Below are 576,716 nucleotides of genomic sequence, written 5' to 3'. Positions count from 1 at the left end.
TGTCACATTTTGAGGAATTCCCTACTGGAGTAAAGAGCCTCACCCTCACAAATGGGGTACCTTTTTTATCTGGAGAAGTTTGAAACACAGAGTAGTAGAATTTTTTTTATTAGTAATTAGTAATAGAATTTTTCTCCATTTGTGGCTTCCAAACGAAAGCCAGTTTGCAAGAAAGAACACATTTAACAAAATGTCTTCTGACTCGCATGGTATTATGGCAGTGGCGGCTCCTCCGCTCAGGTGGAGGAGTGTTGCCCCACGGCGTGCAGCACTGAAATAAAGAAAACATAAAGTGATAATAAGCGCTGCGAGGCCTCCGGGTAGTTACGCGCTATATAAGTGCAATTTTTCATTTAATTTAATTTAATTTCATTTCATTTCACTTGCTGTGCTGCTGTGGCAGCATGGGGGCGGGCGGGGCTGCTCTGCTTACAGGGCAGGGGAGGAGTTGTTTAGACTCCCAACCTGCCCCTGAATCTTTGGCCGGCCCTTTCAGACCACCCAAAACAGTAATGCGCACTTTCCCTGTTCTCCATGCAGGCTGCATTATAGGTTGCAGGGAGACCATGCCCAGGCGATAGCTGAGTGCCAATATATGGCACTCAGAACAATCACAACACTGCATTGGCTTACCCCCAACTTCCCCATCCCTCACCCCAATCTCTGTAGACTGCCACTGTATTGTGGTTTACTCCAAATACAGAGTTGTACAAAGAACCATTATTCATATACTCAAAGTCAGGCATATTTGCCCCCCTGCCATGCTCTTGTTGTCAATGGAGGCCCAAATATTTCAATGTTCTGAAAAATCTTTTAGTCCTTTAGTATTCTGCTATTATTGGATTTGTTCTGAAACGCTTTAATTCATTGGGTACATTCCTTGTCTTGCATATTTAGGCTTTCTGTCTATATTTTCATTCACGTTTATATCAAAACTAGAAAGTGTGCTTCCCTATTGTGTTTTGGGCTAATTTTCACATCTTCATTTATAGCATCTTCTTCCCACCATTTTTTAAATAACCCTTTTGGGTGAAATGTTTCTTGTTGTAAAAGACTTGGATCTATCCAAATGTCCATTTGTTTTCATACAAATTATTATTTTTACTAAATTTCACCACTTATCTACTTGCAGTTTTAACTGCTTTTCCATTTCACAATAATTTGTATTCAACATTGTACTATGAAGTTGATGATTTTGTGAAACATTCTTTAAACTGAAATGCCTCAGAAACATTTTTGATGGAGCACCATGTCATATTTTGGAATTAATTTCCTCAATGAATTTGCTTAAAAAGAAATAATAAAGAATTGTAACCTCTAATGAAGTCCACTGTAACTCTAGAGAATTGAAACTAGGAGAGGAATATTTGTTGATTTGTTATATTTTGCTAAATGTACATGTTTGCTAGTTTTCCACTTGGCAACAAGTTGAAAATTCTGACCCACAGTTACCTAGGTGGTACAGTTTCAATTCAGTTCATAATCAGCCTTATGCAGTGAGCAAGAAGTAAGAACAATACTAAGGGTTCACTCATTATAATACTGTATAGAATTCAGCACCCAATTCCTAGAATCAAAAAAGCCACCTGTCTCAAAATATGAAAGACATTATTGAACACACAAGTATCGGACATCGCCTGAACTGTGATTTGAATGGCCACTGAAACTATGACAACTCAAGTGTGAAGTTTCGCTTCCTACCTAGTTTATTCACCAAGACCACAATTTTTTCAAAATATTGCACTTAAAAGCAACAGCCTATGAACCCAGAGCAGGAGTCATCAAGGGTGGATTATTTACCACCCACTGTAATGTGTGTGACACAATCACCCCTAATCCTGGTAAAGCCAAGCCCTTAAACGAACCCAAAAAATGTGCAGACATTGTAACACCAAAAACCACTTCACCCACAAAAGCATCAAAAGACAATCCTTGTACGAGCTCCTCCAGGTAAGGTATTGCTTTTAACCTTCAGATTGCTTGTCAGAGCTGGATGAATGGCTAACCAGTAGATTGGATTTAGGTTTTGATCATTTCTATATTATTTCAAGGGAAACTGATCATTAATGAAACCACGCCAATGTGCTTTATTGCACACATACAAAGCCTGGGCTCTATCCATATAATACATGTCTTCCTGGACCAAATGATCCACAAATGCAAACCTAGGAGTAAGGTGGGAATCCAGCTGTTCAATTTTCAAGCATAATCCATGTCAGTCATAGTATTTATATGCTTTATATTTTTTGTATAAAAAACACACAATGCATAGCTGATTATTGGTCTCAATTTAAAACAGCATATTTTTGGAATAAAATATATATTTGGACATAATTCTTCTAAAGTTTAAGCTTGCAGAAGGTTGTATAAGTCTTTTGCTTATTCATATGTTACATTGACAAGCAAAGCCCCTGGCTGACTGACATATTGAAATTCTGCGTATGTCCTCATTGTGAAAACGGGATTCTGGGCTTGAGTCTCAAAAAAGGCAGGTTGGAATATATGAATTGTTAGATTTACTTCTATGATGTACATAGATTTCCAAATATCAGGGATTTCACAAAAAAGTCGCAGGACTTTACATGGAAATCTTTAAAAATCATAGATTTCCATACCTATATTTAACCTTAAACAGCCTGATTTCCACTACTGAAAACCTGATGGCTCACAGTACTATTTAACCCCTTCCGCGCTCATGACGAGCTGAGCTCGTCATGAGTTACGACGCTCGTACGCTCATGACGAGCTGAGCTCGTCATGTAACGCAGCTTTTTTTAAAACGCAGCGCGCAGGAGAAAAACCGCTAGCGCGCATGCGGTTAAGTAGTAAATTAACCTTCATCTTCTTTTTTCCTCACAGGGAGTGTTGCCTCTGGAAGAAATCACTCCCTATCTGCCTTGAAGAGCATGAATATATTAGTCCAGGACTTGATGGCCCTACCGTAGGTTCCTAGAATGGGTGAAAAAAACACTCAGGTCTCAATTCACAAAGAAAAACTTAGACTTCAGGCCCATAGTTTGACTCCAGGTCTAAAGTTAGACTTGTAGTCTAAATTTAGACTTCAGGTCTAAGCTTACGTTTGTGAATCAGACCCACAGAATGTTTGTGAATGCCTTCATAATTTGTTTTGATTTTGTTAAAAAAACCTCAATCTGGTTAAAGTATAGTGAAGAAGACAACAAAAGCCAAACAGTTCAGCTATCAAAAGGCTTAACATATTTGTCTGCGTGTTATATGTGTCCATTTTGTCTCAACTGATTAATGGCACTACCACATATTAATCGTGCAACATCACATGCAAAATTCAATAAAATGGCTTTCTAACTGTAAGGCAAACTTACAATACTATAGGCAGGGCCAGTAGAAAATAAATGATAGCATGGCAACATTTCAGCAGAAATATTGATTAGCTGCTCCAGCACGTAGTTTTCCAAAAGCTGAATAAATTGAAGATTATGAAAATAGCTTCTGTCTCTACCAGATGAAAAGCAAATAAATTGCAGCAAATAGTGGTGCAACACAATGATGCACATTTTATTGCGCTAACGAGTCACTTTTCAGCCCCAGAATGCTGTATCACGCATGCAAAAAAGTGAAGATGTTGGCCAGGTACTGGAAACACCTTCTATAATTGGGCTGGTAGAATGGATTCTGTTTGGGGATTTCTGTTAATGAACAGAGATGTACAGGTGGTCTCTCTGTGTGAATTGGGGCAAACCCAAAACTGAGGAAAAGATATAAAACATATCTGTGAAGAACTGAATAAGCTAGGCACACCATTCATCACAGGAAGTCTTTATAGATAAGCTTGCTTTGTGCAGGGTACCCACTACATCTGTTTCACACAGTGCCTTAATCTGGGTGGTGGAGAGGCGAATGTTAATAAAATTGAGCATCTGTACTTATACACAAGGTTTTTTTTAAATTGTTCGTGAAAAACCTTTTTGAATATCATGTGCTAAATCTATGTAGTTTTGTTTTTTTAAATCAAGAAACAAATGTTTTTTTACTGGGATCAGTTTTATATGGAATTGTGTTAAATATTAAAATAGCTACATAATATTGCCAGAAAATCGATCTTGCCTTGCCACATAATATTCTTTTTACCACTGTATAGTTTTGTCCTCATATGCTTCATAAGGCGAGCGGTGTTGAATATAGGTAACATTTCTAAATATGGAGCCAATTTTTACTTCCAACAAAACGAAACTTAGGTGCATGTGTTCTGCCAATAACCATTGGAGATCATGGCTTGAACTTCAGAAATGTACTCTATATTAACTGTTTTTTCATATTTCCATGTAGATATCATTCATAAAAGATGAGGACCTTGGTTGTGGTGTCCTGCCTTCTGGCCTTAGCTGTCTGCATTGTGGTGAGTGATGATGTGTGGGACATTAGCAGACATGTAGTACTTTGTTAGTCTCCCCCAAGAATGCTTCTAGTGAAAATATCTTTTGTGCTTCTGTTGATAAGCAGATATCTGTAAAAAACAAGGAGAGAGTAAGGGTTTTTCCACGTTGTGGAGGGGAGGTACTCCTGGTCCCCTAGACCTAGATATGTATGAACAAAAAGAGGAGTATCACCATTGGACCCCGGTGGTCCTAATGGAGTGTGGGGAAAGGAGGATAAAGTCAAAAGGAAGTTGTTCCTTTTTTAGAAGACCCCTCACTCACCAACCTAGTTGGTGACATCCTTCATCATCGGGGTCCCACCCGGACAGCCGAGTGCCATCCGGGTGTGCTGCGATACCTGATTACAGTGGAGCGGGTAATTTTTGTGAGTGTAGTGCAAAAAGTGAGTTAAAAATTGGCGCAGTATACCTTCAAAAAACCTTTATTCAGAGGTTACTGGACAATAATAAAAACAAATACAGATATGTGAGTAGGTTAAATTGACCGACTATATCTATGTACAAGTGTTAGGGTCTACATGTTTCAACCTCTGTTGGAGATTCCCAGGTTTTCGTCAGGACCAAAGTGAAGAAAAAGAGGGAGATAAGCAGATATCTCCACTTTCATGTGCACTGTTGTCTGTTTCCCTAACATGGGAATTAGAAACACGTTTGTCTGCACTCTTATGGCTCAAATGGGCCTTTTGGTTTGTCTCGGTGTTTGAAGCATTTCAAAATCTTTCTAGTCTTGAAAATGACATTAAATATTGAGCAGCCTTGAAGTGATTATAGGGTGTGCACAGTGTGAAATATTCTGTTTTGAAATAACATAAGCTGCAGGCAGACAGCATCAGTTTATATCAATGTTCGGAAAAAACACTCTAAATAAATCTTTGGCTTACATGAGTGTATGGTTGTTAGAGCCTCTACTGTGCAGTGAGGACTGTTAAGGGTAGAGAGGGCTTAAAACTAGCAGTGTGCCCTCAGAAGATTCTTTGAGAACACACCTAAAATTAAGGACAAAACGCTGTTTATTAAAAGGGGGAAAAAGTGTAATGTAAGGGATATAGTACCCGCTGATGTACATTATAAGGATGTTACAAGACACTGAGGAATTCCCTTACCATATAGAATAATGAGGCCGTAGTCCGAGTTGTTTTATAAGGTTATTGAACTCGAAGGTGACTTACAAATACCTGATTATGCACTCCAGGTGTTACTTTAATACATAGTCAGACCATCTGCTTTCCCACAAGCTACTTAAAACCTTGGTGCACAGGTTTTACATATGAAAGAGTGAGCATGTTTGCAAACATGAATAATAAAAATAAAGACTCTAGGGCAAAATTAAATATATCAAAAATGTGTTAGGTATACAAGGAGTGCAAAAAATAAACGTATTCTTTCTGCTTGTCATTGTAAGCTATTGAAAAGAGCAGAAATAAGAAAGCCAATGTTCTGCTTTCGGTGCTTCAAACAGCTGCCTCAACAATGCTCTGTGACATGACCTGCCTTTCACCTTGGCTGCTGGCTATGTCATCAGGCATTGTGTTGTCAGAACTTGACTATAATAACATATAAAAGTAGAGTTCTGACATCTCTTCTTTATAATTGCCAACAGAGTGTCACTAGTTGCAAATTATAAAGATATCAAACACATGCCTTTTTAAAGGGATAACAGAATCCCATTTATTATACTAGAATTTTAGAGAGAGGACCTTTATCTGCCATTGTTCACCCTCTATTCCACAGTCTTTCATGGAGCTCCCCATCTTCTATACTGGAAAGGTTTCTTACTCTCATGTTTAGAATGTAGTCCTGACATATTGCCACTGTATATAATTAAATGATCTGAGAATGCACAGGAGTTGCCTGCATTGAAACTTTTGCCAATGCTCCTGCACATTAGCCTAATGCTCTCCACCCAATCCTTGTTTCATCTTGCTCCATGCCATCAACATTTTTCTCCCGCACTTCCTCTCTTCTCTATAGGAGTTTCCTGCCTCAAGTGACTCTAATACATTAAGTAGGCTGCTGCACACTTGCACTGGCCATGAACTGCCCTTTGAATGGAACGTATATCTACTACATCACTTTGACAGAACCCCTGCCACTAAGGTAGTATTCAGGTTCCTAGACTTGGGGATAGTAGTTGCTAAGCGGCTTCTCACTTAACAGTGGAAAGCAGAGGATCCGCCACATGCGTGAGCGTGGCGTCATACGATACTAGCATGGGCCAAAGCAGAAAGCATCGCCATCAAACGTGAAGAAACTTTGGGGCTGCGTAAAGAACCCATAGCAGCTTGTTGCGATGCCTTATTGCACGCGCTGCAGCGAGTTGAGGAGGGAGGACCTGGGGAACTAATCGACCGCGTGGAGGGCAAGCAGACAGCGTGAACCGCACATACCAATAGGGGATGCGCTGCGGTACACCATGAACACATATGGGTCACTCAAATGTCTGCACAGGCGTGGACGCCACGGGCGGGAGATGGTAGGTGCTGGATTCACAAGGAAATCTGATGTAGGCATGAGAGGGGACAAGGTGTCATGATCCTCTAGTCTTGACACTTTACTCATGGCACAATGAGGGTACCTCTGGATTCTTTGTGTCCTATGTTTTACCAAGATTCAGGAACAGTATGCAGGAACATTATTATTAATGAGTAACAGCCTCACACACTATAGTTATGCTGTACTATTTGAGCTTGATTACGAACTATGGACCAGATTGTGATATTATTATATTATTTGCCCATGTGTTCATTTCTTGTATACATATTTGTCTTTATTTCCTTTAACACAACAGCACCTTGAAACAGCACCTTGCAGAAAACAGTGTCTTTATTTTTGGTGAACACGCTCTATTTGTTTAAAGACCCTTTGCCTTCTGCATTATCATTTCCCTTAGCGGCCGCCGGTCCTGCCCCCCTTCGTTATTTAAAGCGACCGCGCCCAGAAACCCCTTTGCAGATTATTCCAGCATCCTTCCCGGGCGGTTCCCTCCTCGCGCCTCTGACGAAGCTTGGGGCATATTACCAAGCAATAGCGATAATTATCGCTATTGCTTGGTTAGAGACAAAATTTTACCGCTGAGCTGCGGCGATTTTTATCGCAAATAAACCTTGGTATTACCAAAGTTTATCGCAAATGCGATAAAAATCGGCCGCAATGCATGAATATCGCTGAAAAGTTAGCGATATTCATGCATTACCGAGCTAATGCTCTTAGCCATGTTATCCACCTCCCATTGGATAACACGGCTAAGAACTGCTCAGGGCAGGTGTTAGCTTTTGGAGATATTCGCGCTTAGCGCGAATATCTCCATAAGTTGGTAATAGGAGATAGCGATATTAGCGACTGTTTCCAGTCGCTAACATCTTGGCACGCCCACTTTGCATGTCATTAGTGATAAATACCACTGACATGCAAAGTAGGGCCCAAGATGGTCGCTATCTCCTACTAGTTGTCGCTAACTGGTGTTAGCGACAGCTAGGTAATAGGGAGATAATTTTATCTCCGCTTTCTTGGCTTTTAAAGCCAAAAAAGCGGAGATAAACCCCTTTGATAATATGCCCCCTTGTTTTTCTGAAGATAAGATCTTCCCGATACTTTTGTTGAACCATTATCTCAAGAATCTTAACACTAGCATTTCATCACGAACAGACAGTTAAAGAATGCTATTAGCGCTTGGTGCTTAATTGGTCTATTGGATATTTTACTTTTATTGTGCCTTCATTTTAAGACTGCTTTGGAACATTCGAACTTTTATATTGTTAATTTAATGAAGTCGGACAATAGAGAATGCATGTTAGAACCATTTCAATCTTGAATATTCAAAAGAATCTTACGGCTAGAGTCATCAAAGACCCGTTTTGCGAGTGTTTAATAGCGATTCATAAGGAATCGCTATTAAGGACTTGCAAAAGGGGATTCATGTAAGAATCGCAAAATAAATTGCGATTCATACAGCTTCCTTATTTGCGATTAGCAAATTGCTAATTGCAAATAAGGAATAACTCCCCATTCATTCCTATGGGCCAAAGGCCCATAGGAATGAATGGGGAGTTATTCCTTATTTGCGATTAGCAATTTGCTAATCGCAAATAAGGATGTGATTTCAAGGGTGCAGGGGTGTCCAAAGGACACCCTGTAGCACCCCTGAAATGCAAATGTACACAGGTGTTGCGCACACACATGTCCAAAGGACATGTGTGAGTGTAACATACAATGGAGACACATGCACTAAAGTGCTTTATTCTATTTTTTCGCTATTTACCACGAAGTCAGACTTTGTGGTAAATAGCGGCCAACAATTGCGAATTCGCAATTTAAAATTGGTTAATGAATTGCATTTAAGGAATCTCAAATAGAGATTCCTTAAATGCAATTCCTCGCAAATATGCGATTTCGCACATAGCGATTTTTGCATTTGGGATGATGAATCCCAAATGCAAAAATTGCGCTCGCAAAGGGCCAGATTCTCAGAATCTGGCCCTTTGCGAGCGCAATTTCCTTTCATGAATCTAGCTGTTAGTGTACTCTTTTGAAAACAAGATATGCGCAACTAAAGAACCTTCAGAATAATCTCAGAAAACAAGATTTGCACAACCAATCATTCTGAGTAGAATATTCTACAGCAACTATATGCTTGATCTTTATTCTTTAGAGGTAATGGTTGTTTGTAACATTACATAATATATATATTTAAATGTAGTGTTTGTGATTGAACCAGACTCTGAAGAATCTCACTCAATTACCATTTTACTTACGTTCCAGATCTCCCTCCCTGCAGTACCCTCCCTAATTCCCTTCCCCCCATCTGGCCATCTTGAAACTCTGGTGTTTTTTGAGCGCAGAGTCAAGGCTGCCTGAAGGTGGGCTTCTTGGAGGTACTGCTCCCAAGGAACCAGATCTGACACAAGGGGACAGGATCATATGGTCTGGTCATTGTTTTTGTTTTCATTATTTGTTATCTCATCTGTACAAACACCCAAGGTGAATGAACTGGAAGGACTTTTGCGAAACGCCACAGCTGTCTCATTCACATTCCATTGTATTTGCTGTAACTCTGCACAAAGTGTGATGGTGATTGGAGGACAGATTTTGTCACTGCCTTCTCAAAGGAGAGAATGTTGGATGCATACGACCTGCACTTCACAGACTGTGTACTTGATATAAAGCAAATGTTGTATTGTAATGCTGGCCAATGGTTATGCATGCAACACATCCTAGACTTTTACTGTAGAAAACAATTACATGCAATTGTTACCTTTCACAAAAATGTAAAAATCAATTAAACAGATTTAAACAAAAAAATGAGTTGGACGAGGTTTATGTAAGTGCAGTCAACAGGGAGTTATCATAATTTCCTGACAGCACTTAGGATTGGATCAGGGTCTTGAGATGAGATTTCAAGGTGAATTGGTGAATAATCCAAAACAGATGTTATTAGAAATGCACACATTTAGGCCCTTATTAAGAGTTTGGCAGTGTAGCAGTGGGCCGCCACACCAGGGCCCTTCTGCCACGCCGCCAAACCCATAATGAGACTGCCCGCTATATTTTTAGTGGAATCCAAGGTCCGGGCTGGACTGTTCCCATGAGGCACAGGGTCAGACTGATTTGCATATGGCCATGTCTGAACTGGGGTGGCTGAGTGAGCTAAAGAATGGTGATGGATTAAACCCAGATCAGTTGACTTGGGGTGAGTGTTTGATTTGCTCAAACGCTCCGTCCATCATCGCCTTTTGTATCGCTTTGTTCGCCCTAAGTGTGGCAGGGTATGCTCAGACGTGAGTCCCTTGCTCACTTGGCCACTGGATTCAAGATAGCCTGGCTGATGAGGATTATGAATCCGGAACCGGTCCCAGGATGCTTGTTTCCGGTCCAGGGAAGACATGGCTTGGCAGTTCGGGCTGGACTGTTCCCATGAGGCACAGGGTCAGACTGATTTGCATATGGCCATGTCTGAACTGGGGTGGCTGAGTGAGCTAAAGAATGGTGAGGGATTAAACCCAGATCAGTTGACTGGAGGTGAGTGTTTGATTTGCTCAAACGCTCCGTCCATCATCCCCTTTTGTATCGCTTTGTTCGCCCCAAGTGTGGCAGGGTATGCTCAGACGTGAGTCCCTTGCTCATTTGGCCACTGGATTCAAGATAGCCTGGCTGATGAGGATTATGAATCCGAAACCGGTCCCAGGATGCTTGTTTCCGGTCCAGGGAAGACATGGCTTGGCAGTTCGGGCTGGACTGTTCCCATGAGGCACAGGGTCAGACTGATTTGCATATGGCCATGTCTGAACTGGGGTGGCTGAGTGAGCTAAAGAATGGTGAGGGATTAAACCCAGATCAGTTGACTGGGGGTGAGTGTTTGATTTGCTCAAATGCTCCGTCCATCATCCCCTTTTGTATCGCTTTGTTCGCCCTAAGTGTGGCAGGGTATGCTCAGACGTGAAGCCCTTGCTCAGTTGGCCACTGGATTCAAGATAGCCTGGCTGATGAGGATTATGAATCCGAAACCGGTCCCAGGATGCTTGTTTCCGGTCCAGGGAAGACATGGCTTGGCAGTTCGGGCTGGACTGTTCCCATGAGGCACAGGGTCAGACTGATTTGCATATGGCCATGTCTGAACTGGGGTGGCTGAGTGAGCTAAAGAATGGTGATGGATTAAACCCAGATCAGTTGACTGGGGGTGAGTGTTTGATTTGCTCAAACACTCCGTCCATCATCCCCTTTTGAATCCAAGGTCAGAGCCTTAGCAAGGCACCTCAATGGGAATGCCATTGCACATTCCTGCAGGGCATGGACAATGAAGTCCATGCACTGCAGGAATTGGGGGTGCATGCATGCAGGGGACACACCATGTACTCCCATGCATGCATTCCCTAGTGCAGATGCATCAGGGAGCCCTGCAGGCCCCCTTAGTTTCCTCACCGCTACACTTTTCATGGCGGGCTTGTAGTAGGAACGCACGCTGGAAACAGCCACAGTAGTTTATTCTATAAATCTGTTCATATATTCACTATCAGGCATATTTGTCCGCTGTCATGCTCTTGCTGTTAATGGAGGTCCAAATATTTCAATGTTCTGAAAAAACTTGCAGCCCTGTAGTATTCTGTAGTTATTTGATTTGTTTTGAAATGCTTTCATTCATTTTGTACTTTTTTTGTTTTGCATATTTAGGCTTTCTGGCTATGTTTTTATTTACGTTTCTTTCAAAAGAAGAAAGCATGTTTCTCTAATGTGTTTTGGGTGAATTTTTACATCTTCATTTATAGCATCTTCTTGTTCCCGTTTTTTAAATAACCCATGAAGTTGAAATGTTCAGTGATGTAGAAGTCTTGGATCAATCCAAATGTTAATTTGTTTTCATAAAAAGTATTATTAGTAATAAATATCACCACTCATCTGCATGCAGTTTAACTGCATTTCCATTTCACAATAATTTGTACTCAACATTGTACTATGAAGTTGATGGTTTTGTGAAACACTTCAAATGCAATGCCTCAGAAAAATATTGATGGAGGACAGTGTTATATTTCTGAATTGTTACGACTAAAGTATTGAAAGTAGGAGAGGAATATTTGTTGATTTGTTATATTTTGCTAAATGTAATTTTTTTGCTAATTTCCCCCATGGCAGTGAGTTGCAAATTCTGACCCACAGTTACCTAGTCAGAGTTGCAATTTAGTTCATACTCGCCCTGTCTGCCATGGCAACCGACAGAGCAGTATGCAGTGAGAAAGAAGAAAGAACAATACCAAGGACTAAATCATTCTAATACTGTGTAGATTTTAGCACCTGATTCCTGGAATCAAAAAAGCTACCTGTCTCAAAATGTGAAAGCCATTATTGAACTCACAAGTATGAGACAACGCCTGAATTGTGGTTTAAATGGCAACTGAAACTTCGAAAACTCAAGTGTGGAGTTTCGTCTGCCTACCTAGTTTATTTAACAAGACCGCAGTTTTTACAAAATATTGCACTGAAAAGCTGCAGCCAGGGAAACCAGAGCAGGAGTCATCAAGGGTAGATTATTTGCCACTTACTGTAACATGTGTGACACAATAAGCCCTAATCCTGGTAAAGCCAGGCCTTTAAATGAACACTATAAATGTGCAGACATTGTAACACCAACCACCACTTCACCCACAAAAGCATCAGAAGACAATCCTTGTACGAGCTGTTCCGGGTAAGTTATTGCTTTTAACATTCAGATTGCTTGTCAGAGCTAGATGAAAGAGTTAGCTGTGGATTTAGGTATTGATAATTCCTAAATTATTTCAACATAAACTTGATTGGACATTATTAACCCAGTTTATAATTACATTTAAAAAGCCCACAGCAATGTGCTTCATTGCACACATACAAAGCCTGGGATTTATCCATATAATACATGTCTTTCTGGACCAAATGATCCACAGATGCAAACCTAGGAGTAAGATGGGCATTAAACTGTTCAATTTTCAAACATAATCCTTGTCAGTCCTAGTATTTACGTGCTTTATCCTTTCTGTGTAAAAAACACACAATGCATTTCTGTTCAGTGATCTTGATTTAAAATGCTGTAAAGCTGTTGAAATTAAAACGGCATATTTCTGGGATGAAACATCCATTTGGATATGATTCCTCTAAAGTTTGAGCTTGCAGAATGTTGTTAAGTGTCTTGCTTAGTCATATGTTACACAGACAAGCAAAGCCCCTTGCTCACTGACATATGGAAATTCTGCTAATATACTCAATTTGAAAACAGGAGTTTGGGCTTGACACTTCATCTTCTTTTTTCCCCAGAGGGAGTTATGCCTCACACTCTGGGATCGATTCACAAAGGTAAAAACTGAGACTTCAGGTCAAAGTTTACCTTTATGAATCGGGCCTTTAGACTTCAGGCCTATCGTTAGACTTGAGATCTAAAGTTAGGCTTCTGCTCTAAATGTAGACTTCAGGTCTGAGTTTACCTTCGTGAATTGGACCCTCAGAATGATTGTGAATGCCTTCATAAATGTTTTTCGATTTCATTAAAAAAACACAATATGGTTAAAGCACAGTGAAAAAGACGACAAAATGCAAACTGATCAGCTAACAAAAGACTAAACATATTTGTCTGCTTGTTACATCTGGCCATTTTGTCTCAATTTATTAAATGGCACTATCTCATATTAATCATGCACAATCATATGGAAAATGCAATTAAAGAACTTTCAAACTGTAAGGCAAACCTACATCACTATAGGCAGGGCCTGTGTAAAAAATGTATGGCATAGCAGCAAAATTTCTGCTGAATCATTTATTAGCTGCTCCAGCCACATATTTCACCAAAATCTGAATATTTTAAAGATTCTAAAAATAGTTTCTTTCTCTAATAGATCAAAAGTTATTAAAATGCAGCAAACAGTTTTGCAGTACGATTCACATTTTATTGTGCTAAAGGGCCACCCTTCAGGCCCTGACAGCTGTATCACGCATGCAGTCAGGTGAAAGGTTTTGCCCAGATACGGGACACACCTTCTATAATTGGGTTGGCAAAAGGGATTTTGTCTGTTTACAGGGGGATTTCTGTTAACGCATAGAGATGTTACCAGAGATGCTACTGCGTGAAATGGAGCAGGCAAAAAACTGAAGAAAAGTTGTAAAGCATATATGTGAGGTACTGAATAAGTGAGGCATACCATTCACCACAGGAGGTCTGTATAGATAAGATTGTTTTCTTAACCTTGCCCCACTGCATCTGTTTCACACAGTGCCTTACTCTAGATGGTGAAAAGGCAAATGCTAATAGCATCTGTGCTTGTACACAAGATTTTGTTTTCATTCTCTGTGAAAAGCCTTTTTAGATATCCAATGCTAAATCTTTATAGTTTTGTAAAATCAAGAAACCAATGTTTTTGTACTGGGATCCATGTTATATGAAAGTGTATTAAATATTAAAATACCTACATGATATTGCCACAAAGTGTGCCACATACTTACATTTCATTGCCTCAGTGCCATTAAATTGCCCGTGGATTGCCACATAATTTTCTTTTCACTACTGTATAGTTTAGTCCTACTTTGCTGCATAAACTCAGTGGTGTTGAATATAGGATACATTTATAAATATGGAGCCTATTTTAATCTCCAACAAAATTTAATTTAGGTGCACCTTTCCTGCCAATCACCATCGGAGATAATGGCTAAAACGTCAGAAATGTACTCTTTATTAACCATTAGTTTTTTTCATATTTCCTTGTAGATACCACTCATAAAAGATGAGGACCTTGGTTGTGGTGTCCTGCCTTCTGGCCTTAGCCGTCTGCATTGCGGTGAGTGATGATGTGTGGGACATTAGTAGACATGTAATACTTTGTTAATCTCACTCTACATTGTTTTTAGTGAGAATATTGTTTGTGCTTCTGTTGATAAGTAGATAGCTCCCTTTTCATATGTGTGGTAGTCTGACTCCCAAAAATGGGAATTCAAACACGTCCTACTGCACTCTTATGGCTCAAATGGTGATTTTGGATTGTCCGGGTGCTTGAAGTGTTTCAATATTTGTCTGTGCTTGAGAATTACATTAAATATTGAACAGTCTTGAAGTGATGATAGGGCATGTGCAGTGTGTGATATTTTGTTTTGAAATTGCATAAGTTGCAGGTGGACAGCACCAGTTTATACCAGTGTTTGGAAAAACCACTCTGAATTATCCAAAGCTAATATAAGTGATATTACTATACTGGTTGTTAAAGCCTCTACTGTGCAGCGTGGGCTGATAAGGGGAGAGAGGGCATTAAACTAGCAGTGTGCACTCCGAAAATTCTTTTAGCACACATCAAGACTTGAGAACAAAACAGTTTACTAAAATGAGAAACAAAAAGTGTAATATAATGGATAAAGTACCCCATGCCGTACATAATAGGGAAACCAAAGGAAATGATGGACGGAGCGTTGACAATACAAGCACTCACCCCCAGTCAACTGATCTGGGTTTAATCCATCACCATTCTTTAGCCCACTCTGCCACCCCAGTTCAGACATGGCCATATGCAAATCAGTCTGACCCTGTGCCTCTTGGGAACAGTCCAGCCCGAACTGCCAAGCCATGCCTTCCCTGGACTGTAAACAAGCTACCGAGGACCGGTTTCTGGCATTTCAGCCTTCTTCAACCCGGCTTGCTTGAATCCAGTGGCAAAGTGAGTAAGGGACTCACGTCTGAGCATACCCTGCCAACTTATAACGAACAAAGAAAAACCAAAGGAAATGATGGACGGAGCGCTGACAATACAAGCACTCACCCCCAGAAAATTCTTTTAGCACACGTCAAGACTTAAGAACAAAACAGTTTACTAAAATGAGAAACAAAAAGTGTAATATAATGGATAAAGTACCCCATGCCGTACATAATAGGGATATTGCAAGTCACTGAGGAGTTCCATAACCATAGTGAGGAATTAGGCCGAAGGCCGAGTTCCATTATGAGGTTATTGAACTCGGAGTTTACTTGCAATTCCCTTATCGTGTATGCTGGAGTATCTCGGAATACGCAGAAACACTTAGAAAGATTCTTGTGTTTCTCAATCTAAGAAGTGAAAAAAGTTAACATCTTCTTTCTCCTTGTCATTGTAACCTATTAAACAGAATAGAAAAAAGTAAAGCAACTTTCTGGCTTCGGTGCTTTAAACAGCTGCTTTAACAATGCTTGGTGACCTGACCTGCCTATCACTTTAGCTGCTGGCTATGGCAGCAGGCATTGTGAAGTCAGAACTCAACTGTAATTATGTATAAAAGTAGAGTTCTGACGTCTCTTCTTAATAATCGGCTAATGAGTGTGTCACTAGTTGCAGATTATGAAGAAATTAGAGATGAGCCTTTATACAGGGATTACAGAATCCTATGTATGATATTGGAATTTGAGAGAGAGGACCTCTATCTTTCATTGTTCTCCCTCTATGTCTTTAATGGAGCTCTCAATCTTCTGTGCTGGAAAGGTTTCTTCCTATGAAGCAACCACATTGCTTAGAATGTGGTCATAACATCATGCCACTTGATGTATGTATACAATGTTAAAATCAACTGGAGCTGCCTGCATTGAAACTGTTTCTCCAGCATATGAGCCTAATGCTCTCCACCCATTCTTTGTTCCATCTTGCCCCCTGCCATCAACATTTTGCTACTGCACTTCCCCTACTTCTGTCTTGGGATACTCTATAGGAGTTTTGTGCCTCACATGACTCAGGTACAACAAAAGGTCGCAATTCTGATAAAGTCCTATACATTATTTATCTGTTTGAGAATTAATAATGTACACTCTCGTTGCCTACTTTTTCCATTTCACTTTCAGTAGCGCCCATACCATAGACAAGGCCAATCAACTGAATTTCTCATTAGCTGCTACGTATACACACTTTGGTATTTCTACACCCAAGGTGCTTCTTTCATTGCTTCCTCTTCTCGATAAGAACATTTTACCAACAGCAGAATTAACTCACTTTTTATTTGCAAAAGATGTTTCATTGGCTGAAAAGATCACAAATTACTCTTCAACCTCTATTGATTACCTTGTTTTTCAAAGATGTTTTTGTACCAGGAAAAATATATGGGCTTCACAAATGTACCGAATTTCCCATCTGCCTTATAACAAGTGCAATATAGCCTATGAGAGTTGCAATATGGTGGACGATGTATCCGTCGTGTTTTGAAAAAGTATCTTGTCTGTCAAACTCCAAATAAGGCAGTTTTTTCTTGCATTTTCCACACTGTTGCATGGGACAACTGAAGTATGCAGTATAATCTTGACTCACTAAATAATGCTCAACTAGGCATGGCATATGATTGGCTGTGACTGACGCAGGACATAGCTATGTCAAGGTTCATGTTTCAGATTGTAATTAAATCGAAAGCCTCCTTTGAACCCATGGAGTCTGAAACACAGAGGTCCCTATTCTGGAAAGATTGACAGGTGTATTCTGGCAACCCACTGCTGTGCCTGATCAGAAGGAAATGGAAACAGCCAGGGTAATATTTGATCTTCAGGGGTTAAAAATAAAAATATGGAGTGTCTCTTTCTGTTCTCAAATACGTAGTGAGCCCTCCAAGGCCATGGCACCAGTTTTAACACATTTGCAGCTCAACCATTAGTGACTCTCCAGGTTTCTGTAGATGGAAAGCCAGTGTAACTGCAATTTCTCTGCCACTGGGCAGTAGGTGAAATGCAATTCGGTGCTGAAATGTGTTTTTACCTATTTAATGGGCAGTATGTCACCACTGGCGGTTTTTACCATTTATCACATAACAGCACCACATTTTGGAAAGGAAGTCCTACAATAGACTGTTGATAACGTCACGCTCCCAGAATAATGGTGAATGAGTGAGCTGTGTGTGAAATGCACATGGCAGATTGTACCTTATTTTGGCCCTATTTTGCAGCAGTTGTAAATTAACAAATGCCTCATTGTCAAAGGAGTGGCATCTGAGACGGTGGTCAGGATAGCGATTCAAAGCTCGTCATTGGTAGCAGCTGGAACTCATATCACCCGATAATGCTTTTACATTCTCACTACAAATTAATTACAAAACTTTAGCCAATCTTTTTAATGGGATCACCGTGCATTTAATCCATCCTGATCAGAATGGTTTTATAGCCGGGAGGCAGCTTGGAACCAATACACATTTTTTAGTGGAGGCACTGGACTATTTGGAGACCCGGAAGATTCCAGCATTAGTACTTTTTTTAGACGCCGAGAAGGCATTTGATTTGGTTATTTGGGAGACTTTATTTTGTATTTTATCGCAATATGGCATACCCTCTAAAATTACAGGGTTGTTTAAGAAATTATATATGAATGCAGAGTCCAATATTATCATTAATGCCACTCAGGTCCGCAAAGCAAAAGTTAAAAGGGAACCAGACAAGTATGCCCGGTATCCCCGGTGCCATTCGCCTTTTTTATTGAGCCTCTCGCGATAGCAATCAGGAATAATGAGGATATTTGCCCTCCGCTTCCAACCTTGGGTAAAGTTAAATTATACACCAATGACATTATGCTTATTATAAAGCCGGAGGAGGAAGTGCAGTCAAAAGTCTTCCAGATTTTTTACCTTTATGAGTCGTTCGGTGGCTACAAAATTAATAAAAGAAAAACAGAAATAATTTTGTGTGGGTGTGCATCCAGGGTTTTACACCCCGATATTCTTCTGTGCCTAAATTCTAATCCCAAGAGGTACCTAGGGTCTATTTTTGCCATTCATTTCGGAACTATATGATTTGAATTTTGTCCCATCGTTACGAAAAGTCCAGGACTTATTTACACAATGGAATTCTCTCCCTTTAACCATTCTCGGTAGGGTCGCTTTGATCAAAATGCCAGTGCTTCCACTGTTTAATTACCTTTTTTAAGCAATTCCCTGTGTTTTAGGGAACTCCTTTTTTATGAAATTAGAGTCAATGTTTACATCGTTCCTCTGGGACAAGAAAGTTTCCTGAATTGGACTTAGCACTTTATATGAGAAATTGGAAGATGGCAGCTTAGCGCTTGCCAATTTGAGGAAATACTATTTTGCATATTTTGCACAATACATGTCTAGATTTAAGCAGGGTTAACAGTCCGGTCTTTTTATTAACTTCTTCATGAATTTAATATGTAAAGGAATTCAGATCCACTGCCCATAATCAATATTCAGATCTCCTAAATTAGTAAGATATAAGTGTTTACATTGTTTTTTTAATAAACGTCAGGCATTTTGTAGACAGTATTTTATTCCAGTTCTTAATGTCACAACCCCAATAGCTGATCTTCTTCTTTCAGTAGGTATTAGAGATTTGTTTTTAATTACACAAAGGTGTCGATTCCGATCCGGTAAAATGCGCTCCGAATCGTCGTACGGGGCGTTTTTTCCCCGTACGAATCGTATCCGTAGACGTCCCGTACGTACGATGAAGTACGATCCGTACTAGGTGCTGAACTCCGTACGAGTCGTACAGGACTCCGTACGACTCAAATCTCCGTACGAATCTCACTCGGACCCCGCTGTACGCGACATCGCGGCTAGTTTTTACGACCCAGCAAGTACGATTCGTATCGGGTACGCACCGTACGACCCTTTTCCTACGGGAGCTGAAAACAGTCGTAAACGCACAGTTCGCGCCGAAACAGGTACGGAACGCCCCCCCCGGGTACGGCACGTACCCCCCATGATCGCAGGGGTACGCGCCGTACCCCTGCGATCATGCGGGGTACGTGCCGTACACCCAGCGTACATGGGGTACGCATCGTACCCCATGTACGGTGGGTGTACGGCACGTACCCCATGTACGCTGGGTGTACGGCACGTACCCCGCATGATCGCAGGGGTACGCGCCGTACCCCTGCGATCATGGGGGGTACGTGCCGTACAGAGTGTAGGTGATCGTGCGCTTTTCCGTACGAATCGACGTGTACCGTACGAATCGCGTCCAGGTCGGCCGATCGGGATCGGAATCGTCCGGTCGTACGGCGTCCGTACGAGTCGTACGGAAACGGCTCCGGATACGATTCGTACGGACGGGGATTTTACCGGATCGGAATCGACCCCAAAATTGGACCAAGGTTGGTTTTCATAAACTCTCCGATTTTCTCCGGAATGATAGATGGTTGAATGTTAGCGAAATGTCTCAATTAACCCCCAGCGATTTACTCCTCCTTGGGTCACATATTATTCTCAGTGAATTCTTTAGCAAACTTGATCTGCTTCAGATTAGTGGCCAGAAACAGTTAGTCAATGACTTGATGGAAGATAGGGTAGTGAAAAAGCCAGTGGTTTGGAAAAATTGCTTAGCAGCAGTTATAGGGGTTGATGCCATAACAAAATGGGGTAAAAATGAGGACTGAGGAAATTAAAGCAAATATGTGGTCTACAATTAATAATTTAAATTTTAGTTCAGTTAGAGGGGCTTACTGGAGAAGGATGTTATATTTCAGCAAGTGGCTATTGTAAAGAACTCCTTGATGTATCACCAAGGTTTATCCCAATCAATCGGGGCAGTGCTTCCGGTGCCATATTCACCCTGTAGCCAACTGTACTCATGTAATATTACAGTGCCCCTTGATCCAGAAGTTATGGAGCGATATTTTTGATTATCTGGCAACAGAATTTTTTATATCAATTGGGGTTAACGATTGACTGATAGTGTGGGGTTATGATCCAGATCTTCGGTTACCCGAGAAGTTGACTAAACTTTTATATATTGGCATGGATGTCGCCAGATCACTTCTACTTCAAAGATGGCAAACGTATTTAATTCCATCTAATATTGAATGGGTCCAGAAAATGGGTCAGGTTTAAAGAAGCGAACGAACCTATGCTTCACGAACTGGTGGACTTAAGAAATTTGAGAAGATCTGGACACTGTATTTTGACTGTGATCTCTAAAGTTAGTATATAATCTGCTGTTTCCCTTCAATCTGTCCTTATTTTCATGAATCTTAGAACCTGGAATTTTAACATGGATAATATACTTCATGTCATTTTATCAGTGTATTTGGAGGCAGTGGACATAAGTCTTGAGATTCTAGGTGTTCTTTTTATCTTACGGTTTGACAATGTTTTTTTAGGATCCTCCTGCTTATTAATTACTAGATGTGCTGTTTTTTGTTTAATTGATATTATCTATTACCCCTTCAGATGTTATTGATGAATTTTAAAGGATGTATATCTGGATTTAAATCTATGTATTTTATATGGTTTTCAATTTAAAAAAATTAAAAATAGTAGCAGCTGGACTCAGCATGGGAGCTGATGGAGGGGAAAGCGTTGTTATGCCATTGAGGCAGGTTTAGAGGGTAGCTGAACATTTCAGTGACAAGTGGTGAGTTAATGGTTGATAAAAGTGTCGCTCTTGCATTACATTGCACCTCAAATACACCTGACTACGGACATTTTTTTCTTCAACATTTTTGGCTTTCCTCGTTTCCAGGCCTTTGAACGTGATGAGAGGAGTGCAAGTGACAGTGGTGTAAGTATGAGACATTCTGCAATAGTTTCTTACATCCTTCAGTGACCCTGGCCTCTATCTCTGTATGCTTATTTTTCTTGTTGTTTCATTGTATCTGATTTGCCAGTCTTTATAAAATATTTTTTATGGACTGACTGTTGATAATATTCAGGCTTCTGGGATTGAATGATCTTACATTCTACACCACCTGGACCATGAATAAGGCACTTAAATAAAATAAAAGGAAGAAACAATTCAATTTGAATCAATGGTACTTACTTTGACTAGTATCCCATTCCATGTTTGCCAGGACTATGAGAGACATGGACCAATCATATCCACATTGTGACATTCTTTGAGATAGAACAGTAAATATCCACTGCTAATTCCCTGGAAAGGAAGACAAGTAATCCCAGAGGGGGTAGAGAGACAGTCTGGATCAATGTTTGATTTTTGACATTCCATTGACTTTTTACTTTACTTTATTCCTAGATACATTGGACAGATATGCAATATGTCAGCAATTCATATATAATTAAGTCTTAATGTGTTTTCCTGTTGAATCTGGCTAAATGGGTCCACTTCAGAGGTGAGTCCAGCACCTACTTTATGCACCTGTGGGGCATAAAGTGAATTAATTCAACCCGATATTTCTCTGACTTAGTATGCTATTTTCAGTCAGCACAGACCAGAAATAAAAGAGGAAAATCTTGCTCACTGTTTCAAATCAGTTATATCATAAAATAAAGAAGTAACCCAGAAAATAATCAGGTTAAATCAATTAACTTTTTGCTTCGCAGAAACATAAACTAGGCGCTGAGATTTGAGCTGCACCATTAAAGCCCATCATGATATGGCCCATGGTGTCCTTTTAGATATGTTCCAATGAATAGCTTGTATTGTAAAGGCTTGACGCATTATATCTATCTCACAAGTGTGTTTTAAAGTCCTGGGTCTAACTAAGCAGTCAAACTGTAATATTTCTACATGCGTATCGTGTTTTACTTCTCAATCCTAGACGAGTGAATCCTCTTAGTGCATGTTTTTGGAAATCAGGTTCATGATGAGGGATAAAACACTTTATAAATCAAAGCTCCATTCATCAGTAGAACAGATGCTTCACACTGTTTTGTTGTTAGACTGAAATCTTCGTGCTCTCATTTGTTCAGGCCTATGCGTGGGAAATAGGCACCTGTAATGAATATATTAGATCAATGGCAATGTGATAAACGAATGGAGAGCAGTCACTTTCTGCTGCAAGAAAATGTTTGATGATGGACTCCATAAATGTACCCTTTTTGGGTATAAGTCTCACATGTATTAATAATTGTAAATTCAAGTTTGGTATTCTAAAAACCTGAAGTTACACTCATAAATGGATCTACACATGCATAATATTAGCCCAAGTTGGTTGATATTGCATATTATAATTCCCCAGAGACAGGAAGTGGGCACTGCAGCAAAAGGATGCCCTGAAATTTTAGGAACAACCCACATACCAATGATTTTCTTAATATTGGTAATATTCACATTCACATGCTTGTAACCTATTGCAATCTTAGAAATGCTTGGATATTTAATCCTGTGAAGACAATAAGTACATCTCTTTCTTGAGTGTGAATGGGAAATCAAAATCCTCAAAACTGATGGAAAAGGAGAAGATCTTTATCATTTGTGAAAAATAATTTCCTTTGGGGAAAAATGATAGAAACAGAAATATGTGATTGTACGCATCAGATGGTATTATCCCATGTGCACTGGTACACTAAAAAAAAAAAAGACAATTGTGGAGAACATTTCACATTTATGTAAGAAGTGATTAATATATAGAATTATAGATAGAACAGTGAACATCAGAGATGTTTTTCTCCAAGAGGTCCTGAGTAACATCAATTAATAACAAGAGCAACGTTTGTGATCTCTATGATGTCAGTCAGAACCTCTTGATGAAAAACATCAGTGTTATTTACTTTTATTGAGCTTTAGTTTTAGGTTATGTATGATGCATAGAATCGTGTGCTCTGCTTTCAACTGTTGCTTGAGGACGAAGGTTTAATTGGGAGCCGTACATAAGATGGCCTCCCCTTCCAGTCTCAAATCCTTTAGGAAAACTGGCCTCCTGCTCCCCACAAACCCCAGGGAGCTTCCTCCCATTTCCTTACCATAGCAACATGAGTACCGGCACTGCCCTGACAGGTTCCCAGACTGCATAGTCACAGTAGTTTGGAATTCCTTTATGATGTAGCAACAATGGCAAACAGCTTTTGTCTTTCACTCTTCACTGTCATAGCAGTGGGTAATGAAAGTCTGGTATTTGGATAGAGACTTCAAATGAAAAGGATATATCATATATGGAATTATATATGGTAGATGGGTAACATCTTCATAATTCACTTTTAAAACTGCTATACTTTTATATTATGTATGGCCTTTAAATACATCTGCCCCTGCTTTCAACTGCTAGAGACAGAGGAGTAATGAGGAAGTCCTAGGCTCGCTTCCCTGTCCCAAATATTAAACAATATACAAGGGCTCCTGCCACTCATTCCCAACAACTCTCCATGCCTTCCTTTCCATAGCCTCAAGAAGGTGTGCACACTGATCGGTGGTGCTGCTTTGACAAAGCTTTCAGAGATCCCAGACAGAGAAGTCTAGAATTCTTTTCTGATGTAGCAACAGCGGTTAACAAGTTCTGTTACCCTTTATTGGTACATCATAGTAGTAAATTACTGGATTTAGAATCCAGTTGTTTATGCCAAAGGCTCTCTATAGGAACCACACATAACAAATAGAATTATTGATGGGTAACATGAAATATGGGAATGTTTTTTTCAATAAGGTGTTCAGAGGGCTATCAAATAGTGAGCAAGAGCAAAGCTCAAGCCGTCTATAATGTCACCTATCTCTCCAAGGTGAAAAAATATCACTGTAATCAATTTCTTACCCATCTATAATTTTATGTCATATATGGCTCCAAAATCAATTGCCCCTGCTTTTACCTGCTATATAGGGACAGAGGAGTAATACAGATGACCTGTCCTCCCTGTCCAAATTTAAGAAAAAGACAATTAGTGTCATCCTGCCGACCAACCTCACTGCTCTGTGCCTTTCCTCTCCTCCAGAAGCTGTGCTCCTTGTTTTCCAGCACTGGTCTGACAGGATCTCACAGTGCTCAGCTAGAGCAGCCTGGAATTTCTTTATGATGTAGCAACATTGTTTAACACGTTCTGTTACCCACTATTGTTTCATCATATCAATGAATTATTCGATTTAGAGTCCAGTCATTCATGCTAATAGCGCTTTATACAAGCCAAACATATCAAACCCTTTTTTGGAATACCTTTGTAAAGATTTGTGAAATCCTGCAATTCAGAAATCTACATCCATGTAAAGTAGTTAAGATTCTGTGCTAACATAATGTGGAGGAAAGCAGCAGCTCATCTCATAAGTATTTGCAATTAGGCCACTTTCAGGCACATGCATCTACCATTTTTGTGAGCGAAACGGTGCAGTTCGCAAAAATCAGCCATTTGCCCTCACAAAAAGGGATGCAGCAAGTTTCAAGGCACTCACAAGTTGAGAATTCGCAAATAATTGTGATGTCTCAAATTGTGATTACATTTAAGGAATCACAATTTGAGATTCCTTAAATGCAATGAAAGAACCACTTTAAAATAGCAATTTCGCTATTAGGGGGCGCAAATTACCATGAAGTTGAACTTCTTGGTAATTTGCAAAAACTTTGAAAAATGAACATTTGTGCATTTTTTAAAGTTTCATGTTGCGCACACACATGCCCTTAGAGCATGTGTGCGCAAAATATGTGCACAGATCAATTTCAGGGGGTGCAACAGGGTGCCCTTTTGACACCCCTGCACCCTGAAATTGCATACACAATTTGCGAGGACGTATTGGTACTCGCAAATTGCGCATGTAATTTCCCATTTATTCCAATGGGCCTGTAGGCCTTGGTTGATATGTTCTGCTTTGTGTGCATCTAATGAGAAAAAAACCTTGATACATATCTCCTAAGATTATAGTCTGATGTCTTTTTATGTACATCTGTATTATAATTTATTTGAATGTTGTATATTTTTTATTGTGTGTTCTGTTTCCCAGTCGCATGAAAAAAAATGGCAGAAGAAGCATCATTATCATCGTCGTACAACAACTCCAACCACTACTACTCCAACCACCACTACTCCAACGACTACCACTCCAACCACTACTACTCCAACCACTACTACACCAACAACAACTACTCCCACTACGACCAAGGCTTCCACAGCTCAAGGTTAAATAGGAAACCAGGTATGTGATGCATGCACCAATAAACAACATAGAAATATTTCATCATTTTGTGTGGGGACCCTCTTTTAAACAAGAGGCCAACAATCAGAAATCAACACAACCACACTAATGTTTCACCTTTGTCCTCATTTATAGCATTGATAGATATAGGAATAATGAAAGATGAAAGAACTCTTTATGGTGGTTAGAAAAACAAGCATGTTCACCAAAGTGTGTGTTAATAACACCAACCCCAAGGGCAGGTGCACAAATATACCTAGTAGCGCTATACTTTTGTTATAGCACAATATTGTACATAGTCCTACCACATTGCTTCCCTAGCGCTGTGAGTATTACAATAAAAGTTCTGATTACCCCACCCTCCCAAACAAGCATGTCTTTATTAAAATGTTATTAGATGCAAAATAGTTATTCACATGCTCATTTGGCATGAGGCCATATAATGTATAGAAAATTAGGTTACAGAAAGTCAATGACGCATCAAGCACATTCCAATCACTGTATTTAAACAAATCCAACATTTCTCAAAAATCAATCTCAATTTAAACAGTGGGAAGCAAATGAAGAAACAATATAAACATAGCTGACAAACTCCACTCTTCTCTCTCCAGCCTCTTCAGGACACTGGCTTGAACATCAGAAGATGTGGATTAAACATTTGGGGTAGTTTATTGTTAACTGGATGCAGATTGTGATCCCTTTCCAATACTGGTTGGTCACCGTTTATTTCAGTATGGCTAGTACTCTTGGGACTTTGTTCTTTCCATGCAGTAGAAACTCTTTTTTTTATGCTATCAGCAGCATCCTGTGTAAAGCTCCCACCTGATTATGTTTCTATTTGTTCAGATACACTTTATAAAACTAGGGGGCATATTATCAACAACTAGCGATATTTATCGCTAAAGAAGCTTAGCGACATTTTTTTCGCCAAGCATCACCGAATTTTATCGCAGAGATAACGTGCTATTAGCAACGTTTATCTCCAATGTGATAAAATAACCGGCGAAAGTGGCGAAATGTGTGAATATTGCTGGGAATCCAGCGATAATCAGACATTGTCCCTAACAGGGTCTTAACCTGAATATCCACCTCCCATTGGATATACAGGTTAAGAACTGGTCTGAGCAGGCGTTGGTTTTCAGCGATATTCGCGCTTAGCACAATTTTTTTCTCTCGCTATGCCTGCCTTGCTAATAGGCGATAGCAACTTTAGCAACTGCTTTCAGTCGCTAACTGGTTGGGTACGCCCACTTTGCATGTAATTAGCGATAAATATCGCTGACATGCAAAGCGGTCCCCAAACCGCTCTCTATCAACTAAAAGCTGTCGCTAACTGATGTTAGCGACAGCTTGCTAATAGGGCAATGAAATTATTGCCGCTTTGCGGATGAAAATGGCTGCAAAAGCAGCGATAATTTCATTTCGCCTGCCTTGATAATATGCCCCTTGGTTTTAACTACATGCAGATCACTGCACTGTTGAGGTCTTTGGTGAACCAGGTGTGCATCTTAGTATTTTGTAGTAATGCAAATTACACCCACCTTCAAAATGTTCATCTTGCACTGCCACTGGAAAGCATGAGTTGGGAAGAAAATAATCTGTAGCACCACCTCATTGAGTGATCCCAATTTATCAATCTTGGACATTAAAGACTTATTTTTATATTTCACTCTTTGAAATGTTGAGTGGAAAGATGCATTTCCTCTCATCCAGACTTCATAGCACCCACTGGGTGACAAGAAAACCTTTATTAACAATTCTAACCAATGACCCCAATGACCCTACCTGCAGGCCAGGTCGCTCCCCCACTGCTGCACAGCTCCGCCTGTCTGCCAGTGCCTCCCCCCCTTGCTGCTGCAGATCGCTAGTTCGATCCTGCTGTGCCCCTGATCGTGCTGACCGCCTGCCTGTGCCTGTAATTTGTTCCCAGTGGTTTTTTGGCGATTCTGCGCATTTTGTAATCTCTGTTCTGTCTGTACCGTGTTCTTTTGCAGTTTTTTGTCCCCTCCCGCCACTGTTCCCCTGTGGCCCCGTCCCCACCGCGCTCCCATTCGCCGCCCGCTTCCATTTCCCAGCTGCCCCTCCCTCCCACATCCCCTTATATGGAGGCCACGCAGCGGCCACACGCAGCGGGCGCGCCGCTGGTGCGCCAAAGGCAAGCCCGTCTGCGCCCGTCCACGCCTGGACCGCGCCCAGCGCCAGAACTCCTGGACCCCGAAGCCGCCACAACACCAGGCTGCACTACAACTCCAGCACCCTCCACGCACTCAACCCCGCACGAGATCACTCCTGCTACCAGGCCACCCCGAGGCGCACCCAAGGGCCCTTCACCTGCCGGAACTGCAGCCTCACCAGCATCTGGCCCGCCAAACCATCAGCAAGAGAACCTAACCACCTCCGATGCATCCTCCTCAACACCCGCTCCGCTCGCAAGCACGCTATTGAACTCGGGGACCTCCTCGACTCAACCGCCCCTGATATCGCCTTCCTGACGGAGACCTGGCTGAACACCACCTCGGCACCAGATATCGCCATAAGTATCCCAGAGGGCTACAAGATCTCCTGCAGAGACCGCACCAACGGATTGGGAGGGGGAATCTCCATCATACACAAGGACACTCTCAGAGTCTCAACCAACACCAACGACACCCTCGCCACCGCCGAGCACATGCACTTCCAGATCCACACCGACCCCAACACCACCCTCAGAGGAACACTCATCTACAGACCACCTGGACCCCGACCACAGTTCAGCGACTCCATCGCCGACCTAATCAGCACGGACTACATCCTCCTCGGGGACCTGAACTTCCACCTTGAGAACAACAACGATGGCAACTCCTCCGCCCTGATCAACACCCTTGTCAACCTGGGACTCAAACAACTCGTGACGACACCCACCCACGCCGCTGGACACACACTGGACCCCATCTTCTCCGCAAGTCCCCACGTCTCCTTCAACCACACCACTGAACCCCACTGGACAGACGACAGATGCGTCCACTTCACCTTCAGGAAACCCACCACACACCACCGCACCCAACAGACGCCACGCCGCTGCTGGGGCAAGGTCACCGAGGACCAATTGGCCACCACCCTCGCCCTGGGACCACCCGCCGACCCCGCCGACCCCCGACACCGCCGCCATCAACCTCAAACAGTGGATCAACTACTGCGCCGACACCCACGCCCCACTCAAGACCTCCGCCTCCAATCACACCAACAAGAAAGCCGCATGGTTCACCGAAGACCTCCGGACCTCCAAGCGCACCTGTCGGAAGCTGGAGAAGAAATGGCTCCACGACCGAACACCAGACAGCTACACAGCCCACAAGAACGCCACCCGCAGACACCACCAACTCATCAGGACCGTCTTCAAGGACCGCCTTCAAGGACCGCCTAGACAGCAACGCACACAACAGCAACGAGCTCTTCAACATCATGAAAGAACTCTCCAACCCCAGCTCCAACACCAACGACATTCCACCATCACAAGACCTGTGCAACTCACTGGCCACCTTCTTCCACTGCAAGATCACCGACATCCACAACAGCTTCAACACCACCACCCCCACGCCCACCGCAAAGACCACCACCCCTACAACCACTACCCGCACCAGTTGCCTGACCGCCTGGTCCAACGTCAGCAACGAAGACACCATCAAGACCATGAACTCCATCCACTCCGGATCCCCATCTGACCAATGCCCTCACCACGTTTTCAACAAAGCCAGCACAGCCATCGCACCCCATCTCTGGAAAACAATCAATATCTCCTTCGAGACAGCAACCTTCCCAGAGAGCTGGAAGCACGCCGTGAGCAACACCCTACTGAAGAAACCCAAGGTGGACCCCAACGACCTCAAGAACTTCCGGCCTATCTCCCAGCTCCCCTTCCCGGCGAAAGTCGTGGAGAAGATAGTCAACAGACAGCTGACCCGCTACCTCGTAGACAACAACATCCTGGACCCTTCCCAATCTGGCTTCCGCAGCAACCACAGCACCGAGACCGCCCTCATCAGGATCCTTATGGACAAAGGAGAAACAGCCGCCCTCATCCTTCTGGACCTATCAGCAGCCTTTGACACGGTCTGCCACCGCACCCTAACAGCCCCCCTCCATGACGCCGGAATCCAAGAGAAGGCCTAGACCACATCCTTCCTCTCCGGCAGAACCCAGAGCATCCGCCTCCCACCCTTCCGCTCCATGACCACCGAGATCATCTGCGGCGTTCCACAGGGATCATCCCTCAGCCCGACCCTGTTCAATATCTACATGGCATTGCTCACCCACATCGCATGACAACATAGTCCCAACATCATCTCCTACGATGACACCCAGCTGATCATATCCCTCACCAAAGACCCCCACACCGCCAAAGCCAACCTCCACAGAGGAATGAAGGCCGTTGCCGAATGGATGAAGGACAGCAGGCTGAAGCTGAATTCTGACAAGACAGAGGTACTCATCCTCGGCCCCACCCCCACAGCATGGGACAACTCCTGGTGGCCAACATCACTAGGAACAGCCCCAAAACCCACCGACCACGCACGCAACCGGGGGGTCATCTTCGACTCTGCCCTCTCCATGACCAAGCAGGTCAACGCTGTATCCGCTTCCTGCTTCAACACCCTCCGAATGCTCCGCAGGATCTTTAAATGGATCCCCTCCGATACGAGAAAAAACGTCACCAGGCGCTCGTCACCAGCAGACTGGACTTCGGGAACGCCCTCTACGCAGGAACAGCCAAGCTCCTGAGACGGCTCCAACGCATCCAGAACGCCTTGGCACGACTGATCCTCGACGTCCCCCGACGCGGCCACATCACGCCACACCTGAGAGGCCTGCATTGGCTCCCCGTCAACAGCAGGATCACCTTCAAACTCCTCATCCACGCACACAAAGCCCTACACAACGCCGGACCAGCATACCTCAACGACCAACTCAGCTTCTACACCCGCAGCCTCCGCTCTACCAACCTCACCCTCACCACAGTTCCAGGCATCCGGAAAAACACCGCCGGCAGCAGATCCTTCTCCTACCTCGCCGCCAAGACCTGGAACACACTCCCTACCAACCTACGACAGACCCAGGACCTGCTGGCCTTCAGAAAACTTCTCAAGACCTGGCTTTTCGATCAGTAGCAGCCCCCCCTACCTCCCCCAGCGCCTTGAGACCCTCACGGGTATGTAGCGTGCTTACAAATGTAATGATTGATTGATTGAATGACCCCTCAGTCATTCCCAGGGATAATCCTCTCAAACACAAGTATGCTTAACTGTGCTTTTTATAATTTGTCTTTTGTCAATTGTATTTATTACCTTCTAAAGCTTCCACCAATGGTTTTCAAACCGTACTTTCTCATCTCAACAATATGTTTATTCAATAACTATATTCAGAAAGAATAATAAACATTTTGGCTAGAAATTCAATATATATCCATAGAATCTGAGTATAAAAGATTATATACAGCTTGTCTGAATTGGATAGATGATAGCTATTGATTGCAAGTCCAAACACAGGATAGACAACCTACTATATTTACATATATACATCTCAACATATTCACACTAATGGACAAAGTGAGGGAATGGGTGTGCAAGAGTCATTTTGACAGGGGGAAGATAGTTGATGGGGTTCTGTCTGAATAGGATTCAAGTCCCTAGGTATGATCTGAGCAGCTTGAATGAATGGAATCGTGAAGCAGAATAGGGAGATTAGGGGGAACAAGAAAGGTTAAGATTAGTCACATGCAAGAAGCCGCATATGGAGTTAGCATTTTAAATTGGTTTCTATAATATAGATAATTTATAAGTATAGAAAACAGACTTAGAAGTTAATAATATTAATGAGTTGCATAATTTTCATCTCTGTTATGGACATTACTCTGGGTGCTGTGCAAAAATAGTTGAACTCAATGCTACATCTTCAATATACTATAAACTAATATGACTGTGTTTCTTTACAGAAAGAGAAAAGAGGTTCTGAAAAGAAGTGTGCGCTCTTTACTATCAGAAAGAAAACATCCCTTTTGGAATAAGTGGAGGTCTATCCTCCTAAAGAATGTAAAAAGCTGTATCTTATGTTTAGACTGTTCTTTTCAGGAAGATTTTCTTTCAATAAATCAATTCTTCAGAACAACATTGTGGCTTGATGTGTTTTCTTTTTTACTCTTCTTGGAAAAGTGTCTGCAAGTAGTTGTTTCCGGCATACTTATTTTACATTTCATAAGCAACAACTCAACCAGAGCTCACTGCAATATGTGGCTTTAGACACTACCTTTCATACTCAGGCTTTTAAGTTATCTTGAATAAAATATCTACCACATTTGGTAGGGTATACAAACACAGGTAAAGAACCCTGGTTCCAATATAGCTGTTTTTTAGGATTTTATTTGCCCTGTTTTGTTCACAAGAGTCTCATATCTCCAGATAATTGTAGTAATCTATGTTTTCTATCTCCATTGCCTGACCTCTGGCTCCTACTGCATATATGAGTTGAACCTGAAAAACACCCTCCATGTGAAACATTTTTGGCCAATCTCTCCCAACCCATTTTGTGGATGATTTCTTGTACCAGGTAACACTTTTGAATGTAATCCCAGTGCTTAATTTGTGCTAGTGCATACCAATGCTCATTTGTATGGATTGGCACTTATCTTTTTCATTAGAATTTGGGCAAGAGAAAGGGGGAAGAGAAATAAAGGAAAACCATGACAAAGAAGAGAAAGCGGATTAAATAACCTGCAAGAGTGAGGTATAAGGTCAGGGAGAATCTGCTAGAGGATTAAAGAGGCATGAGGTGTTAGAAAGAATTCACAACTTTGGCATTCGGCACACTGACAATCAAGAGACCCGGCAGCTGGTTTATGACCAAAACCTTGGGCCCTGACACTTATTCGTTTATGATTAAGTACTGTGTACTCTTGGATTACACAAACCCAGTTAAGGCTGATGAGAACAAGTTGTAGGGCTATTCTGGTTCATTCGTAGCAGTAATTTCTAATTTCTGACTCCTCTTGTTCACAGTGGCCTTTAGGACAAGGCTTCAGTCTCATACTGTATTTGAAACTACCAGAAAGGTTTAGACCCCCACTCCTTATCCAGTTGATTTCAGATACTGTGAAGGCGTGCCACTCAGTCTCAAGAACATGAAGAATCGATGGAGGGTGCAACTATCAACAATTTCAAACAGATGCTGCCTGCTCATCCTTTTAGACATATCAGCGGCCTTTCACACAGTTGACCATAAACTACTTTTGAAATCCCTGCAACAACAAATCTGAACAGATGACACACTTCTGCAGTGGTTCACCTAATTTCTGCACAAACGCTCCCAACTAAAAAAATACACAACTCAATGTCTGACATTAAAGCCATCGTCTGAGTGTGTCCCCCAAGGCTCAGTACTCTTGCAGACACTCTTCAACATCTACATGGTGCCCCTCACTGCAATACTCAGACAAGCAAACATTGCCTGTCACCTTTATGCGGACGACATCCAGTTTTACCTGGAAATATCCTCTTTGAATGACACGCACATAAAAGTTCAGAACTGGCTATCACTCAACCACTTTAAATTCAACCAAAGAGAGATGTAAATTCTTGCTTTGTCCAATCACGGGCAATCGCCACAGACCCAAAAGTGGCTAAATAACATGTATGCTCCGAACTGCAGGCTGACTCTGATGGACCAAATCTCTGGGGAACACCCTGGACGTAGCTCTGAAATGAGCTCAAAGATTAGGTCCACAGTGAAGGGTGCCTTCTACTACCTAAAAGCCTTAACAAAATTAAGCCCTTCCTTCCACCAAATAACCTACAAAATTGCCAAACAAGGACTGGTACTATCCGGGGAATGCCACCCTCACCAAAGGTATACTTAGCCACCCCCTGAGAGCCACTCTAAATGTAGCCACAAGGATGGTCAGCAAAGCAAATAGATACGATCCCATCTCCCCTCCATAAAGAATCTGAAGTGGCTACCAATCGAAGCACGTTGCTGTTTTAAAACCGCTTGTCTCACCCATAAAGCACTACACATTTGCACTTCAGACTATCTCACATCTAAAATAACAAAACCAGGCCAATCGACAATTCTAACACTCCAACTCACTACTTCTCACCCACCCAAAAAAACAAAAACATAAAGCTCTTTTTCCCTCTTTCCAGGGTAATGCACCCAATATATCGGACTCTCTCCCAATACATATCAGAACTAGCCCCTCTTTTGTGAGCTTCAAGAGACAATAAAAATAATTACTTGGTAATCAGCACCTTAACCCTCAGGGAAATAACTCAGAATGCACAATCGAATACTACCACATTATTCGTATTTCCCTCCCAAGGTCCTGCAGTGCTTGTAATTTGACGCAATAGAACACACCTGAACCCTGCACTCCCGAGAAGATGCAAATGCACTACTGCACCTTTAAATAACACACGTAAAACAGCACTCCCTAATGACGAAGCGATAAAACAAGACCCAGCACTCTCTTAAGGCGAGGCAAGTAAACAAATTCAGGTGCATTTAAAGTGACACACACATATTTATTAAATTAATATTTTAGAAAGGAAGGTAAAATATACTGGTTAATGCAGACTCCCAAATATCAAGTACGTCAAGCACAAAACCAGAATAAAATGTGCCAGATATTCATGTAGCAAAGAGCAAAGAAACTTAGAAATTATATACGCGAAGTAACACCTCACCGATTATTTACTCGACATCCTTGCCAACTCAAGCCGGGGAACTCGTTGACAGTTGGTCTTGGACTTTCGACCGGTACTCAAGTTCTTACAACAGTATGTCTACTCCGTCAGTGAGTTCCAATTCACCTGTAAAAATCTCCGGCTTTATTACGTTTACTCAACATGAGGCGAAGGTTCTAGAAACCTCGCCCCCTTTCTTCTGTTGTGAGAAACCGAGCTGACCTTACTGATCTGTGTCAAGGTCAAGAAAGAAGCTGGCAAGGCTCCCGTATGTTGACTCCAAGACAGAGCTGCACATTTCGCACATTCCCTGAAAGGAACCATGCACGCATCCCACACAACATGTTCCAGTTCACTCTGATCGGTGAGGAGCGAAAACAAGTGAAGAGCAAAAACATGCCCTCCCACTTTGCAGCTATGTGTGAGCACAGAAAATGGAGTCTGTTACACAAGATGGAGTCTGCACAGAAAATGGAGTCAATTATGCCAAATGTAGCCAATAATCGATATGCCATTCTTAACATCACTACAGGTCCTTACAGTGTTTCGACACTTGTCACTACAATTGTTCTGTACTGTCATTGACTGATTATGATCGGACTCTTCACACTACAATCATACTGTATTTTCAATGACTGTTAATGACTTACGATGCTGTAAAGCGCTCTGACAACCTCAGGTTTTGCCAGCACTATATAAAACTCTTAAATCAATAAATACACAAGCAGGCTATGATTACTCTTGCATCAGGTCACCTGACCAATAAACAAGCATTTACATTAGGTTTATGAACATTACAAATACATTTATCTGCTCTTTACCACTTCAAAGTCTCATGTGAGTAATGGGACTCATTGTTTCTTTTATTCCTGTAAACTTCAGTTACTTTACATTTGACATCTACGAGCCTATTTTTAAACTGCATTCCATAGTATGTAGAGTAGAACCACAGTAATATTAATATGGTTGTATGAAATATGCATAGTTCGCTACCATGTAATTCTGCAAAATTCCGGTGAAATTATACGATATTTTGTGTGATTAGGCGAAATGAAAATCTGTCATTTCATACTGTATTTTACCATGAAATGCACCCTTGCATCAATTCTTTTTCCCAAGACATATTTGGCACTATAATAGTGCAAGTAAACAAAAGCATCACAAACAAAAGCTGCTTGTATTCTGGTGTTCCAGTACATTTCCCAAAAAGCTTTACTCCAAATGTCACATTTGCTTTACATTTTTACAGGTTGTTACGTCTAATCATACAAAGTGGCATAATAGTATATTAAGAGTAGTACAAACATTTTCGCAATTACCTGAACTATGATGGCTTAATTTAACTTACACCCAGGTTTAAATATTACTCATGTAGTACAAAATACATTTCACAAACCTACAGCTGGACATGTCTGCCTCCACCTCTTCTGTATGTCCTGTAATCTCCACGCAGGTAGAAATATGTTTATTAGTAAATAGTAAATTGGGTAGGAATCAGAGGTTGTGGTGGGAAAATGGGGAATGTTATAGTTAGAATTAGGATTCCGAGAGATAGAAATTCCTTGAATTTTTTATTGATAATAACTTTGCACCGTTTGACCAATCTCCACAAAACTATGTAGACCTATTCCTTTTTTACAATGGTTGATGATGCAAAGTTTTGTGGTGATTAGTTAATGGGGTGCAAAGAAAAATGAGGGGTCCCAGATCACGTTTTTTCCACCAATTAATTTTCCATCGACGTTTTAGACAAATGAAATGTAGTGGCAAATTATCTGTAGTGGCAAAATGGCTGAAGAAAATTTTATGAAATGTGGCAGGATTATTCATTATAGTATGGAAAGGGCCTTTTTGTTATTTTAGGTAAATTGGCTCAGTAGCTTTAAGTGTTGAGGGAGAAAAACCTAGTGATAAATTGGGCCACCCTAATTTCACAGTATGCCACAGTACATATAAAAGACAAACCACAATATCATTGGTTAATGAAAGCCTTTATTAAATAAAAAGGCTATTAGACCTGTCATCCTTAGGTTGGTCTTCCCCAAAACGTCTTGCCTGATAACCTCCTCCTTTTGCCTTACTTTTTTGTTGGCTTTAGGGATCTGAGCACTTTACCGCTGCTGACCAGAGCTAAAGTGCTACTAATGGGCCTGCAACACTAATTGTGCCACCCACACACATAGCCTTTCCAACTTGTCCTAGGCCTGCCATTGCAAGGCTTGTGTGCGTACTGTACTGCCACTTTGACTAGGTATTTAAAACCACTTGCCAAGCCTCCCTTTTTATTACACCTAAGTCACCCCTAAGGTAGGCCCAATGTAGCCCTAATGGCACAGTGTAGTGTAAATAAAAGGTAGGACATGTACTTTTAATTTGTACATGTCCTGGCAGTGACGAATTCTACAATTCTGCGAAGCTTAATATACGTTGGGCTATATCTATAAATTGAGCAGCATAATAACTCAGTTTGCAGCAGTTGTAGGTATATCAAAGCTGACCTACCCAGTATAAAATGTCCTGAGCAAAGACCTAGTGTCCGCACAGACTGAAGTTGGAGTAGTAAATTATACTATTCCAACATCCAGCGCCCCCTCCGCAAGTCGTTGTTCTGACTTGCAGAGTAATGGTATGCGGAATCACAACGCGGTCGTTGTAATGACCGCGTTGTGATTCCCTGTGAGGAAAAAGGCTGCGGAATAACATCATTGATTCGATTACAAGCACCAAAGCGCAAAGAGTAGATTTAGTTCTACCATAGAGCTAATGCAGTGTAGATATGCAAGTATGTAAAACAAGAAGTAAACAAGCGTACTCCTACATTGGAAACCCTACTCTAAGTTTACCTAGAGTGCGTGTAGGTATGGAGCCAAAAATCCCCCCAAGGGACAATCTAACCCATTACCTGATGGGATAGAATGAAGGACCATGTACTTATCTCGAACTGGACACCCTTGACGAGATGTCAGACCACTGTTTGGTGAGTTCTCAGCCAGCAAGGACCCTCAGTGCCGCAGAAGTGCCTTCTCTACTAATCAGTAAGAAGGTAGGAGAGGAGTGCAAAGAGTAGCCGGTCCCCCACTCCAGCGGAAGGCACCCCTAGGTGCACGGGCGCAACTGCCGTATCTAGGTATGGAACCTACAGTATCTGAGGCATCGGCAGTCACCCCCTCCTCACTCAGCGCAGCATCCACCAGGAACTTCCATCTGCTCAGTAGACTCAAATTACTACAAATTATGAGTTACACCAGATACGGTTTACAGAGCCAGTCATGAGATCGGGCCGAGAAAGGAACCCCTTAAGGTCCAATGCCAAGTCCAAACAAAAATAAGGTAAAGCAAAGGGGAGTATAGAGAGTTAAGTGGACCACGAATGGGGCCAGCATTCACCATCAAAAGCACGGAAAGCACAGAAAGTATCCCAGTCACGGGGTCCACCTGTACCAGCCCTGGCATAAACCCCCCCACTCCTGGCGATGACGTCTGCGCAAAGCCAAGAATGGGGGAATTAACTTTTCATCAACCAGTCAACCTGACGCAGTCACGAGGAACACAAGAAAGACAAGGGGACTGTGCCCTCATAAGCATTGATGGGGCCTCTCAAAGGAAAAACCCCTGTACATTCCAACCTAAAATCTACACAAAATTTGCGTTTTTGAAAGACCCAGTTACAGCAATTTACTCAAAAAGCGCAAATGTAAAAGGGCTGCAAACACCATTACAGCCAGAGAAGTTTGGACCAACCTACCAGCCAATTAATCAGTCAGCCAATCAGTCTCCTCCCACGTCACTTAGTGCGCCATTTGAACCCCATTTCCATTCCTCAATTCACCAGTTTAACAACCAAGCTGAAAACCAGGTCAAAACTGACCAAAGGAACACATCTACGACAGACATCCAGAATCCGCTCAAAAGCGCTGTTGATACTAGGACAGATGAAAATGTCTTTGAGGAGGTAATAGGGGCAAAAGTTGAAATTGACACACTAGGGGGCACGGCCCAGAACCAGCTCACAGATCATCTAGGAATGGTGCTCTTGCTGCCTCTAAAAAACAGCTCCCCACGCCAGCAGCAAGAATTAAAGTCAGGCGTATCGGGTGCACCTGACTACCCGGCGGTCTCCCATAGCTTCTTGGCCAGTAAACCATCAGAACCTCCAAAAAACAGTTCCCTACATCAGCGGCAAGAATTAAAGTCAGGGATACTGGGTGTACCAGATTACCCGGCGGTCTCCCACAGCTTTGCGGCCTGTAAGCCATCAGAACGTCACACGATACCTCCCTATGAAGACTCACATATATCAAGCCCAGACTTGTCCTGCCTGGCTTCACAGGAATGGGAGGAGCTTGTTGCTTCATACAATCTAAAACCTGCTCAAAATAACACATTTTCTGTACCAACTAATACACCAATGCAGGAAAAAATCAACCACAGTAATATTACGCCCATTGAATCGATATGGGCGGCAATTCTAAACTCAATGCAATACTTTACTACAGCTTTACAATATCAATCGCACAAAATGGACCTACAGCTTACGGTCCTCCAGACATTGGCCGATTTCACGCCGGGGATCAACAAAAAACTATCAGAACTCAATAACCTAATTAAACGGGGACAATAAGCGCTGCATGGTAGTCAAACCATTCATTTTGAATGCACCTGTGCACCAATAATTGACAAGCTAACAACATTACCAACTATGCTAGGGAATATTCTATCAGAAATAAAAGGCAGTGCTCCATCACCCCTTATATCTACAGATGGCCGGCACACAGCAGGGACTGCCTCACCAGAACCCCTAAAAATTGAACTAACAGCAACTAGCTCTTCCAACACTTTTGCAGATAATGACGTAACACCAATAGTGGCCCCAATAAAAACGGCTCCTTCAAATAGAAACCCTACACCTCGAAAAGCTCGTAACAAACAAAAAAGGATTGGCCACAACAAGAAGCCACTAGTGGATGCTTTATATACATTAAGCAAACCGTCTGTTACCGAGGTAGAAACAGACCCTGATTTTGAAGAAACAGGGTCCACTTTCTGTCCCGTCTTGCCCGGCAGGTTGGATCACTCCTCCGTAGATCCCACAACAACTACGGCTGTCACCTAAGGGCCATCTCCGAGTCCTCTAAGAAGGGACATCCCCAAAGTGAATGAGAGGCAGGAGGTAACACCAACAGTTAAAGGCCCAGCAAAAAGGAATATCCCAACAGCGAAGGAGAGACAGGAGTCAACATTAATAGCAAACAACCCGACAACTCCGAAATACACCGGGGATCAACCCCAGAGGACACTACCCAACGAATTTCTCTTGGTAAAAAACAAGTATCGACAAAAACAGTCGGGGGGCCCTGCAAAACAAAGCTGCTCTCCCAGCAAAAACAAGTTTCTATCTGCCCTCCCGTCAATCTCTGCAGACCAGAACCATCTTCTGGATCAAAGGCCTTATTTATAGGCCGAAACCCCCATCTACAGAACCAAGGAAAGCATAACCGAAGAACTGGTCAGCCTCTCTCTCGTTCCCGAATATGAATCACGGGGAAGAGATGAACATTTTACGACTCTTAAACTCCATCCCGAGCCTTGGGAATATAAATTCATCGGACCTACTTTCCATACAATTCTGTCCAAGTAATAACCGCCAGTGCCCAGAGGTGACCAGGACAAAATGGAATTCAAGCAAAATCGCGAACAAAATCAAGGAGGAGGAAAGCACGCTCAAACACTGGGGTATAAAAATGGCAGTTGAATTGAAACCTCCTTATCCAACTCCGTTCTTAAAAACCCGAATTATCACCTCAGACAAAAACACCACTTCAGTATTAAGAGAGGCAAGAAGCAGAACCCCTGGCCAGCTTCCTGCTAGAATAGAGGGTTCTAATTTAAGCAGAAGCACAGCGCCATTAATTCCAATTTTGAAACCACGGCTAGAAGCTCGGTTGCAAATAACAAGGACAATATTAACAGACTGTCCAAATTTAAAAGAGTGTGATCCCCCACAGACAGCTCTACTTGTGCAAGGTCAAATTAAACTCTGCATTTGGAATATTAATGGCCTGGCAGCCAAATTGGTCGATCATGAAGTAGTCAACTACTTGAAAACATTTGATTTAATACTCCTCCAAAAAACCTGGGAAGAAAACGCTAAGGTACTCCAAGGATATTCCTCCCATTTCCTCCCAGCAACAAAGGGCTCTAACTTTGGTCACAGTTCAGGGGGACTAATGATGCTGGCTTCAATAACCACAATGTGCTCTATAAAGCCTTTAGAGGCGAAAATTACATCACCCAATGCCGGTCACGCAATACAGATAAAGCTTAAATTCAACAATACGACACGAGAAGTTATAATAATTAACACCTACGTTCACCCCAAACGTAAACAAAGAGCAGTAAAGGAGCTGTCAAATGAAATAAAACGGATTATGGATGAGCAAGACACTGACCACATAATCGTTGCCGGCGATTTTAATTTAAATCTTTTTGGATCAAGCAAAGACGACGGCTCTGTGTGTGAACTTACATCACTTTGGGGTGTACCGAATCAGGGCCAAGCAAGCACTACCAAACCTACAAGATGGGCCAAGTATCTGCTACAAGAACTAGAACATTTAAATCTAAGAGCTCTGAATGGCCGCTTCTTAGAGGATAATCCACCAGTTGCCACTTTTCACTCCTCAAAATCATCATCCTATTTAGACTGCACGTTTGTAACACTAGCCATGTTCGACAAAATAGCAACCTTTAAAATAGGTGACAATGTTCAGAGTGATCACCTCCCACAAGAAGTACTGTTGAATGCGAGGTCTTCTGCTACACTAGACACCTGGAACCCTGCTGCAAATCCAGAACTCTCTAATCTAAAGCGTTTAAGGTGCCACGCCGACAACATTGAAGCTCTATCAGCCACTGCTAAAAAGTTATTTGAGAGAGAAAAAGAAACTGGTACCACAATTGTAACAGCATGGGAAAACTTCATTAAAACCTTCAGTGGCAATTTTGAGACCAGGATCGGGACAAAATCAAGGCACTCAGAAGACGAATTAACAAAAGTAAATTCCAGTCCAGAAACCAAGAGCCTCAAACGTATTACAAACCAGACCTTTTGACAACTGCAAAAAACACCAGGGAACCTGGAGCTGCAGTCGACCCTTCGACAAACGAAGGCACTATTGAGAAGGAGGAAGTGGAGAAAAATAAGGCAAAAGAATGACGAAACGTGGGCTAAATTATTGCACGATGCCAAGCAACACAACAGCGCAAGGTTCTGGCAAACAATCCACAAGCTAGAGCGACCGAACCACCCAGGGATTAGTTCCAATATAACACAGACCAACTGGGTAGACTACCTCTCCACCCATTTTAACAGCAAGGGAGGGGAACCAAACAAGGCAGCTGGCATCATGGTACCGGACGTTGAATCCCCCAATAAGGGAAAAGTGACACAAAACTGCACAACCAAAGCTTACTTGGTTAGCAGCAATAACACCCACAAGCAACAGGGGACTCTGCCGGCTGGCGATTTAGACTCTACATACCCCACTGAAGAGGAAGGATATGCTCCCATGGAAAAACAGATAAAAGGCATAATAACCAAAGGAAGATACATAGGAGCACCCGGCCCCAACGGGATCCCACCGGTACTGTATAAACATGACACCGTCTTCTGGAGCAAGGCTCTCCTACCAGTGGTTAAGGGCTTAAACACCACAGTCACCATTCCACAATCTTGGAAAGTATCCAATTTTTTAAAAAGGCAAAAGAAACGATCCAAATAATTATCGACTGATTGCCCTTCTTGACGTAGAAGACAAATACTACGCCAGAACAATCTTGGACGATCTAACATCTTGGGCTTCAGATAAATCCATCATCCCCATTAATCAAACTGGGTTCTGCAGTGGCCAAGGTACTACAACTAATATACTAGCTCTTACGCTGTTAATGAGCGCAGCAAAAGCATCAAAAACGCCCTTCTACCCGTGTTTTATTGATTACACAGCCGCTTTCGACCATGTTGATCGTTCCAAACTGTGGGGAAAACTGGAAAATTGGAGTATACCAAACACACTTCTGGATTGGCTAAAGCAGCTGCATACAGACACATGGATCAGGGTCAAACTAGGGACAGGGTCACACATCTCAAAACAAATCATTACCTCGAAAGGCCTCAAGCAGGGGTGCGTCTTTGCCCCGATTCTTTTAAACTTCTTTTTGGCCGTTCTCCCTGGGGAGCTGGACAGCTGTGTATCCCATGCTCCAAAACTAGGAAACAAGCTAATTTCAAACTTGCTATACACTGATGAGCTGGTTTTAATCAGTCTGACACCAATCGGCCTTCAGCACCTACTAAACACAACAAGCAGTTTTTCTAACCGGAACCCCCTCAAAATAAATCTCAAGAAGTCTAAAATAATGGCAGTCAACTACCATAAAAAGAAGACCAATAGCTGGTTCCTTGATGGCCACACAAGTTACAAATACTTGAGAATATTAATGGACCATAACAGCTCATTTAAACCTCAGCTAGAGTCCATGCAAAGAAAGAGGAATACAACATATTTAGCACTGAAGTCACTGAAGAGACGTCTTCCCGACCTCATGCTTGACCCCTTTTTACAGGTCCTGAGGGCCAAATTGCTGCCGCCCTTGACATATGGGAGTGAGGCTCTCAAAGGCAAGGATGCAGCAGCCTTAGACATCATAACAGCCAACTCCTACAGAGCAATATTCCATCTCCCAAAATATGTCTCCCGGCTCAAATACGGTTAGAATTTTGGATCCTAAGACAAACGGTGGAAAAAAGGGGTACCTACGTTAAAAGTTGGCACAAAATCCAAAGTGCTGAGGCCGGATCTTTAAATTCCCACCTCTAGAAAGCCTTGCACAATCAAGAAAAATGTCCAGCCAGGGACTACCTGTTTGACTCAATTGAGTTACTAGGCTTGACCGAACTTTGGGCCACTCCAACGGATCACCTTTCCTTCAAAAAAGCGGTGAGAAAAACAACATCCATGCTTTCTGTTCTAGAAGACAAAGCAATTCTTACCAATAAGGCACATGGCTGGATAGTGCTCAGTGACTATGTAAGGCAAAACCCCCAAGCCTACTTGAGTGCCGGAATTAAGGTAAGCAGGAAGGAAAACTTTCTAAGGTTACGCTTGGGAGTAATTGCGATCAAAACCCATCTTCCACCTTGGGAAAGGAAAGGTGACACTTTGACCTGTCGTCTATGCGGAAGTGAGAAGGAAGACATCACTCACATAATCTGCAACTGTCCCAATTTAAAGGACATAAGATGCACCTTGCTACGTCCCTTTTTCAGGCATTACAGCATCCGGTCCTGCAGGCAGGCAGTGAAGCTTTGCTTCAATCCTAATGACGTTCAGCTCAACTGTCGGCCTACAAAGATTTTTGAGCTGGTAACTAAGAGACTTAAGATCTTGTCGTTATCTGAAACATGTTAAAATGTTACTTAAGTACATCAATTCCCTAACTTGTATTAGTTGTACTTGTACTTTAACTACCAAGCCTCTAACTTGGACAATGGACCTGGTTAAGTTGTGCCATCTACTTGAGAAGTTGTAGTAGATACGGCTGTTAGTACTAAATGAGATGTAAAGTTTATGAGAATCTTTTTTTTTTTAAGTGGCTGATTGTACACATTAGGAATATGTAATTGTTGACCCTTTTATATTATGCAGCTTTTTATAGTTTTATAGGTATTTATCTGTGCACAATTAATTTTTCTGACATGTATTTGCAAAGATTTTAATTAATAAAGCAAAATAAAATATTATTAGTATTATTATTATTATTACTAATTTATTGGGATGCTCATCTTTTATAATAGAAAGCAGACTTGGGATGTGAATATAGATAAGTGATGTTATGGATATGTAGATAGCCCTGTTGCCCTGTGATGAAGATAGAGATGACATTTCTTTATAGTGTGAAAAGATACCTTTTACAAGATTTACAGGGCATTGTGATAAAGTTGTGTGAATCTCGATGAGTAAACAAGTTTAGTTTCAGGGAAACTAATCCAACATTGCGTGCACACACATTTATGCAAAGGATCTCAGCTGAAATGTTATTGTAAGAACAATGTAGGAAATAAGCCGCTTTGCTACATGGGCCCATCCCGGGAATATAACAGTAGATAAGGTTCTATGTTGTTAGTCATTACCAACAAAGCAAACATCCCTACTGTCTTTTTTTCATCCTCCTCTCTCTCCCTTTGCATATGGTCCAAAAGTGCTATTTTGATCGGCAATTTCATCTGCCTTATTGTATTCTGTATTGTTTCAAAAAGCTCTTGGTGGCCTATTTTGGCTAATTGATTTCATGAACTGTAGCCACTAAATATTACAAGCCCTATTCAGGACCCAACAGTCCGTAATCACTGCTCTTTTCAATGCTGCTTCAGGGTGGGACCAGGTAGACAGCCATAGCATAATTGGCACTAGCTTGATGGCATCACACAGATATCTGTTCCCTAATTCTTCATGACAAATGGAGGCGGGCCCACAACCCGGTAAAGGCAGCAACCTGCAGAGGAAAATATTTATAGCAGATTGTAAGGATGCCAGGTCATGCTAATCCCATAAGTCTGCTCCTTAGGTGGCCACTGCAATGCATCTGACCTTATAAAAATTAAGAATTGCTCTCAAAGGTGATTACCCCAGCATCTTAGTACAATTAAGTATGGACGCATATTTTGATCAAGTTGTGTGCATTTAACTTTAAAAAGATGATTCCAGTTGCATTTATTTTCAATTGGGAGTCCTAGATATGCAAAAGTGTTTACTGTCTGTATCTGAAAAGCTCTTACCATACCTTTCGGTCTGCCACATAACATAGTAAATGATTTTGACTTAATTGCCTGATGATCTACTGAATCCATAACCTGCACAAGCCAGTCTAGTAACCTCTGCAGGCCAATATGCGTTTGAGACATTAGTACGCTGTCATCTGCAAAGTGAGTAAGGGGCGGCCTCTAATCCCCACCCTTGGGGGTGCCAGCCACTATCTTCAGTAGGTGCAGGTCCAAATCATTGATGTATAAGCTGAACAAAAATGGAGCGAGGGCATAGGCTTGCGGTACTCCCATACTGATGTAAATTTGAAGAGTACATGTACTATTTGGCTCATTCCTAACATACCCAACCACCTCTTCATTTATTTGGCAAATGATGTGCACTAACCATGCCTCCACTCCCAGAGTCAGCAGCTTCAACCATATTTCCCCTCTGTTAATGTTATTGAAACCTGTGCTGAGATCTATGAGCCAAGGTACAGCTCTTAACCTGTACATTCTTATTATACTTATTATACAAAAGGTAAAGGTTCTGGCACTGGTCTATAGTGTCTAGACAGTGTCTGAATCTATATTGTGTGGGGAAGAAAATGCTCTTCTTGGTTGCCCAGGTCTCTGTATAATCTAAGAGTATCCTGCCCAACACCTTTACTGTGGACTCTATGAGTGAGATCGGGCAGAAGCATTTGGGGTCCCCTCTATCACCCTTATAAAATGTTAGTGCTATTATGGCTTTTGATCATGTCATTGGGGCACAAAAGCCTTTCAGCTATTCAGGACATTCACCAGAATTGGGACCCACAGATCAATGTTGCTCTTAAAAAGGTCTATTGGGACTCCATCCGGGCCTGGCGCTTTGCTATTAGGGCATCTCACCACAACACAATCTACATCATTTAAAGTTACTGTCCAAAGCTCACTTATCTCTAGGGCAGATGCCTTAGCCTTTTTTTATCCATGGTTTCAAAGGGCAGTGCTTCAAATGCATTTGTAACATAAACTACCCATATACAGGACAGGATAGGAATATCCATGTAGGTATTACGGCCATTACTAAAATATGGGGCATTAACCACTTTCCAAAATGTTATTGTGTCTTTGAACAGACCGGCTTTCCTTAGCTTTTCGTACGCTTCCCTTCTTATTGCATCATTCCTTTCAGTAAGGATGTCTACAGGACCTCACTTCCTCTAAAGCCCAGGGAAATGTCTTCAGAGCACCTTTTAACTGTCTGTGTGCTTTGAACAAGGACCATCAAACCCCTTGTGTATCTTTACTTCACAATGATCACTGAGATTTGATAAATGTTTAGCAGTTCGCCTGCAGAGATCTGTGTAAGCCTCCAGTATATCCCTGAGGTTGCATCAGTGTCCAAACAAGTTGCTATTTTATCTCCATTACGTCTCACCAAACTTACAAGCAGTTCCCCAGTTTCCACATCTACCCACTTATGCCTAATACTTCTATTTATATCTAGTAATGGCATGGTTAAGTATGTATTGGGGCTACTAGTCCCAAGCATAGCAAAATCACTAATGAATTATGGTCATTTTTATCACTAGGCTCAATTGACAAAATAACAGACTTTCCCTGTCATCTCTAGTGCAACTGCAAAATAATTAATTAAACTGCCCTTACCTCTGCCCCTAAATGATACTTGTCAACCAGCTGTGCCCTTCAGTGAATCACCACAAAATGTTGGGGATAATCAAGATCAATATCCCACAGGCCACACAAAGAATTGCAAGAAAATGGACACATTCTACAATTAAAGTCTCCCCCTAAATAATAAAATAATCATGCCTTAATCTTACCACTTTAGTTAGCACAGTGACCAGTGAATCCACAATTATCAAATCACCACACTTTAAATTATTGTGATAAACATGTCTCAACACTATAACAGGAAGTGAGTCAAAACTTAAACCCAAAATCTGGAAGTGTGGTGATTCAAGAACCCTCTCTACTATCTGAGAGGGCAAAGTTGTACTAATCAAAGTTAGCACTCCAGCTCTGTTATGCCGCTCTGTTATGCCCATGAGCAACAGGCAAGGCTGGAGTGGTTATAGCAAAAAAAACATTTCGATGTAAACTTTCCCATGTCCAAATTTCCTGTAGACAAATTATCTGATAATCACCAATCATGTTTGCCCAATCTGGATCTGTCAACTTCTGGGCAAATCGTGCAACATTACAGAATAGAATATTAGTATCCTTCCTAGGTATGGGACTGGGTTGACCGAAGCTCTATGTACAAGCATTACTCCTTTGTAGAGCTGCATTTCGCTCAGAAAAGGGGGGACGAGCCACAACCTGTATAAAGTTGTTTCCTACCATACCTAAATCAGCCAGTTCTCCACCTCACACCCCTTGGGGAAGGAGCCTAGACCTAATATTGTCCTCCACATTTTTATCAGTTGGTCCAGGAGGCTTTTAGATATGTTCCACATTTGCCTCTTGCACACATTCAATTCAATTTTACTCAATCACCATCAGCGAGGGCCGAAAAGCGGTTATGCATAGGTATGACAAAAGGCACAGCCTGAAATCTTCCCAATGATGGATCCATATAATCAGACATAACTGGTTCCACAGAGTAGGACTTATTGAAGAAAAAAAAACTCAATGGTAGTGCTGTGATAGCATAGTTGCTTTTGGGCCTCCATGCTAGAGTATGGAGTATGGTGGTGACCAAATGAGCACTAGAAAAGTTGATGACAATACTGTCGACATTCTCCCTCTTCACTGTTTTGCCCAACCAAGATATTCTCTGCACTACAACAATGTTCTGTGACACACAGTTTCTACTCAATCAATCAATCAATCAATCAATTGCACTTTATTCGGTTTTTGCATAAAACCATAAAAGTAATCTAAAACCGTACATAGTACAACATAATAGTCTAAAACAATATATTATACAGAAAAGGGCCTTAAATAACCGATCGGACTTGACTTAGACGTCTCATGTACAATACATACAAATGTGTTATAAAGTGCATATACAATAAAGTAAGGGAGGGGAATAAGCACAGGATCCTAACTGATATGTATGTGTCACAAACATGAATAGTAGAATACAGTGTAATCACTTATGAGCCACTGTCGATTAATTAATTGCAGCAGGCTCTAAAAATCTGATTTTGAAAAATTAAGAACATAAAAGACAGTGTTACTGATAACAATTGTAAAAAAGTAAAAGATGGTCACTCCTGCCTATATTCGATTGTTTTCAAAATAGGAATTTTGCTACTCAGATTTCCACAAGATGAGCATAACCAATCTATAGCCCTGCAGTTTGGCCATGACACAGTGTTGGTAAATTTTTTAGGATAATGACCAGTGGTGCCACCTCGGGTGTCAATTGAAGCACAGGCTACACGATTAGTCAAGCTTTACCAAAAATACTTTCAGTGGCAAGGGGAGGGACCGGAGGTAAAGGGCTTGCATTTAGCTGTGGAGATGGATGATGTTTAGCAGGAGGAGTACCATGCACAATCTGTTCACAATTTTCCCCAGTGGGTACCCAAGACATTCCCACAATGACAGAGCCTTGACAATCTCTATGGTTGATGTTCTGGTACTTAGTTCCACTGGCATATAGTTTCTTCCTTATGCATGCTAGCCTATCTCTCCCTGCTAAATCTGAAAGATGCCCTTTGATATTTCTCAATGTCGAATCAATGCACATCATAGCTACCGCTATTGGGTTAATCAGTTTAAAAATAATATGTTCCATCCTTTTTAAGTCAAATTAGGTGCTAATAACCTCTACTTTCTGCAGGTTTTCAAAACATGTTGAGGAGAAAACCCCTACAGCCGGGTCCCTTCTCCAACATCTCTCCTCTCCTGCTTGGCATTCTGGTTGCTGCGGCAGGTTTCCTGATACCAGTTTTTGGGCAATTCATGGTCTGCTGCTTCTTTGTTAGAGGTGATCCCATTGGATCGCTGGTCCCCTGGGCTTTGCTCTCATGTATTAAGTCCAAGGGTCCCTCACAAACACATGGTCTGTTCTTCGCCCTGTCACTACTTGTTGCCTGTTGGCTCTCTACCACCGTCAACACCTCATCATATATGTGCCCATACATATTGTCTGTGCATGTGAAGGAGGGCAAGGAATCAATTCAGGTACCACTCTTAGCTGTAGCCAATTTTAGGGCTTTCTTTGTTACTCCCAATTTTTCCTCCGCACTTTCCATTTCTGTATTAATTGTCCCCATAGCGTTACTCCAAAAAACTTGTAATTTTACCTGCTAAGAGGGGATCCTTTTTTGCCACCGGAGGGGCAATGGAGGGTATTGAGTTTCTCAGTAAAGTTCTTTGAGGTAGCCATAATATACTCATTAATAGTTTCCTGTTTGCTCCAAGTTGCTCCCTTTTCAACTATTATATGTATCAGATTCCCACTTTTGTTTTTTTTTAATAATCAAGCAAACATTATACCTTATTCATCTACTTTCCTTTTGAGACCCAGGGCCTGATTTAGATGTTTTCAGGACAGTGACAGAGTGGGCTTTTTTGGGTTTTTTCCCAGCCGCCTAACTAGCTGTCCACCCACCCGATTTAGATGCTGCATTGCAATGGACGAGAAGACCCCCGTGGTCCCGCTAACTCCACCAGGATTTTTTATCCCCGCCCCTTGTTGGAGGCTGTGATAGGATCCAGTCAGGATTACCACCGCCTGTATTTGGTTCTGGATTGTTTTGGAGGGAATTCCAACTGGAATCCCTCCAACTTCAAGTCAGTGGAAATATGCAAAAAGGGTTCAGGCTGCAGTTTCCTCCTCTTCTCCTTAGTCCAGGTCCTCCTGGCCTGTTGCACCTTGATTGCGAGGGACCAGCACCCTTTTTTGATGGACAGGAAGGTAAGTGTTGGTGGTGTGTGTGGATATACATTGCCTGGTGTGTGTATGTTGGTGGAATGCAGTGCAGAATGTACACATAATGCACACAACACATATCCCACAGACACATATGTACACACACACAACATATGTGTGATATACATAAAAAAGGCACTTACCTGTCTGCCCTCCTCCAGGGTCATCCCCGTCAATACTCCACTGACAGGACACAACTAGGCCAACGGATACATCCAGATCTGCTTGATGGAATTGTGAAGCCTAGAATCTTTGGAAAAAACTAACACATGTATTACATTTGGGGTATATACTTGACAAAGTTCTGCCAATCCAACCCCACACATGCCATTAACTACCTTTTTTCTGTGTCTCTCTATATCAAATTTTGCCTAAATGTAATCTATTATGAAATCAAATTGCCACCCACCTTGAAAAGGTAGAGTAGGAAGATGTATATCTTTTTTTATCATTTGCAACAGATGTTATGCAGTTATATTTTCCTTCTCAAATCCTCAGTTTTCTTATCCCTGATACTGTCAAGCCTTGCTTATTTTGAAAAATAGCCCATATATTATATTTGAGGAATATAGGCTTAAAGAATAGAATTCAACTCCTCACATACTGTTACATACCCCCTTCTGCCTCCCTCTGAATCAAGGAAGCCCTAACTGTGTCTCTACTATGGTACAAAACTGCTACTCCTTGCTAACAAAGGGTCATGTGTCATAACACTAATGTGTGTTTCTTGCAAGAAAGCAATTCTTACATTTAATCTTCTTGTAAATGATAGTATGCTATGGAATTTAGGCTAATTGTAGAGGCCTCAAATATTCCTGGAGATGATTTTATACAGCCTGCCACACTACCCTACTTGCTGTTTTAGTGCATATTCCCTGCATTCCAGTTCACACTGTTGACTGTCATATTTCTGACACATTGACATCACTCATGCCAACTCATTGTAGCTCTGTTCACAAATCACAACAATCAACAACTTAATATTCCAAATCAATCCCCCTACCGTGGATATAGACTCACATCTCACGAATCTAATTAAAAAAACATAAACCTATGTCCCCCAAATCCACATAAATAGTCTTGTTGGCAGAGATCCAGGCAATAATTCCTCAAATTTCTGATTCTCAAACCTCATCCCACCCATAACCCAACCAAGCTGTCAATAAACATCAGCAAACAAACAAAGAAATAACTTTTGTGGAGCACTTCAAGCCTATTCCCCAACCCCCTATGTTCAATGCCCATCTAATCAGGCATCTAAGGCCCAAGCACAGTACTCAGCATAGTTCAGGCAATGACAAAAGGACCAGGTAGGGGTGCACAGTAGCAATCTACAGTTACATCTGTTTCATCTCAGTGTGCCCACTATGAGCTTTTTAGAGTGATCATAAAGTTCAGGAGCAATGTATACACCCTGATAACATTACTGCGTATACATACATTTAAAGCCCAGACTTGAGTCAGGTTCACCCAGCCACACCGAGAGTTCCATGTAAATACACCAGGATTCTGTACAGTGAGCAGCTGGGAGCAGGCTCTTGTGCTTTAGCTTTGTCAAATCTATTGTAAGTGGTAGTGAGGGGACAGCTGCCATTTGGTCATACATTTCTGTCACCTCTCATTCTTTTTTGCATCTTCCAGTTCTCAGGCCAAGCCAGCCTGCCTCTGGAGAGATGAAAAAGTGTGTTCTGCCAGCTTTTATCACTCTTAGTTTTGTGAGGAAAAGAAGCATGCTTTTCAAGTTATCATCATGAAGTCTTCATTTTACTTCTTCATAGGACTTCCTCTATTGCTGTGCATGCCACATATATTCAGGATGGATCTGAATTGACAGGCACTCTTACTGTGCCCAAGTTTCCATTGTAGTCACTGTGAAATGGCAGCTCTGTCTCAACAATTCAATACATGAGCTATAACATCTCATGTAGGAGCCCCTGTTATCAGAGAGGATGTCAAAACACTATGGATCCTGGGATTTCAAATAGCACAGGATCCAAGTTTCTAAGAATATTACCCCAGTTTAATCCTGAATCCACTCCCCAAATCCCAGCAAACAGCTTGTTTCTCTTCCCCTCTGGGTATTCCTTCTTAATCTACAATATTATTATGTCTTCTTTATGATTGAGGTTTGCATTTTGGCCACATTATTCCTGATGATTTCTAGAGATGCTTTTTTCCTTTTTGCTCTGGCTGCAACATTCCTAAGAACAATTCTGAAACTGCCATTTCAGTCAATGATATCTCCTTAGTGACTTCTAGTTCTGCCCCTGAAGATGCTCAGATTCAAGAGATATGTTACGTTCCCAGATCCTGAGGAATGTAACATCTCTTGTGTATCGAACAGTAATAAGGGCCTGCTTCAATTTTTTGACCTTATCCTTAAATATGTTTGCGTCCAGTTAGTATCTTAACTGTGGACTCCTATGCTAAGGTTATTCTACTGTCTGCATCAGGTGCATGCCGACAGCACTCAGTCATCACAGATATTCTATGGATCTTCATTGACAGTTGTACTCTCTGGTCACAGTAGAACAGAGTTCAGTTAATCTCCAAATGTAGTGGCACTAATAGCTTTTCCACAAGTAGCTCACCCCCCCCCCCATTTGAGGGACTAGAAATGATCTTCTCCACAAACATCTGGTGGCTCAAAGGTCACAGGCATAGGAGAGAAGGATGTAGGAATAGTATGTGTCAGCCCATTTCCAGCTGCGGGACCCACACCTACTGGAAAGAATTAAAGAGTCTATTCCATACCCCACCAGGCACAGTTGCATCCTGTTTTCTCTTTCCAACACTCCACTCTGGGGCCCTGCACTGAGCATCTCCTCATGTGGACATGTCAACAAGGGTTGTCTTCTCCCCATCTCCAATCTGGAGCATTGTTGCCTCTCCAGAGTGAAGTATCAGCACAATCAGCACTCACCTCTTTTCTGGTCCTTTCTTTTGCCCGGCCCACACCCTATGGCACAGGCCACTCAGCCCCTCTCTAACTCAGTCAAGGATGTCTGCAGGTGTCCAGTACAGATCCACACCCACCTTAGGATTCAAGTTCATGCTGCTTTGTGCCACAGGCAGGCCAAGCAACCCACACCTGCTCCTTTTCATTCACGTAGTTCCGGACACAGTTTACCCTCAATCACAGGAAGACTGGTCTCATTTCCCAAGTGAATCATCACTGCATCAAGGCTCCAGCAGTTGGTTTCAGGGTATTCTGTGACAGCAACAACAAATGCGTTCCAGAAAAGTGTTTATAGTGTTTACAATGCTTCAAGTAATTCAGGACAAATATAGGACTCTGTTTTGATTACACAAGCTGCAGATTTGCATGTTATGTTGGGAATGTTATCGGCCACACCACTCGCACCAACAATCCTCTGAGGCAAAATGCAGCACACATAGAAAGAGGAATAAACGAGGAAAAAAAAGATATTTCTCCTTGTTATGCCTCACTTGGGAAGGCGTAGCAATTTGGCGCATTACCAATTCTACCAATAATGGTAAATCTGGGAATGCACCTAAATCCATTGGTGCTGCATTGGAACAACCACGCACCACCCATGGAACATCTCCCTGGGGCATAGTAATGCAACGCAGCGATTTGCGAAACATTGCATTACTCCAGATTTATCAAGCCACTCAGGGCCACGCAAGGTGGCCTTGCGTGGCTTAATAAATCTAACTTAGTAGTTATGTCACCATTGCGCCCCTTTGCGAGGCGCACGGTCAGCGCAACTACTTGATAAATATTCCCCGAATGTTTATTGCAACCTACTCTCCGTTCAGTCATATCAGTGTGCATTTCTCTATTACATGAGCGCAAAGTGCTATACTAACCATCTCTGAGTTCTGAAAGCACTGAAAAAGCAGCTAACATAAAAGTTAAATCTAACTATTAAGGCTTTAATTATAGAAAGTATATGTAGCTGTCAGATATAGAGTATTTAATTTTCAGTAAAAGCACACAAGCAACATGTGTACAATGGTTGCAACAATTCACACATTTGAAATTACTTGAATTTAGATTCTGATCTACACACATGCATTGGATTTTTCTAAGAGTCTGACCCCTTTTACGGTGCCAAAAATAAAAAATGGCGTACGTTACCCCGTCAAAAACCAGAAACAAAAACAGTATTTATCCTGCCGTAGTACTGAATGTAACAAATTCCTGAGGTAGACTTTAAATATTTACTAATAGTTTGTTAAGACAGCAGCTATGTTTCTAAGCCAATTATAAATACAATTTGGTGTTTATGATGGATCAGTGTAATTTTTATGTTTGAACAGTAGTTATTTGGCCCAAAGCACCCACAAATCCAACATTGCATATATGAAGAGTTCCATGTGATAATGATGTTGTAGTTGTTTTTACTCTGATCGTTTTTCCTAAGCACTCAAAATGGCTTGTATTTACTAAGCATTGTATCCTGTTACCTTTTTCTGTTTTGTGTGAAATAGGAGTATGATGAATTGTTCACTGTATTCATAAATAGAAGGTATCACTGTATTCATAATAGAAGGACTGATATTACCAGTCTATAAGAACTATAGCTGATGTTTATGGTGTGTTAAATTCTCAGATTATTTAATTAGAGTGTGTTTACTCAGCCCATAACTTCTATCATATCTATGATGTAGCCTGCAATTATAAGCCCCTTAGTCCCTTACTGGAATGTATGTCCTGTTCTCAGGATATGCATGATTTGTGAGCCTGGGCTGAGTTCACAAAGTGATCAAAAAACTCTGCAATGCAATGTAGAGTTTCACAAGCAGCAGAGTGTGATACTTTGTGTCGTTCACACTGATTTGTAGCAGCTGGTGTTTGTCCCAAACTGTAAAATCAGTGTGAATGGCACCATGTGCAGCACAAAAGGATGCTGCCTCTGTCTACTGCTCGAGAAGATATTCAACTCGAATGACAGCTTCCTAAACGCAAACAGAAGTTTTCTCAACGTGAGCGGTACTGACCATCTGCGACTGCCCGCGTTGAGGAATCTCGCCAGGAGGCGGTTTGGAGTAATATTTTCCTCGCGCTTGACGAAGTCCATGCAGTACATGGAGCTCAGAATTTGAAAAATCTCTACAAAGTACCTGAGCAGAACTTCATTCCCAGACATAATGATGTGTGCTTTTTAAAGAATAGTCTAGGTACATGTAAGTCAATTCCCATGTGCATTTATGATGTGCTAAGCCATAAGTACAAGTAAAGAACATACCACATGTAGTTTTAAAACAAAACAGTTTATTAGGTTTCAAGCATAGAATGAAAGAGTTGCTACATTCATCGCAGCAGGCAGAGAGTTGCCGCAACATACGGCACATGCAAAAACCATTTATCCACCAGTATTCCCAACTGCACTATTGTGCCTATTTTGAGAATCTCAGTAACAAATACTGTTATATCAAAGAAAACTTTATAACAAAGTAAACAGGCTCAGGAGACTCTACAGAAGAAGGAGTCAAGCCATATATGATGAGTGAAGGGGACAGGCCGGAAAGGTGCCCGCCAAGTGTGAAAAGCAAATACTATGTGTAATTATTTGACATGGGGGGGGCAGGAGGGGGAGGTGGTGAGAGGAACCCCAACCCAAGATGGAAAAGGCAATGGAGATGCGGTAAATTCAGGGGATGCAGTCGTGCGCTCTGAGGGATTTAGGATGTATTGATCGGGTTACTACTAGATCCTGTAGTTGTCACATGCTGCATGAAAGGCACGCACCCTTGCGCGTGCCAACATTCATCATTCAAATGCCATAGAGGTAAGTTTGGTTCAGGGGGACACATATCATTTTTGGCATCCATATTAAGCAGAATGGTCTCCCAACACTCCCATAGCGGGAGATTCCCGGCATCTGGAGACACTGAGAGGTGTAATCATCTGCCCGAGTCCAAGTCAGTAGGTCACAGAGCCATCACTGGAGATCAGGAGGGAAAGATGCCTTTCAGACCAAGGTCACCTGATGTTTGAGCAAAACAAAAGGATGATCAATAAATCTATGTAGGTGCTTGTCGCCTTTCTCGTGGGAGCTAAACGATAGCAGGCAGCAGGAAGGCGTGGGAGTGAGGGCATGTGCTGACAGTTCCGCCACTGCTGCAGTTACCTTGTGCCAGGTTGGTTACAGTACCAGGATGTCCAATACCACATGCAGAATCCCGCATACTGTAACATCCAACGGGGACAAGTGGGGGCAAGCATCAGAAACATTTTTTTGATACATTAAGGAACAAGGTAGGCCTGATGGACATATTTAAACTGTGTGAGCCTGAACCTGGGGTTGCAAGATACCCTCTTGACCATCTAAAGTGCTGGAGACCATGCTTCATCCAACAAAGGCTGCTGTAGCACTGCGTTGCACCTGACACGCTCGCCTGCCTATTGCACAGCCCAGTGAGGTCCATGCTGCACCGTATAGAGAGTGCTGGTAGCATTCTGTGTGCCGCCAGAGGACAACAGAGTATGCAGCGCCGTCTGGGTGGGGGACTCCTCTTCTCCAGCCCCCCATGAGGCTTGTATGGTTTAGTAGGCTAGGAACTGGCCAGCAGTCAACCATAGGTATCCCAAAATTCCTGAAAGGACATAATGACCCCCTTCGAGATAGAGGTCCTGTAGCTACTCAATGCCTGTTTCCCTCCGGAGACCACTGTCAGTGCTCCGAGTCACCCCCTGCAATTTTGGTAGGCTACAAATGACAATTTCTGGAAAATACAGGAGGTGGGGACCTTAGGGAGTAACAATTTGTGCCAGCAAGCGGGGGCTACCCCCATTGGGGTCGTCTTGTGTTTGGTGTAGATGGAAAAGTCAGACAGCAAGGTGTAAATGCTCATACCATTCAGCCCCGCTCGGACAAGAGGTAGTTCCGGGAAGGTGTCAGAACATACCCAAGCCATCAGCCGCTGCATAATACAGTTCAAAATTGGGAGCCCCTAGTCGTCCCTCCTGCAGCAGAGGGTGGATCACGGTCAAGGCAAATCGGTGATGATTGCCGCTCCATATCAATTCAGGTAATAGGCCATTTTGTAATCAGAAAAATCTCAGCAAAAGCACGACCGGCAGAGCTGCAAAAAAATACAGTAACTTGAGCAGCACCAATATTTTAATTATGGGCGCCCGACCTAGTAATACAGATGTAGTGACCACCACAAGGGCATGGATTGTTGAAAGAAGCAACCGCCCTGTCAGGATTGCCCTCCTGGAGGTCCCTCCTGGTGTGATAAATCTGCACCCCCAAATATTTAAAAGAGTTGTAGAACCAATGAAGGTGCATACTTGTCGTTTTGGTCTTATGTGGTGCTGGGTGCCAGGGGGAATAATCAAGATTTAGACCAGTTTACCTACAGACCCAACTTGTCCCTAAACTTGTCCAACAGGTGCATAAGATCAGGAAGAGCAGCTCAACATCTCAGAGGTGGGTCATGGCATCATATGCATAAATATGATGTGATGGACGCCTAAATCAGGCTCGGGAATGCCCCATTCACACGCTTGGTTATGCAGGCAGCAAACAAGAAGCTCCATGGTCAATGCAAAGATGAGTAGGGACAGCAGGCAGCCCTTGCGGGTCTTCCGTTGAATACTACAACAGTCTGATATCATCTGGACAGTGTCTAACTGTGTGGATGGGTCCGTGTACAGGGTGCATACCCAGTGTAGGAACTTAGGCCCAAACCCCACAGCCGTGGGGTCAAAAAGAGAAAATCCCACCTCAGGGTATCAAAGGGCTATTCAATTTCCAATGATACAATCACTTGATTCCAAGCCTACGGGGGATTGTTGTGTTTGAGGTGCAGTAGGTGGCTTATGTTGCTAAATGTTCAACGACCCGGTGTAAAGCCAGACTGGTCATCATCCACGAGTGAATGAATGATAGGAAGTGCTTTGCCAGGACTTTGCCTAATATCCTCCAGTCCAGGTTCAAAAGTGAAAGGGGGCAAAACTGTCTGACATTCAGCGGATCACAGACAGATTTCGGTAGGACCACCATCAGGGCCTCCCAAAGGGAGTTTGGAAACCCACCTCAATCCCTGGCCTCATTCCACATAGTCATTAGGTATTGGGCTCTCTGTGCAGAGAAGATGGCATAATACTTGATTGGCAGGCAGTCCGTGACCGAAGTCTTATTCTGTGTGATCTGGAAAATAGCTGCAAATATCTCTTCCAGCTGTAGGGGCTCCTCAGGTTCCACCTGCTGCAAGGTAGGTGGATGCGTCACTTTGTAAACCCCTGCGCCACATTATACCTGCGCCAGGTATAATGTATGCAGTGGGGGCGTTCTGACGCAAGTAAGGGTCATAGAAGTGACGCAGTGAAATCTTTAAGATTTCACTGCGCCACTTCTAGGATGCAAACACGTCAATATCTTAGGCGTAAGACTGACACAGGCACATGGCAGGATGAAGTATGGAACTGAAATGTTTTTACACATCAGCCATTGTAATGTTAGATTATCAAGAATGACATTTGGGCAATTTATTATTATAATATGTTTTCATGTTAATTTCTAACTTCGTATGGAGCTATCATTGATCTGTCTCTTATTACCTATGTCAAACGTTAACACAATATATAACTTTTTAAGCTCATGTGCGCTAAACTTTCTTTTTTCCCCCAATCACTCTATGGAGCACCTCTCGTCCTCTGATTCCATTTGAATTGTTCAAATAGGCTTCCAGTTTAACTGTACTCCACCCCTCATTTCCCACTCTCAAAATTACTCTAATTTCACACTTACTTTTGTTTGAAGATGGTCACAACTAATTACTATGAACCGAATCATGCACATGCAAGATCTCTCCCTAAACCTTCATGTAAATATGTAAGAAATATATATTTACACAAACTGTATATGACCTTTTGTACCATTGTTCTGATTTTTATTTACAGCACACCTTGTTGAAAACGTTTAATTTTCTTTCTTAAAAGAAACAGATTTATTACGCACATGAAAAAAATACAAATTGCCAGTCATATATGCTCACATAATATGTCCTAAATTCCCTTCTATAGAATAAGGCAAAATCATAACAGTAACTATGAAATTACGCATGGTTGAGAGAACCAACCTAAGAAAAGACTGCAGTTATCTTTTAAAGCTGTTAATAAACTTTTTTTGATTATTATTATTATTATTAAATTTTTTTATAGAGCGCGTAGTCACCCTAAGGTATCCCAGCGCTGAAGATCCCTACTTCTGTGGGTTCGGCGTCGGAGAGGGGGGAGGACAAGATTCAGAAGGGGAGGGTTAAAAATTACGGAAACAGATGGGCTTTGAGCCGTTTCCTGAATCGTAGGTAATTGGGTTCTTTTCTCAGGTCTCGGGGAAGAGCATTCCAGAGGCGTGCAGTATGGACCGAGAAGCATCTTCCACCCGAGCGGGCTTTCTTGAATCTGGGCAAGATGATAAGGGATTCAGTGTCTGATCGAAGGGATCTGGAGGCTTTGTAGGGCTTTATGAATTTCCTAAGAATAGGAGGGCCTTGATTCTGCAGTAGCTTATGCGCTAGGCAAAGGACTTTGAAAATCACACGTTCCCTCACTGGGAGCCAGTGGAGGAGCTTCAGAGCAGGTTTGGCTGAAGCTCTGGCCGGGGTGTTGGTGAGGATCCGGGCCGCCGCATTCTGGATTTTCTGAAGTTTATTTAAGGTTGCTTCAGGTGCGCCCAGGTAGACTGCATTACTGTAGTCGAGCCTGGAGAGTATGAGGCCTTGAACAAGAAGTCTTTGGGATATGGGTGGAAGTAGGGGCAGGATCTTTCTCATAGATTTCAGTAGTCCGAAGCAGGTACCGGCTACTTTTTTTGCCTGGGTGGTGAATGAAAGATCAGTTTCGATCCATACTCCCAGGCTTTTTACTTCCTGTTTTGGGTCAGGGGGAAGACCCAGACAGGGTGGCCAGGCGTCCAGGGGGAAGGTGAGTCCTTTCTGACCCAGAAGGAGGATTTCCGTCTTTGATCCATTCAGCTTTAAATCTGAATTGTTCATCCACCCTTGTACATGCGTTAAGCAGTTGAATAGGTCCGCCGGTTGTTTACTAGGGTGGGAGAGGGAGACGACAAGTTGTGTGTCGTCCGCATAACTGATGATGCTCACTCCGAACGGGGTGACGATCTCCTCCAATGGAGCCATGTATATGTTAAACAATGTGGGGCTCAGGGAGGAGCCCTGGGGTACCCCACATTGGAGGGGTGTTTCTGAGGAGCAGGTGTTATTTTCCCATATCTGAAAGGATCGTTGGGCCAGAAAGGAGGAGAGCCAGGATAGAGCAGTACCTTCTACTCCTACCTTTTTGAGCCGTTTGATCAGGAGTTGGTGATTGACGGTGTCGAAGGCCGCACTTAAGTCGAGGAGGATCACTGCCACTGATCCCCCTTCGTCTAATAGTGCCCTGGCCTCCTCCACCGCCGCCAGGAGGGCGATGTCAGTGCCCTGACCTGGACGAAAACCAGTCTGCGAATTTTTTAGCAGATTATTTGATTCCAGGAACTGGGAAAGTTTCTTGTTCACCAGTTTCTCTGCGATCTTGCTGGTCCCAGGGAGGAGGGATATTGGTCTGTAATTAGCCAATTCCACTGGGTCCAGGGAGGGTTTCTTTAGGAGCGCTTTTACAACTGCTGCTTTCCAGCTCGGGGGGACGAATCCCTGTTGAAAAGACGCATTAATCAAATGGGTGAGGGGGGGGATGATAATGGGAGCTACTTCCTTGAGGAACCGCAGCGGTGCGGGGTCCCTAGGGGATCCGCTTTTGATAGTTTTTAGCGTGTTCTCGACTTCTTCGATAGATATTTGCCCCCAAGAAGTCAGTTTGGGGGAAATCAAAGTGTCGAGAGGGTCGCCAATGTCGCTCAGGTTAGATGGAGGGATGGAGTTCAGGATTTTTTGAATTTTTTCTTGGAAAAAGCTGGCTAGCTGATGGCATTTTTCCTGATCTGCTTTGGGGTCTGGGGGGTTTCTGGAGGTGAGAACGGGGACGTTGAGAAGGTCCTTCAGGATGGTATAAGTTTCTTTACTAGAGCAGGCGGCTTTTTCAATTCTTTCCTGAAAGAATAGGCTTTTTGTTGTATTGATGGAGGATTTGTATACTGATAAGGAGGTGAGATAGGCATCCTTATTGGTCTTAGACTTCTCCATTCGCCAGGAACGTTCAGCTCTTTTGCAGTTCTGCCGAAGCGACTTGAGCTCTGGGGTATACCACGGGGCCGGTGGTATACGTTTGGTGTGTTTGAGGGTGGTGGTTTTGGGGAGGAGTGTGTCCAGAGAGGATGTGATCCATGAGCTGAACTGTTTGTCGGCAGTGATGGCATCAGGAGAGAGTAATGGGATGGAATTGGCGAGAATGGCAGACCACTCTGATGGTATGAGTTTATGCCAGCGTCTGTCGGTGACTTTGATTTTCGCGGACTGGGTGATACAAGTGGGAGAATTCCAGGAAATGGGGACTAAAAAATGATCGGTCCATGGCAATGACAGAGAGGGACTCGTGGTGATATTGGTGTCGTTCGTGAGGACGGGGTCTAAGAGGTGTCCCTTATCGTGGGTGGGCTCATTATTCACCAGTCGAATGTTAAGTGACAGAAGGTCCACTAGTAGGTCGGAGGCGGCCCGGTCAGAGGGATCTGTAAAATGAAGATTAGGGTCACCAACGATAAGAAAGTTGGAGACGGAGGCGGCCAATTGAGCGGTCGTCTCGGTCACTGCGTTAAGGAATTTCCCAGGAGTGCCCGGGGGACGATAGATAAGCAGGCCCGAGATGGAATGCGTCGGGGAGGTTAGGAGGGAGAAGTGGCAGCTTTCTGCGTCTTCAATCTTAGCGTCATTGATTCTGCAGCTGAGATGATCGCGGTAGATTATAGCCAGCCCACCTCCTCTTCCTCTGGGTCTGTGGCGTGTTTGAATAAGATAGCCTGGGGGAAGGGCGATGACAATGTCAGCGTCAGTATTGTCAGAGAGCCAAGTTTCTGTTAGAAACAATGCGTCTAAGCCTTGGTCCTGGATCAGCCCATTGATTTCGAGTGCGTGCTTGGGGAGGGAGCGACAGTTGAGTAGACCGAGTTGTAGCCTGGAATTGGCTAGGGTAAGGGTAGCTGTGTCACAGCGCGTGCAGCTAGTAAAGGGTTTACCTACATCGTGAATGTAGAGACAGCCTGGGCTTTTTACAGGTCGGAGGTCCCGAAGCGTGTCTGCTGAATACCTCAGGCGGCTGGGGGGTAAATCTGGCAGAATCCCTGGGCCTGGGTCCGTCCGGGCCCGGACGGGCCCAGACGGGCTTGCCTTAAGCGCGCCTTTGGCGCGCAAACGGCGCTCCCGCTGCGCTTGCGTGGGAGGCACATTTGAAGTGAGAGGGTGTGGGCGTGGCCTGTTAGGTGGGCGTGGCCTCACGTGTGCAGCGATGGCGTCCCTGGATCAACAATGTCCCAAAACAGCGCGAAATCCACTGAATTGTCAAGAGCCTGCTAGGCGCTTTAGCCCAGAAGAGAGCACAGGTGAGAGTACAAGTTTTAAAAATAGATACACACAGAGGATCGACAATTTAAAAAAATACAGTTTTCTCCTCCGGCTTTCCGCCTCAGAGGTTAGGGTTCAACTGAACGCGCTAGTGATCAGCGCTGTTGTTATAGGCGGGGGGTGTGGGCGTGGCCTGTTAGGTGGGCGTGGCCTCGCGTGTGCAGCGATGGCGTCCCTGGATCAACAATGTCCCAAAACAGCGTGAAATCCGCTGAATTGTCAAGAGCCTGCTAGGCGCTTTTGCCCAGAAGAGAGCACAGGTGAGAGTACAAGTTTTAAAAATAGATACACACAGAGGATCGACAATTTAAAAAAATACAGTTTTCTCCTCCGGCTTTCCGCCTCAGAGGTTAGGGTTCACAGTGGTTTTGTGAATTCTGAATGAGAGAACACACATCTTCCTGCAGGACTCAACACTGTCTTTAGTTATTAGGTAAAATGATAAAAAGAAGGCTTTAATGTACTAGATGCAGACAGATCTAAAAGCTGATTAACCTTGACAACCCTGAGTGCCAACTTTTCAGAACGTTTTCAATGGGTGCCGGCCAGATGAAACCTCAAATCCATTGCCAGAATGAGTGAATTTCAAAGGAAATATCCTGATGTTTCCCTGTCACCTCCCTTCAGTGCAGACTGCACATCTTTTACCACCCCCCAGGCAAGAATGACAACTTCACAGACTACCTCATGGAAATCATCACAGCCAAGGCCTCGCAGAACGCCAATGACATTTTTCTTGGCGATTACAACTTGCACTGGAACGACCCCAAGGACACGCAGGTCAACGCCATCAGAGACTTCCTGGCTGACCAAGCCCTTACTCAAGCCTGCTCCCTCCCTACTTACTCAAAAGGGGCCATTCTAGACTGGATCATCTCCAAGGAATCTGCGGTCAAACTCATTTCCATAGATCCCTGCGACTGGTTGACCACCACGCTATCTTCCTGGCACTCACAAGACATGGACACCGCAACCGGTGATCCCCAAAAGATGGATCAGGGACACCAAGAACCTTGATCACGAGAAATTGGCTGCCCGCTGTGCAACTGACCTCCCCCCATATCACCACGGTCGACAACCTCACAGAACATTATTCCACAACGATAGCCAATATAATCGATGACCTTGCCCCGCTAAAACTGAAAAGAACACAGATCAAAGACAGGAACCCCTGGTTCAATGGATCCCTTAACAATGAGAGGAGATCCCTCCGACAAACAGAACGGAACTGGAAAAAACACCCTTCCGCAGACCATCTTAAACTTCTCCGTCTGGCCAAAAAAGCCTACAACAAAAAAATCATCAATTCTTAAAAAGAATTCTTCTGAGCGGAACTGGATAACGCTAAGAATAGACCTTGCAAATTATTCGAGTTGGTCAAACACCAATCAAACAAACTTGCTAACTCATCCAAAGAAACCCCTATTTCTACAATCCCATGCGAGCAATTCTCCTCCTTCTTCTGTGATAAAATCTCTGCCCTAGGAAAGGAACTCATATCTGCTACCTATTTCCAAACCACTCCGGTTCTTCCTTCCCACTCAGTGCTGCCCTCCCAGACTTCTCCCAAAAACCAAGCGTTATGGTCCAACTTCAAAGTCTGTGATGAACACTCGATCTCAAAAACTCTTTCCTCCTTAAGCCCCAACAATCACTTCAACGACCCTCTCCATTCAAACTGCCTTGCCTCTGTTTCTCAGGCTATCATCCCTTCTTGGACGACTATAATCAACTCCTCTCTCCTACAGGGATCGATTCCTGACCATCTCAAAGCTGGCCAGGTGGCCCCCATTCTAAAAAAACCCACTTTAGATCCTGCCTCTCCTGACAATTACAGACCGATCTCTAATATCCCTCTCCTAGCAAAAGTGTTGGAAAAATGTGTACAGCAACAGCTTAGCCAACACATCTCCAACTTCCACCTTCTAGATGACTTGCAATCTGGTTTCAGACCGGGCACAGCACGTAAACCACACTCCTCCACATTGTGGACGATGCCCTTCAAGCCCTTGACCAAGGCAAAACCTGTCTCTTGATCCTCCTTGACCTATCCTCGGCTTTTGACACGGTTAACCACCAAATTCTCCTGAATCGCCTCAAACTTAGGATGGGCCTGGATGGCACTGTTCTGGCTTGGTTGCGATCCTTCCTCCAGAACTGCTCGCAGAGAGTCCTGATCAACAGCAACCTATCTGCTTCCTCTCCGATCACAGTTGGAGTCCCCCAAGGATCAATCTTATCCCCTACCCTCTTCAATCTGTACCTCGAACCGCTCTCAGAGGTGCTGCAAACCGCCAATATCTCCTACCACATGTATGCTGATGACACACAGCTCTACATCAATATCTCTTCTCCAGAGGATATCCGTTCCCTGAATGAGGCCTTGAAATCAACTGTTCACTGGCTCACATCTAACCAGCTTAAGCTCAATGCCAAAAAAATAGAGTTCCTCTTAAACTCTGCTAAATCCCTGGGAATTACCTTAGACGGCAACCTGAACATGCTGGCCCTTATCAACGTGATGGCCAAAACCGCCAGATTTCACCTGAACTACATACGAAACGTGAAACCTTTCCTTGACCCCCCTGATCTAAAATCAGCTATCCAGGCCTTAGCCACCTCTCGACTAGAATATGGTTGCTCCACCCTCGCAGGCCTACCCAAGATCTCTCCGGCACCCTTGAAAGCCTGCCTCAACGCCGCCGCGAGACTTCTAACTGGCTTTAAGAAGTTCGACCACATCTCACCCCACCTTAAAGCTCTGAACTGGCTTCCTCTTGAGGCCAGAATCCAATTCAAACTGGCTTGCATCACCCACAAGGCTCTCTATTCCAAGTCCCCTGCTTTTCTCTCACATAAACTTGAGTTATCCGGAGGAATCAGAAACTCCCGGTCCGCTAGACCCCTTTTGCTCCAACCTGCACGCTTCAAGAAAATAAGAACATACAATCGGGCTTTCTCTGGGGCCGCCCCAAGAATATGGAACTCACTCCCACCCGCCATTAGAAGAATACCGTCTCTAGCTCACTTCAAAAAGGAGACCAAATCTTTCCTAATGGGCAAAATCCTCTCCTAAAGCTCACGCTACAATCACCCCCTCAACCTGACTTTACCTATCGTCACTGCACTATTCCTTGGCTGCCTCCCCCTATGTTACCCACCCTGCACTTCTGAACAATCCTTCAGGGTGATGAGACTGCTTTTCTACTTTATTGCATCGTTTTTGCTCCTATCCCTTATAGTAGTCGGATATTATGTTTTACCATGTACTGTTTCTATTTGTTTCCCTATCCCTGGGCTCTCCTCCCCCCTTTGTTCTGTATCCCACCTGATACTACTGTAAAGCGCTCTGATACCCTCAAGGGTCTGTTTCGCTCTCTATAAGACACCAAATAAATAAATAAATTAAATATTGTAGTAACGTGCCTCACCCTCACAAAGGGGTACAGTTTTTATCTGGATAAGTTTGAAACACAGAGTAGTAGAACATTTGTTATTAGTAATAGAAATGTTCTCCATATGTGGCTTCCAAATGTAAGCCAGTTTCCAAAAAAGAACACATTAAACAAAATGTCTTCTCACTTGCATGGTATTATGGCAGTGGTGTCTCCTCCGCTAAGATGGAGGAGTGTTGCCCCAATACATGCATCAGTGAAATAAAGAAAACAAAAAATGATAATAACTTGTTGTTATTATCACTTTATGTTTCCCTGCTGTGGCAGCATTGACGAGTGGTTGGGACTCCCAATCTGCACATGAGTGTTGGACTGGTCCTTTCAGGCCATCCGAAACAGCCATGCACACTTTTCCTGTTCTCCGCGCAGGCTGCATTAGAGCCTGCAGGGGATACATGCCCAGGCCCCCATTTCCTGGCTGTGCACCGATCCACGCTGCTCAGACCAATCACAATGCTGCATTGCAGCGTTGTGATTGGCTAAAGGGAGCCTGAGAGCCAGGTGCTTCATGCTTCCCTGTTTCGGCTGGAGAGACGACGGAGGGACAGAAGAGGAGACAATCGGTAATCAGGTAAAAAAATGTATTATATTTTAACGCCCTCACTCCCCACTTCCGTTTCCCCCGCCACGATCTCTGCCGGCTCCCACTGTATTATGGTTAACCCCAAATACAGAGTTGTACAAATAACCATTATTCATATACTCAGAATCAGGCATATGTGCCCCTGTCATGCTCTTGTTGTCTATGGAGGTCCAAATATTGCGATGTTCTCAAAAAACTTTCAGTCCTTTAGTATTCTGCTGTTATCAGGCTTGTTCTGAAATGCTTTCGTTCATTGGGTAATTTCCTTGTCTTGCATATTTAGGCTTTCTGTCTATGTTTATTTAAGTTTATATCAGAAGTAGAAAGCGTGTTTCTCTAATGTGATTTGTGTGATTTCACATCTTGATAGCATCTACTTCCTACAAGTTTTTTTAATTAACCCTTGAAGGTCAAATGTTCCATGTTGTAGAAGACTTGGATCTATCCAAATGTTAATTTGTTTACATAAAAATTATTATTTTTACTATATTTCACCACTGATCTGCTTGCAGTGTTAACTGCTTTCCTATTTCACAATAATTTGTATTCAACATTGTACATACTATGAAGTTGATGATGAACCACTCTTTAAACTGAAATGCCTCAGAAGAATTTTGATGGAGCACAGTGTCATATTTTGAAATTAATTTCCTTAATTTCTTTAAAACATCAAAATAGTGAACTGTAACCTATGATGAAGTCCACTGTAAATCTGGAGAATTGAAACTAGGAGAGGAGCGTTTGTTGATTTGTCATATTTTGCTAAACATATATTTTTTATATTTTCCCCCATGGCAACAAGTTGCAAATTCTGACCCACAGTTACCTAGTTGGTACAGTATCAATTCAGTTCATAATCACCGTCTCTGTCTCTGCAACAGACAGAGCCTTATGCAGTGAGTAGGAAGCAAGAGCAATACTAAGGGATCAATCATTCTAATACTGTGTAGATTTCAGCTCCCAATTCCTAGAATCAAAAAAGCTACTTGTCTCAAAATGCGAAATGCATTATTGAACACACAAGTATCAGCCTGAATTGTGGTTTGAACGACCACTGAAACTTTGACAACTCAGGTGTGGAGTTTCGTCTTCCTACCTAGTTTATTTGTCAAGATTGCAATCTTTACAAAATATTGCACTTAAAAGCAGCAGCCAGGGAAACCAGAGCAGGAGTCATCAAGGGTGGATTATTTACCACCCACTGTAATGTGTGTGACACAATTATCCCTAATCCTGGTAAAACCAGGCCCTTAAATGAACACTATAAATTTGCAGGCATTGTAACACCAAACACCACTTCATCCACAAAAACATCAGAAGACAATCCTTGTACGAGCTTCTCCTGGTAAGTTATTGCTTTTAACCTTCCGATTGCTTGTCAGAGCTGGATGAAAGGGTAACCAGTCGAGTGGATTTAGTTTTTTATTATTTCTATATTATTTCAAGGGAAACTTGATTGGACATTAATGAAACAGTTTATAGTTACATTTAAAAAGCCCACGCCAATGTGCTTTATTGCATACATACAAAGCCTGGGATCAATCCATATAATGCATGTCTTCCTGGACCAAATGATCAACAAATGCAAACATAGGAGTAAGGTGGGCATCCAGCTGTTTAATTTTTAAGCATAATCCATGCCAGTCATAGTATTTATATGCTTTGTACTTTCTGTATAAAAAACACACAATGCATATCTGATTATTGGTCTCGATTTAAAACTGCATATTTTTGGATTAAATATCCATTTGGACATGATTCTTCTAAAGTTTGAGTTCGAAGAAGGTTGTTTAAGTCTCTTGCTTATCCATATGTTACATTGACAAGCAGAAACCCTTGCTGACGGACATACTGAAATTCTACTTATGTCCTCAATTTGAAAACAGGATTCTGGGCTTGAGTCTCAAAAAAAGGCAGGTTGGAATCTCTGAATTGTTGGATTTACTTGTGTGATTTACCTAGATTTCCAAATGTCCGGGAATGTACTAAAATCCACAGGACTTTACATGGACATTTATACTAATCATAGATTTCCATACCTATATTTAACCTTAAACAGCCTGATTTCCACCACTGAAAATCCGATGGTTTACAGTACTATTAAGTAGTAAATGAACCTTCATCTACGTTTTTCCTCACAGGAAGTGTTGCCTCTGGAAGGAAGCACTCCCTATCTGCCTTATAGAACATAAATATATTAGTCCATGACTTGGTGGCCCTATCGTAGGTTCCTAGAATGGGTGAAAAAAAACCAGAGGGCTCGATTCACAAAGATAAACTTAGACTTCAGGCCTATAGTTTGACTCCAGGTCTAAAGTTAGACTTGTGTTCTAAATTTAAACTTCAGGTCTAAGCTTACCTTTGTGAATCGGACCCTCAGAATGTTTGTGAATGCCTTCATAATTTATTTTGATTTTTCTGAAAAACTCAATCTCATTAAAGCGTAGTGAAAAAGACAATAAAAGCCAAACAGTTCAGCTACCAAAAGGCTTAACATATTTGTCTGTTATATTTGTCCATTTTGTCTCAACCTATTAAATGGCACTATCTCATATTCATTTCTAATTGTAAGGCAAACCTACAACACTATAGGCAGGGCCAGTAGATAACAAATGCTTGCATAGCAACATTTCAACAGAAAAAATAATTAGCAGCTCCAGCCACGTAGTTCGCCAAAAGCTGAATATTTTGAAGATTATAAAAATAGATTCTGTCTCTACCAGATGAAAAGTTATTAAAATGCAGCAAATAGTGGTGCATCACAATGATTCACGTTTTATTTCACTAACGGGTCACTGAATGCTGTATCACGCATGTAAACAGGTGAAACTTTGGTCAGATTCTGGAAACACCTTCTATAATTGGGCTGGCAGAAGGGATTTTGTTTATTTGCTGGGAAATTTCTGTTAATGGACAGAGATGTGCAGGAGGTCGTACTGTGTAAATTAGGGCAAACCCAAAACTGAAGAAAAGACATAAAACATATCTGTTCCGTACTGAATAAGTGAGGCTCACTATTCATCACAGGAAATCTTTTTAGATAAGCTTGTTTTGTGCACGGTGCCCCACTATATCTGTTTCACACAGTGCCTTACTATGTGTGGTGGAGAGGCGAATGTTAACCCTTTCTGTTCGCGCGTCAGCCAACGGCCATCGCAAGCACTACCTGGCTAGTACTGCGTATGTCTGTTGGCCGAAGCGGCCCGCCCACTCATTAGAACTCCCGCACCGCGGTTAAGGAGTTAATGAAATTGATCATCTGTGCTTATACACAAGGTTTTTTCAAATTCTTCGTGAAAAACCTTTTTTGAATATCATGTGCTAAATCTATATCATATTTTTAAAATCATGAAACAAATATTTTTACACTGTGATGCATTTCATATGGAAGTGTGTTAAATGTTAAAATAGCTACATTATAGTGCCACAAAATTGCCCGTGCCTTGCCACATAATATTCTTTTTACTACTGTTAGTTTAGTCCTCCGTTGCAGCATAACTCCAGTGGTGTTGAACGTACGTTACATTTATAAAAATGGAGCCAATTTTAACTTCCAACAAAACAAATTTTAGGTGCATGTGTTCTGCCAATCCCCACTGGAGATCATGGCTGGAACTTCAGAAATGTTCTCTTTATTGACTGTTTTTTATTTCATATTTCCTTGTAGATACCATTCATAAAAGATGAGGACCTTAGTTGTGGTGTCCTGCCTTCTGGCCTTAGCCGTTTGCATTGCGGTGAGTGATGATGTGTGGGACATTAGCAGACATTTAATACTTTGTTTATTTCACCCAACAATGCTTCTAGTGAAAATATCTTCCGTGCTTCAGTTGATACGCAGATATCTCCACTTTCATGTGCACATGTGGTATCCTGCGTTCTTCTCTGCTTTATCCTTTATATGTGTTCTGTACTCTGGTGGCCAGTCTTTTTGTGATGTCATAGATTGTTTCTCCTGTGTATGTTTAAGTGTATCTGTCAGTTGCTGTACGTAGGCTGAGCAGCAGGGTTGCTGCTTCCGGTGAGATTGTACATGCTTACTTGGATTATTATGCTTTTTATCCTGTTTATCCTGTAACTTCTTTCCAAGAATAAACCTCCAACTTGGATACAGCTACAACTCAGTCTACCTTCCTTTTCTTTGAATTCCAAACTAGGAACGAGCGTAAAAGGACTCACTTGTGAGGAAAAGGGACATTACTGAATTCAAAGAGTAGTCATCATTACTACAAGAGAGGAGAAGAGACTTCTAACAGTACTTTTGAAAGAGCCTGTTTCACACCTGCTAAGTGGTAATGTGCCTGGGAGCCCCACCGGTGTCTGTTTCCATCTGACAGCTCATCCCAGTGCATATAAACTAGAGCTACTGAAAAATATTGCTTTGAAGCTAGCATTACTTTACTGGCAAGACAGATACTAAGTATACAAAGTATGCCTACATTCACCTCAAACAAGAAGAAATACATCAAGTGATAAAGTGAACATATCATATGTAGTCTTCATCAGGGTAACGTTTTGGATGCTCTGGCTGTGCTCTAGCTGTGAACTTTTTTCGATTTCCCTAAAATGGGAATTAGAAACCAGGGCTGGACTGGCTACCGGGCGTTTTGGAATGCTGCTGAGCTGGGGGCTGGTTTCGTTGATGGGAACCTGCGTGTCCTGAACGAAATTCGTTTTGCTTTAATTATTTCGAAGTACACGCAGGTCTCCATTAACGAAATCAGCCCCCACCACAGTGAAATCAGCCCCCAGCTCGTAAGAATTCCAAAACACCCAGTAGTCAGTCCAGCCATGTTAGAAACATGTTCTACTGTCCTCTTATGGCTCAAATGGTGCTTTTGGATTGTCTGGGTGTTGAAGCATTTCAAAATGTGTCTGATCTTGAAAAGTACATTAAATATTGAGCAGTCTTGAAGTGAGGATAGGGCATCCGTAGTGTGTAATATGTTGTTTTAAAATCACATAAGCTGGAGGCGGACAGCACCAGTTTATATCAGTGTTCGGAAAAACCACTCTATGGCTAACATAAGTGATGTTAATATGCTGGTTGTTAAAGCCTCTACTGTGCAGTGCGGACTGATATGGGTAGAGAGGTAAATAAACTAGCAGTGTGCCCTCAGAAGATTCTTTCAGACACACGTAGAATTAAGGACAAAACACGGATTATTGAAAGCGGAAACAAAAAGTGTACCAGAAGGGATATACAGGCAGATTCATCATACTGAAATCGGCTCGCAAAGGGCCAGATTCTGACAATCTGGCCCTTTGCGAGCGCTATTTTTGCATTTGGGATTCATCATCCCAAATGCAAAAATCGCTATACTAGAAATCGCTATATTGCGAAAAATCGCATTTAAGGAATGTCAATTAGAGATTCTTTAAATGCTATTCATGAACCTTTTTAAAATTGCGAATTTGCAATATGGGGCCGCTATTTACCGCGAAGTGTAACTTCGTGGTAAATAGCGAAAACCTAGAAAAATGCACTTTAGTGCATTTTTCTAAGTTGTATGTTACACACACACATGTCCTTTGGACATGTGTGTGCGCAACACCAGTGTACATTTGCATGTTAGGGGTGCTACAGGGTGTCCTTTGGACACCCTGGCACCCTTGAAATCACTTCCTTATTTGCGATTCGCTAATTGCTAATCGCAAATAAGGAATGACTCCCTATTCATTCCTATGGGCCTTGAGGCCCATATGAATGAATGGGAAAGCCATTCCTTATTTGCGATTAGCAATTAGCGAATCGCAAATAAGGAAGCAGTAGAAATCGCAAAATAAATTGCGATTTCTACATGCATCCCGTTTTGCTAGTCTTTAATAGTGATTCCTTAAAAATCGCTAGTAAGGACTCGCAAAAGAGGACAATGATGAATCTGGGGGATAGTACCCTCTGCCATACATTATACGGATGTAGCAAGACACTGAGGAATTCCAAAACCATGTAGAGGAATGAGGCTGTGGTCCGAATAAGGTTATTGAACTCGAAGGTGACTTACTAATACCTGATTTTGCACTCCAGGGGCTAATTTATCCCATATAACACATGGTCACACCATCACCTTTCCTACAAACCACTTAAAACCTTGGTGCACAGGTTTTTCATATGAAAGAGTGAACATGTTTGCAAACATGAATAAAAAAAATAAAAACCTCGAGGGCAAAATTAAATATATCAAAAACCTGTTAGATATTTATTGCAAACAGGGTATTAGAAACAGTTCAATGCAAGTAATTTTTTTTTATTCTGTATCAAAGGAGTGCAAAAAAATAAACGTATTCTTTCTGCTTGTTATTGTAAGCTATTAAACAGAGCAGAAAAAAGATAAGCAATGTTCAAGTTTCGGTGCTTCAAACAGCTGCCTCAGCGATGCTCGGTGACATGACCTGCCTTTCACCTTGGCTGCTGGCTATGGCATCAGGCATAGTGATATCAGAACTTGACTGTAATAACATGTAAAAGTAGAGTTTCGACAGCTCTTCTTTATAATCGTCGACTGAGTGCGTCACTAGTCGCCAATTATAAAAAGATATCAGAGATATGACTTTTTAAAGGGATTACAAAAATCATGTATTATATTAGAATTTTAGAGAGTGGACCTTTATCTGCCATTGTTCACGCTCTACACCGCAGTCTTTCATGGAGCTCCCAATCTTCTATACTGGAAAGGTTTCTTACTCTCATGCTTAGAATGTGGTCATGACATATTGCCACTGTATATAATTAAATGATCTGAGAATGCACAGGAGCTGCCTGCATTGAATCTGTTGGCTCCTGCACTTTAGCCTAATGCACTCCACCTTTTCCTTGTTTCATCTCCCCCTGCCATCAACATTTTGCTGCCGCACTTCCCCTCTCTTGCTTTGGGATTCTCTATAGGAGTTTTCTGCCTCACATGACTCAGGTACAACAGAGGGTTGCAGTAGAGACGAAGTCCTATACATTATTATTGTGTTAGCGAATTAATAACGTACACTCCCTTGCCCTACTTTTTCTATTTCACTTTCAGGGGTGTCTATAACACAAACAAGTTCAATGAATTGAGTTACTCATTGGCTGCTAGGTCTGCACATTTTGATCAGTCTATTTTGTGCTTTCCACCTCAAAGGTGCTTCTTTCTTTGCTTCCTCTTCGTGATAAAACATTTCCACCAATACAGCAATTAACTCACTCATTATTTGCAAAATTTGATCAACTGGACAAATAGATAGGATCAGAAACTACACATAAACCTTTATTGATAACCTTGTTTTTCAAATATGTTTTTGCAACAGGAAAAACCATGTGGGCCTAAAAAATGTTCACAATTTCCTATTTTTATAACAAAGTGCATTGTTACTGGACAAGACACAAGACCACGTATTGGTTGCTTAAGCATAGTACATTTATTTATAACAAATGTTACCAGAAATTCCTCACGTTTTTGTCCCACAATCTCTCTCCGTATCTACTCTTCCCTTCTCTCTCCTCATCGTCTTTTCTCTGTGTTTGGGTAGCCTGTCGTATCGTCTGCGTCTTTTCTCAGTGTTTGGGTAGCCTGTTGTATCGTCTGTAGTTACTGGTCCTCTTTTGAACCGATGCACCCTCAGGGAAACGAGAAAGGACAGGCAATTAGTTTCTTGTCCAAACTAACGAGTACTGGTTCCTTCATCAATACTCCCTGGAAGTGTGACCAAAGGACGGATAGGAGAACTCTAGTATCCAAATGGAAACTCAGAAGAAGGTGGTAGGACAATGTAAAGTGAGGAAACGTAAAACAGCAGAAACTAAGATGGGTGGTTTTCCCTCCCTTGGACTCCCGAACCCTTGCGCTTTCCTAAGCCCGGGTTCCGTATTCACCTAGTGGGCTTATACAACAAAATAGAAAAGGGATAAGCGTGAGCAATATTCTCTGTCCCCAAAAGAAAGAAGTCCTACTCCCAAGATCCCTGAAGTGTCCTCGCACTCACATAGCTGCCAGTCATCCGGGTTACTTACCTGAGGCCGTGGCTCAATTAGGGAGCCACGGCTGCCTCATCCGGTTAGCTTTCCCTTGGGTTGGTCAGTACCGCTGCTCCATTCCATCTCTCCTCGTGATCAATCCAATCCTTGTTCTCCGTACTCTGGTCCGCCCTTAGAACTCGCTGCTCCGGCATCTCTTCTTCTCCTCCAATACTGTCCAGTCTGTCTCATCCCATGGGTCCTCTTGGCATACTTCCTGGGCCAGCACTCCTTATTGGTACCCCCGGGTCACCTGTAGTTCTCCTACTGGGGGGCCCTGTTATATGCATAATAGCCTATGCGACTTGCAAAATGGTGGAAGGGGTATCCGTTGTGTTTTGAAAGAGTATCTTGTCTGTTGAACTCTAAATAAGGCTGTTTTTTCTGCCTTTACTTCACTGTTGGGTGAGAGGACTGGGGTATGCAGTATAATTCTGACTCACTAAATGATGCTCATCTAGGCATGAACTATGATGTTCATGTTCCAGATTATATTTAAATTGAAGGCATCCTATGAACCTAAGGAGGCTGAAACACTGAGGACCCTATTCTGGAAGGATTGAACATTATAATCTGACAACCCACTGAAGTCCTGATCAAAAGAAAATGTAAAAAGCCAGGGTAATTTTTGATCTTCAGGGATTAAAAATAAAAAAACATGGTGTGCCTGGGATGTGTCTTTCAGTTCTCGAATATGTAGTGACTAGTGATCATTCCGATGTAATGGCACCAGTTTTACCACATTTGCAGCTCAACCTTTAGGGAAGCTCCAGTTTCCTCTAGGTGGAAAGCCAGTGTTACTGTCATTTCTCTTCCACTGGGCACTTGGTCAAAAGCACTTCGCTGCTAAAGTGTGTTTTCTACTTTTTTTGATGGGCAGTATGTCACCACTGGTGGTATTTGCCATTTATCATATAACATTACCACATTTTCCAGAATAAAACTCCTACAATACACTGTTGCTAACATCACGTTCCCAGAATCTTAGTGAATGAGTGAGCTGTGTGTGAAATGCACATATCAGATTTATCTAATTTTGGAGCAGGTGTAAATGACAAAGGGCTCATTGTCAAAGGAGTGGCATCTGAGATGATGTCAGGATAGCGATTCAAAGCTTGTCAATAGTAGCAGCTGGAATCAGTGTGGGAGCTGATGGAGGGAACAGCAGTCTTTTTCCATTGAGGCAGGTGTAGAGGGTAGCTGAATGGTTCAGTGACAAGTGGTAAAGGTAACTTTAAGTCAATGGTTGAAAACAGTGTCGCTCTTGCATTGCACCTCAAGTACACCAGGCTACAAAATAGGTTTTCATCTAAATCTTTATCTTACCTCCTTTCCAGGCCTTTGAACGGGATGAGAGGAGTGCAAGTGACAGTGGCGTAAGTATGAGACATTTTTCAATAGTTTCTTACATCCTGCAGTGACCACAGCATTCTAATTTTCAAATGTTAAGCTGTCTTGTGGATTCCTTGTATCCGATTTCCTGGCCTTTATAAAATATTTTTCTGGACTCTCTGTGGATTAGTATTCCATTCCGCATTTGCCAGGACTATTATACACACAGCCTACAATGTCCACATTGTTCTTGAGATTCTTTGAGATAGAACAATACATCTCCACTGCTAATTCTTTGAAAAGTAACGCAAGTAATCCCAGAAAGGCTGAAGAGACTGTGTCTGACTCAATGTTTGATCTTTGACATTCAACTTTTTTGCTTTTTCTTTATATTATCCCTAGATACATTGGCCATACTTGCAACATATGAGCAATTCATGTATAATTAAGTCTCAATGTGTTTTCCTGTAGAATCTGGCTATAGGAATCAAATTCAAAAGTGAAGTGCAGAGTCCAGCACCTATTTTATGCACCCGTGGGGCATGATGTGAGTTCATTTAACCCAATGTTTCTCTGAGTTAGTATGTTACTTTCAGACAGCACAGACCAGAATTTAAAGAGGCAAACCTCGCTCACTGTTTCTGAGCGGTTCTGTCAGAAAATAAAACAGTAACTCAGAAAAATATCAGGTTATAATACCCCAAGGGCAGGGAGTGGGCACGCCAGGACCAGGATGCCCTGAAATCTTCAGAACAGCCCACAAACCAATGATTTTTTGAATATGGTAATTTTCACATTGACATACTTGTGACCTATTGCAATTTTCAAAAGTTAGTATGTTATATTCAGACAGCACATTTCAGAAATTTAAAGAGGCATACTTTGCTTGCTGTTTCTGTCTTGTTCTGTCAGAAAATAAAGCAGTAGCTCCGAAAAATATCAGGCTAAATAAATTAAATGTACTTCTTGCAGGCACATAAAATAGGCGCAGGGCTTTGAGCTGCACTATTAAAGCCATTCATGATATGGCCCATGGTGTCCTTTTAGATATGTTCCGATAAATAGTTCTTATAGTAGAGGCTTGAAGCATCTGGTCTACTTCACATGTATCTTCTAATGTCCTGGGTCCAGCTAAGCAGTCAAACTGTAATATTTCTACATGCGTATCGTATTTCACTAGTTAATCCTGGACGAATAAATCCTTTCAGTGCATGAAGACGGAAATCAGGTCCAGGATGAAGGATACAACAAATCTTATACATCAAAGCTCCTTTCATCAGGGGGGGCGTGGCTTGCGCGCCGCTTTGGAATGGCGGTTCGCGCTTGAGCTCCGGGACGAGCGAGGGCCGTCTGCGGTTCGTCTCCGCTTCCAGGGACCCCGAACTCACAGCAAACGGAGCCTTTGGTGACGGAAGGTGCCGTGTGCCGGCGGAACGTCCTTCCTGTGCTCAAAACCTCATTATGCCTGCTCTGCTCCAGATTTAAGGTGACGCTCGATATTTCTGTGGGCGGCCGCCATTTTGGGTCGCCTTTCCTCGCCTTTCCACGCAGTTTCGAGTCTCCTCAGCAAAGGAGCTACTATGGCTACGAAGCTCTACCAAATGCCCACAAATAGGGGTTGGTGACTACTATTAACCCCTACTAGCTTATAGAGCCATCGTTTTTCATGCTGTGGTGCCTTAACTATAATCTGGTTGCATTTTACCCTACGTAATTCTGAGCGTCTTCAGTGCCTTCCACTGCTATTAACTGCTCTTTAATTCCCTGCTTTACCTGCTAGAGGTGTGCCTGCATATTTTTACTATTTTTCTTTTTTTTTTCTTCTCTGCCTCCTGAGTGACTCATTCTCCTCGGGCTTTGGGTTTTCCTTAGCTCTCTGAAGTGTTTGTCTCTTCTATTTTTTTTTTTTTTGGGAGGCTCTATGGCAGCAAATATGGGCTTGTCGCCAACTGCTAAAGATGCAAAGGAGTCGAAAGCTTCTCTTAAGAGACTTAAACAACTTTCTCCTACACCTGAATCCTCTCAAAAAGATACTAATTCTACTCTGGAGGCTATTCTGACACGTCTCAATGACGTACATGACATTGCGCAGTCTACTAAAACTAATACAGACTTACTGCAGGTGGAGGTATCAGCCATCAGAACTGATCTTAAGGCTCTCTCCATTCGTGTCTCTGCCACGGAGACACGCATCAGTGGCGCTGAGGATAATTTGCAGAAGCAGTCTAGATCTCTTGTACAATTCGAGCGCTCAATGGCGGCTTTGCGGAGGGATCTAACTGAGCAGGAGGACCGTAATCGTAGATCCAACCTACGCATTTTTGGCCTTCCTGAAGAGGCCGAGAAAGGTGCTCCGTCTATGATTGACTTCTTATATCAATGGTTGCCTTCTACTCTGCAAATTTCATTTCAAAAAGACTTTGAGCTGGAACGGGCACATCGTGTCCCCACTTTCCGTTCTAAATCTGCTACGCAACCACGGGCTGTCATTTTTAAACCATTGCGTCATCAGCACACGGAACAAATTCTGGCTCATATGCGGAAGATTAAAGTTCTTTCTTGGGAAGGACACCGTATTTCGATTTCTCAAGACTTTGCAAGAGACACTGTGATAAGGAGGAAAGGTTTTCTTAATCTTCGAAAGCGTCTATCTGAAATGAATATCCCTTTCTCCTTCTCTGGCCCTTCCAAATTTCGCATTACCTTCAAAGGTCGCTCTCGAATCTTCGATGAACCTGCTGACTTGGCCTCTTTTTTAGACAATCAGATGGAGCTACAGATGGAACTTCAAATGGAGGCTTCGCGTCAGCCTGGTGCTTCTGGCACTTGATGTGACTCTTTGTCTTCCTTGTCTTTTCTCTGTTTTTTCCGGGTCTATTGAGTTTACCTTTTAGACCTGCGTGCTCCGTGGTTGATGGTGCATATATGGCTTTCTTTTGTGACTGTGGTTGTCAGTCACCTTTTTCGATGATGTTTTTATTTTCGTAGTCGGTGTGTTCTTTTTCCCGTCTTCATGATGTTGTCATTTTACATGGTTTTCTTCCTCCTTATGGTTTGTGTTGTTAGTCTTCGTTCTCTCCTTCCTTATTGATATATTAGACATATCTCCTATCTGTTTCCTTGTTACGTTTTGTAGTAGTAGTCTGCTTCTGTATGATCTTTTTCCCGGTAACCATTTTTGCGCCTATTTATTTTTGGTTATGTCGCTACAATGTGTATTCATATTTCCTCTTGCCTCTATCCCCGTCCTTGGATTGTTTATTTCTTTATCGTTTTTGGAGTAGTCTACTTTCTCACTTGATTTGTACTTGATATTCCGTCGTGTGTGCTCATTCTTTTTGTACGTCTTTAGTCTTTTTGACTTCAATTTGTCTGGTTCTGTTTCGTATTATGATACAAGCGCTGGTCATAGGCTCAGTATTATGTATTTTCTATAGTTGCGTTTAGCGGCGCTCACCATGCTATGATTATTGTACCTTGCATTTATTCATATGCTTACCTAGTTATTGTTTTAATGCTTAGACTGCTTTACTGGTCTTACATGATCTTGTCTATGAGATCTCAGATAGTGGCTCATTTTTATGTTTTTACTATTACTTGTCTAATATCATATAGGACGTTCTTATCTTTTATTGTTCCTTCCTGGTTACTTATAACGGGGTTTATATACCTTTTGCATGTCAATTCATTGATTACAAGTATCTTTCAATATGTATTGTATATTTAGGTTTACTATATGCTTACATTGCTGTTTCATTGCTTGTTCTGCTTCTCAGATATTTACTATTTTCTTGTATTGATGCTAGGCTATTGCAATTCTGTGCACTTCTCTTATACTGTATAATAAGTTATTCTACTTTTATTACACTTTTTAGTCTCTTCTTTACCCTCTTCTCTCTTCTCATATCTCTAATATGTTTCTGCACTTTCGTGTCACGTATTATGACAAGTTATCTATATTTAAAGACAATTGATTGTCTGCTTATCTTGCGTTTTTTTGATTACTTGCTATGCTCTTTGTGAATTAACTTGATATATGCGTATTCTCTTTATAAATTCGTGGAGGAACTGTTTTTGTACTATTCTATGGTTATTGGTTTATGTCGCAGTTGTTCCTATATCCTAATTACGTATATTCCGTTATATACTGTTTTGGGGTTGTTCATATCAATTATAATCATTCCTCATGATGGTCCCCTTGCTCGCCTTCCCACGTTCCCCCTGGTATGAATTTGGTCTTTTTCAGACCTCCCCTGCTATTTCTCTTCTCTCTTCCTTCTTCTCCTCTCTTGTCTTTTTTCTTCTTTCGGATTTCCCTCACGGACTCTCCCGCTGCGACGTTAATGTTTGAAGTCTGCATGCCTGTATTTGTGCTGCTTGTTTTCTGTTTACCATCTATGGATTATGTTATTTTTTTCAATTTCTGTCTATGCCAGGCTTGAATGTGTTGTCCCTTAATGTTAAGGGTTTAAATCATCCAGTGAAACGATCAAAAATCTTAGATTATTGCAAATCTCTCTCCTCGGATCTAGTCCTTTTTCAGGAAGCAAAGATTTCTACCAGAGAGGCGCTATTCCTAAAGAAAGAATGGGTGTCAGATGTTGTCTGTTCCGACGCTTGTGGCAAACGTAATGGAGTCATTACTTTAATTTCCAAAAATTCCGGTCTATCCATAATCTCTTCTGAGCATGATACTGAGGGTAGGTGGCTATTAACTAAGTTGTCTGATGGTAATAATGATCTTTACGTTATGAACATTTATGCCCCTAACAAGGATGATCCGTCCTTTTGGAAGACGGTTACCAAAAAACTAAATGACACACCTCATTCTGGGAATATTATGGTTGGTGGGGATTTTAATTTACCAATGGATCCCATTCTAGATAGGAATTCCGCTTTTCAATTTCGCCCTCCAAAATCCCATAAGCAAATGCTTAACATGTGTTCCATTAATCATCTTCAGGATGTGTGGCGTCTTCACAACCCTACTGGTAGTGATTTTTCCTTCTTTTCTTCACCTCATTCTACCTTTTCTCGTATTGATTATTTATTGGTTCACTCCTCTCTTGTTTCGTCTTCCTCCTCTCCGCTTATTCATCCTATTCTGATTTCTGATCATGCCGCGGTCACTTTTACATTGTTGTCCTTTGCCCATAAATCAAGAGCTCGCTCCTGGAGATTAAATACAGAAATTTTGCATGATACTGCTCAGATTGATGAGTTCTCTAGTGCAATCAACACCTTTTTTCTTGAGAATGAAGGCTCAGTTTCTTCCCCAATTGTCCTTTGGGATTCGTTTAAATGTACTTTCCATGGCCAGGTCATTAAATGTATGTCAAGGAGGAATGCTACTCTTAAAAAAGAACTTACAGATCTCGCAACTGAAATAAAAAAGCTGGAATCTACCTTTCGACAGTCTAAGGATAAATCTTGCTTACAGTCCATCAAGCAGTTAAAATACACATATAACACTATAGTTACCAAAAGAGCTCATATTGGAGTTCAGGCTCAGAAATCTAAAAGGCTGTTGTTCAAAAATCGAGCTGGGAAAATTCTTGCGGCTACACTAAAATTTCAGGATTCTTCCTTCAAGTCTTCTCAAATCTCTTCTATTAACGATCACCTTGGTTCTAAAAAATTTCAGACTGAGGAAATTCTTGAAGTCTTTCGTGTTTTCTATAATAATTTATATACCCCTTCTAATCAGGCCTCTTTTGAGCAGTGTCAGGACTTCTTGAAATCTGTCCCGGTGCAGGCGGTATCCGGAGAAGATAGTAAATTTTTAAGTGGTCCAATTACTCCTGAAGAAATCATTGCCGCAATTAAAGCCACTCGTTCTGGCAAAGCTCCAGGACCTGATGGTTACCCTATTCTGTTTTATAAGACTTTTCTTCCTGTGATTGTTCCCAAGCTTCAATTGGTATTTGACGCTTTCATTAAGAATGGGTCTGTGTCTGGCACGGCGGCTGATGCTACCATTGTAGTAATTCCAAAAGAGGGAAAGGATCACTCAGATCCAAAAAACTTTCGTCCTATTTCCCTTCTTAACATGGAGGCAAAAATTTTTGCTAAAATCTTAGCCAAGAGATTAGAATCCTTTATTCCTAAACTGGTACATCCCTCCCAAACGGGTTTTGTAAAAGGCCGTCTTGCGCGTGATAATATACGTACTTTTTGCCATATTCTCGGTTCAGCTAAACGTTCTCATTTCCCAGCCGCGGCCCTAGCTCTTGATGCAGAAAAGGCCTTCGACAAGGTCTCTTGGCCTTTTCTTCGTGCTGTCTTGTGTGCTCATAATCTTGGGGACTCCTTTATTAATATGGTCATGGCTCTCTACTCTCAACCTAGAGCTAACATAAGAGTCAATGGAGCTACGTCATCCTTTTTTAATCTTCGCCAAGGCACTCGACAAGGTTGTCCTTTATCTCCACTTTTGTTTTTATTGTCCATTGATCCTCTCCTCAGATTGATTGAATTACACCCAGACATCAAAGGTTTTTCTTTTGGTCCTCATTGTATTAAAACTGCTGCGTACGCGGATGATGTCCTCATTTTTTCAGAAGATATTGCCTTGGCTATTCCTGCTATCTCGGATACGATTTCCCTTTTTTCAAAGGTCTCAGGATACACCTTAAATAGGGATAAAACTGAGATGTTCCCCTTAAATGCCTACTGTTTTTCTACGCATATGGGTTCTGCTGGTTTTAAATGGCAGTCTAAACAATTAAAATATTTGGGTATCTATTTTTGTTCGACCTTATATGCTACAATTACCTATAATGAATCCCAGACTCTTCTTAAAGTACGTCGTCTTTTGGACACTTGGTCCCCGAAACACATCTCCTGGTGGGGTCGCCTCCAGACCCTTAAAATGATGATTACACCTATTGTTAACTTTGTGTCCTCTATGCTCCCGGTGAAGCTTTCGGATTCCTTCTTTCATGAAATTGATGTTCTAACCTCTAAATTTTTATGGAATGATAAACGGGCTAGAATTTCCTATAAATTCTTACGGAAGCCTTATGACATGGGGGGTTGCAATCTTCCTGATTGGGAGAAGTACCAAACTGCCTTTTTGGCGTCTCAAGGTGCTCTGTGGTTTTCGTCTCCCCCTAGTCCTATTCCTTCCTGGTTGTTAATCGAACAGGAGTTGGCTTCTCCGTTACCGACTGCTTCCTTCTGTACTGCGTCTACCTTGTCCATCCCTTTTTCCCGCTCTATTATTCTGGATACTCTTGCAGCGATTAGGAAAATAGACAAGAAAGTGGCGATTCCACTTCACAAATCTAGATGGTCGTCTATTTGGCGGAATTCTAAAATTAAAATCAATATTGATCCCTCTCTGGTATCTTATTGGGCTGCTAAGGGGGTCTCGCTTGTTAAACATCTTTATGGAGCTAACAATGAGCCACTACCTTTTTCCTCCTTAGCTCAACAATATTCTTTAACTAACTTAGATTTTTATACCTTTCTTAAAATCAAAGTAGCGCTCGCTAAGGTGCGTCTTCATCCTACTTCTCCTACGGTTTCTCTCTTTCATATCTGGACTAAATCGGGTCATGTAGCCTCTAAAATCTATAACTTTTTATCCACTGTTTCACTGCCTACGCAGACAGTTGCCCAGACAAAATGGTTGCACCATTTTGAACATGGTCTTACTGAACATATTTCTTCAGACACTTGGCAGTTGATTGGCAAATTTTCTCTTCGCAATAAAATCGCCCCATCACTCATGCAATCTAAATTTTTCTCTGTCAACCTTCTTCATTGGACTCCTGTTTGCTTACATTCGCTCAATCTCAAAGATGATAACCTATGTTGGAGCTGCGGTTTATTGGCAGGTGACTTTCCGCATATGTTTTTTGAGTGCTCCCTCCTTCAACCCTTTTGGGATCTCATTCACAAACACCTAATGCTCATTTTTAATATTAAGTTCCCACTTTCTTTCCCATTCATTTTATTGGGTCCATTAGCTGCTCCAACCCCTCTACCCTTGGATCCATTGGAATTACAGCTGTTGGATCTACTGTTGACTATTGCAGTGAAAGTAATACTTATGGAATGGAAATCCTTCTCCTCTGTTTCTTATCATACTTGGTGGGCTTGGGTTTCCTTTTTACGAAGTGCTCATACCTCGGTTGATCACGCTCACCTGGCTCCCTCTATTGCGAGTGGGGTTTGGACTGCTCTGGATAACTATATGGAGTTGTCGTCCAAGGGGCTGGTTGACCAATATCCCTTCGACTTGTCTGGATGAATGACGTCTTGTTTGTCGTGTTTGTCGGGTTTGTTCGTTGGGAATCCTTCTCTCTTTCTTTCTCTTTCCTCCTCCTTATCTATTTTCTATCTCTTTTTCCACTCTTTCCCTTTTCTGTTTCATTCTTTCTTCCTTCTGCTTTCCTGTCCTCTCTTCCCCTGATTATACCAACTGATAGTGATACTTTTGGTGGTAGACTCTGCCTAGGATATTAATTTATATTATTAATTAATCTTTCTGTTTTTGGCAGAATGCTTCTATATTTCGAAATATTTGCTATGATTCATTTTTGATTGTCAGCTTCTGATTGCTACTCAGCTGTTATCAATTGTATCACTTCTACTTATAATCTGTATCTTCATTTGCTTCTTTATAACAATAAAATTCTTTTGAAATGAAAAAGCTCCTTTCATCAGTAGAATTGATGTCAGATGATTTAAACTGTCTTGTTCTTAGACTGAAATCTTCAGACTCTCATTTGTACTGTAATGAGTTACTGTGGTCTGTGGCAATGGGATGAATAAATGGAGTGCAGTCACTTTCTGCTGCAAGAAAATGTTTTATGGTGGGCTCCAAAAATGGACTCTTTTTTGAGTTCAAGTATTACTTGCATTAAGAATCGTAAATTCAAGTTTGGTATTTTTAAATCCTGAAGTTACACTCCTCAAGGGATTTACACATGCATAACATTTGCCCACGTTGGTTAATACTACACAATATAACCCCCAAGGGGCAGGGAGTGGACACTCCAGCAAAACGATGCCCTGAAATCTTAGGTAAAACCCACACACCAATGATTTTCTGAATATAGTAATATTCACGTTCACATACTTATGATCTATTGCAATTTTAGAAATACTCAGAGATGTGATCCTGTAAAGAGAATGAGCAAATCCCATTCTTGAGGGTGAATGGGAAATGAACATACCCAAAACTGACGGAAAAGGAGGTATTTAACACTTGTGCAAAATAATTTCCTTTGGAAAGAGCCGAAATGTAATTGAACACATGGGAGGGTATTGTCCCATGTGCATTGGTACACTAAGAAAATTACATTTTTGGTGAGCATTTCACATTTATGTAAGTAGTGATTAACATATAGTATTATATACCGGTAACAGTGTGGCATCAGAGATGTTTTTCACTGAGCGGTTCTGAGTAACATCAAATAAATAACAAGAGCAACAATTGTGATGTGTATGATGCCAGTCAGAACCTCTAGATGAAAAACATAAGTGTTATTTACTCTTAATGAGCTTTATGTTTAGGTGATATGTGATCCCCAAAATCATCTGCTCATGCTTTACACTGTTGCTCAAGGACAGAGGAGTAATACATAAGATGGCCCCCCTCCCTGTCCCAAACGTTGTAAAGAGAAACTGACTTCCTTCTCCCCACCAACCTCAGACAGGTTCCTTCCATATCATATATATGAAATTATAGATGGTAGATGGGTAACATCCTCATTATTCACTTTTAACCCAGCGAGAATTTCATATTATGTATGGCCTTTAAATACATCTGCCCCTGCTTTCAACTGCTAAACAGAGACAGCGGTGTAATAAGGAACTAATGGGTTCTCTAACCTGTCCCAAATTTAAAAGCAAAATACTTAGCCTGCTGCCACCCATCTCTAAAAATTCTATGTACTTGCCCTTCTACCCCTAGAAGAAGGTGTGCACACTGATCGCTGGTGCTGCTTTGACAGGCTCTCAGAGAGCCCAGACAGAGCAGCCTAAAATTCCTTTTTGATGTAGCAACCATGGTTAACAAGTTCTGTTACCCATTGTTTGTATGTCATAGCAGGGAATCACTGGATTTAGATTCCAGTTGTTTATGCCAAAGGCTCTCTATGGGAGCCATACATAACAAGTAGAATTAGAGATGGTTAAAATTTAAATAGGGGTAGCTTTTTCGGTAAGGTGTTTAGAGGGCTACAATTGACAATGAGAGCAAAGTTTGAGCTGTGTAAATTGTCACTCAGAACCCAGAGGTGAAAAAACATATTTGTAATCCACTTTCTACTCATCTATAAATTTATGTCATATATGCCCCCAAAATGGCCTGCCCTTCTTTCAACCGCTATGCAGGGACAGAGGAGCCATACAAAATGTGGCCTGTCCACCCAGTCCAATTTTTTTTTTTAAAACAACCCCTCTGCTCTTTGCATTCCCTCTCCTCCAGAAGCTGTGGTCCTTGCTTTCCGGGACTTCTCTGCCAGGCTCTCAAAGTGCTCAGCTAGAGCTGCATGGTATTTATTTATGATTTAGCAACACTGTTAAATACATTCTGTTACCCACTATTGTTTCGTCATAGCAATGAATTATTACATTTAGAGGCCAGTCATCTACACTAATGGCTCTCTATACGAGCCAAACATACAAAACCTTTTTCATGAATACCTTTGTGAAGATTTGTGAATTCCAGGAATTCAGAGATCTACATCCATGTAGAGGAGTTAACCTGCAGTGTAATTTTTTGTTTTCGTTTTTAATCAAGGCAACTACATTATGTGTTAACATCATGTGGTAGAAAGCAGCAGCTCATCTCATAAGCGTCTCAAAGGATTTTGTGGTCAGAATACTTTGAAGGCTTTCCCATTTCAGTTGTTACTGGCTCAACATTTCAACTCACACTTTCATACATCCCGTTCTTGAATCCTTTTTTTGTGGGGGGAAGGATGTGAATGGTTCCAAACCCCACCATAAACTCTCATATTTTTGCATCAGAAAGGGTGACTACCTGTAGTGAATATGTTTTAGTTCTCAAAACATTGGCTGGTGTTTGATGTCCCTGGAAATATACCTCTGTTGGAATGTTCTGCTCTGTGTGCCTGTAGTGAGCAAAAACTTTGATACATTTCTCCAAAGATTATGGTGTGATGTTCTGTTACGCACATCTCTATTATAATTTATTAGAGTGTATCATATTTTATATTGTATTTTCTCTATTTTCCAGTCACATGAAAATAAAGGGCACAAGAAGAAGCATCATTATCATCGTCGTACAACAACGCCGACCACTACTACTCCGACCACTACTACTCCAACCACTACTACTCCAACCACTACTACTCCAACCACTACCACTCCAACCACTACTACTCCAACCACTACTACTCCAACCACTACCACTCCAACCACTACTACTCCAACCACTACTACACCAACAACTACTACTCCCACTACAACCAGGGCTTCCACGGCTCAAGGTTAAATATGAAATCAGGTATGTGATGCATGCACTAGTAAACATTATACACATATTTAATCATTTTTGTGTGGACTTTGCTCTCTCTGAATCTATATTTTCTAAACAACAAGAGGCCAACAATCAGATATCACAAAAACCACACTTTTATTTTACCTTTGTTCTCATTTTTAGCATTGATAAATATAGGAACAATGAAAGATGAAAGAGCTCTTCACGGTGGTTAGGAAAACAAACATGTTCACTCAAATATGTGTTGATATCACCAGCCTCAAGGACAGGTGTACAAATATACCTAGCAGCTCTACATGTTTGTGATACCAAAATATTGTACATAGTCCTACCACGTTGCTTCTCTTGTGCTGTCAGTGTCACAATACAAGTCCTGATAACCCCACCCTCCCAAACAAGCATGTTTTTATTTAAATGTTATTGGACACATAAAGAGCAAAATAGTTATTCATATGCTCATTTGAACACGCGACCATTGAAAAGAGAAACAATTAGGGTACAGAAAGGCAATGTTGCATCAAGCACGTTCCATCAGTGCATATCAACAAATCCAATATAATTACAACATTTAAGCAATTTATTTAAATGTCAGGGTTTCTCAGAAAAATCCCAATTTAATGAGGGGGAGGCAAATGAAGAGTCAATATACACATAGCTGGCAAACGCCACTCTTCACTCTCCAGCCACTTCAGAACACTGGCTTGAACATCAGAAGATGTGGATTAAACATTTGAGGGTAGTTTGTTGTCAACTGGATGTAAATTGTGAACCCTATTTAACACTATTTGGTCACCGTTTACTTCAGTACGGCTAGTACCCCGGGACTTTGTTCTTTACATGCAGTATACACTTTTTCTTCCATGCTTTCAGCTGCAGCCTGTGTAAAGCTCCCACCTGATTATGTTTCTATTGGTTCAAATACACTTTATAAATCTAGGGCCGGATGTAGGTCGGTCGGTAACGGCCGGAAATCGGTATTTTCGGCCGTTACCGACCGGTATTTACAAAATGGTATGTAGGGCCACATATTTTACAGATTCGGTAAATTTACCGATAGGTAAATTTACCGATTCTGTAAAATACCGAATCGGTATTTTTACCTATTCGATAATTTTGATATGTAGGTGGGACTCTTCTGAGTCCCACAACCCTTACCGAATCTGTATTTTACCATCAAATATATTTGATGGTAAAATACCGATTCCGGTGTGCATGCACATGTGTGCATGCACACCTGTGCCATATGACAGGCAGACCTGCCCTTAGGGCAGGTATGCCTGCCACATGGCACCCGAGCCTCTTTTGGGGGTGCCAGAGGGTGTCAAAGTGACACCCCCTGCACCCTTGTGGAATTCGGTATTTACCGATTCGGTAAATACCGAATCGGTAATGCCCATTCATTCCTATGGGCTTTGCAGCCCATAGGAATGAATGGGCATTACCGGTCGGTATTTACCGAATCGGTAAATACAGATTTTTACCGATTCGGTAAAAGGAACATCTGGATGTTCCTACATATCCACCCCTTAGATTTACCGATTTTTAATTACCGAATCGGTATGGATGTAGGTAAAATAGATTTACCGATTTTTAATTACCGAATCGGTAAAATTCGGTAATTAAAAATCGGTAAATCTATTTTACCTACATCCGGCCCTTAGTTCTGAACTACATGCAGACCACTGTTGAGCTTCTTGGTGATCCAGGTATGTATCATAGTATTTTTCAGTAATCCAAATCACACCCACAGCCACAGATTCCGATAGATGCATTCCATAGATAATTAGTGCCAAAGGTTTCTTTTTGGTGGCTGAAAACACAAACCAGGTCTGGTGGCTCTGGGCAATACCAATGGAAGAATTGAATTCTGCAACTCCAAAAAGATTTAGAAACAGACATTTCACACTCTTTGGGTATTTGCACTCAAAGTCTGGAATACACTGATATGAATTGTTTGCTTCGCCTTTGACTTTATCTCCTTCTGGAAGAATGTTAAGATCTGTAGAAACCTACTGCCTCATTTTGAGGGTCCCATAATCTCGATTCTGGAATAAACTCCAGTTTATGGCCGAATTAGGATTATCAGCAGTAACAGATTTCGCTCTCTTTCCCCCCATGAGGAAGGGATTGGCACAATTATTGCAGATTAAAACAACAATGTACAGAGTTTTGCAGCTTACTACATTTTCTCCAATGTTCTATCACCTAGTGATCTGCCATTCTGAGCTGCAAAGTGTAATGATATGGAAACATTGTACTGTGCAGAAAAGAACCCAGTGGAATCTATATTTCCACTGCCCATGTGGCATATTGCATAAGGTATTTCCCTGACTTAGTGTACAACTATGACAACAGGCTGACATTTTGTAACTAGAGGGTCTCAATCTGAACAACACTGAATGATAAGTATTGCTTAAAGCGAAATTTCACTAAAATAAATGCATGTATGACAACAGCCCTCTCTTCTGGGAATTTGCAGCGCAAGGTGGCCACGAATCACAGCCCTGTCATTGCTTGTAAATAAAAAGGCCACAATGGGGAAGAAATGCCTCTTCACCTTCAAATTTAGTGATGCTGCAGCCAGGTGGACTAAAAGGGGGCCATTGGCAAATTATGTGAAAAAGTAACTTGTACAGATATATGATGTCCCTTTAGTAAACTTTACCTTCCTACCTTAAGCAAACATATTGTATATTGCATTGAGCAAATTTATAGCCAATGTACAATGGGTTGCAATGAAATATTTATATAGCCACAAGCATCCTGATTTTGCACTCACAAAAATGTTTTGCACAACTGCTCCTTCAAAATGTTCATTTTGCACTGCCACTGGCAGCCATGAAATGGGAAGAAAATAATAGGTAGCAGCACTTCTTATTTGGGTGTTCACAATGTATGAATTTTGGACCTTAGGCACTTCTTTTTATATTTTACCTTGTGATATGTCCAGTGGAAAGATGCACTTCCTCTCACCAAGAATTCACAGCACCCACCGGGTGGCAAGAAAAATCTTTATTACATTTTAATCGATAACTCCCAAAATCATTCCCAGGGATGATCCTCTCAAATACACTTATGCTTAATTGTTCTTTTTATAATTTGGTCTTTGCCAGTTTTATTGATTTATTTATATTGCTTCCACTAATGGTCTTCATGTTGTGTTATCTCATCTCAATAATATTTTTATTTAATTAATATATTCAGCAAGAAAAATAAACATTTTGACAAGAAATTCTGTACATAGCAAATTAATCTGTGTATAAGAATAAATACAGTTTAGCTGAATTGGAGGCATGATAACTGTTGATTCGGAGTCCAAACACAAGATAGACAACCTACTATATTTAAATATGGAGATCTCTAAAATTTCACACTAAGGGTTAATGGTAGGGAATGACAGTGGGTGGAGAGTAGAGGGAGTTCTGTCCAAATAGAAGTTTAGTCCTTAGGTACGATCTGAGTTGCTTGAATGAACAGAATCATGAAGCAGCACAGGGAGATTAGGGGTAAACAAAAAGGTTAAGATTAGTCTAGTGAAAGGAGCAAGAAGACGAATACAGGCTTAGCATTTTACAATGGTTTCTAGAACACAGATCATTTATAGCTTTAAAAAACAGACTTAAAAGTTAATAAACAATATTGGGTTGCACAATTTTCATCTCTCTTATGTTGACATTGCTCTGGGTACTGTGCAAACATTATTTCAATCAACACTGCATCATTAATACACTATAACCTGATATGTCTGTGTTTCTTTACAGAAAGAGAAAAGCAGCTCATATGAAGTGAAAAGAAATGTCTGCTCTTTACTATAAGAAAGAAGACATCCCTTATGGAATACTTGGAAGTTTACACCCCCCCCCCCAAAGAATGTAAAAAACTGTATCTTATGTTCAGACTGTTCTTTTCATTAAGATTTTCTATCAATAAATCAATTTGTCAAAACAATATTGTGACTCAGTATGTTTTTTTTACTCTTCTTGGAAAAGCATCTGCAAGCAGATGTTTCAGTTATAATTATTTTACATTTTATTAGCAACAACTCAACCAGGGCTCACTGCAATATGTGGCTTTAGCCACAACCTTTCGGGCACAGGCTTTTCAGATATCTTGAATAAAATAACCACCACCATTGGCAGGGTATACAAACACAGGAAAAGAGCCCTGGGTCCAAGATAGCTGTATTGTAGGATCTTAATTGCCCAATTCTCTCCACAAGAGAATTACATCTCCAAATAATGATAGCAATTCACATTTTCTTTCTTCTTTGCTTTACCTCTGGCCCCTACTTTAGTTATGAGTTTAATCTCAATATGCCCTCCATGTGAAACATTTTTACCACTGTCTCCCATCAGGTGTCAGGGATGATTTCTTGTACCAGGCAACACTTCTTAAAGTAATCCCAGTGCTTACTTTGAGCCATTGGTTGCAGGTGAGACCTACCAGCACACGTTTTTCTGGATTGGCACTTATGTTTCTCACCAGAATTTGACCAAGTGTAAGGGGGGAGAGAAAGAAGGGAAAACCAAGACAAAGGGAGAAAGATGATGTAATAATAACATGCAAGAGTGATATAAAGTGGCAGGGAGTGTCTGCTAGTTGATTAAAGCAAAGAGGAATGAGGTAGAATCAAGACTTCACATGCTTGCCGTTCATCACACTGAAATGCAAGAGTTCCACCTGCCAGCTTATGATCAAATCTTTGGGCCCGGCACTTATTCTTTCATGCTACAGCACTGTGTAATCTTGCATTACACAAACCCAGTGAAGGCCCATGAGAAAATCAAGTTGTAGGGATTTTCTGGCCCTTTTTTTCTTTGTAGAAATGTCTCATTTTCTACTCTTCTTGTAAAATGTACTATCTTCACAGGGACCATTAGGATGAGGCTTTAGTCTCATACAGTATTTAAAACTACCAGAAAGGGTTAAACTGCTGCTCTTTATCCAGTTTCTTCAGCTACTGGCAGGGTTTACCTGTCCAGCCTCAACCACAGGAAGAATCTATGGAGCGTGCAGCTATCCACACATTTAAAACGATGCTGCCTGCTCATCCTTTTAGACCTGTGAGCTGCCTTTGACACAGTCAACCACAAGCTACTTTCGAAATCCCTGCAACAACAAATTGGAGCAGACGGCACAGTTCTGCAATAGTTCACCTAATTTCTGCACAACTGCTCTCAAATAATAAAAATAAACAGCCAAACGTCAGACATCTCTGGCATCACCCTAGGCGTCCCCCTTGGCTCAGTACTCTCATCCATACTCTTCAACATCTACATGGAGCCCCTCACCATAATGCTCAGACAAGCAAACATTGCCTACCACCTTTATGTGAATGCAATCCAGCTTTACCTTAAAATATCCTCTGTGCGCGAAAATCACCGGCTTAATGCCAAGCTCACAAAAATGGCTTTCACTCAACCACCTCAAAGTTAACCAAGAAACAATGGAAATTCTTGTTTTGTCCAATCACAGCCAATCACCACAGATGGAAGAATGGCTAAATATCCTGGACATTCTGAACTGCAAGCTGACTCTGACCGACTCGGCAAAATCTCTGGGCATCACCCTGGACTCAAACCTGAACATGAGCTTACACATTAGGTCCACACTGAAGAGCACCTTCTATAACCTAGGTCCTCAACAAAAGTAAGCCCTTCCTTTCACCAAATGACCTAAATTGTCCAATGCAAGCAAATGTACTATCCAGACTAGACTATGGGAGTGCTACTCTCACAGCCTCACAGAAGGCACAGTTAGCTCCCGTGATAGCCGATCTAAATTCAACTGCAAGGATCTTCACCAGAGTAAAGAGAGACAATCACATCTCCCCCTTCCTGAAAAATCTACAGTGGTTACCAATCCAAGCATGCTGCTGCTTCAAAACTGTTTGTCTCACCCATAAAGCTCTAAACACTAGCAAACCAGACTACCCCACATCTAAACTCACATAAGCAGGCCGATCGAGAATTCTAAGAAGCTCCAACACACTTCCTCTCACCCGACTGAAAAAAAAACCCATAAAGCTCTGTTTCTCTATTTCTTGGGAAATGCACCCAAAATATGTGACTCTCTCCCAATCAGAACTAACCCCTCTTTTGTGAGCTTCAAGAGACAAATAATTCCTCCTAAATCAGCACCTTAACCTCTGGGAAATAACTCAGAACGCACACTGGAATACTAGCTGGTTATACACATATCCCCCCAAGGTTCTTACAATGTTTCAACACTTGTCACTACAGTTGTACTGCACTGTCACTGACTGATTATGATTGGACTCTTGACACTACAATCATACTGTATTGAGAATGACTGTTAATGACTTATGATGCTGTGAAGCACTCTGACACCCTTTGGTCTTGCTGGCAGTATATAAAACTCTTAAATAAACAAGAAGGTTATGACTAACTTTGCATCAGGTCACCTGACCTGTAAACAAACATTTACAGTGGATTTATGGACATTACAAACATATTTATCTGCTCTGTACCACTTCAAAGTCTCATGTGAGTAATGGGACTTATTGCGTCATTAATTCCGGTAAACTTCAGTTCCTTTCCATTTGACACCTCTGAGCCTATGTACAAAGTGCATTCCATAATACGTAAAGTAGAACTACAGTAGTAGTACTCGGGTTGTACAAAATTTGCATGGTTCACTTTTAGGTAATTACGCAAATGTCAGTGAAATTATACAAAATTATGTGTGATTCGGCAAAATAAAAATCCGTCATTTCATACTGTATATTAGCATAAAATGCACCAGTGCTTCAGTTTTTTGTGCCAGGGGCACAATATGTACCAAAAAACTGCAATAAAATAAAAGCATCACGAACAACAGCTGCTTGTGTTCTGTTGTTCCAGCGCATTTGCCATAAAGCTTTACTCCACGTCACATTTGTTTTAAATTTTTACAGTCAGTTATGTCTAATTATGCAAAGTAGCATGATAGTGTATAAAGAGTAATACAAAATAGTTCCCAATTATGTGAATTATGCTGACATTATTTAAATTAGACCCAGGCTTAAATATTATTAATGTACTGCAAAAAGTATTTTACAAACATACAGCTGGAGATATCTGCCTCCACCACTCGTGTCTTTTCCATGAGCTCCACACAGGTAGCAATATGTTTATGAGTAAGTAGTATTCTGGGAGAAACCAGAGATCGTGATGGGAAAATGGGAAATTCTATAGTTAGTTTTGGATTCCAAGAGATAGGAATTGCTTGGATTTTTGATTGGTAATAACATTGCACCATTTGATGAATTTCCATGAAACTTTGTAGACCTATTCCTTTTTCTACATTGGCTGATGATGCAAAGTTTTGTGGTGATAAGTTAATGGGGTGCAAAGAAAAAAAGGGGTCCATAAAACGTTTTTCCACCAATGTATTTTCCTTCGACTTTTTAGACAGATGTAGCAGAAAATTGGTTGAAAGGATTTCCATGAAATTATAGTATGGAAAGTGTCCGTTTTTGATATTTTATGCAAATTGGTTCAGTAGCTTTTAAGTATTGAGGGGTAGCGCTTCTTGATATATTCTGCCACACTAATTTCACAGTATACCACAGTACATTTCCATGGCAAAACACAATATTATTGATTAATAAAAGCCCTTACAAAATGTAAAGGCAGCTGCTAGACCAGTCATCCTTAGTGTGGTCTTCTCGCAAACCTTTTTCCTGCTTACCCCCTCCTTTTTGCTTTACGTTTTTGTTGGCCTTAAGACTGTGAGCACTTTACCCTGTTGACCAGTGCTAACGTGCATGTGCCTCTTCCCTAAACATTGTGGTATTGGTGTATACATGATTGGCATATTTAGTTTACCTGTAAGTCCTTTGCACAGTGGTTTTCCATATACCCAGGGCCAGTGAATTAAATGCTAGTTTCAAACCTGTCTCAGGCCTGCAATTGCAAGGCCAGTGTGTGCAGTTTGCTGCCACTTCAACTTGACATTTAATATCACTTGCCAAGCCTTAAACTCCCCTTTTATTACACATAGGTCACCCTCACGGTAGGTCCTAGGAAGCCCCAGGGGCAGGATGAAGTGTACGTAAAGGGTAGATCATGTACTTTTAAGTTGTATATGTCCTGGTAGTGACAAATACCCACATTAGTTTTTCACTAATGTGACACCTACTGCTTTCATAGGCTAGCATTAGGAATTCCTTAAACAACTTGAAGCTTTAATTTCTGATTAGAAAGGAGAAGCTGCATCATGTGTAATATCTTTGGAAATGTAATGATAAATCCTCTTTAATGGTAAAGCTGGATTTAACACTACTATTTTAGAAATGCCACTTTTAGAAAGTGAAAACAAGATAAATATAAAGAAATCCCACCTGGCCATAAATCATAGAAAGTGGAAATTTCTCTACTCTTACTGCTCTGTGTGCCTTTCAGCCTGTCACCAATACACTTCTGGGATGGGTGACAGCTACACTTTGTGCATTCCCTCCGAACAGCCACAAACACAGGAAGGTTGGGTGTGACAAAGAACTCATCTTCATTCATCAGCATTCTGATAGTTCTTTGTAGGCAGTAAGACAGAGGGGGAGCTGACACTTACACCTGAATTGGCACTGCCAGGGGGATCTGTGCTCTTCAAGGACATACTTTCAAGTCACCCACAGGCACAAATGGGTATAAGTACTGGGGATCCTACCATACCAAGACACTACACTACTGTACTTGTAAAGAACTATGCCAGGAATAAAGACTGCTGTGCTCCAAGGATTGCCACTCTGCTTAACTGCTGCTGTGGAAGACCTGCTTTTCTGCTTTGCTATGCTGCCCTGCCGCCTGCTGGTCTCTGCTCTGCTGAAGACAAGGACTGGACCCGTCTCACTGGAACCCAGAGTGACTCCAAGGGCTTGCTGGCTTGCTCCCTATTCTGAAGTCTCAAGGCCATCAAAAACTTCCTTCAAACCTGCAATATCACATGGACTCTGCCATGCTAGAGTCCTGCCCTGTCAAGTGGTGTCAATCCAGTATTGAACCCCCGAAAGGTGACTTCTGCTGTCTTGACCCATCAAAATTTACACAGTGACTACTTTGCACCAATTTGAACCAGAACATTGCCCTTCAACGCCGACATAGGATCTGACCATCAACATCACTTTGATGGACTGTGCGACTCAATGATGACGGCCAGTGCAACTTGACGACACAGAGACTGCATCGTAAAGGTGTTTGTCAATGATGTTTTCATCGCCAGAACCGAAGCATCAAGTCTTCTACGTCCACATTTGCCCCATCCAAGGTACTTTTTCAGCAGGACCTGCATGGAGCCATCCTGCCTTCCATCGGCCTGAACATTGCATTTACCCTGGTCGAGCGCGACCTCAATAACACTAAGCTCTATTTGCTTCTAATCACTACTTTTTTATTAATTCTTTAAAAATTCATAACTCTGATTATACTTTCATGTTGGTCTTGTTTTACTCATAAAAATATATTTTTATAACCCTGTGTGGAGTATTTTTGTGGTGTTTTTATTGTGTTACGGTGTGTGTGTGTGGATGTTGCACAAATACTTTACACATTGCCTCTTTAGACAAGCCTGATTGCTCTGTTCCAAGCTACCTGACGGTAAGCACAGGTTATTTTTTAGTGTGTATCTATTTTACCCTTACTAGAGTGGTCATTCCTACTTGTACAGGGTGCATACTCTGCCAACCAGAAACCCGAGTTCAAACATCAGCCATATTTTTAAAAACACACTTAGTCTTTGTTCTGGGTTTGACCATGGAATATAGCTTATTACTGGTTTGTTAATTTATAGGAAGACATGAGGCCCGAGGGAGCAAGATGGCGGCAGAGACCTCGGCCGAGTAGGCTGGTGCTACGCTCTCCTGGATCACTATACCCCCCTGGCTGCTCGTGTAGCTCCTGCCCCTGTCTACGTGAAAATTCAAGTTCCCTAAGCACGCTCGATACAGTCTTCCTTTTGTTACTGTATAGCGTTGATCTTTAGACTGGGACAAGCAAGAGCGGGACTCACCGCAAAGCTGTTGTGGGTCTGGTGTGTCGTGGCTCGTTCCTGCTCCTGCCCGTCCACGTCCTCATTCAGGCAGACCTACCTGAGCGATCCTCTGGCGGCCCGCGGTAGTTTGGCTGCAGCTACAAGCATGCCCCCGAAGTCGGTAGTAAAGGGAGCCGTGGTGATACCAAAAACCCGCGGCTCCGCTCGGAACACTGCTGCTGGCAAGGTAGAAGGGAAAGACCGACTGGCTGCTAATGGGGGGACCAACGAAAAGGGGAGTGCTTCGGGTGCATTGAAATCGGCGCCTGCTTCTGTGATGACGCCGAGAGGAGGACAGACACTCCCGGACTTGTTCAATCATCGGACCCTCAAGGAAAAAGTCCCTGCGGCTGCCAGCAGCGCAAAACCCGGCGAGAAACAACCTCTGAAAGGGGCGAAAATGATTGCCGGTAAGGAGGGGGAGGCTGTTCTTGTTTCTTTGTTGCCACAACAGCTACAAGTGCCATATGTAACTCTTAGCCCAATAGATAATAGTGTGGCTGGCTTTGATAGCGGCAAGTCGATCATTCTGCCAGACCCCTCTTCAACCCGTTTATCATCATTGCAAGCTGCAGCTGTCAGTTTAAAGGATAACGCAGATCTGGCCGGAGGGAGCGGAGATTTTTGGACCTTACATACACATGTCTCGAGTGACCCAATCTCTACTGTTTCTGCTTCTCCATCCCAATGCACTCTGGGAAATGCAGTTCAGTTGATCACGCAAACAACTGTTGCCCCGGAGTTGAATACTAAATTATTGCTCCCTCACTTTACTGACCTCCCTACGGAAGCCACTTCAGACATAAGGGAGTCTGAGAGCACTGAAGCTACGGATACATTTTACTCCATTTCGGATCGCTCTGCCTCATCGGCAGATGAGGGTGCTGAGTTAGAATGGTCAGACTATGACAGTGAGTCTGGGACTGGCGTCTCAGTGAGGCTTCTAAGGATGAGAATACATCTGGGGGTCCCAGAACGGTTCGTAAGGCTCTTAAATCCACAGCTCTTCCTCTGGGGATAGCAAATGACACAGGATTAGCATCAGTGGCATCGGACCAGCCTATAGCAAGGAATGTAGCTAATCCTGTCACCCTTCCAGATTGTGTAATGGAACCTCCAGAGGAAGTGACTCTGTCTACGAATGATCAAATCATCATTACGCACAGAGAGGAAACGCGCCAGGAGAATGTGTGCACACAAAGGGCTTGTCGCAGAATGCAAAATTCTCTTCAGAAGGTCGTGAAAACATGTACGGACATTGCATTCCGGATCGGTGAAGCTGAGGAGTGGATTTCTGTCCTTGAAGACGCGGTAGCAGCCCAGAAGGGACTCACAATTGAGATCAAGGAGCAACGTGAAGATATCCTTTGGAAACTTACGGACCTAGAAAGCAGGGCCAGAAGAAATAATTTAATGATTCTTGGAATTGATGAAGGCAAAGAAGGCGAGGACGTTAGACAGTTTATAGTAGAACTATTCACTGAGGCCTTCCCAGAAGTTACACAATGGGATTAGAACCTTGAAATACAGCGGGCACATCGGTTCCCATTTAAGAAGAGGCAGTCTTCTGGTCCTTCTGGCAAAAACAACATCCTGCCACGAGCAATCCTGATCTGTTTTAATAATTTTCTAGCCCGTGAGAAAATATTTGATTTGGCCAGACCTGATAAGAAGCGGCTGGGGAAGGGATGTCAGTTTTTTGCTCGGCCTGATTTCTGCCCGGCAACAGTGGAACGAAGATGGCACCTTCGCCAGTTGATAGTATTGTTTCAGGCAAAGGGCGCCCAGGCTTTTTTAGTTTTCTCATCCAAGCTAAAAGTAATCTCTAAAGGTCAAACAAAGTACTTTTCGTCGGAGATACTGGCCAAGGAGTTTCTGGACTCTATTTAATCAGAATTGCTCTATATGATTGATTAAAATGGAGCAGGGCTTGTATAGCTAAGCTAAAGTAGAATAAGCTGACCCGACTAAAGGGATCTATTTTTTAATATCTGGTTTTTGGGTTGTTAAGAGATCAGGGTTAGTTCCTCAATTTTCCAACAGGGGGGTCCAGATCCAGGGGAATGGGGGTGATCACCAACCTAACCGTCACAAGGACCATGGTCCTGCTGCTCTACATGGGGGGTAAGGGGTCGGGGAGGGGGGATAAATTGCGTTGCTGTACATGGAATATCTGTGGGTTAAATGACGAGAAAAAGCATAGGATTTTTTGTAAGATCCTCCAAATCATGCAGGTCGATTTAATGTATCTACAGGAGACCCACATTCCATGGAGTAATCGCGGGCTTCCATGATCAGGGCGTCTCTATCTTGTTAAAGAAAGGGGTTGGTTGTTTTAAAAGAGCAAAAGAGGACAACGCAGGCAGGTGGGTGATTGTTGAAATACTGGTAAATAGCCGTCCTCTTTCGGTCTGCTCAATATACGGTCCCAATCTAGACGACCCGGAGGTTCTTAGAAATCTAAATCTGGAACTAGTGGGATGGCCACGGCCAATGATTTTTTGCAGGGATTTTAATATTAATTTAGCCAGTCAAATCGACCTGATAACTCATCGTAACTATCTCGATAGGATGCCCCGTGTGTTTAAGGCTCTGCAAACTTTAGTCGTGGAACATGCCCTGACAGATTTATGGTATTATCATCATCAAGATGAGGATGGATATACATTCCATTCTATTCCACATAATAAAATGGTCCGTCTCGACTATGTCTTTTTGTCTGATCAGTGTTTCGGGACCGCAATAATCAAGGTGGCTCCAAGGACCTTATCCGATCATAATGCTATAACTGTTGACCTCTTATGGGATCGCCCCAGTAAACAGTTTAGGTCGTGGACCTTCGAAAGGAAGCTTCTCTTAGATCAACAATATCAGGATCATTTGGCTTCCTGGATTTCAGAATTTATGGATATTAATAGGGGGACCGCCCCGGACTGTGTGGTTTGGGATGCATTTAAAGCTGCGCTGCGTGGAGAAACAAAAAGCTTTGCATCTTACCGTTGGAAGATTGCGCAGGGGCAGATCAAAAATAGGCTGGACGAGCTGCGACTAGCGGAGCTCGAGCTGAGCACTAATATTCGGTTAGGCCGTGAGCTGTCTCACAGTCAGAAAGCGGTCGCCATATTAAAACCTAATCTGATCGATCCTCTTTACCAGGATCTTGCAGCTAAATATATTCAATTTCGAACCTCAATGTACGAATTTGGTGAGAATTCTGGCAGGGTCCTGGCTAAGAGACTACAGCAAAAGGCTGTGGCAAACCGGATTGTTCGGGTGATGGACCAACAGGGCTGTATTCAGGAGACCCCAAGTGGTGTTATGGGTGTTTTCGTGAAATTTTATTCTAGTCTCTACACTGAGGAGCCTAGTATTATTCAAAACCAGGCTGGTTTGGACAAATTTTTGCAGGCCATAGACACCCCTAGGGTAACTATAGAACAAAATAAAGCACTTTCGGTACCTATCTCTTGGGAAGAGGTGGAAAATGCAATTGAATCTCTGGCCAATGGCAAGGCCACCTGCCCTGATCTCATTCATCTAGAATTCTATAAGACCTTCTCGGTAGTATTGAGGCAGGATCTGCTTGCTGTCTTCAGGGCTGCACAGGCCGGTGTTATTCCGGATTCCTGGCGACAGGCCACGGTGGTTTTATTCAAGAAGAAAGGCAAGGATGAGCTGAATCCTTCTTCATATCGGCCAATAGCACTTATTAACACCAATAGTAAAATCTACTCGAGGATCCATGCTTTTAGACTAGCACAGGTTGGTTATAGTTCCCTTGGTTTCAAATTGCCAACATGGGTTCATTCCCGGTAGGGACACGACCGATCATATTCGGCGTGTTATCGCCTTACTTGACTGGGCACAGGCCACGGGTTCCCCCCTTGGGGTGATCCTGTTGGACGCTGAGAAGGCATTCGACAGGGTCTCCTGGGGGTTCCTGTGCACCGTACTGCGCTGGAGAGGGTTCGCTGTTAAGTTCATTCAGGCTCTTCAAGCACTTTATATCTCCCCAGTTGCAGCAATCCGTATCTCAGGGAAGGAGTCAGGGTATTTTACCATCAGCAGGGGAACCAGACAAGGCTGCCCCTGCTCTCCCCTGCTATTTGCCTTATTTATCAAGCCTTTTCTTAATATGATCCAAACATGCCAGGGCATCTCCCCAGTCAGGGTCCAGGGGGTGGAATATAAGGCACTGGCTTATGCCGATGATATCGTTATACTAACTGATGATGTTGGACCTTCTTTCACAACCCTAGAGATTCTTGCCGGTCAATTTGGGGCCATGTCGGGCTACAAGCTGAACATAACAAAAACTCAAGTTATCCAGTCAGCAGGTATGCCCCCCTCGCAGGTCTGTGTTGCTACAGAAGCTACCTATTTGGGGGTACAAATTTCCCCCGAGGTGGATCAGATTTCGGATTTAAACTATCTCCCTATTATTGATTCCCTGCATATTAAACTTGAGAGGCTGGATCACTTACGTCTGTCCCTCTTTGGACGATGTAACATCCTGAAAATGATAGTTATTCCAAAATGTTTATATCTTTTTAGGTCCATCCCTCTTTTGATCCCTCAGGTAACATTGGTCAGAGCAGAAAGAATATGTCAGCGGTTTCTATGGGGCTACCGCAGGGCAAGAAGAGCTGCGAAGTGGACCCATCTCCCTAGGGAGCGGGGCGGCTGGTCAGTTCCCAACTTGTTATATTATTATTGGGCTGCCATGATACAGCACTTTGGCTCATCTTTGGTCGGTGACAAGGTCGATACCCCTTTGTGCATCAGTCCATCTATCTATGATTTTGCTCTTGGTGATGCTGCCAAGAGAGTCCTAACGCTTGTTTTAGAACCAAGTTATTTTAAGAAAACAAAATGTAAGGTCTGTTGGGCTCTGTTTTCTATCTGGCAGAAAATTCGCTCCCGCTTGGCTATTTTAAAGCTCAATTTTTATACCCCATTTAGTGCCTTGGGTCTGCTACCACCAATATTCCAGGATGGGATAATGACTAAATGGCATTCTATGGGCCTGAAGGAAATTGGCGATCTTGCTCAGGATGGTCAGATGGCCTCTTTCTCTATTCTGAAGGATAAGTTTCATCTGCATTCTAATAAATTTTTCAAATATTTACAGGTCAGGAGCTTTTTGGATAAGAATTTTTGCAGAAATCCTAGCCAATACGATAAGATTATCTTAGTTGAACTGATTAGGAAAAAACCTAGAATAAGTGTGCTCTATCAATATCTTTTATCTGAGCTTCCGGACGATCTGGATATTCATAATACCAAGTGGGCTGATAAATTCGGTGTCCCAACAGTAGATCTGAAATTGCCGCTCAAATTAGCCTGATCTGTCTTAGTCCCAGGCACTTTGCGCACCCAAAGCTACATGGCCATGTTTATTTTATATCATACCCCTGCCAAAATTGCTAGTTTGGGAGGTGGTAGAGGGGACTCTTGATCTAGATGTAAATTTTTTGCTGCGGATGCGATCCACATGTTTTATTTATGCCCTAACCTGAGCTTATTCCTGAAGGAAATTGAGGTCTGTATCAATCAGGTACTAAAAATTCAGGTAAAGATCTCACTGGAGTTAATTATAACGGGCTATGAATACTCAAGTGCCGCTGAAAGAACAAGATATGTCCGATCATTCCTTTTTATTGCAATGGCAATGATTCGATTATGCATAACATCGCAGTGGTTAAGCCCAGAGGCTCCCACTTTTGGCCACTGGAAAGCTAGGATGCTTGCATGGTATAAATTGGAATCATCAGTGTATTTGCTGAGGGAGAGTAGAAGGCGCTTAGTGGCATCTAAGAACTGGGCCCGTTTTGAAAATTGGCTTCTGCATTAAAATTAATTTCCTTTTTTTTCCCTTTTTTTTTCATTCCTCCCCTGATATCTAATTTATTTATGTTATTTATTGATCTGTAACCTCAATCTGATTTGCTTATTTTGTTGATTCACGTTTTGTATATTTATTCAATGTGTTTCCTCAAACTCAACATTTTGTCTCATTGTCTCCTGGTGTTTTTTCCTGAAAATGATAAATAAAGTTAAAAAAAAAGGAAGACATGAGGTCCTTTTGCAAAGTTTGTATAGGAAGGGTAAAGTATTTTTAGATAATTATTTCTAGGTTTACGGAGTATTGCAGTATTTTCCTTGAATCTTTCTAGAAATTACAGAGATACTGATTTAAATAAAATATAAAAAGTAACATATGCCAAAAGAAACTGTACGACTCCCACTCCACGCCACTCTATGACATGTCACTCCAATTCTACAACACAGCACTTCACTTTAAGACATGACACTCCACTCTACGGCACTCCACTCCACAAATTACAGCAACACTTGAAAATTTGAGTCTATTAAATACAACTCAAATCTAGATATATCACCTTACTTATACCTCTATTTCTTCCATGTACCTGTGTATCTTTATATTTATTATTGTTCTCCTAATTCAGAATCTCCAGTGCAATGCCTAGATCTCACCCTATATCTCTCTCATTACATCCTCTGCCTCGACTCTGACTCATCCAAACCTCATGGTACTACTCTCTCTAATGTATTACCCTATTTCTCACCCTATACCTCTCTCAATATATCATTTACCTCCACTTGGACACATCTCAAAACCCATTCTACTACGATGATCCCCAAAATAACATTTCCTAGACTTTTCCCTCCTCTACCCCTCCTTGCATCATCTCAAACTTCTTGTACTTTTCAGATCTCCCAAACAAGAGTCTCTAAAGTATTCTCTCTCACTCTTCCGCCTCCCCTCTACTCCAGCCAAACCTTCTGCTGCTGCTATGATCTTCAAATAAACACTTTCTAGACCATTCCCTTTTTCATCCCTTCACTTTCCTTTTGAATCCAACTAACTGCCTCACAATTAATTTTCATATTTCCCTATACTAATTATTCAATGATCCTTTTTGAGTTCCGGAGTAGAGTGCTACTTGCCAAAAGCGCGTCAACACCTCGTCAGGGGTAGTAAGCGCTATATAAATGCAATTTTAATGACTCCATTCTGTGAAACGCCTCCACTCTATGACACGCCACACTACTCGACTGCATGCCACACCTCTGTAGAAGACTCCATGTTACTGCACTGTAGAACATACCACTTCACTTTACGACATGCCACTCTGCTCTATGAAACTCAACAGTATGCCCCTTCACTCTAAGACATGACATGCCGCTGCATGACATGGCACTCCACTCTATTCTATGACTTGCCACTTCACTCTAAACCACTCCAGTCTACAACACTTAATGCACCTCCACTCTACGTCACTTAACTCCACCCTATGACATGCCATTTCACTCTGCTCCATGACATGCCACTCCACTCTATTGCATTCAACTCCAGTCTATGACATACCAGTGCAGTCAATGCCCTCCACTCTACTCTAGTCCACTTTGTGCCACTCAACGTTATGCCAGCCCATTCTTCACCACTCCACTCCACACCCCTGTACTCTAAATCACTCAACAACACACCACTCTATGAGACAATAGTCCACACTATGACATGCCAGTCAATTCTATGGCACTCCATTCTATGCCAGTCGCCTCTACTAGACTCCACTCTACTCCAGTACACTCTATGCCACTCCACTCTACCTTCCTCGACTCTACCTCACTCTACAACATGCCAATGTATGACACGCCACTCTACTCTAATCTATGGGATGCCTACTCTACACCACTCTATACCACAACACTCTACTCCACTCTGCGACATTCCACTCTATTCCATGACTCACCACTCCACTGTACAACACACCACTCCACTCTACGGCACTCAACTCCACTATACGATACGCCATGCCACTCATCTTTACAAGATGTTACTTCAGGCTTTGCCACGCTACGCCATGCCACTCGGTGACCAGTCTAAATATTGAGTTTTTATTATCATCTAGACATAATATCGAGTCAAAAATATAGAATAGACATAATATCGACTAGACATAATATAGACTACCAAAATATCGACTAGAATATTTTAATATTAAATAGAATGGACATAATATCGAATCAAAAATATAGAATGGACATAATATCGACTAGACATAATATAGACACATAATATAGACAACAGAAATATCGAATTTTAGGTAATTTAATATTAATTTTAATTTTTTGTGTAATATAATTCTGTAGCGGGTTGTGGGTTTATAGGGGAATAGGGTGGGAAGTAATTTAATTATAATTAATTAAATATGTTAATGTATTTATTGTTATTTATTTAGAATTAATTGTTTATTAATTATTAATTGGTAATTAATTTTAATTGATTAATTGATAAATATTTTAATTTTAGTAATTTATTTTCTGTAGCGGGTTGTGGGTTTATAGGGGAATAGGGTGGGAAGTAATTTAATAATAATTAATTAAATATGTTAATTAATTGGTAATTATTTTGAATTAATTGGTAATTAATTTTTAATTGATAATTGATTAATTGTTAATTGATAATTAATTTTAAATAATTGTTTAATTGACAATTATGTGAATAATATTTTTTTTTCTGTAGCGAGTGTAGCGGGGAATAGGGTGGAAAGTAATTTAATTATAATTAATTAAATATGTTAATTAATTAATTGATTGGTATTTATTTAGAATAAATTGTCAATTAATTTTTAATTGGTAATTAATTAATTTTTAATTGATAATTATTTTTTATTAATTGATTAATTGATAATTATGTGAATAATAATATTTTATTTTTAGTAGCGGGTTGTTGGTTTATAGGGGAAAAGGATGGGAAGTAATTTAATATAATTAATTAAACATGATAATTAATTAATTGGTATTTTTTCAAAATACATTGTTAATACATTTTTTATTGGTAATTAATTCTTAATTGGTAATTAAAATGTATTAATTGATTACTTTATAATTATGTGATTTATATTAATTTATTTTCACTACAGTGGGGATATTAAAATTTACCGCTATGCTATCCAACGTTTTCCCTACTGTTCCAATCTCTGGAGTGGGAATAGTATTTTTTACCCCTACGCAATCCAACGCTTTCCCTACTGTTGCACTCTCTGAGTTGGAATAGTAAATTTTACCCCTACGCTATCCAATGCTTTCCCTACTGTTGCACTCGCTGGAGTGGGAATAGTAATTTTTACCTCTACGCTATTCAACGCTTTCCCTACTGTTGCAGTCGCTGGAGTTAGAATAGTAATTTTTACCCCTACGCTATCCAACGCTTTCCCTATTGTTGCACTCTTTGGAGTGGGAATAGTAATTTTTACCCCTACGCTATCCTACGTTTTCCCTACTGTTGCACTTGCTGGAGTTGGAATAGTAATTTTTAGCCCTACGCTATCCAACACTTTCCCTACTGTTGCACTCTTTGGAGTGGGATTAGTAATTTTTACCCCTACGCTATCCAACGCTTTTCCTACTGTTGCACTCGCTGGAGTGGGAATAGTAATTTTTACCCCTATGGTATCCAACGCTTTCCCTACTGTTGCACTTGCTTGAGGGGGAATAGTCATTTTTACCCATATGCTATCCAACGTTTTCCCTACTGTTGCACTTGCTGGAGTGGGAATAGTAATTTTTAACCCTACGGTATCCAACGCTATCCCTACTGTTGCACTCGCTGGAGTGGGAATAGTAATTTTTATTTTATTTATTTATCTATTTATTTATTTTATTAAAATGTGTAACCCGCAACAGCTAGCCGCAGTGGGTTTCCCGGCGCAAGGGATAGACTGAAGAAGAAAAAGCCAAACTCTCAAAGACCACACCATGAGTCAACTAAAGCAATATGGAAATCATTGGAAAAGAATGGTTTTCAATTTTTTCCTAAAACAAAGAAAGTTAGTTTCTGACTTCAGGGTGATGGGTAACGCGTTCCAGTATTTAGGGCCTAAATAGGAGACGGCCCGACCCCCCATCCTTACAAGCTTGAATCTTGGGACAACAAAGTCGCAGTTAGCAGAAGATCTTAAAGTGCGACTAGGCTTGTAGGGTTGGACCAGGCTCTTCAAGAATTTTGGGGCCGAGCCCTGCTTAATTTTATGGAGATAGCACAAGGCTTTAAACTTGATACGACTGGAGATCCTAAGCCAGTGTAGATCGCGAAGAGCCTGTGAGGCCGATGATCTCATCGGGATGTTACAAAGAAGTCGAGCCGACGAGTTTTGATCAACCTGGAGTTTGTTAATGGTAGCAGCGTCGGCGCCGAGATAGAGGACATTACCATAGTCCAGGCGAGATGTTACTAACGCCTGGACTACGGTTCTTCTGGTGGAATGGGGAAGCATCCATAAAATTTTCTGGAGCCATCGCAAGGTAGCAAAGCAGATGGCGGCCACCTTAGTGGCCTGCTGTTGCATAGATAACTTGTCATCTATCAAAAATCCGAGGTTGCGAACCACGGAAGTTGGCTGGGGAAGAGGACCCATGTCACTGGGCCAATGTTGGGGTCCCCACAAATCTTTATGCTTCCCTAAAATGAGAATCTCGGTTTTGTCAAAGTTTAGTTTAAGGAGATGCCTCTGCATCCACTCAGCTATACGTGACAATCCAGTTTTCAGAATCGATACGCCGTTGCGCTCACTGCTGGAAAGGGAGAACACAATTTGGGTGTCATCGGCGTATGAGAAAATAGACAGACCAGCGTCCTCCGCGATGGTAACCAGGGGTCTCACATAGATGTTGAACAATAAGGGGCTTAATATGGACCCCTGCGGGACGCCGTGCACCAGTGGAAAGGTAGCAGAAGTGGCTTTAGTGGAAAAGACTTGGAAAGTGCGCTCATTTAAAAAGGAGGCAATCCAAGCCAATGCCGGACCGTCCACTCCCAGGGATCGAAGAGAGTTCAGAAGGATGGAATGGGACACGGTATCGAACGCCACACTCAAATCCAGAAGGATGAGCGCAGATGTTTCCCCGCGGTCGATACCGTGTCGTAACTTCTCAGTCACCCCGAGTAGAGCGGTCTCTGGGGAAAGGTGCGCACGAAAGCCAGACTGGGAAGGGTGTAAAAATCCAGAACTTTCCACAAGATGGGTCAACTGAGTGTTAACATGCCTTTCCAGCACTTTTGAGAGAGCAGGCAGCAGGGATATGGGTCTGAAATTAGCGAGATTAGACGCATCAGCTCCAGCTTTTTTTTGAAGAGGAACAACCATTGCGTTCTTCCAAACCTGTGGCACGTGGGATTCTATTAATGAAGCATTTAGGAGTCTCATAAGAACCCGCCGAGGTTCAAGGTCCAGTAGTTTGAGAATTTTCGCAGGCATAGGGTTGCGAGGAGAGCCCGATCTTATACTGTTTAGGCAGGAGAGGAACAATGTGTCGTCGAACCATTGCCATTTAGTGACCTTTCCCGTAGGGAGTGGCTGTTCAATCCCGACAATCTGCCCCAGTTGATGTACATTTGGAGTAAGGGGAGCATTCAAAGAGTCATATATACGCTCCACTTTAGCAATGAAGAAATTAGCAATGGAATTACATTGAGTTTCCTCAAGAGCTGGGGGTGTTGGGATAGTGTCAGCTCCTGGCAATTTTTTTACAACGGAAAAGAGAGTATGTGGACAATTCTGGGATTGTGTCACTGTACTCACAGTATGGACGGCTCTCGCGTTTTTACATTGAGAATGGTATTCCTTTAGAGCCTCTTTACATGCAATCTTCAGTGAGGCCGAATAAGAGTGCCTCCATTTTCTTTCTAGGGCCTTGCATTTGGAACGTAAGGTCTTCAGTTCGGCGGAAAACCAGGGAGCCGGGGGACGGTGGGACCCAAAATGTTTCGGAGTGAGCGGAAGGAGGGTCGTAACAGAGCTGGTAAGCCAGTGAGAGACCGAGGTGTTCAATTCCAGGACTGAAACCTCACTGTCCTCAGGGCGGGTGTTCGAGAGGTGCAGGTTCAACTTAGTAATATCAAGTTTACCCCACCGATGTATTAGTTCACCCTTACCGCAGTCACTGTTAGCTAAATTCTTAGTATGTACTAAAGAAAAGTAAACTGCGAAATGATCAGACCACTCTAATGGACGGGCACTCCGAGAACAGTCAAAAGGAAGATTAGAAAAAATAGGGTCCAATTGATGGCCAGCAGAGTGAGTGGGTCCAGAATTAAGCAGCAAGAGGTTAAGTGCCTCCAGATCAGATAGGAAACGCTTGCTGATAGAACATAATGGATCTTCAAGATGCAGATTGAGATCACCAAGGATGGAAAAATGTGCCGCCCTAAGGAGTATGGGGGCTATCATCTCTGCAAATGAGGATATCTATCCAGGTGAGAGCGCTACCAGGGGGACGGTAGACCAATAGGCCTGATAAGGTAAATTGGGGGTTGATTACTAGCTTAAATAAACCGGTTACACTTCCGGGCAAGGGGAAAGCTTCCAGCCTACAGGTATAAGTAGACTTGAATATAATAGCAATACCCCCGCCTTTTCCAGATTCTCTGTCCAATCTCACCATTATATAGTTGCTCGGAACAGCAATGGCAATGTCAGGGCCAGAGCTGTCCTGGAGCTATGTTTCAGTAAGAAACAATGCATCGGGTTGCTCTCCGACCAGAAAGTCGTAGATGTGGTTTTTATGTTTCGGGAGGGACCTGCAATTGATACTCCAAAACTGGAATAGAGAGCAGTTGAAGGGAGTTTTAGATCTCCTCCGTCTACCCCGAGTGCGGGTCCGTCGCGTTTCCTTACAATTAGACATTCTGCCAGTACGAAAACTACAACCGGCGCATTCAAAGTTATGGGTTGGAAGAGAGCAGAAGGTGCAATTTGAATGTATAGTGGAACGTAGGGATTTTAGAGCCTCACCCGTATAGGTATAATCACCATCAGAGCTGGCAGTTAAAGGCATTGCCCCAGGGCCCGGTCAGGCGCGGACGGGCGAAGGCGGGCAGAACTCTGGCGTAACTCCGGCGGAAGTTCGGCGGACCCGCTGCGCGTGTCCGCTGCGCGTATGCGTGACCCCCTTAAGTAGAGGTCTAGCGTCCTTGTGACGTCTAGACCGTGGAGCAAAGCGGCGCCGTCAGGCGTCCTACTCACCCAAGATGGCCGCCGATATAACCAGCCAGGACAAGGGCCCGCAAAACGCGGCGCTAAACGATTATTGTGCAAGTGAGAGGGCGTCGGTATAAAAACAGGGGTAAGTAACACAATTATAAATGAAATAGCAAACAGGATTTTAAAAACGTGATTATTGCGTAAAAGACGGCGTCTAAGCAGCAATTCTAAGTGCGGCGCGCTCTAAGCAGTTTTCGTGATGGTAGTCGATTTGAGAGGTCAGTTAATGACCGAGCGCCTAGTTTTTTCCCCCTTAAATAGAGGTCTAGCGTCCTTGTGACGTCTAGACCGTGGAGCAAAGCGGCGCCGTTCCAACGCTTTCCCTACTGTTGCACTCGCTGGAGTTGGAATAGTAATTTGTACCCCTACGGGATCCAACGCTTTCCCTACTGTTGCACTCGCTGGAGTGGGAATAGTAAGTTTTACCCCTACGCTATCCAAAGCTTTCCCTACTGTTGCACTCTTTGGAGTGGGAATAGTAATTTTTACCCCTACGCTATCCAACGTTTTCCCTACTGTTGCACTCGCTGGAGTTGGACTAGTAATTTTTACCCCTACGCTATCCAACGCTTTCCCTACGGTTGCAGTCTCTGGAGTGGAAATAGTAATTTTTACCCCTACGCTATCCAACGTTTGCCCTACTGTTGCACTTGCTGGAGTTGGAATAGTCATTTTTACCCCTACGCTATCCAACGCTTTTCCTACTGTTGCACTAGCTGGAGTGGGAATAGTAATTTTTACCTCTACGGTATCCAACGCTTTCCCTACTGTTGCACTTGTTTGAGTGGGAATAGTAATTTTTACCCATACGATATCCAACGTTTTCCCTACTGTTGCACTTGCTGGAGTGGGAATAGTAATTTTTACCCCTACGGGATCCAACGCTTTCCCTACTGTTGCACTCACTGGAGTGGGAATAGTAAGTTTTACCCCTACGCTATTCAATGCTTTCCCTACTGTTGCACTCTTTGGAGTGGGAATAGTAATTGTTACCCCTACGCTATCCAACGCTTTCCCTACTGTTGCACTCGCTGGAGTTGGAATAGTAATTTTTACCCCTACGCTATTCAACGCTTTCCCTACTGTTGCACTCGCTGGAGTTGGAATAGTAATTTTTACCCCTACGATATCCAACGCTTTCCCTACTGTTGCACTCTTTGGAGTGGGAATAGTAATTTTTCCCCTACGCTATCCAATGCTTACCCTACTGTTGCACTCTTTGGAGTGGGAATAGTACATTTTACCCCTACGTTATCCAACATTTCCCCTACTTTTGCACTTGCTGGAGTGGGAATAGTAATTTTTACCCCTACGCTATCCAACGCTTTCCCTACTGTTGCACTCTGTGGAGTGGGAATAGTAATTTTACCCCTACGCTATCCAAAGCTTTCCCTATTGTTGTACTCTCTGGAATAGGAATAGTTATTTTTAACCCCTACGCTATCCAACGCTTTCCCTACAGTTGCTCTCACTGGAGTGGGAATAGTAAATTTAAACCTTTCGCTATCCTACGGAAAAAATAATGTATATGTTTTGTTAATAATATGTATATATATATATATTTAAAAATATATATATATTTTTTAAGTTACAATCATTATTTATTAATTTTAAGTTTATTTAAGTATTTTAAGTATGTTTGAATTAATTATTTTCATTATTATGGTACTTTAAAATTACATTTAAGATATTTTTAAAAAAAATCGATATTTTTTCCTATCGATATTTTGGAGTCGATATTTTTGTATTTACCTGTTTGTAGATAGGAAGTCGATATTTTGGCATTCTATATTTTTACCTCGATATTTTGACTGTCGATATTATGTCAGTGATCCATGCCACTCGCCTCTACACCATTCCACTCTACAAAATACTACTCCACTCTACTCTACAGCATGCCACTCTACTCTACAACACACTACCCCACTCTATGCCCCCCACTTTATGCCACTCTACTATGATGGAAAAAAGATAACCCGGGTCATTTATAACCACCTAATCACCTTCCAAACAAATGAAGAGTCGGCAGACAGTAGAGAATACAAATAGTTATTTATTAGTAATGCTCCGCAGAGGAGTCCAATCTGACCTGCACCCTAAGATGTCTGCCGAGGGACTGGTCCCCTAACAGTCTGCAATACATAATCATTCCTCCAAGATCTCCCAGCCACGCCCACAGTGGAAAGTTACCGGCTTAAACCGAACATGAACAAAGGAGGCACAGAGGATGGGCTACCACCTGCTAGATGGGTACTTGCTAACTCTTTCTAAAGGTTGCCCTGCTGGGGCTCGGCGACTCCTAACAAGCTGAGTTACACACAGGGATAAGCATGCGTGGGCAGAATGGCCTATTCATTAGTAAATCAGAATGCAACCTTGAACAGAAAAGGGAAATAAGAACTGAATACAGTGATCTGCTGAGGCAGCAATACGAATAATGAAGCCTAGTTCAGACACAGCCTAATAGTGAAATCGAAATACAAAATGGAGTCACACGTGCTAACTGAAGCTTACAAATTGCAGGGATAACTCAGTGGGTTGCATAAAATGGATATGAATGATGAGTCTAATTTAGCCGCACACTGCTAACCTAATATAGCATGGAACAAATCTATAACGATAAAGGATTTTTCGAACCTAACGGACCCTCTTTTCAGGTAAGGGTATACAATAATCCCTGTTTCGCTTTCAAAAAATGGATTATTGTATGCATGTATTGGATTGTGTAGTGATCGGTGCTACCTTAACACATTTTGTATGACATTGCAATTTCAATTCTCTCCTTGAATTGTACATGGTCTGATAATTATATGTTTTTAATTCGGATACATCACAACCAAATGTATTCACCACCGAGGGGCACATGAGACACATGCCTCACTGTATATATTTACATTGTTCAATCGTTGCCTACTTGCATGGTTAATCATTGTCTACACTGTACATATTGACACTATAATGCGCCCCCTTTTTCATGTATGTTTCTGTAAATTACATCGGACTCTACGCCGTCACTGTATATATCTGCATTGTATTATCGTTGCCTATTTGCGTGTTTAACTATTTTCTACACTGTATATATCCTCACTGTAACGCTGGCTTTTTTCATGTGTGTTTTTGTAAATCATATCGCATTTGTAGGGATCCTTTCCAAACACGGACATTGAGATATATTGCACGGTCTGAGCAGCTCTGGCATCACCCAGCCGCTCTTCACCTTTGACCCCCCAGCAGTGAGAGCACGCTCGGTGCCATCTGGGTTCTATCCTCTCGGGGCTCTGACTCCTTACGTGAGCGCTATGTGCACGCTCTACGGGCTGTCATCTGCCTTCTTGCATTTAACCGGTTGCCATCTGCCAGTTCATTCCTTGTTCTGAATTCGGCAAGACTACAACCGCGAGGTGCGCTACACCCGATCAAATAATGTAACACCGCCACATCGGCACTCCGGTGCCCTTGAGTGATGTAACTGTTTATTTCCCACACCCATTTTGTTGGCATTCATCCCGGTGTGCTGGGATGTTTCCACTGTTCCAAATTGTGATATGTTAGTTCTACATTTGGGACTCTTAATACCTACCCATATGTCTGTTTTCTTTAGAAATTCCCGACTCATTCAGGCTTTGGATACTATGTATGCCCAACTCCAGGGCCTTGACTTCCACTGAGGACTTCACAGGACTGGGCTATCCAAGTGGAAGACACATAATCAGGGGGTGAGTGATCCACTAACCCTTTTACTGAGCATTAGGTCACGCTATACTTCACCTTACTTACCTTGGCACGGTTATTCACAGATGTTACAGGCCCAGTTTGGATCCTTGACACACCTGTGATGCCCTCGCAGCACCAGGAATAGGTCAGTGTCACCACTACTTTTATCCCCAGACTCCCACGAGTCTCTCAGCGCCCAAGTAATCGAGTATTCTCTATTGTCGGGTTGTCCTACCCCGTCCTAAAGAAGACTAGCAGAAGAGGTCCAAATTACCCTCTTTGCATTAGTCGAGTCGAAACGTCAATGCTCTCCACCTACACAAGGCCTGTACTGCTTCCCCCTGCCCATTTTCCGACATTGCATTGATGCATATAAATCTGTAACAAAAGTATTGTAAACAATGTTTAACAATGGGCAGGTCTCTCTAAACTGGTCTTCTTTACCAGTTTTTTTGTTGAAACTATCTGAATTGAGTACTTTTTAACAAGTGATTTTCACCTACACCTACCCACCACAAGCACCCCCATTCCCCCTTCTTTTTCCTTTTTTCAACCTTATATCAAATATAAAATTGCGATTTAATTTTAGTATATAGAATAAACACACTTTGATTTAATTGCATTTTTTCTGGCGCTCCTGTTTCATATTCATTAAATGTATTCAAAAAGGAGCACAGAGGGAAAAGAAAACACAGGTTGCCCTCTACTCAAAAATCATATATGCACCAAGACCTGGTCTCTAAGGCATCTATTCTGTAGGTAAAAACGTGCATGTTACTGTAGTTTTCTACATTACATTTACTCCTCTGTTTTATTGCTTTTGAGGTAGTTGCAAAACGTTTTTCTGCCATTTCTTAAAAACCTTTTTTCAAAAGACAGTCTACAAGAACAGGTAGTAACTGAAGTCTTGTTCCCCAAATTCCAAGTACATTCAGTACCCAAGTGTTTTCCTGAACAAGCAGGCAGCCATACAAAACACAAATATTGTGAAAAAAATGTGCAAGGACAAAATGACCCCTCACGGGCGCACTACCAACTAGGTAACTGGTAGGTGCTCACCAGCAGGCCCGGACTGGCCGTTGCGGGCATCGGGCAATCCCCCGGTCGGCCGCAAGGGTGGGGGCCGTTTTTGGGCCCAAGGGGGCCGTTTTTGGGTCTAAGGGGGCCGTTTTTGTTACAGGGCCGTTTTTGCAGCAAAATCGGCCCTGTAACAAATTCGGCGGAAAAGCGGCCCTGGTAAAGAGCTCGGGGGGGGCGGCCGAGCACTTTGCCAGGGCCGGTTTTGGTTCCCAGTCCGGCCCTGCTCACCAGATATGCCCACTTTTCTCATCATCGGTGGTCATTTTGTCCAAAGGAAAAGTGTCCAAAGAAAAATAAAGTAAAAAAGTATAGGTGCAGTCAAGTTACAGACAATTCCACTCCATGTTGTGACCAAATGTGATTAAAATTGACTGACACACTCTTATCGCAATCACCTTATTATTCACTAAGTGTGCACTGTCAAATTAAAATAGGCAGGTTGCTATTCATGCATACCATTTCCAAATGCCAATGCCAGAATGTAATGTAGAAAACTACAGTAACATGCACACGTTTTTACCTAAAAAAGATGCCTTAGAGACCAGGTCTTATACCATATTCATTGAATGTCTTTGAAATATATCCTTGGTACGTAGTGGTTCTCTACATGTTATTAAATACGAGTGTTGAATATGAATGCAACACACACTAGATAGAATTGAATTTAGTTCTCCATAAATAGGTCATGGACCAATACTCTTTCATCTCTGTTTATTCAAGGGCATGTTCACAGCATGGAGTACCACATCTGTGAAATTAGTGCATAAGCAAGTCCAACCGATTGTCTTATAGAGACGGCCACCATCATGACCATTCCTAGACTGGTCGGGAGGGCTCTTGTGGTAACATCAAAGACAGAAAGCACCCACGATAAACCGTCCTGTATACTCACAATACAAAATAGCACACAACAATATATGTACCAAGCACAGAAGCCAAAGAAAAGTGCAGTTTGTTAGTTACCCAAAAGACTATTTCATTCACCTCATTTAATGTGTTAGTTCACCAAGGAGCTAATCTCCTACCCTCTCTTCGACAGCAGGTGACCTAAGCAGGTGATCCCCTTTCGACAATACTTTCCCCTTTTAAAAGCAGACTCCCTGGCCATTCAAAGCTAAACGCAAGAACAATTTGTTAGATATGTGGGTCTCTAGTTTGCATAGGTAGGTACCTCTGTCCAAACAGGAACCCTTCCCTCCAGTCAGGGTAAGGGGGATACATACTTTAGATAACCCCTACTCACCCCCCTTAGTAGCTTGGCAGGAGCAGACAAGCTCACCTCAAAGGCAAAGTGCAGGGGGGCGTGGCTAGCAGCCGATCGAGATGGCTGCGTAGCTGAAGAGCTCCGTGGGTGAGGCGCCCTCTAACATCGATCTGACCACTAATCCATCATAATTCAAGGCTCCGGGGGCTACAGCTAAGGTCCAGAACCGAGCAGCGCAGACCAGTGGAATCGGGAGGAGATCCGACACTGTACACCGAAGGTGGCGAGCGGCGAGCTTTGAAGGCCTGCCCGACAGCCGCAAGCAGCGATCTGCCGTACTTTGGGAGCCGGGCGGAAGTGAAGGAGAGCCGGACAACGTGAAGCTGGAAGGGCACCCTACGTCAGCCGGGACGGAAGGTAAACAACGAAAGGCTCCTCACCTGTGGCCCGCGGACAGTGGCGGAGGTCCCGGTGCTGACAGGGACCGCGGTGGGCCCCGCGGTAGTGACTGAGACGGAGCGTCGAGAAGTACTATTGGGCCCGGATTAGCACTGCAGGACCGTTGCCGCGCCGCCTGCACCCTGCGCCATTGGTATATACCGGCCCTCCCCTCCCCCCTCCTACAACGAAGCAACATCAGTAGAAGAGGGGGGGTGCTCTAAGCAACAGTCCTCCCCTCAATCGGAAGGGGCCGCGGCTGCGGCCCGCGGGCCGGAGGACTTGAAGCAAGAGCCGATGGCGCGGCAGCGCGCGAACCGAAGCCATTAACAAACCCCATGTAGCAGCGGGGGGGAAACGCATTGGCCAGCACAAAGGGCGAAAACGCGGCGAGGAAGAGAACGGCAGATGGGCATCCCATTGAAGAATCCTGTGAGCTGCGACTGCAGAGGGGTCGGGGAATTAGGCCTCCCCTTTCTTGCCTGGTGTGGCATAAGTACTGATCACTGTGGAGACCCCACGGCTACCGCCTCACGGATTGGTCGAGATCCATCACCAACAGCAGTGCCATCGTCACCTTGCCCTAGTGTGTCCAGCCTGCGACTTAGGGAGAAGCACTGAGTCATAACACGCCCTCAATAGGTCGCCTTTGCCTATCGGTTGCTGCTGGAGAGCTGGTACTGTGGCGCACGAACAATTCCACTCCACTTACTGATCTGGCTCTATCGATTACCTCCTCCTAAGTCTGACTTGCCACGGCGACCCGCTTTAAAAGTGCAACATGGCGGGCAGGGGTCCGAGGAACCACTCAGCACAGGCCAAATTGGACAAATATGCATATGACAAAAACAACGTGCAGTCCGCGGAAGGACGTCCTTCTACAGGGAAAACGCCAGACGGAGATGGGGCAAAAAAGGTCACGCTGGAAGACATCATGAAGGCGCTAACGGCCGTGCAAACAACAGTAGGGACAATCTCCACAGACGTTTCTCTGCTGCGGGCGGACTTTCACAAGATGACTGAAAGAACCAAGGAAGTGGAAATAGTCACAAAGTCATTGGTGGAGGACACGTCCGAGTTGAAGATAGCGATGGCTCGGATCGAGACGGAAAACAAACACCTGAAGGAGAAGCTGGATGACCAGGACGGGTGCTCAAGAAGGAACAACGTAAGGATTCTTGGAATTCCGGAATCAGAAGGAACACAAGCCATGGACCTGTATGTGGAGGACTTAATCACAACCGAATTGCAATCCAAGGGTTTATCCAATTTCTTTTCAGTCGAAAGGGCTCATAGGGTCCCCGGTGGCAAACCTAAACTGGGAACAGCCCCGAGACCGGTGCTTGCCAGACTGTTCAATTATAGGGACAGAGATGCGATCCTCCAAGCGGCGAGAGCCTCTCAATCGATCTGTGTATTAAACTCGACTCTTGCCTTTTTTCCAGATTACACGGCAGAGGTAGCCTGTCGCAGGAGAAGTTTCATAGAGGTCAAAAAAGCTTTGAGAGAGCGTGAGTTACCTTACTCCATGTTGTTCCCAGCTCGGCTCCGAGTAGTGGCGGATGGTAAAACATGGTTCTTTGACACACCAGAGGCAGCATACGACTGGCTGGAGGGCTGGCGGCAGGCGGTGCGCGTCGGCGTACCAACAGGACTCACCGGCACCATCAGGAGGAAGGCCACGAAGGATCTCAAGAAGCAGAACGAGAGGATCTGAACTGCTCGCCAAGACTGGAAACATATGAAAACGAACAGAGGTTAGACCTCTGACCTCCCGACCCACTGGAAATAATACCGTTTTAACAGATGGAGAGCGAGCTGACTCTGGAGTCTGGACTGGGGCGAGCCTGAAGGGGCGAAGGGGGCTGCTGCCCTTACGGACCTTTTACCCCAACAAGAAAGTACTATGGTTTGGGTTGGGGAGAAGCACTCTGCTAAGTTGGGAAGGCAGGCGGTTCTGTGTCCGTTAAGCAGGGAGGCAGGGAGGGGGGTTGGTTGGGAAGAAGGGGTTTTTGTTTGTCAATCTCTGTTTATTATGGCAGGCATTGCAGGTACACATACACTGGGAACACGACGAACTGGCAGCTACATCGAGATTAGATCAGGAGGGACGCTCCTTCACTCTAAACGCAACGCTGATGTCACACCGCACAAGCTGACATACACGGTGGGGCCTCACAGGACTCCATAGTAGCCCCCCTGCGAATACTAACGTAGAATGTCAGGGGGTTGGGTGATAAAATAAAGAGGGGACTGGTCTTGCAGGCCTTATAACGCTATGGTCCTGTGATAATTCTACTGCAAGAAACACACCTCACTGGGAGAGCATGCCAGGCGCTAGATAGGAGAGGATATAAAATGGCGGTGCACTCCGAATTCACATCAGGTTCAAGAGGAACGGGTATTCTGATAAAAAAAAACACTGTTTATGATATTACAAAGTAAGGTGGACGACCAGGGGCGCTTCGCCGCGATACAGGGGCAATGGGAAGGACGACTCTTAAATATAGTGTCAGTTTATATTCCACCTGCGCTTCAGTCCATAGCGTTGCCTGCACTGGGAGAATTTATTCTAGCCTTACCGCAAGGGGATCTTATTATAGGAGGAGACTTCAACACAACGGTAGATGCATCAATGGACAGAGTCCCTACTAGACAGCAACCATCCAGACCCTCCCGGTTCCAGGGCTTCCTTGAGGCAATGGGACAGCTAGATGTCTGGAGACACATACACCCCACGACCAACCAGTACACTTTTCACTCCACAGTGCAGAACAGTTTATCGCGGATAGATTATTTCCTGCTCTTGAGGAATCGATTACAATGCGTAGAGAGTATAGACATTAAGCCCAGGGGCATATCGGATCACTCTCCGGTACTGTTGACGCTAACCTGCCAGGAGAAAACCCGTAGGAGAATATTTCCTATATATCCCAATTGTTTTAAGATTCCCAGTATTAAGAAAGATCTCAAGGTGGCGACTACACACTACTTTGAGGAAAATACAGCATCAGTGGAATCGCCCTCGATACTCTGGGAGGCTTACAAGACAGTCCTCCGGGGTCGGGTGATAGCCTCCATCACTGGGTATAAACGCTTGCAGCAGCAAGAATTGTCGGCATTGGAATTGGCCCTACACGCGGCGAACTTCACACACATGGCAGACCCTACACCAGACACAGCACACGCCCTACGGATATGTCAGCAGCAATATGGGGACCACCTACGGAAGCAAACGATAGATAACATTACAGCAACTACCCATAGAATATACGATGTGGGAGACAAAGCAGGGAAAATGTTGGCCTGGCTGGACAAGAAAGGGGGACACTCCAAGGGGATTCAACAACTGCACACAAAGGAAGGAACACTTCAATCACACCCTCGGGAGATAGTACAGATACTTGCAGAATACTTTCAGGAAGTTTATACTCTGGATCAGGAGGTGTCAGAGGAGGCAGCTTTAGAAGCGCTCAGCCACATAGATATCCAGACACTGACGCATGAAGCTAGCATGGAGCTGGAAGCAGACCTCACAGCTGATGAAATACAGATGGCTATAGGGGCGGTACAATCTGGGAAAGCGGTGGGCACTAATGGGATCCCCATAGAATGGTATAAGATCATGTCTGACGCCCTCAGTACGCCACTGCTGGCAATGTTTAATGATAGTCTGGCGAAGGCAGAACCCCCACTGGATCAACGGACCGCGACGATCGTGGCAATTCCAAAACCCGGCAAGCCCCCATGGGAATGCACCTCGTATCGCCCGATATCACTGTTAAATGCGGAAGCTAAAATATTAGCGAAGTTGTTAGCCAGCAGGTTGATGGCCCACCTCCCGCAGTTGATTCATCCGGATCAGTCAGGTTTTATGCCGAACAGAAATACTGCTCTCAATCTGAGGCGAGTCCATGGGGTATTAGCATGAGCCTCATCATTATCAGAACCGGCGGTGATACTATCATTGGATGCCAAAATCACATTCGACATGGTGGAATGGCAATATCTTTTAGCGGTTCTGTCCCGAATGGGGTTCGGCCCTAAATTTAGGGCCTGGATAAGGCTTTTGTACACTAACCCAGTGGCTCAGGTGACAGCTAACAGGCGTTTATCACACACAGTACCATTGGCTAGGGGGACGCGTCAGGGTTGTCCCCTTTCACCCTTGTTGTTTGCACTGGTCCTGGAGCCTTTGGCGACGTTAGTTCGAGCAACCCCATTGCTGAGGGGTATTAGTTGGAAGGAGGGATGGGAGGATCGCCTCTCGCTCTATGCCGACAACATGTTGGTGTATTTGATGGACCCAGAGCGCGGAATCCCTGAACTTCTCGCACTCTGTAACGTCCACGGAAAAGCATCGGGATACACAAAAAACCGGGATCCAATCAGTGCTGTATGTTCTGAAGGGACCAGTTCCTGCACTCCCGGTTGACTGCCCTCTTGTGCTAGCGAAGGACTCATTTAAATACTTAGGTATATATGTCACCGGAGACGCGGTTGAATTCTTTGGGAAAAATTTGGTACCACCCCTAGAAAAACTGAGACGAGATGTGACCCACTGGGCATCTTTGCCCCTGACGCTGCTGGGCAGGGCACCCCTATACAAAATTATGCCACTGCCACGATTTTTTTATGCACTTGATAACACTCCTTACCCGGTTCCGTTACGATTTTTTAAACAAGTAGCAGCTCTAGTCTCGACCCTGTTATGGGGGAACTGCCCGGCCCGTATAGCACAAATTAAATTGAACAAGAGCTGGTATGATGGAGGGATTGCGTTGCCTAATCTACAACTATATTACTGGGCAGCACAGCTGAAAACCCTCAATCATTGGATCCATGCACCCCAAGATGATCCAGCGTTCAGGGCAGATAGGGCACAGCTGGGCTCTAACAACATGCTTACGGTGCTCTATAATAAGAGACTTGCCGCGAAACTGATAGGACCCACAAAACACTCTGTCACACTCTGGTATACAGCACAAGCGAGACTGGGGTGGAAAGGAATTGTAACCAAACTCACCCCGCTGTGGGACACCAAGGCGTTGGGTCAATTTAGAAATAGTAAGGGCTTTACACAGTGGGACAATATTGGCATATCCACGGTGGGAGACCTTTGGGACAAGGGAACAGTGATTCCTTTTACACGACTTCAACAACAATACGAACTGGGTCCGACTGAAACATATAGATACATACAAATTAGACATGCACTCCTAACAGCGCTCCCGGTGGGTACCAATGTCCCGGAGGCCTCCCCACTGGAGGATCGGCTATTAACTGACTATATGCAACATAGGGCCACTTCACTCACATACCAAAAACTACTTAACAATCTACCGGACCCAACGCTTAAACTACGTGAGAAGTGGGTGGATGAAGTGGGTGAGATGGATGATAAGGAATGGCTGGAGGTCCTGGCATCTCCCAAGGAAGTGGGCATCTCAGCTAAGTTTAGACTAGTGCAGCTTAAAATTTTACATCGTGTATATTACACCATGACCACTTTGTATAAGCTCCAGCGCGCGCAACACCCCTTTTGTCTCCGTGGCTGCGGGGATGAAGGTACACTATTTCATACTTTATGGGAATGTCCAGTAATAACTGAATTTTGGCAGCAAGTGATGCGCGCCATTTCACAAACGTTAGAGGTTTCCCTCCTACCTGAACCACGAAAATGTATACTTAATGTGTGGGATCCGAATGAACTCACTCACCACGGACGGGTTTGGGGAACACTAGGAATGATGATTGCTAAGAGAGACATTGCTCAGAAATGGGGCGCAGCAGATAGGCCTACACTAACGGCATGGTGTAATCATATGGACCTGGTAATGATTACGGAACGTTCAGTATATGCAAGCAGAGGGAGTGCGCGTCAGTGGAATCAGATATGGACTCCATGGAACGTTTTTCGAGGGGAAATATGTGAACCATTGCACCAACACTCACAGAAACACAGTGGAAAACACACCACACCAAATGCACATCCTCGGTCTCTGTCACACTGAAACCAAACAGTCAGATCACAGACAGAAACACACAGAAAAGCTGATCAAGAAAATAGCCACTTCCTAAAAATGCTATTTTCAAACACAGACTTTAAAAACCATTCTTACTAAAAGATGTATTATTAACTTCTGAGTTCAAGGATACCAGACCCCAATTTTCCATCTTATCCCTATGGGAAGATATTCTTGTAAAATGTTACAAAGCATTCCCCGTTCTGTCCTTTTGGCAAGATAGCCTTTCAATAGTGAAAAAAATGAAACTGGCAGCATTTCACCACCAGGACACACCACACACACCAGCACACATCCCAAGTCTCACACATAACGTACCACGCCCGGGGGGGGGTACCCTGGGCCCACCATAGGGGTGCCCTATATACAAACTGCAAGCAGGCACTGTGGTGGCAGGCCTGAAATATCTTTTCCTGGCCGCTCATGTGGGCCGCACAATCAGCACCGCAAGCCCACCAGTAGCACCCGATCCATCAGCCCTTGCACACCCGGTGCACTTCACTAGGGATCTACTGGCAAAACAAAATAAGCAAATCAGGGAGAACCAAGCACAATATCACGTTACACAGGAAGCACCTGCACTGTGACACTGGCCAGCAGCGGCAAAATGCCCAAAGCTTCTATGCCAGCAAAAACAAAATCCAGCACAGCATCAAAAATATATGAGGTAGAGGCAAAAGGGGCAGAAAAACTAAGCCAATGATGAAACAGTAAGATATTAAGCCCATCACAGTCTCACCACAATTAGACATAAGCGCAAAACTCATGGTAAAAAGGACCAATAATCAGAGCGAAAAACATGTGTTACAACTAATGCGTCTGAAACACCCACCAAAACACTCATAACACTATGCTATGTTAAATACGTAACAGAAAAAGGCAATGTAGACCAAATACTTCCAAATGGCTACAACCAGATCGCTATTGCAAAAACACAGGAAAATGAATCTACAAAGAAAAATCAAACCCCTCTTTCTAAGACACAAATTCTGGCCACTAGAATCTAAAGAAAAACATCTTCACTCTCTCCTCTTTCTTCTGGCAGCAGCAACTAAAATAGCTGGTTCCCTCTTTTCTGCATTTTCCCCACGTCAGGTCAGGCACATTTCTCCATTTGCATCCAGTCTCTAAAGCAATAAAATCAGAGGGATATTTTGCAAACTGTTATTTCAGAAAACAATACTACGGTTGTCTCTTCCTGGGCCCTTTTAAACTGTACATACTCATCAGGAATCTGAAATTTAACACCATCTGGTGTACAAGTAATGTTTTCTCTTTTTTGTTATTGTAAAAACTAACCTTTTCCTGTCAGGCCTAAGTCACAAATAACAATTTGGTAACCTTTCTCAAATGAACCTATTGTTGCAGCAACCCTCTCTAAAATTAAGGGGCATATTTACAATAACTGGTGCATCCCTGCAAATCAGCAGGGATGCGCCAGTTATTGTGCGCCACAGCTCCGCCATCATGGATGCGCCGCATTTACAATGCGGCGCACCATGGTGCAAAAACGGCACAGATGCGTGACGCATCTGTGCCGTAAAAGTGACACATTGCTGGAGTTGCGTTGCAAGCGCGACGCAGCTCCAGCAATGCTCTGGGGGCCCTATCTAGTTAATGATGCGTCAATCCTTACGCCTGCTTCAGGCAGGCGCAGGGTTTTGACGCAGCATGGGCCTAAAAGTGACTGAGTGAAATCTTGTAGATTTCACTCAGCCACTTTTAGGAGGCGTTCCTGCGCCGGAACGCCCCCCCCCTGCACTGCACAGTACGCCTAAATGTGGCGCAGGGCATTACAAAGTGACGCATCTCCCAGATGCGTCATGTTGTAAGTACCCCTGCACCATGGAGCAGGATTTGCGCCGCCGCTGCATCACAAAAGTGACGCAACGGTGGCGTAAATGAGGCGCAAGAGGCTTGTAAATCTGCCCCTTAGTGTTTTCTCTTTTAAAACACCAACAACTTTGATATCCTTTCCTAAGTGGGGAAATCTGAACCTTTCACCGTTGCCACAATTGACTTGTTTATGCCAGAAATGTTAGAGCGAAAAAACATAATCTTCAAATACAGCAACTTGTTAAAACGTGTTCTTATTCTCTTTCTGAAAAGAATTCACATTTGCCCTGGGCAACTTATTCAAATTAATTTTAGCCTTCTCCATAGTTCAAGGGAGCATCAGAACTTGAAAAACTCCTGAGCACCTATTATTTCTGCTTGTGAAACCACCCATTGTAACACTCTTGTATTCCCTGCAAGCAACTTTTCTGAGCAAACCCTCTGGGTACCATCATATTGTTTTTCTTCTAAATCTGTCTGCCACTCCCAGCGTCTCACTTCTCGGTCTGGTGCTCTGCGATGAGCCCCCTCCATGGGAATTCCTTACTTATCTTCAAGGCCAAACAGCAGGCCTGCCAAACCAAACTGAATCACGAACTGTGTATTTCATCTCTCCTACTGCACTTTTAGAATGCGTGTCTGTTCAGCACAAACATACACTACCGTGAATGTTCACACCCCATTTTTCAAATTAAATGCACATTCTATAATGAGGTTAAATCTAAATTCAGCACACTCAAATCGATCATAAAATAATTATTTGAGCAATCCTTATTCTTCCCATCAGACAAAAAAAACCATCAGCATCTGAGCAGGGCTCATTTTCATAAATTTTGTTTTTACGTGCATGCTACTTTTCAAAAACAACTTCCTGTCTGTAGCTCAAAGCAGCTTTTGTCCTTTTGCAATGTTCAAAGAAAAATTATTTTCTCTCTTTTTTTTCTATCATCACAGCATGCTCTTTAACTGTCTTATTTCATATTCTCCCCCATTAAGCATTCCCTTGCCCTTTCTCAAACCCTTCATCCTATGCAAAAAAAAAACAGATATATATTATTACTATTATTTGAGCTGGCTGATCTTCTTCCAATCATGCATCTGCAGAACAACGACAACAAGAAACTAATTCCAGGCATTTTCAACAAGCATTTACAATGCAACGGTCTCGGCATTGCAAAAGTTAGAGCTATTAGCATTGTAAATGAACGCTAGTTTAAGGTCTTGACATTGTAAATGACAAGGTCTTTTATTTATGTTTTAAAAACCAAAACATAAATAAAAGTCATTGTCATTTACAATGCCAATAGCTCAAAGTCGCGTAATGTGTATGGCAAACTACAGTAGCCTCCTGACGAGTGCCCTTTCACTTAATTTTTTACAACTGAAAGCCCTGGCATTTTTGTTTTTACAAATTAAGCACGGGTGGTGTCCGTGTCTGCATGGCAGCGGTGGTGTCCGTTTGTGCATGGGAGTGGTTGTGTCCGTGTGTGCATGGCAGTGGTGGTGTCCGTGTGTGCACGGCAGTGGTGGTGTCCGTGTGTGCATGGGAGTGGTGGTGTCTGTGTGTGCATGCCAATGGTGGTGTCTGTGTGTGCATGGCAGTGGTGGTGTCTGTGTGTGCATGGCAGTTGTGGTATCTGTGTGTGCATGGCTGTGGTGGTGTCTGTGTGTGCATGGCCGTGGTGGTGTCCGTGTGTGCATGGCAGTGGTGGTGTCCGTGTGTGCACGGCAGTGGTGGTGTCCGTGTGTGCATGGTAGTGGTGGTGTCTGTGTGTGCATGGCAGTGGTGGTGTCTGTGTGTGCATGGCAGTGGTGGTGTCTGTGTGTGCATGGCAGTGGTTTGACCGTCGTGTCTTCGTTGCGCAGCTGTTTGTTATTGTGCCACTGCTAAATCCGACGGTTTCCGAGGCCTGTGATTAGTAATGGCAGATCCTGCCAGCACAGGGGGCCCCGGTGGGATTCCACGGGGTCTGTGCATTAAGTATATTTAACTTTGTGGTGTGCTGAAAGGCGGCGCGCTGTAGACAGAGGGCTGCAGCTCCGAGCCCTAAAAAGTACTCTTTCCCCATGTCAACCGGGTAGCAAATATATAGACATTGCCAACTGCAAGAAACAAATCGACAAAACCGTATATGTGTATAATTTATCAACAGATAGCAAACATAGATGTGCAAAATTAGCCACGTTAAAAAAAGACATTAGAAAGGGGAAAGATTACATAAATCAATGTATGGTTCTTATAGTAAATCATATGGAATGAATACATGCTCTTTATATTTCAAAATACTATAGTGTTTGTTTTTGACCAAATAAGTTTTTGCATAGTTGGCACATGGTTCTTTAAATTGGCTTTTCGGTTGCCCAGGGAATGTGTAATGGTTCTGGGCTTCCTGTCCCCTGTGGTTACGTCCAAGTATTCTGTACTCTGCAAAGTAATCAGAACCGGACCATTTTATTAAAATAGTACTTCAATTATGTGGCACAAGTAAATCGCATTAATAAACACACTTCAAAGTATTTCAGCAAATGTATTTCAAGTGTAATGTTAAATCATCGGTTATGATTGGAATAAGTAATAAAAATCATTAGTAATCAAAAATTTCACCCAAAATTGCACATATAAAACAACTTTCACAAAGGTTTTATGAAGGCAATGCTTTTTGACAAGGCCGATAATGTTAAAATGGGGCCTTTAAACATCTGCCATCCATTAGCTGGACAAACATCTCGACAAATCTTAAGGCACCTCTGGTATCCCTGGCCCTTTGGGGACCCAGCTCTCATTTTCTGACCGCGTACCAGAATAACGTGCTCTCTGCCAAGCCCTGGCCCGGTTTCGTTTTGCCACGGCCATGCCGACTTTAATTAAAGCTAGTTTCAGACCTATTGATGCCAAAGCCTAATGTTATGTGAAGCGGCATGAATTTGGGGCTCAGCCTTGCTTCTAGATAGAGGACTAAAGCTTCCATGGGCAACGTTTCCTATATTGGGAATGTGAATCGGCATCTTGAATGCTTTCACTCTGGTTTCACAAGTGTCAGGAAAGGAACAGTGAGTGAAAACACCACTCGAAGGTGGAAGGGCGGGTGAGAGAAGAGGCAGCCAGCTTGTTCGTGAACAGCGCCGCGCACCCCTCTGCAGACTCCCCCTGCATTCCAGAGAGGCGCGCGACGCGATCCTGTCTGCCCTGCGATGCTGTGGAGACAAGACCTGGCCGCGCGCACAACGTTATCCTATGGGGAAACGCTGCACGCGGCCAGGTCTTGTCTCACTTCGGCGTCTCAGACTGCTGAGACGCCGACAATAGTTCTCGGCGAGAACGGGCTTTCAGCGCGTTACTAGCCGAGCCCTAAAAAGGAGCCAAATTAATAATTTTGCCTAGCAAAGCAATTGCAAGTGCCTTCTTTTTTTTAAAAAAAAGGACAGTCCTCAGACCGTACCAAAAACAAACTGATGTTGCACCATATTCACACTAAACACTGACAGATAGACGAGCTCTCAAGAGCAGTCCTCAGACTGGGCCATGGCAAGTCAGTCCTCAGACTGAACCAAAACAAGTCAGGCTCTAGCCTGAACCAAAACAAATCAGTCCTGAGACTGCACCAAGACAAGACAGTCCTTAGACTGCACCAAAACAAGAAGATAGGCTCCAGCTCCAGACCTTTTCAAGAGTAAGGTGAATTTCCAGTTCTAGTTCTTCGCAAGCAGACCCAGACCTTTTCAAGAGTAAGCAGACTTGCCACTTGGCCTGGTAGATTGTTTGTAAACACTCTGTGTTTTTTTAATGGTCCGCAAACCCACCAAATTCAAGCCAAGACAGTCGGGAGACTGTACCAAGACGCAGCCCGTATGCTCGTGCCGTTCAAGCATGGCACTACATTTTTCCAAAAATCAAATCACTCACCTGGTGTACTCAGGTCGAACCAAGTTATTCTCCACTGCCGACTCTTCGGACCAAACTGCCAATTCCAAGGTTTTGCCTTCTCAGGACTGTGGTAAATAAATTAGTTACACTATCATAATTTCTATAAATATCAAAAGGGTCAAGCATAAATGAGGGGCAGAGTCCGTGGTGTTAGAGTCAATGGGCTTTATTTCATTAACTCGAGTTAAAGGAGAGCTCTTTCACCAAGCGGGTTCAGGAGGGTTCTGGACTTTATTCACAGAGTACAATATTTATACATTCTTTGCATACATAGGGAGGAGCCCTCCAAGCAGAAGAAAAGAAAAAAAAAAGATATGAGCATGGAGGCGTTCACTGTAATGAGTCATAGGTGGGTGGGTGCATAGAGGGGGTTGCAAGGTCAGCTAAAACTCGCACTGCCTGTTTGCGTAACTTTATCAGACTTTTACACGAGGGCTGTTTCCTTTCTGTTGGTTAGGGAGGGTCCTGGGTGTCAGAGTGACTAGCATGTTTGGTCTTATCTCTAGCTCGGGGCAGGATGCAGATTGCTCTCATCTGTAGAAGTGTTGCTGCTTCATACTAGCAAGTCGGTTTGGCCCTTTCTGTCCACCCATTGTGTAACGGTCTTGGAGGTTTCCCTTGACATGGGCCCCACTTATCTCTGAGAGCTGACAGGGAAACTGGGCCTTATCTCTGCAGATGGGCTTCTACTCGCCTCCTGCTCGGGGCCGGAATGCAGAACTGGGCCTTATCATTGCAGATGGGCTTGTGCTCGCCCCCTGCTCGGGGCCGGAATGCAGCTTTATCAAGTCAACCCTTGTTTGACACTGTTAAGGCACCCCGGGCTGGGCCTCTTCTCCGTGAATGCTCAGCAAAAATATCTAACGTGCTGCAGAGAAATGCAACGTGTGTCTTTTCAGGGTCTGGCATGGAGAGGCCTGGTGACAGAGAAATAAGGCCTCTGAATGTGAAGTAATGCAGGGGTTTTTATTCAACATGGCAGATGGTGAGAGGGTAGTGCGTGGGGGCACAAATACATATAAATATGTAATTTTCTTCATTCCCTCCTTGACCCCAAGCGCACCCCTTTAATACACCTCTATTTTCATCAGGCCGTTAATGTGTTCTTGCAATATGATCTTTTCATTTTCTCTGGTCAGTATGTGTGGGCGGGGTATGCAGGCAGTGGCGCACAGACCGCAGATGGCCGGGCCGCATTGGACGCAAAGGCAACAACTGAAGATGATAAACAGTATTGATCCTACTACAGTCAACACTTTCCATCCCCATGTTGATACTAATCCCCACAACCAGCTGCTTAAGGACCATTCTCCTTTATCCATGTCTAGCTGACTTGACATCTTGTGTAGCTTGGCAATGGCTTGGTATACCGTAGGTGCGTTATCTGGAATAAACACACAACTCGTGGAGATCAATTTGCATACACCACCACGGTCAGCCAGAACGATGTCTAAAACAATGCGATTTTGTAGGGTCATGAGTCTGTCCGCGGCCACCTCGGCTGTGAGATTAGAGAGGGCACCTGCCGTTGTATCTATCGTATTTTGCACCACTCGTGTGAGGTGGCGGATGTTCCTGCTGTTTACTATTGGACCCCAAAATGGAATGACTCCGGCGAAGAAGTCTCCCGCCTCCTGCCCTGCTGTATCTTCTGTATCTATGACCCCCCTTCGCCGTCTGTTATAGACAGTCAGAGGCTCAATTTCATGATAGTCCGCAGGGGCAGTGTAGGTGGGGGGAAGGAGAAAAGCAATGTAGCAAGTGCCGGGTCAGCCCTGTGGGAGCCATGTATAACCTTTATCCCCACATATGAAGTAGGTGCCCTGTGCGGCTACAAGCCGTGTATTGTTTGTTCCATTCAAATTGACTGTGTGATTGCAGATGCTATCGCCCATACGTATCTTTCCTTTACTTTGGACACAAAAAGGGGCTTTCGTTGATGCCACAAAAACAGGTGAAACGGATCTTTTTCTCCTGTCCATATACTGATAATATAACTTATTAGATCTGTTACCGCGGTCAGCATAGGCTTCCTGCTCTAGTGGGGTGCCATATGCCCTGTTCTTTTCACCTGGCCAACATAAAATGTGTAGGTGATCTCGGAGCTGAGACTGCTCTTTTGTGTCAGTATTGGCCATATAGGAAGCTTTGTTTGTATCCCACCAACCGGTACAAGAGCCTTCATAAGAAAAAGGGAGAGTGATGAAAGGCATGCCTTTGGTAACTGTATGGGGAAGAAGACCGCACACCGAGCAGTTGGATGTGTTTATGGCCAGTTGATGTTGTTGTAAAAGGGTGATGAAAGTATTGTTCTTAAATTCATTTCTTCTGTTCTCTAAGTGTACTGGGAGCTCAACATGTGAGTGTACTATGGTGGCGTTGTGTGAGACAGCAGGTGGATAGAGAACATGTAAGAACCAGCCAATACTTATTACCCCAATGCTCATAAAAAGTACAATAATCAGAGACACTATACATCTGCTGTGTAATAGCTTGCAGTATTTCTCTCTCATTTTAGTCCTTTTTTCTTTACTGTTCACTAGTTTATTCAAGTCAGACATCATGTTCAACCGCTTCACCACCCAGTGGACTTAGACAATCAAACGTCGACTGACCTTCTAGATCTCAGTTTGGAAGTGTACTCTTGCTGGGGAGTCTTTTCAAAAAAGGGGGGTTCAAAGTCTGTACTGTCTTTGTTTTTAGCAAATGTTCCGGTAGTCCCAAAGTATTTTTTACAGTGACTGGCATGTAGCCACCCCTTTCTTCCCTCGACTTTGATGGCCGTCCTCGTCGTCAGCAGGACTAATTTTGGTGCCTTCCACCTGGGGTCCAGAGGGCTCGTCTGGGCGAAGTTCCTCACTAGCACCCAGTCCCCTGGGGCTATGGCATGGTCCTCGACCTGGGTGTTGTCAGGGAAGGCAGCGGCAACCTGCGAACGGCAAGAGAGTAGTGCAGACATCAAGGAAGCCAGGTAATCTGTGAGCATAGTACTGTCAACATCAGTTATTCTTTTAGGTATTGGTGTACCCCACATATTCGGCGGTCTTCCAAAGACCACCTCATATGGGGCTAGGCCGGTTCTAGAATGAGCTACCATGCGCATGTAAAAGAGGGCAACCGGTAAGGCTACCATCCAATCCACGCCCTTTTCTGCACAGACTTTAGCTAATTTTGTTTTGAGGGTCTGGTTATGTCTCTCTACTAGACCTGCTGCTTGGGGATGCCTCACACAATGGAACTTCCAGGTATATCCCAACAGAAGGGACACCTGTTTCATGAGCTCGGAGGAGAAGGGCTGGCCATTGTCTGAGTAAATGACACGTGGCAACCCGTATCTCGGGCAGAACTCCCTCACCAACTGTTTGGCTGTTGTAACTGCAGTATAATCTGGGACTGGGTAAGCTTCTGTCCATCTGGTTAGGGCACACACTATTACCAGGACATACTTGTAACCTCTACATCTGTCCATTTGGATATAATCCATTTGGAGAACCTAAAAAGGGTGATCAGGGGGATGAAATCCACCCTGTTCCACTGAGATGCCTTTTCCAGGGTTGAATTGGCAACAAATCATGCAGGTCTTCACTTTCTGTTTTGCTGCCGCTCGCAAGTGTTTGTTAAACCAGATATTCTGCAGGCCATCCAAATTTCCCTTCTCTCCCAAGTGTGCCGGGCTATGTGCTGTCTCTATTATCACCTGTACCATAGAATCTGGGAGGAAACATGTCTTTTTGTTTTTAGTCATCCAACCCTGGTCAGTCTGGACCCCTCCTTGTTCAGTCCATTTCTTTATTTCATCTGGAGTGGCATGGGTCTGTATATCTTGTACATCTTTGGAGGGATCCCTGACTGTCATAGTCCTTGTGAGTGGTAATACCTGTGAGTTTGTTATGTCAATTGGAGTCTGAGCTGTCTGTTTAGCAGTTCGGTCTGCCAGGTCATTACCTTGGGAAATGACATCTGTGGCCTTGGTGTGTGCTTTGCATTTCAGGATCGCTATGGCTGTGGGTAGGTGTATTGCTTCTAACAGGGCCTGTATGAGAGGGCCATGCTGTATCTTGGCCCCGTGTGAGGTCAGAAAACCTCTCTCCCTCCATAGTACCCCAAAGTCGTGAACTACCCCAAACGCATATTGTGAATCAGTGTAGATGTTAACCCTTAACTGTTTTGCTCGTTTACAGTCTGCGTCAAAGCAATGAGCTCTGCTGCTTGTGCTGACAGGATATCTATTCTTTGTGTCTCTATGATCTCATGGTCAGTAGTTACGGCGTATGCTGCCACTAATTCTCCTGCCCCTGTTCTCATGCATGATCCATCTACATAAAATGTTATGTCAGGGTCTGGGAGTGCAACATCTGTCAAGTCTTGTCTTGGCTTCGTCACTACATTTATTACTTCCACACAGTCATGGGGTGTGGTGTCATCTGTGCTTGAGGGTAAAAGAGTGGCAGGGTTGAGTATGTTACATCTTCTAATCTCTATGTGGGGTTGAAATAGTGTCAGCTCGTATCCTGTCAATCTTGCTACAGTCAGGTGTTGCGTCTGTGTCCTATTCAGGAGAACTTCCACTGCGTGTGGTACTTGTACTGTCAGAGAGTGTCCCAGCACTATCGAGTCACTTTGTCTTATGGCCAAAGCTGTGGCCGCAACAGATTTCAAGCATGCTGGCAGAGCCTGTGCTACAGGGTCCAGTGTACTAGAAAAATAAGCACATGGCTTGTGTTTCCCTGCTTGGTCTTGTGTGAGAACAGATAGTGCTGTTCCATCCCGCTCTGTCACGAACAGGGTGAAGTGTTTCTTGTAATCAGGAGTGGCTAAAACTGGCGCTTGACATAATGCCCGTTTTAGTTCCTCAAATGCTAGGGTGTGCTCTGATGTCCAAGGGAGGACGTTAGAGGTGGCCGCCTCCAATGTAGTCAATTGTATGAGTGGCTTGACTATGTGGGCATACTGGGGAATCCATTGTCTGCAATAGGAAGTAAGGCCAATGAATGCACGTACTTCTTTCTGTGTTTTGGGTTGTGAAATGTTGGAAATCAATTTAATTTGTTCTTGTGTCAGCTGCCTACCCTCCTTGGACAGCAAGTGCCCTAAGTAAGCCACTTGCTGTTCACAGAACTGTAACTTCGAAGGGGACACCTTGTGCCCCTTGTCCGCCAGAAAGTGAAGGACCATGAGGGAAGCCTTTTCACAGTCAGTTTCTGATCTTGCTGTGATGAGAATGTCATCCACGTACTGTATTAATGCTGTGTTGGTAGGCATACTAATACTGTCAAGTTGTCTCTTTAATGCCTGACTGTAAACACTTGGGCTTTCTGTAAAGCCTTGAGGAGCTCTTGTAAATTTGAAGCTGCGTCCTTTTAAACTGAATCCGAAAAGATATTGACTGTCAGGATGTATTGGAATGCTGAAGAATGCATTCTTCAGGTCAATGACCGTAAAATATGTTGCCTCAGAATCAATGGCAGTCAATAATGAGGAAATGTCTGGGACCACTGGGTATTGTGGGACCACGCATTTGTTCAGTTCTCAAAGGTCAACTACTAGTCTGTAAACTGGGGGTGTTTGAGGGTCTGTGAGTTTAAGAACAGGGAGGACGGGGGAGTTACACACATTCGAGTCTGTCTCCACCACCACCCCCTGTTTAATGAGTTCTTGAATTATTTTTAATAAGGCTGTTTCAGCCTCAGGTGGAATCCTGTACTGTCGTATTCGGGGTAGGACTACTCCTTCCTTAAGAGTGACCTCGTGTGGTGTTATATCCATGTAACCTACGTCAGTCGAACCTTGTGCCCATAGATACTGTGGGACATCCTGAAGTCTGGGATCAAAATCTCTAACCGTGAAATGCCCTTTGAAATCATGCAAAAACAGTCTTACTCCTTCTGGTGAGCAACAGATAACTGCTCCCAGTTCTTTTAGGGTCTTTATACCTAGTAAATTTTCTGGACATGTTTTAGTGAGTAGTAGGTCTGTGGTGCGTGTCAGTGGACCCACCCCTAAAGAGACTGGTTCTGATACTTTGTTGACAATTGGCTTTCAAGAAAATCCCAGGGATATATTCTGTGAGCCCGAGAGAGGTGCCCCTGGGACCTCGTCATGACTGATGGTAGTCCTGCTTGCCCCTGTGTCAATCAGAAACTTTCTATCTTGCCCCAGAAAACGAGCATGTACATAAGGACCCTCTTGGTCCACAGGAACTGGGATAAGGGGCAAGCAATCTTCCCTCTCGAGGCTGTTTCATGAAAAAGATTGGTATTCTGGGTAGTCTGACTGCGTGTACTGATACATTTGAGGTGCAGCGGCAGCGGGCGTCTGGACCTGCTGTGGGGTGGGGGCTTGTGTCTGTTGAGTGTTGTACTGTCTGGGTGTATAGGGCCGTTCCTTTGTTTTACCTGTGGCTATATTGTGCTTTAGGACAGGGCATTCCCTTACAAAGTGACCCTGTTGTTTACAATAATTGCAGGTCCCTTTAGTGGGTGCGGTACCATTCTTGTTCGTGTTTGCAGGTACTGTTTGGGCAACTAGCATCTTCATTTTTGTATCCTTCATGCCCTTCTTTTCTTGTTCTTGCTCTTCCCTTATTCTATTTTGGTGGTATTGCAACATCTGTAACATTTGTGAGGGGCTATTTGCTTGCCAAGCACTCTCAACCTTCAGCACTCTATTCCTAATCTGAGGAAGGGCGTTATCTACCAGTTTGGTCACAAAAAGGTGGGGATAGGCCTCACTACTGTGTTTTAAACCACTGTTGACAGCGAAGCATTTCTCCAACCTAGTGTAGTAATCGCTCGTGTCTTCCTCTGGTTTCTGTTTACATGCTGAAATTGCATCCCAGTCTTCCTTTTTGGTCGTCAATAGTCTTGGTAAAATTTGTATAAGGAGTTCGGGGAGCTCCTTAATTTTTTCACCAAGGCCATCCCCCGGGGCCCTACCTGCATCTTCCGCTTGCAACTCTGCCCATTTCAACATTTTATCTCCCACATCCCAGTCTTTCTCTTTAAGTTTCTCATAAATGCCTGCTGGTAACAAGACCTTTAGTAACCTTAGGATATCAGGGTAAGTATAGTCTCCTATACGGAGTATATCTTTTATTTCTCTGTGAAACCCCCCCCGGGTCTTTATCATGGGAAGGTAACAACCTCTTCATTTCCAGTATTTCTAGCTTGGTGAGAGGGGTATAGACATATACCCGCTGGACAGTGCCATCTGTTTTTCTTATGGGGTGGACCTCTCGCAGAGGGTACTGTCCTCTGGGGCGAGGGTCTTCTGGTAGTACTAAAGTGGACAGGAATTGTTCATAACGATGACGCAGGTCCAGAATTATATTAATCAATTCTGGGCCCTGTTTCATACATCTATCTAGTACTACGTCTTCCAGGAGCTTATATAATTTACCAGGGTGGTGATATTGGCTCTCATACAGCGTGATCAAATGTTGGACCATATAGATACTGGCCAAGCGTTGTTCGAGTGGTGGGAGGCTCAGGAACATCTGGGCCACTATGTCGGGATTATATACATGATGTTGGGACACCCACTGGGTAGCGGACCGGGCCAATTCCCTCTCATGTGGCGTGAGGGGCGGCTCGTCGTCTATCCAATGGTCTAGTGCTTTTTCAGTTGTTTGGAACAAATCCTCAGGAGAGATGTTTGTTTCCTTGTTAACCCTTGTTTTCTGAGGTCGATGGTGTTTGGCGCCATTACAGTGCCGTGCTACGCCCAGAAAATTCATTTTGTCTGGCATCTCGTTGTTATCCCCTTTCTCTGACACACTATCCCTGCCTTCCTTCTTGGCGTTACGTATTGCTAGTATTCTCTTTTTAATCTTGTTCGTCATTGCTTCTGTCTGCGCTACCTTATCATGTTTACCGTCATTGATGCTGTCGCTCCACTCTATTAAACTAACCTCCACGTCCCCATCACCCTCATCAAGTTCCCTGATCAGACAGTTGATAATAAAACGGAGGATGTTGTTCTTAGCTTTTACTTTTCTATTTTCCATAGCTTGAGCTACGCATTCATGGTTCCGTCCTGTCCTGATGAACTCATACAAGGCATCTAAATGTGTATTCATATCAGGCAGTCCATCTAGCTCTGCGATGGCTTGCCTTACTCGTATTGATATGACGCGCATTGGACCAGTAATACCTGGTTGTAAATCATATATACATCTAGGGAGTTCCACGTCATCCTTTATTTCCTTATCCCCCCCTTCCCTTCCGCACCCCCGGAAGCCTGTTGTTGGTCCTGGACTGGCTGGGGCAGGACCTCTGGTGGGAGCGGGGGAAATGGTGCGTCTATGTAGGCTGGGGGTGGCTCTGCTAGGTAGGCGGAAAGGAACGCCTCTGGTGCCGTTGGTTTAATTTTAAGGGGTACATCTTGGGAAACTTCCTCCTTGATCTCCTCTGAAAGTACAGGGTAGATACCAGTAACAAGAGCGTTTCTCTCCCTATCAATCTGTTCTGATCTGACCTGTTCACCCTCATCTTGTAACTTCTTTTCTTTAGCCTGTTCTGACATCTGTCTACCTTTCTCAGCTTTGTTGAGTTCTTTCTGGGCTCTCCTATTCGCTTCTTTGCGCCATAAGTCAATGGCTTCTTTTTGAGAAGGCCTTGATTTCCTTTTCCACAGTTCCTCTTCTACTCTCATGATACATTCTGCATCCCACGTTCCCGTAACAGGCCATCTATACATTGCCTCTAAATCCTTTGTATATTCTACCCAGAGATCTAGGTATAAAACGGCGCCTATGCCATGTTTGTTATACATAAAATGGCCAGGCGTATCTCTGGGCGGGACACTAACTTCTTCTTCCAGTATCCCCTTTCTGGTACCTATTTTACGCAACTTTGAAAACAGCGGCATATTGGAATCTGATCAAAACAATCTAACAATTAAAACATGTACAGAATACTCTTATGCACTGAAATACAGTACAACCATACCGGTCCCGCAAGTGAGACTCGTCTTTACCGAGCTCATTAAACGAACCCGTCTTTATGCGTTTCCAGTGGTACTCACCGGGAAGCAGAACTTGAAGACCTGGTCATCGGACACTTGACGCTTGCGCAGGAATGGCGGATCTCTGAAGACCTCGGACTCGGCGCTCTCACTGGTTGGGCTCTGGGTCAGGACGCTCCGCAATCTTCCTCACCGCCTCGTGTGGATGTCTGGTCGCAGTCCGCCTCCTCCGTGGGCCTGAGGGAGTTGGCGGGAAGTCCCGCTGGCGTGTACACTTGAAGTCCGTCTAGGCTGTAGAAGGGGGCAGGGGCCGGACCTACATCACCGGCGCGTGGGGAAGGGGATGCGTACCTATTCGGGCGCCAGAATGTGGTAAATAAATTATTTACACTATCCTAATTTCTATAAATATCAAAAGGGTCAAGCATAAATGAGGGGCAGAGTCCCTGGTGTTAGAGTCAATGGGCTTTATTTAATTAACTCGAGTTAAAGGAGAGCTCCTTCACCAAGCGGGTTCAGGAAGGTTCTGGACTTTATTCACAGAGTACAATATTTATACATTCTTTGCATACATAGGGAGGAGCCCTCCAAGCAGAAGAAAAGAAAAAAAAAGATAAAAGCATGTAGGCGTTCACTGTAATGAGTCATAGGTGGGTGGGTGCATAGAGGGGGTTGCAAGGTCAGCTAAAACTCGTACTGCCTGTTTGCGTAACTTTATCAGACTTTTACACGAGGGCTGTTTCCTTTCTGTTGGTTAGGGAGGGTCCTGGGTGTCAGAGTGACTAGCATGTTTGGTCTTATCTCTAGCTCGGGGCAGGATGCAGATTGCTCTCATCTGTAGAAGTGTTGCTGCTTCATACTAGCAAGTCGGTTTGGCCCTTTCTGTCCACCCATTGTGTAACGGTCTTGGAGGTTTCCCTTGACATGGGCCCCACTTATCTCTGAGAGCTGACAGGGAAACTGGGCCTTATCTCTGCAGATGGGCTTCTACTCGCCTCCTGCTCGGGGCCGGAATGCAGAACTGGGCCTTATCTCTGCAGATGGGCTTCTGCTCGCCCCCTGCTCGGGGCCGGAATGCAGCTTTATCAAGTCGACCCTTGTTTGACACTGTTAAGGCACCCTGGGCTGGGCCTCTTCTCCGTGACTGCTCAGCAAAAATATCTAACGTGCTGCAGAGAAATGCAACGTGTGTCTTTTCAGGGTCTGGCATGGAGAGGCCTGGTGACAGAGAAATAAGGCCTCTGAATGTGAAGTAATGCAGGGGTTTTTATTCAACATGGCAGATGGTGAGAGGGTAGCGCGTGGGGGCACAAATACAAATACATATAAATATGTAATTTGCTTCAGGTCCCCAGCCGGTGACCACTAGACGAGGAGCAGCCTAATCAGACAGGTGGGGCAGCCAAGAGAGGCAATCTCTTATGGTGTGGGGATCCTCGATCTGCCATCCCGACCTGAAGCAACCCGACCCCACAACCCAATTACGGGCAAGTTGTGACTCCCTGTTAGGGTGCCAACTGAAGGAAGTGATACAAAAAAGGTCACCCGGGTCATTTACATCCACCTAATCACCTTCCAAACAAATGAATCGTCGGGCAAACAGTAGAGAATACAAACAGTTATTTATGAGTAATACTCTGCAGAGAAGTCCAATCTGACATGCACCCTAAGATGTCTGCCAAGGGACTGACCCCCTAACAGTCTGCAGCACATAATAATTCCTCCAAGAATTCCCATCCACGCCCACGGTGGAAAGTTACAGGCTTAGGTCGAACATGAACAAAGGAGGTACAGAGGATGGTTTATCACCTGCTAGATGGGTACATGCTTTCTCTTTCTCAAAGTTACCTTGCTGGGGCTTGGCGTCTCCTAAAGTTGGAGCTGAGTTACACACAGGGATAAGCATGTGAGGGCAGAATGGCCTATTCATTAGTAAGTCAGAATGCAACCTTGAATAGAAAAGAGAAATAATAACTCATTACAGTGTTCTGCTGAGGCAAGCAATATGAATATTGAGGCCTAGTTCAGACACAGCCTAATAGTGATTACGAAATACAAATGGAGTCACACGCACTAAAAGAAGCTTACACATTGCAGGAATAACTCAATGGGTTGCATAAAATTGATATGAATGATGAGTCTAATTTAGCCGCACACTGCTAACCTAATATAGCACAGAACAACTGTATAACGATAAAGGATTTTTCAAACTTAACAGCTACACTGTACAACACTTTTCAAGAGGCCACTGCACTCCACTCTATGGCACAGTACTGCATTTATGCTACCCACTCTACACTGCAAGATGCCAATACACTCTCCGCCGCTCCACTGTACGCTGTGACATGGCCCTCAATCTACACCACTCTACTATACGCCACTCTACCCTATGCCACTACACTGTACTCTACCCCGCTCTATGCCAATTCATTCTATGCCATAACCCTCTATGCCATGACAGTCTATGCCAAAAGACTCTAAGCCATGACACTGAGGGCCACAACGCCGTCCTCCGCAATACTCAATGACAGTCTACTCAATGCCACTCTACTATATGCCCCTCTAGTCTACTCCATGGTATGACAAGCCATTAGACTTTATGAACGCCACTTCAATTTATGACACACCGCTTTATGACACTCCACCAAACGACACTACTGTGTAAGACACTCTTCACTGCTGCACTCTATATCACTCCACTCAAGAACACTCCACCCTATGATTTGAAACAGATTTTGCTATTAAAAAGGATTTAAATGTAATGGGAAAAAACCAAAGGTTAAAGATTAATTATAGTGAGGAAAACTTCATTTATTATTTCTATACAAAACAAACTTTAACAACACAAACATTAGAAGAAGTTTAATAGTCATAGCATAAATTTATAATTTGTTAACCACCGAATTCTTACTATAACTTGCAGACCTCCATACACAGTGTTGTGAATTAGCTAGCCAATCTACATTATCTATACTTCTTGCCTTCCACATGCACTGCTTATACCCTATCAGATTACATCACTTTAAGCATGTTTAATCATAACATTCATAAGAGCATTTATGATATCTGAAATGACATCAGTCAGTCAAGACTGTGCCTGCTAGCGGAGTGAGTTATAGCGGTTGTATGTCAATACCACGCAGGCTTTTACCCCGCGTGCCATTACAACGCGGGCGCCATTACAACGCGGGCTTAACGACTTGCGCTGTAGGGTGCTGGACTTAGGAATAGTAAGATTTACTATTCCAACACCAGCCTACGTACAGTAGGGAAGGTGTTGGAATAGTACATCTACTATTCCTTAGCCTAGAGCGCCCTCCAGTGCAAGTCGTGGTAATGACTTACGTTGTAAAGCCCGCGTTGTAATGGTTGTGCGGTTTAAAACCCGCGTGGTAATGGATGTTCCCCGTTATAGCTAATGACACTCCTCTCCACTAGGATTATTTCATTAAATCTCTTAGATAGGAGGAGGAGCTTCGCACACACCCAAGATGGTCGCGTGAGCTTAGGGCTCCCGGACCTTCGCCACCTCCACCGATTATCCTGTACCCTATCCTGACTTCGAGGACGGGTTATTACTGGCTGCTGCCAGTAATAACCCGCTGCTGCCCTGCTGATCGTTTATCCGTTTTCAGACTTCGATTTGGACCCTGGGAGCCGAAGATATGGACTTTTGAACGTTTCCGGCCTGCTCCATGGTACTGCCCCGGGCTTGGTTTCTCTGCCAGCCGGACAGTAATTGAACAACAACGGATCATGCGAGTCTCCCCTGCCCGGTCTTCTACTTTCAGTTTAGTTTCTCGCGCTTAAACCGTTTTGACTTTGTCTCGATCGCCCTGGTTTGGCGCTTCCTACCTAACCAAGATTCAACAACTGGCGGCTCGACCTCCTGCTACTCATTGCCTGGTGATAGGTCCTCATCTTGTTCTCCAAATTGCTGCGGGCGCATCGGGTGTAGCCATTTTTACTAGGTCTCAGGCTACCCTTCGGGTCGCACGACCTAAGATTGCCACCAAGCCTGAGGGAGAAAAACGCAAGACCAGACCGGCAATACGGGGGGGTTCCGTGCAATCAAATGTCATGGACAGATACACCCTCGTCAAGGGCTCTCCGGGCGGATCGACAAAATCTCCGGTCAATGTTGGAGAAGAATCCCCGATGGGTGAAGATCTGTCGTTGGGGGACATCATGGGCGCCATTGCCGGGATGAAGGCCACACTGGCTCAGCAGTATGAAGCCCTGGCCCATAAGTTGGACACGGTCGCTATCGATGTTACCCCGATCAGGGCTGACCTTGCGAAAACTAATGAAAAGGTCAAATCCCTCGATCTAAAGACATCTAGTCTTGTTACTGACGTCTCCGATTTACAGGCAGAAGTCGGTAACTTGCGATCCGCCCGTGACTACCTATCTCGACGCCTGGACGATTTTGAGGGCCGTGCACGACGGAATAACGTCCGTCTGGTTGGTGTCCCGGAAAAGTCGGAAGCATCCTCGGTGGACCTATTGGTGGAAGATCTGGTCCTGAATCACCTAGCACCCAAAGGCCTCAGCAAGTTCTTTGCTGTAGAACGTGCACACAGGATCCCGGGTGGCCCGCCTAAGCAGGGAGCCACTCCGCGTCCCATCATAGCTCGGATCTTTAACTTTCGGGACAGAGATGCGATCCTGCAAGCATCCCGCTTATCTGGTCCTACGGCTTATGAGAACACTATAGTCAGCTTCTACCCGGAATTCACCCAGCAGGTTCAGAAACAGCGACTTGGATTCCAGGGGGTGAAAAAGAGATTGAGGAACAGAGACATGAATTATGCTATGCTTTTCCCGGCCCGACTACGGGTGGTGTACAATGAACGAAAATTTTTCTTTGATCATCCTGGGGGGGGCGAGTGACTGGCTGGACACGCTGCCTACGGGACAAGATCATTCTGAACATTCTGGACACTCCGGTGGAGCGGAGGGCGGCCCGGTGGAGCAGGAATAGGGGGCGGAATCGGCTCCCGGTCCATCGTATTGACTATCGGCTGTGGTTTGGTGCTATACCACTATTGCTTGCTAACATGTTGTCTTATTGGGGTGTGGGCGGGGGGGTGGGTGAGTCTTCCTCCTCTGGGGTTCTTTTCGTAGAATAGTTGTATGTTAGGGCGACAGGCACACTGCAAGTTGGGGTGGCTTTTGAGTCTCACGCAGGGGTGCGGGGTGGGGGGTGTGATGTATGGAGTTTCTTGGGGTTTGGGGGGTTGCAGTTCACGGTTCATTGTTTTTTTCAAGGCATAGTATCGATGATCTCCTGTTGTACGGTGTCGCATCTGGGGTGGGGTGGGGATGGGGTTGATTTCTGGGATGGGGGTAGGGGACTTAGGTTACTGTGTTGGAACGTTAATGGGTTGGGGGATAGGATCAAACGGGGCGTGGTGTTGCAGCTCTTGCGACGTTTGTCTCCTGATGTGGTTTTGCTTCAGGAGACGCACTTGCTTGGCAACACGTGCCACGCGATGAATAGGCGTGGCTATCGTCTCGTTGCGCACTCAGGCTTCACTTCTGGCTCCAGGGGGGTGGGCATTCTGGTTCGGAACTCCCTCCCTCTTGCTGTTGATGATATCATCCTAGATAATAGGGGACGATACGCCGCCATTGTGGGGCGCTGGGAGGGGAGGGTAATTACCCTGCTCTCCGTCTACGTACCGCCGGGACTCCAGACTACTACATATGCTGATCTGGGAAGAGTGATCTTGGGAGTCCCCGAGGGTCTGCTTGTAGTGGGCGGGGATTTCAACTCTGTAGTGTCTGGGATGTGTGATCGCCACCCTCCCCGGGTAATCGCGAAGTCTCAATCCTGGTTGGGGGACTTCCTGGAGGCTCTGGGGCTCACCGACTGCTGGCGCCTGCTTCATCCTGGGCAATTGCAATACACCTTCCACTCTGGGGCCCACGGCAGTCTTTCGAGACTGGATTATGTATTGATGCCCTCCGCCCAGGCCTCCTCCATACGGGAGTTGAAACATCTTGCTAGGGGTATCTCGGATCACTCCCCACTATGGTTGGTCGTGGACGCGCACCTGGGTTCAGAGGGTAGAGTGGCCCCGGTAAACCCCTGGTATCTCCGCGACCCCGATGTCAGAACGGAACTAATTAAAACGATTGACCAATACTTTGCTGAAAATGTGGGTTCTGTGTCCTCTTCTGTCTCGTTGTGGGAAGCATACAAAACTGTTATTCGGGGCCAGGCCCTCTCCTTGATTGGCAATGTTGAGAGACGTAGACAGGAGGAGGTTGTCCGTCTTGAAAATGAAATCACCGTTCTTGAGGGGGAGTTGGAGTCCGAGGTCACCCCGGAGAGGCTGCACCTTTTGGGTCTGAAACAACTTGAGTATAGACGCAGCGAAAGAGATGAGCAGGGAACAGCAGGGACGTCTGTATGATGTGGGGGATAAGGCAGGGAAATTGCTTGCTTGGCTGGATAAGAGGGAACGTGCGAGTCGGGTGGTCCCTGTGATTGTTGATGTGAATGACGTGTGTATAACTGACCCTGCTGACATTGTTGAATGTTTCGCCGACTATTTCCGGATAGTGTACTCCCCTGTGTCTGATAGAACTGAGCACGACTCCCACTTGCTTCTGCGCGATGTCTCGTTGCCACGTTTGTCCGACCCTGATAGGGATCTCCTAGAGGCTCCGCCTACGGTTGAGGAGGTCGCGACTGCCATTCGCTCGGTTCGCTCGGGGAAGGCCTCGGGCCCTAATGGGCTCCCTATAGAGCTTTACAAGCTCCGTCCGGATGTGATAGCACCGTATTTACGGTCGATGTTCTTAGAATCACTGGAGACGGGTTCCCTCCCTCTTGACCAAAGATTGGCTTCCATTGTGGTGATTCATAAGGATGGTAAGCCACGTGACCGCTGCGCCTCCTTTAGGCCCATATCTCTGATTAACGTTGAACCGAAGATCCTGGCCAAAGTACTTGCCAACCGCTTGGTCACTGTCATAGGCGATCTGGTTCACCCGGACCAATCCGGTTTCATACCACATCGCAACACGGCACAGAATCTCCGGTGCCTGCATGGAGTCCTCGCGCGGGCGGAGACTCTGCGTGAACCAGCCATCTTGGCGTCTCTGGACGCCACCATGGCGTTTGATACGCTGGAGTGGCCATATCTTTGGGCGGTTCTCTTTAAATTTGGCTTCGGCCCCACCTTTATTAAGTGGGTGAAACTGCTCTACACCGACCCCTTAGCCCAAGTAGTGGTAAACGGTCGTGTCTCGACCTCCTTTGCTCTCGGTAGGGGAACGCGCCAGGGCTGCCCTTTGTCCCCTCTCTTGTTTGCCCTTGCTTTGGAACCACTGGCGGCCTGGCTGAGATGGGAGCCATCCTTGAAAGGTATTAGATGGACTTCAGAGTTCGAAGATCGTATATCCTTATATGCGGACGATATACTCTTGTATCTTACGTCGCCTCGGAAGTCGTTGATCGTCCTTTTTGACGTTTTGACTTCTTTCCGTAAAAATTCCGGTCTAGTCATCAACTGGTCGAAGTCTTGCGTCTATGTCCTCTCCGGCGAGGCTCCTCTCCTGCCTCGTGGTTGTCCTATCTGGGTGGTGCGGGAGGGATTCAAGTACCTGGGGATCTTTATCACCTTGGACCCGGTGCTTCGTTACGAACGCAATTTGTTGCCCCCTCTCCAGCGCCTCCGTGCTGATGTGACTGCGTGGGTAGGCTCCCTCTCTCTCCTCTGGGAAGGGCGGCGTTGTTTAAGATGATGTCGCTCCCCCGGTTCCTTTATGCGCTAAAAAATACACTTGACATTGTACCTGCCCGTTACTTCCGGGAGATTGAAAGTCTACAGAGACAATTGATATGGGGGGGCCGTTCTCGTATTGCTCTTGCGAAGCTGACACTCCCGTGGTACGACGGGGGGCATCGCGCTCCCGGATATCCGCCACTACTATTGGGCCTCTCAGCTGGGGGCCATCAACCACGGCACTTACGGTCCTTTGCCGGGCCCGGCGTTTGAGATGGACAGATGGTTGCTGCCCGGTGGAGACTACAACAGGGCGCTGTACGCGAACTCTGTCGGCAGGTCTCTCACGGGCCCCACTAGGACAGCGGTGCAGGTGTGGCATCATGCTACAGCGGCTCTGGGCTGGGCGGATAAGCTGACCCATGCTACTCCGCTTTATGCATCGGAAAAACTTGGATCCCTCTGGAAATTGAAGGGTTTCGATAAATGGGATGTGATCGGTATCAGCAGGGTGAATGATGTATGGATCAAGGGTAGAGTCAAGACGTTTGAGGAGCTGAAAGTTGAGTATGACCTGAATGATAGAGAATCCTTTCGATATGCGCAAATCTGACATGCGGTTTTGTCTGTCTTTCCCCTGGGCTCGGATATTCCGGAGGCGTCCCCGCTCGAAGATCGGATACTAGATGGGCACGTCCCTGACAGCACGATCTCGCTTATATACAAAAAGTTGATCAATACCAGGATTGACCTACTGAGTAGCCTTCGAGAGGTATGGACTAGCGATGGTCTGGAACTCGATGACGAGGACTGGCAGGCTGCGATCTCTTCCCCGAAGGAAGTAGCTATCCCGGCGCGCCTCCGGTTTGTCCAGCTCAAAATTCTTCATAGGGTATACGTGACTGGTCCTCCTCTGGTACGCATGGGATTCTCTGCGGATGGACTGGGCAGACGTGGTTGTGGCTTAGTGGGCACGTTTCTCCATATTATTTGGGAGTGTCCTGCTGTGATGCGCTATTGGACTCGCGTGCATAAGTCATGAGTGAGGTCACGGGTGTGCAATCAATGCCGGAGGCGAGGAGGTGTCTGTTGAATGTCTGGGAGCCGAATGATTATGACCTGGCGCAGCTTCGATGGGTGACCTTGGGTAATATGATTGCCAAGAGAGACATTGCCCAGTTATGGGGTGCCCAGAGGCCACCGGCAGTTCTGGTATGGCAACAAAACATGGACTGGTGCATGTTTAGGGAAAACACAGTGTATGTTTCCTGTGGCACGCCCCGCAAATGGGGTAACATTTGGACTCAATGGAACGCATACCCTGGTGATATATGTACTCCCCCCCCATTCAGAATTGGACTCTGACTTGTCATCCTCTCAACCTGATGTTTCCTCCACGGATATTTAGACATTTTGTTTGCTCCTGGTCTCCCCCCCCCCATCTCCTCGCATACTGCTGACATCTGATTTACATATATACCCCCCCGTGCCGAAATGACACATTTGTAATGTATGCCTTGTTTTCTGTTTCTTTTCAATGTTTTTTTTTTTGTTATTTGAAAATTCAATAAAAAGATTTTAAAAAAAATAAAAATAAAAAAATCTCTTAGATAGTACCAGACACAAAAAGTACTGTAGCATGAAGCCCAGCTATTGTAAGTCCAGTCAGTAGGGAGTTATCATAATTTCTTGACAGCACTGGACCAGGGTCTTGAAAAGAGATTTTGGGATACATTTGTGAATAACCCACAACAGATGAAATGCACCTATTTAGCCTTGATGTTGAAGTTTATTTGTAGGTTTAGTTTATTGTCCAGAATGACCTCTACAAATGTGGCATTATCAATGATAGTCATTTTGAAATTTGCAGTCCGACAAAATCAATCTAGGATTGGACAGATAAAGTTGATTGTTTGGGGAAAGATAAGTAAAAATACAGCTGTTAAAGGGGTTAGTTTCAAATGATAAAAAGTAATCGACTCCTGAACTGATTTCAATGTTTGGACAAGGACCAAGATAACATTAAGGGAACACATATTTAGATAGATGTGTGTGTCATGAGCATATTGGTGATACTGGAACCCTGAGTTTCTGAGGAGGACTCCAGCATATGTTTTGGATTGGGAAATATTGGACATGCATCAGCCAGCACAATTTAGAGATTGTACTCTTGCTTGAAATAGAGACAGTCGGGTTACTTTTGCTAGTCGGGTCACTCTAGCTTCATTAACCATTTTTACATTTGTGTTGATCATAGGCCACAACTGCACTGATTTATAATCTGCATGACATTTTTCTGGTTTTTGTATCACCACTATCACTGCTTCTCTCAGTGAACCTAGTGGGTAATTTCTAACACCTCATTTAATACATTTAATATTTTTGCCAGAAAAAATTTCAGAGCAATGCCACAGAGTTCAGTTGGGAGTCCAGTGATACCAGAAGCTTCCCTTCTTGCATATCCATAGTAGATTTATAAACCTCCTCTCAGGTTAGGGTTGCCTCCAGCTTTTCTTTCATGTAGTACATTTGTCCTTCATGATTTTTTCTGAAGTTGGTTTGGACCTGGAGTCACTTATTGTCAGTAAAGTGCTTTGGGGAAGCCATAACACACTCATTAATAGTGTCCTGTGTGCTCCAAGTTGCTCCCTTTTCAGCCAATATGTGCATTTCATTCTCACTTTGGGTGTCTTTTTTCAGTAATCAAGCCGACGTTTTACACTATTTATCTCTTTTCCTTTAGAGACTCTGTCTACATGATGTCCTTGAGTAGCTGTCTTGCCATCTGTATTGGTGTCCTAACTTATTTTTTAGATTTAGTACTGCCTCCGTATTACATGGTGCTCATGTGATGACCATCTCCTTCTCCTGTCTTCCTAATTTCTCTTTGTAATTTTTACTTTCCGTATATACCTTAGTAGCTGCTCCTCACCATTACATTTAAAGCTTACCATTTTGTCACCCCGTTCAAGATAACAATTTTCATCAAAATATTCTGTGGTTTTGTTTTTGATTGTTTGAAATGTTCATGATCTGGCACCTCAATCCTAATGCTCAAGTGGGAATATTGGAACTGATTCTATAACTGCTGTAAGTCAAAATAAATGGGGAGTAGTTCGACAATATTCAACCCATAATCTCTATCCCCATGCAACCATCAAATAATTCTCATCTATGAAAAAAGTAGTCTAATCGTCTATATAAACTCGCCTGAGAGATTTAAAGGAATACACCAAGCCATATGTTATGTTATGTTATGTTATAAGGGACTTATAAAGCGCACGTACACCAAGAGATTTCATGGCGCTACTTTGTAACTGGTCGAAGTCAAGGAGAAGTATTAATCATATGCTTGTTTGAATAGCCATGTTTTAAACAGCTTTCTGAAACTCAATAGTTCTGTGCAGGACCGTATCTCAAAGGGGAGTGACTTCCATAATTGTGGAGCCAAATATGCGAATCAACAGCCTCCTTGTCGTTTCTGTTTGAAATTGGGGATAGCTAGTAGGTGGAGATGTCACCCTTGCCATACAGTGACCAGATGTATTAGTGTAGCAGTTTTTACTAATTGTGTAGTGAGTTTATTGACAATGCTTATTTCTGAAGAATTTCTATAATCTACACCATACATTACACAATTATAATTGTCTGCCCATGTCATTGGTTTTCCTATCCATGGAATTGTCAAGCCTAGAATCTTTTTAAAAAACAGACACATTTATTACATTTTGGGGTAAATATTTGACAAAAGAAAGTTCTTGCCCATCCACACATTCTTAAGTACCTTTTTTTGTGCGTCTCTCTTTATCAAAGTTGCCCTATGTGGGTTCTATTATGAAATCAAATTTCCACCCACATTGAAAAGGTAGAGTAGGAAGATAAATATTTTTTGTTATCTTTGCAACAGATGTTACACAGTTATAATTTCCTGTTTCAAATCATCAGTGTTCCTATCCATAAAATTGTGAAGCATTGCATCTTTTTGAAAAATAGTATATTGATTATATTTGGGGCACAGAGGCTTACAAAGTTTAATTCAACTCCTCACATAGTGGTACATACTTCCTTTCTGCAACCCTCTGAATCAATTTAGTCCTAACTGGGGATCTACTATGGAACCAAATTGCTATCCCTTGAAACGTTTGAGTATAAAATCACATTCTTAACAAAGGGTCATTTTTTTTAATCTAAGAAAGCAATTCTTACATTCCATCTTTAACTAAGTTGTAGTAAGTCTATGGAATTTATGTTAGTTGTAGAGGCCTCAAAAGTTCCTGGAGATCATTTTTATACATTCTGCCATACTACCCTACTTGAAGGACAGATAAGTTCATATGTTTTCTGTTTTTTTTTGTGCTTTGTGTTTACATGATGGAGTCATGCTTTGGAAGTGATTCCAAAACGCTTACCTTTAACTGTATAAGGATGATGGAAAACATATTTGACAGAACCATCCTAACTATGCAATGTGATATACACAGGCTCTAAGGAATAAATGGTCACTCATTGAGATTTCACGGCAATTTTGACCCAGCACCAGGTTTAACAGATTTACAAGCCAAACTTTAAGCTTCTAATTTGGACTTAGATATTCATATAGCATTCTTGAAAAGGGCAAATTGCATTTGGGATTCTCAAACTGTTAATTTTTACTTGGAGATGATTTTACTCTTACTACTTTGAATTGAACCAATGTGGCATAGTCTTTTGTGTAAGTAATTACTCTTTCTGTAGTTGGTTGTGAATGTTTAAAGGTTATATTTACAAACCTTTTGCAGATACTTTCTCAACATGAACCACACAGATGTAATCCTGGTAAAGGGGTATGGTGGTTAATATAATGTAACTCACCCAATATTGGTGGGGTGTAGAGTAGCATAGGAAAAAAAAAATCTTTTCTTTAGAGATAAAAAAAAACTAAAGTTTTAAAGTGCTGGTGCACTTAAGTAACATATTTATGCTTGTGTAAGAGTACACTTGATACATTTACTCATTCAAAATCGTTACGTTTAGGAGTAACTTATCATTCACAAAAATAATTCCATCACTATTCCCGGAAATCTGCAATTGTCACAGATTCCTGAAATCCTTTGTGAATTCCATGATAGTTGTAAAGTTACTTCATACTTAAAGAAGTATATTTGCAAATAGTTTCTTTGAATTAAAATTGGCACCGCACCAGCATTGTTAAATACACCTGGATACATGCATTCAGAGTCCCTGGATATACATGACTTGTGTTATTTTGTTTACTATCTGTAGGAAAGATATTTTTACTGGTAATCAAAATATGTAATACATATGTATTAATCTAATTGGTTGCTAGTATTCATTACTCAATATATTCATTAACAAAATTCAGATTAGTATTGCAGAATGAACAAAAACTCATAATAATTTTATTTAACATGTGTAACAGATTCTTAAAGCTAATTATATAATGACATACAAGGGACCAAATAATTTCTAAGAATTGATTTTGAAAGTAAGAATGCGGTGATATCAATGTAATCTTCACTGTAACAATGTAGATATGACAAGCAGCATGCTACAGTCTTCACTTCTCCACTCATTCCATGCATATTATTTTTATGGGGCTAAAAGGAAGACGCTTCATTCATCTTCATATTTCCCACTTTCTGCTAATACACACAGTAGTAAGAAGAAATAATAAAATGTGTTGATTTAAAGATGATTTTGTTCATTTAAAAGTTTTGTGACACTCCCTAGTGTAATGATAAGATTATAATTGCAGATTTCCATCAGTGTTTCAGTTAACCATCCAATGAAATTAACTTGGCAATCTGTTCAATGTGTTTCCAAAAGGGTTCCCTTACAGAGTGAATAAAGGGATCTATGTATGGGAAAATATACATCGTCAATATTATTGTTCTAGCCCTTTGATCACTAAGACCCTTATTATGAATCAGGTGGAGTGGAATTATTGCATGGGAGACCTGTCTGCCGTGCATTGCTGTAGAGATTCCCACTGAAGGGCCCTTTTTCTGAAAGAGTTTTTAAAAATGTTCCCATGTGGATGGCTGGGATTTTAACACTTTATTATTTGTTGTTCATGTGATGGTGTCCATTGGAAGTTTTGGAACCTAAAGCTTTACTTAGATTTAGGTGGTAAATGAAAACCTTACTTCAAGGAAGTGCTATATATAGAATAGAACCCACTTCCTTTATAGGTTTAGTCTGATCTAAAGAATTTCCTCACATTATTGTCCATTTGATTTAGCACTTCTTTCACAAATTGGAAAATGTGGCTTTCCCAACGAACTCAGGTTCTCTTTATTTTATCTTGTTGAAGGCTGCTGAGTGGTGAAAGAGCAGAAAGACAAATTATTAGACTGTTAACTTTAACATGAAGAACAATTACAACCACTGTAGGTAGAAAAACTAGTCATAAACCTAGATCATAACATTGTGACAAATTCTCAAAAACCTCTGTGAAAAATTGGATGGTTGGTTGACTTGAACGTGAGCCCTGGTCAAGGAACAGCCACAATCCCTTGCATGGTAAACCACAGAATGTCACTATATTAACCTGTGCGTAACTCTCTGTAGCGTGGGACAAAAAGCAGTCAGGCTTAACTTATAGGCAATGCGTACATTATTTCTACAGCTTACAAACAGTAATAGTAAAAACTCAACACAAGAATAATCCCAAGCAATTTAGAACAATAGAGTACTATTTAATTCATTATTTGACACCAAATCAACAAAAATCCAATCGATAGAACAAGAATTATGAAATTTGTATGTTTTTTGATCAAAAATAGCACCTAATAGTTCAAAGCACAAACTTTAGACATCTAGGCAAGACAGAGTCAAAGAAAAAAGAATGGCCTAGCGCATGTGAAACCCAAAATGACTTTGACTTCTCTTTATTGTTGGCTTTAAAATGTAAGTTTGTATGCCTTCAGCTTCATCTGTCCCCTTTACTTCAATTTAGGGGAAGATGAGATGATATTACTACATCTTTCTGATGCAGACTATGTGTCTTTCAAACCTTTATAACATAGCTCATGCTTTAGAGTCGGGAAAATGCAAAGAATGGGTATTTGCTGCCTCAAAGGAGGCAATGCCCAAGTACTGGGTTGCTTTCTTAAATTTATGGATCTGGCAATGCCATTGTTAAATGAATGTTGTAAACCTTAGAAAGAAATTTATTTTAACTGTGTTGGACTTGTGTTAAACTTTTTATTAATGTTTAGTTCTGGTGTTAGCCAAGACCTTTTAATTTTATTCTTAGTCTATTCATCTGTTATTGTGTCACTCACATTTTGTATCTGCTCACTTTAGACCTTGGCTAAACTCACAGTGAGTGTCAATACTCTTCCCTTTCCCAAGTAGCACATCCATACAAAAATTAGATCCAGTTAGTGTGAGGGGCTACAACTGCAATATATATTTTTAGGTTAATAAGGCCCATCAGCTTTCCTAACAATAATATTTTTTCAAAAACATGACAAAACAAGCATCGACAATGTCAATGGCTGACAGCCATTGCCTGACTAATTGGCTTTCCATTTTTTCTCTTTTTTTGGCCTGAGTCTGTTGTACTTTTGTTTATTGTTTGAGAATTGACCTATTTCAGAAAATCCATTGGTTTTAGGTAACTAAAGAAATAATTTTTTAAGACATATTTTTAAATGAAGCGTCTACAGATCTGGGTCCAGATTAGGCTTTGATCAATTTGTACTCACAATTCTCTTAAGCTTGTCTAGATAGAAAGGAACAGAAGGGATAACTATCCTTGAGCTGTAAAAGCCCTGGTCACATTGGGAGTAGTTGTGGTTGAAGTAGCTGTGATAGGAGTAGTTGTGGTTGGAGTTGTTGTGGCTGGCATAGTTGTGGTTGCATTAGTGGTGGACATAGTGGTTGTGGTTGTAGTTGTAGTACGATAACGATGATAGTAGTGATGCATCCACTTTCCCCATGGCCTTTCATGAGACTGGAAAATGGGAAAAAAACTCCTTAAAAACTGTATTCAGCCAAAGTTAAAAGATCCAAACCACACTAATCACTGTAACTTTTTCTGATATTCAACTTGGGATGTTCACCGTACAGCAAAAAACCATTCCAGTTAGAATCTTTACCTAATAGTACAAATTCTAGGACTTAGTGCATAAAAGTTTGCATTATACAGTGTTTGTGCAGTGATTTTTTCCTACACTGTACTCAGGTCAGCTACCTAGCTTATGAAGGTGATGAGAACCCTCTATCTCCCTCCACTAGGTCACTGCTTGAACCTAGTGCTGATGCCCACAACCTCTGGATCTCTCAAATGTTGACAATTAATATCCTGATCTTTACAATGCATTAGTGGACCAGGACCAGGTAAAATCTACAACTTCTACTTCACAACCCGCAGCACTCACTCATGCAGACTGTGTAGTTGGCCTGCTAAATTGTTGTGTTTAGAGTGTTACATGCGGGAAAGGGTGCTAATCACACCTATTAAAATAATTGAGAAGTACCTCCAATTCAAGCCACTGCCAATTACATAAGTAGGAAGTCCCGCCCACTAAGTTGGTCTGATGGTCTTGTGCATTGAATATTATTGAGTAATTAGAAACCATACATTTGCATAGTATTAACATAGGCCAAAAATAACTCAAAGCTCCTTAGTTGAAATGCACCATTTTAGAACATTCACCAGGCATACTACCTACACAACTCTGAAATTAATTAAATGAGGGTGTTGAAAGACTTCAGTGTGTCAAAGTATGGAATGAATGAATCTGACATAGTTCATCTGTGTCCTGAGTGCGATCACATGAAGAATATTGGGCAAAGATTTCTCCACTGGTGCGGACTAGAAGGGCTAGTACTGTTGTTCAGCGCTGGCCATTATACTATATATACCACTAAAGCTCTTGTCAGATGCATCTTTGTTTCAATGGTTATAGTGCAGTTATGCATAGCTAAAAGTTTGTTTATCAATATCTTTCAAGTTTCTGGCAGTCCATATTTGTGGATTGCTATGTATTTGAAATCGCTCGCTAATAAACCAAGGCAAAAGAAGAAGGGCTAAGTTCAAATTTATGTAGGGATGACTGGAGCCTTGGGGTGATGTATGTGAACCTCTGCAGATTAGCAATATTTTGAGTTCTAATCTCAATTTGTGAAATATGTGTTGATTGATGAGCTGATAAATTTCAATATGTTTATTCGATCTTTTTGTACTTTTGCATCCTCTCAATAAAAAATATTTTAAAAAACTGGAACCAGCTACCATAGCCTCAAGTATAGGGTATGCTTGACCACCACCATTCTGTAAGAAATAAAAGAACAGGCGATATTACTACTTGATTTGTTTTATACACAATTTAATATATACACAACAGTATTTTACATTCTCGAATCCCAGGTGTTTCCCCCTGTTTCTGTTCAACATTAAAATTATGTGTTCTACTGCCAGTAGTAGTATTTATTGCTAGTGGTATATACAGCTGGAGGCGATGCCTTACTGATTGCAGTTATTGGTAATAGCAAATGCACTAGGATAACCACCTGAAAGAGCAGTAAAGGAATAATTGAATGATCCCAGATTTTTTTCTAGATTAGGCATTTTAGGTTTCAAATAATGAGGGTACTTGGGCATACTTCATTCTAAACAATGTCCACCACACAAAATTTGCCATAATCTGTACACCATGGTGCAAGGGTTCCTGCGTTGCAAAGATGATTGTTTTTGTGCACGAAGGGACACCTTCCTTCACAAAAAGATTAAATAATGGCGTTTTCCTCCTTCTATGTGTGTTACAGAATGCAGCACACATAGGAACAGCAAAAAACAAGGAGAAATAAAGGTATTTCTCCTCGTTTCGCCACTTTAACGGTTCCCCTGGAGGTATTAGAATCTGACACATTCCCAGGTTTATGAATCCTTGTAAATTTCAGAATGTGTCAGAATCCATGGGTCATACGTGCACCCACAGCAACACCCAATGAAGGCCCCTTTCATGCAGAGTAATGCATGAAAGGGGGCCATATTTACAAGGCCATGAAACGCCACACAAGGTGGCTTTGAAAGGCTTTGAAAATTTGGACCAGCGTTGTGCGCCACTGCAGCATCAAAAAATGTGACGTTCTGGCCTTTTAAATATGGTCCCCAAATCTGTACCCAAAACCCTTCTCTGACAGAAATAGACTTGATTCGTCTTGATCCAGTAATGCTGGTGCATGTCTTTAATGGCTGGTATAGCCTACTTCAGTGGACTTCAATACTACAGTATGTGCTATTAACAATTTTTAAAAAACACAAACATTTCAGAATTTTCTCAGCCAAAAAACTTTCACTGAACACTGATATTAGCTAGCAGTGGCTGATTGCCAATCTTTGAAGCATACAATATAATTCTACACTTTCATGTACATGCCCCATGATACATCCAAAGAAGTCCATTTGATCATTGAGTTTTCAAGAACAGTTACTTTTTTTTTACTTCATACTTTGTGAAAGTTCAGGAGCATGGTGGGTTCCATCCACGTGCATTGAGGTTTGTTACTAATGTTAGGCCTTTGAGAATGCCCATATTAAGCTATGCAGTTCCATTTTATTGAGGCAATTATTGTGCCTGGGAGTGGCTATGATTTTATAATAATAGTCATGTCCTAATAGATATACACCAAGACCATGGTTTAGCGTAAAAGGCCATGTACTAGAACGCAGTTGCAAAAACTTATAGAATTTAATCAACATATAACATTTAACTTGGAATTATTAACCTCTCCATACACCCCTTGAGCACTCATACCTTAGACTTTCAATCCCACAAGCCATCATACCTTGTTTCATACTTCATTGTTCCACTCCTTGGGCTCTTGCCATCTATCCAAACTCTCCTTCCTTTTTTACCCAAACACCCTTGAAACTCCTTCATTTCTCAACCACACATCACACACTGTCTTCTGTCACCTGTACTCATTCTTCTCCCCCCGAGGGTGTGGATGCGCCGGCATGTGACTCTCCACCCTCCAAAATACCTCCACCCAGAAAAATCCCAGAGGGTGTTTTTCTGCCCCCATACCATTTCCCTCCAGTTCAATTGGGATCTCATATTCACCAGATGTTATCCTACCACAGGAAGCTAAAGACATCCTGCAATCCCATCATATAGTAGGCATTCCCATTTGTGAAAGGTGTGCCCCATCATCCTGAAAAAGACAAACTTCTTTTGCAGTAATGCCCTTATGCAAGATCACTGTAATGCACCTGTTTGCCCAAAAACCCTCATAGCTCTGTTGAGCTTATGATATGCCTTATCAATTGTGGTATGTCTCATGGCCCCTATCTAGCCCTGACATGGCACCAACTCAGTCTACAAAATGCAATTCCCAGCAAAGTTCGTTTTGATAGCCTCCATGTCCCTTTGCATATGCTGTAACAAAGTTAGTCCACCCAATTGCACCAAATAGTTTTCTTCCAGGTGAATCAGGAGCATGCCCAGACAGACCCACTGGGGAACTAATTTTGTCAACCAAGGTAGCAAACAACCCCAGCGCATACCCCTGTACCCCACCATAGCACCTCATGAAGGCTGCTGTGTAGTCCCAGGTTCCATACTTATATCTGTTGGCCAGCATATTTCGTAGACCAATGCACAAAAAAATGGTCCCATGATCCAGGTCACCATCTAGGATCCGGGCCCCCTCATGCATCCAGTAGTAGAAAATTGTGTTAGGGCCACCCTCCTGTATCAAAACCCAGAAAAGCCCTTCCCCTCCCTCCCCCCAGGACCGAAGATCCTCCTCATTTCTTACCTACTAATCTGTCAGATCTGACCCCAACCCCACCCCAAACCTGCTGCCACCATTGCTGCCACATTCCAAAAGGAGTGTGCTTTGAAAAGCAGTCGGATCCTTTCCCAAACTGAACAGACCCATGCGCAACACTGCCAACAGCTGAAAAGCCAACACCCTACAGCCATCCTTGTGTCAAAAAATTCACTGTAGCACCTCCCTGATAGTTCCTGAAAACTATGCCATTCGCACACCAGGTATGGAACACCTCTGCCACCCTCACACAACCATACACACTTTCCTCTACCTTGCCGATCAGTCTTTGATTGAGATAACCAAATACCTAAGCAACCCGGGTCTAAATGTAATTCCTCATGCAGCACTCCCATCTCAGACTTTGACCGCAACAATTCCAAAACCTCAAAAAACATCCAGATCATGCAAAGATGAAAAACAGCCACTTTAAAAACATCATAACAACTTGCAGGCAACACTGCCAACAAATCTGTCAACAGCTCGAACGTTAAAGCCTCCCTCAAAATGTCCTGCACCCTGCTGTTTACCCCACCCATTCTGATCCCATCCCAGGATCTCATCACTAGCAGGGTACAGTTTACCGTAGAATGAGATCCCAGCTAACTTTCCCCAATAGTTGTGGGTGATAAACCTTTATCAATAAAGAACAAAACAAAGCGTAACACTCTACTTTCCACTGCTACTTGCTCTGGTTCCCAGTCCTGCTGTGGACAACCCTCAATGTACCTGAACTCGGTCCAAGCCAATCTGTAATTTTTTCTCGTAGATTTAGCAACAATCCCTCGACCAGACCCACAATCCTTAGTCGCCCAGCTCCCAGATGTCTGCTGGCACTGATGTCTTGATCTCGCCCGCTCCCAGCGCCAATCTATGAAACCCTTGTCATTGCGTATAAGATAAGGAATCCACAATGTTATTCTCTACCCCTGGTAAGTGTTTTGCCCCGAAGATAATATTGAAATGCAAGCAGATCAGCATGAATTTCTTCAATAGACGCAAAAATCTCAAGTCTCTGGCCCTCTGCCGAATGACAAGTTCAACCACAGTCATGTTGTCTACATTGAATAACATCGTCCTGTTCGCCAGCTCTCTCTCCCACACCTCCAGTGCCACCAACAACGGGAAGAACTCCAAAAAGGCTATACTCTGCCCCTGGCTCACCCAGTGCACTCGCTAGGTCTCTTCACACCATGTCCTGTCTCGAAACAGCCCATAACCTGGAGCTCCAGGTGCATCAGAAAAAATCTGCACTTGCCAGTTGGTATTCTCATCCACAAAACCCATAGGCACTCCATTGAACTCTTCCAAGAACATCATCCACACCCCCAAATCTGCCCTGACTGCTACACATATTCATACTCTGTGATGTGGCAACACTGCACCTGACATTGCCATACCCAAGCGCTTATAGAATGTCCGTCCTGCTCTGATCATTCTACATGCAAAGTTAAAAAAAACAATAGTTTCTGGACGTGCCACAATCAATCCTCTGCTTTCCCATCATTTTCAGCAAAAAAACCTTGAATCTCTTCCACCTTGGTAAGTGGCAACCTCGCCACCATCTGTACCGTATCCAACTCAATGCCAAGGAATGTCGAAACCTCCACTGGACCCTCCATTTTTTCCGGCGCCAAATTTGCCATGTCTTGAAATTGCTGCAAAGCTTGCTGCATTCTCCAGAATTCCTCCTGCTAAACAACAAAAAGTCATCCAGATAGTGGGACACTGCTCGATGACTGCTGGATTACGCGAACACCCACTGCAAGAAATTGCTGAAGTTTTCAAATAAGGCACAAGAAATTACACACCCCATTAACAAGAACTTGTCCACCTACATGGCCCCCCCAAACTGCATACCCAATAGTGGAAAATCTATAGGATGAATAGATAACAACCAGAAAGCAGACTTAATATCACATTTTGTTAGCTCTACACCCTGTCCACACTGTCGTACTGGGTGAACAGCCTTCTCCACCTTAGAGTCCTCCCAGAAATGTAGTCATTCACAGACATACCTTCAAGCCAAGACAGGTGATGTATCAGTCAAAAATGCCCCCCTCTTTCTTTGGCACCACCTCCAAAAGAAACATTATGAGGGTTCTGTGTTGGGTTTTTACGTGTGCAGGAAGAATGGGGCCTAGACTGGTAGCGGTAGGTATTTAGTGAAGAGCAAAAATAATAAAACGTGCTACAAGGTCTGAGGAGACCCCAAAACCTCTGCAGGGATTGGCAAGGGCCCACTCAGTGAATACAACAAAAAGTCCTGTGCACACGTTATGGAAGGTATATATAAATGTCATCAAAAGTGAAAAGCAAATTCGTAGCGAAGGAAACAAGGTAGACACAAATGAATGTTTTCTTTCAAAGGAAATGTATAGAACCTTCCTTTCTGGAAGGTTGACATCAAAGAAACCAACCAACTGACACGTGTTTCGTCAAGCGGGAACTGAGCCTGTGACTCTTCAGAGCTGGGGGTAGAATAAAAGACATGGTACAGTAAGGAAAATATACACATGACGTATTATTTACCAAGACGTGAATAGCGCAGAAAAACACCTCACGTGAGTGAAAACCCTATGGAAGTGAAAGCAACATAATAAACAAATGTTATTGTGACATCACACAATTGATAGGCTAAAACCATAGTGTGGAATTTCTAGACTCTAAATTCAAAACTATACTGCAAGGAGAGAAAGTTTGAAAAAATCAGGATATGGTAGAGCGAACACAACTAAGTAGGTAAAGAACTTGTAGCATAGTACTGTTGAAAAGAGCAAAATTTGTGGTGTAGCGCGTGAGTGGGAGAAACATTAGAAAAGCAACATAGCATTCATATCTGCTAGAATTAGAAACTCTCTAACTATTATATAAATAATGTTAACCAATACAAATAAAACCTCTATATGCACCCGAAGCTCAAACTGTCACATGGAATTATCAAGTCAGGGCCAGTCTCCAAACGGTCCCACTATTCTCCCTTCAGCCACTTCTTTTCTAATTTTCTCCACCACCACCACCAGAAATTCCTTAGCAGACCGCAAATTGTCTGCCCACCTCCAACCCCTCGCCCCCTGGTACCCGATCTTGAAACCTTAATAAAAACCCCATTCCAGCCATAACGCCATCTCCCTATCAGGATATAATGCCAATCAAGGTTGTAAAGCATCCGCCTTAATGGGAGTAGTTGCCTTTTGTGTCAGGTATCCTTTTTGACCCCTTCCCTGGGACACCTTCCATTGCGTGTTCGGGCAGGCCAATGTGAAATATTGGGTGATAGGGCATTGCCCCCGGGACTTGGAGCTTTTGTGTTTAAATCTGCATGAGTGTCATGAACAAAACCCTTTATTAAAGTTCCAGCAACCCCCAACAGTGGGTCCCGGGTTCGGCTGAAAAGGCAGGTAAGTAATGGATGGGCCACTCGTTGTGTGCATAGGGGCCTTGGATTGCACGGATGACATCCATTGCATCCAAAGCTTGGAGTTCACCTCCCGCTAAGGCCTATCTGGATTGAGCATTACTGTGCCCTAAACTCCTCACAGTAACTGAGGCATGAAAACACCCTGAAGTGCTTGTGCACCTTATAAATAATGTCTATATATGTGTACCAGGCTATTGCCCTATCACCATGCTTCTCAAAGTAAAACACTGGCATATATCAAGAAAGCAGACATCCATTTCTCCAAGGTAATCAGTACCCTGGGCCGCCTAGTGAGCTCCCATTCTTCCAACTTAGACTCCTCCTTTCCTTGCATGTCCCTATGTAAGAGTATGAAAACATCCACATTTTCATGTTTCCATATTCTATTCTTGGTCTTCTCAAATAAGTGTGCCCCTAGCGGCATCGCCAGACCCATGTAGGGTAACCGCTTCTTAAGTTAATCATCTTCTTAATCCTCGTCCCTTTTCTCCGCCTCAGACTCATAAGAACTGTCCAATTGACACTCCCCCCCACAGCTTTCATTCCTTTAAAATGCTTGTTTGTCTCCTTTTCTTTCCCATTTATTTTAGCCTTGCCCCCATTCATGACCCCGTCCCCCACACCTACAGACCTGCAGCAAGCTATACTTGTCTTCCACTCTCCCACTTTCCAAATGGAATACCACTCCCCCGTACTTGAAGTCAGTGGATCCACGTCTTTCCGTTCTGTGCGATGTCCACCTCTCCTCTTCACCCCGAGTTCTTAGTGCCTCCCTTGTCCACACTTGACTTCTGTAAAACACCAACTGCTCCACCGGTTGCACCCCCATTCCCCTTGGGATGTACTTCAGACACTTGAACTCTCGCAACACCTTCTTCCCACTCATTGCTATGTTCAACATAATCCAGCACCAACACATCCTCACAGTCACCATGTTCAAACTTGCTCATTTGCGCCACCTTCTCACTCTTACGCTCATTTGCAACTGTGCCCAGCCACAACCTTTGATTCTGTACTGCAAACCTTGCGAGAGCCCTCGGTGTAGGGACGGATGCCGTGGACCTCCCTGTCTCTTCCGGCCAGTGTCTTGAGGCCGTAGTGTGCCCGCCGGCTTAAGCGTCATACTGTCAGACTCAGCTATGGAGTTTGACCGCATTTCTCTTGAATGGCTGCACCAACCAGGAGGGTCCTGAGCACCACCAGGCTCCCAGCATCCATAACTCCGTGCCTACACTAAAACCTGCACCTCCACATCTGGCACCCATAGCCAGAGCCCCACCCAGGCCCCCTGGGTCCACAATCGCTTGCCCCCCCCCGGGCCAGGGGTTTGCTCCTGAACCTCCCCAGCTCTGCCTCAGCCTCCTTCTTCCTGGCCCTGCACAACCACTCCCAGTTCTCTTCGGTCTCCTGATCCAAACTGAGCTGTTCTTTAATTTGGTCCTCTATATCCACATCCTGCAATCAGCTCCCATGTGTGTAGCTGCTCTGCTCTGCTGATGGCCTCGCACTGTTGGGGAAGTCCCCCTCCTCCTGCCCTCCCTCAGCTCGGGGACCTTGTAGGACTTGGCCTTTTTTCCTGACATAGAGTTGCCAGTTTAGATGCTTTGGGTACTTTACCACTGTTGATCAGTGTCAAAGTACAGTGTTCCCTATGTAAAATGTAATGGTAATTGGTTGGCCAAGATTGGTATGCTTGCCTTACTAGTAAAGTCCCTAGTGATGTGCACTGTATGTGCAAGGGCTAGTAATGCAAGGGGCGCGGAGAAGGAAACTCAGACCTGCAGTGTAAGGTCTGTGCGCAGAATGCTAAGTTAGCATGTTGTCCTGACAAGTGCAACCACTTGTCAGGCCTGACTTTCCCTTTTACATACACTTTGGGCACCCCTGTGGTAGGTCTCAGGTAATCCCTGGGCAGGGTGCAGTGTAGGTAAAAGGCAGGATACATACTGAGAGGTATATTATGTCCTGATAGTGAAAAACACACCAATTAGTTTTTCACTGCTGAAAGGCCATCCTGCCCCTAGGACAGAATGGGGGAGGCTGGGTGTTGTGTTTATTAGCCTAGTTTCCTGTAAGTTTATAATGGAGAGGTGAAGTTTAGTATATATGAACTCACAGTGTCATAACACATCTTTCTGTAAAGTTGGTTTTGTCACAGTGTGTTCAGTTTTGTTCATTAGGCATTTCTGTGTGTCTCTGTTGAAATCTAAATTGTCTGTCTGGATCTGAAAGGTGAGAGGAGCTGGGAGAGGTCTTGACCCAGGGAGGGGTTGAGATGGCACCAAGCTGTCCTGCATCTGGAGAGTAGGGGAATGTGAAGCCCGGGAGGTGAAAAGGTCTGGGCTGGTGCTATAAACCAATTGACCCATCTTCTGCTGAGTGATTAAGGATCCAGAATCCCAGTATCAAAGGAGGAGAGGTGACACTGGGAGGAAGATACCCAGAACTGATTTAGGGAGGGGTCAGGGACCCCTGAGCACAAAGAACTTCAAAGACAGTAATGTGTGTAACTATGAGAACTGAAACCCCTGAGCGTGGGAATGAAACAGAAATGGATTGAGACAGAAAAGGCTTGGACCCATTCTGTGGTCAAGAGGAACCTCTGCTAAAGAAGGAGCAACTGAAGAGACTGCTGTGGAAAGAGCAATCCTTGCTTTGTGATCTGAGGCTGGTGGACAGTTTGCTGTACTAACTAAGGGAGATGCTGTTGGGACTGTGTTTGGAGGTGCTGGGTCCCCCTACTTGAAGAGGACTGTGTTTTATGCTGTGTCTTGTAAACCCAAGGGCCCGAGGTGAGCTGGCTCCCTTTTTGGAAATACAGGATCATAAAAGTTTCGGGAGAAGTCCCAAGCAACTCGGAGTGTGCATGCTTTTGCAGATTGAGACCCTCAGAATCTTTGCCTTGTGTTTGTGGACATGCACGAGTAAGCTGAGTCTCTGACGCGTTGGGTGTGTGTCGTGGTGCAGGCCAAGGCATTGGTGAGGAGCGCCTGGTCGTGGTGTGCACGGGGAGACGAAGTATGACTTGAACGCACAGTGTGCTTGTCGTGGTGCAGCCAGGATGTTAGTGAAGAACGCCTGGACATTGTGTACACCAAAAGAAGAAGTGAGTCTCAGACACGCAGAGTGCGTGTCGGGGTGCAGCCAGGGCTTGTGAGGAGAGCCTGGTCATCGTGTACACTGGAAGAAGTGGTGAGACTCAGTCGCCTGAATGTCGTGTGCCCCGGGAGAAGAGGAGAGACTCGGACATACAGGGTGCATGTCGAGGTGCAAACGGAAGACACATAATTGATGGACGGAATTCAGAACAAATCAAACATTCACCCCCAGTCAAGAGATCTGGGTTAAATCCATCATTCTTTTGCTCACCATGCCACCCCAGTTTAGACCTGGCCATATGCAAATCAGTCTTGACCCTGTGCCTCATGGGAACAGTCCAGCCCGAACTGCCAAGCCAGGTCCTACCTGGACCAGAAACAAGCATCCAGCACTGGTGAAGAGCACCGGGTCATCGTGAGCACCAGAGAAGAGGCGAGTCTCAGATGCGCAGTGTGCGTGTCGGGATGCAACCTGAGGTGCTGGTGAGGAGTGCCTGGGTTGGATGTGCACCGCACTTGAAGTAAGGTCTCCACAGTGCTAAGTGTGTGTCTTGGTGTTCCCTGATACCGCCAGAAGGAGGGGCAAGTCATTGGGCCCTCAGAGGAAAACAGCAGCGGCACCGACCGGCAGCCCTGAAGGATCTGAGCAGCCTGCTCGAGCTCGCCGCACCCCGTGACGAGTTCTGGATCAAGGCCCAAGTCCCCGACGTCAGAGAGGAGAGTGGGGTCGCGCCCCCCCAGGTAACGTGGATCACCCCCTGGGGTGGGGTGCGGGCCCGGAGGGACACGCTCTTGGCCTCTTTCTTCTGTCAGCTGCACAAGCCTGTTGTTTTGGCTCGTATCCCGGCCTGTGCTGACCCAAGGAGGGTCAGTACAGGGGCTGGAGTGGGAAGCAGTACTTTGATGTCATCACTGATCCATATTGGGGCACTGTAACGGAGCACCTAAACTGTCGTATTACACTTTGCATTATTGCTGCTAACGAACTATCGAACTGTCATATGATGCCTGACCTCATTTGTGCCTGACGAACTACATGCTTGGTGCGCTACGCACTGCATTATTTTTCCCTTGCAGATTACCTGATTGTAACGTGGCGCTTTGCATTAATTCTTCATTGCACAGTGTCTGATTATAATGTGGCACAGTGCATTACTTCTTCATTGCACAGTACAGGATTGTAGTGTGATGCATTGCTTTGTTTCTACCTGGTACAGGGCATGCTGGTAGTGGTACGCATTGCATTATTCCATCTATTGCGAAGTACATGACTGTGGCGCTACGTATGGCATTGTTTCTCTGAACCGGCTGTTCCACGGACATTACACGCCGACGGTGTGTGGGGGTAGGTGATACCGCCGAGTATCTCACGCCGCTAAGGGCTATATATCCCTAGCGCAGTCCCCACAGGAACTAGCCGCGCAGACTGCCAATTGGCTCCTAAGGGTCTGACGGTGATGCAGTGATCCTCGCCTTCCTTAGACCTAGACCTATCAGGTTGTATCAATAATAGCCTGTAGCTCACCCTCTGGGGCACATTAGGTTTATATGAGCACTTTTTTCGGTCCTGACGAATTGCCCGGCTGGGCATGAAACATGTTGACCAAATGGAGGGTCGATATGAGGCCACACCAATAGTCACGTTGGTCCTCAGTACCCCTCCTTATACCTTTTAATAAAGTGGCTAACCACCTGAATAAAGACTTCCCTGTGGATTATCCAACTTTTTTTAACAATTTTTCACTGTTTTGCTCACTACCTCACTTTTTAAGCCTCACAAGTTTCTACTTATCACGGCAAGGAACAAAAGACCTCCGCAAAAGAGTGACACTTGTTGTTACCCGTCGGGCATTGCAGCGCCGGCCCGACGCAGGAGCAGGAAGCCGATGATATAAACAACATCCCTAGTAGGCTGAATGAGACATGTCATCCAGCTCATCAGTTGTGTGAGGCTTCCTTAGTTCCGTTAAGGAACTTGCTGACCACCCGGCACCCCCACACCCTCTAGCTGACTATCAGCTAACTGTGAGAGAGACCTTATTACCTGTTGTACCCCAGGGGAACAGTGTACATTCTTGCTTGATTGTTTCTCTGTTGCACAGTACAAGAGAATATCGGTACGCATTGCAGTATTTGTTTTCTTTTGCAAATCTGTGTGATTCTAGCAATACGACTGGCCTAACCTTTTGGAAACGGTTAGAAGTGATCTTAACTGTTGGTTAGAAGCAATGGTTGGGATTAGAACCATATTTTCTCTCACTTTTGGGGGCATCCCCGGCTTTGATGACCACTTCTTCCACTGTCGGAGGCTCCTTTGCCACCCATGCCTGGCCAATATTCCTCTTGGCGACCCTTTCTGCTAAGGCTAGCCAGGACCTGGCCCATTGTGGCCATGTGATCTCTCACCTGTGATGCCCAGGATGTGCCATCTGGACTCCAACGGACCTTCTCTCCCACCACTGCCTCCATTATGCCAGTCAGGCCCCTCCAATACCTCTGAATTCTGGGGCAGGACCATAATATATGGAAGAAGGACCCTTTCTCGCAACACCCCCTAGCACACAGCTCGGACACACAACCCCAAAATAAAACTGTACCACCCGTGCGGCATTTGATCTGTGGAAAATGCAGAGTTGAACAAGCCTAAAGCGTGCTTGAATGGATATTTCTGTAGGACTCTGAAGGGTCTCCGCCCAGTCGTCATCCTCCAGTAGCCCCACGTCAGATTCCCAGGCTTCCCGTAAGGAACCCACACAGTCTGGGGAGTTGTTCATTAGTTTTTTGTAAGTGCAGGACACAGCTTTGTCAATAATGGGGTCTAAGAGGAGCCTATCCTCCAAGATAGAATATTCGGGTAGCACAGTCCCTTCTGTCAGATGGCAATGAAGCGCAAGACGCAGTTTTCGGTATCTGAGGAATTCACCTCCCCCCAATTGAAAGCCCTCCCATAGGGTATCAAATGTCACCATTTTGCCTCCCTTTCAGATGTCCCCAAGCACATCAATCCCAATGAGGCTCCATTTCCGTAAGCCCTGCAGCTGTCGTAATTCTTTCAGGAAGTCTCCCTCCCATAGTGGAAACTGCTCTATGTGTTTCTTCTCCCAGCCTGTCATTTTAGTTGCTTTATGCCAGACCTCTATAACTGTCCTTGTATGTGTCAGGAGATGTGCATTACCCTGTGGACGATCGGCTAGCCACCCTGCGCTCTGTAACACCGATGCTCGCTCCGACGCAGAGGCTGCTGGCAGGAGGCTCCAATTCTTGTCGGCGTGCTGCCACTCACATGGCGGCTTCCTTTCTTTATTTCCTCGCGGCTAAACTCCCCGTACCACCTGCCTGTCGTCGGATCAGTGCCCTGCCCTAGATTGTGCAAGGACTTGATCTTTGCTCCCAGATACCGGCAGTATCTCCTACCCAAAGGATTGGCGGGACCCAGCGGCGGCGGTTCCACTCGTGCACTTTGGCACAGTCATCAGCATGAACAGCAGGGGAGCCAGGAAAGGTGGCAAGGCAAAGACAACAGCCATTCCTGAGCCCAGAGAAGCCAGGGTCGCTGCATCCACAATATCCACAGAGGGGGGCCACAAAAACCAGACAAGAGGTTAGTGCCAGTAAAAAGTCGTTGGGCAAAGCAGGGAGGGGGCGGGCTGCCCAAAGACTTAAGAGACTTGAAAGACTCTAGAAACTCAGTAGCTGCGCAGCCGCCCCTAGCAAAAATGTTTTTAGGCATTAAAGCGCAATCCTCTGGTAATAACTCCAAGACTCTCGCGCTCGCACCCCCCACTGAGAATGTCCACCTGGCCTTACAGACTACACCTGCACTTGCATCTGGTTCACAGCAAGAGGCCGGCCCAACATCTAACCAAGAGATTGACCAGGAGGCTGACCCTGTCACAGTCGCACCAGGGGCAAGGCCTTGCACCAATACTGGCACCTCAGCCGGTCCTCTGGACCCTGTCATGAACCCAGGCATCTCTCTCTGGGCATCGACTGCTGAGCATCTACATGAGACAACCGAGCAACAAACTCTCTCAATCCTGTACCCTGTGGCACAGAATCTGGGCGATGGCCCAACTTCAATAATCCTGACACCCTCCTTACAGCTCCGAAGGCCAAGATGACTGGTATAGCCAACTTTATTCACAGCCTAGAAGCTCCTGCTGGTGCACAAGCACCTTGGACCCCGGAAGCAAGCCTGAACACTTCTACTCAGTCTCCGACGGTACACTTACCTCATCGGGCATGGGATGGTCCCACACAAGCGAAGGCAACAGCGAGTTTTCAGCTAAAGATACTGGAATGGTCCAACGGTCAAACAAATCTAGAAGCAAGAGTAAGTGGTGTAGCCTATTGAAATGGGATTATTCTGATTCCTAAATGTCTTACCCCCTGGACGATGACAATCCTAATACAACACAGTGGGGGGAAGCAAAAAACATGCCTGCAGATATTGCTGAGCCTTCCTTAGCTTCTATTCTAGCATCTATCAAGGAGTTTCAGGAGGAGGTTCGAGCAGACAACTGCGGCCAAGAAACTGCAGGGAGGTCTAACGCGGCTGAACAACACCTGCATTGACATCAGCGACCGTGTTTCTATGATGGAGGCGCGAACCGAACACCTGGAAACTGAGTTCACAGCAGCCAAACAACAGAGCGAGTCCAGCACCGCCTGTCTGGGGATCTAATGCCTAAAATGGAGGAGCAGGAGAACCGCCAGCGCAGGAATAATCTCCGCCTGCTTGGTATTCCGGAGGGGGAGGAAGGGGACGACCCTAGACGTTTCATCGTAAAACTTTTGCAGGAATCCTTCCCTGACCAGCCAAGTTGGGACTGGGAACGCGAGATTCAAAAGTCACACCGCTTTTCCTTCAACCAGAGACGGTAGCGTGACGGCGGTAACATCACTGGGGGACAGCCAAGGGTATTCCTGGTTAACTTTGGCCACTTTCTCCTCAGGCAGCTTATCTATGATCAGGCTCGCCCTTATTCCAAAAAAGGGGCCAATGGCATAACATTTTTCGCAAAACCGGATTTCTGCCACCAGACACTAGAGCGGAGATGGCGTCTGAGACAATTGATTTCCCTGTTTCAGCAGCTGGGGGCTGAAGTATATCTAATGAACCCTGCCAGACTCAAAGTAATCTTCAACGGGGGGAACCAAAGTCTTTTTGTCTGAAGTTAAAGCGAGCGAATACTTGAACGAGCTGAAATCCAAGAAGAGTCTTGGATAAAAAGGTCACCCTCCGGCCCTTGCTGTCTTCTTTTGGCCTCTACTTTTGTTCTCATAATCTCCTATAAATCTTCAAGCCTTCTAGGGCCGCGGCATTGACCACAATAGAGCATCTCTATGGGAACCTGACAAGTGATTATCTGAGCAGTTCTTCGTTTCTCTTTTTTCTTTTACTAGCGAATGAAAGTTTCAACTTTTTTTCAGGCGTGGCTGACAGTCGGGACTCATGACTGACTACCATCACTCAGGTTGTTCCTGATTGCTCATAAGAAGGGGGGGTGGGAGGGGCTGATGGGGGGGTTTGACGGGCACCGAAAAAGGCACAGAAGAACCAAGGGTATTTTTGGCACATACACACACACACTCACGTACTTACTTGTCAAGACATTGGGCGAGGTTAGAGAATAAGGACCGAAGGAAAACAAGGGGAGAAAAAGGAGGGGAAAGAGAAGGGGAAGCACACCCTAAGGCTCAAGAAATGCTTCTATTATGCTTCCTTCCAATAGTCAAACGGTCAAGATAGACTCGCTTAGGTTCGTCTCCGCCAATATTTGCGGGCTGAACGACACCTCAAAAAGGCAAAATGAGGCACAAGGTCTACGCTCTCTGGGGGATTACATCATCTGCCTCCAGGAGACCCACATAGAGGGCTCGCAGAAACATTTGTTAGACACGCTGGGGTTTAAAGTTGTGGGGGCTACCACACAGGGCGCCAAAATAAAAGGGGTAAGAATCATGGCAGACAAAAGACTCTCTCTTAAAAGTCCCCGTGTTAAAATGGATTCACTGGGCAAATGGGTAAAAACTGAATGCCACCTTCCTCCTAATCTTCCTTTTACCCTCTGCTCACTATACAGCAGCAATACAGACGACTCAGGGATCATTAACCTGGTCTCAGGGGAGTTAGCCCACTGGCTTACCCCAATTATCCTTTGTGACGACCTTAATATACATCTGCCCAGTGATTGGAAAACAGATAGCAAATGGAGATACAAAGGCAGAAAGCCCCTAGTATTTCAATCACTAGCTAGCCTAGTCCAGATCCATGGGCTAAGCAACATTTGGGCTAGTCTAAACCCTACGCAACCTGGCTACACTTACTTTTCGGCCCCGCATCACGCTCTTGTTTGATTAGATTATTTTTTTATTTCGTCTTCACTACTTAGTAACTGCACTATAGACATTGCACCTCGTTTTATGTCAGATCATAATCCTCTTATATTAAACATCAAGGGATTAGGGAAATGGTGGAGCTTTGAGAAAGCCCTTTTGCAAGATGCAGGCTACCGGGTGCACATGCAAGGCTGGATCCAGGAGTTCCTGGAAATAAATATCGGATCTGCCTCAACGATGATTGTCCGGGACACGCTAAAGGCAGGTATCCGGGGCGAAACCTTGAGGTTTTTAACAAGGAAAAATAGTAAGGAGAAGGCGCTAATTAGTGACCTTCAGGAGAAACTAAGGTGAGCAGAAAGGAACTTGGCCCTAATGGTTAAATCGGGACAGGATATTGAGAATGTCCAAAAGGATGTAATCTTTGCTAAAGCAGAAATAGTCGCAGTATTTGCGAAAAAAACTGCAGCCAAATGGGTAGCATTGCGGGAAAATAATTATGAGTGCAGTGATAGCATTGGGCACCATCTTGCCGTCAAGACCAGGCAACAGTCCACAAGTAGTGAAATACATGCAATTAAACTGAACACAGGGACTGAGACCAATGACCATAATGCAATACAGAAGGGATTCCAGGAATTCTACACTGAGTTATATACGGAGGAGAACGGCAGTGCGGCTGGTGCAGCTGAAAGTGAGATAGCTAGATTTCTGAGTGAGGTTGATCTTAGACAGCTTGCCTCCGATAATAGTGAACTGCTAGACCTCACCCCAATTGGGACAAAATTATGGAAGTCTTATCGAGCTTGCCTGATGGGAAAGCTGCAGGTATGGATGGCATTCCTGTGGAATTCTATAAAATCTTTGCCCCTCAAATCAAATCAATTCTCACTGACGTGGTAACCTCTATCTTTATTGGGGCTCCCCCTCCTGCCTCCTGGTCTAATGCTAGAATATCCATATTCCCCAAAAAGGGCAAGTCACCGTTAGAGATGAGCTCATACAGACCTATCACTCTCATTAACTGCGACTCCAAAGTCTTCTCTAAAATACTGGCAACTAGAATATCCTCTGTGGCTGAGTCCTTTGTCTCAGAATGGAAGCACGGCTTCAACCCGAAAAAAGGCACTACGGAACACGTCAAGTGGGCCATTAACCTGTTTGACGCAGCCCAGGAAGCAGGAGACCCGATGTCATTATTACTACTAGATGCCGAAAAAGCATTTGACCGGGTCTCCTGGCGGTTCTTGTGGGCTGTCATGGGCAGGATGGGTTTCGGGCCACGACTCACACAGGTGGTACAGGCTCTATATCTTAAGCCGATGGCCTGTGTCTCCATCAATGGGCGACTTACTGATCAATTCAACATCTCCCGGGGTACTAGGCAGGGCTGTCCCTGTTCCCGCCGGCTATTTGCCCTTTACATAGACATATTCGTTAAACAAATCGAAAGGAATCCCACCATTTTAGCAATTAACATCCAGGGCATCAACACTAAAATCATGGCTTACGCGGACGACTTGGCCATAACTTCCCCTGACCCCGAGAATGCCATACTGGCAATGGAGCTAGAGGCGCAAAAATTTGGGAAAATCTTAGGCTACGCCTTGAATAATAAGAAAACCCAAATAATCATCAATAGGGAAATCACCTGGATTGATGTTAGGGTAGTGCCAAAAGCTAAATATCTGGGGTGTCATATCTGCAAACATTGATGAAATTGTAACAGATAACTTAGTGCCTCTCGCTGCAGACACCAAGAAGGCCCTCAAAGAAATTGATAACCTACACCTGACCCTTGTTGGTAGATGCAACGTAATCAAAATGACATACTTTCCTAAACTTCTTTACTTCTTTCGCCCCATACCCCTGGAATTCAGCAAAACCAATCTGCAGAAATTCCAGCAAATATTCACGTAGTTTATTTGGGCCTACTCACAACCAAGGCGGGCTCTAAGGCAACTATTTCTTCCAAGAGAGCAGGGCGGGTGGGCCTTCCCCAATATTATGCTATACTACTGGGCCTCAGTTATGCAATGCAGCTCTGAGCTGGTGAGGGAACTCCGCCTCTCATCTACATCTGGGCTCACCTCACCTTTCCAACTCCTACTGGGTGAAAAGCACTGGGTTTGTCTTCTCCGAGAAACTTCGTTTGGATACTACAAACGTGTGAGATTCCAGACCTTAATGAACTCCTATAAGGTCTTCCGTAATATCCGCAGAATATTTGGGTTGGGAAGATTCAACTATTACTCTCCTATCACGTCAAATTGCAATCTTCCCGCTATTTTTGGTAGGTCCTACTTCTCAGATTGGCATAGGGCAGGTATCACGAAACTGGGGATCTCATTACTAGTGAGGGAGTCAAATCATTCGTAAACCTGCAATCTAAATACGGCCTGAAAAGCCAAAATGCCTTCAAGTATCTCTCCATATGTGATTTTCTCTCCAGAAAGGTTGGGGGTACCGCACGGTTTACGGAAGTGGAACTTCTCAACACACTGCGTGACACCACGGCCCCTCGGATAGGCTTTTTGTATAACATACTACATAGACAAACCCCAGATGACCTACTGAAAATAGCTGACAAATGGCACTCCAAAATGTAATCTCCACACAGAATATTTTTTAAATCCTTAGCACTCGCTAAAAATATTTTGCTGTCAGCCAATCTACAGGCACAACATTTTAAAAACATCTTTTTTCTGTACATTACCCCCAGTAAAATTGCTAAGAGGGGAGCTGGCAAAGGGACGCTATGCCCCCGGTGTTCTGAGTTTGGCGTCGACTTAATTCACATCTTTACAACCTGTCCTAAACTTGCTTCAACCCTCCTTAAGGTACAGGAATTTCTTGGGGAAGTCACCACACAGCCCATTGTGCTAACCCCCACAGTCATCCTGCTGGGGACCCAGTCCGAAACCATCAGGATTAAAAGTGAGGGACTAATTTTTATCGCAATGGCAGTGTGGAGGATCTGTGTCGCTTCCGCATGGTTGGATACCGATCCCCCACCATTCTCTCAGTAGCTGGCTAGACTAGTCGCAACTTACCATCTAGAGAAAGCTGTCTACGCCAGGAAAGAAGAAGGGTTTGGATGTGTGGGAAATGCTAACATCTTGGCTGGAGCAGCCGGGTTTACCCGGGCGATGCTCTCTCCCTCGCCTGTTTTATTTTTTCTTCCCTTGTCATATTCTTTTCTGATGCTTGGATTCTTCTCTTTACCCTCCTTTTTCATTATTACTTACTCGATTATACAGTGCCATCTACTTATATTTATTCTTCTTTCTGTATTCACTGATTTTTCAGTTTTTCCGAGTTGGGGGGGGGGCTGTTTAAATGTCATACCTCTGTACATTTTTTTTTTGTCACTGCAAAATAAAAACTTTATTAAAAAAAGAAAAGAAGATATGCATTACCCCTCCCCCCTCCGGTATAGTTCAGCTAGGTAGCTTTCATTGTTTAACACCAATCTGTCCACCCTATATGCTGATTCCTCACGTGGGATAAAACCCATCCATTAATATTAATGAGTTGAGAGAATATCTTCTAATGTCTGGAATTGCCAGCTCCCCCTCATATACACCCTTCTGGAGTTTCTTAAGCGCAATTCTAGGACTGCCCCCCCCCCATGAAATCCTGCGTTGTTCGGATATAACCGCTTGAAAAAACATTCCTGTATCGAGAATGGGGTACTCGGTATAACATACAGTAAACGTGGGAGAGCCATCATTTTAAAGAGGACAGCTCTACCCATAAGGGAGACCGGTAGCCCCATCCAGTGTGTCGCGTCATCCCGTAAGCTGTTGAGCTGTGCCAGCAGGTTTAGTTGCATTAACTCCTCCACGGACTTCATTACCCAGATTCCCAAGTACTTAAACTTGTCTTTATGTATCAGCTCCAAGCATGCTAAAGTTAATAATGGAGGATTAACCACCAGAGAGAATACTAAGGATGTGTCCCAATTGATGCAGTCTCCCGAGTAGGAGCCAAAGGACTGTATTATGTGAAAGAGACTATGAAATATTTGTCGGGCCTCTGAGCATAAAGAAGGAAATCATCCGCATACAAGGATATGTGCTCTTCCCAGCCCCCCCCACATCAATACCCTTCTCTACAGGGTCTCCTCTTATCCAGGCTGCCAGTGGTTCCAATGCAAACGCGAATATCATCGATGACAGTGGGCACCCTTGCCGGGTCCCCCTGTGGAGTGCAAACACTCTGAATGCCATTCCGCTGACCCTGACCCGTGCCAATGGAGCGGTGTATAGCAACTGAATCCACTTTTGCAGATTCGGACCAATGCACACCTTCTTCAGGGAGAAAAGAGGAGAGGGCCACTTAATGCTGTTGAATGCCATCCTCACATCAAGTGAGAGGAGGACTGCCGGCACGTCTGGCCACACTTGGGTCCTATCCATGACTCCGTATAGACGCCGCAGGTTGAGCCTGGTGCTCCTATGTGGCATAAAGCCAGATTGATCTGGATGAATCAGTGATTGTATGACCGGGCTCAAATGATGTGCAATGATCTTTGCCAGAACTTTGGCTTCATAGTTCAAAAGGGAGATAAGACTTTAGGAACTACAGAGTGTGAGAAGTTAGCCTGGCATATGATGTCCAATAGTTCTAGTGGGCACCTTGCACCAGTCTAATCGACCTTTATTGATGGTGGTTGTAAAGTCAACCTTATAGAAAGCTATCCTAGTTGGAGCATGAACCATTAGTCTTCAGGCTAATACTTCAGTAGGCGAATTAAGCAAGTTGTTATATATAATCCCTTGAATACCAAATGAAAGGACACCACACAAGGTATATATCAAATAAATATGTATTTAATCTAAACACAACCCCTCTGCACTCTTTATGAGGTCAGAGGTGAAAATACAATACAAGTCACACAGTTAATACACAATAAGTCGCACAGTATACGTTATGCCCGAGGGACCTCACTAACCATATACAAAGAAAGCGGTATAAGTACGACGTGAGAGTTAGAAATCAGACCTAGGGCCTGTAAAATCGCTGGGGCTACACTAAGCAACCAAAGGTTAGGAAGTAGGAGACCCACGGGAGTCGTGTGCAGTGTCTAAACACAGGCGCGGGTTCCCATTGGCTTTCTATGGAGTTCGTAAAAGTTACAAAGTTACAAATAAAGGACACTTCCGGATAGACTAGGATTGAACCCTTTTAAACTAGGAAACTTCAAGAGTCAAGACCCATGGGAGCACCAGAGTACTCATGTTACCTCACCCAGAAAAGCCGGTGCATAGGTGTCTTTTCGTGTCGGGTTTCGTCGTCGTTTTCTATGGAGAGCTGCAAAGAAGTGCTGCAGGCGACCAGAGGAGAAGTGTCCGGGTGGATCCAAGGGTGGATCAGAGATGAGAAGAACCTGAAAGCAGAGGGGACAGAGTCTGGGTCACTAGCCAGTGACCAGGAAGGAACCAGGAAGGAACCAGGCAATGTCGGGTGCTTTGAGGTGAAGAAGGTGAGTTTGTCTCTTCAGCCACAAGGTCGAGGAGCCATCGACGATGACCAGGAGCTGTATTCGAGCTGTCCCACAATGGATCTAGATGACTGCAGCATCGGTATCCGGATTGGACCCAACAAGCCTTGACAACCGCAGCCCACGCAGGATGTTGAGATTGGCTCTGTAGCAGACCAGCAAGGTCTGTGGCACTTCTCCTTTGTAGAGAAGCTGGAGCAAGCCTGGAGCAACCAGGAAAGCAAAGTAAATTCAAGATGGTGTCTTCAGGGGGATCACTAGCTAATGGGCAAGGAACTGAGAAGATGCGTCGAGCACCAATGTGAAGGCGGGGCCCACGGGACACTCACGGAGTGTGTGGGCATGGGCTTTGGTGCAAATGATGCTCGGGCTGGGGCTTCTCATACCGCAATGCACAACTTACTGAGGCTTCAGGGAAGGAGTGCAGTTAGCAAAATGCAGGATGTCCAAGATGTCCGGTTCCATGTCTCTCGTGTCCGCCACGGGTCTCATCTTTGCTGTGGATATGGGTCGGGGTCAGAGAAGTCTGGAAGTCCAGTTCTTGAGTCACAGAGTCTTCGGGTTCTGACGGGAGCCTTGAAACTGCAGACCAGCGAAGTTGCTGTTGGTGCCTGTTTGCACTGGGTGGTCACTCCTTGAAAACAAGGGAGATGTCTTCCGTCTTACAGTCAGAATGGAACGTCGAAGGTCCAAGATATGTCTTACAAAGATTTGTCCAGGATAATCTAAAGTCCTGGGGACACAGCTCCTATACTTATACTAAGGATGGGGGCTGGAATAACTGACTAGGTCCCTCCTATGGGTGGACCTGAGAAGGGGGTGGTTACACCCCTTTCCCTTTGTCCAGTTTCGTGCCAGAGCTGGGGCTGGAGTGCCCCAGCAACTGGTTTGAACCGGGCTATGCATGCAGCACCTTGTGTGCCCCAGGCAGTGTCTAGATGCATTCGCTGAATGCAGCCCTCCCTGCCCCAATATACAAAACCCCTGTCTGGTGAGGTGCTGGTACCTCCCTGGACAGGAAACCTATTGTCCAGGCCTCCCTTGCTGGAGTTTCCCCCAGCAACAGGAGGTCAGACTTGTGTTTGTGGCAGCAGCATCCATTTTGTGATGCTGAGGCTCTGTTTAACTTTAACCTGGTAAAGCAGTAAACTACATGTCTTTTCCCTCTAGAAGGGTGGAATGCTACCCTCGCCACCAGAATTGGCGGGGGGGGGGGGGTAGTATTCCAAAGTGTTTGACACCCTACACAACATGTTTTGATAAAGCCAAACCAAAGTTAGCATTAACCGCGAGGATTATAATGCACTTGAGTATATGGTATGGCTATATCATAGAACAGCTATAAGGAGATGGTTCCGAAAGCTGCAGAGGGGCTCAGCTCATACCAGAGCACCCTCTCACATAAAACCAAGCACTCTGCCTCCAGGATTTTCGAGGCCTACCATATGAGTGGCTTACAGGTGTATATGTGTCTATATATAAAGGTAGATATAGGTATACTATATCTAAGTAAGGGGTGATTACACCACCTTACCCAGGCTGTGTGCACAGACCTGTGGTGTCAGTTTGGAGGGCAAACCAGGGGTGGCACAATACATGCTGCAGCCCCAGGTAGGCCTAGGGTGCACCTATGCCCTGGGTACGGATCTATGATGTTACAACGCGTTATTTTACAACGCAGACCGTTACATCGCAATTTTTACAACGCAGGATCCATTACAACGCATGGCATTACAACGCATGGCATTACATCGCAGATGCTATTACAACGCATGGCATTACATCGTAAGTATAGGTAAGTATACCTTTTTAAAAAAAATGTAATTATTTTAATTTAATTAAATTATTTTAATTAAAATAATAGTAATTATTTATTTAAATTAATTTTAATAAAAAATGTAATTAATTTTATTTAATTAATATAATTAAATTAATTTAATTTAAATATTTTTTTGATTGTAATTAAAATAAATTATTTAAAATAATGTATTTAATTTAATTATTTTAATTAAGAAATGTAATTAATATAATATAATTAATTTTATTTAACTTAAAAACACCCCTGTACCCCAAAACCCAAACCCTGCCCTGAAACCTAAAAACACCCCTGTACCCCAAAACCCAAACCCTGCCCTGAAACCTAAAAACACCCCTGTACCCCAAAACCCAAACCCTGCCCTGAAACCTAAAAACACCCCTGTACCCCAAAACCCAAACCCTATCCTGAAACCTAAAAACACCCCTGTACCCCAAAACCCAAACCCTGCCCTGAAACCTAAAAACACCCCTGTACCCCAAAACCCAAACCCTGCCCTGAAACCTAAAAACACCCCTGTACCCCAAAACCCAAACCCTGCCCTGAAACCTAAAAACACCCCTGTACCCCAAAAACCAAACCCTGCCCTGAAACCTAAAAACACCCCTGTACCCCAAAACCCAAACCCTGCCCTGAAACCTAAAAACACCCCTGTACCCCAAAAACCAAACCCTACCCTGAAACCTAAAAACACCCCTGTACCCCAAAACCCAAACCCTACCCTGAAACCTAAAAACACCCCTGTACCCCAAAACCCAAACCCTACCCTGAAACCTAAAAACACCCCTGTACCCCAAAACCCAAACCCTACCCTGAAACCTAAAAACACCCCTGTACCCCAAAACCCAAACCCTGCCCTGAAACCTAAAAACACCCCTGTACCCCAAAACCCAAACCTGAAACCTAAAAACACCCCTGTCCCCCATGACCCAAACCCTGCCCTAAAACCTCAGTACACCTATACATATACTCCTATACTCATATTTATTAAAAAAATTACTTAAATTAATAAATTTAATTTATAATATTTAAAAACATAAATAAATATTTTTATTTATTTTTATTTATAATTAATATTAATTAAATCATTTATATAATATTAAATAAAATTAAAATAAATTATATACTTACCAATACTTACGATGTAATGGTATGCGTTGTAATAGCATCTGCGATGTAATGCCATGCGTTGTAATGCCATGCGTTGTAATGGATCCTGCGTTGTAATAGCTGCGTTGTAACAGCATTACGACGTAAAAGTTGCGTTGTAAGTGATACACACCCCTGGGTACCTATGGCACACTATACAGGGGCTCACAAGGGTGACCCAGTAACCTATTTGGCATGTACCTAAAGTAGATGGTGTCCATTTTATAGAGAAAGCAGATAGTCTGGGGCCCTGAATAGCAGGGTCCCAGGCCAACTAAGTCGAAAACCAGAAATACACCAGGAACAAAGTTGGGGTAACCATATAGTCAGATTCCACGTTCCTACACAGAGGTCATGAGATTTATCTTTCTTGAGGAGGACCACTATAGTTGCCATTCTCGTGTCCTCAGGGAGTTGACCCTTGTCAAATGCCTCTAGGAACATATCGAACATGTGTGGGGCAAGCTTGCCAGCCACACATTTGAACATCTCTGTGGGGAGCCCATTCAGGTCTGCCCCTTTCCCTTATTGGAGGTCGCATGGCATTTTCTACTTCTTCCACATTAAAATCAGTGTCCAACGCCTCTCTATCCTCCGATCCAAGAGTCGGTAAAGAGATGTCCCTTAGAAACTCAACACAGTCTGCCTACCCTCGCTTAGATTGGGACTGATAAATATTCTCATAATATTTGGCAAAGATTTCTGTCAGCTTCGTACCTGTGCCACCCTGTACACCCTACGCGGTCCTGATCTCGGAGACCTAATTACGGCTCCTGTCCCGCTTCTCCAGCCATGCGATCAGTTTGTTGGCCTTATCGCCCAGCTCATATACCTTTCTTTGTGCGGCAATAGCGTGTGCCCGAGCAGTGTTTCCTTCTATATCCCGGAGGGTTTTTTGTTTGAGTTTGAGAGTGTGTTGGAGTCCGCCGACTCACCGAGGATCGGGGCTCAGAGTTCGTTCCAAATGTAGTATCTCTTGCTGAAGCTCTTTGCACTGAGCAAATTTTTCTTTATGTTGGGCACCACTTGCCGCCTGTACGAAACCCCTAGCCACCACCTTATATGCTTCCCAAAGAGTACAGGCAGATCTCACTGAGCCAACATTTTCGGTGAAGTATTGATCAGTGCACTCCTCAAAGTGCTCTCGAAACTCCTGATCCCGGAATAGGAATGGATCCAGTCTCTGAGGTAGAGACCCATCTCGCTCCCGCCCCTGCAACTGTTTTTCAACCGGTGAGTGGTCTGATATCCCCCGCACCTTGTGTCACCCTCTCTGGAAGAAACCTGCTGAGGTAGTTTGTGTGGAAATATAATCCAGTTGTGCGCCACTTCCGTGAGCTGCTGAGATATGAGTGTAGTGGCTCGTCCTGGGGTTGTGCGACCTCCTATGGTCCACTAGTCCCTTTGCCCTCGCAAATGTGTACAGTGGTTGGGGCCCCTGTGACGCTGGAGGGTAAACTTCGCTATACATGCCTGGAGCCATTGTGTCATTCATGTCTCCCCCAAAATCAGATTTCCGCGCAGGAATTCCAGTATTAGTTTGCTAAGATCTGGGAAGGTAAGCTTGTACAGTCGCTGGGGAATATACACAGAACACAGATTCAAGATTTGTCCCTTCCAGGTTCCTGACAGAGCCGAGTATTGTCCCATGTGGTCACACCATGTACTCTGTATCACCAAAGGTATCGTGTTTTAATGAGTATGGCCGTGCCTCTGGATCCTGATGTGATGCTGGCGTATGCCTGGAGTGTATAGCCGTATCGATTCAGGGCTAGGTAGTTGATGCCCTTGAGGTGTGTCTCTTGGAGAAGCACAACGTCTGGTGAGTGTCTATGTAAATACTGCAGTACCATAGTGCGTTTGATTTTATACCTTTCACATTCCAAGAGAGGATCGTCCACTTTCTAACATGTTGTGTAGCCATATATCGAACTTGTGTTGTCCTGGCCCCCGATCCAGCCCCGCCCAGCAACCAGGGCCCTCCCCTTTACACGCAGCAGTACCCGCCCCATAGTCACAAATCTCAAACCATGCTTGTGAGGGCGCATGTCCTAAAACAACAGCAATCAAACAGAAAACATAATAAATGCAAGAAAAAAAACATAACACCCCCCCTCCCTGAAACCCTGCCTTGTAGGTCTAGAACTACCCACATCCCAAAAAGCAGAGCACCTGTCGCCCAATAAAACACCTAACTAGTGTTGGGCTGACTGGCACCACCACTCAGAAGCTCCCATCCCCAGGCCCACAATTCCACCCAACAGCATGTATGGCAGCTGGAATATTCGTGACCGTGTCCCATTTGACAGTGTCTTGAACGTAATTGTCCCTTGTATCATGTCACATCATCCCTTCAGTAGATTCAAATCTGTACCGTAATTCCCTCATAGATCGTATGTTCATCCTCATAAGAAATACCATATCCCCTACTTTCCAGGATTCAGCACTCTGCACATGGGGCTCTCAGAGCAGGAACTTCGAGATCGAGACTCCGACCTCTCTTCCTCTCCATGTCGGGTTGGTGACTCGAGATTGTGGTATCTGCTCCAACGCGAGTCTACATCTTTACGGCGACTGTGTGTTCAGGGGCGCCCACCCTCCAACCATTGCTGAACCTCCGCAGGCGTAATAAAGAACAAGGATTTGTCTTCGTCAATGACCTTGAACTCGGCTGGGAAGAGCATCATATATTTGAACCCTTTCTCTCTAAGACTGTATGTCACTCCATCAAATGTGGCCTCTCCTGCTGAACCTTCAGAGTAAAATCCGGGAAGAAACGTATGATCGAGTTCTCATAAGGGAGATCACTGCGCACCCTAGCTGCAAGATGGCGTCGCGGTCTCTGAAATTCAGGATCCGGACTATAAACATATGAGGAGGGGCCCCCGGCTTCGGCATATGGATCAGAGCCCTGTGGGCTCTTTCCACCATAAACAAGGTGGATAGCCTCTTCGGCTTAAGATGATTCAAGATAAGGTCTTCAATGAAGAGGTTCATGCTTGGGCCATCTTCCCCCCCTGGGACCCCTACCACCCTGATGTTATTGCAGCGGGCCCTCCCTTCCTGGTCGTCCAGCCTCGGGCCATCAGATTGTGTTGGTGTGGCAACTTTTGTGCACGTTCTTCTAGTTTGCGCGTCGTAGACTAGAGCTCTCCTATGTTCCCTTCAGCCACTGTAACCCGGTCAGAGGTCTTGTGCATGTCAGCTCTCATCAGTTTCATTTTAATCATGACCTTATCAATCTTTGTCTCCAGGGTCGTACCTAGGGATTGGATGGTCAACATAATTGCTGCCTGAGATGGCTCTTCCTCTGCGTCTTTGTCACCAGATGCCCCCTCCTTAGACACCAGTTGGCGCGGGGCAGCATATTTGTCCAATTTATTTGATTGCACCGCCGCATTAGCCCCCTTTGGCTTCGTCATGATCGGGTTCACACTGTTGATAGGAGCAATTTAACTACTCCTCCAGCCAGTCCCCTCCCTAAAGTTTCCACAAGTTCAGTCACTATTTATTTGTCTGTTCTTAGCGGCACTCTCATCAAGGACCAAGGCACCTCCAATCTGCTGCGTGCCGTGGGGACAGCCGACTCAGCACCACTGCTATAGCCTGCTCAGACCACCGAGGGGAAGCAGTAGCACACCAGGACTAATGTAACACCCCGCCTCTAGCATCAATGAGTGCCGGAGCCCCCCACCATCCAGGTCCCAGGGGCGCCACCATTGATGAATCCCTCCAATTGGCCCTCGGAGCGGCCGAGATTGAGACCTACCAGGCCTGCTCTTGCCCACCTGGGCAGCTGGTCAGTCCACTTGCAGGATGTTATCTGGCAGAGGGGCAAAGAGGGTGGAGCGACAAGTATCTCGTCCAGGGGTACCGTAGATCCGAGGTACAGCACCCCCTTCGATTGCTGGAGACAATGTGGGCCCGCAGACACAGTACTTCACCCCTCTGCTAATGATGCGGGCCTATGCAGATCTTTGGCAGGCATAGGCCCTGGGCCTATGCACAGGAGGACACAGTTTGTAGCTTCTCTTGTGCACCTCTTGTAGGCCGGCCAAGGATACCGCTCCCGCCGACACCTTCGATCTTGGCTTCCCCACCCAGGGGCGCACTAGTGTGCTTCTCTATTCGCGGGCAGGCTCACCTCGCAGATCATCTGACCGGTCTCCCTCAGCGAGGGAAACTCTCCGCCCAGGACCCCGAGAAGTGTGGGACAGCACCACAGGATCGTTGCGGAGCACCGACTAGCAGGCCAGTGCAGCAGATCTCGATTCCTGCGATCTGGGCCGTGCGATTACGCGACTCCGCCCCTCGGTGCCTCCGCTCTCGTCACTGTGCAGAGAGCAGGCCCATCTCCGCTACACTCGGACCCCAGCCTCTTCGGGGGACAAAAACACACCCCTAGCCCCGGGACACCACAACGGGGACACTGCCGGTAGTTTCAGTCCTCCAGCTGCAGGAGCATGTACGGATATTTAGGCTTTTATCCCGGGCCTAGGTGGAGCACACAAACTCTGCCGCCATCTTGGCCGATGCTAAGCCAGACCCCCCCACTCCCATAAACTTATGCTCTCCCCTACAATGGCTTCCTTCCACCCGGTGGTGCCCAGAGTCAGGAAGAGGTCCACCCTTCGTGACTCTTATAACCTAAACTAACTTTCATCCTTTCCCCCCACTGCCCTATCCCTGTCTACTTCCTGTTTGGGGGCACAAAGCAACCCGGGTGAATACTGATCTGCAAACTGCTTCCTCCAGTGGCCATCATTTTCACACAGCATCACTCATAGCAATGCAAACGTCTTAGATCAGAAGACAGGACACCACAACTAAAGACCTCATCTTTTATGAATGACATCTACAAGGATATAAAAAAATGAGTGATTACATTTTGAAAGCACTGACCATGATCTTTGACTCGCATTGGGAGAATATTTCCAACTAACTTTGTTTTTGTTTGCGGTTGAAAGTGCCTCCATATTTTTAAATGTGACATATAGTCAGCACCACTGGAGTAATGAAGCAGCATAGGGCACAAACTCTACACTAGAAAAGAGCCAATTATGTGGCAAGATGCAGCAAAGTTTGTGGCATTAAGGCAATGAAATCTAATTATGTAACACACTTTGTGACAATATTATGCAGCTTTTTAAATATATAACACGCATTTGATTCAAAATTGTTCACAGTGCAAATGCAGGTTTTTCTTAAGAAAAACAATATACTGATTCAGTAGATACTACCCACATTTCTCTCCAAGATTTAAAACACATTTTCTTGTGTGTATGCACAGAAACACCATTTGACGAAAATGGTGTTTTCCAACTGCCAAAGTAAGGCACTGTGTAAAACAGATGTAGAGTGGCACCCTGAATAAAACACGCTTATTTGTATAGATTCCCTGCTATGAACGTGTACAGACATGCTCTACAACTTGTTTTATCTTTGTGTTTGTCTAAAGGCAACCAGTACCACTTCTGGAAACACCTCTTTCGATTAAAAAAAATCACCCTGCCAAACATAACAACAATCTCTTTTGCCTGTCCAATAGTAGGGTGTGCTTTCACTATCTAGATGCAATTATCACATATTGACATGCCTGAATACAGTGTTCGGGTGCTGAAAAGAGACCAGTTAGGTATAGTAACATAGGCTGTAGCATTACTCAAAGGTATGTCTTACTGTTTGAGGAATCTTATACTGAATCATGTCTGCATTTGTGCAATATTAATATGAAATAGTCATGTTTTAAAAGTTGAGCTAAATGGAAACATATAGCAAGTGGACAAATATGTTTTAGCCTTTTTTAACAGCATAAACGAACCCTATTTTTTTTGTTTTCTTTTTCATGCACTTTTACCAGATTGCGTAGTTTTAATAAAATGGAAATTAATTTATAAACACATCAAATCGTATCTACACTTTCTTAGCTGAAAAACATGTTTCCTATGCTATTTGTTAATGCTGCTTTTTCATGTTGGCAGAGCTGACGAAGGGGTGGACCTGGGACATCTAGCTAATCACTTCCAAGAACAACACACTCTCACCAAGCCTCTTCATCCACCCACTGGCTGCAAAGGACACATTATATTTGCTTCTTTCAGAAGACAACTTATATGGATTCCATTGTTAATTCCTACTTAATATCACCAGAAAAATCGAATAATGGAATGGACTCTATGTTGGAATAAGACTTCTGAGGGCTTAACCCTTACTTTCTTGCAGTAAGATGGTTCCGAGAAACCACAAGAGCAAGACCCTGCGAAACATCCGATAAATAAGGCCCTCAATGGCAAAGCCGCAGCAATGTAGTCACATAAAATCACAACTGTATGTGAAAATTGTCAGAGTTGGCTAGCATAATATGTGTTACTTACATGTCTCTGAAATTGCATGATTTCCTAACATGTTTAACAGCAGTGCATATGTGACTCACTATGCTTGCTACACTTATTATTTTCCAGGTTTAGTTGTACATTAGCATGTCCACCAACCAGGCTGGCCTAGTTTGCAAGCTAGCTGAAGAAGAAGCTGGGAAAAAATAGTTGGATTGTCTCCATTTGGGTCATAGACAGAGCAAATAGTTATATGGGACTCAGGATGCCTAATTCTGTTCAATTCGGTAATTGCCTGGGGATCTTTATGTTTGACTGTAGAGTGCTGGGATCTTCATGTGGTTCTCATAGAACGGATGTATGACATTACAACGCATGCTTTTACATCGCATGCTTTTACAACGCGGTTTTTACAACGCATAGTGCTTTAGGGAGCTAGATAGTGAATAGTTTAATTTACCATTGCAACTCCAGTCCCCGTGGATAGTAGGGAAGGTGTTGGGTAGTACATTAAACCTATTCCCTATCCTAGAGCGCCCCCCAGCGCAATGCGTTGTAATGGTTTGCGTTGTAAAAGTTGCGTCGTAAAGGCACTGCGTGGTAAAAGTTGCATTGTAAAGGATGTTTCCCCATAGAACTGATACATATGTTATTTGAAGGAGAGCCATTTAACTGCTATTGAAGTGCCTGATCACTATAGAAAAATGTAGGTATCTTTTAGATAGACAATTTCAGCTCTATATATGAATTGATCTCAGAGAACTTCCTGCCTTGTTTGCAGTAAATTTAATACGAAAATGTTCTAAGGGCCTGATTTTCCGTTTGGAGGTGCGGACAGCATACCACAGCCCCTCTGCCATATTGCGAAACCTCACCGCCAGCCGCCCACTGGATTACAAATTGTAATCCGGTCAGGCAGTCCTATGGTGCATGGCCTACAGAGCTGCCTTTCAAAGGCTCATAGGAGAGCCTTTGAAAGGCAGCACCGTGGGACAGCCACAAAGTGTTCTAGCATGGCATGGACTGCAAATTATGAGTTGTGCTGGAACTAGGGGGTGCAAAAAGGCAGGGGGCACACCATTTGCCCCCCTGCATGCACCACCCTTGCAATGAGGCACCAGGGGGCCCTGTAGGGCCCCCAAAGTTTCCTCACTGCCACAGTTATCATAGCTTCAAACAACAGTGGTCCCTGGCATTCAAAGGCTACTGAAAGAAATACATATAGACCAAAAATTGAAATCTATAGCATCTGTCCAGCCGGACAGGATTTAATCACACATTCTATGTAGATAATCAGTATTTACAATAAAATATCAAAGTGGAACACAGCCGTGTCCTACTACTGTACAACGACATACATGAACAAGTGAGGCGAGTTGGCTGTCTGCATCTATTCGAAATGTAGCAGACAATATTTATAAGAAATACACTGTTGTGATTTAGTAAAATGAGAAATCAAATCATCCAGTGTAAGGTGTCGACGGCGTTTCGATCCATTTAAAGTAAATAGGATCATCATCAGGACATTAGATTATTCATGCCTTAAACATTATGAACCTTAATCCAGCCACAATTTTGCGTGGTTCAAGTGAAAACAAGGTCTGCTTGATAATGACCGGAAGTAGACGGTCAATAGGACGAGGGGTTTCCAATCCCAGCCCCGTGGAAGTCGCCGCGATGGGTTTCCACTTGCCGAACAGCCGATGCTTGTTTGGGTTATCATAGCAGCATCACCACCAAGAAAACTATGGTAGTGAGGAAACTTCAAATATGATTGGTTGTAGCACAGCGACACCACCAAGCATTCTGGAGCCTATGACCACCGTTCCTCTGCTGGGGATCGCGGATTTCTGGCAGTTGCGGAGGTCTTGAGGAGTGTGGGCCCGCCGCACTCAAAATACGGCGGTTGGACCACCCATGTGGCAGTTCCCACCATTGTAAGTACTGTGGTCATATGGACTGCTGTACTCGTAATCAGGCTCTAAGTCATAATCTTGAAAAAAATAACTATTATTACAGGACATATGTGCCAGGTCAAATTGGCATTTAATATCACCTACTGAGAATAATTACAGTCTTCCAATTTTAAACCTTCACCCCACCAACCACCATGCCAATCCTGTTCCCTCAGTTTCCATATTCAGGACTCCAAGCTCTCATTTACATCCAATATGAAATCAACCACATTGGAGCTGTCAATCGATCTGCCACATAGAAACTGAAAAAGAGCAATAAGGTGTTACTTAGTGTCAATGAATGCTCGATGACCTGCAATTCAGTAAGTATGCACATAACAATTTATGAGACTTTTCTGATGAAGCATCTAAGAATACTATAGCTTCAGTCTCCACTCTCTAACCTCTTAGTTTTGAAAGGAAAATGATAAGAAAATATGAACATGTAAAACAAAATATAATCATACTAACGTATTAACTGCATTTAACGATTATTTTTTTATTAAATCTACATCATCTGTCCTACCTTTTTTCAGTTCTTGTGCAGCAGACATTTGATTAAAGGTTGTGAGCATTCACAAACATTCTGAGGGCCTCATTTATGAGGTTATGCTATAGGGTAGCGCCACAGGCGTTCCTGCTGCACTGCCCTACTGCAAAAGAAAAGGGAAGGAATGCATTGTATCTATCAGATACAGTGTATTCCTGCCCTTTTCCCCAGCACCAGCACACAATGGGCTGACGTGCGCCAAGGAAGACGCCTTTGCACCACGGTGCAAGTGTGCCTGTTTTGTGGGGATGCCTATTTTTATGCAGGAAGAGAAACCTTCCTGCACAAAAACAATCACAAGTGGTTTTTCCTGTTTTTATGTGTGCTGCAGAAAAACGAGGAGAAATAAAGATATTTCGCCTTGTTGTGCCTCCCCTGGGGAGGCATATGTTTTTGGTGGTGCCTCAGATTTGGGAATTCTCGTAAATCTGGGGCTTTGTTAAAAAGCCATGGATGTTGCTAGGATCACCTTCAACAACACCCGTTGCATGCCCCTTCAACACAGAAAAAGATATTTGCGAGGCAGCATCAACCCAAAATAGGTGGCTTAGGGCTGCCTCGTAAATATGGAGCAGGCTCCAGCGCCAGTGGCACAAAGGGCCTCATAAATGTCTGTAAACCAAAGGATTTTCCTGTAGTGGAAAATCAAACTAATATGGTTATATGTAGGCATAGGAATCTACAATTTGTATAGATTTTAAATTAAAGTACTGGGGCTTTTTGTGAATTTCCTGATATTTGGTGAAAAAATCTCCAATTCATACATTCCAACATGTTTTTTGTGACTGAGGACAGGAATTCTGATTTCAAATTGAGGATATGAGCAAAATTTATGTTTATCAGTCAGCAAAGGGCTTTGATTGTCAATTTAACATACGGATAAGCATGAGGTTTAAACAACCTTCTGTAAACTCAAACTTCAAAGGACTCGCGTGCAAATGGATATTTCATCCAATACATTTTATAGATTAGCATAATTTCAAATTGAGAACATCGAACAGATACATGATGTGTTTTTACACAGAAAATATGAAGCATATAAATAGTATAACTGCCAGGGACTTTAGGACTTTGTTAGAAAATTGAACAGCTGGATGCCCACCTTACTCTTAGATTTGCATTTGTGGATAACTTGGTCCGGGAAGATAAGCATTGTAAGGGTTTTCTCCCAGGCTTTGTGTTTGTGTAATAAAAACGCACAGATACAGGCTTTTTAAATGCAATTATAGACTGTTTTATTTATGTCGACTCAAGATTTCATTGAAAAAATTCAGAATTGCCCCCAATATCCTAGTGCCAGAATGTTTCAATTTATGCCATCTATATATCATAGGTGACCCTTATTGTCAAAAATTACCTCAGTGTGTCATGATAGCATTTTGCCATGGTTGACCTCCTCCCATATGTCAAGCTGTCCTCCTTTGTGTCAAGAAATGCCTCCAATGTACTAGTACCTGAATTACCTCAAGTATGCCACCAATAGTATTTTATTGTGAGACTTCATTATTCCAAACATGACCTCCAATGTGTCCTTTTGTCACGGGTGACTGTCCGGCTACGAGTTGCCTCAAACATACCAGCACCATTGTTTTACCACAGGATGTCTCTTTAAGACAAGAATCAACTTGAGTATGCTAGGGCCTAAAACAGATTTGCTTCACTCACACACTGTCGCTCATATAAATACACCCTCACCCACAAGCACACACACAGCATACATTTAAATACATTTGTTACTTAACTTAGCTGCAATCAAAGTTCTATTTTTTATTACAATATTAGTAAAAAATGAAATATTAATCACTATTGGTACAGGGAAAAATGTACAGAAATTAATAAGTCCAGAGCCATTCCTGTGTTCCTGGTACTGATTTTGCCACCTTTGAGGTCAAGGTTCGAAAAGGCAGTGCCAGGGGTCGCAGAAGGCAAGCTAGGGGTCGCAGCTGCAACCCCTGGCAACCCCTTCATGACCTCCATGATGAAGTGTTGTTTGATGTTACAATGCCTGAACAATTATAATGTTTATTTAAGGGCCTGTCTCTACCAGGATTAGGGCTCATTGTGACATACGTTACAGTGGGTGTTAAATAATCCTCCCTTGATGACTCCTGGCCCGGTTTCCTTGGCTGCTCGTTTCAAGTGAAATATTTGTAAACACTGAGGTCTTTTTTCATGAATAGGTAGGCAGGCAAACTCCTTGCTTGAGGTGTTGTGGTCTTTTAAACCACAATTCAGCCGTTGTCTGATACTCGTGACTTTTCTTGATTCCAAGAATGTGTTACTGAAACCTACACAGTGTTAAAATAACTGATCCCTTGGTATTGTGCTTGCTTCTGGCTCACCATATACTTTTCTGCCTGTCTTTCGCTGTGACAGACATTGTGTTTCTGAATTGATTCGAAACTCCAGCGTGGTGCACTGGGGCAGAAGGTGCAACTAATTGTCACGGGAAAAATTTGCAAAAATATCAACTTTGCAATGTACACCAAATTGACAAACAATTCTTCTCTCAGTTTTAGTTCACTAGAGTTACTGTGGATTTTGTAGGAAGTTTCAATAATTCATATGGACGATTGAAACATTTTATTTAGAAAATTAATTACACAGTTTGACACTGGGCCCCATCAAAATATGTCGGTGGCATTCAAATTTGAAGAAAGATTCATTAAACCATCCACATAATTTTGCAATGCTGAAATTAGCCTTGAAAACTATTTGAATGGATGACTCAACACCCTTTAGATAGTCTCTCAGAAAGTAGTTTCTTTTCAGCCGGATGTTAACCCGTATTAATCATGGCCAAACTCTCTAATCTTTTTCAAATGCAAACACTAAATAATTGATTGCATGAAATCTTTAGGTATTAACATTAACACGAAGCTCAACGGTCACACCAACATAAATAATGCATCCAATGAATCCCAATATCAACATGAGCAGCTGAGATGGAAATAAGTACATGCTTGAATATGGTTTTAAATCCTCAGTACGGTCCGCTAAAGTGTTGACATTCGGCCATGGTATGTCATTCCTAAATTATATTTCCAAAGTGCATTTAAGCCCCCTCTCAGGGCTGCTCTGTACACGTCAATTTACCTATAATCAGGTAGTTTCTGTTTCGACTGTATCAACCCTATCGTTTTAACTCTTTAAATGTTACCGTTAGATGCCAAATGCATTTATCAAAGTGCGCGTAGAATACAAATCTCTAGATCAATTACTTCCTGGAGTAGAAATGTAATATCTTATGTCAGCTTTTATCACGTTGGAGATAAGAAAATGTTCTATGTAGATTCTATGCTTCAAGAAATAACTCACTGGACCAGAATAATTCTCAGTCTGCATCTGAGAATCTCGAAATCCCTCCCCCCTGAAATTTAGACCTCTACTTTCAATTCATGAGCCGCTATGCCTTCATTCTGACAGACAAGTCCTATGTAACTGTTTTAGTGTACCATGTTACAGGGATCCTGAAATCACAGCATAGGTCCTCGTTCTCTAAGACTGCAGATGTACGTGTTATGCGTGTGCTGTGTAAATAACGCAAAACATATGAATTTCTAATTTCTGTATAAATATTATGCTAAAATTATATTTCTATGCTGATTTTTGTAAGTTTCTGACTTCCTCACTTCCCTCTTTAAATTAACCAATAAATAAGTACATTAATAAATAAGTACAATAATTAATTCATGATTTATTTGAAATGGGATTATGTTTGATAACGGTCATGTAATCATAATTGCCAATTGGATTTAAGATCGGTTCCCGAAAATTAAAACAGTCAGCTAACATTCAAGATGCATCCTATCCTGGTTAGTGACGATTAGAATAAATAGGAACTACATCTTCTCCTAACATTGGCTTGTAATATCCTATATTCAAGAGCTGTTTTGTTTCCTAGGTATAATGTATTCTGTACGAGGAGACAATGTTAAACATAATAAAACTGGTGATATAATAGAGATCTCATCGTTCTGCAAGCTGGTTGGCATTTATGATGTGCTGTGCATAGTAATATTGTCAAAGAAAAGCTGGTCAGTTCCATACGCAATATAGAGCCAGATGTATTAAGAAATCGTTTTGCGATTCCCAAATTGCGAATCCTTGCAATACGCAATTAGGAAATCGCAATGCGGCATGTATGAGAGTGTGTTGAACACTTTGTGCAATTCCCAGTGGGTTGCAAATGACCCACCTCATGAATATTACTAGGTAGGTCATAATGAGTGACCCATTAGGAATCACACAAATCACAGGGATGGTGGGCATGCTGAAGTCAGCAGACCACCATGTCTGTGATTGCTGTTAAATAAAGCAATCTTTTCTTTTGTAAAGCAGCCTGTTTTCCTTTAAGGAAAACGGGATGGTTTACAAAAAGAAAAATGAATGATATCCTTTCATTTTTTAAGAGCAGGCAGTGGTCCTTGGGACTTCTGCCTGTTCTTAAAAAAAGGTTTAGAATACATTTATTCTCAAAGGGGAAGGGACCCTTGGGGACCCCCTCTCATTTGTGAATGGGTTACCACCAACTTGAAGTTGGTGGCAAAATGCGAATGTTTTGCAACTGCATTCACTGTCACAAAACATTCATACATACCGTTACGATCCTGTATTTGGGAGGGATGCCCTAAACTAGCCCCTTCCAAATAGCGAATCGCAAATCCTGTTTGCAATTCGGTAACAGGTTACCGAATCCCAAAATAGGGTTTGATACATGGGAAAAACATTTTTTGCGTTTGCAAACGGGCTGATTCTGTGAATCGGCCTGTTTGAAAACGCAAAATTGCTTGATACATGTGGCCCATAGTGTAGTTTGACTGACTAATTGGGTTGGTGCATGCAATCCGAACTGTCGAAAAGGGTATGGCTAGAATAACTGCTGGAAGAAATGTGAAAATCAATAACTCTTTGTGCTTTGGGGTAAGCAACAGAGCTCAGCTGTATGTAAGAGACTCATTAACTAATGGACCTTATTGAAGGGCAGTCACCCATTTACATGGGCATGACAGCAGGTCCATTGGATCTAGACACCCACAGATGATTTGACAACTGTGACCGAAACCACAAACATTTTTTCAGTAATTATTAGATTTTGTTTAAAAGACGCTCACCATTGGCGGACTCGCCCTAACACCGTTCAAATGAAAAGATTGGGAGATCTGCAAAAACCGATAGCTGTATTTCCAATCTCAGTGTTGATTAGATTTGTTGCATGTTCTCACTTGTACAGTTAACAATGAATCAACGTTCGGCATTTTGGCAAATGTTTGCACAATTTTCAAACATACACATCTAGAGCCCCTAGGTGTGGACCGTGTCCACAACAGTCTAGTCGTATTAAAGTGGGAGTTCATCAAAAACTGTGGCCTTGTATAGGCATGCATACTGGCCCCAAAATAATGTCATTGGTGTTGTAGGGTCTAGTTTGAAAGAGGTTTGGGAGAAGTGCAAGACTTGCTCATAGGGATATAGAATGTGGGTAGGGCTTGTTCAGTGAAGGAAGGACATCTTTCTTCAAATCGACCAAGGCTGGACGAGGGCATAATTGTTGCCACCTGTCACTTGTTTTGTGGTTGATACAGTATGTCTCCTAGTCTATTTCCTTAGGCACACGGATCACAATGGTTTATTTTCTCCTTGATTAGCTTCCAGTTTCATGTACTTCTAGGAGTCTTGTAAAACAAATGCGATAAAATGCATCTAGCAGAGCTGCTCTACAGTGTGCTTCTCTTAAGAATAGCCTCCAGCTTTGTCAGCTGGAAGTTTTGGTCCGGCACCAGATTTATATCCCAGCTATGTGCTTCTAATTCAGACCTGTGAGTGTATGTACCAGTATTGGAAAGTACCAACAATAGCATAGTTTTAAGTGTAAGTCAATTTCCTCACAGTAGTGTACTGTGGGTTTTTATTGGCAGATATTTACAAACCTTTTGTACGTAGCTTCTCACCAAAAAATAAGGAGATTTATTTCCACGGGCAGGAGAAATCTGTTTCAGGGTGGGAAAGAGCATTGCTAAATTGATGGGTGTTTGTTCCTTAGTAAAAGATATTTTGAGATAACTAAAAATCAAATGTTCAAACTTGCCAATGTACTTGTGCAGGGCATTTGCATGCACAAAAGTTCATTTTATGGCCTAAATTTTTACATATGGGAGTAACTTGGTAATGAGCTAGGTCGCAAATTGTGACTCACTGCAGTTTGTTACAATCACAGGGATGGCGGCCCACTAGGGTCAGCAGACCATGATGTCTGTGATTGCTTTTAAATAAAACTATTTTTTTAATGCAGTCCAAATGCCTTAACAAATATTTTATATAAGAGTAGGCATTTCTATCATGGACCACATCCCACTCCTAAAAAATGTTTTTGTTAATATTCTCAGAGTGGATCCCTTCCTGTTTGTAAATGGGTTAGCACCTCCTTTGAGATGGTGTAAAATATTACATTTTTGAAACCGGATTTCTGTTGAAAAACACTATTTCATAACACGAGGAATCGATATATGGAAAGGGCACCTTTAACATGCCTCGTCCAAATACCAATTTGGAATGGTTTCCTAATCTCGTTTAACAATTCAGAAAAACTTTTCTAGAACTTTAAATGATCTTAGTAGATTTCAAAAAGGTATTTAGCAATCACAACCCCTCTGATTTATGAGTCAGAGCGTTTATGGATACCCTTTGGGTGACAGTAAGCGCGGTACAAATAGGCGATACATACATACATACATTATGGAAGCTAAATCCCTATACACGAGCCCCTAAGTGCTAGGAAAACATGATCATTAGTGTTGTTTAATGCAATCCATTGAATTATTACATGTATTCATTTATACACAAGTTAACTGCATATGTAGAAAATGTTTCTATTTTTATTATAAAAACATTATGCATGTATTTAAATCTCACTATTTACTTTTGTCCCATTTCTTGTATTATTCAATAAATGTGTTCACAAATTTCAAATTAACATTGCGGAGTAGCTAAGAATGTTGTTTGAGATGAGAATCATATCCTCAAAGGTCATTATTTAATAACACACCAGTGATCACGATATAGTTCATCAGAATGAATTTATTCAAGGGAAAGATGGTTCTAACAATAGTAATGACATGTAGCATCCTACATTCCTTCACAGGGATGACCTCAGCTTATTCTGATGGAGATATTTTCCGGATTTTGGATGTCAAAAGGAAAGGTTTCTTCAAACATCAGACAAGGTACATTTCTCTTCCTGTAAAGACACATAGTAATAAGTAGAAATAAGCAATGTGTGGAGTTGTGGTGTTTTTTGTTCTTTGAAATGATGTTTTAACATTTTCTGGTGCAATCACACAATCAAAACAGCATGGTGGGTCACCAGAGTGTTTTAGGTGATGGTCAACAAGATGACCTGTGGCCATCTGCTAAAACTATTAACTGAAAGGATTCCATGCAAACAGTGTGTGTAGACAACTCAATGAGAAAATTATTATATTTTTTTCATAAGACCACTACCCCCCCAATCTCGAGGAAAAAGTAAAAAAAATCTTTCACACCTTACACACTTTAATTACCCAAATCAGAAGTGCTGCTACTGATTGCTTTCATACTGCACTGACGTTTCAAAACCTGAGAATTTAGAGTACTGAACTGCAGTTGTGCAAACGGTTTTTGTGAATACAAATTCAGAGTGGTTGTTTCACTGGTTTTGAAAGGGATCAATGCAATATACAAATGTCTGTCGAGAACAGGTAAACATTGTTTACAAAGGGGAATTGATTTCATTGTCCTTTCATTTGCCTAGGGCTCAGAAAGGTAGACAGTGGTCCACCCAGCTGTGACACCACTCAATTATCCACTCAATGTGGCAACTTCATCTCATTCCAACCTTTGTACCTTCCAGTGACAGGGCCTGATAATGGTCACCTTGCACTAGAAACTCCCTGACAAGAGGCCTATTGTCTTTTGCAGTTCTTTATCTTTGACTTTCAGCCTGGACAAACACATTTTCAGTTTTTGGTGTGAGGCACATTTTTAAGTGTGTCAGGAATGTATATTGTTGTAGCAATATGTCAGAGAAGAATACCTTATAGAAAAGGCAATGGCGGTTTTATATGATGCAGAGGATTACTCCCTGACAACTTTATCTGGAAATTTTTCCTGAAGCAGACTAAGTTGAAGAGAATTCAAAGAGTGTTTAGTATTCAGTTGTTCTAAATCTTTCAGGGCCTCATTTATGAAAAGTGATGCATCGCTGCGAGAAAACAGCAATGCGTCACTTTTCATTGCCCCCTCCTTGCGACACCAATGATGCGTCATATTTACAGTATGATGCTTCATGTTGCAAGGATTTACAGATCATGGCAGGCGTAAGTTATTGACGCATTTGCATTCTAGAAGTGGTGCAGTGAAATCTTATAGATTTCACTGCGTCACTTCTATGACCCTTTCTTGCGTCAGAACGCTCCCCCTGCATACATTATACCTGGCGTAGGTATAATGTGGTGCGGGGTTTACAAAGTGAAGCATCTACCTAGATGCGTCACTTTGTAAATATGGTGCAACAAGGCACATTTTTGTACGCCGCTGGTGCGTCACAAAAAGTGAGGCACCGGCGGCGTAAAAGTGATGCAAGGCCTCATAAATAAGGCCCTCAGTTTGCTGGCGTGGCTAATATTACCAAGTGATAGCTTGTCTTGTCGGTCAGGTTGTTTTGAAATGTAATCTTGCATTAAAAGGGAGACAGTGTATGGAGTTCAAAAATTGGTTACTATGCTCATTGACGAAGACATCTGTAATTGGCCAGCTGCTGCATACTATATTGTGTGTACAGATAGAGAAGTTGCTCCGGAGACCATCTGTAAGACAACGTTATTAGAGCTTTAAGAAAGGATTACATCCAGTCCGCATTGAATGATAGTCTTTCAGAATGCTTCCTGAGTTTTTTCTTCTCCTCTACAAATATATATCCCTTTGTTCAGAGTGGCTTTGATTTTACACTGCAACCAATTCTGAGATTATTTTCCCTTTCAGCATGCAGTTCTCCTCCACTAGCTATTCCCCAGTCTGTGCACCACTAAATGGTGCTGTGCTAGCCTCTCCCTCGTTCATGAGTCTTGTGTTTTACTTTTCTTATTAAACTGTCCAGAAAGGTACTGCTTTTTGACAAATTTGTTCATGGAAAGTTTTGGGATGATCCGTCAAGTGGGGCAGAGAATAAAAGGGGTATCCCAAAACACAAAATCCCCATGCATTTTTCATAGACTTATTTAAGATGGGCTACAGCAAAAACGTGTGCCTTTTCTGATTTGGTGTAAATCTGTTCAGTAGTTTTAGAGAAATTAAGGGTAAAAAAAAGAAAATTGCATACCTAGGCAGTTGAAGCCCAATTTCAAAATGGAGCGTTCTGATTTGGCCCAGGGAGCTTCATTTCCTTTGGGCCATCCTGCTTCTGACAAACTAGACCCCATGGGGAGGACCCTGAGACCACCCCTCCCCTGGCCAAAAATGAAAAAAGTAATCAGCCAAAAATGTCACGATCTCACTGGACTCCCATAGGATCGGAAAGAAAATGGCAGCCAGGCCGTATCCACTATGTTTATACTCCGGGGAACCCACCCCTGAGGCTGAAATTTCTTTATATGCGGAGGGGGGCCTCCTTCCTAAGCCATTAAAGGCCCCAGGGAGCCCTCCCCTAGGGTAGATCACTTTAAGGGAAGGAGGCAGCATGGCCCTCCTTCCTGAGCTATTAATTGGTGCTGGGGACGAAATCCCTGAGACCGGCACACCTGCTGTGTACCGGGCAGCCCACTCCTGGGACATAGAGGTTTACCTGTGTTTGCTCTCGCTTGACGAGAGCTTTTTGGAAACTCACGCAAAAGCGGGATCAAACACCAACTCTGCTCGCAGCAGGCGGGAGCATTAAAATATCTCCTGCCTGCTGGGAGTAGACTTTAATCGGTTTGCCATTCCACACTGATAGGAGAAGCATTTGTAGCCCTAAATTTGCCAGATTACTGGTCCCACTGTTAGCTGATGTGTATGTTAAAGCACTGGAGAACTTTGAACTCCTGGCTACCTCCAGGGATGCGCTGGTTATCACCCTCCCTAAGACCACCATGCAGGAGGAACTTAACACAGGATTTTGGCAGCTGTCCATGCTGTATATGTTGGTTCACCCCGACTTATTTGGGCTTATTCCACTGCATAATACCTTACCTTAACCAACACCGTTTGTATTCGGTACTGCCCGTGCTGAATCTGGAAGGCAAGCATTGGCATGGTCTAGTGGCTGTTGACCTGGAAAAGGCATTTGATACTGGAAGCTGGGCCTACCTAGAAGCAATCACGGGCAAGACGCAGCTAGAGGAAGCGTGGGTGGCATAGGCGTTTCTGTTATATAATAACCCCACTGCCCAGACTGTATGAATCCTATAGCATATAATAGGGTACCAGACATGAGTGCCCACAATTCCTGCTCTTGTTTGCTCTTGCTATCGAGCCACTGTCATAGTTCTGTAGAACACAGGGATAGGGTTAGGTTGTTCAAATGACTGGTGTTGAACACTTGATATCGCTATTTGCTGACGATTTGTTTTTGAAGGTGTCCAACATGGATATGGCTGTTACCTTCAAGGGGCAGTTGCTGCATGAGTTTGAGGAGGCATTCAGACTTAAGGTGAATCTAGCCAAGCCATATGTTCTCCCCTTGCTGGTGGGTTCAGCCTGGCCTGGGACTCTGGTGTCTGGAATTGACTAGGCCCTCTCTACTTTCTGTTATCTGGGGATTCAAATTTATCATAAACCGGAGGATTTGCAGAAGGCAATTTGGGAGTGGTGTTACCCTCCTTGCATGCAGTTGTGGCCTTTTGTTGATCGCTGAGGCGTCCTATTATGGCAAGTATTGCATTATCCAAGATGATTATATTTCCCCAACCTTCCCATCTGGTATCCCCTCACATAGTTTCGACAATTGGACTCCTTGCTTCGATAGTTTATATGGGATGGGGCGATACGGGGTGTCCTTGGACACACTCTGGCGGCCCATGCTTGAGGGTGGCCTGGCAGTGCTGGACTTTAAGTTACATTTTCTAGCTGCAGTGGATCACACAGTGGCCGGACGATGTGAAACTTGCCAAGCTGAGACATCTTGAGTCTGTGCTTAATCAAGGAGATCTCTTGGCTTGGCTCTTGTGGCGGGAGTCTGGGGTGGGTAATGGCTTCATGCTGACCATGGCGCTCTGCTGTGGAGGCTATGTGTCTGGCAGATGCTGGGGTGTCTATTGTACTCACCTCCCCTCCCACTGGTAGGGCTTCCACAAGGGGACTCTCCACATTTTTCTCTGCGGGACAGCTGATGGCTTGGACATAAATGGGGCTGGTGATGGCGAGTGACTGTTACGAGCCCACCACGCTGCTACCCTTGGATGCCTGTATTGAGGCCAATGGCTTATCCCCCAGACAGTTCCTTACATATGAGAAGTTAGCTCTGACCATTACTGCACTTTAAAATACTGGGGTGGACAAGCCCACGTTGCATACTGTCTTACACTCATTACTATCCCTGGGAATGGGTAGACACCTCGTGAAATGGCTTTATAGCACCCTCAATGGGATGGTATGTAAGTCATTAGTTGGCCTCGGTATTAGGGAGGGACATTTTGGACAGGTAATGGGAAAATATACTAGCTTACCCCCAGAGAGTCTAATGGAATACTCATTTTAAAGTCATCCAATTTAATTACATTGGACCTTTCGGCGGCGTTCGACACCGTCCCACACGCAGGCCTTCTCTCAAGACTTAGGGAGATTGGTCTGCGAGGGACGGTGTTGGACTGGTTTCAATCCTTTCTTGCCGACCGCCGACAGGTGATCTGGGCTCCGCCGTTCTCGGCGGAAATGCCTGCGCTGGAGGTGGGGGTGCCTCAAGGATCTATCTTGAGCCCCACCATTTTCAACATTTACATGGCCCCTCTAGCGGAGGTAGCGGAGGCGTTCGGGGCCCGGGTCATCTCATACGCTGATGACACCCAGCTTTTGTTCACTTGCAGGAAGGGTGAGGTCTTCAACGGCGGCAGAATTAAGGACTGTTTGAGCGCAGTCTTTGCGTGGTTCCAGCGGCACAGCCTGAAGTGCAACTCAGACAAGTCTGAGCTGCTCTTCTTTGGCTGTGCCCCAGACTCGGACTGGAAGTCGTGGTGGCCCCAGGACATGTTCCCCCCTGAGGCTCCTTCAGCTCAGGTAAAAAATCTCGGAGTGGTGTTCGACGTTGATCTGTCTTTTCGTCCCCACATCCTGGGACTTGCAGGGAAATGCTTTAGCATCCTCAAGATGCTTAGAAAATTTCTGCCCCTGCTCTCTTTGCAGTACCGCAGGAATATAGTTCAGGCGTTGGTGGGTTCACGCCTGGACTATGCAAATGCGCTCTTCGCGGGCCTACCTAAATATTTGATATCTAGGTTGCAGGTCATACAGAATTCGGCGGCCAGAGCCATCTATGGCCTGCCGAGGAGAGCAAGAGCCTCAGTGCTCCTAGCCAGGCTTCACTGGCTACCAATCGCGGAGAGAATTAAATTTAAACTCCTCACATTGGCGTTTAAAGCTCTCCATGCGACCGGCCCTTTCTACCTTAGGAAGCGCACTGCTTTCTATGTGCCACGGAGGTCTCTGCGGTCGGCGGACCTGGCCAAAATGGAGGTGCCTGTGGTCAAACGTGTGCGGATGGGAGGTCGCTCTTTCCAACACGTAACAGCTTGCCTGTGGAATGCACTCCCTCTTTCCCTCCGGAAAGCAAATAATCTCTTGGCCTTCAGGAAGGAGCTGAAGACTCTGTTCTTCACCGAGTAACCCGCGTTTCTGCAGTTTGTTTACCTTTTGGTTTTTCTGTTTTTAGGGGCATCTTTGCTAAAGCGCCGGGACACCCTCTGGGGTAGCCGTGCGCTCTAAAAGTGTGCCTAACATTAACATTAACAATTACATATCAGACCTACCTCACACTAAAAAAACGTTCTTTGATATTTGGTGGGGAGGAAGCTAGATGCTGCTTCCATTGTGTGCTGGCAGAGGTGGACATTTGTCACATGACTTAGTCTTGCGCTTACACTCAGGAGATGTATGGCTCCGTGGTGCAGAGATTGAAGGAGACACTTTGATACACCACGCCGTGCAACGTGGAAGTGTTCTTATTGGGATCCTCTGCACAACCAAAATCCAAGTAAGAAGGGAATTGTTTTCTAGATTTAGTGCTTATACTGGCTAAGTCTCAGATTGCCATGTCGTGGAAATAGGCTGCTGGTATAGTGGTGTCCCGGAGCGAGGCAGCTGTTAAAGAATGGGCCAGAGTAGGAGAACAGGCACTCCACAGGGAAGAGGATTGAGAGATAGAGAAGGCCGATAGAGCCTCTTTGGGAAGAAGTGCTGGATGCATTTGAGACTCCCAGGAGTCAGAGCTACACCCCCTCCGTTAGCTTAAGGTTGGGTAGTGATGAGGTGATGACTGACTAGGAGCAGAGGTTGTGTTTTGGCAGAGGCTTTAGGAGGTGAGTGCCCCTGGGGTCGACTGCTTGTAGTTGGATGAGGTACGCAAAAATAACAATTGATGGACAGAATGCAGAACAATGTCATACATTCACCCCAGTACAGAGATCTGGGCCTAAATCCATCGTTTTTTTGCACACCACACCACCCCAGGTCAGACATGGCCATATGCAAATCAGCCTTGACCATGTGCCTCATGGGAACAGTCCAGCCCGAACTGCCAAGCAATGTCTTTCCTGGACCGGAATCAAGCATCCAAGGACCGGTTTCTGCTCCAGTGTTCTAGATTTCCATGAGTTCCATGCTCTCCAGTGGTGTGGAGAGCATGGAACTCACGTCTGAGCATACCCATCTCACTCGGGGTGACAAATGCAAAAATAACAATTGATGGACAGAATGCAGAACAATGTCATACATGCTCCGTCCATCACCACCCCCTTTTGTACCGCGTTGGATGAGATACGACCTGGCTGTCCAGCTGCCTGGTACAGTTGATGTGAATGAGCTTTGGTTTGCATGTCTACAGGCGGATATGGATGGGCTCCCCTGGCTCCTGATTCCTGAACTTCCACCTTTTAGAAGTACTGTATGCTAGGCCACCTAGAATCCATTGTTTGCACTGTTGGTTTTCTGCTTTTTTTTCTGTATTCCCGTCCTTTTGCTCACATACTGCAGAAATGTGTGCTGACCTTCATTGCTTGATGGCAGGGGAGAGTAGGGTGGAATATAATAGAACTGTGACTATTAGTTTGTCACTAACTGATATATAACTGATATGGAACCCTATGGTTGAATTTATGCTGTACCAATCTCTCTGAAGGCATGATGAAGATGTCATACTGCTGTGTAATTGTTTCACAAAGTGCAAACTGTAATAAAAATACTCTTTAAAAAAATTATGCACGTTAGCCAGCATCAGAGACCCTTCCTTTCTTCTGCCTATTTTTCTCTATTTATGAGTGTTAAACACATGAACAGCAATGAAACAAGAGTGCATTACTTCCTAATCAGCAATAACACCTCTTTCCTTGATTTGAATAAGTAGATTGAAATGAACATGTTTAGACACCAACAGCTCAAATACTTGTATCAGATTCACAAGTGCTTGCATCACATACCTGCATTCACATTTAACCTTCAACTTTGGAACCAGAGGTGGTAGTGGGAGTAGTGATGGTTTGAGTAGTTGTGGTGGGAGTGGTTGTGGTCAGAGTAGTGCTTTCTGGCCCAGTTGTAACAGGAGTAGTAGGGGTTGGAGTGGTGGTGGCGAGATTACTTGTGGGCAGAGTGGTTGCGGTTGGAGTAGTGGTGGTTAAAACAGTTGCTGAAGTACTTGTGGTTGGAGTACTTGTGGCCAGAGTAGTAGTTGGAGTTGGAGCAGTGGTGAATTGAGTCGTTGCGGTTGGAGTGGTTATGATCAGAGGTGTAGGTCGATAACGATGGTGATGAGGCTTGCCCTTTCCCTTTCCTTTTCCATGAATTTGCCATCCTTTTCCACGACCCTGAAAAACATAGAGACATTCTTTAAAAATGGAAGATTATATATTGAAAACATGGTATTAAACCTACACTGTATGAGAAAATGCATCAATGATATCCCCACCGCTGGCACACTCAGAAGAACATTTACGACCGGTCATTGTCACGTGTCCGAATATTTGAATGGGGCTGTTTAAGGTGTCACTTGTCTAATATCCCCGATGCTGAAACTTTTACTCTATACCAAGCATTGAAGACCTTGGTCTATGGAAGCTTACGTTGTGCAGAAAAGGTAGAATCAGTCTTCCCTACAATGGACAAGCATTTGCAGCTACCCAACTCACAAAGCTTAGGAGTCAGCCTGTGACTTTTGCACAACAATTTATTAATGTAGAAGGTATTGCAGTGGGGACTGCTTAAGAAAGACTGTCACAATTTTCACCACAGACCTGGCCAGATATGGTGATATGACATAGGATTTGTGAAGGCACGATGATCCCTATACCAGACACCATGAAAACTGCTGACCAGACCATATTTTGATGTAGTTAATAATGACTACCATACAGTCATACACCCATTATCAATAACCACATTCATACATTTGATTTGCCTCTTCCCCAGAATAGTCCTGTACAGATGAAGATCTCTGGCAAAAAAGAGGTTAAAGTATGTTGATGCAAATTACTTGATGATGGCAAATCCACCATCATGAACCGGCTTCCAAAATAGCTCAATTGAAGGGATTTGCTTCGCCACGGTTGAGTATGGAAGAATGTGATATGTGTGTATGGCTGGGGCACTCCGACTACTTAGAAGGTCCTCAGAATTGCTTTCAGGTGTTCAAGACTTTATTAATCCAGCTTTACATAAACAATGGTATAATTGGACATCATATTGTTCCATTCAACGAAATAGAAATATCACATAAATGGCTGATCTATTACACTTTCGCCCAATGTTTCATAGGATACTGTAATTAAAAAGGCAGGTCAAACATCAAAGCAGGACTGACCTGGCACACTGGAGATAGTCGTGATCCCTTTTAGAGGTCACGGGGCTTAGCAGGTTAGGTCAACATTTACTTTTGAGGAAGGAACAAAACCGATATTTATATGTTTGGTCTGTGTATGTAATGGTACAAATGTACTAGGAAAAGATGGAATGGAATACTGCCCAGGATAATTAGCATTGGTTACATTTGATTTGAGCATTTCTATTCTATCTTTAATTGCTGTTTGAATGATCTTACCCATGGCTAGGAAGTTCGGGCGCTTAAGGCCCCATTAGCCACTGACCCCAAATACTTATCCACAGCCAGTCCTGAACAGTTTTACCACATCTTTTACAATGGGCTGCAATAAAACAGCCAAAATGTAAAGAGACAAACAAACATTTCAAATATTTTGATTAATTGTTACTCCTGGTCATTGTAGAAGTGACATAGCCCAATGAGCAATACATACACCACTATAGCTTGCACTCCTCTCATCGCTTTCATAGGCCTGAAAAAGAAGGGAAAGAAGCATTTAGTAGTAAGAAAAATATATTCCAAAGCAGATGGACATCAGATGCAATGCTATATTTCTAAATAATTCATATTCCTTCACCAAGCCAGCCTCAACAGGGGATCATTTCTGCTTCCTCCACCTGCCTCCGGAACGAACACTGTGTGGCCCCTAAGAAACCAAAGATATGTACCCCGGAAATCTTGAGACAAGGAAGGGAACCATTGAAGGTACTGAGAAATCATCGAAGTTGATAATTAGCAGTTTTTTTCTTTTACTGGCATTGTAGAGGAGGACTATGAGGTGGGAAAATCTACTAGGTACCATTTACATAAGGTTGCACTCACTCTCAGAGTCCGCGGGTGTTGCCTGAAAACAGTGTGACCTTAAATCCTTCCTGAAAGGGCGTGACTCATGTCAATTGTGATAGCTGTGAAATACTTCAGATGGTAGGATTCTGCCCACTACAGAGGTAGGAAATTCTGCCTACAAGTGAAATCCGCGCTTTGGGCTTTCTTATTATAGGAAAAAGGAGCATCCAAATATTGGAGTAGTTAAGCAATGCATGCGAGATCACCATCAGCTTGGTTGTGAATAATTCTAAAATCAGAACCAGGTGCCATAACTCAAAAGTGTAGGTTATGTTTGGCCACTACACAGTACAATTTCACAGAGCAGTGGTTAGTACCAATGGATTCCGCACCCACTCCCTGACTCTGTACACTTTCAACTTTGGCCGGCAGGATATGAAATGCTCATAGATTAATATACATCCCAGCCATTGTTTGTCTGATTTGTATAAAATGATGGGCCTGATACACATTTTTGTAAATTTACATTTGTTCCAGAATTCGCAAACTCTGATTCAATAGTAAGTTTAGGACAGTGGTGGCTCTGCAGTTGGTGAAGAGTACTCCACACATAAAAGCATGCAACATGTCAATCTTTTATCCACAGTCGTAAACTTACTATTGCATCGGAATTTGTGAGTTCCAAAACAAACGTATACTTACACAAAAGTGTAAGTTTACATTTGTGAATCAGGCTTGTAGTGTTCTACTGTTGGTAGAAGTATTCACCACTTGTGGTTCTGCCTTACTGCTTGCAGTTAAGGAAAAATCTAATCGCACTACCTGAGAGAGAAGTAGGTGCAGTAGACTGATCCTTTTCTACTAACTCAATTTTTTTGTATGAGTACTTTTGAAAAACAGAGGTACATAGGATTTATTTACTCTAATCACTTACAGTCACACGAACATTGTCATAATCTGTATGTGTTGTAGGCATGGGCAGTTTATAGCTGTGCCTGCTGTCCGGTGATTTTGTGATTGAGACCTTTATGACAGGCCTCCTTCTACAACTACCACAGGGTTGAAAGGTCAGAAGAGTGCATCTACACTCTAAAGGATTTGTTTCCCTGTAGAAATTTTCTAGATTCACGAAGAAATCAGTACATTTCTGTGTTCATTTGTTCCGCAGATCTAGTGTACGAAATAAACATTAAGGGGCATATATGCAATGCCCTTGCAGTACTTTTATGCCACCTGGCAGCACAGTATGCTGGCTGATATTTAGTAGGCCACTTAATGCCACCCTGGGTGGATTTTCATGGCCTTGTAAATATGGAGTAAGGCAATGCCTTAGTCTGCGTGTACAGGGAGTTCCATGTGTGTTGCTGTGGGTTTTCCCACTCAACCCCCATAGATGTTTGATGCTGCCCCAGATTTACAGCATAGCGTAAATGTGGGGCAGAGCCAAAACTAATGTCTTCCCAAAGCAGGCCTAGCGAGTAGAAATGTTTACATTTCTCCATGTTATTTCCTATAGAATGAGGAAACAGCCCCCTTTGATTGTGTTTCTGAAGGAAGGTGTCCCTTCCTGCACAAACACAATAATACCGACAACATGTAAATCCTTGGCAAGGGTGCAAGGGTGCCTGCTTTGGCACAGGGGAGCACAGCTAGAAGGCTTGTGGCACTGCCCTACTACAAATATTGTAAATATAGCCCTAAGTGTTAATAATGTAGGGAGAGAAAAAGAGAAGCAATGTTGAAGTCCACTACAAAGGGTATTCTAAGTTGGGGTGTTTAGTAGCCTTTAGATGTCACCAATAATGCTGGACCTGGTCGTTAGTGGCTGGCACTACCCGCTAAAGCGGGCTTCAAGGCTATAACATTTGCTGATTAAAAAACAACACAGAATGTTCAGAATCTTTTCGCCTTTTAGCTTGCCCTGCAGATGGATTTTAATTAATGATAATTATATTCAAACCTACAGATAAAAACATACCAGTACAGTGTGATGACCATATCCTATTGCTGCATGAAAATAATTGTATTTGTTGGTAGTGGCAATCCATATTGCATAGATGCAAATAAGTAATAAAAAAAAAGCATCAATAGACAATGCAGTCAACAGCAAGGTTAAACATACACTGCATGCACATCAAATGTTACGATAGTTCTTGATCAACCGCTGACAAGTGAGTAGTCACTTGCATAACAAAAGACACAAGGTTTCAGGGTTAAAAAGCAGACATCTATCTTTAGAAATTGTTTTAATGCCACTATCAATAAATATTCGCGGTGTAGAAGCTTTGGGCCTTATTATGATGACAGTAGGACTGACACCGCGCACATTGGTGGCGGTCCCACCGCCATCGGACCCATGGTATCCGCCCGCCATATTACAATGGCAGACGGATGGGTGGCGGTTGGCAAGAACGACTGCCACGCATCTCACAGGCTCCTAGAGCCTGTCAGTGCGGCAGAGGAGGTTGTAGTCCCTACCATGATGGAGGTGCATGCCAGGCCCCGCCTTAGGGATTACAATGTACCTTTCCCCCACCTTTTCATGGAAGTTAACCAGTCATGAATAGGCTGGCAGAAAGGGACTTTAGGGGGCCCATAGCGGGCCCTCCTTCCCCCTGGCCCTTCGATGTGGGCACTGCATGTCACTCCACCATTTGGCAGGCAATGCATGGTGCCTGCCACGTAGTGCAGGGATATGTGCAGTGTCCCTGCTTTGCATTGCGGCGGGTGCTGCAGCCAGCAGCACTCGCCGCTATACAAAGAATAGGCATTGCAACCCTCGTGGTGGAGGTCGCATTGTAATGTCTATGTCGAGACCGCCGACAGCCTGTCGAGTGGTCCAGATTACTAATAAGCCCTTTTATTCTCAAATCAAGTAAAGTAGCACAAATACAGATTTCATGATCAATCACTTCAAATAAAAAAGTTATGTAAATTACATGATTTAAATTTCGACCTCCTGTTTCCGCCAGGAACCCCCAAACTGAAATATAAATGTCTAACATTGTAAAAATACTGATTTTTTTTTCTTCTCCACATTAAAGATCTTGAATACAATTACATAAAGTAAGGTTTGAGGAAATTATAAATAACTTCGATATGCCTATTTTTTATAGTACGTTTTAAAGTCAACTTATGCGGACAGTGACATGTTAGCAATAACTTCTAAAGACGGTAGTTAATATTCTCTGATAATAGAGTTAACACCGTTTTTTATGGGCAAAGCAGTTTCATGCTTTGACAGAAAACGTCCTTTTACATTTATGGTTATAAAGTGTTTTGAAGAGTTTCTGTACACTTACAGAAATAATCTAGTAACTGAGGATTATGTAAGGACAATAAGTAAATTAAACCTCATTCCAACCACCGTCTACAGTAGGGAGGGGAAGAGCTTAACTTTAATATGTGTACTAATTGAAAAAATACGATATCAAGATTATAAATCTTACAAACAGGAAGAGCGTTGGACCATAACGTTTTACAAATAATTACATCAATTGAGGGCCCAAATGCTCTGCCACCATATTTGTTTGAGAATCACTTAGCCTTAGAAACATTTCACTGCTAGCTGTAAATTACAGTTTATCCTATTATCTACAATTACAACCAGATAAGCATAACTGGTTACATGATGTATGTAAAGAAAAGATAATTTTAAGGAAACATACAAAATCACACCCTTGAGTGAAGATTATTTTTTTTAATTTAGGGATGGGTGATGCTAAGGGGAGATGAGGGGTTACTGGGGTTTAGGAATTGGTGGAGTTAAGGGTGATGTACGTTTTCTAGGGATCAGGCGTGGCTGGAGTTTAGGGTGGTGAGGGTATTTTAAGATTCATGAATGAGGAACTTAGGGGTGGGGAGGGATTTTTAGGGTTCAGGGATGGGTGGCATGGAAGGGTTATGAGGTTTTTAAGGTTTTATGGCTGGTTGGAGTTTAGGGCGGGCAAGTGTTTTTAACGTTCAGTCGAGTTTTGGGATTGAGAAGGACTTTTCATGTTCAAGAGTGGGAGGAGTTTAGGGTGGTGTGGAGTTTTAAGGGTTCAGGAATAGGTGGAGTTTATTTGTAGGAAGGGTTTTTAGAGTTCAAGAATGATGACGTTATGGGTTATGAGGGAGTTTAGGGGTCATAAAAGGGTAGTTTACAGGGACAGTAAATGTTTTTTTAGGGTTCAGTGATGAGTGGAGTTTAGGGGTTGTGCAGGAGTTCTAGGGATCAGTGATGGTTGGGGTCTAGGTGTAGAAATTGTTTTTTAGGGTTTAGCAATGGGTGGAGTTTAGTTGTGTTTTATGTTAAGAACTCCACATAAACAAATAATGACCAGAATGCTAAATGAATCAAACACTCACCCCCAGTTAAAAGATCTCAGTTAAATCCATCATACTTTTGCTCATCATGCAATCCTAGTTTAGATGGAGCCATATGCAAATCAGTCTTTTTTTTGAGTTTCAAAAACCTTTATTATCCATTAAGGTAATGAACACAGCTGGTAGCCTACAACCAGAAACTGCTCCACACTCGTAACACATATTGAGCAAGAGACATTCATAGACATTCTACAAATTAACACAGCATGCCGCCTACAACCCCACGGGGCCGGCCGCGTTTCAGTCTGTATCTCCTACTAGCTGGTAGTAACAAAGTGTTCGGATATGAGCAGATCATGACCAGGTATCATCTGTCGGAGAGCCGGTGGATTGCCCGCCAGCCGATGATTGCAATAACATATGGACATATCCATCAGGGTAGCAGTAGGTTTCTTAAAGCCACCCTTCTTGTATTAGTCCCCCAGTTAACTATATACAAATAAAACAAAAACAACAGACCGCACAGCCAGTGCACATGAGGTAATCCTAGTCAATGATGTGTAGTATATACACTCACTTTGCCCAAGACTCAAAGATTAAGTATTCCACGATTGCCATGTAACAACGTAAATTTGTAGGTGTAATGCCACTCAGTATACCTACATAAACACCAAGAACGTCCAAATGCCCCGCCAGTGCCCAGTGTATGAAATCCAACCTTTCTAAGCTTTGCATGCAGCCCAAGTTATTCAGTTCCACAATCAGAGTCTACCCTGGCAAGCATGTATGTAGTATATGGTCCCCAGATGTCATTAGGGCTAGAGTTAGATGGTAACGCCTCGTAGTAACAGGTGAGTTGGTCCCGACCAAGTGCCAAGTCCAACAGCCAGTCCTTCAGAGCAGGTGCCCTCCTTCCCCCCAACACACTGCAACCCTACGTTTAGCCATTTGAAGTGACAGTGACACAAGCCTACGCACCCCCTTCGGTACGGTAGAGACCAAGCCTAGCAGACACATTCGGGGAGTACATTCAATCGCGACTTCAGTCATAGCAGTCAATGTCGCCACCACAGTCGTCCAGAACTCGCAAACTTTGGGACATTCCCAAGCCAAATGCACAAAGTCAGCAGCCTCTGCCCCACAACGTGTACAGTTGTCAGAGTCTCGCAGCCCATATTTACGTAATTGCGCCGGCGTATAATATAATTGATGTAAATATTTATAGTGTATAAGTTTAAAGTTTCCGTTCGCTGCAAGGTTTCCCGTCATGGAGCAGCACTCCTCCCATTCTTCATCCGTTAAGGGCTGCTGAAGCTTATCGTCCCATTTGCGCTTCGAGCGGTCGTCTACCGCACCCTCGTCCTGTACGCCGCACTATATAACCGGGATACCAGTTTCGTTCTGTCTTTTGACATGTATAGGAGCTGCAACGCCTCCAGTGTCGGTGGCTCCGAGGGGAAAGACGAGAACAGGCTTCGTATTGCGGCTCTAAGTCTAACGTATATGAACGTAGCCATACTTGCATTGCCGCCCTTTGCCAAGAAAGCCTGCAATGTAATGAATGTGCCGCCTGGGAAGATATCCCCCATGACCTGCAGACCAGCGGCCCATAGGAGGCGGAGTGCTCCGGCCTCACCCAGCACCGAAATATTGTCATGATGCAAGAGAGGCATCGCCGGTGCGTATAGAGGAAGCTTCCCTGCACGCTTCCCCAGCGCAGTCCAGGCCGCAGACGTGCTCCGAACAGTATCCACCTCGTTCCTCTCAAACACCGAATGGGAGCTTACTACCATGGCTTGTAAGGGCAATGGTTTAACTGCCCCGGTCTCTACCGCCACATGCGGCGTGTAAGGTGGGGCCGACAACCAATATATGATGAAATGTGCCTGGGCACACAAGTAGTAGAGGTGCATATCCGGGACTGAAAAGCCGCCAAACTTATATGGTTTTGTCAGAGTGTCCCAGCCCAGGCGGGGTTTCTTGCCTCCCCATGCCAATGTGAGCAACAGAGAACGAAGTGTAGCAACAAAATGGCTCTTGAGCATCAGCGGGACGTTCACAAATAAATACAAGAATTTAGGGAGGACCACCATCTTTATCAAGACTACCCGATCAGCAAAAGACAATGGCAATTGCTTCCATCTACGCACTTGATCCTCAAGCCTAGAGATCGCCGTTCCATAATTAGCTCTGAGCATTTCGGCCGGGTCTCGGTGCAGCCAGACTCCTAGATAACGGACAGGGTCCGCGGCCCATTCCAGGGGAAAGTTCAGAGAGAACCGCACGGTACTTTCAGTAAGTGGCATAATATCGACTTCGCCCAGTTAATGGACAATCCCGCAAACCACTCAAAGCAAATGTATTACCGTATGACCCCTTCGAGGTGGCTCTCCGGGTCCTTCACATATAGAACCATGTTGTCTGCGTACATAGACACAGCCAACTGCCTCTGCTCAAAGCGCAGAGCCAAGTGTAAATGTCGTTGGCGCAGCATACAGGCCAATGGTTCCATGTTCAGAGCGAATAATAGAGGCGAGAGCGGACAGCCCTGCCTGGTCCCGCACTGTATGGGGAACACGTCTGAAACATGCCCGTTAATCCGATCCCGGGCTACTGGGTCTGCGTACAGCAACTTCACCCAGTTGACAGAGAATAGGGGGACCCCCATACGGTGTAATACTGCGAATAAAAAGTTCCATGCGATAGAGTCAAATGCTTTTGCAGCGTCTAAGAAAACAGCCACAGCTGGCAATTCTGGCTTGATCAAATGGAGGACAGCGAACATAGCCCGTAAATTGTGTGCGGTAGAATGTGACGGAACAAACCCTGACTGGTCCGGTAAGACCATAACTGGGAGGAGCAGGCGTAGCCGCGTAGCCAAGACCTTAGCTAATATTTTCACGTCTGTATTCATTAAGGAGAGCGGCCGATAAGATTCACACTGATCATGCGGCTTGCCGGGTTTAGGCAGCGCGACAATGAGGGCCTCTCTGAGCGTGTCCGGCAGTCGTCCCTGCTCAAAAGATTCCTTGTACATTTCAGCCAGGTGAGGAAGAAGCACATCTACATATTCTTTATAAAATTCGGCGGGGAGACCATCTGTGCCCGCCGCCTTCCCATTCGGCAATGCAGCGATGGCGTCCCTCAGCTCATCAGCCGTTATATGATGCATTAAAAAGTCTTGTTGAGCTTTAGAGAGCCACACCAGTGCTACCTCCTCTAGATATTGTCCCACCTCGTCCTCGCTAGCCGTTTCCCTATGTTCGTACATTCCCTTGTAATATTGTACAAATTGATTCAGAATCCCTGCTGCATCCGTCACGGAACGGTCCTCAACACTAATCCCCTGCACATTACAGTATTTGCCCACGGCTCAGTGATGCGCTCTGCCAGTGCGCGACCGGGTCGTCCGCCTTCCCCATAGTATTGCGCTCTGCGCCTCTTGGATAAGTGGCAAGCTTCCTGATCTGCTAGTTCATTATACTCGTCTACTTTAGACCTTATGTCCGCCAGCAGTGCCTCAGTAGGGGAAATATCATAATGGTGTTCCAGGGTTCTCAGGTCACGCTGCAACCTCGCGAGAGAGTCACGCAGCGACCTAAGATTCCCTGCATGCTTCCCTATACACACGCCCCTAATAGTCGCCTTAAAGGCCTCCCATATAGTGCTCATGCCCTGTACAGATCCAGCGTTTTCGGAAAAATAAAGTTCTATCGCTTCCCGCAATTCCTCTTTAAACACCAGATCCAGCAGTGCTGTGGGTTGTAATTTCCAGGCATACGGAGCAGAAGAATAAGTTGGCAGGTCCATCGCTAGCGCAACTGGTGCGTGATCCGACAACGTACGCGGTAAGTGTTCAACGCTAGAGACCCACACATTCACATCCCGAGTCACTAACCAGAAATCTAATCGGGACCACGTGTCTCGCGCATACGTATAACATGTACCCACTGCGTCCCCAGGGTGACGCAGTCTCAACGCATCCACCAAACCCAGATCTGCCATGCCTTCACACATCACCTTCGCAGCCTTCTTCTCTTGCAGTGGGTGGGAAGTCTTCCTGTCCACACCAGCTTCCAGAACCACATTGCAATCACCCCCTCATACAATAGCAGCTGGTGGCATCTCATACACTCTGTTCCACAGCACTCTATAGAAATCAGGATTGTCTATGTTGGGCCCATAGACATTGACCATTGTAAGTAATGTTCCGCACAGTTTACCATGTAATAGAATGTACCTCCCTTCCTTATCAACCTCCTCACGTACACTCTCAAACGGTATACTCCTTTTGATCAGTATCATAACACCACGAGCATATGTGGAGTACGTCGTGGCCAGCCGAAACCCCACCCACTGTTTAGCTACGGAGACCGCTTTTTGCGCCGTTAAGTGCGTTTCTTGGAGAAAAACGATGTGCGCATTATGACGATTCAGGTACCATATCACCTGTCTAATCTTTTTGGGACTATTGAGACCTCTCACATTCCACGTCATCCAATTAGGTTACTGCTACTGGGCATTCACCAGAAGTATCATATACCTGAAAGAAGCTGAGTCACTGGGCAAATCGTAGTGTGCCTGAAGAAAAAGTGAGGCATACACGTCAAGGCTGTGCTCGTTAGACCGACCCCGACATTCAAGATTGAGTCCATGTAGTACAAGAGGAATCATGCCATGGCTGTACTCGCACAACAAACCCTCCCAACAGGGGAAGATCCAGAAACAGTCCCTCACCCTACCCCCTCCCCCATCAACCCCCCTCCCACTTCAGCCACCCAATCTAGCCAAAGCCATCCAAACCCAAGCCCCAACTCCCCCCCCCCTGTTCATTCATCAATTGGGGTACACCCATGTGGAAGGCGCCAGGGTGCACATCCCTCCCGTACCATACAGAACGGGAGGTGATCAAGCAGTAATTATCGGACATCCATTCAATAACAGAGCACGAGCCCCAATTAAACATTAGAGGGTACACAAAGAATTTCAAGACCATACATTGTCATTCCCTCCTTCCTAAACCCACATCGTCTGACGCACCCTCCTAGCCAGACATGCCATCCCAGCCCACAGCGGCAGGCCGACCCACACATCAGCCCCCGAGCGTTCATGTCGACCACTCCGATCCCGTGTGGCTCGGGAATTCAATTCTCAGCCCATGTGGAGACAGAAATGTTCATAAAATGCGAAGGCGCAGCCCACAGGCCATGCAATCAACAACTACAAGCTTCAGAATGTCTTTGTACACAGTTCAAAGCTCCTCCACGGCCATCTCATCCTCCTCGGGAATCTCGGCAGAGGCACGCTTTTTGCGTTTCAACTTTTTAGCATAGTCCATCGCCGCTTTAGGAGTGCTAAATATTTTATTGTCAGCCGGGGCTCCAATTCAGAGTTTAGCGGGGTAGAACATGGCGTAAGGTACTTCCTCTTTTCGTAAGAATTGTTTGACCGCACTGAATTCCTGCATGCAATTCCAGCCAGTACTCCCCCCTTTTAATACATACAATAGATTTGCACCTTTGTCAGGTTTGGATATGTTAGATTGACCCTCTCCAACAAAGGAAGCTGACCCTGCTGTTCCATCACCAATTCTGATGACTGGAAATCAGGAAACCTTGTGTTCCTTGGCAGGGACTCCCGGAAGAGGCCAAACTATGGTTAATAATCATGTGGATTCTGTCCTCTCTCTTGTAAGTTGGAATATAGCGGGTCTTAACTCCAAATTGAAAATTAAAGAATGGTTGGAGTGGGTCAACAACAACTGTGACATCTTGTTGCTTCAAGAGACCTGGTGTTTAGCCAACCCCACAGTGGAGGGCTTTTGCTGTTATAACTTAAAGGCCTCCGCTTCATCTATGGGACGCCCCAGTGGGGGGCTATCAATCTGGTCTAAGATAAAACCCGGGGTACAAACCAAACAGATCCCTACACCAGGCAAATGTTTTATGGCTGTGAAATACATTAACAGGATGATTTTATGTATAATTAATTTTTATAATAATGACTTTGTTAACCACCCAAATGGAAACTTTTTGGCTTTATTTAATTTTATCGATGAGATCGCGGAGGGGAGGAAGTATGGGTCTTTTGACGGCATCTGTATTGGTGGTGATTTTAATGCTCATATGTTTCGCACTAGTGTTCCATGTCGTAATGGTGAAGAGCTTAAGAATTTATTAGCATCCCGTAACCTAGTGAATTCTATGGAAATTGCTGGAACTAATGCTGAAAACACATCTGCACCTACTTACATAGGCCAAGGCTGTGCTTCCACGATAGATTATATATTTCTTTGTTCTTCCCTGTGTGATGTTATCCAAAAAGCAGAGGTCATTTGTTCTGCATATAGTGACCATTACCCACTTAGAATATATTTAGACAACCCTCAACCCATAAAGGCTGCTTTGAGAACTGAGAATGGGCCAAAGAATCTGGTACTGTCTACCGATAGGCTAAAACTAATATGGAAAGGGGTGGATAATAAAGCTATCCTGGCTAAGGTAATTAAAAAGCATCCTCTGATAATAGAGACATGCTTGTCACTTGATAGTAATGGCGAAGCATTAACTGCTGCATTCAGTAATTTATGCGGGGCCATTAAAAGGGAATCTTCCAAACCTTTTAGGCCCAATACAGATCATAGCCCCCGTTGGTTTGACTCCGCATGCTCAAAGGCTAACAGGGAATTGAGGGCAGGTTTACAACTTAAACCTAGGGATTTTAACCTAGTTAGAGAATTAAGAACTAAATATAAACTTGCCCTGCGGACAAGATCCGAGGCCTTAGTGGTTAACCATTGGGAGTCACTCACAAGGACAGCCTCGCTAAAAGATACTGCGGGGTTTTGGAGAGAAGTTAAATCACTCAGGTCCTTTGGTTCAAACATCCAACCAATCAACTGTAATATAAACGGTGAGGTCTGGGTGGAGCATTTCTCCAAAATCTATACTGTAGCAGCCCCTATCACAGATCCTGTATCCTCATTAAAAAAGGTTAAACAATTGAACTTCTCAATATCTGAGGTGGAAGATGCAATCTTGGAGAGCGCCAGTAATAAAGCCCCTGGTCCTGACGGTCTATCTATTGACCAGATTAAATCGGAAGTCAATTTCTGGGGCCCTTTATTATGCAATCTATTCAATAATTTGTCCGACAGCCTCATCCCTGAATCTTGGTCAAACAGTGTCATCGTACCGATATTTAAGAAAGGTGACAGGTCTGATCCGGCCTGCTACCGTCCGATTTCACTGATTGACAATACACTAAAAGTCCTCGGTAGGGTACTATTTAAGAGGATAAGGGAATGGGCTGATGATAATAACGTGCTTCATTGCAGCCAACTGGGGTTCAGAAGCCATGTGGGCACGGTTGAGCAGTGTCTCAACTTAAATCTGATCATGGCCAAATATATTATTGTTAAGAAATCCCCACTTTATTTAGGTTTTATGGATTTGAGTTCAGCTTTTGATTTTGTCAACCGTTCTAAGTTATGGTCACAATTGCTTGATTATGGTTTAGATGATGCATTAGTATACTTTCTTTCATATCTACATAGGGACCTTAAGGCAAGAGTACGCATTAATAACGAAGGTGAACTATCTGATGATATTTCTATCAGAAGAGGCGTCCGACAGGGCTGCGTACTCGCCCCCTTGCTTTTCATTTTGTATATTAATGGTTTGAGCCCTGCCCTGTGTAAGAATTCCAAGGACGTCCCAATTATTAATGGTTCCCCCATTACTACTTTACTTTATGCGGATGACGCAGTATTAATGGGGCGTACTCCTAATGCTTTGCGTTCATTAATTACAGGGTTTGTTGTTTTTATGTCAGATTTAGGTTTAAATACCAATTTTAAAAAATCATTTATCATGAACTGTGGACCAAAAAGATATAATATTCTTTCAATTAAAAGTGGTGATAATGAATTAAAATGCACCAGCACTTTCCCCTACTTAGGGTTATTGTTCTCCAATACTGGCTCATGGCAGCACCACACTGCCCACGCTAGAAACAAGATTGGTAAATCCATTAACTCAATCTTGTCCCTTCGTCAACCAAGAATGGCTGATGTGATTACGCCCCTGTTAAACATCTACCGTACCCAATGTCAGCCATCTGGGACATATGGAGCAGAAGTGTGGGGCTACTGCAATAGTCTGCCTTTGCAGTTGGAGGAAAATAGATTCTGCAGGAAGGTGCTGGGTGGCACCTCATGCGCACCAACTTTCATTTGTCACCAAGAACTTATGTTGCCATATATAGCGGATTTCATTAGGTCAAGGCCTACGCTTTTTTGGATAAAATTATGGACAAATCCAGCGGCTTCCTTGACCCAAAGCATAATCACAGATTGTCTATTACATGAACAATCCCATCTCATACCCTGGCTTAATGCAGTCAAGACCAGCCTGCTGAGCGTGGGACACGGCTCTTTGTTTAGCTCTCCAAATACCATTGTCCCTGCTCACAAGAATATTGTTAAACGGGCACTATTTGAAATATATAAAGACGAACGTATGAGAACTGTGTTAATGAAACCTGCTATTATCAAATATCTTCCACTAACTGAGACAGGAAATGATAAGATAAATAAACCTTATAACCCTTGTAGATATTTGTCGAAACCAATAGCAAGATGGAACCGGAGCCTTCTATTTAGGTTCCGAGATGGTAGTATTGTAAATCTATTGAGTTTTCCACTTGGCTATAACAAGAATTTAGAAGAACTTGATTGTCCTTGTTCTGCCGGAGGGAAACAAAGTTTATTGCATTACTCTATTTTCTGTGGCCACTACAAACTGTATACCCATCACTATTTAATGCCGATATTTCGAAAATATAATTTGAGAGATCATAAATTGGCATTTAAATTTTTGCAAATGTTACCAACTGATGATGTTATATACAATACAAGCTGCTTCATAAAAGCCTGTGTGAAATCGAGGGCAAGTATGGAACATGCATAATTGGTCTATGTACGTATAATGCACTTTAATTCTATAATAGAACTAGGTCAGATGATTAATTATACGTACGGAATCAATGACTATTGGCATCGGCTAAACAGAAATCCATGATGCATCTTCTAACTGTGTAACGTTTTATACTACTGTATCATGCACTTTATACAACATGCTGCTTATGCCCAATTGGGTTGTTTTTAATCTTTTTATATGTTTTTAATGCATTTTTAATGTTTCATTCTGTATGTACTTTTATGGATTTACTATAATCCGAATAAAGATCATTTCATTCATTCATCCTTTCTGGCCGCCTGAACCGCTGCAGTGAAGTCCGGGAAAAACTCTAGCTTGTTCCCTTGGTGTTCTATTGCGCCTTTCTCCCTTGCCATTCTCAAAATGGCGTCCCAGTCTCTATAGTTTAGAACTCGGGCAATTACTGGCCGTGGAGGGGAGCCCGGTGGCGGTCTGGTCGCCAGCGACCGATGTGCTCGCTCAATAATAAACATGGCTGACAGTTGTTCAGTCCCAAAGATGTCAGTAATGAGGCGCTCCATAAATACCTCCATTCTCCCCACATTTGTCGATTCCGGCAGGCCCGTAACGCGGATGTTATTGCGTCGCGAGCGCGCCTCCAAGTACTCCTTCTTTGCTTTAATGACCGCCAAAATCTTATCCATATCCGAGGCCTTATCTGTGACTGCTGTTAGTCGGTCCTCAGTAGCCGAGACCCTCTGCTCAACCTCCCCCAGGCGAGCATTATGTTTTTCCAGTTGCGTCGACATATGATCTAGCCGGTGATTGACTGCGGACATGGCACCTTCAATAGATTGCAGCGATTTTTGCATGGCCGCCACCATTGCCTCCAGTTTAGGTGTCCCGCCAGACGCCATTTCAGAGTCCGAGTCAGAGGATTGACCCCGGTCCGGTCTGCCCATGTCTGTGGAAGTTCCGCAGCCTCAACCCCAACTTTGCAAATATCCAGGGGGCCTGTAGTGCCCACAAAGTATTCAGAGACCAAACGCACCAGGTGGCACCCCCACGCCCTGATCAAACACAAAGTGGAGGTGGACACTCAATGTTCATGGGGTCATGTACAACGAAATTTGTCCGCCGAGATCGGGCTATGATGTAGAACTGCAGACGGCCCCACTCTCCAGCCGGTCGGCAATGCGCACGCGCCCGCCTGCTTCGGCTCGAATGTTACCCGAGGCCGGGGATTGTAGGCCCACACACTGGATGTCAGCAAAGCCTAGAGGCGCAGACCGTGTATATTTGGGACTCTCAGCCTCGATCTAGCCCACGCTGTGCAACCGCACGCATGGCAGCCAGGCCTGCAGCACGTCCCCCCCAGCCCCAGCCACAACTTGCAGAGGGAGGCCGCGCACAAGGCCCGATACCGCCTCCACAGTCCCAGGCCGCGCCCGACCCCTACCCCACGAACCGCAGCCGGCACCAGAGACGTCCGGGCGCCGCCAGTCGCCACCACTCTCGTTTCTCCGATCTCTGGCTGGGTCCCGGCCAGTCTGGCAGCCGTCCTCTCAGGGCCCGTCACCCGCGCTGCTCTCCGGGCCGTTAGAAGCCTCTCCCCCAGGCCACACCTTCACCACGATCTCGGGATGGGAAACAGGAGAAGCCAGCCGGGCTCCGCTCCACCGGGTCCTCCGAACGCCTCCCATCGCCGCCTGTATAGCCGCTGGTGGGGGAGCCCCCATGGCAGGCCCCGTCCGTGCGCTCAGCCAGCCCTCCGGGCCCGCCACCAGGCCCGTCGCAGCTCATGGTGTTTCAAAAGCTCCTCGGGCAGCAGAAGCTTCAGAGCCACCCACGAAGCAAACTCCGGGGTCAGGATGTTTGTACGCCCCAACGGAGCGTTTCACAAAGCAGAATGTGCAGGATTATTAACGGATTTTGGCTTGATCCGACGGAGCCTCACTAACGTGCGGCCATCTTGTCTCGCGCCCTCTAGCGCCCCATGCAAATCAGTCTTGATCCTGCTCCTCATGGGAATGGTCCAGCCTGAACTATCAAGCCAGGTCCTCCCTGAGCCAGAAATAAGCATCCTAGGACCGGTTTTGGGTTATCAACCTTCATCAGCCAGGCTAGCTTGAATCCAGTGGTACAGTATCTGATGAGGGGCGATACCCCAAAACCAATCCCTGGATACTTGTTTCTGGTCCAGTAAGGACCTGGCCTGGCAGTTTGAGCTGGACTGTTCTCATGGGACGCAGGGTCAAGTCTAATTTGCATATGGCTGGGTATAAACTGAAATGGCATGGGGAGCAAAAAAAAACGATGGATTTAGGGCCAGGGATCTGTACTGGGGTCAGTGTTTGACATTGTTCAGCATTTTGTCCATTAATTCTTGTTTGCTTACGTTAAGTGTTGCAAAAGGAACAATTGATGGATAGAATGCAGAACTATGTCATATATTCACCCCAGAACAGAGATCTGGGGCCAAATCCATCGTTTTTTGCTCACCATGCCATTCCAGTTTGGACCCAGCTATATGCAAATCAGTCTTGACCCTGTGCCCAATGGGAACAGTACAGCCCGAACTGCCAGGCCAGGTCCTCCCTGGACTGGAAACAAGCATCCTAGGACCGGTTTCGGGCTTTCAGCCCTCATCAGCCAGGACAGCTTGACTCCAGTGGCATTGAGAGCAAGGGACCCACGGCTGGGCATACACGTCCCACTCAGGGTGACAAATGCAAAAAGAACAATTGATGGACAGAATGCAGAACAATGTCATACATTCACCCCAGTACAGAGATCGGGGCCAAATTCATAGTTTTTTGCTCACCATGCCATTCCAGTTTGGACCCAGCCATATGCAAATCAGTCTTGACCCTGTGCCCAGTGGGAACTGTCCAGCCCGAACTGCCAGGCCAGGTCCTCCCTGGACTGGAAACAAGCATCCTAGGACCGGTTTCAGGCTTTCAGCCCTCATCAGCCAGGATAGCTTGACTCCAGAGGCCTGGAGAGCACTGGACCCACGTCTGGGCATACCCGCCCCATTAGGGATGACAAATGCAAAGAAAACAATTGATGGACAGAATGCAGAACAATGTCATACATTCACCCCAGTACAGTGATCTGGGCCCAAATCTATCGTGTTTTTTGCTCTCCGTGCCAATCCAGTTTGGACCCAGCCATATGCAAATCAGTCTTGACCCTGTGCCCATTCAGCATTCCGTCCATCATTTTTGCAGTTACGCTTTTTGCCCTAAGTGGGATGGGTATGCTCAGACATGGTTCTCTTGCCTACTTTGCCACTGGATTCAAGCTAAACTGTCTGATTAAGGCTGAAATACCCTGATACCGGTCCCAGGATGCTTGTTTCCGGTCCAGGGAGGACCTGGCTTGGCAGTTCGGTCTGGACTGTTCCCATGAAGCAAAGGGTCAAGACTGATTTGCATATGGCTGGTCCATACTGGGGTGGCCTTGTGGGCAAAAGAACAATGGATTTAACCCTGGTCTTTTGACTGGGGAAGAATGCCTGAATCTTTCATTATTCCGTCCCTCATTTGTTGCAATTACACTTTTCGCCCTAAGTGGGATGGGATGGGTATGCCCAGACATGGGTCCCTTGCCCACTGTGACACTGGATTCAAGCTAGCCTGGCTGATGATGGGTGAAATACTCTGAAACTGGTCCCTTGATGCTTGTTTCCGGTCCAGGGAGGACCTGGCTTGGCAGTTCGGTCTGGACTTTTGCCATGAGGCAGAGGGTCAAGACTGATTTGCACATGGCTGTGTCCAAAATTTGGTGGCATAGTGGGCAAAAGAACGATGGATTTAACCCAGATCTTTTTGGGACAATGTCAACATTCCGTCCATCATTTGTTGCAGTTACGTTAAGAGTTGGGCAGAGTTTAGGGGTCAGATGTGTGTTGGACGGGATCTTAGGGGTCAGAAATGGGTACATGTTATGCCTGGAGTGGTTTTTGTAGGCCACAGATATGGATGGTGTTTACTGGTATAAAGAGATCAGTGAATTAAATGTGTCCAAAGTAATGGCTTCACAATATAAAAGATGTAAATGCAAAATAATGTCCCCTGATGTAAAGGATTGAAATTAATACCTTCAACAAAATGTTTCTGAAAGTAAGGCCTGCAGACATGTCACTTACACTTTAAAAAATAAGTATGCAAAAGCCAATTAAAAAAAAGAGTTTCTATTAATTTCCTTCGATGAAATGGTAAATGCCATCCATCCTGAACATTTCCATTAAACTGTTCAGATGAAATGGTTTCTCAGTAATGGTATTCCATTATTTTGTTTTTCTATAAAATCACATATAACCCTGGTTACAAGGTTTAGAACTGTAGAATCAATCTTCCATGAAAATAATTTGCAAATGAAACTCATGACTTCGCTGTTCAAAACATTAAATACTAGACTGTTTAGCATCCTTCACTCCCTAACTGGTGAGTTATAAAATCACTAAATTACAGACATAGGCCAAGTTGTTCAGTTTTACACCACCCAATTTTCATGATCTATAAATTCAAAAAGATCAGCAATATATAATGAAAAAAAATTAGTTACCAAGGCACACTCCACTTTCATATCATTAGCCGTACAAATTGTAGGGGAAAGTCCCAAGCCACTATACACCTTTTTGCACCCAGGTATTTGCATAACATTCTTCTAAAAAATGTAACAAACTACCATCAATTTCACAAGGGTGTAATTCAAACCAAAGGCAATTCCTGTCTATCTTGTTGAAAGCCAAAGTGTAATAGACAAAGAGCTTGACTCAGGTTTGTTTAAAAGTATGAGTCAACGGAATATTAAATTCTATGATGTCAATGCAAAAACTGGCTCTAAAAACCAGTGTGGATAATTTTCAAAAAACATTTTTCATGTGCACTTTCAAAAAAATTTGCCAATAGCAATTTGGCATACTATTTATCATAAAAGTCCAATACTGCAATTAAATAATATTTTTAGGATATTAATGTGAGCCTCTCTTTTACAGAGGTTACAAAAAAGATCATTTCCAAGTACATTGTATAATCCCAAGATTGCATATGATAGTGAATAAAACACTTAGGGCCAGATGCAGGTAAAGTACATTTATCTAAAATACAGAATTTTACCGATTCGGTATTTTAGAACTGGTAAATGCTATGTAGCAAACAAATCGGTAAAAATTAGCGAATCGGTAAAATTCGGGTATTTACCGAATCGGTATTTACCAATCCGGTAATTGCCATTCATTCCTATGGGCCTGGAGGCCGTTAGGAATGAATGGCATTTACCGAATCGGTAAATACTGATTCAGTAAAATGGGGGACACATTCAAGGGGGCCAGGGTGTCACTTTGACACCCTGTTGCACCCCTGAATCGTGCTTGTGTGCAGATGTAGCACACATACATGCCCTAAGGGCATGTATGTCTGCCACATGGCACAGTTGAAAATGCACTGATTTGCATTTTCAACGGTATTCCTTATTTACCACCAACTTATAGTTGGTGGTAAATAACGAATCCTAAAATGGGAAAAGCACTCATTTGAGTGCTCCATGCATTGCAAATTCGGTAATTTACCAATACGGTATTTTAAGGAATCGGTAATTACCGATTCCTTAAAATACTGAATCGGTAAATATATCGAATTTGCAATTTAGGCCACCTACATCCCAAATGCCCAATACCAGTCGGTAACGGCCGAAATTCGGTAATTTCAGCCGTTACCAACTGGTATTGGGCCACCTACATCAGGCCCAAAGTTTGCTAAATCTGAGTGGGATTATGTTTAGGACACAGCAGTGGGAATACCGAAATGTTTCACTTTCAAAGGCAGTCTTGTTTTCTTTCATGAGAAGTGACCATCCAGCAGCACACTGAGAGCCATTCATGTGTTGGGATGTTGGGGGAGTTGCTTATAATATTTGGCAATGTGAGTATGTTAACATGTAACACCACGTAGCCATTATAAGGAAACATATTATTACGTTCGAGGAGGGGCTGTTTCCTGCATAACAATAATGAAGTACAGAGGAAGATACTTGAACTAAGACATTATTAAACAGTAAGACCCACAATGTATTGCAATTGTTGTTTATGTTTAACACACCATCACTCACCGAAATGCAAACCGCTAAGGCCAGAAGGCAGGACAACACAACCAAGGTCCTCATGTTTACTTAATGCTGTCTAAAAATAAAGAAACACATTTCACATTAGAAGTGTATTTTTTAGCTTTTCTCTCTAACACTGTTTGGAAGAATGTTTCCAATAACTTTTGGGTTTATTTTATTAAATGTTCCTCAATAATAATAATATTGGAATCTATACATATGTAGCATGAAATGCAGGAGTGCTGAAAGACATGGAGACTGACACAACAGATTTGACATGTTGAGGTTAAATTAGGTGTGTAAAAGCAAGAATCAGATTTGCAAGAATTTGGAAAGTGCACTTCTGAGGGCAGAACTGTGGTGAGTCAGAGTTTATGGACTCGACCATTTATGGGGGCATCCTGAGAAAGTGGGTGAACCTCCTAAAACTCACTTTTTGGCCATTCATTTACTTTTCGTAGGTAGTTTCTCATACTGGCAGCAGGCAAAAACCTGGACCTATCAAAGCAGGAATAATTGATTTTTCATGTTAGAAGTCAGAAAGGAACCCCATATATTTAACCCCTTAGGTGCTGAGCACAGCCTGTAGCCGTCTTCAGCAACAGTGCTTATGAGCTTAGGACAGTACCGGGCTGTCCTATCTCCAAAGGCAGGAAATCCCTGTGGTGCGATAAATAGAGGGGTTATCTTTGATATTATTTTATCCTCTGGAGCTGGGGAAGAGAAAGAGAAGCAGACGGGAGAGGCATCATTGGAAAGGGGAGAATCGCTCCTTTCCAATGTTATCCTTTGCCAAGTGGATCCGTGCTTGGGGATCACCACAGGAGGGCAAGTTCTAAGTCAAGATCCTCCCACTAGACCCCAGGGACCATTTTTAAGGGGAGAAGCACCCCCCTAGCAATGGGCAAATGCTTGTTCCTCCCCCAGGCCCAGAAGTCATACTGCCAGCCCCAGGGGGCAGATTGGAGGGTCTTACTTTTAATCTGCCCCTGGGGGCGGAAAGCCCACTAGACACCGTGGAAAGCAACATGAGTGGGGGCGTCCCTTAAAGGTATCAGGCCTAGCCCCCCCTCACCTACCCATACAGCCACCAGCAGTCTTTCTGCAGATAGGAGGTGTTTTGGGGCAGAAAGCACACTAGACCACCAGGGATTATATTTGCAAGGGGCAATGGGATAGTGCTCCTCCCTGCCCCTGAGTCCAGAAGTCTTTCTGGCCCCAGGGACATATTGGAGGTTCATACCTCCAATCTCCCCTCCAGGGGGCAGGGGGGACAGAAAGCCCACCAGCCACCAAGGATGGAGGCAGCCCTCCCGGGCACTAGGCCTAGCCCCCGCCTACCCATGCAACTCCAAGCAGAATTTCTGCGCCCTGTCGTAGGTAGATAGGTGGCAATTTCTTCCAATCTGCCCCCGCTGGGGGACAGAAAGCCCACTACACCACCAGGGATTATATTTGGAGGGGGTTAAGGCTCCCCCAGGCCTAAAAGTCTTCTGTCCCCATTGGGCAGATTGGAAGTTATTATCTCCAATCTGCCCCCGAGGGGAGGGCAGAAAGTCCATTAGACACCAGGGATTCATTTTTGTGGCTAAATGGGTTGGGGCGGCCTACCTAGGCATTGGGCTTAACCCCACCCTTCATAGGACCCGAAACAGTCTTTCTGCCCCCGCCAGGAGGCAGATAAGTGGTCTTTAACTCCCATGACAGACACAAATCAAACCAGGGTCCCACAAGACTCCCCATGACCTTGGGTTGATGTTTGCCTGTCAAGTGCACTAAGCCCAGCCACACAAGTGAGGTAATATTTTTATATGGTCAAGTGGGAGAACACTGGGTCGTAGGAATTTTGTGGATTCTTACTGATTCCAGAAGTTTATGTCACAGAAATGCAAGGTAAATGTGCAGTTTAGGCAAAGATTGAGGTTTCCAGGGCATTGCAGGGAAGAAAACTTTGTAGGAGCCACGTGAAGGATACCACCCTGGACTCCATTTGGTGTCTAGCTTTCAGAAATGTCTGGGTTTGGTAGGTTTACCCAGATGGTTATCGATCCCTGAATAGAAAAACCCACAACCCCAGTGCCAAATCAGATCATTCTTGACAAGAAATGTTGATGTCTCCACATTGTATTTTGGAGCCATTTCTGTTGTGTTTTTAGGCCTACCCACACAAGTGAGATACCCTTTTTATCAGGAGACTTCGGAGAATGGTAGGTGGCAGGAAATGTGTGGCTCCCTGCAGATTCCAGAACTTTCCATCACAGAAATGTATACAAAATGTGAGTTTTTAGTCAAGGTTTGAAGTTTGCAAGGGCTTGTGGGTAAGAAATCCTTTTGAGAGTCATACAAGTCACTTCACCCTGGATTCCCCCGGGTGTCTTAGTCTGTAAAAATGTAAAGATTTGTTAGGTTTCCTTAATTGCCGGCTGAGCCAGGGACCATGATCCACAGCTAGCTGCACTTCAAAAAAAGGATCAGTTGTCTATTGAAAAATGTGATGTGTCCATGTTGTGTTTTGAGGCTTTTACTGTTGTGGGCACTATTCTTACCCACATGGGTGAGGTACCATTTATGTCTGGTACTGGCTGGTAGTACATTTGTGGCTCTCCAGAGATTCCTGAAGTTTTCCTCAAAGAAATGTGAGGTAATTGTATGTTTTTAGTCAAAGTTTGACATTTGCAAAGGTTTCTGGGTATGAAATTCTGGTGGGAACCACACAAGTCATCCTACTCTGGAGTCCTCTAGCTGTCTAGGTTTAAAAAATGTTCAGGTTTGCTAGGTTTCCCTTGGTGTTGGCTGAGCTAGGGCCTAAAATCCACAGCTAGCCACACTACAAGAAAACGGTCCGTTTTCAGTGGAAAAAATTTGATGTGTCCATGTTGTGCTTTGAGGCCATTTCTGTTACGGGCACTAGCTCCACCCAAGTAAAAGTGGTACAATTCTTATTAGGATACTTGGGGTAAAGCTGGGTGGTAGGAAATGTGTGTCTCCACACAGATTCCAGATTTTTTTCTCACTGAAATATGAAGAGATATGTGTGTTTGAGGATTGCAAAGGTTTCTGGGAAAGACAACTAGGAGGAAGCCACACAAGTCACCCCACCCATGATTCCCCTAGTTTTAAAAAATGTACAGGTTTACTAGGTTTCCCTGGGCACCTGCTGAGCTACGGCCCACAATTCACAGCTATCCACATTGAAGAAAAGGAGCAGTTTTCATTGGAAACAAATGTAATCTGTCCATATGGTCTTTTGGCCCTTTTCCTGTTACAGGCACTGGGCCTACTCACACAAGTGACATTCATTTTTTATCGGGAGACGTGTGGCAATACAGAATAGTAGAACATTTGCATCAATTGTATTTTTCCGAATTCATGCCTTCCAAATGTAAAGCAGTGTGTAAGAAAGAAGATACTTGGATAAATGACCTATGAATCACATGGTAGTATGGGTACCCAAAAATTCAGAGATGTACAAATAACCACTACTCATAAATTCTGTAGCTGGTATCTATTTCAGAAATACATTGGTTTCTTTGATACCCATTTTTTAGGTCTCGGAACTGCGAACAGATTGCGAAGCAATCTGTTGTTCCGAGACTCTATTGTAATCATTCTCGGTTTCAAGGAGTCAAGGGAGACAGACAATTGCGGTGCACGCGCAACCTTGGAACTGGGACCAGGTCGCGCGCCTCCTGTCTCCCATGGCTCCTTGGAAGCAGACTCACATGCACACACACACACACACACACACACACACACACACATACAGCCCCCCCGCCGCGCATACACACATACAGGCCCCCCCCGCCGCGCATACACACACAGAACCCCCCCTTACACACACAAATCTCCTACCTCGTCTCGGCTTGTCATCGCGCTCCCTTGCCCCCGCTCCTCTGGTGCGCGCGCACCACTGGTTTCTATTCCCGCGTCGGCTGGTTTCGATTCCGTGCTCGTGCTTGTAATCCCTTATAATTATTATTTTTGTCAAGGCGACATCTGTCAAAACTTACAGACTGATCCGCCTAAAAAATCTCAGACCCTCATTTGAGGAAGATGCGACCCCTCGGTGTAATCTTACGCGTAACCTTTTGTTTTAACGAATACGGCTCTAAGCTCTTGTTAGTAGCGGAGATTATGTTTAAGATGAAGTAATATTTTTCTGTTTTTTTGCAACACGTACAACGAAATAGCCTGTATTAGAAGAAAGTTGTCCACACGGGTCGGAACTATTTATGTCTCCCACAACTCGTAGTGAGCGGCTCTCCACCGGATCCCTCCGCAGTGCGCGCGGGCGTTCTTGTGTCGTTGACGCCGCCTGAGGGAGCTGTTGCGCACTTGTGGCGGGTGCCGTGTTCGGAAGCCTGAGGCTGCAGCGCTGGCTCCAGCTGAGGACGTACGAGGTAAGGTCGGCGGGCTGGTGTTATTTTAAGTGTCCGGGCGTCTCAACTAATTAATAGGAGGGGCAGGTTATTGTTTGTTTAGTGAATAATTCAATCCGCATACAGGAAGTAATCCAATAGTGTATTGTCTGGAGCTCCCTGGTTACAACACCATAGCTTTCAAGTTTTCAGCTTGTTTTCGGTCCAGGGAGGACCTGGCCTGGCAGTTCGGCATGGGCTGTTCCCATAGGGAGCAGGGTCAAGACTGATTTGAATATGGCTAGGTCCAAACTAGGAGTAGCGTGGTGAGCAAAAAACACAAATGATGGATATCCGATTAACCCTAGATCTGTGACTGGGGGTGTGAATTGGGAGGATGTGGCCTAACGGCCAGACCCGTTGACCTCGAAGCTGGGGAAACGGGTTCGAGTCTCAGCAGAGATGCTCAAAATCCTGTGATTCGAGGGAAATCACTCCATCTCGGCGTGAAAGAAGAAAAAAAAAACTGCAGAAAGTTGGCTTCTCTCTGCTACTTTACCTGCGCTGTACATTGTGAGCAAATGAATGTCTCATTCTGTCGGTATAGTAAATAGCTGTAATTTTTAAATAGATGTGTTGTAAAATAGAACGATGATGTAATTATTAGCCTCCTTTCCCCCATTCCCCGTCACATCTTTCTTCTTAATTTGGTTGGAACCATGACCCCCCCCCCATTACTGTTCTACAGTGAGTGCAGAGTGAATGCGAGAGTGACAGTGAGTGCAGAGTGAGTGCGAGAGTGACAGTGAGTGCAAAGTGAGTGCGAGAGTGACAGTGAGTGCAGAGTGAGTGCGAGAGTGACTGAGTGCAGAGTGAGTGCAGAGTGCATGCGAGAGTGACTGTGCAGAGTGAGTGCAGCGTGAGTACGAGAGTGACAGTGAGTGCAGAGTGAGTGCGAGAGTGACAGTGAGTGCGAGAGTGACAGTGAGTGCAGAGAATGCGAGAGTGACTGTGAGTGCAGAGTGACAGTGAGTGCGAGTGACTGTGAGTGCGAGAGTGACTGTGAGTGCCAGAGTGACTGTGAGTGCCAGAGTGACTGTGAGTGCCAGAGTGACTGTGAGTGCCAGAGTGACTGTCAGTGCAGAGTGACTGCAGAGTGATATTGACTGCGGAGTGACAGTGACTGCAGTGTATGAGTGTGCAGGGTGAACACATGGATAAAACATTGCCATTTACAATGCCATTACCTCTAACTCAAAAAAATCCGAGACCTATTGCATTTCTAATGCTTGTCACTCTATATTTTACCTTATGAATTGCTCAGTACCCGGTACACAATGAAAAATCATTGCAAGGTGCAGTTCAGTTGTTGGTTCAGGGTACCTCAGGTTCTTGAAGAACCTACAAACTCTATATATATAAATCCCCACAGCCAGAAGGGTCTAGCGACATAATGGCATATTGCTTTTGTAAATTGGCCATTGTGACAAGTTACAAATTAAAATGCTGTCACAAATGGCCGTTTTTATTCGTACTCATTTTTATAAATTTTTTATTCCAACAGTTAGTTTGTTCAGGAAAATCTTAAAGTATCTACACAAATGGCCCCTTGTGAATTTAGAATTGAGTCTACTTTTCAGAAATGTACAGCTTTCCCAGATCACTTATGGGGTTCACCATGGTTTCCATCATAAACTAGAAAAATGCCAAATCTGTGTACAACAAATAGTTTTTTAGAATCATCTCTGCATGTTCCTGATAGCAGGGGAAATGGTGATTTTATCACAGCAAACCTTTAGTTTATGCTATATTTAGGGGAAGAAACTGAAGCTTTTTTGTGAGCACTGTTTTTCCTATTTTTCTGCGAAAAAACAAAATGTTACTTTATTTTGACTATTTTCATAGGCCCCTCCAGGGGAATCCACAAACCCTTGATACCTTTGGAATCCCCAGGATGTTGGGATAGAAGGATTCCAATTTGGCGTGGATTGCTTATGTTGAAAAAAAACTTATGGAGGCCTAAGCACAAACTAAAAAACGGCTTCGCATTCTAGGGGTAAAGGCCTGGCAGCAAAAGGGTTAGTGAGTGTGTGGGGGGAATGGACTTATCCAAAAATATTTTGGAATTCACATGTTTCCCACCAGGTACAATTTCGAAGATACTGCATAAAATGGGCCATGTCATGACCCTGTCCTCTCCATGACAAAGAAACGGTCTTTCTACTTGTATTTTCACTTTAAAATGCATACAGTAACTACAAACAATTCTAAATTAGTGCATTTCTTGCAGACAGCAGGATCCATACATTGATCCTGTTTTTGCAGTGCGCCGTTGAAGAGGTTTGTGAATTTCTTTTTTGCATCTTCATCACATACATTAACTCAAAAAATCAGATTTAGTTCATGGGCTGCAAAAATGAGGGCTCGGAAACACAGGGGCATATTTACAAAGGGGTATCGCCACCAGAATGTCACTTTTAGTGATGTTCTGGTGACAATATGACCTTCCCCATATTTACAAAGCAGCGTTCAGCCACTTTTTGTGGCTTAACACCGCATTGTAAATAAGGCCCCTTTACATGCAACACTTAGCGTGAAAGGGTCGTGCAATGGATTTTGCTGAGAGCATTCCACTGCAACACCCATTGCTTTTACCGCTGCCCCAGTTTTCCAAGGAGCTGTAAATCTGAGGCAGTGCCAAAAACAAATGCCATGCAAAAGCAGGCATTAGAGTGGCGCAACAAGGAGAAATACTTTTATTTCTCCTTGTTTTTTTTTTTTTTCTATGTGTGCTGCATTCTGTTCCACACATGGAAAGAGCAAAACACCTTTAATGATTGTTTTGTGCAGGAAGGTGTCCCTCCCTGGGCAAAAACAAACGTTAAATAATGACGATTTGCTAATTCTATTTGTGCTGCATTCTGCAGTACACGTAGAAGTAGCAAATCACCATTAGTAATTGTTTATGTGCAGGAAGGGACACCTTCCTGCACATAAACAATCATTACCTGCAACTCAGGCACCCTTGCACTATGGTGCAAGGGTGCCTGCATTGGCGCTAGCAGCTAAATTTAGCGCCAGCACTAAGGAAAACACAGTATTCTTGTTAATACGGCGCATCCATGCAATTTGAAAATGTTGGAGAGCGGCGCTGGCAAATTTGGCGCAGCTCCATGCTCTGACATTTTCTCGTAAATATGACCCACAATGTAGTACTTACTTCTTTGTCTTTCTAAGGTCTGCTGTCAAAACATGATCTAAGATGGAGCTCTTTCTAGAAGACTTTTCAAACTAAAGGATGCACTGAAGAGGCGAAAAAGAAACAAATAGATGCTTTTGTGTCCGGCACAGTGCAGAAAATGGAAGTATAATAGGACCTCCTGAGCCTGGGAATAAGTGCCTCTTTGTATTTTTAGGTCTCGGACTAGCGTCCCACGAAGTGGGCGGAGTCCGAGATTTTATGTTGTCTAGTATAGGGGCTTGAACACGCCCCTCTTCTCCATTGGCTGGCCTCGTAAATGCTGGCCAGCCATTGCAGGAGAGGGGCGTCACTCAGTTCATGCACCGCCTTGACGCGAAACGGAGGGCGTTTTTGTCTCTTTTTTTAAGCCCCGACCCTTTTATAGTGATGGGCGTTACACCCCCCTCTCACCGAGGTCCCAGTCCATTTCTTCTGTAATGTACCCTTTGCTACCTCTTGTATTTTGTTTGCTCACAATTGTCACTTTTGCCTCATGTAACTTAACGTCTGCTTTTGTAACTGCTCACTCGTCTCATGGATTATCTTTGTTCCTATTGTGAAGCGCTGTGACGCACCGCCTGCAGTGGCCTGAAGGGGCCGCCGCGCTGCCCATGGCGACCCGGAAGTGCTTCTCTCCAGCGCCCGGATCCAGACCTCTCGTGCATTTCTGCTGCTCGCCGGGTTCTGGGACGAGTGCATCATTCTCAGCTGAGCCTGGGTGCACTAGGGAGCCGTGATTGGTCCGGGGAGAGCATGGAATGCTTCAGTGTACCATAGTACACCCAAGATTGCGCATCTTTTTGCTGCTGGGCGCTGCAGCAGCAGTGACAGCGGCCCGATTCACGCTCAGATAATTCATTTTAGTTTATCAATGTGCCTTCCCTCTATTGCCATCCCCTCGGTCCCTCTCCCGCACCCCTCCTCCCCTGACGTCACGGCCCCTGCTTGCGCCGAGCCTCCTCACTTCTCTCCCTGCCTCACGCGGTGAAGATGTCTCGGCTCGCGCTCTGCTCCCTCTCCTCCTGTGTCAGGGTTTGTAAGATCTCCAAACAGTACAAAAGGTTTCTCTCCAATAGGTTATAAAATAGAGGAAAGAACTTCATAAAACAGACCAGGGAGTTGGACATGCATCCTTTAAATGAAAAACAGGCGCAGTGCCGCTCACCCAGACCCATACACAAAATCATTTCAGTTTGCACGTGCACATCGCATATTTTATATATTTTGTTCTAGGAGAAACCTTCGTCTAAATCGCAGCACCACTCAACATCCAATAGGCGATCCTGGATCCGTTGCCATGACGCAGTGCAGGAGTGAATTTTGCTGTTTGCAGATCCTATTTAATGTGACGGTTGACTGGGGAATAGTTTTGGCACGCTGGCATAGCTCTCTTTCATTCGTATGTGTACGCTAGAATAACTCCTTTGTGTTCTCATTAACACGCCCGTGTTTACATGACGAATTGTGATAACTATTATTAAAATAAAGTCGCAGTAAATACGCGTGGTAAAATGCACGCAGATATGTCTTTTGATGCCATTATGTACTTCGATGTCATAAAAAACGCATTACACTGGAAAGGAGTCCTCATTATAAGGCGTGGGCTGGCACTCACTCACAATAAGTCTTAAAATATGAGAAACTATTCAGTCGATCATACAATGCAATGAAAGGACTGACTGCTATCTAGAAATGCACCCACAGGTATTCTCCGTCAGGTATGTAGTAACCCATTTCGAAAAAATAGAAAATATGTGTGAATAATGGATTTTTGTGCACATGGGCCAGTCCGTGAAGTTTAGTTATTTACTTGGGCGGTTCACATTTCTTTTTTAAGGGTGCAGAGTGAAGCCCTTTTGGTACGTGTTGGTGAAATTTCACAACTTCGCTTCATGTAAATATCTGTCAGTCCCTGCCCTAGTGTTTCTCTCAAAAACTCTGAAACGTGGAACGCTTGTGAGTAACGGTAATATTTATAAGCAGCCTGAATGGTTGGGGTCAGGTGGCATTCATTCCCTCAACTTAAGACAGGTCGACCGGGAGGCGAGAAAGAAGCAGCAAAAAGTGAGCACATGTGCTGCAGGCTGCTGGGGAGCAGCGCCTTCAGCTCATTGGCGCAGCTCTATAGCAGGAGTCTGCGAGTCCCTGGTTTGATTCTGCTCATGGCTGAAGTTTATCTGGAAGATGGGACTGCGGTCTGCTGACTGAGAGCAGAACCCCTTCACGCTGTACCCCCTCAGCTGGCAGCCCCACATCTGTTCAGACATTAGCCTGCATATTGTAGCTTCAGGTGGGGGATTGCACAGTACGACCGAAGGCCTGTTTATTCTCCTCAGCGGGGAAGCAAAAGCAGTGCTGTGTATTAACCCTTTATTGTCTTGCCGCCCACCTCAAGGCACGCTCTGGAAGGTTTCTTTACGCACAACACGAGCCGGCATGAGGGTTCCAGACGTTCTAATACAGGCAGGCCTATCCTTCTATCCTTGTGGTTATTATGGGCACCACAAGTAGAACTGTCTGCGCAGATTGAATGTTGGCTCCTATTTGCATGAAAGGCTTATTGAAACAAGCATTTGCAGTGCAGTAGGTCTCGCATTTACGCAAGTTTAAGCTATTGGCATTGTAAATGAAAAGGCCTTTTTTTGTTTGTTTTTAAAACATAAATAAAAGGCATTGTCATTTACAATGCCAATAGCTTAAACTTGTTTTCTTTTGGGGGGGTAGAGGAAGCGAGTGTCAAGCGGCCCGCCCCAGTTTCAGACGGCGGAGAACTGTGCAGAAGCGGAGGGGGGGACAGCGTGACATGTCCAGCATGAATCCTGAATAGCGAGTATTCGGTGAGGGTGGGGGCAAAATAGTTGGGGCATAAAGGGCGCATGAGGACGGTAGGCAATCGGGGAGGGGGGTGAACATTTTGTAAATGTCCTACAAGTAGTGATTATAGAGCTTGTAGGTAGGTTTGCCCCTAGGAACTGAGCTGACACCGACACTCCCCTCCCCCTTAATTACAAGAAAAGAAGCATCAGCAGGCCCTGTGCACCTGTTGAAGCTGGAAATTTTGTGTTTTTCATCTAACTGGTAGGATCGCGACAGGTAAGTGCATGTTGTAAGGTGCTTACACATGTCCTATTAACAGGGCAAATGTTTATCTTCGATTTAATAAGTTGCAGGTGTAGTCTTGCCAGTTACTGCCAGCTAAATCATGCTGTCCATTTGTTCAGTGTGAGTTTTCTTTACGGTGGGACAGGTTGATTGTATCAACGCACAGTAATGGAAATCTGCGTCCCAGATTTGTTCCACTCGCCTGCTTGTTGAAGTACGTGCCAGTACCATGTATATGAATTCACTGAGCTATCACACTCGTGGGTATTCCCTTGGTGACTCGAGTGATCGGTGTTCCTACCTAATGTTCCCAAGTTCTGTCTCCGAACAGACACTTACTAGGCCAGCTACCATTCCTAACTTTCTACTTATCACTCAGCTCTTTTTACTATCTTGCAATTAGAACGTCATTGAAGGTAAAATTACGCATTTAGCTTGTTGCCATTTGCAAATTCTTGTTGAAGGTCTTGTCAGTATCGAGTCCAAGTTGTCATGTGTCAGCTGATTCCTCCACCCCCCCTCCCCTCCCCCGCCCCCACACAGTTTCCATGACCTGGAAAGCAACACTGCTTATGCTAGAGAGTTTATTTGCTTTCCACGTGTTTATAGCGAAACCTGAGAAATTATTTTTATCTAATTGTGGTTGGATGGTGATTTTTTTGATGAAGTGACTGCTGGCCTTTGGTACTTTTAAAAGTAGTGAACTGGAAATGAAAACGGAAACGAGTAGTCTTTCGAGCTCTTTGTGGCTTTTGGTTACAATTGGAGAGTGAAAAGACAAAGAGCAACCTCAAACAAATATGTAAGGGTTAAGTAGAAGGGAAAGAAAGGTAGAAACACAACACAAATAGAGAGATGTTTAAGAACCCTCACTCACCAACCTAGTGGTGACATGCTTCATCACTGGGTTGAAGCATGTCACCACTAGGTTGGTGAGTGAGGGTTCTTAAACATCTCGCTATTTGTGTTGTGTTTCCACCTTTCTTTCCCTTCTACTTAACCCTTACATATTTGTTTGAGGTTGCTCTTTGTCTTTTCACTCTCCTGTTGTTTAAAAATAATTTAGTAGGGGTAAGAGAGTGAATAGTCATACCCTTACTCTCCTGTTGATTGTTTGTGCTTTTGGTTACAAACCTGAATAGTTGCAGATAAGTGAAGTTAGCGCAGATATTGAAAAGTTGGTTAGCAGTCGCTCCCTTATATGTTAAAGATTCTGGCTGCTTCGCGTTTTCGACTAGTGTGCCCAATTCAACGTCTGTGTTATTTTTGAAGTTGTGATTAATATCCCCTGTAAACTGTGTTGAACTTTAACTGCCCTACGTGTGATTTAGTGTGGAACTTTGTAGTAGATATAATTGGAGCTTCATATCTGCTGAGTAGCGCTGTTGACTCTGACGTAGTGTGTTTTTTCTCTGTGTGTGTTTTCTCTGTGTGTGTGTGGCTGTGTGTGTGTGGCTCTGTGTGTGTGGGGTTGTGTGTGTGTGTGGGGTTGTGTGTGTGTGCAAATGCAATAGGTCTCGCATTTGCAAGAGATTAAGCTATTGGCATTGTAAATGACAATGCCATTTATTTATTTGTTTTCAAAACGAACACAAATAAAAATGTTGTTGTTTACAATGCCAATAGCTCTAACTTTTGCAAAGGCGAGACCGTTGCATTGTAAATGCTTGTTGATTATGCTGTCATCCTCACTAGCATTAAATTAGATATTTTCTGAGTTAATATATGCACTGTAGACAAAGAAAGAGAAGCTCGCAGAGACACTCTACAGCACAGTGTAAAGACTGAAGCCTGGAAACCTGAATTGGATTTAAGGATAGGAATGAAATGTGCAAGTGCCTGAAAACAAGTGACATTTTAATGTAAGAAGCTTATGGCAAACCACTGGCGTTTTTTCTTCCTGCTTAAACTCTGGAGCAGCACTCTCCAAAATTTATTTTTTTCAGTGTTGCAGTATTAAAAGTTACCAGAATGTTTCAGTCGACTTTCTCAATGTAGAAAAGAAACGTTAAGATATTGTCCGTTGGTTTGTTTGAAAAGAAAATCTTTGGGCACCTTTCTATTCCTAATATCTGCATTTCTGGCTCAATCTGTCCTGAGAAAGATTTTAGGGTTTCCAGCCTCTGGTCGGCGCATTCAACAGATACATTAGCCCTACCCACGTGTAACCGTAAAATGCTTTAGTAACAGATCACACAATTCTTAGTCCTCCCAGCGACAGTGAGTGCTGGAGAAAAGACCACATAACACCTGGGTGCAATCAATCACTCATAGGCGGGGCACTTATTAACCTCTCCACCTGTTCCTGACAAGCAGTCCGTGTGGTAACAGGCAGTAACTTACCTGAATTGAGCTAGTACAATGATCGCTTTCTGCTCCTTTTCTGGATGAAATGATAACTGGTGGTGAAACTATTGCACATTTATAGGTTTCTCTCAAGGGCATGGTTTTAACAAGATTAGGGCACCTTGTGACACGCCTGTGACAGTGGTGGTGAGTTAATCCTCTCTTAATGGCGCCATGTCTTGATTCCATGTGTACTCTGATTAAGAGAACAATGTGCAGAAACTTTGGCCATGGTTCACGAATGAGTTACGGATGAAGTTGGCCCCATTCAGGGGGGTAGTGGAAGTTTCTGGCAGTGGTGAGTCTAATCCTTAATTTAGGAGTAGTCTGCATGACATTTCTGATTTTAATAGCGTTGGTCAGAGCTTCAGCCAAGTGGTTTTCTTGGTTCCAGGGAGAATGACGGCTCCACAACGTCACATTCAGCCCTTGGAATAGCGCACCTCTGTGTCTAACCACTAATTCCCAAATGCATAAGATTTTCCTTATTAGGTTAATCTAAACCGCTCCTGGGTCCGCAAGGTACATGCTTGGCAAGAATGTTTCACAAAGTAGATCTAACTAAACATCCTATGAACGAAAGGGGTCTGGTATACAAATTGAGAACAACTCCAAATTGATGTCAATATAAAGCATGTTTTTGTTTAATTTAGATTGAAAAAGCCCTTGAACCTACCTTATTTTTTATCATACTGCGCATTCAAAGCCTCTCTTCAATTTGGAATTGGGTAGCCGCAAGCTGCCTGACTAGTTCATATTCGAGAATTACTTTTCAATTAAGAAATGTGAGAAACCACGGCTTTTTGCAATGTCTGCCACATTTTTTGCCCCCATTTTGGCTACTAGATGCTGGCTTTCTGACTCATCGTAATTAGGTATAATTACAATTGGTACTGACAGCCTCCCTATAAATCCTTAGTATATGGTAGGGCATGTAGGTTTTGAGGCTCCGTAGATTTGATGCACTTAAGTGTGAACTGTTGTTTGCCTGAGGAAGTAAATTATATGCAAATTCAACTTTGGAATGAAAGGTACTTCCAAAGTCTTAAATTACCTTAATTTTACATATAAATCACCCCTAAGGTCTCCCCTAGGTGCCACAGAGGTAGTGTGTCTTGTAACTATAAGCAGGGGCATTATAACAAATGCTTCAAATGTCATGGTCAGTAAAAAACTGCCAATTTAGTTTTTCCCCATTGTAGCACATGGGCTCCACAGGTTAACAGGGGAATACTTTAATAAAGTGTAACTATTGATTGAAGTGAGCTGAAAACATACTTAAAAGTATAAAAATGATAGAATAAGTCCAAAAACTTTCCAAGGTTAGATTTATTATAACTATCACAGAAAAGAAGTTACAGAACTTGCTTTTCTGCTGTGCTAAAATCCAGCCTTCCAGCAGCCTCTCCTGATTGGCCAGCCTTTGGCAGGCTGAGCCAAACTTCTCTGATGAGGTGTAAAGTGGCCAGTTTAGAGACAAAGGACATCTGGTGGGAGGAGATCTGCAAGCTGCAGAGCAAAATGCAAGAATGGGGCTGAGTAGTCAAACTGGTCTTCAAAGAAGGAATGACAGGACATGGCACAGGCTCACTCCCACTTTCTGCACCCCAGCCAGACAGGAGCCAGAGTAAATGAATTAGCAGAGGGGATGGAAGGGGAGTGTAAGGGAAACCAAGCCACACCAGTAGGGTGGCTTAGCCAGATTCTAACCTCCAGGAGAGAGTGTCTCTATATTGGATTTTAAAGGAATAGTGCTTCCTGGGACAAGAATATGCTACACTTTGGAGGAAGTTGTCATACTTCTGTGTGTCACCCCGTACCCCATTGGTCAGGGGTACCCCCCTACTTGTCACCCAGGAGCACTGGATAAATATGGGACAGCTGCACAGCAACTCAGATCCCTGCCTGAAAATACAAGAAGCAGAAGGACTGCCCTGCTGGAACCCTGGGCTGCGCCAAGAGGACTGCACTCTGAATGACTCAGTTAAGTAAACAAGGGGACCCGGTAGGATCGCTTTGGACTGCGGGTAGCTAATTATTACAAAGAACAATGGTCCTAAGCTTAGAGAGAATATTCGAGCAAGTTATTTATAGACTGCGATGAGTACTATAAGTTGACTTCCTATGTCCAGCCGGACATGGAATATTTATTTGGTCAATGTATAGAATACGAAGCATAGAAACACAACAAATTACAAGAGGGCACAGTCCTGTACCCAGTGTGAGGGAAAGAAAATGGAGAAAAAGGTGGAAAACAAAGTGGTTTTTCAGGCACTAACTTTGGAGCAAAGCGTGGCTTGCATCTCAATACATAGTACAGCAAGCTCAAAGAGACAGTAACTACAATACATAAACACAATGGTAAATTTGCAGCACTGTTTGTGAAAGTCGACGTTTCGATCCCATGCTCCTATATTAGCGGGATCATCATCAGGACTAATTAATGATTGCCTGGTTGTTTAAAAAATGTCGCCTGTTAAGATAAGGGGAGAGAGAAAGGGTAGTGACCCGTATGAATCACATATAGTACAAGTAACAGCACGTCGACAACATTCGGTGAAAAAATACACCTTATTATGGACTAATTAGTGAAATTGTTGTGCCGTGAGGTGACAAAAGTATGCTTACAGCGGCGGTTGACCGGCGCTTCCATCTCTACTAGGTTTGGTGACACAAAGAGAGATGAGGGAAGTCTGGGCGGTCAAGACAAGGAGATGGTACCTGTGTCCATCGTGTGACGCAATTCGAACTCTACGGTATAGTGACTTCTGAGAGGTTGTGCAAAACATGTGAACACGGACCAGGCTGTGGTGGTTTTAGAAAAGTTTTGCTTCCGAGTGATACGGGTGGTCAATTCCGGACGGTATGACATAGGCATAGTGCAGATGTAATTACAGTAGTCCTTAATGTGACTGAGAGGTGATATGATGGTACAGATGGAATTCGGCGAAATGGCAAAAATGACTACAGCAAGCAGTTTTACCGACAAAAAATTGTGATGGTGACAGTTCGACGATATTGGCTAAGTGACGCATAAAAGCTAGCGTGGTGATTTGGCGTTTTTTTTTATGCCATGGTGGTAGGTGTGGCCTTCATGCTAACCTTAATGTAACTCAGAATGGAGTACTAAGTGTCCAAGGTCTCGGAGTTCGGTGTTGGTTATATCTCCTGAAAGGTCAAAAAGGATAACAGTTGGGCTCCTAGTGGTCAGTGGGGATCACCAAACCTAGCAGCGATGGAAGCGCCGGTCAACCCCCGCCGTAAGCATACTTTTGTCACCTCACGGCACAACAAATTCACTAATTAGTCCATAATAAGGTGTATTTTTTCACCGAATGTTGTCGACATGCTGTTACTTGTACTATATGTGATTCATATGGGTCACTACCCTTTCTCTCTCCCCTTATCTCAACAGGCGACATTTTTTAAACAAAGCCTTGCTTTGAGAGTGGAAAGAGCGGACTCCCTGAAAGCAACAGGTTAAAAAAGTTCCACCTGCATTATCTCCAGCAAGAAGAAACCAGCTGACCACCTTCAGCTGTACTTTAAATGATTTGTCCAGGTGCACTGTGTGAAACATAGTCCCAACATCCCAAGGAGCAGCTCAGAGCTCTGGAACCTTGGATTGGTGTTGTGGACACTTTAGAGTTGCAGATGATTGAAGAACTTTGGAGAATGTTTGGTAAAAAAAACTCAGTAAGTTGACCAACCAGTCATCGAGAATCAAACTGACACTGTCGAACTGCGACCTGGCCTGGATTTCAGGTTTGTCCCGCTGAAAGCTCATGACTATCAGAATTTCAGTGAGGCCTGAGCCAAGCTGCCTACGTCAACTCGAAACCCGGCCTGAAGAAGAGCCTTGCATGACCTCAAGAGAAAAACACTCTAAAGAAGTGACTAAGTCAGAAGGTAAAAACTTGACTGGGGCCTCCTGCTCATTGTATCTGACCCGTACTCCATCGCGGTCAGCCTGAAAGTTGGCGCTTTCTGTTTTTAGGCACAAAAAGTGTTTATTCTTTAAAAATTCACATCACTGATTCCCTACATCAGATTTTTGTCATTTTAATCTCAAAAATAGTTCCTATGTTTATAAATTTGTGTTGTTTTTTATTGTGTGTTGTGTCTTACTTATTTAATGTATTGGTGTTTTTAAATGTTTTACACACCTGCTCGTAGTCAGCTACCAAGGGTTGAGCAAGGGAATAATTTATTTAGACATTGACTGGGCCTTACATTGTGATTGTGGTATTATTACTAACCCTAGGTGGAGTTTGCGGAGTTGCACTACGCGGAGCTAGCGGAAAAAAGCTCTGTCACACTACGCCGAGTACAGTAGAAAAATGCTGTTCGCGTTGATTGCACAGTGCCGATACTTGTCCGTACTTTGGAATCATTGCGAACAGCACCATGGACAGCACAAGCTTACCTTTTCTGCCGCTCGAGTAGATTTTTACTCGAGCCGCAGCCTTCTCAATGTGAACTGGAAGTTTCTCAAGCGAGTTGTCGCGAGCATACGCGACCACTCGAAATGAGAAACCTGACCCGCGCCTTGAGAAATCTCGGCGGGAAGTTTATTTTTCACGCTCGCTTTCGCCAACTTGATGTTGTGATCGCGAATGAGGACAAATCCTGCAGGGAGGCGGATTTTCCTCACTCGCACTTGCCAATTGGACGTCAGTGAATGCGAGCGAGGAAAAAAACTCCCCTCCGCTGCGTGAAGCGGAGTTTTTCAGAACTCCACGAGATCCACGTAACACGGAATGCGGGAAACTCCGCAAACTCCGTGAGCGGTGCGGAGTTCACCGCCCAGGGTTAATTATTACTAGTGGCAGGTACCAACTTGCCCCTACTAATAAACCACATTCCAGCAGGAAATAATTACTGGTCTTTCATGCTTTGGAGTGAGACCTTGCCAATTGTGACATTTTTCAGGCTATGATTGAATGAGCAAAATGATTAGGTTCACAGGGAAGGCGGTGAAGCATTCAGTAATCCTTTTTGACTAAAAAGTATCCTTTCAATCAGATAATACCCTGACTGAACTATGTTTTCCCTTGCCCATGTGAGGCCAGTGAGGTAAAAGAGGATTGGAAGAAGCCATTAATGTAAATGTATTCAGAGCAGTTACCCTTCCTTTACCAACTGAACATCCCTGGTGCAAGTTGAAGTCAATCATTTTTGGTGCCATAAGAAGAATTTAAAAAATGTTCATGACATTTAAAAAATGGTCCTCATAAGAAACTCAGAATATTCAAAGCATCTCTAACAGGGAGCTCCCTAAAGAAATATTGTACATTTTTCTCACAGGCTGTTGACAAGGCATGCAGATAGGCCCAAAGTCATGCACAGTGTAAGTGGTGATTGTACACCTGTCTTACTAGCAAGGTGCCTGTAAGCAGACCTTGCATACTAGAGCAGATCCATATACATTCTAAAAGATGGAAATACTGTATAGGGAATAGTTCTAAAGAGAAGCATGTCTCTGAAGCTGCATTCTCACTTTAGGAAGTCCGTAAAGTCCTGACTTTTCACTTTGAAGGAAGATCTAGTTCCTCTTGCATCTTTTGGAATCCACAGATCGACGATCGGCATAGAAGGACTTTAGCACCTTGATGCCTAAAGGCATTTGTGCGCTCTCATACATCTTGTGCATATCATATCATGTTTCTTCTATTCTCCAATTCTTTTGGATAGGTTTCATAAAGGTTATGCACTGTCTACATTGAAAGGTCAGTCAGCAGCTTTCAGGGTGTTCAGGGATTCAATTTCCTTTTCGTCTAATGCTGGGCATTTGGTTACCAGGTCGTTTCCTAGTTATACCTTACTTCATCTGCTGTCAAATCTTCTGTTCCAACATGGGGTCTTTCTCTGTTTTTTCACGCTCTTCAGTCCTCAACTTTTGAGGCTTTGTCAACTGTGAATTTGATGTTCCTTTTCTTTAAAGTGGCATTCCTGGTATCACGCCAGCCAGGCGATTAGGAGAGCTTTCTGCTTTAAGATGTTCCCCTCCATATTTGCGGTTCATGGAGGATTCTGTGATGTTAAGAATAGATTTTTGGTTTCTCCTAAAAGTTCAGTCTAAGTTTCATACGTCTCAGGAACTGGTATTACCTTCTCTCTGAACTTCTCCTTCTCCAGAGAAACAGGTGTTGCACACTGCAGATATAAACGGTGCACTATCTGTTTATGTTGACAGATCTGCTGCATTTCGGACAGTCTCTTTGTAACTTTTGGTCTTGCAGGGCATGGGAAAGCAGCGTCTAAGTTGACCCTGAGGTGTTGGATTTAGGACACATTGGCACCGTATTCAGGTGATGTCCACTAGAGAAGTATCAACTTCGTGGGCAGCATTTAAATGAGCTTCCTTGGATGAGAACTGTCGGGCTGGGACCTGGACCTTTGAACACACATTTATTAGATATTATTGTTTGAATTGTGCACAAATCAATTAATGTGTTACAGGCCGTGTAGCTTCCTATTCCTGTTGAATTGGTTTTGGATATGGCATTAAGTTCACTTGGGTGTGCTTTATATCATGTGTTTTACTTCATTTCAGATGCCAGTACTACAACAGCCAAAATTGTGTCGGGCATAGGCTTTGGTATGCCTCATGTTGCTATGACTGGGTCGAGGACGAGGGATGTAGAGGTATTGCCTTGATTACTTACTGGTAATTTTCATTACTCTTAGTCCTACTCATCCTCGTCCCAGTATTTCTAACCCACCCTCCTTCCGCTGATCAGGCCTTTGTTTTGATTGGTATTTCAGAAAGTGCTATGGTAAGGCTAGATTTTTATTGCCTTTAGCAGAAGGGTGGGTGGGGTCAGTAAGCATTTCCTGTGTTGTTTCCTGTCTTTGATTGGATACTACCTCACGTTGTTATGACTGGGTCGAGGACGAGGGACGGAGTTGGGTGAAGTTAGGAAACTTTGTCATGCATTAAGGCTGCTGAAGGTTCACAACTTTGCCTGTCGAGGGGTTTAACCTGCATGACCCACCTTTGATGATGGTTTCCTACTGTAGGAATTCCTGCCTGTTTTTTAGCTAATGGCAAGAGGAACTTCACCTAAAATTGCATTATGCCTAGACAAAAACAAGTAGTCCGCCACATCTGCTACACTGATTCACAGCACAGCAATCAGTATAGTTATGTCCTAAGTAGCTATTCACATATCTACCTAGATTGTGTAATAGCTGAGGGTGATTCAAAGGTCCAAACAGGTTCAGTCTAACCCTGTTTGGTCCAACCAAACAGGTTCAGAGGAGATCTTGATTTTGCTTCTATTACTTTATCAGTGGTGCTCTGAAAAATGTGGTTGCTCTTAGAAAAACCTATCTGTTCTTGAAGCCTCAATTTGTATTGCCAGCAAATTTAATTCTATGAATAGAACTTGAAATTGGTGCCTTCCCTAATCCTCTTTAGGCATGTTTTGTCTTTTGGCCCACTTGCTCACTCACATCTCAATCTTGCTACCTTGACCCTGAAACAAAGTAATTTGGGAGTAAATGAAGTAAGTGGCTCTGAAGTATATTATTCCAACAAAAGAACAACAAAACAAATAGCCCTCAACATTTCCACAGTAGTACAGTACCACTGTTTTTCAGAGGGTTAGGAGAAATCTTACTGGAAATATTTGAATAAATAGTGCCACTGTTAAACCTGACACCTAAGACACCTGAGACCTACCACCCTTGGGTGGTAGTCCCCTAAATCATTTGCCTTCATTACTCCTGATTTCTGAACCCATTGTGTTAGATATTAGGACTCAGTGTCCTTTACTACTGCTAACCAGTACTAACTTGCTTGTGCTTTCTCCCCACTAAACACAGTAAAATGAGTTTACAGCAAATTGGCATATATAATTTACTTGTAGGTGCCTAGTAAATTGGTACTCCATGTTCCCAGGGCTTTTAAAGTAAATGCTACAAGTGGGCCTGCAGCTCTTATTGTGAGATGACTTATGTAGCTCTTTAAAAACATATCTCAGGTCTGCCATTGCAGCCTGTATGCGCAGTTCTAAACTGCCATTTCAACCTGGCAAGTAAACCTTTTCCTAGACCTACACTTTGCTTTATAATACAAATAAATCACCCCTTAGGTAGGCCATAAATTGCCTATAGGACACAATGCATTGTATTTTAAAAGTTGAACATGTACTTTAAGTTTTACATGTTCTGGTCATGAAAAACTTTCAAATGAGTTTTTCACTATTGCAAAGCCTACGTCTCCCGTAGGAAACATTGTGTTATCTTATGATATTTAATAAGTGAAAACCTTTGTTTGGGAGAAGGTAGAATTGTCATGTTTGGTGTCTGAACTGTTATTTAAAACCCTCTTTAATGGTAATGTTGGATTTTAAGTAACAATTCTGAAATTGATAATTTTAGAAAATTGGCATTTTCTTGTCCTAACCATTTGGTGCCTGCAGCCTGTTTCCTGGGTCACACGACTAGATGCAGTTGGCAGTTGGCCTTTGTGTATTTGTCCCAGATAGTATGACAATAGAGGGCCTAGTTGTTAGCAGGGTGGGCCATCTTGACTTGATGAGTGGGGCAGAGGCCTTTCCTGCACCTGCCCAGCTGCCCAGACCCAACTGGAGCGGCCTGTGCATTGCTGCTGGCCTCTACTGGAGTGAATCTGGATCCCCAAGAGGTGCCCCCCATGTTCTGGACCTTTGGCTTCCATCAGAGTGTTCTCCTCCTGGCTCAAGTGTGGGTTCTCCCAAAACTAACGCAATGCAAGACCTTACAACACAGCCCTCATAGCCGCTCATCGACGCAGCAGTGTGCAATGCCCAGCATCAAAGAAATAAAGTACAATCCTCAGAGAGGCTAACATCCCCCCTTGATCCAGCTGCACATTGCAGTTGGCACTGAACTTGTGACTTTGTCCCAGTCCAGCACGACCGGATAACTACAGTTGGCGCTTTGTGCTTGTAGGCACTGTACTTACCTTAAAACTTTGAAATCGCATATCTCTAGTTCTACAGATTGGAGTTTTGTCATTGTGTTGTCAAATAATTTACAAAATGTTACTCTTTCTTTTCTAAATTGGTGTAGGCTTTTTATTTGGTCATTTATTCACTTTATTATTGTTTGTTTGCCGCATTACTACTTTATACTTTGCCTCTAAATTAAGCTTGACTGCATTTGAACAAATCTACCACAGGGTTAAGCCCAGGTCAATTTAGATAATGTTGGGGTTCACCCTGACAAGGTTTGTGGCAGTTGTTTAAGAAGGGTTCACACCCCCTCCTCAACCAACAACCTAATTTCTCACTGCCACAAATATATGATGAATACTCCTGGATTTACATTAAAAAAAACACCCGGGGACCTGCCTGGCTTTGTATCCAATCTGCCCTCCAACGTGGTCAGCCTTACACTTTTTCTTTCTGTCTTACGCTTCTAGTTGCCCACGCTTCTTTTTTTGTTGTTAGCTAAACCTAAATAAAAATAAAAAAAATCATATCTCCTAGTTCCCCTTTTTGAATTTTTGTCATTATGGTGTAATTCTGTCCATTAAATTATTCTCTTTTCTTAAAAATTGAACTGGGAATTGTATTGTGCTGGGGTTTTGATTTTTTGCTATTTTGGTACTTCTGAGTGCCTCACACGTTTTCTTAAATTAAACCTGTCTGGTCTGTGCCATAGCTACCAGGGGTTAATATCAGGCTTATATTGCTGATACCTTTACTGGACCTAACGAAAACAGTGCCATCATTACTTGTGGGGGGCTATCATCCACGCTAACTAATAATTTATTTTCTCAAACCAACCATATATGGAGAATTTGGGAAAGTAATGGGGAGGTCCATTTTGTCTGCTTACTCTGATGCCCATAGCTGTCATTCACACAGTGAAAACTGTCTCTCTCGGATAGATTCTTCTTTGAGAATTGTTTGACTGAAAAGGGCCGTCTGTAACCTATTAATCCTTTGCAATTCATTGAGCATTTTCCTTACTTATTGTAAAGAAGGAAGTGGATGCCCTTTGAATACTCCCTTTCCTTACAACTAATACACATTGCAAGCTACAAAGACATAAGCGACACAGAATGTTAGTTTTGTAAATGGCATATGCTTTTATTTTCCAAACGTTCAGCCTGCTAATTTGATCGATGTGAGTTTTACCATTGTATAAGACCTATTGTAAGGGTTATAATCTTCAATGTTTCAAAGACAAGGCCATTTTGAGAAAACATATCAGAACATTAGTCAAGTGATACAATTAAACAGCTAGCAGTTCTGTGCCACCGAAAGTCATGATGTTGGTGTAAACAACAAGCAAAAACTCAGTTGGAGTTAAGGTATTTGCTCAGGGCGCATTTAATACATTGCTCATTTCTTCAGCCACATCTATCTAACAATGCAAGGTGGAGAACACAGTAACTTACTGACAGAAGCTGTACAGGTATGACGTACTGCATCTATTTTTGGTTGAAATTTGATGTGTTGAATGGAAAGAGTTTGACATTTATAGTTTTCCTTCACATATTTGGCTTTACTAGTATTAGGGCACATTGTGGCACACCTTTACCAGAGGGCGTTGACATAACTCCATTTGATGACTCCTGGTCTCGTTTCTTTGCTTTCTCTGTTCAACTGAATTAGTAAGTAGAAACTGCGGCCTTTATAATTGCAATAGACTATAAAATGGGAGCTATGTCTTTAGATGTTGCTTTTTCTGGTAGTGGTTAGATTAACTTCCAGTTCTCGAATGAGAAATTGACTTCTCAAACCATCAGTAAACATTAATGACTGTGGGACTTATCTAAATTATTCTTATTTGTGTCTTCTCACAACTCTATATGAGGCTCTCAGCCTTCCCTTTTTCTGGTTTCTGCCACACTGTAGGGAAGATGTTATTAGTTGTGCAGTATGTGAGGCCTGCACAAGTAATCTGTCCACGAGTTCTCTTAGCTGGGAAGCAAGCACCCCATTGTGGCACTTGACTCTTTCAGAGAATTGAAGCACAGCAATGAAGGGCAGCTCAAGGGAGGTGGTGTGAGCTAGTGAGCACCTTTTACAGGCAAGCAGTAATAACACTCACAAAAAGATTATCAAGTCAATGTTTTTTTTCAAAAAAGGAAAAGTACATCTATCTCACATACACACACACACACACTACTAAATACTACTTATTAATTTACAAACACATATACAGTAGGCATATAGGAATACCTTTGATGACATTCTGAAATCAGGTGACACCTAGTAGGTCATGACCCTCAAAAATCACATTACCCCCACCCATACAATATAGAACATCACAATGTAGGGGATATCACTTTAAATAAAACTGACCATTTGACTTTGTCAGGAAGTCATCACAACAATAATATTAGGCAAGCCTGCCTGTCAGGGTTACCATTTTATTATATAATGTAAGCCTATTGGCTTTATAAAGAGGTCGTCACAGTAAAAGACCGATAACAACATGATGTGGTTCCTATAAACCGATATAGGATCTGCGCGTTTAGACTACATACACTGAGGGCTTGGTGTCCAAACTGATTCCGTTTTACACAAAGTGGGAGACCCAGTATACCCTTGAGGGCTTGGGCTATATAAATGATAAGGTAAGGGTTGCCTTCAGGGGATTTTGTTTGAGTAAAATTGAATTCTCAAACTTTAATAGGAAATGAATCTTAGGCCTGTATTATTCTGACCCCAGCTAAAAAATAGCATAACAGTTCACAAATTTACAATAAATATGGATTGACTGAAGCAAAATAGCACAGAAACCGGTGTATGTAAAAAAAGTATTCACTTTATGAATTTGAAAAGGGTACTGAAAATGTATATATACAATGTAACAAGAAGGAAAACCATATACAAATAAATAACACCTTCACTGTAACATTTTGTATCACTTTTCCTCTTTTAAAATACACAAATCAATAGAGGAAAAAGCGTAGGTCGACGTTTCGGTCTCTATCTTTTCAATCAGAGACCATCTTCAGGACAATACAGATATACAAAAGTTGACCCCTATAACAGTAAAAACAAAATAATTACTGTTCAAATATTAATCCATATTATTTAAATAATAAAAACAACCGGAGAAACTGTGCATAACAAAGAATTAATCAAAAAAGTGCCAAGTGGTCTAAACATTTCTTGCTATCATGTACTCAACAAATTTAATTCGATAGACATGTGAAACAAATTTTCTTTAATGAGAAAAAGAAGAGTACCTGAGGAGGGAAAAAGCAACCGTATTCCAAAGTGTCATACAGATTTGCTTCCACGAAAACAATTGGATCTGAAACCATTAAGAGAGCCATGTTAGGTATAATTGTTATGTTCAAATTGGTTTCCTAAGGTGTAAACAAATGTAGATGTATACGAGCATAATCGCCTATTATCGTACTTGAGAACAAGGAAAGCAGAGGAGTTAGTCTGCCCACAATTGATTATTTAGCAAAACCTCGCGCATCTAAGCAAAGGCTTCATTACATAGGTGCAACATGCAAATGAGGGTGACAGTGTGACTGTTACAGACGAGTCTGTCTCCCACGTAATATTTAATAAGAACTCATTGTTACAAAACCTTTCAATGTCACAAGAAACGGGCTCCATTTATTAGAACACATCTGCGTTATGTAGTTTTAATCTAAAGTATCTGATCGTGTGATTGTTATTTAGAACAAATGCATAAAAAATTTATAAAAAGTGTCACCTCGCTGCACCATCGTATCAATGTTTGTTCCATATTTTCTTCACTGAACGTTCTGTTGACGGTTTTAATACAAGTGTGCACTGGAGTTCTACATAGCCAATAAAAGAAAAATAAACTTGGTTCTCTCATACATTTACTCGTGAAGTTATGATTACTAAAGAAATGGGTCTAAGAAATCTTTTATCACCTTAGTCACTCCGTAAGACGACACAAATATTTTCTAGTGTCTCTCATTAGCTTTTTACTTTTGGAACGAATCCAGAGGTCGATCTACGTAATTCAATCGGACAACCTGAAATAAGGAAATGGTTTTTAGAAACCATCATCTAGGACGAAGTGGTTACAGTTTAGATTTAGGCAGATCATACTACATGGGTCTCAACATACCTTCAAGAAGAACGGGAGCCTCAGGCAACTCAGGCAGCAGCAATTCATGCAGAGTTACGATGTTGCTAACCGGCTACCTTATATATGTTTGGAGTGTGAAAGAGGACTTAAAAGTGGTGGCGGCCATCTTGGAATAGTCAATATGTATCGTAAGTCTATGTACACTATTATCGGCCTAATATAGGTGAACTTCATTGTATATGCAATGCGGTCTGCAAGGACAAGCGGCAGTCTCTATTCGATCTTGTTGCAAAATAAGGGGGGGTTTAATTTTCCCATTGGTTTCAGGTCCGAGAGATAATAATAATACATGCAGTTAAATATTTGCACGTTGTCAAAACCATGTTATGTTGTCCGACTTGGCGCAAAGATATCAACAATAAACAGATATATTCACAAAGTAACTTTGCACTCAGTATCACCAATGAGCAAATATATTCACAAAGTAACATTACCCTTAAAGTTCATAATTCGATACGTATGATTAACAGAATTAACACATCACAGCTTGTCATGTATATCTGGAATTAGAAACAATATATTCATGGTAGCAATATACATCATACACAACGCATTTACAGAACTGGGTGTTGAAAATAGATCGTGCGATGTCATGTCTTTATCTCTACTTGTATAGCACACAGACAGTATATAAAAAAATACTTACATGTTATTTTACACAACTCATACTAAACATAACTTTAAAGACAGGTATTCAAAAAAGAGCACAACATTTTGAATTTCTAGTGTAAACAGGCAAGAGTATGCCACTCAGTGGAGGTATTTAAACCTCGATCTATGGTATCGGCCATGCAAATCAATCTACCTTCCCTCAAGGTCAGATTTTTATCGACGTTGTTCTGTCTTTTGGTGGGTTTCAGCACCTCAATCACCCGCCAAGTCATATCATTCTCAGTATGGCCCAAGCGTAGATAATGTTCCACGAGTGGTGCATTCTCTTTTTTGCATCGGATTCGAGACTGATGCTGCAGAATCCGTTTCTTGATAGGTTGGATCGTTTTTCCTATATAATATAGGTCGCAAGGGCATTTAATACAATAAACCACATTAGTGGTATTGCAGTTTGAGAAAGATTTGTTTGTGAATTTCATATCATTGATTTTACATGTTTTAGTTGTTACAGTTGTATTACATGCCCTGCATGTGTTGCACTTGTAATGTCCAATGAGCGGGACCAGTTGACGCATGTTGTCAACTGTGTCTCTGGTGCCACTGTGATCATATGCATGGACCAACCGGTCCTGCAAATTAGTGCCTCTTTTAAAGGCAAACAATGGTCTTGTTACAAACTCAGGAATGGCTTGAAGTAACTTCTAGTGTTTGAGCACAATTTGTTTGATGTTATTCGTGTGTGTCTCTGAATTGAAAAGATAGAGACCGAAACGTCGACCTACGCTTTTTCCTCTATTGATTTGTGTATTTTAAAAGAGGAAAAGTGATACAAAATGTTACAGTGACGGTGTTATTTAAGTGTATATGGTTTTCCTTCTTGTTACATTGTATATATACATTATCAGTACCCTTTTCAAATTCATAAAGTGAATACTTGTTTTACATACACCGGTTTCTGTGCTATTTTGCTTCAGTCAATCCATATTTATTGTACATTTGTGAACTGGTATGCTATTGTTTAGCTGGGGTCAGAATAATACAGGCCTAAGATTCATTTCCTATTAAAATTTGAGAATTCAATTTTACTCAAACAGAATCCCTTTAAGGCAACCCTTACCTTATCAAACTGATTCCGGACACCCCCACCGAGAATGTCAGCCTGTATACCAGCTAGCTCACAGTGCCACTAGACACCCCTCTTACCAAAGAGAGAACATTTCTTGGCAACTATCGAACATGACAATCGTGATCCCTCAGAATCGTGGAAACAGTGCTACTAGTCGTTCAGCCACTTGTGCTCATTTGTCTCAGAGAGGGATAGACAGAATAAACGTTGGGGGCATTTCTCAATAAGTATTCATTGAACCAGCGTCATTCTGTTGTAAAATATGTGTGCTGAAACAATCATTAGACAGTAACAGATATAAATGAATATAAGCACTAACAGAAACATGGTGGTAAAGTTCTACCATAGTGTTAAAACAATAAATACAGGCAAGTATAAAAATATATGACAGTAAAAAAGGCGTACTCCTACGATACGTCCCTAACTAGTTGTACCTGAATGTAGCTAGCATGGATGTTGGTGTAAAGCCAAAAATCCCTCTAGGATAAAGTCAACCGCATTACCTGAAGTGAGAGACTGTGGGACCCCGTTCTGGTCTCGAGGTGGACACCCCGCAAGGGATGTCAGACCACTGCAAGCTGGAGAGTCTGCGTGCAGGAGCCTCACCGTCTCGAGTCAGTGTGTCAGCATGGAAGTCCTTTTCTCCTCTTTCTACCTTAGCAGGAGATGGTGTATATATACCCAAAGTGATACCCCTTGGGGATATACCTCGCTGTGTCATGTCGTACTAGGATAATGGAAGGAATGACCCTTGTACATAGTTGTTATGCAAGAGATGTTCAGCCTGCTGTCCAGCTTTGATTCCAAGAATCCTCATGCATAATAAATGAGGCTTTGGCCTTTCGGAGAAATCCCCAGGTCCTCCAGTCATTACCTCAACTAGGTAAAAGGTCAGTCCTAAGAATAGTTATGTAGTGCAATATGAGGGCAATGTAGGTTAAAGGTGCATGTAGTACCTGAGCCTATATTGGAGTACCTGTATGGAATATAACAGCCGGTGACCACTGCGCCACCACCATGTCTGCATCTGGTTTATATATGAAGGGCAACCACCCAGACTAGCCTGGGGCAGGCCCCTGCTAAGGCAACAATCACAGTGTCAGTTTGAACAGCTCTTATGCATTTTTAGGTCTCGCCTGGCGTTGGCAGCGCTCATGCGCTGCTCTCTCCATGCGAGGGCTTCTTGGAATCAATACAGTTCCAGAAGTTCGCTTTGTGCTCAGCCCATGTTTTCCATTGGTACACATCATTTAGCGTCACCAATTATTATAAACGGGGTGTTATGATTGTCCCGGAGGCTTTTTAGTCGCACTATTTTTTTTCCCAATGCCAACAGATTTTTGGAAAATGCACCTTGGGCGGGCTCTCTACCTTGTCTTCAGACCCCTAGGCGGCGCCGCGTCCTCCGGTTGCCATCTCCCTCGTGCGCCGCTGGGCCATCAAACATGTCGCCATTACTTCAGATTAATAATTCATCTGTGCGCACCCGCAGGGGCCGCCAGTGTCTCGCTGCCGCCAGTGTCTCGCTGACAGGCGCTTCCAGCAAGGAGATGAATTGCAGCTTCTGAGAAATATGAGGAGAGAGAAAGGCTGCTGCTCACACCCAGAAGGGCCAGAGCAGGCACAGTGTGCCTAGTCGCGCTCGGCTCCCACAGTCAGTAGGAGTGTATGTTCGCCCGTTCCTCCCCCACCACCTTCCATGAGTAAGTAGTTCCTGCGTCCGCCGCTTCTTTCCAAAACTCGACGCTAATGTGCGTGCATTGAGGAGGTCCGCCCTGCCGCCAGAGAGAGGCTTCTCTATAAAAGGAACCTTTAGCAGAGGGAAGCACCACCCCAGCCTGAGAGCTCTTAAAGCGACAAGAGCCCCGAAGCTGGCAGCAGACACCATTCCTCTGCAGCCCGGCCAAACAGTGGGGAAGGGATGCAGCGGCGGTGTGGCAGCCACACTTGTCTGGCCCCGCAGCAGCCTGCACCACTTCACGTGCCTCCCCTCGGCAGCCATGCAGCGGTGGCGCAGCAGCCACTCTTGTCTGACCCTGCCGCAGCCCGCACCACTTCACGTGCCTCCCCTCAGCAGCCCCATCTGACCCATACTCCCCGGCGCTCCGAGCGGATGAGGGCAATAAATGGACTGCCCTGCATGCCTGTTACTCGGAAAGAAAAGGAAGGCAGCAGAGTGGGCAAATAGTACAACTATGTGTGCATGTGTTGGTACTTTTAATACGTTTATAGCGTTTCATTTAAAACATTATTTCAGTATAAGGCGTTTTTTGAAATTGCAGCGGCGTTTCAGTACATTTAATAAATCTGCTTTTTGGATTAGATGCCAATTGCCAGTTTATTTTATTAATACTAAAATCCAAGGCCTTAAAATACAACCTGGACCCTCTAATCTTTGGCACGTTTTCCTAGTTGCCTCTGTTTTGAACCTACACTTTTAGTTTGTGTTTCAGACGGTCCTTTTGGAAGTTATTTTACAAATAAGGCTTCCTGGTTTGGAAAGTAAGTAACTTTCCCAATTGCAGCTTGATGGTGATGTCATTGCAGGCCTGGCCCTCATTAGTACAGTCAATGTTACTTAAACAAATTAAGTTACAGAGCTTCTACAAAGCAGCTATGCTGTGACTGCAATTACACGTTCTATAGATGAGAGTTGCCTTCCTGTTTGGGGGACGCACTTGAACACGTGCCCTACGCAGACTCCAGGCCACACTGTACTGTGTTGGTTAAAGCTATTGCCTGACAAGTACTCACTGACCGTGACCTCATAGGATCCTGAAAGGTCATTAAATCTCCCCCAACCCACATCAGTGACTAGTTTTCGACTTCTCAATATTGTAAATGGGTGTGTTTAGTTTTCTATTTCCAGTCCTAGCCATTTGCGTTGCTGCAGCTAAACCGAGGTAAGGGCACGTCCAGGTCACATCTGAGGTCACGTGATGCTATTTTAAGGTATTTTTTAAGCGCTTGCCCTCAACATCATACTGGTCCCTTGGTGCTATACAGCGGGCCAAGCGTGCAGTGCACCATTCCTTGCTCCTGCACAACTCTGTGTGGCCTTGAAAAAAAGTTTGAGCTCTGTAAATCCACATGAACTAAGATAAATATAATAGTAAGGAAGGGATTTATTCTGCTATAAAGGTACTTACAGATATAAAAATAGTGTAATGGGGTTGAGGAGATGGTGGCGCACCCAGCACCATAAGTAGTGCTCATGGAAGCCCTCCAGAGGTTGCACTAGTGCTTACTATCCATATGCCTCATACTACTCTCATCCACACTCACAAACCTTCTAGCACACAGTGCTCTTCTCCGCAACACTCTCCATCCTTCTCACTAACACTGCTCTTATCCTCATCACTCTCAGTCCTTCTGCATCACACTGCTCTTCTCCAATCTCCCTCACACTGCTCTTCTACACCTATCTACTTCCTTATGCCTAATACTAAGCAAATAACCTTACCTCCCTGCTACCTCACACTACTCTTCTACTTCTCACACTCTTTTCATATCCCCCCTACTACTCTTCTACTCCTCTCTCCTTCCTTATGCCTCATACTGCTCTCCACACTTTCCTTACTTCAAAATCACGCTAATCTCTTCCAAGCTTTCTTCCTTCTCCCTCATACTACTCTCCCCCTCCCCTTTCTTCTGCCTCATGCTACTCTCCTCCTCACAATATTTACTTAACCCTCATGCTATTCTTCTACTCACCCTCTGCCCCAAATCTTAAACACTGCTCTTCTTCTTCTAACGCTATGCGTTAAACTACTACACACATAACAATTACAATTCAACCAACATAAAGGCACAACATATCACATACAAACATTCAATAACAAATACCTAAAATCCAATACCATTAGCAAACCAAATAGCCTTAATTTAAACAAGGGCGAGACCTACTGCATTTCCAATCTTGATAGATTAGCTGGGGCCTCACATATGTTTTATATGCATTGGACCGCCACTTGCCCACCGCCTTGATTCTGTCCTCTGGCATCCCATGTTGTGCTGCCGATGTTGCTGTCTCAATCCTATAGCGCATGACTGCTGTGAGCTGAAATTTGGTTATTTTTATTTAAATAGTGGCCCCTCCCCTGTGGTCCATTTTGCCAGATAAGCAAAAAGGCAGCAAACTTCGCAGTATTTGGGGTCCTCCATGCATTCCAGTTGAACCCAGGCTGCTTTTCTTGCCTGGTCATATTTGGCCCTCTCAGCAGCAGATCCATTTTTGCTATACCTGGCTTGACACCGGCTGCCTGCAGGCATCTCTTGGCACCTTTTCTCGCTTGCCCCATGAGCTCACTGACCATGAATGGCCCAAAGAATGCCATTGCAAAGGCATCCTTGAACAGCGTTACCTCAAGTGTGTCTCTTGCCACCTCTACCAGCGTGTCCTTTAGTTGGGTCAGCTTTCTGAATTCTATGGGTCGTCGTGTATCAGTTTTTTCACCCCTCTAGGGGCTTCCACACTTTCATGGCTGCTCTGTAGTAGGAGGCTCTGGAGTCTTGCCCCCTGTATATCTTTGAAAGGTGTGCCACTGCTATTTGGACGTTTTCTCTGTATATGCCCAGTTTCTGAATTTTTCCATCTGGGCTTGGGAGAGTGCATCCACTACTGAATTCTTAACCCCACGGATGTGCAGGGCCTTCAGCTCCAGGTGTCCCTCCAGCTGTAATTTAACCATGCAGCACATTAATCTAAGTATGTCGGGGCACCTGGCAGTACCTTTGTTGATAGCCTGGACTACCCCTTGGTTGTCTGACCAGAAAGTCAGCTACACGTTCCTCCGGTTCTTTTTCCAGACTGATAGGGCAACTACTATGGGGAAGAATTCCAGGAACGTGATGTTGTTGGTGGTACCCAACTCCTGCCATCTCTTGGGCCATCACCCTGTGCACCACTTTTTTCCTAGTATTTCCCTGAAACCTATGCTGCAGGATGCATCCATGAATAGTGCTATCTGTTTGGCTGTTACCCACCCTTCTCTTCATATTAGTAGCCCATTGAAGTCTGCGAGATATGAGTGACACATGAGCAAGTCCCTTTTAACTCCTGCACCTAGCCTGGAGTGGTGGTGCTTTTCTCTGAGACCTGTTATCAGCTGCGTCCGGTGCCTGGCAATGTCCCTCCTTGCCGGGATGACTCTGGTGGCAAAGTTGACCTTGCCGATCAGCCTTTGCAGTTCATGGAGTGTTGCTTTTTTCCCTGCCACACATTGCCCTTATCTCTTCGTTGAACTCAGTCACCTTGTCCTCTGGCAGCCTGGACATTCCTGCTTCTGAGTCTAGTTCTATTTCTAGGAATATGAGCTTGGTTGCCAGGCCAAGTTTATTTCCCCTACCAGAGGTACTCCAAAATCAATGGCTAGGCCTTGTAAGGCTGCGAGTGTGTCTCCGCACTCCCTTGACCCTGTCTTTTCCACGACCAACAAGTCATTGAGGTATTGCAGCTTGCCTGCTTGTGGGTGCCTATCATGCACGACCAATTCTAGGAATATGCTGAATTGCTGAATTGCTCAAAGTAGGAACAGGACACAGGGCAGCCCATCTGCATTGCTTTGTTAAAGTAAGTTGCCGCTTCCCAATGAAAACCTATCAAATGAAAGCTCACCGGGTAACCCGGTAAGAGGCGGAATGAAGACTCGATCTCTGGTTTTCCTGTAGAACTAACCTACCTCTTTCTTAGGTACTATTCCCAGGGGCAAGGTCACCAGCCCCTTGGGCAGTGGGGAAGGTAAGGGGACTTCAATTATTTCCAGTTGTCTTTCCTTTTCAATTTTTTGCTGCCCCACCTCTGTGTGTTCCAGGGCAGATTTCAGGTTATTTACCCTTCTACTGTGCAGGGGGCCTGTCAATGAAATGAAAAATCCTTCCTCAAAGCCCTTTACCAATATGGCGGCATCTTTCTTGTTATGATATCTGTTAACTAGCCTCCTGAGGTTTTGGGTGTTGTTGGGGGATCTGGCCAGCTGATAGCTTCTGCGTCCTATTTGCTCCCCACAGCCTCGGTATCCCTGCTAGTGCTTCTTCTTCTTTTCTTTCATATCCCTGCCTGCATCCTGATGCTGGGTCCCCCCCGCAGACTGAGCATTTGTGCTGAAATCTGCATGATGCGCCCCATGTGCATTCATTGGCTTTGTATAGCTGTATGATTTAGGTTTGCCATAAGCCTTGTGTGTTCTGTTAAATGGGGTGTTCCGAAAGGACTACTCCCCCTTCCCTGCCTAGGTTCTGACCTCCTTTGCAACCAACATCTTATGGATGAACCCTGACACATCCTCCTCATTCCATTCCATCTGAGGGTGTGTCTGCATTTTTAGTCTAACACCCTTATCGTATTCCAACCAGGCATCCCTGGGAAACTGCCTAAGTGTCCTATGGATGTTGGCCTCATACAGCCAGAGGTCTGCTGCACATTGTGGGAACTTCTTCCCAATAATGCATTCGATAATCTAAACGCATCCAGCCAACTGTCAAAAATTCTCTCCTTTCTCTCCCTTCTCCTTTGCCTCCTGTATTTCTCTTTTATGTCACACACAGTTAGATCCAACCCATCCAACTGCATTTCAAGCAGTGAAAAAATGTCAATAAATTCCTTTTTCCCGATCCTTTCCTTTACTGTTAGAGAGATGAGGCTTGCTAGCCCTGATGCTCTTGTGGTCACTGATGACTATCCTGGTGATGGCTTTGCATGTGCGTATGCCTCTGGGGCTTGCCCAACTAGTGCTTGGTTGCCTGCCCTGCTTGCGCTGCCCCAGGCTGCCAGGGGTGGACACAAATCCCCCACTGTGCTGCCCCTGTTCTGCTGACCTCCCCCGCTGGCCAGTCCTGCTGCCCCTGCAGATATACTAGACGTGTGCAGCCTGGGTCCAACATGTTCCAAGACACCCCCCTCTGGTCCCAGCATGCCCACAACAACCTGACCCTGCATGCCTAAGCCATTAAACAACAAGGGGGAAAATTACTTGAAACATTCATGCACTATTTTGCCGATATTCTCACCACCTGCCACCTTGCTGTTATCCTCGCCGCTGGATCACGTCATCTCAGGGATGGATACAGGCAGACTGTCCATCTGCTTGCGCCCTTTCTTTGCCTACGCTTCCTTAGGTACTTTTGTGGTAGATCTTTGGCGCTTTCTGGTAGCTAGAACTCCGCTGGTGCCTGTTGATGCTCCCCTATGCTGGCCGCTTGCCCCTTCAACTGGGCCTTCTTCCCGGTGTGGCTGCAACCAATTCCTGCCTTGTTTCTCTGATGCTGCTCAAATCCATTGCAGCAACTCCTCCAATTCACCTGGTTGGTCACCTGCATTCTGCTCCTCCATGCCCGCGCTCTATTGTTGCCGGGCTGTTCGTGTCCTTGGATTCAGTGGGTAAGATGTTGTATTCCAGGGGCTAGGTCACGTTGCACCAAGGAGAGCTGTCCCCAGTCCTTCCGGCCTTACTATTGTTGTGGAGGCTGGGTCGTGTTGCCCTGAAAGAGCTGTCCCCAGCCCTTCTGGCTCCCAGCAGCTTTTGATCCCCATGCCCTTCTGGCCTCACTGCTATCCTCTGAGAGCCTGTGCTACCAGACGTACAATACTTTACCGCTGCAGAGGCTGGGTTGCATCACCCTGAAAAAGAGCTGTCCCCAGCCCTTTCTGATGACTTAGGCAGGGTGCTGCTACTCTGCGTATGCACCAAACACCCACTCTGTGAGGCAAACGCACTGTGCCTTAAACTGTAATGTTGCCGGGCCCTACACTCCTTTCTGTTGGTGGGGGAGCTTAGGGCCTGTCTCCTTCGGCAGGGATAAAGCTCGATCTATATAGTGCAATGTATTGCCGGCAGAGATTAATTGATTTGCTGCTGGCACACACGCTGTGCCTTTAACTCAAGTATTTCCAGGCCTTGTATGCCTTCCTGTGGGTGGGCGGGGCTTTGGAAGTGGTCCACCCTCTTCACCTAAACCAGCCATGCAGTTGTGTTGCCATAGCCCTGGCTTACCAGCGGATTGACTCCTACGTGCCTTCTGGTCCTGCTCTGCCACAGCCTGCCCCTTTAAATCTTACCTTGTGTCAGGGACCTCTTTCCACTCCAGTCTGAGCAACAGTAGAGAAAGCTCTGGACTTCAAAGGGGTTACATTTAGTATCCACAGCATTTAACTGTGTTAAAAGAGGCACATTGTGGTTGATGCTGTTGGGTCTGGGGCTTGAGCTTATATTGGTGAATTTTTCATTTACCCTGTATGGAAGTTTAACGACCAAGGTGAGGAACGGCTCTGAAGGTGAAATGTCGGACACCTTTTCACTAGTCAGAGGGGTGCATCAAGGATGTATTTTGACTCCACTCTAGTTTATTATTTTTTTAAACAATCTGAGTTTGCATCTGTCTAATGTAACCACTGATGTCCAAACTATAGCAAATCAGCTTGTCCCTCTGTTACTTAAAGCAGATGATTCAGTTCTTTTGGACCGGACTACTAGAGCTCCACGTATGCTGGTGGAGGCATTTGTGTCCTTTATAAGTAGCCTTAACTTAATTACCAATTTTGCGAATTCCCATATTATGGTGTGTGGCCCGGGCAAGGGAGGGGCTTATTCATTGCAACTTAACAGTCACTCCCTGCACAGTGTGAATAGTTTCTATTACCTTGGTGTTCTTTTTATTCCCGCAGCCACAGGTTACCTCTGCATGCTTGAAACTGAGCAGTTCAGCTGGGGCTTGTTGGATTTGGCCCTTCTGGCAGGTTCACCCCTAAAACTTTTTGCTTTTAATGGTGACCTGGTGATGGTGATTTTTGGTTTCTGCGCACTTTCACTGTGTCCCAGTGGAAAGTGCGTGCGCACTCTGAGTGCGTGTGTGAGATAGGCCTGCCCTCCCATAGGACTGCATGGGGAATGTATGTGTCCCTGGTAGTTCCTGATGCGTGGGGTGTGCAGGCTCGAGTCTGGTATGTGCGGACTCGTGTGATTGAATGCTGCGAAATGATTTATGCGGCGTGTATGTGTCTAGTGGGGAAGTGCCACTTCTAGACATGGCTGTGCGTGTGCTGTAAAGGTGCTGGCGTGTGATTGGCTGGAGCTGGCTGGGGTGCCAGGCTCCATGAGTCATGATGGGTCTGCCCGGTGATGAATGTGGAGATTAGCATGCTGATGGCTGGGGGGGAGTGCACCTGGGTCCTGAATAGGGCTGGGCTTTCCTCACACAATGCTGGCTTGCCCCCTGTGGTGCGACTGATGACCCTAGCCCTGCCCAGCCCCTGGACTGCTGATGTCCTGGACCCCTGAAGGACTCTTGTTGCTGGACTTTTTGTTCCTCTAGCACCTGGGGGCGCTTGATTCCTTCTCTAAGCGCCTGGAAGCGCTTGTTATTTGCCCTAGCACTTGGGATAGCTTTATCTTGCCATTAGCGCTGGGAGCGCTTCTACTTTTGAGCCCCTAGCGCCTGGAAGCGCTTTATTGAGCCCCTAGCGCCCCGAGCGCTTTATTTTCACATTCGCGGCTACCCACGCCGCTTGTGGCCGTACTCCAGCCTCTTGAGGCCCCTGGCAGGTGCCCACCCCGCCAGGGACCTTGCCGCTGGTTTGTGGTTCCTCCTCGAGGGTGCCCACCCCTCGTTATGCCTCAGGAAAGTTGCCGCCGCCGCTGCGGCGAAACAGAAAGTCAGGCGGCCGGGTGCCTGGAGCGGGACGGGACTTCCGCTTGCTCTAGGAAGTCCCGCCTGCCGCGGCACCACGATTGGCTGCCCGCCGCCGGCCGGAGAAAGGAAGGCGGGCCGTGTGATGGCCGCCCGGTGCTCCCGTGAGCTGGGGAGAGCCCCGGGGCCGCCAGGAACAAGATGCCAAATGTCGCGTGGCTCCCATGACCAGGAGGGAGCCCCGGAGAGAAAAATGTCCCGGAGCCTTGCGGCTCCACCCTAAGTCCCGGTCCCGACATGGGGGACCGGTTGAAGACCAAAGCGAAGCGGGCGCCTTGTGAAGGCGGGGCTCCCATGGGGAGAGAGAGCCCCGCCACGCGCTACTGCCGCCGAGGAGAGAGCCGCAGACCGCCCAGAGCCGGTGAGTGTGTGCGGAAGGAGGGGGGGCGTCGGGGCACATTGCCAGTGCCCGCCCCCCCTCCAGTGGTGCAGAGTCCTTGCGGGGGGCACCGAGAGGCCCCCGCGAGGCCCCATTGCTTTTTGAGCCCACGAGAGGCTCGGGTGGCATATTTTGTTTGGTGAGCCCTGAGAGGGTCGTGAGTGCCACCGTTATCCTCGAGAGCCCACGAGGCTCGTGGGGGCATATTGTGTCAGAGCCGGAGAGGCTCCTTAAGGCACCACAGTAGTTGCAGAGCCCCGAGAGGCTCAAGGCGCCACCGTTGTTTTGAAGAGCCCACGAGGCTCAGGGGGCATTACAGTTGTTCTGAAGAGCCCACGAGGCTCAGGGGGCAGTTCAGTGGTTCAGGGCCTGCGAGGCTCCCACGTTGGCCCCATCATCTCCAGCTGCCCAGCACTTAGTGGGCAGCTGCTCCGTTTAGGCCCCTGACATTGCGACACAGGGCGTCCTAGCCCCAACCAGGCCAGTTGGCCTGGGTATAGTTGAGTTCATGCTAATGTGATTTCTGCAAAGTGTTCTGTGCTGCACCTCTGAATGTGTTTTAATTCGTCATGTGCCTTGTTCCCTACACCTCTGAATGTTTTAGGGATCATGTGTTTCTCCTGCACCTCTGAATGTGTTTTGATGCATCATGTGCCTTGTTCCTACACCTCTGAAAGTTTATGCATCATGTGTTTTGTTCCCAGGCCTATACCCCTAAATGTATGGTGATATTTAGTTGGTTGTTTTGTCCTAGTACATGTGTTCCCTGTGAGGCCCTGGTTCCCTGCGTAATATTCTCCTAAGGTGGTTAGGGTTGCGTAGGTGGTACTTACTGGTTACCAGTGGTTACTGGTTGTGTGCTCTATTTTCTAATTTGTGCTAAAGTGATTTTATATTCTATGTTCTAAGTGCAAGTTCTAAAAGTGCCTATTCCTGACAGTGGTCCAGGTGGCCCTGTCTTGTACATATCCCCTGTAAATTCTGCCTGCGCCTGTTGGCACATTGTAAAGTGTGTGTTTTTATCTAATGTGTTTTGGTGTAATCCAAAGGCTATTTTTATATATAACCTTGTGTGGAGTTTCCTTTGTGGTGGACCTTGGGTGTTGTTGCTGGGGGTGCGCGCGCAAACACTTATCTCACATTGCCTCCGAGTTTAGCCTTACTGCTCGTGCTACGTTACCAAGGGGGTGAGCAGGGGTTATCTTGGCGTGTAACTCCCTTGCCCTGACGTGGAAGTGGTAGTCTCTGACTGACTTTGGCGGATCCCTGGCCAGCCAGGGATCCGATTTCTAACATTGGCTGGCAGCGGATGGAATCCGGATTTGTGTTTGCGTTGTACCACAGTGGCAACTGACCGCACTACAAAACTCTGCATTTTAGATGACCACATTTTTGGGGATTATTGTTTTTGTTGAAGTTCCATATTTCTTGTCCTAAAGGTATCATTGTGAAATTGTGTCCAGTACATTTGTTCCCCGCCCTGCGCCCAAAGTTGGTACCTGTGTTCCTTGTGGTCAGGTTGAGGAATCAGGGATGGTAGAAACTGCCTTACCAGTCCGAGGGGGGGTTGTGTGTGGGTGAATGGTGTGTTGCACTAGACAAGTGAGTGTGAGTTCTCTGGGATAGGGAACTTGCTGAATACCTTTGTGAATTGTGTACTCCTTTGTTAAGCTCAGACCCCTAGGTTCCCTGTGTAATCTTGTCTCTAGAACCTCCGCCAAAATGGAACCTGCTTTTGATTTCAATGACCTAGCTACATGCAGTGTGTGGGAGTTGGTAAGGTTCTGTGACGAGAGAGACCTAGTGAGGGGTGAGTCAAACCCTTACGAATTTAGGGACCACCTGGTCAGATGGCAAAAGGATCAATGGGATCTTGAGCGCAGTGAGGAAAGGGCATGGGCCTCACACCATGAGGGTGGTGGGTCTGTGGGGAGCCCTGAAGATTGGGAAGAGGAGGAAGAAGATGACAGTACATGGGCGCCAGTAGAGAGCGAGGACCCCATAGATAGGGAGTCTCTTGCTGGGTCCAGTGTAGGGGGCAGTGCCCCATCCCTTTCCCTGTCCCCAGAGGAGTAGTTGGATAGGAGGGAGGAGAGGGAGCACCAGCGGGCTATGGAGAAGCTCAGGTTAGAGCATGCCAGAGAGATAGCGCTGCTGGGTGTGCAAGAGAGAATTGCAGAGGCTGAGAGGGCCTTTGCCAGAGAGAGATTAGCTCAGGAGGGTAAATTGTCCCCTGAGCGCAGTTTTAATTTTCTGGATTCCCCAGGGAGGGTTGAGTCCAGTGGTGGCAGCTATATAGACATCAGTGCAGGAAATCCTATTCCCAGTTCCCAGAGTATGGTACCTGTTTCCCCAGAGGAGGAGTATAGGTTGAGATTCAGGGGCAGTAGGAAACTGTCTCTCCCGTCTTGGGGGGGAGTTTGTGGATGAATGTCAAGAGGCACTGTCTGATTGGTTAGAGGTTCATGCGGAACCTGATTTTGCCAAACTGTTTGATCTGGTTCTCAGAGAGCAGGTGCTCAGTAGTTGTTTGCCAGGGTTGCGCCAACACCTGTTGGAATGTGGGTTGACTGATCCAGACACCCTTGCAGAGGAAGCAGAGCGCTGGGAAAGGGCTAGAGGTTCTCTAGAGTCATTAGGGATTGATTCCAAAAGTAGTGGTTCAGGTATCTTCCAGCCCAGCGTGGTGGAAGAGGCTCAGTGTAGCCCAGCTAGGTCCCAGGATAGCGAGGAGGGTGTAGGGGCTTACTGCCTGGCTCAGTGGAGCAGGAGTAAGAGGGTGACCAAGGGTCCCCAGACGCACGAAGCCCTGCCTCAGGACTTGGATGGTTTCTTTAGGGAACACCAGGTTGGGGACCTAGGCTGTCCTGTTAGTCCATTTGAGGAAGATCTCCTAGTGAGTAGAGGACCTGGAGCGTCTGTAAACAGAGCTCCTGTGGTTCTAGAGTCTGGCAGTACCGCTCCGGTAGGGAGGGTACAGGAGTCCAGTGTGAGGAGTGATTGGGGGCTGAGTTCCCGAGTGGAAGAACCAGTGGGTCAGGGACTACCCAGTTGGGCAAGGTTCCCTTGTAGTGACCATGGTGACACCACTTCTGTTCTGGGGGATCTTCGCGCCCTGTCAGGTGGACAGGGGACGGGAGATCTGCGCCAGACAGACAGTCACACAACATATGTGTCATTTGTTAGCCTCAGTGGGATGGTGTGTGAATCCCCATCAGTCCTGGAGTGCCAGGCAATTATTCCACCAAAGGTTTTAGACCAGAGGTTGAGAGGCCAGGTTCAGGATCCCCCTGACCTGGAGGGAAGGACGACTGTAACCAGTGTCCTGACCGGTTCTTCTTCCAGAGGTTCCGCCCCAGTTGGAAGGGAGCAGGACTCTGGAAGGGGGTGCAGAGGTTGGGAGAGCCCACCTCTGACCCCGGTGCAACCTGAGGGGTTAAACCCTGGGTTGGAATGGCGTTCTAGGCGTACCCCTCGCCGGAGGAGGAGGAACCCTAGGAGAAGAGGTAGGGGGAGGAGAGCCTTCCCTGTGACTCCTGGTCCGCCTAAGGGTGTAGACCCTAGGCTGGAGAACCAGTGGCAGTCTAGTCCTGTCTTGCAGACAGGAAGAGTGGAGAATGGCTACTATGTGCCAGGGGTTACTACCCCCCGCTCTGGGAATAGGTAAGGACCAGTGGCACCTGGGTGGCCCAGGGCCTGGTCCGGGCCGTGGACAGCTTGGGAGTACCAGTGGGGTAGCCCAGTTGTTCCAGACAGTGGTTTTGGAAGGAATCCCATGGGTTCACCGCAGCGTAGAACAGGAGGGTGTCCCTGCAGTTGCGGGCCCGCGTCCGTGTTCTATCGCCCCAAGCAGGGAAGTCCATCACGGTGGTGATTGGTCTCCCCTGCGTTTTGGCTGGAAGGGGGTTGTGTTGGACTTGGCCCTTCTGGCAGGTTCACCCCTAAAACTTTTTGCTTTTAATGGTGACCTGGTGATGGTGATTTTTGTTTTCTGCGCACTTTCACTGTGACCCAGTGGAAAGTGCGTGCGCACTCTGAGTGCGTGTGTGAGATAGGCCTGCCCTCCCATAGGAATGCATGGGGAATGTATGTGTCCCTGGTAGTTCCTGATGCATGGGGTGTGCAGGCTCGAGTCTGGTATGTGCGGACTCGTGTGATTGAATGCTGCGAAATGATGTATGCGGCGTGTTTGTGTCTAGTGGGGAAGTGCCACTTCTAGACATGGCTGTGCTTGTGCTGTAAAGGTGCTGGCCTGTGATTGGCTGGATCTGGCTGGGGTGCCAGGCTGCATGAGTCATGATGGGTCTGCCCGGTGGTGAGTGTGGAGATTAGCATGCTGATGGCTGGGGAGGAGTGCACCTGGGTCCTGAATAGGGCTGGGCTTTCCCCACACAATGCTGGCTCCGCCCCCTGTGGTGCGACTGATGACCCTAGCCCTGCCCAGCCCCTGGACTGCTGATGTCCTGGACCCCTGAAGGACTCTTGTTGCTGGACTTTTTGTTCCTCTAGCGCCTGGGGGCGCTTGATTCCTTCTCTAAGTGCCTGGAAGCGCTTGTTCTTTGGCCTAGCGCTTGGGATCGCTATATCTTGCCATTAGCGCTGGGAGCGCTTCTACTTTTGAGCCCCTAGCGCCTCGAAGGGCTTTATTGAGCCCCTAACGATTCAGAAAAAGGGGTGGTGATGGACAGAGCTTCTGAATTAAACAGAACACTCATACCCAGTCAAAAGATCAGGGCTTGATCCATCACCGTTTTTTAGCTCACTACACCATCCCAGTTCAGAACCTGGCTATATGCAAATTAGTCTGTCCCTGGCCCAGTGCATCATGGGAACAGGGCAGACAAACTACCAAGCCAATTCTTTACTGGAAAGGAAACAAGCTTCCGGGGACCGGTTTCTGGCATTGCAGCCGTCTTCGGCCCGGCTTGCTTGAATCCTGATGGTGGAGTGAGCAAGGGACTCACATCTGAGCATACCCTGCCACTCCTATAGTGGCCAAAACGATTCAGAAAAGGGGGTGGTGATGGACAGAGCATCTGAATTAAACAGAACACTCATACCCAGTCAAAAGATCAGGGCTTGATCCATCACCGTTTTTTAGCTCACTACACCATCCCAGTTCAGAACCTGGCTATATGCAAATTAGTCTGTCCCTGGCCCAGTGCATCATGGGAACAGGGCAGACCAAACTACCAAGCCAATTCTTTACTGGAAAGGAAACAAGCTTCCGGGGACCGGTTTCTGGCATTGCAGCGGTCTTCGGCCGGCTTGCTTGAATCCTGATGGTGCAGTGAGCAAGGGACTCACATCTGAGCATACCCTGCCACACCTATAGTGGCCAAAACGATTCAGAAAAGGGGGTGGTGATGGACAGAGCATCTGAATTGAAACAGAACACTCATACCCAGTCAAAAGATCAGGGCTTGATCCATCACCGTTTTTTAGCTCACTACACCATCCCAGTTCAGAACCTGGCTATATGCAAATTAGTCTGTCCCTGGCCCAGTGCATCATGGGAACAGGGCAGACCAAACTACCAAGCCAATTCTTTACTGGAAAGGAAACAAGCTTCCGGGGACCGGTTTCTGGCATTGCAGCCGTCTTCGGCCCGGCTTGCTTGAATCCTGATGGTGCAGTGAGCAAGGGACTCACATCTGAGCATACCCTGCCACTCCTATAGTGGCCAAAACGATTCAGAAAAGGGGGTGGTGATGGACAGAGCATCTGAATTAAACAGAACACTCATACCCAGTCAAAAGATCAGGGCTTGATCCATCACCGTTTTTTAGCTCACTACACCATCCCAGTTCAGAACCTGGCTATATGCAAATTAGTCTGTCCCTGGCCCAGTGCATCATGGGAACAGGGCAGACCAAACTACCGAGCCAATTCTTTACTGGAAAGGAAACAAGCTTCCGGGGACCGGTTTCTGGCATTGCAGCCGTCTTCGGCCCGGCTTGCTTGAATCCTGATGGTGCAGCGAGCAAGGGACTTACATCTCCATCAGCAGTCTTTTAGCGGACCTAACAGCCCTGCAGCTGACCCCCATCATACAATCCGCTACACACTCGGCGGGTCACCTTCTCGACCCGGTTTTCACTAATATTCTGGAAATCAAAGCTGATCCTCCTACACCCATGGGATGGACGGACCACTTCCTTGTTTCTTTCGTGATTCCGGCCGCCACTCAACCCAACAGGGCATCGCCCACCTCCTACCTTAAACGACCCTGGCACAAGCTCCAAAATATAAACCTGCCTGCCAGTTTAGGAGTACCTAAATTTGAAATCACGAACGACATTAACATGCTTTATGCTGCCTTTCAGGAATGGATCACCAAAGGGCTCGATACCATCATTCCAGCGAAATGGACTAGAGGACGGAACACCCCCTCTAATCCATGGTTTGATGACAACCTAAAAATTCTCAGAAAAGAATGCAAAAGAAAGGAGCGCCACTGGAGGAAGGAATATAGGGACGAAGACAAAGCGTCCTACTTGACCACACTCAAGCGATACCATAAAGCCATACGCACTGCCCGTGAGGCCTTCTATGCCAAAGAAATTGACTCCAGCCCTAACCCCACAAAAACAATTTTCAAACTGGTCCAAAAGCTACAAAGTGGCGGCAACTCTGCCGCAGGCATTTCCTCCACTCAGCAGTGTGAAGACCTTCCCACTTTTTTCATAGAAAAGGTGAGAAAGATCTATAACACCTTCTCACAGAACTCCTCTGCTCCTGCCAACTCTCTCCAAGTCCCTAGCAAAAGCCCCGGGCTCACCCATCTGCCGCCCATCTCCCACGAGGACCTAGCTAAACTCTACAGAAAGGTGAAATCCGGCGCCCCCTCAGATTTCATGAGACCAGCCCAGTTTCTGGATTCTCTGGACTTCTTTCTTCCCTCTCTGGCCATGCTCCTTAACCTTTCCTTTTCATCGGCCATAGTACCCACATGTTGGAAACAGTCCTGGGTGACCCCCATCATTAAAAAACCCACGTTGGACCCCTCAAAGCCGGAGAACTACAGGCCCGTCTCACTGCTCCCCTGGGTGTCCAAACTGGCAGAAGCCCATGCTAACACCATACTCACTGCCCATATGGCCGAAAATAACATCTTGGACCCTTCCCAACACGGGTTTAGGCCTGGACACAGTACAGAGTCCGCCCTCCTCTCCACCACCGAACACCTTAGGGTGATCATGGACACCGGTCAGAGTGCTGCGCTGATATTGCTGGATCTCAGCGCGTCCTTTGACACGGTGTCCCATGATATCCTGTTGAGCCGCTTGGAGGGCATAGGGATCAGGGATCGGGCACTTGAATGGTTTCGATCATTCCTCACGAACAGATCCTTTCGTGTGTCAGCTCCTCCATTCATCTCCCACTCCCATGCCATCAGCCAAGGAGTGCCACAGGGCTCTGCCCTCAGCCCGTCCCTCTTCAATTTATACATGCAGCCCCTGGCGACAGTGGCCAAAGTATGGGACCTCACGCTGGTGTTGTATGCCGACGACACACAGCTTGTTATTACCCTCACTGAGATGCCCTCTACCTCGGCTTCAAAATTCAGAGATGGGCTGGCCGCTGTTGCCACATGGATGACTGAAATTTGCCTACAGCTGAATGCAGGAAAAACCGAGGTTTTACTCCTGGGTAAAAACCCCAGCCACTGGAGTGAACACTGGTGGCCCCCCATGCTGGGGCCTACCCCTCCACCCAAATCCCTGGTCAAAAACTTAGGCATTTGGCTGGATTCCGCACTGAACTACCAAACCAACACCAAAAAGGTAGCAGCCACTTGCATTGGACTGCTGAGAAGCCTTAATCCCATTCTTGGCTTCTTTAATCCCAAAATACGACAGCTCATTGTCCAAGCCACCATTCTGTCCCGACTGGACTATGCGAGCGTACTACTATTAGGCGCTAACAAAGCCGAAACCACTAGGCTCCAGCGAATACAGAACTCTGCGGCCAGGGCAATTGTAGGCCTCCCCAGAAGGTGCTCGGTTAGAGGCACCATCCAGAGACTCCACTGGCTCCCAGTGGAAGCCCGCATTCAATTTAAGGCCCTCACCACTGCTTTTAAAATTTTGAATGCGGAGGGCCCTGAACTCCTCCAATCGCTGCTTACTCCATACACCCCCCAGCGCAATCTGCGATCCACGGGTCATCACTTAGTAGTGGTCCCCCGCACAAAATTCAGCCGCATCGGAGGTCGCTCCTTCAGACTTCTGGCGGCAAAACTATGGAACGCCCTACCCCTCCACATTCGCTGCATCAACAACCTACTCACTTTCCGCAAAGCAATTAAAACTTACCTCTTTTCAGGTCGGTAGGTCCCTTCTCTCCCTCCCCCCACCCCAGTAGGTTGTGCTATGGTTCTTAGCGCCGGGACGCCCCGTTGCTGGGGCAGCTGTCGCGCTCAACAAACCCTTAACATTAACATTAACATCTGAGCATACCCTGCCACTCCTATAGTGGCCAAAACGATTCAGAAAAGGGGGTGGTGATGGACAGAGCATCTGAATTAAACAGAACACTCATACCCAGTCAAAAGATCAGGGCTTGATCCATCACCGTTTTTTAGCTCACTACACCATCCCAGTTCAGAACCTGGCTATATGCAAATTAGTCTGTCCCTGGCCCAGTGCATCATGGGAACAGGGCAGACCAAACTACCAAGCCAATTCTTTACTGGAAAGGAAACAAGCTTCCGGGGACCGGTTTCTGGCATTGCAGCCGTCTTCGGCCCGGCTTGCTTGAATCCTGATGGTGCAGTGAGCAAGGGACTCACATCTGAGCATACCCTGCCACTCCTATAGTGGCCACAACGATTCAGAAAAGGGGGTGGTGATGGACAGAGCATCTGAATTAAACAGAACACTCATACCCAGTCAAAAGATCAGGGCTTGATCCATCACCATTTTTTAGCTCACTACACCATCCCAGTTCAGAACCTGGCTATATGCAAATTAGTCTGTCCCTGGCCCAGTGCATCATGGGAACAGGGCAGACCAAACTACCAAGCCAATTCTTTACTGGAAAGGAAAGAAGCTTCCGGGGACCGGTTTCTGGCATTGCAGCCGTCTTCGGCCCGGCTTGCTTGAATCCTGATGGTGCAGTGAGCAAGGGACTCACATCTGAGTATACCCTGCCACTCCTATAGTGGCCAAAACGATTCAGAAAAGGGGGTGGTGATGGACAGAGCATCTGAATTAAACAGAACACTCATACCCAGTCAACTGCACCATCAGGATTCAAGCAAGCCGGGCCGAAGACTGCTGTAATGCCAGAAACCAGTCCCCGGAAGCTTGTTTCCTTTCCAGTAAAGAATTGGCTTGGTAGTTTGGTCTGCCCTGTTCCCATGATGCACTGGGCCAGGGTCAGACTAATTTGCATATAGCCAGGTTCTGAGCTGGGATGGTGCAGTGAGCTAAAAAACGATGATGGATCAAGCCCTGATCTTTTGACTGGGTAGGAGTGTTCTGCTTAATTCAGACGCTCTGTCCATCACCACCCCCTTTTCCGAATCGTTTTGGCCACTATAGGAGTGGAAGGGTATGCTCAGACATGAGTCCCTTGCTCACTGCACCATCAGGATTCAAGCAAGCCGGGCCGAAGACGGCTGTAATGCCAGAAACCGGTCCCCGGAAGCTTGTTTCCTTTCCAGTAAAGAATTGGCTTGGTAGTTTGGTCTGCCCTGTTCCCATAATGCACTGGGCCAGGGTCAGACTAATTTGCATATAGCCAGGTTCTGAGCTGGGATGGTGCAGTGAGCTAAAAAACGGTGATGGATCAAGCCCTGATCTTTTGACTGGGTAGGAGTGTTATGCTTAATTCAGATGCTCTGTCCATCACCACCCCCTTTTCTGAATCGTTTTGGCCACTATAGGAGTGGAAGGGTATGCTCAGACATGAGTCCCTTGCTCACTGCACCATCAGGATTCAAGCAAGCCGGGCCGAAGACGGCTGTAATGCCGGAAACCGGTCCCCGGAGGCTTGTTTCCTTTCCAGTAAAGAATTGGCTTGGTAGTTTGGTCTGCCCTGTTCCCATGATGCACTGGGCCAGGGTCAGACTAATTTGCATATAGCCAGGTTCTGAGCTGGGATGGTGCAGTGAGCTAAAACACAGTGATGGATCAAGCCCTGATCTTTTGACTGGGTAGGAATGTTCTGCTTAAGTCATATGCTCTGTCCATCACCACCCCCTTTTCTGAATCTTATTGAGCCCCTAGCGCTCCGAGCACTTTATTTTCACATTCGCGGCTACCCACGCCGCTTGTGGCCGTACTCCGGCCTCTTGAGGCCCCTGGCAGGTGCCCACCCCGCCAGGGACCTTGCCGCTGGTTTGTGTTTCCTCCTCGAGTGTGCCCACCTCTCGTTATGCCTCAGGAAAGTTGCCTCCCCCACTGCGGCGAAACAGGAAGTCAGGTGGTCGGGCGCTTGGAGTGGGGCGGGACTTCCGCTTGCTCCAGGAAGTCTCGCCCGCCACCGCACCACGATTGGCTGCCCACCGCCGCCCGGAGAAAGGAAGGCGGGCCGAGTGATAGCCACCCGGGGCTCCCGTGAGCCGGGGAGAGCCCCGGGGCCGCCAGGAACAAGATGCCAAATGTCGCGGGGCTCCCATGACCAGGAGGGAGCCCCGGAGAGAAAAATGTCCCGGAGCTTTGCGGCTCCACCCTAAGTCCCGGTCCCGAGATGGGGGACCAGGTGAAGACCAAAGCGAAGCGGGCGCCTTGTGAAGGCGGGGCTCCCATGGGGAGAGAGAGCCCCGCCATGCGCTACTGCCGCCGAGGAGAGAGCCGCAGACCACCCCAGAGCTGGTGAGTGTGTGCGGAAGGAGGGGGGGGGCGTCGGGGCACATTGCCGTTGCTCGCCCCCACTCCAGTGGTGCAGAGTCCTTGCGGGGGGGCGCCGAGAGGCCCCCGCGAGGCCCCATTGCTTTTTGAGCCCACGAGAGGCTCGGGCGGCATATTTTGTTTGGCAAGCCCTGAGAGGCTCGTGAGTGCCACCGTTATCCTCGAGAGCCCGCGAGGCTCATGGGGGCATATTGTGTCAGAGCCGGAGAGGCTCCTTAAGGCACCACAGTAGTTGCAGAGCCCCGAGAGGCTCAAGGCGCCACCGTTGTTTTGAAGAGCCCACGAGGCTCAGGGGGCATTACAGTTGTTCTGAAGAGCTCACGAGGCTCAGGGGGCAGTTCAGTGGTTCAGAGCCTGCGAGGCTCCCACGTTGGCCCCATCATCTCCAGCTGCCCAGCACTTAGTGGGCAGCTGCTCCGTTTAGGCCCCTGACATTGCGACACAGGGCGTCCTAGCCCCAACCAGGCCAGTTGGCCTGGGTATAGTTACGAGTTCATGCTAATGTGATTTCTGCAAAGTGTTCTGTGCTGCACCTCTGAATGTGTTTTAATGCATCATGTGCCTTGTTCCTTACACATCTGAATGTTTTAGGCATCATGTGTTTCTCCTGCACCTCTGAATGTGTTTTAATGCGTCTTGTGCCTTGTTCCTTACACCTCTGAATGTTTTAGGCATCATGTGTTTCTCCTGCACCTCTGAATGTGTTTTGATGCATCATGTGCCTTGTTCCTACACCTCTGAAAGTTTATGCATCATGTGTTTTGTTCCCAGGCCTATACCCCTAAATGTATGGTGATATTTAGTTGGTTGTTTTGTCCTAGTACAGGTGTTCCCTGTGAGGTCCTGGTTCCCTGCGTAATATTCTCCTAAGGTGGTTAGGGTTGCGTAGGTGGTACTTACTGGTTACCAGTGGTTACTGGTTGTGTGCTCTATTTTCTAATTTGTGCTACAGTGATTTTAGATTCTATGTTCTAAGTGCTAGTTCTAAAAGTGCCTATTCCTGACAGTGGTCCAGGTAGCCCTGTCTTCTACATATCCCCTGTAAATACTGCCTGTGCCTGTTGGCACATTGTAAAGTGTGTTTTTTTATCTGATGTGTTTTCGTGTAATACAAAGGCTATTATTATATATAACCTTGTGTGGTGTTTCCTTTCTGGTGGGCCTTGGGTGTTGTTGCTGGGGGTGCGCGCGCAAACACTTAACTCACATTGCCTCCGTGTTTAGCCTTACTGCTCGTGCTACATTACCAAGGGGGTGAGCAGGGGTTATCATGGCGTGTAACTCCCTTGCCCTGACGTGGAAGTGGTGGTCTCTGACTGACTTTGGCGCAAGCCCTGGCCAGCCAGGGATCCCATTTCTAACAGGGCTCATTTTTATCTTCCCTAAACTGTAGGAAAGGGAATAATTGTACCATATTTAAATGTATGTAATGTGCGGGGCGTGGCCAAGCTATCGACCAAAATGGCCATACGGCTTTGAAGGTCCAGCGCTCGCTGCCCTTAGCACGGCAGGAACGACATGAACCGAGCACTTCTCCTCTGGACTGGCTGCTGGAGACACGTGTGATGACCCGTCTGCTGAACTGGGGCCAAAACATTCTGAGTAGGCGTCCCCTCAACCCCCCTAAGCTGCGATTGTGGGAGCGGGCTGAGCTGTCTGGAGGCCAACCCGTCTCGGAAGCCCCGTGGTGAGAGGATCAATGGGCGAACCTGAGGGCGGAGCAGCGGCGCTTCTTCGGGTCCCCCGCAAGCCCGCTCTGCACCAGCTGCGAAGGAGTAGAAGACTAGAAGACGGTGCATATATGCGGAATGGTGGATGCCTGGGCAGCATTAGAGACCGGGTGAGTGCTGGGGGCATGGTCTAGCTTGAAGGGTTGCTACGTGCACCAGCTCCAGGACAGCACTGGGTCACAGCCGCTTCTCCCTTCCCTCCCCACCACTCCAGATCGCCTGCAGATGACCCAATTAGCAGCCGCATCGGAGCAAGAGAATGTCCTACGCTATTAGGGCCCACTGGAGTGACGAATGAGACCGGAGGGCACTGCCATTTCCCCACGGTACTAGAAGTGACTTGCTTTGAGGCCCCTCTAATGGCATGAGACACAGCAACGGATGAAGTTTCCACTCCCCTTGGAGGCTGGTGCTGGACAAGATATCGAGGCTCGAGATTGCCTCACTCCCATATTCTGGAGCCGCCCATTCCCTGTATATGCAATATTTTGCCTTGACTGGGGTGTGTGACTGAGGGATCTGTGCTGTGGATGTCTCGGTGACCACTACAGGGTGTGGCTTATTGCATTAATCATCCACTCTCACAGCCAGGAGCACGGCCCTTGGTTCATGGACTGGCACTACTTGAGGGGTGCGTCTCTGCCCTCCCCCGGCCCTGTCTTTGCCCACTACATCAGCAGTCTTCAGCCCGAAACACCTGGTAGGGGAGGTGTGAGGTGGCGGGGGGTGAGTCTCTCCATTGTTTTTAACGTGTGAGGCACCTCTCTCTCCCTCCATTGTCCAGGTGCGCTGAGGGGCCCTTACCTCTTTGCTATGATGAAACCCACACACAGTGCTGCCATGGGTCATGGTGACCCTAAACAACGGAAGCTTAACTTCAACAAACGGGGCATATCTAATGATCTCAGCTCTAAAAGGGGAGACAGAGCGGAACACTATGAACAGCCACAAGGGGCCGATGGCACTGCAGCTATTATGGCGGAACTCCGTGCAGGATTTTGCACGGTAGACTCTAGATTCGACTCCCTGTCTACCCGCCTCGACAGAATGGGGGAACGCCTGGAGAACCACAGCACTAGGCTGGACGAGGCTGGAAAGAGTATTTCCTCGCAAGAGGATCAAACCACAGACAGACGGCGTCAATTGGAGCCAGTGGAGCGTCTACTTAAGTCTGTAGCGATAAAGAATGAAGACCTGGAGGCGAGGTCTAGGAGGAACAACATTTGCATAATGGGTCTGGCAGAGTCCACAAACATGGGGCGGCCTTAACCTTTCATTGAGTCCTTGTTAGTTATGCTGTTTGGGGCTGATACCTTCTCTAAGGCCTTTATTGTGGAAAGGCCCATAGATCTCTCTGCCCATGCCCTCCCCGGGGCATCCCTGCTACCCATTATTGCTTGCATGCTCAAATATAGGGACCGCGACACAACACTTCACCTAGCCCGAGAAAACGCACCGGTACAATACCACGGCACTACGCTTTCTTTTTATCCGGACCATGCTATTGCAATCCAGGAGGCTCGCCGTAAATTTGCGGACGAAAAACTTCAGCTCCGCAAAATGGGCCTGAAATGCGCTATGCTTTGTCCAGCCCAGCTTCTGGTAATGGTGGACAATAAAGAACGTTTTTTGCAAGAGTGGTGCGGACGCAATGACCTTCTGTATACAACACCAAAGTACAAGTCGTAGAAGCCCTGCCCGGTCTTCTAAATGCTCCTCCCCGGACAGACAGATTGCTGCGAGGGCTGAAATGTTTACTACGGAATAGTGGCCATTGGGATACCGCGAGCGTGTCCCGGCCTGATTGGTTTCGTAAGATGTTGGGTCTGAAGATAGAGCCATAAAGATTTTAAGCAGTTATATACGTTCTTATATGCCGATACCTTGCAAAATGCTTAATTTGAGTAATGGGCATCAAGGGTCCGAGGCGTCGCCTGCCTCCTACGGATGACTCCGACCAGTTTGTTTTGGGGGATTTTCCTTTTAGTTTGGGAGGGGGAGGGTGGGTATTCACCGGACGTTTGAGCCCAGGTGTGGGAGGGGGATGGTGGTGGTCACTTTCTTTCAGGAAGTTGTTCTTTGCATTTTCATTGTATTGGATTTTAAGGATCCCGGTGTGTCTTTTCCTATGTATCCCTCTCTCTCCACAATCAAAATGTAGACTTGTGTCTCCCGAATATATGTGCACGTGCTCACCCCCTTTCTGGTCATGACCCTAGTTTCATCTGTTAAAGCTAACCTCATTACTTGGAATGTAAGAGGGCTTAACAATCCTAGAAAGTGTAAATTAGTACTGGCGTACCTCTGAAGACACAATATTAGGATAGCATTCTCACAAGAGACCCACCTCCCTATGCAGAAAACCCCTCCATTTGCCTCATCATGGGGATCACACAGATTCTTTGCGAGTTACAGCACATACTCTTGCGGGGTGTGTATTCTGGTTCATCATACTGTCCCGTTTACACTTAAAAATATGGTGGCTGATATACAAGGAAGATACCTACTGCTGGCAGGATCGCTGATGAGTAAGACAGTGGCATTCCTCAATATTTACGTGTCTAACACAGACGACCCCGTGTTCTTCACTACCCTGAATACATTACTGTATAGCTATGAGTACGACACGCTTTTTATTGGAGGCGACTTAAATATATGGTTAGACCCTGACCGCGACTCTTCGATTGCTGTCCACGGCATCAAGCCTCACACACACCAAGACCTGATGGATCTCATTCGGTCCCGAAACCTACATGACCTTTGGCGCACACACCATCCACCAACTTCTGGATTTACCTTCCACTCGGCACCACACTCCACCCAGACATGCAGAGACTACTGGCTTACTGTCGCATTGGGGTGTCAATTGACGAAGGGCATAGACAAGTTACCGCGTACGCTTTCACATCATGCACCAGTACACCTGCATTTAAGCATTCCACATGCTGTTAGGTGGGAACAGAGGTGGTCCTTCCCAGCCACTACCCTGTTGGATGCCTTGTTTAAGACCGACCTACAGGAGGCCATTGAAGAATAATTTACTCTGAATATCGGGTCGGTAGCTAAGTATGCCACTTTATGGGATGCTGTTAAGGCATATCTCTGAGTGTGTGTAGATCTAAACAGGCAGGTGTCCTGCGTTCAATACAGGGTAGTCTTGACTGGATTGAAGCAGCAATAAAAAGAGCGGATGACTCAATGGCTACTGAGAATGTGGACATTATATCAATCAATCAATCAATCAATCACAAGCATTTGTAGAGCGCGCTACTCACCCGCAAGGGTCTCAGGGCGCTGGGGGGGGAGGGAGTTGTTCTGTTCGAACAGCCAGGTCTTGAGTTGTTTCCTGAAGGAGAGGTGGTCATGGGTCAGTCGTAGGTGGGTGGGGAGGGAGTTCCATGTTTTGGCTGCCAGGTAGGAGAAGGATCTTCCTCCGGCAGTGGATTTGCGGATTCGTGGGATGGTGGCGAGGGCGAGGCTGGCGGATCGGAGCTGGCGGGGGGGAGTGTAGAATGTGAGGCGGCTGTTGAGGTATTTGGGGCCCATGTCGTGGAGAGCCTTGTGTGCGTGGGTGAGAAGTCTGAACGTGATTCTCTTGTTGACGGGGAGACAGTGCAGGTTTTTCAGGTGGGCCGAGGTGTGGCTGTGCCGGGGGATGTCCAGGATGAGTTGTGCAGAAGCGTTTTGTATGTGCTGGAGTCTTTTCTGGAGTTTGGCTGTGGTTCCCGCGTAGAGGGTGTTCCCGTAGTCCAGTCGGCTGGTGACGAGGGCCTGGGTGACCGTCTTCCTGGTTTCGGTGGAGAGCCACCACAAGATCTTTCGGAGCATGCGCAGGGTGTTGAAACAGGATGATGAGAAGGCGTTGACTTGGTTGGTCATCGTGAGGGATGAGTCCAGGATGATGCCTAAGTTGCGTGTGTGGTCCGTTGGCCTGGGGGCGGTGGCCAGCGCCGAGGGCCACCAGGAGTCGTCCCAGGCAGAGGCGGTTGGTCCCAGGATGAGGACTTCCGTCTTCTCTGAGTTCAGTTTCAGACGGCTGAGCTTCATCCATTCCGCGACGTCTTTCATTCCTTCCTGGAGGCTGGCTCTGGCGGTGTCGGGGTCGTTGGTGAGCGAGAGGATCAGCTGGGTATCGTCGGCGTAGGAGATGATGTTTAGGTTGTGTCGGCGTGCGATGGCTGCGAGAGGGCTCATGTAGACGTTGAAGAGGGTGGGGCTGAGTGAGGATCCTTGTGGGACGCCGCAGATGAGTTCGGTTTCTGCAGAGCGGTAGGGGGGGAGGCGGACTCTCTGGGTTCTTCCGGAGAGGAACGAAATGATCCACTCCAGGGCAGTGCCTTGGATTCCGGTGTTGCTGAGGCGCTGTATCAGGGTGTGGTGGCATACGGTGTTGAAGGCTGCTTAGAGGTCCAGGAGGATGAGGGCAGCTGTTTCTCCATTGTCGAGCAGGGATCTGATGTCGTCGGTAGCTGCGATGAGGGCGGTCTCGGTGCTGTGGTTTGCCGGACTGCGAAGGGTCAAGGGAATCGTTTGTCTCCAGGAAGGCGGAGAGTTGCTTGTTGACTGTCTTCTCGATGACTTTGGCAGGAAAAGGGAGCAGCGAGATGGGGCGGAAGTTCTTGAGGTCCGTGGGGTCCGCGGTCGGTTTCTTCAGGAGTGCGCTGAGCTCGGCATGTTTCCAGCTCTCCGGGACAGTGGCAGAAGCGAAGGAGCTGTGATGATGTCCCGGAGTTGGGGTGCGATGACAGAGTCGGCTTTGTTGAAGATGTGGTGTGGGCAGGGGTCGGTAGGGGAGCTGGACTGGATGGTGTTCATCATGCGGGTGGTGTCTTCGGTGCTGACCGTGGTCCAGGTGCAGAGGGTGGTGGTGGATGGCGCTGGTTCAGTAGTGGGGTGCGTGGTCTGTGCGCCGAAGCTGTTGTGTATGTCGGCGATCTTGCGGTGAAAGAACAAGGCGAGGGAGTCGCAGAGTTCTTGTGAGGGAGTGATGCCATTGTAGCCGGCGCTGGGGTTGGAGCACTTTTGACGATGCTGAAGAGTTCCTTGCTGTTGTGGGTGTTGTTGTCCAGTCGATCTTTGAATGTTGTTCTTTTGGTGGTGCGGATCAGCTGGTGGTGTTTGCGGGTGGCGTTCTTGAGGGCTGTCATGTTTTCTGCTGTCTGGTTGTGGCGCCAGGCTTTTTCGAGGGTGCGGCAGGTTTTCTTGGAGGTCTTGAGGTCGATGGTGAACCACGAGGTTTTCTTGCTGCCGGGTTTGTTGGTGGGGTTCTTGAGTGATGCGAGGTCATTGGCGCAGTTGGTGAGCCACTGTGTGAGGTTGCGGGCTGCTTCATTGGGGTCCGTCGAGTTGGTGGGCGGGTTCAGGCTGAGGGAGGTGGTGAGCTGGTCGGCGGTGATCTTGCTCCAGTTTCTCCGGGGGCCCTGGTGCAGGTGGTGGTAGGTCGTCATTCTCCTGAAGTTGAAGTGGATGCAGCTGTGATCTGTCCAATGAAGTCCGGTGGCGTGGCTGAAGGCGATGTGTTTGCTGGAGGAGAAGATGGGGTCAAGCGTGTGGCCGGCGTAGTGGGTGGGGGTGTTCACCAATTGCTTGAGTCTGAGGTTGGCGAGGTTGTCCAGCAGGGCGGCGGTGTTGCAGTCTTTGTTGTTCTCCAGGTGGAAGTTGAGGTCCCCTAGGAGGATTTAGTCCGAGGAGGTGAGGGCGTGCGGGCTGACGAAGTCTGTGATGGCTTCGCTGAATTGTGCACATGGTCCCGGTGGTCTGTAGATGAGAGTGCCTCTGGTGGTGGTCTTGGGGTCGGTGTGTATCTGGAAGTGGAGGTGCTCGGCGGCGGTGAGGGTGTCGTCTGAGTAGGTCGTGATGCGGATGGTGTTTCTGTGGGCGATGGCGATGCCTCCTCCGGTTTGGTTGACACGGTCCCTTCTGGTGATCTTGTACCCATCCGGGATTGCTATGGCGATGTCAGGGGCTGAGGAGGCGTTCATCCAGGTTTCAGTGAGGAAGGCGACGTCTGGTGATGTAGTGTTGAGGAGGTTCCAGAGTTCGACGGCGTGCCTGTGGACGGGGCGGGTGTTGAGCAGGATACCCTTGAGGTGGTTGTTGCTGGTGCCTGGCTTGGCGGGTGCGGTGCAGGTTTGGAGGCAGATGAAATTGCACGCCTGGCAGGTGAAGGGTCCGTGGGTGCGTTTCGGGGTGGCTCGGTAGCAGGCGTGGTTCCGGCCGGCGTTGAGTCCATGTAGGGTGGTAGCGTCGTAAGTCCGTCGGGTGGGCTGGCCTTGTCGAGGGCCAGGGGTCCTGGTACTGGGTGCGGTCCAGGCGCAGACGGGCGTAGATGGGCTTGCCTTTGGTGCGCTTTCGGCGCGCCCGCTGCGCGTATGCGTGGACTCCGCTATAAATGGCGAAGTGGGAGGGAGGAGCAGCTGGGAGGCGGGAGCGGGGTGACGAATGGGCAGAGGGTACAGCAGGAAGAAGGGGCGGGGCTGCGTGGGAACAGCGGGAGGGAGCGGGGAGAGAAAGGGCGGGAAGCGCAGGCGAAGGGGCAGGACAGAAAACAGGACACCGAGCAATACAATGAAAACAACAGTCCCAGAGACCAAAGCAGGTCACAGAGCAATTTAATGACGGAGCAGAGCAATACAAAGAAAACGACAGGTACAGAACGTAACAACAGCAGCCCAGAATCCTTGGCTGAAGGGCAGCGTCGAATGCAAGGCAGTAGCGGGGGAGCCTGGGCGCACTCACGGAGGAGTCACGCAGTGTGTGGAGCGACCGGCCCTGAAGCAGGGTCAAGGGTCGCAGCTCAACCCTGCGTGGACTCCGCCATAAATGGCGAAGTGGGAGGGAGGAGCAGCTGGGAGGCGGGAGCGGGGTGACAAATGGGCAGAGGGTACAGCAGGAAGACGGGGCGGGCGGTGGGGGAGCAGTGGTGGGGAGCGGGAAGCGGGGAGAGAAAGGGCGGGAAACGCAGGCGAAGGGGCAGGACAGAAAACCGGACACCGAGCAATACAATGAAAACAACAGTCCCAGAGACCAAAGCAGGTCACAGAGCAATATAATGACAGGGTACAGCAGGAAGAAGGGGCGGGGCCGCGGGACAGCAGCTGCGGGGAGAGAAAGGGCGGGAAACGCAGGCGAAGGGGCAGGACAGAAGTTGTTGCGTACTATCGGCACCTTTATACCACCAAACTTCCTGAAGACTTTACACAACATTTAATGTACCTGCAGGAGATTTAATGGTATGGTTCACCACTGGTCAGGCTGATTTCCTCAGTGATCCTTTCACTGTAGAGGAGGTCACCTCGGCAATAGATGCCCTATGTGGTGCAAAGGCGCCAGGCCTAGATAGGCTGTCAGGAATATTCGTTAAGACATTCAAAGACACCCTAGAGCCCCAGCTACTTTAGGTCTATGCAGAGGCACTGGAAGATGGCATCCTCCCCCCTCTATGAGAGAGACAGCCATCTCTCTCTTGCTGAAACCAGATGAGGAGCCTACTAGCTTCGCCTCCTACTGGCCTATATCCCTGATGAACTTTGACAATAAAATCTTGGCAAAAATGCTATCTACCCGACTCTCTTTCCTTCTGGACCAGATACTGTCACCAGTACAGTACGGTTTTGTTCCACACAGGTCTACTGCCATAAATCTCCGAACGGTCTTCTCTAACAATTAATAGAATAGAACCAAGTGTCCCAGCAGCGATTGCTCTTCTTGACGCGGAGAAGGCTTTCGATTTCTTAGAATGGCTGTTTCTTGTCGCTACGCTCCGCAAGCTGGGCCTCCCGGCCAGCTTTATTGCACTGATTGCGCTATTATATTCAACGCCCGCGGCTCGGATTTGAGTGAATGGTTCCCTATCACAGTCAATTCATATTTCGCGAGGGACCCGGCAGGGCTGCCCTTTATCCCCTCTACTTTCAATAATAGCCATGGACCCCCTCGTTAGACACCTACAGGAAAAACACATGTTCCGTGGTCTCCAGTTTCAGATGGACCCCTAATAATGTCTATGTATGCAGCCGACATATTGCTTTTTATTAGGCACCTTAACACCAACTTGCAGCGGTAAACAGTCAAAATATCGAGTAAAAAATATCGAATGGACATAATATCGAGTTTAAAATATAGAATGGACAAAATATCGAATGGACAGAATATAGACATCAAAAATATCATTTTTAAGGTAAGTAATGTATTAGAGAATGTTAAAAATATAGAAAGTTAAAATATCGAAGTATATAATATAGGTTATTAAAATTATCGAATTTTTAATATCAAATTTTTTATAGTTTTTTTAATGTTATTATATGTGTGAAAAGTGTGTATTTATGTTATAATTAATTTTAATTAATGAAATTTGTTTTTTTAATTTTTGCGTAATTTAATTCTGTAGCGGGTTGTGGGTTTATAGGGGAATAGGGTGGGAAGTAATTTAATTATAATTAATTAAATATGTAAATGTATTTATTAGCATTCATTTTAATTAATTGTTAATTAATTTATATTTGGTAATTAATAAAATTAATTTTAATTAATTGATTAATTGCTAATTATGTTAATTTTACTAATTTATTTTCTGTAGCGGGTTGTGGGTTTATAGGGGAATTGGGTGGGAAGTAATTTATTTATAATTAATTAAATATGTAAAAATATTTATTGGTAATTTTTTAGAATTAATTGATTTTTTATGGGTAATTAATTAAATTTTAATTGCCAATTAATTTTATTTAATTGATTAATTGCTAATTATGTTAATTTTACTAATTTATTTTCTGTAGCGGGTTGTGGGTTTATAGGGGAATAGGGTGGGAAGTAATTTATTTATAATTAATTAAATAATTCAATTTATTTAATTGTATTTATTTTGAATTAATTGTTAATTAATTTTTAATTGTTAATTAATTATTGTTAATTTGTAATTAATTTGGATTAATAGGTAACTAATAGTAATAATTAATTTTGATTTGTAATTTTAATTGATTAATTATTATATTATATTAAATTGGTAATTACTTTTAATACATTTTTTATAGATATTAATTTATATATTTTTAAAATAATATATGAAGTATTTACTTTCCCTACGGTTGCACTCTCTGGAGTGGGAATAGTAATTTTTACCACTACCCTATCCAACGCTTTCCCTACTGTTGCACTCACTGGAGTGGGAATAGTAATTTTAACCCCTACGCTATCCAACGCTTTCCCTACTGGTGCACCCACTGGAGTGGGAATAGTAATTTTTACCTCTACGCTATCCAACGCATTCCCTACTGTTGCACCCACTGGAGTGGGAACAGTAATTTTTACCTCTACGCTATCCAACGCTTTCCCTACTGTTGCACTCTTTGGAGTGGGAATAGTAATTTTAACCCCTACGCTATCCAACGCTTTCCCTACTGTTGCACTCACTGGAGTGGGAATAGTAATTTTTACCCCTACGCTATCCAACGCTTTCCCTACTGTTGCACCCACTGGAGTGGAAATAGTAATTTTTACCTCTACGCTATCCAACGCTTTCCCTACTGTTGCACCCACTGGAGTGGGAATAGTAATTTTTACCTCTACGCTATCCAACGCTTTCCCTACTGTTGCACTCTTTGGAGTGGGAATAGTAACTTTTAACTCCTACGCTATCCAACGCTTTCCCTACTGTTGCACTCTTTGGAGTGGGAATAGTAATTTGAACCCCTATGCTATCCAACGCTTTCCCTACTGTTGCACTCTTTGGAGTGGGAATAGTAATTTTTACCCCTACCCTATCCAACGCTTTCCCTACTGTTGCACCCACTGGAGTGGGAATAGTAATTTTTACCTCTACGCTATCCAACGCTTTCCCTACTGTTGCACTCACTGGAGTGGGAATAGTAATTTTTACCCCTACGCTATCCAACGCTTTCCCTACTGTTGCACCCACTGGAGTGGGAATAGTAATTTTTACCTCTACGCTATCCAACGCTTTCCCTACTGTTGCACTCTTTGGAGTGGGAATAGTAATTTTAACCCCTACGCTATCCAACGCTTTCCCTACTGTTGCAATCTTTGGAGTTAGAATAGTAATTTTTACTCCTACGCTATCCAACGCTTTCCCTACTGTTGCACCCACTGGAGTGGGAATAGTAATTTCTACCCCTACGCTATCCAACGCTTTCTCTACTGTTGCACTCACTGGAGTGGGAATAGTAATTTTTAATCCTACGCTATCCAACGCTTTCTCTACTATTGCACTCACTGGAGTGGGAATAGTAATTTTCACCCCTACGCTATCCAATGCTTTCCCTACTGTTGCACTCACTGGAGTGGGAATAGTAATTTTTACCGCTACGCTATCCAACGCTTTCCCTACTGTTGCACTCATTGGAGTGGGAATAGTAATTTTAACACTCTTGCTATGCTACGGTAATAATATTGTATATTTTTTAATAATATTATGTTAATATATATATATGGTTTAAGAAATAAAATTGTATTATTTTTTTTATAACTTAAATTAATTATTTAATAATGTAAAGGTTATTTAAGTATTTTAAAGTATATTTTAGTTATTTAAATTCAATATTTTTTTAATTTTACATTAATTTTAATAAATTTGATATTTTTACAAAGTACATATTTTTTAACGATATTTTTGACTCGATATTTTTGTACTTACTTGTTTGTAGATAGGACTTCGATATTTTTCTAGTCGATATTTTGGAGTGGATATTTTAAATGCCTATATTTTTGTAGTCGATATTATGTCAGTGATCCCTTGCAGCATCTAATTGAAGAAATAAATCGGTTCGGGCCATGTCTGGGCTGGGGATCAACTTGAATAAGTCAGAGCTGTTTCCAATCACTGATTCTGCCACCCCTGGGGAAATGGAGACGCCACTTCGATGGGCCGGGGATACCATCATATACCTTGGGATGCACAAACACAAGGAACAAGTCATACGCCTGAACTAGGGACCAGCTAGCACACAACTTAGTTCCCAAGTTGAGAGATGGATTCAGCTACCAATCTCTATGGCGGGGCGCATCGCCCTCATTAAAATGAATGTTCTACCCCGATTCTTATATCTATTCGTTAGTATACCTATCCCACTCACCGTCCAATGCCTTTTTCACACAATTGCGGGATCTGCTCGTACGACTGATTTGGCAGGGCGCAGACGGTGGATGGCATTTGACACTCTAACGCTCCCGTGTGAGAGGGGTGGGTTTTCAGTCCCAGAATTTCTCCTTCAAAAAACCTCGTAGCACAGGCGCAATTTGCTCATCATTGCTTCCACCCAGACGCTTGCATATCATACAGCAAGCCTGAGCTGGACTTAGCTTCCCCCACTCCGCTTGAAACCAATTTTAAAGCATCTCGAATTTCGGAAGTGTAGAGATGCACTATTTTATCTCCAGCTTTTAGGTAGTGTTGTTTTACAGTTTGTTTGTTCTTTAAAGTTGCAGCTAGATGTAGGAAATCAAAATGGAGTTGCCCGTTAGGCCTTTCCTCTGCTTGGAGTGTATGGCCAGTGCAACTTGGATTTTACAGTCATGTTTTCTTCAGGAGGTATCTGTTAAAATTGTTTCTGCTACTCTTTTGTTTAGTGCAATCAAATGTCTCCATGTGGTCTAGAGTTGATTCATGGTTACTGTAGTATACCGCTTTTCTGACTACTAGCAAAGAAAATGTGTAATTTTTATCTTATCTATGAAGACTGTTTTAAATGTCTTTTATTTTTTATGCGATTGTAATATATTGCCTTATATGGTTTTTCTCTAAAATCCAAAAAGATGATTTGACTTGACTGTTTCAACTCCGGTCTAAGCAACTGTAGGGAAAGCATTGAACTTTCAAAGAATTACATACAACAATAAAAGTTCAAATCATTTGTTGAAACTATTTTCATGCATAACAAAGTATACTATATTCTAGTACATGGAAAATATGACTACTATATGAATTAATACAAATATAAAAATATAAAATATAATACAAAATTGTAAAAAAAACTAATAATTAAAATAAAAACTAAAATATTCATTTGCAATAATAAAATTAATGAAAAATATATAGTATCAACTAAACAATTAAATAGTTAATAATTCATTTTAAGATCACTTTAAAATAAATTAAGATATCATCAAGAAACAAATTAATTATAATATAATTCACTTCCTACCCTATTCCCCAACAAACCCAACAACCTGCTACTAAAATATAACATACGATTATTAATAACAAAATTTAAAGATAAATTAAAATTAAGACTAATAAAACTGAGAAATTAAATTGTTAAATATAAACTAACAATTGAACAATAACATAATGAATATCAATTAAATAGTTAATGCCCTATAGAAATGCTTACGATTAAATGTAAATTTAGCATAAATTAATTTTCTCCTAACACTACTCCCTCTACAAAACCATCCACCAGCTTCTAGAATATAACATACTATTAATGATAATAAGATTATATATTACAATTACCAAAATTAATTACAAAGTATTAGCTAACGATTAGAAATATATTACTAAAACACTTAAAATTGCAAACTATATTTTAAAAAAGAAATAGCAAATAAAGTAACAATATTGCCATCTAAAACTCATGTATTGACTAAAATATTTAATAATTTAAAAAATCTATTTTTTATCAACTTTGAGCCTCATTAGGATGGCGTTCAGACTGCCACCTACTGGTCGTCATTGGTGGTCTGACTAACATCCAGCAAAGTGGTCTGACCACTGCATTAGGATGCGGTCGGAGGGACCGACCGATGTCTCTGACAGGCTCAAGGAGTCTGTCGGGCCATCGATCGCATCGTATTCCCTACAATAGGGGCTCTGCCTGCACAGAAATTGCCGTATGGATTATGATGGCCCTTTCCAACCGCCTTTCTATCGCAGTCTGACCGCCTTGAAAAGGCTGTCAGAAAGGGATTTTGGGGGCCCTTAGCAGGGCCCCTGTCCCACATAGGCCTCTGCTATGAGGCCCGGGTGTACCAATCCCCAAACATAGTGCCAGCCACCACATGGTGCTTTGCACACTGCGCATGGATGTTTCAAAACATCCTCTTTTCCACTGCAGCTTGTGCTGTGGCCCTTTTCCGGGCTGCAGCAATAGCCACAATGGAAAAGGATATTTTTTACCAAAAAAACGATATCTTGACATTGATATTCTGTATCACAAGATTGTGGTAATAGTTTCTTTTTTTTACAGGTCCCTATCATATTTTAAACTCAATATCTTGTCCGAATAAACAAGGTATTTGAGGCGATTAAAGAATTGCTATAGTTATCAAAAATCCCTGCCAAAAAAACATTTTCAAACAGCATAGTATGTGCCTCTGAATTGCTAACATACATTTAAGCCAAACAGAATGTAGCTATAGAACCAAGCAATAGGAAACTGCTGTACTTCCAGACTTCAGAACAAAAGTTGCAGCCTTGGGAATGCTTTGAACATAACGTAAATCTTCCCCCAGGTCATGTATTTTGGGACCTTGGAAACATAGGGTAAGTTCTAAAAGTTAGTCAACGGCAGGGGGCTGCTACGCTGCTGCGGTGGACACAAACCTCTCATTATACATTGGTGGTGCTCCTGACTATGTTGGGTAACCACATAGCAAGAAAAATATGTAAATTGAGCACTGTAAGGCATTATAGGATGCTCCCATCATTGAGCAGTGCATATCTGATGAGCGGGTATACCTGCTACGTGGTATCTTGCCGCAGGGCTCTGCTTCTATTTTCTGCTACCTTTTCCTTCCTTAAAATGGATACCCCGGTCCCGAATGAGCACCACAGCCTCTAATGCCATTTGAGGCCAGAGGGGGAGCCCCAGGCCCCAGGCCTGTGAGTCCCCAGCAGGCTCTTCATGGGCAGCATCAACGCTGAGCAGGAGCCAGCACAAGCATCTCTGCAGCTGGAGCAAGCTTCCTTTGCTTCAGCTGCGGAGTAGCTTGTTTTGGACCTCTGCCCACCTCCCAGACTTGGACACAGGAGGCAGAGGTGGTATAAGCATTGCTGTTGAGGCTCTGACCACCCCAAGTGCAGAGTGATGGGTGTCACGGCGCCCGAACTGTTGACATCTTTGTCCCAGGGTATGGAGTCCCAAGGCCACAAGGGAGTCCAGGGAGGAGAGCCCCACACGGGAAACATCCTTTACAACGCAACGTTTACCACGCAATGCTTTTACATCGCAACTTTTACAACGCAAACCATTACAACGCATTGCGCTGGGGGGCGCTCTAGGATAGGGAATAGATTTAATTTATTATCCAACACCTTCCCTACTATCCACGGGGACTGGAGTTGGAATAGTAAATTAAACTATTCACTATCCAGCACCCCAAAGCGCTATGCGTTGTAAAGGCATGCGTTGTAAAAGTTGCGATGTAAAAGCATGCGTGGTAAAAGCATGTGTTGTAATGTCATACATCCGCCCCACATACATGCCTCTCCCCAATAATAAATGATTTAAAGTAAGTTGAACCCCGATCACTGCACAACTATGAGTAATTCTTGAAAACAACAGCGGAGCAAAGGTTAAAATATTTTAATATGCATATCCTGGGCTCGATGGGTAGATTTCAACAATCTTGCCCTCATTATACCCCTGGTAGTTAGATCTAGCATTTTAGTGGGCTTCTTGGCCTCCAAAGAAGTGCACCCTGTGGGGACCTGGTTTCACTGCCTTCCTGTGCTAGTCAGGCTTCTCTGTTGTTTTCTCCACAGACCCAACAGCTTTCTGGCCATTCTGAGGGCATCTGCTTGGGTAATGGAGTCAAAGGGGCAGATTTATAAGCCCCGTGTGCCACTTTTGCGTCACTTTAACATGTAGAAAGTGATGCAAAAGTGGCACAAGGGACTTGTAAATCTGCCCCACGTCTTTTGTCAACCGGTCCTTAGAGGGAGTAAAGGAGCCAGCATCACCTGCCCTTGGAGAGACCCACTAATCCTGGGGTCAGCTGCAGCCAGAGTCTTCAGTCCATTAGGGCATCAAGAGCTTGTCCTTCCAGTTGTCCATAGTGTTGCCTGTGTTGCAGTCCAGGTCCAAAGGTTTGCGTTTTTTCATGTTCTGGGGTGCTACTTATATGCCCTGTCCAGCTTGTGGATGGGGGATTCCACATTTGCCCAACCTTCCCCCTTTCCTGGGTTTGGCTCTGGCATAGCTAGTTACTCAAAAGACTAGCATCAGGTCTATGTGTACACTGGGGTAAAACCCCTTAAGTGTAATCAGGGCAAGGCTGAGCTCTTCCTTAGGCATCCTTTCAGGTAGACCCATTCTCCTCTACCATCAGGCCCTTTTGTGCACCGTTTGGCTCCAATACACATTTTTCATTGGGAAAGCCAAAACCAGCCCTGGCAGCTGGAAACTCCCAGAAACTTTAGGCAGGAAATGCCTACTTTCCAAAAGTATAAGATCAAACATAGTATCTAGTTACCAAGTTTTGTTGTACTGGCTCTAATTTAAAGAACCAATAAACTCATTTTCATTAGCCCTTCTGATTTATTTCACTTTTCTTCAGTATTAACTCAAAGACTTTTAGAGCATCTTATCATATGTCTTTTAAAGAGCGAACTTTTTTTTAATAAGGGTTCAAATATACACTTCAATTGCGTTAGACAATCAACATACCAACAATGCACAAACATGTAATGACAAATACATTAAAGTTATTTGGTTCTATTCAATAAACAGTGAGATTGACCTTACATAGACCAGTCCTTCATTTAGAAATAATAACACCCGGCGGAATGATCAATTCCTGTTTTTGACACAGTGTAGCCTGCCAGTATAGGCTCCTGGGGCCCGCTAACTAAGAATGTGTGTACTAGAGGGATGGGCATTCTGCCAATATCTCACAAACAAGTTGATTTCTTGTGGCTATTCTTCTCTCAGAGGCTAGGGCAATGCGTTTCGAATCCTCTGCAATTAACCCCTTGGGTGCGGCCGCGATTCTGCGCCTGTGTGGGTTTATGACGGCCCCCAGCCGTCATCAGCACACGAGCCCCATGATGCATGACGGCTGGGGGCCATCATCAGCATCGAAGGGGTTAAGAGGTTCTCCTCAGCACCGGGGCTTGTTCGGTTCTGCGAAAGGTAATGTGAGACAGTGTATCAATAAGCTGGAGCTGGACAACCCCTCTCTTATGAACCCACATTGAATTCCAATACACTGAAAAACCTCAAATTCTCCTCGCGCTAAATCAATAGCGGTATCAGTTTCTTTTCAAATAGACTTGGAGCCAACCCACAGGTTCGTTTGGCTTCTGTTACTGGTTGGTGAAGGCATACCTGTGGAATGAGTAATGCATCAAGGCAATAAAAAGTCTGTTTTATAATTGGGGCAGTAAACACGCTTGTGATACATACCCTTTCTGAAATCTATATTCGGTGTTTGTCCAAACGAAATTTTACTCTATTTCAATTTTACACTTTCCGTTGTATGTCCTTAATAATGAGAATTTTGGCGATACGGAATCGCCCCGACACTGGGGCATATTATCAAGCCCAATTTCGCCACTTTTGCGGCCATTTCAGTCAAAAAGCGGCGGTTTAAATATCGCTCCATTATCAAGGACACGCTAACGCGTGTTTCCTTGAGTTAGAAGCCGTCTTATCTCCACTTTGCATGTCAGCGATATATATCGCTAATGACATGCCAAGTCGGCGTTCCTGACTTAAACTCCATTGAACAGTCGCAAACACAACTTCCCTCTATTATCAATGCCCGCGAAGCGATAAGAAAATTTACGCTAACCGCGCTTATCATTGTAATTTAACACCAGTAAAAAACTTGTCTTAACTATCTTGTCAATGGGGGGTGGATTGTTAGGTTAAGTACACACTTGCCTATTAGCAAGCTTCTCATTAGCGCAGTTGATTTGTCGCTGGAATTCTCACGTTATTGCTGGTTTTACACGCTATTGTTGGGTTTCCTATCGCCTTTGCGATACCCGTTGATAATACCGCGCTCTCAGGGCAAGGAAATCCAGCGATAGCCAGCTATAAAAAAAACAGTGCTAAGCGCGCTTTGAGATAATCATCACAAATCGTTGCTAATATGTCCCACTATCTCAATGTAATTCAAGGTACTATTAATAAATGAAGTGCGTGCAGCTGTTAGGAAAGCTCCCCCATAATACTGTAAAGAAACCTGCCTTGTGCGCCCGAAGTAACCGGGTTGCTTTGCTTTCGGCGAGCACTGTGCTAATTCACTTCGGTATGGGCACGCCAATGGAAAAGGAGATAAAATTGCTTCTTGAAACTAAGTTGCAAAGTGATTGCAACACGTCTTTGAAACAGCATTTCATTGTTTCATGCCGAGTCCCTTTCTAATTACTTGCCACTTGCCTTCGAGGTTGAGCGTAGTTCGTCTACCTTTTCCTGCGTTAATGGTCTGGCATTGGTCTCAGAGTGAGCCTGCGTCAATGGTGTTTTCTGGCAGTGAATTGATCAGTCTTGAGTAATCCAGCACCAATGTGGCTGAGTCTATGTAGTTCACTGTGGCCATATGGAACCTTTTTAGTTGCATACTGGGTCTTGTAGTTTTGAATGGATGGATTACATTTTTTTTGGGGTACGCTTTATAGATGACGTTCTTATGATTTGGACAGGTCCTGCTAAACAATTGGAAAGATATTTGCAATAGCCGAATGATAATAACTACAATAAGCAGTTTACCATGCGCTATGATAAGAACAGAATCAGTTTCTTAGATGTGGAACTAAATGTAAAAGGAGAGTCTATTCAAAGTCCTTTGTTTAGAAAATTTACTGTCACCATTAACATCTTAAGAGCAGACTGTTTTATGCTGGTTCAGTTATTAGGGGTATACCGTGTGGAGAGATTGTAAGTTCATGTAGAAATTTCAGTGAGGATGAGAGTTTAAAAGCTGAAGTTGGAAATTTGAGAAAAAGATTGGTAGCACGAGAATATGACAGTACTTTACTGGATCAGGCTGAGAGAAGAATTCGGACAGTAAACAGGAACATCACTCTGATACAAAAATAAAAAACAGAAACAGATTTTGCTTGATTACCACATTCAGTCAGGAACAAGACACTATTTACAAAATATTTTTAAAAATTGATTATTTCTGATGGTATATTAGGTTTGTTATCACAGAGAAACCATAGGTAATGTATAGGATATACAAAATGGATGAAAGAAAAAGTGACTAGAAACTACTTACCGGCATTAAGCCCATAAAATGAAAACTGGCTATGTGATCTCCCCAAAGCCTTTTATATATTTGAACTAAATGAAATATCTGTGAATTTGGACAAAAAAAAATTAAGAATTTCTGATACAAAATGGAACGAACATACCACATCCAACAATTCATCAATTGTAATAGTGCTTTGGTGTTTATAATATAATTTGTAAACGTTCGTAGACGTATGTAGGAAATGCTAAAAAAAACTCTCAAATTAAGAATGCAAGAGCAATTAGGAATCAAGACCAAAGATCCACTATAACGCAGCACATCAAGGATTGTCGTCCGGATGATAGGAAAAGGTTCTAAGGGAGGAGATCTGGAGCTGACGCTCTGACAGGCATAGGCTAAATGGATTAGCCGGTTGAGCTCTTTGGAGAACGGATTTAACAATGAACATGAACTCTACTACTTTTTATGAGGGCACAATGCAGAGGAAAAATGTTAGAGAGAAAAGTAATAATTGAGGGGGGCATTTTTCTGGATTACAAGGTTTGTGATACTGAACCCTCCACCTAGGTTATTCAGTTCTTTCTGTAGACGAATAAGGGATATACTGACTGGTTGTATCAACCAATCAACGGTTTGTAAAGTGCAGCTACTTACCCGTGAGGGTCTCAAGGCACTGGGGAGGCTACTGGTCCCTTTGCGCTATGTTGCTCAATCGAAGAGCCAGGTCTTGAGGTACGTCCTGAATTGGGTCATTGACGGGCATTGTCTGAGGTGGATAGTGCGGGTGTTCCAGGTCTTGGCGGCGAGGAAGAAGAAGGATCTTCTTTCAGTTCTTGTCTTGTGGGTCCGAGGGACAGTGGCCAGGGACATGTGGGTGGAGCAGAGGGGTCTGGTGGGAACGTGATATGAGAGGTTGTGGTTCAGGTATGCTGGTCCTGCGTTGTGGAGGGCTTTGTAGGCGTGCATGAGAAGCTTGAAGGTGATCCTTTTGTTGACTGGGAGCCAGTAGTGTTCTCTGAGGTGTTCGGAGATGTAGCTGTGGCAAGGGATATCGAGGACCAGTCTGGCTACAGCGTTTTGAACATTCTGTAGGAGAACATTCAGAGGAGTTTCTGGGTGACGCCGGCATAGAGTGCATTGCCATATTCGAGTCTGCTGCTGATAAGTGTGTGGGTGACAGTTTTTCTGGATCTGGTGGGGAACCATCTGTCTTTCAAAGCAGACAGAGCATATGGAAGCATGATGAGGTGACATGGTTGATCTGATGGTTCATTGTTAGCGAGGAGTCCAGTATAGGTCATAGTAGCTGGAAATTTGATGGCAGATAACACATGGAGGAGTGACAAGAATATCTTGGTATGTAGGGTATTTGAAATAACTGGATGGAATATTCAAACTAGATGTATGTTTTTTTTTATATAAGGCTTGTACACTTGTTTTGACCCTGGGCACCAAGCTTTGCTAATGATGTGAATATTAGATCTTTCTAGGGTAGTTTCCAGAATGATTTTAGGTTTTGTTTGATATGCTGGAGGGCTCATACGAGTAATAGCTGTAATGACATGAAATATGGAAGTGAATGTTGGAGACTAGTGCAGAATTTGTGGTGTGAATTTGGTATTTGGACTCTTTGATTCCACTATAGATTTCTACAAGGACACCAATTTAGTGAAGAAGGTCTATAATTTCAAGATGAAGAAATTAGGACTTAATAGCATACATTTATTATACCAAATACATATATTCTAACTATTTGATGGTGTGCTGATATTCGACATTTAGTGGGAAGCAATATAGAATCAGTAAACATTTAAGATTGACAGTGGGAATGAGAAAATAAATTGAAAACATAGTTATAGACCCTTCCCAAATAGAAGCTGCTTGCATGGCTAAGGACCCTCAGTGTTGTGAGTTTAACAAATTGGCATTGTAGTTTAACACTGAGAGTGATATATGATTTGGAAAATGCAGGTACACAATTAGGTGCAATAATAGATAATCGCATTGTAAGGGTTCTCCAGGGCTACAAACAAGCACAAAATGAAAAATACATCAAGCAAACGGACTAGATGCGGATGGTTCCATTGACTGGTGTATAATAAGGTCATGATGGGAAGTTGATTGGTTAGGGCGGGGAACTAATGGGGACATTAAAAAACAAACAGTGTTAAGTAGAAGCTGAAAATAAGGAAGAAGTATGTTTTTACACTGTATCCATAGGGTCTTATGGATTGTCTGTGACAAGGATTCTAGGCATCGGATTGGCCCTTAGGAGGAACCAATAGAGACAAGCGGATTGGAGACCACTGCTAGAATACAGCTGACTAAAATGGAAACCAACATGGAGGAATAAGCTTGGCAACGAGGATTCGAGGCAGCAGATTGGTCCATAGGAGGAACCAATAAAGACCAGCACAAGAGAGACTACTGCTAGAATAGAGCAGACCTGAATGGAAACCATTAAGGAGTGAAGAAATTCATCTCCGATAGGGTGCCTTTCAGTGAAAGGTTCTGATTGGCAATCCGTGGGTATTTAAAGGGAGAGGATAATGGCTTCCTTGCATATTGGGATAGAGAGAAGGAATGAACGTGCCAAGAGCCAGACCGTGTTAAGGTAACGGTACTGCCACTATTGAAGATGAGTCTGTGAATTATTTGGAGCAACATTTAATTTGTGTTGACTGACACTTTTGAATTTAATGCCATTTGAAATTAAGGTTGGGGACAATTACTAAATGTAAGGCTAGTTGTTTGAAATCATGTAGTTGTTTATGTGGGAAGGTTTACGTTTTTGTAAGTGGTTTTAATAACCTGTTGACTTAGGAAACTTCTGAACTAAGAAGGTTAAGATTGGCTATGAGTTTTGTTATTGCTTCATAAAAACACTCTCAGTATAATTTTGTAAAGGTAGCTTGATAAGGGGTGCAGAATCTAATGCAAGTGCCCGTAGAGAGGGAAGGGACACTGCTGCTTAATGGAGATCAATTGATCTGCTTTGCTTTTCACCCTAGCATACCTTGGGCAATGCTCAGTGATGCAAGGTTAGGGATTTCAATAGAAGCTCGCCTAGATAGAGGGTAACTCAATAAATGATATATGTGCTTTCTCATATAAAAGAAGATTCATGGCATGTAATGTGATTGTAGTAGAATATTAGTAAATGAAAGCTTATAGCTTCCTTTCTCTCCCTCTCTTGCACACAGCAGGTGTCATGTTCAATCACCATCACTGATCTGGAACTTTGCACCTTATGAGTAGAATACTGCACATGACATTATTCGAAAGATATTTGTATTGTAAGTTTGCATGATGTTATTTTTGATTAATAAAATATTAATGAGAATATTCAATGGAACATGTCACACTTTCTTTACGTAGTGCAACATCTGGGGCTTGGATTCATGGAAATTAATTCTGTAACTTTTCAAAGTCTGGGATCTTGTGTCCTCAATGGGTGTGGGTCAAGTAAAAGATGAGTGTAGAGTCCTAAATGATTATAATTTGAAATGTATAGATGAGGATGGATGGAGTCACAGATACTATTGTTGGTTTTGATATATTTTATATGTTTTTAAACATAATTTTTGTATATATTTGTTTCAAAGCCCTGATGAAGCCCTTGTTGAAGGGCAAAACATATTGGCTGGGCTGGATGTTCAATATGTGAAGAAAAACATGTTTGGAAGACTCACCTCTACTCTAGTTGGGAATTTAGTAACTAAATGGAAGAATCTCTGTACCCATTTGAAAGGACTTTAATATGATTCAATCAGTCAATAAGAGGGCTTATAAAGTACGCTACTCACCTGTGAGGGTCTTAAGGCACTGGGGGGGGGGGTTGGGGGGGTACAGCTCCGGTTCAGCTAAAGAGCCAGGTCTTGAGGCTCTTCCTGAAGGAGTGCACGCTAGGGGAGCATCTGATGTTGACCGGGAGCTCATTCCAGGCCTTGGCTGCAATGTAGGAGAAGGCTCTAGCACCTGCTCTCGTCCTGCAAATCCGCTGGGTTTTTGCGAGGGCGAGGTTGGCGGAGCAGAGGTGTCTTGACTACGTGGAAAGAGATTCGTTCTTTGAGGTATTTGGGTCAGATGTTGTGGAGAGGTTTGTAGGCGTGGGTGAATAGCTTCAAAGTTACTCTCTTCTCGATGAGAAGCCAGTGGAGGTCTCGCGGGTGCTGGTTCATGTGCTCAGGTCTTGGGGTGCCGAGGACAAGTCTGGCTGCGGTGTTATGGATGGTCTGGAGTTTGTGTAGCAGGGTTTTGTTGATTCCGGCGTAGAGGGTGTTACCGTGGTCCAGTCTGCTGGTGATGGATGAGTGCTGTGTGAAGGTCTTTCTGGCTTCAGGGGGTTCCACGTGAAGGTCTTGCGTAGGATACGGAGGGAGTAGAAGCAGGTGGAGGCGATGTCATAGATCTGGCGAGCCATGGAGAGGGAGAAGTCTAGAATGATGCCAAGGATCCAGGCGTGGTCCGTCAGAGTGGGTGGGTTTCCATGGGCGGAGGACCACCAGGTGTTATCCCAAGCGGTAGGGGATGGGACAAGTACGAGGACCTCTGACTTCTTTGAGTTGAGCTTTAGGCAACTGTTGCTCATCCAGGCTGCATCGTCTTTCTTTGTTTCCTAGAAGCTGAGTCTGGTGTCTTCTGGGTTCTTCATGAGGGAGAAGATGAGCTGGGTGTCATCGGCATAGGATACAATGCTGAGCCCTTGCTGCCTGACGATGGCAGCGAGGGGGGCCATGTCGATGTTGAAGAGCGCTGGGCTGAGCGATGATCCTTGGGGTACTCCACAGTTGATGTCTGTGAGTTTGGAGAGGAAGGGTGGGAGTTTGATCCTTTGGGTTCTGCTGGCGAGAAAGGAGTGGATCCATTTGAAGGCGGTTCCCCTTATGCTGGCGTTGTGGTGTCTGGCTGCAAGAGTGTGGTGGGAGATGGTGTTTAAGGCTGCGGAGAGTTCTAGCAGGATGAGGGCCGCGGTGTGGCCCTGGTCGAGTACCACATGGATGATTAAGTTCTCTTTCTGTTCTTGATATGGATACTATTCCAATGTCCCAGTGATTATTTAGAGTGAGCTTCCAATTCTGTTCTGATTGTCCTTTGTGAATTAAAGTCACAGAATCTTCAATAACTAGCAAATGTGTGGGAGTACATGGAACAGTCTGAGGAAGAACTATTATCTGCTCATTCTAATGCCTACAACTTTCATTTATACTGTGAAAGTTCTACCTCAAAAATAGCTTCATCTTTGTGAATGGTTGTTGCAAGACAAGGGCACTTGCATTCAATTGTTTGCAAACTATTGATAATTGTCCTTGCTCATGGAAAATCCTTTACCACCAGCTTTTTTCTTGTGACTCACAAGGAGTCACAATGTTGACTTTGCAAATGACAATATGTTTGTTTCAGAATGGTACATTTGTGCAATGTGAGTTGTACGTGTTTGCAATTGTCAAGGATACCAATTTGTTCAGTGTGAGTTTTGTAATTCCAAAAACACTTCATCCAACTGGCTTCACTTTTCAAAAATATATCATGGCACATTGTGAGAAATCCCTCTCGCACTCTAGTCATGTAGCCAAGGTAACAGCTGCCAATCGCAAACATTCATTATGCTAGCATAATTAACAAACAAAAGCCTGGATTGAGCCGAGGTAAATGCTCATAGTGGCCATTTGTCTGTTGATACAGTGATGACTTTGTCAGCCATTTTACACGCAAAGCAAGTTGTGGAACGCAATAGCTTACTGGACAGATGCCGTGACAGGTAAAAACACTACTTCTTTTCTTGCTTAAAATGTGATGCATGGAGTTTGACATTTATTGCATTCCTTCGAGTTTCTGGTCTTACCTGGATTAGGGCACATTATGATGCACCATCACTGTTGGTTTTAAATTAGTCGAACGATTACTTGCTGGTCATGTCCTCTTGTTTGCTTTGTTTAACTGAAGTATTATGCTTCTTGGAATAGACAAGAAGGTGTTGGTTGCTTTTTCTGACATTGGCTTGCTTAAGCTCTAATTCTGTGAATGATAGATTTATTTACGAGACGACCAGTAAACAATGACACAGAGAAGTTATATCAAGCTGATGTCTCTGGTAACTCAGTGTCAGACTCACAACTCTTTTTGTTTTTAGTGGCAATATGTACGTACTGCATGGGTCTCAGTACAGTGCAGTGTTGTTGCAGTCTTACAATCCACCTATTAATTTGCACATCAATTGGTGCTGGAAGGCATGGCTGCATAGGGGCACAGCATGCAATGATTAACACACACCTTGCCCAGTGGCATAACAAAAACCTCCACAGCCTCTGGGGACCCCTCTGGCACTGGCAGGTCCCTGGCCTGAGAGCTCCTAACTGGGTCCGGAGTATAGGGGCCCCCCTGCATGTACTTTATTTATTTATGTATTTATTTATTTAAAGAGTTTTATATAGCGCTGGCTAGACCCGATGGTATCAGAGCATTTCACATAAGGTTCCACATAGTTGCAAACTTACATCAGTTACAAGTTACCAACGATACCGGTAAAAACATTTAAGGAGCTTAGAAGAAAAGGAAAATAGGGTGGAGAAGGGAGAGGGAGCAATGGAAAAAGGGGTAGGAAATAGATACGATGGAGAGACAAAGGGAAAGTCTGCCCAAGGTCCGGCTGGGTAGGTGACGGCCGAGGGGGAATCCGCAGCCCATCTCCTCTTCAGCTATCAGGTAGCTCCACCGGGCATTGGTCAAATAGCTAGGTCTCAACAGAAACGCATTAAAGGGATAGAAGTCAAGCAGAAGGGAGCGTAGAGGGGGAAGAGGGTAGGGTGAAGGGGTAGGATGGGGGTATGACAGAGAGACGAAGGAACATCTGCCCAATGTCTGGCTGGGTAGGTGATGGCCGAGGGGGGATCCATAGCCCATCTCCTCTTCAGCTATCAGGTAGCTCCACCGGGCATCGGTTAAATAGCTAGGTCTCAACAGAAGCGCATTAAAGAGATAGAAGGCAAGAAGAAAGGAGCGTAGAAGGGGAAGAGGATAGGGTGAAGGGGTAGGAGGGGGTACGGCAGAGAGACGAAGGAACGTCTGCCCAATTTCCGGCCGGGTAGGTGACAGCCCGTCTCCTCTTCAGCTAACAGGTAGATCCTCCGGGCATCGGTCAACTAGCAGGGTCTACACGGTCGAGGGAAAGTTCAAAGCGAACATGTCCTGGAAGGAGAGCAGGATCCCGGTCAGGTGAGGGGTGTGGTTAAGATCAGGTCGATGACCTGACCTGACCTCAAACTCTGCTATGATCAGTCTTCAGAGATAGAATTATGAGAGATCCACTTCTTGACATATTTGCTGGTATGCTGCTCATCTGCACCTAGAACTGTTGATCCGAAGCTAAAACTTGACTGTGCCTGGGCCAACATATTTTTGTCAAATTCACATTCTACTGGGCTTCCACATTCAGAGTCTACAAACCCACTGTCAATGGTGTCTAAATCCAGTTTCATTCTTGGATAACCAAACTCCTCCCCATTACCTGAGTTAGAAGAGAATGAATCATCAGGGACCTCCCCACGAGTGGCCTAATCGTATGGAGCATAAGATTGAGCTACCATATCATCCCAGCTGTTGGACTGCTTAGGAAGAAGAAGATGTAATACACTCATGTTTGGTTCAAGTAAGCAGGGTTTAAGTTTTGTTATGCAACTGACCCTGCCTCATTTTGTGCACGAGGCATATACCGAATGTATCCACATTGGTTTTTTTTTTTTTTTTTTTTTTTTTGGTTCAAGACATTTATTGAGCATTGCCAGGAATACACAGCGTCTCGCCAACAACCCGGAGGCCGGCCGCTATCAGTGCATATAGAAATACACAACAGTTAGACAAGTACGTGCGCTAAAACAGTTCCGCCAACAGTACCATACATTTGACAAATGCAGCGTCTTCACAGCTAAATAAATGAGTCCCGAATTTTAAAGTTTTTATATAACCATTAACATGTGCAGTGTCTATACAACTCAGAAATACTAGGTGGGGGGGGGGGGGGGCACATGGGCATCCAGGCGGGCATACCTGATCTCGGGAGGCACATGACCGGTAGAGCAGCAGAGTTATGAGAGCATAACAGGTGGAAGGGTGAGTCACAGTACGGTAAGTAGCGGGCTGCCAGGCACTTGGGCGATGTCTCGGACGATGGGGTTCCTCACAGAGGGTCCTGATGTGGGGGGGGGGGGGGCGGGAGGGGGGTAAAGAGGGGGGGGGAGAATGGGGGGGGGGGAGGAGAGGAGGAAGCAGCTGACATAACATGTCCTACACATTGGTCATGTAACTGTAGAGGAAGTCCAACAAATTATCATCCCCGGATTTCAACTTCCCCACTTCAAGTGTCCTCAACCTCTGGCGTGAATGGGGGGGGGGGGGGGGGTGGAATCAGCAAACATATCATGCCATATACAACAGCCAGGTGGTGCACTGCAATATCAATAAACATCATCAAATGGTCTCTATACCCCAACCTCAATTGCTGTCATCCTCGGGCGGATCAGTTATCAAATAACAATGCAACGGGGCCCAGATATCAGTAGGCCTAGAAGCAAGCGGCAAGAGTTCGGAATAGGTATGCAATTGTTCCTGGCAGTACACCATGTCATTCATCCAGTCCTTAAATTTGGGTGCTCTTCCCCTCCCCCATCTACAGGCCACCCTGCGTTTAGCCAGAAGCATAGCCAGTGCCACATATTTGCGGTGAGCCGCTTGGAGAGGAGCAACATATCCCAGAAGGGCCACTAATGGGGATGGATCCACCGTCATGTGTATCATTTTGGAGAGGGCCTGGAATACTTGTGTCCAGTATGTAGTCACTTCAGGACATCCCCACGCAAGATGAAGGAAATCAGCCCCTGGTGCCCCACACCTGTCACAGTTATCTGTAGGTCGAAGGTGGAATCTGTGTAAGCGCGCCGGAGTGTGATACAGCCTATGCAGGAATTTATAGTGGATTATCCTAAAACGGCTGTTAGCTGATATGCGCTCAGTTTGCTGTAAGCAAAACTCCCACTGTGTGTCCGTGAATGTCATATCCAGATCCTTTTCCCATTGCTGCTTAGCGGGCAGAGCGGTGTATGTCGTGTTAGCCCGTACAGATTTATAGAGTGTAGACACCAGCTTAACAGGCTGGTCTCGAAGCAGCATGGTTTGTAAAGGAGAAAGAACCTGGGGCTCGCAGGGGAACCCAGGCGTGATAGCCTGCAGTCCGTGTCTGAGCCTAACATAATAAAACAAGTCTAGAGCGGTTGGATGGATGTTCTCATATAAATGTTCCCTAGTCCGGAAGACGCCATGTAGATAGAGGTCCCCCCACGTAGCGACATTAATTTTTTTCAATAACTTCCGAAAACCAGCCTCCTGGAGAAGCGGTAATTGTGGGTGATAGGCCAGCGGCAATCTCGGTGCGTATAGGAAGTGCAAGTCCAGCTTAGACACAATAGAACGCCACGCTGTCACCGTGCTTGACACAGTGGAGGGGGTCTTGTCCCTACCTTCAACCTGGGAGTAGAGCGCGCCTTCAATAGGGATCGGGTGTGCCAACCAGTGTTCAGCTGCAAGTTGAGGCATATACCTCTGCTGGCGCACCCAAAAGTATGCATAGTGGGCCTGAGCAGCTCGGTAATAGAGCTCAACATCAGGGATATCAAATCCCCCTTGTGAGAAGGGCCGGATCAATATCTCCCATTTGAGTCTGGGCGATTTACCACCCCACACTAGTCGGATCAATTCAGAGCGTAGCAGTCGAAAAAAATGAGATCCGGGGTGATAAGGAATGTTCAAGAATAGGTACAGAAGCTGAGGGAGTATGACCATCTTGACCAATGAGGCACGTCCCGCCATAGATAGAGGGAGCGTTATCCATCTAGATATATTGTCTCTCATCTTGTCCATCACAGTGCCATAGTTCGCGCGAATCAGTTCCTCCTTATTCTTTTCCACATATATACCTAGGTACTTAAAATCCCCTGTGCTCCAGGCCAGTGGGAACTCCAGCGGAAATGGATTCGTCGCGGCAGTGAGGGGGAAGATGCACGATTTCGTCCAGTTGATCTGAACCCCCGAAAGGGCACCAAACCGAGTGAACTCACGTAGTATAGGATGAAGATTATCACTGGGGTGGCGAACATAGAGGGTGATGTCATCAGCATACATAGAGACGAGTAACTGCCTCTGAAAGCAGCGCAACGCCTTGTCCTGATGGTGCTGTCGTAATTTAGCCGCCAGGGGTTCGGTGGCTATGGCAAAAAGAAGGGGGGACAGAGGGCATCCCTGTCTTGTCCCCCTGGTAATCGGGAAGGCAGACGACAGTTTTCCATTGATGAGTACCCTGGCAGTCGGATGCGTATACAGTAATTTAATCCAAGAAATAAATAGAGGTGGGAAACCCATGCGCTCAAGAACCTGAAACACATAGTCCCATTCAAGCGAGTCAAACGCCTTGGTGGCGTCTAAAAAAACGGCTGCCATTGGGAGATCCTCGTGGACTGAATCGTATACCGAAAAAAAAGTACGGAGATTATGCGATGTCGCCCTACCAGGGACAAATCCGGACTGGTCCGGAAGGATAAGAGCAGGCAGGAGGAGGGCTATGCGCGTCGCAATCAGTTTCGCGAGAATTTTAACGTCGCAATTTAATAGGGACAAAGGCCTATAAGAGTCGCAGCTTGAGGCGGGTTTTCCTGGTTTAAGCAGCGAAGTAATGAGGGCAGCTCTCATGGAGGCAGGGAGATGCCCCACCTCCAATGCGTCCTCAAAGACCTCCCGCAACACCGGAGCCATGAAGTCTATGAACGTTTTGTAGAATTCTATAGGTATGCCATCTAAACCAGTGGCCTTACCCGACTTCATGCCCATGATAGCCTCCCTGACTTCATCCAACTCAAAAGGGGCGTTCAAGAAGTTTCTTTGCGCATCGCTCAACCAACCCAAGGAGACATCAGCCAAATAGTCATCTAACGTGAGTTCACTATGTCTGCTGGTGGAGTATAGTGTACTATAATGCCGCACAAATTCGTTAAGGATTTGGGTGGTGTCTCTAAGTACCAGCCCCTCCGCCGTTTCAAGTTCTAATATTATCGTCGGCGATCGCATCAGTTTGACCGTCGCCGCTAGAGCCTTCCCAGGCCTCTCTCCCTCTCCATACCTCCTGGCCACCCAGTATTTGTTCCTAAACTTCACCTCACGAGCAGCCTCCTCAGAGAATTCTGACAATTTGTCGCGGATGGTAGCGAGGGTCGTATTGTCAGGATGGGTCCTAAGACGGCTTTCAGCACTGCGCAAGTCAGCTTCTATGCTGCGTAATCGAGTGAGTATGCTCTTGAGCACTCCCGAGCCCTTCGATATGCATAAGCCTCGGAGTGTGGCCTTAAAGGCATCCCATACCGTCTCTACATCCCGGACGGAGTCCTTATTGCGTTTAAAGAAATCCAGGCATTCCTCCCGGAGTTCTTCCTGGAATTCCGCATCCAACAACATAGCAGGCTGCATGCGCCACGCCGTCACTGGGGGGCCAAGCTCAGAACCAACCAATGTGATTAAGACGGGGGAGTGATCGGAGTATGTCCTGGGGAGATGAGACGCATGTATCAGTGCTGTGTATAGTTGCGAGGTTAGGAGGAAATAGTCAAGTCTCGCCCATGACCTAGCTTGCGCTGTAAAGTGTGTACCCTCCTCTCTAGTCCCGCAGTGTGACCGCCAGGCGTCAATAAGATTGCTACTAGCAATAGTCGCTCTAAGGACTTCGCGCCCATTAGTATAGTGGTGTGGGGCAGGGTGTGATCTATCCAGGGGGGGGTGCAGGGTCGTGTTGAAATCTCCTCCCCATATGAGGTGTTGGGGCCCTGTCTCAATTATCTCTGCCCACAGAGAGGAAAAGAATTGCGGGTCATCCGTGTTGGGCCCATAACAACAGACAAGTGTCACTGACATGTGTCCCAGCCTACCCCATAGTATGCAGTACCTCCCCTGGGGGTCTACCTTGGAACCAGCTAGCCGAAAAGGTGTGGATCTCTTCACCAGTATGGCTGTACCCCGTGCATAGGAGGAGTAGTTAGAGAAGAGTGAGTGAGAAGCCCACCTGCTCCCAAAGGCTTGCGATTTGTGGGGTGCAAAATGTGTTTCCTGTAGGAAAGCAATGTGGACATTGTGGCGATCCAGGTAGCTCAATATGTGCCTCCTCTTCCTATGATCACCCAGCCCTCTCACATTCCAAGTAATCACATTCAGGCGTGCGCTACCCATGTAGACTTGTAATACCATAACTGCAGGAACAAAGCATGGAAGGCTGCCAAGCCCACCTCATCAACAAATAAAACATCACACAGTCGGACCAGTCCTATGCCCTTAATCGAGAGTGGAAATAGAAGCAGAGAGGGATCGCCTCCAACCTCTCTGCCAAGGCCCTGCCATAAGCAACGCGAAGTACACCCATCTCGCCCCCAGACCCCCCGGCCATAATCACGGAGCCCTCTGAAGGGCAAATAGGTGAGTTCAGAACACAACATGCACATGTCAAAACTTGAATCCCAACAGAAACCCCAGCAGCTCCCTCCCCCCATACCACCCCCGATAACTCCAGGTATCAGACCTAGTTGGAAAGAGGACCAACAGGTCCCAGCACGTGACCATAAGTAACTAAGCAGGCCAGCATCGTTAACGGAAGTTCCACATCGCCCAGTGCTAGCCCGGTCCATCTGATAGTTAGTCCACCACCCCCCACCCACTGAAGCCACCCCAACTCGCCAGTGTCCCAGTCCCGCCCCCCGCCCTTGAACCAAAACAGCGCTAAATATCAACCAACAAGCAAGTAACCAAGTCAATGTCATTGGGGAACACCCATCAGGGGTCATCAGAGGTGCACGGTCTACCACCCCCAGCCATCCCACTCCGCGCATGTCCATTCCTGGGGTCACCCGTGGAGCAGAGAGGGATGAGGGGGGTGGGGCCTGGCATACATTACCAACTGCAGTTCAACACCCGTCCATGGCACCCCAGGGGCAGCTGCAGTCCACTTCAAGACGGATGACTTTCCCCCCAGCATCGAGGGGAGTTAGGACGGATCCACCACTCGCAGAAGAAGTAACTGCAGAGAGCCAGCCGCTATCTACTCAGGATCAGATGCATTTAAATTTCCAGCGTCCTCAGGTCGTCTGGACCTTTTAGGCAAGGATTTAATGTAGTCTTCGACCTGTTGTGGGTTGAGAAAAAAGTGTTGCGTACCCTGGTGCGTGACTCGCAGCTTAGCCGGGTATAGGAGGGCATAGTCAATGTTCAAATCACGAAGCTTCCTCTTAACAGCAAGGAATTTCCGTCGCTGTTCTTGGACCACAGGGGTAAAGTCAGGGTATATCGAGAAGGGTACGCCATCATACGTCAGATTCTGATTCGCTCTGGCCGCTCTCAGCGCCGCATCCCGATCTCGGTAGTTTAGCAGGCGTGCAATTATGGGTCGCGGTGGGGCTCCCGGTTGGGGTCTGGGCCCAAGGGAGCGATGTGCACGTTCCACAATAAAGTGAGCCGACAGAGCTTCTGCCCCCACTGTTGCTGACAGCAGTTTCTCGACATATAGCTCCATCCTCCCCGTGTTGGTCGATTCCGGAACGCCCGTGACTCGGATGTTATTTCGCCGGCTTCTGGCTTCCAATTCCTCGTTCTTGGCAGCGATTACCCTCAGGACGTTGTCCATCCTGGCAAGGCGAGTGTCATGAGTCGCGGTCGTGTCATCATGTGCCGATATCCTGCGTTCTGCCTCCGATATGCGTTCTTCATGGACGTCTATCTTCTGGGCTATGCCGTCCATCCTAGATGTGAGTCTATCTACTTTGTCGACCACCGTCGCAAAGCCCTGCCGCATTTCTTGCAGGATGGCAGCCATATCTGGGGTCAGCTGGGTCGATGTTGAGGCCTCCGTAGCTGGGCTTCGGGGTGGCACCACGTCTCCAGTGTGTCTTGTCGCCTTTTTTTGCACCACAGCGTCAAACTGCAATTTGGGTTGGCGACTGTCCGGCTTCCCCATGGCGGTAAGATAAATGTGAATTGTCTGCGTCTGTGTGCCGTTTGCACCACAGGTGGGGGGAGGTTGTCAGAAGATATAGCGATCACGCCTTATGTAGTGCTGTGCAGCACTGTTCTTTTCGCAGCTGATGTGCCCAGCACCAGGGGAAGCTTAGCTATCGTTCGCGGGGTGGGTCCCAATGAGAAGGATCACAATGCAGGAGCAGGCAGACCCCTTATAAGAGGCGCGGGAATGGCAGCTAAAGGATGCAGCGCCCAGAGGCCAGGAACATGAAAGCCAGGTAATCCGAGCCGTCCACTTGCTGGGGCACCGGCAACAGTCAGTTTCCGAGGCTGTGTAATGTGACTGTAAGGCAGGTTACCGGACTTCACAGGCCTCCCCCTGGTACCCCTCTGCCAGTTCGTTAAGGCGCCAAGAAGCCTCGTCGATTAATGCAAATAGGTAGTTTGGCCGTACGGGGAGACCAGCTGGAGCGTCCAGCCTTCACAGCCCCCGCGCTTCAGTTAGCGCTTGGCGCCCGTACCTGCAGCCCATGCCTGCCGTCCGCTGCAGTGTCAGCCCCAGGCACGCCACTCATGAAGTGCAGGAGGCCTACCTGCCTCATGTCGATCCCCGGGTTCGCCTAGTCCAAGTGGCCGATAGCGGGCACCGCCGCCGCAGGGTCAGTTCAGCCAGTGGGGTTCCGCTCAGCACAACTCCGGGGTTCCTGGGGGTATCGCCGCCAAACTTTCACCGAGTGTGAATAGTGGCTAGCTGCCCCTCCGTGGGGATTTTCACGCGGGTGTGTGCAGTAGAAAAGGATAAATTTGCGGATAAAGATGCCAGGCTGCTGGAGCCTCACGCAAGTGCGGCCATGCAGCAGTGCGCCCTCTAGCGCCCCCCCATGTATCCACATTGTTGCAAAGCCAAAGACAGAGGCCTGCATGGAGACTATGTGTGCTTAACACTGAGCATCATAGCAGAATCAAGGACAGAGGCATGCATGGTAAGTACCTCCATCATTGTTTCATTCGTAGGGACAGGGACCTCATTACTACTGACATTTACATATGGTGATGTGGACCAAAGAGGAAATGGCAAAGGATCTTGGAGGATCACTGCCTGCTACTTTGAAGCAATCTGGTGCCAACAATGGCAGCATTGCAATCATAGCAACAAGTTTGCTATGTACTACTTTTATAGTGGCACTTCAGATATAGACTATTAGTCAACACTTCTACAGCGTATACTAACCCATGAGCTCTCAAGTCACTGAATATCATTCTACCTCAATATTGTTAGAAGAATGCCTTCAGAAGTTTCTTGAATTGTGCCAAGGGTGGTGAATAGTGATGATCCAGGGGGAACAGATGCCAAATGTTGGCGTCCTGGAAAAGAAAAAAATCTGCCTCTCTATATTTGGGTCTTTTGACTTGGGTCAGTGAAGCACCTATGTGTAATGCTTCATAACCTTCCAGTAGACGAGGGTAGTAGGGGTAAGGTAGTTCAAAATGTAATGAGACAGAGTTTAGTCGGGAATCAATTTCCATGCAAGAATTTATGAGGAAAATCACAAACTTCAACAAACAGGCAGACAGGATTGTGAAGCTTTAAGAAAAGGTGGACAAGTTTATTAGCACCTTGTGTTAATGTGAAAGTGTTCCTGCTGCCACTGGTGGCTACTAGTGGCAGCAGAAGAATAGTGGCTTCCCATAACCCATTTTCTCTTGCCTCGGGCTCCATTTACCTCATGCATTGATTTGGATATAGATCCTCAGTAGAAAATGATGTTTTTGTTGCAGGCCTGACTTTAATGAATAGGACATCCTGGGGTAAAAGATAGTCATAGAAAGAGAACCGGATGGGCTAAACATCAGGTGAAGTTGGAAAATTCTTCATCCTCTATGAAAGGTAGAATCTCAGACTTCACATAAATTAGGAGATTTTGTTTAATGCTTAGCTGTTTCTAGTAAAAGTACTCAAACCTTAATTTGTGAAGTGTTTTAAAGCAAACTTGTTCATTGTGCCAAAGGGAGAATGTGGCAAGTTAAATAATGGAGCAGGAGAAATGTCTTTTAGGTTCCTTTCACTGCATTGAAAGAAGAACAACTCTGTTTTATTGTCTTTCAATTGAGGTGACTGTCGTGCATCAAGCCCTGGAAATAAGGCACTGTCAAAAAGAGAGGTAAAATAGTAAGTCAATGATTTAGAATTTGGTGGACCAAAAGCATCACCTTTCCGTAATTGTTCTTGAGGTAGTTAAAACAGCATATGCTCAAGCCCTAGCTTTATATCGCAATCAGGCTGATTGGGATAAGGAGTTATCTTATCATGTTATACCTATAATGGCCAGTCTACAAGTACAAGGCCAATACCCTTTTAAACATGAGGCTGAATGCCCTGTTAGGGAGATTCTTTTGCAATTAGAATATTAAGGTGTGATTGAGCCTTGTGTCTCCCCGATCAATAATTATTTGCTTCCAGTGCTTAAACCAACTGATTCCTATAATAGATTATAGACAATGAAACAATCACAAGCACACATTTGCTGCACAGAATTCACATAGCACAGTTCTAATTAACAACACTGTTTGTAAAAAATACGAAACAACATTGTGCATTTCCAGTGTTTTTTCTGTCAAAATATAGCGCCTGAAAGCCATGATTTGACTGTATTTACAGTGTTAGGAGCTCAGAGAATGTTCAGTAGGCTCCCACAATGGTATAAAAACAGTCCAGGTCAGTTTGCTGCCTGAGTATCATCAATTTTAAAAGAAATTGAAACAGAAACTTTGTCATATGTTGATGACATTTACCTCACAAACATTTGGCCAGAATGTGCAGAGTGGTTCATATTATTTGGGATACGCTGACCATGGCTATAAATTCAATTTTCCAAAATCTAAAATTGATTTTCTCTGCGTCCTGTTTCTGGGATACAATTTATCAAATGAGAAATGTGCTCTCTTGCAAACACCAAACACTTTAAAAAAGCCTCAGTTGCTTTTAGGGTTTCTCAATTGTGGTAGATTTAATTTGTCCAGACCTTTCTGATAAACATTGGACTACAGAATTTACTGATATTCTTCGACATTTACAGACATGTTTGCGTCTAAACACTTTCGTACTCGCAGGAACACCACTAATTTAATGATTCTCATGATTGCGGGTTCTAGTGGTTACACATATGTTTTATTTTAAAAAAAAGGTGAAAGAGTGACAATTGCTTATAAATAACATTTCTATTCCAGGGTGGAAATACATTTTGCATTACCAGGATTTTTTTAGTGCAGTACAAACAGCTATTTTAAAGGAACATCCATTAGCTCAGGTGAAATACATAACTGTGGTATTTCCTGTCCCAGCCTTAGATGCTATCACCAATAACAGCGTTCCTAACACAAAAGCCAGGTATCCAAAATGGTTCCATTTCCTTAACAGCAATTGATGTTGATTATGTTTTTGATCTTACTTTAGAAAAACAGGAATTTCTCTAGTATGACCAGGAATACCGACTACTGGCATTGTGCCTCATGATTATAATGCTTTTATGATCTATACCGATAGTTCAGCTCTACCTGTGACTGGTACTAAGCACAGGTACTCAGATGCATGTGCTGCAGCAAAAGGTTTCTTGAAAGATGGCATATTTCAGGCAACAAAAACATGTAAAGAAACTTTAGGTGACCGTATCGTTCAGCTGACTGAATTAAAAGCTTTGATTTTGGCTTTGCAGAATACGAATCCTAAATTCCCCTCACTTATAGTGGGTGATTTCTATTACCACGCCCAGGCCTTTAATGATAATCTACCATATAGGCACTTGAATGGTTTCACAGATTTTAAAGGAAAGTCTATACAGTACAAACTTTTACAGGGGTAGGCGGCAGCACTGAAAGGTGCTTTGCCACAGCCTCATGCAATCCATACATTGAGTCATCAATGTGTTGGTGTACATGTTGGTGTACATGTTGCAGGGAATTCATTGGCTGATGTGCTGCTAAGGCAGCTGTTCAGACAGTTCTGGTACCTGCGATTACTCTTTAACATGCGAGGATTGATTAACCCCTTGACTGCGGTGAAAATTCCGCTGCGGTGCTGGGGAATTAATGAGTGGGCGGGGATCGGATGGCCCCCGGCCATCCTCCGCCCACGCCCACTGTGACGTTGGACGGCCAGGGGCCATCCGACACATGCAAGGGGTTAAGACATAAAGACTTTGGTCACTGCTTCTGCTAGTGACAGGCCCCTACCTAAAGGATATTCAGAAAAATACTCCTATCTATTGAGTCCTCAAAATGTCATCTTTTCCTGCGTTCCATGGGGTGGGCGATCAAGTGAGGCCCACTGGGACCTCAGGTTAGAATGAATAATAGCTGCTCATGAGGGGTTGGCGTCTGCCCATGCTAGTGTGGTGGCCGCAGTTTCTCAACTACAGAAACACTATTGGTGGTAGAGTCTTTAATAACAGACTAAAAATGTTGTCCTCATGTCAACAAATTAAAAGTTCCACCATTGCACGCCCACCGAAAACACCTTTAATAGTTTCCAATAAGCCATAACAAAGTCTATTTAGATCATTGCGGATCACTCTATTTGGATAGTGTTTTTAAATATATCTTAGTGGCTGTTGATTCTTGTTCTCGATTTTTATGGGTGTGGCCACAATGATCAGCTGACACGCTAAATGTTGGTACATATGCATTGGCAGCATTCCTCTTGTACCAGCGAGTTTTCACCTCTAAGACTTACTGGATGTGCATTATTCGCCCCCTATCATCCTGATGAAAATTTGATAGTGGAATGTGACTTAACGCAGCCCTTAACAGCTTGAGTATTGGGTTCGGGTCGTAGTTGGATCCATCCCCTGCACAGAGTCCGGAGAGCATTAAATATTTTGCCTAGAAGGTCTTTGGGGTATCGAACACAATATGAGGTACTTTTCGGGATACACATGTATGCTCCAGATGACTCTGGCACAGAGGCTGGAGATGTGCCCTTTGACATCAATGAATGTTTCACTGTCTAACAGTAATTACAAGACTTCAAAGATGAGCACTCCAATTTGGAATTCTAAATGTTCGGCCACTAACAAAATGATGGAGGAACCAGTGTTTCATGGCTGGATTCCCAAAGTTAGGGATCTAGTCCGGAGAAGATTGCAGATGAAAAATAATTTGCCCATCATACCCGGCTCTAGTGCCTGTCCTTGCAGTTTAAGGTACTTGGACTGTGACGTTTGCTGTAAAAGTGACTGACTTATTTCAATTGATTTGAGCAAACTGCACAATGTGGCTAGTTCTACATAGTAGGCCACACGGGTGTCAGGGTAGTTCCTTCTCACCTCTTCCGATCATGCACAAAATCCCTCTGCATGCTTTAAGCAGTCATTATTTATCTGCACGTTGGCTGGGGTCATCTGATGCTGAATTGTCTTTAATTCAATTTCATGATGATGACACAGGATGTTTTTTCTAATGTGAGTTTGCCACTTTCCACTGCTACTCTTTGGAATTAGGTTATTTACTATGAACTGCCTTTGGAGGTGCCTATCTGCTCTCTTTTGCCTGATGGGGTCCCTGTTTTTACTCAGACTGCCTCAGGTTATTTTATCAACATTGGTGATTTTTCCTCTGACACTTCGCACACCCCTATATGTGGTACATGTGCATTTTTCCTTTGGCTGAAACTGACTTATCTGATTCCTCCATTGTCCTACTGTTGCATTTTTTTTTCATTATTTTTTCTTTTCCTCTGGATTGAATCTTTTACAGTTTTCTTCTGCTTTTAGAATGGAGAATATCTTCCTGACCGTGCGTCACCAGAACTGGTAGCTGAATTGCTTACGCCCCATTCTTCTTCACATAAGGTCTGAAGAAACTTGTCCCCGGTGAACATTACTGCATTTACTGTCCTTGATGGTATCATTTGGGCTAAAGTCACCTATGACACTTTTGGTCCAACAGAATCTTTGAAAATTCTATATGTTTTTAATGTTGCTATGGATGAACATCTCTCCTCAGGCCCTATTTCTGATGAATGGGATGTTATGTTTCCAGTATGCTATCTGAATTAGAATCGTATACTGTATTTGAGAATGAGGATTTACATTTGAATTCTGCAAACTATGGTGAGATGTTTTGTTACCATAATTATACACATCACTATTTACACATAGCTGGTACTCCTTGTGCAGTTTTTAATTCTACACAATGGGAACACTGTCTGACACTACCTGTGGGTAGGCCTAAAACATACTTGAAAATGTTCACTTATTTTCTGGTCATATCCCTGCTGATCCTCTTTCAAATTTTTATAAACTTACACCTTCACCAGTGAAGAAAAATATGCTCATACAAACGAAATTCAGTAATTCCAATTTGTTTTTTTCACAATTACCAACACCGGGTTATGAATATTGGAACAACAATATTGAGCTTAAATATGTTTGAGGAACGTGACACTGTCAGGTCCTGGGCATAGATGCTTTATTTTGGGCTTGGCTTAACCCACAACAAAGAACTTCTCTAAACAAAACAGTACGGGAGGCGCGTGGCCAAGATGGCGGCGTGAGCTGACGTCTCTCTCTGTGCTCCCGCCACCGGCCGACTTTAGCACGGGCCTTTGTGGACTGGAAGCCCCATCACAGCACCCTTATTAGCCTGGTTGGAGCTGCGGGGAGCCCCCGGGAGTGAGCGACGTCGCTGAGGAGACGCTGAAGCCCCTGGACGGTGAGCCACCTGCGGCCTCCCGCAGGACATGCGGACACTGCACTGCGAGGGGGAGGAGCCGGAGCTGAGCAGTGGGGCGGCTGAGGAGGTGAGCGCGGGCCCGGCTGCGATTTACGCGAGGCCCGGGGTGGAGGTGGTGGGTCCGGCCCGCGTGAAGAAAGATGCGAGGCTTCGGGCTTGGCAGTGCCCGCTAGCTGCTGTGGACCGCTACCCCCTGGGTGGACTACCCGGCGGCCGTTCCCGGGTGCGTCTCCCTGGCCAGGCGGGAGGCCGCTGAAGACTGTCTAGTCGAGGTGTGCAGGACAGAGCTCTACAGCATTTCGGCGGTAGGAGGGGGGAGGATAATTGCGGCGCAGCCCTCGGCCCGTGAGCTGGGCGGGGACCCGGGAGTGGAAGGACAGGCACCTCAGCGCAGGCCCCCAGACAACACGGTGCGGCCAGTGCTCAGAGAAACCTAAGGGGGGGAACCCAGCACAGCACATGATCGCGCCCGGTGCCAGGCGGGCACAGGCGGTGGACAGTGCAGCAGGCCAGAGGGGAGCAAGGCTGAACTGAAGGTTTGGGCAGCAACCAGACGTGGTGGTGAGAGGAGGGGGCCGCTGCGGCGTTGAGCGGATCCACGGGGCCTAAGTGCGCCACAAGGAGACAGAATGCATGAGGGGAAATGGCCCTCCATAGCAAGCGATGCCCGAGGAATTAGCGGCAAGCAGCTCTGTGGCGGTGTCACATATGCGGTGCTAGACGCAGGATCCATCCCACCAGTGCAGAGAGAAACAGAAGCCAGGGCACCCCCAGTACAATACGATAGGACTGGGCTCGGAGGCCTGCTGGGCCGATCACACGCCTCTGTTAGCCCCTCCACAACAAGCGGACTGTGAGGCCGGGGGAGCCGCAGGGACACGAGGCGCACTCTCGGAGAGTGCCCCTAAATTGGCGAGAGGAGAGTTATGTCGGCCACGAGAGCCCGCAAGGAAAAGACGGTAAAAGAAATGTTTGCCAAAGCACAACCGTCTCCACCGCCCAAAGGGAGGTCGACAGGTGAGCCCAGACAAGTTGAGCCCGAGATGGCTGGTGCGGAACCTATCTCAAAGGCGTTTCTAGAATCGCTGTTTACATCTCTGAGGGATGACATCCATACCCTTAAAAAGGAATTCTCGGAGGAGATGCGGGAAGTTCAAAGAGACGTGGACAGCATAGGGGAGCGAGTCGCAGACCTGGAAACTAAACAGGAAATTAGGGACACCGAAATGGAGGCACTCCAACAGGAGATTATTCGGATACACGACCAGCAGGTGGACCTGCAAACCCATCTAGAAGACCTGGAGAACCGCTCTCGGCGGCACAATGTTCGGATCCGGGGGGTGACGATGACGGACGAGACCAAAGATCTGTTTCAATTTGCTAGAGAACTCTTCAATTATATCCTTGGACGGCCTCTAGAGTCGGAGCTGAGGCTAGACAGAGCGCATAGAGTGGGCTTTCAGCGAGTGGCACCGGCCCCCCCCAGCGGACATACTAGTCTGTGTACAAGACTACAGGACCAAAGAGGATATCCTGCAGAAGGCAAGGCAGATGCATCCGATCTCCTTTAAAAATCAAGCGCCATCCCTGTTTCAGGACTTGTCCGCTCTTACGTTGCAAAAACGCCAGGTTTTCAAACCAGTCACGAACTACCTTCAACAACAGGGCATTCCCTACAGCTGGGGTCACCCCTTCCGCATTGTGTTCAAGTTCAATAACAAGCTGCTCCAACTCCGCTCCCTGACAGAAGCATGTCACGTTTTGGGTATCGATCCACCGGCGGAGGAAGAGGCGTCGGCAGCCCGTCCCGGAGGATCCAAGAATACGTCATTCCAATGGCGCCAGCAAGGCCGACGACGCCGGATCAGAATGCCCCCGAAAGCAGAAATCGAGGATGGTCGACGAGCAGCTGTGGAGGTAGTGGCTTTGGACTGCCCTACATCGCAACCTGGCTGAACGCTATGCACACGCCCCTCAAGACTAAGGGTTGTTTAATGTTCTGACAAGGCCGGCGGTGGGAGGGGGGAGGAAAATGGTTCGATCGCATTACCCGAGTTTTTCATTTTTGCCGTTCACCGAGGAAGGTGATGGACTATGTTAAGTTCACTTTGACTTGTTGGAGGTTGGGGGATTTTGGGCGGGGGAGGGGGGTTCTGGAGGTCAGGTGGGGTGGGAGGGGGAGTCTGTTCCACAGTTTTTAGCTGAGCTGCGTGTCCCACTCCGACGGCCTTTGTCCTGGAGCTACCTTTCCCAATGGTCGCAGCGTGGGGGGACAACAGCCAGGGCCGGATTGACTATTGACCATGCCACCCTCATCACTTAAGATAGTGACCCTGAATGTTCGGGGTCTTAACAACCATATTAAGCGCAGAGCAGTGCTGTCCTGCTTGGAAAACTCGCAGGCGGATATTTGCTTATTGCAAGAAACCCATTTGTTAAAAAAGGATTGTCAGTAAATGCGCTCCCTGAAGTTCCCTACCCAGTTTTTCGTCTCAGGGCCCACAAAAGTAGCAGGTGTAGCAATTTTAGTAGCAAGGCGATTTAAAGGGGAAGTCTTGCAGAAAGTTGCGGAGGTTAAGGGGAGGCTCTTGGTCTATCGATTTGCCGTTAACAACAGTACATTTACCATAGGCACGATATACGCTCCCAATGAAGGCCAGGAAAGATTCCTACATGATGCCCTTGCGAAGGCCACAGACACCACAGATAGGCATATCATTGTGGAGGGGATTTGAACCTCGTCTTTGACAAACTTAGGGACAGATCGAGCCAACGCTCACACCAAACTGGTGCTATTTCTGGAGAGGGGACCACATGTATTAGAGAAGCAGGCTTCTGTGATCTATGGCGCGAGTTGCACCCACAAGAGCGGGAGTATGCATATTACTCTAATGCACACAAGACGTATGCACGCCTAGACCACTTTTTAGCATCCACAGCAGTCCGCGCGCTCACGGTTGGAGTAGAGATAGCCCCAGCTTCCTTGTCAGATCACGCGCCAGTTAGCGCCACCATATCCCTCCCTCCCAGAAGTCTACCACCCAGGGTATGGCGTCTCCGAGACACACTCCTTCACCGATCAGATGTAATTAAGCATATACAGAAATCTATTAATGATTACCTGTCACATAACGCCAATTCGGACACCACTCTGGCAACTCAGTGGGCCGCACTTAAAGCAGTACTTAGGGGAGAGTTTATAGCCATTGCGGTGGCAGATATTGCTGTGCGTCACCGTAAGAGGGAGGAACTAACACAGCAAACTAAGGAACTAGAAAGGATCCACCAAAGGACGGGCGCCCCCAGGGTGTGGAAACAATTGAAGGCTACACGCAGTCAGCTAACCGCCCTTGATCAGGACAGGGCGGAATTTGCGGAGCTACTCCTGAAACACTCCTTTTACACGGGTGGGAATAGATGTGGACGGCTGTTAGCACACAGATTGAGGGACACACGTCAGAAACAGGGAGTTCGAGAAATTCGTAGGGCGGACGGTCAACTCGTAGGCGACGACGAAGCGATAGCTGAGGCCTTTCGAGATTACTATGCCACCCTTTACACTGAGGACCCACTAGATGGCACGGGTGGGACTTTCTTTCTAGACTCTGTCCCCTTACCAGCACTTACAAAGGCGCAAGCAGACCATCTAGATCGAGAAATCCGCACAGAGGAGGCCATATCGGCCATTTCACGTCTTAGGCCGGCTAAGGCACCGGGGCCGGACGGCTTTTCCGCTCTGAACCATAAGACGTTTTGCGCCCATTTGGCCACGCTCCTTACTAAACTATTTAATTAATTTGCACAACCTGGGGCGATTCCGAGAGACCTCCTAGACGCCTCGATCACTGTCATTCCCAAGCCGGGGAAGGATAAATCAGATTGCGGAGCTTACTGGCCGATATCCCTTCTCAATGTAGACCTGAAGCTGTACACTAGCATTTTAGCGGCGCAACTTAGCCCGCTCATGCCGGGGCTTCTAGAGCCGGAACAGGCAGGATTTATACCTGAACGCCAGACGGCGGACAACACTAAGTGGGTCAATTTGTTGGCGTTCAGGAAGGGCCTGAAAACTTGGCTTTTTACCCTGTAGGCAGCTGTCGCACTTTTTAGTTAGGTTTTTCTGTTTATCTTCTCTGTTTTGTTTTTCCCTGTTATGTTGTGATTTCAGTTACAATAAAGCGCCGGGACACTCTATGAGTAGCCGTGCGCTATACAAGATTCAATTAACTTTTTTTTTTTTTAACCTGTTTTTATTAGTTTTGTGCACAAAACAGACAGTTTCAATTCTCACATCATCTCGCTCCTATTCCGTTTCTCCCCGTCTTGTTCGCACATACCCTATCAACAAAGCCTAAGCATGACATCCCACCTCCCTCTCTACCCCCACCCCCCCTTGTCAGTGTGCCTCATATCCCTAGTTACGGTTCGATTGGTCCAACATTGCAGCAGCAGGTATCACTCCCCTTCATTCACCGCCCACATAGACTTCCAGGTATAGTCCAGCATTGCCCAAGTCCAGCATTACAACCCCAGGGCCCGGTATCCCCCTCAAACCACCCTCTCCCCGCCTCCGGGCTCATAGTTAGCTCCTTTCCTCCACCCCTGCGGCTTCCACCTCTCCCCGTCCCGCGTCCCCTTCTCTATTCGCCGGCTCGTCAGTCTCCCCACCATCATCAGCCTCCATTAGCGACTGCAAATCTATCACTAGATGCCCTAGCTGTCTCCAGGGCTTTATCATTTGCTGCGCGCCTAGCTAATTGCAATCGGAGAGTGCTTTCAGATGAGGCCCATTGCAGGAAACACCTCCGCCACCTCAGGAACTTAGGCCCCCCTCTAGATTTCCAGTGTAGAGTAAGTTCCCTTTTGGCCATTATGAACCCCAAATCATAAAATTTACTAGTGATCTTAGTGGCAGGAGTATGGGGAAACCAGAGTAGCAGGCATGCACCCGCGTCTGCATCAATCTGCCGACCCGTGACCGCGTTCAGGCAAGCGAAAACATCCATCCAGTACGTGCCAAGCCCTGTGCATGACCAGAACATATGTTCAAAGTCAGCGTCCCCCGCAGCGCAGCGTGGACAGAGCGACTGCGCACCCCCAAAGATTCGATGGATCCTGGCAGGTGTCCAGTACGCCCTATGGAGTGTATAATATTGAACCAGTTCGAACCGGACATTTCTGGTGCCCTTCCAGGCCCTGCGTACAAGCTGGGGCCAAGTCGTCTCCGGTATCTGCCGACCAAGGTCAGCCTCCCATCGCTCCCGCAGCCCAACAAGGGGAGGGGGTTCAGCCAACGCCAGTCTCCTGTACAGGCATGTGATGGCCTTATATGTGCCAGCCGCCATCACTACGTACTGGCAGCCCAGTGACGTGGGTGGTTCCACCAGCCCCATCCTCCAACGCCTCTGAATCCCGGTAACCAAGGCCGCGTGCAACAAGAAGTCACCCCTCGGGAGCCCGAAGGTCTCCCGTAAAGCACCGAACGGCATCAAGGCACCGTCCCGATATAAGTCACCTAGCATGTGGACCCCGAGGTCCTCCCAGCCTGCAAGTGCCGACCAATCCCGCCATGCGGGATGGCAGTACACATACCCAGCGGTATCTCCGGTGCGTACGGTGTTCGGCACCCCCCGTCTGTGGCTGCCCAACCAGCACTTGCGAAGGGTACGCTCCTCAAGGGTCAGCTGCTCCAACCGAAGCTCCTGTTGGAGCACAATAAAGGACAGAACATGGCGCTGTACAAGCCGACCTTGCGGGCCGTCCGGGCCTCTGAATTCTCTCGCCACCGCCTGCGTGAGCCACTGAAGTTGAGCGGCCAAGTAATACCATTCAAAGTCTGGCACTGCCAGACCACCCTCGTCCCGGGACCTGAGCAAAGTATTCAGGGCTACACGTCGCCTGCCAGTACCCCAAATAAAGCCGATCACCACGGACCTCAGAGTGCGGAAGAAAGAGGATGGGATCCACACCGGTAACGTGCGGAAAAAATAAAGTAATCTCGGTAGGACCACCATTTTTAACAAAGCTATCCGCCCCGCGACAGATAACGGGAGGACGCGCCAAAACCTCATGCTACCTCTAATGCCCCTCATGGCCCGTCCCACATTCCCCTCATACAGTAGCGAATGGGTGTGATATATATGAACTCCGAGATACTGCAGGCAATCCGGTTCCCAGCGCAGACCATCCAGCACCGCTGGTGGAGCGCAGCGGGCAGTTAAGGGGAAGAGGCAGGTCTTAGACCCATTAACCCGAAGGCACGAAAGGTCCCCGAATTCCCGAAGCAAGGCACGTGCTCCCGTCACGGACGCATCTACATCCGCCAGGAACAACAAGAGGTCGTCGGCATACAGGGAGATATAATGCATGTCGCCTCGGGATAGTACTCCGGCAAAGGACCGACCATGTCGGGTCCGAGCCGCCAGCGGCTCAATTGCCAAAGCGAAAAGGAGCGGGGACAAGGAGCAACCCTGTCTGGTGCCCCGCCCGACCACGCATGCCGCTGATATTGAGCGGCCCGTTCGGACCCTAGCAGTAGCCGACTCATAGAGTAACCTCGTCCAGCGGACAAAGCCCTCTCCTAACCCAAACCGGTGGAGCACGCAGTACAAATAAGGCCATTCCACGCTGTCGAAGGCCTTTTCAATGTCCACCGACAGCGCGGCCGCCCCCGTAGGGCCCTCCCCTTCTACATCCATAATTCGTATCAGACGTCGTATGCACGTCGAGGTGTTCCTAGTGGGGATAAAGCCCGACTGGTCTGGGTGAACCAACGAGCACATATGGGCAGATAGCCTCGTCGCTAATATCCTGCTCAGCACCTTGTAGTCCACCGTGAGCATCGACAAAGGCCGATACGCCGTTCTAGCCATAGGGACGCCGCCCTTTTTCAACAGCGGAATGACAATCGCCTCTCGCGCCGACGTCGTTAGCTTACCCTGCTCCCAGGCCTCCTCATAAACCTGGTGGAGGCGAGGTGCCAGCAAATCCACATACGCCACGTAAAACTCCACGGGGAGACCATCCCCCCCCGGTGTCTTCTTCCTGGCCATATGCTTAATCGCCGCCCTAATCTCCCCCTGTGTAATAGCCGCCCCAAGCGAGGCTCCCTGCTCTGGTTCTAGCCGTGGCAGCTGGGCTTCCTCAAGGAAGGCACCCAGCTCCGCAGGGCAAGCCGCCATCCGACTCCAATAAAGTTCCGCATAATACTCCCGGAACTGAGTGTTAATCTCCAGCTGCGAATGGACCATGCCCCCAGTCGATGTAGCCAACGACAGAATCGGCGTGCCCCTGGCAGCAGGGGTCGCCAGCCATGCCAGCAGTGTGCCGACCCGATCCCGCTCCGCATGCGCCCGGACCATGTATTCCCGGTAGTCATGACAGCGGAGTCTCTCCACCTGGGCAGCCACCCGTTCCCGAGCCTCCAGCACATCGTCATTATTACTGCCCGCTTCGTGACTGTTCCTCTCCGCCAGACGCAGCGCATTCTCCTCCCGCGTGACATCGGCTAACAACGTCCGGCGAACCCCCGACGTGGACGAGAGGCACGCGCCTCGCACCACCACCTTGAAGGCGTCCAACTCAATTGCTCGAGTGGACGCAGTCCTCGAGTTCTCAAGGAAGTAACGCTCAATGCAGTTCTGCAAGTCAGCGTGAAAAACTGGGTCCTCCAGCGTCAAAGGATTCAGCCGCCACGAAGGAACCGGTTGTCGCTGCCTGGTCCAGATGACCGTAAGCAGGCAAGGGTTATGGTCCGATATGGTCTGCGCCAGGTACTCGCAATCATGCGTAAGCTCCTGGGCCCCACTGGAGCAGAGGAAAGTGTCGAGACGCACATGTAAATCATGCGGTACCGAGTAGAACGAATAATCCCTATCCGTGGGGTGGCACGTCCGCCACGCGTCCTGTAGTCCCCAGCGGTCCTGCCAGTCCCTCCGGACCGCGGCCACTCTACGCACTACCGACCTAGCCAGCGGCGGATGGGAACGGTCCAACTCAACATCTGTCACCGAGTTAAAATCCCCTCCCATGTACACCGTATTCACGAGCACATCCGATAGTCGGCTCGACAAGACGGAGAAGAACGCTGCCTGATCAAAGTTGGGGGCATACACGCTACAGAACGCCACATCCCGGCCATCCAGCCTCCCCAACACTGCCACAAACCTCCCGTCCTGATCCACTCTAGTGATCAACGGTTGAAAGGGGACACCCGCCCTCACCCAAATAAGTACCCCCCTAGCATGCGCAGAATAAGTAGTGTAGAAGAGTTGCCCTCTCCAACGCCGCTGCAGCGCCTGACCCTCCGCCAAAGTTAAATGCGTCTCCTGCAAGAAAGCCACCTGGACCCCCCTCCGGACTAAATATGCATGTACTTTATACCTCTTCCTCATGGAGTTAAGCCCCCGCACATTCCAGGTAATGCACTTCAGTTCCAATCTAACCGCCATCAATGGGCAAATAGCATAGTCCAAGCCCCCACAGTCTCACCGGCACACTGACAATACCCAGAAACTCAACAGCCCCATAACATCCCCAACCAACGCCCCTCCCACCCACCCCCAGAACAGGCATCAAACAGTTGTCACCCATCCAAACCCTACCCCCGAATACGAGGGAAACTCTGGTAAATACCAGAGACTCACGAAGTACGTGAGGTCGAGGAGGTGTCCACTCACCTGCCCGCCGGACAGCCAAAACCCATCCCACCAGAGGTGTCGATCCCGGCTATGAACAATCCTCCCCCCCCCCCCGGCAGCATCACCCCACAGCAACCAGGCCCGGGGCCCAGCACCCTCCATAGGATGCGGAGCACAGCCGCCCCTCTGATCGCCCAAAGTACAGGGCCCCAGCAGCTCTTAGTGTGTTCACCCCGCCGGGCCCGCAGAGCCCCTTACTGTCAGTTACTCAGCGGCTCGCAGTCATTCATCCAGTAGGCCATCCGCCGTTTGCGGCGTGATCCGAAGCCGCTCCCCTATTTCCTTGTCCGAAGCTTCATCTGATCCTCCTGGTTCAGCCTCATCCGAGCCCTGTCTCGAGCCCGAGTCTGCCACCTGAGTCTCAGGCACCACTCCAGATATGTCCGACACCGCTCGCAGTGCATCTCCTTTCCTGCGCAGTCTGAGAAGCCGAAGGAGACCTCCTGCCTTGCTCTCTCCTCCGATTGCGCCTGCTCCTGCGCGGTCTCGGCCGGGCCTCAGCGCTCTCCGTCCAGGTACCCGAGCCATCCTTGCCCGCTCTGTATCGCTCCAACCACTTCCAGGCGTCGTCCGGGGAATCACAGAACGTCGCCACTCCGTCCACCAGCACCTTCAGGCGGGCGGGAAACAACAGAGAGTATTGAACCCCTTCATCGCGGAGAGCCCTCTTGACAGCGACAAAGGAAAAGCGGCTGTGTTGGACCTCCTGGGAGTAGTCTGGGAAGATCGACACAGAGGCGTTGTCCTCCTTGTAGGGGCCAGCCAATCTGGCCTGCCGCAATATAAGGTCCCGGTCCCTGAAGTGGAGCAGCCGGGCTATCACCGGTCTCGGGGGTCGGCCCGGGGCAAGGGGGCGAGCCGGGACCCTGTGAGCCCTCTCCAAAGTGTAGAAGGGCGTCAAGCCCTCAGTGACCACCACGTCCCGCAGCCAGTTCTCCAGATACGCAACCATGTCGTCCCCCTCGATATTTTCGGGCAAGCCCACCACGCGGATATTGTTGCGTCTGTTGCGCCCTTCTGCGTCGGCCGCCCTCCGTTCTAACTGCTGCACCCTATGGGTTCGGTCCTCCAGGGCGACGTCCGACGCCTTCTGGGCCGGTTCCAGTGTCTCTATCGCCAGTTCTGTGGCTTTGACCCAGTCCGCAAGCTTTCCATGGTCCGCCTTCAGAAGGCCAAGGCTCGTAGATACCTGGGCGATGTCCTGGAGCAGCGCCTCCCTCGTGTCCCCAATAGCCTGAAGAATCTGGTCCAGCTGTTGCTGCTGTAACCCCGCCGTCCGATCCCCCGCTGTTTGCTGCTGATCCAGGGGGTCCGACGAATCCTCCACCTGGTCCGGCTGCGTGGCGCCCACTCCCTTCCGTGGCTTCCCCATGGTGTCCAGCTGGTGACCACGTCGTCACCAGCCCCGCAAGGCCACCCCAACTTGGTCCGCAGCAAGGGCCAAATGCGGTAGCCCGCCAATAAGCCTATCAGGGCAACAGGATCCAGCACAGTGGCGAGATAAGAAAGAAGGGAGGGCAACCAGCCAGCACAGCCAGATCCCGGCTTCACTATCTCCAATGCGGCGCCCGTCGCCCCAGGCCCCTGCAGCCAACAACGGAGGCCGCCAGGAATCCCTCACTGTGCCCAAGTCGTCCCCGCTGGCAGTCTGCTACGCAAGGTCCGTGAAGGGGGCAGAACGGGCCCAGGCCCCCCTCGGCACCAGATGGTCGACCCAGGGAGTCCGCAGGGACAGGGTCGCTGCCGCCGATGGCTGCCGCAGGACACAAGGGGCTCCTCCAGGCGATCCTAGGGCCCCCCCAACATTTGCGGCTACCAGTCCTGGCAAAGCACTGCCAGAGCCCAACAGTTCCGCCTTCAATCGGTGTCCCCGGGCACCAGGCCGGCGGCGCCTCACTAACGCCACCACAGGATCAAGGCGCCAGTCGGCTGCAGCGCCGTCCTCTGTCGCCGGGCACCTCCGCCTTCAGCAGCCGCTCCAAGCCTCTTACCGCGCCGGTATCCAGGCGTCGACACCGCCGGTGCCCGGCACTTCAGGTCCTGGTCGGCAGGTCCCCAGGGCGTCGCCGCCCGCTCCCAGGACTCAGGCGCCCGCCAGCGCTGCCCGCCAGCCTCCCAAGTTCCGGCGGCCCCCAGAAATCCAGGCCGGGGATCGGCCGCAATGCCCAGGCCCAGGCAAGATGGCCAGCTGGCACCTCCGCAGTGCCCACCGAAGGGCGCGATCCTCCACTGCCGTGGGACCCGGCGCAGTCCCGCTCGGCGCTAGGGCAACCCGCGGGTCTCAGCTGTCGAGCCCGGGTGTCGGCGCCGCCGGGGGGGGTCTTTATGCAGGATAATCCCCGAGATCGGGCCGGAGCTCAGGGCTCAGGCATCCATGCTCGGCGGCTCCGTGGCCACGCCCTCACAAGATTCAATTAACATAACACATAACATAACATTCATCTTATCGTGAAGACCACACGACACCGAGGCGAACATATGATGCTCACTATTGACGCGGAGAAAGCGTTTGACCATGTCCATTGGCCATATCTAGCCCGGGTGTTAGAGTGGTTGGGTATGAACGAAAAGCTTAGAACCCATATTCTCAACTGCTACAAGTTCCCCACGGCAGTGGTCCGCGTGAACGGATATACTTCCGCCCGGTTTCCAATTGGGAGAGGTACAGACAGGGGTGCCCGCTATCCCCCCTTCTCTTTGCCCTCTACATGGAGCCATTAGCCGCGAGAATACGGGGGAATCCGGCCGTTACAGGCATAAAGTTTGGTGGCTATGAACACACAATATGCCTCCACGCAGATGATGTGCTGATCTCCCTTACAGACCCGGAAACGGCACTACCTGCCTATATGAGGGACTTGACGGCGTTTGGCGGGGCAGCAGGTTTCAAGGTAAATGCTGATAAATCCATTGCGATTGATCTCTCGCTATCAAAATCCACCAAGGAACGTGCACAAGACTTGTTCCCACTGCAATGGGCTACGACCACGACCCCATACCTTGGGATCCAGCTAGCTCTGTCACTCACGGATATAACTAGTGTCAACTACTCCCTTCTGAGCCAAAAGATCAGGCGGGAAATCGGCAGATGGAGGAATTATAAGCTGCCCAGCTATGATACTTGGTAGAATGGAGCAGGTGGGAGTCCGAAGAACATTGGCTCTTCCAAGACCAAGCTGTAGCGGGGCGACCCTTACAGGGCATCCCATTCATCCATAAAGCACATAGGCCCCCAAATCTATATACCTCCTATATCACACCGGTCCCCCTTGAGGTATGGGATGCTACCATCCCCGCTCACACCGATACAAGGTAATCCGGATTTTACCCCTGGCATGGACCACATGGCTTTTGCACGATGGTGGCCGGCTGGCTGCCGCGTTCTTCATCACATATATAGTGCATATGAAGCTGTGCCATTTCCACAATTAAAACATGAGTACGGGCTTTCTGAAGCTGATAGATTCCAGTATCTACAAGTAAGGCACTGGGCATTGCAACCTAGTGTCCGTTCTTCCGCAAATAGACTCCTGCTGCCCTATGAGAGATGGCTTATTATCCGTACGTCGGACCGGAAACTTTTTTCGGATTTACACAAGACACTGCAGGAATGGCTAACACACACCTACAACCCTAGCAAGGCAAGATGGGAGAAGGAGATTGGTAGAATTCTCAGTCAGAAAGAGTGGGATGACATCTATTACCGGGCTAGGCACTCGGCGTACCACATGGGGCTCACCGACACGCTAACGAAGGTGGCCACGTATTGGTACTATACCCCCGAGCGTCTACATACGATGGATAAGACACAAGAGGCATCGTGTTGGAGGGGCTGTGGTGAGACAGGTACATTGGTACATATATTGTGGGAATGCGAACATGTGAAAACATATTGGACCCAGGTCATAGATGAGGTGGACAAACACTTTGAGATAGAACTCCCGCGCTTCCCAGCGTACATCTTACTCGGACTTCCCAATCCATTAATGTACCCGCTATGCTCCCGCAGAGGTAGACAGATAGCCATAGCGTTAGGATCGGCAACACAAAACATACTCACGCATTGGCGTACTCCCAGGACCCCAACATTCACCGGTTGGCTACATCGTTTATGGCACGTCTTGGGAATGGAAAAACTGTTGCTCACTTTAGCTGGAGAGTGATCTAAATACAATGATTTATGGCAGCCCTTCTTATCACTTCTCTCCATGGAATTTACGGAAATAACGTGCCCCAGATACCTGAGGCTACTGCGTCTCACGAGTATGCAGGAGACAGATTGAAGGGGATGGAGACTTGCTCGGACAGGCGGACATCTTTGAGGATCACTGAGGAACAGGGAGGGGGGGAGATAGGGGAGGGAGGGTTCATAAGGGTTATTTTTGTAGTTAAGTAAGTAAGGGGTTGATGATGCTAGCAAAGGATGTAACGTCAGTGGAGTCTCTCGCTCCCGATAAGCAATTTGTGAATTGCCGCCATAACATCTCTGTGATAGAGCCCTCACTGTATGTTCTTCCCTTTTCGATTATATGTATGTGTCATGTCGCAACCTTGAATAAAGAAATTTAAACCATAAACAAAACAGTTCAACAGACTATGGGGCCGATTCCGATGCAGTCGGCCATTCCGACCACATTGGAATGTCCCGTTTGGATTCCTTTCCAAGCTACCCATTTTGATGGGGTTGGTCGAAAAGGAGTCCAACCCGTATGCCTGAATAGCCTCCTACAGGGTCAGCGAGCACGGCTGATATTCGGAAATACTCCATCAATGCCTAGGGTGGCTCTTATCATCCTAGTGACTAACGATGGAAGATTCCCAGAGCCTTTCTGTGCCGGCCTTTCTGACACAGAAATCCTGTGGGAATCTGACTCTGGGGGCCCCCTGCAGGGCCCCCATGGGTGCAAGACCTCTGATGGTGCCCCTGTTGATCCATGCACCCAGTGGCAGGCTACTTGAGGTACCTGCCACCGGTGCAGAGATGAGCAGCACCAGTTCCCAAACGATGTTGGATGGACTCCGGTCCGTCCAACATCGTATTTGGGCCCTATGTGTCTTGGCTTGGGGAATATAAAAAAATTGAATTCGCCTAGCATACCCACCGTTGCCAAATTTGAGGAATGGCAACAGTTCATTAATTTACCAGCTACAAAGCTCAATGAACTGGTGCAGAATGGAACATACAATTCATCACATTCTTTTACAGGTGGGTGGTTGTTCAGGTCCATTGATGCCAATGGATGCAATACCAGTTTTTTTAATTCTTCCAAGGGGTTTACTGCAAGCTGGCCAAACCCCTAGTATATTCAGTCACAACACTTGGGAGTGGTTATTGCCTATAGTGTAGGAAAGTTATGCCAACAAGGGTTAAAACATTCCACCTTTTCTACAGTTAAGGACCACTTATACCTGCTTTCTGATAACATGAATTTGCAAGATTTTCTCCTAAGTCCCAGAGCTCCTTGTTCAAAACTTATTTTGTACGCCACTTATAAGGAAACTTTGGAACATTTCCCAACTCGATGCTGCGGAACTATTTAGACAAACTGATAGAGGCAATTTAGAAAAAGCATTGGCAGTTGTCAATAATGGTCTAACTACATTGTCAACACATGTTTATTCACTGAATAATAATGTTTCTTCTGCATTTGATATCATAGAGAATAACAAGTCTATGCTTCAACATGGTCATAGTCAGTTGAGATTGATTTTACAATTAAGTCGGACATTGAATGTTTTGAACTCAAATTGCGTGCCATGGAAAAAGTTAACTGCAACTGAATTGTTTTTGCCTTATAATTTGACACGCATGCAGACAATCATGGTAAAAGAAGGAGTCGACCTATACAATGTTACATATAGAAAGGTTAGAAACATTGCTTTTAACTGTAGCTGAAACTCTGTCAGCCACCTGGTTAATCCACAGTTTCATTTCCCTTTCCATAACTTTCTTTCATTTTAGCACATATCTGAAGCACTTTCCTGTGGGCAGATATGAAGCGATGGGTATACATTTTTTACGTGAAGCTTGGGCCCTGCCTTTCTCATACAATTGCATTCATGAAGACAAAGAAGTTTTTGTTAGTGTACTCGAATGTGAATTTTTTTTATGTCACTCTTTTCGTGGTAAGTGATTACACCTCATGCAGGGCTAACTTTGTGTGTTATTTGAAGGTTTTTTCCAGACCATTGATAACGTCTGAATTTCTGGTATTTTCCAAAGGTGGCTACTTCATTTTAAAATCAAAGTTGTTGCAGAATGAGACCAGGTGTCCCATATGTGGCCACTTTTTCCAAGGTTGTCACTTGCTGTATGAAATCTTATATTCTCTCACACATTCTGTTATGGAAATTACTTTGTGGCTGACGGTGCATCTTTCACAGAATCATTTTGACAAACTGAGAAGACTAAAAGCTTTGTTGTTCCAAAAGTATGTGGCTCTACAATTTGCCAGGGAAACTTTTGATTCTCAATTAGCCTGTTCATCTGCTGAGGTACAATCACTGTTTTGCACTTAATTGCAACAGCATTTTCGTGAACTTGTATATAGTATTTTTAATGCTTTTAACACCGCTGAAGTGCCACACTTTTTCAAAGTTTTTGGGTCTGGATTTGTTTCCGTGTTTCAGACAGTGCTTGGAATAATACCATTCTTTATGCATTTGTTGTTTTCTACAATGGATGTCCCACAACAAGACCTGATGGTAATGGAACTGCCACATGTGCTACTGTGGCGAAACTGCATGAGGATTTCTGTTACTGGAACTGAATGAGAACTGGTCCTATCCTTCCGGCCCGAGTAGTTTCTGAGTGGGCTGCCTGTGTTTCACGGCCTATGGTGCTCCTTAAAGTGCCCTCTTGATGTATGCCTAGCTACGCAATTATCCCAGTGTCCAGACATTAATCAGCGTATGGTCCTTTGCGATTGCACTAGCTGTCTTGCCAAGTCATTCTGCTCCCGTTGCTGCAAGATGCCAACTATGAGCTGCCTTTGTCAGTACTGGCTACTCCCATGACTTTTGATTCCTCTCCGGTGGCTTTATCTTGCCACTGCTGTTGACTTCGGTTGAAAGGGATGTAGATGACTTGCTTAGTACTCTGGATCATGATCTTCAGGCCTCTGCTAATGTTTTGTCCATGATCCGGATTCAATCTTGGACCCCAACAACATGCGGGATGTGGATGTCATGGCCATGTTTGAGTTACCGTATTTCAATTCAGAGGCCTCCTAGATTTTTTAATTGGCTCTTTTTGATTTTATGAAAATGTTTAACAATTTGCAGTTTTTTTAATTGACCGTCTTATAGCTTGTTAATGTTTTTTAGCATCTGCTTGCATTGTTAAACTTCGTATGTGAAACACAATGCTTATATATATATATATATATATATATATATTCACTGAAAAAACCATAGGTTATAGACCATATATAGTTAGGAATTAGCATTTACAAAACCTTGAAAATTCACTGAAAAAACCATAGGTTATAGACCATATATAGTTAGGAATTAGCATTTAAAAAACCTTATTTTACTCACACAAAACCATTGAAATTCCATATATAGTTAGTTGCACTAACTATATATTGCGCACCCGCAATCCACTGCTGATGATGTCACATATTACATCATTCATGACATGGTCAGTGACATCACTGATGACAACATCCAGTGACTATGTTTCTGTAAAGTTAAAATATGTCTTACATATTGAAGAATGAGTGGATGTATAAGTGTCTGGACGAAGGATTTAGTAGGTGCATGACTGAATGTATGAGTGAGTGATTAAATGTGTCTCACTGAGTGCATGGGTTAGTGACTAAACTGTCTTAATTTGTGCATCATTATGTCTGTTGTTCTGTAAACTGCTGCATGTGTTGATCAGTAGCTATATGAGTAACTATATGGGTTATTGATTGATTGCCCAAGTATTTGCATGGGAGACTGAGTGTGTGTGTGGCTGGATGGGAGGTGTGTGACTCTGTACAGATCAATGTGTACTTGTATCAATGATTGTATAAGAGAGTAAGTATGTGTTAGTATATGGTTGAAAACGTAAGGTGCTCTATGTTTAACTGTATAGAGTAGAAAATGGAAGTGTGATTGATTCTTTACAGGACTGACTAGGTGTGTGAGTAACTCCATGGATGAGTGGCAGAGTGTGAGTGTCTGTATAGGTGTATGAGTGCATATGATTGTGTTGTAAACATGAGTGATTGTATGTATGAATGATTGTATGGGTGAATGAGTGAATGTGTGTGTAGACGTAGGAATCAGTGAGTACGTATGTAGTAACTAGTATTGGTGTGTCAATGGTTTCAAAAATTATACTCTGTTTTTAACACTGGGTGAAACAGAGGTTATATTAAAATGTGAGGAGATGCATTGTATTGTCACATGAATGATATCATCAGTGATGTGGTCATTGATGTCAAATGAGATGTCATCAGTGATGTCATTTGAGATGTCATCAGTGATGTCATCAGTGATGTCACTGACCATGTCATGAATGATGTAATATGTGACATCATCAGCAGTGGATTGCGGGTGCGCAATATATAGTTAGTGCAACTAACTATATATGGAATTTCAATGGTTTTGTGTGAGTAAAATAAGGTTTTTTAAATGCTAATTCCTAACTATATATGGTCTATAACCTATGGTTTTTTCAGTGAATTTTCAAGGTTTTGTAAATGCTAATTCCTAACTATATATGGTCTATAACCTATGGTTTTTTCAGTGAATTTCAATGGTTTTTTAATAGCAAATATCATAAGCTGTCGAATGTCAAGTACGTGGTAAGAATTTTTTTTTTCGTGTTTATGCACACTGATCTGCTTTGATTGCTGCCCCCCACCCCTCATTTCTATTAGGAGTACTCTCTCTTTGCAGATAGTGAAGGGTAGTTAACGCAGCCCTTTCCCCCTTTGTAATCCGTCGTGCCTGCTTCTCTCTCCATTTGATTGATTGTTCTCTTTGGTTCATTCTCTATTTACAAACAAGCACAGAGTCGCAATACTCTGTTTAGTCTTTGCAGATAGCGAAAAATCGTGTAAAAAAACAAAAGGAATCGAGCAAAATCAGTAGGCCACTAATGGGATCTCTTTTTGACCTCGCTAAAATAGAAACATTAGGAACAACCTGTTGAAAATAGCAATGCGTATGTACATAAGCGGCGTTCATTTGTGTTCACAGTACCCCTTGTTGATTGTTTCAATCGAGCATTGAATTGTTCGATGTTAATTCTCTTAAGGATCTTCTCTACCTGCAAACGAGGAAGAATAGGAATATTCTCTCTCCCTTTGCAGATAGTGAAGGGTAGGTAACGCAAGCCTTTAACACGTCGTACCTATTTCATTCCTCATTGATTGATTGATTGTCCGAACATTGACTGTTTGGGAATTAGTTCTTTTTGGAGGTATTCCCTGTTTGCAAATAAACGTAGGAAAATCTTTGCAAGTAGTGAAAGGGTACGTAATGCGGACCTTTCTCCCCCGTTGTAATCTATCATGCCTATCCCCACTGATTGATGCACCTGTTTCACCCGGACCATTTACTAGACATACGTCATCTGGCCCGACCAGAGAGCACCCCTAGTGAAAAGGACATATGCAATAATAACGAAGTGATCACTGTATCCTGTTAACAGAAACTTTACCATGAAACAACCTGGAAAGAAAAGAATAGGAAAACGAAAATCAGTAGGCCACTGATGAACATGAACTTTTATTAAACAACGAACAAAGAAACGATAACATAACGTAATGATAAAACCTATTAATGTCCTAGAAACAAGAAAACGTTAAAATATGCCAGTGGTGAGAGACCAGAAAAACAGTAAGAGAAACCAAATCACCCCTCGCTGTCCCACCGCCTGCCACGCCAAAAAAATCGATAGACTAGGGAAAATGCAAGTCAGTAGAACATCCGCCCCCACTCTGGAAACTTCCAAGGTGGGGCAGGGTTCCGGCTACGCCCAGCCGGGAGCAGCCCATATAAGGCAGGTCCTGCTGCCACGCCTCGGCCAGGAGATCCTAACGTAGGGTGTAGCCGGAGGAGAGGCCGAGACCAACGGGACCCGGCCAGGGGATTGCCTTTACAACGCTGAACAGTTGCAGGGGGGGGGGAATGTCTCCTCGACCCTCCCCTCTCTCTCCCAGTCCGGCCGCGGTGGCCCTTGAGAGTTGCAGGTAGTCCCGCCACATGCTCTTCCGGTCCGGCCACCAACGGTCGGGGGGCCGAGGCCGACGGAATCCGGCTGCAGCCGATAAACCAAGAAACCCGTTCATGGGGCCAGAGCCAGGGGCGTCCGGCCGACATCCACCGGAAGCCCGGCCCGAAGACGGACGGGACACTTCTTTCTTTTATAATGGCTGCGACAACACTGGGGGGGGATGTCTTGCACATGCCTCCGACCCCCCCCTCGTCCTCATCGCCTGGTCCGGCCATAACAAATCTCAAGCGAGACGCCGTGGGGTGCACTGGGAGGGAGAGACGGTGCGAACAGGCCTCTCCCGCCTCCCCAGTGTAGGCTTCCCAGCTGCACCCTCAGCGGTCCAGGCGCCCGGAAAAGAGTTCTTCCACTGTGGCCATGCTGCAACGTCTCGCCCGGCAGGGTGGAGCCCGTCCGTTCATTTGACCCCGCGATCGCCAGTAGCTACCGAACTCTCAAAATGGCGGTCGACCTGGCAAGAGCGGGCCCAGCATAAAGAAATGGCCCGGTCACTGGTTGACTCCACCACCGTAGTCCTCCACGACCTTGAAGATTCTAGAGGAGCCGCGGGAGTCTCCCACCCCCGATGGGGAATGACTGCCATGATCACCCGTGGAGTGACGAAACTGTATCCGCGGGACGTCGGCGCCAGCCTCACTTTGAATTACTAGAATCCTGCAGACCTCACTTCCGGTGAAAGCACAGTGTGACCCGGTAGGAAAAATTGTTGCACCCCCTCCCCTTTTTGACTGATAGTTCAAACCACCGATCCTTTCCTTTGCCCTTTTAACGGAACTTTGGACTGCCTCCCCCTCTTTTACATTTTCTAGAGAAAACAAAACATTAACCACTACATTAGCATAGCAGTTGACACCAGAACTGTTTTCAAATTGAAAACCAACAACATCTTCAACAGAATCCTTTTTGTTTCTGCTGTGACCCTGCTCCAGCACAGGCATTGTCCCCAGCAGTAATTCTGCAATGCCGGTAAGAATAGCTGTGGTGCCTACTGGACTCACTCACCCCCGCGGCGCCCCACGCCGTTATTTGCTGGGCGGCAACTTGCTAGACATCACCTTCGTGACATCCAGATTTCAGCGCGTTCTGCTGCCTTGGAACTATTCGCACAACAGACCGCTACTGACAAGAATATTTCATTATTGGTGCTGTCAATTTCAATAAATCTATTACTGTTTTTGTTTTGTTGTATATATTTATATGTTATTAAAGTTTTATATTCCTACTACTTTGTTGGAGTGCTATATATTTTTTATGTGACACATAATTGTAAAAACTTTGATGTACAAAGAGTCATTCCTGGAATCTTCCGCTTCAGGCTCGGTCCCCTCCCCAATCACAATACAGGATAGTTTTCAGATAGTAGGAACACGTGTGGTGTGACGGATCTCATCGGGTGTGGGCCTTGATCTACTATAACTCCTTTGAAGAGGGGTGATTCTTTACAGCTGGGGCCATAAACTACATCTGCAGGGCTAGCTGATAGCCTGGACAATCGGACACAGAGGAAGAGGAGTGTCACAGGGTGCGGTAGTGAATAGGGCGAAAGGGAGGTGTCGGGCGGGCACAGTGTGATTCTCAGGGAAGAGCAGCGCAGATGGGGGAAGGTTTATTGCCCATGCATAAGACAGAGAGCGGTGGTGACCAGTGCCTGGGGGAGATGCTTACGAGGGTGAGGAGCCATGCTACGAATCGACAGCGTGCAGAGAGTGGGTCTGGTCAAGACATCTAAAATGGCTGCCGTGCACGACAAAAGTGTGGCATTTCAAAAAAGGCAAGATGGCGCAGACAATGTTTTTCAACACTTCCTCATTTCCTTCGAATCGAACGTTAACAGACGTTGGGGCATATTACCAAAGTTAAGCGATATTTATCGCTAACGATGCTTACCAACCAATTTTTTACCACTAAGCATCGTCAGAAATTATCGAAGATAAACCTTACTATTATCAAGGTTTATCGCAAATGCGATAATAAACGGCCGCAATGCATGAATATCGCTAAAAACTCAGCGATATTCATGCATTACCGAGCTAATACTCTTAGCCATGTTATCCACCTCCCATTGGATAACATGGCTAAGAACTGCTCAGGGCAGGTGTTACTTTTTGGAGATATTCGCGCTTAGCGCGAATATCTCCAAAAGTTGGTAATAGGAGATAGATATCTTGCATGTTGTAATGCAAGTTATTGTGGTATATGGAACTCATACCATAATCTCTCAGGAAAGCAGAAACTGATCCTTTTGGGACCGCCTAAAAAGGCCTAGGGGGTGAGGAGTACTCTACTTTGCCCCCTTTTCACGTTCCGAACTATTTTATTTTACTCTCTTCTGTAATTACACAAAATACCAGCGATAAGATGCATCGGAGACACACAGTGAGAGAAAGGAGGCCGGAGATGAAGAAGACATGTCAAATACACATTGGAGATAATATAGTGGCAGAAGGGAAGTAAATATGAGTAAACTTACCATGTAACATAAAAATGTTGCACTCTATACTATAAGTCTCATTTTATACTACAATCACTTCGCTACAACCTCATAAATTAAAAATAAAAATAAATAATGTCTCAAACAATTTTTGATTTCTAAATATAAATTTATTCTTCAAAATTTTCTAAATTTGAAACAACTAGTAACATGTCCTCATCAGTAATTTCCTCTTCAATCATCTCATCTGGAATCTCCTCATTAAAAGTCTGCAATGATGATTCTTGTAACTCTATGGTCTCCAAACACTCGATAAATTCGCCATCAAGAGATTGATCAAAAAAATCATTCAAGTCATCTCCTCCTTCTGACAATATTTCATTATTGGTGCTGTCCATTTCAATCAATGTAGTGGAATCATTCAAGTCATCTCCTCGTCACAATATTTCATTATTGGTGCTCTCAATTTCAATCAATGTAGTGGAATCATTCAAGTCATCTCCTCCTTGTGACAATATTTCATTATTGGTCCTGTCCATTTCAATCAATCTAATGGAATCATACAAGCCATCTCCTCCTTGTGACAATATTTCATTATTGGTGCTCTCAATTTCAATCAATGTAGTGGAATCATTCAAGTCATCTCCTTGTGACAATATTTCATTCTTGGTGCTGTCCATTTCAATCAATCTAATGGAATCATACAAGTCATGTCCTCCTTGTGACAATATTTCATTATTGGTGCTCTCAATTTCAATCAATGTAGTGGACAATTCAAAAGAAATTGCCACGGTCTCTTCATTGTGAGCCATTTTATTTTGAAATTGCTTGCTGTAAATTGCAGAAAAAAATAATCACTTTCATTTATCGTTTTTAGTAATACATAATATAAAACTAACTTCATCAAGTATTTAGTATAACAGAAGGACTGCAAATAAATAACAGAAAACATTTTTCAAATTATCTTCAAGTGTACAACATAGTTCCCCTTACAAATTAACAACTCACCTTTTTAAAAGTAGCAGAAGTGTTAGTACTGTGTAAATCAAACACCAGAAATTCACCACCAAAAATTCCTCACAAATGTACCTCAGACAGTAGTATCACAAAATGGCTGTGGTTTCCTCTCATTTGACATATATACATAACCAATTAACTTTCATCACACACAAATACAAAACCAAAGTAACATTTTAATTGGTTCTAAATTTCAACACTTTCAAATGTGTTTTCCCCATGCAATTTTCCATAGGACATTTACATACGTCTACAGCCTGAATGGCTGAACGGAATTACACCAAACTTGGCAAAATGGTACATCAAACCTAAGAGGTCAGGAAGGATCTACTATGCCCCCTTATGGTCATTTCCCCCTTCGCTTTGGCCTCCTCTTGTCTCTCAATCCTACCGAGAGACAAGATGGCGGCCGCTACGGACTGTTTGGAATGTTGACAGACGCCGGAGAACCAATCAGCTTCGCAAAGCTCCGTAACGCGAAAAGTACGCGAAGCGGAGCGCTGTTACAGATATATATCTTTTTTTGAACGTTAATTTCTCAAAATCCACTGGAGCACATATATTGAGAACTAGCAAAGGCACATCGGGCTACCAGTCCCTAATATTTTGCCAAGTTTCGTGCAAATCCATTCAGGTGTTCGATTATTATTATTATTATTTTTTTTTGCCCCGCGGGGCCCTTTTAAAACCTCCACATCAAACCTAGGGGGTCAGCGAGGATCTACTATTCCCCCTTATGGTCATTTGCCCCTTCGCTTTGGCCTCCTCTTGTCTCTCGATCCTACCGAGAGACAAGATGGCGGCCGCTACGGACTGTTTGGAATGTTGACAGACGCCGGAGAACCAATCAGCTTCGCTTCACAAAGCTCCGTTGCGCGAAAAGTACGCGTCCTAGGACGCTGCCCGGTCCGCTGTTACAGATATATATCTTTTTTTAAACGTTAATTTCTCAAAATCCACTGGAGCACATATATTGAGACCTACAAAAGGCACATCGGGCTACCAGTCCCTACAATTTTGCCAAGTTTCGTGCAAATCCATTCAGCCGTTCGGGCTAAAAGTGAGGCCAACCGCCCTATGGAAAACTCAATGTTAAAAACACGTTTTGGGACCCCCCTTTTTTCTCGGCCCCCCCTTGACGAACCCCCCCCAAATTTTCAAGGGCTGCTCAGAAACAAAATGTGCCATTTTCCTGAAAATTTCAGCCAATTCCGTCCACAAACGCCAAAGTTATTAGACATAGAATTTTCAAAAAACCCATAGAGAAAAAATCCTAACTATATATACCTACTGGCGACCGCCAGTAGGTAATATATTACCTAATGGCGGTTGCCAGTAGCTAGTTATAGTTAGGATGTAGTTTCCATAGGAAGAGTTTTTTCATTTGCCAATATGGATAGATCCTCAAAAAAATTTCAAAACTAGTTTGACACTCACTTCTGCTGCTATCTTGAACGGTTTGTAATGATATGTCAAGGTGGAACTGAGAAAAAGGGGGATCCCAAATTGTGTTTTCCCCAAGTTGATTTCAATAGGAATTTTAGACACTGCTATAGCCCGAACTGCTGAATGGAAAGACACCGAATGTGTCAGAAAGGTAGATATTGGTCCAGGGAAGTGCCTTTTTGTAATTTGGTGTACATCAGTTCTGTAGTTTTAGAGATATTGACCAAACTCCAAATTTGTATATATAAAGTCGCGAAGGCTCAGCAAACCCTCCTGATTTCATGCTGAGATCTGATTGGCTGCCAACACTTCGACCCAGGTTTTTGGCAGCCATCTTGGGACTCAGCTTGAGCCAAGTTTCCAAAAAACATAAAAAAAGAGAAGGGGTTAGGAATACTCTGACCTCCAAGACTTCTTAGAGGGAAACCCGAGGGACCCAGCCAGGGCAAAAAACGTTTTTAAAAAACTAAAGTTTTGCGGAGTTGTGCTTGAGCCACAGCTCCCACCGAACCTTTTTTTTTTTTAACGAAGCCCAGGCTCCTGCACTTCTATACTAATAGGCCCCCGGGTGTGCCAGGTCCTGGAGGCATCAGCACCTGCCCGGGGCTCTTTCAAATATCTGTGTGGGTGGGACTGAACATGTAAAGCGACTAGTGGGCCCTTTGTCGCACAAACCACGTGTGTTATCTTTGTTGTCAGTACAATGATCAAGAGAGGCAACTTTAACCGCATGCGCGCTAGCAGTTTTCCCGCTGCGAGCTGCGATTTTAAAAATCCCGCGTTACGTGACAAGGTCAGCTCGTCATCCGCGTAGCGCAGGTTACGCCCATGACGAGCTGACCTTGTCATGAGCGTCGAAGGGGTTAAAGCAAACAATGTATATCAGCCAAATACTATTTGTATCAAAAAAGAGATTAATTGAAAGGTGTTGTCCTTGGTTTATAAGAACTTTGTGCAGACAACACGTTTCACCCAGTTATGAGCTTATTCAGGGCATCTAAACAACGTATGACTAACTTCTATCTTTGACACAAATACTCCCAAAGGATTCATCCATTATATGAGCTTAATTTTCATTTATTGATCCTCTGTGCTACATAAGAAAGCAACAAGATTTTTATCTCGCTGTAATACTTTCCAGTCTGTTTCTTTTTAGGTTAGTGAGTGGAACAGTAGGGAAAGCGTTGGATAGCGGGTATGTAAAAATGACTATTCCCACTCCAATGAGTGCAACATTAGGGAAAGCGTTGGATAGCGTAAGAGTAAAAATTACTATTCCCACTCCAGAGAGTGAACAGTAGGGAAAACGTTGGATAACGGGTGGGTAAAAATTACTATTCCCACTCCAGTGAGTGGAACAGTAGGGAAAGCGTTGGATAGCCTATGGGTAAAAATTACTATGCCAACTCCAAAGGGTGCAACAGAAAGAAAAGCGTTGGATAGTGTAAAAATAATATTTAATATTCCAACTCCAAAAGGTGCAACAGTATGGAAAGCGTTGGATAGCGTAGATTGGCAAATTAATATTCCAACTCCAGAGAGTGCAACATTAGGGAAAGCGTTGGATAGCGTAAGAGTAAAATTACTATTCCCACTCCAGAGAGTGCAACAGTAGGGAAAACGTTGGATAGCGGGTGGGTAAAAATTACTATTCCAACTCCAGTGAGTGGGACAGTAGGGAAAGCGTTGGATAGCGGGTATGTAAAAATGACTATTTCCACTCCAATGAATGCACCATTAGGGAAAGCGTTGGATAGCGTCAGAGTAAAAATTACTATTCCCACTCCAGAGAGTGCAACAGTAGGGAAAACGTTGGATAACGGGTGGGTAAAAATTACTATTCCCAGTCCAGTGAGTGGAACAGTAGGGAAAGCGTTGGATAGCGTATGGGTAAAAATCACTATGCCAACTCCAAAGGGTGCAACAGTAAGAAAAGCGTTGGATAGCGTAAAAATAATATTTAATATTCCAACTCCAAAGGGTGCAACAGTATGGAAAGCGTTGGATAGTGTAGATTGGCTAATTATTATTCCAACTCCAGAGGGTGCAACAGTAGGGAAAACGTTGGATAGCGTAGGGGGAAAAATTACTATTCCCACTCCAGAGAGTGCAACAGTAGGGAAAGTGTTGGATAGCGTAGGGAGAAAAATTACTATTCCCACTCCAATGAGTGCAACATTAGGGAAAGTGTTGGATAGCGTAGGGGTAAAAATGACTATTCCAACTCCAAAGGGTGCAACAGTAGGGAAAGCGTTGGATAGCGTAGGGGGAAAAATTACTATTCCCACTCCAGAGACTTCAACAGTAGGGAAAGCGTTGGATAGCGTAGGGGGAAAAATTACTATTCCCACTTCAGTGAGTGCCACAGTAGGGAAAGCGTTGGATAGCCTATGGGTATAAATTACTATTAGAATTCCAGAGGGTGCAACCGTAGTGAAAACGTTGGATAGCGTACGGGCGAAAATTACTATTCCAACTCCAGAGGGTGCAACAGTAGGGAAATGGTTAGATAGCGTAGGGGGAAAAATAACTATTCCAACTCCAAAGAGGGCAACAGTAGGGAAAGCTTTGGATAGCGTAGGGGGAAAAATTACTATTCCAACTCCAAAGGATGCAACAGTAGGGAAAGCGTTGTATAGCCTAGAGGGAAAAATTAGTATTCCAACTCCAAAAGATGCAACAATAGGGATAGCGTTGGATAGCGTAGAGGGAAAAATTACTATTCCCACTCCATAGAGTGCAATAGTATGGAAACCGTTGGATAGTGTAGAGGAAAAAATTACTATTCCCACTCCTGTGAGTGCAACAGTAGGGAAAGCGTTGGATCGCGGGTATGTAAAAATGACTATTCCCACTCCAATAACTGCAACATTAGAGAAAGCGTTGGATAGCAAAAGAGTAAAAATTACTATTCCCACTCCAGTGAGTGGAACAGTAGGGAAAGCCTTGGATAGCGTATGGGTAAAAATTACTATTCCAACTCCAAAGTGTGCAACAGTATTGAAAGCGTTGGATAGCGTAGGTTGGAAAATTACTATTCCAACTCCAGAGGGTGCAACAGTACGGACAACTTAGGATAGCGTTGGGGGAAAAATTACTAATCCCACTCCAGAGAGTGCAACAGTAGGGAAAGCGTTGGATAGCGTAGGGAGAAAAATTACTATTCCAACTCCAAAGGGTGCAACAGTAGGGAATGCCAAATAATAAATATTTACAAAATATATTACACATAAAAAAATGTAATTAATTACAATTAAATTACTTCCCACTCTAATCCCCTATAAACCCACAACCCACTCTGGTACTAAACCATAACATTTAATAATAATTAACATTAATTACCAATTAAATAATTAATTTATCAATTAAAATAATTAATTGCCAATTAATAATTACAATTAAATTACTTCCCACCCTATTCCCCTATAAACCCACAACCCGCTCCTGGTCTAAAACATATAATTTACTTAAAACTAAATTTACTAATATATAAAAATAATACACATATAATATAAATTAATGTAAATACTTAACAAAAACATATAACACATACATAATAAAAATCAAACAAATAATACAAATATCGATATTAATAACATCGAAATTAGTTACATCGATATATATGCTATCGATATTACTAACTTCGATATTTCTTACATCGATATAAATGAATTTGATATTACTTACCTCAGGGTCGATATTCTGTCCTACGATATTCTTGACATCGATATTCTGTACCTTCGAAATTTTAAACACGATATTTTGGTTGGTCGAAATTTTCAACTCGATATTTTGACTGTGTACCAGTTAATTCGGGTATAGTACCCCCAATTTAGTAAATTATATCTCTCATTGAATTGAATCATTCCTAATCCATTCTTACTTACAGATTCTCCCCTCACATCTCTATATCTGTACCCATTGTTACTAGTAGTCATACAGTCTATATAAGCAAAAGTAAATAGACAATGTAAAGATCTTTTAATTCCACCCTCTGATCTTATATCCAATTATTTAAAATACTACCCCGTGCTCTTATAAGTAAGTTGTAAGTTTTCGTGGAGTGGTCGTGCTCGTAACACTATCTCCTATCTGTGGTTTGTTTTATTCCTTCCGCAACAGCAAAGTTTCTAGAAAGATGAAAGGGAGAGAGTGGTCATTAGATTCATAAATACAAACAGATAATATAGGTTGACAACTTCATCATTCTATGTTAGCATTATTAAACTTCCAAGGTTACCTTGTTTCCGTAGTTACTTAAGCTCATAGTACACCCACAGTACACCAAAAGTTCAACAAAAATATATATATTACCTACTGGCGGTCGCCAGTAGGTAGTTATAGTTAGGACCTAGTTTCCATAGGAAATCCGCAACATTCTATTGGGAATAACTCTGGCGCCGGTGGACGAAGTTGCGTGTAATTTTCCAAAATTTTGGCCAGCTCTGCTGCGCTCCTTCCCTGAAAGTTTCGGGGGGATTTGTGAAGCGGGGGCCGAAAAAAAGAGGGGTCCCAAAACGTGTTTTCCCCATGTTATTTTCCATAGGACCTTTAGGCACGGCTACAGCCCGAACGGTTGAACGGAATTACACCAACCTTGGCAAAATGGTAGAGTCTGGTACGCAGATCACGCTTTTGGTTAAATATTGTAAATCCCTCCAGTAGTGCCTGAGAAAATGAAAGTTAAAATCAATTATATATCTATAAGCGCGCACCGTGCGCGCACCTTCCCGTGCGCGAGCGGAATTCTGATTTGCTGTTTGACGTCTGTCAACATTCGATTTGGAGGAAATCAGGAAGTGTTGACTGCCATTTTGTCAGTGCGAGTCCACATATTGTAGATAAGAAAGGGGCACAACATGGAAAGGGGGCAGGGTGGAGACTCCCTGACCCCCTAGGTATTTTCAGGGGGTCCATTAAGGACCCCCAAGGCCGAAAACCCCCTTTTTTTTTCTAAAAAGTTGCGGGGTGCGCGCACCTCGTCTCAAAATGGCGTTTTACTCGATTATTTTTTAAATGTTTCAAAACGTGAGAAGGAGGCTTGGTAGACAGTCCCTGACCCCCTAGTTATTGTCAGGGGTTCCATTAAGGTACCCCAAGGTCCCAAAAAATATTATTTTTTTCTAAAAAGTTGCGGGGTGCGCGCACCTGGTCGCGCACCTCGATTTACAAGACTGTTAAAAACTATAGCGGAGATCTTGGAAAGGGGGCAAGATGGACACTCCCTGACCCCCTAGGTTTTCTCAGGGGGTTCAATAAAGACCCCCTAGGCCCAAAAAAATCTTTTTTTTTTCTAAAAAGTTGCGAGGTGCGCGCACCTCTATTTACAAGACTTTTAAAAACTATAGCGGAGATCGTGGAAAGGGGGCAGGATTGAGACTCCCCGACCCCCTAGGTTTTCTCAGGGGGTTCATTAAGGACCGCTAAATCAGAATGTGGCCTATCCCTCATGACACTCTTATATTACAATTGAGCTACATAAACCATACGGGTGTATGCATCATAGTATCACTACCCCTTCCCTTTTATTTGTCGAGGATTTTAGTTCATATGTCGGTGTCAAACTAGGTCAAAGTACACACAAGGTCAGCAATAAAATTGTCAAACAACCATCACTCACACCACCAAAAAAGTGTGGAGAAAGAGAGTGAGCCCCTCACGGTAGAACCGCCAATGGGGTTATCTGGCTAGTGATTGCCAGTGTACCCACTTATCATCATCGGTAGCTCACTCTCAAGACAGTGGAAAGAAAAAGACACAAACACAACGGGGAAAAGGACAAACACCATGTAATAATCCTTTTGCTTGACCGCAGTCAAGCAATGTACTAGGTGTTCGTGGAACAGCGAATAACAACTTCCAATCGCTGTTATAGTGTGTACATTCACAGAAAACCCCAGTAAGAAAAGAAAAATTCTTCACCAAATTAAAATTGGAGAACTCACTAGCCACTCATACTTTATTCTGGGCTGAGAGAACCCCAAATTAAAACAGACTCACGCTAAACCACGTTAGAAGTGTGTCTGGATCGCCAACATGTTTAGTTGCTGAATTTTACGCAACTTCGTCTGGGCATATAGGGGTTATCCGCTTTTCAATTCCACTCCTAGATTATAGTGACCTGGGGGTTGCATCTCTACTGCATACCTGCTACCCCTCTCAGGTGGACTCGCCATGTCAACAAGATCACGTGTCCTGCAGGGAACCCGCCTCAGTTCAGGTTTCCGTGCCGATGTGTGAAAGCTCGATCACTCAGCTCCGGTGCCACAACACACTGCCCACACAACTCATTGGTCTAGTGAAATTGACCAAGTAACACACAGGGTTGCTCCATTTTCTTTGTATCTGCTCCCCTCCCTGTGACTGAACCAGGGGAACCTTCCAACCTACTTTTCTGTGACATGATTAGGTAGTACAGTGAGAGGTCAAACACCCTTGATGGAATATTTTGCAACATTGTATGATGAACTTCTGTAGGTGTGACCTAGGTTAGGAGGGAGTTACCATGGTTACAGGGGAATGAGCATTGGGGGGATGGGGGAATGTTATGTGACTTTCAAAGTGTTCAAATGTACAACCAATTAAAATGTGCAGTTTGGTTTTGAATTTGTGTGGGAAGAATTTTTAATGGCTATGTACACGAATATGGGTCTGAAATGAAAAAGAATCTGTGCCATTATTATCAGGCTCTAGTGTCAGAAGCATTATTCAGAGATTCTGCTGCAGAAAATCTGTGGACTGTGATTGACACTATCTAGATATTCCAAAGCATTTTAAAAGGTGAGTAATTATTATTTTAATAAAGAAAGAGTGCTGTATGCACTATGGGGAAGATTAGAAGCTTATTGTGCTTCTTTATTCTTGTATTTTGTGTCATGTTATTTTGTAATGCTGTTTAAAAATAGAATAGTGCATATTGGAAATGTATTTTCAAAATGAGTTAGGTTTCTGCTTTGTTTCTGTAGTGGTAATTTAAACGAGCTCTTACTGTGGAAAATGTTTTCTGCTAAAAAGTGTGGTGTGTAATTTTGGTGAAGGATTACTCTGAGTGTCTGTTTAAAGTCAGAAATTATATTTATATAATTTTCAATAATGTCACATGTGCTTTGTAACAGTTTGCGTCTTTTAGCTTAAAGGGTTTTCTGTGCCTGTGTCTCATTTTACTCTCTGCCTGTGTGGTATCTGAAATATGATTTATTTAATGAAGATACACTGCTGTATGCAGTATGGGGAACATTAAGAAGCATATTGTGTTTTTGTATGGTGTATTTTGGAAAAGAATTTTTGAAATGAGTTAGGTTTCTGCTTTGGTTTGTAGTGGTCATTTAAATGGGTTGTGCTCTTTGTTTTTTTTGGAAAAAGTCTGTTATATATATGCTTATATATAGGTGGCCTGTTTTTGGCCAGTAGAGACGGTTAAATATTAGCAGCAGACACATATACTGCTGGCAGAGACAGAGATGGTAAATTACACTCACTGCTTGCAGAGACAGAGATGGTAAATTACATGCAAAATGCTACTCATGTGTTTAGATGACTTAAAAAGGATTTATGAGCAGAGACACACACACTGCTGGCAGAGACAGAGATGGTACATTACACTCACTGCTTTCACAGACAGAGATAGTAAATTACATGCAACATGGTGTTTATGTGTTTAAGGTGAGTTAAAAACGATTTAGTTTAGAAAATGTTTTCTGCTAAAAAGTCTGGTATATATATATGCTGATATATAGGTGGCCTGTTTTTGGCCAGTAGAGACAGTTAAATATTAGCAGCAGACACACATACTGCTGGCAGAGACAGAGATGGTAAATTACACTCACTGCTTGCAGAGACAGAGATGGTAAATTATATGGAAAATGCTACTCATGTGTTTAGATGACTTAAAAAGGATTTATGAGCAGAGACACACATACTGCTGGCAGAGACAGAGATGGTACATTACACTCACTGCTTTCAGAGACAGAGATAGTAAATTACATGCAACATGGTGTTTATGTGTTTAAGGTGAGTTAAAAAAGATTTAGTATAGAAAATGTTTTCTGCTAAAAAGTCTGGTATATATATATGTTGATATATAGGTGGCCTGTTTTTGGCCAGTAGAGACGGTTAAATATTAGCAGCAGACACACATACTGCTGGCAGAGACAGAGATGGTAAATTACACTCACTGCTTGCAGAGACAGAGATGGTAAATTATATGGAAAATGCTACTCATGTGTTTAGATGACTTAAAAAGGATTTATGAGCAGAGACACACATACTGCTGGCAGAGACAGAGATGGTAAATTACACTCACTGCTTTCAGAGACAGAGATAGTAAATTACATGCAACATGGTGTTTAAGTGTTTAAGATGATTTAAAAACAATTTAGTATAGAAAATGTTGTCTGCTAAAAAGTCTGGTATATATATATGCTTATATATAGGTGGCCTGTTTTTGGCCAGTAGAGACGGTTACAAATTAGCAGCAGACACAATACTGCTGGCAGAGACAGAGATGGTAAATTACACTCACTGCTTGCAGAGACAGAGATGGTAAATTACATGCAAAATGCTACTCATGTGTTTAGATGACTTAAAAAAGATTTATGAGCAGAGACACACATACTGCTGGCAGAGACAGAGATGGTAAATTACACTCACTGCTTTCAGAGACAGAGATAGTAAATTACATTCAACATGGTGTTTATGTGTTTAAGATGAGTTAAAAACGATTTAGTATAGAAAACGTTGTCTGCTAAAAAGTCTGTTATATATATATATATATATGCTTATATATAGGTGGCCTGTTTTTGGCCAGTAGAGATGGTTAAATATTAGCCTCAGACACATATACTGCTGGCAGAGACAGAGATGGTAAATTACACTCACTGCTTGCAGAGACAGAGATGGTAAATTACATGCAAAATGCTACTCATGTGTTTAGATGACTTAAAAAGGATTTATGAGCAGAGACACACATACTGCTGGCAGAGACAGAGATGGTAAATTACACTCACTTCTTTCAGAGATAGAGATAGTAAATTACATGCATCATGGTGTTTATGTGTTTAAGATGAGTTAAAAACGATTTAGTATAGCAAATGTTTCCTGCTAAATAGTCTGGTATATATATATATGCTTATATATAGGTGGCCTGTTTTTGGCCAGTAGAGACGGTTAAATATTAGCAGCAGACACACATACTGTTGGCAGAGACAGAGATGGTAAATTACACACACTGCTTGTAGAGACAGAGATAGTAAATTACATGCAACATGGTGTTTATGTGTTTAAGATGACTTAAAAACGATTTAGTATAGCAAATGTTTTCTGCTAAAAAGTCTGGTATATATATATGCTGATATATAGGTGGCCTGTTTTTGGCCAGTAGAGACGGTTAAATATTAGCAGCAGACACACATACTGATGGCAGAGACAGAGATGGTAAATTACACTCACTGCTTGCAGAGACAGAGATGGTAAATTACATGCAAAATGCTACTCATGTGTTTAGATGACTTAAAAAGGATTTATGAGCAGAGAATCACATACTGCTGGCAGAGACAGAGATGGTAAATTACACTCACTGCTTTCAGAGACAGAGATAGTAAATTACATGCAACATGGTGCTTATGTGTTTAAGATGACTTAAAAACGATTTAGTATAGAAAATGTTTTCTGATAAAAAGTCTGGTATATATATATGCTTATATTTACATGGATTGTTTTTGGCCAGTAGAGACGGTTAAATATTAGCAGCAGACACACATACTGCTGGCAGAGACAGAGATGGTAAATTACACTCACTGCTTGCAGAGACTGAGATGGTAAATTACATGCAACATGCTGCTCATGTGTTTAGATGACTTAAAACGGATTTATGAGCAGAGACACACATACTGCTTGCAGATACAGAGATGGTAAATTACACACACTGCTTGCATGTGTTTAAGATGACTTAAAAACGATTTAGTATGGAAAATGCTTTCTGCTAAAAAGTCTGGTATGTACTGCTAGAGAATCTTAGGTAGCATGTCTGTTAGGCCTGTTACTTGCCAAAAAGGCTCTATTTTGTGTAATAAAGATGTGTGTAACATGGTAATAAAATGTGTGTTTTTTTTTTTTTTTTAGTGTTTGCTGCTCAAATCCAAGAACCTAGGGTGTAATTGAGAGTGTTGTGAATCTTCAAAACAATTTTTAAAGGTGAGTTTCTAATTTGCAAAGGGGATCTATTTTTTTAGTTTAAAATAATAAGACAAAATTCTCTAAATGTTTCCACCATTTGTTCTGTGTTGACTCACAGTGTGATTTTAGACACATGACCAGCATGTTACATGCAATCTACTATGTCTGTCTCTGCCTGTACTATGTATCTCTCTGCTCATACCATCTCACTGTGTCTCTACACCTTCTTTTTTTGTAAATGCTGCATCTGTTCTTTTACTTAGAGCACTGTACCATCAATTCTCAAACTGTAACAGTTTACTGTCTGCCTGCGTTATTTTATTTTTTATCAGCACCATCTCTCTATATGTGTGCCTATACCATCTCTCTAGACCTTTTTATATGCATATGCAGAGGTCTATTATGATATGATTGCTCATGTTTAGCATGAAATTTTGTACATGCTGTGCAATTTAGATTCTGAGCGTGCTGTTCAAAGGCAAAAGCAACTGTCTCTGTGGCAAATAGTAATCTTTTTAGTGAATTTACATTTCTGCACTGTGAGATCCACCTTCAGTCTGTACACAGTTTAAACACCAGTTTATTGTGCTAAACTTAGAAAATGCATTCCTGGAAATAAATTATAAAGTCTTTCATCAGTTCTATAGTCCAGAAAACCTTAAACAAAACTCACAGTAAGACCTCTTTTGACTGCAGTAATTGCAAAGGATAGTGGGCCAGATGTAGGTAATTCCTATTTACCGATTCATAAATACCGAATTTTAATCAGTATTTATGAATTGGTAAATAGGAAGGTGGGAGATGTAGATAATTCTTAAATTTGAATTACCGAATCAGTAACATTCGGTATTTACCGATTCGGTAAATACCGAATCGGTATTGCCCATTGATTCCTATAGGCCTTGAAGCCCATAGGAATCAATGGGCAATACCGATTCGGTATTTAATACCGAATCCTGCAAGGGTGCAGGGGGTGTCACTTTGACACCCTCTAACACCCCAAATACATGCATGTGTGCCATGTGGCACACAAACATGCCCTAAGGGCATGTCTGTGTGTCACATGGCACAGGTGTGCATGCACAGATGTGTATGCATAATTGAATTCGGTATTTTACCACCCAATAGGATTGGGTGGTAAAATACCGACTTTTAAGGGCCTGTGGCACTCTCAGGAGTGTCACCTACATGTGGAATTACCGAATCGGTAAAATTATTGATTCAGTATTTTACAGAATCTGAAAATTTACCGAATCAGTAAATTTATCTATTCTGTAAAATGCTGGCCCCTACATGCCGAATCCTAAATACCGGTCGGTAAAGGTTGAAATCGGCCGTTACCGACTGTTATTTCCTTTCCTACATCTAGCCCAGTGTTATGTGACTAGGATCACAGTGTGAGTCTGTTTTCAAAAAGAGGAAGGTGGCAGATTAATTTGTGTACTTAATGTATTTAAAAGTATGGTAATATATTTACTTATAAAATTGGTTTATGTAGTTTTTAATTATCTATTTGTGAAAAAGATATAATTAAGTCTTTATATTTTTTTGGAAGGACCAGCAACATAATATTGCAATATACAATGGAAGAGAATCAAGAAAATGTTGCTTTAACTTTTGAAATCTCAACTGATGTATTAGACGAACTGAAAGATGAAATTTTTCCGGAGGAAAATGAGACTGTAATGGAAGATTTTAAGGATGAGAGTTTGGACAGTTCTTTTATTAAAGTGCTAGAAGCATTTGAATTGGAAAATCAAAATTTTTCTTATGATCAAAACGAAATTCCAGATGATGTCATGTTGCAAGTTTTATTGGACTATGAAATGTTTGACAAATACATTTTTAATTTATAATAAAACATTTTTGGAGTCAGTCTTCTTATAGTATTGATCATTCATGTTTTTAATTAATATGAAAATAAATGTTTTAATGAAATGTGTAAGAGATTAGGGTCACAAACATTAATTCTACTATGACCTACACCGCCTGAAAACTACTGTACTATTTTTAACCCTAAAATATTATTCTCAGCAAATACGTCTATAATTTTGACATATCAATGCTCTGCTATCAAGTCAGAAACAGCACTCACTACATGATTTCCTACTTTGTTCAGAGACTGTTGCTATGCCTTATTTTACTTATAAACTGAACCAGTGTTTATATTATTTAGTGGTTATAATTTCTATGTTATATGTTAGTAGAGGACTATATTATGTTTTTTTCTTTATTCATAACAGATTATAATTAATAACAGAAAGAAAAATCAACATGCCGAACAAAAATGAAAAATGGAAAAAACAAAAACAAACATACTATACTAAGAGAAAACAAGTAGAAGAATTACCTAATCAACAAAATACGGACAAAAAGAAGAGTGCTCCTGGTAAGACAACCAAGGATTTTCTAAAAAAAAATATGTCAAAATAGAAAAAAAAAAGATAATGTGGGAAAGGAAAAACATTTAGCAGTATCTACAAGGACAAATCAGAGAAAAAAGAAAAATGTTTCCCAACTCTGCGGTGAACAAATTATTAGACGTACTAATCAGTTTGCAGAAATCAGGAAACGTATGTTTTATAATAGAGTAGTTTTGAATTTGTTGAAAAATGAAAAAATCCCTAAAAGGAAATCTGCTTTTTATAAGAAAAAAAAGTATATGGAGAATGTTGTTGAATGCGCATTTCAGACAAAAAAAAAGTTATTTGTTTTAGTAATTAATAGAATAAATACACTGAATAAGGGAATCAAAGTTTTAAAAGCTAAGTGTAAATGGAAAAGAGTAATTAATCGGACTAATTTCTGTGATGTTTTTTCTGGAAAATGGATGCATAGTTCAAGTTGTGAGCCATTTTTTAATGAAGAGATTTACTTTCAAACTAATGATTTGTTGCATGCAGTTGACACCAGTGGTCGAGCATATAAGGTAAAGGATGGTTGTCCTATTGAAAAAGAGAAACTTGTGCCTAGAAATACAGAAGAGGTGATAGCTGATGAAGTTTTAGGCAGATGTCCTAAGGCTCCTGTGTACACTTGGAATTGTAGTAGTATTTGCAGTGTCCGACAGGATTCAATTGATTTCTTTCGCAATTATGTAAGTATGCTAAGAAAAGTCTTAAACAAAAAGTTAAAATGTTGCAAGAATTAGACCCTTGCAGAGTGAGAGAAAAAACAGGTCTGCAAGGGCATTCTTTGGCTTGTCTTTCTAAAAAAGTATGCCAGAGTGTTTTTCACCATTTCAGGATGTTAGCAGTGCATCATACCGAAGTAAGGAAATTAGTGAGAAGGTTGTATTATGCAAAAAGTCCAGCACTTAAGCTCAAACAGTTAAATAGTGCTCTTTTGCATGCATCTGAATTAGATGTAAAGAAGATATGTGAAGAAATTGAGGTTAGTTACTTTGGTCCAGAAGAAGACAGTGCAGAAACTGATACAGTAATGGATGGAAATATGGTAGAAAATGTCCGGAATTTTAATATTGAAAATTTTGAACAGGAAATAACAAAATTTAAGGTTATTGCAGGTGAAAAACCAAATTTTACTTGTGTGTGTTGTCGACGCACTCATTACAAAAATCAAACCAGGTTAGTTGATTTATATTTAAAAAGTGAAGAGGAAAATAATAGTGAGTGGAAACATTTTGCAACCTATTTGTTGGTAGAACATTTTTTGATTTGGGTTCTGACCAACGTATTTGTAAATATTGTTATAATAAATTAAGTGATAATAGAATGCCTGCTAGAGCTGTACATAATAATCTTGAGTTGGTGAGTATTCCATCTGAACTGAAGGATTTAAATACCTATGAGACTATTTTGATTCAGTTTGTGCATCCATTTCAGGCTATTGTTCGTATGGAGCCTAAGACAGGGAAATTGCCTCCTTCAGATTTACAGAGAGGATTAAAGGGAAGGTTCTATATTTGCCTCTTGATTTAAAGAAAAACATTGAGACAATTGGTGTTGAAAATGTACAAGAGGAACCTTTAGTTATTCTAGTTAATGGTGTGCCTACAAAGAGTAAGAAAATCTGGCAAGATTTAGTGGATGTTAGAAAAGTCAAAAAGGCAACGTTGTATTTGGTCAAAAACAATAAATACTATAAAAATGTATACGTAGGAGAAGAAGAAATAAATGAAGAAGAGGAAAATGATTTGCCTGCTGGACAAATTGAAAAAGTAGATGTGTCCAGAAGTGAAGACATTTATGAACATTACAGTGTTCATCCTCTGCATTCCAAAGAAGCAATGGGGAATGCTATTGAATTATTTCAGATGAAAAACGGAGAAGGAACTCCCATTAGTGTATGGGAAGAGGGTTCGGAAGCTCGTTGTTTTCCTCAGTTATTTCCAACAGGTCAAGGTGCACGATATGATGACCGACCTATGCAAATTCCTGCATCTGAATACCGGACAACAAGATTATATGCAGAAGATGCGAGATTTCGTCAATGTATTCCATATTTGTTTCATCTTCTGTTTGAAAGTGACTTATCTGGACTTTCTTATGCAGTAAACCATATACTAAAAAGTGGAGTACATCTGCAAAATGTTTCAGCAAGGGAGTTTATGGATAAAGTCCAACAGAAAGACACTGTTTTGGATTCTCACCTAATTAATCTAATGGCATGTCAACGTGGTACTAATGAGTATTGGTACCGTCGTCATGGAGATTTGAAATGTATGCTAAGAAACTTAGGAGCACCTACATGGTTTCTAACTCTAAGCTGTGCTGAGTATGCTTGGGAAGATTTACTTGAATTTCTTCGAGAGGCAAATGCTAACATCGAAAATATAGAGTACAAGACACCTGGAGAACTGTGCTCTTTGGATCCAGTTAATGTTTGCAGATATTTTAATCATAGATTTGAAGCTATGATGTCTTTTATTACAAACAAAAAAAATCCTCCTCTTGGCGAAGTTCTGGATTTCTTTTGGAGAAAAGAGTATCATATTCATATGCTATTGTGGATCAAAGATGCTCCCAAATTTGGAAAAGACTCAGATGACACTGTACTGTCTTTCATTGAAGAATATGCAACATGTGATATACCCAAAAGTACAATTGATAAGGACTTAAGAGGGAAAGTGTTACGATTTCAAAGCCATCGTTGTGGCAAATATTGTCGACGAAAATTTAAATCAAAGGATAAATTCTATACCAAATGTCGTTTTGGATTTCCACGAGCAGTAATTCCAAAAGGAAGAGTGAACAATTTTATGTTGTCTTTGCGACATACTGTTACAAGAAAATCACCAAAAAATACATACAATTTAAGAAGAAACGAAGAGTCAAAATACATAAATGACTATAACCCAGTCATTTTGTCCATGTGGAATGCTAGCATGGATGTTCAATATGTTTCAGACAACTCTATTGCTGTGGCTCGATATGTAACGTCTTACATCACCAAATCTGAAAAGACGGAACTAAAGGATATGTGGGAAGACATTTCTCATGAAAAGAGCCTAAGTAAGAAATTGTATACCTACAGTTTAAAGATGTTATCTCATCGAGAAATTGGAGCATATGAATGTTGTGATCGATTATCATCAGCAAGTCTTTACGCAAAATCTCGAACAATCATTTGGGTGAGTTTAGGACTGGCAAGATCACGAAACCGAGTTTTGAACACTGTTCAAGAAATTGAATATTTAGCAGAGAAGGAACCAAACAGTACAGAAATTCTGAAGACAAACATGTTGGATACATACTATCCAAATAGAAGTAATCTGCTTGAAAACATTTGTCTTTATGAAATACTACAAAACTACACTTTTAAAAGGAATATTACAGAGGATGTTGATAAAGGTGTATATGCTGTGATTGGATGTGAAGGATGTCTGGTGAAACAAAGAAAAGGATATCTGATTAATCACCGAAAGCTGACTGGTGAAACTCCTGACAAAAGAGAAATTTACTATTTAGCTCTTTTGCAACTCTTTAAACCATGGCGGAAAGAAGAGGAACTACTTGGTGACTTTGACAGTTATGAAGATTCCTTCAATGCATCTCAAAATAGTATAGAATGTCCTGTTTTTAGTAATTATCTGCAAATGTTGAAGGACGAAATAGAGCAAGAAGCAACAATAGCAGCAGAGATTGCTAGAGACAGTTCTCAAGATAGTCAAAGTTCTGCATCGTCGAGTCAAGATCCACTTGGACAACCAATTATCCAAAATGAAGCAGCCACTGCCATGGATGAGGTGGAAAGAGCAATGGAACAAGTTCAAGAGGATGTAATAACCTTAGAAGAATTGGAAAAGCAACTTAATCTGGAGCAAAAACAGATATATGATGAAGTGACAGAGCAGATTGAGCATGGCTTTCGTCATGAGAAAAAAGAATGCTCATGTATGTCATTTCAACCTGTCCGACTATATGTGAGTGGAGAAGCTGGAACTGGAAAAGTTTTCTAATTAAACGAACTGCTACATATCTACAGCAAAGAACGGACTCATCACTCTCTTGTGTTGTTACTGCTCCAACTGGGTTGGAAGCACACAATAATAAAGGGATTACTTCACATCGTTTATTGATGCTGCCAGTTGAACATGAAAATAAATTACAATACCACAAGCTATCTGGAGAAGCTTGTTGTGAAGTTTCTAGAATCCTTAAAAAAATGGAACTTCTCATTATTGATGAGGTAAGCATGGTATCAAATCTAATGATTGCCTTTGTGCATTTAAGAATGCAACAGATTCTTAAAACAGAGTATGATGTGTTATGTGGAGGCAAACACGTCATCGTTTTTGGAGATCTACTGCAGCTAACTCCTCTAAAAGGACAACCTGTATTTAAAACTGTGACACATGAAGACAACAGAAAGTGCTTGGGAAGTATTGGAAATGTTAATTTATGGTCGCATTTCAAATATACTGAACTTATTCAAAATATGCGACAGGCAAAGGATACTAAATATGGAAACATTCTCCAAGATATAGGAATTGTAAAACTAAGTGAACATGCCAAAGAAACTTTACAAACACGATTACTTTCCAATTTGTTTCCAAATGAAAATAATGTAGCAGAGAAAGTATATAGTAAAGAAGCAGAAGATAAATCAGTTATATGCCTGATGCCAACTCTACGCGAATGTTCTATGTTCAATGAAAAAATGTTGAAGTTAGAAAATGAAGAAATTAAGAAACTGGAAGCTAAAGATAGAATAGAGCATGAAGGAAGTACTATTATTTTGTCAGAAAGGTTGAAGTTAAAATTGGATTCTTTAGAGAAATCAATATCTAAAACTGCTGGTTTAGAAAAGAATATGTATGTATGTTTAAAATGTTGTATTATTTTACGAAGAAATTTACATGTGGAAGGAGGTTCGGTAAATGGAGCAATGGGTAATGTTGTTGGTTTTGTGAATTACCCAAATAGAGATGAGATTGAATTTTTAAAAATCAAATTTGATGGAATTGAAGAGGTACAACAAGTCAGTCGTTGTTCAAATCGATTTTTGCTTGTAAAAGATTTATATGTCCGACGAAAACAGTTTCCTGTTTGTTTGGCATATGCGGTGACTATTCATAAATCTCAAGGTTTAAGTGTAGATAGTGCTTTGATAAATATTGGAAGTACTGTGTTTAAAGAGGGTATGGCCTATGTTGCTTTATCTCGTGTTAGAACTTTATCTGGATTGTATCTGATTGATTTTGATGAGACAAAGATTAGTGCAGATCTAAATTGTGTGAAAGAGTATAACAGGTTAAGAAAAGAATATGCTCCTAGTTTACCTTAATATCCTGTAATTGAAAAGTGTGTGGTAGGTCGAAAAAGGAGATATGAGGAAAAATGTACTGAAGTAGTTGAGAAATGAAAAAAAATAAATGAACCTGTGATTGGTAGCAAAAAGCAAAAAGTTAGTACTGAAGAGATTGTTGGATTTAAATTTGAAAACAGTTCGGGTGTCAACTGCTATGCAAATGTAGTGGTTAATGTTGTTTTTTTTCTTAAAAGTTTACAGCAACAGATTGTTGAAAATCGGGACCAAACATTTTGTTGTTCACTAAATTCTGTGTTTCAGAAATGTAACAGTGATAATAGTCAAATAGGAAATGTTTCTGAACTTCGAAATGTTTTAGACATATGTACTGGACTAAATCAATTTTCTCAGAATATTCAGCAAGATTGTCAAGAATTTATTATGTATATGCTTACAGTCTTACAAGATGAAGGTGTAGATATTGATAGTCTTTTTGGCCTTTCTTATAAATGGCAACATAACTGCGACAATTGTTCATTTTCAAGTTTTACTGATATACACACTGAAAGATTTATATATTTAACATTACCAGACTGTAAAGCAGTGTCTTTCAATAATCTAGTTAGAGATGCGCATCAAAACATGGCCTGTTCTCAATGTAACTCAGAATTTTTATCAACATTATTTATCAGAAGATATGGACAGTATGTAATTTTAATGTTCCAACGTTGCAGACCTGATGGAACAAAATTGACAACTTCAAACAAAAATTTTGTGGCTTCTCAACTATCAATTTCTGGAAGAACTTTTGTAACTGTAGCAATTATCTTCCATGATGGTCCTTCAACAACATCAGGACATTACACAGCTTATTTGAAATCTCCAACAGGCTGGACTCACTGTAATGATAGTCAATTGACTTTTAAAAAACGTTTGCCTTTTGACTTACCAAATTCTTATCTGGTGTTTTTGCAACCCAAATTCAGTAAAATTACTTGCCGTAAGAAGATTACTACTGTTAGGAAAAGATACTCTGTTGGTCAGAAATATCATGCGGGTGAGGGTGATGGACTTTAAAAACTGAAACTTGTATTTGGCATATTGAGAGTATCAGGTACAGGTTTAAGTAATGTTTAATGGAACAGAACACGTTGCAACGTTTTATTCTAAAAGTCGTGAAAAGAATGGTTAAGAGTATAATTAAGTAATTTGCAAAATAAGGACTTTACTCATACTATTTGGCCGTGAGGAATAGTATCTGAGAACAAAATGACAACTTCAGATAAATGTTGGTAAAACATGCTTATACGGAAGTTTATTGAGAGGTATTTAAAAATAAGTCATATTATTTTATTACTTTGTGATTGTTGAAGATGTAGCAAACTTCCACAAGAAATTGCGATTTAGAGAAAAACATTTAAGACATGTTTTTTTTCTCATATTTACACTATCTAATCAAATGTTGTGTGGGTTTTTTAAACACAATCATTTTGATTGTGGGTTTTTTTCCCCTGCTGTTATACGATGAGTAGTATTGAGCTCACTGTTTATAGTGAAAATCAATATATTCTGAGAACAGCAAAAATAAATCATATAACATATTGTACAATTTATTTTGTATTTTGTATTCACAAATATTTATTATAACTGTATTGTTTATTCTCTTCCACAGATATTACATTTATAAGGTAAGTACGACTAATAAAAAATACTTTTTCATTAGTTTATTTCTGTTGCTTCCTATACTTCCCTCACTCCCTCTCTGTTACCCTAACTCCCTTCATCTCCTCACTTTGTCAGTCCCCTTCTCTCACGGTCACTCCCTTTAACTCACCTACATTTCGTCATTTACCTTTCTTTGCTCCTTCCCTGATTCCCTTCTGTCACTGTTTCATTCACACCCTCTGTCTCTTTCCTTTCTCACTCCCCTTGTGTCATACTCACTCGCCTTTATCCACCCTCTATCACCCCTGTTTCCTCAATCTCAATCCCCTTCTCTTATCCAACCTCACCCCTGTTCCCTTACTCTGCTTCCTTCACTTCTCCTCATTCTCTAAACTTCAATCCATACTTCAGTTCCCTTAGCCTACTCTATTTCCGTTTGTCCATCCCTTACATTCCTTCCCTATCTATATCCCATTCCCTTTCTCTTACTCACTTTTCTTAACTCTATTTCTCTTAGTGCCTTAACACTCTTCTTAACTCACTCCTCTACCCTTAGTCCTTTTGTTTTACACATTGTTTCTCTCATCTTCCATTTTCTCATCACACTCTCCTTTCCTCCCTCACCATACTTTCCTTTCCACAGGCATTCTCTCAGTCCCTTCCTCTCTTTCACTCAGTCATCTTACTCATTCATTTATACACTACACATTCTGTCCCTTTCTCTGTCTCCCTTTCTCTTCTTTTCTTTTACTTTCTGTTTCCTGCAGTCCTACTTTTTTTCTTTTATGAAAGGTATATCATAACTTAACTTTTTTCTTTTCTTCCACAGATAGTATCTTTTTAAAAGAACTTTACTATATGTGTGTTACTATTTATTTATTTTTTTACCAGGAAAAGCAAGAGACATTTTACAAAAATGAATAACAGAGAGAACCACGGATAACATAACATAATACAACATACAGGGGGTACTTTTTTTAAACAGTAAATACAAAAATGTCGATAACTAGATTTTGAATCAGCCAATACCACTAGAAATAACTCCCATTTTCCAATGAGCAATCGGAGACCAAAGAGCCTCCCCGCAGGCCCTGGACCTGATTCCTCTTGTTTCGAATATAGCAGTTTCATATCTATGGACCGCTAGGAAGCGCGCAAGCCACATCTGAAAACTAGGTGGATCTGCTTCTTTCCAGCGGGCGGACAGGATTATCCTTAATACTGCTGTACCAATAAAAATTAATCTTTCTTCAGATTTAATTAAATTTAGAGAATAATCATGACCAAATAAAAATAAGGTTTCTGATTCTGGTATTTTATGGCTGAATATTTCCTCCCAAAAGGATAAAAACATATTTTTAATCAGCTTTAATTCAGGACAACTATAAAACATGTGAATAAGAGTCGCTGGTCCTTGAGAGCATCTAGGACATAAGTCGTTCTCTCGTTTACCCCAGGTAAATAATTTTGCGGGAGTAAAATAGAGATCAAATATGGTTTTATACAATTGTGCTTTGAGATTACTGGCCATGAGAAGCTTCTGGCTCATCTCAAGTACTCTGACGATATCTACATTGGGATTATTTAATTTAATAGACCATTTATTTTCTATTTTATCTAGGTCATCTTTTTGTTTAATCAAAAGAATATTATATAAAGTTCCAATCCTAGTATTTATTCTAGGTATTGCATCCAAAATTTCTATTTTATGAAGAGGAATTAAGGATTCTTTGGCTTTTAATATAGCGAATATCTGCGCAAATTTTACAAAATCTCCATTTGACAAGTTATATTTAGTTTTTAAATCAAAAAAGGTAGTATCAAAATCATTTACTAAAAAATCAGCAATTGTTCTGATACATAATTTATCCCATTTTTTGGCAACCAAGGCAAGGTCGTGACCAATAAAAGGATTAGAATACCAAAGAGGCGTATATCGGTTGAGCTTCCCAATCTGCATATATTTGACTACTTTGTTCCAAATTTTCCATGCACTAGCTATTACTTCTCCCTTATAATCTTTATAGTTTCTTGCCTCGGTCCTGCGTAGTAGTAGACCCTTAGCTTGATGACCTAAAAGGAGCTCATAAACTGAAGGTATTTCTTCCAAGCCTTCTACATTTTGTAAATTATACCCATTAATCATAGGAGCGAGTTGTTTTAAAAAAGCTGCCCAGTGATATAGGATTAAATTGGGTACAGTAAGGCCTCCTCTATCGATTGGTAGCGATAAAAGAGCGAGTGATCTCCGGGTCTTCCCATTTTGCCAAATAAATTTCGAAATCAATGAGTTAATAAGCATTAACGTTTCTTGATCAATGGCTAAGGGGATCGCTCGAAATAGATAGAGGCATCTGGGCAGCGTGTTCATTTAAACGTAGTTAACTCTTCCTATGATGGAGAGTTGAAGGCTTTTAATCCTTTCGAAATCATTCTTGATCTTAGTTACTAATGGATCAAAATTCATTTTTGGTAATAACTTTATATTTGTGCCAAGAACAACTCCCAAATATGTGGCTATTTCCGCCCTTCTCTGATCCGGACAGATGGTATTATTAGTACATAAAATAATGGTCTTTCCTTTGTTAAGGGAATATCCTGAACAGCGTCCAAATTCAATTGTCGTTTTCTCTATTTCACGAATAGCCTCCATCGGGTTAGGTGTTATGACCGCAATATCATCGGCATAGGCCAGCACTTTTGTTTCAAAAAGATGATTAATAATAGGTTTAATAATACGGTTTTCTAATAATTTCAAGATAAGAGGGTTAATATATAAAGCAAAGAGCAAGGGCGAGCAGGGACACCCCTGCCTAGTGCCCCTAGAGATGTTAATATATCCGGATAGTGACCCACCTACTAGAACTCTTGCTTTGGGGCGAGAATACATAGATTTAATAGATTGAATAAATTTGGGGCCGAAATTGTTGTGTTTCATAACTTCCCAAAGAAACCCCCATGAAACACGATCAAAGGCTTTCTCAGCATCAAGCAGGATCATCGACATCCGTTCTCCCGTGGCAGCAGCGGTATCCAACAAGGCAATAGCCCTGCGGGTGTGTTCTGTGGTACCCTTGCCCGGTATAAAGCCATGCTGCCAGGGGGAGACAAGACTCTCGACGACCCTGCTGAGTCTGAGCGCCAACACTTTTGCATACAATTTGGAGTCCGAATTGATCAAAGATATGGGACGATACGAAGTTAGCTGTTCAGGGGGTTTCCCTTTTTTGGAAAAACAATTATAGTAGCCTCATCCCAAGAAGGTGGTGGAACACCATTGTATTGAATCCCGAGGAATAAGTCATGTAAAATAGGGCAAAGTTGGTGGCTAAGGACCATAAATAAATCAATCGGTAATTTATCAGGGCATGCTGCTTTACCAGACGATAATGATAATAAAGCAACACTCACCTCTGCTAATGTGATTTCTTTTTCCAGTTCTACCTTGGCAACGTCATCTAACAATTTCGAACCCTCGATGTTAGTAGAAAGGTTATCCAAATAATCTGCTATATCTTTTTGAATAGGTGGGGTATCTTCTGAATATAAATTTTGATAATACCTTTGAAATTGGTGTTTAATATCTATCATGTGAGTGAAAGTCTGCCCATTCTCTATAATTGAGGTGATATTATTCTTAACATTTTTCTGGCGTGTAGTAAGTGCCAGTTGCCTACCAACTTTCTCCCCACTTTCATAGACAAGTTTTCTATGTGTTTGATATATTTGGGCCGCTTTCTGGCTAAGTTTGGTATTTAATTTGGCTTTCAACACCGCTACCTGTAACATCAAATGTCTTGCATCCTGTTTCTGCGTAATTTTGGTTGTGTGTTCTTCTTCAGCTTTAACTAAGGCTGCAATTTTTTGATCATATTCTTCTCTAGTTATTTTCCTAATTTTATTTTGAAAGCTGATTGTCTCCCCCCTTAGTGCAGATTTATAGGTGTCCCAAACAATATTTCTAGACGCACTAAAGCGATTTATATTAAAAAATTCTTCTGTCCAAATTTTAATGTAATTAATGTATTCAATGTTGGATAATAATTTCCTATCGAAAGACCAGGAATTCTTTTGGTCGGATTAGTATCATACGTAATTAGTAATACTAAAGGGTTGTGATCAGAAATTATTTTGGGTAATTTGTTTATGTATGAATCAGATGCCAGGTCCCTAGAAGTAAACACATAATCTATCCGAACATGTTTTTGGTGAGGGTGGGAGAAATATGTATAGCCGTGATCATTAGGATTATTTTGTAGCCAGATATCTGTTAGGCCCAAGCTATATACCAAACTTTTAACAGCGCGGTATACCCTTGGTTTCCTACCCACATATTTCTGTTGTGGCAACTGAGTAAAAAGAGAAGGAAAAAGTGAAATATTGAAATCGCCACAAAAAATGAGCGGGCCTTGCCAAGTAGCTAGTTCTATTTCCAAAGTTTGGAATATTGCAGGATCATCCTGATTAGATCCATAAACGGAACAGATGGTGATTCCATTGGCCAGTTTAACAATTGCCCACCTTCCATGTACATCAGATAAAAAACGTATACCTTTACCAAAACTAGATTTCGCAAAAATTGCGACACCTCTAATAGTAGAATGTTGAGACGAAGAAATTAACAAATTATAACCCTTAAGGTTTAGTAGGGCTCTTTTACTCCAAGGAATATGTGTCTCCTGAATACACAAAATATCAACAGGATTTAGCTTTATTAATTCCCCCAATCTAAGACGTTTATCTCTGGATAACAATCCTCCTACGTTCCAAGACTGAACAGAAAGTTTACCCATTATTAATATAAAACAATTGTCTAATGGTTTTACTCCAATAATCCTTTTCTTGCTGTACCTCCTTTCTCATGATTTCAAAAATTAAACTTGCTCTTGCTAATAAACCTGGTTTGTTTTTTATTTTTATCTCCCTTCCCCACACTCCCCCCTTCCCCCATCCCCAAAAACCCCTCCCCAGAGACCCTCCCTGTGTGCTTCCCCCTGATGGAGGCATTCAGACTCTGAGGGAGTCTGTGTGATGAGGTTGCAGCACCTCAGCTGAGCTACCGTTTCTTAGAAAAATCCTGATAAGATTCAGTACTGATAAGTAAAGTAAAATTAAAAAAAAGATCTATATAAGGCAAAGGAAGTACGAAATTCATAAATCATGTCCATATCCATATCTACGTCCATGTCCATTCGGTGCATAAATGCAATAGAGTGCCAAACAACAATACAAAAGAGCCACACGTCAACACCATCCTTCACAGGAGAACCAGTGAATTAGCAAAAATATCAGTATTTCAGTATTTTCAGTAACAATGCGGACCAAAGTGTAATTAGCAATTTCCCCCCCCCCCCATTGAATATATACTGATGTTTCCTTCAATTGTCTGTAACTTTATCTATTATCTATTATCTAGGATATTTCCTCCAGATAAGATTTCGCTTTTATTTCCGATTGAAAAAACTTTGTCTGCCCAGCGTGGATAATTTTTAATCTTGCGGGGTTGTTCAGGAATGCAAGGGCCCCTTTGTCTTGGAATGGTTTAATCAATAGGCGTAACCGCCACCTTCTTTCCACGGTGGTGTGGCAAAAGTCTGGCCTTGAAAAAAACAAAAAATCACTAAAAGATACTTTACGGTCAGGTCTCGCTTTCTCTGCCACAGCCTGTCTTAGCAGGAAATTTCCAAAGTAAACTAAAATAGCGAGGGGGTATACACCTGGTTTAGATGGTAAATTAAATGGAACTCGGTGGGCTCGTTGAATTTCCATGTCCCAATTCCAATTTTTAATCTCAGGCATTGACTCACTGAAAAGTTTAATAATGAATGCTCGAATATCTTCCCCCTCAATTTTCTCCGGCACTCCTAATATGCGCAAATTATTGCGCCGCTGTCTATTTTCATGATCTTCAAGCTTCCATTTGATGTCCATCAGTTCTGCCTCTTGAAGCTTAATTTTCTCCGAGTTCTCAGAGGAGTCTTTCTCCGCAGACATCACCCTAACTTCCATATCTGTAACTCTTTCACTTATATGGTTACAAGTCTTTGAAAGTTTCTTAACAACCCCTTGCATTTTGAGCAGAGCGGCACGTGATCTCCGACTGTCTACTGCGGCCTCTTCTCGATGGGCCGCTATTGCTTGCAGAATAGTCTCAACCGCCGTAGACGGTAACTCCGAGTTGCCGGGGTTACCGGGATTGACCTCTTGAGATATAACCAAGTGCCTGGGGTTGCCTTGCATAGCTCTAGATCCCACTTTAGGCTTAGCTTTAACAGTGTTTATATTTTGTCTGTCCCCCCCATAGTTATCATCTGATGAGTAGGGGTGGAGATCATCCTCCTCTTCCTCCTCTTCTGTAGAGTCGTAGCTCTCTGACCAATCCCCAGCAGTATCAGCTCCAGCCTCCCCCGTCTCATCGAAGAAGGAGTAAAACACACTAAGATCCTTTTCCCCCTCCGAAATCTGAGCGTTTGGTAGTAAGGACAGGTTAGGAATTGACCCAGGAATTGACCCAGTGATACCTTCACTCGCTACAGTAAGTTCAGAGTTAGTGTGGGGGGGGCATATACAGCAGTTCTTCCGTAGGGACTAAGACCACATTCGGTGTTATACATATAGGCTGGGTTATGACCCCTGCGGTCCCTATGGTCACATCTGCGAGTTCAATTTGTACCCCTAGTATGTTGCTGCCTGGACCAGAAAATGACATACCATGTTCTTCATTTGTTTGACTTGTGTCAATTTCACGCTCCTCAGTCTCACCCGGCTTACTATTCAACAAGGGTACAGTCACAGAAACCTCATTACCAAGCAGGGTGATAGGCACGGCCTCGGTTACAGGCTGAGAGATTACGGGGGCATTTAGAGATTCCAGTACTTCATTGTTTATAATTGAGGCATTACTTATCTGAGGCATAGAAGATACTTCAAAGTTCCTATCCTCATCACTATTTAGAGATGTAGATAGTGGTGCCACAATTTCGGTTTCAATCTGTGGCTCAGCAAGTGCCGGTCGCTTCTTTAGCATTAAATCAAGCACTGTCTGTCCCCCGGTGGTACTTAACTTTCTCCTGGAGGCGATGACTTCCTGCCTCGGAGTGTTTGTCACCGGCTGAGCTAAATGTTGTTTCTTTGCTTTGGCTTTGCATACCTTAGCCGGTGCACCGTCGGACTCGACACCTTCCAATGAGCCCTCGCGTTGTAGCCTCTCCGTTTCCTTGCGAAGGACTTTGGTTGCCTTCGCAACCCGCGCTCTGGCTGCAGCAGCTGAGGCATTTTTCGGCGGCGGCATGGCTCTTCTCGATGCTTTCGGCGTCCTCCTCTGCAAGCGCGGCTGCGTCCTGCCGTCGAAGCCACAGACCACTGCCAAGAAGCTCCGCTGCCGGCACACCGACCAAAGCACGGTTAGTACAGCCGGTAAGAAACCACTAAATACGCTGTGTGATAAAGCCGCCGAGCTCCTACTAGAACCCGGCAAGTTTAAGTGCGTATCGCTGAATCTGCTACAATGTAAAAATCCTGGTAGCATAGCGTTTGATGGCAGCAGCGGATAGATGGTCCGGGAGAACAATTAGGGTGTAACTTAGTTTTTCCCCAATCTCGCTCAATTTTGCGCCATTCCCTTTACAAGTGATATCAGCGATTGAACCTCTAGACGATATCGTCTCATCGCTTGCCTTAACCACTCGATCAACATAGTCACACGGAGCTCAGCAAGGTGCTGCAAAGCCGGTCTAACGCAAGACCGCCATCTTGCCTCCGACCCTCATACCTGGAACGAGTGTGTTACTATTTCTAAGGTAAGTATGAAAAACAGAAATACATTTTAATCAATCTCTTACTTCTCTTTGTGTCTAGTCATTGTTAAATCTATCTCTTATTCACCTTACTTAACTGTTTTTACTTTCCTTTAGTTTCCTTTACTTATTCCCATTATTTCCCTTCTTTCTTCTTTACAGTCTTTCTTTCATTATTAATACTGTTTTTTGAGCCTCACTCACCTTGTCTAACTATCTTTTTCTCTCTCTGTCCTTTACTTGTCTTTCCTATCTTCTACTATCACTACGTTTGTCTTGGTTTTTTTCCATTACTCTTTTCCCCTCACTCTTATATCCCTTCCATCACTATTACTGGCCTTTAATGAATCTCACTCGTTTAATCCAACTACATGTTCTCTTCTCTGTGCATCACTCCCATTCCTTTTCTTCTTCTCCAATTTCTTCAGTACCCCTCTTTTTCTTTTCCTCACTTCATTTGTCTATCTTCCGCTCTAATTTATTTTTCACATTCCCTTGTGCTACCTCCTTTTCATTAACTCTCTCACTCATATTTTGAATATTTTTTCTCCTTTTATTGTGTGTAACTTAGTCTAACTTCTCTTCCGGTCTGTATCTCACCCCTTTTTTCTTTTCCTCTCTCTTTCCATTACTCTCCCTCACACTCTTTCACTCATTTAATTCCTCAGGGGCAAATTTAAAAAAAAACATTGTGCCTCTTTTATACTGCCTGTGCATACGTTTTCTTACACAGTGGCAGTGCAAAAGAAGTACCATAGTGCAGAGAGATGCATCACGTTGTAAAACCCTGCACCACATGAAACCAGTCTCAGGTTTCATGTGGGCATTTCCACGCAGGGGTAAGCATTCCGTCACAAAAACTCCTTTGAAAAGTGATTCAGTAAAATCTACAAGATTTCACTGAGTCACTTCATCAACACTAATGTGTCAAAACATTGCATCTGTTGAAGCAGGTGTAATGGTTGACATAGCACGTTACAGATAGAGGAAGTTGGAAAAGTGCTGGAGTTGCGTCCTGCATGCAACATAATTTCAATACTGTGCAAACTTTTAGCCCTAGATGTGATGTACATCATGAGTGGTGCAAGGATTAATTTGTGTATCGCATCTTTCCTGGTGCATCTTTACTATTTTGCAGAGATGTATTGGGTAACATAAATCTGTCCCTCAGTTCCATTCCCTTTCTATGCTTTCCTAAGTCCCCTCGTTCTCTTATTCAAAATTTTTAATCACTAATTTACCAATTCTCACTTTAACTTACCTCCCTTTTATCATCCTAAAATCCCCTTCCTTCATCATCTTTCCATTTCCTTTACCTTCACTCCCCTAACCCTACTCTAAGTATTTCTCTTTCTCCCTTACTGTCTGTCCATATAGTCATCCTCACTTGCCTTCTGTGAGTCCTGCACCTTTACTTTCTTTTCCATACTGTTCTTCCCATAATGTTTAATTTCCTTTAACTCAGTAACCTACCTTTAAACATCTTGGGGCTCATTTACAAGCCCTTTACACATCTTTTGCGCCGCTGTTGCGTCACTTTTGTGACACAGCAGCGGTGCAAAAGATGCACCATGGTGCATGTTATTTACAACGTGACGCATCTGGGAGATGTGTCACGTTGTAAAGCCATGTGCCTTAATGAGGCATTATGGTGCAGGGGGGAAGCGTTCCTGCGCAGAAAAGCCTGCTAAAAGTGGCTAAGTGAAATCTACAAGATTTCACTCAATCACTTTTAGGCCAATGCTATGTCAAAACCCTGCGTCTGATTAAAGCAGGCGTAAGGCTTGACACAGCATTAGTTGAATGGGCCCCCCAGGAGCAGTGCTGGAGCTGCATCGCGCATGCGACGCAACTCTAGCAATGCGACATCTTTACGGTACATATGTGTCACACATCTGTGCCGTTTTTGTCCCATGGTGTGCCACATTATAAATGTGGAACATCAGTAGTGGCGCTTGGGTGGTTTTGCTTGTCGTAGGTTACTTGGCACATCGCTGCTGATTTTCAAAGATGCACCATGTAACGTACATCTGCCTCATTGTTTCAGTCACTCATTTACTTCACTTTCTTCAGTCACTATACTTCCTTTACCTCACTCATTTGCTCAGTCCCTTACTCCATTTTTGTCATTCATTTCAGCTAGCCATTTATACTCTACACATTCATTCAAAAGAAAGATGACACAGTGCATAAGAAATAGAGCTCTTTTTTGAAAAATGAGTTAGTTCTGAAAAGAACTTTTTTGTTGGTTTTCTTATTTTGTATTTTTTTTTTTAACAAAGTTTTATACTTTTTTGGTTTTTTTTTTAAACGCAAACTGAAATCCTGAACTTCAAAAATGTTCAACAGGAACAACAAAAAATTGAATTAAAAAAAAATTATCTCTTTCTTGTGCACACATGCTCCGTGATGCGCTTTTCAACAAGCACAAGGCTTTGTTCAGAATATACAAGAATTTCGTTGCACTTGTTGCACCTCATGTGCACCTTCTTTAAAAAAGGCCTCAGGTCCAGTTCAGCAGTTGAAGGAGATGGAGGTGGTGCCGATGAAGTGCTGGCCACAGCTGGTGGCATTTGTGTGGCCAGGGCTCTACTACATGCCTTCGCAAACTGCGCAGGGTGCACTTGCCTCACATGTCTCATCATTGTGTGAATTGAAAATGAATATTTTTTTGAAGGGTTTCCCCTAGAAAGGACAGTGTCACAAATTGTGCACGTGACTTTAGGTGCATTCACCTTCTTTAGTCCTTCAGGATATTAAAAAAATTGCCAAATAAAAGATTCTTTTACTCGCCGTTGAGGAGGTCGATACTGTCCATCAGAATCAGATGACGATGATTCCTGTCTGGCTGCCATTTCAATAATTTCTCAGAGAAGCTGGAGAGGGTCCTTCTTCCACGAGAATGAAACAGATAAAGAGGGAAATGGGTGTGGTTTTTGAAGATTCTAGAACTGAAACTACTATGAACCAATGAAAAGTGTTGTTTTTGAGTCACATGACTTGACGTGCGCGACCGGGTGCGCGCACGTGGTGCGCGCACCCGGTCGCGCACGTCGTTTTAAAATGGCGTTTTGCCCGATTTTCATAAAAGTTTCACAACGTAAAAAGGAGGCAAGGTAGAGACACCCTGACCTCCTAGACCTTCTAAAGGGTTCCTAGAAGAATCTCGACGGGCCAAAAAAACATTTTTTGTTTGGTTGAAAAATAGCGGGGTGCGCGCACCCGGTCGCGCACCTCGTCTCAAAATGGCGTTCAACTCTATTCACAAAAAAGTTTCAAAACTTAAGAAGGAGGCTTGGTAAACACTCCCTGACCCCTTAGGTATTCTCAGGGACCCCCAAGGCCCCAAAAAACCTTTCTTTTTTTTCTAAAATATAGCGGGGTGCGCGCACCCGGTCGCGCACCCCGTCTCAAAATGGCGTTTTGCCCGATTCACATAAAAATTTCAAAACGTGAAAAGGAGGAAACATAGAGAGTCCCTGACCCCTTAGAGTTTCTCAGGGAGTCCCTAAACAACTCCTACGGGCAAAAAAAACTTTTATTTTTCTCAAAATAATTTACGGGGTGTGCGAACCCGGTCGCGCACCTCACAAGTGAAATAAAAAAAAGTCAGGTCATGTGACTCAAAAACAACATTTTTCATTGGTTAATATTAGTTACAGATCTAGAATCTTCAAAACCCCACCCATTTCCCTCACTATTTGCTTTATTATTTGGAAGAAGCACCCTTTTTGGAGCTAGAAACTGAAAAAAGAACAGGATGGCCGAAAGACAAGAAACATCATCTTCTTCTTCTGACTCGCACATTGAATATCGTCAGCCAGCTAAGAAAGGGAAATCTTCATTTATTTGGAAGTTTTTTTACTTTTCCTGAGCATCAAAAAAAGGTAAATGCTCCTAAAGTAACGTGTACCCTTTGTGGTACTGTTCTTTCAAGGGGAAACCCTCTTAAAAAATACTCTTTTTCTATACATACGATGTTAAGACATGCGAAAAATGCCCACCCTGTGCAATATGCCCAAGCAGCCACAAGAGCTGTGGCCCAGAAGATTCCACCAGCTGTGGCCACCACATCTACAGCTCCACCTCCATCGCCAGCAACAGCATAAATGGACGTTAGGCCATATTTGGGACATGTGCAAATGCGGTGCATCAAACGTTTTGATATTATTGTTCATGGAGAACAGAGCCTGAATATAATTGAACGCATGATTCAGAGTCATAAATGCTCTGAAAGGAGATAATTTTTTTTCAATTTTTCATTTATTTTGTTCCAGTTGAACAGTTTCCTTGTTGCAGTTCTTGAATTTTCTTTAAAAAAAATCTCAAAATTAAAAAATTATATATATATATATGAAACAACAAAAGAAAAAAACCAGTTCTTTTCAGAACTCATTCAATTTTCTAAAAAGAGTTATATTCTTAAACACTGTGTCGTTAATTTTTTTGAATGAAAGTGTAGTGCATAAATGAGTGATTGAAATGACTAGGGAAAGGAAGGGACTGAGTGAAAGAGTGAGAAAAGGGAAGTATGGTGAGTGACAAAAGAGGAGTTGAAGAGTAACTGAAAAAAGGGGACTAAGAGTGGGGGAGTGAGGTAAAGGATCTAAAGAACTAAGGGAAGGGCAATAAAGAAAGGAGAAAAAAACTACTTTCAGTATTTTGATGTATTTAAATTCATAATGAAAAACAAAGAATTTTACACATATTTCATTTAGGGGTTAGCATTTAAAAAACTTTGCAAAATTAACAAAAAAAAACATAGGTTTTACACATGTTATAGTTAGGAATTAGCATTTAAAAAACCTTTGAAATTCACTAAAAAAATACATAGGTTTTACACATGTTATAGTTAGGAATTAGCATTTAAAAAACCTTGCAAATTCATTGAAAAAACCATAGGTTTTATATCAGTTATAGTTAGCTGGACAATTTACTCATACAAAACCATTGAAATTCCCACGTTATAGTTAGTTGTACTCACTATAACTGGCGCGCCCGCAAAGCACTGCTAATGACGTCACATATTACATCATTCATGACATAGTCAATGACATCACTCATGACATCACTGATGACATCTCAAATGACATCACTGATGACATCATCCAGTGAATGTGTATCTTTCTGATAAAAAAAATATATTTTATATATATGTACCTAAATATCGATGGAACAACAAACGATTAAATTAGAGTTTAAATGGATGTTTTTTTAATTGATTGTATAACTAACTTATTAAGTGTATGTTACTAAATATATGTATTACCAATTATTGTTTAAAGTTGTAAATATCTGTATCATTTGAGATGTCATCAGTGATGTCATGAGTGATGTGACTGACTATGTCATGAGTGATGTAATCTGTGACGTCATTAGCAGTGCTTTGCGGGCGCGCCAATTATAGTGAGTACAACTAACTATAACGTGGGAATTTCAATGGTTTTGTATGAGTAAATTGTCCAGCTAACTATAACTGATATAAAACCTATGGTTTTTTCAATGAATATATATATATATATATATATATATATATATATATATATATATATATATTACCTACTGGCGGTCGCCAGTAGGTAGTTATAGTTAGGATCTACTTTCCATAGGAAATCCGCAACATTCTATTGGGAATAACTTTGGCGCCGGTGGACGAATCTTCGCGAATTTCTCAAAGAAGATGGCCCGCTCCGCTCTGCTCCTTCCCTGAAAGTTTGGGGGGATTTGTTAAGCGGGGGCCGAGATAAAAGGGGGGTCCCAAAACGTGTTTTCCCCATGTTAATTTCCATAGGGCGGTTGGACTCACTTTTAGCCGAACGGCTGAATGGATTTCCACCAAACTTGGCAAAATTGTAGGGACTGGTAGCCCGATGTGCCTTTGCTATGTCTCAAGATATGTGCTCCAGCGGATTTTGAGTAATTTAGGTTCAAAAAAATATATATATCTATAGGCGTGCCCCGGTATGCGCACCGAGGAGCGTACCAGCGCGCTACGCGAGTACGCGAGCGGAAAGCTGATTGGCTCTCGGGTGTCTGTCAACATTCCTAACAGTCCGGAGCGGCCGCCATCTTGTGTCTAATTAGGATCGAGACATAAGAGGTGGCAAAAACAAAGGGGGAAATGACCAAAATGGGGCAGGGTACCTAGGCCTAGTACCTAGGCCTCCTAGGTTTGATGTGGGGGCCATAAAAGGGCCCTGCGGGGCAAAACGTGTTTTCCCCATGTTAATTTCCATAGGGCGGTTGGACTCACTTTTAGCCGAACGGCTGAATGGATTTCCACCAAACTTGGCAAAATTGTAGGGACTGGTAGCCCGATGTGCCTTTGCTATGTCTCAAGATATGTGCTCCAGCGGATTTTGAGTAATTTAGGTTCAAAAAAATATATATATCTATAGGCGCGCCCCGGTATGCGCACCGGGGAGCGTACCAGCGCGCTACGCGAGTACGCGAGCGGAAAGCTGATTGGCTCTCGGGTGTCTGTCAACATTCCTAACAGTCCGGAGCGGCCGCCATCTTGTGTCTCATTAGGATAGAGACATAAGAGGTGGCAAAAACAAAGGGGGAAATGACCAAAAGGGGGCAGGGTACCTAGGCCTAGTACCTAGGCCTCCTAGGTTTGATGTGGGGGCCATTTTTTTTTTTTTTTCGCGGGGGGGGCGCCCGGTACGCGCACCGGGGAGCTTACCGGGGAGCGTACCCTGGAGAAAAAAGAATTACAGTTTTCAAAAAAAGGACCATTTTTTTTTTAAATTAGAGGTAGTTCTAAAAAGAACTGTTTTTTATTATTTTTGTTGTTTTATATTTTTTTATTGTTTTTTTGAACATTTTTTACTTTTTTTGACTTTTCTGAACAGTTTTATATTTTTTTTGTATTTTTTATGGGGAGAAACAAAAAACAGGGAATTGTAAATGGCTCAACTGGAGCAAAAAAAAACAGGAAAAAATTAATGTTTCTTCGGGCACTTGTGGTGATCACCAGCACGGATGATAAGTGTAATGCTTTGCTCACCATAGCAAATTGTCCCTCCACAAAATTTGCAAACGATTTTAAAATCCGAAAACTTCGATTGAATGTTTGAGATCATCTCTCTTGCCTCTGGACCCGATGGAGTGGGTTGTTCACTTTGGGAGGTGCTGGGAGATGATTGGGGAGGGTTTCTTGCCAGTTCCCTGACCTCTGCCCTAGCATAGTTGTTATGGTGCCGGCGTTGCATGTGCCGAATCATGGTGTTGTTGCCAAAAGAGTATTTTTTGTTAGGGTTCCCCCTTGAAAGTTGAAAGCCACAGATTAAACAAGTCACCTTTGATGCATTAACTTTCTTCTTGTCCTTTGGGATGGAATAAAACTCCCAGATAAAGTGCTCCTTTGGCTTATAAGGGGTAGTATCTTCTGGTAGGAACCTCCCCTCCTCCTCCTCCTCCTCCTCCTCTTCTTGTTCTCCACCACCCGGGGGCGCGTAGCGTAAGCGCGTCAGGACGCGCCCGGCAGCACTTACGTTGTGCGATCGTATCCGCTCGGGCGCTTCCGGGTGCGTTTATGCCGTGCGTCATAAGACGCACCACGCGGCTACGCGATACGTCACAATGATGTTTTCGTTTGCGGCAATGGCGCTAACGGGACGCTCCCCGGTACGCGCACCGGGGCGCGCCGTAACACTGCGCTTATCGGTGAGCGCATTGGTACGCGCCCCGGGAGCGCTCCGAGACAAAATAAATAAATAAATAAATAAATAAAAAATAAACATTTAAAAATAGTATTACATAAATATACAATACAGGATTCATTATAAAAATATTATATTTCATAGCTATAGAAATTAGCTATTAAAAAACCTTTGAAATTCACTGAAAAAAACATAGGTTTCACACCAGTTATAGTTAGGAATTAGCATTTCAAAAACCTATTAAATTCCCTGAAAAAACCATAGGTTTCACACCAGTTATAGTTAGCTGGAAATTTTACTTGCATAAAACCATTGAAATTCCCACGTTATAGTTAGTTGGACTCACTATAACTTAAGGATAGTCATTTTAATGAAGGCAATCCTACCAAGTCATGAAAGAGCATGGGTGCGCAATTATGTCATAAGGGATTTAACCATCCTAAAAGAGAGCTTAAAGTTACTTCTAGCACACTCATTCCCAGATATGTAAGGTCTGTGAGGTTCCATTGGAAAGGAATCTCATTCTTTAGTGAGCTATTCAGTGACCGCCCACCAACAGTATGAAGCCCAGAAATGTGCTTACATATATTTTGAGCCCCGCCATCTGGTAGTATTCTTCCAGTAAATTAGTAAATTCTTGCAGAGATTGTCTGGGGGATGTGTGCAAAAACAAGATGTTGTCAGTACAAGCTGAGATTTTGTATGTGTGTATGAATGCTGCACCCTGAATTGCCTCAGTTATCAGATATTTTGTACCAAAGGTTCTAAGTAAAGGGCAAAGATGAGTGATGATAAGAGGCAGCCCTGCCTTGTTTCCCCCATGGCAGTTCACTTGGATCCTAGCCCATGGTGTTGAGTACACAGAACTGAGCTCCCAATCTTGTCCTGCAAAGCATTGTCCTCATCATCACCCTGTCTACTCTATTGAATGCTTTTTCAGTATCAAGGTTGAGGAGGATCACATCCCTGCATCTCTTCTTGGCGATATTAATCAGGTGAAGTGCTTGTTTTGTATTGTAAGAGGCAGTGTGAGCTGGTATGACTCTTGCCTGGTCTGCATTGACTAAACGGGGGAGTGCAGCCTCCAGGCGGTTTGTCAAGATCTTCACGAAGAACTTAACATCAATATTCAACAGGGAGATTGGTCTGCAAGATGAACACATGAGATGACCTTAACCCAGTTTGAAGATCATGGCAATGGTTGCCTCGGACATCGCTGGGGGTTGTCATCGTGGGAGCGAGAAAGTATTGTTTGGATGACTAGCAAGAGGGTTATCTTTGGGGCAAAGCATTCATAAAATGAGGCTGTGCAGCCATCAGGGCCAGGTGCTTTCCCCAGTTTAAGGTGCTTGATTACCTTGAGAACTTCAGCTGCAGAGATGGGTTCATACGGGGTTTGTGCCTCAGATGTTGTGATGATGGGGAGAGATACTTAGTAGAGGTACCTTGCTGCCCTTTGGGATATCTGTTTGGGGAACTGACTCCCTTTCTGTTCCTCCCGATCCCCACTACACTGCCATTACGACTCAGTCTGATTCAGTCTTCACAACCATCAAGGCAGACAGGACTACCCCACTGAAACTTGCAGAGCAGCCACGGTGTCGACGAGAAGGCTGTGTTGTTTAGACTGTAAAACCATTCTGGGACTACACTTCCCATAGATCCTGGGGGTGGCCATCTTGGAGCGCACATCCATGAGCGCGTTACTGCCCTAGGACACGTGTTCACTATTTAGTGCCTTCTGATGCAGGACTAGCTCTTTGGGTTCCCGCATTTGCTGGTGATCCTTCGGTGTTGTTGCACCCGGTTTTGGCACACGTGCTGACAATCAAGAAAGGCCGGACGGGCCTTTACAGTAAGGCGGTTCAAAAATTTCTTTCAGGAGTGCGCACAGTCTCCGCTCAGTTCTCTGCCGCGATTATCTCTCATGCGTGCACTGCTTTCTTTGATCCTGATTCCGTCCTGAGATTCAGTGCCTATTCCTGATACGGTATGTTGTGAACAAATATTTCAGAGTTGTGGTTGTATTGTTGACTTGTATATTATTCATTGCAAGGTTGACAAGCATCAAGGCGAGTACAAGGTGCAGGTATGTAAGAAACGCTTATTTATGCCACTGAAAGGCATATTGTTTGTAGGATGAATCTTTATTTAACACAACAGGTGCCGCTCGCAGCAGTTTCTGCTGGGACTTTGTGGTTGTTGCCTGATTGATGGGACTGCGAGGACCAGCAGCCCGTGCCTGGTTCTACCTGTGTCCTCTTCCCGCCCTTTGCTGCCACTTTAAAAACTGCTTGCGGGCCGCCCACCCCGCGGGGGCCGGGAGCAGCAGTTTCTGCCGGGACTTTGTGGTTGTTGCCTGATTGACGGGACTGCGAGGACCAGCAGCCCGTGCCTGGTTCCACCTGTGTCCTCTTCCAGCCCTTTGCTGCCACTTTAAAAACTGCTCACGGCCCCCGCTCCGCGGGGGCCGCTCGCAGCAGTTTCTGCCGGGACTTTGTGGTTGTTGCCTGATTGACGGGACTGCGAGGACCAGCAGCCCGTGCCTGGTTCCACCTGTGTCCTCTTCCCGCCCTTTGCTGCCACTTTAAAAATTGCTCACGCTCGCAGCAGTTTCTGCCGGGACTTTGTGGTTGTTGCCTGATTGACGGGACTGCGTGGACCAGCAGCCCATGCCTGGTTCCACCTGTGTCCTCTTCCCGCCCTTTGCTGCCACTTTAAAAACTGCTCACGGCCCCCGCTCCGCAGGAGCCGCTCGCAGCAGTTTCTGTCTGGACTTTGTGGTTGTTCCTGATTGACGGGACTGCGAGGACCAGCAGCCCGTGTCTGGTTCCACCTGTGTCCTCTACCCGCCCTTTAACGATTGGTATTTATTTGTGCACACCTCCCGCTTTGCGGGACGTGCGCGGGCGCGCGCCGGGCAAAGCCCGGGCCAAAGGCGGGCCCGTTTTAGCCCGGAGGAGACCGGACCGGGCCATCTCTCTTTCATCCCGCCTGGCCAACTCCAAGGTGGAGCAGGCTCTCTGTATGTCCTCACTTCTTATTGTATCTGCTGCAGGGGAAATGTCTGGGCGGGAAAGTAGGAGTAAGGCACTGACTTCGGGTGCATATGTAGCGGGGACTCTGGACAAGTTTATCATCAGAGCTAACTCATTGCTGGAACACGAAATAACCCTGATGGAGCGCCGGCTCTCCCAAGACATTGCTACAGCAAAGAGATCCTCGCTGGGTCACATAGCGAACGCATGTACACCGGAGCAAAGAGCGAACTCGATGGTAACCGAAGCCTCTGAAGCCTGTGAGAATTTACAAAACACTGAGACTACACAGGTTTTGGGTACCTTGGCTTTATCTGGTGAAAAACCGCTATCACCTATAGCAGAGACAAATCATGTAACAACCCCGGTCAATATCTTGGTAGTTGATAGTCCAGAAAGTCCCAATACCCGGCAGTTACGGGGGAATCGCGAGGGGGTGGTACCCAAGAGGAAGCGTGGTGCCCAAGCATTTGGTGGGAGGAAGTCAAAGGATGCCAAACACTTTAGCAACTCTGACCCTGTAGGCGTGGGCAAGGTCTTGGAGGTTCCTATAGTATCTAATCCACCAGATACCACTTCAGTCCCAACCTCACCCACACCAATCCTACGCGAGGAAAACACTAGTACTACAACACCTTTAAGGGAGGATCTATCCACCCAAAAAATGGTTGCTCTCCAGAGGTCTCCTCTTAACCCACTGGAAACTAGACTCTCTCAGATAGAGCTAAGGCTAACAATAATCGAAAAAGCAACCACAGGCACCGCAGATTTCTTAAAAACCAATAAAGTTATGTTGGGTGGTGGGCAGACTAAAAAGGCCCTGGGAGGAGCATTGCCACAAAATCCCATTCCACCATCATCTCCGGTTCATGCATCGGTGATCACCCCTAAACAGAACCCACCCGTTTTTCTTGATAATGCCCTAATAATGGCCAAAAAGGCCAAGCCCAATGAGCCCCCCGAACTTCAAGCGGGGAGCGCCCCAACCAAGAAAATTAGAATCGATCTACCCCCAGACTCAAGTCCATATGCAGTGGTCCTTTATGGGGTTCCCGAGTTAAATGATCCGGCTAGGGAATCCTTTATGTCATTAAAAAATAAAGTTGCTGACTGGCTGAACAAACACAGACCGCTCCCAGGCCACATAAGTAGCGAGATTTTGATGGTTCGTAGGGTGTCCTGGGTGGGTCACAGGCCAAAAAACATAAACGGCGACTGCATTTTGGTCAATTTTAGGGACCCAAGGACTGTAGCCCACATATGTGACTGGTTGTATTGGGACTCCGGGACAGCTATACAGTCACTCCCACTATCTTACTTTTACCCGCCTGGTCCTTCGTGCTATAATCCAGGGACGGAAACAGATTGGGTGAGAGCGGAAGCTAGAGGGGTGGGTAGGACAAACAGGGACAGGTTAGGTCAGCCCCATATATCTACCCAATTTCCGACTCATAATCGGCATAGCTGTTTGGATATGGTTGATTGACTGCAGCACAAGCTAGGGGACTCTTTGGGACCCCGGCAAGCAACTGGAGCCAGCAACTTAGTGAGTGTATCCAGTGGGAGTTCTATAAGCAACCAAGGAGACAAAACTGTGGGTAGTAGTTTGGAAAATATTAAGTCCCCAGTCCGGCAGGTCCGCCTATCTTCCCCCACTACAGACCTGACCAATCCGGGTCTAGGCACAAACTCGCCAGCCAACCTACTAAGTTCTTCAACTGGTATAAGACTAAATGAAACAGGCCCCAGGGCTGTGGAAGGCTGCACTCCCAGTAGTGGAGACCTAGGCACACTATCGATATTGTCTTGGAATGTAGCAGGTCTGCCCAACAAAATGGCTTGCCCGGAGTGGGGATCCTTCATAGATAAAAATTATGTATGTCTCTTTCGAGAGACTTGGGCCCGAGAGGAACAACTACGTTGGGGTTTTGCATCATTTAACATGCGGGCACGCTGGGGGGGGGGAGGGACGTCTGTCAGGGGGTCTTACTATCTGGGTGGGTTCCCACCTGGGATGTAGGGCTAAGACTTTGAACACTCACTCCGACGATGTTCAATGTGTAGTTCTAGAATGGCCTAACGCCTTTAAGCTTGCTCTGGTCAATGTATATTCTCGACCAGTTAGCATAACTAGTGATTCGAGAACCATTGAGGAGCTGTCCCTTTTTCTAAACACCATCACTAGTGACACTCATCTTCTGGTAGGGGGTGATCTGAATTGCCACTTTGGGCCACTAGCAGGCTTGAGGTATGGCGCATCCTTGGAAGAGGATAACTACTGGTCTATACCAACGACCCAGGCGCCCTCGCCAAGGTCATGGTCTCCCCTAGCCATCCAGATTACGGCACTAACTCTTAACCATTCAATTAGGGCCTGCAATGGTCGCATGCCTTCGGACATGCCATCCAAGTGCATGTTTAACAAGCCTGGACAAGAGTCACGGCTGGATTATATACTAGTTGAAACAAGGCTTTGGCCCAGGGTCATCGACCTAAGGGTTACCGCAAGAGCCGAGAGCGATCACAACGCTCTAATTCTGGAACTGCCCCCCCCCCCCCCCCCCCCCCCCCGACCTACCAAAGACAACACGATCGGCTCTGCGGACCCTGATACTAGGATCATTCTATCTAATGATAGACGCAGAGTCAGGTGGGATAAACTAGCAGCACACCCAGAAGATGTTTGCAAATTATATTCATGGATAGTGCTCGTATTTGAAGAGGTTTGTGTTCTAATCGCACAACCTTCTCCTCCAGACCTCCATACCAAATTCCAGGCATTTCACACTGATTTAGCAAGCACCTTAGCTGAGGTATTTAACCCCCGGGTGAGCAAGCGGAACAGAAGGGCTCACACACGTTCATGGTATAACGCCGCCTGTAGAAAGGCTAAATCAGAGCTAGTACAGGCTTTGAAGCCGAATAATAACAAATTACAAATTCATGCCAGGAGAACAGAACACAAACGGCTGATTAAGTGTGCAAAGGCAGAGTGGTATCATGATAAGTGGACCAACTTGACTGCTGCCCTCGCTGCTAGAGACTCTCGGAAATGTTGGTCTATTGTCAATACAGGTTCTGGAGAGCCAGTATCGGCCATTGAACCAAACATAGCAGCCGCGCTTTGTACTCAGCGGAGGATGGTATGGCAGCCGGGGGAATAGAATTGATGCTGTTACCATCTACCCCGCAGCTCTAGGTGGTTGACTTTACAACGGAGGAGGTTTGCAATGCAATAGCTAAACTTACGGTTGGAAAAGCCTCGGGCTTGGACAAACTCCCGGAAGACCTCTTCAAACACGAACCAAAGATATGGGGCCCATATTTACAGACCATGTTTAATGCAGTCCTGGTAGGAATGGCGGTACCCTGTACTTGGCTAGGCGCAGAGATAGTTCCTATATTCAAGAAGGGTTCTCCTCTGCTCCCAGCAAACTACAGGCCCATTAGCCTCATTGATGTGCCGCAGAAGATCTTTGCGAGGTTAATTTTAGATCGCCTACAGGACTGGATAGAGGACCATTCAATTCTCAGTCCATATCAGGCAGGGTTTAGGAAAAAGACATCTACCATGGACCAAATTTTTCGTCTGACCTAATTATTTTGGAAAACGGTCAGGATAGAGGGTGGCAGCCTCTGCATGGTGTTCGTGGACCTACCCGCTGCCTTTGATTTGGTCCCACGGGGGAAACTATGGTCTGTGCTCCTTGAGCTGGGTATACCACCTCAACTTTTGAATATGCTGATGAGGCTTCATGAGGCTAATTTCGCTCGGGTTAGGTGTGGGAAGAATGGAGCACTCTCATCCAGATTCCCTGTTGATAGGGGGGTAAGGCAGGGGTGCATTTTGGCACCTACCTTGTTCTGCCTCTATATCAACGGGGTAATCGCCCACTTGAACGGTGTGCTGAACACCGATGCCCCAAAGCTGGCAGGTAGCAGGGTGCCTGCGATTATGTTCGCAGACAACACCCTCTTGCTGTCTAAGTCTCCAATGGGGATACAGCGCGTATTGGACGGATTTGAGGCATTTTGTGGTGGACGGGGCTTGGAGATTAATGCTCTCAAAACCAAATTTATGATCTTCAACCCCGCGTCACCACTCGCTCGAACCCCAGCATAGGTACAACTAGACTGGAAAGGGTCCAGATTTTCAAATATCTGGGGGTAACCATAAACGAGAGCATGACGTGGGCCCCCCAGCAAATTAAGTCCCAACTGAAACTGGCCCAACTTGCAGGGGGTATCCTCAAGCTCTCCAATACGTCGACCATTAAACCTATCGGCCCACCCTTGGAGATTTATAAAACGCAAGCAAGGGGGGCAGTCATGTACGGCAGCGAACTCTGGGGCTACTCATGTAGGATTGATATCAGCAAAACAGAAAACAAATTCTTAAGACAATTGCTGGCCCTACCACTTAGCACTCCTCTCCTACCCCTGAGGTTTGACTTGGGTCTGAGATCGATAGATGAGGAATTAGGTCTCAAACCCTTAAGGTTCTTGCGCAGGCTCAGGACTACACCCGAGCTGCTAAATTATAGGCTGGAACTCAAAGAAATACTAAGTTTACCCAATGCAGGGAAAATTCCATGGCTTATGTACATCAGGAATGAATGTGGGAGGTTGGGAGTACCTGCGCTGTGGTCTGATCCCGAGTTTGGCTGTAACGCGGTCTCATGCAAGCACTTATCGAGACTGTTTTATGACAGCAAACTCACTGCCGTCCTTCATAACTCTCAAGCTGGCACCCTAACCGACTCTTTTCTAAGGGTCAAAGATTTTTATCATTTTGAGTGTATCTTGGATGACATTTACCCTACTTTAGCTAGGTAACTGTATCTACAATGGAGATATGGTACTCTACCGATAGGAGCCTTTACTAGTAGATGGTCTTCATCCTCTCCAAAAAACTGCCCTGGTTGTAACTGTGACTTAGAAAATGATCTACACATTCTTTTCTTCTGTCCGGCATACTGTAAGTCCAGGAGGTATTGGCTCATACCTCTGTGCAAAAACATGGGTTTTGCACATTGTATGCAAGCTTATAGAATACTTAAAACAGAGCTAACCAGACCCATTGTATTTGCCGTATCACAATTTTTGGCAGCTATGTGGCATAAGCGTAGGCTTTTAATTATCACCACATAAATTGTGTATAGTAGCTAACTGTAATTAATAGCTTCAAATGAATTAAGAGGAAGCGCCGAGGAAATTGCCACTTGCCGTATTTGCCGCCGGGGAGCCCGGGTGAGGAGCTGCTGACTTCTTGCCCCTTGACCTGCTGGGGTTGCTGCCTGCCTCCCGCTGCCTGCTCCCACTGCTATCTTGGGAAGCACCAGGAGACTGCAACCCCCAGCAGCCCAGGGACACCCGTGACGGGATTGGAGCGCCAGGAGGCGCATAAGAATAGCGTCAGCCCTCCCTCGCGGGACGCCGGGCTAAGCCCGGGCAAAGGGCGGGCCCTCTGTGGCCCTCAGAGGCCTGAGGAGGATGGGGACGGGCCACCCTATTTGATCTCCGCCTCACCCTCGCTGGAAAAGGGAGGTAATACGAACGAACCCAATAAAAGTGACTGACTCCACATACACCTTGGTATTCCCTAAAGGGCCACCTCCTGACTTTTTTTGGCCACTATATTTCGTATTGAACCTGTATAGGTATCTGTCGTAGTAACATACATATACAGAAAGCCAATCATACCATGTCTGATAAAGGGGTTCATATAAATAATTTCCTTCAGAGGGGGCAACGGAAGGGAACATTGGACAACTACCTAATTAGGGCTACATCTGCAATCGAGTCCGAAATAGAGAGAGTCGAACATAGTCTTTCCGCAGAGCCCACATCCAGTATCCAATCTCCCCTGGTGCTTCCAGACCAAATCCAAAAATTTTCTTTACTGGATGAATTAAATCTGATTGGTAAAACCATATATACCAATGTTGAAAATGGAAACAAGCAAAAAACTGCACCTGCATGTGTAATGAGTAATACAAGTCCCCAGCCTAGCATTATATCTCAACTAAATGTAAACCATCTTGGTACCCCCCCCCCCTAACATCACCTAAGGATACTATCCAACTGTCAGCAAATGCCCAGGCCCCCCGTTCTAATAGAAAGCGTAAAGGTGCTTAACAGACTGAAAGATTAGTTAAAAAACAAAAATTGTATCTAAGTCCCCTCTCACCCACCAGCAATACCCTAAAAACATCGGAGGTACGCTCAATTCCGGATTCCCCCGTATCCCCTATACAATTTGACTTATTGGTTCAGATTGAACTTTTGGTTAAATCCTTAATATCCCCATTGGAAAAAAGAATCAATGTAATAGGGGAAAAGCTCACAACCTTAGAGGAAACCATTAAGGCAAATCTGATACTCACAAAAAGTGTGGTAGGACATAAACAAGTAGAGACATCAGTCGCTACTGACATCTCCGTCACCTCTGCACAAAGTAAATCCGCACAAATTTACGCAGTTCCCCCAAAAACATCTGAAACATCACTCATATCAAACCCCTCAGTTGCACAAAGTTCTGCCATGAGAAAAGGGTCGGCGAAAGAACCCACGCCGCCGGAGGGGATGTCTTACAACTATGGCAACAGGCAAAGAAAGGCTAAACATATAGATCTACCGCCGGAGGCTGCACCCTTTGTGTGCATCCTCTCAGGCGTGCCTGAACTCATTAACAGCAAAATTGAAAGACCAGCGGATCTGGCAAATAAGGTATCTTTTTGGCTTACCAAAAATAGACCCCTTCTACCCAATATAGATGGAAAAATGTTAAATGTTAGAAGGGTAGGGTGGTTAGGATCCATCCCCAAGGATATACCGGGAGACCTGGTTTTGGTCAACTTTAGGGACACCCGAGTCATCAATTACTTGCGAAGTTGGCAGCCACAAATGGGCGATGGCCCAATTGGAACTTGGGAACTGTGTGACTTCTACCCTAGAACTGCATACCTCCCCCCCTGTTAGATCATACGTACAAAATAACCACTGCATGGGTAGCAGAGGCCCGGGACCTAGTTGGCACACAATACCCACCTATAATCAATTCGCTTTATTCTCTGGTAAAGATCAGGTGCACTGACTTGTTAATTAGATTCTCAAACAGTTTTGCTAATAACTGAATATAACGACTAACTGCAAGTCTGGGGATGGTCCTTGCTAAAGAAACCAAATATGCACTTTGCTTTTTTGTACATTTTGAAGTTTATCTGTTTTATTTTAAACTATGTCTTCATAAAATTGCTTAAAGTCAAACAACACTATTTATTTTTTTATTTTTTAAAAGCTGTTAAATTAATTGATATGACTACACCTTGCATTATAGCTGCTGGGGTCGGTTCATAATGACTGGTAATAACGTTTTTATTAGTATAAGGAATCCTTTTTAACTGCGTGACTATGTTATGAAAATAATCGCTTTTTGTTTTGAATGTGTTTTATCTTGTATGCTTTTATGAATTTTTTATTGAATTCGAATAAAGCTTGTTGACTGACTGAATTAAGGGACATATTGCAAGTTTTATGTTTTTATGCTACAATCTTTATGGTCTATTTTTAAAAAATTTCTTTTGTCCCAGAATTGCTATCAATTTATTATGTATGTAAAATGAATGTATGTGTCATCCATGTACATTGTATTTTAAACATGTCTTGATCTTCTTTTATGGCTAAAACGCCGAAATAAAGATTTATAAAATGATATTATAATTTTTTTTTTTCGAAAGAGTGGTGCAGAAAGAGGGAAGAGAGATGGAGAAAGAAGCAAGAGAGTTTCACAAATAGGGAAGATGGGTGCAGAAAGAGGCAGGAGTGGTGCATCAAGAAGCAAAAGAGGTGCCAAAAAGGCAAGAGAGATGCAGAAAGAAGCAAGTGAAGTGCAGAAAGAGGCAACAGAGGTGCATAAAGATGCAAGAGAGGTGCAGAAACATGCAAGAGAAGTACAGAAAGAGGCAAGAGAATTGCTGAAAGAAGCAACAGAGGTTTAGAAAGAAGTAAGAGAAGTGCAGAAAGAGGCATGTGAGGTGCAGAAAGAAGCAAGAGCAGTACAGAAAGAAGCAACAGAGGTGCAAAAAGAGGCAAGAGGGGTACAGAAAGAGGTAGGAGAGGTACACAAAGAAGCAATAGAGGTACAGAAAGAGGCAGGAGGGGTGCAAAAAGAAGGAAGAGAAGTGCAGAAAGAGGCAAGAGAATTGATGAAAGAAGCAAGAGAAGTGTAGAAAGAAGCAAGAGAAGTACAGAAAGAGGCGAGTGAGGTGCAGAAAGAAGGAAGAGCAGTGCAGAAAGAACCAACAGAGGTGTAAAAAGAGGCAAGAGGAGTACAGAAAAAGGTGTAGGAGGGGTGCACAAAGTGGCAAGAGTGGGACAGAAAGAGACAGGATGGGTGCAAAAAGAAGTAAGAAAAGTGCAGAAAGAGGTAAGCGAATTGCTGATAGAAGCAACAGAGGTGTAGAAAGAAGCAAGAGAAGTGCAGAAAGAGGTAAGTGAAGTGCAGAAATAAGCAAGAGCAGTGCAGAAAGAACCAACAGAGGTGCTGAAAGAGGCAAGTGAGGCACATAAAGAGGCAAGAGATCTGCAGAAAAAAGCAACAGAGGTCCTGAAAGAGGTAAGTGAGGTGCAGAAAGAAGCAAGAGAGGTGCAGAAAGAAGGAAGAGAAGTGCGAAAGAAGTAACAGAGGTGCATAAAGAGGCAAAAAGGGTGCAGAAAGATGTAAGAGGAATACAGAAAAAGGCAAGAGAGGTGCAGAAAGAGGAAAGAAGGGTGCAGAAAGAGGCAAGAGGGGTACAAAAAGAAACAAATGAGGTGCAGAAAGAGGGAAGAGAGGTGTAGAAAGTAGAAGAGATTTGCAGAAAGAGGCAAGAGAAGTACAGAAAAAGAAAGAAATATGCAGAAAGAAGCAACAGAAATGCAGAAAGAGGCAAGAGAGGCGCAGAAGGAAGCCAGAGTGGATTGCATACCATTAGTACCAATTTAACACCCACATTTAGCAATAAGTAACAGGTGATCATTCTGGGTTTGCAAAAGGCCTTCCACCACACTGTAACACTTATCGCTGCATTTTTGGTAACATTTGAGGTTGAAGCAAGGTTTTTTTGTTCAAATCTGATGATGATGAATTATTTGGCTGATGTAGAAAATTTATAATTGTGCTAAAGTCGGTGCAGCCAAACAGTCGCATAATTCCAGTGGCCCTGCTCATACCTCTGACTAGGCACACAAGTGCTCCTTAGTGATTCCTTCTTTTTTGTCTCACTGAGTTCATAGTTGAGCTTCTATGAAAATGAGGAAGACTAAACCTGAGGTTACCACCCACAACACAGACTACCATACCACATAATTACTCTCCATAACACATAATCCCACTCTACATAATTCCTATACACTAAATACTGCATACATTCTATCCACATAATTTCACTGCACAACATACCACATAATTCCACTACACACAACGTACATCCACTCCACTCCAAAAACATTAGTAAAAAACATTTACATTTACAACACCAACAGCTCAAACTCTCGCAAGTGCGAAACCTATTATATTACAAACACTTCTTTAACTAGTAGTCGTGTTTGCAGAGTGGTGGGGAAAGGGTGCTGGGCCTCCGACCAGCGCTCAGGAATTCTGCTGCGTTAGATTTACAGGAGGTACCAGAAGGGCTTCTTGAACCCCAAAGTCCCTCAGGAGTAAAGTGGACTTCATCCCCCATCCCGTAGTCTGCCAGGAGGCACGTTTGTAGAGTGGTGGAGAAAGGGGTCATGGCCTCCGAAGACGTCTTAGCAATCCTACTGTGTGGGACTTGCTGGAGGTATAAAGAGGGGTACTTGGCCCCCAAGGATATCCTTGGGGGCTAACTATCCCCCCGATTACCTCCAGTAAGTACCACATGACAGGATTGCTAAATTCTCATAACAGGCCATGCCCCATTTGCCCACCACTCTGCAAACGCGCTCTTAGATGGGAATTGAAGTCCCCTTCGCTGATGGGGGTCCTTTTGGGGCCAACTAGCCTACACAGTGGGATTGCTGAGAGGTGGACACAGGCCATGACCCCTCCACTCTGCAAACGCACCCCCTGGCATGTTCTAAGTTGGGGGATTAAGTCCCCTTGAATACTGAGGGTCCCAGGGGGCCAAATAGCCCATCAGGTACCTCCAGTAAGCGCCACACAGTTGGATTGCTGAGAGGTGGTCCGAGGCAACACCCCCTTTTTACACCACTCTGCAAACACGCCTCTTGGTGCACTGTTACTCGGGGGATGAAGTCCACTTGTGTCCTGAGGTACGCTTCAGCCTCTTTAAGATGGCTCCTATTGGGGGTGGGAGTACTCGGGCACTTCCCCCTTTATTCACTGTACTCTAGACCCACCTAGAGAGTGGCAGATGCAATGCATCACTGAGCCAAAGCACCTCTCAGTCACCTCCAGCCATACCTTTAAACTGGTCTGAGTGAGGGTGACTCCTCTTCCTACTCCAGCCCATTGGTGCCACATAAACATCAATTATGTCCCAGGAGGGTCTTCACCGATAGGCCCTCCGCAGCTTGCTGATTGTAGGCTCCAGAACACGCGTACTGTGATACCTAGATATTCCGTCTCCTTCAAGGCCTAGGCATCCAAGTCATTTTCAAGAGCCGGGAAGACCACTTGTCACCCAGTCCATAATTTGCTATTGGCCAGTGGCAAAAAGCATCTTACAAGCCCAGGACCATCCTGAGGGTATGCAAGTATGCTGGTTATGTCTTTAATCTTGCTGTCGCAGTGATGAAAGCCTTGGATATTGTGACCCATGGCAGAGCTCCTCAGCAAGTACAGTCATCTCACTATGCCCCCCTACAAAACACTTTTAATCACAAAATTGCCAAATCTAAACTAGGGCAGAGGAAGTAATAATTATAGGTGCAAATTTGTGAAATTTGTAAAATTGTATTTCATGAAATTCTGCACTTTTGCAGGTGTGAAATTTAGCTCCAGGGATTTTTTTACTCAAACAGGTCTGCTGATTGATATCTCGCTTGACTATCCAATGTGAATTATGCCCTTGAGTTAAATGTTATGTTGCGATATATTTTAGGAAATTTGCATCATTCTGAGATAGTGTGCAAGTTAAAAGTCTGGTGTTTTGCAGAGGAGTAAAAATAATTCCGCAATAATAAATGTCCACAACCAACAAAAATAATAAGAAGAAATATTTAGGTTCAACCTTAAATCATTGAAAATAAATAAACAAACAATGACTTTCAATTCTCTATTTTAATTATTATGTGGTCTGCACTTTGGTGGATTCCAACGAAAAGCTTCTTTTGGCTCGGGTGGCAAATCCCATCCTTTTGAACCTGTTGAGTGCCTTTGTTTTGAGGGAACAATAACTTTTGCAAGTCCCTGATGCAATTGGAGCCATTATTGTCTGCCATGTCCAATATAATGCATGCAGGGATCTACTCTTTTGCCTTGTTCCTTAACATCTACATTCGCCTGCTTGCTGGGTTACTTAGGAAGTATACTGTTGATGAAACTCATCTTTCCATGTCACTGTACAGAGAAGGGGTCAATAGCAACATCTCTGAATATTTGAATAGGATTCAAAACTGGATGGGCCACAGAAGGCTCCCTTGAATGTGGCGTAGAAAGAGAATTCCTCTCACACACACAAACACACCCACAATGAAACTGTATTTTTACATTTTGGTTTAATTTGAAAATACAGACATGCATAAAGTAAGTTTTCATGCCATAGGTATTAAAGTCATAACTACTGGCTTTTCTAAATGTAGTAGTAGTGGCGATTGGTTTGTTGCTTGTGTGTTATTGGTGTCGGTATTGATATAAGTCACTGTGAGGGATTGCTGGCGGTGTTGGCATTGTAGTGGGAGCATTGGGGGCTCAGGTATTGTCAGTGGTAATATTGGTGGTATGGCATTGGTGGTGGAGTTGGAGGTGAAAATATTGGTAGTGGAGGTGGTAGTGATGGCATTGTTAGTGGTGGTATCAAAGGTATTTGTGAAGGTGGTATTGATTTTGTCTGGTGGCGGTGTTATTGATTGCAGTATGGTGGTAATGGGATTAGTGGCATTGGTGGGAGTAGTACTGGTGATGGTGGTGGTGGTATTGGTGGGTGTATTGATGGCAGAATAGTCATTATTGGTGTTATTGTTAGGGGTATTGATTGAAGTATTGGCAGTGGTGGTTTCAATGCTGGTATTGATGGTGGTGTTTGTAGTGGTAAGTAATGGTAGTGATGGTATTAGTGGTGTGGCACTGGCGGTGGTGTAGTATTCATGGTTGTGGTATTGGTGGATGGGTGTGGTATTTGTTTTGTGAAAAACAAAAACAATTATAGGGCCATGCTAGGGTCACACCAACACTCAACCATGTCAAAGCATTAAAAAATACAGACTGCTGTAAAAAAAATATTGCTTTCTATGAACAATGCATGTTTGCCATAAGAATTTGAATGTGCCAAAACGTCGGATGGTTTAGTTTTCTTTTAAGATGTAAAATAGTCCAGCAAGTATTGCAATGCAAGCTCTGCATAGGAGATGGAATGATACACCGAATTGCCAATAGCATGACAGCGGGAGAGGGAATTACTGCTCTGGTCTGATTTAAGGCGTGATTTGGCATTGCATCAAACTGATGGCTGAAAGAGACGGTTTTCAACAAGATGATAGTTGAAAGGGGCTGACTCAAAGCCCACTCTGTGTATACTGTAAACAATAGATCTAACATATTGCTGCCCTATCAGTCCAGCTTGTATGTCAAAACCTACTTAAAAATCCAATACAGTTAGAGGATTAAATGTTCTTCTCAAGAAAGGAGGACACTGCAAAAAAATTATTTTGATGTTTGTTTGAAAGCAAGGTTGCCTTTCTTTAGATCAGTGATACTCAAAGTATGGCCCAGAGGCCTGTATGCAGCCCTCCTGACCTTTACAAGTGTCCCACTGAGCAACAGCAGCATTGTGGCTGCTGTTTACTCGACTCGGCACTAACATAAAAAATGTTTTTAATATCAAGCAAGCACCTATTTAAAGGTTAATTGCAGTTATACAAAAGGACTTAACCAGGACCTTAACTTTAGGAACACCTTCATTTTTAAAGACAGAAAATTTATAAAAATAGGATAGTCTTTTGAAAATTCAAAAAGTGTCTTTCATTGACCTGTAGAACCATTTCACCTTAGTAAATCAAATTATATCAGTACATTCAGAAGCATTTCTTTAAAGTGATGATTTTGAAACATGAATTTAGAATTGTTCATGCTCCCCCCCACACCTCCCCCCGACAACAATGCAATTAGTGGTTACATCCAAGCACAGGAGATGCTTTTGTACTGCACCCATCTAGAAGTCATGTATTTCGAGGTCCTCCTATATGTGATAAGGAAGAAAAAGAAGGCAAATTGAAATAAAACAATTGCTCAGGGTTACACAATTTAGCCAAGTGGAGAAGTGGGGTTCATCCCAAACTGTCTCGTTTCACATTGCGCAATTGAGTTCAGCCAGTAGATATACATGATTCGCTTCCCCTACACTCACTTCACACCCCCGTTGGCATCAGTGCGGCCCTTAGTCACACCAAAGACCAAACTTTGAGGCCCCCAGGAAAATGTGTGTTGTACCCACAGAAACATTGGAACGCCAGAACGCAAGAACGCCAGTTGCAGGCAGCCGTACTGGCGCAACGAGCAGCGAGCAGTGAGTTGGCTGTGCCTTGGCCGCTCACCAGAGAGTGATTAACGGAGCTTTATCCGCCATCAAAAACTTCCTCGTGCCCGAACTGAGCACGAGCTGAGTCCGACCCCCATAACCTGATTACTCTCAAGGGGCCCCGGAGCTCTGGCGTGAGAGACGGCCGGTGGCAGGGCAGTGCGGCGCAGAGGCAGTGCGCTCTGAGCTCTGGGCTCCTGGATCCGGGTTTCCGCGTCTTTTGTACGACGACGAGAGAGCTGCGAGAGTAAAGCAGCAAGAGAGCAGCAAGAGAGCAGCAAATGAGGGGAGAGTGGGAGAGCAGCAGAGTGTTGGCAGATGCTGATAGACGCAGATAGACGCCGCCCAGTTAACAGCTACCGGTAAGCTCTGGCACCCGGTTGTAGCGGTCCTCATCTTGCCCCTACCCCCCCTGCATAACAGTATTGGTCCTCGGCCCCCGGCCCCCGGACCCTGAAAAGAGGTGCCCTTGTTGGCGGATCACTAAACTGATTTTGATTGGCGCGTCTGGGCACTTGTGGGGTCGCTGGGGAGTGCAGGAACAACTACAGTGGATCACTATAGTGGCTACCATCGAGGATTGTGGATGGCGATTGTTTATCAGGATTGTTAAAAGGGTCTGCTAAGGAGGGGTGGCATAGAGTGAGCCAATTTAGTGAAGCAGTGACGGGTTTTTTGTTTTTCCTCACCCGCAGTCTCGGTTGTTTGGCACTTGGCGTCCAGATTACCAGCATCCTGCTATTTTTCATCATTCATCTGCAAGAAAACAGCAAGTAAACAGCCATCAGAGTGCGTACCAGAGTGCGTACCAGTCAATTTGATTTTGCCCCGTAGGCCCCTAGTTCTTGCTTCAGCAACTAGCATCAAACAAAAGGCTAGCCCAAGACAAAGTTTTCAAGGAGTTACAAAGAGGAACAGGAGCTGCTGAAGGAACTTTCTCCCTGGCATCTTCAGAAGTGGCTCGCAGACTGCAGAGGGAGCCCGTGAGTTGTTCGAGTACGCCAGAACGCCATCTTCACGCAAGGAGGCTGCGGCTTCGCAATCGCACCCGCAGGTCCGTGAAAGGGCTAAGAATCATGCAGCTTCGACCGGACTGAACCGTATTGAACGCAGGCGCGAGCGTGTGCGAGGTGCTTGAAAAACAGCCGCCTCCTCCGCCACGTCCGCCCGCTCTCCCGCTGCTCTCCCCGTGGCTGATCCGAACTGTGGTCGGTCTTGCAGCCTGGCCTGGCCTCGACCTCTCATTGACACGGCCGCAATGAGACTACTACACGGTGAGCAGGAGGAGCAGGGGGGCTGGAGGGAGAGTAAGGGAGCAGCGGTCTGTGGGCAAGTGGAAGGTTAGAGCCCCGGGGTGTATTCTGAGTGTTTTAGGCACGGAGCCAGGACTAGCGGCCATCTGGCACACAAACTTCTCAGAAACTCCCTGCAAAACCCTGCAAACCCGGTAAAACCCTGTAAAACCCTCCTTGAAAACATAACAAAAGAAAGAAGAAAAGGCACAGGGGCATGTCCAAGGATTAAGGTGTGATGACCACGGCGGCTGGCAGGTGTGAGCGCTGCATTAAGCGCTGTGATAACAACGCATGCTAGCAGGGGAGGGCCCCTTCGGTGTCTGGCCCTCCACGAAATCATCTTTGTCGTCAAACATTAGAGCTAAAGTGCGGTTGGCAGGCGTGAGCGCTGTGTTGAGCTTCGAGCGCTGCGATAACAACGCCGCCACCGACACTGCTCAGTTAGCCCACCCGGGCCTCACACTTACTGAGAACAGCCTTGAACTATAGGGGAATTGGAGCGTGTGAGGACCACGATCTGAGGGAAGGCAGTGAGCTGGCCCACCTTCGGGATCTCTCTTAGAGGAGCGCGGGATCGTAGCCCTCTTCCTTACCGCCCTACTACCCCACAAGTATCCAACGCAAACACAGTAGAAAAAAAAATACAGCAAGAAATTACAGGAGAAATAAAGAGGACCAGAAACTCTTCCTTATTACAGGCCCAGACACAGGCAAAGCCTCGCCCTCATAGATCGGCCCGAAGACGGAAGGCAAAACTCTTCTACCCCCCGGGAGTGGGGGAGCTCCACCCCGGGTCAGTGCTCTTGGAGGGGGCCCCCGCGGACTCATCTGGAGCCACCGGAGTCACATCAACACTCCCAGGCTCATTTGTGGTCCCCCCAGTACTGTCAGTGTCATCGAATACTGTATCATCGCAAATAGGGGAAGAGGGGAAGTGTCACACCACAGCCAATTTGAACCTCCACCCCGGTGCTACCACAGCCGCCACTGGGCTCTCAGGGAACAGAGACATAAGATCTTTCTTGCTACCTTTGGTTACAGGCTCGGCAGCACCTTTCAGGCCTCTGAGCTGCTCATCATCCACCAAAGCTCCTGCACATAGCCCGAGATCCACCGCGGGGCAGGCACCAGGGTCTCCCTTATCACCAACAATAATCTCTCTTCAGTGGGAAGATTTGCTCAAGCTAGCGTCAGCTGATAGGGCAGTATTGAAGCCCGAGCATGATAGATCAACAACCCTGGCCCAACAAGCATTAAAAAACTCTCAGCTCAACACGTCATCATATGAGGCCCTGAAGGATGGCGTTGGCAATGGTCCCCGCTGCAGTGCAACAGCAAACAGAGAGTACACACTTGATGTATCTGGGAGCTGCAAAGCCCATGACGAAGGAGGAGTAATCACTGAACCACCGGCCGGGCAGTCCCAATCCCCGATCTTGTTGACCTGGAGCCCGCCGAATCAAGACAAAACGTCTCAACTTTCACCTTCGACACGCGGAAGGGAGGTCACCCCCCCCCAGTGTTTGTAGACCATCTTACACTGATCAATGAGACCCTCATTTCCATGACTGGAGCAGCAATCATGCACGCCGATAAGCTTGATGCCCAGATTAACATTTTACAAACAGTGGCAAATTTAATTTCAGGGGTTGATGCCAAACTGGATCACTTGAACTCCCTGATTCGTAGAGCTCAGGAGAGTTCAAATTTCATGCCTGAGCCTTGCAGTTGTGGTCCAATTTAAAAAAACCTAGAAAAACTCCCGCATATCATGACTACTCTTATTGAAGATCTTAAAATAGAAGCTAGCAAGAACAAGGATTCAAACACAAAGGCATCAACGTCTGATCCCTCCATAAAAGAAAGCTTAACAATCTCTTTACTAGACGGCATAGTAACATATAATGAAAATCAATCTACTAGGGTTGGGCCCATACCAACGAATAACGCAAATACCAGAGATGCCGCACCAACTACACACCAAAACTTTGAACGGCAGCAGACTCCCACATCGTCCAGTTCAGACCCCCAAAAGAAACTATCGAGGAAAAACAAGAAAAAATTTAAAAAACTGAACAAGGCGATTAAAAATAAATCCATACGGGAATGGCTGCTGCCCGGTCGCCAGACGCAAGGTCACACAGAGTCATCGGAAACGACTGATCCAGAAGCTTTCTCCTCAATAACAGAAAGCTCGGCCCCAAAGCATGAAGTTCTCCATTTGTCTAACCCAATAACAAACCAAGGGTTGGCTGCCTCTCTGGTGGCGCTCCGGCCAGCCCCACCAGCTTCAAACACAAACCCTGTAAATGACCCACACAATCAAAACGCCGTGGAAGCGACCCAACTTCGCATTATTGAAGATGATGCTCGATCAAATCATCCTTTAGCCGCTGTATCATCAACGTCGACGCACGGTACGCCTCAAGTGTCACGGGCTGTTTCAGATACAAAGGGCATTGAAAACACTTGGTTTAATAACGGGTTTCCCAGCTTCCCACTTACGACGGCCCCTCATCGAGCTACTGGGGTAATAAGGCAGGCAGACGCCCCCTTATTTGGCCTTCCACAGCCAAAACAAACTGGCGCTCAGGCTGCGGTCTCCGTTGGTGATTTAAATCACTCCCAATCTCAGGATCGGGAAATATGGCTATATCCAGAATATGTCTCGCAGGGGAGGTGGGACATCCTCAATCGTAGCAATCTTCTGATCCTTTGTGCAAACATCCCAGGGCTGGAGGGAATAAAAACCACAGACATTGAAACCATCTCCTTCCTACCGCCAGATGCGGAAGAGACAAACGAAACCACGGAGGTAACCTTCATGAGCTCGGCCATGGCAGAGGCTTTAAAAAGCCAGCACAAGCTACTGGAAAGCTGGGGCATAAGGATAAAACCCAAGTGTTCACAAAAATATCCTTTGATCTTAAAAACACACTCTGCACACCCCTTGATGGGAAACATGGCCCAACCAGCTGGAGAGCTTCCATGCCTGCATGTGCTCTACAACGATGCACCAGAATTGGCGCCCACACTCCAGGGGCGCAAAGGTGGTATAAACTCCGGTCACCCCACCAGAACGCCAATTAAGATCACCAGGGATTTAATCCAGGGGACACGCAAATGCGCAACACTGGGACCCGTGAATAAAGACTGGTCCTGGCTCTCGCTTGCTTTAAACTCCAAGACCTAATGGATCTCGCCTTAACGCCTGGGGTCACTTTCCACGACGCATGAAAAACATAGACCTAAAACCCACTGAGAAGGAATGGTCTCTGGTGAGTCTGAAAGTCATGTCTTGGAACGTTGCCGGCCTTAGGCGGTTGCTTCTCAAACAAAATGAGCTGTCATTTATGGAGGAAGCAGACATAATTTGTACACAAGAGACTTGGCAAATCCACCCTCTCTCCCTGAGAGGATACGCTGAGTATGAAAAACCAGCAAAAAAGCTTAACATCTTTGGTAGACCCTCGGGAGGGATATGTGTCTACATTAAACACGCACTAAATTTGGAATTTGCAGAAATCTCCAACCTACCGGACTTCCTCCAGGCAGGCATCCTAAAAGGCTGTCGCCTGGCAAATAGTAATTTTTAAATATTGTTAATTAATCTTTACCAAAACCCCCATGGGCCTTCATCTAACCAGGCCATGTTGACACATCATATTGAGTGCTTACTGCTTCAATTTGCGGGCCTTGAATGTATCATTCTTGGCGATTCTAACACTCATAATATAGGGGTTTCGACCACACGCAGCCACCAGGCAGGGGCCACTGATGCCCTAAATGATCTACTAAAATCCTATAACCTGGCGACGGCCCACTCAGTCCTCTTAAAGAACAGTCTGGGGCAGATGGTCGGCCCCACATTCAATAACCAAACCACGATCGATTATATAATATTAAGCGGCAAACTCCAACTTTAATGTCAAACTTTTCAGTCCATCCGCGTAGTGATAGCGATCACGCTGCCCTAACTGTCACTTTGAACCTCATAGTGGACCAACGCCACAAGCTTGAATACATCGGAGCGGCCGATGGAGAAGAACTAATAAAGCTGCCCAGAAGGATCAAATGGGAACAAACATCCATAACCAGATTTAACAGCTGGGCAAATCAGTGGATAGGTTGGCCATCCAGTGAACAGAAAAATGGTGCAATAGAAAGCTGGAATGCCACATCAGAGACCCTGGCGGTGATCCTTCGAGGGAATCAGAATAGTGTGTCGCATAGGCGTCCTCCCCCTAAATATGGTCACAATATAGAAATCAAAATAAGCGCCAAAACACTAAACAAGGAACGTAAACGGTTCCACAAAAGCGGGACAAAACAAAACAAGAACCAATTAAAAGAAGCTAAAAAAAAGTCATGCAAAAAAGGTTTGGGCTGCAAAACGTGCCCACTGTGAAGCACAATGGTAATTATATTTGATTTGCTGAGCCCGGGAAAATCACAGGAATTTTGGAACTATATATGCAACATGGGACGAGGTCCAAATCACAGAGAAAATGCCCTTGAAGCCTCTATTTGGGTCGCCCATGTTAAAGCACTATATACTAATGATGGTCCCGCAAATATGCAAAATGTAACACCTATTCCTGGAGACTACCTTGATCCTACCATCGAGATGACGGCCCCACCGGGAAAATCGTTGGTCTCCAAAATCCTAAAAAACATCAGACAAAACGCCGCACCGGGCCCCAATGGGCTTCCCGGGCACCTATTTAAGGCAAACATTGACTTTTGGACCAAAAACCTGACCCATCTGTACTCTGAATGTTGGCTCCTGGGGGAAGTTCCAGACTCGTGGAGAGGCTCGCTTTTACAGCCTATTCATAAAAAAAGCCCAAAATCTGAACCCGCCAATTATTGCATGATTGCCTTGTTGGATATTGAGGGTAAAGCTTATGCTAGCGCCATCTTGAGGGACCTCGCAGACTGGTCAAGTGCAGCTGGCATCCTTCCATTCTGCCAAACAGGATTAAGGCCTGGGTCAGCCACAGTTGATAACATCATCGCTCTTTCTTTCCTGGCGCATCACGCACGGACAGGCAAAAGTCTTCCCCTCTTCGCCTGCTTTATTGACTACTCGGCGGCGTTTGATGGGGTCGACCGCACAATTCTGTGGCACAAGCTGGTCCAATGGAACATCAATCCGGGGCTGCTAAGAGCGATACAGTCCCTGTATCAAAAAACTTGGGTGCGTATTAAACTCTCAAGGGACCATGCTTCGGCTAAGATCAACACAGACAGAGGCCTAAAACAAGGGTGTGTGCTAGCCCCATTACTATTCAACTTATGCACAGCGGACATGGAGAGGGCCTTGACTGGGGCTGCCCTGGCCACTCCAAAGATTGGCGGGCGCAAAATACATTTTATGCAATATGCTGATGACTTGGTCCTCTTGGACCACACGAGAATGGGGCTGCAAAAGGTGCTGACGGCACTTGCCGTATACAACGACAAAAACAGGCTTGTAGCTAATCAAAGGTAATTATATTTGGGCATTACCCAAGGAAAAAATCTTTGAAATGGAGGCTAGGCAATCTTTTGCTGGAAAGTACACAGCGGTACATCTACTTGGGCACCTGTTTTCAGGAATCGGGGCTCTCGAGTGCCCATCTTAAGTCAATCCAGGCCAAAGGTAAATCCATCACCTATGCCATTTGCAAGCTGCAAGCCTCCCTATACAGCCCGTCTACTACGGCCATCAATAGAGTACGTAAAGCCAAGCTCATGCCGGCACTCAACTACGCCCTCCAGGCATTCCCGGGCAAACTGAGCCATGAATTAGAAAAAATTTATTGCAGGGCATACAAGAGACTATTCCACCTCCCAAGCTGCACCAGAAACACCCTCGTTCGCCTGGAGTTCTCACTCAACCAGCAAAACCTGGAAGAGCTGGCCGCCTTAAGTAAATATTATTTTCTAACAACGGCGGCACAAGAGAACACACTGAAGGCAGTCCTGAAATGCATTTTCAGAGAGCCAGGGAACCCTTGGTCGGCCACCCTTGAAGTGGCTATGGTCCATCTCAACCTTGCCATGGACTCCTGGAATCCGGAATATGTTGCATACTCTTCCATCAAAAACGTGATTAAAAAACAAGTATGTGCGCGGTCACGGAACTGGATCTGGAGTCCCTGAGGAGAAGAAAAGACCTGCATGAGACCCTGTGTTTCCCGCACACCCTGCACACTCCTAAACAGCATCTCACGCAGGCAGTGGGAAGTTCAGCCCTTCATTAGATCTTGGCTTATAGATTACACCCATTGCCCCTCAAAGAATTATACCCGTGCGGCAAGGCCAGCCCAGGAGCACAGGAATGCAGGCTCTGCAGCTATAAACGGGAGTCATTGGCACATCTTCTCTTCTGTTGCCCGGCACTGCGTTTGCCCCGCAGTCTTTATCTTAGGCCACTACTAAGACATTCTGGGTTACGCTCCGCAAAGGATGGGATTTTTCATCTTTACACCCTATCCATGGTAAAGCACATGGCCGCCTTTGGGAAGTTTATCTTCCAAGCACGGACAATGCTGATGACTTCTACGGGTCAGATCATAGAGTCTTTTGCCGGCTCATGAACCTTTTCCTTGGCATCTCTGCACTCTCGGAGTAACTAGATAACTTGATTTGTTTGAAATGTTCCTGATTTTAACTTTTGTAATGTTATGACTTTTGTATTTTTGGTTTTATGTAATGGTTTTCAGTAACCAACCATAAATATCATTCATTCATTCATTCATTCATTCATTCATACCCGTACTTTAGATAGTGCCAGGGCAAAAGGAAATGTGGCACCCCTTGTGATCCTCTAGCCAAACTACAGGTGAGAGGCCAGTGGAGGCAAGGCGGTTACAGTGTGAAAGAGAAGGAAAAAAGAGGGATTGCTAAGAGAAGGGTAGCAAAAATGACCTATGGAGAAGCCTAAAGATAGCTAGGCTTTAAAGGCCTGGAATTATAAAAAAATCAATTTTCTAAATAAGCACAATCTGCCCATTTGAAACAAGGCACCCTTGGTCCGAGCCCTGTTAGCCCATGCCTAAAGTTGTCTCTAGTTGCACTAGACCGATAGTTAATTATCACAGTGAATTTTAAAGCAGACACTGCCATTGACTCAGATCAGAAAACTTTGAAGCAGCTTCACAAAGTTGCTCAAAAAATGTAAAAGAAGGGTACCATGATAGCACCACGCACTGAGAAACATCCCCACAACAATTAAAGCCGCCAAGTATTTACAATGCCACGACAATTATTGCTTTGGTCAGGACTCATTACAGGCAAATACTACCACAAAGAGAATCTGTTCCTCAGCAACAAAGCACAAGGAAAGGGCACCTGAAGACAATGACTCAACCCCTGTTACACCATATAATAGGCGTTCCAGAGACATTGGTTGCTCTAACATGATAGCAATGAAAAAATAGAACCACATTGCACAGAATTGTTGCTACAAAATGGCGCAGTTACATAATTACAACCTACCCCATAATCCAGATAAATCTTTTTGGCAATGTACAGCATGGAGGTGTGTGAAGTTGCATAGTTTTTCTCTTGAACATTTCAAATAATTCTCGCTAATGTTTTTTTGGCCCATGGATTGAAAAGATCTCTGCATGTGGGTATTCACACTAAAATCTGGTTACCTTAAACGGTTGTGAGCAGGGCCGGCTTTAGGGCTGTGCAACTGGAGCAGCCGCACTGGGTGCTAACCTGTGGCGGGGGTGCTGCCCTCAGAGGTGAAGCTATGTTTAGCAATCACTTATGATTGGAGAGATGAGGGGCACTTTTGCCCGGTGGTAGTGAGAGAATCCAAGGAGGTGGTCATATGGTTTGGCGGAGGGGTGCCAAAAATGATTATCTCACCGTGCATCACCAGTAATAAAGCCGGCCTTGCTTGTGAGAAATAAACGATTGCCTGCATCCATCCAGTTTGAAAGTAGTGATGAAAACGGTCTTAAATTTAATGCAGACTTGCACTCTCATGAAAATATCGACACCGACAAGAAAATATTGCCAGTTTACAAGGGAATACTGCACGAGAGCATGGGAACATTTGTGAAACTCCGAGGGTACATAACCTATGTGAGACTTTGCTCCTACAATAAAAGCTTAAATCTACTAGAGTCCCATGCCAATAAACAACTGGCCAAATACTACCTCAGTGAGTATCAAGACACCGTACATGCAAGGGTAACCCAGAACATTTAATTGCTTGAACCAATATGTTCAAGGGAAAAGGGGCAGAGAAAGTCCTATCTGAAACCTTTAAAAGTGGTAATGTGTGGGAAGTTTAAGGGTGAGCTGTGGTAGGTAATGTTTGCATTATAATGGGAAATTAAAGTTATATGGCTTTGCAAGAGGTCTTGATGTTTTGTTACCACAGTCCTATTTTAGTATAGCAATTATGCCTAGCACCATCTTGCCCAACGAGTGCCATGGACAGATGTACATTTTTTTGATTAGGTGGTGATGCAAGCGATAGGTCAGTTACGGCAGGGGTGGTTTTCAAAGAGGTAGACAAACAAGCTGTTTTGATAGCAGAGACCTGCTACACTTTTGCACAGCCAATCTTAGTCTGTAATTTCTAGCGCCATCTTGACCAATATTTGCATGACCTGCTGTGACAGAACATCAAGGATTTGAAAAGACATTGGGCAACTTCAAGCCTATCACATTTAAAAATGTCAGTTCTATACTTGCTAATGGTCTGAAGACGCATTACCAGATTTTGTAATTCACGTTTTTTGTATTTGAATTTTTCATGATTTTGTTTTTCTTTAATTATGTTATAGTAATTTTGGAAGCATGCATGGAAATAATCACACACAATTTTCCAAAGCTCTGTACATAGGAATAAAGTACACTTTTACTATGATTTCATTAATGAAGCAAACACTGAGGCTGAGTCTATAAACTTGTGGTTTCACATGTATTGGTAAATAGAAAATAATAATGCTTCTAAATCATATCCATGATCAAGTTGCGGTAGCAACATTGGAACTTACCCAAGTGCTCAAAAACATAGGGGCATATTAGCAAGAACCTCGTTAAAATTATCGCTGTTTTAGCGACAGGAAAAAGGATGATAATGGGCTTGCTAATATGCGTTATAGAAGTCCAAAAGAAGCCCAGGTTAGATGTCCGGCACATCTAACCTGGGCTTCTATTGGAATTCTATAACGCATATTAGCAAGCCCATAATCGCCGTTTTAGCGTCAGTTTCTTGCCGCTGAAACGGCGATAATTTTAATGAGGTTCTTGCTAATATGCCCCTTAGTCAATATGAAATACCCACCTTCTTTATCATTTCCAGGCAATTTAGTCAGGAGTGAATTAACAAATCAAGGAATTATTGCTACTTGTGCTATGTGTTTCAAGTTTGAAGCTAGCAAGACATCTTCATGGCTATGCTGGAGCTGGTTGTTACAGTGGAATGCTATGCCAGGCTAGAGGTGACATGGAAATGAACTTGGGTCATGCTGCTCACCTTTTCTGCCATGTAAGTAGATTGTAGTAGAGAATATGGAATCCAAAATATTAACAGGTCACAATCCTGGCTAGAAAATCGAGGATCAAATATAGAACAGGTAAATGCACAGAGAGAGGTAAAGATTTACTATTCTTAACTCCACAGCTATGCACCTGGCACACTTTATAGGGATTCTGCAAGTCACAGAGGAGTTCTATGGCCATATAGAGGAATGAGGTTGAAGGGTGAGTTCCTTTATAAGGTTACAGGACTCCGAGGTGACTTCGAATATCCTTATCATGTATGGCAGGTGTTCCTTTATCCCTTATAATACATGGTCACATCATCAACTTTCCCACAATCCACCTTGGTGCATAGCTGTTTCATATGAAAGAGAGAGCATGTTTGTAAAATATGATGAATAAAAATAGAATCACTAGTGTAAAGCTAAACACACCAAAACAAGTTGTTAGCCGTCTGAAGAAAGATATTAGAAGCAGTTGAATAGAAGTTAGTTTTAAAAAAAGTCACAGTAGAAACATGAAGAAGGGTTCTAACTTTTCTATAATTTTCCAAGGAGTTCAAAAAATAAACATGTTGCCATAAAAATCTCCTTTCTGCTTAAAAAAAGAACAAAGAAAAAAAAAACAATAAAAAAATATTGAAAAAAAGAAAAAAAAAAGCAATGTTTTGCTTTTGTTGCTTTAAACATCAGCTTTAATTGTGCTCCATGACCTGATCTGCTTTTACCTGTGGCATCATGATGTCTGAACCCAACGGCAATAAGCTATTACAGTTGATTTCGGTTGTATTTCTTTACAATCAGTGACTGCGTGCTGCACAATTTGCTGCGTCTAAAGAAATTAGAGACACATTTTTATAAAATAATTGCAGAATACAATGTATTATATAAGGAATAAAGTACCAGCTGCTGTATATTGTAAAGATATTGGAAGTCAGTGAGGAGTTCCATCATTATATATATCTTTATGGCGTTACACAACTTTGAGTTGACCAGAAAAATCCTCTCATATATGGCAGGGAATGCTTTATGCCTTATAATACATGGTTATGCCATCACCATAACCACAAACCACTTAAATACTTGGCACATAGGTCTTTCTTATAAAAGAGAGAGCATGTTTGCAAACTTGAAGAATAAAAATAGAATCTCTAGTGCAAAACTAAATACATTTAAAAAGCTGTGAGATATTTGTTGCAAGAAGATATTAGAATAAGTATATGTCAATGTTTTTTTAAAGGTGCAGTTGCTCAGAATGTGTAAAAACATGCAGAAAGATTGTAACTTTTTCGATAATTACCTAAGGAGTGCAAATAATATACCTGTTAAGTGTCTGGGTGCATCGCAAGGTGCTGATTATAAAAAAATTAGAGATGGAGTTTTATAGAGGGGTTTTAGAATCCTATGAATTATCAATGGGGATGAATTTGTAAAAGAATATGAGCCTACCTGAGGGTCAAAACCTACAGAAGGAAGTTATGGTTCAAATGTTTTTATTCACGAAGAATGTGCATAGACATAGTCCTGTCTAAATCCAGCTGTGATGCACAAGGAGAGGACTGCAGAGGGCAATATGTGTGTCCTGCTTTCAGAGGGTCTCAGACTCTGCTGCTCAATTCCTCACATGGACCATGAAGATTTGGGATAGCCTGATTGGCTGTGTCTGAACTGAGACGTTCAGCATGACCTGAGCCACTGTTCCAGATCTGAGAAGTACAGCTTGACCTGAGCCACTTTACCCAATCTCAAAAGTGCAGTGCAGGAAATTGGGTTTTTTGATTGAGGGGGGATGTGAACCCTTCATAAGCATCAACTATAGTCCTTGTCAGGGTGAGCTATAAAACTCACTATGTTGACCTGTGCTTAACCCTCTGATAGGGCGGCCCAAAAGCCATCAGGCTTGACTTACAGGCAATGTGTAAGGTATTTATGTAGAACACGAACAGTAATAAAGTAAAAACACAACACAAGAAAAATCCCACACCAATTTAGAGAAAGAGTAAAACATAATAAATAATTTGACACCAGAACATCAACAATGCAATCAGTAGAACCAAAGTTATTAATGTGTTAAGTTGTCAATGAAAAATAGCACCTAAAAGATCAAAGTACCAATCACGGGCACCTAGTCACGCAAGTCTGGGGCAAAGTCAAAAGCCGTGGTCTACCACGATGAAGTGCAGTTTGGATCCAAGGAATGTACTAATTGTGCCCGGTCTCGGCTTACCTTCGGAAATGTATAAGAGAAATGTCTGAGAAGGTAAAGTTCCGCAGGGCAATGCAGCCAGTGTTGTCCGAGGAGGAGGTGTTGTTGCAAGTGAGGCCTTTTTGTCTGCTTGAATCCAGTGCTGCCAGGAAGCATTAATCTGGAGATAAACAGCCTGTAGTGTAGTTCCTATATTCCCAATAGGCTCTGCGCATTGGAATAACATAAACGATAGTTTAGACGTAGGACTTAGGTCGACAAGGTCTCTATTGAATATGTTAGACTTAATTATGAATGCCAGCTAGCTCAGAGGTCACTAGAAACTTTCTCGAATTCACAAGAAGGGATTAGTTTCTGACAACCGCATAAACATGACAACTTTGCTCCCCCAGGAATAAGGAGTATACCTCCAGAGTCGCGGAAACAATAGATAGTTATTTTACTCAGTCAATCGTGCATGCTTAGTTTCACCAGAAGTGCAGAGAAACAGAGAGACGGGCGTTTTCAATAAAAGAGGTTATTTATTGAACAGTCTTCTTTCTCATGCAAGAGAAGTGAATTGCTACAATCCCAATACTTGTCATAAAGTAAAGTGCGTATAGTAAAAGGAGTATTATAAAATAATACTGTAAAAGCATGGTATGGTTTCTGAGCCATACAGTATTTAAAATAGATCAAATATATACAAGGATAAAATCATGACTAAACGTACTCAACTGGTGTTTCTAAGATACGCCTACCCCGGTGTACCTAACCTAAGCCTAGTACATGGGAAGGAGTAAGTGAGATGTAGTACTGCACACTTCTCTAAGAAGTTGTCTGCTAGGCTTTTGCCTTCAATTGATAACTCATATCCTAAAAATAGGACAGTGAGGTGGGCAATTCGTGATTTGTTAAAGTTGAATTTGTACCCTTCAGATGCGAACCCAAGTATAATGGTGTTCACTCTTTTCAAGTGTGTCTCCAAGTCATCGTCTGTAAGATAGATGTCATCGACATAAGATAATCCTCATCATCATACATTTGTAGTAATTCTGTTACCCTGGCTGAAAATAATCCTGGGCTGTTCTTGAATCCCTGGGGGAGACGACAAAATTGCCTTGGGCCCCATACTGGAGAAAGCGGTCAAATACCTGCTTTCTGGTGCAATGTTTTGACAGAAGAATCCATTTGAAATATCTAATGTTGTTTTATATTTTTTTATTCATTAGTGCTGCACTGTGTGAGTTTTGTACTGCAAATGTTTTGCAACAAGAGTTTAGGTGTCTGTAATCCAAAACTAGACGATATGAATCGTCTGGTTTGGAGACAGGAAACAAATGGTTGTTCATTTGTGAGGTGCATGTTTCAATCACCCCTTGGTATTCAAGTTGATCTAAGATCTCCCTGACTTGTTTTTTAGCTTCTTGCTTAACAGGATACTGCCTCTGTGCAGTAGGTTGATTTTTTAATTGAATTTTATGGTGAGGAGAATCCTCATCCCATCCTACATGATTTTTATATAATGCAGGGGCTTGGGCCACTGCCCATTTTCTAGCATATGTGTATTTTTTATGAATAGGAATGTGATTTGAGAAGGCAGGCATAATCATGTATTTGCCATGTGGGCATTCCCTGACAAACTCTGGTGGCCAGTCTTTTTCTGCTAGAAGGATATCATAGCCTTTAGATAGATTCTCCCAAAAGAGACCTCTTATTTTCCTAGTTTTGTCCCCTTCTATACGTAATGTTATTTCATATAATTTATGGGGTACACTAACTCTGGTGTCTGCAGTTTCCACCTGAATGTATTCATTCGTGTCCACTGTCTCCAGAAGATTCATCAGGATCTTGCGAGCTATGGTCACTTCTGCTGCGGTGTCTAGCATTGTCTGGGCCCATTCTCCGTTCTTGAGTTGTGTCATCAGAATCCTCTGCATGTTTTATTTTAATACTAGCTACCTTCTTTTTGGGAAATTGTAATTTTTTACTTTGATGAGCAGGTTCCTTGTCTTTGGACTTGACGCGCTCTTCTTTATGTTCTGACCGTCCTCTTCTTTCCGATTTCTGTGAGGAAGTCTGAAAAGATCGAGAGGGACGTGTATCATTATCTTGATATCTGTCAGGTTTTCTTACATTATCCCTATTTACTTTGATGAGCAGGTTCCTTGTCTTTGGACTTGATGCGCTCTTCTTTATGTTCTGACCGTCCTCTTCTTTCCGATTTCTGTGAGGAAGTCTGAAAAGATCGAGAGGGACGTGTATCATTATCTTGATATCTGTCAGGTTTTCTTACATTATCCCTATTTCTAAGGTTGTATCTTTTTTCAGAGGTCTCCCGTTGTGGAGACCTGTCCCCTCGTCCTGGAGATCTATTTCTCCGTTGGGGAGACCTTCCTGTGGACTGAAACTGTTTTTCTCTGGGAGTGGTTCGTTTATTACCCTCCCACTGCTTTTTTGGAGTAATGAGATTATTCTTAATAAAGGTTTTTTCAGGATTTTCAGTTAGTTGTGGTTTTAGTTGTTTCCCACCCAAACTATCTCTACCTAATTCTTCATAGCACTTTTCAATTATTCTGGCAAGTTCAAAAGGTTGTTCTGTTATTTCTGTTTCTTTTAATTTTTGGCGGATCGCCACAGATGCTGCTTCTCCTTTTATGTTGGCTAGTAGTATAGCCGAGACTTGCTTAAAGTCTTTCAGTAATTTCATACCTAGATTTAAAGCAGGCTCTGGACCGTATTCATTTTGAATCTGTCTTAGTACGTCTGGTATAACCGCCATAGACGGAACACCATGTGTTTTTGTGTATATTGAAGCAAAGACTGTTCCCCAAGTGTCACAGTCCTCCATATGTGGGGCGATCCCCATTGGTAGACAGATTGTCATAATTCTGTGTTTTTCATGAGGTGTAGTATCAGGAAATACTGCCTCTATTTGAGTACTTTTTTGAGCTAACCAGAACGGAATTTGTTCCCGTTTTGCTGGTAATTTGCCAATGACTGATTGTATAGTCTGTGGTGTAATTTTATTTGTGTTCCCCTGGTGAGGGGTTGTGCTGTGAAATTTGTATTGCTGGTTGGACTGTTGAAGTCCGCATGACATATTGGACCAATTGTCTATGTATTTTGATTAATTGTTTTAGCTGAACTAAAAGTTCTCTGTCTGACATTCCTTCAATGTCAGGATGTGGTGTATAGCTGGCTAGAACCGGCCATGAGTCTCCTGGTCTACCTAGTGGACCGAGCCTGGTAATGTGATTTTGATGTTTTAGGGCGCCATTAAACCAGAGCTGAGTTTCTGGGTAAGTTAGTGGAATTTCAACGTCCTTGAAGGGAACGTATTCCTCCTGAGGTTCCTCTGTTTTGTAGTAGTGGAACTCGTGTGTCACAGCATTTGCTGCTGGAAAAGTTATCCATGAATAGAATACCTCCGTCTGCCAATATTCATGGGCCTCTACCACAAATATGACCATACCACCTCTCGATGATACTCCATTTTCTATAAGTTTTATAGTTATGGTTTTCCTTATATTTACCGGGATGAATATAGCATCCGGGTCATTTTGTTGGAGAGCTGTGTCATCTAAGATTACTTGAGCTGCTATTCTAGCTCTCTCCCTTTCGTCGTCACTCTCCGACATTTTTTCTGACAGAAAGTTTGCAGAGCAAGTTTCAAGGAAACAAAGATTAGGTGCACAATATTTTGGAACACTGTATCCTTCGACGTTTACTAAACCAAAAACGAATTCATAAGACTCTCATCCTACTAAGTTTTGGCGGATATTAACCTTTCACCCACTCCAGACATCTATTGGAGTTTTTACGGGAAAAAGGGTCTGTGTGAAAAGCACGACTGAGTTACACTAGTATCTAGCGTTAAATTATTGCCTTACCAAACGTTGGGCGCCATGTAGTGTAGGTCCTATATTCCCAATAGGCTCTGCACATTGGAATAACATAAACAATAGTTTAGACGTAGGACTTAGGTCGACTAGGTCTCTATTGAATATGTTAGACTTAATTATGAATGCCAGCTAGCTCAGAGGTCACTAGAAACTTTCTCGAATTCACAAGAAGGGATTAGTTTCTGACAACCGCATAAACATGACAACTTTGCTCCCCCAAGAATAAGGAGTATACCTCCAGAGTCGCGGAAACAATAGATAGTTATTTTACTCAGTCAATCGTGCATGCTTAGTTTCACCAGAAGTGCAGAGAAACAGAGAGACGGGCGTTTTCAATAAAAGAGATTATTTATTGAACAGTCTTCTTTCTCATGCAAGAGAAGTGAATTGCTACAATCGCAATACTTGTCATAAAGTAAAGTGCGTACAGTAAAAGGAGTATTATAAAATAATACTGTAAATGCATGGTATGGTTTCTGAGCCATACGGTATTTAAAATAGATCAAATATATACAATGATAAAATCATGACTAAATGTACTCAACTGGTGCTTCTAAGATACGCCTACCCCGGTATACCTAACCTAAGCCTAGTACATGGGAAGAAGTAAATGAGATGTAGTTTGAGTTAAGATAGTTTCTGCCAAGAATCGGAATCAAGAATTCTCTAAGGGTCTAATCAGCTCCGTACCTTGGTTATAGAATGAAGGAGGTCTTGTATCTCTCTCTCAGGACTCGATCTCCCAGCAACCCTCAAGGGTGACAGGGAAACACTGGAGCTGGATTTCTCGGCAGGAGAAAAGACAGCGCCTCTCTCAGTGCGTCATCGGGAGGGTCGGCTTCCTTCAGCACTTGCTACAGCAGGGCGTCGGGCAAGTAGATAGTCGATCTGCTCCAAACCACCGTGTGTTTTGCTAGGGCAGATGCTGGTATATTTATACCTGGAAGGTGCCGAGTTTGACGTAAGGTTGGACATAAGACGTCACTAAGAACTGACAGTTCTTTCAGGACTCCGGGAGTTCTAGGACAAATCAATATAGAAGCAGGGGGAATTCCCGGGCTGCTGGAGGCTTGGTTTGTTTAAGAACACGTTGTGCTTTCTAGGAGTCTATGGGAGTAGCATTGCCGTATTTGAACTGCATTGGCTATGTCTTAATATGGGTATGATTCTTATGCCTACATAAGGATATGATTTGATATAACCACATAAGGGCATGAATCGGGAATATTTAACTAGTGTCCTAGATTCGTCTACAAAAAGCCTGAGCACGTCTGTAATGAGCAACTGCCATGAAGAGGATCAATCTTTGGGCGAAGCCTTGGCAGCACTGGAGTCGGTCATCTGAAGCCAACCTCCTGGGGCTGAAGGTCCATCTCCACTGGGAGCCTAACTGCCCCATCATCTTGCGGACCCCAGCAGTTGGGTATGTGGCCACCCCGCTCCTAGCCGGCCACATATGAGTGCTTGATGACTATCTGAGACCCACTGGGACATGAAAGCAAGCTTCAGTTGGCTCATAAAGGCAGCAGTAATGGCGGCCACCAAGGATGCATAACCCACAGAGGAGAGACCATCTGATTACACTGGTGGTCTCTGCAGCTTGTAAGCCCTAGATGCTGGGGTGGACGGCCACCGGCATGGCACCTGGTTAATAGCGTGCTCTCTACTGGGACGCACCTGGTGTTTTGGGCAGGACCGCAGTGGTCCAGTGCAGCCAGGAGGATAGCTACCACTGGGGAAGTGAGGCTCATCATGGAGAAAATTCAAAAGACCATGGCAGTGGCCCTCCTGTTAAACCATGCATTGAGGAGGAAGTTGTGACACCTGTTTAACCCAGCTGCAGTTCGGGAGCGTGGTATGGCATGAACTGCATAACCCCCTCTGACTGACTTAAAACTGGGATTTTGGAATACTTGGCACTCCCGATGCAGGGACTTTTGAGAGAGGCCAGGGCATTGTTGCATCTGTGCATCCCACATTGTTAGGGGGTCCCTCTCCCGCAATTCCAAAAGACCAGGGACCCTGGTGGGCTTGGTCCTTGAGACACAGGGAACTGCTGGAAACTTCTGGACAACGACTGGGGGTATTTGGGCTCTCTCCAGGGAAATTTGTCAGCTGCACAGAGGAGCACCCCTCTCTCTGGAACTTTGCTTGTGTGGAAGACTTTGTATGCGGTGGCATGCCTGCACAGCCAGGAAGGGTTGCTGGCATGAACATTAGTCCAACTATGCAGATGGTCCAGAATAAGCAGGTGGGCCCTGGCTGGGACGGGGGCCCTGTGCCGAAAGGGGCTGAACTAGACCTAGGGGCCAACAGTGCCACCATACTGGCAGCCATTTGTGATACCAAAGACAGTCTGGAGCAGAAATTGGAAGCAGTGGCACTGGATGCGAGTTTCTTGCATGTAGATCACAAAACATTGGCACATGGATGGCCATTTCAGAATCTATGCTAGCATAACTGTGCCTGACGGTAACTGAGCAACCTGCAGAAAGAAGGGGATATCCTTGCAGCCAGACTGGAAGATGCTAAGGGGCACTTGAGGTGCAACAGTATTTGCTTGGTGGGTGTACTGGAGTGAGCAGAGGGGCTTTATGCCGAACTATTTGTGGTGCAATGGTTAGCAGATAGTTTTGGAGGTGAAAGTTTCAACCCTCTGCACAGTGGAGTGGGCACACTTGATGCATACGAGGCCTCCCATTCTGGTAGCATACCCCAGACCAATAGTTGCATGTCTTTTACATTTTACAGTATGCATGCTACCATGGGCACTGGCAAGTGGAGGGCCAACCGGTCATTTATCTGGATTATACAGCGGCGGTGCAACCTCAAAGGGAGACTTTCCTCCTAATGGTAAAGTGGTACTTGCGTCAGCTCAACATCAAATAGGCTCTCCTGTTCCCAGCGCACCTTTGCATTATGGCGAAGTCTGGATCTCAGATTTTCCCAACAGCATGGGAGGTAAGAAACTAGTTGGAGAGGCAGGGACACCCCTGCCTGAGACACACTGGAAGGATCCTTTCTCTAACAGGCGAACACAAAACAGACACATTGCCCGCATCACCAGTCCCGGGGAACTCCCATAGAGACTGACGCACAAATGGAAAGGGACAGAGTTGTAGCGGCCCTAAAGGCGGGGCACCCCTTACTCTCGTGAAACCAGTGTGAGGCGCTGGACAAAGACCCTGATCATTTGGACAAGGGTGAAGTGGTCCACAAGATGATGCGGAGGAGTCTTCTGGGTCGGTGGTTACCCCGATTACCACAGATGAAGTCATATGGACACTGCCAAGAGGGGATCTTGGCTGGCACAGTGCGGGTGGTATACTAGCAGAGCTGGTTGTGTTTTCAGTGATAATGGACTGTGACGGTGGAGACTCATCTCCCCAGGACTTCACGCTTTGTACAATTTAGGCAGTTAGCAGGCTGTATCAAAGTTTGGGATGGGCGACAGGTGATCCAGGCATTGGGGAGGTGTATAGTTCTCAGTTTACTCCCCAACTAAAGTCTGATGCTCAGGCAGACGTGCCTGTGCTGGATGGTGGTTAGACCACTGGCAGTTTGACTCACTGGGACATTCGAAGACATGTGCAGGAAGCAATAATTGATTATTTCAGTGTAATAAGGGTTCAGTGGGCTCAGAGGCAGTACTTTGGGAGGTCTACAAAACAATACTGAGGAGATTGTATAATCTCCCATGTGGCATCGAAGAGGTGGTATAGTCTGGCAATGGTGCAGGGATTAGAGGAGGAACTACAGCAAGGGAAAGTGACATAAGTGGTGACACAAGACCCTGGTTTGGCTGACTGACTATCCCAGGTCAGAGAACACTACAGATATGCCTAATGGATTTCCGACAGAGGTTTGTAAATTTGTTAAGAAGGGGTGATTCAACCATTGAGAGCCTTGTTCTATACCTCCAGGTCATAGGACAAACTACCTCAGAACCTTCAACAAGCTCACATAGTGCTTATTCCTAAACCAGGCAAGGCACTGAAAGAATGTGCTTCGTACCGGCTCATATTTCTCCTGAACATAGAAACTAAAATATTGGCCAAGGTGTTAGCCACCCATTTATTGCAGGTTATATACCATGTAGCGGCCCCAGAGCAGTCATGTGTTATGCTCTGTAGGTCCACGAGGCATAACCTTCAAGGCTTATATGTTTGCTTGACCCATAGACATAACATTCAGGAGCCTGCAATGCTCTTGGCACTTGGCACTGAGAAACCCTTTCACTCCTTGGAGTGGCCCTATTTGATGAACCTCCTTGAGCGGATAGGCTTCGGGCCCTCATTCCAGTCCTGGGAGCAACTCCACTACCCCAAGTCAACAACAAGAATTAGAGTAAATGGTATACTCTCAGGGGAGTTCCAATTAAGCAGTATCGGCTATCCTAAATGCAGTGACCAAGGAGCCGTTGGCAAACTTGATCAGAGGAGATTCATAGTTCGGGGAGGGTGCTTTGGGAAGGTAATAGGGAGGATGTTGTTTGTCCTGGGTGAGTCCCTTCTGAGTGTACTGGAGATCCTTACGGTCTTTGGGTCTTTTTCGGGCATTAATATTAACTAGAGGAAATCAATTATTATTTTTTCCCTCACATCCTGGCACCCGAAGGCATGGAGCACATGCTCACTAATATGGCAGGAGACAGATTTTACTTATCTAGGTATCTATGTGACCAATGATCAGACTCTACTCTACAAAAAAAAAATGGGTCAGATCCTGGCAGATTTCTGTGGGTACGTGGAGGACTTGTGTTGTCTCCCCCTCTTATAGTTGGGAAGAGCGGCACTATTTAAATGTGAGCGTACTTTTTAGACATGCTACAAAATGCATTATTTGAGGCTCCCAATTCCTTCTTTAAATCAGTTGAGGCTGAGACAAGGTTCCTGTTCTGGAATGGAGGTAGCCCCTATATTGCATTGTTCACCCTAATAAGACAGACGATAGATGGGGGCAAGGCGCTTCCAGATTTGCGCCTCTATTGCTGGGCAGCTCAACTATTAATAGTTAATGAACTGTTCTCTGCAGAACAAAGGGAACCATCTCTAATGGCAAATAGAGGACAATGACCTCCTGGAGCTATGCGGAGTGAATATATGGATCAGACAGAGCTACGGGAGCCTACTGTAGTGGTTATCCGGAATTGGAAGTGGGCGTTGCACAAGATGGGTTGGGCGAACACGTTGATTTTGGAGGCACCATTGTGGGAATCCATTGCCATTGCACAGTTAGGAGGGGTGGCGGGATATTGGTAGTGGGATCTGTTGGGGATTTCAGAGCTTGTTAACTTGGTGGGAGAAAGGAGATAGTTGACCTTTAAGACAATGCGACCTCACAAAGGGCCAATTCCTCCATTATATGCAGATGAGGGCAATCTTGCACAGAATTGTCGATGATGTTCGGGTATAGAGGAGGAGGACCTTCTAGGATATATGGTACTGTGTGCCCTTATACTCAAACAAGCCAAATGTCAAATGTCAAAAACTTTTATATAGCGCAACAAATCACCAGAAAGGTCTCAGGGCGCTTGGCAGTGAAACGGCAGTTGACCATTGCAGGAAGCAAAAAGTGAGTGAGAGGGAGATTACAAATCCTAGATGTATTCCACACTCTTGGTGCACTGTAAACACTACCTACAGACTCTGAGAGAAAAATGGAAACTGATCTAAGTAGGTTAGAAGAGGGCAAATGGGGTGTAGCATGTCAGTACTCCGGGAAGTAGCCAACTGGTAGGGGTTCGATTGATCCAGTTGAAGATACTACATAGGGCCTACTATCCACAAACACTTCTGTATGCGACGGGAATGGCTGATTCCAACTATTGTTGTATGGGGTGATGTCAGTAGGGCACTCTTTTGCAAACACTGTGGGAGTCCCCCAGATTATTGAGATTTAGGAGTGGTGTGCAGAGATGACTCTTGTGGGTGATGGATGAGGTCTTGATGGTCATCCCCAAAATGGTACTATTGGGGATTTGCGGAGAGGTGACCCTTGATAAATATACTCTGGTCCTTTGTAATACGGCCCTGGCAGTGGCAAGACGGCACATAGTAAGACAGAGAGGGAGTACTGACACTTCTACTGTTTATGAGTGAACATCCAACATGGAATTGTGCAGACAAGCAGAGGAATCCATATACGGGGCAAGTGGCTGCCCTCAAAAACATGTAAAAATATGGGGACATTGGCAAGAACATTTCGAAGAATGAAAGGGCTGGTATCCAGTGACCACAATCTATGTTGTACCTCTGCACCCTAAGGGGAACCAGAACAGACTCTAGAGACAGGGAGGGACAGGGAGGGAGGTGGCCCATAGGCATTGACAGGAGGGATAGGATCCACTCACTCTCTTTTAATTAATGTCTAGTACATCAGACTGTTAATCTGTGTCAACACACCTGGGGGGGTGCAAATGTAACCCTTGTTTTGCTGTATTGGTTTCAATATGCTTAATAACAAGGATTTTAAAACATAAGAGGATAAAGCTCACATGTACGCAATCGTCTCCGACTACAGTCAAATGGTCTGAATCAACTGTTGAGGAGAGAGCAAAATACCGCAAGTTCGTGCTCAGCCAAGAAGCAGGTACGCAAGCGAGTAACTGAGGAGCTGGGCAGCTGTCGAAGTAGCGTTAAGGTGATTATGTGACTCTGACAGGCTAGTGGGTCAGAAACCAGAGCCAACTGTTTAAGACTATGCACTGCCATTAGAGTATGGGTGTAACCTCAACCTGATCCTAATCAAATTAAGTACTCGACCCTGATTGGGAACCACCATGGCGCTAGCCTAGCTGACTATCATCTCAACTATTAATTAACATAATTGGTTTGATTTACAGACCTACTGTTTTTACTTGGTTCCCATACCGCACAAACCATTTTAATTTCCCAACTTATATTTCAAAATACAGCACCGATGCAACAGCCTCAATGCTTTCGGTTTGCAAATAGAGGTGGTGGGATATTCTGTCCCACCAGCGAAAATGGTGGAATTTGGTGACTCTGTATTACTTTTGTAATGCAGAGACCCGGCTAAATTCCACCAATCTTGGTGTGGCAGAATTAATACTTGCACAACACGCCAGAATTTTGTTGGCAAGCTGAGTGAGATTTGGCATCCCCTAGTGCAATTTCCGGTTGCTAGGAGGAAGTCCAGTGAGATTTTTCTAACACAGTAGGGCGCGACAATTCACTAACAGAAGGCTGCTGCTCGACTAGAAAATCTACTCGAGCAGCAGCAAAAATGAACTTTGAAGCTTTGTATCCTTCATGAGGTTTGGGAAATTTTGAAAATGAACTTCACAAAACTGTTTTTGATCTTCTTGTCATGTTCAATGATTGAATTCTAAATAAAAGGTTTTCCATCAGTTTCTACATTGCCACACTTAAACACACTTTATACCTGGTGCTTCTACTATTGCCCCATCTAGTTCTTTGGTATTTGCTCCTCCCATCCCACGTCTGGGCACACCTGTCCCACTTAAGGCAAAATGTGTAACTGCAACAAATGATGGCCGAAATGCTGAGTGATTCAAACACCCTCCCCCACTCACGAGTTCTGGGTTAAATCCATTGTTCTTTTGCCCACTACACCACCTCAGTTTGGATCCAGCCATATGCAAATCAGTCTTGACCCTGTGGCCATGGGAACAGTCCAGACCGAACTGCCAATTCAGTTCCTCCCTGGACCGGAAACACACATCCTGGGATGAACGGTGATGCCCAGAAACCGGTCCCAGGATGCTTGTTTCCGGTCCAGGGAGGACCTGGCTTGGCAGTTCGGGCTGGACTATTCCCACAAGGAACAGGGTCAAGATTGATTTGCATATGGCCTGGTCCAAACTGGGGTGGTGTGGTGAGCAAAAGAATAATGAATGAAACCCAGATCCTTGTGACTGGGGGTGAATGTTTGCATTGTCGGGCATTCCTTCCATCAATTGTTTCTTTTGCATATGTCGCCCTAAGTGGGAAGGATATGCCCAGACATGGGTCCTGTGCTCACTACACTGGATTCAAGCTAGCCTTGCTGATGAAGGGTCATGCCCTGAAACTTGCCCCAGGATGCTTGCTTCCGGTCCAGGGAGGACCTGGCATGGTAGTTCCGGCTGGACTGTTCCCACAAGGAACAGGGTCAAGACTGATTTGAATATGGCTGGGTCCCACCTGGGGTTGTATGGTGAGCAAAAGAATGATGGATTTAACCAAGATCCTTGTGACTGGGGGTGAATGTTTGCATTGTCCAACATTCCGTCCATCAATTGTTTCTTTTGCATATATCGCCCTAAATGGGAAGGGTATGCCCAGACGTGGGTCCCGTGCTCACTACACCACTGGATTCACACTAGCCTGGCTGATGAAGGGTGATGCCCTGAAACCGGTACCAGGATGCTTGTTGACCGTACAGGGAGGACCCGGCTTGGCAGTACGGGCTGGACTGTTCCCACAAGAAACAGGGTCAAGACTGATTTCCCTATAGCTGGGTGCAAACTGGGGTGGTGTGTTGAGCAAAAGAAAGATGGATTTAACCCAGATCATGGTGACTGGGGGTGAATGTTTGCATTGTCCAGCTTTCCGTCCATCAATTGTTTCTTTTGCATATGTCGCCCTAAGTGGGAAGGGTATGCCAAGACGTGGGTCCTGTGCTCACTACACCACAGGATTCAAGCTGGCCTAGCTGAGGAAGGGTGATGCCCTGAAACCAGTCCCAGGATGCTTGTTTCCGGTCCAGGGAGGACCTGGCTTGGCAGTTCAACCTGGGCTGTTTCCACAAGGAACAGGATCAAGGCTGATTTGCATATGGCTGGGTCCAAACTGGGGTGGGGTGGTGAGCAAATGAATGATGGATTTAACCCAGAGCCTTGTGACTGGGGGTGAATGTTTGCATTGTCCAGCATTCCGTCCATCAATTGTTTCTTTTGCATATGTCACCCTAAGTGGGAAGGGTATGCCCAGACGTGGGTCCTGTGCTCATTAGACCACTGGATTCAAGCTAGCCTGTCTGATGAAGGATGATGCCCTGAAACTGGTCCCAGGATGCTTGTTTCCGGTCCAGGGAGGAGCTGTCTTGGCAGTTCAGGCTGGACTGTTCCCACAAGGAAAGGGTGAAGACTGATTTGCGTATGGCCGGGTCCAAACTGGGGTGGTGTGGTGAGCAAAAGAATAATGGATTTAACCCAGATCCTTGTGACTGGGGGTTAATGTTTGCATTGTCCAGCATTCCGTCCATCAATTGTTTCTTTTGCACTTTGAGAAAGTTGGCATTTTCTTGCCCTAACTATATGATGCTGCAGTATGTTCCTGGGTCACATGACTAGGTTTAGTTGTCAGTTGACCTTCATGGATTCTTCACAGACAGCATCACAATAGAGTGGGTGTAGGCTGGATGGGTCATCTCTGACTTGATGGGAGGGAGGGCCTGTCACCTGCCACACTTGCACTTCAAATGTACTGACTCAGCTCACACACAAAGGAATTCACACTACCCTATTGAACCCAAAACACACTGATACCAGGGCAGTGAGGCAGGAAATTCAAGACATGTCGGAGGAGAAAACTCCAGAAGCTTCTCCTACTTTATAGTAGGCATCAGGTATAAATACTGGACCCTCAGATTCACTCTTTCACCTGCGCAATACTCAGAAAAAGGACTGGACTGCTGCCCTGTTACCTACGTAAGAAGGACTGCACCTGCACTTTGTACTCAGGACCACCAGAGGGACATTAAGGGCTAGGTGGCTGACCTCCTGATCAGATCCTAGGGACAGAAAATGGTCCAAACATCTTGAACCCTGCACCTGCTGTCAGTTCAGAACCCTTAAGTGGTGCCTCCTCAGTTATGGACCCTTGGAAGTGGGATTAAAGATGCTCTGCCAACCCATCTGTGATCACCACCAAAACCAATGCAACGTGATGTAACCCAATGCAGGACTTCGCCTGGCAGCCCTTGCAGCTCCTCGCAGCTCCTCATTGAAACCTTGGCAACATGATGCAGCTTCAACTGGACCTCATCTCACAGCCCTCGTAGCTCCTCATCAGAGCCAACGTTGCTCTAAGCACCTCGCTGCAGGACATCACATTACACCTCGGAACCACTGCTGCATGGCACAATGTCCTACATCAAGGACACACGTTACAATTCTCAGTGGGCCCTACCTGTTGTCTTTATCTGGCCTGAATCCCTCTCAGATTGACATGGACATGTGACTTTGACCTGGTCTAGTGCGACCAGATAACCACAGCTTTGTGCTTTTAAGTACTATTGTTACCTAAACCTTTAAAATTGCATATCTTCAGTTTTACTAACTGAACTTTTTTCATTTTTAAGTCAAATAATTCATTGAAATTGACTCTGTGTTTCTAAATTGGTGTGGGATTTTTCTGGTGTTGCGTTTTCACGTTATCACTGTTTGCATAAATACTTTAAACATTGCCTCTAAATTAAGCCTGACTGCTTTGGTGCCAACCTACCAGGGGTCAAGCACATGTTAGTTTAGTGACTTTTGGCGGTTCACCCTAACAGGGATTGTGGCTTTTGCTTGAGGAGGGCTCACACCTTCATCAACCTACAACCCAGTTTCTCACAGTACTCAATGTTAATTTTATCCTGGGTTTAATCTTCAGGTTATACACAGACAGATACCAGAGTGACTAGAACACCATCACCATTTCGATATATTTACCCATTCTGTTTGAAACTCATGACATCTTTCCATTTAATCAAACTAGAATTGTGTGTGTGTTATTTTTGCATGTCAGGAAAGGATGTGCAGGGGAACAAGTATCAAGATGGATAACTGTGTTGGTATGCTATTTTGATTGAAGATGGTACCCTAGTAAAGGGAATTAGGGCCTTATTTAGAGTCTTTCACATAACATAGGTTATAGTGTACTTGTAACACAGTGGGCAGAACATCTGTCATGTTTTTGAGACTTTAGGTACAGCCCTTAGTGCCTAGTTTAGAATTTGACTCCATCACAAATGTGACGCATTAACCTGCCCACCAAACTCTCGGTCCACCCACCTAATGTTACTCATGCAGACTGTGAGCTTTCCGTCAGCAGAACCCCTCTTGGTTTCATAGATGGAAGGCCTACTCTGACATTCTGTTGGAGTGCTGGCTGTCGGAGTAAGTGTTTTACACTCTATTTAAGCCAGATGATTTGATGTCCTTTAATCCACCTGTTTAGGGTTTCTTAGTTATTTGAGTTTCAAAACCAAACTCACACTTTGAAGTTTGTTAAAAATAAAAATTGTCATGGAAGGCTGTCAATACTAAACACAGCTCTTCACCAAACCCTTAGTAAGTTCAGAGGAACAGCTATGGCAAAACATCTGAAGATACACAGATAGCCACTGGACAGACGTCAGTGTAAGGCAGTAGTCCATCAGTGTGTCTTACATATTGTCCTCCGCCATCTTGATGGATGGCCACCTGCCAAATGATAAATCAAACCCTTAACTTCTTAGCGCCTTATTTATTAGGCCTTGCAACAGTTTTGCGCTTCCGTTGCATCACTTTTTGTGACTCATTGGCGGTGTAAAACATGTCTCCTATTGCGCCCTATTTACAAAGTGACGCATCTAAGCAGATGCGTTACTTTGTAAACCCCTGCGCGACATTATTCCTGCGTCAGGTATAATGTATGCAGGGTGGGCGTTCCCACGTAAGGAAGACTTCTAGAAGTGACGCAGTGAAATCTAACAGTTTTCACCTCGCCACTTCTCGGGTGCAAATGCATCAATATCTTACGCCTGCCTCACAGCAGGAGTAAGACTGACGCAGGCCCTTTCACATGGAGCTTGCCCCATGTGAAAGGACACATTGCTGGAGTTGCGTCACTTTTCTGACACACTCCAGCAATGCGTCACTTTTGTCGCCTACAGATACGTCAGAAATGTAACTCCTTGCAACATGATGCGTCATACAGTAAATATGACGCATCCTTCATGTCGCAAGGAGGGTGCACTGGGAAGTGACGCATCGCTGCTTTCACGTAGCGATGCGACTCCTCCTAAATGAGGCCTCTAGTATATGAAACTCTGCTTTTCCATGCACCTTCTTGTTCCATGATCCTTGTTTCCTGTAGGGGATGGGATTCCAGCAGTGAATAATCAGCGGTGGAGTTGGCGGTGGTACCTTTGGTAGTCCATGAATGGTTCCCCAACTCCAAATGTTTTCAGCGTGACAGGAGCAATACTTTCTAATAATGTCCCTTCGATGGAGCCTGTAGAAAATAATCTCAGGTGGAAAACGTTTTGAAAGAACCGTTCTCTGAAGGAAAATAATATTTTCCCATAACCAATGGACAGTGCAATAATGTTTAAGAAATGAGCAAACACGTGGCAATACAAAATAACAACAACATACAGTGAGTTTATTTAGAATTCCAGCCGTGTTTAATAACAAGATATATTAGGCTCTACATCATTGCAGGGTAATGTTTGCATTCGAAAACTGTATCTGTTTTTTAAATCACGGTCCGGTGTAGCAGTTTCACGTCCTCCTATGAGACAAAATAGAAAATATTTGTTAAAGGAACATGCTTTTTCCATCGACCCTCCGTAATAAAATTAACAGAAGTGTGGGAAACCAGCTATAACGTAAATGCTTGTTAAAAAGCAATATAATCTTATGCGAAATCTGTAAATTGCAAAGAAGAACGCACGTGTTATTCTTTAATGAGATCTGTAACCATCAGCACGTGGAATGGAACATATTATGTTCTGGTACCCAGTATCATAGTACATGCAACTCTGAGAACAGTGTGTGTTGTCCCATTATGTTAACATATGAGAGTCCTACTGAGGGGCCTTTTTGTGTTCCCTTTACAAAAGTGATGTTACTCCAAGTCTGGCATGGTCTGCTATTTGGAAACAATGGAAATTGCTCTTTGCGTAGCTCACCTTGAATATTTGTATATATGGGGATTCTTCTTCCAAGGGTCCCTATTTGGACAAAGGTAATGTTACTCGGTCAAATTCCACACCTGATCAAACTTGTAATCATGCGTGGTATTCTTTTAAAAATCTGAGTAATTGCCGCTTTGAACAGCTAATAATGAGAGCATAAGATGCAAAGGGGAAAATGGCGACTTGCTGCATGTGTTAGCTGCCTGCTCTGCATTAGAATATTTCTGGAGATAAATCTATGCTAACATAACAGAAACAGTGACGGTGAACATATGCCGATCTTTCAAAAACAGTTGTGTATGGGCAATGTATCTTAACAAGCTTTAAGCATGTCTTACTAAAGTTCACATCAGTAGTTTAGTAAGACTCATTTAACCCTTTGAGCGCTGTTTGATTTTAAGCACTAATTTTACTTTTATTCTTTAAAAATTCATATCTCTGGTTCCCTAATTTGGAGTTTTTTCGTTTTGATATCTATTTCTTCATAAAAATATAACCTATTTGTATAAATTGCTGTTGGACTCGTATTGCGTGTTGTTAACTACTTATTTAATGTAATGGTGTTTTTAAATGCGTTACACACTTGTCTCCTAAATTAATGCCTGCTCGTTGACAGGGTGAAGGGAATAATTGATTCAAACCTTGACTAGACCTTTTATTGTGACTGTGGTCTTATTACTAGTGGTAAATCCCTATTTATCCATACTAATAATCCACTTTACAACAGTACCTGTGCTATGAAAATAAAGAGAAATACAGGACCACTCCATCCCTGCAACCTATGGGTCTAAAGTGGTGTCTAAAGGGCTTTTGTAAAAATAAAACCAAAACATTACTAGCTGAATGAAGCATTTATGACTGGAAGCCACTCAGCAGCACAGAGTGGAGTTCCAGATTCTCCTGGTGGTGTTGTTCCTATAAATTGTTACTGAATGCTTAATAAAGGCAAGTACCACTGCTAATTTGATGCTGTTTGAATGCAGTTCATAATTTTCTCATTATGTGTGTCGTTGGTTACAATTGTTTTAATAAATGTCTAGAAGGCCACGCCTCACAGAGGGGGTCCATTTGGGCAGTAGGCCACTTAGGCAGCATAGTCATGTCTAGAAGGCCACGCCTCACAGAGGGGGTCCATTTGGGCAGTAGGTCCACTTAGGCAGCATATCCAGTTGGGCAAATGTGCATGCAGGAAACATCATGATTAAGGTCCCATTAAACCTAAAATGTTGGAGGTCTTTGTAAACTGGCCTCAAATAATGGGTCTTTCAGATTTTTGTATTTGTCAAGAGCTTGTGTGTAAGCCAGCTTTTCATTGCACTGTATCTATGTTACCTTAACATGTGTTGCAAAACATTTGACATGAAAACTAGTAGTGTTCATGTGTCTTATGAACGTGCAGTTACTTTTAGGTGTTTAGAAAACAGTAGGTCACTCTGTAGCGCTCAAGAAAATAGTAGGCAGTTTTGCACTTTAACTTGTCTAACTTGGGACTTTAACAAAAACACTCTCATGCAATTCCGTGGATACAGGTGGTATGAAGTCTATACCAACAGTTACAACGTATGAAATATATTATTATACGATGGCCAGTAATTACAAGGCAGCGGATTTCCTCGTATTGACAACTGTCCTCCCTGTGCCAATGTGAAGGAGACAGATTGCAAAACGTGTATGCATTTTGTGGCCAATGTAGAAACTTTATTGGTTCCAAAAGTACGCATTACATACCTATTCTCATGATTATCCTAATGCTGTGGTGGGAACAGTTGTTGCTGTAGTTGTAGTTGGAGTAGTAGTGGTTGGAGTAGTGGTGGTTGGAGTAGTAGTGGTTGGAGTAGTTGTAGTTGGAGTAGTAGTGGTTGGAGTAGTTGTAGTTGGAGTAGTAGTGGTTGGAGTAGTGGTGGTTGGAGTAGTGGTGGTTGGAGTAGTAGTGGTTGGAGTAGTGGTGGTTGGAGTAGTGGTGGTTGGAGTTGTTGTGGTTGGAGTAGTGGTGGTGGGAGTAGTTGGACGATGACGATGAGGATGACGATGATGCTTTCGCTTTCCATATCCTCTGTCATGTGACTGAAAAAGAAAAAAACATAGAAAAGTTATCTAAATCAGCTGTATATAATATCATGCGTTTCCAGCTCATATTTCTCTGGATTGGGGTGTACCAATCTCATGAAGGCGTCTACAGACTTGCTATCTCGTTTTGAAATTTAATATTCACATACATAGAGAAAATAGAGTCTATTGATACATGAACAATTGTCTTGATGCATGATGCTGACTATTCTCCAAGACAAACTAGAGGAACCTTGTCAACATTGTGTTGCAGAGAGAGATGGTCTCTTAAAGGCCACAGCCATTTAAGAATAAGGGAGATCCAGGATTTAATTGGTAGACGTTGATGTCAATAGGGATGCACTTTAGGAAAATGTATTGAATAAATATACCACTGGACTTGGTAATGTGACAGTCGGCAGGTGACCATTGCAGGGAACATTAAAAAGACATCCATTATCACACAATCATAGCAGTAAGTGTGACTGACAAAAGCCAACAAAGACTGATTGCAAATGTGACTTAAGTAAGCTGTGTGGGCACATCCGACCAGCAAATGTTTTCTAATTTACACTGATTCAGACTATCAAAGCTCATTTCTTTTTAAAAATACATGTGCACTGTTTCCAAAAGCTCCCTCCATTTCCACAGTTTTGGAAATAATTTGGCAAAACCTGCTTACACATATATACTCTATATGGCAAATAATAACAGATTACAAACTAATGATGACAAGCCAAGATGGTCAAGTACACATGATGTTTTTCATGTCGCATTCCCACATTTCCATATGGGAGCATTTGAAATGGCCGTATACCGGCCATAGCACAAGCTCCCATAGGGAAATGGGAGGTTGTGTTTAGCCCTGCACTGTGTGGCAGGCTAGGTGCCTTCCACACAGTGCAGGGGTCAACAGGGGTGCACCATAGATGCCCCCTCTACCCACAACCAGAGGCCACATGGTGAAGGGGGCCCTGATAGGAGCCCCTAAACACACTTTCTGACAAAAGTTTCCATGTTGGAAAGACCGGCATGGAAACCCTGCCGGAAACCATGCATCGTAATCCGGACAACGTGACCCGTCGTGCATGTGGATTACAGGCCAATTCCGGCTGGCCGACAGGCTCCTTGAATGACTGGCCTTGAATGACCAGCCAGTTTGAATTCTGACTACAGTAATCATAAAACTGCAGTCGGAATTCAAACCGCAGATGTCGGTTGGAAATCCTCCGACTGACATCCAAATCGGCCCCTTAGTGACTCTGGAATACCGTTCGTTCTTGTCATGACATTCACTTACACAAAGAAAAACAGAACCTAGAGACACTAGCGCATAAGACACACTGGAAACCAAAATATGCATTTGTTCAAAAACGTAAGAAAAAGGAAGGAAATCTAAACGATTTGAGAAAACTGTATCGCATAGAAAGGAGACAGTGTACTCATGTGTCTAGCACTCAGATGCCTAGTTGACTCTCTGAAGAGGTCTGTAAAAGAATTCTAAGGACAAAGGGTAGAAGTCATTGACCTAAAAAATGGGTATGTTTAAACGAATACAAATGAACTGCGCTTTCGGAGGCATAGTTGCTATTTACAAAAACCAGGTTTATTTTTCAGGTTTCAAGAATGCGAAGTGGCATGACTCTACTACACACGCTGCTTTATCGCATCTTTTATTCATATATTCTTCCCAAAAATTATTTTAGTCATATTCTTCCAAAAAATATGTAAGTAAAAATATTAGTAGCTTATTGAAAAATGTAGTGTTTTTTCTAAATGTAGATCAACTTTCAGTCCACTCCATGTTTGCTCAAAAGATTAGATCCCTCACTTCACTTGAAGACTGACAGGGCTAGTGCTTCGACATGCCGAGGGAAAGCAAAGCTGAGGCGCTAAATTAATGAAAAGGGCAGAAAACTGTATATTTTCAGCAATATGGGAGAGCTTTAGGAGGGAGAAATTCAAATTTGCCTGTAGCCTAGAATTATGTTCCTGGAGGCAATGGGACAGCGAGGGAGCAGGGGAAGTGGTAAGGTGGGTGGGGGACATGGGGTGGGGGGGGGGGGTCAGGCGAGCGAGAGAAACTGAACGGGGAAGCTAGAAAGAGTGGGGGCTGGGCATGGTGAGACATAGGGCAAGTGTGAAGTAGAGACAAATAGAGATCGTCTGTGTGAGAGAATAACCTGAGGAGAGAGAGACAGAGTGAGACCGACAGACAGAGCAAATGACAAAGACAATGAGAGAGAGAGAGAGAGAGAGAGAAAATAAACGATTAAGACAGAAAAAGGATGCTTGCGAAATTTCCAGGGTAAACAAGTAGCTTTAAGAGAGGTCTGAGGGGACTCAGCTGATGAAAACCAAGAAGTGATATAAAGAAGAGTGAAAATGAAAGAGCAAAACAAAGAAGTAAAGCAAGGAACACAATCAAGAGAATGAGATGAATCAAAGAAGCCATAAAGACACTTGTTTAGCAGTGTGGTGCCACTTCAAAGATGTTCTAGGCAAGGCCACACTCTAAAAGGAATATGCAAGGCGAGTGCTAAAGCCTGCTGCAAAGCAATGCAGGAGGGGCTAGAGACAAAAAGGGAGTCTGCAAATGTTACACAAATCACATTATAGGTGACATGATTCTAAATACTTCATTTGTTGGATATTCTACTGAAGGATGCGTCTACAGGATGAACATCCTGCTCTTCTGGGAAGACAGGATAAACATTAAAACACCATGTAACTGTAATCCCTTCTGCGAAAAATTAATCCAATAAAAACAGATTGGACCATGAAATATTGTCTGACATAGGCCCACTTTTAATCTCACATTGTTTGCTCAGGGCTTTTTGAAAGGGATTATGATTTCCATATTATAACGTAAGCAATTGATTCATCCATGACCTTTAATAATGATGCGTCACTTACCATCACTCCAATTGTTAGGGCCAGAAGACAAGCAACCAAAAGTAGAGTCCTCATTGTTTTTAAATTGTTTCTGGAAATAAAGTGAAAATACATAAACAACTGAGTGGGTTTTATTGAATGTTGTGCATTTTTCTAATTAAAATGAACAGCATGCACAATTAAGTATGTTTTTTATTAAAAGATGGACTTCATTGCAAATATATTTAAAGTGATACATTCATACAAAAGACTGGAACCAGATAGACCTACCAAAATGACCCTGATAATTGACCCAGCACTGACCCAGTACCTGGCAGCAGCCTGGTCTAGCTGGCATTTACCCTCCCCAAAGCCGGCGTCCAGATATCTCCTAGCTAGCAAGACAGGACAGTCTCTGCTAAGTCAGAGCTAGAACATTCCACCATGTCTTCTATGAGCAATACCCTTCTCCAGCCCAAGATTAGAAGCTTCCTACTCACAAGTTCTTACTCTTACCTTTGCTATACATGAGTTTTTTGCAACCCTATAATTTTTCACAAAATTGTGATTCTCGTTAACTATGGCTTTGGTATATCACTGTGCAATATTGACACACTATTTCCACAGTGCTAGATGCAAAATAACAAGATTTGCAGAAATATTGAGAGAATGGTGCAGCAGGGGCACAGGCACTGGGGCCCAGTGGTCTGAGTAACCCACTGAATCCTAAGTATGTCTGTATTTTACTACCCAAGCAAAAGTTAAGTTGGCCTTTTCCCTGCTGGCACTGGCACCCATGCTACGCCTCTGCATGCCAATGTTGCATGAATTGACATTTACCTCTAACATAACGTGTATTTGTAAAGTACATATTCACCCATAGGCAACTTGGCGCTGAATAACATATGTTTATTGTTACCCAACTCAATGGTACTCATTTTATTAACCTCAGATGGATAAAAGGCTGAGAGGACCTGCCAGGTTTTGAACCTGTGACCATCAGGTCAAGCACAGCTCCCTGTATGGGCGCATTTGTCCACTGAGCCACCAGACCCTTCTCTTATGCTTCAGTTGTGAGTTGCCCACAGCCATAGGAAGAGCTACTGTCTTTGCTTGTAAATTGTTAGGTAGGTCCCAAAAATCTTTTATCTGTGGTCACAAAAGGGACTGACTTCCACACGTGCTCAGACAAATTTCAAAGCATCAGTCTACAAAAAAACTGAGAATATAGACCAGTCTAAACCCATACAACAATCGCAAAGAAACACAACCCTATTCTCTGACCAAAACCTCTACTGTAACCCTTAAATACGCAAATACCATCCAAAAAAAATGAAACGTTTCTTTTTCCAATGTGGACTAATTGCCGGTGCTGATGATGCCCTTTAAAAGCATGCAGTGAGCCAAAACCTGTTGATCCAAAAGGTTCATCAAAGAAATAAGGAAAATAATATGAATGGATACCTTTGCCTTTCAGAAATTAAGATTAGTGCTGTGACGGATAACAAGTGAGAAGCTCTGTACAACAAATCCATTCATGTAACATCCATACATGTACACAATTTCTTTCTGTTGAACAATATAGATGGTAGAAGTAAAATAAAAAATCACTGAGCTGTAGCTGTCACATTATTCGCAAAAGGATCATTTATCTGGTCATTGTAATTATGTGGCCGATGTTTATGCTTACAAAATGTAATCGCTTGCAAAATGTCAATAAAGAACTGTAACGCCCATAAAATTATCGATGCGAATCAATGTGAAAAATGCAAGTACGTAAATAAAATAGCACAATTATAATATTTGATATATCGAAGAACAGAGTTTTTGATAGGACATTTATATAGGAACCGCGATTAAACAATGTTTGTATCTTTCAAATCTAAAACCTTTCTTCTTCAGGGGAGTTTCCAATGTGTTGCTCTAACCTCATTCCTGCAGGATTACAGGAGAGCCCTATATTTTTAGTCTGTGAGGAATTCTTTATCGTGGCCCTCAGCTGTAAACATTGCTTTATGGTTTTTGTACCTCTTCCTTTCTCTGCCTCCTAACTGACACCCAGGGCCGGCTTTAGACCTGGTGGCGCCTGGTGCGACAATCATTTTTGGCGCCCCCACCCCATGACGCCTCTTTGTATTCTTGCACTACCACCGGGCAAAAGTGCCCCTCATCTCTCCAATCATAAGTTATTGCTAAACACAGCGCCCCCTCCCCCCACCTAAGGTCAGCCCCCTCCACAGGTCAGTGCCCAGCACAGCCGCAGCAGTCGCACTGCCCTAATGCCAGCCCTGCTGACACCACAACAGCAAAAGCCCAAGGGTATCAAATAAAAAAGCAAAAATAGCAGTTGGGTGACGTGGACACCGCCTGGCTGCAAACCAATACCAGCTCTGGAAAAAAATATCAAAAATCAGCCCGCAAAGGGGGCATTATTGAGCCATGGCTGCCCACCCTCCTCTGAAATTGGTCCCCTGGACGGACTCACCCATTGAAAACACCAGAGTGACAGATGGCTAGTCCGGCCCTGCTGGCCAACATTATTTGCGATACATGCCCAAGACACAAAACGATAGATTTCAGCCATAGCGTGCAGCCACTTACCGAGCTTGGAGGGTCAATAGAGTGAGCTTGCCTCAGTAAACGCGGTGTACATTTGCAAGCAAACGAGGCCTCGTATTTATAGCTTACTCTGCAAGGCCAGACTTGGTCGGGATTATTAAAATGACTGTACAATTGAACTAGTAGGTGTACGAAATAACCCTGATCTCAACTAGAGGTAGGCGTTTCCTTGCCAACAACTTTGTTACCAAAACTGTGGCTTTGTCTTTTGAAATAGGCGGCCAGGTGGGCGATTTCGGTTGGGAGGTTAACTTGCCAGACACTTAGTTAGCGTTACCTCTAATTGCTCGCATAATTTTATAATTCCTCCGGAAGCGGGTGATTTAGCTGTTCATTTTATGCGAGATAGGCGTCCTTTGTTTTGCTGAGTTTGTCCACACCAGCTATTCAGGTCTGTGGTGAATCTCAGTCATGGTCTGCTTCTAGCATCAGGGTAGCAAAGAGAAAATTGGGAAAACACATGATATAAATGTAGCAAGTTCGGTTTGCTGTTCCGTTCCTCATAGTAATGCTCTCCATTATTTCATTCAACACTGTGCTTGGGGAATTTCAAATGTTTTTGTCCAAAAGGGACTTGGGGAGTGGGCTGTTTCTGTCTCTTCTTCTACCATTGAGGCCCAAATCCCTTAAAGGTTGGACTCGGGTGGCATTGACTGCACACAGTAAGCACCAATACCCAGAGGTATTTAAATACCTCTAGTCATAGTTTTGGAGGGTGAAATGAGGCATAACATGCACCTGATTCTTAATTAATCAGATGATTCTGAATTAATCAGACATAATCTGGATGTTTTTCGTTTTACTACACACTTTCCCTGCTACATTTCAGCAGGGTTGACCTGTCCACATCTGTCAAGAGAAAACACCAGGTTGCAATGATCATTCCAAAATTCAGAATTTTTGTATCGAAGTGTTTCTCCTAAATAGGAATCAATCATATATCGCCAGTGTTTTCAATCGCCCAACAGGAGCATGTTGCCTTCGATGGAACACAGTGTATGTAAGCCAATAATGTGCTGTACAGTGCCATGTAACCGTCGTTTCCATTCAGTATCGCTCGATTTTGAACCCATAGTAAAATGTATTTTGCAGTTTCCATCTCCATTTTTAGGTCTCGCCTGTCGATGCGCATGCGCATCGAGCAAGCGAGACTATAGGGGCTCATCTACTCTTTATCTAACTTGCAAGGAATCGTGGCGATTCCTTGCAGTGCCCGTGACTTTTAAGCTCAATGCGCATGCGCATTGAGCTTAAAAGCGCGTGCACAGCCGCCCGCATTCCTCCGACACCTTTGAAGTGAAGCTTAGCTTCACTTCAAAGGCCCGGCTTCCACGGCCGCCAGGCCACATCAAAGGCTTCCCCAGCACTGCCCCGCCCATCAATCACCCTCCCACTGCCACCCCCCTCCCTCTCCATATGGTGCGCTCTGCCTCAGGCCTCTGAGCCGTCCCTACGCTCCCCGCCCACCCCCATCCTTTTCTCCCACCTCATGTAATAGATGCCATCCCGATGCTGGTGACGCCCCCTCACCGAGGCCTAAGATACAAATTGCACCGAGGCTTAAGATACAAATTGCACCACCATCCCTTCTAAGCGCGCACTAGGGCCACTTATTGCACTAAAAGTCTTCAGATGAATTTAACACCAACCACTTCGCCCCAATTGTTAGATTACAACTGATTGGCAATGGGAGTATCAGAGCACCAGCCTCCGTCACTTGCGTTATCGACCGACACAACAGTAGAGATAATCAAGTGCTTTGGCCCAAACCCAACATGCTGAACGACCCAGCCAAACTCGACCCCCAAAAACGGGTTTACCCCTATTTCATTGGTGTGCCAAACCTGATGGCTTCACTAGCAACGTCACCATGCAGGAATGAAGTGATTTCCCCAGATTTGCAAGATGTTGCGCGCCCCCGTCACAATATTACCACTAACCGGTTAGCCATGTGGTATCAGAGCCCCTCGCACGAGCTCCAGTACGTTACACAACGGCACACCAACATTGTGGAATTAAGTGATTTGCCCAGAGTCGCACAATGTCGAGCATTCCCGCCGAAATTCAAACCCTGCTCCTCAGCAACCCTGACGACCGCTACAGCTGAAGGCCCTACTGTCCGCCTTTCGGACCTTTGCAAACGACTACCTCTGTGCTCTGTCTACACCAATCTCGAACTGCCTAGTTCTTGCTGCCTGCAGTTGTTACCACCAATTAGCATAAACACCAGTTTTCAGCCTATCAATATTTTCGCTACGTCAGGGTTCCCTCCCCTTCCATTCACAGTCGCAAGATAGAGCTTCCTAAGCAATATTTAAGTAACGTGCAGCATTCTCAAGAAACGTAAGCAGCTGTGAGGAAATCTTGCCAATTTATGAAATAAAGTGCACCAGTGCCCCGGCTAGGTGGCTGCACTATGTGCAAGCCAGCCACCGTCTGCTGGAAACACAGACAGAACTGAAGTGTCCACCCCGATTCAGTAAGATATTCACTAAGACATCTGGTTCTCCCGGCACCCAACCTGCCTGTCACGTGGCTGCACTCTGGCCAGCCCCGTCCCTGCATTGCCTTGCCAGTTTAATATTGATGAACCACTCCCTAGTTCAATCTCTGCATACCTTGTAATCCTGGCACTGACCACAAAACGTAAGAACAGCTGGCCACCCCTGAACCACTCCTAGGAAAACCAATATGACATCGTAGTGAATTGTAAATGCGCTGCCCTAATCACACCGATCCCCGATCAACAAGACCCACATAGCTGCGTCTTCTCGGGGCCCCCCCGGTACAGTTAAAGGTGGATTCACAATACACGGTCAATGGGAAAAACGCCGCCATAATGACACGATCCACCGTTCGGTCTACCAGAACCTACATAGCTGCGTCCCCTCAAGAGTGCTAAGGCTTTCTTCGTGGTATTGGCGCAACGCAAACAACTCAGAAGGTGGAGTCATTATACTAAAAGGAAACCGCACAGGCTTTCTGTATACTGTGACTGTGGGAGAATTAGTTAATGTTCCTGAGTTTGAGTTAGAGCTTTTAGATTTGTTTATGGCTTTTTTTCTTTGTAATTCTTTAGCATTGCCTACAGGAAACAAAAATGCTAAAGATTTAAAAAAAAAAACCCATAAACAATTCTAAAAGCACTAACTCTAATGCTGCGAGACCTATTGCATTTCCAATGCTTGTTATTCTTTACAGTGACTACAATGTGGTGACCTTTTTGGGCACTTTGTTGATGACATCACTGTCTTTTCCCCCTTGTTCTTTACTACACAATTTAGGAAAAGGATTCTTTGAGCATGCTCACTCCTATTTATTGTGGACTCATAGTGATCATTTTTTACTTTGCACACTAGGACTCTTCGGGTCCTTTCTAGTGCAGGTGCTCTTACCACAAAAGCATATTGAAATCGGCTATTCACCGATTGCCATGTTTAACTTACCCATAAGTTCCTAGTATATTTTACGCAGTGTATCCAGGGCCCGTACATTAAGGGCTCGAATAGGAGTCTGGCGGTTAGAAGACCGCCAGATCGTGGTGGGGTGATAGTGGCGGTCCAGCCACCGCCACACCAGTGGTCCGACAGCCCCATTATGAGTTGGGCGGTTGGACCGCCCTATGACCGATGCCGCCGCCAGGGACCCACTGTTCCCTTGAAGTGGCACGGCGCTCAAAGGCCGTAATATGCTTGGCGGGACCTCTGTGGTCCCACCAAGCATATTACAAGTTTCCTCTCTTCCAGGGATTACATGGCGGGTCCTCCTCCATGTAAAACTTGGAGGATATGAAACAAAGAGGGCGTTGAGTCTCAGGGGGGCGGGGGGCATTGGAGTATTGCATGCCTGCACTGCCAAAACTTGTAATCAGCCCCTAAGTATCACTACTGGGTTGTAGTTACTTCTTTGTTCCCCATTTAGGCAGGCACCAATCTCAATGGGAGAGGAGCTGCCCCTAGAACTGGTTTGAAGTGACCACCGAAGAGGTGTTGCTCATTTCCTGGCCACACCTCTGGAATGGGCACACTCCACAAGGGGAGGAGGGTATCACCATCTTGGATTTAGGCAGAGAGGGATACTGTAAGATTCTTTGCAGTCGGGTCCACAGGAACTACTGTAATAGTGGGATGTGTTTCTTTTTTGGTTAGGGGGTGCCAGAAGTCACCCCCACCCAAAGGCTAGTGCCAGGCATACATGTGGCACCCTCCACAAAATGTCAAAATAAACATATTCAACATTTTATGGGTTCCATTCACTACCCACCAAGAACTGTTTTTTCATATAGGGGGATCCAATTGCAACATGTATAGAAGACACTTAAGAAGCTCACAGCGGAATATTAGTGAACTCCAGAATTCCTTTTGAATCTGGCAAATGTAAGGGGCAGCACACTCTTCGGCATGCTTATCAAGATGAGCCTGTGTGTGCAGTTTAAACTGCCATTTTGATCTGGTAAACTAAACCTTTTCCAGACCCAACCCCTCCTTTTTAATACATATAAGGCACCCCTAGAGGTAGGGATGGCCCTGGACAGCCTAGAGAGCAGGGCTCAATGTATTTAAAAAGTAGGACATGTACTTTTAAGTTCTTCATGTTCTGGTAGTGAAAGACTTTTAAATTCATCTTTCACTGCTACAAGGCCTATCTCTCCCGTACGATAATATTAGAAGTACCGCATTATCCCCCTTAAATGATTTACTCTCTGTTGTATTTATATCAAATTGTATTTATCTTATGATGATGTTTATTATCTTTCTTGGTTTCTCCCAATGTTTATTGAGATGTTATACAGTTTTTGCAGATTGCCTTTTTTACCTTTACCTCCTTTATTGCCTTTATGATTTTCTTTTTCTTTCTTTCTCCACTTTGCTTTCTCCCTCTTTCTCTCTTTCTTCCCCCTCTCTATCCCTTTAAAATTACATAAAGGGCTTTTTTGTGCCAATATTTTGACATTAGGAATGTTATGCTTTTTTACTTTCCCATATATTTTCTATCTCCCTTCCTTTTGTCAGTTCTAACCTTTTATTATATTAATAAAGCTCTTCAAACATAAAAAAAAAGAAGTACCGCATTATATTTTATAAGTGCAATTTCCAAATGGGAAGAGATAATCGGTTCATGTTCGGTGACTCCGGAATCCTAATTCAAAACCCTAACTTATGATAAAGTTGGATTTTAAATTACATTTCTGAAAATGCCACTTTTAGAAAGTTAAAGACGCACAATCGACGGACGGAATGCAGAACAAATCTAATCATTCACCCCCAGTTAAGAGATCTGGGTTAAATCCATCATTCTTTTGCTCACCATGCCACCCCAGTTCAGATCTGGCCATATGCAACTCAATCTTGACCCTGTGCCTCATGGGAACAGTCCAGCCCGAACTGCCAAGCCAGGTCCTCCCTGGACTGGAAACAAGCCTCCTAGGACTAGTATCGGGGTTTCACCCTTCATCAGCCAGGATAGCTTGAATCCAGTGGCACAGTGAGCCAGTTGCGGGTATGCCCAGACCCACGTCTGGGCATACCCGGCGCACTTAGTGCGAGAAGGCATAAGACACACAATTGATGGACGGAATGCAGAACAAATAAAAACAGTCACCCCCAGTCAAAAGATCTACGTTAAAACCATCATTCTTTTGCTCACCATGCCACCCCAGTTCAGATCTGGCCAAATGCAAATCAATCTTGACCCTGTGCCTCATTGGAACAGTCCAGTCCGATCTGCCTAGCCATGTCCTACCAAGGTGTTGAGCACAGGTGAATTTGAGGCTTGCTTATGCCTTACCATGACAATGATTGTGGTTGCTGCTTGACCTCATATCCCAGTCAACGAACAACCCAATTGCTTACAATAATTGTTATGTTTTGTAGGTAGTTCCTATATAACCAAAGCTCACATAGCTTGCTTACTGCTTGGCTTTAAAAATTTTCTCATTCGGGGCATGACCAAGATGGCAGAGTGAGAGGATGCAAACCTCGGTCCCTCTGCTCCCACCTCGGTCCATCGACATGTACCCCCCGCCACCCATGCTTACCAAGGGGTGCACTTGAAGTCTTGCAGTACCCGGCAACCCCTGGGCCTCCCTGGGTGCATCGACCCATAGAATCAGGTCCGTGGAGGGGTGCCCATCCAGAATGCGAGCGGCGAGTCCGGAGGCTTGAGGGAGCGGAGTCAACTCGGCATCGTAGGATGGCTGGCGGGGGACCCGCCTGACCCACGTGTGAGCAGCAGGAGGCGTGCATGAAACCTTTCCTGCCATGAGATAAGAAGACACTGGGAGGAGCGGTCCTGCTGGGCTCCTGCATCTGGGCGTCACAGGAGGGCTCCTGTGACATGGGAAACCGTCCGACAGTGCCCAAAACTGAAAGGGAAGCTCTTCCTGCCTCAATACTGATACCCGTTGCAATCACAGCGTATCCACGGAGGGGATAGTATGAAGGCCCAGAGCATTTTGAAACCCAGGAATCCACCTGAGTTAACTGGGCCTCAGGAACAGAACGAGTGTGCTGCACCTGCTGGCAGAAGGGAGGCGAGTCCTGACAGCACTAGGGGTGGGGACCACTTGCCCCTGGTAGGCGATGGGCCTGAAGAGGACAAAGGTTGCGGGAGGTGCCTCAAAGGGAATCACAGACCCCTGTGGGCTAATCAGGCCCAGACAGACAAGCAAGCAGGGTTGCCCGTCTGGTGGTTGAGAGGCGTACCTCAGCAGCATTGGTGACGGCGACTGTTCTGTCCCAGGCGGCCAAGGAGCAAAAATAGGTGTTGGGTGGGCCATCACCCGGAGTTCTCTGGGGACCAGTTTAGTGGCTTGAGGGGCAAACATCCAAAGGGGAGCCACTGAGGCCTACACAAGACGGGCCAGAGGGCATCTGGTGAGTGGGGAGCAGTGGGGGAGGCAGGCTTGGGCACACAAGCCGTCCTTCCCCCGGCAAAGAAAGCTGCCTGATCCCCCAGGATCAGCCAAAGGAGCATTTCCTAGCATAGCTGGAACTTCGGAGCCTGCCACTTCCCCAATCTGCCTAATCAGACTCACCCATAGACCCTCCTCTGGTGCTGATACGCTTCCCACCGAACTTTCACATTGATACCTAAGTGCTGTGTTACCCCTCTGAGTATAGAAGCGAGAGCAGGAGCCCCCACACGCACGTGGCTGCGCCCGCTGAGACCAAAATCTCCCCTACAGAAGAAGCTATGACGGCACCTCAGGCAAAGAAGGATCGTTCCCTGAAGGACATGCTTGCTAATTCCTCTGCCCTCCTCCCTCTGGAATGCCCGCCTCCTCCTGTGGCCCTCAGCCCTGGAGGAAGAAGAAGGAGGAGATGCTTCGGTCACCTGGACATATATGGAGACCCTGTTCTCACCACTGAGGGAAGACTTGCTGTCAATCAAGAGAGACCTGTCACAAGACCAGCAAGGGGTACGAAAAGAAATCTCGGACCTGACGACAGAGTAGACACCCTAGAAAACCAGGCGATCACGGTGGATGAATAAGTTGAGCAGCTCAGACAGGTACTCATTCACCTCAGAGACCAACAGATCAACTTCCAGGCCCACGCTGAGCATCTTGAAAACAGATCAAGGTGCATCAACATCAGAATCAGGAACGCCCGACATCCGCAGAAATTGGAGGAGTACGTCGCTGATCCCTTTGCCCAGGTCTTAGGGGACATGCAGGCATCCGACATGTGACTAGATAGAGACCACGGAGTGGCCCACCAGGAGTGGCGAACCTGCCCCCCCCCCAGATATCTTGACATGTGTACATATCTTCCCCTTGAAGGAACGCATCCTTTGTAAGGCCAGAGATGCCAACCCGGTATACTTCTGCGGACACCCACTTCAACTCTTCTAGGACCTCTCGGGCTATCACACTCCAGAAGTGGAGAGAGTTTCGCCCAGTGACTGTCTTCCTCCAAGAACATAAAACCACATATTCATGGGGTCAACCTTTCTGTCTGGTCTTTACCTGGGAAGAGAAAATCAACCAATTGCACTCTATCAGGGCAGCCTGTAATCTTCTCCAGATTGAAACACCAGAGGTGCCACTAGGGACCACAGCGAGAGTGGGAACCGGAACCAACCGACGATCCCATTGGAGACAGAGATCTCAGGGCAGAGGTCTTTCGATGCAACCCCATACATGGAGCAGCCTTCCCCTCCAGAAGCCTGCTTACGCTACCTTCGCATGGCGGCTACGACTCTCCTGATTGATGCCCAGGCGGCCTCCCTTGATGACCCGATCCAAATCGAGAAGGCCATCTCTGCCATTTCTAGGCAGAAAGCCTTTAAACCCCTGGTTCCAGACGGCTTCTCTTCGGGGTTCTATAAAGCCTTTTGTTCAGACCTAGCTCCAATCCCCCCATGGCTCTTTAATGCTATCGCAGACATGGCCACTCTCCCACCCTTGATGCACAAAGCGGCCATAGTTGTCACACCCAAACCTGGAAAGGACAGATGCTTATGCGCCAATTATTGCCCTATCTCACTCTTGAACGTAGAGCTGTTTACGGGAATCCTTGTAGCCTGCCTCAATACTCTTATGCAGGGCCTAATAGGAACGGAACAAGCCAGGTTTGTCCCGCAGGGAATACCAAAAGGCTCCTGCACATTATTGATAAAGCTCATCGTAGAGAGGGGTCTAGCATGTTACTCTCGGTTGATGCGAATAAAGCTTTCAACCAAGCCCACTGGCCCTTTCTGGATGTGACACCAGAACACTTTGGGCTGGGAGAGAGGTTTTGTTCCTGGGTCCTGAGCGGATATAGGTCCCCAGTAGCCTCGGTGCGGGTGTACAGACATAGTTCTGTGATCTTCCCACTACGCCGGGGCATGCGGCAGGGCTGCCCTCTCTCACCCCTTCTTTTCGCTGTTGAAGAAAGTTCTTTTCCTTCAGCGACCGCATAGGGCACCCAGCCTCTACATCTCCCCAGTCATAAGCTCCATTCTGATGGTACAGAACTGGTGCACCCACAGGGGGCGGTGGACCAACCTTCCTTCTCCATTGACCCCTGTCGTCAATAACCCCACTTTCTCGCCTGAGTCCGGGCCTTCCTTCTGTGACCCACACAGACTGAGGATAAATGCCCAGCTCAATGTTGCTGGGAAATAGAATGAGGATGCCAACTCTCCCAGAAGGAGTGGGGAGACATCTACCACAGGGCATGTCACACCACCTATAACTCACCTGGCACAGAAACAGCCATGAAAATCACATCTAATTGGTATCCAACCCCAGTAAGGCTCCACAGGGGGAACCCGGCTGGTAGTGATGATTGCTGGCATCAATGCGGAGCGAAGGGCACACTCACTCATATACTGTGGCACTGCCCAAAGATAACCTCGTTCTTGGACCCTACCTTGACCACATTTTACCCACTTTTTAACTCAGCTCCCTGGAGTTCTATTGTATACACTCCTAACCCACTCACCTATCCTCTTGCATCACGTAGGGGACGTCTAATAGGTATTTGCAAAAGGGGCAGCTCACCAGACTATCCTTTCACTCTGGGGGTCCTCCAAAACACCAACACACCTTGGATGGCGGCATCGTCTGTGGGGCATTCTGGGGATAGAGAAACTCACCCTTACGCTCACAGCCCGGGGCGACACATACAGAACTACCTGGAGACCCTTTATAGCTCTGTTGTCCCAAGAATTTAGAGAGTTGACCTGCCCCTGTTACTTGCGATTATTATGACTCTCTGACTCATCCTCAGATGAAAGAAAAGAGGGCACCCAATGAATGACCTACACTCGGAACCTGTGACATTGAACACCGCACAGTTATTGATACAAGGGAAGGGGGGATGTTATTGGGGGGGGGAAGTTCTTTGTTCTTTCCATTTCCGTTTCTGTTGAATGAAAGTCTCGCTTTGGAATGGTGCATGGAGAGGTAACCTCTAACAATAAAGATGTGCATTGTATTTTGCGCTGAAGTTGTTACAATAAACAGATTTAAACATAAACATGTTCACATTCTCCTGCCTGCTTTTAAGATGTTATTAGAAAGAGAAAAAAAACACAATATAAGTAAAACGAGAGAGAATAATCATTGGTGCTGGTTAATCCCTGATTCTTAAGTCACATTGTTTCAATAGGTATCCCTCAATGAGTTTCAATGTGAAATATTGCTGCCCATATATAAAAGCAGATTTCCATTTAAGTATATTGTGAATGCGTTCCCTAAAACAGGAAACACATTTGAAATAGTTGCCAAACAAGTTCTTGGTTTATGTCCTGCAAGGAATATGTGAATAACTTGATTGTGTATGTTCCACAGTTGTGTGCTTCAATTATATTACTTCTGAATTACTATTTTCATGTATATTTAGATCAGTTCCTATCAAGGCAAAGCCAAATGACATAGAGGACAAAGTCACCAATCCTCCTAAGGGTGAGACAGTCCACCACTGTACCCTTGACCAATGCAATATTATAATGTGTAAGGTTGTAGCAGTTTGCTGAGCACGATAATGTAGCTGCATAAGCTCGCTTTTGCTTAAGCCTTTGGAGGTGTCTGTGGTTGTTGGAGATGCTACTAGACATATACTTCATGACAATGGTCATTATTACCTCTACCACCTATTGGAAGTTTCCATGTTGATGACAGGAGGTTCTCCATCAACATCTTTAGTTGTGTTCTCTGTGTATGCATGGGTGCCAGTGTATGTGTTGATTATGTGCATTTATGTCTGAATTTGTGCCCGACTGCCTGTGTGTGCACATGTGCGAATGCAGTATACAAAATTCTGATCCATTGGTTTTTGGTTTTGACAATGCTTATTTCAATTGTAGGTGCCGGGACCAGTATTAATGGGCACTAAACAGACAATAGTCTTGTAGGTTATTACTTGAAGAATAAGGGCCTGATTACGATGTTGGTCGGAGTTGCCTCTGATCGCTGGTAGGAAGCTGACCGACACGGTAGGAGGCTTTCTAACTGACACAGACGGTTTGCGTTCCGACCGCTCGATTATGATGTCGTGGTCAGAGCGTAAACCGATCAGTCAGTCTGACTCAGTTCCAACCGGCTCCCGGAGTTTTCCGGACAGTTGGAACAGTGCTGTAATCCCATATGGACAACATTTCCGCCGTTGGGATTACGATGTGAGTTTCTGACAGCCTTTCCGTGTCTGCTTTTGCAACACAGTAAGGCTATCAGAAAGTGACTTTGGGGGCTCCAAGCAGGGTCCCCTTGCCTCCATGGCCTACGGTTGAGGGCCGAGGGAGTACCCAGGGCCCCCCCTGTAAATATGTGCACCATGGGGGGCCTGCCACAGGGTGCATGGTTTTTGACACCTCCCCATTTCAGTAAAGGAGCTTGTGTCACGGCCAGGGTACGGTCATAACACAAGCTCCCATAGAGAAAAGGGAGTATGTGGCCGAACAGTGTTCTGTCGCATCATAATCAGGCGGTTGGTCCCGAGACGGTGTTGGTTTGGGGCAACTCTGAACATCGTAATCAGGACCTAAGTGTGCATACGTTTTTTTTAGTATTGATCATATTTTTAATTTGGTAATATATATTTAAAATTTTGTTGTACTTTCATTTATTTTACTGGGAGGTTGCTGTTTTGTTTTTTAGCCGGTAGGGTGGGAATTTTTTAAATAATTATATTTAAATATTTATAATTCTTTTATTTTTGCTGATTTGATTATTATTTATTTAGATAATTTTAATTGTGAATTCGGTAATGGTTACTTTTAAATAAAATGATAATTATTTTTGCACTTGTTAGTTGGCTAATAAGATTATTCTTTCTGTCAATTATTTAATTGGTTTTAATAATTAGTATATTAATTTACTCTAATATGTTTATTGTTAATTATCTTCTAGTATTATTTTAGTTTTTTACATTTGTAATTTGTTTTTTTGGGTTCTCGATTTTGGGGCGGTAGGTTGGGAAGTATGTATACGTATGTTAATATATTAACAATAAAGATTCCCAAAAATATTTACTGAAATTAAAACAATTATGTGTGTACACATACATACACACATATATATATATATACATGTATATATATATATATATGTAATATATGTGTAAATATATATATACATATTGTTATTTTTAGTTCAGTAAATAATTGTTTTTTTATTCTTTTATTCTCAATGTCCTACTTGTTAAAATATATCTTATGTCAATATTTTTGAGTATTCATGTTTTTAATTTGTAGGGGTTTATATTTTCCAATCTCCAAGACTTTCCCAACTATAGCTTGCATTCGGATGGAGATAGTCAATTTGATTTTGGAAAAAGGGGGGGTGGTGATGGACAGAGTTTCTGAATGATGCAGAATACTCTTACCAAGTCAAGAGATCATGGTTTTAATCCATCACCTGTTTTTTAGCTCATTGCACCATCCCAGCTCAGAACCTGGCTATATGCAAATTAGTCTGTTCCTGTCCCAGTGCATGATGGGAACAGGGCAAACCAAACTACCAAGCCAATTCTTATACTGGGAAGGAGACAAGCTTCCGGGGACCGGTTTCTGGCATCACAGCCTTCATCGGCCCGGCTTGCTCGAATCCTGATGGTGCAATGAGCAAGGGACTCACGTCTGAGTATACCCTCCCACACATAGTGTGGATAAAATCGATTTTGGAAAAAGGGGGTGGTGCTGGACAGAGTTTCTGAAAGATGCAGAATACTCTTACCAAGTCAAGAGATCATGGTTTTAATCCATCACCTGTTTTTTAGCTCATTGCACCATCCCAGCTCAGAACCAGGCTATATGCAAATTAGTCTGTTCCTGTCCCAGTGCATGATGGGAACAGGGCAAACCAAACTACCAAGCCAATTCTTATACTGGGAAGGAGACAAGCTTCCGGGGACCGGTTTCTGGCATCACAGCCTTCATCGGCCCGGCTTGCTTGAATCCTGATGGTGCAATGAGCAAGGGACTCACGTCTGAGTATACCCTCCCACACATAGTGTGGATAAAACCGACGAAGGCTGTGATGCCAGAAACCGGTCCCCGGAAGCTTGTTTCCTTCCCAGTATAAGAATTGGCTTGGTAGTTTGGTTTGCCCTGTTCCCATAATGCACTGGGACAGGAACAGACTAATTTGCATATAGCCAGGTTCTGAGCTGGGATGGTGCATTGAGCTAAAAAACGGTGATGGATTAAAACCATGATCTCTTGACTTGGTAAGAGTATTCTGCATCATTGAGAAACTCTGTCCATCACCACCCCCTTTTTCCAAAATCGCTTTTATCCACACTATGTGTGGGAGGGTATGCTCCGACGTGAGTCCCTTGCTCATTGCGCCATCAGGATTCAAGCAAGCCGGGCCGACGAAGGCTGTGATGCCAGAAACCGGTCCCCGGAAGCTTGTTTCCTTCCCAGTATAAGAATTGGCTTGGTAGTTTGGTTTGCCCTGTTCCCATCATGCACTGGGACAGGAACAGACTAATTTGCATATAGCCAGGTTCTGAGCTGGGATGGTGCATTGAGCTAAAAAATGGTGATGGATTAAAACCATGATCTCTTGACTTGGTAAGAGTATTCTGCATCATTCAGAAACTCTGTCCATCACCACCCCCTTTTTCCAAAATAGTCAATTTGATACCTTCAAAGTTCCCGAGTTCAATACTTTCACAACTGTAACTCAGGTTGGAGAGGAATTAATAAATCTGACCCGTCCAAAGTCCAACACTTTCCCTACTGTTCACAGGTTGGAGTGGGAATAGAAAACCTCATCCCCCCAAAAGTCAAACATAATCCCTACTGTTGTTTCAATAAGATTAGAAATAGAAAGTCTGACTTTGCAAAATCAGATACTTTCCCTACCTTTGCTGATGTTGTAGAGGGAAAATAGAAGATGAAATTAAGGAACTTAACCTCCCTGAAGCTACAATTAAAAATTACACAATCCTTGACGATTACTTGAATAATTTACAAGCGGATATTAAGCGCAGGAAGGCTAGGAAGCTTAAGCGAGATGAAAATGATTACAGAACAGGATGTGTTTTCACATTCGCCTAGCGTTTTGATTACTTGGTGAAACAGGATCGGGGTTCTAAACAGAAAGTGCTTGCTCCACTAGTTAGTGACGCCGATGCATCATCAAGCAATATCTCAAGTAGTGAAGGAGAGGAGACAGAGGTGTTCAGGTCATGACTAAGGTTGAGAATAATTTTTTAGAAGAAGTGAGGTGACTGAGAATTGGAAATCGAGATACGGGAACCAGGAACCGGGACACAGGTATCAAAAGACTAGGAGAGGGACCAGAGGAAAGGGTATAGCAAGGACTAAGAGTGGGAATGAAAACCAGATCGTGGAAGAACTGAGTGTGGTAGATGATGATATGGTCAACAGTGAGATTGAAATTATCAACCTGTCATCTTTAGAATTATCACAGGATATGATTTCTTTATTGAAAAAGGGCTTAGGCTTTTGCCCAACAATGGTACCGGATTGGTTTATGACTAAAATTGATACATACAAATTAAAAAAGTTTTTTGTTAATGCACCTGGATATAATTGCGCTGCATCAATTTGGAATTTTTTTGAAAAATAAACTGGTCTTGGAAAGACGAAGATCCGGCACAGTGGATTGATATATGGACGCTTGTACTTCTGTGACTGTGTCAACTGGTATTTGGACTTTTGAGAAGATTATACTTGTATACAATTTGTATTAGTGAGTGCTCGAGGAGAACTGTTCATGCTTTAGGACTCACCTTGGTGGAACTGAGTGGGTGTGTCCCCTCTGGTAGCACCTTGATTACTTTGGAACTTTGTATTTACTGTTTCCCCTTGCAGAGCGCCCATATTGCTTGTTGGTTACCAATTCATATTAGTTGTGTCAGGTAATGATACCAGCTTGCCCATAGAAGGTTGTACCAGTTTACCTCTACACTTCTAGGTTCTCTTTATTGACTTTGATCCTCATGGTGTCAGCAGTGTAGATAGATGTTCCTTCTTGCTTTATGTGGTTGGCTGAGTTTCCAGCTGAGTCATTTTGTTCCTCCTAAAATGTATAGCGCAGATTTATGATGACTGGCGCATCCCCAGGGATGCGCCAGTCATCCTGCGCCGCTGCTCCGCCACCCATGGTGCGCCGCATTTACAATGCGGCGCACCATGGGGCAAAAACGGCACAGATGCGTGACGCATCTGTGCCGTAAAGGTGGCGCATTGCTGGAGTTGCGTTGCAAGCGCGACGCAGCTCCAGCAAGGCTCGGGGGTGCCCCATCTCCACAATGCTGCGTCAAGACCTACGCCTGCTTCAAGCAGGCACAGGGTTTTGACGCAGCATTGTCCTGAAAGTGACTGAGTGAAATCTCATAGATTTCACTCAGCCACTTTTAGGAGGTGTTCCTGCGCAGGAACGCCCCCCCCCCTGTGCAGGAACGCCTCCTCATGGCGCAGGGCTTTACGTGACGCATCTCCTAGATGCGTCACGTTGTAAATAGGGCGCATTGTTTGCCAAATAAAGTGACGCACCGGCGGCGCAAGGCCTTCATAAATCTGCCCCTAAGTGTCTTTTGTGACATCGAAGGAGTTTTTGTATAGAAATGTTTCTCTCCATTTGCTGGATGGACTGTACAGAATACGCTGTTTTTTGCCTGTTTTATGCGGGTGTAAGCATCCATATTGAAGGTCACACTGTGTCCCTTTAGAAAGGCCATCTTGAACACACTCTTGAGTTTCATAGGTAGATAATCCAGGTCACATAACAGAGAGTCGCCTCATGCAGGCTCTGCAAAGTGAGCTACCAGCCTCTAACCTGGCGAAGTTGCTTTTTTGGGAATCGCATACCGAGAGTGGGACACATTAATTACTGTGAGTGTGCTGCGACGATATTTAAAATAAATAGGGATTAAGCTATTTTTAAAGAAGCATTTTGTTTGTTTGTGTTCTTTCTTAATTTTACCTGTATTTTTATAGCGCACATTGGCAACTGGTATGGTGTCAGTGTGTTTTTTTAACACGAAATCTTCGCATTGCTAATGGTCACACATGCTCAATATATAACCAGTGCTTTGCAATTGAGCATTCAAAATAATATCTTTAAATCATAAAAGAAGGTGGACTTGCATAATTTGTGTAATATGTCAACACTTAAAACCACGAGACTTGAAAAATATTGATAGTGCATTTTATCTGTTGCGATCGAACGGAGGGTGCAGTCAGCGGAGTTAATGGATCAGTCAGTGCTGGTCCTCGTCCTGCATCAATAGTATTGATCAGATTGTCTTCTCACTGCCAAGTAGTGCACAGATACTGGAACCCGGCAAGAGTCCTCCTGCAGAAAGCACTAAGTTTCTCTCAGTCATTCGTGTTTAACAGGAAAAAAAAGCTGATAATTTCCACTAGGTGGCAGGAGTGACTAGCTAGTGAAAGGAAACCTTAACTTTACGAAGGTTTTCTTTAAATCACATTTTTCAGCTGTGTATGCACTCTGTTGAATTCGGGGGGTATATTATCAAGGGGTTTATCTCCGCTTTTTTGGCTTTAAAAGCCAAGAAAGCGGAGATAAAATTATCTCCCTATTACCAAGCTGTCGCTAACACCAGTTAGTGACAGCTAATAGGAGATAGCGACCATCTTGGGCCCCGCTTTATATGTCAGTGATATTTATCACTAATGACATGCAAAGTGGGCGTGCCAAGATGTTAGCGACTGGAAACAGTCGCTAACATCGCTATCTCCTATTACCAACTTTTGGAGATATTCGCGCTAAGCGCGAATATCTCCAAAAGCTAACACCTGTCCTGAGCAGTTCTTCACCATGTTATCCAATGGGAGGTGGATAACATGGCTAAGAGCATTTGCTCGATAATGCATGAATATCGCTGACTTTTCACCGATATTCATGCATTGCGGCCGTTTTTTATCGCATTTGCGATAAACCTTGCTAATAGCAAGGTTTATCTGCGATAAAAATCGCCGATGTGCGGCGATAATTTTTGTCTCTAAACAAGTTAGAGACAAAAATTATCGCTAGTTGTTGGTAATATACCCCCAAGTTCCTTTGAACAAGTCCTCCAATAAACTAATAACAAGCTTTGTGCGTTTCCTTGTCGCTTTGACAGTACATTGCCATTTTTACATCGGAGCAACGTCATAGTAGGCGCACAATGAAACCCTTTCTTCCCTTCACTTCTGACACCCATCAGCTCCCACTGGGCCCAAGAATATCCAAAATCGGTTATATTGTCCAAGGCGTAGACTTTTATTCACAATAACTCATAAATCTATACAACCACAACGGGAGAAAAGTACTACTTGGATATATATCATTGATCACATGAACAGACATTTAGCAACATCCATATGACAAAAGGCAGTCAAGAAATTAGGCTTAACATTATAATTGATATTCAGCTTCGCCATCCACATGTATTTAAATTTGTTGGCCGACTCGGCCACATCCACATGACAAAAGCAGTAAGAAAATTAAGCATAACATTATAATTGATTTCAGCTTTGTCGTACACATGTATTTAAATTTGCTGGCCGACTCGGCCGATCCAGCTGCGCACATTGTGCCGGCAGGCCCCAACGCGCTACAGCAAACATTGCATTACTTTGAAATACAGGCCAGCACATAGCGCACCGGGCGACCAAGGTACCTGAACACAGGCAGCCTCCCAAAGAGTCCACACAGTCTATACGTTGTGGGATAGGGCAGTAGAGACAGGACCACCGGCAGGTCAGTCCCCTCCCTGCGCCTACCCTCGGCAGTAGAGACCAGGACAACCAGCAGGTCAGTCCCCTCCCTGCCTATTAACTGCACAGTTCCATCGTACCCCCTCTTGGGGTCCATCCAGTCGCTGAAACTCCATTGCTGCGCATGCCCCCTTTTGTGTTAACTGGCAGCGCTCCGGCCTTCACCGTGATCTTCTGCCGGGTGGGTGGTTTCCAACCCTCTTGCGGCTTCCCTGGGTCCAAGGAGACAAAGAGGAGGAGACACAAGGGATGCCGCCTTATAACCTAGCTGCGGTAAGTTTCGGTTTTGATACGTGTACACACACGTCATCGCGGAATCTGATCACTTAAACCAGACCCTCCATCTGGAGCTCGGTTTCATGGTGCGACTAGCTGCGCCCCTCCTCTAGGCGAGGGGGGCACCTAGTCATAGTACGCGCACAATGAAACACTCTCTCCCCTTCACTTCTGACACCCATCAACTCCCACTGGGCCCAAGAATATCTAAAATCGGTTATATTGTCCAAGGCGTAGACTTTTATTCACAATAACTCATAAATCTATACAACCACAACGGGAGAAATGTACTACTTGGATATATATAATTGATCACATGAACAGACATTTAGCGACATCCATATGACAAAAGGCAGTCAAGAAATTAGGCTTAACATTATAATTGATTTCAGCTTCGCCATCCACATGTATTTAAATTTGTTGGTCGACTCGGCCACATCCACTTGACAAAAGCAGTAAGGAAATTAAACATACCATTATAATTGATTTCAGCTTTGTCGTACACATGTATTTAAATTTGTTGGTCGACTCGGCTGATCCAGCTGCGCACATTGTGCTGGCAGGCCCCAACGCGCTACAGCAAACATTGCATTGCTTTGAAATACAGGCCAGCACATAGCACACCGTGCCACCAAGGTACCTGAACACAGGCAGCCTCCCAAAGAGACCACACAGTCTATACGTTGCGGGATAGGGCAGTAGAGACAGGACCACCGGCAGGTCAGTCCCCTACCCGCGCCTACCCTCAGCAGTAGAGACCAGGACCACCAGCAGGTCAGTCCCCTCCCCACCTATCCACTGCACAGTTCCATCGTACCCCCTCTTGGGGTCCATCCAGTCGCTGAAACTCCATTGCTGCTCATGCCCCCTTTTGTGTTAATTGGCAGTGCTCCGCTCTTCACCTTGATCTTCTGCCAGGTGGGTGGTTTCCAACCCTCTTGCGGCTTCCCTGCGTCCAAGGAGACAAAGAGGAGGAGACACGAGGCATGCCGCCTTATAACCTAGCTGCTCAAAGTTTCGGTTTTCATACGTGTACACACACGTCATCGCGGAATCTGATCACTTAAACCAGCCCCTCCATCTGGAGCTCGGTTTCATGGTGCGACTAACTGCGCCCCTCCTCTAGGCGAGGGGGGCGCCTAGTCATTGTACGCGCACAATGAAACACTCTCCCCGCCTTCACTTCTGACACCCATCTGCTTCCACTGGGCCCAAGAATATCCGAAATCGGTTATATTGTCCAATGCGTAGACTTTTATTCACAATAACTCATAAATCTACACAACCACAACATGAGAAAAGTGCTACTTGGATATATATCATTGATCACATGAACAGACATTTAGCGACATCCATATGACAAAAGGCAGTCAAGAGATTAGGCTTAACATTATAATTGATTTCAGCTTCGCCATCCACATGTATTTAAATTTGTTGGCCGACTCGGCCACATCCACATGACAAAAGCAGTAAGGAAATTAAGCATGACATTATAATTGATTTCAGCTCTGTCATACACATGTATTTAAATTTGCTGGCCGACTCGGCCGATCCAGCTGCGCACATTGTGCCGGCAGGCCCCAAAGCGCTACATCAAACATTGCATTGCTTTGAAATACAGGCCAGCACATAGTGCACCGGGCCACCAAGGTACCTGAACACAAGCAGCCTCCCAAAGAGTCCACAGAGTCTAGACGTTGCTGGGATAGGGCAGTAGAGACAGGACCATCGGCAGGGCAGTATCCCTACCCTCGCCTACCATCAGCAGTAGAGACCAGGACAACCAGCAGGTCAGTCCCCTCCCCGCCTATCCACTGCACAGTTCCATCGTACCCCCTCTTAGGGTCCATCCAATCGCTGAAACTCCATTGCTGCGCATGCCCCCTTTTGTGTTAACTGGCAGCGCTCCACCACAGGGCGAGCAGGTCCCCGGCGCATTCGCACTCCCCCCTCAACCTGACGCTGGCTGTGCTCCACAATAGCCCCAGTACAGTGTGTATAAAGATCACCATCCCTTTGACAAACAGATGCACCCCTTCCTCATCCATGGATATAGCAAGTTGTGTCTAGTAGCACCCATGGAGGACTTTCTAAAATGCCTTTTTGAAATTGTTCAGCTTCTTTACCGATTCATTCATGGCTTTTACCGTACCCCCCCCCCCCTCCCCGGCCCAGGCTGTTCGCGGAATTAATTCTAAACACAAATCACTGCTTTTGGTAGAGATTGTCTAAACTTAGCCATGGCTGCCACCAAGGCCTCCCCGCCCCCCACTCCTGTCCAGGGACACCCTATTATTTCCACCAGCGTGGATGACTAAAATGTCATAGTGGGGAAAAAAATCCGGATCGCAACACTTGTCCAAAGTGAGCAGATATATATCCTGCAATACTAGACCCACATCCCCAAAACCAATGGTGCATAAACCCAGCAGCCGTTTCTGCTTCTTCTATACTGGACTCGCAGAAATTGCTGCTCCGCTCTGCAAATCAAGCAATGCCCACACCAACAAATGTGGAGGAATGGTATGTCGTCCTAGGAGCCCACTCCCATACTCTTCACCCCATTAAGACAATGATAATGCAAACCAGAACCAGAGTCCAGTCAGCAACTGGGGACCTCCACTAACGCCTCATCCTGGCCATAGTCCCTAGAGCCGAGCGCAACAACCAAAGAACATCCACTGACCATCTCGGGTGAGGCCCTCGGGTGAGGCTCCTTCCTTTACAGCAGAACATGTCAGAATGTAAAAGTGCCAGCAGGCCTCTTTTACCTTACCCATAACCAATGCTTTAACCAAGGGCACAGCCCCCCCATTCCATTTACCCGCACCTCGACCATGACACCACCTAGCACCTCGCCCCTGCCGGGGTACCTGTTACTTTGGCAAATCCAAGGGGAAAGTTTAGGATATTAATGACATCTTTGGAACGACCCCGATGCGCTCTGGGTGCATATTCCTAAAACCAGAATATGCACCCAGAGCGCAGAGTTCGCTGGCGAACTTGTTGTCCATTGAGTTACCCCGGAAGGGCCTCCTTAACACCCATTATGATTGTGCCGCTGCGTACAGCACTTTTTTTTTTTGTATAACAGATGCACACTTTCCCCAAGGGGATATTTACCCCCACCTTTATATGGGTGTTCAAAGATATGAGCTTCCTTCCCAATAAGAGGCTAATGTACATATACCGTAGCTAGGCCACTGATGTCTATGGGCAGCATGAACCCTTTTGCGCCGGCACCAACACGCCCCAGCAAACAGTTATTACTTGCAATCCAGGGCACGTGGTTGAGCACAGAACGACTAGTGTGTTTTATTGAGTTGGAGACACTTATTCAGTCCTGTACGCTTATTGCTTCTATTTAACCCAAATGTTTATCAATTGTTATTTAAAGGGAATGCCAAACAATAAGTAACATTTTTGTTGCCCTTGTTAAAGGCAAGCTGTTACTTTTTTCTTTTTTTTTCTTTTCCCCGGCCCACTCCCTGCGCACATTATGCCAGCAGACCCTAACACGCAACGCTTATTGCGTGTATTTAACCCAAGCGCTTATCAATTGTTATTAAGTGCTTATCAATTGTTATTAAAGTGAGTGCCTAATAATAAGGAAAATTGTGTTGCCCTTGTTGAAGGCAAGAGGTAACTGAAGAATATATTGATTTGTTTATTCCGGCCCACTCAGCTGCGCACATTGTGCCAGCAGGACCCAATGTGGTACAGCAACCAGATCTTATGCTTTCGTATTTGGTTGGTCCTGCTACTGCGCTTGCGTACCGCTACTATCGCTAGTAGGGTGGCACTGAAAGTTGTCTCAACTGCCCTTGACGGGAAGAATGTATTCCGTCCAACATGGTCACCGGCTGATTGTCCCAACTTTAGGAGAAAGGAGGTTGTCTGGAGACAATTGCCTCGAGAAGGATTGCGCACTGGCCCTGTAGCTCTATAGACTTATTAGCAGGACCATGAGAACCCCATGAACGAGCCTTTATGCTAACACCCCAACTATGTGTTTAGCTGCAAGCATAGGTATGGTGGCTGGTACCAAACTGACCCAACTTACTCTGGAGAAAATTAACCATTATTGGTACTGGAAGGAGTAATGTGACCAAACATGGCATTGAGCTCAGCCCTGCAAGTTATACTAAATCTGAAATCAAAACTTCACTGGATCTGCTCCCACAGCATTGCCTGACTACGTAATGTGTAGCTGTAATGATACTCCACCACCCCTCTCTACATGATGACCCAACGGGACCATCCACCAAACTGACCCCTGATAGACTTTTAAGAGTTGTGAGGGAGGCTTTGTATTGCATTTAGGCTATGTTACTCCACGGCGACACTGGCTATATGTACCTTGAGCCCATTTGCATATACCATATAAACCAGTTACCACACGGGACACGGACTCCCTCCCATGTCTGCCGGTACCGATATGGTGGCCCTCAAGAAGTTGCTGCTAGTTGCTGTCTCGAAAACATGTTGCTGCCATGTCCGCGCTATGCGCCTCCCACGATCATATACGGGAAGAGAAAAAACAAGCCATCGATATGTGGTGCGCTTACATATTTAATACACAAACAGAAGCATTTATTTCCCCGCGACTTATGAGGTTTGCCCTTGTGATTGACTGAATACAATATATACATTAAGCCTCAGACATGATGTGCGGATCCAGCGCCGAGACTTGAACCTTGTACTCCCCTATACGAACTTGGCAAGTGTGGCTATAATGCCACCTATTCTAAATTCCGTGTAACCTTGAAAGTTACTTATTGCAAATAGTTCCTGACTGAGTTCCAGGCTCTCATGCCCGCCGAGACGTTATGCATCCATCTGCATGCATTAGGTCTGTACTAAGTCAGCAAGTCTGGCTGTAACTCCACTTATTCTTGATTTTAAAAGGAATTAGTTAAGGAGCCAAGTGATAGTATAGTAATTAATAAGACTGAGATATTCTCATAAAGATAATGGATTGCTATTATGGTGCAATTTAAGCTATGGCCTGGGAGAAGGTGCTAGGGAGCAACCCTGTAACCTGTCCCCCACCCTTCCCTTCCTTAGAGTATGTAGCAAGAATCCCCTATGGGAGAGCCATGGTACCTTCCATGGGAGAGTCGTGGTACCTTCACCCCTTAGGGCCTGGTGCCCCTGTGCCTGCTGCACTATTGACACTGCTTCCTGGGCACCGCTTGCTGATAACCTTGAATGCCTCTCAACTGAGGGCCGCACCAATTGCCAAAGAATTTCGCCAGTATACCCGCACTGAAGCCCCGCCAAGTGGAAATATCAGCGGTCGCTTTATTTAATGTGTTTTGAAAGCGAGGCGCATTTGTTCAAAGAAGAGAGTGCAAATAAATAACTTGTCCTTTTTTAACTATGCCGCGTTATACACCCAGTTCAGACACATTAAAGCCAAAGCGGTATGAATAAGATAAATATAAATAAGAATAAAAGAAAATATTAATGTTTATGCATTACGCTAAAATGTGTCTTTATTTATTTTTGGGTATACCATTACTCCTCACATTTAAATATGTCAAGAAGCGAACCCCTCAGCACAGCTTCCAGAGCCATCCGTCTTAACCACTGCACTATAGGAATCATATCCTGTCAAATGTAAAACCTCACTTGATAATGCCCAAGAAAATCCATAAAATCACCAACACGTCTCTCAAACTTCTATAGTTACTGGCACCTAGCACGAAAGGACCAGGACAAGATACCTTAAGGCCCAGATACGTCTGGTGCATACCTTCTATCGGAACATCTAGTGTGTACCTTATTGCAGGCCCATATGGTGTATTCCTCCCTACAGGCCCCCGAAGTTTAGATCACGTTTTCATCCGAGCGGTAGAGAAGACACCAGCATTTGGAGCCCAAACCTCGAGCCCAAAACATAAAATGTATTATTGGCCTTGCTATTTGAAAGAAAATGTTTTATTGGCCTGCAGGCTATCAATCTGGAACCGGGAGCAAGAGAAAGGGATCCAGCTCCTCTTTGCTGCAATCGAGAATTATTCTGTAATGAACCTAAAGACGAAAATGTAGCATTTCGCCTAACCACCACCCCTTTTTTATTTATTTAATAAATAAAAAACTAACCTCAGGATTTAAAATACAATTGGTTTTTTTAAACCACCCACCTAGGTAATGTCAAGAATTGAACACATGACGGTAGACTTCTGCAATCACCGGCTTGAACCACTGTGCTAGGGTATTGCTTCCAATTTCTCATTGAGCGGACTGCCATGAGCATCCAATATTAACAACCATAATGTTTACCGCTGTAATACATTGCCCACTCCTGCTAAAAGCACATATCTCATTTATTTTTCCCACAACTTCCAACACCAAAGTCTGCAGTCTAGCTGACGGACCACATCCTCTCTGCTTAAGCATATGCTGGGAGTTGAAGCTACGACCCTACCTAAGACGGGCGGGCCCCTGCACAGCATGGCAGCCTGACCGTTGTGCCGCAGTCCGCCATGAACCCCCACCGCCTTATTTATCGTGCAGCCTGAAATGGGAGCGCCCCTGAGCACCGTGATCACCACCGGACCACTCAAACAGATCTGCCCACCCGAGGCACGAACCCCGGAGAAGACGATGCTCCAGACACCATGTTAAAGACCCTGTTCAGTTTTGCATTAACCATTTCATATTGTTTAATTGAACGTCATCAAAACCAAGAAACATGCTCACATGAAAATAGAAAGGGTTTTGCGGCTGCCCACGACCCCCGCAGGGGGTCACCTCGGAGGGCGGCCACCATTAGTTTAATTTAGGCGCCTCCCCATCCACGTTTCGGGAGTCCAGAAGGAGTCCCCTTACAGGGCGCGCCGGACACGTCATGTCCGGCGCGCCAGGAGATGGGGAGGGGTATTTAGCCCTCCCCGCCATTGTTGGGCCTCTTTGTTGCCCGACTCGCCGTCTGGAGGGTCGTGTTCTGCCCGTCGCTCGTCGTACCAGGTATTCAGGGGCAATGGCACGTTCGGCTATGGGGGGGTGCAAGCTCAAGACAGGCACTTTCGTTGGGCCTCCTTGCTGCCCGACTCGCCGTCTCCCACCCTACCGCGTACCCGGCTTGGGGCAGGCAAGGGGGGTTTTGAGGATGTTGTAATGTTTTTCTGTGTTGCAGGCGGAGTTACAGGGCGATCTGGAAGCAGTCTGGGTACAGAAGGATACCTCTGTAAGAGCACAATAAGTGTGCCGGAGCCAAATCCCAGGTGCCTCAGGGGAGGGTCCTAGAACAATGACGTTGGAGCCCCGTTAGACCTTCGGGTGGTTGTGGGCCTGAACAACCGGGGGCTTGCCTTGCTACGCTCCGCCCTGAAAAGTGCGCGAGTAATAAGGGACCAATGTGTCATGTGATCCAGTAAGGGGATCACACCTATAAGGATAGCGCTGATTGGGTTTTCCACAGTCGTGTGATCCAGTAAGGGTATTACCCCTACAAGGGTAGCATTGATTGGGTTTTCCACAGTGCTTGGCTCATCAGGCGGGCAGGGTAGCATAGGTTAGTACGGCTAACTGCCCTTGGATCGCCCGTAAGATAACCCACCATAATTTGCATACTGTTGTATGTAATAAACCTGCAGCCATATTTTTCCCAAACAAAAAGTTGTGTGGTGTATTTATTTATGCATGCCTTTTCTACTTTGGTGTGGGTGGGGACCATCCTGCGCCAATAATGGAACTATAGTTCCCTAAGGGCGTTTGTGGTCGCAGTCTACTTAATGCTGTACTCAGAACTGGCTCACTTCCCACAACGTGGCTACCTGCACTAAACTCTGCGTTCTGCCGCTGCCCCAGCCACGCATTGCCGCACACAATTAAACCGACAATTGATGGCAGTCTACTTTATGCTGTACTTAGAACGGACTCGCTCCCCAGTCCCCTCAACACGACTATCTGCACAAAATTCTGATTTCCGCCGCTGCCCCAGCCACGCATTGCCGCACATAATTAAAACGACAATTGATGGCAGTCTACTTTATGCTGTACTTAGAACGGACTCGCTCCTCACAACACGGCTACCTGCAGTAAACTCTGCTTTCTGCCGCTGCCCCAACCACGCATTGCTGAACATAAATAAAACGACAATTGATGGCCCTTACGAATCCGCATAGGTACAAAATGATCATTATTATTATTTGTACCTAAACCACAAAAAGCAGGCTGGTACGAAGAATCGAACCCATGAGCTTGCCTTCGGATACTACGATCAGCTAGCTGAGCTAATAGCTCAGTGCTAACAAATGCTACGCCAGGCCTCCTGGAACCCACCGTGCCATGCTGCCGTGCTCACTTCCAACGCTCTTGCGGCTTGCTTGGGTCCAAGGAGACAAGGAGGAGGAGACACGAGGGATGCCACCCGATAACCTAGCTGCGGTAAGTTTCCGTTTTGATACGTGTACACACACGTCATTGCGGAATCTGATCACTTAAACCAGCCCCTCCATCTGGAGCTCGGTTTCATGGCGCAACTAACTGCGCCCCTCCTCTAGGCAAGGGGGGCGCCTAGTCAGGATCAGGGCAGAGGGAGGCGGATGGGGGTTAGAGAGTGGGGAGTGCCTGTTGGAAGGCTGGGCCTGACCTGTGCGGCACGCGGCTCATTAAGCAGGAGGGGCCGATTATGTTTTGCGGACCCTTGTTAGCCCTGCCCACCCCTCAATGCTTATAGTGGTTGCTCCCAGTGCTAGTAAAGACAGTGTGGTGACAGAGCCACTATATTATTTTTTGAAGCTGTTCTTACGGGAGATGCGGCTCCCTGTAGAAAAGAAAGTACCAGCCTTTTGCAGCTTTTGGAACCACGTCGGGACCACGGCTGGGGTCCGAAGTGGGGAGACAGCCCATCGTTCGAATTGAACACGGCGGATCTCTTCCCTCGTTTTTACTACAAGTGCTCCCCCAGTTCTGATGAAGACCCCACCCCAAGGACTACAACCTGTCCTGACCTGAGGGGTCGAAATGTCGACAACATTGGAACACAAATTCTAGCGACACTGTATAAAATTAACTTCGGGTCCGTCTGAGTTATGTACAAAACTGGGAACATTTGATCATTCACTGAATCATATACAACAAACCATGTTGATGTATATATTTCACAATTACCTTTCCTTGTCCCCTACCCACACGTGAATACTCTACCCCCATTCCCTCCTCTCTTCCTTACCCTACCTCGAGCGCTGTAAGTATTGCACATTTGTATTGACGAGTAATTCCATTGCTCCTATCTGTAAATGCTTTGATTACAATCGCATCAGATAATCTCTATCATGATAAAACTATTGGAGTGGACATATGCCACACGGAATTTCTGTTGTGTTTTTGCTACTTTAATTCAAAGCAAAAGATTTGTTTACTGCCATGACCCACACAGTTTGATACTGCATCCTACCATATGGACATTATGGGGAATATCCTCAAATGGTTTACCTCCTTACATACCCACTCAGAATAGATTACATTTCTATCTCTTATTCTGTCACTCCCTTTCATGGATTTCATCAAGCGTATACTTAACCTTACTCTCTTTATGGGGCCCTTTTACATCTTTACATTTGATTGAGATGTTTTCTTTTTCTTTTCTTTCCTGTGTGCACACTGAAAAGAAAGATACTGTGTTAGTTCTCAATCCTAATCTTTTTCTGCTAGTACTTTGGATATTCTATTCTGCCTAAAACAGCAAATGTTTTGAAAATCTAACTGCAAAAAACGTGATATATGTATAAATATATATATATGTGGGGAACTAGGAGCTTTCATATATATATATATATATATATATATATATATATATATATATATATATATATATATATATATATATATATATATATATATATATATATATCTATATATATATATATCCTACTGGCGGTCGCCTAGGATAGGATATCCAGGTCAGCTCCTATCCTGAAAGTTTGGGGGTGATTCGTTAAGCAGAGGCTGAGAAAAAAGGGGGGTCCCAAAACGCGTTTTCTCCATGTTAATTTCCCTAGGAAATTTTGCAACAAGCTACAGCCTGAACCGCTGAACGGAATTACCCCAAATTTGGCAAAATAGTAGAGCTTGGTTCAGAAAGTGACCTTTTTTTTAAATGGTGTAAATCCGTCCAGTAGTTTTTGAGAAATGAAATCAAATTTTGTGCAAGGCTACAGCCGAAACTACTGAACGGAATTACCCCAAATTTGTCAGAAAGGTAGTGCTTGGATCAGAAAACATTTTTGTTTTTAATTGTGTAAATCCGTTCAGTAGTTGCTGAGAAATTGGAAAAATAAAAGTTTCAGTATCTGGGCGGAGCCTAAGTTCCGTGCGCGAGCTTCACTGTGATCGGCCGCTAGTACTCCAAACCAGGAAGTATTGGCAGCCATCTTGTGACTCAGTAGAAGTGAGTCACTAGAAAAGAGAGAAACAAAGGTATAAAACAAGAGAAGGGGGCAGGGTAGAAACACCCGGACCCCCTAGGCCTGCTCAGGGGGTCCCAGAAGGACCCCCAAGGCCAAAAAAAGCATTAAAAAAATGTATTTAATCGGCGCAATTGACGCTGGGGTCTCCGGGTCCTGCATTATATTTTAATGAGACCCTTAGGTGGGCTAGGTCCCGGGGGTGTCGCTGTATATATCAAAGGGGTGACAAATAAAAATGGAATTTCATAAAATATCAGTTAAGCGTGGCGACACCCTCCTTTTTTCTGCTATAGTTTGTAAAATGTTACCCCATATTCTTAATAATATAAGAGGGCATCAGTTACTTTAAGATAAAGTAGAAAAGAAGTGCTACATCAAACACTCCCGCACTACATTATCTGAGGTCAGTAGAACAAGTAAAAAACAGTTAAACACAAATGACTTCATATTAGATAGAAATGTATGCATTATCATTTTTCAAATTTGTATTTTGTAGAATTCCGGAATGTTCTGTCGTAGTGCTTAGCGGTCGCACGCTGTTCCGCTAAGAAATCACATACTCATTTAAGAATATATAGGATATACTATTATAATATACAGTACTGGTCCTATATATTCTATAGGGAGAATTTGAATAGGAACCGCAACTGAGAAGAATAGAAATTAGAAAATAACATTCAGAAATGTAGGGTTTATGAAATATTTAAAGTAACAAAGTATGTATGAAAGCTATATTTTTTTATACTGCAATTTCGCAAAATATGCTCACTGAAAAATATGTGATCAAGTACGTTATAATGTTTCGTAAGCTGTATTACAGATGGCGCCGGCAAATCTCCAAATCCTCTTCTGTAACAATAGAACAATCTATTACAATATAACAAATGACACCATTGTTACAGTAAAAAGAAAAGAAAAATAAAGTTATATGGATGCACATCCTGCAGCACACGACAATATTTCTCGGTTGTTGCTGGTGCGCAACCGAATGCTTACTTATTATGGAGTGCTGCCTCTGGCTACATTGAGTACAGCTTATGGATTATCGTTTCGATTTTCCTTTTTCACATGCTTTCAACCTGTCTTCCTTTGCCTGAGCTGCGATTTCGACTGGGCCCTGGATTTGTGTCACTGAAGTACGGTGTCCCCCAACACGGATTATGACCAGCTGATGAGCCCCTTAGTGGTTCATGATTTGCTCTGTTCTGGTGGCGGGATTATGGCCTTAGCAGCGATACATGGAATAATGAGACGTGGAATGTTTTTGCAGCGGGGCATGACTTCTTGGCACGCAGTTACATTGAAGACGACCCGAGTTTTCCTCCAATGGTGATAGAGGCTCCGGTCGTTGAGGAACATGTATGTTCATTCTCACTATTGAATTGGATGGCTGTAATGTTTTCACATGAGAACAATGACTTCCTCTTGGAGGCTGTTGCTACATACTGTGCTTATACGCTGTTGGAGTAAGACTCTTTGATTTTTCTTCCTATTCTTTATTATTTAGTTACTGCTTTCTATGAAACAGCAAATCATTTTTTTTGCAAATAGGAACTTGACTGTGCTTTTCAGGCTTGGACTCTGCGTTCGTAATTAGTCCACGTTTATATCAAGTGCTTCGATCAAGGAAGGGTGTCGTGGGGCTGAGGCTTGCACTCACACCGTGTTAAGTTAGCATGGGTTTATTAGAAGCTTAAACACCATTTTTGCTTTCCTGCTCTGCTTTGCACACGACACGCACTTGCGATATTGTTTAGAGAAGGCTGAGTATTTTGATTCAAATGAGAATAATTTGTTAGGCTACATTTGTAGAGTGCCTCGCTAGTTTAGTTTGTATAGTGAGAGCATGGAACATCAAGGTAATCTTGGAGACTGTGTCTGTTATTCAGTATGATAATAATACACACTGACCATGTCATGAGTGATGTAATATGTGACGTCATCAGCAGTGCATTGCGGGCGCGCGAGTTATAGTTAGCTGAACTAACTATAACGGGGGAATTTCAAAGGTTTTGTATGAGTGAAATGTCCAGCTAACTATAACATTTGTGAAACCTATGGTTTTTTCAGTGAATTTCTAAGGTTTTTTAAATACTAATTCCTAACTGTAACGTGTGTGAAACCTATGGTTTTTTCAGTGAATTTGCAAGGTTTTTTAAATGCTAATTCCTAACTATAACGTGGCTGAAACCTATGGTTTTTTCAGTGATATATATATAAGTGAAGCACCGGCCAGGTATGGAGCACAAGGGGGCAGCCATTCACAGACCCCCAAACCCCAACGCGGCTCCCCAATTAGCCCAGGCCAATGAACATCTGAGATATGTGAGGCGCTGGGGCCCCTCATCATATTCTGCGAGGGGCATCGTTTTGGTTTATGCCAGTGCACCAATCAGCTTGTGTCAAGTCACCTAGTCGCCCCTTGAACCCAGAAAGTGGGCCTAAAAAAAGTAGTGGCGATCTAAAAGGCATGGATAATGGGTAATAATGTCGCAGGAAGTGAAGTCGCAACAATATATATCCAGTTAATCGAAATTGGTCTAGTTTACTCTAAAGTAAAGGAAACTGTGATGACTATACACTACTGCCTTTACGCATGTATAAACCACCTATTCACATTTGTTTTTCAGTGACTGTAAAGCCGTGAATAGTTGGGACGATATTTGAGCTCCTAGAATAAGTTTATCTAACCTGCCATAAAGCAGAAATTAAGCACTACATCCTTACTGGCTTACTTTTCATAGTTGGAACTTAAGTAAATAACAGCAATAGCGCATCACAGCAAACACATCCATTGAAGCTGGGACATGCGCGCAATTTTACTCGATGGACCCTCAGGTTTGTCAACATCATATGCATATATTGGTATCCTGAAACAGCCTTCCACGGGGGCAAGCAATGTAGAACACTAAAATAAGCTAGATATCAAAGGATACCTAAAAGCAATGTTACTAACTACCAATAACATGCATCAAATGGATTGTTAATGCTGTTTATAAATGAATCAAAATGATATTTCAAAACATAGTGGAGTTAGGCTTAGTTCTGCAATTGAAGGCCCAGTTCAATGGAGGGAAATAAATAGTCTGTGTATGGATTTATAAGTGATAAATAACACGTTGATGTCAATTCTCACATACAAAAGAAGTAGGTCATTAATTGTAGCCAAATATATGTGCCTTAGAAGCCTCTAGCTTGGGTGTCACCATGGTTCTCCCTCTCAGTCCCATGCAGGTTAAAGCCTCAATAACCCTTCACAAATGTTTTTCTTTTAAGGAAAACCTTCTAGGAAGGCAGAACTATGAACTAAAAAAATATATGGGATCAGCTTTCAGCAGTTCACACCCACTTGAGCCTACAAATATGAGCCAATTTACACATAAGACTGTCTTCATATTTGCATTGTACTACTTGAGAAAAACGTCTGCACATTTCATTGCGATATTACTGGATTTTAAATCATTCATAAACATTTCTAATTACGTTCTCAGGTAAGTAAAATATAGCATTTAGAAGATAGCATTAGAAACACCAGCCAGGGTAATTTCTTGCCGAAATAAACCTTTGGTCAGGCTCACTGGGATAGCTCTTAGAGACTCACTGGTTAGGCCAATTAAACAACTAACGTTTGACACTTCAAGTGACAGCATTAAAAAATGTAATTAATTAAATGTACGTTTGATTCTGAATACAAGGACATGAACAGAAAACGTTAAAGATTTTTTGCTTTTATTGAAAAATTCATTTGTACATTGAGGCTTCATTGATCAACAATGAGGGGCTGCAATGTGCAATCATAACAGAAGGGGGCAGTAGCCACACACTGACCCCCTAGTCCTGTTCAGGGGTTGCCACAAGGAACCCCAAGTTTTTCTCTAAACATCCGAATGCGCGCTGGGTGTGCAACTCTAGATGAAAAAATAACAAAAAAATGAAGTTGAAGCTCCTCCGGTTCATTTAAATGATTCCCCGGGTGGGAGAGGTTCCCGGGGCAATCGTATAATTATATTGTGGGGGATCCCCAGTCCCGGCGACTGCCACCTCCCCGGGGCTTTGTAAATTAGGTGCGGGAGGGCACATGGCCCTCCCGCAGCCCCGGGGACCACCACCTTCCCAGGGCTTTCAAAATAGAGGGAAGGGGCTGTGCCGCCCCCCCTCCTGGAGCCCTTGATGGCCCTGGGGACCGCCACCCTCCGGTGCAGCTCTGGCAATGTCCCGGGGTACCCAAACCCGGGACATTGCTGTTTGCTATGGCAGGCCTGTCATAGCAAACCCTGCTTTGCTTAATTGAAGCAAGAACAGGAAAATGAAGCAAAGCAATGCCGGTTCCTGCAGGAGATGGGGAGACGGCGGGACCGTGGGGGCATTGGGGCTCCCTCCACGGTCCCCAATGAAGAGGCCTGGCCCCGGGGATGGGGTCCCCGGGGCCAAAAGTGGACAAGGGAAGGAGGACCACACAGCCCCCCTTCTTAATGATTAATAAAAACATTCAAGAATTGGGCTTGCCCAGGGGGAATGGTGTCCACGGGGCAAATATAAATTAATGGAAGTGGACCATTTTTTTAAAGAAAAGTTTGTAGTGGCGATCCTAACGTGGCGCTCAGCAAGGCCCCCTAGTGTGAACGCGCTGGGTGTGCGACTCTCAGCGCTTCTCTAGTGTGAACGCACTGGGTGCGCGGCTCTCAGCGCAGCACACAAGTACTTCACAGGTCTTTAAAAGACCATTTACATGTTAATGAGGCTTTGTTGTGTTTTCAACCCTTCTTAGAGCCCCTGCATCTACACTCTGCCTATGACTGGAAGAATTAGCCTCCCTGAAATTGTTATCAGCCTCCCCCGAAATTTGGCCCCTGACTGGCGTACACCGGCCCTGCCCACTCCGCTTATGCTTACAGAATTCTGTAAATTCTATCCGCCGTATTTCAATGATCTAGCTGTGGGGCTGGGAATATCTTGCAGACAGGATTCTGGGCCTTTTATTACCGGTGCTTCACGGACCCAGCAGCTCGCTTTAGGGGTTCCAGTGGAAGGGACTCCGGGGATCCAACAATTAGAATTCCTTGATCCAGAGATCAACGACCTGGGAGGGTATCCTCTGAATGAGAATGCAGTATACCACAATGAGAATTCCAAGCTCCTGGGCTTTGTTTTTCATGCATCTGTGCGGTATTCCCGCTAGCCAGTGGCCCAGATTTTAGTGGGTGGGAACCCAGGGTACTAGAGCAAAGGCTGTAGGGATCCCATAGCAAAGAAGGCGGGTACCTCAAGAACCGGTGTGGTGCCTACTCACGCTCCGTGCCTAGCATTGGCTCACCCGAGGCTTGGTTTGCAATCCTGATGCTCTGCCGTGGTTGCCACTGGTTGGCAGCCAATTAGAGCTAAGCTCGTGCTCGGGGGTTAGGCTCCGCCAACATATGTACTTATCCAATAACTCCGCCAATCCCCAAGCACTTATAAATTCACCATACACTCTCCGTGCAGTACTCTAATCACCCAGTCTCTACCCATGTACTCATAGAAAACCCAGACAAAGTTGCATAACAGAGGTCTTCCCCACTGCCAGAGATAACATGCTTGCGTGCGCAGTCAACAGCACAATGTAATGTGGTAGGGCCCAGGGCCATCATGCATACATAATGAACACAGGGACACAGTTAGATAGATAGTGGAACTGGCTTCAGGCACGTGCAATATGAGTAGAAGGTAGGTGCACAGCACGTTTGGTCAAGGGTGTGGTTGATAGTTATTCGGGAAGGGTGCACTCGAGGGTGGTGTAACCGTCAAACACCATGAGATATCAATGAGATAGTGTAAGCAAACGATTTGCATTTACATCCCCTCATGGAGGCACTCCGGGTTGTTCATAGAAATGAATCAATATGTCGAATTCAAAGTAGGTTTATTTGATATTTTTGAAGTTTTTCAATTCAAAAGTTTCAAAAAGTTCATTGATATTGTCAACATATCATTACAGCGAAACCATAAGACTCCAATGCATTTCGGGCTACGCGCCCTTTGTCAAGGAGAGACCCTTTTTATTACCAGGGTCACATGTCCAGTGACGCCTGTGCTGGATGCGTGTGGGGTGAGTGTAAGCCAGCCCTCAGGGAATGGTTGGTGCTGGCAACAACTACAACAGTGATCATCGGATCACAAATAAAGATTCAATCATAAAGGGTCCATGACTTGTCGTGCACTAAGGGAGGGGCACCAGATCTTAAGTCACGCACAAAAGATTGTATCGTAAAGGGTCCATGACTTTTGGTTCACTGAGGTAGGGGCACCAGAGATGAGTTTGCTCAATTTCATGGGAAGAAATTGTTAATGTCCTTTCTGGATATTCCTGCTGCCTGAGGTGACATTGTTGCATATGGTGTCTACAGCACGAACGTAAATCATAAAGGGGCCATGAGTTGTGATGCACAGAGTTAGTGGCACCTGAAGAGCTCAGTGTTTGCGCAGCGAGCGATGATGGCGTGTCTTTGCAGGTCAGGATTGGATTGGATATGTATGAGACCTGCTGACCGCAGTATAGGCCAGAGGCAGCGGTCAGCAAGGGCCCACAATGATGTGGTGTTGACTTGTGGTGCACTGAGTTATGGGCAACAGTGGCGCTCAGTGTGTGCGCAGCCAAGGATGATACGTGGTTTGGGTGGGCCGCACTGGGAGCAATGTCTTTTGTCTAATGAATTCTGCCTCAATAAGGCAATGTGGCGATGACTTGTCGTGCACTGAGTTAGTGCATCAGAAGCATTGAGCGTGTGCGCAGCCAGCAATGATGCGTGGTACGGGCAGGCCGCATTGGAAGCACTGTATGTTACCTACTAGACTGTGTCATCTGCATTCGAATTGTGAGCCCTGCTGACTGCAGTGTAGGCGTATGGAACAAAAGATGGAATATGTATGGAATACATTGTCGAAATATGTAGGTTTCAGGGACGTTATAGTTAGTTGCCTACTGGACTCTGAAATTAATTAATCAAGACTGAATTTGAATTGTGAGCCCTGCTTATCGCAGTGCAGGCCGTAGGCAGCGGTTAGCAAGGGCCCACAGGCATGTGGCATTGAGTTGAGCTGCACAGTTAGTGGCACCTGAAGCACTCAGCGTGTGCACAACCAGCGATGAAGCGTCGTCCGGGCGCGCCTCACTGGGGGCAATGTCTGTTGCCTACTGGATTCTGCAATGAATGAATCAAGACTCAATTTTAATTGTGAGCCCTGTTGACCGCAGTGTCGGTCCGAGGCATTGGTCAGCAAGGGCGCACAGCCACGTAACGTTGGCTTGAGCTGCACAGAGTTAGTGGCACCTGAAGCACTCAGCATGTGCACAGTCAGCGATGATGCGTCTTCCGGGCGGGCCGCACTGGATGCAATGTCTGTTGCCTACTGGACTATGCAATTAATGAATCAAGATGGAATTTGAATTGTGAGCCCGCTGACTGCAGTGTAGGCTGGAGGCAGCGGTCAGCAAGGGCCCACAGCGACGTGGCATTGACTTGAGCTGCACAGATTGGGAGCATTTGGTCTTCTTAACCGATTATACTCTCTTACACAATTTGCATTGGTATTAATCTTGAATTGTGAGCGCTGCTGTCTGCAGTATAGGCTGGAGGCAGGGTTCAGCAACGGCCCACAGCCACGAGGCATTGACTTGAACTGCACAGAGTTAGTGGTACCTGAAGCACTCAGCATGTGCACAGCCAGCAATGATGCGTGGTCCTGGTGGGCTGCACTGGTAGCAATGTCTGTTGCCTAGTGGACTGAGTCATCTGCAATCGCAACTCTATCTGAATTGTCAGCCCTGCTGACCACTGTGTAGGCCGGAGGCAGTGGTCAGCAAGGGCCAACAGTCATGTGGCGATGACTTGTGGTGCACTGAGTTAGTGGCAACTGAAGCACTCAGCGTGGGCGCAGCCAGCCATGACGCGTGGTCGAGGCAGGCCGCACTGTAGCAATGTCTTTTGCCTAATGAATTCTGCCTCAATAAGGCTATATGGCAGTGACTTGTGGTGCACTAAGTTAGTGGCACCTGAAGCACTCAGCGTGTGCACAGCCAACAATGATGCGTGGTCCGGGAGGGCCGCACTGTTAGCAATGTCTGTTGCCTGCTGGACTGCGTCATCTGCAATCGCAACTCGATCTGAATTGAGAGCCCTGCTGTCCACTGTGTTGGCCGGAGGCAGCGCTCAGCAAGGGCCCACAGCCACGTGGATTTGAGTTGAGCTGCACAGAGTTAGTGGCACCAGAAGCATTTAGCGTGTGCACAGCTTGCGATGATGTGTGCTCCTGGTGGGTCGCACTGGTAGCAATGTCTATTGCCTACTGGACTGCGTCATCTGCAATCGCGACTCCATCTGAATTGTGAGCCCTGCTGTCCACAGTGTACATCGAAGGCAGTAGTCTGTACAGACATAACTCTGAGGTGCTGTGCTGTTGGGTTCGCAGGGGGCCTGTGTCGTTAAGGGCCGCCGCTGTAGCAGACGTGTTGGCCTTCCCAGAAGTGAACCGTGATGGATTAAACCCAGATCTGTTGACTGGGTGTGAGTGTTTGATTGGTTCAGATGCTCCGTCCATCACTACCCCCTTTTGTACCGCTTTGTTCGCCATAAGTTGGCAGGGTATGCTCAGACGTGAGTCCCTTCCTCACTTTGCCACTGGATTCAAGCAGCCTGGCTGAAGGCGGCTGAAATGTCAGAAACCAGTCCTAGGAAGCTTGTTTCCGGTCCAGGGAAGGCATGGCTTGGCAGTTCGGGCTGGACTGTTCCCATGAGGCACAGCATCAGACTGATTTGTATATAGCCATGTCTGAACTGGGGTGGCAGAGTGAGCTAAAGAACAGTGATGGATGAAACCCAGATCTGTTGACTGGGTGTGAGTGTTTGATTGGTTCAGATGCTACGTCCATCACCACCCCATTTTGTACCGCTTTACACCAGTAAAAGCCAGATGTTAAATTCTTACTGCTAACGCGGCTTATCGCCTTTTTTTGGATCGCATCGCATATTTGGCTGGTCGTTGAAAATATCGGGAAGTGGTGTTTTTGTGGTTTTTTTTGCACGGGAACGCCTACTCTGGTTATCATTAGCGTTAGTTGTCCCTCTCATTCGTGGCGATGATTTTTGCGGAAGCTATCGCAAGAAAACTGGTAATATCAGCAGTTTTCACCAGGTTGAGAATGGGATGATAATTCTTTCCCCACTTTTGCTGCGCTACAGTGGCGATAACTCAGCAATAAGTCCTTGAGAACACGCCACTTTGTTTTTTTGTATTTTTTCATCAGGGTTCGTGCACCCAGCCGCATACAAAAAAATAGTCATAATTTTTTGGCCCTGGGGCTTTTTGTGGGATCTCCTGAGCAGGCCTAGGGGGTCAGGGTGTTTCTACCCTGCCCACTTGTCTTGTTTTTTCATGTTTTTTCAGAAGGGCTCGTTTTAGAGTCACTCTATAACCCAACAGTGGGGAGTTATAGCCGAGTTATCTGCACTTTGTGCAGCAAAAGTGGCAAAAGAATTATTGCCCCATTCTCAAGTTAGTGCACACTGCCACATTGCCCATAGGCTGATGGTACCAACACAGCGGACAATCAACATCCTTCCGCAGACAAAGCTGCTGGCTGTGCTGCACCGGTTGGCCTCTGGTACCTTCCAACTAACAACTGTGAGAGTCGGAGGAGTCTCACAGCCAGCTCCATTAAACTTCCTCACACATCTTGGATGCATGTCTAGAAAAGCAACGTAGGGCCCCTGTATCCGCCACCACACGCTTGTCCCAATTCGTAGTATTCCTGCACAACCAACCCCAACCCCAGCCGTTGCTTGACGCCTCTGTGCGCCAGATCCAAGATTGTAGTCACTGAAATGGGGGTGCGCCAGGTCATGAAGTCTAGTAGTCAACAGTAGTGGAAAAACAGCACTTTATTAAAAAACATAATTTAACAACACAAAAACATCAAACAAGGAGTGCAATTTCCAACGGGAAACATCAACTTGTAGATAGAAATAACTGTCAATCGTCCTGGAAATCCGAAAACTCCATATTCAGAAACCTGTTGGATAAATGAAGACAATGATCAAGCGTTAGTATGGCCACAAACGTAATATGGTACAATGTATTGTACTTGGACAAACCGGAATGCTTTCAGGTATGATCAATCCTGCACAAAATGACCATAACAGAAGTTCTTGTGGTCATAATCTTCATAGGAAACAAAAGGAACGTTAAAACCTCACAAACTTCTGTTATGGTCTCATTATGCAGGATTTATCACACCTGTAAGCATCACAGTTCGTTTCAGCTTGATACACCTGCATGTTCAGTTCACCCACACTGTGTAGGAACAGCTGGAGACCAAGCAAGGGAACCACGCCATAACAGGCTTCCTGCACATGTTGAGGGTAATTGACTGGACACATGGTCTACTTGTGCCCCCTGCCGACACTGCACACAATCACCGCAACAGAAACCACACACATTCCAGCAATATGCAGGCAAAACTGGACCACTGAGGCCTGTACACTAATGTCATCGCAAACTTCTCAGGCAGTGTGCATGATTCCTACATCTTTCCTAAACATCCCAGCCCTGGTCCCCAGACCAGTCCTCCACCCAGCTGACTGCCAGACCCTGCGCACCCTGACCTCAATGCTCACCTGCCGCCACCGGCGTGTCTCCAAGAGGGCCCACCACGTGCCGGTGCAACCTCCTCAAACATCGCTGGGTTCCACGGCACGGGCCCACAGCACATCCTGCTGCACCGTGCTGAGGAGTCATGTCTGTACAGCCAGCTGCCTTTGGCATACAGGTGGTTCAGCCAAGCTCACAATTCAAATCGGGTCCTGATTGCCAGAATGATGTAACGAGGCCCACACATCATGGCAGGCTGCACACCCGTTCAGCTCTGGTGGCAATAACTCAGTGCAGCTCAAGTCATCGCCACGTGGCAGGAGGCCCATGTCAGCCAAAATGCATTGGCTGCCACCAACTCTGTGCACCTCAAGTCATCGCCACGTGGCAGGAGGCCAGTGCCCCGTAAATTGCTTCAGCTGCCACCAACTCTGTGCACCTCAAGTCATCACCACGTTACGGGAGGCCTGTGTCGGCCAAAGTGCATCGGCTGCCACCAACTCAGTGCACCTTAAGTCCTTGCCATGAGTCCACCAACATAATAAGCACACGGATACACCCATATAGAGAGTGGAAATGGCGTTGAGCACGTGAGCCCGGCCCTTTTTATTGGCAGGGTCACATGTTCTGTGACGCCTGTGCTGAATGGGTGCGGTGTGGGTGTAAATCAGCCATGAGGGAGTGGCTGTGGCATGCTGACAACTTGACCTGTGATCAGCAGATCACTACAGGGAATACCTGGGACACGTTGTGTTGCAGTTCCCTCCATGTAAGCGTAAGCGGAGTGTGCTGGCTGAAACGTGCATCCTTCACGACTTTAGCAATATGGCGGTTTGAATCCGGACACCCACCGAGATAGGTACACGATGGGTGCGTGACTCCACTTTTTTCTCAACAAAAAAAAAAAATATATATATATATATATATTAATAATTTAGAAAACAGAAGACATTATATTATTTTAATAACAAACAAAACAATTACAAAAACTATTTTTAGGATATTTATGTTACAAAATATCACTAAAAAAAATTCAATATTACTGAAAAAAACCATAGGTTTAATGAACAAAAGAATTCGAAATTAGCATTTAAAAAACCTTTGAAATTCACTGAAAAAAACATAGGTTTCAGGCACGTTATAGTTAGAAATTAGCATTTACAAACCTTAGAAAGTCACTGAAGAAACTATAGGTTTCAGGGACATTATAGTTAGTTGACATTTCTCTCATACAAAACCATAGAAATTTCCCTGTTATAGTTAGTTCACATAACTATAACTCGTGCCCCCGCAATGCACTGCTGATAACTTCACATATTACATAATTTATGACATGGTCAGCGACATCATTGATGACATCACTGTTGATATCTCAAAAGACATCACTGGTGACATCACTGATGACATCATCCACATGAAAATGTGATACACCTCCTCACTCTCTGATATAGTCTTTGATACACCCAAACCATTGACACACCAATACCAGTTACTTCATACGCACTCACTGATTCCTAGGTCTACCCACACATCCACTCATTCACCCATACAATCACTCACACATGCAGTCACTCATTAATACAACACTATCATAAGCACTCATACACCTATACAGACACTCACACACCACCACTCCTCCAGAGTTACTCACACACCTAGTCAGCCATGCAAAGAATTAATCACACTTCCATTTACTGACCTATACAGTTATACACACACCACATCACGTATTCAAATAGAAACAAATGCATAATTACTCTCTTATACAATCACTGATACAAGTACACACTCATTCATACAGCCACTCTCACAATCACTGACTCTCATGTATAGTCATTTATATACTTCAACTCTCACATACACTGCCTTTCACATATATAGTTACTTCAACAGGTACCATTGAGTCATCAATTCACTCACTAACGCACCCATACACACATTCACCCACCCATACAAACCTGTTCCCAGATGCACTCTTGAACCCATACACACAGTGAATCAACCTATCAAACATCTATGCACAGTCACACACCTCTCACCCACCCACACACACACCCAGGCACCCATACAAATACTCATGTGACCAATTGATAACCCATATAGACACTCATATAGCTACTGACCAACCCATGCAGCAGCTTATACAACAGACAGACTGATACAGACATTCACACAGTTTATTCACTAACTCATGCATTCAGTAAGACATGTGTAATCACTCACTTAAACAGTCACGCACCTACTAAATCCTCTATTCAGACACTTATACACCCACTCATTCTTCAATACAGCTTGTCATATATATAATACAAATTTCAACTTTAAAGAAAAACACAGTCACTGGATGATGTCATCAGTGATGTAATTTGAGATGTCATCGGTGATGCCATCAGTGATGTCACTGACCATGTCATGAATGATGTAATATGTGATGTCATCAGCAGTGCATTGCAGGGGCGTGAGTAATAGTTAGCTGAACTAACTATAACAGGGGAATTTCTATGGTTTTGCACGAGAGAAATGTCCAACTAACTATAATGTCCCTGAAACCTTTGTTTTTTTCAGTGAATATATATGTATATATATATATATATATATATATATAGAGAGAGAGAGAGAGAGAGAGAGAGAGAGAGAAGAATTATGATCTATTTATTGAATTGTCTACTATAAAACAGAGAAATCTAAGTTGTACCTCTAAACTTTAAAGTTACATTTTAAAAAGAGTATTTTTGTTTTCAGGTATTCAAAATCAATTCAGACTTGAACATTCTAGTGAAAAATAATAAAAATAAAGGTTTTTAAAAAAAAACCAATGTAAAATACATTGCATCTTTAATTGAAACACACCGATTGAATATAACTTTATTCCTTACCAACCATAGTCTCGTACCATGAATTGCAGATAAATGATTGTGCTTCTTCATGTCCCGCTAAAAAATGTAGTCAAACATGCCTACATCTTAATTTCCATGATACCGTAAAAGGTAAGGCCAACCCCACCCTAGGACTGAAGACAAAGCCCCAGCTGTTGCTTGCATGTATAATGAAAGCTGCAATCCCCCACATTTGAACAAATTGTGTGATCTTGTGTGAACCACTGCCACTTGCTGTGCCTTAATTCTTTTATGTTCCAAAATTGCAGTTATATAAAGATCATGGTAGCAGGCATATAAACCCATTGAGTTTTTCTACAATGATTTTAAACTTACGAGTATACATATATTATCACCAAAATAAGGAGTATCACAAAGATGTCTCCTGAAGTTAGATTCCTTCTATAATAAAGGCCACCCGCGGCTGCCAGTAGACCACATTGCTGGCCATCTTCAGACCGCCATATTACGGTTTTTCCATAGTGCCTGTGGTGTGGCTGCCGAGATTTTGCGGCTGTGGTGATTAGTTTTCCATATGTATCGATGCCTGTGTGAACATTTCAACTGCATATGTGTTGCATGCACATATATGCATGATACATGTGAAAAAATACCATCTACCCATTGCTGGAGTCTGGCCCATATGTGAGCAGTTCAGGCAATGGGTATATGGCACAAAAGAACTCACCTATATATCACTGCAAACAGGGTCATAATCCTCGGGTGAAGATGTTGCTGTGAAGGGGGGACCAGAAAAAAGGGATCCAAGTCAAACTCTAATGGGAAGAACAGACAAAGGGTGAGTACGCATCCCAAATACTTCGTTTCTGCCAACTTGAAGCTGGAGATCCAACCGCCGCGGTCGGCTTGTCAGAAAGCCAAATTATAATACAATATGGACGGCGGCGAAACTCCTCTGTACCTACCTATGGAAGCTGCTTTACCCCAACGGAGAAACCGGCGGTCTGCAGTGTGCTAGTGGTATCTGCGGTTCAACCACGGTCAATAGAAATCCGCCCAACTCATAATATGGCAGTTGGACCTCTGAGCTTGCGGCAGTTGGACCACGACCGCTGGTACGGCAGTTGGTAACAAGACAAAATATCGAATTCAAAATATCGAATTACCAAAATATCGAAGTCAAAATATAGAATGGACAAAATATCAAATGGACAGAATATAGTGGTGAAAAATATCGAATTGAAGGTAAGTAATTTAATATCGAATAGTAATTCTTACCCCTACGCTGTCCAACGCTTCCCTACTGTTGCACTCTCTGGAGTGGGAATAGTAATTTTTACCCTTACGCTATCCAACGCTTTCCCTACTGTTGCACTCTCTGTAGTGGGAATAGTAATTTTTACCCCTACGCTATTCACCGCTTTCCCTACTGTTGCACTCTCTGGAGTGGGAATAGAACATTTTACCCCTACGCTATCCAACGCTTTCCCTACTGTTGCACTCACTGTGGTAATAGTAAATGTTATATTTATTATTTCATTAATTTTAAATTACTTTTAAGATATTTAAAAAAATTCAAATATTTTGACTAACTGAGGGGTATATTACCAACAAGTAGCGATAATTTTTGTCTCTAACTTGTTTAGAGACAAAAATTATCGCCGCACATCGGCGATTTTTATCGCAGGTAAACCTTGCTATTAGCAAGGTTTATCGCAAATGCGATAAAAAACGGCCGCAATGCATGAATATCGCTGATAAGTCAGCGATATTCATGCATTATCGAGCAAATGCTCTTAGCCATGTTATCCACCTCCCATTGGATAACATGGCTAAGAACTGCTCAGGGCAGGTGTTAGCTTTTGGAGATATTCGCGCTTAGCGCGAATATCTCCAAAAGTTGGTAATAGGAGATAGCGATGTTAGCGACTGTTTCCAGTCGCTAACATCTTGGCACGCCCACTTTGCATGTCATTAGTGATAAATATCACTGACATGCAAAGCGGGGCCCAAGATGGTCGCTATCTCCTATTAGCTGTCACTAACTGGTGTTAGCGACAGCTTGGTAATAGGGAGATAATTTTATCTCCGCTTTCTTGGCTTTTAAAGCCAAAAAAGCGGAGATAAACCCCTTGATAATATACCCCTATATTTTTTAAAACTATATTTTTGATTCAATATTTTTGTACTTACCTGTTTGTAGATAGAAATTCGATATTTTTGCATTCTATATGTTTTCTTCGATATTTTGGTAATTCTATATTTGTGTATTCGATATTATGTCAGTGATCCACGGCAGTTAACAGACTGCTAAACTCGTAATTTGGCCCTAACAACAATTAAGCCTTAGTTCAAAGGGGGGCGTGGCTGATGCACGGACCAATATGGCTGCTTAGTTTAGAGCTACGCCGAACTCCCCGGTGCAACTGGCCATTCCGACGGCTACAACCAATAAAGAAGGGGAGCGACGGAACAAATATGCTCCCGATACACCCTAGAGGCCAGCAACCCCTTTCCGGCTGATCCCCGACTCTGGGAGTCGCGGCAACAATGAAGTTCACGGAGGGCCAGGGGCGCAAGACTGAGCTGGGGGTTCGAGTCTCGCACTGCCGACTTCGAGTGCGGGGACCCAGTCCCCTGGGAGCCGGGAGCCGGGACCCTGGCACCCCATGAGCAGAGAACAAAATGTTGGGTGGAATCCTGAGGCAGCACAAGAGACTACACCAGTGCAGGGCGAGGGCGGGGAGCCAGGAGAATGGTCACACATCCCGCAGGTAGGCCAACTCAGTGCCCCCAGAAGCCCCATGGAGACTGGGTCCACTGGTGAGCCTAGGGACTGGCCACCCGGCCGGACAAATGCGGTTGCCTCTTCATGCATAGGCCAACCCCTCCGCCCGTCCCTATGCTGGCTGCATCATTACCACAGCCTACGCTGCAGGATGTGATGCATAATGGTGGACTCTAGGCACACCATGAGGCCTAATCCGAGCTGGCTCCTCTACACACTTACCGGGCAGCCATAGCGCTGAGGCCACAGGAGAGACAAGTGCCCAGTACACAGCAGCAAAAAACACAGTTGATGGACAGAATGTAGAACAATGTCATACATTCACCCCAGTACAAGGATCTGGTCCTAAATCCATCTTTTTTTGCACTCCACACCACCCTGGGTTAGACACTGGCTATATGCAAATCAGCTCTGACCCTGTGACTCATGGGAACAGTCCTGTCCGAACTACCAAGCCATGTCTTTCCCAGACCGGAATCAAGCATCCAGGGACCGGTTTCTGGCTATCAGCCTTCATCAGCCTAGATAGCTTGACTCCAGTGGTGTGGAGAGCCTGGGACTCACGTCTGAGCATACCCAGCACACTCGGGGTGAAAATTGCAAAAAACACAGTTGATGGACAGAATGTAGAACAATGTCATACATTCACCCCAGTACAAGGATCTGGGCCTAAATCCATCGTTTTTTTGCACTCCACACCACCCTGGGTTAGAAACTGGCTATATGCAAATCAGCTCTGACCCTGTGCCTCATGGGAACAGTCCAGTCCGAACTACCAAGCCATGTCTTTCCCAGACCGGAATCAAGCATCCAAGGACCGGTTTCTGGCTATCAGCCTTCATCAGCCTGGATAGCTTGACTCCAGTGGTGTGGAGAGCCTGGGACTCACGTCTGAGCATACCCAGCCCACTCGGGGTGAAAATTGCAAAAAACACAGTTGATGGACAGAATGTAGAACAATGTCATACATTCACCCCAGTACAAGGATCTGGGCATAAATCCATCGTTTTCTTGCACTCCACACCACCCTGGGTTAGACACTGGCTATATGCAAATCAGCTCTGACCCTGTGCCTCATGGGAACAGTCCAGTCCGAACTACCAAGCCATGTCTTTCCCAGACCGGAATCAAACATCCAAGGACCGGTTTCTGGCTATCAGCCTTCATCAGCCTGGATAGCTTCACTCCAGTGGTGTGGAGAGCCTGGGACTCACGTCTGAGCATACCCAGCCCACTCGGGGTGAAAATTGCAAAAAACACAGTTGATGGACAGAATGTAGAACAATGTCATACATTCACCCCAGTACAAGGATCTGGGCCTAAATCCATCGTTTTTTTGCACTCCACACCACCCTGGGTTAGATACTGGCTATATGCAAATCAGCTCTGACCCTGTGCCTCATGGGAACAGTCCAGTCCGAACTACCAAGCCATGTCTTTCCCAGACCCGAATCAAGCATCCAAAGACCAGTTTCTGGCTATCAGCCTTCATCAGCCTGGATAGCTTGACTCCAGTGGTGTGGAGAGCCTGGGACTCACGTCTGAGCATACCCAGCCCACTCGGGGTGAAAATTGCAAAAAACACAGTTGATGGACAGAATGTAGAACAATGTCATACATTCACCCCAGTACAAGGATCTGGGCCTAAATCCATCGTTTTTTTGCACTCCACACCACCCTGGGTTAGACACTGGCTATATGCAAATCAGCTCTGACCCTGTGCCTCATGGGAACAGTCCAGTCCGAACTACCAAGCCATGTCTTTCCCAGACCGGAATCAAGCATCCAAGGACCAGTTTCTGGCTATCAGCCTTCATCAGCCTGGATAGCTTGACTCCAGTGGTGTGGAGAGCCTGGGACTCACGTCTGAGCATACCCAGCCCACTCGGGGTGAAAATTGCAAAAAACACAGTTGATGGACAGAATGTAGAACAATGTCATACATTCACCCCAGTACAAGGATCTGGGCCTAAATCCATCGTTTTTTTGCACCCCACACCGCCCTGGGTTAGACACTGGCTATATGCAAATCAGCTCTGACCCTGTGCCTCATGGGAACAGTCCAGTCCGAACTACCAAGCCATGTCTTTCCCAGACCGGAATCAAGCATCCAAGGACCGGTTTCTGGCTATCAGCCTTCATCAGCCTGGATAGCTTGACTCCAGTGGTGTGGAGAGCCTGGGACTCACGTCTGAGCATACCCAGCCCACTCGGGGTGAAAATTGCAAAAAACACAGTTGATGGACAGAATGTAGAACAATGTCATACATTCACCCCAGTACAAGGATCTGGGCCTAAATCCATCGTTTCTTTGCACTCCACACCACCCTGGGTTAGACACTGGCTATATGCAAATCAGCTCTGACCCTGTGCCTCATGGGAACAGTCCAGTCCGAACTACCAAGCCATGTCTTTCCCAGACCGGAATCAAGCATCCAAGGACCGGTTTCTGGCTATCAGCCTTCATCAGCCTGGATAGCTTGACTCCAGTGGTGTGGAGAGCCTGGGACTCACGTCTGAGCATACCCAGCCCACTCAGGGTGAAAATTGCAAAAAACACAGTTGATGGACAGAATGTAGAACAATGTCATACATTCACCCCAGTACAAGGATCTGGGCCTAAATCCATCGTTTTTTTGCACTCCACACCACCCTGGGTTAGACACTGGCTATATGCAAATCAGCTCTGACCCTGTGCCTCATGGGAACAGTTCAGTCCGAACTACCAAGCCATGTCTTTCCCAGACCGGAATCAAGCTGGGTATCAAGCTGGGTATGCTCAGACGTGAGTCCCAGGCTCTCCACACCACTGGAGTCAAGCTATCCAGGCTGATGAAGGCTGATAGCCAGAAACCGGTCCTTGGATGCTTGATTCCGGTCTGGGAAAGACATGGCTTGGTAGTTCGGACTGGACTGTTCCCATGAGGCACAGGGTCAGAGCTGATTTGCATATAGCCAGTGTCTAACCCAGGGTGGTGTGGAGTGCAAAAAAATGATGGATTTAGGCCCAGATCCTTGTACCGGGGTGAATGTATGACATTGTTCTACATTCTGTCCATCAACTGTGTTTTTTGCAATTTTCACCCCGAGTGGGCTGGGTATGCTCAGACGTGAGTCCCAGGCTCTCCACACCACTGGAGTCAAGCTATCCAGGCTGATGAAGGCTGATAGCCAGAAACCGGTCCTTGGATGCTTGATTCCGGTCTGGGAAAGACATGGCTTGGTAGTTCGGACTGGACTGTTCCCATGAGGCACAGGGTCAGAGCTGATTTGCATATAGCCAGTGTCTAACCCAGGGTGGTGTGGGGTGCAAAAAAACGATGGATTTAGGCCCAGATCCTTGTACTGGGGTGAATGTATGACATTGTTCTACATTCTGTCCATCAACTGTGTTTTTTGCAATTTTCACCCCGAGTGGGCTGGGTATGCTCAGACGTGAGTCCCAGGCTCTCCACACCACTGGAGTCAAGCTATCCAGGCTGATGAAGGCTGATAGCCAGAAACTGGTCCTTGGATGCTTGATTCCGGTCTGGGAAAGACATGGCTTGGTAGTTCGGACTGGACTGTTCCCATGAGGCACAGGGTCAGAGCTGATTTGCATATAGCCAGTGTCTAACCCAGGGTGGTGTGGAGTGCAAAAAAACGATGGATTTAGGCCCAGATCCTTGTACTGGGGTGAATGTATGACATTGTTCTACATTCTGTCCATCAACTGTGTTTTTTGCAGTACACAGCAGCAGCAGCATGCGGAGTGCATCATAGGGACACACACGGCACTACCACTGGTTGTGACCCCATATTGGCGCAGAGAACCGGGGGACTGACTCCACTACGCCGCACTTGCCACTCGAGAGATAAAAACACAGATCAACTGAGCATAACTGGCCTTGCGCAACAGCATCAGTACAGTTCATGTGGTATACCGTGCTCCCATCAAACATGGGAAAAGGGGACCCAAGGCAAAGAAAATTAACCTTCGAAAAGGTAGGAGGTGGGACAGCAACAGGCAATACCATGGCAGAGATTGGAGATGCAGACGCACCACCCCAGCTCTCCCTACAAGGCAATGAGGTACTCATGACTGAACTTAGGGCTGGTTTCAAGGCCCTGGACACCCGCTTTGTTGCGCTGGACCAAGCAGGTCCTACACTATTTACAGTGCCACCAAGTAGATATTGCATTCCTCCAGGAGATACATCTACCGCCGCACGTGTCTCCTGGCTTTGCCACCAGTTGGGGTTCAAACCGACATTTAGCTGGTTATAGCACATATGCAAGGGGGGTTTTGGTACTCATACATTAGTAATTACCATTTAAAACAGTAGAGGTATACACAGTTCATGCTGGTAGGTACTTACTGGTGAATGGCTGGCTCCTTGGGAATACTATCCTTTTGGTTAAAGTTTATGCACCCAATACGGACAATCTGGGCTTCTTTGTGGAACTCCACTCCCGCATAGATGGAATGGGGACTGGCCACGGGATACAACCTTTACAACGAAACTTTTACAACGACCTACCATTACAACGCAACTTTTACAACGCAAACTATTACAACGCATTGCGCTGGGGGGCGCTCTAGGATAGGGAATAGGTTAATTTACTATCCATTAACCTTCCCTACTATCCACGGGGACTGGAGTTGGAATAGTAAATTAAACTATTCACTATCCAGCACCCCAAAGCGCTATGCGTTGTAATGGTATGCGTGGTAAAAACCGCGTTGTAAAGGTAGGCGTTGTAAAAGTATGCGTTGTAACGTCATACATCCACTGGCCACATATCCAAAGGGGGCTCCTTCAACATTTTATTGAACCCTAGGTTAGACAGCATGGCTGCAACGCCAGATACGAAACCCAGGGCCAGTCAACACTAACCAATTTGATAGTTGCATACCGACTGCCAGATGCGTTCCGCCACATGAATCTAGACAAATCCGCTTATACTCACTATTCAGCCCCTCATAACACATGGACCCGCTTGGATTATTGGTTTCTCACCCCGAGCGTCACAGCGTGGTCGAACACAATTATCCACCTTCCACATACTCTCTCAGATCATGTCCCAGTAGTGCTGGGGTTGTGGGTCCCGGGGTCGAGAGACAGGATGGGACAGTGGAGGTTCCCCGAGATGGCCCTCTGAGACTCGGCCTTCGAGGCGGAATTACATCTAGCAGTGGAGGAATACGTCTAAATAATTGTAGACACAGTTTAGACCAAGGCCACACTATGGGAGGCGTTCAAATCTTACATAAGGGGGGTATGCATCTCCAAGAGTGCTGGTATATTAAGGGACTTTGGCATACACTGGCGGGATTTGAGGCCTAGCTGGCGACAATGGATGCGGACCGTGAGGCGTCCCGGACTGCCTCTGGTATAAGGAAGAAGGTGGCGTTGATGTTCGATTTTCAAGAGGGGGAAGAACGGGAAACACATTTCTTGGGGAAACATTCTATAGCTAGACGATACGGGGAGGGCGAGCGACCAGGGCGTACACTAGCAAGGCTTATACACCCCAACCGTGGCCGACGTTCATTACAAGTTTGTAAGGTGATGACGGGAAGCTGATAACGGATTGCAAGGGTATCAGTAAGAAGGTACTTTCATATTTCCAGGACCTATACACAACAAGGTCACCCCGGGCTCATTGGTCACCAATAAATATTTAGATGAGATAGCCATGGTCTGGCTGGAAGATATGCTCAGGGACTTTCTCGCTGAACTCTTCACAGTAGACGAAGTGACCCAAGCAATGGAAGACATGAATGGCTCGAAAGTGCAGGACCTTGATGGGTTCCCGGGCTGTTTTTAGTATTCAAGAACACATTGACCCGCATCTCCTTGACGTATACCAGGAAGCCATAGAAGTAGGCGAACTTCCACAGAGACTGCTTGAGGCAGTCATCACACTCCTCCCCAAACCAGGCATGGACCCACAACAGTGTGGTTCCTATAGACTCCTCTCGCTACTTAACATTGACTATAAAATCTTAGCAGAATTGCTGGCCAACAGGCTATCTGATAATAGATCCAATGATATCACCTGCCCAGGCAGACTTCATTCCGCACAGGTCTACTGCACTGAACATTCAAACGCTGTTCACTACCCTTAATAGGATTAACCCCTCGCTCCTAGCGGCGGCAACCCTTTTGGATGCCAAAAAAGCCTTTGATTCATTGGAATGGCCCTTTCTCACTGCCACCTTGGTACGCTTGGGGCTGACACCCGGGTTCATATCAGTGATAGCACTACTATATACACACCCTTCGCCCCATGTGTGGCTCAATGACTCCTTTAAGGCCCCCTTCACGCCATTGAGGGGAACCCGTCAGGGGTGCCCCATCTCCCCATTGCTGTTCATAATTGCGATGGACCCCCTCATACGCCACCTCCAAAAGAACCACTCCCACCGGGGTATACAGTTTAAGATGGGCCCCTTATTGATTACAATATATACGGATGACATCATTCTATATGTGAGACACCCAGATGAAAATCTAGAACAGATTCTCCGAGAGGTCACTCATTACAGTGCGCTGTCGGATCTGCACATTAATTGGGGTAAGTCCGAGGTTTTCCCTCTAACCGGGGCCTACAGTAATCGGGGTACGGAATACCCACTAATAAGGTGTGATGACTCAGTCAAATACTTAGGCATCCATTTTCATAAAGATCCATCACAGATCCTCCCGCTTAATTACGGCCCGGCTATGGAGCAACTAAATTATAAAATAGGGAGCTGGCTGAAACTACCCTTGTCGATGGCAGGGAGAATTGCCCTGGTTAAAATGGTTGTTCTCCCGCAGTTCTTATACTTCTTCCAGAACATACTAATACTATTATACAAGAGCTTCTTTGCCACGCTTCGCTTCCCACTAATTCGGCTGGTATGGGGGGGCAAATGACCCAGGGTCATTTGGGACGCCTTGACATTATTGTATGAACAAGGGGGGTTTGGGATCCCGAACGTTCGAGTTTATTACTTAGTAGCACAATATAGTTTCCATCTGCAATGGTTTCACTCCAACTCCCGGTTCCCTTAACTCTGGCAAGAATCTGATCTCTCTCATCCAACCCCCCTGTTGGGACAGCTGACGGATGGCCTGGCCCGCGACCCACAGGACCTGCAAACGCTATCTACAACCTGTTGGGCCAGGAAACAGCTGACCCGGACAACAGGGGTACCACTACCGTACTCCTCATCACTTCCACTAGCGTGGAACCTATGAATCCCCATTACACAGGAGGCGACCATGCATCGCACCCTAAACAAATTTGAACTGGCAACATTCAGAGATTTATTTCCCAATAACCATGTTTATTCCCGTAGCGAAGACGTCCGATTCAAGGAGGCCACATTTATGGATCAGTTCATATTATCCCAGCTGCAAAGAGCACTAAGGTCGCAGATTCCCAATTATCCCATAGAACCTCCAGATTTTCCACCATTGACCCTCCTCATCAAGGATAGCAGTGGGGAACACCTAGGGCCAGATGTACGATGACCAAAATAACGCCTCAAAAATTGTGAGTCTTTTGCGACTCGCAATTTGCGAGGCGGTATTTTGTATGTACAACAGTGTGTAACACACTGTTAGCGATTCCCAATGGGGTCGCAAATTGAGAGGCTCATGAATATTACTGAGTTCTCGCAATTTGAGACCCCATTGAGAATGGTAGGTCCTCCCAGGTATGGTGGCCTGCTGAGCTCAGCAGACCATCATATCTGGGACTGCTTTTAAATAAAGCAGTTTTCCTTTAAGGAAAACGGGATACATTTTTTTTTTTTTAAATGAAACGTTTTTGTTTAATTTTTTAAGGGCAGGAAATGGTCCCTGGGACCACAGCCTGCCCTTGAAAAATATTTTCCCTGGCATTTGGAAATGGGAAGGGTCTCCTGGGGACCCCTTTCCTTTTGCGACCCCATTACCACCCTCTTGAAGAGGGTGATACTTTGCGAGTGTTTTGCAACCGCAATTGCTGTCGCAAAACTTTTGTTCATGGGGTTGCGCTCACTATTAGGAAGGGAACGCCCCTTTCTAATAGCGACTTGCAATTCCAAAATAGCGAGTCACAAATAAATTGCGACTCACTATTTGGTATGGTACATACACCTATTGGTTTTTGCATGCACAAACAGGTTCGCAAACCTGTTTGCGCATGCAAAAACGGTCGTACATCTGGCCCCTAATGTCTTAAATGTATAAGGCCACTATTGCACTGCTCCCGGCCAGGGATGAGGGGGTAAGGCAAGCATGGGAACAGGATCTGGCTCAGCCCCTCATGGACACTCAATGGCGCTTCTGTTGCAAACAAACGCGCAGTCTCATTCAACCACAAATATAAGATATTACACTTCAAATATTTGCGGCGGGCGTATATTACCCCAGCCAGGGTTCACCGCATGGACCCCTCTCAACCACACATATGCCCACGGTGCAGCATCCCGATGGCAGATTTCGCACATATGGCATGGACATGTGACAAGGTGGCCCAATTTTGGAAGCGGGTTTTCGAAGAACTCTCACATATGACCGGCTTACCCATCTCCCCTACACCCCTAATGGCATTTCTGGGATACGTTAAGGATCTCCCCAAATCCTTCAGGCGATTCTCAGCATTAGCACTGTTACTAGCCAAGAGAGAAGTTGCAATAGACTGGGGAAGTAAATACCCACCGAAACTGAAATGCTGGATGTTCAGCATGACATACTGTAACACTAATAATGAATTATATGCCCAGCTGCAACCCCCAGCATCCAGACCACTTGACATATGGCAACCCTTTAGATTCTATTTATTAGCACAAACATCGGTAAGTTCACAAACTGAACAGGACCCATCATCGGGACAAGGAATAGATCAAACTGTGGTGCACTCTTATTAAGTATAGGTCACTGTTTGTAATCAGCGAACAACTGCTTTATCATTTCTTTAGTTGCGGACTGAGGGAAGAAAACATTGTAAAAAGCTCTAGCTGCTATGTATAAATATGGACCTAAATTGTAACATTTGGTATGAAGGAAAAAAACATAAATAAAGTATCCCCAAAAAATTCCTTAGTTCAAAGGACAGGTGTCTGACAAGTTTTTGACAACTATTTACAAGCCTGAAAATCCTGGACACATCTCAGAAAACAAAAGATTAAAAGAACAAGTGAATGTCTTCAGTTTTTGTTGTACCTGGTCCTTTTTGCAGGGTTATCTCAAATCATTTTGCCTTCCTTCATCCTTTTGTTAGCTTTAGGACTTTGGGCACTTTACCACTGCTGACCAGTGCTAACATGCATGTAGTCCCCTCCCAAGATATTGTATAATTGGGTTACACCTTTTTGGCATATTTTATTTACTTGTAAGACCCTTGTAAAGTGGTATACCTCATACTCAGGGCCTATAAATTAAATTCTACCAGTGGCTTTGCATCACTGCTAGTACCACTCACAGAAGTCGCCTTTCAAACCTTTCTCAGACACGCCACTGCAAGGCCTGTGTGTGCAGTTTACTGCCACTTTGACTTGGCAATTTAAACTACTTGCCAAGCCTTAAACTCCCCTTATATTAAACATAGATCACCCCTAATGTAGGCCTTAGGTAGCCCTATGGGCAGGGTGCTGTGTAAGTAAAAGGCAGGACATGTACCTTTATGTTTTGCATGGCCTCGTAATGACAAACTGCCTATTTCTGTCATGATCGCAATTGGAACGAACTGCGATTCCCGGCACGCTTTGGGCGGAAACTACCGTTCCCGTGATCCTTTGCGGTCACCGCGATTACACGGGAAGACATTAAAGGAAGGCGGCGGCTGAGGCAAGTGTCGGGAATTCCTCCAGAGTTTTGGACTGAGCTGATTCAGTGTTCGTAGTGCCTGGTGGGGTAAGGGTGCCTCGCACCACAGTGCTTCGCAGCGGGATCGCTGTGTATCTTGAGTCTTGTGTTTCGTGAGCTGCTCGGTAACGAAGGTTACCGTGACTTTGTGTTGTGACTTATTTCCAGTGGATTGGCCCGGTTGGTATTTTCGGCCAACGGAGTGGTTCTTGCGTTAGGTTACTGGTGTATGGGGATCGCATGACCCCGTGTGGTTTCTTTGTGGATATACACTTTTGGATCATGAACTGAAACCAGATAAGGAGCATTATCTGAGTTAACTAGAGTCCAGCGGATTCCAGTGTTTGTTTTCCTTTGAACTAAATGCGATATTAAGAGGTGGCAGTGTGCATGCAACATTGTGATTCAGGTGTTAATTATTGTATTTAACCTTCTATTTAACAGGGATTCTGAAGGTGTATGGTTACACTCATTCCCTGTGATGTATATATAGAGGGATACATAGGTAGGTTCTCATCTCTATGTGACATGGTATAGCGAGCCTCAGGAAGGATTAGACATTTGTATCATACCTGTCCTATGTTTTTTGTATTTGCTCCAGTTACACCGCAACAATTCTAAGCTGCCAGATACCTCTGCACATCTACAAGAGTTATATTTTCCTTTCCAGGTATATCTCCCATACGGTGGTTGTAAATGTGATGTTATTTCTGGTGCAAACAGAATCTTATACATATGCTCTGTTTATGTCTTACAGATCTCTCTCCCTGCTGTCCCCTTCCTTTCCTTCCCTGATCTGTTCCTTCTTTTTTCCCCTCGCTTGATCCTCTCAATGCTCTGTGCCGTAACGGCTATTCAGGCGTTGATTCGATCTAGAGGTGGGCGTACTATTCAACAAACCGATCCTGAGGACGATAACATAACAATTTCTTATCTGCTGTGAGGCCTACTCTTCTCATAGGCTAGCATTGGGAATTCACTTATATTGTTTTTGTTGTAATTCCTGATCGGAAAGTAAAGGCATTGCTATGTTTGGTATGCTTAGAAATGTAGTGATAAATCCTACTTGCTGGTGAAGTTGGATTTCACATTACTATTTAAGAAATGCCACTTTTAGGAAAGGGTTATTTCGCTGTGCCCTGGAACTCTTTGTGATTTGCAGCCTGTCTCTGGTGCGGAAAGCTGCATCGCCCTTCTCTCCAGGAGTACTGGGCCTCGCTGAGGTCCGCAAGGCCATGGAAGCCGAAGGGCCAAGAAGAGGAGATCCAGTCTGCATGGGTCCCCGCGAGGAAATCCTCTCTTTCCTACTCGAGGCACTACAGTGCAGCACAGTGAAAGGTACTGCAGCTGCCCTGTGCCTCATCAGCGGCGACCCTTGCACTTACCCTGAGAGTCACCTTTAGTAGCAAGCAGACACTCACAGAGAACGTAAAGAGCATTGTTTCCCCCACCGCTCCATAGTCACTGAAATCCTACACTCAATTCCCACCATGGATCGTTGGAATTCCCCAGAGTTATTGCACCAACCCTAATAGATGCACAGGTACGTCTGAGTCCTGTGTTCACCTGGTGCAGTGAATGGTATACCGTGATGGATCTAATAGGAGCACAGTCATTTCTGTGCCTTATGTTCAAAGAGTGCATACCTTGAAAATTACTGATTGCATTTCTAACGTATGACCTTATTGCGTGTAATGTTCATATCTTGAATAGCAATATTTTGTATCTATTCATTGAAAGTTGATATCTCATGAACCACTTATTACATTTTCGTTGTTTTGGTCTTAAAATATTCAGATAAATAATTTCTTATTTTTCGATACCTGTGTGGAGTCTTTTTGTGGTATTTTCATTATGTTACTGTGTGTGTGTGTGTGTTGCACAATTGTTACACATTGCCAAGCCTCCAGAGGGTGAGCACAGGTTATCGTTGAGTGTATCTGACTTGCCCTGACTAGAGTGATGGGTTCCGCCTGGCTTAGGGGCATACCCTAGCCAAAAGGAAACCCCATTTCAAACAGTTGTGTAGTGCACATGTCTGTAGGTGCCGGGCACATTCTAACTTTACCTGAACCTGTGATCTACTGGTTACACCAGAGCGGTATCACTCTTGTCACCCAGCACACTGACACTCATGTCAGCGTTATTTTACCAGAATTCGAATCTGTGCCCATCAGGCTACAGAGCAGGTGCATTAACCTAGGTAGCCATTCTATCTCACTGAGCCTCAAGTCGTAATATTCCTCAGAGGCAGCTTGAAACTGGTGTCTGGACGGAGACATGAACCATGGGGGAATTTCTTGTAATTTTGTAGAATTAAGGGAGACTGCTTGAGTAACATTTTTCATGAAATAAAAATATGAGTAGAAGTGGATAGAACCATCATATAACTTTGATTTTCCAAATGAATGCTTTAATTGCAACCCATGCTTTTTAGAGAACCAAATGACTTACAATACATGTATTGTATTTTTATCGATTTATTTGTGCCATATCCCATGCCCTACTTTTAGACGATAAGGGCATAATTTGCGATTCACTACAAAAGAAGCGTGCCAAAGTCCACCCAATTCCTATTTAGATCAATTAAGTTATCTCAGCCCTGCGAAAATCATTGCAGAAACGTCAGGCATTGAGCACAATGCACAAAATAAAGCATGTTAAAGAGAAATATCAATAAACATAAGTACTCAAAAAAATATATGAGTGATCTTTCATAAAGTTGATAAAAGAAATATTGCCGTTATTGGCCTTTTTAGGTAGGAATATTAGTATATCCATTCTGATTTGTGTGAAATTATTTCAACCAAGACATGATAGCAATATGTCTGGAAAGCCATGGTAAACATTATATGGAAATCAAATTTCGTGGCCATTTACACATAAATTATAGCACGATTGAAAAACACACGTTCTTTACAAGAAGCAAACTGATAACTTGTATTTATTAATTTAAGATTTAATTATTTGAGTGACAGAAAATATTTTGAAGATAATAAATCTGATATTTTTGTGGGAACTGAAAAAATGCGGCAGTGTGGAGCAAGTATATGGCTATTTTAAAAACCGCTCAGACGTGATTACACAACTAAGACCAGTGTCTTAAAATAACATTTTCTACACCTACTCTGTGCTACAGTTGAGATTAAAATGTCGCCCCTCCTCGGTTCCGTGTGAGTAAATCAAGCTCTACACAACCGCAATGTTTAAAGTGGATTATATAACACCCATTGTAACTGAGTCAGAACAATTTGTTGTAATCCTTTCGAATTTAGGCACTTTGAAGAAAAGTATATATTTCAGAAATTGTTCCTTCAACTATCAAATCGACAGTCGGCACAGACAGAAGGACGGTTTGCTTGTGGTGAACGCAACCAGGTAGGCCACATCTCTTTTATATTGTTGAAGGTTGTTTTGTTCTGGCAGTGGGGTTCAGATTCGAAGGTCCCAGTATGGTGGCGCCATCCAGAGAGGAATGGATTGCAGAAAGAATCCTGTCTCCAGACGATGGCTGCCTGAGTTTCAATGCAGGACAAGGCAGAAATCACCCTCCAGGACAGAGGTCAAAATGCCGAATCCCCATGAAGATGGGAACCTCTTGCACTCGGGCAGATTTTCAAGGAAGTGACGCATCTGTAGAGATGCCTCACTTTCCTTGCTCCACCCTGAGAAACCCTTGTGCTACCGATGCGCCGTATTTACAATACGACGCAACATGGCACAAGGAATGACAGCTGGTCAGAAATTCTGACGCATCACTTGGCGCAAAAGTCACACATTGCTGGACTCGTGTCTCAAGCACGACGTAACTCCAGCAATGCATTTTGAGGCCTATCCTCATTCTGCTGCGTCACTCCTTACGCCTGCTTCGAGCAGGAATAAGGTTTTGACACAGTGGCGTCCTAGAAGTGGCACAGTGAAATCTTGTAGATTTCCACTTTTATGAGCCTTTCCTCCGTGGAAACGTCCACTCTGCATACATTATATCTGACGCAGGTATAATGTGACGCACGGCTTTACAATGTGAAGCATCTCCCTAGATGCGTTATAAAGGGGCCACAATTTTTGCTGCCGCTGCGTCACAAAAAGTGATGCAACAGCGGTGCAAAAATGATGCAAGGGGCAAGTAAAACTGCCCATGTCTCCATTGCTGTAGCTGGCACCAGGACCATCTCCCACCTCAGTGGTGTGTTTAGTGCCATGTGTAAGGACCACTGAGAAGTATGTGTGCCCAAATGAATACTCCTTGTGCGCCATGATCATCCAGTTCCCACGAATATGGAACTTTTGTCTGATGAAAAGATAAAATGTCCGATAACTTAAGATTTTCCAGAAAAATAACTTTTAAAGAATCTTCTGAACTAATCACACATAGTGAAGTCAACTCTGAGATAAAGTTGTAAACGAGATTCCCTCCATGGGAAATAAGTCCAAACGGTCCTGCTAATAGTACAGTTAACTGGAATACCTTCAATTCGGTAGCTGGTGCCTTCTATTAGTACTGTTTCAACTTCTTCTACATTTAGAAGCAGTCGATTTCTGTAGTCTACAGCAGATTAAGAGTTCACACACATCTAATGTTTTATCCAAAGTCCTACTAGTGAGAGACTAGTTGCCTATCTCTCCTTCCATTTGGTCAGGAGGGCTCTCTGTGGCATGGCTATCTCACCCCAAGCACTCTGATGCAGTAGGCAAGTTCCTCAGTAGGCACAGAGCTATGCACAGCAGACCCATGTGACTTATTATAAATCAGAACACTATTTTCCAGCAATTTGGAACAAGTTCCTGGAGCTGGAATTCGGGTCACAAGTTGGAAGTCCTTAAAGATTTTTCCTATGAGAGGCAAAGCAGGGTTCCCTCTAAGCACAGCGGGTGGACTATTCCTTCTCATCTTTTATGTTAGTTTCTTTTTTCCTATCGGCTACAAAAGGTAGTTTGAATGGATATTTTACCTCTGGTGCATGTCTCTACCACTACTGCTAAAAAGTTTTTACAGTCCCTACACATCATTTCTATATAGTCTGAGCTCTTTTATGCTTTGCTTGGATCAACTGTGGCAATAATATTCTCCCAGGCTATTGCAAGCAAAAGGGCAGAATTTCCACATAGAGAAAGATATACTTACTGCTCTCCATCTCTAATTGAATTTCATCTTATTAAGTACAATCTACTTCATATACAATCCACTCCCTACTGGTATTACTTCGGCAGGATATGACACATATTTTTTTATTCATGTATTTATTGGTTTTACATTTCTCAACAGCACCACTGTACTTTGAGGGAGGTAGGGCACTTTACAGTGAAACAATCTCTTGAGCCTGAGGTCCTGGCGACATAGAAACAGAGTGGGGGAAGAAGTGTCAGAATTCACATTTAGAAGGCATTGAACATAGCTGAGCTGTCTATTTGGTAAAGCAGAGGATGTAGGTAATAAGAATTAAAGTTAAAGCCAACAAGAGTGGTAAAAAGCATGGGACGAATACAAGAAGAATGGCAGGTTGGTGGAGGTAAGGAAAAACAGAGGGCAGGGAAGGCGAGGGTGAGAGAGAGAGAGGTAGAAGTAAGCATTGCAGATGGTCTTGTATCTGGTCTAGCATGGCAACCAGAAATAATGTCAACAATCCTGAATATGAAAGCTAATCGAATGAAGTAACAGAACCTGGCAGAGGCAGGTTAAACCTTCGCAGATCCATCCCCCACATCCCCTGCTTTTATCCAGATATTCCTTCGAGACTGTCAGAGGACCGATGGCTACAAAAGGGCACTTAACACCTGGACAGGAGATGTGATGCACCTCATTAACCCAGTCTGAATGAGTAAATGTACTACTTTCTATTTCCCATGTTTAAAAAATAAATTAATTAATACTCAAACACCATATTTAAAATTGTGTGTTTCAAGCAAACCAGCAAAAGTGCATAACGCCTAACATTAGTCGTTGACACCAAGCACTATTTATTAAATTAAAGGTACAATTAGATTGTTACTTCGGAGTCCAAATAGTGGATTTACTAATCTCAGAGAGGATTTCATACAATAACTCTGTGGGTACATTGTTTATTGCTGAGATTTTTATCAAGCCTGTGCATCACACATTCCAATCATAATCAAATCTATTGAACTGCAATCTTTATGAAGTTAATAAAGTAAAAGATTACAATTTATACATCTTGAATTGTGCTTTCTTTGTTATTATAAATGTTATGCTTTGCATTTGGAGTTATTTTTTCCATAGAGATTGTGTGGCATATTACCAACAACTAGCGATAATTATCGCTATGTTGGCTTAGCGCCAATATTTTTATCGCCGAGCTGCGGCGATTTTTATCGCTTAGGAACCTTGCTATTATCAAGGTTTATCTCCTAAGCGAAAAAAATCGGCTGAAATGCATGAATATCGCTGAAAAGTCAGCGATATTCATGCATTACCGAGCTAATGCTCTTAGCCATGTTATCCACCTACCATTGGATAACATGGCTAAGAACTGTTCTGGGGCAGGTGTTAGCTTTTGGAGATATTCGCGCTTAGCGCGAATATCTCCAAAAGTTGGTAATAGGAGATAGCGATGTTACCGACTGTTTCCAGTCGCTAACATCTTGGCACGCCCACTTTGCATGTCATTAGTGATAAATTCCACTGACTGGTGTTAGCGACAGCTAGGTAATAGGGAGATAATTTTATCTCCGCTTTCTTGACTTTTAAAGCCAAAAAGCGGAGATAACCCCCCTTGATAATATGCCCCTGTATTCTTTTTTATTGATTAAATTACTGTTTAAAAATATTTTAAAGGTTTTGTTAGGCATTGTTTAAGACCATCTGCCATGACCAAATAAAGACACCACTAAATGCGGGAGCATTCCCTGTTATTAATTAGTTCAGAAGGTGTCGAACTCTTGTTGGGGACCCTATCATGCATGTCTGTTTTTGATTCCAGGGATAACTTGAAACAATGAAGACTTTCCTTGTGGTGTCATGTATACTGGCACTGGCTGTTTGTATGGTGGTAAGTAATTGAAACCCAATTTATCTGCAGTATGTGTTTGTATCATCATATACTTTTATATGAGAATTAACAAAACAGATAAGTACTTTTATACTATTAGCAATGGCCTTGAATAGATAAGATTTTTTCGTTAGTGTGAGTAGGAAATAAGGCATAATTTAATTCACAGAAGGGAATTGCATTCGTGTGCAAATGTGCCTATATCTTTTATGCACTCAAAAATAGAAACTGAAAATATTACCAGCTGCACTTTGCAGTGCGAGAATATCACGAGCAAACTGGCATAATTGTTTCACGTGTGCTGAGAGTTTCATTTGTAAAATGGCACGGGGAGCAAAGAAATGATGATTTAGGCCCAGATCTCTGCACTGCGGTGAAGGTTTGAGATTGTGCAGCATTCTGTCCATCAATTGTTCTTTTTGAAATGTCACCCTGAGTGGGACGGGTATGCCCAGATGTGGGTCCCGGGTGCTCTATGCCTCTGGAATCAAGCTAGCCTGGCTGACGAGGGGTGAGGCCCCAAAACCAGTTCCAGGATGCTTGTTTCCAGTCCAAGGAGGACCTGGCCTGGCAGTTCGGGCTGGACAGTTCTCATGGTGACCAGGGTCAAGACTGATTTGCATATGGGTCTGAACTGGCATGGCATCGGGAGCAAAACAACATTGGATTTAGACCCAGATCTCTGTACTGGGGTGAATGTTTGACATTATGCAGCATTCTGTCCATCAATTGTTCCTTTTGCAAGAGTTTCATATGTAGCACAAATAATTTTTAGAAATTACAGAAATATGGAAAATTCACTTGTGGAATATTTGCTCTGTTACTTTCTCATGGGTTATAGCGAGCTCTACCATTAATCCCCATTATTAATCCAGACACATGACAGTCAGCAGCACACAGTGTGCTGTAGCATTTGTTTTGCAAACAATCACATCAACAGGGCCAGAGCTTATTTCAACTGAAAAAAATGTGTGACATGAATCTAAACTTTAGGGAATCAGCTACATTACAAAGCAATTTTGAGTATTGATAACTTTCTTGCTGTGTCCAGTACATCTGCACTTGCATTACAAAATCCTCCAAAATGGTTAAACTATGTGAAACCTCCATAAGCTGCCACATTTGAATGTATTTCTAAAAGTTACTGGCCCCAAAATACATGGAACAAGGCTGGCTATGATATGTACTCCTACAATTAAAACATTGATAGAAAGAGAGGAAAGACCCTGGTAGTTGCAAATACCCTGCTTCTGGAATCAAAGTCAGAAAAAGAGGTCATTAGTCACCGGGCTGGTTTGTTTTGAGAGATTGTCCGACTTCTCTCTGGGACTGTGACTGCAAAATAAATTCACAAATGGTCTACTTAGAGATAGGTCAGGTGAGGCTTTTGCTCCAAATCAATTAAACAATGTTATATGATAAAAAATAAAATGTGGAGAAAGGCAACGTTTGGTATTTACGATTCTGCAAGCCCTGTTTTTAATCTAAGCAAGTGAATTGCAGAGAAACGAAGTTGAGTGAGGCAATGGGTTTCAAGAACTCAGAAATCCTCTTAAATTCTACTATGATCTCTTACTTTGTTCGTCATTGAACAGAATGTGAAAATCTATGTAACAGCTTGTTTTGAAAATAAATACAAATAAGTACGGAGACTAATGTAAACCAAAATGGCAACTTTTGCTCTAAACTTAATTTGGATGATCACATCATAACACAACTTACCTTGAAACACAGCGGCGCGATTCTAATTTTTACCTGCTCTTATCTTTTCGTTTGTGTTCTTTGTGATCTCGGATGGCATTCTAGGCTTCCCAGCCACATAGACCAGGAAGAGGCCCTCCTCCACCAGTAAGTGCAATTAAATTTTCAAAAACAAGCACTTTATAATGCAAGACTAACATGTACAAAGAAGATGCAAGGTTTCCGAAATGTTGATTATGACAAATGTGATGACCAGTTTGGTTAATGTTTTAAATTATAATACTTCACCAGAGAGTACACAACATACCAGGACAAATCACCCTGCAAGTGGACAAAAATAAATAAGTGCTGTAGTGGTGGTATATTACCACCTTTGGTAGTGGTGAATGACTGTTTTTGTACCTGAACATTAATGAATTACCCTCGTTTTGGCTGGGAGCTAACAATTGCTAAAGTCTGTAAAGTAGTACCTTAATACACCAACACAATATTACAACAAAACTTCACATTAAGACTTGGCAAAACACACATAAAGACCACAACAAAATGTAGCATAGCAACTTAATAACAACACAGTAACAACAAAATACACCATGACAATAACATATAACGAGACCCCATCTGCACCTGAACCAGCACAGCACAACACCAGCACAACAAAACAAAATGTAATATGTAACAACAACACTCCAAAAGAATAACACAGAAACACAGCACAATCTAACACAAAGACGTGCAACACAAGATCACACACTACAGCAAGTAAACCCACAAATGAGCATAAGCTCAAAGGATCACAATAGAGTACAACATAAACTACAACCACTACAGAACGAAGCATGGCAGTGACAACAACACAATACTGCAGACAAATATAAAAGGCACTTCTGTAAAAAAGAGCACAAACAATTCATCAAAATACAGCACAACAACATGCCACAAAATTACACAAAACCTCAACACTCGAGAACACAATAGAACAACAACATACCACATTACAATTTCAACACACTACCACAACATAATACAAACAAAACCACAATACAAAAGTGACAAAAACCAAAATCACACATCTACAACAAAATCTCAACACAAACCAAAAAACATAAAACAATTTAATACAACACTACCCAAAACACAATACAAGTGCAGCACAGTGCTCTCTTGTTTCGATTTGGTTTATCATTGTGTTGTATTGAGATTGTGCTGTGTTGTGCAGTTGTGTTCCTGGAATGTAACGGTAGTTATTAGGTTGGTGAATTTTTATGTTAGTGTATTGTGTTGCTGGATGTCTTGTGACATTGTTCTGGGTTGTCTTGTATTTCCATTGTTTAATTGTGGTGTGTAAATGCTACATTAATTTGTTTTTGTTGATGTTGTTACGGTGTTGTGTCTTTGTAGTTTTGCTGCAATCCATGTATGCAAAAACAAATTGTAACATATTACCACCTCCAGAGATCTGATTTCATAATACAGTGACAAAATGTTTTTGCAACAGGGTAGATGCTAATTATCAGTAAAGACATGTACTAGTTCAACCCGACAAATGTTTTGCAATTTTGCCCTGTTTCTACAGTTGCTGCACAACCGGTCTTCCCAGAGTAGTATTCTCAGTCGTTTTTTAAAGAGACACTGTCCTAGTCTCAAGGTTGTTTTTTCTTTTACACAATTTTAACTGCTAAAGAAAGATTTATCTCATGCAAGTTTAAAACTTAAATCAGGTTTTCTCTCATTTAGGAGACAATGGTGCAGTGTGAAAAACATTTGCATTTCCTGATATAAAGGCTGGAGCATGCACAGGGCCAAATGTATATGCTAAATTATATAGCAGGTGCATTTCAGCTCTTCATTATGTTTTTGAATGTAAACTACACTTGTGCCTTTTGATTGCATCAGGTGTGAGAGGCACAGAGAGCTAAAAGTTCTCAAGTCAAGATGCTCTGACGATACGCTACAAAAGAAGGCAGCTCTATAATTTATTCTTAAGCATACTCCATTCCGGTAAGAATTTAAGTATGGAACATGCAGTTTTACGCCTCGAAGCACAGAGATAATACCTGAGGAATTCTATGTTATGCTTTAGAAAGGCTTTGCTTCTCCTGAAGTGTCCCCTCACCTGAAGAATAGATAGAACAGGGAACTGGTTGGTGGGATATGGCAATACCACAACACTCTACAATGGATTAAGGATCATGACAATTCAAATAGAAATATAGATTAGAGAAAGAACTGGAGGTCCACCGTCCACTCCAATAGTTGTAGTATGCAACACAGTTACACGCTTAAGTTATCACCTCATATATTTGGCAGCAATTTCTAAAAAGTTTATAGTCTGAATTTGGAAAATAAATTTAAAAAGCAAATAGCTTTCTCGAGGATGCATACTGTAGGAAACGAAGAAGCCACAGTCTGTAAATATAAGCATATATTACTATATCTAGCAGTGTATGAAAGCAATTAGCACTGTTTAGCAGAATTAAACATACAATGACTGTAAAACATTGGAACTGTATAAATGTACCTTATGGTGGTTACGTAAGAGATGATCCCCTATATAAAAAAAATTGCACGCCTAATGTGTTATCCTAGTTCTGTGTGTTGTTTCTTATTTTTTCATTGTTAATACTGCTTTTATGTTTATGCAAATAATATGTACAATAATATGTATATGTAAAACATTTTCTAACAGCCAAGACCTGGAGGACCTGGAAAAGGACCTTTAAAACCAGTTGGCCCTCCTCCTTGTAAACCGAACATCACTCCCACACCTCCTACAACAGTGACAACTACGCCAACAACAACACCAACCACCACAACTCCCACCACCACTACTTCAACCACAACCAGTCCGACCACTGCCACCACCACTACAGCTACCACCGTAACAGCTGCAGGTTAACGGAGAACCAAGGTATGGATACAAACACCAGATAACAAAATAATATTTGTATGCGAAATTGATGCAACTTCCTAATTTATGCTTTTTGTTAAGAAATACTGCATAATTTATTAGACTTTGGAATTCAGCTGCCACTATTTCCATATTCAACCTCCATTACTTATGCATTCATTCATACATTAACACTAAACTGGATAAATAGTAAGTGTCTGATTGATGTTAAGAGAGCAAAATATCAAAATATGAGAAATAAAAGAAGGGAGAGGTGTCCCAGCATGCTTTCGACCCAAGAGCAAGGACGAACATGGGTGTTAGATTTAGGCCTACCCTTTTCCCCAGAATGTGCAACACTAGAAAACGTACTTACTGTTTGCATTTTTGCAGTTTTGAGCTTTACGAATCAGATTTTAGACTTTTCAAGATAAAAATATGCCTCAGGCTTCCATGTCTATTTGATATTTCCATAAGTCAACAAATAAATATTGGTCCCTAGGTGCCTTAATATATTCCCACAATGTTTTCTAATTGGGGTGTTTCCCGCCACTCAGAAAGGTGTGTAATAACTAAATAAAGCTGCAGAAACAATTAAGGTATATCCAAATGAAAAACAAACTCTCACCAAAATGGCCCTCTCTGCTGTGTAAATGGATAATGTATATTGAAAAGCACTTTTAAACTTAAATGCATGTATTTCGGGCACATGTATTACACTGCTCCTATTCATGTTTATTTTATTGTAATGCAAAAATGTATGCTTGAAAGTCTATCACGGTGAAAACCAATTTAAAAGTACACGTGGATAAAGAAATTGGGGTAACAACATCCACTGTAACATGGATTTATATACTGTCCAGGTGGGATGGGGAAAATCCTTATACAGGATGAAAACGGTAACAGCACTCCCCTACACTGGTGGTATTTGTGTGAAGCAGTTTCTCTATGAGGAAAAATATTTTCATTGTGAAGAAAAAAAAAAGTTAACATGCACAAATGCACTTTTACTAAGTATTTACTCATGCATATTTACATATACATGAATAAAACCTTTCACATTTAACTACTCTTGGAAAGTTGTACCTTCACAGTTTATTTGGATGAATTATTTGGGCGGCGTCATAGCACACTCAGATTCATTTGGTGTCTCGGATGGGAACCCTATGATGAAGCATACCACCAACTAGTGTTAGTGGTTGAGGGTTCTTTTAAAAACCAAGTAGGATTCCCTACTCAACAGAGCTAGGGGTACACCAAGATTTAGGTATCAGGCTCTCTCTTAGGGCCTCATTACAATGATGGTCGGACCGCCATCGTTGCGGGATGGAGACTGCTCGACATGTAGTCAGCGGTCCATCCACCATATTATGATACGACCACCGAGTAGGTGGTTGGAATCATGCAGTTTTCTATTGCGGCTTCTGCTGTGGCCCGGGAGAAGGCTGCACAACATGCCGCAGTAGAGAAAGGCATGCCTGCAAACATCCATGCACTTTGTGATAGGCACCATGTGGTGCTTGGCACATGGTGCATAGATGTTTGAGTGGCAACCCACATGCACCCGATGCCAAATAGTGGTGGCACACGGAGGGCGGGGCAATTCTGGGGGCCTCCAAAGACCCTTTCCGAAAGCCTTACTACCAGTGGGACCGCCGTGAAAAGGCTGTGGGAAATGGACATCGTAATTTCTACAGCAGTGCCTGCGCAGGTACTACCTTCATTGTAGGGATTACTGTCTGACCACCACCCCGATGGGCTCCTTGAGCCTGTTGAAGGTGGGGGTCTTTCCCCCTGCCCAGTGCTCTCCGACTGCCGGTATCTTAACCCTGGATGTCGGGAGGACCATCACCGATGACCAGTCAGTGGCGGTCTGCTCGACATCATAATGAGGGCCATAGTGTTTGCCTAACAGTTTTAATGTTTTAATTATAGTGGTGTAGATGATGCATTAAATATACATCATTAGACAACGTGGTAAGTGTTGCCTTAATTAGTTACAAAGTGCTAATATACAATGTCTTTTTTTCTAAATAAATAAAACTTGCATGTGATGAAAAGTGGCATATTAAAAATGACAGAAATTGTTACTGGGACACGCTAATATGTGAGCTGTGAACTCGCAAGGGTATTTTTATTGCCTTAAAGTCTTCGAATATAAGGAAATGTCCCATCGTAATTTGAGATTATGAGAATAAGAATGTTTAGCATTAATTTCAAAGTGTAGATGAAGTTGATTACAAAACCAACACAAACGTTAATGTCAAAACATTTTCCAAGTTGCAGAGATATTGCTGTCATTGTAGGTAAGTATAAATTGTTTAAGATGAGCTGATATCGTCTGTAGGATGCAAAGAAAATTTGGAGCTTACAATGAACCTTTTGAATAACCTTTTTATTTCCTTATATGAAGATCCAATATTTTGTTAAAGACTTTGCAAACTTTACCTTACAAAATACATAGCGATGTAAAGGAACACACAATGGGTAATAATGTAAAACTGTTATACTTATTTAAGACATTATTGGTCATATTTACCGATATTCCTATTAGTAAACAGGCTTTTGGTTAAAATGTCAAGGGCCTGAATTACAAAAAATTTATGTTAGTCTTAGGTCTACAATTAGTACAGATTAACACATTTTCAGTGGTTTACTGAATCACAATGAGCACTCCATCGAAAGATTCATAAATTGTATATTTCCAGGAGTACTCATGGCTCACTATCTATACTCGTGTGAACTATTCTCAGAGCAGACAAACTGCTTAAGTACACATCAGCAGACTTTGAAACAACAGTTATTAAAACTTTTTTTTCTCCACATCATTTTTTTAATTAACGACAAACTCCTTTACCTGCCTTTACCCAAAGTAGGGTGTTCCTATTGCTTTCAAATTTTGGAAATATATCTTCTCCTGCTTGCTGCAGAAGCACCTTCCTGTGGTTAAAGAGTCTTTCAAAAAGTTTTTGAAAAAACATATAATCGTAGGTTTTTGGGTGTTGGCCAATGTTTTGTTGCTTCCACATTACGGCCAGTAGCTCCAGAGCAAACTCTTACCATTACAATTCTTTTTTTAACAAAATGGGGAATAACTACCTGAAACTACTTGGTGCTTTACCTGTTAGCTTTTGCTATTTCTACAAAAAAACACTGACATTTCCACCTCCTCTGACCACCAGAGTGCCATTTGGAGTTGGGGTGAGGTGAGCCAGAGATTCTGGGCATGCTTGGGCCTTTTTAGAGGAGGCAATGCCTGCTGTCTTTGGACTACTTCAGTAGGTTGGCAGTGCTTTGAGCCATACTCCATGCCCTGCTCAACAGCAACTTTGACAGGTCTGGTTTCTCCAGGCCCAGAATTATCGGGTCTGGAGATTATGACCTGATAATTCTAGGTTTAGACACAATTGAGGGCTGATTACGCTGCGGCCCCAAAAAAGGCTCTGACCGTTGGTAGGAGCCTTTCCGGGCCGCAAAGTAATGGGCTGCTCAGTTTTCTTTCTGAGCGCTTAATTATGAACTAGACAATTGGAAAGTAAACCGGCCAGTGATTCAGGCTGGCTTCCGACGGGCGCGAGGAGCCCGTTGGCTTGTCGGAAGGCAGCCAGCAATCTAGGCCCGCCCTTGAGATTACGATGCATGGTATCCAGCATGGTTCCCATACCGGCCTCTCTGACACCATGTCAGAAAGTGTTGTTTTGGGGCCCCAAGCAGGGCCTTCTTGTGCTTGTGGCCACCGGTTGGGAGGTGCCCCCCTTTTGATCCCTGCAGGGTACAGGGATTAACTGCACCTCCCTTTTATCAATGTGAGCTTGCGTTATTGCCGGTTTATGGCTGAAACATGAGCTCCCATTAAGAAAATGGAGCATGTGGCCGAACAGTGTTCGGACGAATTGTAATGGGCCAGTCAGGAACGCCGTCCGGGTGACGGTCGGTCCCAGGACCGAGTCAGTGTCGGATGGAATCAACTCGGCATGACATCGAAATCAGGCCCCTAGGTATTGTGACTTAAGGTATTTCATTTTTTAGTGTAGTTCCCCAACTCATAACAAGGGCTTTTGTTGCTTGTTAGGGCAAATCAATTTGAGGCAGCAGCATTGAGACACAAGACATTAACAAGAAACACTTCCTGGCAAAGACTGGAAAAAGACATCTGAAATAAACAGTACGTCATTGACAGGTAGTAATGGACTCGTTACTGAAATACAAAATTAAACAAGACCAGTGAGGTAACACATTTTTTCCAAATAAACACTAAAGCACCATATTGGCTTCCTTCTTGGTTATGATCTTAAGTGTTGGTCACATGAGGAAGGAGGGATCCACGTACAGATCTCTCTTGTTGCTGAAGTCTTCAACTAAGTCACGGGATCACAAGACCTAAATGGATGAATACATGATGTGTCAGTAGTAGAGAGTGAGTGGCCAGGAATTAAGACACAATTCTTTCTAGCATGTTTTTCTTAGGTACTCTGCCACAATCATGTCTATTTTTATCTTAAGAATGTGTACAATTTTACAGTGCTACCATTGTGCGTATCTTAGCATAAGCTTTAAAATGCTATCACAAAGGGATGTATAATAAAAGAATTTCAGTTATTGTTTAACCAAGTTAATTTCAAAGGCTAATATGTGCTAAAAAAAAAAGGCTGCTCTCTCCTGAGGAGCCTAATCTCCGTGATTCCAGGCAGACAGCAAAACTCTTTGTCTCCTGGACAGCAGAATTTTCTCGTCTTTATTGATGCAAATGGAACATTTTTATAGTTGTTGCAGTACATTAAGGTATTAAAGAAATTGTTGTGAGACCAATTAAGATTTTACATTTGCCATGGTGTGCCTTAATTTGATGGAAAATAAAACAAAGGCTTCCAGAACCTTTTATTCTATTGAGTCATCAGGAACCTAATAGTTGTATCTGAAAAATAGCCTTCGTATGCAGACCAGCAATACGCACATTGGTTTGCAAAGAACAATGCCCTTAAGTCTAGTAATCAGACTAAGGTGTTATTTTAGTCTAAAAAAAAAAACATACATCTTTTCCAAAAGCGAAATACTTTTTCTAAAAAACATTTTCTCTCTTACTTTACAGACAAAAAAAGAATCAAAGCCCCTCGCAGCCAGAGATGAACATGGACATACTTAAGACTGTGGCTCTTAAAATTGAAGAACACATTATTTGGCATGAGTGTGCCCTGTGTATTGATGTATGTTTAACTACAATTGCTACATCTAATAAACGTTGCTGTAACTTCACAGTTGTCTTCTATATATCTTGTAACTACAATTGCTACCTAACGGAGATCCTTGGCGCCTTCGGTGTTTCATTTTGTACCACACTGTGTAAATAAGATTTATTGAAAATAACATTCCTTAAAGTAGCAAATGTTAAGCAAAGGCAAATGTTAAAGACCGCTTTTCAGTTTATGAAAACATTGAGTTATGTTAAGTAGTGAATGAGCCTAGCAGGCTGGAAAGAATTTCAGGGGGTCAATGTACTCCCACCTATCCTTTCTCACTACATTTTCCGAAAATGTGAATTCCTGTTCCTCCCACCCAATGGATTTAGCAAACATTATTGTATTGTGCACGCGATTTGACGTTCTCAGGGCTAAGTGATGTATGGAGGTATTGTTTCCTTTTGTAGCATTAATTCGCTTCTTACATTGTTTTGGGGGCGGTAACACATCTTCGGGTGGATAGCACGATACACTGTGGAGCAATGCATGGCTGACAAAATGTTGTATTTGGTGTCATCCTATGTGGGAAGTGCTTTGGTGCCATGTGTTAGTGACAAGAAAGGCGCTCTTACTTTGTCTTGGGGTGAAGGTCCTAGCATTGCGAGGAAGTGGAAGAGAGAGGCATACAAAAATAATTTAAAGTATCTTGGAATTTAACTTACACTGCAGGTTTGAGATATGTGTCATGGTTTCTATAATGCTAGAGGTAGGGGAAGAAGAAGAGAGCTACCTGGCTGGTTTGTGATATATGTAGCTCAATAGGGAGTAGGGTGACTAAAACATAGGCAGTTACACCGCATCATTCAAAAGGCAAGTAGTGTGCCAAGTGTGAGTCCACCATAAAATTGGGGCTAATCATAGAAGGACAAGTAATCCATATGGCAACCTGCACGAAGCAGAGAAGGTGTCAAATCACTAAAATGGTGCCAAATGAGCAAGCGTTGAAGTTGGCAACATGAGCAGTAGCCACGCACCTTTTTAAAAGGAGAGACACTGCCAACTGTTGTACAGATACTCAACATGAGCAAAGGAAGAAGTGGAGGAGCATTTACGGATGGTAACCTTAAAAGAAACAACATCATCTTTAAAAAGCCCACACTGATTCTACGCCTGCTAAGCAGCCGAAGGAAGCCAACATTTTGAGCTGGACTTCATGCCCCAAAGCCCCCTCAGGCTCCTGAAGGGTCACAAGGCCGACGATGACCAGTCAGGGAAGACATGGTCCGGTCATGCCTCAGACCCTAGACAGACTGGCATCCTGCACATGCAAGGGTGACACCCTAACCTCTTGATAGGTTGCTCCATTGAGAGCACAAGAATGAATTAGCCTACTCTGTATTACAATTCTGTTGTTACCCCTCCATATGAGCCCAATAACTTTATAGATCCAAGAGATCTTTAACTTTTTCTAGTTTACTTGGTAAAGCATCCTCCTGTGCTTCTGCAAATTGCTCCCAGACAACCTCCTCTTTTGTTTGCAGGGGAGAAGGGTATTTCAGGGTAAACATGAGGCAATGCAGTGAAAGGAGCCTCAGCATTCTTCCATTGTTTAGACTAGTACAACAGTGGGCCACAGATTTGGTAGGTCTCATTTCATAAAAACATGTCCCAGTTCTTCCCCGACCAGCGAGCAATGCAGAAAACAGCTTTTAAATATGTCTTTATAAGCGAACTTTCATTTGTTCTCTTCTGCTTTGCCATACTTTGCCTCTTTCCTCCTCCCCCCTCCCCTCAACGTTGCAGCCACATCTAACAAGAGGCTTTCGATCCAAAAAATCACAGCCAAACAAGTGCCAGTTCCTGTTCTAGATAACTTCAAATTTAGCCAGCAAAGAATGTTAACTAAGGCTGCTGAGCACAGCATCTCTCATCTGTCCCAGGAGAACAAAACCGTTGCCCAGGTTGTTCATGGATGAAAAAAGAGGCAATGGATTGTTTTCTAGGGATTTTCTTTCCTCATTCCCAGGTATTGAACAACGTGTGTTGCAAGAATATACATCCCAATACATTTATTGATGCGGCTTTTACTCATGCTTGGCATCCTTCTTCAGTATTGAAGATTCTTATGAACAATTTAGGTTTTCTGTTCAGTCTCCCTGATCGATAACACTAGGCAATTGCCATCTAAAAGTATATTTTCACCCCCAACAAGCCTCTGATTTATCCTTGATACACCTTACATATGATACATATGGGTGGGCATGTTAGGTTTTAAGTGTGTGGGAAACTAAGAATTTTTCCTTTTAAATGTCAAGAAAAGCATTCAAAATCAGTTAAAATTCATACATTTCATTTGCTAGTTCTTTGTGTGAAAGTTCAATAATATAAGGACATAGTTTGCATTCAAAAGTCGTATGTGATTGATAGCATTTTAGATAGTATTTGAGCACATAACGCCTCTTGTGAAATATTTTCTGCTCACACCAGTCTACTTTGGGAAACATATAGCAAACAAATTACTGGCCCAATAAAAAGTAGTGCAGGCCTAGTTTTGCCGCAGTAGGTCAACAGCTTTTTCAACCATGCATTTTACCATTGGGTCTAACAAAATAATCTCCCCATTATAAACGTACTCATTATGCAAACCGAAACTTAGGAGGTAAAGAAGCTCGAGAGTGAATTCATATTTTGATCCTTAAACTTTAAAGGCAAAGCTGAAGTTTGCCTACAGCTTTACAGACCATTGTTCTTTACTATTTTTAAATGATTTAAGTGTACTGAAAAAACAGGTGAGAATCCAATTGGAGTGCAGGGTATATGCTGATCCCTCTCCCCTGCATTTAGAGAAGCATGGGAGCATGCTTTTCTGTATCTTTCCTGACTTACACCATAATGAACTAGATTTGAAGGGTACTGTAAACAAAATAGTAATTGTATTCTTCGGCACCACAAATAAATCATGTCAGTTTCACAGCCGCTTCATTTCAGGCCCAAATGAAGGGTCAAGTTTGAACTTGTCTCAGATATATCATACTAACTTTTCATATACACTTGGTTGAGCCTATTTTAGTAGCTAGGGTGAGCATAAGGGGTCGGTTTAAAAGAGCAACAAATTCACTGTAAATTGTAATATAATTTGATAAAATTGAACCCAAGACACATACATTAGAAAGGGAAAAGATCTCTGGCCTCCACTTACATTTTAAAATGCATCTGCCTTGCCTTCGAGAGGACTGGCAAGAATGACAGAAAAAAGATAGCTAAAAATACAGCATTCAATGAAATTCAAAATAAAAAAGTAATTCAAGGTGGAAGACAAGAAATGTCTGTAAAAGTTCATTGTATCTGCTATCAACAATGGAATGATGAGCTCTGACATAAACAAATTGATCTCAAATCCCTTTAACTAACTTCTCACACCTAAATCTCATGCCACATTAAGCAGAGTGCACTGTAAGAAAATCATACAATGTTTGTGTGATGAAAGAAGCAAAGCAACATCACAGATCAAATGCAAACATACTTGAAGGTTTTGGCAAATATTTTTTGTGAAAAGGAAATCTGCAGTTTGTAGTCTTCTATAAGATAGCTCCTTTTGCATTAACAACAAAAATCTCCACGATAGTGATTGTGTGCTTTGTAACATAAACTATCTTCCAAGTTCTGACCCAGAATGGCAAAAGGGCCACAACCCTAAGATTGAGAGATGGTGATTTTCACATAGGGTTACAGAAGGGCAGAGGTGTATGAAACTTGGAAGCCCCTCCTGCAAAGTACCTAGAGGGCCCACTATGCTCCAGACCCATGCACAGTGTTGGGGCGGTCCCCTGGGAGCTTGGGGCCTCCCCACAGCCTGTGCTAATAGCTCCACCTGGAGCTATCACGCAGTCGTGACAAGCATAAATCCAAAGTACGGCACTGACTGCAAGGCACGCAGTGTCAGACACAGATTCGCAAGGACCCCCAAACAACAATACCTTGGAAATGTAGTCGATGGACGATGCATGGCGTTGTGGAGGGGAGATGAGGTGTGGGTGCTGAGGTGAAGCCAGTTTCCTGGTTGCCATGGGGGAGGCAAGATGTTGAGTCAGTGAGGAGGTGAGGTGTCAAATCCAGGACAGGGTACGTTAGGTGGCATCGGCGGTGATGCGTCCGTTCCGGTGGGGTGATGCAACATTAAAGAATTCATAAAGTCACCCTCGTCGGTTATCAGCTCCCCGATAACTTGATGCTGGTGCTGGCGGTGATGGGGTCTTTGCGAGCGCTGGTGTCAGGAGGGCTGATAACTGCAGGAGTTGAAGAACGTTGGAGCTACGGTGCAGGTGGGGTGGAACATCGTGCACTTTACAAGCGGTGCCCCAAGATTTAGCGCAGGTCGTGGCATCACTGACTGCTTCGCTGATGGCATCTGAGATGTTTTTCTTGCTTTGCAGCACTAACCACACAATTGTCAGGGCCCAGGAACTAGAATTGGTGCCCTTTTAAATGCAGGGGTCCACAGAGGAGTCCATGTCCTGGTCAGTGGGTTGCAGGTGAAGTCTTTGTGGCCCTGAGACTTCAGAACAGGAGGCTAGCACGCACAGGCCCTTGGAGATTGTTCTTCAAGCAGGTTCTCAGCAAAGTTCCAGTCTTTGTCCTCTTATTGGCAGAAGCAGCAACTGCGGACCGACCCAGCAAAGTACACACAGCAAATGGGCAGTATTCCTCCTTACAGTTCTCCAGCTCTTCTCATTGGCAGAGGATCCTCTTGAGTCCAGAAGTGATCTAATTCTCTGGGGTTTAAGGTCCAATAACGTATACACGATTTTCTATATGTTCTCTTTGTGGCAAGGGTATCTGAGCCCAGCACAAACCAGTTCTGTCCTCTCTGGTGAGGCATGATCACAAGAGGTAGAGACAGCATTGTGCAAAGGAGACACAGCCTATTAAGGTGCTAGTGAAACTTCTCCAATCACTCTAAATGCAGCCAAGGTCTAGCCAGCCCAGTTATGAGTCACCCAGGAAAGGCAGGACACACATCAGCCTCCCTTGTGTCTGTCTACAGTGAATGCTCATCCCAGCTTCAGTTACTCCAAAACCAGATAGTCAACACAAAACAGCAGAGGCACACAGAAGGGTTAAACAAGTAAATGCCTACTTTCTAAAAAACATCTCTCTAAAAAGATGTGTTACAAAATTTTGAGTTCAGATAGCCTAAGCTCCATTTCTCTATCTTGTCCCAAAGGAAAGTTATACTTGTAAGATGTTACAAAGCACTACCATGTCAGCCTACGGGGTAGATACACTATCATTACAGGTAAAACACACCAGTACATAGCCTACCGTTCTCATGCACTGCACCCTGTCCATGGGGGTACCTTGGGCCTACCTGAGGGGTGCTTTACATGTAAGCAAATGGCGGGTTGGGGCCTGGCAAGTAGGTGCATTTGTCAGGTTGGCATAGCAGTTTAAAACTGTGCACGCAGATACTTCAGTGGCAGGCCTGAGATATGTGTGCAGGGCTACTCATGTGGGTGGCACAATCAGTGCTGCAAGCCTACTAGTGTTACAGCAAACAAATGATGGATGGAATACTGACAATCCAAACATTCTCCCCAGACAAAAGATCCGGGTTAAATCTATCATTCTTTTACCGACTACACCGCCCCAGTTTGGACCCGGCCATATGCAAATCAGTCTTGACTCTGTGCCTCATGGGAACAGTCCAGACCGAACTGCCAGGCCAGGTCCTCCATGGACCGGAAACAAGCATTCTAGGACCGGTTTAAGGGTATGTCACCCTACTTCAGCCAGGCTAGCTTGAATCCAGTGGCACAGTGATCAAGGAACCCACATCTGGGCATATCCATCCCACTTAGGGCGAAAAGTGTTAGAGAAAAAAAATGATTGATGGAATGTTGACAATGCAAACATTCTCCCCCAGTCAAAAGATCCAGGTTAAAACATCGTTCTTTTGCAGACTACACCACCCCAGTTTGGGAAGCAAAAAAATGATGAATTTAGGCCCAGATCTCTGTACTGGGGTGATTATATGAAATTGATCTGCATTCTGTCCATCAATTGTTCTTTTTGCATTTCTCACCCAGAGTTGGACGGGTACACCCATACATGGGTCTCGTGCTCTGCATGCCACTGGAGTCAAGCTATCCTGGCTGAAGAGGGCTGAAAGCCCGAAACCGGTCCTAGGATGCTTGTTTTCAGTGCAGGGAGGAACTGGCCTGGCAGTTTGGGCTGGACTGTTCCCATTGGGCGCACGGCCAAGATGATTTGCATATGGAATGGCATGGTGAGCTAGTAAACGATGGATTTAGGCCCAGATCTCTGTACTGGGGTGAATGTATGACATTGTTCTGGATTCTGTCAATCAATTGTTCTTTTTGCAAGCCTACTAGAAGCATTTGATTTACAGGCCCTGGAACAATCAGTGCGCTTTACTAGGGACTTACCAGTGATTCAAATATGCCAATCATGATAACCAATCAGAGTAACAATTTCCCTAGGGAGCACTTTCACTTTGACACTGATCAGCAGTGCCCAAAGCATTTATGCCAGCAAAAAGAAATTCAGCATACCTTCTAAAATACAGGAGGTAGCGGCAAAAAAGTCTGGGGAAACCACTCCAAGGATGTCAAGTCCAACACTTACATACTTTCAACTCAGATATACTCTTGGGTTGCGATATATAGCGGGGCTCTGAATTTTGAAATGTTTGCTATCTATCAGAAACTTATTGCTGTTAATGCTCCCTCTCCCTTGGATTTATGGGCTGATTAGTACATTTTCTCTTTATCTCTGTTTGTGTTTTCAGTGTTTGAGGATGTTACTACACTAATGAGGGTTGGACATGATGATTCAAGGGTAAAAGAACGTTTGGTGGACGTAAAGGGCGAAAGAAGGCTAATTGCTGCTCACTAGTGAGGTTTTATATGATTATGGTTATTGTGATAAGAAAATAAAAATTTGCTCCAGTTGCGGATTGGTATGCTCATGCTGGTGGGAGTGTTGTCTTGGGGTGTGTTAATTCAATGGATGAGTGGTCGATCATTGTGAACATCAAGGTGGAGCTATATTTATTTTTGTTGCTGGTGGTGAAAGTGGGTTCCAGTATGTATTCCGCAGTGTGTATTGGTCCTAAGATGATCTGGGTAAGTCCAATGTTGCGTTGCCCAGGGTTTTGAGGTGATCTGTGGAACAGGGCTTAGTTCTGTCTTCCAGGTAGAAGTTGAGGTCGCTGAGGAGTATGTAGGCTCTAAAGTTGATGAGGAACTAGGCGATTAAGTCAGTGATGAGGTTGATGAAGGTGGTTCACAGTCCGGGTGGTCGGTAGGCGAGGGTTCCGTTCAGGGTGAAGTTTTCAGAGATTTGCAGCTTGAAGTGAAGATGTTCCATGAATGGTACAGTGTTCTCTGTGGATGTATTGTATTTGATGGATTCCTTATAGATGATAGGGAGTCTTTCACCTGGCTTGTGAAGGTGAGCCTGTCGAGCATTCTTTTAGCTCGCTGGCATTGCTTTGCCGATTTCGGAAGCCAATGTGGTGTTGAGCCAGGTGTTCGGTGTGATCAGGTGCAGACTGGCTTATCTTTGTGCACCTTCGCGCACCAGTGATGTGCCCACTGCATGGACACACAGCAGCTGCCATTAGATTAGTCCTGGGAGGGGGAGGAGCATTGGGAACAGTGGGCGTAGCTGCTATGCACAGGCATATGATGCAGGAATGTAACGCAACAGGAGGAGCAGATAAGGAGCGTGGCAGGCGGGAGGTGGAAAAATGCACGGGAGGGGGAGGTGCTGCAGGGAGTGTGTCAGAGAAGGCCTGCACAGTGGAAAGAGTCCCAAAATCAAAGAGAAAAGGCTTACATGGGGAAAAGGTGCAAAAGTAAAAATAAAGTCACAATAACAAGTGAAGGAGTTAACATAGAAGGGTGAAAGGCAGATCAGAGGCAAGAGTAAAAAGACTCAAAAGAGGCTCGGTGGGGCAGAGAAAACTGGAGCAAAAAAAGCAAGCAAGAGCAAGAGTGAAAAGAGGAGCAAGATGAGATTAGTCACTTGAGAGAAATGAGAAAGAGGAGAAGCAGAAGAAAAAAGAGCTTGGCCGCAGCTGAAAGTAAGAGAGAGAGAGAGAAAAGAAAAGGAGCTGAAGAGAGAGGCAGAATTCTCAAGACTCAAAGGACCCGGGGTCGAAAGGGCCTTGACTGGTTGGAGGTTCCATCACAGTTAAGTGGGTAAGAGACTGGGCTTGGCACCTGCTCAATGGGGTAAGGAGTGGCTACCATTAAGTAGGTTCTGGCAGGGGGAGGGGCACCGAGCCAGTGGGTAGGGCTGCTACGCTCTGGAAGAAGAAGTAGTGTTAGAAATGGGACACTCTAGTTGGCAGAGGTAGGTAACTTTGTCCAAGTAGGGACCCTTGCGTCTAGTCACGTTAAGGGGGATAAACACTCTAGATAAACCCTGCTCACCCCCTTGATAGCTTGGCACGAGCAGCAGGCTTATCTCAATGGCAATGTATAAAGTATTTGTACTTAAAACGCACAGTAATACAGTGATAACACCACAAACAGACACCACACCAGTTTTGAAAAATGAAGAATCTTTATCTAAACTCAACAAGACAAAACGACAAAAATCCAACACACATGTAGTAAAACAGCACTTCAAAATAGTTATTTAAAGGATAAAGTATGTAGAAAACAAAAAGCTCCACCTGGGGCTATTGCGACATTGTAATAGAAATACATTCAAAGTACGGCACCGACCACGAGGTGCCCCGCGTTGGGCACAGAGTCACAAGAACCCCCAAGCAAACAGTACCTCTGGATAACGAAGTCTATGATTATGCACAGGTGAGGCATCGGTGCTGAGGTCAAAGCCGGCTCCCTGGCTGCCATAGGGGAGGTGATGCATTGTTGTCCAGGAGGAGGCGACGTGATGAATCCAGAACAGAGGAAGATGGTTGCGTCAGTGGTGAGGCGTCGGGGTTCCAGTGAGGCGATGCGAAGTCCACGAGTTAGTGGAGTCACCCTCTGCGGTTATAGGCGCCGCGATAACAGGATGCAGGCGGTGGCGATGACGGAGTTGGTTCGAGAGCTGGCTTCGGGAAAGGCCGATAACTGCAGGTATCGAACGGTGTCAGAGCTGTGGTGCAAGCTGGGTGGTGCATCGTGAACTTCACAAACGGTGGCATCACAGCTGCATCACTGAAGGCGTCTGAGATAGGTTTTCTTGCTTCTTTCAAGTTGCTTCCAGCTCCCAACAGCAGAAAAATCTCCAGAGGCCCAAAAGTGGAATAGGCACCTCCTGGCAGGTCAGAGTTCAGGGGGTGAAGCCTTTGTGTCCCTGAGACTTCAGAACAGGAGGCCAGCTCCCACAGGCCCTTTGAGATTCTTATTCAAGCAGGTTCCTCAGCAAAGTTCCAGTCTTTGTCCTTTCTTTGGCAGTAGCAGCAACTGCAGGCCAACCTCACGCAGCACATAGCAAAGGGGCAGTACTCCTCCACACAGCTCTCCAGCTCTTCTCCTTGGCAAAGGTTCCTCTTGAGTTCAGAAGCGATACAAAGTTCTGGGGTTTAAGGTCCACTACTATTACCAAAATGGTGTCATTGTTCTTCTTTGTGCAAGGGTCTCTGAGTCCAGTCCAACTAGTTCTGTCCTTACTGGTGCAGTATGACCACAGGAGGCGGAGACAGCATTGTACAAGCAAGACAGGCCCTACTTAGGTACAAGGAAAACTCCTCCCACTTCTCTGAATGCAGCCAAGGTCTATTCAGCTAGGTTCTGGGTCATCCAGGAAGGACCAGGCACACCCCAACCCCCAAGTGGCTGTCACCCCAGTGGCTGTCTTCAGTGAATGCACATCTCCAGCCCCTGTCACTCCCAAACCAGACAGTCATTCCACAAACAGGCAGAGGCACACAGAATGGTTAAACAAGAAAATGCCTACTTTCTGAAAGTGACATTTCCAAACACACAATTTAAAAACCATCTTTAGTAAAATGCGTGTTATTACATTCTGAGTTCAGAGAGCATAGACGTTATTCCTCCATCTTATCCCAAGGGGAAGTTATACCTGTACGGTGTTACAACATATTTCTCATGCTATCCTATGGGACAGATAGCCTTTCAATAGTGAAAAAGGAAATTGGCAGTATTTCACTATCAGGACATGTTACACACACACCAGTCCATGTTCAACCTTTCACCAACACTGCACCCTGCCAATGGGGGTACCTTGGGCCTCCCTGAGGGATGTCTTATATGTAAGAAAAGGTAAGGTTAGGGCCTGGCAAGTGGGCGCATTTGCCAGGTCAACATGGTAGTTGCAAACTGCGCGAACAGACACTAAAGTCGCAGGTCTGAGACACATTTTCAGGGCTACTCAGGTGGGTGGCACAATCAGTGCTGCAGGCCCATGAGTGATATAAAAGGGGATGATGGACGGAGCGTTTGAACAAATCAAACACTCACCCCCAGTCAACTGATCTGGGTTTAATCCATCACCATTCTTTAGTTCACTCAGCCACCCCAGTTCAGACATGGCTATATGCAAATCAGTCTGACCCTGTGCCTTGTGGGAACAGTCCAGCCCGAACTGCCAATCCATGTCTTCCCTGGACCGGAAACAAGCATCCTGGGACCGGTTTCGGATTCATAATCCTCATCAGCCAGGCTATCTTGAATCCAGTGGCCAAGTGAACAAGGGACTCTTGGATTATGGGCCTGTAGCCAGGGTACCCCGAGTACCACCCCAAATGCTGGTGCGGCAATCAGATCGAAACAGACCGTCTCTGAATGCCCATTATCAAATGTCATCAACAAAGGTTCGGTTTGTCGTACAATCGACCCAGAGGTTAGCTCCGTGCCGTCAATAGCCATCACGGGTTCAGGTTGTTTCTTCATCACACAGGGAACCATCAACGACTCGGCCAACCCAATGCCCATAAAGTTCCCTGTGGCCCCACAATCCAATAATACCGACAAGGAAGCTCTACCACAAGATGAGTAAGCGAAGCAAGCCGATATCGTGAAATGATGCAGGACTCTTTGAACCACCCCTTGTACTTCATATGGGTTACAAAAACCTCTTTCATGGACTAAAGGACTCTCGCAATCCCTTCCCATGAAAGCCACAGCCTTATTCTCCGGGATCCGAGACGGTTTCACTGGACACTCTCGAGCAAAGTGTCCACCCCTCCCACAATACAAACACAACTGCAACAAGCGCCTTCGCTCCTTTTCCTCCTTGGATAAAGAACCCCGCACCCCACCCAAAGGCATAGGTTCAGGAGCTATGTTCACGCCCCCATTCTCAGATGTTTCTCTCTTGGTTACAGATGTCTTGGGGGTTGAAACCTGATCTTTTCCCCTTTTCTTTCACTCAAACGATGGTTGAGTTTGACAACCAAATCGAAGAACTCAACTCACTCTTTAGGGGGGTCTACAACCTGAGAGACTATATCTTTTAAGTCCTCGCACAAGCCCTGATAAAACAAAGAGGTTCTTTTTGCCATGGGCCATTGTGTCTCTGCTACTAGGCGATTGAAAGTAGCCACATAACCCAAAAGATCCTGCTTACCCTGCCGGAGCTTTAACAATTCAACATCGCTTGCCTGCATAAAAGCATGCTTAGCAAACAGACTATGCATCTGGTTCTTAAAGGCCGGGAAACTATTCAACACAGCGTCATTATTTTCCACTAAGGGGACCGCCCAACTAGCTGCAGTACCCAAAAGATATGAGATCACAAATGCTACTTTAGTAGTGTCGTCAGGAAAAGCGGTTGATCGACACATAAAGTGCAAATGGCACTGGTTCATAAATATAGCATATCTGCTACTATCCCCGGAAAACCTCTCTGGAGCTGCTAGAGGCACCAACACGGGAGTGTTCACTGAAACGGACAAAGGAGAAGGAGACCCACTCTGCCCCCCACTCCTCTCATAATGAAATGTGGCTGGTTGAATCAATGGGAGCTTAGCCTTAACTGAGGGATCCCTCCCTCTTCTTTTAGTGCTTTCCTTCACCTCACTCAGTGTCCCCCGTAACTCCTGGTTATCCTGACGCAGGGATTGGACTTCACCCTGTATGTGCGCTAAAGCCTGCATGATTTCCTGCATCGAAGAAGCCCCCCCTGCTGCCTCCTCAACCATTCTTCACTCGGGCGGTGTGTTAATTCGTGGGCTTGGTTTTCTGTTCCGATGCCGACCGGCCCAACACCGCAGGAGTGAAGAACGTCCCAATCCTCTACCCTCACCATGACCCCCAACACCCGCAATCAAAACGGATGGTGGAGAACACGACACCGGGAGAAGGTGGGTAACAAAACAAGGGAACCCAAGGTCTTGGGGAACACAACTCGTCTCCTCTGGCTTCTCGGCAGCTGACAGCTTGACACAGACGAGACCGCTAAAATGAAAGAAGGAGACAAGATTAAACACACCCCTACTACTATTACCAGTGCCAAGTACACACACGAACCACCGACCTCCCTGCTTACCCCAGATAACAAACGGGAGTGGCTTGATACGAAACAGGAATTCTTCCACTGCAATCGTATTGTTTGTTTCTTGCGTAACCCCAGACCAACCACGCCCCCTCGGGAAACACCGAGAATGACTAAGGGGGTGGAATTCACAATTCTTAGGACAAAAAAGGACAGGGGAAAAATGGCATCAAAGGGAATACGAAAGACACCCAAAAAAACCCTGGAATCTAAAAAAGAACACGAAGGTAGCACAAAAACGCCCGTTATTCAGCTCCTTCGTGAAACCACCCAAACACAGCGTATAACAAGATGGTTTGGATACAAAAAAGGGATAATAACGGGACGTTAGAACTCAAAGGAAACGCAGCCGCGAATCCCAGAACGTCACCGAAGATCAAAAACAGATCCCCAATAAAGGGTTCAGAAATGCCCAAGGGAATAGGAAAACAAGGGAGCAGGGGAAAAAAGGGGATCAAAACCCAGCACTAGAAAAGACCGCTGGAAAAGAGCTTGAAGGAAGGGAAACAAGGTAGAACCACAGGAACAGGAAACACACGGCAAGGGACCAATAAAGAAACCAAGCACCTGTTTCCTGTTGGCAACCCCCTTTTAAAGCGAGCTCTAGGGAGCGTCCATAAATTCGCATATGCACTTGGCACTTTTCAGAAAAACTGCTAATGGGGAACTAGACAGAAGGAACCAGGCCCCCTTGAACCCCAACACTGATAACGGATTGCGAGGGTATCAGTAACAAGGTACTTTCATATTTCCAGGACCTGTACACAACAAGGTCACCCCGGGCTCATTGGTCACCAATAATTACTTAGATGAGATAGCCATTGTCTGGCTGGAAGATATGCACAGGGACTTTCTCGTTCGACTCTTCACAGTAGACGATGTGACCCATGCAATGGAAGACATGAATGGCTCGAAAGTGCAGGACCTTGATGGGTTCCCGGGCTGTTTTTAGTATTCAAGAACACATTGACCTGCATCTCCTTGACATATACCAGGAAGCCGTAGAAGTAGGCGAACTTCCACAGAGACTGCTTGAGGCAGTCATCACACTCCTCCCCAAACCAGGCATGGACCCACAACAGTGTGGTTCCGATAGACTCCTCTGGCTACTGAACTTTGACTATAAAATCTTAGCAAACATGCTGGCCAACAGGCTATCTGATAATAGATCCAATGATATCACCTGCCCAGGCAGGCTTCATTCCGCACAGATCTACTGCACTGAACATTCAAACGCTGTTCACTACCCTTCATAGGATTAACCCCTCGCTCCCAGAGGCGGCAACCCTTTTGGATGCCAAAAAAGCCTTTGATACATTGGAATGGCCCTTTCTCACTGCCACCTTGGTACGCTTGGGGCTGCCACCCGGGTTCATATCAGTGATAGCACTACTATATACTCACCCTTCGCCCCATGTGTGGCTCTATGACTCCTTTAAGGCCCCCTTCACGCCATTGAGGTTAACCCCTTCAGGGGTGCCCCATCTCCCCATTGCTGTTCATAATTGCGATGGACCCCCTCGTACGCCACCTCCAAAATAATCACTCCCACCGGGGTAAACAGTTTAAAATGTGCCCCTTATTGATTACATTATATGCGGATGACATCATTCTATATGTGAGACACCCAGACAAAAATCTAGAACTGATTCTCCGAGAGGTCACTCATTATAGTGCCCTGTCGGATCTGCACATTCATTTGGGTAAGTCCGAGGTTTTCCCTATAACCGAGGCCTACAGTAATCGGAGTACGGAATACCCACTAATATGGTGTGACGACTCAGTCAAATACTTAGGCATCCATTTTCATAAATATCCATCACAGATCCTCCCGCTTAATTACGGCCCAGCTGTGGAGCAACTAAATTATAAAATAGAATGCTGGCTGAAACTACCCTTGTCGATGGCAGGGAGAATTGCCCTGGTTAAAATGGTTGTTCTCCCACAGTTCTTATACGTCTTCCAGAACATACTAATACTATTATACAAGAGCTTCTTTGCCACGCTTCGCTTCCCACTAATTCGGCTGGTATGGGGGGGCGAGTGACCCAGGGTCATTTGGGACGCCTTGACATTACTGTATGAACAAGGGGGGTTTGGGATCCTGAATGTTCGAGTTTATTACTTAGTAGCACAATGTAGTTTCTCTCTGCACTGGTTTCACTCCGACTCCCGGTTCCCTTAACTCTGGCCAGAATCTGATCTCTCTCATCCAACCCCTCTGTTGGCACAGCTGTCGGTTGGCCTGGCCCGCGACCCACAGGACCTGCAAACGCTATCTACAACCAGTTGGGCCTGGAAACAGCTGACTCGGACAACTGGGGTACCACGAATCACTGACAAAATTTCGATTTCACTAAAATCGAACTACACAAATATTGTGTCTTAAATATAGATCACAATTACATCGACACCCTATACTTATTTATAAAATTACTAAAACATCGATCTAACTATATCGATATACAAAAATATTGACTGCACAAATATCAACCACACTTATATCGAAAACAATAATATCGACAGTCATTATTAAATATACCACCTTACAAAAAACATCGATTTCCAAAATATAGACATCCAAAATATCGACATTATCTAAATATCGACTTCCCAAAATTATTCAAACAATTTTTTGAAACATAATACACATTAAAACAATTAAAATTAAACCCATATAACTATGTATATACATACTAAACACTATTAAATAAATACATATCTCTAAAATAATTATAATAAATAACTAAATCAATGCAAACAATTAATACAAACACTTTTAATATATACACAATTCAATTCAATTAGTTTATTTGTTACGGAACTCCAACGGAGGTCCACAAAAATACACCAATACAATAAAAAAACATACTTTATAACAAATACAAAATCTACCTTAAGCAATCAACAAAACATTACACATACCAACTGAACAAAAATTCAAAAGTTCTAATAAATAGCCAGATAAGTTTAAAAAAATTGAAATATTCTATGGCAGATCATTTCATTAGGAGGGGACAACACAAAAGATCGAGCCTCCTCAGCGGAACAAATATTAAAATTGATAAAAGAGGGTCTCAAGAACATACGCCTTGCCCTTAAAAGTTCAGGACACACAAATAGCACATGATTGAGATCCTGTATTTGGGAGCGGCACAGTTCACAAATTCTCTCGTCTCTAGGAGTTTTTTCCCAAATGCCCGTTACGTCTCTCAAGGGCAATAGGTTAATTCTTAAAAGAAGTATTAATCTTCTGATGCCATGTGGAACATTCCATGAGAGATAGGGCTGGGGTCCGCTCCCCGTCGCACTCACACAGATCACCTCGTTACGAACTTTAGGATGACTTAAGGCTATGTCTCTTGTTGTACTAATCGTGCTTACAGACCTCTTTAAAAACGACTTATAGTCTGAACGACCGCGATGTTATCCAGCGTTCCGTGGTTCTTTCTGAAGCCTGCCTGTTCTGCCGGTAAGATGTTCTGGTCTTGGGCCCACTGCTGCAAATGCTGAAGTATACTTTTTGCAAATAATTTGCCCGCAGCGTCCAGCAGCGTTATCTGTCTGAAGCTAGTAGGTGACCTTTTTGAGCCTTTTTTATACAGCGGGACTATGATACTCCCCTTCCAAGATGAGGGAATGCTAATCGATTGAAAACAAAAGTTAAACAGTGGCACCAGGAAAGCTCCCCATGCGACTGGATCCCGTTTAATTAGCATGATCGGTATACCATCAGGGCCTTGAGCACCAGAGGTTCTAGCGTTCTTTATGTAACCCATCACTTCAGCCCTTGATGGGGGACCATAATCACCGTAACCAGCCTCCTCTATTACAGGCATCTGAAATGGGACTGAGCTATTGAGTTTATATAATAAAGAAATATAGTCCACCCACTCACTTTCTGGTATCGGGATCGGAAGTGCCCTCTGTCTGGAGTCACAATACTCTGCGATCAGGTGCCAATACTTTTTTGAATCTTTGGCTTTTGCTGCTTCTCTCAACCCAATCCATTTAGCATCCATCTCGTCTCTCCTTACTCTTAATTTATAGCGGCCTCTAACTCGCTTTAGACGATTAATTCCCTGTTGCACGGCTGTGGAAAAATGTTTGTATTGCTTCCGCACTAAATTGTTAATTTCAAGGTTTAAGGCCTTCAGAATAGGGGAAACCTGATTTACTCTGCATCGGCCAGAGGATACTGAGCTTAAGTTTTTTATCTTCCTCATTTGTGCCTCAAAAAATTGCATGATATTAGCGTACGCGTTTCCGTGCTGTTCTTGGAAAGTTTTTTTCACTATCGCACCTACCTCGACAGTATTTTTTTGTGTCCAAAATGAACGGCCATTAGACTTATTAAAATCAATCGAGCCATGGCACGAGTGCCCTTGATTCAGTGCAGGTAAGTTAAAGGCCAAAGTCAAGCCTATTACACTATGATCACTCCATACTGACGGGATAACCTCTAAATTTTCACAAGCCCCAAACATTTGATACGAAATGGCTACATAATCCAGTAAGCTTTGTGTACGAGAGGAAAGAAAAGTAAATTGAGCTGGTTTATCAACTGACATCCTCCCATTTAGGATAACCAAATCTGTACTTCTAATGCTATCAAGCAGAAGGAAGCCCCGTTTATCCATTTTTATTTTATTCGGTAAAAAGGATTCAGGAATATGCCAAATTTCCTCTTTGTCTGAGTTAGCATATATTGCCTGCGATGAATTGGAAAATGTTTGCATTTAGATCTCCCACTAATACCACTAAAGGGCATTCTTCCATGGAGGCTATTTCCTTAATATATAAAAAAAAGTAAACGCAACAGAGAATTAAAGTTTTTACCTGGGGGAACATAGAGATTTGCCACCAGGAAGAAGGAAGACCTACCAAACTCTCCTAGACATGCCAACTTCATGCAAGTGCAAAGATTAGACGGGTGATAAAAGACTTTTTGATTCCAATTAATACTGTTCTTAAGCAAAATGGAAACCCCACCACTAGCATGTCCCCTTTCAGAATGCTTAGCATAGCAAGAGAAGGTAAAAAACCCATTACAATCAAAATCTTTACACGTCCAAGTCTCTTGTAAGCATATAATCAGAGGATTGAAAGATTTTAAATAATTAAATTTCTCCTCATCATGTCCCAGACCGGCCATATTCCAGGACAGAAGAAGCCCCCCCTGGCTACCTTAGAGGAGCGCTTCTTTCTACCTCTGTACAATTGGTGTTCAGAGTTTTTGCTACCCAACTCCACTGGGCTAAGACATCTTCTTTGTTAGGAGAATGATGTGCGACTACAGGGTCAGACACCAAATTTATTGATCGGCCCTTTTTATTTAATGAGACCGTAATATTTTTAGCATTGCCCATAGAGAACTCTAGATCAGGGCCCATAGCGTCCCACACCACAGAGGTGCCCTGCCTCTGATCTTGTGGGCGTGGGATTGAACTGCACCTGGTAGAATAATCCTCAGAATTTAATACAGAAATTATGTCCAGCCCTCGTTTAAAAAAGTGCTCACAATTCTGTATGGCCAAATTGGCCACAAGCAAAGAGCAAAGGTGACTGTAGAAAAGGAAACATTCTCATGCTCAATGATATTCACATTTAGGATATCCCTACTTTCTATCAACTTCAATGCCTCTATTTCAGAGAAAAGTTTGAGAATAAGTCCTCTGTTTATCGGATCAGACTCAGTCTCAAATAGCCAGATGAAGTCCACTATGGGTGATAAGGCAGTCTGCCCCATATTATCTTTCTTTACAGCATCTCTTGGGGGAATCCATAGAGGCACCCTATCTCCATAGTTAACCGTCTGTACTTTCGCCTTGAACTCGAACGGCATGTGAGACCCTACCATTAGGTTGTCGTCAGGTCCATCCCCCCCTTCTATAGACCATGTTAAAGGTACATGGTCTCCACCTCCCTGTATTTTTCTCCTCCCCAAGAGATCATCCCCCTCACTGGACTGAAGAGGATGGGGTATTAGCGGGGACTGCAACGGAGGACTTGATGGCGTCACTGCTGCTCCGGTGACCCCTGCTCTCCCTTTTGGGGATGGAAGTACTGTGACGGGGATCCTAGAAACACCTTCCCCAATTAACAGTTTGGAACCACCCTCCTCCATTACAGTCTGCGCAACATTATGGCTATCTGGGATCTGTTGAAAATGTAACTTTGAAATTTTCCGTTTAGGGAATCGTCTTTTCCTTTTTTGGTTATTTTTCCTATTTTCCCCCTTGCTTTTTTTTGCAGGCTCTCCCCTCTTCCCTACTTTAATTCCCGCGTTCGACAAAGAATTTAAAAGTTGGACCTGTGGGGCGGATGGAGTTAGGGCCTCCCCCTCTATCCCTCCCCCGCCTTTTTGCCCAACATTTACCTCGATTTTCTCTGATTCCTCAATAGCTCCACCAACCCCCCTTTTCCCCTTAATAAACAAAGGGTAAAGTTTTAATGGGACATGTCCCAAAGGAAGGCCCACTAAAGTTTCATCAAAGAGTGAGCTTAAACAAAGCTCTTCATTTTCAAGGTTGCAGGAAGATTCTATTGGGGGCAGTGAGGAGAAGGGCGTACCTGCTTGAACAGACACATCTCTCTGCTCTACACGAGGTACAGGTAAAAGGGGTCTAACGTCAGGTTGTTCGTCCAGACTTACGGGAATGACAGAGGGGTGAATAATGGTGCCTAATTTATTCACTTTTTGAACTTCAAACAGCATTACGGAAATCATTTCCAGCATGTGATCTGAACTAAAAACAGATTTCTCCAATAAAGACAAAATAGAACTTAAAAGTCTTTCAACGCAGACAAAATATTCTGAAGACACCCCATCTTTATCTTTAACTGGCTTTGCTTGTGAGCAAGGCAAAAATACATCATGGGCATCATGAGGGTCATAGACAGACTCCACAGAATTACCATTCAGAGGACTTGTACTACAATATAATAGGGGCAAAGAGAAGCGCCTGAGAGGGGAGTTTGCATTGCAGATGTTCTGCTCCTTCGGGCTGCTCATTGGATACCCATTCTTTACAGGGTTCTTCACAGGGTTCTTCACAGGGTTTACATTAGTAGCTCCCCACCCCCTTGTTTGAGCTTCAATGTCAATGTCTGGGAGTGTAAAGTCTTCCCTTAGATTGGATTCTCCGCAAAAAGAAGGCTTCTCCACCATTGCGACAGTGACCTTCCCGACTTCCTCCCGAGTGCCCACGATGTGCCCAAGCACACCCTCTTCACTGAGCACCGTGCAAGTGACTCCCTCCATCTGGGCAACGTTTACACCCATGATCTTGCGGGATGATTTTTCTCCGCTCAGTGTAGTGGATTGCTGATTCTGCTGGTTAAGAGGACGATCCAAGTCCAAGCCCATACCTGCTTGCGAAGCAACGTCCGAAGCAACAGGTATACCCGCAGCAGGAAGCTCCACTTCTAATGGGTTTGAAGGGTTATAAAGGCTATGTTGTGACTGTGACTGTGAGGACTGTTGGGTTAAAGGATTACCACATGGGCCAGGGACCGAATTTACCCTTAAAGATGTGACCGGTTGAAAGCTGACTAAGTCATCTTCCATACCTGATCTTATCTGGCCCCTTGCCCCTTCTTGGGGCATTACCAGGCCCCCCGTGGAGCCATAAGGGTTTCCCTGGGAATCCCCTGTAAAAAGGAAGGGTGATGTTCCTGAGGCAGACTTAAAATGCGGACTATTTTGCCCCAATACAGCCTCCGTAGGAACTATCAGGGGATCTTTCCAGAAGAAACCCGTAATAGTTGGTTGAGATTTGTAACAAAGATGTTGTAAATTTTTAGTTCCACTATATGATCTCCTTAATTTCCTTGTACAACTAGGAGATGAGGTAAGTACGCTTCCAGAGCGTAGTTTTCTGGAAGTCATCTCACACGTAGGATGGGGACCCGTAGGATGAGGACCCGCTACAATCCGCTATGACCACCGCCTTGACCTTGACTGCCTCAATGCACAGGACCTTAAAAATATACGAAATTAAATGTTTATGAGGTGCCCTTGCGATAGTGTGCGCCACAGGGATGCTGCAGGATGTAATCCCTGTCCCTGTCCTCTGATGGCGCAACCGATGGCGATTTGGTAGCAGCCCTCTCCTTTTACTGCCTGAGGCCACCAATTGCCACCGCTCACCAGATAGAAACGGGAGAGGGAAACACCTCTCCCACTGTGAAGCCAGCAACAGTGGTGATGGCAACGGTAATGTCAATGGGCGAGTCTGAGGAAATTGAAGACAGAATTCGAAGACAGAAACGCGGGAGTTCACGTCTCACCAAGTCCCAACAATTAGTGCCACCACAGCGCTCACGGGACTCTTGGGTCTCTCAGCCCCCCGCTTTATGGTACTCACAGCGCTGCCCTCCGCTTTATTGAAGATGTACCGCCTCTTGCGGGAGTTGCGGCATGGTTGTCACCTGGGCGTCCAGACACTCACGGCACTTTCCACACTGCAGCGCCGCCACTGCCAATCTTTTTCCGTTCCTTTTCCGCTGTATAGCGGTATTCTCTACACCGAGGGTTGACTGCCTCGCAACGAGAAAACCAAAGAAAACCAGAGCTGCCGGAGCCGCTGCTTCCTCCCGCCTCGCTCCTTCACGTTCCTTCTCACAACTTGCAACTCGCCGACTCTGCGTTTCTGCTGCTCTCTAGCGGTAGCAAAAAAGTCACAGATTTATGTTAATATTATACATTTTTTAAAGCTATACTATTTTATTCTATTATTTATAAAATACTTACTAATATACTAATTCTCTGGGTAAAAATTTCACAAACAGCAAACTTGATTATTTAAAGGAAAACAATTCAAACTAACCAATAGAAACACTTTTCTAGGTTTCTAACCAATCACAAACAAACACTCATTAAACATACACTATATAAAGAGTTAAAATTAGGACTCTAAAACCAGCAGAAATTATTCAGCTTCAAGGAAAACTGCACATATTTCTACTACCCTAAAGATTCGTCTTATACGAAAATACTACAAATCAACAAAAAGTAAGTACTCTTATGTTTCTGAATTAAATGTTACATTAAATGCAACCTACTGTTCATTGTAAAAATCTAAAACTGCTTTTCTATCTATCTCTACATATTTCCTAAACAGAATCAACTTTAAAAAACAGATGAACATTTTCTACAAAACTACAACAATAAAGTTAAAAAGTAAGTCTATTAAATGCCCTCTTTAAACACTAAGGAAATGCTAATTCAATAGCTAAAATGTTATAACTATCTCATAAAATCCTACTTAAATTTCTAAATATTTTTTTTAATAAACACGTTTTAAATACAGAAAATGTGAAATGCTTGTTTTTAAAAAAACGACTTATATTATAAATATTAAACTAAATATTAATCATACCATTATTTTTTTTCTACAGATACCTTTAAAAATAAAAGCAGCAGCATATCAACAAAGAATCTACCATCAACAACTCAAATTTAAAACTTGGTAAGCATAGAACACATGCACAAGTACGATTATTTATCTTTTAAAAACTCAAAATGTTAGTACTTCACTTTATTTAAATTTAAAACTGATATCTACATCAGATTAAATGTACTAAACTTTTTAATAATAAAACATAGTACCCTACCAAATGTGTTATAAAAATACACATATAAACATGCACTAAAATATGCTTCATTTTCTTTCCACAGACCACTAAAATCTATTAAAGCATCAAGCAACAAATACATCTACTTTGAAATTCTACAACTTTACAATAGGTAAGTACCCACAAATGTTACATACTTAATTAATTACTCTTTTAATAAAAAGATTGTTTCTAATATTATTTAATACACGTTTTCTAGATTTAAAAACCAACAATGACAGAAGATGCAAGATTTATAACATCTCAGAAAGGAAAAATTTTGTTATGCTATATGGGGTATACTTATACTCAAGAGAAACAAAAAGACCTTAAAGTTAACTGGAAATGTACAAAGTATTACTCTAACAATTGCTATGGCCGTGCAACAACCAGAGAAACTAGTGTAATTAATACCACTGAACATAACCATCCACCTAATATCTCAGAAATAGAGGTTAGATCTACTCTTGAAAATATTAAGGGACTAAGCAGCACCTCTGACCTACCAACAAATGTAATACTTAAGGAATTACTACCTAGAGTGCCTAGAGAGGCAAGAGGTCAGTTACCAACTATAGCTGCTATAAAAAGAACCATAACTAGGACCAAAAAAATCCAGTAACCCAACAATAGCAACACCTAAAACTTTTGAAGAGGTCATAATTCACCTGAGCTTACCATAACTCATAATGATGAACCTTTTATCTTCTACGACAATAACAACAAAGATAAAAGGATAATAATGTTTGCTACAAACAACAACCTAAAAAAATTAAAAGATAGTCAAACATGGATGATGGATGGCACTTTTAGCATATGCCCTAAACCATTCTATCAATTATATAATATACATGGGCAATTCCATAATACCTGCATACCATTCATCTATTGTTTGTTACCAAACAAACAAACTTCTACATACACTGAAATATTAAACCAAATAAAAGAAGAAACAAGAGACTTCTTTCCCCTAAAAATTATAATAGACTTTGAACAAGCAATGATAAATTCAATCCTTAAAACATATCCACACATATCCATACAAGGATGTTACTTCCATTTTAACCAATGTCTATGGAGACATTTGCAAAAATTAACACTTAGGCGTCGATTCCGATCCGTTAAAAACACCGTCCGTACGACTCGCATCCGGAGCCGTTTCCGTACGACTCGTACGGATGCCGTACGACCGGATGATTACGATCCCGATCGGGCTACCCGGACGCGATTCGTACGGTCCACGTCAGGTAAGGGTGATTCGTACGGAAAAGCGTACGATCACCTACACACCGTACGGCGCGTACACCCCATGATCGCAGGGGTACGCGCCGTACACCTGCGATCATGGGGGGTACGTGCCATACCCCTGCGATCATGGGGGGTACGTGCCGTACCCCTGCGATCATGGGGGGTACGTGCCGTACACCCAGCGTACATGGGGCACTGCACGTACCCCCCATGATCGCAGGTGTACGGCGCGTACCCCTGCGATCATGGGGTGTACGCGCCGTACCCGGGGAGGGCCGTTCCGTACCTGTTTCGGGGCGAACTCTGACTGTACGACGGTTTCCAGCTCCCGTAGAAAAAGAGTCGTACGGAGCGTACACAACACGGATCGTACTTGCCGGGTCGTAAAAAGCAGCCGCGAACCGTTTAAACGTCGTGTACAGCGGCTTCCGAGGGCGATTCGTACGGGAATTTCATTCGTACGGTCCCTGGTACGATTCGTACGGATAGCTGTATCGGGTGTGGATCGTACTACGTCGTTCGTACGGGGACGGTTACGGGTACGATTCGTAAGGAAAAAAATGCTCCGTACGACGATTCGGAGCGCTTTTTACCGGATCGGAATCGACGCCTTAGTGTTGAATATGCAACCAATATTACATTTGCATACCAAATAAAACACCTCATTGCCCTAGCATACGTGCCGATCACCGATGTGGCTGAACACTATAACCTTTTAATAGAAAGTCCTTTCTATATACAAAATGAACAACAATTGGCTCCACTTTTGGATTATTTTGAGGACACCTGGGTGGGGAGACTACACAGGTCAGGCCACAGACGACAACCTAAATTCCTAATTCCTTGGTGGAATGTATATCTACCAACGCTAAACCAAGAAGCCAAGACACACAACACAGTGGAGGGTTGGCATAATGCCTTTCTATCTTCAACTGGCCGAACAACTCCTACACTACACAAACTCCTAACAGCAATACAAAAAGAACAAAGTTTTCAAGAATTAAGAATGGAGCAATCTGTCTTACAATTAAAGCCCAAACTATCAAGACAAACAGCCCAAATGTACCAATATTTACAACAACAAGTACAACTTTAGCCCACAACAAGAGGACTAGAATACTTAAAAATGATAGCCAAAACACTAAACTGAAAATACTAACCCTATAAATTTATCGACATCTAAAAAATGCCTTAATGTAACCAAAAACATTTCTTTCACAAATTATAAGATATTTATTTTGTCTAATAATTATAAATATTTTTAAATTTGTAGACAAAATAAATATCTAACTCAACAAAAACAGTTTAAAAATAGAACATTTCCCAACCCACAAAAATAATAATATAAATGCATTTACCTTTTCACAGCAACATAATTAGCAAATCAAATGATCCATAACAATCCATGTATTAATAAATCCACAGCATAAAAAAAAATGGGCCCAATAAAAAGCAAAAATACAACTGTGCAAAATACATCTAACTTCCAAATAATTCGATAAATCTGAATCCATCAAAAACCCGAAAATTTTACAAAATTTAAATAAACGCTCCATGAAACCCGAAAAATAAAAGAAGTGTAAAACACATATCAGTTACAACAACTGAAATACACTTCTTAAAAAAAACACGTAACAGCTCGGAAATGGAAAAAGCTCTTTCCAAAAACCGACAAGAGAAAAATAAACATTCCCACCCACATAAAACTTAGAATAATACATTAATAATAACTAGAACATACGTATTTCAAACCAAAACTAAATAAAAAGCCACAAACACAAGCACTCCAAGGCCGTTACTGAGAAAACGTTAAGAAAATGTAAAAACGTAAAAAACCAACTACATACGAAGTTAACCCTGACATAATAGTCCACAAACCATAAATAACAAACTACTACCTTAAAAATTTACTTAAATTAGTTAAAATATAACAAATAGCACTCTTTCCTTCTCAGACGTGAAGTAGCTTCCAACCGCGAGCTTGAATCTTCTAAAATGACCTAAAAAGACTAAGAGCGGTTACAAAATAAAAGACACAAATTATAGTATTACCAAAGTAATAGTGAAATAAATGTCAAATAAATTTGTTTTACTAGTAGAAAATTGTTAAAACTGTATAATAGGTTTTTGAACATTTATGCTATGTATTATTATTATTTTCTATATCAATATTATTATATTAATATGTTTTATAATACCATTAATTTTTAATATAGTTTAATATTTAATGTTATAATAAAGAAAAACAAAACATATTGTGTTAAAATTTGTGAAAATAAATTTTGTTTATTTCAGTATGAATTTTAAAAATGTTAGTAATATTTTTAATGTATTAATATTAATATTATGAAATTACTATTAATAAATTAAAAATATATAACAGATATTATAATTTAAAATATTTGTACAAAATATATTGTATGATATTAACAACAATTAATATTTTTATTGTTATTTGAAAATATATCTACGTATATAACATATATTGAACTTCACATTTGTATGTTAAAAAAGTATTACTATGTCATTTAATAAAATTTTTGATTTATTTTTATTTCTCTTAAAATTTTTATACTCTGTATATTATATTGTTCCATATTTTCTCACTTACTATATTCTTTACATATACCCAAAGGGGTCGATTCCGATCCGGTAAAATCCCCGTCCGTACGAATCGTATCCGGAGCCGTTTCCGTACGACTCGTACGGACGTCGTACGACCGGACGATTCCGATCCCGATCGTCCGACCAGGACGCGTTTCGTACGGAACACGTCGATTCGTACGGAAAAGCGCACGATCACCTACACACGGTACAGCACGTACCCCCCATGATCGCAGGGGTACGCGCCGTACCCCTGCGATCATGCGGGGTACGTGCCGTACACCCAGCGCACATGGGGTACGTGCCGTACACCCACCGTACATGGGGTACGGTGCGTACCCCATGTACGCTGGGTGTACGGCACGTACCCCGCATGATCACAGGGGTACGGCGCGTACCCCTGCGATCATGTGGGGTACGTGCCGTACCCGGGGGGGCGTCCCGTACCTTTTTCGGCGCGAACTCTGCATTTACGACTGTTTTCAGCTCCCGTAGGAAAAGGGTCGTACGGTGCGTACCCGACACGAATCGTACTTGCTGGGTCGTAAAAACCAGCCGCGAACCGTAGTGATGTCGCGTACAGCGGGTTCCGAGTGAGACTCGTACGGAGATTCGATTCGTACGGAGTCCTGTACGACTCGTACGGAGTTCGGCTCCTGGTACGGATCGTACTTCGTCGTACGTACGGGACATTTACGGGTACGATTCGTACGGGCAAAAAACGCTCCGTACGACGTTTCGGAGCGCATTTTACCGGATCGGAATCGACCCCAAAATGTTCTCTACTGGAAAAGTATCCAAAAGCATTTATTTTTTTGACAATTTACTTATATTTATTTGTTTAAATTGTATAAAATCATTATTGAAACATGTATTATTTGCTTTATGTACTATATGAACAAATAATTTAATTAGGATAGGTGCTGGACACTGAACCTATTAAATTTACTATTCCAACTCCAATCTACATTTAATTGAGATAGGTGCTGGACACTAAACCTATTTAATTTATTATTCCAACTCCAATCTACATTTAATTAGGGTAGGTGCTGGACACTGAACCTATTTTATTTACTATTCCAACTCCAATGTACATTTAATTAGGGTAGGTGCTGGACACTGAACCTATTTAATTTACTATTCCAACTCCAATCTACATTTACATAGGGTAGGTGCTGGACACTGAACCTATTTAATTTACTATTCCAACTCCAATCTACATTTAATTGAGGTAGATGCTGGACACTGAACCATTTTAATTTACTATTCCAACTCCAATCTACATTTAATTAGGGTAGGTGCTGGACACTGAACCTATTTAATTTACTATTCCAACTCCAATCTACATTTAATTAATGTAGGTGCTGGACACTGAACCTATTTAATTTACTATTCCAACTCCAATCTCAATTTAATTAGGGTAGGTGCTGGACACTGAACCTATTTAATTTACTATTCCAACTCCAAACTACATTTAATTAGGATAGGTGCTGGACACTGAACCTATTAAATTTACTATTCCAACTCCAATCTACATTTAATTGGGGTAGGTGCTGGACACGGAACCTATTTAATTTACTATTCCAACTCCAATCTACATTTAATTGAGGTAGATGCTGGACACTGAACCGTTTTAATTTACTATTCCAACTCCAATCTACATTTAATTAGGGTAGGTGCTGGACACTGAACCTATTTAATTTACTATTCCAACTCCAATCTACATTTAATTGATGTAAGTGCTGGACACTGAACCTATTTCATTTACTATTCCAACTCCAATCTCCGATTAATTAGGGTAGGTGGTGGACACTGAACCTATTTAATTTACTATTCCAACTCCAAACTACATTTAATTAGGGTAGTTGCTGGACACTGAACCTATTTAATTTACTATTCCAACTCCAAACTACATTTAATTGGGGTAGGTGCTGGACACGGAACCTATTTAATTTACTATTCCAACTCCAATCTACATTTAATTGAGGTAGATGCTGGACACTGAACCGTTTTAATTTACTATTCCAACTCCAATCTACATTTAATTAGGGTAGGTGCTGGACACTGAACCTATTTAATTTACTATTCCAACTCCAATCTACATTTAATTGATGTAAGTGCTGGACACTGAACCTATTTCATTTACTATTCCAACTCCAATCTCCGATTAATTAGGGTAGGTGGTGGACACTGAACCTATTTAATTTACTATTCCAACTCCAAACTACATTTAATTAGGGTAGTTGCTGGACACTGAACCTATTTAATTTACTATTCCTACTCCAATCTACATTTAATTAGGGTAGGTGCTGGACAATAAACCTATTTAATTTACTATTCCAAATCCAATCTACATTTAATTAGGGTAGGTGCTGGGAACTCTAACTATGTAGATTTTTGTTAAAAACTCCCCACCCTTATCCCCTATAAAAGCAACATTCCACTCCTAAACATTTATTTCTAGTTCTAATTTCAATTTTCAATTTACAAATTTAAATTTTTTAATGTATATTCATATTTCTATAGTATTATTTGACTAAATATTACCATCTTTATACATATATTGTAAACACTCCCCACCCTTATCCCATTTAACACTACATCCCACTGTAAAATTTATAATGATTTTTCAAATTTCAAATTTAAAATTTGAAATTTGAAATTTCGCATTGGAAATTGTTATTTCAAAATTCTATATCAATTATTTTATGTTTCCAAAAAATCATATTTATTTATACATTTTGTATTCACTCCCCACCCTTATCCCCTATGAACCCAACATCCCGCTCCAACAAATTTTAAATATTTTCAAAATTCTAATTTAATTTTTCAAAATTTTTAATTTAGAATTCTGATTTCAATGAAAATTTCCTACAAAATATTATATTTTATATTTTCAATACACTCCCCACCCTTATCCCCTATAAATCCAAAATCCCACTCAATTTTTTTTATATAATTTCAAATTTGTTTTTTCAAAAATTTAATTTCGAATTCTGATTTCAATATAATTTTTTTTACAAATTATTATATTTTATATTTATATTTTTAATACACTCCCCACCCTTATCCCCTATAAACACAACATCCCGCTCCTGAAATTTTTATATAAATTCAAATTTCTAATTTCATTTTCCAAATTTTTAATTTTGATTTCTGATTTCAATGAATTTTTTTTACAAAATATTATATTTTATATTTATATTTTTAATACGCTCCCCACCCTTATCCCCTATAAACCCAACATCTCGCTCCTCGAATTTATTTATAAATTCAGATTTCTAATTTCATTTTCCAAATTTTGATTTTCGAATTCTGATTTAAATGAATATTTTTTACAAATTATTATAATTTATATTTATATTTTTAATACACTCCCCACCCTTATCCCCTATAAACCCAACATCCCGCTCCTAAAAATTTTATATAATTTCAAAATTCTAATTTCATTTTTCAAAATTATAATTTCAAATTCTGATTTCAATGACATTTTTTTACAAAATATTAAAATTTATATTTACATTTTTAATACACTCCCCACCCTTATCCCCTATAAACCCAACATCCCGCTCCTAAAATATATAATACATTATATAAACATTTTATATTACATTTAAATATTATAGCAAATTTATTTTAAATTTTTATTAATAATATATTAAACACATATATTTTTACATGTCGATATTTTGACATTTCGATATTATATATGTCGATATTTCTATTGTCGACATTACTTATCTCGATATTATTTACTATACAAACAAATCGATATTTTTAACATCGATATTTGCTACATCGACATTTCTTACCTTCGATGTTGAAAACTCGATATTAGTGCAAATCGATATAAGTAACTCGATATTTTGACTGTGTACCGGGTACCACTACCGTACTCCTCATCACTAAAACTAGTGGGGAACCTATGGATCCCCATTACACAGGAGGCGACCGTGCAACGTACCCTAAACAAATTTAAACTGGCAACATTCAGGGATTTATTTCCCAATAACCATGTTTATTCCCGTAGCGAAGACGCCCGATTCAAGGAGGCCACATTTATGGATCAGTTCATATTATCCCGGCTGCAAAGAGCACTAAGGTCGTAGATTTCCAATTATCCCATAGAACCTCCAGATTTTCCACCATTGACCCTCCTCATCAAGGATAGCAGTGGGGAACACCTAGGGCCAGATGTACGATGACCAAAATAGCGCCTCATAAATTGTGAGTCTTTAGCGACTCGCAATTTGCGAGGCGCTATTTTGTATGTACAACAGTGTGTAACACACTGTTAGCGATTCCCAATGGGGTCGCGAATTGAGAGGCTCATGAATATTACTGAGCTCTAGCAATTTGCGACCCCATTGAGAATGGCAGGCCCTCCCAGGTATGGTGGCCTGCTGGGCTCAGCAGACCACCATATCTGGGACTGCTTTTAAATAAAGCAGTTTTCCTTTAAGGAAAACGGGATACTTTTTTTTTTTTTTAAATGAAACGTTTTTGTTTAATTTTTTAAGGGCAGGCAATGGTCCCTGGGACCACAGCCTGCCCTTGAAAAATATTTTCCCTGGCATTTGGAAAGGCGAAGGGGTCCCCTGGGGACCCCTTCCCTTTTGCGACCCCATTACCACCCTCTTGAAGAGGGTGGTAATTTGCGAGTGTTTTGCAACCGCAATTGCTGTCTCAAAACTTTTGTACATGGGGTTGCGCTCACTATTAGGAAGGGAAGGCCCCTTCCTAATAGCTACTTGCAATTCCAAAATAGCGAGTCACAAATGCATTGCGACTCACTATTTGGTATGGTACATACACCTATTGGTTTTTGCATGCACAAACAGGTTCGCAAACCTGTTTGCGCATGCAAAAACGGTCCTACATCTGGCCCCTAATGTCTTAAATGTATAAGGCCACTATTGCACTGCTACCGGCCAGGGGTGAGGGGGTAAGGAAAGCATGGGAACAGGATCTGGCTCAGCCCCTCATGGACACTCAATGGCGCCTCAATGGCAAACAAACGCGCAGTCTCATTCAACCACAAATATAAGATATTACACTTTAAATATTTGCGGTAGGCGTAAATTACCCCAGCCAGGGTTCACCGCATGGACCCCTCTCAACCACACATATGCCCACGGTGCAGCACCCCGATGGCAAATTTCGCACACATGGCATGGACATGTGACAACGTGGCCCAATTTTGGAAGCGGGTTTTTGACGAACTCTCACATATGACCGGCTTACCCATCTCCCCTACACCCCTAATGGCATTTCTGGGATACGTTAAGGATCTCCCCAAATCCTTCAGGCGATTCTCAGCATTAGCACTGTTACTAGCCAAGAGAGAAGTTGCAATAGACATGGGGAGTAAATACCCACCGAAACTGAAATGGTGGATGTTCAGCATGACATACTGCAAAACTAATAGTGAATTATATACCCAGCTGCAACCCCCAGCATCCAGACCACTTGACATATGGCAACCCTTTAGATTCTATTTATTAGCACAAACATCGGTAAGTTCACAAACTGAACAGGACCCATCATCGGGACAATGAATAGATCGAACTGTGGTGCACTCTTATTAAGTATAGTTCACTGTTTGTAATCAGCGAACAACTGCTTTATCATTTCTTTAGTTGCGGACTAAGGGAAGAAAACATTGTAAAAAGCACTAGCTCCTATGTATAAATATGGACCTAAACTACTCCTGAGGCGGAAGCCGGGAGGGAAACTGCCACATTTTTAAAACACTTGCTAAAATTTACCTGTTTTATCTTGCACGCTCTCCCCCCTTGGGCACTAGACCACAAAAGCCTCTGTATGTAAACAGACCCGCACAGCGGATATTAGCGCTGTTAACGGGCTGGAAATCAAACCTTGCCGCCATCAGCGAGGACTTTAGGCCACGCCCACTTGCGGAGGCCACGCCCCCAGCCGACGATATAAAGAAGCGCTGAATACAAGCGTTTTCACATATACGATCTCAACTACTCCTGAGGCGGAAGCCGGGAGGGAAACTGCCACATTTTTAAAACACTTGCTAAAATGTACCTGTTTTATCTTGCACGCTCTCCCCCCTTGGGCACTAGACCACAAAAGCCTCTGTATGTAAACAGACCCGCACAGCGGATATTAGCGCTGTTAACGGGCTGGAAATCAAACCTTGCCGCCATCAGCGAGGACTTTAGGCCACGCCCACTTGCGGAGGCCACGCCCCCAGCCGACGATATAAAGAAGCGCTGAATACAAGCGTTTTCACATATACGATCTCAACTACTCCTGAGGCGGAAGCCGGGAGGGAAACTGCCACATTTTTAAAACACTTGCTAAAATGTACCTGTTTTATCTTGCACGCTCTCCCCCCTTGGGCACTAGACCACAAAAGCCTCTGTATGTAAACAGACCCGCACAGCGGATATTAGCGCTGTTCACGGGCTGGAAATCAAACCTTGCCGCCATCAGCGAGGACTTTAGGCCACGCCCACTTGCGGAGGCCACGCCCCCAGTTGAAACAACCTAAACTCCCATAAAACATGTGTATTCCTAGGACGCGCAGCGGACGAGCGCAGCGGGAGCGCCGTTTGCGCGCCGAAGGCACGCCTAAGGCAAGCCCGTCTGCGCCCGTCCGCGCCAGACCACGCCCAGAGCCCAGAACCCCTGCTTCACCCACTCAAACCGTCATCAAATATTCCAGCGACACCCTGCATAGATTTAGAAGCCTTCCAGCTCCTCTATGCAACGGCTCGATCTCCCCAGTAGAAGGACACTCCCGCTGCCTAAACTGCCCTTACAGGTTATGTCCCCAGCCCCCTTTAAAACCTATTTGCCTTAACATGGCCCTGCTAAACTGCAGATCCCTTCCAAAGCACCAAATCGAAATTAATCTACTCCTAAAGGACTCGGACATAGAAGTCCTCTTCCTGACAGAAACCTGGCTTACAGCCGACTCAGAACCAGATATTATTCAATCTCTCCCTCCGGAATACCTCATAAAATTCCACAACAGACCCGTAGGTATCGGTGGAGGAATAGCGGTCTTATATCGAGATTACCTCTCCTGCCAATTCAAAGAAAGCCCTATTTTAGACTGCGAAAATGTTCTCTTTTCCGTCCACCTGCCGCCCTCGACCACCCTTTCAGGGTTGCTAGTGTACCGCCCACCGGGCCCGGTACGACGCTTTAATGAGTCCCTTACTGACTCTATCTCCTCCCTCGCTTGCCTATCCCCGAATTTTACGCTCCTGGGAGATTTAAATCTCCACTTCGATGACTCCTCCATCAAGCCAGCTGCGGACCTCAAAGCAGACCTGGGCTCCCTTAGTCTCGAATTACTAAACAACCTACCCACTCACATCAAAGGACATCTGTTGGATCCCGTATTCTCCAACCTCCCGAGACTAACAACTCAATCTCCCATCCCCCTCCCCTGGTCAGACCACTTCTTGGTCCCTTTTAAATTACACCTATCGACGAAGGTCCCTGACAGATCTCCACCCCAACCACCATCCCGCCCATGGAATAAACTGGACATAAACTCCTGGGCCCAAGCCTTATCATCCTCTATACCTGTACTCGACCAAGATCCTTCCAAAGCAGACGCCTAACTACAGGAGTGGATCTACCAATCCCTAGAAACAAACCTGCCACTCAAACACCTGCCCAGCATCAAGAAAACGGCTAAATCACCATGGTTCACTCAGGAACTACGAAACCAAAAAAAGATATGCAAAAAACTTGAGCGCTTATGGAGAAAAACTTGGTCGACGGAATCTAAACACGAGTACAGAGCCGCCATCAAGACCTACAAGAATTCTATAAAAATAACTCAGGCCACCTTCTTTGAAGGAAAGATTGCATCAGCAGTAAACTCTGCGAAAGAGACATATCGCATTGTACGTCTCCTCACAAAAATCCAAGACCTCCTACCCCCTCCGGACCCAGAGGGCGTTAGATGCAACCAGATGGCAGAATTTTTCTATGCGAAAATCGAGAAAATCCTGACCTCACTCCCGATCCCCACCTCCCCTCCCTCTGCTACTTCACCACCCCCCATCCAGAGGCTCAACACCTACGAGCCTTTACCCAGATCACTACGGAGACTTTCTTAGCCACCCTGCAAACCGTGAAAAGTGGCTCTCCATCTGACCCAGCTCCCATCAATAAGCTAAAACTGGTAGCCCCCATCGTAGCCCCACCCATCACCAACCTCATCAATGCCTCCTTTAAAGAGGGCACCGTTCCAGCCAACTGGAAAAAAAAGCTACCGGCAAAGCTCTCCTGAAAAAACCTCACCTAGACCCCATGGACCCCTCCAACTTCAGACCCATCTCGCTCCTCCCCGGGATCAGCAAAGTGGCCGAACGAATAGCAAACCAGCAACTTTCAAATTTTCTGGAGACGAATCACCTACTACGTGACTCTCAGACCGGTTTCAGACCGGGGCAAGGTACCGACACTGCCCTACTGGCAGTGGTCGAAGAGGCGAGAGGCATCATAGACGCAGGAGGATCAGTGGCAGTGATCCTCCTCGACCTGAGCGCCGCCTTCGACACGGTGGACCACGCTATCCTAGTCCACCGGTTAAGTCTAGTGGGAGTTACCGACTCCGCCCTTGCCTGGATCAAATCCTTTCTGGAGGAAAGATCATTTCAGGTGTCAGACGGCACTTCCACGTCCAAGGCCCAGCCCATGCAGTGTGGGGTTCCTCAGGGCTCCTCCCTGAGCCCCACACTTTTTAACGTTTATATGTCCCCCCTTGAGGACATTATCACCCCCTTCGGCGTCAAAACAGTAATGTACGCTGACGACACACAGCTGGTGGTCTCAATCAACCAATCAAACACCAACCTTGAAAATCTCTCCAGGTGTTTAGAAAGAGTCTCCCAATGGATGTGTGACTCTCGACTTAAACTAAATGGAGACAAATCGGAGATCCTTCTCCTAGGTAATCCAAACAAACTCCCAACAAACCTCTCCTGGCCACCCTGTATGGGAACTCGCCCAACCCCAAAAACCGAGGTCAAAAGTCTAGGCATATGGCTCGACCAGGACCTTAATTTTAAAACCCAGGCCAGAAAAACCTCAGGGACCTGCTTTGGCCTCATCCGCATGTCCCGAAAGATCCTACACCTGATCCCCTTCCAGTCCAGGAAGCTACTGATGCAGGGGCTGGTCAACTCCAGGTTAGACTATGGTAACATCTTGTACCTGGGAGCCCCGGCATCTGTCATCCACAAACTTCAGGTGGCTTAGAACGCGGCAGCTAGAACCCTAACAGGAACCAAAGCAAGATCCTCGGCGAAACCAGCTCTCAAAAGCCTGCATTGGCTCCCAGTGAAGGAGCGAATTACCTTCAAAGCGCTGTGCATCGCACACAAGATAATGCACGACAAAGGCCCCCCTATCCTCAGGTCCCTGATGAGACCCCACCAGTCCACCAAAAAACTAAGATCTGACTCACTTGCCCTTGCCAGCATTCCACGAATAAAAAAGTCAAGATCCGGCGGCCGCTTGTTTGCCTACAACGCACCAAAACTATGGAATACCCTGCCAGTAGCCATGAGGAGAGAACACAACCTCCTATCATTCCGTAAACAATTAAAAACCTGGCTCTTCCCTTAAAACCCCGTCTCCCTTACCGCCCCCCCCTCCCCTCTGGAATACTGGGTCGTGTTAGCGCTGGGATGCCCGAGGGTAGCTATGCGCTTTACAAATCCCTACTCAACTCAACTCAACACAACTAAATTGTAACATTTGGTATGAAGGAAAAAAACATAAATAAAGTATCCCCAAAAAATGCCTTAGTTCAAAGGACATGTGTCTGGCAAGTTTTTGACAAGTATTTACAAGCCTGAAAATCCTGGACACATCTCAGAAAACAAAAGTCTAAAAGAACAAGTGAATGTCTTCAGTTTTTGTTGGACCTGGTCCTTTTTCCAGGGCTATCTCCAATCATTTTGCCTTCCTTCCTCCTTTTTTCTGGCCTTCTGTTTGTTAGCTTTAGGACTCTGGGCACATTACCACTGCTGACCAGTGCTAACATGCATGTAGTCCCCTCCCAAGATATTGTATGATTGGGTTACACTTTTTTGGCATATTAGATTTACTTGTAAGACCCTTGTAAAGTGGTATACCTCATACTCAGGGCCTATACATTAAATTCTACTTGTGGCTTTGCATCCCTGCTAGTACCACTCAGAGAAGTCGCCTTTCAAACCTTTCTCAGACATGCCACTGCAGGGCCTGTGTGTGCAGTTTACTGCCACTTTGACTTGGCAATTAAAACTACTTGCCAAGCCTTAAACTCCTCTTATATTAAACATAGATCACCCGTAACGTAGGCCCTAGGTAGCCCTATGGGCAGGGTGCTGTGTAAGTAAAAGGCAGGACATGTACCTTTATGTTTTGCATGGCCTCGTAATGACAAACTGCCTATTTCTTATCTGCTGTGAGGCCTACTCCTCTCATAGGCTAGCATTGGGAATTCCCTTATATTGTTTTTGTAGTAATTCCTTGCACTTACCCTGAGAGTCACCTTTGGTAGCAAGCAGACACTCACAGAGAACGTAAAGAGCATTGTTTCCCCCACCGCTCCATAGTCACTGAAATCCTACACTCAATTCCCACCATGGATCTTTGGAATTCCCCAGAGTTATCGCACCAACCCTAAAAGATGCACTGGTACGTCTGAGTCCTGTGTTCACCTGGTGCAGTGAATGGTATACCGTGATGGATCTAAAAGGGGCACAGTCATTTCTCTGCCCTATGTTCAAATAGTGCATACCTTGAAAATTACTGATTGCATTTCTAACGTATGACCTTATTGCGTGTAATGTTCATATCTTGAAAAGCAATACTTTGTATCTATTCATTGAAAGTTGATATCTCATGAACCACTTATTACATTTTCGTTGTTTTGGTCTTACAATATTCAGATACATAATTTCTTATTTTTTTATACCTGTGTGGAGTCTTTTTGTGGTATTTTCATTATGTTACTGTGTGTGTGTTGCACAAATGCTTACACATTGCCAAGCCTCCAGAGGGTGAGCACAGGTTATTGTTGAGTGTATCTGACTTGCCCTGACTAGAGTAATGGGTTCCGCCTGGCTTAGGGGCATACCCTAGCCAACAGGAAACCCCATTTCAAACAGTTGTGTAGTGCACATGTCTGTAGGTGCCGGGTATATTCTAACTTTACCTGAACCTGTGATCTACTGGTTACACCAGAGCGGTATCACTCTTGTCACCCAGCACACTGACACTCATGTCAGAGCTATTTTACCAGAATTCGAATCTGTGCCCATCAGGCTACACAGCAGGTGCATTAACCTAGGTAGTCGTTCTAACTCACTGTGCCTCAAGTCCTAATATCCATCAGAGGCAGCTTGAATCTGGTGTCTGGGCAGAGACATGAACCATGGGGCATTTATTGTAATTTTGTAGAACCAAGGGAGACTGCTTGAGCAGTCAAGTCAAGTCAAATAACACTTTATTCGATTAATTAAACTCATAAAAGCAATGACAATAGTACATTTATGTTTAAAAATACAATAAAACCAATTTCATCATCAATGAGCATCGAATTCATAAAAGTTGCAATACAAAAGATAAAAATTCAGTAGCATGAGAGTTCTAATCATCCCACAGTCTCTAATGCCGCTAGTCTATTAGCTTTTTTTCGGACAGCAGCCACCAGGAAACATGCAACCCCGTAGATCACCTGTGTACTACCCAGGAGTTGTAGGTACATTAATGCGGGCCTTACTTGTGTAAACCCTACTTCTCTGAGAAGTGGTACCAGAAACTGTTTCCTAATATCGGCATAGTGGTCACAGAACATAATAAAATGCATCAAAGTCTGGCTAGAAAAGTTATCACAACTGCATGGGATTGATGACTCAGGTCTACCCCAAACTGGAAAATGGCCCAGTGGGAAATGGGCAATGTTAAGTCTAAATCGGATTAAAAGGTGACGGTGGAAAGGGATTGATACAATCCTAAGATATAGTTCAGGGAGTGGTGATGTCTTCAGAACAAAGTTAGCTCTGACAGTAGGTTTTTGCAATTCTACCATCTCCCGTTCTTGCTCCACCCGACTTAAGAAATTAAACTTAATCTACTCTAAGTCACACTTTTGTAGCAGGTTAGGCGATGAATACAGTTCCGGTCGACCCAGTTTGCAAAAGGTGTTTCTGACATAAACTAGCCAGGGTATTTTATTAAAGTTGTCTAGCGCCATACAGTCTTTTAAGATGGAATGATTCAATGTGATCTCACTATTGAGCCAGATTTTAATCCAACAAATCAGGGGGGCCAACTGTATAAGGTCTGTAATATACCTCAGGCCTAGCTCTGAGTGCAGGGAAAATACGGGAGTAGATTGGGGGACTACTAATAATGACCTTAAAAACTTGTTTTCGATGATCTGTATTTTGCCTGACGAGACATAGCCCCAAAGTGAGGCACCATACAGTACAATAGACAAACATTTAGATTTATATACCGTTAAAAGGGCTTCTATGGGCCTCGAGCCCAAACGCTTCGCAAAACCCAGGAGGGCAGAAGATGCTCTTGCAACAGCTAAACTCTTAGCATTTAGTTGAGGGGTCCAGGTACCCTTTTCGGCGAAAATGACGCCTAAATATGGAAAAACCGGGACCCTGGATATCACGGCCCCATTACAGGTAAAAGATTTTATTTTTTGGGCCTTCGGACGTTTGCCTGCCACCATAACGTGAGACTTTTTACTGTTTACCTGTAGGTCCAGGGACCCCATAAAACTACCAAAGGCGTCCAAGAGTCTCTGCAGTCCCAGTCCCGTGCGGGCTAGTAAAACCGCGTCATCCGCATAGAGAAGGACCGGGACTGCAGAGTCTCACACACGCGGGACATCCAAGGTAGCCCCCTATAGGTGTTCTGCCAAGGAATTAATATATAGAGTAAACAACAGGGGTGCCAGAATGCACCCCTGCCTGACACCACGCTCAGAGTTAAAATAGCTGGTGCAACCCCCCTCTTTGTTAACTCTAATTGTTGCTTGGAGACCTTGGTGAAGGGTCGCTAGAAAGTTAACCAGGGAGGGATCGAAGCTTAAGTTAGATCAAATCGACCACAATTTTGCCCGGTTTACCAAGTCGAAGGCCGATGAAAGGTCCATAAAACCCATGTAAAGCATACCGTCCTTCGCCTGGGTGTATTTACTTATAAGCATCTGGAGGTTAAGGCACTGATCTAAAGTTCCTCTCTTTGCCCTAAACCCATACTGTAGGTTGGAGAGGACTCCCCTTTCTTCTAGGTAATCTTCTATTTTATGCAGGATGACTCTGCCCAAGATTTTAACGGCAGAGTCAATCAAGGAAATGGGCCTATAACAGGAGGGGTCACTCCGCAAACCTTTTTTAAACACGGGAATTATAGTCGATGTTGCCCAGGATGATGGAAATCCACTGCTACTCAATGAATTAAAGACATTTGTAAGAATCTTTGCCCAGAGTTTTGGGAGGGTCCTATACAGGTCTGCTGGGACTCCATCTGGCCCTGGAGCCTTATTTTTTGATGTCTCTTCTATCACCCTTTGAACCTCAGCCATCTCAAAGTGTAGGGGATGGTCTAAGCTCAGTGGTTATGATCCGTGACTGTTACGGGTGAACACTCCTCAGTATCATAAATCCTACTGAAGTGTGAGACCCATAAATCGCCAGGGATCACACAGTCCAGGACCGTGTTATCATCCCCACTAAAAAATGGGTGATTTATTGTGGCCCAAAATTTACTGCTGTCTTTCCGGATATCTATAGAGATCAGATTGTTCCAGGCCTCGTCTTTGATGGCCCTTTTCCTACAGGACATGGCCAGCTTATATGCTTTTCTCATCACTGAAATGAGCTCTCTATTCCGGGGTTTTAATTTGTGTGCTTTAGAGCATTTGGCATCAAACCACCTGGGATGATTGAACCCTTTCTGCTTAGAATTAATTTTTAAATCCTTTTTAATTCTAGTGCGAATGGCAACATAGGCACCGATGACGTTGTTACTGGTAGCAGTGTTGTCTAGACAAACTGCAAAGTCCAGCTCGGCATTAACAAGGAGATCCGACATGAAAGTATCTGGGACGACCTTGGTCCAATTTAGTCTCCTGGCCTGGGCCTTGGGGGTCAGGGTGTTGGTAGTTACAGTGTTTAAATCTCGTCTAATTATTACGTCCCCAAGGTCCAGAGCCAGAACAAGGGGATTTTGATCACTGAAAATAGAAACTACTACTTCGTATGAGATTACCTTTGCTATCAGTCCTACTGATACGAAGATAACATCTATAACAGTGTCTGAGTCTCTCCCTTTAAAGGTCGGAGCCCTATCCTCCCCCCTAAAACCATCTACCTCAAACAGGTTCATGGTGGCTAATAGTCCTTCAAGAGCCTTCCCCTGTGGACTATGTTCAAAATGTGTGGAGATGGAACCAACAGGTCCCGTCACCTGTTCTGCCAGACAATCCCAGCTGCACGGATGAATGTTAAAATCTCCCATCAAAATGGTGTTGAATGCAGTGTTATGTGAGGATTTATATTCCTCTAAAAAACCTTCTAAAAGTTAAGATGTAGGTTGCACTGGTCCTTCTCCATGGCATTGTAAAAATTGATCAAAAGGGTAGTTAAATGATTTGGGCCTATCCATTCCAGAATTAGTATATTGGCTGAGGGCAGCTCAAGCTGTTTGAAGGAACCACCTAACTTGAGTGAAATAAGCGTAAGCAGTCCTCCTTTGGGTCTACCCCCTATCCCTGGGACTGCCTTAACGGCAAAACTAGAATACCCATCAAGGCAAAAGCTGTTTTCTATGTCCCAGGTCTCCTGAAACGCGATAATGACATGTTGTGTGACAAAATTTCTCCATCTCTCATCAGCACATTTATTTTTTAATCCTGCTATATTCCAACTAAGGAATTTACGCATAGAGGAATGGGCTGTCGCCTTAATACCACCTAGATACACTTGTTCAGTTTTGTTTAGTCAATCGTTAACGTCCATGTGAGAGAGAGGTGCAAACCTATTTGATAAAATTAAATCTGTGGACCTAAGATTAGAAGAGGTACCCATCGTGAATTGGGGATGTTGGCTCCCTCCCTCCTTCCTCAATAGTGTCTGTTGAGCTTGGTAGGAGTTATTTTTGGTGATGGCCATTTCGGGGTGGGGGCCTCTAAGATTATGTGCTACTAACCTAGAAACTTGGGGTGTATTTGTGTTGGTAACAGCTGTTTCAAAATGGGGAAGTATGTTTGTTTGGGCATCTAGTCTAAGAGGGCCTCTATTTGACTGGGGTACCGGGGGGGTAAAAATAGCCCAGGGGGAGAGGTCTAATACCAGGACCCACCGTTTCTGATCCATCCCAGAACAATCTGTCAGCCAGGTTTGGGCAATTAAAGTGTATTACCACACAATCACCGGGTATACATTTGGTTCTCCTCCCTACCCACCTCACCCGTCTGGCAGAAATAACGTGCGAGGTAATGTCAGCTCCTCCGCTGCTAAGTTGGGAACACCATATTTTAGCTTTCCTCAATAGGTCAAAGTCGGTTTCCACTACCCCTATATTTATTTGAGGCACCCCAGTTAAAACTGCTACTAAGGGCGCCGCATCGGGTGGGAGATTTAAAGTAGGGCCCAGGTTAGAGGTAGGCTTTGTGTGGCCTAAGACAGGGTTAAGACCTGCTAACCCAACTCCTTCCTTTGAAGAGGATTCTGCAGAGCTGGTCAGCTGCCCACTATGGCTATTCTCCTCCCTGGTCCCCAGCTTCTCTACTCTTAGGGTTGCGCTGCTGGTAGCTACACAGTTTAGAGTTTCTTCAATTTCTAATTGAACAGTCTGTGAGTTGAGGCTCTCCTGTGCCTCTCGCGACTCTACTACCTTAGGATGTTGTGCCCTATATTCCATTATAAAGCGATCAATATGGTTGCATTTATTTAAAAGGCTGGCCACACAGGAGTTTAGGGTATCCACAATGACTTTGCCAATGTTCACAAGGCCGGCTCCAGCCGTGATTCGAATAAGTGTTCCACCAAGTCTGCCAAGTGGTCGGGTAGTCGTATTTCAGGAGCGTTATCTGAGGGCAAGCTAGCGTTATTTTGCTTTTGTTTTTTTTTAGAGTGACTTCGTTTCCCCCTTGCCCCTTCGTGTCCAATACAATCTTGACCCTGAGTGTGCACCTCACTATCCTGTTCAGGAGCCCCAGACCCATCTAGATTGTCCTGGACAATCTGTGGCGGTTTCACAATCACAACATTAGGTTCAAGTGGAGTCGGGGGGCAGGCTCCAAATGTAGTGCGGCACCCGAGACTTCCTGAGAGATAGGTACAACATCCAAACCCAGTTCCTTCTCGGCATTGGCAATTTCTGCGCTGAGAACCCCTACTGCCGATGTGAGGTAAGATATTATGGACCCAGATTTCCTGGGGACTTTAGCTTTCTTACCTTCACCTTCCACGGTATTATGTTTTCGTTTCCCCATTTCCACAACCAAGAGGGGTGGCCCAGTCCGGTCTCTGCTGGCCCCTGATGGCCCGCCCTCTGCCCGGGCTCAGACCGGCGTCGCCCGCGCGCGTCCCGCGACGCGGAGGGCTGTGCAGGCTTATGAACGCCTCCTGGCGCTGCTGGCTGTGTGTTTGTTGGCGTCGCACCACTGGGGCTGCCGGGAGTTGTGGTCCCGGGGCGGCGACGACGCTGAAGACTGCTTCCCGATAACTCTCGGCAGTGACGGCGTCCGGGGCAACAGGTAAGCCCCCCAAGTTGGATATGACCACTGCTTGAGTAACATTTTTCATGAAATAAAAATATGAGTAGAAGCGGATGGAACTATCATATAATTTTGATTTTCTAAAGGAATGCTTTAATTGCAACCTATGCTTTTTAGAGAACCAAATGACTTACAATACATGTATTGTATTTTTATAGATTTATTTTTGCCATATCCCATGCCCTACTTTTAGACGATATGGGCATAATTTGCGATTCACTGCAAAAGAAACGTGCCAAAATCCACCCAATTCTTATTTAGATAAATGAAGTTATCTCAGCCCTGCGAAAATCATTGCAGAAACGTCAGGCATTGAGTACAATGCACAAAATAAAGCATGTTACAGAGAAATATCAATAAACATAAGAACTCAAAAAAAATATGAGTGATCTTTCATAAAGTTGATAAAAGAAATATTGCCGTTATTGGCATTTTTAGGTAGGAATATTAGAATATCCATTCTGATTTGTGTGAAATTATTTCAACCAAGACATGATAGCATTATGTCTGGAAAGCCATGGTAAACACAATATGGAACTCAAATTTCGTGGCCATTTACACTTAAATTATAGCATTATGTCTGGAAAGCCATGGTAAACACAATATGGAACTCAAATTTCGTGGCCATTTACACTTAAATTATAGCAAGTTTGAAAAACACACGTTCTCTACAAGAAGCAAACTGATAACTTGTATTTATTAATTTAAGATTTAATTATTTGAGTGACAGAAAATATTTTTAAGATAATAAACCTGATATTTTTGTGGGAACTGGAAAAATGCGGCAGTGTGGAGCAAGTATATGGCTATTTTAAAAACCACTCAGACGTGATTACACAACTATGACCAGTGTCTTAAAATAACATTTTCTACACCTGACTCCTACTCTGTGCTGCAGTTGAGATTAAAATGTCGCCCCTCCTCGGTTCCGTGTGAGTAAGTCAAGCTCTACACAACCGCAATGTTTAAAGTGGATTATATGACACCCATTGTAACTGAGTCAGAACAATTTGTTGTAATCCTTTCGAATTTAGGCACTTTGAAGAAAAGTATATATTTCAGAAATTGTTCCTTCAACTATCAAATCGACAGTCGGCACAGACAGAAGGACGGTTTGTTTGTGGTGAACGCAACCAGGTAGGCCACATCGCTTTTATATTGTTGAAGGTTGTTTTGTTCTGGCAGTGGGGTTCAGATTCGAAGGTCCCAGTATGGTGGCGTCAACCAGAGAGGAATGGATTGCAGAAAGAATCCTGTCTCCACACGATGGCTGCCTGACTTTCAATGCAGGACAAGGCAGAAATAACCCTCCAGGACAGAGGTCAAAATGCCGAATCCCCATGAAGATGGGAACCGCTTGCACTCGGGCAGATTTTCAAGGAAGTGACGCATCTGTAGAGATGCCTCACTTTCCCTGCTCCACCCTGAGAAACCCTTGTGCTACCATGGATGATGCGCAGTATTTACAATACGGCGCAACATGGCACAAGGAATGACAGCTGTTCAGAAATTCTGGCGCATCACTTGGAGCAAAAGTCACGCATTGCTGGACTTGTGTCGCAAGCGCGACGTAACTCCAGCAATGCATTTTGAGGCCTATCCTCCTTCTGCTGCGTCACTCCTTACGCCTCCTTCAAGCAGGCGTAAGGTTTTGACGCAGTGGCGTCCTAGAAGTGGTGCAGTGCTGCGTCACTTTGATGAGCCTTTCGGCGTGGGAACGTCCACTCTGCATACATTATATCTGACGCAGGTATGATGTGACGCAGGGCTTTACAATGTGAAGCATCTCCCTAGATGCGTTATAAATGGGCCGCATTTTTTCGCTACCACTGCGTCACAAAAAGTGACGCAACAGTGGTGCAAAAATGATGCAAGGGGCATGTAAATCTGCCCGTTTCCATTGCTGTAGCTGGCACCAGGACCATCTCCCACCTCAGTGGTGTGTTTAGTGCCATGTGTAAGGACCACTTAGAAGTATGTGTGCCCAAATGAATACTCCTTGTGCGCCATGATCATCCAGTTCCCACGAATATGGAACTTTTGTCTGATGAAAAGATAAAATGTCCGATAACTTAAGATTTTCCAGAAAAATAACTTTTAATGAAGATTCTTTTAAAGAATCGTCTGAACTAATCACACATAATGAAGTCAACTCTGAGATAAAGGTGTAAACGAGATTCCCTCCATGGGAAACAAGTCCAAACTGTCCTGCTTATAGTACAGTTTACTGGAATTCCTTCAATTGGGCAGCTGGTGCCTTCTGTAAATGTAAATGTAGTTGAGCTTATATAGCGCACAGCTACCCGCAGTGGGTTTCCCGGCGCTTGCTTAGGGAACCCTTCCTGGTATTCCCCTGTGAGATAGCAGGGTATCCACAAGGTGAAAGTCAGGCATCCCGCCGCGAGGGGCTGTTGTGGAGATTAAGCAAGCTATTGCCCAGAGTCGCAGAGTGTGAACCCGTGAGTCGAGGAGGCACCGGGGCGAGAATTATCGAGTCCGTGGAATTTTTAGCCCAAGACCCGCCGAGGCGGGGAATTAAACCCTGGTCCAGGTTCAGGACCGATCTCAGCTTCCGGGTCTGCTGTCTCTAACCCCTGAGCCACACTTCTCCACTATTAGTACTGGTTCAACTTCTTCTAAATTTAGAAGCAAGTTTCACAGCAGATTTCTGTAGTCTACAGCAGATTAGGAGTTCACATACATCTAATGTTTTCTCCAAAGTCCTACTAGTGAGAGATTAGTTGCCTATCTCTCCTTCCATTTGGTCAGGAGGGCTCTCTGTGGCATGGCTATCTCACCCCAAGCACTCTGATGCAGTAGGCAAGTTCCTCAGTAGGCACAGAGCTATGCACAGCAGACCCATGTGACTTATTATAAATCAGAACACTATCTTCCAGCAATTTGGAACAAGATCTTGGAGCTGGAATTCCGGTCACAAATTGGAAGTCCTTGAAGATTTTTCCTATGAGAGGCAAAGCAGGGTTCCCGCTAAGCGCAGCGGGTGGACTATTCCTTCTCATCTTTTATGTTAGTTTCTTTTTTCCTATCGGCACAAAAGGTAGTTTGAATGGATATTTTACCTCTGGTGCCTGTCTCTACCACTACTGCTAAACCGTTTTTACAGTCCTTACACATCATTTCTATATAGTCTGAGCTCTTTTATGTTTTGCTTGAATCAACTGTGGCAATACTATTCTCCCAGGCTATTGCAAGTCAAAAGCAAAAGGGCAGAATTTCCACATAGAAAAAGATATACTTGCTGCTCTCCACCACTAATTGAATTTCATTTTATTAAGTACAATCTACTTCATATACAATCCCATCCCTACTGGTATTACTTCGGCAGGATATGCCTAATATTTTATTATTCATGTATTTATTGGTTTTACATTTCTCAACAGCACCATTGTACTTTGGGGGAGGTAGGGCACTTTACAGTGAAACAATCTCTTGAGCCTGAGGTCCTGGCGACATAGAAACAGAGTGGGGGAAGAAGTGTCAGAATTCACATTTAGAAGGCATTGAACATAGCTGAGCTGTCTATTTGGTAAAGCAGAGGATGTAAGTAAAAAAAAATTAAAGTTACAGCCAACAAGAGTGATAAAAAGCATGGGACGAATACAGGAAGAATGGCAGGATGGTGGAGGTAAGGAAAAACAGAGGGCAGGGAAGGTGAGGGTAAGAGAGGTAGAAGTAAGCATTGCTGGTGGTCTTGTATCTGGTCTAGCATGGCAATCAGAAATAATGTCAACAATCCTGAATATGAAAGCTGATAGAATGAAGTAACAGAACCTGGCAGAGGCAGGTTAAACCTTCGCAGATCCATCCCCCACATCCCCTGCTTTTATCCAGATATTCCTTCGAGACTGCCAGAGGACCGATGGCTACAACAGGGCACTTAACACCTGGACAGGAGATGTGATGCACCTCAATAACCCAGTCTGAATGAGTAAATGTACTACTTTCTATTTCCCATATTTAAAAAAGAAATTAATTAATACTCAAACACCATATTTAAAATTGTGTGTTTCATGCAAACCAGCAAAAGTGCATAACGCCTGACATTAGTCGTTGACACCAAGCACTATTTATTAAATTAAAGGTACAATTAGATTGTTACTTCGAAGTCTAAATAGCGGATTTACTAATCTCAGAGAGGATTTCATACAATAACTCTGTGGGTATATTGTTTATTGCTGAGATTTTTATCAAGCCTGTGCATCACACGTTCCAATCATAATGAAATCTAATGAATTGCTATTTTTCTGAAGTTAATAAAGTAAAATATTGCAATTTATAAATCTTGAATTATGCTTTCTTTTATATTATAAATGTTATGCTTTGCATTTGGAGTTATATTTTCCATAGAGATTGTATTCTTTCTTATTGATTAAATTACTGTTAACGATAGTTTAAATGTTTTTTTAGGCATTGTTTAAGACCCTCTGCCATGACCAAATAAAGACACCACTAAATGCAGGAGCATTCCCTACTATAAATTAGTTCAGACGGTGTCAAACTCTTGTTGGGGACCCTATCATGCATGTCTGTTTTTGATTCCAGGGTTAACTTGAAACAATGAAGACTTTCCTTGTGGTGTCATGTATATTGGCACTGGCTGTTTGCATGGTGGTAAGTAATTGAAACTCAATTTATCTGCAGTATGTGTTTGTATCATCATATACTTTTATATGAGAATTAACAAAACAGATGAGTACTTTTATACTATTAGCAATGGTCTTGATTAGATAAGATGTTTTCGTTAGTGTGAGTAGGAAATAAGACATCGTTTAATTTGCAGAAGTGAATTATAAAATATTCATGTGCAAATGTGCCTATAACTTTTATGTACTCAAAAATAGAAACTGAAAATATTACCAGCTGCACTTTTGCAGTGCGAGAATATCACAAGCAAACTGGCATAATTGTTTCACGTGTGCTGAGAGTTTCATTTGTAAAATGGCATGGGAAGCAAAAAAATGATGGATTTAGGCCCAGATCTCTGTACGGAGGTGAAGGTTTGAGATTGTGCAGCATTCGGTCCATCAATTGTTCTTTTTTAAATGTCACCCCAAGTGCGACGGGTATGCCCAGATGTGGGTCCCGTGTGCTCTATGCCTCTGGAATCAAGCTAGCCTGGCTGACGAGGGGCGATGCCCCAAAACCGGTTCCAGGATGCTTGTTTCCAGTCCAGGAAGTACCTGGCCTGGCATTTCTGCCTGCCCTGTTCTCATGGGGAACAGGGACAAGAGACTGATTTACATATGGGTCTGAACTGGAATGGCATGGGGAGAAAAAAACAATGGATTTAGACCCAGATCTCTGTACTGGGTTGAATGTTTGACATTATGCAGCATTCAGTCCATCATTTGTTCATTTTGCAAGGGTTTCATATGTAGCACAAATAATTTTTAGAAATTACGGAAAAATGGAAAATTCACTGGAATATTTGCTCTGTTACTTTCACCTGGGTTCCAGCGAGCTCTACCATTAATCCCCAATATTAATCAAGACACATGACAGTCAGCAGCACACATTGTGCTGTAGCATTTGTTCTGCAATCACATCAACAGGGCCGGAGCTTATTTCAACTAAAACACATTTGTGACATGAATCTAAACTTTAGGGAATCAGCTACATTACAAAGCAATTTTGAGTATTGATAACTTTATTGCTGTGTCCAGTACATCCGCACTTGTATTACAAAATCCTCCAAAATGGTTAAACTATGTGAAACCTCCATAAGCTGCCACATTTGAATGTATTTCTAAAAGTTACTGGCCCTAAAATACACGGAACAAGGGTGGCTATGATATGTACTCCTACAAAATGAAACAATGATAGAAAGAGAGGAAAGACCCTGGTAGTTGCAAATACCCTGCTTCTGAAATCAAAGTCAGAGAAAGAGGTCATTAGTCACCGGGCTGGTTTGTTTTGAGAGATTGTCCGACTTCTCTCTGGGACTGTGACTGCAAAATAAAATCACAAATGGTCGACTTAAAGATAGGTCAGGTGAGGCTTTTGTTCCAAATCAATTAAACAATGTTATATGATAAAAAATAAAATGTGGAGAAAGGCAACGTTTGGTATTTACGATTCTGAAAGCCCTGTTTTTAATCTAAGCAAGTGTATTGCAGAGAAAGGAAGTTGAGTGAGGCAATGAGTTTCAAGTACTCAGAAATCCTCTCAAATTCTATGATCTCTTATTTTGTTCATCATTGAACAGAATGTGAAAATCTATGTAACAGCTTGTTTTGAAAATAAATACAAATAAGTACGAGACTAATGTAAACCAAAATGGCAACTTTTGCTCTAAGCTTAATTGGGATGATCACATCATAACTCAATTTACCTTGAAACACTGCGGGCCGATTCTAATTTTTACCTGCGCTTATCTTTTCGTTTTTGTTCTTTGTGATCTCGGATGGCATTCTAGGCTTCCCAGCCACATAGACCAGGAAGAGGCCCTCCTCCACCAGTAAGTGCAATTTAATTTTCCAAAACAAGCACTTTATAATGCAAGCCTAACATGTACAAAGAAGATGCAAGGTTTCCGAAATGTTGATTATGACAAATTTGATGACCAGTTTGGTTAATGTTTTAAATGATAATACTGCACCAGAGAGTACACAACATACCAGGACAAATAAAGCCTGCAAGTGGGCAAAAATAAATAAGTGCTGTAGTGGTGGTATATTACCACCTTTCGTAGTTGTGAATGGCTGTTTTTGTACCTGAACATTAAGGAATTACGCTGGTTTTGGCTGGAAGCTAACAATTGCTAAAGTCTGTAAAGTAGTTCCTTAATATAACAACACAATAATACAACAACACTTCACATTAAGACTTGGCAAAACACACATAAGGACCACAACAAAATGTAGCATAGCAACATATTAACAACATTGTAACAACAAAATACACCATAACAATAACATATAACGAGACCCCTCATCTGCACCTGAACCAGCACAGCACAGCACACCACCAGCACAACAAAACAAACTGCAATACGTAACAACAACACTCCAAAAGAATAACACAGAAACACAGCACAATCTAACACGAAGACGTGCAACACAAGATCACACACTATGGCAAGTAAACCCAAAAATTAGCAAAAGCACTAAGGATCACAATAGAGTACAACATAACTACAACCACTACAGAACGAAGCATGGCAGTGACAACAACACAATACTGCAGAAAAATATAAAAGACACTTCTTTAAAAAAGAGCAAAAACAATTCATCAAAATACAGCACAACAACATGCCACAAAATTACACAAAACTTCAACACTCGAGAACACGATAGAACAACAACATACCACATCACAATATCAAAACACTACCACAATATAATAAAAACAAAACCACAATACAAAAGTGACACAAACCAAAATCACACATCTACAACAAAATCTCAACACAAACCAAAAAACATAAAACAATATAATATACCACTACCCAAAAACACAATACAAGTGCAGCACAGTGCTCTCTTGTTTTTTTTGATTTGGTTTATCATTGTGATGTATTGAGATTGTGCTGTATTGTGGAGTTGTGTTCCTGTATTGTAACGGTAGTTATTATGTTGGTGAATTTTTATGTTAGTGTATTGTGTTGCTGGATGTCTTGTGACATTGTTGTGGGTTGTCTGGTATTTCCATTGTTTAATTGTGGTGTGTAATTGCTACATCAATTTGTTTTTGTTGATGTTGTTGTGGTGTTGTGTCGTTGTTGTTTTGCTGCAATCCATGTGCTTGAATATGCAAAAACAAATTGTAACATATTACCACCTCCAGAGATCTGATTTCATAATACAGTGACAAAATGTTTTTGCAACAGGGAAGATGCTAATTATCAGTAAAGACATGTACTAGTTCAACCCGACAAATGTTTTTCAATTTTGCCCTGTTTCTACAGTTGCTGCAGAACCGGTCTTCGCAGAGTAGTATTCTCAATTGTTTTTAGTCTCAAGATTGTTTTTTCTTTTACACAATTTTAACTGCTAAAGAAAGATTCATCTCATGCAAGTTTAAAACTTGAATCAGGTTTTCTCTCATTTAGGAGACAATGGTGCAGTGTGAACAACATTTGTATTTCCTGATATAAAGGCTGGAGCATGCACAGGGCCAAATGTATGTGATAAATTATATAGCAGGTGCATTTAAGCTCTTTATTATGTATTTGAATGTAAACTACACTTGTGCCTTTTGATTGCATCAAGTGTGGGAGGCACAGAGAGCTAAAAGTTCTCAAGTCAAGATGCTCTGAAGATACGCTACAAAAGAAGACAACTCTATAATTTATTCTTAAGCATACTCTATTCCAGTAAGAATTTAAGTATGGAACATGCAGTTTTACGCCTCGAAGCACGGAGACAATACCTAAAGAATTCTATGTTATGCTTTAGAACGGCTTTGCTTCTGCTGAAGAGTCCCCTCACCTGAAGAATAGATAGAACAGGGAATCGGTTAGTGGGATATGGCGATAGCACAACACTCTACAATGGTTAAGGATCATGACAATTTAACTAGAAATATAGATTAGAGAAAGAACTGGAGGTCCACCGTCCACTCCAATTGTTGTAGTATGCAACCCAATTACACGCTTAAGTTATTACCTCATATATTTGGCAGCAATTTCTAAAAAGTTTACAGTCTGAATTTGGAAAATAAGTTTAAAAGGCAAATAGCTTTCTCGAGGATGCATACTGTAGGAAACGAAGAAGCCACAATCTGTAAATATAAGCATATATTACTATATCTACCAGTATATGAAAGCAATTAGAACTGTTTAGCAGAATTAAACATACAATGACTGTAAAACATTGGAACTGTATAAATGTACCCTATGGTGGTTACGTAAGAGATGATCCCCTATATAAAAAAAAATTGCACGCCTAATGTGTGATCCTAGTTCTGTGTGTTGTTTCTTATTTTTTCATTGTTAATACTGCTTTTATGTAAATATTATGTACAATAATATGTATATGTAAACATTTTTCTAACAGCCACGACCTGGAGGACCTGGAAAAGGACCTTTAAAACCAGTTGGCCCTCCTCCTTGTAAACCGAACATCACTCCCACACCTCCTACAACAGTGACAACTACGCCAACAACAACACCAACCACCACAACTCCCACCACCACTACTTCAACCACAACCAGTCCGACCACTGCCACCACCACTACAGCTACCACCGTAACAGCTGCAGGTTAATCGCAAACCAAGGTATGGATGCAAACACCAGATAACAAAATAATGTTTGTATGGGAAATTTTTGCAACTTCCTAATTTATGCTTTTTGTTAAGAAATAGTGCATCATTTATTAGACTTTGGAATTCAGCTGCCACTATTTCCATAATCAACCTCCATTACTTATGCATTCATTCATACATTAACACTAAACTGGATAAATAGTAAGTGGCTGATTGATGTTAAGAGAGCAAAATATCAAAATATAAGAAATAAAAAAAGGGAGAGGTGTCCCAGCATGCTTTCAACCCAAGAGCAAGGAAGAACATGGGTGTTAGATTTAGGCATACCCTTTTCCCCAGAATGTGCAACGCTAGAAAACGTAGTTACTGTTTGCATTTTTGCAGTTTTGAGCTTTACAAATCAGATTTTAGACTTTTCAAGATTAAAATATGCCTCAGGCTTCCATGTCTATTTGATATTTCCATAAGTCAACAAATAAATATTGGTCCCTAGGTGCCTTAATATATTCCCGCAATGTTTCTAATTGGGGTGTTTCCCGCCGCTCACAAAGGTGTGTAATAACTAAATAAAGCTGCAAAAACAATGAAGGTATATCCAAATGAGAAAAAAACTCTCACCAAAATGGCGCTCTCTGCTGTGTAAATGGATAACTTATATTGAAAAGCACTTTTAAACTTAAATGCATGTATTTCGGGCAAATGTATTACGCTGCTCCTGTTCATGTTTATTTTGTTGTAATGCAAAAATGTATGCTTGAAAGTCTATCACGGTGAAAACCAATTTAAAAGTACACGTGGATAAAGAAATTAGGGTAAAAACATCCACTGTAACATGGATCATTATCCTGTCCAGGTGGGGAGGAGAAAATCCTTATACAGGATGAAAACAGTAAAGGCACTCCCCTACACTGGTGGTATTTGTGTGAAGCAGTTTCTCTATGAGAAAAAATATTTTCCTTGTGAAGGGAAAAAAAAGTTAACATGCACAAATGCACTTTTACTAAGTATTTACTCATGCATATTTACATATACATGAGTAAAACCTTTCTCGTTTGACTACTCTTGGAAAGTTGTACCTTCACAGTGTATTGGGATGAATTATTTGGGAGGCGTCATAGCACACTCAAATGCATTTAGTGTCTCAGATGGGAACCCTATGATGAAGCATACCACTAACTAGTGTTAGTGGTTGAGGGTTCTTTTAAAAACCATGTAGGATTCCCTACTCAATAGAGCTAAGGGTACACCAGGATTTAGGTAGCAGGCTCTCTTTTAGGGCCTCATTATAATGGTGGTCGGACCACCACCGCTGCGGGATGGAGACCGCTCGACATGTAGTCGGCGGTCCACCCACCATATTATGATACGACCACCGAGTAGGTGGTTGGAATCATGCAGTTTTCTATTGCGGCTTCTACTGTGGCCCAGGAAAAGGCTGCACAACAAGCCGCGGTAGAGAAAGGCATGTCTGCAAACATCCATGCACTTTGTGACAGACACCATGTGGTGCTTGGCACATGGTGCATAGATGAGTGAGGGGCACCCCACATGCACCCCATGCCAAATAGTGGTGGCACACAGAGGGCGGGGCAATTCTAGGGGCCTCCAAAGACCTTTCCTGAAGCCTTTCTACCGGTGGGACCGCCGTGAAAAGGCTGTGGGAAATGGACATCGTAATTTCTACAGCAGTGCCTGCGCAGGTACTACCTTCATTGTAGGGATTACTGTCCGACCGCCGCCCCGATGGGCTCCTTGAGACTGTTGAAGGTGGGGGTATTTCCCCCCGCCCGGTGCTCTCCGACTGCCGGTATCTTAATCCTGGATGTCGGGTGGACCGTCACAGATGGCCAGTCAGTGGCGGTCTGCTCGACATCATAATGAGGGCCATAGTGTTTGCCTAACAGTTTTAATGTTTTAATTATAGTGGTGTAGATGATGCATTATATATACAACATTAGACAAAGTGTTAAGTGTTGCCTTAATTAGTTACAAAGTGCTAATATACAATGTCTTTTTTTCTAAATAAATAAAACTTGCATGTGATAAAAAGTGGCATATTAAAAATGACAGAAATTGTTACTGGGACACGCTCATATGTGAGCTGTGAACTCGCAAGGGTATTTTTTTTAGTGCCTTAAAGTCTCCAAATATAAACAAATGTCCCATCATAATTTGAGATTATGAGAATAAGAATGTTTGCATTAATTTCATAGTGTAGATTAAGTTGATTACAAAACAAACACAAACGTTAATGTAAAAAAAAAGTATAAATTGTTTAAGATGAGCTGATATCGTCTGAAGGATGCAAAGAAAATTTGGAGCTTACAATGAACCTTTTAAAAACCTATTTATTTCCTTATATGAAGATCCAATATTTTGTAAAGACTTTGCAAACTTTACAATAAAAAATACATAGCGATGTAAAGGAACACACAATGGGTAATAACGTAAAACTGTTATACTTATTTAAGACATTATTGGTCATATTTACCGATATTCCTAATAGTGGACAGGCTTTTGGTTAAAATGTCAAGGGCCTGAATTACAAAAAAATATGCAAATCCTCGTATGTTAGTCTTAGGTCTACAATTAGTCCAGATTGACACATTTTCAGTGGTTTACTGAATCACAATGAGTACTCCATCTAAAGCTACATAAATTGTATATTTCCAGGAGTACTCATGGGTCACTATCTATACTTGTGTGAACTATTCTCAGAGCAGACAAGCTGCTTAAGTACACATCAGCAAACTTTGAAACAACAATTATTCAAACTTTTTTTTCTCCACATAATTTTTTTAATTAACGACAAACTCATTTACCTGCCTTTACCCAAAGTAGGGTGTTCCTATTGCTTTCAAATTTTGGAAAGATATCTTCTCTTGCTTGCAGCAGAAGTACCTTCCTGTGGTGAAAGAGTCTTTCAAAAAAGTTTTTGAAAACACATATAATCATAGGTTTTTGGGTGTTGGCCAATGTTTTGTTGCTTCTACATTACGGCCAGTAGCTCCAGAGCAAACCCTTACCATTACAATTTTTTTTACACAAAATGGGGAATAACTACCTGAAATTACTTGGTGCTTTACCTGTCTGTCAGTTGTTGCTATTTCTACAAAAAACACTGACATTTCCACCTCCTCTGATCACCAGAGTGCCATTGGGAGTTGGGGTGAGGTGAGCCAGAGATTCTGGGCATGCTTGGACCTTTTTAGAGGAGGCAATGCCTGCCGTCTTTGGACTACTGCAGTGGTTTGGCAGCGCATTGAGCCATACTCCATGCCCTGCTCTGCAGCAACTTTGACAGGTCTGGTTTCTCCAGGCCCAGAATTATCGGGTCTGGAGATTATGACCTGATAATTATAGGTATAGACACAATTAGGGACTGATTACGATGCGGCCCGTAAAGGCTCTGACCGTTGGTAGGCGCCTTTCCGTGCCGCATCGTAATGGGCTGCTCGGTTTGCTTTCTGATCGCTTAATTATGAACTAGGCGGTCAGAAAGTAAACCGGTCAGTGATTCCGGCTGGCTTCCGACAGGCACGAGGAGCATGTCGGCCAGTCAGAAGGCAGCCAGCAATCTAGGCCCACCCTTGATATTATGATGCAGGGTATCCAGCATGGTTCCCATGCCGGCCTCTCTGACATGGAAACCATGTGAGAAAGTGTTGTTTGGGGGCCCCCAGCAGGGCCCTCTTGTGCTTGTGGCCACCGGTTGGGAGGTGCCCCCCTGTTGATCCCTGCAGGATACAGGGATTAATTGCACCTCCCTTTCTCAATGTGAGCTTGCGTTATTGCCGGTTTATGGCTGAAACATGAGCTCCCATTGAGAAAATGGAGCATGTGGCCGAACAGTGTACGGCCGCATTGTAATGGGCCAGTCAGGAACGCCGTCCGGGTGCCGGTCGGTCCCAGGACCGAGTCAGTGTCGGAAGGAATCAACTCGGCATGGCATCGAAATCAGCCCCCTAGGTATTGTGACTTAAGGTCATTTTGGGTGAAGTTCCCCAACTCATAACAAGGTCTTTTGTTGCTTGTTAGGGTAAATCAATTTGAGGCAGCAGCATTGAGACACAAGACATAAACAAGAAACACTTCCTGGCAAAGACTGGAAAAAGACATCTGAAATAAACAGTACGTCATTGACAGGTAGTAATGGACTCGTTACTGAAATACAAAATGAAACAAGACCAGTGAGGTAACAATTATTTTCCATATAAACAGTAAAGCACAGCCGCGGCCGGTAGTGGGAGTACCGGCCGGGCGGTGACGTGGGGAGAGGGAGGGGCGGGGTGGAGGGTAGTAATGTATGGATTACGGACTTTAAAAGGTAAGTAAACATAAAAATAAATAAAACAAATTTTGTTGCACACACTGCATCACCAAATGCGATGCAGTGTGTGCAACAAAATTCGTTTTATTTATTTTTATGTTTACTTACCTTTTAAAGTCCGTAATCCATACATTACTACCCCCCACCCTGCCCCTCCCCCTCCCCACGTCACCGCCCGGCCGGTACTCCCACTACCGGCCGCGGCTGGTAAAGCACCATATTGGCTTCCTTCTTGGTTATGATCTTAAGTGTTGGTCACATGAGGAAGGAAGGATCCGCGTACAGATCTCTCATGTTGCTGAAGTCTTCAACTTAGTCACGGGATCACAAGACCTAAATGGATGAATACATGATGTGTCAGTAGTAGAGAGTGACTGGCCAGGTATTAAGACACAATTCTTTCTAGCATGTTTTTCTTAGGTACTCTGCCACAATCATGACTATTTTTATCTTAAGAATGTGTACAATTTTACAATGGTACTATTGTGCGTATCTTAGCACAAGCTTTAAAATGTTATCACAAAGGGATGTATAACAATTGAATTTCAGTTATTGTTTAGCCATGTTAATTTCAAAGGCCAATATGTGCTAAAAAGCCTGTTCTCTCCTGGTGCGCCTAGTCTCCGTGATGCCAGACAGCAACTCTTTCTTTCCTGGACAGCAGAACTTTTCGTCTTTATTGTTGCAAATGGAATATTTTTATAGTTCTTGCAGCACAATCAGGTATTAAGAAAATTGTTGTGAGACCATTTTACATTTGCCAAGGTATGCCTTAATTTGAGGAAAAATTAACCAAAGGCTTCCAGAACCTTAAATCTATTGAGTCATCAGGAACCGAATAGTTGTATCTGAAAAATAGCCTTCGTAGGCAGACCAGCAATAAGCACATTGGTCTGCAAAGAACAATGCCCTTGAGTCTAGTAATCAGATTAAGGTGTTACTTTATCTTAAAAATAAAAAACATACAATTTTTCCAAAAGCGAAATACTTTTTTTTCTAAAAAACATTTGCTCTCTTACTTTACAGACGAAAAAAGAATCAACACCCCCTCGCAGCCAGAGATGAACATGGAAAGACTGTGGCTCTTAAAATTGTAGAACACATTATTTGGCATGAGTGTGCTCTGTGTATTGATGTATGTTTAACTACAATTACTACATCTAATAAACTTTGCTGTAACTTCACAGTTGTCTTCTATATATTTTGTAACTACAATTGCTACCTAACGGAATCTCCTGGCGACTTCGGAGTTTCATTTTGTACCACACTGTGTAAATAAGATGTATTGAAAATAGCATTCCTTAAGGTAGCAAATGTTAAGCAAAGGCAAATGTTAAAGACCGCTTTTCAGTTTATGAAAACATTGAGTTTTGTTAAGTAGTGAATGAGCCTAGCAGGCTGGAAAGAATGCCTGGTGGTTAATGCCCTTCCACCTATCCTTTCTCACTACATTTCCGAAAATGTGAATTCCTGCTCCTCCCACCCAATGGGCTTAACAAATATCATTGTATTGTGCACGCGATTTGACGTTCTCAGGGCTAAGTGATGTATGGAGGTATTGTTTCCTTTTGTAGCATTAATTCGCTTCTTACATTGTTTTGGGGGCGGTAACACATCTTCGGGTGGATAGCACGATACACTGTGGAGCAATGCATGGCTGACAAAATGTTGTATTTGGTGTCATCCTATGTGGGAAGTGCTTTAGTGCCATGTGTTAGTGACAAGAAAGGCGCTCTTACTTTGTCTTGGGGTGAAGGTCCTAGCATTGCGAGGAAGTGGAAGAGGGAGGCATACAAAAATAATTTTAATTATCTGGGAATTTAACTTACACTGCAGGTTTGAGATATGTGTCATGGTTTCTATAATGCTAGAGGTAGGGGAAGAAGAAGAGAGCTACCTGGCTGGTTTGTGATATATGTAGCTCAATAGGGAGTAGGGTGACTAAAACATAGGCATCTACACCGCATCATTCAAAAGGCAAGTAGTGTGCCAAGTGTGTGTCCACCATAAAATTGGGGATAATCAGAGAAGGCCAAGTAATCCATATGGCAACCCGCACGAAGCAGAGGTGTCAAATCACTAAAATGGTGCCAAATGAGCAAGCGTTGAAGTTGGCAACATGAGCAGTAGCCACGCACCTTTTTAAAAGGAGAGACACTGCCAACTGTTGTACAGATACTCAACATGAGCAAAGGAAGAAGTGGAGGAGCATTTACGGATGGTAACCTTAAAAGAAACAACATCATCTTTAAAAAGCCCACACTGATTCTACGCCTGCTAAGCAGCCGAAGGAAGCCAACATTTTGAGCTGGACTTCGTGCCCGAAAGCCCCCTCAGGCTCCTGAAGGGTCACAAGGCCGACGATGACCAGTCAGGGAAGACATGGTCCGGTCATGCCTCAGACCCTAGACAGACTGGCATCCTGCACATGCAAGGGTGACACCCTAACCTCTTGATAGGTTGCTCCATTGGGAGCACAAGAATGAATTAGCCTGCTCTGTATTACAATTCTGTTGTTACCCCTCCATATGAGCCCAATAACTTTATAGATCCAAGAGATCTTTAACTTTTTCCAGTTTACTTGGTAAAGCTTCCTCCTGTGCTTCTGCAAATTCCTCCCAGACAACTTCTCCTTTTGTTTGTAGTGGAGAATGGTATTTCAGGGTAAACATGAGGCAATGCAGTGAAAGGAGCCTCAGCATTCTTCCATTGTTTAGACTAGTACAACAGTGGGCCACAGATTTGGTAGGTCTCATTTCATAAAAACATGTCCCAGTTCTTCCCTGACCAGCGAGCAATGCAGAAAACAGCTTTTAAATATGTCTTTATAAGCGAACTTTCATTTGTTCTCTTCTGCTTTGCCATACTTTGCCTCTTTCCTCCTCCCCCCTCCCCTCAACGTTGCAGCCACATCTAACAAGAGGCTTTCGATCCAAAAAATCACAGCCAAACAAGTGCCAGTTCCTGTTCTAGATAACTTCAAATTCAGCCAGCACAGAATGTTAACTAAGGCTGCTGAGCACAGCATCTCTCATCTGTCCCAGGAGAACAACACCGTTGACCAGGTTGTTCATGGATGAAAAAAGAGGCAATGGATTGTTTTCTAGGGATTTTCTTTCCTCATTCCCAGGTATTGAACAACGTGTGTTGCAAGAATATACATCCCAATACATTTAATGATGCGGCTTTTACTCATGCTTGGCATCCTTCTTCAGTATTGAAGATTCTTATGAACAATTTAGGTTTTCTGTTCAGTCTCCCTGATCGATAACACTAGGCAATTGCCATTAAAAGTATCTTTTCACCCCCAACAAGCCTCTGATTTATCCTTGATACACCTTACATATGATACATATGGGTGGGCATGTTAGGTTTTAAGTGTGTGGGAAACTAAGAATTTTTCCTTTTAAATGTCAAGAAAAGTATTCAAAATCAGTTAAAATTCATACATTTCATTTGCTAGTACTTTGTGTGAAAGTTCAATATAAGCACATAGCTTGCATTCAAAAGTCGTATGTAATAGATAGCATTTTAGGTAGTATTTGAGCACATAACGCCTCTTGTGAAATATTTTCTGCTCACACCAGTCTACTTTGGGATACATATAGCAAAAAAATTACTGGCCCAATAAAAAGTAGTGCAGGCCTAGTTTTGCCGCAGTAGGTCAACAGCTTTTTCAACCATGCATTTTACCATTGGGTCTAACAAAATAATCTCCCCATTATAAACGTACTAATTATGCAAACCGAAACTTAGGAGGTAAAGAAGCTCGAGAGTGAATTCATATTTTGATCCTTAAACTTTAAAGGCAAAGCTGAAGTTTGCCTACAGCTTCACAGACCATTGTTCTTTACTATTTTTAAATGATTTAAGTGTACTGAAAAAACAGGTGAGAATCCAATTGGAGTGCAGGGTATATGCTGATCCCTCTCCCCTGCATTTAGAGAAGCATGGGAGCATGCTTTTCTGTATCTTTCCTGAATTACACCATAATGAACTAGATTTAAAGGGCACTGTAAACAAATAGTACTTGTATTCTTCGGCACCACAAATAAATCATTTCAGTTTCACAGCCGCTTCATTTCAGGCCCAAATGAAGGGTCAAGTTTGAACTTGTCTCAGATATATCATACTATCTTTTCATATACACTTGGTTGATCCTATTCTAGTAGCTAGGGTGAGCATAAGGGGTCGGTTTAAAGGAGCAACAAAATTCACTGTAAATTGTAATATAATGTGATAAAATTGAACCCAAGACACATAAATTAGAAAGGGAAAAAATCTCTGGCATCCACTTACATTTTAAAATGCATCTGCCTTGCCTTCGAGAGGACTGGCAAGAATGACAGAAAAAGATAGCTAAAAATACAGCATTCAATGAAATTCAAAATAAAAAAGTAATTCAAGGTGGAGGACAAGAAATGTCTGTAAAAGTTCATTGTATCTGCTATCAACAATGGAATGATGAGCTCTGACAGAAACACATTGATCTCAAATCCCTTTAACTAACTTGTCACACCTAAATCTCATGCCACATTAAGCAGAGTGCACTGTAAGAAAATCATACAATGTTTGTGTGATGAAAGAAGCAAAGCAACATCACAGATCAAATGCAAATATACTTGAAGGTTTTGGCAAATATTTTTTGTGAAAAGGAAATCTGCAGTTTGTAGTCTTCTTTAAGATAGCTCCTTTTGCATTAACAGCAAAAGTCTCCATGATAGTGATTGGTGTGCTTTGTAACATAAACTATCTTCCATGTTCTGACCCAGAATGGCAAAAGGGCTACAACCCTAAGATTGGGAGATGGTGATTTTTACATAAGGTTACACAAGGGCAGTGGTGTATGAAACTTGGAAGCCCCTCCTGCAAAGTACCTAGAGGGCCCACTATGCTCTAGACCCATGCACAGTGCTGGGGCGGTCCTCCAGGAGCTTGGGGCCTCCCCACAGCCTGTGCAAATAGCTCCACCTGGAGCTATCACGCAGTTGTGACAAGCATAAATCCAAAGTACGGCTCTGACTGCAAGGCACGCAGTGTCAGGCACAGAGTCGCAAGGACCCCCAAACAACAATACCTTGGAAATGTAGTCGATGGACGATGCATGGCGTTGTGGAGGTGAGGTGTGGGTGCTGAGGTGAAGCCGGTTCCCTGGTTGCCATGGGGGAGGCAAGATGTTGAGTCAGTGAGGAGGCGAAGTGTCAAATCCAGGACAGGGTACGTTAGGTGGCATCGGCGGTGATGCGTCGGTTTTCATAAAGTCACCCTCGTTGGTTATCAGCTCCCCGATAACTTGATGCTGGTGCTGGCGGTAATGGCGTCTTTGCGAGCACCGGCGTCAGGAGGGCTGATAACTGCAGGAGTTGAAGAACGTTGAAGCTACGGTGCAGGTGGAGTGGAACATTGTGCACTTTACAAGTGGTGCCCCCAGATTTGGCGCAAGTCGTGGCATCACTGACTGTATCGCTGATGGCATCTGAGATGTTTTTCTTGCTTTGCAGCACCAACCACACAATTGTCAGGACCCAGGAACTGGAATTGGTGCCCTTTTAAATGCAGGAGTCCACAGAGGAGTCCATGTGCTGGTCAGTGGGTTGCAGGTGAAGTCTTTGTGGCCCTGAGACTTCTGAACAAGAGGCCAGAACACACAGGCCCTTGGAGATTGTTCTTCAAGCAGGTTCTCAGCAAAGTTCCAGTCTTTGTCCTCTTATTGGCAGAAGCAGCAACTGCGGACCGATCCAGCAAAGTACACACAGCAAATGTGCAGTATTCCTCCTTACAGCTCTCCAGCTCTTCTCCTTAGCAGAGGTTCCTCTTGAGTCCAGAAGTGATCTAATTCTCTGGGGGTTAAGGTCCAATAACGTATACACCATTTTCTCTATGTTCTCTTTGTGGCAAGGGTATCTGAGCCCAACACACACCAGTTCTGTCCTCTCTGGTGCGGCTTGACCACAAGAGGTAGAGACATCATTATGCAAAGGAGACACAGCCTATTCAGGTGCTAGTGAAACTTCCCAGAAGGTGGCAGTGGTCCCTAAAGTGATGGGGAACACACAGTGTTGTTTAAATGCCCCTCACACACCAACAGGCCCCTTGGTGTCATGCTTCATCATCGGGGCCTTCGCATCCCTCTACGGGATGCGGCGTGCTACGACTAACGGCTACGTAGGAGCACTTAGTAGTGAACTATGTAAGGGTGTGTGTTTTTTTAGGGAAAGAATGTGAGTGAGGTGAGGTGAAAAAAGTGAGTTAAAAAATACCTGGCACGTAGGAAAACAATTATTTATTATGTCCTCGGCTGGTATTATTAAAAAGGTGCAGAGTGAGGTTGATAATATACGTACTAGGGTATATCAACCATTTCAAAGTGTCAACATGTTTCGGAGCGCAGGGACTCCTTCTTCAGGACGAGGATATGCACGTTATCCTCACCGTACTCACATGAAATGTAAAAGTGTTACATACAAAAATAAATGTGTAATGTACCTAACAGTGTTTATATATAGGTAAGTTCAGTTGCGCCCAATTGGCGTTGTAAAGAACCTGTGGGAAAAAGACATAATAAACATACTAGTCGGATGTCCAGGAACTTAGGGAAGAAATTGCTTTCCTAGTCAATGAGGGTAAGTGACAGAACCAAAACTGGGGTTCTGGAACCCTGTAAAAAAGACATTAAAAAGGAACATACAGACAAAAAACACAGACATACATCTTAATTGTAGTCTCCCTAGCATGGATAAAGGGAGAGAGAGAGAGTGATTAGAAATGAAGGCTTACTTATTTTTCAAAAGTCTGATAACCTCATGAGCCTATGCGTGGTATTGGGGGTATCCTCCCTCGCTGCCCAGTAAAGCAACCTAAAAGATATTAATGGGTAGGGTTTAGGTTGTTGATAGGAGAGGTCAGCAGAAAGTATAAGGTAACAGATGCACAGAGCGCATCCTAGTTTGTGTGACCCCACTCACGGTTACTGCATGGTTCATTCGCCTGCCTTCCCCTCAACGCTGCTCCGGTGAAGTGAGCGGTTGGATTAGCGGTTTACTATTCATACTCTTGGCTCGGTAATTAGTAGAGGCAGATTGGTTAATGATTCTCGGAAGTATGCCCAAATACGGCAATAGTTACCCCACCGGATCCGGTGTTGCGCGATCGGCGGGGGACGGTGCTGTAAGCTTCTGCGCCTGCGTGAGGAAGTAGCGTAGGTAGAGCTGCGCATGCGTCAACTTAAACCAACACGCGCATGCGTTTGAGTTCGATACTTTCCAGGGACCCCAATTTAACCCCTATCAGAATCACTTCCAGTTCCCACCATATCAATTTGTCCCACCACAAATGGGGCAAATGTATCCCCAATGGGTCCCGGAACAAACCAGTGTACCCCAAAATGCTCAGCCTTTTTTATCCTGGGGCCAGGGAACCCGCAGAGGGAGGAACAGGAAGGGCAACAATGTCAACTGGCAACCCGTAGACGAAACAGACCCCAGAGTCCTGACAAGGAGTATGACAGTGAACCAAGCGTCTACGAGCAAGAGGGGGACCTAGTAATTAACATAACCCCATGGCCCCTCACTGAGTTACAACAGAAGGTACTGAACAAAGGCTTAGGGTACGTCCCTACTAACAAACCAGACATTTTCCTATTACATAAAGAAATGCAGGATTTCATAAGAACCATCAAATTGAGGGCTTTCTTTAAAGATAAAGAACCCTCTCTGGAGACCTCAGACACAGGGTTGAGACCTAAGTCTAATTTCACACCACTGGACAACCAACTCCCAGTGGAAGTGCTGGCATTCGAAAAAGCTATCATGCATGAACTCAAGAACGTGGACACCAAGCAAAGAGTGTTCCAAAATACTAGCAAACTGGAAAATGAAGCAATAAGGGAACTAAGACTTAATAGAAACGTAACCATCAAACCTGCTGACAAGGGGGGAGCAGTGGTTATTCAAACTACCACCGCCTATGACAAAGAATGCAGGAGACTCCTCTCGGATAACAGGAACTATCAGGTCTTGGTTGAAGACCCCACCGAGTCCCTGAGAGTACAAATAGAAGGAATGATTGAGGAGGCCCTTGCACATGACTGTCTCACCAAAAAAGAATCAGAGTTTCTGGTTCAGAAAAACCCTCGTACTCCCTATTTCTACACTATACCCAAAGTGCATAAGAACCTCGAGAATCCACCAGGACGCCCGATTGTGTCCGGCATCTCATCCATCCTGGAACCACTATCTAAATTTGCCGATGCCTTTCTGAGACCTCTGGTTCAAGCAACCGACACGTATCTGAGAGATACAAAAGCGGTACTGCAACTATTACAGAACCATCCTTTCGATCCCGACTCACAAATGCTTCTGAGCCTTGATGTGGAGAGCCTCTACACGAGCCTCCCACATGATGAGACACTCCTGATCATCGAGGAAGTACTCCACTCCACACATTGGAAATACCAAACCCCTCGTGGTGTAGTCATGGAGTGTATCTCGTTAGCTCTCACGAAAAACTTTTTCGAATACGAAGGTACCCTGTTTTGGCAAAGCCATGGAACCAGCATGGGGAGCACCTTTGCCCCTAGTCTGGCGGGACTTTACGTCCATCACCTAGAATCTTCCAAGATCCTTCACCCCAGTAACCCCTTCAGGGGGAGGATCAATACATGGCGACGATACATTGACGATATTCTGGTGATCTGGGAGGGGGATGAAAATTCAATCTCTGAGTTCATGCAATGGCTCAACAACCAAAACACTTTCCTTAAATTCACTCACCAAATGTCAAACAGCACTATGGTTTTTTTAGATCTCAATATCTACCATGAAGCAGGCTTCCTAAAAACGGAGACCCATTTTAAACCAACGGCCAGGAACTGCCTCCTCAGGTTTGACAGTTCCCATCCTCGTCACCTGAGGGGAAATCTACCATACGGGCAATTCCTCCGCCTACACCGGAACTGTAGTGACCTGGCAAAATATAAAAGTCAGGCTAAGGATCTCTGCACCAAACTGAGACAAAGGAAATACCCCAACCCTGTGATCCGGAAGGCTATGAAGAGAGCCAGGAACAACAATCGTGACGCTCTCTTGGAAGACAAACCCAAGAAAGATGACCAAATGAGTAGAACAGTATGTGTCACCACATATAGCCCAGTAACCAACCAAGTGGCGAAACTGGTCAATAGACATTGGCGCATACTCACAAGTGGCACACTGTCCCTTGAGAAACCACTGTTTGCTCACAGACGTGGTAGGAATCTAAAAGACATGCTCGTCCATACAAGACCTCCTCCACACAGAGTGGAACAAACGAGACTACAAGGGATAAAGGGCCACCACCCGTGTGGCAATTGTAACAGCTGTCACCTTACCAGGAAGAGCCAGACCCTTACCTTTACTAATGGTACTAGTTGGGAACAACGTACATTTACCAACTGCAACAGCAAAAATGTAGTGTACTTGATAACATGTCCCTGCAAAAAGGAGTATGTGGGAATGACAACGAGACAAGTTAAGATAAGGATTAACGAGCACAAAAGCAACATTAGATGTAAGAAGTCAACAACAAAAATGTCAGCCCACTTCCTGGAACATCAACATTGTGTCAATGAGTTACAGTGGACAGTGATCAAGCAGCTACCCTAAGAGACAGGGCCGTTGGAAAAAGAGCAACGGTGGGTGTTTCGCCTTGGGACCGACACCTCAGGGCTCAATGACTCAATTCCGTGGAGCCAACTACGCTGATCGCCTAAATACCACCCTATAATCTGTATACAGGGTATGATGAATGACCATGGTACACCCAATGAAACTTGGCGTAACCTTACTGTTTACATATCTCCCTAAGGCATTACTGAAATCCTGTTTCTGTTAACCAGAATACCCCAATATGTTGAGAGCCAACTATGATGTACATTTGAATGCCATCTGATGATAGGTGTATATATAAGTTTTGGCATAACCTCTCCCTTCAACATTTATGGGTCCTTTCTTGTTAGCCATTATACACTTCTCATAGTAATAACGCGGTATTTATCCTCTCCTTCACACTCGCATGTAACTAGGGCTCGTTTTTAATTGTTATATGTGTTTATATATTTTTTGGAAACCCGAGTCGGTAAATGCTTCACCTTTCAGCACTGCCCATGCGCGCCATCCTAGTATCGAACTCAAACGCATGCGCGTGTTGGTTTAAGTTGACGCATGCACAGCTCTACCTACGCTACTTCCTCACGCAGGCGCAGAAGCTTACAGCACCGTCCCCCGCCGATCGCGCAACACCGGACCCGGTGGGGTAACTATTGCCGTATTTGGGCATACTTCCGAGAATCATTAACCAATCTGCCTCTACTAATTACCGAGCCAAGAGTATAAATAGTAAACCGCTAATCCAACCGCTCACTTCACCGGAGCAGCGTTGAGGGGAAGGCAGGCGAATGAACCATGCAGTAACCGTGAGTGGGGTCACACGAACTAGGATGCGCTCTGTGCATCTGTTACCTTATACTTTCTGCTGACCTCTCCTATCAACAACCTAAAACCTACCCATTAATATCTTTTAGGTTGCTTTACTGGGCATCGAGGGAGGATACCCCCAATACCACGCATAGGCTCATGAGGTTATCAGACTTTTGAAAAATAAGTAAGCCTTCATTTCTAATCACTCTCTCTCTCTCCCTTTATCCATGCTAGGGAGACTACAATTAAGATGTATGTCTGTGTTTTTTGTCTGTATGTTCCTTTTTAATGTCTTTTTTACAGGGTTCCAGAACCCCAGTTTTGGTTCTGTCACTTACCCTCATTGACTATGAAAGCAATTTCTTCCCTAAGTTCCTGGACATCCGACTAGTATGCTTATTATGTCTTTTTCCCACAGGTTCTTTACAATGCCAATTGGGCGCAACTGAACTTACCTATATATAAACACTGTTAGGTACATTACACATTTATTTTTGTATGTAACACTTTTACATTTCATGTGAGTAAGGTGAGGATAACGTGCATATCCTCGTCCTGAAGAAGGAGTCCCTGCGCTCCGAAACATGTTGACACTTTGAAATGGTTGATATACCCTAGTACGTATATTATCAACCTCACTCTGCACCTTTTTAATAATACCAGCCGAGGACATAATAAATAATTGTTTTCCTACGTGCCAGGTATTTTTTAACTCACTTTTTTCACCTCACCTCACTCACATTCTTTCCCTAAAAAAACACACACCCTCACATAGTTCACTACTAAGTGCTCCTACGTAGCCGTTAGTCGTAGCACGCCGCATCCCGTAGAGGGATGCGAAGGCCCCGATGATGAAGCATGACACCAAGGGGCCTGTTGGTGTGTGAGGGGCATTTAAACAACACTGTGTGTTCCCAATCACTTTAGGGACCACTGCCACCTTCTGAGTGGATTCTACTTTGTTTAATCATATTGCCAAGGGAGACTGAATCCACTTGATCTCTCTCTCTCTCCCCCCTCTGGTTATATTCAATTGCTAGTGAAACTTCTCCAATCACTCTAAATGCAGCCAAGGTCTAGCCAGCCCAGCTATGAGTCACCCAGGAAAGGCAGGACACACATCAGTCTCCCTTGTGGCTGTCTACAGTGAATGCTCATCCCAGCTTCTGGTACTCCAAAACCAGATAGTCAACACAAAACAGCAGAGGCACACAGAAGGGTTAAACAAGTAAATGCATACTTTCTAAAAGTGGCACTTTCAAGCACACCTTTAAAAAACATCTCTCTAAAAAGATGTGTTATTAAATTCTGAGTTCAGATAGCCTAAACTCCATTTCTCTATCTTGTCCCAAAGGAAAGTTATACTTGTAAGATGTTACAAAGCACTACCCATGTCAGCCTACGGGGTAGAGACACTATCATTACAGGTAAAACACACCAGTACATGTACTACCGTTCACATGCACTGCACCCTGCCCATGGGGGTACCTTGGGCCTACCTGAGGGGTGCCTTACATGTAAGAAAATGGAGGGTTGGGGCCTGGCAAGTGGTCTTACATGTAAGAAAAGGGAAGGGTGGGGCATGACAAGTAGGTGCATTTGCCAGGTTGGCATGGCAGTTTAAAACTGTTCACGCAGATACTTCAGTGGCAGGTCTGAGATATGTGTGCAGGGCTACTCATGTGTGTGGCACAATCAGTGCTGCAAGCCTACTAGTGTTACAGCAAACAAATGATGGACGGAATGCTGACAATGCAAACATTCTCCCACAGACAAAAGATCTGGGTTAAATCCATCATTCTTTTGCCCACTACACCACCCTAGTTTGGACCCAGCCATATGCAAATCAGTCTTGACCCTGTGCCTCAGGGGAACAGTCCAGACCGAACTGCCAGGCCAGGTCCTCCATGGACTGGACACAAGCATCCTAGGACCGGTTTAAGGGCATGTCACCCTGCTTCAGCCAGGCTAGCTTGAATCCAGTGGCACAGTGAGCAAGGAACCCACGTCTGGGCATATCCATCCCACTTAGGGCGAAAAGTGTTAGAGCAAACAAATGATTGACGGAATGTTGACAATGCGAACATTCTCCCCCAGTCAAAAGATCCAGGTTAAATACATCGTTCTTTTGCAGACTACACCACCCCAGTTTGGGAAGCAAAAAAAGGATGAATTTAAGCCCAGATCTCTGTACTGGGGTGATTGTATGAAATTGTTCTGCATTCTGTCCATCAATTGTTCTTTTTGCATTTGTCACCCAGAGTCGGACGGGTACACCCAGACGTAGATCCAGTGCTCTCCATGCCACTGGAGTCAAGCTATCCTAGCTGATGAGGGCTGAAAGCCCGAAACCGGTCCTAGGATGCTTGTTTTCAGTCCAGGGAGGACCTGGCCTGGCAGTTTGGGCTGGACTGTCCCCATTGGGCGCAGGGCCAAGACTGATTTGCATATGGCTGGGCTTAAAACTGGAATGACATGGTGAGCTAGTAAACAATGGATTTAGGACCAGATCTCTGTACTGGGGTGAATGCATGACATTGTTCTGGATTCTGTCAATCAATTGTTCTTTTTGCAAGCCTACTAGAAGCATTTGATTTACAGGCCCTGGAACACTCAGTGCGCTTTACTAGGGACTTACCAGTGATTCAAATATGCCAATCATGGATAACCAATCAGAGTAACAATTTCCCTAGGGAGAACTTGCACTTTGACACTGATCAGCAGTGGCAAAGTGCCCTAAGCATTTAAGCCAGCAAAAAGAAATTCAGCATACCTTCAAAAATACAGGAGGTAGCGGCAAAAAAGTCTGGGGAAACCACTCCAAGGATGTCAAGTTCAACACTTACAAACTTTCAACTCAGATATACTCTTGGTTTGCGATATATAGCGGGGCTCGGAATTTTGAAATGTTTGCTATCTATCAGAAACTTATTGCTGTTAAAGCTCCCTCTCCCCTGCATTTATGGGCTAATTAGTACATTTTCTCTTTATCTCTGTTTGTGTTTTCAGTGTTTGAGGATGTTACTACACTATTGAGGGTTGGACATGATGATTCAAGGGCAAAAGGACGTTTGGTGGACATAAAGGGTGAAAGAAGGCTAATTGCAGCTCACTAGTGAGGTTTTATATGATTATGGTAATTGTGATAAGAAAATTAGATTTTGCTCCAGTTGCGGATTGGTATGCTCATACTGGTGGGAGTGTTGACTTGGGGTGTGTTAATTCAATGGATGAGTGGTCGATCATTGTGAACATCAAGGTGGAGCTATATTTATTTTCGTTGCTGGTGGTGAAAGTGGATTCCAGTATGTATTCCGCAGTGTGTATTGGTCCTAAGATGATCTGGGTAAGTCCAATGTTGCGTTGCCCAGGGTTTTGAGGTGATCTGTGGAACAGGGCTTAGTTCTGTCTTCCAGGTAGAAGTTGAGGTCGCTGAGGAGTATGTAGGCTCTAAAGTTGATGAGGAACTAGGCGATAAAGTCAGTGATGAGGTTGATGAAGGTGGTTCGCAGTCCGGGTGGTCGGTAGACAAGGGTTCCGTTCAGGGTGAAGTTTTCAGAGATTTGCAGCTTGAAGTGAAGATGTTCCATGAATGGTACTGTGTTCTCTGTGGATGTAGAGTATTTGATGGATTCCTTATAGATGATAGGGAGTCCTTCACCTGGCTTGTGAAGGTGAGCCTGTCAAGAATTCTTTTAGCTCGCTGGCATTGCTTTGCCGATGTTGGAAGCCAATGTGGTGTTGAGCCAGGTGTTCGGTGTGATCAGGCGCAGACTCGCTTATCTTTGTGCACCTACGCGCACCAGTGATGTGCACACTGCATGGACACACAGCAGCTGCCATTAGATTAGTCCTGGGAGGGGGAGGAGCATTGGGAACAGTGGACGTGGCTGCTATGTACAGGCATATGATGCAGGAATGTGATGCAACAGGAGGAGCAGATAAGGAGCGTGGTAGGCGGAAGGTGGAAAAATGCACAGGAGGGGGAGGTGCTGCAGGGAGTGTGTCAGAGAAGGCCTGCACAGTGGAAAGACTTAAATGGGGGAAAGGCGCAAAAGTAAAAATAAAGTCACAATAACAAGTGAAGGAGTTATCATAGAAGGGTGAAAGGCAGATTAGAGGAAGAGTAAAAAGACTCAAAAGAGGCTCGGTGGGGCAGAGAAAACTGGAGCCAAAAGAGCAGGCAAGAGCAAGAGTGAAAAGAGGAGCAAGATGAGATTAGTCACTTGAGAGAAACGAGAAAGAGGAGAAGCAGAAGAAAAAAGAGCTTGGCCGCAGCTGAAAGTAAGAGAGAGAGAGAAAAGAAAAGGAGCTGAAGAGAGAGGCAGAATTCTCAAGACAAAAAGGACCCTAGGTCGAAAGGGCCTTGACTGGTTGGAGGTTCCATCACATTTAAGTGGGTAAGAGACTGGGCTTGGCACCTGCTCAATGGGGTAAGGAGTGGCTACCATTAAGTAGGTTCTGGCAGGGGGAGGGGCACCGGGCCAGTGGGTAGGGCTGCTACGCTCTGGAAGAAGAAGCAGTGTTAGAAATGGGGCTCTCTAGTTGGCAGGGGTAGGTAACTTTGTCCAAGTAGGGATCCTTGCGTCTAGTCAGGGTAAGGGGGATAAACACTCTAGATAACCCCTGCTCACTGACTTGGTAGCTTGGCTCGAGCAGACAGGCTTATCTCAAAGGCAATGTATAAAGTATTTGTACTTAAAACGCACAGTAATACAGTGATAACACCACAAACAGACACCAAAACAGTTTTGAAAAATGAAGAATCTTAATCTAAACTCAACAAGACAAAAAGGACAAAAATCCAACACACATGTAGTAAAACAGTACTTCAAAATAGTTATTTAAAGGATAAAGCATGTAGACAACAAAAAGCTTCACCTGGGGCTATTGCGACATAGTAACAGGAATACATTCAAAGTACGGCACCGACCACGAGGTGTGCCACGTTGGGCACGGAGTCACAAGAACCCCCAAGCAAACAGTACCTCTGGATAACGAAGTCTATGATGATGCACAGCTTTGTGGAGGTGAGCCGTCGGTGCTGAGGTCAAAGCCGGCTCCCTGGCTGCCATAGGGGAGGTGAGGCATTGTGTCCAGGAGGAGGTGACGTGTTGAATCCAGGACAGGGGAAGTTGGTTGCGTCAGTGGTGAGGCGTCGGTTCCAGTGAGGCGATGCGAAGTCCACAAATTAGTGGAGTCACCCTCTGCGGTTATCGGCACCGTGATAACAAAATGCAGGCGCTGGCGATGACGGAGTTGGTTCGAGAGCTGGCGTCGGGAAAGGACGATAACTGCAGGCATCGAACGGTGTCAGAGCTGTGGTGCAGGCTGGTTGGTGCATCGTGCACTTCACAAACGGTGGTATCACAGCTGCATCACTGACAGCGTCTGAGACAGGTTTTCTTGCTTCTTTCAAGTTGCTTCCAGCTCCCAACTGCAGGAACAATCTCCAGAGGCCCAAAAGTGGAATAGGCACCTCCTAGCAGGTAGGAGTTCAGGGGAGCTGGGAGTGAAGTCTTTGTGTCCCTGAGACTTCAGAACAGGAGGCCAGCTCCCACAGGCCCTTTGAGATTCTTATTCAAGCAGGTTCCTCAGCAAAGTTCCAGTCTTTGTCCTTTCTTTGGCAGTAGCAGCAACTGCAGGCAAACCCCACACAGCACATAGCAAAGGGGCAGTACTCCTCCACACAGCTCTCCAGCTCTTCTCCTTGGCAAAGGTTGCTCTTGAGTTCAGAAGTGATACAAAGTTCTGGGTTTTAATGTCCACTACTAATACCAAAATTGTGTATTTGTTCTTCTTTGTGCAAGGGTCTCTGAGTCCAGTGTCGAAAATAGCAATGTGTATGTACATAAGCGGCGTTCATTTGTGGTCCACTGTACCCCTTGTTGTAAGCAGAACGGATAATTCTAAAATACTGACTGTATTATCCCGCTAGCACAGACCCATGCTCACACGTACACGACAGCCATTTTAGGTACCCTGGTCTCCCTGTTCACGATCGCTCATCAGCGCCCCTTCCCTGACCCTGCGAGCATCCCCCATGCACCCTGACTGCCCCCGCTCTCTCATGCACAAGTCAGGAGCCCTCCCCTCCCGCATGACTCTGTCCCTAAGAATCGCACCCCACGCCTGACCAACACCTCCTGTCCCTCCATGAATACCCCTCCTTTGATAACCTCTTCCTCTAAGCCTAAACGTCAGCACTGACCGCTGGTCATCCTTTAGCCCGAGGATACAGTTTATTGCCCACTACTGTATGCACTCGTCCCTCCTGAAAGAGGCCACTATTGATTATGACATCCCCACCCCCGGAGATTCGATCAGGCGCACACATTCCAAAGAGATCGGCAGAACACTCAGCTGCGTGATAGCCCCTCCCAATCATATGAGGGGAAAGGGTCTCTACTGTTGTCATGTGTTGGAATGGACTGGAACTGGGGGGTGGCGGGGATATCGTTCTGATGTCATTCTCATGCTCCATAAATGCCCTTATTGTAATAAAAGGCGTCCACATGTCTTGAACCTGTGTATAAAAGACGAAGCCCCAGAGAAACTTGTTAGAGCACCTCCCGAAGACACTATGCGAGTGTCCCAAAGGACAGGCTCTCCTCATGAGTAATAAACTCTGTTCTTGTTTTCCTACTTCCAGTGCCCGTCTCTTTATTTGGTAATTATTCAAGATGGAAACGAAGGGTCGCCCTGCGCCAGCAGCCTGGGCATCCGGGGCGTTATGGGCTGACTTTTTCTACAATTGGCGCCCTAAACGCGGGGCCCATCAGCGACATAAGGTCCGGTAAGAGAGGTCCAGACGATGGGGTGAACATCTAAATGATTGGAGTATACCTGCCTTGAGAGGGCCCTCGTCCGGCTGCCGATTGAATGAACTTCACCGATTCCGAACGGACCTCTCTCAAGTGACCTATTGTCCTGACTGGAAACCCACAGGAATGCTGCAGTAAAAACGGGGAGAAAAGAGAACGATCGGGCGCTGGAAAAAGGAAGGCGAAGAACTGCCCACATGGTCCGGTCCGGGTAAGGTCGTGACACACGACAAATTGTGACATTGATTGATTGATTGATTGTTTGATAATACTAGTATTACCTATTGATTGCTTCTGGGAGATTCTCTATTTGCAAACAAACACAGAATCGCCATACTCTGTTTAGTCTTTGCAGATAGTGAAGGGTAGGCAACGCAAAACTTTAACACGTCGTGCCTATTTTTTTCCTCCCCATTGATTGATTGATTGAATCGAGCATTAAATTGCTCGAAGTTAGTTCTCTTAGGGATCTTCTCTGCCTGCAAACGGGGAAGAATAGGAATATTCTCTCTCCCTTTGCAGAGAGTGAAGGGTAGGTAACGCAAACCTTTAACACGTCGTACCTATTTCGTTCCTCATTGATTGATTGTTTGCCCGAACATTGACTGTTTGGGAGTTGGTTCTTTTTGGAGGTATTCTCTATTTTGCAAACGAGCACAGAAGTCGCCATACTCTAGTCTTTGCAAGTAGTGAAGGGTAGGTAATGCGGACTTTTGTCCCCCGTGGTAATATGTCATGCCTATCTACTCCCCACTGACTGATACGCCAGTCTCACCCGGACCATTTACTAGAGGAGGATCATCTGGCCCGACCAGAGAACACCCCTAGTGAAAAGGACACATACACTAATAACTAAGTGATCACTGTAACCTGTTAACAAAAGCTTTAGCATGAAACAACCTGGAAAGAAAGGAATAGGAAAACGAAATCAGTAGGCCACTGATGAACATGAACTTTTATTTAAAATAACGAACAAGAAACGATAACAATACGTAATAATAAAACCTATTAATACCCTAGAAACAATAAAACGTTAGAAATAAGAACGGTAAACTGTAGAAAATGCAAAGTCAGCAGAACATCCGCCCCCACTCTGGAAACTTCCAAAACGGGGCAGGGCTGCGGCCACGCCCAGCCAAAAGCAACCCATATAAGGCGGGTCCTGCTGCCAACAGTCGGCCAGGAAATCGTAACATAGGGTGGAGCCGGAGGAGAGACAGGGGCCAGCGGGACCCAGCCAGGGGATCGCCTTGACCACACTGGAGAGTTGTAGGGGGGGAATGTCTATGTCCTCGACCCTCCCCTCTCTCTCCTAGTCCGGCCGCGGTGGCCCTTGAGAGTTGCAGGTAGTCCCGCCACATGCTCTCCCGCTCCGGCCACCAACGGTCGGGGGGGGGCCGAGGCCGATGGGATCCGGCTGCAGCCGATAAACCAAGGAACCCGTTCATGGGGCCAGAGCAAAGGGCGTCCGGCCGACATCCACCGGAAGCCCGGCCCAAAGACGGACGGGACATTTTTTTCTTTTCTCCTTCGTAATAGCAGCGACCACACGCCAGGCACCACTTCTTTCTTCAAAAATGGCTTTGACAACACTGGGGGGGATGTCTTGCATATGCCTCCGACCCCCCCCCCGTCCTCATCGCCTGGTCCGGCCACAACAAATGTCCAGCGAGACGCCGTGGGGTGCGCTGAAGGGGAGAGACGGTGCGAACAGGCCTCTCCCGCCTCCTCAGGTGGAGGCTTCCCAACTGCACCCTCAGCGCTCCAGGCGCCCGGAAAGGGTTCGTCCACTATGGCGTTGCCGCGACGCCTCATCCAGCAGGTTGGAGCCCATCCGCTCGTTTGACCCCGCGATTGCTGGCGGCTGCCGAACTCCCAAGATGGCGGTCGACCCGGCAAGAGTGGCCCCAGCATGCAGGTATGGCCTGGTCACTTGTTGACTCCACCATCATAGTTCTCCACAACCTTGAAGATTCTAGAGGAGCCTCGGGAGTCCCCGACTCCCGCAAATACCCCCGATGGGGAATAACTGCCATGATTGCCCACGGAACGATGGAAATGTAGCCGCAGGACGTCGGCGCTCCCATACTGGCGCCAGCCTCAGTTTGAATGACTAGAATCCTGCAGACCACAGTTCGGATCAGTTCCGGTGAAAGCACAGTGTGACCCGGTAGGAACGTTGTTGCCTCCCTCCCCTTTTTGACTGATGGTTCAAACCTCCGATCCTTTCTTTTGCCCTTTAACGGAACTTTGGACTACCAGAGGAAGCTCTGGGCCAACCACGAGTTAGTAGAGATTTAGACTATGCCTGATTCTGCCTGACTGCACCCAAAATGGCGCCGATGCAAATGAAACCCTCAACTCCTTATTGTACCCCGATTGCTCAGCCTTGGTGTCATAGAATATGTATGAAGTTTTTAACACATAGATTGATTATAGGATGTGTACTGATTATGAATTCGGACAATGGATTGATATAGGATGTATACTGTCAGCTCGAACAATGAATTGATATGAGATGGGTACTGATTGGGTGTTCGGACAACGAAGGACAATGAATTTGCGTAAGATGGGTACCGATTGAACATTCGGACAATGAATTGTTGTTGAGTTTGGCGCATCATGGTTATTGAAAATTCGAAATTTCGATGTTTATGATATTCGCTCACGCTAAAAGATTCAATATGATTTTATTGCGCTTTTCGCACTTTATGTATGAAATAAACGACCACCGACTCCATTAAAGCTGTTACGAATAAAGTATCCTCACATCTACAGTTTCAGCCTGCTCCGTGGCTGGTCCACAGGAGTGTAGGCCCGTATTTATGCACCGACATTCTTATTAAAGAGTTTTTGAGAAAGCAACTATAGTTGTCCGTGTAAATTGATAAAGTCTTGAATGAATGATCCCTATTTTTTCGATATAACTAAAATGAAGACGGAATGACTAAGCTCGATTAGATAAAAGATTGAAAAGTATAGTACGTAGAAGTATTGCAAATAGGAAGGGTCAAATTTTAGTTGTGTATTTCTTCCTTTTTATACAGCCATAGGCAACAGCTAAAGATCCTGATATTTCGCTTATACTTTATATGCTACCTGCATAAGAAAAGTCACGCTAGGGGTCCACCTGGGCTTAAACGCCCCTGTTGGCAGTGACTGCATCCTGTGGAAAATAGACCGAGTACGCAGTAAGTAAAAAGTCTTTCTGGGTTTGTACGCGCGAGTGCCTATCAATGTAGCCTCCTGCTCTCCCCTTCCCTTCTTTTCCCTCTCTCTGCAGGTCACCTCGGAATGCCGACTAATGTACGAAGAAGGTGATCCAGCGGACGACGAGACAGGAAAAAGGGTCTAATTATAGTATCTAACCGCGGCAAACCCCGAATAAAGCAAAAAGGAATAATGTACACACTTGATTAAGCATTCTTACGTTTAACTAAGTAGGAAAAGGTCTAGGGTATTTCGAGGTAAGGGTTACACAAGTATCCTCCGCCGAGAGGACTAGGGATATTACCAATATTTGAAAACCTACTACCTCCTTTTTTCGCATCCTCATAGACATATAACTAAAAGCTGCCCCATTGCCCTCCAATTGACACCAACGGTTGTCTCAGCCTGGAAACGCACCTGCTAAAATGACTCGAATAAACCTCCGTGAGCATTAGCCCGACCAGGTTAGTTTATGATCAGTTGCCAAAAGCGTAAGTGTGTACAATCAAAGCCACCAGTAAAAGGCAGCCAACGAATAAAAGATAAGAAACAGGTAAAAAGAGCTCAGGACAATAAGTATGCGCAGCATACAGAAAAAGATAATTGTGGCCAATAACTGTTTTATGTTTTGTCTTGGATCTTTGTATGTAATACCGGTACTGTCTTCCCCGTCTGAGTTTGTGTGTACGTGATGTATGGATCTACGTCGTCTCTCCGCGTGTGTTTACGCATTACTTAACCCCTGCTGTTCTATGTTGTGTGCGCACTGAATGGACCATTATTGTACACGTCTCTCTCTCTCTCCGCGACATACGTGCACCAAATGGTTCGTTTAGAAGTGCGACTCTCTCTCTCTCTCTCTCTCTCTCTCTCTCTCTCACACACTCTCTCTCTCTCTCTCTCTCTCACTCTCTCTCCCTCTCTCTCTCTCTCTCTCTCTCTCCAAAACCCCCCCCTGTTTTCCTCTTCTTGTATAGTGACGTTGTGCCCCTCCGGCACAAACATAATTGGATTTCCTCGAACGCAAAGGTGTTCAGCAAAATTGACCAAAACCAAAACGATTGTGACCTGCCATATAACTACCTCTCCTTTCTGCAAAACGATGGAACCCGAGTTGGTAATGAAGGAAAGGACAGGTAAGACGACGGTTGTCCCCTAATCTGGCCTTTTATAAAGGGAACTATAACGTCAATGGTCTTCTGTTTTAGAAATGCGATCCCCAATGCCCCAATTGCCCCACCCCCTCGCACCTAAGTGCGGATGTCCAGAGTACCCCACTTCTCCCGATCGACCCCAGCTCCCTGTCCAAAAGCACCCACGCGCCCGATCAGCCCTGGCCTCATGTCAGCTACCCACGAAACGAAATTGACGACCTTGACTAACGGTCATCCCCCAGGAAAGCCATGTTTTACATCTACCCCTTCCCCCTTCTTCATGATGATAATGCCCCTGCTTGCAAGAATTAGCCGACCCCGAAGGAAGATGTAGTATTGTCGATACTTGGGTTAAAGGGAAGAACGAGTCACTACATAAGGACTCGATTTTTTTGCAACGTAATACCTTGTGTACAAAAGCCAAATTTCTCTTATCATATGTCGCGAGTGAATACCAAGCCAGCCTATAAATTCAATATGCAATGCCCTTCTCCAGACTCCATTAGTGACGACCTCTGACTGTGACCGATGAACCTATTCCCCACCTACTTAAGAATGGGGATGGATTGAGATGTATATCTGTTCTCTCGACCAGTTTTTCTAAAAACTTGTTTTCTACCCATTTAAAGATATAATCACCGGAGGAGAGGAGCTGAACGGAGCACACAGCCCGGCCACAGATCATGGAACACGTGTGACGACCAAAGGTGGAGCCGCAGAGCAACGTGACGTGGGACGAGGCATAACTTTCAAACTCAGCAGATGGAGGAATGAAGGGCTGCCTTGAAGCCCTCGACTCGCTGACCCTCTTGTGCCTGAAGTCCCCGTCCCCTTTTGAGTCCGACTGTTGGGCTTGCCTGCTCGTTGTCCTTTGCTCCCTTGGTCCCCTGGTGTGCTCAAAGATCTGGCCCCACTCCGCCCTCTCTTCCCTCGATTATTCAACGAACTCACCCTTTTCCACATAAGTTTTTGACTATAGACTAAGTTCTGCCACGGAAGAAGAAAAGACACGCAGGTGCCCCGCATAAGGCACCCCTAAGAAGATCAGTTAGGAAACAGGACTGTGATCTAACAGCAGAGGACTGATCACACCCTGCAACGCGTAAGGATGGATCCGAGCTGGACCTATAGCTCCACCGCCGGTGCTCAAAAGCGCCAACAAAAGGAAAAACGGACTGCCAGAGTCTACCAGTGATGGCTTGTCGTTTGAAAAAACATTCTCATTCAAACTTCCCCTTTTTCTGAACTTTCTACCCGCCCTTGGACTAATTGCTTGTAATTGAACTAAAATCCTCCCTCAACAATAATGTTTGTATTGCCTTTTAGAAATGCTTCATCGGTCACTCATGTGGTTAGTTTTTCAAAAGTCCCCTATAGTATTGACAAGACCCAGAAGGTATCTGAGCGTTCTTCCTGTATGTTGATGTCGTTAGAGAGAAAATGTGAAACTGATTTTTAATATGTCAGAACATTTTTTCTTGACTCTACACTGACTAAACAATATGCCGATTTCCAGACTTGTATGAAGAACCAACAGATGTAAATTAACATGCATTGAACTGAACGTGCTTATGTAAAAAGCGGCGAA

General features: G+C 44.2%; 1 protein-coding gene and 5 long non-coding RNA genes across 8 annotated transcripts; 4 read left to right on the top strand and 2 right to left on the bottom strand.

Moving 5' to 3' along the window:
* Positions 1 to 14,626: 14,626 nt before the first annotated feature.
* On the top strand, positions 14,627 to 31,795 carry LOC144819708 (uncharacterized). The gene is made up of 4 exons (XR_013607526.1): positions 14,627 to 14,697; positions 21,324 to 21,362; positions 25,461 to 25,652; positions 31,621 to 31,795. It is a non-coding gene; the product is annotated as an uncharacterized LOC144819708 (long non-coding RNA).
* Positions 31,796 to 70,266: 38,471 nt separating this feature from the next.
* LOC144819706 (uncharacterized) lies at positions 70,267 to 91,346 on the top strand. Its single transcript, XM_078677494.1, has 4 exons — positions 70,267 to 70,337; positions 75,925 to 75,963; positions 87,135 to 87,404; positions 91,160 to 91,346. The coding sequence occupies exons 1-3, from the start codon at positions 70,284 to 70,286 to the stop codon at positions 87,390 to 87,392; spliced, it is 351 nt and encodes a 116-aa protein (XP_078533620.1). The 5' UTR covers positions 70,267 to 70,283; the 3' UTR covers positions 87,393 to 87,404; positions 91,160 to 91,346.
* A 103,116-nt stretch (positions 91,347 to 194,462) lies between these two features.
* On the bottom strand, positions 194,463 to 231,736 carry LOC144819705 (uncharacterized). Of its 3 annotated transcripts, none has more exons than XR_013607524.1 (5): positions 231,564 to 231,697; positions 223,560 to 223,629; positions 203,843 to 203,881; positions 202,016 to 202,399; positions 194,463 to 194,613 (listed from the first exon to the last, which is right to left on the bottom strand). It is a non-coding gene; the product is annotated as an uncharacterized LOC144819705 (long non-coding RNA). The 3 variants fall into 3 exon arrangements; XR_013607522.1 differs by having other exon boundaries at positions 194,464 to 194,613; positions 231,628 to 231,736; XR_013607523.1 differs by lacking the exon at positions 231,564 to 231,697 and adding an exon at positions 231,132 to 231,333 and having other exon boundaries at positions 194,464 to 194,613.
* On the top strand, positions 194,500 to 497,245 carry LOC144819704 (uncharacterized). Its single transcript, XR_013607521.1, has 6 exons — positions 194,500 to 194,599; positions 483,670 to 483,772; positions 487,333 to 487,401; positions 489,208 to 489,249; positions 491,792 to 492,013; positions 497,082 to 497,245. It is a non-coding gene; the product is annotated as an uncharacterized LOC144819704 (long non-coding RNA).
* On the bottom strand, positions 417,863 to 420,457 carry LOC144819703 (uncharacterized). The gene is made up of 2 exons (XR_013607520.1): positions 420,127 to 420,457; positions 417,863 to 417,992 (listed from the first exon to the last, which is right to left on the bottom strand). It is a non-coding gene; the product is annotated as an uncharacterized LOC144819703 (long non-coding RNA).
* Positions 497,246 to 546,364: 49,119 nt separating the features above from the next.
* LOC144819702 (uncharacterized) lies at positions 546,365 to 549,168 on the top strand. Its single transcript, XR_013607519.1, has 2 exons — positions 546,365 to 546,407; positions 548,947 to 549,168. It is a non-coding gene; the product is annotated as an uncharacterized LOC144819702 (long non-coding RNA).
* Positions 549,169 to 576,716: the final 27,548 nt, after the last annotated feature.

The sequence above is a fragment of the Lissotriton helveticus genome, chromosome 2_1, assembly GCF_964261635.1.
Source record: "Lissotriton helveticus chromosome 2_1, aLisHel1.1, whole genome shotgun sequence".
Taxonomy (NCBI): Eukaryota; Metazoa; Chordata; class Amphibia; order Caudata; family Salamandridae; genus Lissotriton; species Lissotriton helveticus.
Note: the sequence above shows the minus strand (reverse complement) of the source record. Positions and strands in the feature narration are given on the sequence as shown.

Bases quoted from the DNA above. Each gene is read 5' to 3' on its own strand.
- LOC144819706 (XM_078677494.1), top strand. From the start codon at position 70,284: ATGAGGACCTTAGTTGTGGTGTCCTGCCTTCTGGCCTTAGCCGTTTGC. The intron at 70,338-75,924 runs GTGAGTGATGAT...CCTCCTTTCCAG, and splicing joins CCTTAGCCGTTTGCATTGCG to GCCTTTGAACGGGATGAGAG. The intron at 75,964-87,134 runs GTAAGTATGAGA...TCTATTTTCCAG, and splicing joins GGAGTGCAAGTGACAGTGGC to TCACATGAAAATAAAGGGCA.